This window comes from Engystomops pustulosus, chromosome 4 (assembly GCF_040894005.1).
Source record: "Engystomops pustulosus chromosome 4, aEngPut4.maternal, whole genome shotgun sequence".
Taxonomy (NCBI): Eukaryota; Metazoa; Chordata; class Amphibia; order Anura; family Leptodactylidae; genus Engystomops; species Engystomops pustulosus.
This window is the reverse complement of record NC_092414.1, coordinates 201,779,827-202,280,048: the sequence shown is the minus strand read 5'-3', so window position 1 is coordinate 202,280,048 and position 500,222 is coordinate 201,779,827. Positions and strand designations below refer to the sequence as shown.

Genomic DNA, 500,222 nt, shown 5'->3' with positions numbered 1-500,222 from the left:
ATGCGCACTTCCGTCATGCGCAGCGAACATCGTAGTACCCGCCAAAGCCGCCGGCCTACTGCGCACGCGCGGCGATGCGCCCTTTGTTGCTAAGCACTGAGGTATACGCAACTCCCTACGGAGTTTGCGTATCTCTCATCCGGCGCCTCTCAGTCTAGACACTGTACTCGCAATGAGTGTAAAACTTTGTTTGACACTCATTGCGGACTTGTCTTGCCGAGAGGTAAGATGTCTCATAAATGGGCAGTGTATAATGTATTTTCTGAAGCCTCTGCCGAGTTTATTTTACAATCGTGGGGGGGGGGGGGCAGAATTGTATATTGGCTGACATAATAATGTTTTGCTGTGGTGGGGGGGCGCAAATTAGCTGGGATTACAGGGGGGGGGGCATTGGTGCTCATATGGGCTGGCATAGTAATGTGATGTTATGTTTGGGGGCATATTAGCTGGGATTACAGGGAGTGTGGACTTTGGGGGCATATGGGCTGGCATACATAGTAATGTGATGGTAAGTTTGGGGGCTTATTAGCTGGGATTACAGGGAGTGTGGACTTTGGGGGCATATGGGCTGGCATACATAGTAATGTGATGGTAAGTTTGGGGGCTTATTAGCTGGGATTACAGGGAGTGTGGACTTTGGGGGCATATGGGCTGGCATACATAGTAATGTGATGGCATGTTTGGGGGCTTATTAGCAACGAATGTTGTGGGAACTTTGGGGGTTCATAGTGGCTGATATCGCAATTAGTGTGGTTGGAAATTTATCAGGATTGACATTGTTTGTGTGGTAGTGGTAAATGTTGCTGGTCTATAATGACCAACTTGTCTCTCATATGTGTTTTTAAATTTATTTTTCATAAAAGATTAATAAAGTATCAGAAACAAACATTCATATCAATAAAATGGAGAATGAACAAGACAGCAACCCTTTTGCAGATCAAGATTATGTAAGTCTCATAATTATGTTTTGTTTAATTGTATTATTTAACACTAATTTTTGGATTAATATTCTACATTGCTACATCCCATATAGATACCAATGGTGGTAGATAATCTTGTCGAAGAATCCTTGGTGATAAATCTTACCTGTATGCCTGATTCTAGCATTATGGTGGAATCCAATTACAACATTCTGTCTTGTATAGTTGAATCGGATGATGGAGAATCTTACAACATTCAAGTAAGTAACTTTATGCATGACAAAAATTCTGTTACTACACGTCTTCTCTAATTGTTGTAGATGGATACCCACAACCTAAATATATGTATTCCCCCAGGGTACAGTAATGTAACAATACAACCCCACAGCAAATACCTTCCCAAATTTGAGACTTTGAGCCCGTATTATAAAAAAAATGTAATTAATCGTATTTTTTTGATAAAGGCACTATTTGAAAACGAAGACAACAATGAGGAGGCCATCTCTTTAGCTGCTACTGGCAACATTCAGATACCAGGGTGTAGCCACTCTCAAATAAACACTGTGGATAATCCAACAAGCACTGAAGATGAAGAGGATGTAAGCACATTGGGGGAGATTTGTTCTGCTGGTCTTCTGTAGCAGTCTGTCACAAGTAGCAGTCTGTTAGACTAAAGAAATGCATTGTGTCTCTCTACTCAAGTGTGGTCATCCAATAGCTGTCATGCACTATACATTAGTTGATGACTAAACAACCATACCACATAAAGGATACAGTCCCCTTACAACAATTACCAATTTTCAAGGGACTGTAATAATGCCCTATTAATTAAAAATTACATAATATTAAACTGATTAAAAATTAAACTGAAAAATGTGATTGTTGTTAACATTAACCCCATTTTTTTAACAACTTTTTTCTTTTTTTAAGATTTCCGATTTGCTGGTCGAATTAAGATCCAAGTTTGGAGGGAACCAAACAAATGAGCCATGCTTTCCTTCAAATCCTCTGCGAGTCGATTTTTCCCAATATATTGATTTGGAAATAGAAGAAAACAATGAGAGAATCGGAAATGTTAATTGGTGTAATTGCAATAATTGTGTTCCCATGTCAACAAGCATTGAGTCAATTTGCTGCCTTGAAGTTGAGAATGCAATCCCTTACGTCACTAATCATACATGTATTATAGATCATGAATACTTTAGAATATTTTGTCAGAGAGCTGCCACAGTTAATATTATATTAAGAGTTATCGGACAAGTATCCCCCACTGGAGAAAGCGAAAAACAGGTGAGCTTTTCATCATATAACTTGGAGAATATACCGTGATTCATATATAAAAGAGCTGCTAATGAACTTTTTAGAACAGTAATTTTGCCCTCAAAGTGATTCATTGAAATCTGTAAATAAAGTTAGGTTACTATTGTTATAAATAATAGTCAAACAAGCCTATCTGAAAGTTTCTATCTCTAGTTTTGGCTTTTCCCATTGTGCTGGTTTTAATCATATGTGAGCTTGTAAAGCACAGACTGTAAGTGGAATGATTGAGATGCCTTGAGACATATGTGTAGTTACATAATTTATACATAACTAGTTTATGAAACCTGTGTGAGCCAGCCATCTTGTCTATTACTTCTTGCAAAATGTTCAGTATAATGTAATCTTCATAATTTTTTCATAATAGAAATGTACAGCAACGGTCATTATATTTTGGAGTTTAGTATTAAACTAATTTAATATATAAAAACATGTTGTTTAGTAAACTAAAATGTATAAAAAAATTAGATAAATATTATGAATATAATATTTTATAATGTCTTTCTTTCAGGTTACATCGAAAAACAGCCTACCGTGCATTTACTGCATGGGTACACGGGTACCTAGGAATGGGAAACAGACGACCCATTCCTTCATGTGTAGTACATTTGGTACGTTCAGCATTTCCAGACCCAAACAATGAATACATGGGTTACAAAGCAAGCAACGACGGGGTGGCCGAGTTCATGGCTTTTGAATGAAGCACTGCTATTGATATGTTTGTCTCAGCCAGTACTGTCCTCTGTGTTATAGTTTATCCAAAAAAAAAAGCTTGATAACTTACATCAAACCATCTGTTTACAAGATACAACACTAATGTATGGGAGTAGCTAATGATAATGTTGAAATTGAGTGTTGCTCAACAAAAAGATGATAATTAACCCAATTAGTGACTGTACTGGCTGAAACAAAAATTTTAGTAATAGACATAGATTTGTTACAATTATTTGTTTACTTGAAGGTTTTTCAAAAATCCAACGTCACTTTAATATTTAATAATTTATACTGTAAAATTATTCTACATGTTTATTTTTTCTTATTGCATTTATTTAAAAAGTTCATATTAAATTTATTGAATGAAACAAGCATACCACTGGATGAAACATTTATTTTTTAAAAAATTCAACACATTTTAATCAATCATCACAAATCCAATGAACCATTTTGGCTTTACATTACTTGTTCAGATAATTTTTTATAAAACACTTTGATAGGAAAAAAACTTTGATAGGAATGACTATAAACACAACAGTGAATAACAAAACCTGCAATCCCACAATAATAAGATAACACCATAACTTCCTCTTAGGTACAGCTGTGAATACAACAGTTTCTATTCAAAAAGATTAGTGTCAGTCAAATCTACCTCGAAATCAAAACTATTGACAAGTTTGTTTTTCCGAAAACGGGCGATTCGCATTTCTTTTATAAGCTCTTTATTTGGTCTCTCCAAATTAGCCAAATTTGATGGAAGTGAAGGAGCCCTGGATTGCCAGTTGTGTGAAATTTCCCCCTTGCACAACCTTAGAACATCAGTCATGATTGCTTCTAGATAGTCTACGGACAATTTCTCATACACATTACGAACTATCCATTTTTTTTTACCCTTTGGGATAATCAACTTTGTTCTTTCGGTGCCAATAAGTTCAGTGTTTTTCCGCTGGACTTTGACTGTTGCTTGCTCTCGTCCAGTATTAAAATTGTGTGTAAGTACTGCCAGCTTAGTTCTTGCTTCCATGGCGTCGACTCCAAAGTGGATTCTTTTAGTACGGTACTTCAATGCCATACTATAAAAGCATTCAAGGGCACCAGTGTGGCAATTGTGTACCAAGTTTGGCAAATCATCTAAAAGTTGTTGATTTGTCACAACTTTAGCAATATTTTTGTATGGCGGGGTATCAGGATTTAACCACAACACCTTTTTATCATCTGCATCAGGAGTTTCCAAGGGACCATGCGCACATGCAGTGTAGAGATTTCCTTCCCAAGAATGGACATTTGAAATATGGTATAACAAAGACAGCCATTTTTCTCTGAGAAGCTCAACATTGTCGTCACATGTTTGTAGACACCACCAAAAATGCAAGTTAATTTTTTCGATCCAAGGGAAAATTTGCTTGTTAAATTTTCCTTTACTGGCCTGGGTCAGCTTTTTTCAAATAGACTTTGCATAGTGCCAGACATCAAACTGATGTATAATTTTTGGGTAATTTTGCTTCATTAATTTGCGAATGCTGACATGACGGTCGGACGCAAAAAGTTTTATCCTATATCCCTGATCAATAATCCGTTCCATGCAAACACCAAATCCATACTTCTCCATAGCTACTGATGATGAACACTGGGTGCGTTGAACCACTTCAAAGTCCACTATGTTTTCTGTAACACAGTCCATCAATGTATAAATGCAGTATTTTGCACTGTGACCAGGGCTGTCACACTGGCCGTCTCCTGAAATACATACATTTTTTCCTTGAAGGTTGTTGAATAATTGACTTTGCTCCTTTTTCCATGAAATATCGATCGCTGGGAACAGGAAAAGTGATTGGTATCTGTAATAGGTAGTCTCCGATATGTTGACAACACCGAGTAAAGTCAGGAACTCTTTTATTTTCTGAAAATTCAACCCGCTGAACAGAATGGCTGAGGCTAATAACAGATTACCTGAAGCATATTGTCCAATTTTGGGTTGTGTTTCCATAATGTTGAAAGCATGCCCCTTCGAACACTTTGCCCTAATTAAACAGTAGCTCCCATCAAATTTTTTGGTCACATGTTCAACAAGGCTTGCACAATTGATATATTTTTGACATTTGACTTTATATAACAATTGGTCCAGACATGATTCAAAAATTAAAAGTTTCCGTTCTGTAACTTGTTCTGCTTCAATCAGATTAGATCCAAATTGTGATGTTGGCATTTGTTGGTTGTCTCCAATGATGGAATCCATTAGATTCAATTCTGACTCATTTAATGTCTGTTCCAGAGGGCAAAAATCTTTGTCCTTCATATCATCTTGAATTTTGCTTTGTGCAAAAAATGATGAGCGTGTATCATTTACAGACATTTCACAAGTATAGTCGCAATTTGCAAAGTCAATATCTGTATCCTTCTCTTGAATAGGAGAGAGTGGTTCTATGCCTTCCAAAAAAAAGGTATTCAAAGTTTGTGAATCTTCTATATCGCCACTACTTCGGTTTGCCTTTTTTTTTTGGGGTGAATCGGTAGTTTTTGGATCTGGAGTAGATAACAACAGAATTCTATCTAAACTACCTCTTTGAGAATGATGGATAAGAGGAGCAATGGCGGACATCTCTTCGGATAATGTGGGTGGCTCTGTATTATACATTATTGTTGAGTTCAATAAATCAAAATCTGTTTGGGTAGATATTTCTCTGTATTTCTCAAAAACTGCACTCTCCAAATTTGCTTCTGGTGTAGGTACCTGACAAGAAGTCTCCACAATTCTCTTTCTTTTGACAGCTTTTTTCAATGACTCCTCAATAAGACATTCCCCCTCTTCCACAGTTGTAAAAATTGTTGGTACAGCTTCCGGGCGGAGGGTTCTTTGAGAAGCATTAAAAATATATGCATCAAGAGCAAAGTGTTTAGAGCACAAACGAAATTTATTGGTCTTGTTTTCGTCTTTAATCCGTTGTGCTAGCTTATCAATATCAGAAAACTGTTGTCCAGTGCTGACAAGCCATCTTCTGATTCGTGATAAATCATGCAGAAAAGAATGTAAAATTACGCCTGGTTGCTGTCCCTTTGTACCAGTCTTACTATTGCATTGGTTTATAAGACAACTAGGCATGATGAATAGGCTAACAAAAAAAAAATAAGATATATAGTGGTTACTTTAAAATAAAACATATTTTATTACTTTTATTACAATTTATAAATGAACATGAAAACTGCTTGTCCCACTCCCCCAAAGAGCAAAGTTTCAACCCCCCACACACATACAATGGACGTGTATTAACTTATCACCATGTTCAACAAATTTACACACAATATGCAATGATGGCCAATATGCCCCCAAACATAACATCCCATGCCAGCCCATTAGCCCCCAAAGACCCCCCACCCTGTAATCCCAGCTAATAAGCCCCCAAATTTACCATCACATTACTATGTATGCCAGCCCATATGCCCCCAAAGTCCACACTCCCTGTAATCCCAGCTAATAAGCCCCCAAATTTACCATCACATTACTATGTATGCCAGCCCATATGCCCCCAAAGTCCACACTCCCTGTAATCCCAGCTAATAAGCCCCCAAACTTACCATCACATTACTATGTATGCCAGCCCATATGCCCCCAAAGTCCACACTCCCTGTAATCCCAGCTAATAAGCCCCCAAATTTACCATCACATTACTATGTATGCCAGCCCATATGCCCCCAAAGTCCACACTCCCTGTAATCCCAGCTAATAAGCCCCCAAACTTACCATCACATTACTATGTATGCCAGCCCATATGCCCCCAAAGTCCACACTCCCTGTAATCCCAGCTAATAAGCCCCCAAATTTACCATCACATTACTATGTATGCCAGCCCATATGCCCCCAAAGTCCACACTCCCTGTAATCCCAGCTAATATGCCCCCAAACATAACATCACATTACTATGCCAGCCCATATGAGCACCAATGCCCCCCCCCTGTAATCCCAGCTAATTTGCGCCCCCCCCCCCACCACAGCAAAACATTATTATGTCAGCCAATATACAATTCTGCCCCCCCCCCCCCCACGATTGTAAAATAAACTCGGCAGAGGCTTCAGAAAATACATTATACACTGCCCATTTATGAGACATCTTACCTCTCGGCAAGACAAGTCCGCAATGAGTGTCAAACAAAGTTTTACACTCATTGCGAGTACAGTGTCTAGACTGAGAGGCGCCGGATGAGAGATACGCAAACTCCGTAGGGAGTTGCGTATACCTCAGTGCTTAGCAACAAAGGGCGCATCGCCGCGCGTGCGCAGTAGGCCGGCGGCTTTGGCGGGTACTACGATGTTCGCTGCGCATGACGGAAGTGCGCATGCGCAAGAACTCGGCCGAGTAGCCGAGTGACTAGAGAGGCGTGCACAAAAGGACGTGGAGGAGGGAGGAATTTGGACTCGGGCGGATAAGATACGCCCCGCTGGACTACCTTGATTCCATCCATAGTTACCAGGTACCGGATAAAAAGTGTTTTTCTGCTTTTGTGAGGATCGATCTTGCTAGTTGAACTAGGGGTGAGTGTGGGACTTGAGGACTCTATTGGAAGCTGTCCTTAGCCCATTTTTTTTGAACAACGGTGAAAGGTTCCCTTTAAGGGGTTAAGGACTGCTGGTTTAGTGTGACAAATCACCCTGTAGTATATTTAAGAGATCGGGGTAAAAAAAATGTATACTTACCTTGTCCCTCATTCCCTTCAGCGCCTGAACGATGCCGCAAGTGAAGTCGACATTGTAAAACACGGCTACACTGTGCAAGCGCCGCAGGTATAGTGCATGGGCAATGAAGCCGAGGCATTATCCTCGCTTCACTTGCCACCTTCCAGAAGGTCCGAAATTGACCTTACAGGTCCTCTTTATGATGGGCTTTTTGGTGTGGAAAGAGTCGCAAATCACTGGATTACTTGTTTTTCTACTTCAATAATGCAAATGAAGTTTCCCTAAAAGTAGGATTTGGTGGGGGTGTGGAAGGGTGGCCCATTCGGCCCCACCTGATTTACAACTCTAAGGCTATATTCACACTAACGTGTTCCTGCCCCTCCCTTCCCCTATCCATAGAGAAACATGGGGCACTGTGCCGCACTGCACTGTACCCCTCCCGTACTGCGCCATGTGCCCATTACCGTCTATGGAGGACGTATATACACCGTATATATGTCCCCCATATATACAGTGTGAATATAGCCTTACACTGAGTTTCTGGTGAAGTCTCCTGGAGTCATGTAGTGATCCGTGTACCCATGTTATGAAGTACCCTGCCCCTCATCATGAATTAGGCCTAAGCTGTGCTGCGCTAAGGGCGTATAAAGATAAACACTCATCTTGATAAATGCAATGTCATTGGGGGACATGTATCACTCCTATTGCATTCTTTTTCAATTTTTGTACATATTTTTGCAGTTTGGGACTTTATAGGGGCAGAATCAAGCAGCGTACCAGTTATCTGCCTCAAGCATCTAATGTAGTGGCTGGATTATCTTCGTATCTTGTTCAATTTGTGAGACTTTAGGTCTTGGAATTGTCCTATTCTTGCACCTAATGGGGCTCATTTACTTACCTGGTCCTGTCGCGATCCAGCAGTGCGTTTTCCAAATAGAATTAATATAAATGGGAAAATATATGTAGAAAAACAAATGTCATACAAAGAGTGTCAATTACTATTAATACGCAAAGAACAAATAAACTAAAATTGTTCTATCCCTCAAAGTGCAAATCTTTGCTGTCACTTGATGCCTATTTCTCATTGTGTCAGTCCTCACTGCTGGGCGGGTATTGGATTTACATTCTCACGCAGCAGAAAAGACCCTGAACATATTAAAGATATGTGTTGTTCTGCAGTGCAATGTCTTAAAGGGGTTGGCCACTTTACCTCATTTGTTTTGTAATGTGTATGTAAGTGTGGGGAAGCAGAAGATGAGGTAATTTACCAATATACATCTATTAATAGTTCTGCTTCACTTTCCTGATATGTAAAGTGAAGCCTCCTGTCTGTTACCTCATCATTTTACCTCCTGTCTGTTACCTCATCATTTTACCTCCTGTCTTTTACCTCATCATTTACCTCATGTCTTTTACCTCATCATTTTACCTCATGTATTTTACCTCATCATTTTACCTCATGTCTTTTACCTCATCATTTACCTCATGTCTTTTACCTCATGTCTTTTACCTCATGTCTTTTACCTCATGTCTTTTACCTCATCAGCCAGAGATTCCTGTCCATAAAATGGCCGCCGATGGAGGGTCACGTGATTACATTATGATTACAAGATTGAGGTCCTGGCAGGGCAATTGCCAAATTTCAAATATATTTCTTCCTTCTCTCAATACACATGTACACAAGAGCCATATCAGGACCGTTAAAGGTCCTCCATAGGTCCTGAAAGCGCAGATTGAAAGCAGGTAGAAGGGATGCATCCTACATTTTCCAAGAAGCTGATTCTATGTAGGAAGTGATTCCAGAATTATAGGGGCTATAATATTCATACAGCCCAGGGAACATGGTAGTCTTAATCCGCCACTGGAAACTTATATATTTAAAGATATTAAAAGTAAAGCTACAAAGTTTGACATAAACTCCTGTAACTGATTGCCATGTCGGTGGCATTTAAACAGTTAACACCTGCGATTGATGACAACACTGATCGCGGCTCTTAGCGACGGGTGTCTGCTGCTTTATGCAGCAAACACCTGGTGATTATCAAGAGGGCTCCGCCCACGAGCCCTCTTCATACTCACCCTCTTCATACTCACCCTCCCACAACAAGACATTTAGGATCATCCAAATGCAGGAAGGGGCTAATATGAGATCATTGGGGGTCCCTCAGATCAGCTATTAAACAGAGAATGGGACAAGAATAAGATAGCTCCGTTCTATCTGTAGTGACTGAACCGAGTCATATGTATATGATCTGCAGTAGCCTGGTCTGACCACTACACAGAGAATGGCGCCGTCTGCTTCTTGTTCCATGTTATCAGCTCCTATGAGCAGCCAATTAATGTGGGCACCGGCTGTAGGACCCGCACCAACCTCATCTTGAGAACCTGGTCTACGTTATGCATATTTTGTGAAAATATTTAACCTGGAAAAACCCTTTTACTGTAAATATTTTATTCGCTTCTATTTTACATTGTGTTATTTCCTTTGGAAGAATATTTTGAAGATTTTTATCTATTTTAAGTGACACAATAATGAGGATGTAAAAAATAGTTTTGTGTAATAAAAATGAAACGTATCAACAAAAAAGGGGAAATGTTAGAAGTTAGTTTTGTAAAACTTTATTTAGAAATCCTGAGTAACAAAATTCTGGGTAATATTAAAAAAGTGAGAAGTCTAAATTTAGCTGGAACTTTATGCTGCTATTTTTAGGGTCTTCATTGACCTGAAACTAACTATGTTTAATGCTCTGTAATGTCTTATTATGGTGGTGTATTTCCTCCATGATCTGTATATCACAGGTGCTCCTGCGACTGATATTGGGGGTTGGGGGCTCACCAGTGCCCCTTGAGCCCCAGTAGCACAGCGCCCATGCCACTAACCTGTCCCCGTTCCTGTTCTGGCTCTTGCGGCTGTGTGCGCGCGTCCCTGACTCCCTGGGCACACGTGTGTGTCGGCTCGCGAAGATTTAAAGGGCCAGCGCACCACTGATTTGTGCTGGCCATTCCAGGAAATAGTTAAAAGCCAGCCTTTCCCAGCATTCCCTGCCGGATCTTCGTGCCTAATGCCGTTGAAAAAGCTTGTTCCCTGATGCCCTGCATTCGTTGTGTGATTTCCTTTTGTGACCCCGGTTCCGTATTTGACTCTGATCCTGTTCCACCTGCCATGACTTGTTGCTCCATCCCAGACTCGGATTCCTTGCCACCCGTCCTGACCTCCTGCCTGTCCCCGACTACGATCCTGCCTGACGTCTGTGTACTTTTCCTTGGCTGCCACCGCGGACAAAGTTGCACCTGTGGAACGATCTGGTGGTACCACGCCACAACAAATCCAGCCCGCTTTGCGGCAAGCTCTGGTGAAAACCGGGTACCATGTAGATTCCTGTCCCTGGTGTCGGCTTACGTCATCGTCCACGGTGGTCCAGTGGGTCCACTACCCCTGAAGCCGACACTGTATAGCGATGCAAAATATGATGCTGCTATATAAAGATTTATTATTATAGAGAGGTTGGGCTCAGTCCAATCACATACTACGATTCCTTCACTAATGATAATGACGATAGCCTCCAGGGAGGAATGGTACAGGTTGGCCAAACACTGCATCTAGATGTCATCTCCACCCAATGCCCCTAACATATGACAAGAAATTATATGGAAACATAGGGTGGTTGAAATGCTGTATGCCTAACATGTGTATGAAGTACAGTGAGTGCACTCTGTCATGTCCCATGGCGGCCCACCGAGCTCAGGGACCCACCGGTGGATTCACAGATTCCCTGGTGGGCCAGTCTGAGTCTGTCTTTCATTAAGTTTCATGTCATAAGACTTTTCTCTTGTATTTTCAGTTCTTCATAGAACATTTGGCGTCATGTGAAAAGAAAATCTGAGTCAGCTCATGGCATCTGCTGTCTCCGTGATAAGACTCATGTTACATTGTGTACTCCTAGGAGTGAGTGACCAGGCAGAAATGTACAGAGTCTATAACCCAGAGGTCAATGAATCCAAATCCTCCTTTTTTAATCACTTCCTCTTGAACACATATATTCATCCCAAAAGCCAAATTTGATGCCTTGACAACATTAGTGGACAGGAAATCTAAAATGAAAATCTACTACCAGGATGAAGGGCTGCAAACCGAGCACATATACATAGAAATAAGCCTGAGGAGTTAGGATTATGCAACCTCATACTCATTTGCATAATTTTTAAAGTCTTAAAATAAAATTAGGGCATAAGAAGCTAAAAGAAGAGCAGATCCTACCAGCATGTCAGTGTGCTTGGTTTACAATCCTGCATCCTAGGGGTAGATATTCTCTCCCGCATGTAAAGTAAACACATATGTATATGTAGAGGAAAATTTTTCATATACCCCCACACATGTAAATGTATGTGTGGACTTATATTCACATACGCAACACTGATATGCTGTCACACATGTAAGCACATACTTATATGTACAGAATGATCCTCCCCCTCCTGGCACGATACATCATGTGACGTAGGATTGTATTCTTGGCTTTTAGTTAATGTGTATCTTATCTCACCCTACGACATATGGTCTGGTACTGATAATACTCATGTTCTGTAGTTCAGGGTGTCTGAGCACAACACAATATGGGAAGCAGAGTGGCGCAGCGGAAGCGTGCTGGGCCCATAACCCAGAGGTCGATGGATCGAAACCATCCTCTGCTAATTTTTTAAAATAGATAAAATTGTATTAAAGTATAACAATATATATTTTTATATAGGCTTTTTTGGAACTAATTCTCCTGGAGCATAACATAATTTAAAATGTGGGCAGCCCTCAGCCACTGTGTGTTAACAGCCTTACACACATATATATATACAGTATATATTGTATACTCAGGTATATTGTATACTCAGGTATAAGCCAACCCAAATGTAAGCCAAGGTACCTAATCAAAAAACTGTGAAAATGTGTTCATTCCAGTATATAGCCTGGGGTAGGAAATGCAGCCACTACTTTTTAATGAAATGTCTAGCAGCAGAGCCCTCTTAATAATTAAATGTCCGGCAGCAGAACGTCCCCTAACATCCAGCATCAGAGCCCCCCTGTCCAGCAGCAGAGCCCTCATGTCCAGCAGCAGGGCCCCCATGTCCAACAGCAGAGTGTCCCTAAATGTCCACCAGCAGAGCCCCCTTGATAATTAAATGTCCAGCAGCAGAACGTCCCCTAACGTCCAGCAGTAGAGCCCTCATGTTCAGCGGCAATGCCCTCATGGCCAGCAGGAGAGCTCTTTTAATAATTAAATGTCCAGCAGCAGAGTGCCCCTTAATGTCCAGAGCCGGCTTTGTGGCAGGGGCACGTCTGAGTTCTCTGCCCACGCACACAGTCTGCTCTGGGGCTTAAGTCTCCTGACTTGCCCTAAGGCAGTGGTGGCGAACCTATGAACCTATGGCACGGGTGCCAGAGGTGGCACTCGGAGCCATTTTTGTGGGCACTCAGACCATCACCCCAGGACAGAGTTCACCAAATAGAACCAAATCCACCAAGTCCCAGGCAACTTAAGAGATGCTGCTTTTAGCACTATTTTAAAGCAAAACTTCATTGGCTGTTAGGCACTGCGGGAAAAGTGAGAAGGTGTTGACAGAACTGCAATATCTTTGGAGGTCATATTGCTGGACCAACCATTTTTCCTCTACAGAGAAACCATGGAGAGAAGCTACAATGAGAGTCTGAATTTGCTCTCCTTCTTTCAACTGTATTGGTTTCCTGAGGGGGGCGATACAATTGAAAGATGTGGAAGAACAGGTAGCAATAAGTTACTGCTTAAAATGCCATGTTGGCACTTCATGGGAAAATAAGTGGATTTTGGTTGTAGTTTGGGCACTCTGGGGGACATTTACATAAAGTCTCGGTCTCTGCATTGGCTTTGTTACCGACCTGCTCTCGGTAAGAAGACACACATGTAATATTGTAGAGCTGTGCAGATAAATTTCTGGCGCCGAGACCATTTTCTGTCCCTGGGACCAAAATCTGTCCCGAGCACCAGAAATGTGTCCAACAGTCAGAGAACAGGCAATAGCAGAATAGCACTGTTTTGTGTCCCTGTTAGACCAAATTTCTTTTGGTCTACTTTACGCCAGTTTACAGCGTCCAAAAATGGCTGTGACACATATTAATTGTGTCTGAGTTTCCACTCCACCAAAGCCACGCCCCTTTTCACAGAAGAGTCGGAGCAGGCGGAAAAAGTCATTTTTTTTGTCCCCGACAGCTAATAAATAGGTAGGAGAGCAGAAGATGCGGTGAAAGCACCACAAAACTGGCGGAAACACCATAGTAAATGTCCCCCTCTGTCTCCAAAAGGTTTGCCATTACTGCCCTAAGGTATCAGGCAATGGTCTGAGGTACCTCTTCCTCTTGGTAGTGGGTCTGGATGGCAGCTCTGTAGGGAGTTGAACACTGGGCCGACTTTTCTATCTACTGACTAGAATCCAAGACCATGTGCTCTCACCCACCAGGGGTATATATACTCCCTTGGTCAGGTGGTAGCACTTCTCCAATCAGCTTCCAGCTTGCTTTACAATATCACAAGAAATATAATTGGACAATAACATTTCGCATTGTTAACTCTTGCCTTACCAGGCAATGGCTACAGCTGCAATTACAAAGTTCTCCAGAACTTAGAGACCTCCTAGAGAGGTGATCAGTCTTCCTAACAGGTCCTGAGATGGAGAGGGCGCTCCTGAGTGAAGTTGCCCCCCCCCACCTTGTTCAAATCTAACTAAATAGGTGTCAAACGTTTGTGATACATTTGTGCAGCAGAAATTTTTGTGTGTGCCGCTATCATTTTTAAGATATTAATAAAAGTTTCCAGAGGTCATCTAAGGTCAACCTGCCCCCCACATTACCCAAACCAAACAAAACTGCCAATCAATTCTATGTTTGTGCTGGCTTGTGCTCCTCAAATGTTTGTTTGTGCTGCTTTTGTTTTGAAGATATTAACTAATTTCTAAAGTTCAAAACGTCAGACAGCCCCCCAGTTTTGTTTGATTTGGGTGGGGGGCAGGTTGACCTCTGGAAATTTTTATTAATATCTTAAAAACGATAGCGGCACAAACAAAAATTTCTGCTGCACAAACCAGCACAAACCAGATGGCGCTATTCGCAACAACCACTTACCTATGCGTTGGCAGGGGTGTTGCATCCTCCCTCCTCCAAGTCACTGCTTGCCACTCCTCCAAGTCACTGCTTGCCCCGCCTCTGCTTCCTCTTCCTCTGCTGCCACAAATGACAGCATTTTGATGAAAACAGTTTGGGAATATGCTATTAAATGTCTGTGGGGGCATGAGGGAGTCTAAAAGTGGTCTCTGGGGACAGGTTCCCCTTAAGCTGGCTATACACAGTTCAGTTCTAGGGCGGAGTGCCAGCTTTGTTGCATAGAAGCAGTGAAATAATCGCAAATTCTTGAGCACTGCAATAAATAGCAAATATTATGCAAATAAGCCACTCAACTATAGGCATGGAGGGTTTAGAGATTTTGTGCACAACTACAACAGGTCGGACCTGGCGTAGTTTTGCCTTGCGGCATGGACCTCTCACCAGATACATCAAGAGGCCTAGGTTGGGACACGGGGGAAAGGGGTTGTGACTTTGTCTTTGGAGCTTTAGCCCTTTCAGAAATCTGTTTGCAGAATGATAATCTGTCGGTTAGTGGTTTTATGTTCCTATGGCGAGAATTACCCAGTTGCCACTTGTTAGCGTATGGTATAATTTGGCCATTTTCTCTATGCCAGTTGTCTCTTTTGAGTAAACTTTGTTTAAGATCTTGTGCTCTGTCTTGCCAAGTTTTTGCACCAACCTTTAACAGGGTCTTTGACTTAACACCAGTAAGGTGAAAGATACCGGTAAGTTCTGACCCTCTAGGCTCCTCCACTTCACAGTCCTTTTATGTGGCCATAAGCCAACCTACTACTTTGTTCGTATTGTGTGCTGTGGTAATTTAAAGCACTTCCCCTGGCCCTCAGCTTGTCTGTCCTTAGGGAAGAAAAAACTATTTATCCACATATAGCCTGATGAAGAGCAGGAGGAGAGATGGCTGATAGAGAAGATGGATGAAGTGGATCAAAATCAGCAATAAAGAAAAATTGACCGGAAGCGAGTTTGCAAAAAACATCTCAAATTCTGGAAACAAACTTTACAAAACAAAGCCCAAACTTCACCAGAAAGGTGGCTGAAAGAAGGTGGTCCGGAGCTATGTTTAGTGAAGAGGATAATACGGTCTCTTATCATAATCCTAGGGCTACAAATGGAGCTTATTACCTTCTTTTTGTGATCACGTGGTCAGTTCTAAAGCATTCGCAACTAAGCAACCTGCTCAAGTTCATCCGATAACTTTTCAATGATAGGGATGGACAATGACCAGAAGAATATTGGGTACTTAAGTACTTACCCAATCCCTGTGCGATCCCCGATCCGGAATGTCCGACGAGGATGAAGTCTGCCGCGACTACGAGCGTGAGCACGATTTCCTTCTTGTGTCACTTCCCTGATCAGGTCCGCCGGAGTTCACCTTCTTCTTCCTGTTGCATGTAAGTTGTTAGGATCAGTGGATCCTCTGGACCACCGCGGGAGATGTAACTAGCCAACACCCGGAACCGGAGCCTAGCGGCACCTGGTATTCACCAGAGCCCGCCGCAAAGCGGGTTGGACTTGCTGCGGCAGGATAGCACTAGGTCGTTCCCAGGTGTGACTAGCCCACGGTGGCAGCCGAGGTCGAGGTACCTTAGCGGATGACAATCTCGTAGTCAGGTCCAGGCACAGGGTCAGGGCAGGCGGCAGAGATGCAACGTCAGGTCCAAGTCCGGGGTCAGCAACAGGAGGTCCAGGCAGGTGGGAACGGGAACACAGGCACACGGAACACAGCAACACGGAGGAACTCAGGTAACACAGGACTCAGGAGCGGGAACACACAGGAATACACAGGAATACACGGGAACGCAGGAATACACGGGAACGCAGGAATACTCGCTTGGAAGCTTTCTCTAAGGCTATGAGGCACAAAGATCCGGCAAGGAACACAGGAAGAGGCAGGATTCTTAAAGGTGAGGTGTTCAGCCAGTGCACCAATTAGCGGTGCGCTGGCTCTTTAAATTTTCGGCCGGAGCCGCGCGCGCGCCCTAGGAGGCGGGGACGCGCGCGCACAGCAGTCCGAGGAAGTGCAGGAGCCGGGAAAGGTAAGAGACACCGGGCAGCAGCGGGGGCACATGAAGGAGCACGGATGCGCCCGCGATCCGTGACAGGGATCGCGGGAGCACCCGTGACATAAGTGCTTGGCTTGTGACACAATTTTAAATCCCATGTTGTCTGAATCCGTTGGATCGTCCGACGCTCCCCTCCGAATTGTGCCGCTTGAAAGCCGATTTGCATGATCCCCGAAAACCCGACAGAAATGCGGCCGAGGGACCTTAGTAAATAAGCCACATTGTTGTTACATACCTCTGCGGGTTCTTTCTTTTACTCTGTTCTGTTGCTGTGTAATCTGAATTTGTCTGGATGGATTCTATGATGTCATAAAGCCAAGGTGGACCTCACACCTTTTTTCTGACCTCCTCCTTGCCATGTACTTCTGCTTCTTTGGTTGTGTTGCCTTTTTAAGGTTGTGCCTCTGGTTTACCGGCATCTACGATTTAGGAGTAATCCCTGATTAGCCTCTTCCATGTAACAAAGCCCAGCTTTATTCCAAACCTATCCATTGGCAAGCTCTATAGTCAGCAGTCAGAATACATCGAGGTCGTAACTTGAGGATTTTCCTGTTGCAAAGTTCAGATTGGAAAGATTGGAAATGGGATCATTTTAGCAATCCGCATACTGGTTTCGTCATTGCCAATCTACAGCATTAAAAGCCGACAGATTTAGGGAACCGCACTTATGAACCGCAACAACTTGAATAGCAAGATTTTTTCAACAAAAAACATGGTAGAATTTTCTGCATTGGCTGAATGTGCACTCACTAAAAAAAAAAACAATGTAAAATTCTTCAAGAACAAGCAGGAAGTGAAAATAGCTGTCGTGGCCTCTGACCTTAATTTCAGGATCTTTGCGTTGTGGTGGACAGTTACAACGGCAACAGCATGTCTCTACCTGATGTTATAAAGAGGAAGATTAATCTATGCAAAGACCTCGGAGAGTGGCAGATGAGCTCACAAGATACTTAGTTATCGGTATAACAAATTCCAGGGTTTGCCTTCTTACTGCTCTGGTAAATTTTGAAAAAATAGCTTTTGGTTCTAGATTAGGGAACCGGCACAAGACCCAATAGGGAGCAATGTTATCTAGGTGTGCTTAGGTTTTTAAATGTCTACTAAATAGCCACTTGAGATCTGGGCCCCAAGAGTTCTGATACCTCACGACTCATGTCATCTGCAGAGTGCACTGCTACAAGGAGAAAGATGCAGGGCCTGGGTGGTGGCCCCTGTGTGCAAGCTGGCGGGGGCCCTTCCCCACTATTTTTTTCAATAAAGTAAATCTTGCCAGTAACAAAAACATAGAGCCCTCCAATAATAAATATATACAGCCCCCCAGTAATACATATATACAGCCCCCCTGTAATACATATATACAGCCTCCTCCCAGTAATACATATATACTCTGCTATAGTAACCAGTATGTGTGGGAGATCTGGGTCAGCCTCCGGTTACCACCTGAATTTGATCCCCTCACATATATTGGGGCGATTCACATGGGGATGTGAATTGCCCACACTGTAATCCACCATTGGTTGGTGGGGGGCCCTTTTAGAAGGAGAATGGTGTAGGCCCCGGGATGCATGCCTTGGGAGCCCTCCGCATAATCCAGCCCTGGCCAAATGTATACTTTTCTTGATTGGGCTTTCTGCACTCTTTTTATCTATATTGTATATGTGTGTGTAAATGTGTGTATATGTGATGTGTATATGCTGTATTTGTGTAACTATGGTGCATGATGTGTTAAAATGTGTATATATGGTGTATATACTGTACATCAGAACTCGTTGAATTGCTCTGAGTGGGTTCAGGTTTCTGGCTTCTGTGCTTGAAAAACACACCCAGGGCTACCTTTGACTTTCAGGATATTTTCCTTAGGGAAAGCTGAGTGTGAGTTTAAATTTGTTTTGTGTGCAGCTGTGGCCTGTGCGATAGAAGCTGAACCAGTCAGTGCTGGGGGCGATGTCCATTACTCCCTTTATAGTCTTCCCAGTTCCATCAGAGGTTGCTAGTTATACAATCTTTTCTCCTTGTCCATATCTTGTGATATTGCTCTGCTTTCTACTCTGTGTATCCAAACTCAGCTACGTTTATTTGACCAAACTCTTGCTATACGATTCTGTTCCTCGCAGACATCTTGGATTTGAACCAGTTTTGTCTGATTATACGTTGTTTGTCCCTCTGTGTCTTGTTGCTTATGGTGTACCCACGCTTTCCTGACTCAGACTTGTGTTTGGTTATTGCATTGATGTTTTTCTGTGTCCTTGTGTGAACACTGGTTTGTTTCTGACTTCCTGTTACTTGTCCACTTCCCCATCCAGCAGCTTCCAGACAAAGTAAGTTTTCCCTTTCACCTAGCAGGATCTCCCAGGGTCTGTTAGCAGGTGCCTGGGTTTGACCCTCACCAGGGTAGTTTATGTGCTGTAGGGAGGGTCATAGCCCGCAGGGACATCGCAGGGTGAGTTCGCCACCGCTTACCTATTTTGACAGCTAGAGCTGGTTTGCTGGACACTTTTTTGACACTGTGGATCACATTTACTATGGTGCTTGTGCCAGTTTTCTGGTGGCCTTTGCACGCTCTTATCTGCTTGCACAGGTATTTAAAAAGTCTCTTCACCACATTTGTGTCACACGCGCCCATTTTGTGTCGTGGCTGCACTATTCTTCATGCGACACAAATTTCTGCACTAAAGGTGGCATTCCGGTGCTCAGTCATACCGGCCGCAAAGTCCGACAGAAGTGTATCGCAGGGCCCATGTTAAAGGTGCACCAAAAAAAAAAAGTGGTGCACTCTGTCAAAGCAGTGCAGGGGGGGACAGATTAATGCAGAATGTGCACCAGAAATCCTGAATCTGGCGCCCCCTGCACACTACCCAGGCAACTGCATATAGTACACACTGCACTGTTCTTAGTAAATGTGCCCCAGTATGTGTAATAATATGATATTGCATACTATGGGGCAGATTTATCAATCAGTCTGAAAGTCAGAATATTTCCAGTTGCCCATGGCAACCAATCACAGCTCAGCTTTAATTTTACCAGTGCTCATTAATATTTTAAAGGGGAACTGTGATTGGTTTCCATGGGCAACTAGAAATATTCTGACTTTCAGACTGCTTGATAAATCTGCCCCTATATGTGTGTGTATAAAATGTGTATATAATCCATGGCCCACATTTACTAAGGTCCATGCGCCAGTTTTCAGTTGGAATTTGCACATTCTTTTCAGTGCAAACTGCTTGCACATGTATTTGTGTCCAAGACACATTTGTGGCGCACTCGATACCCTGTGGCGCGGCTGCACTATTCTTCATGCAACATAAATTTCTGCACTGATGGGGGGCGTTTTGGTGCTCAGTCGGACTGTGCACCATATTTTTCATGCAGACAAAAAAAGTGGTGCACACTGTCAGAGCAGTGCAGAGGTCACCAGATTTATGAATAACTGCACATAGGGGGATATTTATCATACGCTGGCGCTCGTGTGCCAGCATTTGATCGCCCCGCCGCTGCAAATTCGCATCCCGATACATCAAGAGGCATCTGCCTCTTGATGTAGCTGGCTGCCAGCAGCCCGGCGTTTATCCTACGCCAGGCAGGGCCTGGCGTAGAAAAAAAACGCGCTGGCCCGCTCCCGTCCGGCCGCGCCCCCCACTGGCGTGAAGGTGGCGGATTGGGGAAAATAATCGCAAAAGCTAGCAATAAGCTAGCATTTGCGATTATTTCAGGGCCTCTGCGCCACTGGCGGTGCACAGAGGTCCTGATAAATATGCCCCATAGTGTAGTTTGCACTATTTTTAGTAATTCTGGGCCAATGTGTGTATTAAATGTGTATATACTGGGGCACATTTACTTACCCGGTCCATTCGCGTTCCAGCGGCGGCTTCTCGGACGAGCGTTCGGGTCTTCCGGCGATTCATGAAGGTCCTTCGCCCGATGTCCACCAGGTGTCGCTGCTGCGCCGAGGTCCGTTGAGTTGCGTCGGAGTTCACTGATCTCTTCCTGGTGCATGTGAGTATGGCGTGTGCGACCAATTTTTTGTTTTAAATGTGGCGGTTTTTCCGAATCCGTCGGGTTTTCGTTCGGCCACACCCCCCGATTTCCGTCGCGTGCATGCCAGCGCCGATGCGCCACAATCCGATCGCGTGCGCCAAAATCCCGGGGCAATTCAGGGGAAATCTGCGCAAATCGGAAATATTCGGATAACACGTCAGGAAAATGCGAATCGGGCCCTTAGTAAATGACCCCCAATGTGTGTATACATGTATAAATGTATGCAGAGTGTATAAGTTTGTGTGTATTTGTGTAAGAGTGTAGAAATGTATGTGTCTCAGGGTAGAGCTGTTATGTTTGTATATAAGTATATAACATGTATGATTGTACAAATATATATATTTTTAAGGGGGGGAGGGCCCCATTCACAAGTCTGCTATGGGGCCCTGCCGATCCTAGTGACAGCCCTGGTAGTACAGTATGTGCAATTGAGAAATCCCACTATTTCTGGCCATAATGTATCTTGTACTCTACATTTTCCAGGAGCTCTCAGGAGAGTCTCAATGATGTTCGGTACATACTAGTCACATTGCTCCCCCTCCCCTCTCAATAGAATTTTTTTTTTTTTTACGTGACAGGGGTCCAGTGCACCTGGAATGAAGGCAATTTTTAGAGTAAAAGGAGATTAGACTGAGGAGGGAGAATAATAACAGCAAACGTAAGTGATGAAATAAACACTTTCCTGATAAGTTTCTTGTAGTCATTTCTATAACTGATCTACAGAAAGTTGTAAAGTAACCAATCACTTAAACAGGAGCTCGATTAGATGACGGAGGCATGAACTACAATAAAGTGGTTATTCGGGAGGGACCAACCAGGAAATAACTTCTCCAGTGCCTGACAACACAGGAAAGGAGTTAACAGGGATAGCATACGGTATATGTGTTTTGGCCTGGAATAATATGGTGTGAAATGTTTGATACTTGCTACATGCTACCACCTTATACCTTATGTCATGGTTAGCCTGACCATCGGCATTAGTGCTAGTTCACACAGTGTTTTTTGTGTCATGGATTTTTGTGCTAGCGACCTACATACTGGGGGGAAGTGTGCTGGCTACCTACATACTGGGGGCAGTGTTCTAAATACACATATACTTAGGGGCAGTGTGTTGGATACATATATACTGCCGTGCAGTGTGCTGGACACCTATCTACTGAAGGCAGTGTGATGGATACATATATACTCGGGAGCAGTGTGCTGGATACATATATACTGGGGGGCAGTGTGCTGGATACATATATACTGGGGGGCAGTGTGCTGGATACATATATACTGGGGGGCAGTGTGCTGGATACATATATACTGGGGGGCAGTGTGCTGGATACATATATACTGGGGGGCAGTGTGCTGTATACATATATACTGGGGGGCAGTGTGCTGGATACATATATACTGGGGGCAGTATGCTGGATACATATATACTGGAGGCAGTGTGCTGGATACATATATACTGGGGGGCAGTGTGCTGGATGCATATATACTGGGGCAGTGTGCTGGATACATATATACTGGGGGCAGTGTGCTGGATACATATATACTGGAGGCAGGGTGCTGGATACATATATACTGGAGGCAGGGTGCTGGATACATATATACTGGGGGCAGTGTGCTGGATACATATATACTGGAGGCAGTGTGCTGGATACATATATACTGGAGGCAGGGTGCTGGATACATATATACTGGGGGGCAGTGTGCTGGATACATATATACTGTGGGCAGTGTGCTGGATACATATATACTGGGGGCAGTGTGCTGGATACATATATACTGGGGGCAGTGTGCTGGATACATATATACTGGGGGCAGTGTGCTGGATACATATATACTGGGGGCAGTGTACTGGATACATATATACTGGAGGAAGGGTGCTGGATACATATATACTGGGGGGCAGTGTGCTGGATACATATATACTGGGGGGCAGTGTGCTGGATACATATATACTGGGGGGCAGTGTGCTGGATACATATATACTGGAGGCAGTGTGCTGGATACATATATACTGGGGGGCAGTATTCTGGATACATATATACTGGGGGCAGTGTGCTGGATACATATATACTGGGGACAGTGTGCTGGATACATATATACTGGAGGCAGTGTGCTGGATACATATATACTGGAGGCAGGGTGCTGGATACATATATACTGGGGGGCAGTGTGCTGGATACATATATACTGTGGGCAGTGTGCTGGATACATATATACTGGGGGCAGTGTGCTGGATACATATATACTGGGGGCAGTGTGCTGGATACATATATACTGGGGGCAGTGTGCTGGATACATATATACTGGGGGCAGTGTACTGGATACATATATACTGGAGGAAGGGTGCTGGATACATATATACTGGGGGGCAGTGTGCTGGATACATATATACTGGGGGGCAGTGTGCTGGATACATATATACTGGGGGGCAGTGTGCTGGATACATATATACTGGAGGCAGTGTGCTGGATACATATATACTGGGGGGCAGTATGCTGGATACATATATACTGGGGGCAGTGTGCTGGATACATATATACTGGGGACAGTGTGCTGGATACATATATACTGGAGGCAGGGTGCTGGATACATATATACTGGGGGGCAGTGTACTGGATACATATATACTGGGGGCAGTGTGCTGGATACATATATACTGGGGGCAGTGTACTGGATACATATATACTGGAGGAAGGGTGCTGGATACATATATACTGGGGGGCAGTGTGCTGGATACATATATACTGGGGGGCAGTGTGCTGGATACATATATACTGGGGGGCAGTGTGCTGGATACATATATACTGGAGGCAGTGTGCTGGATACATATATACTGGGGGGCAGTATGCTGGATACATATATACTGGGGGCAGTGTGCTGGATACATATATACTGGGGACAGTGTGCTGGATACATATATACTGGAGGCAGGGTGCTGGATACATATATACTGGGGGGCAGTGTACTGGATACATATATACTGGGGGGCAGTGTGCTGGACAACTCTTTATACTCAGGGGAGGCTGCTGGGCATTTCACTAATAGGTGTAGCCAACCTTTGGCTTATTATCGAGTTATATCACCCAGTAGCCAGTGCTGCTCCCATGTCACAGTAGCCAGTGGTGTCCCCAGGTAGAAACAGAGTTGCCCCTATGCCCCTGTAGCCTGTGCTGCCCTCATGCCCCAGTAGCCAGTTCTTCCCCAAGTAGTCACAGTCTGCCTCTAAGTAGTCACAACACCACCCCCATACTCCACTCGCCAGTAATGCTCCCAAGTAGTTACAGAGCTGTCCCCATGTCCCTGTAGTCTTGGTTGTCCCCAGGCAGCAACAGAGCGGCCTCATGCTCTAGTAGCCAGTGCTTCCCCAAGAAGTCACAGTCTGCCCCTAAGTACTCGCAGGCTGCCCCCATGTCCCAGGAGCCAGTGCTGCCTTAAGTAGTCACAGTCTGCCCGCATACTCCTGTAGCCAGTGATGCCCCCCAAGAAGTCAGTCTGCCCCATGCCCCAGTAGCCAGAGCTCCCCCAGGTACTGACAGAGTTGCCCCCATGTCCCAGTATTCATTGCTACCCCCAGGTGGTAACAGAGCCATCCCCATACCGCAGTGACCAGTCTCCTTAGATGCCCACCACAGACTGAGGATGAGACAGATGATATAGCACCGGCTTGTCTCACCCCTGCCCCACTCTTAGATGACAACTTTTACCACTAGGATGGTAACGACTAACACTTGGTGAGTCAGCGGACTGAGGCATTTACTTTTTATTACAATATCTTTTCAGTAGAATTATGCTAAAATGTATCATTCCTTGTTGTGCAACAAAAAAAGTCAACTTCCTTTCTTGACTAAACCAAAATTCAGAGAAAATATGGGTAAACATTGTTTCCTTAACAACCTAAATCTTGCAGGCCGATTAGACTTGAAAGGTCCAAAAAAAATCTTGCCCTAAACTCCAGAATATAGATTTAGAGTGGTTAAAAAAAAACTAGTCCCTATACGATGCCAACTCCGAGGGTCACTGCAGAGCGGCCTAAGGCTGTGTTCACACCACGTTTTTTTTTGCATACATTGTAAGGACACACCAGGGGGATTCCGACGTGTCCTTACAACGTGTGGCACTGTATACAGTGGGATACGTCACCAGGGGACCCCCCTATTGAATGTGGGGGGAGGAGTGAACATTGGCAGCAGCCAGCGATTGGCTGCTGTTGATGTATGGGGTGTTTCCCCAGTGATGTCACTGTCCTAATATGGGCACTGAAGACATCGGGTCTTCCCTCCTACATCTTTCCATCCTTTTTCCATCCTTTTTTTGATGTAGGGGAGATATAGTGGCCTGACAGAGAAGACAACTATGCTCGACTATGGGGGTCATTTACTAAGGGCCCGATTCGCATTTTCCCGATGTGTTACCCGAATATTTCCGATTTGCGCCGATTTCCCCTGAATTGCCCCGGGATTTTGGTGCACGCGATTAGAATGTGGCGCATCGGCGCTGGTATGCACGCGACGGACATCGGGGGGCGTGGCCGAACAAAAACCCGACGGATTCGGAAAAACCGCCGCATTTAAAAAAAAAAAAGTGTCGCGGAGCTTGCACTTACCTTCACTCAGCCCGGCTCGGTGAACTCCAGTGCGTTCCAGGGAACTTCAGCGCAGCAGTGCCACCTGGTGGACGTCAGAGGAACTGCCTTAATAAATCCCGGCCGGACCCGAATCCAGCGCAGAGAACACGCCGCTGGATCGCGAATGGACCGGGTAAGTAAATCTGACCCTATATGTCAGGTGCTTTCCCAACATATACGTTTAGCGTATACAAAAAAATGTGATGTGAACCCTGACTAATGTGGGCTTCTTACACTATGCTGATCCTTGTAGCTACCAGGTATCAGGAGCCAATTCAAGAATAGCCAATTAAATGTCCGTCTCAGAGAAGCCCTTTAAAATAAAAGGTATTATATATAAATGTATGACAATGCAGGACCCTGAAATGGACTATGATCTAAATGATCAAACAGAAAATACTTCTTAAAGGGTAATGAATATCCCTCTTTAGAATTGACCTCCTCAGTCGGCCCTGTTTCCTTAAGAGCATATTGTAAAACTGTATGGCCTGTTTCTTCAACACCTACCGTATGAAAAAAGCCAACTTGAAAAGAGTATAATAAAATATAACCTTTATTAAACAAACAGTGTACAGACAAAAATATTTGTAGGCTGATCATTTCAGACGAAACGGGAACACAAAAATGTAGACCGATGGTACTGGGTGATAAATGGGTGTTACCAATTATACGTTATAGTTATACATGGAGGATTATATATCAAACCTCATTAAAGGATGTCCAAGACATTGGTGGTCATTTACTAAGGGCCCTATTCGCGTTTTTCCCAACGTGTTACCCAAATTTTACCCGTGTAAAACGTGTTACCCGATTTGTGCCGATTTTCCCTGTACTGCCCCGGGTTTTTGGTGCACGTGATCGGATTGTGGCGCATCGGCGCCGGCATGCACGCGACAGAAATCGGGGGACGTGGCCGAACGAATACCCGATGGATTCAGAGAAACCGCCGCAATTTTTTAAAAAAAGTGTCGCAGGACACGCACTTACCTTCACCAAGTATAGGCTCGTGAACTCCGGAGGGCCTCTGCAGACTTCAGCGCAGCAGCAACACCTGGTGGACAGCGGAGGAACTGCCTTAGTGAATCACCGGAAGACCCGAATCCACCGCAGAGAACGCGCCGCTGGATCGCGAATGGATAGTAAAATGGATCGCGAACGGGTAAGTAAATCTGCCCCATTGGGTAATTGTACCAATCATACAGAAAAGTGCTTTGTGCTAGTTCATCTATGACCCAGAGTTGGATGTAGCGTAAAGTGCTGGTGCTTATCCCACTACAACCAACCTCCAATATGCATAAGATATTAATTCATCGTAATGTTCAGAGCATGGATGTCTATAGCATACCCATTATCAGAAGTCGGCCTGGCGTCTACCACAGATTTCCCGTCACGCGCATTTCGGCGATAGACTTCTTCTGGGGGTAACGTCTGTCTTGTTTTATTGGGGTTTTATGTAACCAATGGCGAAATCGCTCACCTACCTGCCAGAATTAGTGACCATGCTATGTTCCTTTTTCTTCAACTCCTGGCCATGTGGTTGGGTTTAGAAGGAGACTTGCATCCCCATCATGGCCATGTTTGTCCGAGATAGGGATACAGCAGTCTTTGTTGTTTGCTGGGTGGCTGATGCACAAGGCTAAAAATGTGCTATGTTTCTGTTGTGATTTTATTGCGAAGTCACCAAAAAAAAAAATCACAGGTTTAATATAACTTTCTGGCCATCAATATTGCAACACAAACTCAACAAAATACAGAACCCCACCCGAGTAGAGAAACTTTAGTATAATGAGCTGATCCTACATAGAACATGGTTGCCTAGGGGCACCACCAAGAAAGGGCTTTACCAGCTTACCGACAGATCATCCGATCTAAACAGTGGATGGTTGACATCCAGAAGGGTTGCGGCAAAGTAGTAAATTGAAATGTATTTGGGGGAAAGAGCTGTAAATGTATGGAACATTTTGTTTATGGATGGAACACTATATAATTAATTGGGGGGGGGGGGGTGTCACTGGATATAATAAAAATAGGGGGTTTAGACAATCGATTAATTAGGGGCTCATAATTTATTTATAAGGAACATATAGGGGCACATTAACATACCCCGTCCCTGCACGAACCCCGATCCGGACTGTCCGACGATGAAGTCTGCTGTGATTCATGAAGATCGTGCGCCCGATATCCTGCATGTGTCGCTACCCTGATCAGGTCCGCCGGAGTGCACCTTCTTCTTCCCGGTGCATGTAAGTGCATGGCTTGCGACACAATTTTTAAGTTAAATCCTGTGGTTTGTCCGAATCCGCCAGATCGTCCAACGGTCTCCCCCCCCCCCGCACTGGAGATTGCATGATTGCACCAAAATCTGATCACGTGCGCCAAAAACACCTATTAAATACCTCTCCCAGTCTCCATACAATAGAGACAGTGTTCCCTCTAAATAATATTTGAGAGATTAGTGCTTCCACACAGTGACCCCCAATAATAATCTTGTAAGTGATTTTCAGTTATATTATAAACAGTGAAACCCCTCTATGCAGTGCCCCCAAACACAATTAATGTTATAGAATGTTATAGACAGTGCTCCTCAATTATTCATATTATAAACAGCCCCCCCCCCACCAGTAGTGTCCCCATTAGAAGTGGCTGAAAATAACACAATAAAATTCCTCCCCTTACACTGGTGCTCCCGTGGCGGCTTCTATCCTTATATCAACGTGGGCTATTCAGGGGTATTTGGCCTTGCACTACATATAGTTGTGTCTGTACGTTTCGGCACGTCGCTCCGCTATACAGGGTGTGCAATGTCTTCATTGAGCTGCCCTTGTAGCAGAGGGTATCATGCAGACACAGAAGCAGTTGTGCTGCTCTTTGAGTTGATCAATTGTACCCACATCTTAAAGATGCACATACAATTGATCTTTTAAGGGAACTTATAGGGTTAGAGTGGGGGAGAGCGGCTCCAGACCTGTCGGGCCACCAAGAAAATTACATGGCCAGTCCCCTCCTGTATATTTTACATTATGGAGTCACACAGTGTAGGGAGCACAGGAGTAAGTATTAGGAGCATAGTGTTTATTGGTTGTTATGGTTTTCTTAGGGGCACAGTCTGGAATTGTGCTGTTCTGAGCTGGGTGGCTAGATGCAGGGATAAGTTATGGAAGTCTTGATGAAGTCTTGTTCCTGAAGGAACTCACATGCCATATGTAAATTTCTTGATTCTGCCACTTCTGCCTGTGTCTGATCAGTACAGTAGTCACTGACTAAGCATTGCGTGTGTAAGGAAAATCTACTCATCTGAAGTGTATTTCACAGAATCAGGGAGACAAGTCTGAGTATGTGCCAGTAGCAATGTATGACAGTGTTGTCAATTGTCATTAATGTTGTCAGCAATTTTCGATTGAGGTGTGAGCGATTTTTTTTGGACCTACTTGGTAATAAGGGGATGGGGGTTATAGATAGCACAGGGCAACTACTGTCCAATTTTCTGCCCAGATAACGGATGACTATAGGAAGTGGTGCAAACAGACACCAACAGAAACCATTCAATCCAAAATCAATGGACATTGTAACCGATCCAAGTTAATGGGGTCTGAGGTCTCATTGCATTTCCATGGATCCATGCACATGGTTGGTGCTTGAAAAATTTCCGGAGATGCGACCAGATTAGTTTACAATGTTTAGACACATCTCTAGAAAAAACTTAATATAAACCTAAATCCAGCAGAAAATGCTTGGAGAATTCACCATCTTCTCCCCGGTGCATATAAGTGCTTGATTTTGCAACACACTTCGTTTTTTAAATTCTGCGTTTTTTCCGATCTCTGTCGCGCTAAAGCCGGCTTAATTGCGCCGAAATCCAATCGCATGCTCCAAAATCCCGGCGGAATTCGTCGCAAAACGGAAAAAGTTGGGAAACCCGAGGAAAGTGCGGCCGCGGAGCCCTTAGTAAATGAGCCCCATTGACATGATCAGCATAAGCTTCTTGACTTGGAACAATATTGCACCTCTGTCTACAGTCTTCTGTAATCTAATGGAGGGAATCTACACTTTGCCTGTATCTGATGAAGTGATAGCAATCTTCTACTTGGCCGGTGGCTGTGGTGAAGTGAAATTCAGCAATCTGTTCTCTTCCTGTCGATTTCTACCCGATTAACCCCTTGTGGAATGGGCCTACATCAGCATTTTTGAAACAACATGTATTACATTTTCTTAATGTCACCTTTCGAGACATTGACATGTGATGATACTGTCAGAACCTGCCCAGCGCATGCACCACTCGACTTGGCGCGAGTCCAGTTCACTGATTGGTCCATTGTCTAAATTTCTACTTAGCATCCTCCTGCTTTAGTCAGCTAGAAAAGGGCCATGCTTTAAAATTTTATAATTTTATATATTTTATAATTGTAACAAATATTTTTTTTTGTTTCTGTGACATTTGGGTTATCATATGAACCAGAATAAATCTTTATTGCAGACACCTGTGATAACTGTTACAGCGGATCGTTGTAGCCTGGGGCTAAAGTACAGTAAATTACAAACATCCAGAGGGCCGTTTGTATCTGGGGTCGCCTGTAAGTCGGGTGTTTTTAAGTAGGGGACCAACTTTAGTAATTTCAAGGGTGTGTGATCTATTATATAATAAATTAGGGGTTAAATGTATTAAAATTAAGGGGACTCTATGGGGCCCATTTACCAAGGGTCCGTCGGGCGCATTTTCGTCGGGGTTCATTTTGCTAATTGATAAAAATAAAGTAGTAACTATTCTGTTTTTGGAATTTTTCTATACCTACCTTAAACTTTACACAGTGCTATATCTATGCCCTTCACATGGGACAGTTTATTGACGTCTTCCCTGTAACTTTTTCCCACACTCTGTGGGGCATTTATTAATTTTGGCGCAGGGTCTGTGTTTTTGGTGCATGAATCATTTATACTGGGATGTTAATGAATTAGCGCACTACCAAAAAGGTTTACAACTGTGTCCACATTCATGATGGTGATATGGAACTCAGTAGACCAGCTTTTTGCAGCTCTTAGTGTTCCCCAAATATTGTGCCAAAAACTGTGTTGGGAAGCTAGAAGCGCAGTTAAAAAAGAAAAGACATGAGAATCGGAAAAGGACAAATATTGTGGCGCCGAGACATCATTTGGGTGATCTGTTTCTCTGTCAGTATATTAGTACGCAATATTCCGAAGGGGGTCTACAGCATCTGGTTACAGCAGCTCCACAGCACCTGGTTATGGCAGCTCTACACTGTTTGGTTACGGCAGCTCTAAAGCGTCTGGTTACGGCAGCTCTACGACGTCTGGTTACGGCAGCTCTAAAGCATCTGGTTATGGCAGGTCTACAGCATTTGGTCATGGCAGATCTACAGCATCTGGTTATGCCAGCTCTACAGCGTCTGGTTATGGCAGCTCTACAGCGTCTGGTTATGGCAGCTCTACAGCGTCAGGTTACGGCAGCTCTACAGCGTCTGGTTATGGCAGGTCTACAGCGTTTGGTCATGGCAGATCTACAGCGTCTGGTTATGGCAGCTCTACAGCGTCTGGTTATGGCAGGTCTACAGCGTCTGGTTATGGCAGCTCTATAGCGTCTGGTTATGGCAGCTCTACAGCCTCTGGTTATGGCAGCTCTACAGCGTCTGGTTACTGCAGCTCTATAGCGTCTGGGTTACGGCAGCTCTACAGCGTCTGGCTACTGCAGCTCTACAGCCTCTGGTTATGGCAGCTCTACAGCGTCTGGTTATGGCAGCTCTACAGCCTCTGGTTATGGCAGCACTATAGCGTCTGGCTACGGCAGCTCTACAGTGTCTGGCTACGGCAGCTCTACAGCGTCTGGCTATGGCAGCTCTACAGCCTCTGGTTATGGCAGCTCTACAGCGTCTGGCTATGGCAGCTCTACAGCCTCTGGTTATGGCAGCTCTACAGCCTCTGGTTATGGCAGCTCTACAGCCTCTGGTTATGGCAGCTCTACAGCGTCTGGTTACGGCAGCTCTACAGCGTCTGGTTACGGCAGTTTTACAGCGTCTGGTTACGGCAGCACTACAGTGTCTGGTTACGGCAGCTCTACAGCGTCTGGTTGTGGCAGCTCTACAGCATCTGGTTACGGCAGCTCTACAGCGTCTGGTTACGGCAGCTCTACAGCGTCTGGTTACGGCAGCACTACAGTGTCTGGTTACGGCAGCTCTACAGCGTCTGGTTGTGGCAGCTCTACAGCATCTGGTTACGGCAGCTCTACAGCGTCTGGTTACGGCAGTTTTACAGCGTCTGGTTACGGCAGCTCTATAGCGTCTGGTTGTGGCAGCTCTACAGCGTCTGGCTACGGCAGCTCTACAGCGTCTGGTTACGGCAGCTCTACAGGGTCTGGTTATGGCAGCTCTACATCGTCTGGTTACGGCAGCTCTACAGCGCATGGTTACGGCAGCTCTACAGCGTCTGGTTATGGCAGTTTTACAGCGTCTGGTTACGGCAGTTCTATAGCGTATGGTTGTGGCAGCTCTACAGCATCTGGCTACGGCAGCTTTACAGCGTCTGGTTACGACAGGTCTACAGCATCTGGTTATGGCAGCTCTACAGCGTCTGGTTATGGCAGCTCTACAGCTTCTGGTTGTGGCAGCTCTACAGCATCTGGTTATGGCAGCTCTACAGCGCATGGTTACGGCAGCTCTACAGCGTCTGGTTGTGGCAGCTCTACAGCATCTGGTTATGGCAGCTCTACAGCGCATGGTTACGGCAGCTCTACAGCGTCTGGTTATGGCAGCTCTACAGCGCATGGTTACGGCAGCTCTACAGCGTCTGGTTACGGCAGCTCTACAGCGTCTGGCTACGGCAGCTCTACAGCTTCTGGTTGTGGCAGCTCTACAGCATCTGGTTATGGCAGCTCTACAGCGCATGGTTACGGCAGCTCTACAGCGTCTGGTTATGGCAGCTCTACAGCGCATGGTTACGGCAGCTCTACAGCGTCTGGTTACGGCAGCTCTACAGCGTCTGGCTACGGCAGCTCTACAGCTTCTGGTTGTGGCAGCTCTACAGCATCTGGTTATGGCAGCTCTACAGCGCATGGTTACGGCAGCTCTACAGCGTCTGGTTACGGCAGCTCTACAGCGTCTGGCTATTGCAGCTCTACATCTGTTCACAGAACTCTGGCAGCTATTCTCTGGAAACATGAGCCGGATCTTATTAGCAGGAAACAGAAACTTTTTCGTGATAAAGTCAACCCTGAAAATGAAAAGGAGGAAGTTGTTGTGACTGCATTATAAGAGTGACACAAGGAAGAGATCCTGAGGAGGTGCAACATTATCATAGACTCTGTGACAGCTTTTATTTCCCTCTCCATACCCTGTAGGTATAGGAAGAGCCTGGAACCAGAACTGATATTTCCTACACTGAACCTTCCATCATTCCTAAACTTTCAAGAGAGGATTTACAAGACCTCCAGCAGAGACAATTCTGAGATGTAAGTATTTTAACAAACTAATGAAATCCGACTGATTTATCTTAGGGGTTCATGGTGACTATAGGGATGGAAATTACTCAAACATTCTTCTATAGGATCACCAACTAAAATAGTTATTATGTTCCCCCATGAGTAGGGCTTTATCTCACAGATCTCCGGTTACGAAACTAGGAAAGAGACTTTTACATACACATTTACTTATAATGCAACATTCTGCTTCTCGTACATTATAACAGGAGGTTAATGGCGCCTATAGGGTGGAGTTTGACTGATAGTAAGAAATACAAGTACTTAACGGACAAATATTGTGAGTTATCACATCAGGTGACCAGATAATCTTGAGTATTGGGTAGAAGATGCTTCTACTTTACTGTTCTACTGTATATTCTCTATTACTTTCTGTCTGTAAGTAAACATTGTATTAGCTGTGGAGATCTGTATGTTGTATGATCTGTATGATCTGTAACTTGTATGTTGTTAGTAGCAGCAGGACTATGAAAAATGAATTTATATTTGTCGCTTCTCTAATATCACTGGGTGCTGCAGAGCAGAGAGCAGTACCGAGGGCTAAGAGCACAGCATTGTGAGGACACAAATGGTAACTTCCTCAGTTGAAGAGAATTTTGTTAGTTGCAGGACTGTATTCAATAATTCACTACTGTACGGGGAACACTATGGAAGTCACAGCCACAACTTGTCATTTCCTTTAAGGAGGAACCAATTAATAGTTTAACTAGTAAGATCACAATCTTCACGAAAGATTTCATCACTGTTGATTTTTCTTAGGAAGGCAGTGGATATGGAAAGTATTCAGACCCCTTTAAATGTTTTACTTTTTGTTTAATTACAGCCAATTGGTAAGATCAGAAAAGTTATCGTTTTGCTCATTACTGTACACTCTGCCCCAATCTTGACAGAACAAAAATCAGAAATGAAGATATTTTTTAGCTCATTTATGAAACAAAAAAAACTGAAACATGGTGATAAGTATTCAGACCCTTTGCTCAGTATTGGGTAGAAGCACCGTTTGAGCTACTACATCTATGAGTCTTCTTGCAAATGATGCAACAAGTCCTCCGCCATTCCTTGCAGATAATCTCCGGTTCGTTCAGGTTGGATGGAGAATGTTGGTGGAGGCCATTTTCAAGTTTCTCCAGAGATGCTCAATTGGGTTTAGGTTTTTCTGAATCTACTGCTTTGTTAATTTAGCTGTGTGCTTAGGGTCAGTGGGGCACATTTACTTACCCGGTCCAGTCGTGATCCAGCGGCACTTTCTCCGACGAGGATTTGGGTTCTGCCTGGATTCACTAAGGTTCATGCGCTGATATCCGCTAGGTGTCGCTGCTGCGCCTAGGTCTGCTGGAGTTCACCAGAGTTCATCTTCTATTTCTTGGTGCAGGTAAGTGCGTGTCAAGCGACACTTTTTTTAAAATACTGCGTTTTTTCCGAATCTGTCGGGTTTTCCGACGGCCATGCCCCCGATTTCCGTCGCATGCAACCTGTCGAAATCTGATCGCGTGTGCCAAAACCCCTGGCGGAATTTGGCGCAAATCATCGGGATACCCGACGGAATTGCGCAATTCGGACCCTTAGTAAATGAGCCCCATTGTCTTGTTGGAGGGTGAACCTTTGGCCAAGTCTGAGGTCCAGAGCACATCTGGCAGAGGTTTTCATCCAGGATATCTTTATAGTTGGCCACATTTATCTTTCCTTTAATTGTAACCAGTTGTCCGATCTCTGCTGCTGCCACCACCATGTTTCATTGTTGAGATTGCATTTGGCAGATGATGTGCCTGTTTTTTCCATTCATACTTCTTAGAATTAACAACAAAAAGTTCAATCTTCTCATAGTCTTATTTCACATAGTCTGGGAGTCCTTCATGTGTTTTGCACACTGTACGTGGCTTTCATATGTCTTGCACAGAGGAGAGGCTTCCATCGGCACACTCTGCCATAAAGCCCCAACTGGTGGAGGGCTGCAGTGATAGTTGACTTTGTGGAACTTTCTCCTATTTCCCTACTGCATTTTTGGAGCTCAGCTACAGTGATCTTGGGGTTCTTTTTTACCTATCTCACCAAGGCTCTTCACACACAATTGCTTAGTTTGGCTGGATGCCCATGTCTAAGAAGAGTTAGAGTCATCCCAAACGTCTTCCATTTAAGGATTATGGATGCCAATGTGCACTCTTGAGTGCTTCAGAAATTCTTTTATAGCCATATTATAGCCATAATTCTGTCTCTGTGCTCCTTGGGCAGTTCTTTAGTCCTCATGAATCTCATGTGCTCTGACATACATGGTGAGCTGTGAGGTCTTATATAGAAAGGCGTGTGCCTTTTCTAATCAAGTTCAATCAGTTTAATTAAACACAGCTGGACTCCAAAGAAGGATTAGAACGATCTAAAGGAGGATCAGAAGGAGGTGGACAGCATGTGAGTTCAATAAGAGTGTTACAGCATAGGGTCTGAATACTATGTGATATTTCAGCTTTACTTGTTTAAAAAATTAGCAAAAATATCTGCATCTGGGTGCAGAATTTACGTTAATAAGCAAAAAAAAGAACTTTTTTGATATTACCAATTGGCGGCATTGAAATGGGGTGAAAAAAATTAATGGGGTCTGAATACTTTCTGGACCCACCACAGCAGGCTGTGGTAGTTGGTCCGTAGATGGGCTGCAACCCCTGAAAAGAACAATTCTATCAGAATAGTTTTAATACGATTATTATTCACATTAAACTTATTTTTGCAATTTTAATTTTTCAAAGCAAAATTATAAGGGGAGAACAAGAAAAAAGTGCACTGTTAAGGGAGCAGGTTAATGAAATTCACACTTACTAGACCAAATGCCTCCCTGAGAATCTTTTATCAACATCCAAGATGCGTAATTGATCGAAGCTAATTGATGCAAACATGGCGTCTTCAAGGACCACGTGACTTGATGCTTTGTCCTTATGTGTTATGTAATTGAGATGGCTTCAGGGCTTTGTGATAACTAGAGATGAGCGAACATACTCGTCCGAGCTTGATGCTCGTTCGAGCATTAGCGTACTCGAAACTGCTCGTTGCTCGGACGAATACTTCGCCCGCTCGAGAAAATGGCAGCTCCCGCCGTTTTGCTTTTTGGCGGCCAGAAACAGAGCCAATCACAAGCCAGGAGACTCTGCACTCCACCCAGCATGACGTGGTACCCTTACACGTCGATAGCAGTGGTTGGCTGGCCAGATCAGGTGACCCTGGGATAGACTAGCCGCTGCCCGCGCTGCTCGGATCATTCTGTGTCTGGATGCCGCTAGGGAGAGAGCTGCTGCTGGTCAGGGAAAGCGTTAGGGTGTTCTATTAGAATAGTGTTAGGCAGGAGTGATTCAACAAGAACCCAACAGCCCTTCTTAGGGCTACAATAACGTTATACTTTTTTTTTTTTGTTTGCTTGTGGCTGGGCTTGTTGGCACTAGTAGTGCAGCTAGTACCATATTGTGAGGAATTTGCAGGGGGACTTGCTACTTTTTATTTTACGTTTATTTTTTTAATAACTCAGCGTCATCTCATCTGGCATAGCAGTGTGCTTTCATACTTGGCTAGAAAATAGCCATAGGAGAATCCAAACGGCTTACTTACGCCTACAATAGCGTTATATATATTTTATTTCTGGTTGATCTGCTGGTGGCTGTCCTTGCTGCAGTGCATCTACTAGCCAATTGTCAGGAATTTGGAGTGAGACTTGCGACCGCTGTGTTTAGCGCTTAGTGACGCACATATCCATCGCAAAGACCGAAGTTGGAAAATTTATTAGGGGTTGGATTTCAATTAGGCACAGTCTGCCATTTCCTTTTTATTTTACGTTTATTTTTTTAATAACTCAGCGTCATCTCATCTGGCATAGCAGTGTGCTTTCATACTTGGCTAGAAAATAGCCATAGCAATAGGATAGCATTGTTTGGTTTTAAAAACTAAAAAACACAAAAAAAAACTAAAAAACAAAAAAACACAAAAAAAAGTAAAAAAAAAATTAAAGTTATAACTTTCATTTTCAAAATGTTTAACCCGAGGGCTAGGGGTAGAGGACGAGGGCGGGGACGTGGGCGTCCAACTACTGCAGGGGTCAGAGGCCGTGGTCCTGGGCGGGGTGAGACACCACCTGCTGATGAGGGAGCAGGGGAACGCCGCAGAGCTACACTCCCTAGGTTCATGTCTGAAGTTACTGGGACTCGTGGTAGAGCACTGTTGAGGCCAGAACAGTGCGAACAGGTGATGTTGTGGATTGCCGACAATGCTCCGAGCAATTTGTCCACCAGTCAGTCTTCCACGCAGTCCACCCATGTCACCGAAATCGGCACTCCTCCAGCTCCTGCACCTCAGCCTCCTCCCCACCAGTCTGCCCCCTCCCAGGAAAATTTGGCATTTGAACTGGCATACTCTGAGGAACTGTTTTCTGGACCCTTCCCACAGTCACAAACCACTTGTCCGGTTGCTGCTGAGCAATTTTCCGATGCCCAGGTTTTCCACCAGTCGCAGTCTGTGGGTGATGATGACCTTCTTGACGTAGTGGAAGAAGTGTGTAAAGAGGTGTCCGACGATGAGGAGACACGGTTGTCAGACAGTGGTGAAGTTGTTGTCAGGGCAGGAAGTCCGAGGGGGGAGCAGACTGAGGGATCGGAGGATGATGAGGTGACAGACCCAAGCTGGGTTGAGAGGCCGGGTGAACACAGTGCTTCTGAGACGGAGGAGAGTCCTCGACCAGAACAGGTTGGAAGAGGCAGTGGTGGGGCCAGACGGAGAGGCAGGGCCAGAGCAGGTGCATCAGCGCCAAATGTGTCACGTAGTGAAGCTCCCGTGGCGAGGGCTCCCGCGGCGAGGGCTAGATTTTCAGAAGTCTGGAGGTTCTTTAAGGAAACACCGGATGACCGACAGACTGTGGTGTGCAACCTTTGCCAAACCAGGATCAGCAGGGGTTCCACCACTACTAGCTTAACTACCACCAGTATGCGCAGGCATATGAATGCTAAACACCCCACTCAGTGGCACCAAGCCCGTTCACCTCCGGCCGTGCACACCACTGCTCCTTCCCCTGTTTCAGCTGATAGTCAGCCCCCTGCCCAGGACCCTGGCACAAAAACCCCATCGTCGCCTCCACGATCCTCCACAGCATCCACCAGCGTTCAGCTCTCCATACCCCAGACGCTGGAGCGGAAACGGAAATATAGTGCAACCCACCCGCACGCCCAAGCCCTTAATGTCCACATCTCCAGATTGCTTAGCCTGGAGATGCTGCCCTATAGGCTAGTAGAGACCGAGGCCTTTCGCAACCTCATGGCGGCGGCCGCCCCTCGGTATTCGGTCCCCAGCCGCCACTACTTTTCCCGATGTGCCGTCCCAGCCCTGCACCAGCACGTGTCAGACAACATCATCCGTGCCCTGACCAACGTCGTTTCTGACAAGGGCCACCTGACCACGGACACGTGGACGAGTGCTGCCGGGCAGGGCCACTATATATCGCTGACGGCACATTGGGTTAACTTGGTGGAGGCTGGGACCGAGTCTGACCCTGCGGCTGGTCATATACTGCCGACGCCGAGGATTGCGGGCCTACCTCGGTCCAGGTCTTTCAGGCCTACTATGCCTCCTCCTCCTCCCACCCCTCCTCCACCTCCTCCTCCGAACTACCATCCGTGGGCATGGCGCCATCAGTCGCTAGCTCTAGGCACAGCAGCAGTGCCGTCGCTAAGCGACAGCAGGCGGTGCTCAAACTGCTGAGCCTAGGCGATAAAAGACACACCGCCCAAGAGCTATTACAGGGCATCACGGCGCAGACTGATCTGTGGCTGGCACCGCTGAACTTGAAGCCAGGCATGGTTGTGTGTGACAACGGCCGTAACCTGGTGGCGGCTCTGCAACTCGGCAGACTGACACATGTGCCATGCCTGGCCCATGTGTTAAATCTGATAGTTCAGCGTTTCCTCAAGACATACCCCAATCTGTCTGATTTGCTCACGAAGGTGCGCCGCATCTGTGCGCATTTCAGGAAGTCCAGCACAGATGCTGCCACTCTCAGGGCAGCGCAGCGCCGCCTCCAACTGCCCGCTCACCGACTGTTGTGCGACGTGCCCACGAGGTGGAATTCAACATTAACCATGTTATCCAGAGTTTACCAGCAGCGCAGAGCGATTGTAGACTGCCAGATGTCAACTTCCACCAGAACTGGTAGTCAGGTCAGTCAGCTTCCTCAAGTCTACAATGAGGAGTGGACGTGGATGTCTGATATCTGTCAGGTGCTGAGTAACTTCGAGGAGTCAACACAGATGGTCAGTGGCGATGCCGCCATCATCAGCCTCACCATCCCGCTGCTTGGCCTGTTGAAAAACTCTCTGATCAGCATGAAGTCGGAAGCTTTGCGCTCGTCACAAGAGACGGGGGAAGAAGATTCCCTTGTTGATAGCCAAAGCACCCTTTGGTCTGTTTCTCAGCGCATATCGGAGGAGGTGGAGGTGGAGGAGGATGAGGAGGAAGAGGAGGAGAATGTTGGCGAGACACAAGAGGGGACCATTGTTGAGTCCTTCACTGTTCAGCGTGTATGGGCAGAAGAAGAGGAGTTGGAGGAGTTGGAGGAGGAGGAAATGGACAGTCAGGCCAGTGAGGGGAGTGAATTCTTACACGTTGGTACTCTGGCGCATATGGCAGATTTCATGCTAGGCTGCCTATCCCGTGACCCTCGCGTTCAAAGAATTTATTCCAGCACCGATTACTGGGTATTCACTCTCCTGGACCCACGGTACAAGCAAAATCTTTCCACTCTCATCCCTGGAAAGGAAAGGAGTGTGAGAATGCATGAATACCAGCAGGCCCTGGTGCACAAGCTGAAACACTATTTCCCTTCTGACAGCGCTAGCGGCAGAGTGCGTAGTTCTGCGGGACAAGTAGCGAGGGAGAGTAGGCGAGCAGGCAGCTTGTCCAGCACTGGCAAGGGTACGCTTTACAAGGCTTTTGCCAGCTTTATGTCACCCCAGCAAGACACTGTCACCTGTCCCCAGTCTCGGCAGAGTAGGGCTGATCTTTACAGAAAGATGGTGAGGGAGTACGTAGCTGACCATACCATCGTCCTAAATGATCACACAGCTCCCTACAACTACTGGGTTTCAAAGCTGGACATGTGGCACGAACTGGCGCTGTACGCCTTGGAGGTTCTTGCCTGCCCTGCCGCCAGCGTGTTGTCCGAGCGGGTTTTCAGTGCAGCTGGTGGCATCATCACCGATAAGCGTACACGCCTGTCGACTGACAGCGCTGACAGGCTGACGCTTATTAAGATGAATAAAGCCTGGATTTCTCATAATTTCCAATCTCCACCAGGTGAAGGAAGCTCAACCTGAATAATTTATGCACTCCTCCTCCTCCTCATTTTCCTCCTTCTCCTCCTCTTTGTACACTAAAGCAGAGGAAACTGGCTATTTTTTGACAGGGCCCACTGGCTCTAGCTATAGTACTTTATGCATTTAATTTTTCTGGAGGGCCACCTACCCGTTCCTCTGTTTTAAACAATTTTTGGGAGTGCCACATACAGGCACTCAATCTATTTCATTTTTCTGGAGGGCCACCTACCTGCTCCTCTGGTTTGAAAACTTTTTTGGACTGCCACATACAGGCACTCAATCTATTTCATTTTTCTGGAGGGCCACCTACCTGCTCCTCTGGTTTGAAAACTTTTTTGGACTGCCACATACAGGCACTCAATCTATTTCATTTTTCTGGAGGGCCACCTACCTGCTCCTCTGGTTTGAAAACTTTTTTGGACTGCCACATACAGGCACTCAATCTATTTCATTTTTCTGGAGGGCCACCTACCTGCTCCTCTGGTTTGAAAACTTTTTTGGACTGCCACATACAGGCACTCAATCTATTTCATTTTTCTGGAGGGCCACCTACCTGCTCCTCTGGTTTGAAAACTTTTTTGGACTGCCACATACAGGCACTCAATCTATTTCATTTTTCTGGATGGCCACCTACCTGCTCCTCTGGTTTGAAAACTTTTTTGGACTGCCACATACAGGCACTCAATCTATTTCATTTTTCTGGAGGGCCACCTACCTGCTCCTCTGGTTTGAAAACTTTTTTGGACTGCCACATACAGGCACTATCCAAATTAAATTGTCTCCATAGCAGCCTCCACACGTTGTCTCCATTGCTACCTCCAAAAGTCGTCCATATAGCTGCCTCCATACATCGTCCCCTTATCAAACGAGGTGTGTCAGGCAGAAATTTGGGTTGTTTTCATGGATTCCACATCAAAGTTGTTAACTTTGTCGCCACCCTGCTGTGTTATCCACAAAATATACTGGCAAACTTTTATCATTTACCAATATTATTTCAGCGCTTCTTGCGCTTCTGTTTACATTCCCCTCACCCGCCATATCCCAAACTTATAAGAACGCTACTACACTTGATCTTATACAAAAGGTTCTTAGAAGTGCTGTTTGGGGAGTAGCCTAGAGACACGGGCTTGGATTGGCGAAAGCTCGCCTGGCAGCGGAGCGCCAGCTCCATGCCAAGATCCAACTAACATAGTTTTAACTGCAGCACCTTTAATCTACTACTAGTTCACTGCCTCCATACATGGTCCCCTTATCAAACGAGCTGTGTCAGGCAGAATTTTGGGTTGTTTTCATGGCTTCCATGTTAACTTTGTCGCCACCCTGCTGTGTAATCCACAAAATATACTGGCAAACTTTTATCATGTACCGATATTATTTGAGCGCTTCTTGCTCTCCTCCTTTGGTTCCTCTCTGCCACCCATTGGTTTGAAGCCTGAGTCCATTTAGGGTATGTCGCCATGCCACTCTCTAGCCTGCTGCCGCTGCCTCTGCCTCTGCATGCCGTCCCCTATAGTGTCAGGGTCAATTATTGGATGTTTTAGATGCTATCTAGCTTCATTCGGTCACTCTGTCATGGCCATGCTGTTGCCCATAATTTTGGCATAATGGTGCGATTAAGCAGCCTCAGAGGCATCCATGCATGCTGCCCCTGCTGTTTCCTGTCCATTTCCGTGGTGTTTCCATCCTTTTCTGAGGTTCCCAGGTGTTTGGCCAAGCTTCCCTGTGCAGAGCCTTGGTCCCCTTGAAAAATGCTCGAGTCTCCCATTGACTTCAATGGGGCTCGTTATTCGAGACGAGCACTCGAGCATCGGGAAAAGTTTGTCTCGAATAACGAGTACCCGAGCATTTTAGTGCTCGCTCATCTCTAGTGATAACTTATATTTCAACGCTACCCATACTTCTGTCGCCTCAAGTGCAAAGAGTTTTGGCTTCAATAAAACTATTAAATAAATATTGCACAGTCTAATTACTATTTCATAATGGGGTTCGGGATGCTGAGGTGGGTAACATTATGATGGGGAACTTGTTGGACATTTTTGCTATAAGACATCGTGGGAGAAGCTGTGGCATATTTAGGAATTATGTCCTCTAGCATTACACCTATGCATAGGTTTAGACATCCCCCTCCCACATGAGCAGGAGGCGGAGAGGGAGGTCAGGGATGACCCTTTAAATAGAGCGTGCCAGGAGTTACACTGGTTCATGAGATGCAGAGCTGTCAAGAATTTCGTGGCTCTCCTCCATGCATATCTTGCCAATCCATTTAGTAAGTGGTCTGTTTTTTTCTTTATATTATCACTTTTTTTTATTTAATAACTGTTATGCTTTTTTATGTATGTGTCTTTTTATTCCATATTTTTTGCAACTTGAGTACATGCTGAGCTTTTGCATATTTAACTTTAAATTAATAAGTTTGCTTCTTATAATTCCCCATACATTTCAAATTTCCACTAAATAATGTGCTATTTTTCTGTTTGTAAAAAACAAATCTGGACTTACCGGTAGAGTACTAAGAGTAGGCATCCCATAAGTTGGTAATTTGGTTGGTAATTTGGGTTGTGATATTGATTTGGATGTTGAACTGTGAGTAAGAAGTTTGGCTCTTTACAGTCAGATCCACAGCCACGTGTGCAGTGGATGACAAAGTTCTATGGATTTTTTTTTTTTACATTGATCATAATGACATAGAAGAGTTGGAGACATCTCGGTTTACAGCACCACAGCAAGTTATCTCGTTAGAATTGTAGGTGGAGATGTAGAGTGAGTTTGCATTACCACAGTGTTGGTTCTTCCAATTTCTCCTGATTCGTCATGCAGTTACATATAAGCCAATATTGAAGGCCACCTTTAAAGGGAATCAACCACCTAAAAAACATTAAAAAACCTATTGATACTCACCTCCCCTCCACTTTACCTTGATCCCGTCACTATCCGTTGCTTATCTTGACATGCCAGTCTCACCCAGAAAAGAAAGTTATAATTAGCAGCATGGAGTAGGGGGACAAGATGTCTGGCGCTCCGGGCTGCTAATTATGCATGCTTTAAATTCCTTTAAGAAGTGCCTGCACCAGATTTGGTCACATTCAATCCTTTTTATGGCGCGACTGCACTATTCTTCATGCGACACAAATTTCTGCATTGAAGGGGACATTCCGGTGCACAGTCGGATCGTGCACCAGATTTAACATGAAAGTCTGACAGAAGTGTGTCACATGGCCCATGTTAAAGGTGCACCAAAAAAAAAAGTCAAACCAGTGTAGGGGACGCCAGATTCATGAAGAACGTGCGCTAGAAATCCTGAATCTGGCGCCCCCTGCACACTGTACAGATAAATGCACATAGTACAGACTGCACTGTTCTTAGTAAATGTGCCTCAGAGTGGAAAGACTTTGAACCCCCTTCAGAATTTATAGGTCGAGTAAATCTATCCATTGGATTGAACTAGTTGGTCTATCAAAAATGAATTCTACTATAAAATATGAATAATTTTGGGTCCGTGGTTTTATATGCATGGTCTGGTTTCACTTGCATTAATGGGAGAAACAGAATTTTCTGCAGTGCACTGGGTTAAAACCACTTAAACAGTATTTTTTGGTTTGGCTTGTGGCTCTATAGCACATGTATTTTACTGTAGTTTACTGCTTCTGCAGTTAAAGTATATGACATTGTATATTTCTATGCTAAACTTAAAGGATTCTTCCTGTTTATGTAATGAGCTGCTGGACAGGTCTCTTTGGGGACAGGAAAGATGGGGGTTACTTTGTTTTTGTAATTTCATATGAAAAAAACTTGATAAAAAAAGAACAGTAGGCAGAGGACACGAGGGAAGCTCCATTGTTCTATCTATTAGACAATGCTGAAGCAGACAGACCAGGCAAGTCAAAAAGTCAGCAAATTAATGTCTATGAAAAGCATCTAAGTGGACAGACCCCCACAAATCAGGGATATAACAATATAACAGACAAGGACTGGAGCACAGGATCTACAGCTATAAAACAAATCCCATTGGACAGAGATAACGTAGAAGGGCATTGAGCTCAGGGGGCTCAACAAAGCTGCGTTTGTGGTAGTCAACAACAAAAATGTTCTTATACTGTTATATTCCAATGGTCTTACTGTGGGATTCTTCACATGAGAATATTCCGAAATTAGGAAGTAAAAAATATACTATAGTTTTAAGAAAATGAACTGAATTAGATTCTTATGATCAAAAATGTGAAAATTGAAATTGTATTCCAATGCTCTCCTTGTAATTATTAGAATTATCGTACATACCTGAGTATAAGCCGACCCGAGTATAAGCCGATGTGACCTAATTTTCCCACCAAAAACTGGGAAAACCTATTGACTCGAGTGTAAGCCGAGGGTGGGAAATGCATTGGTCACAGCCTTCCGAGTACATAGCCAGCAGCCCCCCAGTATATAGCCAGCAAGTCCCTTGTAGTATATAGCCAGCAGCCCCCCAGTATGTAGCCAAACAGCCCCCAGTAGTATATAGCCTGGCAGCCCCTGTAGTATATAGCCAGCTAGCCGCCAGCAGTATATGCCAGCCAGCCCCCAGTAGTATATAGCCAGCCCAGTAGTATATAGCCAGCCATCCCAGTAGTATATAGCCAGTCAGCCCCATGTAGTACACAGCCAGCCAGCCCCCTAAGTATAAAGCCAGCCCCCATGAAGTATACAGCCGGCCCCCTTAAGTATACAGCCAGACAGCACCCTAAGTATACAGACAGCCAGCATAAAAAAAATAAACTTACATACTCACCTTCAGGGGTCCCAGATGCTCGTCATGGCTTCCCGATGCTCGTCGAGGGTCCTCTTCTGTCTTCTTTCTGCTGTAACAGCCGGCAGGGACGCGCAAATGCGATCTGCTAGCTGGCGCATACTATGATATCACCAGCTGCTACATCATAGTGTGCGCTGGCTGGCAGAAGTCGTGGCTCTGCCAGTTGTTCCAGCGAAGGAACCACGACGAGCATCTGAAAGCCGCGACGAGCATCGGGAACGCCGGAAGGTGAGTATGAAAGTTTTTTTTAATTGACTCGTTAATAAGCCGAAGTGAGACTTTTCAGCACATGTTTTGAGCTGAAAAACTCGGCTTATACACAAGCATATACGGTAGGTTTTGATGTATTTGTTATATTGTATAAGTTAATTTTTTGTACTCCTGTAGCCTATATTTAAGCACTTTATTTCCTGCTGACTACTTATACAATAACTCCTGGGTCTTATTTGTCAAGGTTTTCTCTATTAGGGAGGTGTCTTTTTTTTATAAAACTTGGTCTTGGCAGCAGAAAATTGTTTCCTCTCCATTCTCTACATGGCTCCTCTTTGAGACAATGGGAACCAAAAGTGCATAGCGAAAGTTTCACCCAGAGGAGGAAGTGACTTTTTACTGCACGTATGACTAAATCAATGTTACATACAGAATGTGATACTAAGTCTTAGGAGGAAGATTACTCTGAAAAATGAAATTGTTTCCTGCTGTGCTGAGACATTCAGGCATCCAATGTCTCCTGGATGCCACTCATTAGCTGCTATTCCATAACATGGCTGGATATGAAGAGTCATGTGATCTCTAACTGTCAATGACCAATCATCCTTCCAGGACCTTATGATAGCATTCATAAATACAAACTTAAGGTCCTGGAACTGCCATTGACAGTTAAGATCACATGACCTTCCATCTCTTATGTATTGGTCCTTGTATTAGTTGCTGCTTCACTTCCAGACCCTACCGTATGTCCAGTGAACATATTTATGCCAATTTGGGTGGGTTTATGAACTAAAAAAAAAACCAGCATTATAAAATTGAAGCCAGATTCTCGACACTTTCCTGCTCCGAATCAGAGAAATCTGTCCTATAAATGATGAATTTGTGAAGAATTTCACAATTTAAGTTTTCAACCTTCGCTTCAATAAAAAACCTGTAAAAAAAAAACCCATAGCGTCAAAGGGCTGATCATAACCATAAATTAATTCTTTCAGCGGTGTAGTTTCAAAATGGTGTCATTTATGGGGGGGGGGGGTGGTTTCCATCATTCTGGGGGTCCACAGTCTCTTTGGGCAGGTTAATCAATCATTCAAATATTGGTCCTTGAACGCCTTAGGTTGCTGCTTCACTTGCAGAGAAAGCACTATAAAAATTAAGCCCACTTATTTTTCCTGCATGAACATATGTATTTTAGGGATAAATAATAACTTAACTGTCCAAATGTGAAAATTCCACCTAGGTGGTAGGTGGATGTAAGGGACGTGAGGATAGCTCTTTTTAGAGCTAATCCTCACGTCCCCGCTAACTTTTAATAAACTTTATTCCCTTAATATGTAAATTCTGTTATGCGGCTACTGGGACGTGGAGTAGCCGGGCACGAGGCTACACGGCGTGGCTACTCCACGCCCCAGTAGCCACGTTACTCCTCCTACCCTGCTGTGTGCGGCGCACAGCTCCTAGTAGCTGCGTGCCCTCGTCCGACAAGCCGGAGTTCTGCGCATGCGCAGTAGCTCTGGCCTCGGAGCTGTGTCTGCTCAGCCGCGGGCCTGCGTTCTGCACAGAACGCCAGCATGTCGGACGAGGGCACGCAGCTACTAGGAGCTGTGCACCGCACACAACAGGGTAGGAGGAGAAACGTGGCTACTAGGGGTGGTGTAGCCGCGCCGTGTAGCCTCGTGCCCGGCTACTCCACGCCCCAGTAGCCGCATAACTAAATTTACATATTAAGGGAATAAAGTTTAGTAAAATTTAGCGGGGACGTGAGGATTAGCTCTAAAAAGAGCTATCCTCACGTCCCTTACATCCACCTACCACCCGATCTACCTTTATAGGTAGAATCGTGGTGGTAGGTTTCCGTTAAAGGGTTATCAAAGGCTGTTCTGAACAGATTAAGGGGTGCCGTTTTATAAATGGGATGATTTGTCTACAAAATATAACTCAATACGAAATAACCTCTAAAATAATTTAATCTTACATTTCCTTGAAAATTTGGAAAATGGCTGTTTAATTAGAAAGTCACCTAATGTCCAAATGAAATATTACTATATTTAAGAAATTATGCCAACATAAAGTAGATTTACGGTAACTGTTATTTTGTAAGCAATTTGGGTGGTTAGACTAACTGTACAATGGGAATAACATTTAGAAATCAAAAAAATCAATAGGGATTATGAACTAAAGGTCTGTGGCCGCACTTTCGTTGGATTTTCTAACGTTATCGGGATTTGCGCCGCTGTGACAGGTATTTAACTGGGGATTGTGTCGCACGCAATTGGATTTTGGCGCAGCTGCACCGGCTTTCATGCGACAGAAATTGGGGGGCGTGGCCGTCAGACGATCTGACTGATTCAGACTGAGCGCGGGATTTAACTTTCAAATTGTGTCGTAAACCCAAGCACTTACATGCACCGGGAAGAAGATGGTGAACTCCGGCGGACCTGAGCGGGGAAGCGACACATGCAGGATATCGGGCGCAAAATCTTAGTTAATCGCGGCAGATGTGCATTATCGTCGGACAGTGCACTTTCGCGAAATCGCGGGACCAGGTAAATAAATGTGCCCCAATATTTTTTCAAAGATTTTCACCAATTTTCCTACTTTTTAAATAAATGCAAAACATATCAACCAAAATCTACCACTAATGTGAAGTACAGCATGTCACAAAAAAAAAGCAATCTCAAAATCACCTGGGTAAGTTAAACCGTTCTAAATGTATAACCGCAAATAGTGACACATAACAGATTTTAAAAATTGTGCTTGGTCCTGAAGCTATAAAATGGCTTCGACATGAAGGGGTTAAAGGACATCTACCATCAGAATAACTGATGGTAGATGTTTGTATTCACCTCTCCGTTCTGTGCCAAGCTGGAGTAATCTTCTTTTAGAATATCAAAGCAGTGCGCGGTTTTGGAGAAAAAAGGCTTTAAAAATATGTAAATGAGCTTGAGGTGCTCTGCCCAGCACCTCCTGGCTCTTCTGATTAGTAATTATTCATGGCTCCCTGCCCGGCTGGCTCCACCCACACAGCAGTCAGAGACCAGTGTGACGTCACCGGCTCTTGCTATGCAGTTCTCACGCTTTTCCCGATCACTGCATTGTATCCATACGCTATGATCGTGCATTGTAGAGGGAGAGCCTTTGATGTCACACTGGCTCTCTAACCGTTAAGTGGGTGGTGCTAGGCAGGCTCGGAGTCGTGGACAATTACTCATTGGAGGAGCCAAGAGGCGCTCGGCAGAGCAACTCAGGACCATTGACATATTTTAAAAAGCCTTATCTCTCTGAAACCATGACCTGGTGACTAAAAGCAGTGACGGGGAGGTGAGTATAAACATCAGGGGTGTAACTTGAGGGGCTGCGATCACAACCGGGCCCTGGAGGCTTAGGGGCCCATAAGCTGTCGCTTTCCCATATGAGAAGACTAATACTATAAACCATACATTATAGTCTGGGCCTGGCACAGACTTTGCACTGGGGTCCATCAGCTTCCAGTTACGCCACTGGTAAACATCTACCATCAGCAAATCTTATGGTAGATGTCCTTTATGGTAATAAGTCTCAGGGTAATATATAAGGATCTCACAGCAGCAGGCATCCTTATGGCAGCAGGCTTGGTAGTTACAAAAATATTACAAGAGGCAAATAGTTTGGTGGTTGCATGTAGTCTGACAAAGTAGGCACCGACATGGCAGTTATAGGTTAATGCAGAAGCTTGGTTCTTGGCGGGTGTGTTCTTAGCATTTTGGAAAATGAAGATAATGGGGCAGATTTATCAAGCTGTCTGAAAGTAAGAATATTTCTAGTTGCCCATGGCAGCCAATCACAGCTCAGCTTTAAAATATTCATGAGCACTAGTAAAATGAAAGCTGAGCTGTGATTGGTTGCCATCGGAAACTGACTTTCAGACAGCTTGATAAATCTGCCCAAATGTGTTCAGCTGACACTTAAAGGAGCTGTCTAGTGTTGTTAAAAATGGCTGTTGTAAATTGTCTTTGGTGGGAGAACCCCTTTAAGGCCAGCTTAATTTCCCATGCATTGGTAGCAACTCCTTCCTGCAAAGTTTAGGAAAACTTTATTAGGTACACCTTTCCAACTGCTCGTTAACACTTAATTTCTAATCAGCCAATCACATGGCGGCAACTCAGTGCATTTAGGCATGTAGACATGGTCAAGACAATCTCCTGCAGTTCAAACCGAGCATCAGTATGGGGAAGAAAGGTGATTTGAGGCCTTTGAACGTGGCATGGTTGTTGGTGCCAGAAGGGCTGGTCTGAGTATTTCAGAAACTGCTGATCTACTGGGATTTTCACGCACAACCATCTCTAGGGTTTACAGAGAATGGTCCGAAAAAGAAAAAACATCCAGTGAGCTGCAGTTCTGTGGGCGGAAATGCCTTGTTGATGCCAGAGGTCAGAGGAGAATGGGCAGACTGGTTCGAGCTGATAGAAAGGCAACAGTGACTCAAATCGCCACCCGTTACAACCAAGGTAGGCAGAAGAGCATCTCTGAACGCACAGTACGTCGAACTTTGAGGCAGATGGGCTACAGCAGCAGAAGACCACACCGGGTGCCACTCCTTTCAGCTAAGAACAGGAAACTGAGGCTACAATTTGCACAAGCTCATCGAAATTGGACAGTAGAAGATTGGAAAAACGTTGCCTGGTCTGATGAGTCTCGATTTCTGCTGCGACATTCGGATGGTAGGGTCAGAATTTGGCGTCAGCAAAATGAAAGCATGGATCCATCCTGCCTTGTATCAACGGTTCAGGCTGGTGGTGGTGGTGTCATGGATCCATCCTGCCTTGTATCAACGGGTCAGGCTGGTGGTGGTGGTGTCATGGTGTGGGGAATATTTTCTTGGCACTCTTTGGGCCCCTTGGTACCAATTGAGCATCGTTGCAACGCCACAGCCTACCTGAGTATTGTTGCTGACCATGTCCATCCCTTTATGACCACAATGTACCCTGTAACATCTGATGGCTACTTTCAGCAGGATAATGCGCCATGTCATAAAGCTGGAATCATCTCAGACTGGTTTCTTGAACATGACAATGAGGTCACTGGACACAAATGGCCTCCACAGTCACCAGATCTCAATCCAATAGAGCATCTTTGGGATGTGGTGGAACGGGAGATTCGCATCATGGATGTGCAGCCGACAAATCTGCGGCAACTGTGTGATGCCATCATGTCAATATGGACCAAAATCTCTGAGGAGCTTCCAGCACCTTGTTGTATCTATGCCACGAAGAATTGAGGCAGTTCTGAAGGCAAAAGGGGGTCCAACCCGTTACTAGCATGGTGTACCTAATAAAGTGGCCGGTGAGTGTATATATATATATACTTCACCATCCACTGGGGAGATTGTTTGATAGTTATTAGAATTGACATAGAACAAGTCCAAAAGTGGCACACACAACTTTATTTCTATATTTCTAAGAGGAACACATGGAATGAATAATGACGCAAATGTAAAATTAACATATTAGCAACTGCGTGAGAAACCTGGTGGTTTAACTTCTGTCTCTATGGAAAGCCCCCGATATGTGAGCACATCTCCTTATACAGCAGAAGAGCACATAGATTCTGGGAAATGATGCTTAGTGAAATAGGAGATGTAAAATCGGTATGAACCAATGTACTGCCATACCTTATATGAGAAATAAGGAAGAATCAAAAAACATAGACAATTATAAATATATAATCAGTTAGATAGGTAGATGATAGAAAGATTTTTGATTCAGGCACAAATTTGGCACAAAAACACTGCAACCCAAAGGTAGTATATCACTTGTATATTACAACATAAGAGCTTAGTCAGTGTTCACATTTCATGCATATACTGAGGCTCATCTACTAAGGGTCCGCGGACCACATTTTCGTCAGGTTTCCCAATGATTTCTGATTTGCGCCGCATTTAACAGGGTTTTTGGCGCGTGCGATCGGATTTTGGCGCAATCGCACAGACTTTCATGCGGCGCAAATCGGGGGGCGCCGCCATCATACAACCCGATGAATTCGGACTACGCCCGGGATTTAAAATTCAAATTGTATCGCAGGACACGCACTTACGAGCACCGGGAAGAAGAAGGCGAACTTCGGCGGACTTCAGTGGGGAAGCGACAGATGCAGGTACGTGAATCGTGTCAGACTTTATCTTCGTCGGACTGTCCGGATCGGGGATCACGACAGGACTGAGTAAGTAAATTTGCCCCACTGTTTTATGCTCATAAGCTTCTGTTTACAAAAAACTTTGCAAATGCAGGAGCTCAAAGCAGAATAGAAAAGCAGAGAGAGGGGGAGAGAGGGTACATGGCAGTGTCTTCATGTAGCAGGATAGAAAATCAGGGAGAAGGGAGAGACAGTACAGAGAAGTGTACTTGTAAAGCAGAATAGAAATGCAGGGAGAGGGGAAAAGAAAGTACAGAGAAGTGTTCCCTTCTGGCAGAATAGAAATGCAGGGAGAGGGGAGTGACAGTACAGAGAAGTGTCCCCATGTAGCAGGATAGAAAAGCAGGCAGAGGGAGAGAGACAGTACAGAGAAGTGTCCCCATGTAGCAGGATAGAAAAGCAGGGACAGGGGAGAGACAGTACAGAGTTGTGTCCCTGTATAACAGGAAAGAAAAGCAGGGAGAGCGGATACACAGTACAAAGAAGTGTACTAGTGCCTGAGGAGGAATACTGGCTACAATTACATGGGGCCTGCAAAAGATCAGCACTGGGGGATCCCCTCCTGGAGAAGTCACTGCTGAGGAGGTCACTGGGTGCAGGGTGTCACACACCTGGGTGCTGCTGTGAGGGTCATTCTCATGCTGTGGTGCGGGACGGAAGCAGAGAGGAGCTTGTAGCAGAATCACATGTAAGCGCAAGAACTAGGGATTGTGCCTAAAATATAGTATAGTCACAAAATCATGTTGGGACGCACAAGTGATTAATCAGATGATTGAACTCAACTCATCACAGGTGGTTTTATTTTGTTATAATTCAGGCGCAACAATGCACCTCATTTAGGCGCAAAACAAAAACTAGTGGTACATTTGGTCCATGATAACATAACTGCTATAATCCCCAACACCCCATACTCTGTCTCCTTCATTTCCATTGTCTTTAAGTGTTTGGTAATGCTAATTTGTATTTGGTTCTGCCCAAAAAAGCATTTTTGTATTGAACTGAATGGATTTGAGATAGATATATAGATATGAGATAGATAGTAGACAGATATATATATATAGATGGTCGATAGATATGAGATAGAAGAATGATATATAATAGTGAATAGATCTAAATTCAAAAATTTAGGCAGAACTTCCAAGTAGGCATTCCACCTCACACATCAACGTTTCAAGTATATACTGTAACAATACAACAGTACAAGTGAATATGGGTACAGGATGAGGACATGTGTCAAGACTCGGGGTCAGTGAACCCCCTGGACCTCCACAGGAGATGGTACTAGACAACAACTGGGACCGGAGTCTAAGTGGCACCTGGTCTTCAGCAGAGCCCATGCAAAGCGGGATGGTCTTACTGCGGCAGGGTGCCACCAGGTCGTTCCACAGGTGCGGCTAGCCCGTGGTGGCAGCCAAGGTCGAGGTACAGATACAGCGGACACTCTTGTAGTAAGGTACAAGCACAAGCAGCGGATTTAACTTACAAATTGTGTCGCAGTACAATGCACTTACATGCACCAGGAAGAAGAAGGTGAACTCTGGCGGACTTGAGCGGGGAAGGGACACATAGTGGGGCAGATTTACTTACCCGGCCCATTTGCAATTCAGCGGCGCGTTCTCTGCGGTGGATTCGGGTCCGGCCGGGATTCATTAAGGCAGTTCCTCCGACGTCCTCCAGGTGGTGCTGCTGCGCTGAAAAGCATTGGAACGCACTGGAATTCACCGAGCCGGACCAAGTGAAGGCATTTTTTAAATGCGGCGGTTTTTCCGAATCCGGCGGGTTTTCGTTCGACCACGCCCCCCGATTTCCGTCGTGCGCATGCCGGCGCCGATGCGCCACAATCCGATCGCGTGCGCCAAAAACCTGGGGCAATTCAAGGGAAATCGCCGCAAATCGGAAATATTCGGCTAACACGTCGGGAAAACGCGAATCGGGCCCTTAGTAAATGACCCCCAATGTGTCCCTATGTTTCTAAAAAAAAAAAAGTCAACCACTAGCTGAAACCAATCTGTCTGGTAATCTGTAAGTTGTGTAGAAGAGATATTTACCACTGTACTCTACTACTCTGTCCCCTTGTGTTTGGAGCTGTGTTCCTCCCTCCTCTCCTGCTGACTTGGAGGGGCCTGGGAGATTTCCTAGAAAAGAAGGGGAGTCCTCGGCACCACCATTAGTAGACTGATAAGTCTTGCTAGATTTCTTTTTTATGTTTCATATATTCTGACCTCGTCCCCTTGGGTTCCTTATCTTGTCAGTTATTCATTTGCCCTTTTTTTCGTCCTCCATGTCTCTATACCACTTCCTTTTTTAATCTCCCCTTGTTCAGGTCTTAGTTTTGCCATTTTATTTCCACACTTTTAATATAGTTCTTAAAATCCTAAAATCCTGTTTAGTTAATATGGAAACGTTGAAAAGCACCGAGCTTTACTGTACATGTGACTGTAATAAATTATTTTGTAGACACTGGGGGATATTTATCACGGCTTCTACTCCAGAAAACAGGTACAGAAGCCCTGAAATAAACGCAAAAGTCGACAATCCGCCAGCACTTGCGATTAGTTTCCCCTTTACCTCATCTCCCCACCATGGGGCGTGGAGAGGTGCCTTTTTAATGCCAAAATGAAAATTCAATTCATTAAGTATAATACTCGTACACACATTGAGCCATAAAGACGTCATCATAACTATTCTAGAACTTCTTAGTTCCCCGGATGATTGATTCTTCGGAATTTGTATGTTTATGGGAATCATGAGTGAAGACCGAGGAGGAATAAATCCAAGGTTATCTCGGTTTAGCTGACATGCGGGTTGTGAGGGCAATTAATAAGCTCTGGGGGACTGTTTGAGCTGAAAGCCTACTTCCTTTCAAGATAGTTTCCTCGTTAGGTTTTTCCATTCCTTTGAAGACATTGGATTTGCTCAACAGGAACTTTTATATTGGAAGAATATCGAGGAGATAAACTTTTTGAAAAAGTGGCATCTTGGAACTTTTTAAGTTTTCTCAGCAACTCAAAGAGAAGATCCACTTCTGACAACGATTGTACATTAATTGTGGGCCCTAATTATAGGACACTAGTAGTAGGCTACGCAGGACAGGTCACACAGGTGGGGAAGTCTGATGTATATGCCATCTCATAGCTCTCATTAGACACTGGGGAACACTTACCTGGTCCTGTCGCGATCCAGCGGCACGTTCTGTGTGGAGGATTCAGGTCTTCCGGCGATTCACAAAGGCAGTTCCTTCGACGTCCACCAGGTGTCGCTGCTGCGCTGAAGTTCATCTGAGTTCACTGGTCTTCACCAAGACGGGTCGAGTGCAGGTAAGCGCGTGTCCAGCGACACTTTTTTTTTTTTAATGCAGCGGTTCTTCTGAATCCGTCGGGTTTTCGTTTGGCCACGCCTCCCGATTTCCGTCACGTGCACGCCAGCGCTGATGCGCCACAATCCGATCGTGTGCGCCAAAAACCCGGGGCAATTCAGGGAAAGTCGGCGCGAAACTGAAAAATTCGGTTAACCCGCCGTAAAAACGCAATTCGGGCGTAGTAAATGACCCCCATTTACCATCCAGGAGAACAATGGGTAGGTTAGGGCCTCGGCTTGGTACAACTCTATGGGTAACTCAGTGGCTGCTGAAGGTTCTACTTGACATTAGTTTTAAAAGTCTCCTGATAAAAGTCTTATATTTTAATATATTACAGATATCAAAGCTGGGGCCATCTATCTGTACATGATCAGAAGATATGAAGAAAAGAGTCATCTTGTGTTGTGTCACCTGCTATCTTCTATCAGCTTTTCCAGGAAATACAGGTTTGACTCTTTCGGATTGTAGATTTTTGACAACATTAAGGTGTCCTGAGAACAAGATGTGACAAATATATTACTAGTGTGCAGATTACACGTGTCCGCTGGAAGTCTGCCATTATCTCTTGTCGAAACAGGAAGTCTGGTCTTTTACAGTTAAAAATGTTCAAGAATATTTTAATATAAAAATTTCAAAATTTTGAAATCTACCACCAACCACATGCCAACCTTCTTATCGCGCAGATGTAACGTGTTTAGGTAAAAATGTAAAAAAAAATGTACAGATTTAACGGAAAAGAGACCTTTTTTTCAATTTCACTTGGCCTGTTTCTGTAACATTCCCAAAGAATGTGGGGTAACATAAAGGAATGGATTTCTCAATAGAACAGAACCCTCTCATTCTATAGGGTGGACTACAGGTTTTAGTTTTTATAATTACAGGCAGTCCCCGGGTTTGTTGTTAAGTTGAATTTGTATGTAAGTCGAAACTGTATATTTTATAATTGTAGATCCAAACAAAATATTTTTTTGCCCCGGTGACAATTGGAGTTTCAAAATTTTTTGCTGTAATGGGACCAAGGATTATCAATAAAGCTTCATTACAGACACCTTACAGCTGATCATTGCAGCCTGGGACTATAGTAACATCCAGAGAGCTTCACCAGCTTGTAGGGGTCGGTGCATACTGCTTGTGGTCAGTAATGGCAGTAGCTGGGTTATGTACAGGATAGGTTCTGTTGGTTTGTTCTTAAGTTGAATTAGTATGTAAGTTGGAACTATATATTTTATAATTGTAACTCCAGACAGAATTTTTTTGGTCTCTGTGACAAATGGATTTTTAAAAAGTTGGGTTGTCACAAGAACCAGGATTAACAATACAACTCAATTGCAGACACCTGAGATAACTGCTATATCTTTGTAGCCTAAGCTTAAAGTACAGTAAATTACCAACATCCAAAGGTCCGTTTGTAACTAGGGGTCGTCTGTATGTCGGGTGTCCTTAAGTAGGGGACCGCCTGTATGTGTAATTTGTCTAATTTTTCCCCGTGTTTTTTTCGGTACTACTGCATTATTAACTTACCTCCCTGCTGACTATAGGGGTGCCAGGTGTTGGGGTACCATGCTCTAACTAGGGGTCTGTGCTGAAGTCAATATTTATTTTGGACTGATTCTGGTCCCAATTACACTCAGCACTTTATTACTTACAGGGGAATATTGCTATTATCATGTTTACACTCGGACAATGGGGCAGATTTACTTACCTGGTCCAGTCGCGATCCAGTGGCGCGTTCTCCGACGAGGATTCTGGTCTGGCCGGGATTCACTAAGGTCGTGCGCCCGATGTCCACCAGGTGTCGCTGTTGCACCGAGGTCCACCGGAGTTCACCTTCTTCTTCCCGGTGCATGTTAGTGGTTGATCTTGCGACACAAATTCTTTTTTAAATTCTGCGTTTTTTCTGAATCCGTCGGGTTGTCCGACCGCCTCGCCCCCCCATTTCTGTCGCGTGCACCAAAATCCCGGGACAATTCAGCACAAATCGGAAATCGTTGGGGAAACCCGATGAAAGTGCGCAATTCGGACCCTTAGTAAATGAGCCCCAATGTGCATCTTTTTTGTCTGTTTGTTGCTCCTATATTGTCTGTCATTTTAAATCTATAAAGGGAATTCTATTTACACCTTAAAATGATTTGTTTCGACAATTGTGTTCTTATGTACATTACTTTTGTGTAAATTCTGTATGTGTTTCTGTTTGGGACTAATGTTTCCCAAGCAGCTGTACATTGTAGTTATAAAGGGGTTTAGCTATAAATAAAAATGATCCAGTATCAATAAAATGATTCTTACTGTTCCCTACTATTTTGGTACCACTGCTCCCAATCCCTACAGTGCTGCTCTTCATGGGGATTTCCTGATAGGACACACTACAGGAGATTGCTGAGCCAATCAGCAGGTGTTTCCTCTGGTGTCAGGAGACACCCCTGAAGAGTGAAGCAGCAGATAGCAGCAGCATTCATGTAGCGGAGGAGCGGAAAGAACCTTATTATTATGTTTTTTGCCCTCTGTAGTATAATTTTGAATAAATATAGGAAATTATTATATAGGACAAGTTAGTTGGATTCCATCCCAGGTTTGCATGGCAGACCAGATATTTCACATAATAGATCAGTGTGAGCGTAGTCATAAATACTTATTTTTAAGGCCCTGAAAAAATATTTTTCCTTTGTTTACACTAAGTATAAGAATAAGGCCTTAACTCCTTAAAGGGAACCTGTCACCAGGAGACCCATTTTTATCACCCCCCCCCCCAGTCGCCACAGAGCATAGTACATACACTGCCAAAGTGTTTTGTATTAAAAATTGGTTTTACGGAAAAAAAAGATATGTTATATTGTACCTTTCATTAGCATCTGCTGTGTGACTAGGCAGTTGCCTTTTGGGAGGAGCTGGAAAGGAGCAGTTTCCCCCCACCCTTGGGGAACAGCTCCTCCATGTGACCTTTTCAAATATATGAAAACACCCATCACTTGGCTTAGCGACGCCCCCTGCTCCTCTACAGCCAATCCTGAGTGTGGGGAGTTATTCATATATTTGAAAAGGTCACATGTTTCCCAAGGGTGGGGGGGGGGAACTGCTCCTTTCCAGACCCTCCCATTGGGCAACTGCCTAGTCACACAGCAGATGCTAATGAAAGGTACAATATAACAGATCTTTTTTTCTGTAAAACCAATTTTTAATACAAAAACACTTTGGCAGTGTATGTACTATGCTCTGTAGGGACTGGGGGAGGGCTAAAAATGGGTCTCCTGGTGACAGGTTCCCTTTAAGGACGCAGCCATTTTGTAGCTTAAGGCTTAGTCTAATTTTTTGGATTCTGACTTGCATCGCTTTGTATGGTCATAACTTTTGAACACTGTTACTTATCAAAGCGATTCTGAGTTTGTCTTTTCCCCACATGTTGTACTTCATTTTAGTGGTAAACTTTGGCTGATAAGTTTTGCGTTTATTTACAAAAAAAGAAAAAAGTCTGAATTTTTTGAAAAATTTTCCATTTTCAAATTCGAAATCACCGCGTTTTCAGGCAGATAGATTTACCACCTAAATAAGTTGCTGAATAACATTTCCCATTTACCTACTTTACATTTTCATAATTTTTGAAATGTTTGGATAATTTATTTTGACGTCACGCGGCCTACAAATTGAATAGCAATTTTCTGTATTTTTAGAATTGACTATTTTGGGGATAAATACAGTTTTGAATGAAATTTTACATATTTAGGATTAAAACCTCCTATATAACCAATCCATTTTCAAATCTGCACCCCTCAAACTATCAGAAACAGTTTTTAGGAAGATTGTTAACCCCTTGAGATCTTCATAGTAATTAAATCAAAATGGAGGTGAAATTTAGAATGGTCAGATTTTGTTGGTTATACGTTCTTTTAGCACTAAAATTTACACATTTCCAAAAAGTTTAAAAAGAAAACCCCTCTTAAAATTTGTTCTGCAATTTCTCCCGAGTGCAGAGACCCCCCACATGTGGCCGTTACTTGTTTTATTGGCGCACAGCGAGGCACAGAAGGGGAGGAGTGCCCTGCAGCTGCCAGGATTTTAGTTTCCTCATTGGCCCCTTTTGTAGGCTATAAAATTTTTGGGTTTTCGTTATTGGTGCCATGTGACGGCATTTTTTTAACGGGGTGAGATGCTTTTTCCATTGCTATCATTTTGGGGTTGGTATCACCTATTGTTGAAAATGTATGAATTTTTTTTAAAGTCAGGAGTAGAAAAGCATCAATTCTGTACTGGATATTTACTTTATTTTTTTTCGTGTTCACCGTATAGCCTAATAATCCTGTTATCTTTATTCTATGGGTCGATACGATTACGGGGATACCAGACATGAATATTTATTCTTACGTTTTAATAAATTTGCCAAATAATTTGCCATTTTTGCATCGCCGTCTTCCAAGTGACATAACAATTTTATTTTTTTGGCTACGGAGCTGGTTGATGGCTTGTTTTTTGTGGGACATGTCGTACTTTGCAACAGTATCATTCTGGAGTACATATTTTTTAAAATAACTTTTTATTGCATTCTTTGTGGGATTAAATAGGTAAAATCATAATTTTTGGCAGGTTTTTAACAGTTTTTTTTATGGTGTTCATTGTGCAGGTTCTATAATTATTTACTTTTATTCTACGGGTTGTTACGGACGCGGTGATACTATATGTGTGGGATTTGTGTTATGATTTAGACTTTTTTGTGCATTTTATGTCTCTATATGCAATGGGGCTTATGGGCATTTTTATTGATTTATTAATGTATTTTTTATTGAATAACATTTTTTTTACACTTTTTTTTAATTACTTCCACCATGGGACACGCATCTGATTGCTATTTCATGATAATATCCTGCAATACTGATGTATTGCACGGTATTAGCAGTGTCAGTATATGCACATGCATAGGCTGGCACTGTGCCTTTAAGATGATGTAATAGACACCATCTTACGGGCAGCCCTGGGGTCCTGACCTCAGGGCTGCCATAGGAACAATTGGCGGGGGGGGGCGATCGTGGGGGGGGGGGGGAAGACCCCCCCAAAGGCAGTTTAAATGCTCACTCCGATCATGGGTGTTACATAGGGGTGTCAGCTGTTAGTTATAGCCGGCACCCCGTGTATCCCATTTGGCTCAGATCCCGAGATGAACCGTCATCAGCTCTGCACCAGACATATCGGATGCTGAGTATTAAGTCACCGCGCTCAGCGTCCGGTCAATCAGACGCAGAACGCTAACAGGTTAAAGGAAACCTCCCATGAAGAATCTACTATCAGAAGTAGATGTAATGGTAGATTCCTCGCGGAAGGTTTCCTTTAATAGAACAGACATCCTTTGAATTTATATGTCACTTGTTGTGACAAGTTGGTATATAAAGAGAGCAGAAACATACAACGAGGTCAAGAAAATATGAAATCCGTTATTAATGCAATTACACCACGAGACAACACAATAAAAAAGCAATAAAAACATTTAAAAATGTTCACCAAAAAATCACTCCCCAGGGCAGTGCTCAGCACGTGATGATGCTGCCTGTCCTGCTACTCCAGCTCCCCCTTCTGGACAACCTCTAGTACAACCAGATAAATGATCCAATAAAGGAAGGTTGTAAAGTAGAAGTAAAGTAAAAAAAACCCCAAGGCGTTATTGAATTATGCTACAAGTAACCAAACGATCCAAACAAATATAAGGATGAAGTGCATATATTACCTGCACTGAAGGCCAGTAGAAGGGGAAATCGTTTGGATCGTTTGGTTACTTGAAGTATAATTCAATAACACTATAGGATTTTTATACTTTACTGCGATACTTTTGGCACTTTAATAGTCTGTGTTTACAACCTTCCTTTATTGGATCATTTATCTTGTTGTACTAGAGTTTGGCCAGAAGGGGGAGCTGGAGTAGCAGGACAGGCAGCATTATCACGTGCTGAGCACTGCCCTGGGGAGTGATTTATTGGTGAACATTTTTAAATGTTTTTATTGTTTTTTCTGTTGTTATTCTCGTGGTGTAATTGCATTAATAAAGGATTTCATATTTTCTTGACCTCGTTGTATGTTTCTGCTCTCTTTATATCCCAATATGGTATTTTTTGGCATGCGATGGTTCTTATATTACTACATTGGGTAATGCTGTTCTGTCTTTTCAGTTTATATGTCACACGTTGTCACATGTTTAGATGCTATGTGTTGTCTAGAGGGGGTCATTTACTAAGCGCCCGAATCACGTTTTACCGGCAGGTTACGCAATTTTTCCGTTTTGCGACGATTTTCCCTGTATTGCCCCGGGATTTTGGCGCACGCGATCGGATTGTGGCGCATCGGTGCCTGCATGCACGCAACGGAAATCGGGGGGGGGCGTGACCAAACAAAAACCCGACGGATTCTGAAAAACCGCCGCATTTTTTAAAAAAAAGGGTCGCGGGACACGCGCTTACCTTCACCAAGTATAGCATCGTGCACTCCGGCGGGCCTTGGGGAATTTCAGCGCAGCAGCGACACCTGGTGTACGTCGGAGGAACTGCCTTAGTGAATCGCCGGAAGACCCGAATCCACCGCAGAGAATGCGCCGCTGGATCGCGAATGGACCGGGTAAGTAAATCTGCCCCAATATGTTACTTGTGGCCCAGATTTATAAATTATTTGTTGCAAATTTATATGAAACTTTTTGAAGCAAATTTTTTAAATCACTTGTTGAGTGAGTGTTTATGCTAATTATATGTCACTTTTTTGTCATGAGTACATATTCCACTTGTTGTCAAGTGATCCCTCAGAAGACTATCTCCAACCTCATCAGAAGAATGCCGAGACGTTGTAGGGAGTTCATGCGGGCACATGGAGGTCACACACAATACTGAGCCACATCAGGAGCATGCTGAGGCGTTGTATGGAGGTCATACAGGCACGTGGAGGCCACACACATTACTGAGCCTCATCAGGAGCATGCTGAGGCATTGTTAGGAGGTCATACAGGCACGTGGAGGCCACGCACAGTACTGAGCCTCATCAGAAGCATGCCGAGAAGTTGTAGGGAGGTCAAATGGGCACATGGAGGTCACACACAATACTGAGCCTCATCAGGAGCATGCTGAGGCGTTGGAAGGAGGTCATACAGGCACGTGGAGGCCACACACAATACTGAGTCTCATCAGAAGCATGCCGAGGTGTTGTAGGGAGGTCATACGGGCACATGGAGGTCACACACAATACTGAGCCGCATCAGGAGCATGCCGAGGTGTTGTAGGGAGGTCATACAGGCACGTGGAGGCCACAGACAATACTGATCCTCATCAGGAGCATGCCGAGGTGTTGTAGGGAGGTCATACAGGCACGTGGAGGCCACACACAATACTGAGCCTCCTCAGGAGTATGCAGAGATGTTGTAGGGAGGTCATACAAGCACATGGAGGCCACACACAATACTGAGCCTCCTCAGGAGCATGCCGAGGTGTTGTAGGGAGGCCACACACAATACTGAGCCTCCTCAGGAGCATGCCGGGGCATTGTAGGGAGGTCATACAGGCATGTGGAGGCCAAACACAATACTGAGCCTCCTCAGGAGCATGCCGGGGCATTGTAGGGAGGTCATACAGGCATGTGGAGGCCACACACAATACTGATCCTCATCAGGAGCAGGCCGAGGTGTTGTAGGCAGGTCATACAGGTACACGGAGGCCACACACAATACTGAGCCGCATCAGGAGCATGCCCTGGCCTTATAGGGAGGTCATACAGGCACGTGGAGACCAAACACAATACTGATCCTCATCAGGAGCATGCCGAGGCATTGTAGGGAGGTCATACAGGCAGGTGGAGGCCACATACAATACTGAGCCTCATCAGGAGCATGCTGAGGCGTTGTAGGGAGTTCATACAGGCAGCTGGAGGCCACACACAATACTGAACCTCATCAGGAGCATGCCGAGGCATTGTAGGGAGTTCATACAGGCATGTGGAGGCCACACACAATACTGAGCCTCATCAGGAGCATGCTGAGGCGTTGTAGGGAGTTCATACAGGCAGCTGGAGGCCACACACAATACTGAACCTCATCAGGAGCATGCCGAGGCATTGTAGGGAGTTCATACAGGCATGTGGAGGCCACACACAATACTGAGCCTCATTTTGACTTGATCAAAATTGGATCAGCCTGTAGTGTATTTTCCACTTTAATTTTGTGAATGACTCCAAATCCAGGCCTCCATTTGTTAATAAACTTGATTTCCATTGATGTTTTTTTTGTGTGATTTTGTTGTCAGCACAACTTTGTACAAACAATGAGAATATTTCATTCATTCAGATCAAGGAAGTGTTATTTGAGTGTTCCCTTTATTTTTTTTGAGCAGTGTTTTTTATTTATATATGATCCCTCTGATCTGTAATGTGCTACAGAATATGATCAGTTTGTCCGTTGTTTATTTGTCACTTGTCACAAGTTTGTGTGAAGTTTGTCCCAAATTTGTTACTTTTCCCTTCCCAAATCTATATAACTTTTTGTCTCAAATAAATCTCACGTCTCAAGCATGTCACTTGTCCCTGTTAAGGTGTCGCTTGTTGTCCCCACTGTAGTCACTAAGGGTCATCCACTAAGGGCCCAATTCACGTTTTCCCGACGTGTTACCTGAATATTTCTGATTTGCGCCGATTTCCCCTGAATTGCCCCGGGATTTTGGCGCGCGCGATCGGATTGTGGCGCATCGGCGCTGGCATGCACGCGACGGAAATGGGGGGGCGTGGCCGAACGAAAACCCGGCGGATTTGGAAAGACCGCCGCATTTAAAAAAAAAAAGTGTTGCGGAGCTTGCACTTACCTTCACTCAGCCCGGCTCGGTGTATTCCAGTGCGTTCCGGGGAACTTCAGCGCAGCAGCGCCACCTGGTGGATGTCGGAGGAACTGCCTTAATAAATCCCGTCCGGACCCGAATCCACCGCAGAGAACGTGCTGCTGGATCGCGAATGGACCGGGTAAGTAAATCTGCCCCATTGAGTTTATTTGTTCTTTTGATTGTTCTATGTATAGGAAAGGTGAACTAAAGCTTATTAAAACATAACTTTTAATATATTCAATTAAAGGTCATAAAGTACTTCAGACCAGAGCCACACTCCATCTCATACAAAGAACATAGTGGTGTATCTTAGCGGCCGTCACTAAGATATACCACTGTCCACGGTGTGACCAACCTGACATTATTTATGCACCTTGTCTTATTTCCCCTGATGATAGATCTTCCTGGATGGTGGATCTGGAAACGTGATGGGAAGGCCTTCTATGGCAATCCTAGGGACCTTTAGATTCTATGGATCTCCTGGGACTGTTCTTGTTAGGACTATTCTGGGGAGCAGGGACAGAGCAGCGTTGGGGATACCTGGATGCGGTGCCTTCATCTTCTCCTGGTCCGAGACCCCCTTCTGTTGACAGTAGCCGCTCCATATTCCTGCCCAATTTCCGTGGCTCCAGACTCCTTGTCATGGGTGAGATCTTTCTGGTTTATGATCTTTTGATCTGAGATCATATATATAATAATATATAATATAATAATATAATATTATCCATTGTGTATTGATGTAAAATTGTCTGTTGTATTACTGCTCTCCATTCCTTCTGGTGCTATGAGATGGAGTGTGGCTCTGGTCTGAAGTACTTTATCACCTTTTATTGAATCTATTAAAAGTTATGTTTTAATAAGCTTTAGTTCACCCTTCCTATACATGTTTTTTGCTGTCGAATTTATACTCATCATAATTTGATGTAGTGATAGCACCAGTGGCGTAACTAGGAGAGGCAGGGCCCCATAGCAGACTTCTGAAGGGGCCCCCCTGCTGTCTTAAAAAATATACATATATTACATTCCTATATACATAAGCATACAGTTCATCACTCATACATACACATTTATACACTGTTACACACATATAGAGCATATACACCTCACATATACACACATAGTGCCATATACAGACATACAGCTTACGTACACACATAACGTACTGTATTTATACACACCATACACCATATACACATACAGCATATACACATCACAGATACACACAAATATACAGCATATATACACCACAATGTGCAGCGTAACATGTTGCACATTCTCCATTCTTTAGTGTCAGGTTGGATGACGGGGCCCCCTGACACTGTGGGCCCCATAGCGGCTGCTATGGCTGCTACCGCTTTAGTTACGCCCCTAGATAGCACTACAATAGCACCAATTCGCAGAATAGGATCTCAAGGATCAAAAGTAGGGATTAAGTTGAGATTATACGTCATAATGCTGCTGAAACAATAACTTACTGCACCTCTAGAAAACCACATAAAGTATGTACAGACATGAGATACATTTACTCAACAGAATTCATACATATTACATATTATACATATCGTTATATACAGGCAATCCCTGGGTTACGTACAGGATAGGTTCTTTAGGTTTGTTCTTAAATTGAATTTATATGTAAGTCAGAACAGTATCATTTTTGTGTCCCAGTGTTTTTTGCTGTAATGGGAACAAGGATTATCAATAAAACTTCATTTTTACAGCTGATCCCTGCAGTTTGGGATGTATATAAAGCATCCAGAGAGATTCACCAGAGGTCACAGTGGGCAGAGAGATCCATCTGTAACCACGGGTCATCTGTAAGTCGGTTGTCCTTAAGTCAGGAACTGCCTGTATTGAAGATTTCTCTACCATGATGCAGTTGTTTTTCTTTTACATTCGCGCTCCTCCGTTATTTGTTGTTAAAAACATAAAGAATATAAAAATAGTATGAGAAAAAAAAGGATAAAACCAAATGACATAAACTGTTTACACTACAGATTCGTGGTCAAACACACCTAGATGACATAATCTCTTATCCAGGATGTGGCTACATGAGATGGGAGCAGCCTGGTAACCTCTTCTGATGATCAAAGAGATAAGGACAAGAAGAGTAACATCTGGTCAGCTGCAGGCAGATAATCTACCCAGAACGGGGAGGATTTGTCTCATTCTTGGAAAAACGACAATTACAACAAAAATGAACAAAAACAAGAAAAAAAATGTGTTTTTATGTAAAACATTGGGGGTCATTTACTAAGGGCCCGAACCGCGTTCTTGCGACAGGTTAACCGATTTTCTCTGTATTGCCCCGGGATTTTGGCGCACACAATCGGATTGTGGCGCATCGGCGCCGGCATGCACGGGACGGAAATCGGGGGGCGTGGCCGTAAAAAATCCGACGGATTCGGAAAAACCGTTGCATGTAAAAAAAAAAAAGTGTCGCTCGAAACCCAGGATGGCTCGGTGAGCTCCAGTGCATTCAGATGCTCTTCAGCGCAGCAGCGACGCCTGGTGGACGTCGGAGGAACTACCTTAGTGAATCCCAGCCGGACCCGAATCCACCGCAGAGAACGCGCCGCTGGATCGCGAATGGACCGGGTAAGTAAATCTGCCCCATTTTGTGAGAATGGAGTAGCAAAAGAGCATAAATGGCCCCAAGTGAATCCATTGCCAAAAAGGTGAAAATTAGAGATGAGCGAGTATACTCGTCCGAGCTTGATGCTCGTTCGAGTATTAAGGTACTCGAAACGTCTCGTTGCTCGGACGAGTATTTCCCCTGCTCGAGATCGAGCATTTAATTAAAAAAACAGTGAAGAACAGTGAAGAATAGAATAAAAACAGTGAACACAGGATCATTTAAGTGAAAAAGACAGTGAAGAACGCAGTGAAGAATAGATTACAGATGTTCGGCACATCTGCTTACTTGTCGGGAGATACGCGCGGAACGGCAGCAGGGAGACATTGGGCAGAGCACGGGGGAGACATCGGGCAGAGCACGGGGGAGACATCGGGCAGAGCACGGGGGAGACTTCAGTGGAAGAAGAGGAGCGGATCCCGGGACAGCGTATCACCCCGACAAGTAAGCAGATGTGCCGAACATCTGTAATCTATTCTTCACTGTGTTTTTCACTGCGTTTTTCACTTAAATGATCCTGTTGTCACTGTGGTCACTGTTTTTATTCTATTCTTCACTGTTCTTCACATCTGCTAACTTGTCGGGAGATAATATACTCGCGGAACAGTGAAGAATAGATTGCAGATGTTTGCATACATCTGCTAACTTATGAGAAGACATTCTTTTTCAATTAAATAACACATTTTATTCCCGAACCATGGTCCCTTTGAAAAATGCTCGGGTCTCCCATTGACTTCAATGGGGCTCGTTATTCGAGACTAGCACTCGAGCATCGGAAAAAGTTCGTCTCGAATAACGAGTACCCGAGCATTTTAGTGCTCGCTCATCTCTAGTGAAAATCAAACATAAAGTAGGAGTTAACGAAAGGTCAGTAAAATTTTTGTTCTGAAAACACTTTATAAATGTCCCCAATGAGTGCTGATCCACCTCATGTAAATTTGCTTCCTTTGTTTTTTACGGATCACGTATATCCCCACGTTTTACAGTGAGATGGGCTAGTGACAAAAACAAAGCTTTTATATTATTTCCAATTACAATGGGGCACATTTACTTACCCTGGAGTTCACAAAAAGGGGGGCATTAATCATAGTTTGTTTAGACTGTTTCTAGCGTCTTTTTGTGCAATAATCTGGGGCAGTTTGTTAATTTGGTGCTTTTTTGCTACATTTTCTGGCACTTATTTTTGGCACTTAGTGGTTTTGAGTCCCTGCGCCTTATCTGACATAGTGAGCGGCTGCTATACAGATGTTTGCACGGGATCTATCACAATTTTGCGCCTAAAAAGACGCAAAAAAGGCACAAAAATGCACCTCCTCTGAGCAGCTGCTTTTCAAAAAAACTTCACTTTTCATTACTAAAAACATAGATTTTCGTTTGCCAAATGAAGAATTCCCTCTATGCAACATGGAAAATACTTCGGAGCAGTTTTAAAATGTAAAATTTCCCCAGTAACGACTTCATCATTGTCTATGGGATCATCTCTGAGTGATTATTGTCTTATTGTACAGATCTGAGAATATTATCAGTCTCCATTTCATGTAAATTATAATAAAAAAGGCAAAGTCTCATTTCAGCAAGAATTTTTTTAATTTTTTACATCTCTGTAACTTTTAGTCCCTGCAGTTACATCACAATGAGACTGTTTTGTGTAAAAATGAAGCCCTGAACGCTCTGTCACATTTTTTGAATCTCATTCCATTATTAGTCTCAAATAAGATCTACTATGTAGGGTAAACATTAGGGACAAATTTGGCGCAAAATTAGTGAATGGGACATGCGACAATTCCAAAGTGCATTTACTAAGGCAGAACTAGAGACATCATAAATCAAAAGCCAAAAACAAGAACAAACCAATAGAAATAGGCGAACCTGAGACCCCACTATGATTAATGTCCCCCTAAGTATATTGTCCGACTCCAATGCACTGTGCTGGAATTCACTAAGATCGTGCGCCCGATATTCTGCATGTGTCGCTTCCCCGCTCAGGTCCGCCGGAGTTCACCTTCTTCTTCCTGGTGCATGTAAGTGCTTGGGCTTGCGACACAATTTGAAAGTTAAATCCCGCGCTCAGTCTGAATCAGTCACATCATCTGACGGCCCCCCAATTTCTGTCACATGGAAGCAGCGCAGCTGCGCCAAAAAAGGGGTCATGTGTGACACAACCGCAGAGCACCCGCTACTTAAATACCCTAAAAAGCCTACGTAAATGTGCCCCAGTGGGTCAGATTTACTAATATTCTGCAAAATTAGGAGCTTGCGAAGCTAGACTAGTCTTATAAAGCTCCAGATATAATGATTGTCCTGTACTGGGGATAAAAAATGTGTGTTTTTCCCAAGCAATTTTATTTGCATCTCAATGCACTTTCAATGCAATTTTCACATCCATAAAACGCATGTAAAAATGACTCGTGACTGTGGTCGATCATTTCAATGGCAAGTGAATACGCAGTGCACTTTCATGTGTCTCAGAGTTATATTGAGTTAGGCCTCTATCACACTAGCGTTTTTTATGCGTGTGTTCTGTGCGCTATTTTGATGAGCAGCACCCGCATTGGACTAGGGTTGCTCTGTGCATTAAAATTTCAGTACCTTTTTGGTTTTAAAAGAGGCAAAACGGTTCAATAGTAGGATTTCTTACTGTTCAATCCCGAGTACGCGATCATGTCTCCACCAATCAGAGAGAAAGCAGTACATGCGTTTCTACTTAAACAATACAAGACACTGGGTGCAGGTTACCGATCGCATTTTTTGGATGTGTTTTCAAACGCCTTCCAGAAACACATGCGTTTTATACTTTATTACACATTTGGCTGGTATGCATTTTTTATTATTGCTGGAAGTTTGAGCAGCTGTTTTAACATTTGGAGAAAGCTGCTTACACTTCATGCAATTGGGGCGCATTTACTTACCCAGTCCGAAGTGTTCAAAGAAAGAGCATTGTCCAACTCCAATGACGCAATTCACTAAGATTGTGCGCCCGATATCCTGCATGTGTCGCTTCCCCGCTCAGGTCCTCAGAGTTCACCTTCTTCTTCCTGGTGCATGTGAGTGCATTGTCTTGCAACACAATTTGAAAGTTAAATCCCGCGTTCAGTTCGAATCAGTCGGATCGTCTGCCCAATTTGTGTCGCATGGAAGCCGCCGCAGCTGCACCAAAAAACGATCATGTGTAACACAATCCCCAGCAGACCCCTGTTAAATACCTGTCCAAGCCGTGTAAAACCCCAAAACGATGAACAGTCTGACAAAAGTGCGATCCGTGACCCTTAGTAAATGAGCCCCATTGAAACCAGCCAAATACATGGTAACATGTAAAACGCATGCATTTCCGGTATTCGTTTAAAAACCACATCCAAAAAACACCACGTATTAACTCACCATCAGAGAGGTCTGGAAGCGGGATAAAGGGGTTATACTGATCCTACTGTGAAAGGCGGCGGTCACACCTGCAGCCCGATTGCATATGTGTTTCCAGGGAAATGCATGCGACCTGTAACCAGACCCCCAGTATATTGTTTAAATGCAATATGCTCATATCCAAATGGGCTGAGTTCAAACCCCCAAATGAGCCTACAGAAAACAGATAATCAGCCCCCCCACTCCAAAAAAAAACCTTAACTAACTCCATTGGAGGAAAAATTAAAAAGCTATGACTTTAAGTAGATGGTGATGCAAAAACCAACGTTTTACCAAACATTTCCACATTTCCGATTCGGATAGCGCTTTTTTATTTGGAAGTACAACGCATTTTTAAAGGATCTCCACTCACACACGTATGTGCATGAAAAAAAATTCAAGTCTGACAAGACCCATTGAATAGTCCAATGCGAGTTCTGCATGTTGAAACCACACGCAGAACATGCACATGAAAAACGCTGGTATATAAGGCACTTACATTAATTTATATTTGTTATCCATACCTTGCTTTCTTTAAAATAAACTATTTAATTATGCTAATGGATCTGAGGGACTCTGTTGGGTGTTTCCAGAGCTCTTCATTGCTGAATATTCAGAGGCTGTTACAATGAGAAGAACATGTCTCACCCCTCCCCCTGCTCTCTCCCTCCTCCCACTTCCTGTGTAATCTAACAGCAGCAGGAAGTGCAGGTGGAGGGGAGACTTTCTCTGCTCATTGTAACAACCTATGGAGAAACACCTACCAGAGCCCCTCAGGCTCATTAGCATAATGATTTTAGAAGGAAGGAGGCCATGGATAGCAAATATAAGCAGATTACCACAGTCAATGTGGATCTATGAGTAAGTGGTCCCTGGTTTATTTTGATGGTAGATTTCCATTAAGCCATGCACACATTTATGGAAAACCAAATCTCAATCTTGTGAGACAACACAGCTTTATTAGTCTTAATTGTTGCTGCCTCAGAATTTCCTTATATCAAGTTTGATCTTCCGAACAATAGAGAGTTTCCCTGTTTGTTAAGTGGTCACATGGGGCAATGATTGTAAGTGCTTGTTCATTGTAGCGATATCTTAATATACTGTTACTCATCTTTATCTTCTGCTCAGGTTCCAGGTTGATGGACAGTCTGTATTGTGTCATGGAATACTCTGAAGGCATCATAAACTGCTCATGGTCCGAAAGTCCCAGGTCTCGACAATATGTGAACATGACTTTGATGGATATAAATAGAGGGTAGGTCACTTCTTTTACAAGATCTTCTGTAACTTCTTTTTGTTGACAATGAGACTTCACTATTTTCACCTCCATACACCTCCAAAGTGCGATTCGATGCTATTTGGATTTAGTTTGTGGTTACATACATAGTAATACCTACACTTGTAACTTTGGGACTCATATCCAAGCAATGGAAGTTAATCTGCTTTTCCAGAAACGGGACCAGGTTTGGACACTGGCCATGTGTCCGGTTGTTTCGGAACCCTTGACGCTGTCTCTGATGTATTTGTATTTAGCTGTGTCACTATAGGTAAATATTGAGTCCTCCCTATCTGTGCATCATCCATGAAAGAAGAGGGCATCTGAGGCACAATGCAAAAAAAAATGCAAAGCCTTTCCTCGCTCCCCGAAATGTCACTCCCGCTGTATGTGCGGCTCTGAAGCGGACACACATGATGATGTGCGGAGGAGATAAGCTGTGACATCATCTATTATCAGTAGTGATGTAATGATGGGTCAGTGTTATCTATATTGAGGTCGTTGTACAGGGAGGGGGAGGAGATAAGCTGTGACATCATCTATTGTCAGTAGTGATGTAATGATGGGTCAGTGTTATCTATATAGAGGTCATTGTACAGAGAGGGGGAGGAGATAATCTGTGACATCATCTATTGTCAGTAGTGATGTAATGATGGGTCAGTGTTATCTATATAGAGGTCACTGTACAGGGAGGGGAGGAGATAAGCTGTGACATCATCTATTGTCAGTAGTGATGTAATGATGGGTCAGTGTTATCTATATAGAGGTCATTGTACAGGGAGGGGGAGGAGATAAGCTGTGACATCATCTATTGTCAGTAGTGATGTAATGATGGGTCAGTGTTATCTATATAGAGGTCATTGTACAGGGAGGGGGAGGAGATAAGCTGTGACATCATCTATTGTCAGTAGTAATGTAGTGATGGGTCAGTGTTATCTATATAGAGATCATTGTACAGGGAGGAGGAGGAGATAAGATGTGACATCATCTATTGTCAGTAGTGATGTAATGATGGGTCAGTGTTATCTATATAGAGGTAATTGTACAGGGAGGAGGAGGAGATAAGCTGTGACATCATCTATTGTCAGTAGTAATGTAGTGATGGGTCAGTGTTATCATGTCCAGTTTTTTCTGCGTCAAGTCTTTTAACTTCTATATTTGCATTTGCAGCCCTTTTTGTGCAAAGGATCCAGCTAAATTGGAACCAAGTCATGAGACCTGGACATGTTCTAAAGTTTTTGCTGGACATTGGCTTTATGATAGTATCCACCTCGCATTTGTACCAAACAGAAGTCTAGAGAGTCACCTTAATGTGTCAAATGAAGGTAAGAGCCAAGAACACAGAGCTTTTATTCCCTGTCTGCCATGTTATTGGGTAAAAGTTAGATTTAAAGAGAATCTGTCATGAGGTTGTGACAGGTTCTTGTAGAAAAGCAAATATGTTTTCCCCAAAAACCTCTCCAGTGGAAAAAATCGACCTGGCTCACTGCCAAGGATGCAACCAAGTCATGGGAGCAGTTTACAGGCTCTAACCAAATCCTGGGGACTAGGCGGGGAAAACCCAATTTGGGGGGTACTTGAAATTATTTGGAGGGTGCACACCCAGAATAATTTTTTCTGGTGGTCACAAAAAAACCCAACACTACATACAGTATTTGTCAATGAGCCAGGTATTTTTTCTTCATAGATAATTTTATTGTACAGTAAAATAAGCCAGTAAAAATCTTTATTTTTGCAAGAGGGAATAATTTATAGTTTTGTGTATTTTGGCTATGAGGTAGGGCAGATAAGGAGCCAGGTTACTGTTATCATTGCTGAACATTCTCAAATTAGACATGTTGTAATTTTAAAGGAAGTCCATCAGCAGTTTTGACCCCTTCAAAGTGCTGACAAGGTTAGATAAGTGATGTGATACCTATGTTGGTCGTACAAGTCAAAAAAGCAAGAAAATGAAGGAGGATCATTCCAGCTCGAGCCTCAAAGCAACATGTCAACCAAGAGTGCTGACTTCAGGGCGTGTACACAAAAAGGATTTGGGCACTTAATCCACCCTTCCATTTAATGCAATGGTAGTCCGGCAGGTGGTTTTTTCACAAGAACTTTTGGAGGGCCATACATACAAAGCTAAATTCTGATGCAGAGGAGAGGGAATTACATTTTTCTAGTGCAGAGAACTTTGCCGTAAAAGAGGACACTGTGGGTGATGGCACCAAACCAGTGGCGTAACAAGACCCCAGTGGGCCCCGGTGCGAACTTAGAATCATAGCCCCCAGATACCTAAACACTCCCTGTCTGCCCTATCCTGCACATTACACTTCAAAATACACATATTACATATATACACTCCACAGACATATGCACACATACACTATATATGCATAACACACATAAACACATATTAACACAGCCCCATATACACTCTACACGCGCTATATTTACGCTACACATATAAATACACACACATAAATAAACACCGAAATACAGTTTTACATAAATGTATATATCAGACAGGGGGGCCCGGGCCAGGGCTATCACTAATGCCAAACCCCCCCCATCCGATGGGCCCGGTCTCAATAGCGACCGCTGCGACCACGGTCGGTACGCCACTGCACCAAACAGATTTTAACATCCTGGGCCATAATTACCAAAAGAACTGTTTCTCAAGGTTTTCTTGATTTTCTTATGGTTGCAGTTCTTGGTCAGTAAGGCCTATCATTTATGATGGTATTTATTTTGGGTCATTATGTAAGAAGTCATTATGGGTCATTATGTAAGAAGGTACCAGCAAATATATTTCAATGCTACATAAGCACAAAAGTCCAAAACAATAATGTTTTCATGTGTAAGCGTTCCTCAATGTTATTTTTGTGCTCCATGAGTCAAAGTGTGCAAGTGTTTATTTGGCGCCGCCATCATCGCAAGGCACCTCCTCCTCCATCCATCCACTGGGAGCCAGCCCTAGTCAGGAAGGGTTCATAACATCACGCTGACCCATAATACCTATCTCCCAGGGCTGAAGTTAGCAACCATTATCCCGACTGGCGTCGCAAACATTTCCCGACAAGTCCTTTCCTTCCCCCCTTTTCAAGGAGTTGAGTGTTGGCCCCTGGTTCCCCGTCAGTTTCCTAGGTTCTTAGGTGTAAGAAGGTGCAACCTACACACAAGTAAGCAAGCCTTCATCTCACCTTGGTCACACATGATACCTATTGTGATAAACTAGTACAGTGATGGCGAACCTATGGCAGAGGTGGCACTCAGAGACCTTTCTGTGGGCACCCGGGCCATCACCCAAGCACACTAGACAGGACTCAAAGAATCTTCCTGCAGTTCCAAGCAACTTAAAAAATTCTGCTTTCATTCATATATTTAAGTGATACTTACTTCGCTACTTGGGTATGTAGGAAGAGGGAGAATGAGTAGACAGGGCCGAATTATCTTTGGAAGACCTCCTGCTGGCCCCACAAATCTGTGTACAGAGGGACACTGGAAGGAAGCTAAAATGATGCAGATTTCCCATCTTGTGCTCATCAGGCCAATATGATTGAACGTTGTTGAGGAACAGGGAGCAATAAGTTACTGCTTTCATTTTTGGTTGGCACCTCGCAATAAATAAGGGGGGTTTTGGGTTGCAGTTTGGGCACTCTGCCGCTAAAAGGTTCGCCATCACTGCACTAGTAGATCACCATGGTTAAGTGTGATGTGGCCAGAATCATGTGACTGTGTCTTATTCTTCTTATTTCCATTTCCAGGAGATGTAGCTAAGCCAAAAAACTTGCGCTGTAAAGTTTCTCTTGATCAGATGATACATTGCTCATGGGAAGTGAGGCAGGAAGTAGCTGACTCCGTAGACTTCTCTCTGTATTACCAGGATCAATCTAGAAAGTAAGTTCCACAAAGTTCTACCATCCTATGTACAATTTTTAACCTCCTTAAAAATGTTTTAATTGTTTTTTATGGTTTTCTGTTTCGTCAGAGAGGAAGTTTGCAAGTCGACATGCTGGCAGGAGACCCCTACGCACCTTTCATGTGCTTGCAACTTTACATCCCGGCCTTACAACAGCCCAATTCACTTGCTTAATATCAGTGTTGGACCAGCGGATCCAAAGAACTCCAATGTTTTGTTTAAAATATGTAAAAACAGTAAGTTATGATATCAATTTGCTGAAATGTAACTAAATGGTGCGTATAGGTGGTCGGTAGTTGAGTTGACCTCAAGTATTGGTGTCAGAGCAGGCCCACCTGACACATAAAGAGATAGAAATATTGTTAGCACACGATGGAAGTGGGTCACTTTCAAAGAAAGAGAAGACATTGCCCAGAATGAAAAAAAAAACATGGATTACATTTTGAAATTAAAACACTATGAGCCCTGGGACTAGACACAAAGCTTTAACTACTTCCTTTCCATGGCAATCCATTGATATTTGTGTTGATACCTCTACTTTTCTATTGTCCATAGACTCCATAGGACCTACATGACATTGGGACTTCCAAAAAATTACAGAGAGTCCCTGAGACATAAATTCTCTCCAGTTTTTTTGGAAGGCCCAATGACAAGTAGTTCCTGTTCTAATTTCCAGTTAGTCGTTGAGATGAAAGACACCTTATTATGAGTAATGAGTAGAGATAATATTACTAATTCATTATTAAGATCTCTATAAATGTTACTTATTATTAGAGATGAGTGGACCATAACTTTAGGTCCGCTGCCCTCCGTTCCGTAGCTCCACCAAACCCAGACATGTTGGGGCTTATTTACTAAGGGTCCCCGGGGCCGCATTTTTGTTGGGTTTCCCGACTTTTTGGGGATTGCGACGGGGATTGTGTCACACGTGATAGGATTGTGTCGCCATCACGCCGGCTTTCACGCGACCCGAATCAGGGGCGGGTCATTCGGACGATCCAACGGATTTGGACTTAGAACGTGATTTAACATTTAAATTTGTGTCGCAAACCAAGCGCTTACAAGCACCAGGAAGAAGAAGGTGAACGCCGGCGAACCTGAGCGGGGAAGCAACACATGCAGGATATCCGGCACAGGATCTACGTCGATCGCGGCACAGTGCATCATCATCGGAGAGTCCGGATGGGGATTACGACTCGGACGGGTAAGTAAATGTGCCCCGTTGTTTGCAGCCTTACCCCCCTAGCAACTGGGCACAGCTGTGATTGGTCTGGTGGACACCTGGTAGACAGGCCAGGCCAATCACAGCCATTCCTAGTTTCTTAGGAATGTAAAGATGACTGATGCCATCAAACATGTCCGGAATAGGGGGAGCTGACGAACGAAGGATGCTGAACCGAAAGTTTTGATCCGCTCATCTCTAGAATGAGTAACATTTATAGAAATATTAATAACGAGTTAGTCTTTTTAACATGTAAAGAGGTGATACAAGTTTTTGTTGTTGTTCTAAAATGTCTCCATGAAGAGCTAAAACTTATCTATTGGTCCAATATGTAGCCACATGCTTTATTGCAACCTTCCATCCACTTTTCCTTAGTAAAACTTCTGCCCAGAAACCTCACCATCAATGAAAAAAGTAAAGGAGAAACTTTTTTAATAAGCTGGGATAAGGATCCAATTGAAAAGCCTGACTTTAAATATCACTATGAGCTTTGTTACTGGAGAGACAACGAAGTGAAGCCAACTGAGGTGGGTTCTATAGAAGTAAGTGACTGATATGTTTTGCGAGGCTAACACCACCCAACACTACCCAATTTATGTTTCCATCTATCCATACCGTGGCTCTCATTCACCTCTGGCAGGTATTAAAATAAATATAAATTTATATTCTGAATGAGATGAAATTGCTTGCTGGCAATCACTACAATTACATTTATTGTCAGGATTGGGACCCACAAGTGTCCCATGAAAAACAGAGAGGTGGTGCGCATCTTTGGCCACCACTTGTTGGAGGTGGTCAAAAGTGTTTCTATAGGTCTCAAAGTGACTGCTGTAGTATTCAACCAGAAGCCTGCTGCCTTTTACTCAGAGCAGAGGGGAGAGGCTGTGGATCAGATCACTGAAAAAAAGCTAAGAACACAGCAGTGTGAGGACACCCCCCCAGTGCACTTAAAGGATTTATATTAAATGATTGTAACGTCTTAATCACAGTCTAGTAACATACAAAAAAATATGTTTATCCATTTTCAGGTAACTCTTGACTGTCCAGGTCATAACAAAACAGGGACACCACATAATGGACCCCAAGAACTCCTCAAATTGGGAACGCACCTAGAACCCAGTAGTAGCTACTCTGTGAAGATCCGAGTACGGTTGGAAGAAGATGATCCTTCACACTGCTACAAGGGACCCTGGAGTGAATGGAGCGCTGTGCAGACATTACACACTAAATCAGGTAACTTCTGGTAAAAGGTGACACTTCCTATTTTCTGGGAAACAAGGAATGTAAAAGGGCGCATTTCCAAAATTTTGTAAGATTTTCCACCTTCCTTGCATGATACTCTTGCCAAAGTTGGCATGACATGGCGGGGAGCAAGACTGCTGGGTGTGTCGACACCATGGCTAGCCGCTTTTACTTTAGCCCAGGAGGAGGCTAGAGATGAAATTACTGTTGAATTTTTGCCGCACATACACACCTTCAGAGTCTCTCATTTTGCTAGCAGGGTTAGTATAAAGACTGGAGCACCAAAATCCTACATTTATTAAAGTGTCTGCACCAGTGTTAGGATCAGTGGATCCTCTGGACCACCGCGGGAGATGTAACTAGCCAACACCCGGAACCGGAGCCTAGCGGCACCTGGTATTCACCAGAGCCCGCCGCAAAGCGGGTTGGACTTGCTGCGGCAGGATACCACTAGGTCGTTCCCAGGTGTGACTAGCCCACGGTGGCAGCCGAGGTCGAGGTACCTTAGCGGATGACAATCTCGTAGACAGGTCCAGGCACAGGGTCAGGGCAGGCGGCAGAGGTGCAACGTCAGGTCCAAGTCCAGGGTCAGCAACAGGAGGTCCAGGCAGGTGGGAACGGGAACACAGCAACACGGAGGAACTCGGGTAACACAGGACACAGGAGCGGGAACACACAGGAATACACGGAAACGCAGGAATACACAGGAACGCAGGAATACACAGGAACGCAGGAATACTCGCTTGGAAGCTTTCTCTAAGGCTATGAGGCACAAAGATCCGGCAAGGGTAACAGGAAGAGGCAGGCTTATGAAGAATTGGCAATATGGCCAGCGCCAATTAATGGCGCGCTGGCCCTTTAAATTTGGAGAAGGTGCCGCGTGCGCGCCCTAGCAGTCGGGGACGCGCGCGCACAGCGGAGGGGAGCGAGCCAGGAGCCGGGACGGGTGAGATGCACTGGCGGCGCGCTGGCAGGGGCAGGGCGGCACGGGTGAGCCACCACCCGTGACAACCAGTTTTCTGTCCGACTTTGCTTTAGAAAGTACGTGCAAACTGCTTGCACAAGTAGTTATAAAGTTTTGTGTTGTAGATGCACTGTGCCGAGAAGACAGAAAAAATATGCACCAAAAGGGGCGTTTTGGTGGACCGTCGGACTGTGTGCCACAATTCTGCTGTATGTACAAAGTGCACCAAAAAAGTGCATTCTGCCAGAGCAGAACAATGGGGTTCATTTACTAAGGGTCCGTCGGACGCACTTTCACTGGGTTTCCCGACTATTTCCATTTTGTGCTGAATTGCCCCGGGAATTTGGCGGACGTAATCGGATTTTGGTGCATCGGCGCCAGCTTGCATGCGAAGGATTCAGACAAACCACAGAATTTGAAAACACGATTGTGTCGCAAGATCAAGCACTTACATGCACCAGGAAGAAGCAGGTGAACTCTGGCGGACCTCGGTGCAGAAGCAACACATGCAGGAACTCGGGCACGCGATCTTCATGCATTGCCCTGGACCCGAATCCTCGTCGGACAACGCACCGCTGGATCACGACAGGACCGGGTAAGTCAATCTGTCCCAATGTGTAACAGATTCATGAAGACCGTGTGACCAATTTCCTAAATCTGTCGCACCCTGCACACTACACAGGCAAACTGGTACTAGTTATGATAAATGCGGGTCAATGAGGCACATTTGCTAAGGGCTGTGCGACAGTTTTCTGTTGGATTTTGCACTTTCTTTTAGGTGCAAACTGTTTGCACAGGTATTTAAGAAGTATCCGTGCCACATATGTGTCGCACGTGTCATGGCTGCACTACGCATTACGTCATTTCTGCACTGAAGAGGCATTCTGGTGCTCAGCCACATTTAACATGCAAGGTGCTAAAGAAAAGTGTTGCACGCTGCATATTAAAGGTATACCAAAAAAGTGGTTCACTCTGTCGGAGCAGTGCAATGGGCGCCAGATTCATGACGGTATGCCAAAAAATCCTAAATCTGGTGCCCCCTGCACATAACACAGGCTAACTGCACATAGTGGGGGTCTTTTACTAAGGGCCCGAATCGCGTTTTCCCGACGTGTTACCCGAATATTTCCGATTTGCACCGATTTTTCCTGTATTGCCCCGGGATTTTGGCGCACGCTATCGGATTGTGGCGCATCTGCGCGAAGGAAATCGGGGCGTGGCCGAAGGAAAACCCGACAGATTCTGAAAAACCGCTGCATTTAAAAAAAAAAAAGTGTTGCTGGACTCGCGCTTACCTTCACCAGGAATAGGCCGGTGAACTTCAGTGCATTCTGGCGGGCCTCGGCGGACTTCAGTGCAGCAGCGACACCTAGTGGACATCGGAGGAACTACCTTTGTTGACCCGAATCCACCGCAGAGAACGCGCTGCTGGATCGCGAATGGACCGGTTAAGTAAATCTGCCCCAGTGAATTCTGAACTGTTCTTAGTAAATGTGCCCCAATGTCTCCATTTTCAGATTTTTCACTGAAAGTTTTGTCTAAAAGTACGACTAACCTGAAAATCAAATATTATCCTCATACATTACCACTAATGTCATATATGTCAACGGGAAAGGTTATTTGTATATGATAACCTGTATTCCACTCCAGTTGGTTGTGTAGGTGCTCTGCTGGATCAGGAAGCTCTCTGTGTAGTTTACCGACCAGATCATAGTTTGGTACTTTGCAAAATGCTAATTTTTGCTCGACTAAAAATCTTTTTTTTATTGTATGTACATCTGTAGTGTGGTTTTAGTGATTTTACTAAATTTTCCTTTTCCTTTTAGTCCCGAACACGCTGTTGCTGTGCATTCTGGTTCTATCCGCTGTGGTTGTTCTTGTCATTTTTTCATTCTGTGGGTTCAGAGCTTTAGTAAGGTAAGTGTATTTCAGGAAAGAAGTAGAGTCCAGCAAGGCTTCTGGGACACTTCGGGCTAAAGGCTTTATTTATGTTCAGGAAATCGACTACTTAATGCAATAGCATTCAAACTTACTAAAACTCATGTACACCCTACAACAGTGGTGGCGAACCTATGGCACTGGTGCCAGAGATGGCACTCGGAGGCATCTCTGTGGGCACACGGGCTGTCTCCCAGGCAAACAGAGTTTGCCAGACGTGGCAACTTCCTGCAGTCTCAGGCAGTCCAAGTAGCGCCCTGCTATTTTAAAGTGACCCATCCTGTGCTGCTTGGTCCTGTCCGAAGAGTAAAAAGGTGTGGACAGGGTCGGATTGGAGTTCAAAGATTCTGGTAGCAATAAGTTTGTTTCTGCCTAAATTGCCGTGTTGGCCCTTGGGGAAAAGCTAATGGTTTTCGGGTCTCATTTTGGGCACCCAATCTCTGAAAGGTTCGCCATCACTGCCCTACAATAAGCCATTCACATGAAAAATGCACATTTTGAATGACCCCTTAGTAACCACTTTAACAGGTGATTGCTGGGCCTTACGTTTGGCTGCTGTGATTTAATAATGGCTAAACCAAAATGGGCACGTGAAGACCAGTAACCATGTCGGGAAAACACGATTTCTTGTCTCGTGAACAGTCATAATTGGAGGAAGCTCTAGACTAGACTTTAAAAGGGTTTGTCCTGGTTCTTTTTCTTTCAAAGAGTGGCCCCGGTACTGTGAGAATAAGTAAGAACTTATGCCTATCACTCTCCAGCCATTGTCAGTCAGAGGCTGTAGATAGTGTGCTCTATGGTTTCTGTGGTCAAGACATCAACAGAGACCAATACCAGCAGCAACGGGAGGCGCCATGCTGGACCAGAGCACCAGAAGTTGTTCTTGTTTTTTCTTGGTTTTGCAGCTCTCGGGGTCCCAGAAAACTCTTTAAACCTTTAGATGCCACAATCAATGATGACTTAAGCATCTTTCATAGTAGAAGGCTCATCTTTCCACAATGAAATGTAGAATACATCAACTACTCTAATTAGAAAGGTTATCAAAAATCAGGTTATATACTTGAAAAATGTCCAAAAAAGTTGTACCACTATAAAATAACTGTTTACTAGAGATGAGCGAACATACTCGTCCGAGCTTGATGCTCGATCGAGCATTAGCGTACTCGTAACTGCTCGTTGCTCGGACGAATACTTCGCCCGCTCGAGAAAATGGCAGCTCCCGCCGTTTTGCTTTTTGGCGGCCAGAAACAGAGCCAATCACAAGCCAGGAGACTCTGCACTCCACCCAGCATGACGTGGTACCCTTACACGTAGATAGCAGTGGTTGGCTGCCCAGATCAGGTGACCCTGGAATAGACTAGCCCCTGCCTGCGCTGCTCGGATCATTCTCTGTCTGGATGCCGCTTGGGAGAGAGCTGCTGCTGGTCAGGGAAAGCGTTAGGCTGTTCTATTAGCTTACTGTTAGGCAGGAGTGATTCTACAAGAACCCAACAGCCCTTCTTAGGGCTACAATAACGTTATACTTTTTTTTTTTATTTGCTTGTGGCTGGGCTTGCTGGCACTAGTAGTGCAGCTAGTACCATATTGTGAGGAATTTGCAGGGGGACTTGCTACCGTTGTGTTTAGCTCTTAGTGACACACATATCCACCTCAAACACCAAAGTGGGACAATTTATTAGGGGTTTGATTTCAATTAGGCACAGTCTGCCAGTTTCTTTTTATTTTACGTTTATTTTTTTAATAACTCAGCGTCATCTCATCTGGCATAGTAGTGTGCTTTCATACTTGGCTAGAAAATAGCCATAGGAGAATCCAAACGGCTTACTTACGCCTACAGTAGCGTTATATATATTTGATTTCTGGTTGATCTGCTGGTGGCTGTACTTGCTGCAGTGCATCTACTAGCAAATTGTGAGCAATTTGGAGTGAGACTTGCGACCGCTGTGTTTTGCGCTTAGTGACGCACATATCCATCGCAAAGACCGAAGTGGGAAAATTTATTAGGGCCCGGGGTTGTATTTCAATTAGGCACAGTCTGCCATTTCCTTTTTTATTTTACGTTTATTTTTTTCATAACTCAGCGTCATCTCATCTGGCATAGCAGTGTGCTTTCATACTTGGCTAGAAAATAGCCATAGCAATATGATAGCATCGTTTGGTTTTAAAAACTAAAAAACACAAAAAAAAACAAAAAAAACAAAAAAAAGTTAAAAAAAAAATTCAAGTTATAACTCTCATTTTCAAAATGTTTAACCCGAGGGTTAGGGGTAGAGGACGAGGGCGGGGACGTGGGTGTCCAACTACTGCAGGGGTCAGAGGCCGTGGTCCTGGGCGGGGTGAGACACCACCTGCTTATGAGGGAGCAGGGGAACGCCGCAGAGCTACACTCCCTAGGTTCATGTCTGAAGTTACTGGGACTCGTGGTAGAGCACTGTTGAGGCCAGAACAGTGCGAACAGGTGATGTTGTGGATTGCCGACAATGCTTCGAGCAATTTGTCCACCAGTCAGTCTTCCACGCAGTCCACCCATGTCACCGAAATCGGCACTCCTCCAGCTCCTGCACCTCAGCCTCTTCCCCCCCAGTATGCCCCTCCCAGGAAAATTTGGCATTTGAACCGGCATACTCTGAGGAACTGTTTTCTGGACCCTTCCCACAGTCACAAACCACTTGTCCGGTTGCTGCTGAGCAATTTTCCGATGCCCAGGTTTTCCACCAGTCGCAGTCTGTGGGTGATGATGACCTTCTTGACGTAGTGGAAGAAGTGTGTAAAGAGGTGTCCGACGATGAGGAGACACGGTTGTCAGACAGTGGGGAAGTTGTTGTCAGGGCAGGAAGTCCGAGGGGGGAGCAGACTGAGGGATCGGAGGATGATGAGGTGACAGACCCAAGCTGGGTTGAGAGGCCGGGTGAACACAGTGCTTCTGAGACGGAGGAGAGTCCTCGACCAGAACAGGTTGGAAGAGGCAGTGGTGGGGCCAGACGGAGAGGCAGGGCCAGACCTGGTGCATCAGCGCCAAATGTGTCAACTAGTGAAGCTCCCGTGGCGAGGGCTCCTGCGGCGAGGGCTAGATTTTCAGAAGTCTGGAGGTTCTTTAAGGAAACACCGGATGACCGACGGACTGTGGTGTGCAACATTTGCCAAACCAGGATCAGCAGGGGTTCCACTACTAATAGCTTAACTACCACCAGTATGCGCAGGCATATGAATGCTAAACACCCCACTCAGTGGCAACAAGCCCGTTCACCTCCGGCCGTGCACACCACTGCTCCTTCCCCTGTGTCTACTTTTCCCGATGTGCCGTCCCAGCCCTGCACCAGCACGTGTCAGACAACATCATCCGTGCCCTATATATCGCTGACCGCACATTGGGTTAACTTGGTGGAGGCTGGGACCGAGTTTGACCCTGCGGCTGGTCATATACTGCCGACGCCAAGGATTGCGGGGCCTACCTCGGTCCAGGTGTTTCAGGCCTACTATGCCTCCTCCTCCTCCCACCCCTCCTCCACCTCCTCCTCCGAACTACCATCCGTGGGCATGGCGCCATCAGTCGGTAGCTCTAGGCACAGCAGCAGTGCCGTCGCTAAGCGACAGCAGGCGGTGCTCAAACTGCTGAGCCTAGGCGATAAAAGGCACACCGCCCAAGAACTATTACAGGGCATCACGGCGCAGACTGATCTGTGGCTGGCACCGCTGAACCTGAAGCCAGGCATGGTTGTGTGTGACAACGGCCGTAACCTGGTGGCGGCTCTGCAACTCGGCAGACTGGCCCATGTGTTAAATCTGATAGTTCAGCGTTTCCTCAAGACATACCCCAATCTGTCTGATTTGCTCACGAAGGTGCGCCGCATCTGTGCGCATTTCAGGAAGTCCAGCACAGATGCTGCCACTCTCAGGGCAGCGCAGCGCCGCCTCCAACTGCCCGCTCACCGACTGTTGTGCGACGTGCCCACGAGGTGGAATTCAACACTGACCATGTTATCCAGAGTTTACCAGCAGCGCCGAGCGATTGTAGACTGCCAGATGTCAACTTCCACCAGAACTGGTAGTCAGGTCAGTCAGCTTCCTCAAGTCTACAATGAGGAGTGGACGTGGATGTCTGATATCTGTCAGGTGCTGAGTAACTTTGAGGAGTCAACACAGATGGTCAGTGGCGATGCCGCCATCATCAGCCTCACCATCCCGCTGCTTGGCCTGTTGAAAAAATCTCTGATCATCATGAAGTCGGAAGCTTTGCGCTCGTCACAAGAGATGGGGGAAGAAGATTCCCTTGTTGATAGCCAAAGCACCCTTAGGTCTGTTTCTCAGCGCATATCGGAGGAGGTGGAGGTGGAGGAGGATGAGGAGGAAGAGGAGGAGAATGTTGGCGAGACACAAGAGGGGACCATTGTTGAGTCCTTCACTGTTCAGCGTGTATGGGCAGAAGAAGAGGAGTTGGAGGAGTTGGAGGAGGAGGAAATGGACAGTCAGGCCAGTGAGGGGAGTGAATTCTTACGCATTGGTACTCTGGCGCATATGGCAGATTTCATGCTAGGCTGCCTATCCCGTGACCCTCGCGTTCAAAGAATTTATTCCAGCACCGATTACTGGGTGTTCACTCTCCTGGACCCACGGTACAAGCAAAATCTTTCCACTCTCATCCCTGGAGAGGAAAGGAGTGTGAGAATGCATGAATACCAGCAGGCCCTGGTGCACAAGCTGAAACAGTATTTCCCTTCTGACAGCGCTAGCGGCAGAGTGCGTAGTTCTGCGGGACAAGTAGCGAGGGAGAGTAGGCGAGCAGGCAGCTTGTCCAGCACTGGCAAGGGTACGCTTTACAAGGCTTTTGCCAGCTTTATGTCACCCCAGCAAGACACTGTCACCTGTCCCCAGTCTCGGCAGAGTAGGGCTGATCTTTACAGAAAGATGGTGAGGGAGTACGTAGCTGACCATACCATCGTCCTAAATGATCACACAGCTCCCTACAACTACTGGGTTTCAAAGCTGGACATGTGGCACGAACTGGCGCTGTATGCCTTGGAGGTTCTTGCCTGCCCTGCCGCTAGCGTCTTGTCCGAGCGGGTTTTCAGTGCAGCTGGTGGCATCATCACCGATAAGCGTACACGCCTGTCGACTGACAGCGCTGACAGGCTGACGCTTATTAAGATGAATAAAGCCTGGATTTCTCATAATTTCCAATCTCCACCAGGTGAAGGAAGCTCAACCTGAATAATTTATCCACTCCTCCTCCTCCTCATGTTCCTCCTTCTCCTCCTCTTTGTACAGTAAAGCAGAGGAAACTGGCTATTTTTTGACAGGGCCCACTGGCTCTAGCTATAGTACTTTATGCATTTAATTTTTCTGGAGGGCCACCGACCCGGTCCTCTGTTTTAAACAATTTTTGGGAGTGCCACATACAGGCACTCAATCTATTCAATTTTTCTGGAGGGCCACCTACCTGCTCCTCTGGTTTGAAAACTTTTTTGGACTGCCACATACAGGCACTCAATCTATTCCATTTTTCTGGAGGGCCACCTACCTGCTCCTCTGGTTTGAAAACTTTTTTGGACTGCCACATACAGGCACTCAATCTATTCCATTTTACTGGAGGGCCACCTACATGCTCCTCTGGTTTGAAAACTTTTTTGGACTGCCACATACAGGCACTCAATCTATTCCATTTTTCTGGAGGGCCACCTACCTGCTCCTCTGGTTTGAAAACTTTTTTGGACTGCCACATACAGGCACTTGTTAGGATCAGTGGATCCTCTGGACCACCGCGGGAGATGTAACTAGCCAACACCCGGAACCGGAGCCTAGCGGCACCTGGTATTCACCAGAGCCCGCCGCAAAGCGGGTTGGACTTGCTGCGGCAGGATACCACTAGGTCGTTCCCAGGTGTGACTAGCCCACGGTGGCAGCCGAGGTCGAGGTACCTTAGCGGATGACAATCTCGTAGACAGGTCCAGGCACAGGGTCAGGGCAGGCGGCAGAGGTGCAACGTCAGGTCCAAGTCCGGGGTCAGCAACAGGAGGTCCAGGCAGGTGGGAACGGGAACACAGCAACACGGAGGAACTCGGGTAACACGGGACACAGGAGCGGGAACACACAGGAATACACGGGAACACAGGAATACACAGGAACGCAGGAATACACAGGAACGCAGGAATACACAGGAACGCAGGAATACATAGGAACGCAGGAATACACAGGAACGCAGGAATCGCTAGGAAGCTTTCTCTAAGGCTATGAGGCACAAAGATCCGGCAGGGGACACAGGAAGAGGCAGGATTCTTAAAGGTGAGGTTCAGCCAGTGCACCAATTAGCGGTGCGCTGGCCCTTTAAATTTTCGGCAGGAGCCGCGCGCGCGCCCTAGGAGGCGGGGACGCGCGCGCACGGCAGTCCGGGGAAGAGCTGGAGCCGGAAGAGGTGAGTCCAGCGACGGGCCTGCAGCGGGGGCAAACGGGGGTGCACGGATGCGCCCGCGATCCGAGACAGGGATCGCGGGAGCACCCGTGACAGTACCCCCCCCCTTCGGCCTCCCTCTCTTCTTGGGCCTGAGAAAACTTTGGAGCAGGCTCTTGTCCAAGATGTTATCCTCTGGCTCCCAAGATCTCTCCTCAGGACCAAATCCCTTCCAGTCTACCAGAAACAACCGCCTACTTCTCACTGTCTTAGTATCCAGGATCTCCTTCACCTCGAAGACATCAGTAGAGTCCGCTTGTGGGGCCGGAGGGAGAGGAACTTGTTGGGTGAAGCGGTTTAAGATGACTGGCTTGAGGAGGGAAACGTGGAAGGAGTTGGGTATGCGCATGCTAGGAGGTAGACGCAATTTGTAGGCTACCGGGTTGATACGACTGAGGATTTCAAATGGACCCAAGAACCGGGGTCCCAATTTGTAGCCAGGGATCTTCAGTCGGACGTACCTTGAGGATAACCAGACCCTGTCACCAGGAGCTAAGACAGGAAAAGGCCGACGTTTCTTGTCCGCTTGATGCTTGGTCTTGGCAGAGGTTTGGAGCAATGAGGTACGGACTTGTTCCCAGATGGCTTTTAGATCCTGTACCAAGTCCTCCACAGCAGGAACATCTGCAGACACAGGTAACGGAAGAGGAGGCCGTGGGTGCAGTCCGTAATTAATAAAGAAGGGAGCAGAACCAGCAGAAGTGGAGTCCAGGGAATTGTAGGAAAACTCCGCCCATGGTAAGAGAGAAGCCCAGTCATCCTGACGAGCGGACACAAAGTGGCGGAGATAGCATCCCAAAGTCTGATTCACCCTCTCTACTTGGCCGTTGGACTGAGGATGATAGGCAGAGGAAAAGTCCAATTTCACTTGCAGCTGATTGCACAGAGATCTCCAGAACTTGGACACGAACTGAACACCTCGATCAGAAACAATGTGCCGGGGAAGGCCATGAAGCCGGAAGATGTGCTGGAAGAAGAGACTGGCAAGACGTGGGGCAGAAGGCAAACCTGGTAGAGGGACAAAATGGGACATCTTAGAGAAGCGGTCTGTTACCACCCAGATAACGGTATTGCCAAATGATGGCGGCAGATCAGTAATGAAGTCCATAGCCACGTGAGACCACGGGCAGGTAGGCACGGGTAACGGCAACAGAAGACCAGCTGGTTTTTGTCGTGAGGGCTTATTGCGAGCACAAGAGGCACAAGACCGCACAAAATCCCGAACATCCTTGACCAAATCAGGCCACCAATAGAAACGGGAAATCAGGGCCACAGAGCGCTGCACCCCAGGGTGCCCAGCCACTCGAGAAGAATGTCCCCAGGTCAGGATCCTCTTTCGAAGTCCAGGTCGTACATAAGTCTTGCCGGGAGGTAACTGCCGAAGGTCCACCGGCGCTGCCAGCACAAGCCGCTCTGGAGGAATGATGTGTCTCGGAGCATAGTCCTCCCCCATAACATCGGAAGCACGTGACAGGGCGTCAGCCTTGATGTTTTTCTCGGCTGGGCGAAAATGGATCTGGAAGTCAAAACGGGAAAAGAATAGGGACCACCGGGCTTGACGTGGGTTCAACCGTTGAGCTGTCTGCAGGTACTGAAGGTTCTTGTGGTCCGTGAAAATACTGACTGGAAATCGAGCTCCCTCCAGTAGATGACGCCATTCCTCCAAGGCAAGCTTGATAGCCAGAAGCTCACGATCCCCTATAGAATAATTTCTCTCTGCGGAGGAAAATGTTTTGGAGAAGAAGCCACAGGAGAGAGTTCGGCCCCTCGGCCCCTTCTGGGTAAGAACCGCTCCAGCTCCTACGGAAGAGGCATCGACTTCCAGAAAGAATGGCTTCTCGGTATCAGGTCTGGTAAGAACAGATGCAGAGGAAAACGCCGTCTTTAATCTCGTGAAGGCCTCCTCAGCCGCAGGGGGCCAGAGACGAGAATTGACACCTTTCTTTGTTAGCGCCACCAGTGGAGCTACCAGGGAAGAAAAATGTGGAATGAATTGCCTATAATAATTGGCAAAGCCCAGGAATCTTTGGATAGCACGCAGTCCCACTGGGCGTGGCCACTGAAGAACTGCAGATAGTTTAGCAGGATCCATCTGCAGGCCTCTGTCGGAAATAATGTAGCCAAGGAATGGAAGGCTCCTTTGATGAAAGTGGCATTTTTCCAGTTTGGCATAGAGATGGTTAGTCCTGAGGCGACCGAGCACTTGCCGTACATGGGACTGATGGGACTCGAGATCAGCAGAAAACACGAGGATGTCATCCAGGTAAACCACAACACAGCTGTACAATAAGTCCCTGAAGATATCATTAACGAATTCCTGGAAAACGGCTGGTGCATTGCAAAGTCCAAAGGGCATAACTAAATATTCAAAATGCCCATCACGGGTGTTAAAGGCAGTCTTCCACTCGTCACCCTTCCTGATGCGAATAAGATTGTAGGCACCACGAAGATCCAACTTGGTAAAGACTCTCGCGCCCCGTAGACGATCAAACAACTCCGTGATCAGCGGCAAGGGGTAGCGATTCTTAACGGTGACTTTGTTAAGACCGCAATAGTCTATACAGGGGCGAAGAGAGCCATCTTTCTTGGTGACAAAAAAGAAACCTGCGCCAGCTGGAGAGGAGGATTTACGTATGAAACCTCTTTGCAGATTTTCCTTAATATATTCAGACATGGCGGCTGTTTCGGGTACCGAGAGCGGGTACACCCGACCCCGTGGAGGAGAAGAGCCGGGCAGCAAGTCGATGGGGCATTCATAGGGACGATGTGGAGGAAGAGTCTCTGCCTGTTTCTTGGAGAACACATCTGCGAAATCCAAGTATGGAGCGGGAAGCCCCTCCAGGGGCTTGGGAGACAAGGTGGAAGTCCAGACAGAGAGCGGACGAGGGACATCCATACAATGAGAAGAACAAGCCGGGCCCCAACGGAGAATCTCCCCAGAGGACCAGTCCAGCACAGGGGCATGTTGCTGCAACCAGGGGAGACCCAACAGGAGGGTGGAAGTGCTTTGGGGCAGTACAAAAAAAGAAAGTCTTTCTTTATGCAAGGCTCCAACTTGCAGAAGCAGGGGTTCCGTGCGAAACCGGATGGGCACGGAAAGGATCTGGCCACTGACTGAGGCAATGGACAATGGTTTCTCAAGACGAACCACTGGAAAGTGATGCCGGGAGACCAGGGCTGCGTCCATAAAGTTCGCTGTAGAGCCTGAATCCAGGAAAGCAGAAACTTGAATCTGGGTGCCGGTGTCTACGCTGAGGAGCACAGGAATAATCAGACGTGGAGAAGCTTTGCACACACCTAGGGACGCTTCTCCCAAGAGCCCTAGGTGCTGGCGTTTCCCGGACGTGGGGGACGAACAGGACAAGTCCCGATGAAGTGCCCTGGACTGGAACAATACAGACAAAGGTTCTCCTGTCGTCTTCTGGAACGCTCTTGCAGAGAGAGCCGGATTCTGTCCACCTGCATGGGTTCCTCAGCAGACGACACAGGCGGAGGCTGGAGCGGTCTTTGGAAGCCAGGTGCGAGGCGAGGAAAACGTCTTACCTGAGCTTGAGGATGCTCAGAGCGAAGTTCCTCGGCGCGTTCCTTAAACCGGACATCTATCCGAGTGGCCAGTGAGATGAGACCACCCAGAGTTGACGGTAGATCCCGAGCCGCCAGCGCATCTTTGACCTGCGGCGAGAGTCCTTTCTTAAAGGTGGCGATGAGAGCTGCATCGTTCCAGGCAAGTTCAGAGGCCAGGGTGCGGAACTGAACAGCATACTCTCCCACAGATGAGTTGCCTTGGCGCAGATTCAACAACGCAGTCTCGGCAGAAGAAGCCCGTGCTGGTTCCTCAAAAACGGCCCGGAACTCCGCCAGAAAAGCCGCAAGAGTAGTCGTGACCGGGTCGCCTCTGTCCCAAAGAGGAGTGGCCCAGGCCAGGGCCTTCCCAGAGAGAAGACTGACGAAAAATGCCACCTTGGAACGCTCCGTGACAAATTGCGAAGGCATAAGTTCTATTTGTAGGGAGCACTGAGTAATAAAACCCCTGCACTGTTTGGGGTCTCCGTCAAATTTGCTGGGCATAGACAGCCGTAGTCGTGGTTCAGCAACAGGAAGGCAGACCGGGGTTGCAGGAGCCACGGGAGCAGACACGGGAACCTGTTGCTGTTGCTGGGCGGCTAGTAGTTGTTGCAGCATAGTGGTAACTTGATCCAGCTGTTCGCGTTGAGCGGCAATCTCCCGGGATTGCTGGACCACTATGGCGGCAAAGTTTGGTCGAGTGGGAAGCGGAACCTCGGCGGGATCCATGGCCGGATCTTACTGTTAGGATCAGTGGATCCTCTGGACCACCGCGGGAGATGTAACTAGCCAACACCCGGAACCGGAGCCTAGCGGCACCTGGTATTCACCAGAGCCTGCCGCAAAGCGGGTTGGACTTGCTGCGGCAGGATACCACTAGGTCGTTCCCAGGTGTGACTAGCCCACGGTGGCAGCCGAGGTCGAGGTACCTTAGCGGATGACAATCTCGTAGACAGGTCCAGGCACAGGGTCAGGGCAGGCGGCAGAGGTGCAACGTCAGGTCCAAGTCCGGGGTCAGCAACAGGAGGTCCAGGCAGGTGGGAACGGGAACACAGCAACACGGAGGAACTCGGGTAACACGGGACACAGGAGCGGGAACACACAGGAATACACGGGAACACAGGAACGCAGGAATACACAGGAACGCAGGAATACACAGGAACGCAGGAATACACAGGAACGCAGGAATACACAGGAACGCAGGAATCGCTAGGAAGCTTTCTCTAAGGCTATGAGGCACAAAGATCCGGCAGGGGACACAGGAAGAGGCAGGATTCTTAAAGGTGAGGTTCAGCCAGTGCACCAATTAGCGGTGCGCTGGCCCTTTAAATTTTTGGCAGGAGCCGCGCGCGCGCCCTAGGAGGCGGGGACGCGCGCGCACGGCAGTCCGGGGAAGAGCTGGAGCCGGGAGAGGTGAGTCCAGCGACGGGCCTGCAGCGGGGGCAAACGGGGGTGCACGGATGCGCCCGCGATCCGAGACAGGGATCGCGGGAGCCCCCGTGACAGCACTCAATCTATTCCATTTTTCTGGAGGGCCACCTACCTGCTCCTCTGGTTTGAAAACTTTTTTGGACTGCCACATACAGGCACTCAATCTATTTCATTTTTCTGGAGGGCCACCTACCTGCTCCTCTGGTTCGAAAACTTTTTTGGACTGCCACATACAGGCACTCAATCTATTTCATTTTTCTGGAGGGCCACCTACCTGCTCCTCTGGTTTGAAAACTTTTTTGGACTGCCACATACAGGCACTATCCAAATTAAATTGTCTCCATAGCAGCCTCCACACGTTGTCTCCATTGCTACCTCCAAAAGTCGTCCATATAGCTGCCTCCATACATCGTCCCCTTATCAAACGAGGTGTGTCAGGCAGAAATTTGGGTTGTTTTCATGGATTCCACATCAAAGTTGTTAACTTTGTCGCCACCCTGCTGTGTTATCCACAAAATATACTGGCAAAGTTTTATCATTTACCAATATTATTTCAGCGCTTCTTGCGCATCTGTTTACATTCCCCTCACCCGCCATATCCTAAACTTATAAGAACGCTACTACACTTGATCTTATACAAAAGGTTCTTAGAAGTGCTGTTTGGGGAGTAGCCTAGAGACAGGGGCTTGGACTGGCGAAAGCTCGCCTGGCAGCGGAGCGCCAGCTCCATGCGCATCATGCGCTTCTTGCGCATCTGTTTACATTCCCCTCACCCGCCATATCCCAAACTTATAAGAACGCTACTACACTTAACTTGGTGCAGGCTGGGACCGAGTCTGACCCTGGGGCTGGTCATATACTGCCGACGCAGAGAATTGCGGGGCCTACCTCGGTCCAGGTCTCAAAGGCCTAGTATACCTCCTCCTCCTCCTCCGAATTACCATCCGTGGCCATGGCGCCATCAGTCGGTAGCTCTAGGCACAGCAGCAGTGCCGTCGCTAAGCGACAGCAGGCGGTGCTCAAACTGCTGAGCCTAGGCGATAAAAGGCACACCGCCCAAGAGCTATTACAGGGCATTCCACATCAAACTTGTTAACTTTGTCGCCACCCTGCTGTGTAATCCACAAAATATACTGGCAAACTTTTATCATTTACCGATATTATTTCAGCACTTCTTGCGCATCTGTTTACATTCCCCTCACCCGCCATATCCCAAACTTATAAGAACGCTACTACACTTGATCTTATACAAAAGGTTCTTAGAAGTGCTGTTTGGGGAGTAGCCTAGAGACAGGGGCTTGGATTGGCGAAAGCTCGCCTGGCAGCGGAGCGCCAGCTCCATGCCAAGATCCAACTAACATAGTTTTAACTGCAGCACCTTTAATCTACTACTAGTTCACTGCCTCCATACATGGTCCCCTTATCAAACGAGCTGTGTCAGGCAGAATTTTGGGTTGTTTTCATGGCTTCCATGTTAACTTTGTCGCCACCCTGCTGTGTAATCCACAAAATATACTGGCAAACTTTTATCATGTACCGATATTATTTGAGCGCTTCTTGCTCACCTCCTTTGGTTCCTCTCTGCCACCCATTGGTTTGAAGCCTGAGTCCATTTAGGGTATGTCGCCATGCCACTCTCTAGCCTGCCGCTGCTGCCGCTGCCTCTGCATGCCGTCCCCTATAGTGTCAGGGTCAATTATTGGATGTTTTACATGCTATCTAGCTTCATTCTGTCACTCTGTCATGGCCATGCTGTTGCCCATAATTTTGGCATAATGGTGCGATTAAGCAGCCTCAGAGGCATCCATGCATGCTGCCCCTGCTGTTTCCTGTCCATTTCCGTGGTGTTTCCATCCTTTTCTGAGGTTCCCAGGTGTTTGGCCAAGCTTCCCTGTGCAGAGCCTTGGTCCCCTTGAAAAATGCTCGAGTCTCCCATTGACTTCAATGGGGCTCGTTATTCGAGACGAGCACTCGAGCATCGGGAAAAGTTCGTCTCGAATAACGAGTACCCGAGCATTTTAGTGCTCGCTCATCTCTACTGTTTACCTATAAATGAAATATCTCAGTTCTCTATTGCTTTGCCTATTTATTATAGGTATAAGAAGCGGTGGGATGATGGGATCCCTAACCCCAGCAAAAGTTCCATTGTAAAAAGTTTACGAAAAGCAAAAGTAAGTCAAAACCATTCATATGTCATAACTTGCTATAAGATTGACATGTATCTAAAGAGAAGGGATTTTACATTTTAATTAATGATTGATGATAAAGTTATATTGCTAAACAAAGGGTGAGGGTCTGACCTAGAGCTACTGATCCTTAAAATAAGGTGGTGCCATTAATGAAGCTTTTTAAGTGTTTTACTGAAATGTCACCTACAAAAATTACTGACGGTTAAATGCATTTCAATTAATGTAATAATATTTTGGATACTAGAATAATAAATTGAAATCATATTTATACTTAATATTATCCACAGGATAAGGAAAAACGTGTTGATCGGTGGGGTCCATCTTCTGGGACCTCTACCAGTTACAAGAACAAGGTTCCTCAGAGCTTGGCCCCCACCTTTGTGTTCCTGTACAGCTCCACCTCCTGTTCCTTCTCAGAGGTCACAGCCTGGTCAGCCTGACATCAGTGGGGGAGGGACAGAGCTATACAGGAGCACAAACATGGAGACAGCCTGGAGCTCAAACAGGTCAAACAGGTCTCATGTTGTTTTTTGAAATGCATTCAAACCAAAGCCCAGCCCCTGTGACTACCCCAGGATTTTGTCAGGATGCAAGAGTAAGTTATAACAGACAATTATATTGTAAGGCAAATGCTTAGAAAAGGCAGAGAGGCATTTTTGCACTGTAGGTGTAATAAGCTTCTTCAACCTGTCTTTAGTGAAAATGAGGTCCCTGCTGACAGGTTCCCTTTAATTTCCATGGTCATTGGGGGTCCCAACAATAAGAGTAATTAAATCTAAGTCCATCCCCTTCAAATATGTTTATATAATTACCAGTAGCTCTGAGGGTAGATTTCATGATGATTTCAGCTCTACTTTGTTATAACTGTTGATAAAAGTTGGTATTCATTAATAAAATTGTCTATGTACAGGACAGGTTAGTGATTCGCTATCTAACTTTGCAGAATGGGCCAGGTTTCCCCCATGATGACCATCTTTACGTGGAGCCCTTTAACAAAATAACAATGTAAGTATGTAAACCGTGAAGCAGAATTGCTTGAAGATTCCTGTGATTGTCCTAGTGTATAAAGCACAAAGTCCCGTGCCCATGGAAAGCCAGGACAAAAATGGTCAACTTTTTGGACCACGCTTGATGCTAGACACTTTTCACAGTTGTATGCTATTGATAAAAAAATAACAGTATAAACTATAACTAATTTTATTATTAAAGGATGGAACAGAGACTTGTCTTAAATTAGGGTCATCTTTTTGGGTGCAAAGCTATCAATGTAAAACTGCCCTTTGTGGCCATGGTTTGTGATCTGTTCTCAACAACAAGGCATGGATTCCAATGGCAGATCTATATGAAGATCTATAAGAAGGCTTCAGTGAAAAAATAAAATGCTATACTCACCTCCCCGAATTCTTCTCCCTGCACCTCCGTCTCTGTCTCTATTCTCGTTTGCATCACTATGATGTGTTGGAATCCCGGCCGCGTGACCTCATAGTGTTGCACAGAGGCCAGAAAAGGAGAAGACGGAACAGTCTTTTTAAAATTTTGCGTTTTTTTTCCGAATCCGTCGGCTTTTCCGACGGCCACACCCCAGATTTCTGTCACGTGGAAGACGGCGCTGATGCGCCACAATCCATTCGCGTGCGCCAAAATCCTGGGGCAATTCGTCGCAAATCGGAAAAATTCGGGAAACCCGACGAAAATGCACGAATCGGACCCTTAGTAAATGAGCCCCATTGAGTTTGGGAATCATGCTCACCAAACTTAGTATAACATTATTGAGGACCATATACGGTACATAAATATGGTCCATTGATGTCCATTGAAAATGGGATACTGCTGACTTCACAATATCACTATACACCAAGAAATTAGGGTCCTACATACAAATACAAAATACCTGTCAAGTCCCTGCCAAAACACTGCACTATCCGTAGGTGGCGGTAATATGTATGTGAACTGTGCCTTAATGTTTGTTTATGTCTGCCACACCCCTCAGATTCTGTCCTGCAAGAGTTAATACTCTGGACCTGTAATTGCTTGCTCTTTTCACCTGAGGCAGAGCCTAGTTCCTATAAGGCCGCAGTCACACTTACCGCTAGGCGTCCGTCATAACGCGATGCTAGCGCACAGGGGGAGGTCCTCGGCCCGAACGCACATGCGTTTCTAGGGAAACGCATGTGATTGTTAAGACGATCGCATGCGTTTCTCTGGAAACGCATGTCCCTTTCGGCCCGAGGACCTCCCCCTGTGCGCTAGGAGGATGCCTCCTGTCTATGGTGATGGTAGAACCACCTCTCCTCTAGGTGTAGAGGATGTCCCCTGTCTATGGTGATGATAGAACCTCCTCTCCTCTAGGTGTAGAGGATGCCTCCTGTCTATGGTGATGGTAGAACCTCCTCTCCTCTAGGTGTAGAGGATGCCTCCTGTCTATGGTGATGGTAGAACGTCCTCTCCTCTAGGTGTAGAGGATGCCCCCTGTCTATGGTGATGGTAGAACAGCCTCTCCTGTAGGTGTAGAGGATGCCTCCTGTCTATGGTGATGGTAGAACAGCCTCTCCTCTAGGTGTAGAGGATGCCCCCTGTCTATGGTGATGGTAGAACCGCCTCTCCTCTAGGTGTAGAAGATGCCCCCTGTCTATGGTAGAACCGCCTCTCCTCTAGGTGTAGAGGATGCCACCTGTCTATGGTTATGGTAGAACCGCCTCTCCTCTAGGTGTAGAGGATGCCCCCTGTCTATGGTGATGGTAGAACAGCCTCTCCTCTAGGTGTAGAGGATGCCCCTGTCTATGGTGATGGTAGAACCTCCTCTCCTCTAGGTGTAGAGGATGCCTCCTGTCTATGGTGATGGTAGAACGTCCTCTCCTCTAGGTGTAGAGGATGCCCCCTGTCTATGGTGATGGTAGAACAGCCTCTCCTGTAGGTGTAGAGGATGCCTCCTGTCTATGGTGATGGTAGAACAGCCTCTCCTCTAGGTGTAGAGGATGCCCCCTGTCTATGGCGATGGTAGAACCGCCTCTCCTCTAGGTGTAGAAGATGCCCCCTGTCTATGGTAGAACCGCCTCTCCTCTAGGTGTAGAGGATACCACCTGTCTATGGTTGTGGTAGAACCGCCTCTCCTCTAGGTGTAGAGGATGCCCCCTGTCTATGGTGATGGTAGAACAGCCTCTCCTCTAGGTGTAGAGGATGCCCCTGTCTATGGTGATGGTAGAACCTCCTCTCCTCTAGGTGTAGAGGATGCCCCCTGTCTATGGTGATGGTAGAACAGCCTCTCCTCTAGGTGTAGAGGATGCCCCCTGTCTTTGGTGATGGTAGAATCGCTTCTCCTCTAGGCATAGAGGATACCCCCTGTCTATGGCGGTGGTAGAACCGCCTCTCCTCTAGGTGTAGAGGATGCCTCCTGTCTATGGTTATGGTAGATCCTCCTCTCCTCTAGGTGTAGAGGATGTCTCCTGTCTATGGTGATGGTAGAACCACCTCTCCTCTAGGTGTAGAGGATGCCCCCTGTCCATGGTAATGGTAGAACCGCCTCTCCTCTAGGTGTAGAGGATGCCCCCTGTCTATGGTGATGGTAGAACTTCCTCTCCTCTAGGTGTAGAGGATGCCCCCAGTCTATGTGATGGTAGAACCTCCTCTCCTCTAGGTGTAGAGGATGCCCTCTGTCTATGGAGATGGTAGAACTGCCTCTCCTCTAGGTGTAGAGGATGCCCTCTGTCTATGGCGATGATAGACCCTCCTCTCCTCTAGGTGTAGAGGATGCCCTCTGTCTATGGTGATGGTAGAACCTCCTCTCCTCTAGGTGTAGAGGATGCCCCCTGTCTATGGTGATGGTAGAACAGCCTCTCCTGTAGGTGTAGAGGATGCCTCCTGTCTATGTTGATGGTAGAATCGCTTCTCCTCTAGGCATAGAGGATACCCCCTGTCTATGGCGATGGTAGAACCGCCTCTCCTCTAGGTGTAGAGGATGCCTCCTGTCTATGGTTATGGTAGAACCTCCTCTCCTCTAGGTGTAGAGGATACCCCCTGTCTATGGTGATGGTAGAACCACCTCTCCTCTAGGTGTAGAGGATGCCCCCTGTCTATGGTGATGGTAGAACCATCTCTCCTCTAGGTGTAGAGGATGCCCCCTGTCTATGGTGATGGTAGAACTGCCTCTCCTCTAGGTGTAGAGGATGCCCCCAGTCTATGTGATGGTAGAACCTCCTCTCCTCTAGGTGTAGAGGATGCCCTCTGTCTATGGTGATGGTAGAACCTCCTCTCCTCTAGGTGTAGAGGATGCCCTCTGTCTATGGTGATGGTAGAACCTCCTCTCCTCTAGGTGTAGAGGATGCCCTCTGTCTATGGTGATGGTAGAACTGCCTCTCCTCTAGGTGTAGAGGATGCCTCCTGTATATGGTGATGGTAGAACCTCCTTTCCTCTAGGTGTAGAGGATGCCCCCTGTCTATGGCGATGATAGACCCTCCTCTCCTCTAGGTGTAGAGGATGCCCCCTATCTATGGTGATGGTGGAACCACCTCTCCTCTAGGTGTAGAGGATGCCCCCTGTCTATGGTGATGGTAGAACCTCCTCTCCTCTAGGTGTAGAGGATGTCCCCTGTCTACAGTGATGGTAGAACCTTCTTTCCTCTAGGTGTAGAGGATGTCCCCTGTCTATGATGATGGTAGAACCACCTCTCCTTTGGGTGTAGATCAATTTTAGTAGTGGTTCTCCCAAGGCATGGAGGATGCCACCTTTTCCTGGCTAATGGTATTAACATATCATTAGAAAGATCCCTGTACTCTCCATTTAAATACTTGTACTTTGTATTTAAATCCTCCCTTAGCCACCTTTTCAAAATTTTCAGGTGAGTTACTATCAAAGCTCTCCATAACCACTTTCATATTTTTCTTATCACCCTTAGGTGGACACCTTCGAAAAAAGATCCCATCTTCTTCAAACAAGAAGAAGAAGAGCAGATATCCCGGCCAGAGAGTGAAATGTTTCAGGATGATGATACCAAGTGCCTGTTTCTCTTTCCGATGACAGAAGATGAGTACCCTACAGCTTCTATAACTGAGGGGTACAAACCATTTGCAGAGCTAATCGAAGAACAGGGGAGCAAAGATTCTGAGGAGCCACAATTTACAGTCTGTGCCTTTGATGGGCCTTATCTGTTCTCCTGAGGTAACTTCCATCAAATTAGGACCTATTTACAATTTATGGACATTGAGGAAACACCAGCTACTGCGAACAGTCAATACAAGGCTTCAAAAATGAAAATACCTGAAGAGAAGGCCATGAATGGTGATGTTGACTGTAGCCTACAGAAGCTCTTCTCATTGTTCTCCTCATGCAATAATATGGTATATAGACTCCATATTGGATGTTCACCCATGTACATTGAAATTTTATAATTTCTTTTTATTTTTAAGCTTCTTCTCAGAAGCTAATTTCTTCTCAGATGGTCCTGACTATACTACTGAAGTCATAGCCAGCTCAAAAAATGAGGGTTGGCAAAATGTGAACTCTTCGCAGAGGACAATGCTGATCGCTCCCAATGTGGCCTATTAATATTTGTGTCGGTGTCCTGTAAATTGTCTACATCGGGCTGGATGGATGCCCCCTTTAACTTGAAAGGGCATGGCAGCAAACAGGTCATGTTCAAAATGAATATATCATGACAGGTGGGGAATGCAGAAGAGCCACTCACTGGAGTGTTGCCAACGCTTCAATCATCTCACCGATTGGCAGGGCTATATTTATGGCTCATGCTACCTTATCCATTAGGTCAGGACACACCTCCACTAAAAACCAGATTTTACTTAAAAATTCTTATAATTTGCATATCTCTATATTTACATTATAATAATGATATTTGGTCAGCGTTTACAAAACTTAACTTTGGACAAACTCCAGTAGAATAATAATTTGTGTTCTCAATCCTCTATATTAAGACCCCGCTCGCATACATTATGACACCCTTGAGCCCTTCAATAGACCATTAACCTCTCCATCCTAAAGACTACAACACCCAATGTTTTTAAACATAACAACCCACTGCACACACACAAAGACTTTTTGGGCCACCTCTCCCTTAGCTTATAATACCTTCAGTCTACGACCGTATTCTGACCAAGAATAATATCAAAATAATGAAATAATTGGAGAAAAAAAATCCAGATCCTGAGGATGCCCCTTCCGGAACTGGTCATCACAGGAAGAGGACCTTAAGAGCCTAATGGCAAATAGTTTCGATTGGGTTTCCAAGGTTGTCAGATTGGGTTTAATTTTTAAAAATGTTTTAAATTAATAGTATTTGCAGTTGTAACAAAAAAAAAGTCTGTTGGTTATGCCTGAGAACCTATATTCTTAACCATTCTTGCCATGTTACAGAACACGTATTTATATGGGTTTGCCCAATAAGGACGCTTTCCCTATACACAGGATAGGGGGTAAGTATTTGGACTTATCCTGGACATATTTTTGCATTGGTGGCCTAATTTTTTTTGGACTGTCTTTCTTGACAGTCACATCCATAGCTAGTTGGATAGAGTCGCCAATTTACTGGATTCGCTGTTCGCCTGCCAATCTGGCAATATGTCTGGGTCACCCTGGATGCACCCAAACCCATACCCAAACAGGAACTTCAAGCCGCTCATCTCTACTGGAGGTGCAACATCTGGGACACCCAACATTCACAAGAATGGGGGGTCTAAGATTCCCCTGAAGTTACCCACATGATTTTACTTCTATGGTACTTTGGGTACAGCTACGTCTCAAGTCCTGCTTGAGAATGCATGCCGAACCCCACTTGTATGGGATATTTCAGAGGACTTGAGGGCCACCATTCTCATGATGGGTGGATGTCCCAGTGGGCATGCCCCAACGATCTGTATCCTGGTGACTGGGGTATGTTTTAAAACCCATTTAAAATGTTTTGACAATGTAATTTATTTTTCATTTTTTTTATTTGTGATCTTCCAGACTTCTACATCCTTTACTCGCTATAATGGCATTGAATACTTGTTTCTTAAATTATTAGGTCATATAAATTGTATAGTAATGTGTTTCTGTATATTATTGTATCTTGTAAATATATTTTACACCAGCAGAATTATCTAGTTCTGCTTGGGTCTATTTCGGTTTTGTTTTTTTTGTTTGTGTGGGTAAAAACATTGGGGCGTATTTATCAGTTTCAAATCCTTAATTAGTTCACCAAAACTTTGGCAACCCCCGTCTGAGATCTCAGCCACCAAAGAGGAAGACATTGTGAACTCAAATGGACTCAACCTCCAACAAACCAATCAACTGTAATCCATAGAAACTGTGAGTACTGTCTCATGTCCCTTTGGATCCGGAGCATTACACCACTTCACTTAGCTGCACAAATGCTGTAGGTACAGCGCATGCGCAGTGAATCCAGGTTACTGTCCTCGCTTCACTTCCCTCATCACGAGATGAGGTGCCAGCACGTGATCTCCTGATGAGAGTCCGATGTGCCTCATCGGACTTGCATCCATGTATTAAAGTTTTTTTTTTTTTTGTTACATTTTTTCACATTTAAAAACTTCAGAAGGGGACCCTAAACCAAAGGTCGGGTTTATGGTCCCAAATCGACCTGACCTTTAAGGTTGTATGGAGATTGCAAGGTTTAAGGGGCATGCAACAGCGTTACAGCATGAAAGGCGTCTTACCAAATATCAAACACAGCTCTTCCAGTGTGCCTGTTATACTAGTAGTAAGGGAAAGGTATCTCTGGATTAGGTGCCGACCTGAACAATACCAAAAGCAATGGAATGGTATAACCAGAAATAGCATTAGTAGCACGTAAAGTAGTGGTGCCAGTGTCATTCGAAAGTCTGGTAATAGAGGGAATGTATTGTGTAATACTTGTGTCTTGTGTTGTGATGCTTTTTTTTGTCCTTGTTGTTTTATGGTGTTGTATGTAACTTGTTTTTATCAAATTTTTGGGACTATAATGTACAAAACTATTTCCATAGGGATTTTGTACAAGGCGTAGGGCAACTACATAGACCAGAGCTAGAACAGCTGAGTTGGACTGGCCCACCAGACTACCAGAGGACACCAGTGCGAGAGAGTGATTGGAATGGGAATTGGATCATTGGATTCAGCCAGGGGTTTAACTTGTAGGGGTGCAGAGGGTGCGGTCGCACCCGGGCCCAGAGGCTTAGGGGGCCATAAGGTCTCACTTTCCCATATGAGAAGACTTTTACTATAAACCATACATTATAGTCGGGGGCCTGGCACAGACTTTGCACTGGGGCCCATCATTCTAGTTACGCCACTGGGTTCAGCGCACTAAAACAAGTGGTCCCCTATTAAACTCTTTTGTGAAACATTTTCAGAGGGTCAGAAAATGAAGGTTATGCTAGTATTGGTTTCAACTTTTTAGTGGAACCAATCCCCCTTGGTTTTCATTCCTTGAGAGGAAGCCGTCACTTTGATTTATCTGCCTACAGTTCCCTATAGATCGGTGGTATAGGGTCCCCGGGCATTAAACACACCTTATATGTAAAGCAGCAATTGGAGGGAGAGGCGGCTATAGTTGAGATATATATATATATAGTTAACCTGCTGTGGATTGGCAGAAGTGGTTACCATGTGACCACTGCACTCAGAGAGAGAAGCAGTGATTGGTTGGCAGCTTTTATATATTAGGGGGTTGCCTCTTTTCGCATCCTTGTCCAGGTATATCAAGGATATGTCTCCCTCCGACATAGTGCACTCATGTTTTTAAATGTCTGTTCCAATTTTACTGTTATATTGAATAAAATTTACATATCAAATTTTGGAAGTCTGTTTTTTTCTTTTGTAAGTGTTTAATCTTGTGCTGCCAGTCAGAAATTAGTCTAAGATGGAGGAGTTTTATATAGCACTACGATGATTATAAGTGTGGTTAAACCATATCTCCTTGATGGTAGGGTCGTTCTAATTTTGTTTTTAAAGGACATTTACCACCAGGATGAAGTATTGTAAACCAAGTACACTTACATGCTGCTGTGTGCCTCCTTTTAGCTTCTTATGCCTTGGTTTTTACAAAATTCATGCAAATGAGCCTTAGGGGCTCCAGGTGCAATATGTGTTTATGGAAAATGGAGCCCCTTATACTCATTTGCATAGTTTTTTAAGGCTTTTTTTCTGAAAAACAAGGGCATAGGGAGCTAAAAGAAGAGCAGATCCTGCCAGAGGGGGCACACACAAGTATGTCAGTGTGCTTGGTCTACAATCCTTCATCCTGGTGGAAGATGTCCTTTGAGTGTTTTTGTTGTGTTATCCACAGATTTAGGAACCACCGGCCTTACAGTTCTCAAGGCCAGAGAATGTTCCGGGCTTTCCCAGGCGGACCAGGTGTTTGGTAATAAGTCCACTGCGTTGTAGTCTGAGGATCAGGGGAATGTGAACGAACTTCAGAGAAAACCGCAAAATGTGAAAGTGGTGGAATAAGATCTTTGTCACGGTTCGTGAGGAGCGCACCGTCTGAGAGTCTCTTTGGGAAGAGTCTGTGGACCCTCTGGACCACCACGGGGGATGGTATGGGACCTGCGGTGGCAGCCAAGGCAACAAATGCAGGAAACAGTCACAACCTGAGATGACAGCAGGAAGGCAGAGGAGCACTGGTAACGCTGGTACAGAGTGAGGACACCACTGGGCTGGAACCCTGGAAGGCACGGCAGAAGCACAGGAAGGCAGGAGGTCACCACTGGGATGGAACCCTGGACGGCACAGCAGGAGCACAGTCGTACGGGAATGGACCACAGGATATGAACCATAGGATATGAACCACAGGATATGAACCACAGGATACGGACCACAGGATACGGAGCACAGGATACAGAGCACAGGACACGGACCACAGGCTACGGACCACCGACATAGACCACAGGATACGGACCACTGGACATAGACCACTGGACACGGACCACCGGACATAGACCACTGGACACGGACCACAGGAAATGGACCACAGGGCACGGACCACAGGATATGACCACCAGACATGGACCAAAGGCTACGGACCAGTGGACACGGACCACAGGATATGGACCACTGGAAACGGACCACAGGACACGGACCACCGGACATGGACCACAGGCTACGGACCACCAGACACAGACCACAGGAGGTGTCTGGAAACACACAGGACATGGAGGCATCTGAAAACGCACAGGAGCACGGAGGCGTCTGGAAACGCACAGGAAACAGGACCTCGGGAAACACACAGGAACGGGACCTCGGGATACACACAGGAGGCTTTCACTTCACTTCAGAAGACTTGAGGATCCGACCGGGAGTGAAGGGAGCAGCCGGTTATATAGGAAACCCGGAAGTGACCAGCGCCAATGGGAAGGACGCTGGCCCTTTAAGTACAGGGAAGTGAGCATGCGCGCCCTAGCAGCGGGAGCACGCAGCTTGAAGGCAGGAGGCGTGCGGCGTGTGAGCACAGCAGGAGCCAGGAGAGGTAAGTGCAGGCAGGGGGACAGGGACAGGCAGCCAGCGGAGCACGAATGTATCCGCCATCCGTGAAGTGTATTTTCACTAGAAAAATACATTCAACAAAGCTTGATACCTAGAGGTCTGCGGGTACAGGTGCTTCTTTTGTTTCCTGTGGAGGATAAGACATTTAGATCTAAATGGGAAGAGGCACAGGGGGTCATTTATCTTATTTCCCCCTTCCCTGAGCTATTTTTTCTCCCTTTGTGAGTCTATTTTTTTGAACCATCTTCTCTTTTTGAGACTTATTAGGCGCAAATTTGAAAAAAAGCAAAACTCATACCATTGCTTTTAGGCAAAAATCAATGTGAAATAATAAACAAACATCTGCAAGCAGGAGAAATACAAAGACAAATTAGGTGCAAACCAGGATTATTGCTACACGGTGCACTGCTGGAAAACGCTGCAAAAAATTGTGCAAATACTCAAATGCTCCCAAAAAGTCACTAAAATACGACGAAAAGCATGCATCAGCCTAAGATAGATCTGCGGAGAAAAAAGTATAAAGTCCAGCTCACCTTCCAGCAATTCAGAGTGTCCAGGTTTGGCGCGGATCACCCCTCTGCAAGGGCAACATAAACAATAAAATGATTTCCAGATCCAGCCGTGTCAGGAGCAACTCTATTCTTTATTTAGGCAAATCATTAAAATCCATAGAAAAAATCATGCCGACGCGTTTCGAACTGACTAGCCGTTCTTAGTCATGGCTAATGTGTAGCCTTATTGACGTAATCAAAACGGATTTCCACAGAAAAGGGAGGAACGATGGGAATCGTTTTAAATATTGGTGCACATACATCTCATAGTTAATTTGGTTAATATTGCGTATAAAACTACAGTCAATGCAAAAATGTCTAAAAGTCCATATAGTAGACCAATATCTACTATATGGACTTTTTGACATTTTTGCATTGACTGTAGTTTTATACGCCCATATGTGAATTTTATCATTAATTATTTCATTATCACCTTATATTATATTGTCATCACTTTTCTATCCCTCTGTAATCCCCCCCTTAATAATATTGTACTTTCCAGTATATTACTTCTATGTGTTTTTTATTTCCAGATGTCTTTATAACGTAGTTACCACTTCTATCGTTATCATTACCATTGCTAATCCCAGATGTTTTGATAACTTTTTTCTACAGGTATCTTTATATCACGGCTTTCATTACTACTTTCATGCCATTACAACTTAGGTACCCCAGTTATCTAAACTTTTACTCTCATGCATATTTTCACTCTGATGTTCCACCCCTTCTCCCCCCCCACCCTCTTCCCTCTCCGCATACTCCGTCCCTTCTATTACCTCTCCTTTCCCACATCACTTGGCGCAACTCAATCCCTTCTGATCGCGTTCCAGGTCTCCTGCACATGCGCTGTCTCCGGCGTGTCCTTATCAACCCTCCGAGCCACCCGCGCTGCCACTACACTCTGGTATGCAGCGCGAGCAACACCACCTCCGGCTAGTAGTAAGTCCAGACCTGCCTTGACCCCCATCATGAAGATTTCTCCGGTAACCACATCCCTTTACCCCTCTGCTTACCTTCCCTGTCTCCTCCAAACAGGACATTGAGTCTTTCAGCTTCCGCCAGTGACGCTTATCCCCTATCAATCATAAGGCACGTTGCCCCGTGCTTTGGCTCTACCACCGCAGCAGGTACAATCACCTCTCCCTTGATATAGCTTCTCACTCCCCCCTTCCGTTTACCTCATACCTTTACCTTAGGTTTCTACCTCTCCCGCTTAGGTATCAACATTATATCATCTCCCTGCTATTTCAACAACATACACCTAGACCATATTTGCATCCAGGTAAGCCCCCAGACCTGTCCTCCTTTCTCACATCTACTATACATGTGTTAGTTATTTTAGTTTAATTTCCCATGACTCTTTTAATGTCTTTTACTGGAACTTCTGCACTATTATATGAATTATGTATATATACAAATTTTTATACTTTTTACCATACTAATGTGTGTTTAGATTTATTAACTTCCATTCATCTTTGTATAGTTATGTGTTGGTGTATACATGTAATCTTTTTATCATTGAGAAATGCATAAGTTTTATATGTAATACTATAATGTTAATACTCCACATATTTATGTTATTACCCTCCTCCCCACTTTTGTTCAATGTCTTTTTAGTGTATTATGTTAAAGGACCTGATGAAGAGGACAGTACGTCCTTGAAACGCGTCGTCCGCTACTGAAAAAATAATAAAATATTCTCTACTATATAGAGCCCATCTTTCTTATCTAGACAAAGGGGCAGCACGCACACACAAACCTGTGTTTTTTGTGAAAAAATTGTCTCTCTCTCTACATTTCATATACAAAAACTTTTTGTTTCCTTGTGCAAATCCTTCAGCAGAGGTGGTCGTATCCAAGGAAGCCATCTCGTTTCTAAGGGACCAAAGGACTACATTTATGGGAAATTATCTTCACACAGGAACATTTTTTTTAATATCATCTAATTGAAGAAATTTTTATATATGGCAGATTAATCAAACTGAATGTGAATGCCCAGACGAGAATAACCCTTTAAGTCACTGTGTTGTAAACTAGATTTAGTGGTACATAAATTCTTTTTTAAGGTTTAATCCCAGAGGCTGGCGTGACTCTAAATTAAACATCCAGTAAGCCTCGCGGTTGCGTAGTACTGCTCCTATGCTGCCTCCTCGTAAAGGCTTGTTAATTTTTTCGATGCCATAAATGAATAGACGCTCCGTTTTGGCATCATGTGCATGGAGGAAGTGTTTCGACACATCTGATAAATTGCTAAATCTGGATTTTTAATATTATTCAAATGTTCCGTAAACCTCGTTTTGAGTTTGCGGGATGTGTCCGACATACATCAGATTGTATTTAGCACAGTGCAAAACGTAGATGATGTTGGCTGCATTACAGTTAATATGACCTTTGATACGAAATTCTTTGACACCATCGCCATATTGAAAAAGGATGTTCTTTTTCGGACAAATTTACAGGTAATACAGTGCGTAGCACCACACTTGTAAAAACCGGAATGAGAGAGCGTTTTTTTAATTGCAGTTTGAAACACAGGAGAAAATAAATTGCCCAAAGTTAGACCCCAACGTGGTACAATCCTGCACCCATTGATCAAAATTTTCCCCAATGTGGGATCAGTTTTCAATAGGGGTATATGTTTCTGTACAATTTGAGAAATGTCCTTAAATTGAGGACTGTACTGTAAAAGCAAAGTGGGTTTATTATTTTTAGCGACACTTTTTTTTATTGTTATTATTTTTACTGATGAGTAGATTAATTAAAGAATTCCTGTCTTTCGTGGTAACAATGTTGTTAGCCCATTTAAGTGTCCAGTTAGGATAACCCCTATTACTCGGTCTCGTGCAAATATTGTCAATTTCATTGGAGCCTCACTACTGCAATTTCGTCTGGCCCTAACAAATCCACCCACTGGAATACTTTTAACCGTGTGTTGTGGATGTTGCGATTTAGCGTGTAGCATCGTATTGCCTTATGTGGGTTAGCGGTAAGTATGGGTATTAACAATTTCACCTTCTAAACTGGTAAATTTCAAATCCAAAAACACTATTACCAAAGGATGTGTGAAATATGTAAACCCCAAGTGGCAAGAGTTATTATTAAGATAGTCGACAAAGGGCCACATTTATCACTTTTGTGCGCCTAAGTGTAGTAGTTGCGCCTAAATTCTGGCGCACTGTTTTGCCAGAATTATCACAAGCTACAACCATCTGTGATAAGTATATTTTCTGCCTCTTATTAATCACTTTACTTTAACACAGTTTAGGCGCAATTTTGGCGCAGTTTAGGCGCATTGTTAGATTCAGGCACTTACATGTGATCCTGCTACAAGCTCCTCTCTGCTTCTCCCACAGCCCAGAATGAAGATAACACTCACAGCAGAGCCCCAGTGTGTGACACCCTGCACCCAGTGACCTCCTCAGCAGGGGCTTCTCCTGGAGGGGATCCCCCAGTGCTGATCTCCTGATGCACCCCTGTAATTCTGCGCAGTATCCTCCTCAGACACCAGTGGGGTCATCCTGCTACACGGGGGACACTTCTCTGTAGTATCTGCAAAATCCTACAAACTTCTCTCCTGTCCTGCTCTGAGCTGAGGCCTCTGCAGATTGTTTAGTAAATAGAAAGTCATGACCTGTAAATAGAATCTGCAGTGTCTGTATTATCTGTACTAGTGTCTGCAGTGTCTGGCTGAGCTCTGCTGCTGGGGATGAGCTGTTCTGCAAAGGGGCTCAGTGCTTTCTTCTCAGTTTACGCCACCTTCGGACTGGAGTGTTTTTGTGCCCGTTTTTGCACCTAAATGAAAAGTCGCGAGTGATGAATATCATTAGATGCAGCAAAACATCTGGATTGGTAGGATAAATGAGAGAAACATGGTTATTTGTTGCGCAGCTAGTTTGGCATTTAGTCGCAAAAATGGCACAAAAACGGTGCGCCTGTATGAAAAGGCGCAAAAACAACAGAAAAAATTAGTGATCCATCTGGCCCAATGAGTATATTGTCTGTCAGGATTCAGGAGTTGTATGTCATGAGCAATAAACAGACCTCAACAATATATTCTTTTAAATCAGAAGTATAATCACTATATTTGTAGAGGTGAAACTCCAGTGCAGTAATGGCAATATAGGGGGGTATTGAGTGATAAAGTGACATAACATCGCACGTGAGCCACTGGTAACATGGCTTCCACAGGAGATTTGACAGGGAAGGTAATACACCCCTTGAACTCTGTAGAAAGGCTGACACCCTACATACTAGGGGCTGTAAAAGAGAATCTAACCATCCACTAAGATTTTCTAACATGAAACCTATGCCCGATATTATGGGATGCATAGAAGGTGGTGACAACCCCTTGCATGTTTTGGGTAAGCAATGCATGATGGAGACAGTGGGGCAGATTTACTTACACGGCCTATTCGCGATCCAGCGGCGCGTTCTCTGCACTGGATTCGGGTCCGGCCAGAATTTATTAAGGCAGTTCCACCGCCGTCCATCAGGTGGCGCTGCTGTGCTGAAGAGCATTGGAACGCACTTGAACACAACGAGCCGGGCTGAGTAAAGGTAAGTGCAATTTTCGCGACACATTTTTTTTAAAAATGCAGCGGTTTTTCCGAATCCGTCGGGTTTTCGTTCGGCCACGCCCCCGCTTTTCGTCGCGTGCATGCTGGCACCGATGCGCCACAATCCGATCGCGTGCGCCAAAATCACGGGGCAATTCAGGGAAAATCGGCGCTAATCGGAAATATTCGGGTAACACGTCGGGAAAAAGTGAATCGGGCCCTTAGTAAATGACCCCCAGTGGGTTCAGAAAATATACCAATAACTATACAATGACAGCAAAGCCTCACACACGTTCGAGGTTGAACCATCATGAAGCCAGAGAGCCTTCTGAATTCAGAGAGAAGGCAACAAATAATACAGGAGAAACATGAGTTGCTTTTTTTCCTAAAACTCTGAAAAGAATTTTCCACCTTGGGAAGTTGGCGTTAATATTGGAACAAAAAAAAGACATGCCGTGACCCCGATTCAAACCGGGGTCGCTGCGGCCACAAAGCAGAGAACTAACCACTATACGATCACGGCAACGCTTCGAGCCAGGTAGGAGTCGAACCTACAATCTTCTGATCCGTAGTCAGACGCGTTATCCATTGCGCCACTGGCCCTGATGAGAGTGCTGCAGCCCAAAATGTGACTCATTTTAAAGAACTAGCAAACTTCCAACATTGCAATAAGTCCAATCCGTTTCTTGCCAATCCAATCATCAGAGATAACATATTTTCATGAGATCTGGAAACAGTGTGAGTTTTCTGACAATGTGATTTTGGGAGAGTTGAAATCACAATGTTGCCAAATGTGGTCCAAGAAATTCAGAGAAGCCAACAAATAACAGAGGAGAAACATGAGTTGCTTTTTTGCCTAAAACTCTGAAAAGAATTTTCCACCTTGGGAAGTTGGCGTTAATATTGGAACAAAAAAAGACATGCCGTGACCCGGATTCGAACCGGGGTTGCTGCGGCCACAACACAGAGTACTAACCACTATACGATCACGGCAACGCTTCGAGCCAGGTAGGAGTCGAACCTACAATCTTCTGACACGTAGTCAGACGCGTTATCCATTGCGCCACTGGCCCTGATGAGAGTGCTGCAGCCCAAAATGTGACTCATTTTAAAGAACTAGCAAACTTCCAACATTGCAATAAGTCCAATCCGTTTCTTGCCAATCCAATCATCAGAGATAACATATTTTCATGAGATCTGGAAACGGTGTGAGTTTTCTGACAATGTGATTTTGGGAGAGTTGAAATCACAATGTTGCCAAATGTGGTCCAAGAAATTCAGAGAAGCCAACAAATAACACAGGAGAAACATGAGTTGCTTTTTTGCCTAAAACTCTGAAAAGAATTTTCCACCTTGGGAAGTTGGCGTTAATATTGGAACAAAAAAGGCATGCCGTGACCCGGATGCGAACCGGGGTTGCTGCGGCCACAACGCAGAGTACTAACCACTATACGATCACGGCAACGCTTCGAGCCAGGTAGGAGTCGAACCTACAATCTTCTGATCCGTAGTCAGACGCATTATCCATTGCGCCACTGGCCCTGATGAGAGTGCTGCAGCCCAAAATGTGACTCATTTTAAAGAACTAGCAAACTTCCAACATTGCAATAAGTCCAATCCGTTTCTTGCCAATCCAATCATCAGAGATAACATATTTTCATGAGATCTGGAAACGGTGTGAGTTTTCTGACAATGTGATTTTGGGAGAGTTGAAATCACAATGTTGCCAAATGTGGTCCAAGAAATTCAGAGAAGCCAACAAATAACACAGGAGAAACATGAGTTGCTTTTTTTCCTAAAACTCTGAAAATAATTTTCCACCTTGGGAAGTTGGCGTTAATATTGGAACAAAAAAAGACATGCCGTGACCCAGATTCGAACCGGGGTTGCTGCGGCCACAACGCAGAGTACTAACCACTATACGATCACGCCAACGCTTTGAGCCAGGTAGGAGTCGAACCTACAATCTTCTGATCCGTAGTCAGACGCGTTATCCATTGCGCCACTGGCCCTGACGAGAGTGCTGCAGTTCAAAATGTGACTCATTTTAAAAAACTAGCAAACTTCCAACATTGCAATAAGTCCAATCCGTTTCTTGCCAATCCAATCATCAGAGATAACATATTTTCATGAGATCTGGAAACGGTGTGAGTTTTCTGACAATGTGATTTTGGGAGAGTTGAAATCACAATGTTGCCAAATGTGGTCGAAGAAATTCAGAGAAGCCAACAAATAACACAGGAGAAACATGAGTTGCTTTTTTGCCTAAAACTCTGAAAAGAATTTTCCACCTTGGGAAGTTGGCGTTAATATTGGAACAAAAAAAGACATGCCGTGTCCCGGATTCGAACCGGGGTTGCTGCGGCCACAACGCAGAGTACTAACCACTATACGATCACGGCAACGCTTCGAGCCAGGTAGGAGTCGAACCTACAATCTCCTGATCCGTAGTCAGACGCGTTATCCATTGCGCCACTGGCCCTGATGAGAGTGCTGCAGCCCAAAATGTGACTCATTTTAAAGAACTAGCAAACTTCCAACATTGCAATAAGTCCAATCCGTTTCTTGCCAATCCAATCATCAGAGATAACATATTTTCATGAGATCTGGAAACGGTGTGAGTTTTCTGACAATGTGATTTTGGGAGAGTTGAAATCACAATGTTGCCAAATGTGGTCCAAGAAATTCAGAGAAGCCAACAAATAACACAGGAGAAACATGAGTTGCTTTTTTGCCTAAAACTCTGAAAAGAATTTTCCACCTTGGAAAGTTGGCGTTAATATTGGAACAAAAAAAGACATGCCATGACCCGGATTCGAACCGTGGTTGCTGCGCCAACAACGCAGAGTACTAACCACTATACGATCACGGCAACGCTTCGAGCCAGGTAGGAGTCGAACCTACAATCTTCTGATCCGTAGTCAGACGCGTTATCCATTGCGCCACTGGCCCTGATGAGAGTACTGCAGCCCAAAATGTGACTCATTTTAAAGAACTAGCAAACTTCCAACATTGCAATAAGTCCAATCCGTTTCTTGCCAATCCAATCATCAGAGATAACATATTTTCATGAGATCTGAAAACGGTGTGAGTTTTCTGACAATGTGATTTTGGGAGAGTTGAAATCACAATGTTGCCAAATGTGGTCCAAGAAATTAAGAGAAGCCAACAAATAACACAGGAGAAAAATGAGTTGCTTTTTTTCCTAAAACTCTGAAAAGAATTTTCCACCTTGGGAAGTTGGCGTTAATATTGGAACAAAAAAAGACATGCCGTGACCCGGATTCGAACCAGGGTTGCTGCGGCCACAACGCAGAGTACTAACCACTATACGATCACGGCAACGCTTTGAGCCAGGTAGGAGTCGAACCTACAATCTTCTGATCCGTAGTCAGACGCGTTATCCATTGTGCCACTGGCCCTGATGAGAGTGCTGCAGTTCAAAATGTGACTCATTTTAAAAAACTAGCAAACTTCCAACATTGCAATAAGTCCAATCCGTTTCTTGCCAATCCAATCATCAGAGATAACATATTTTCATGAGATCTGGAAACGGTGTGAGTTTTCTGACAATGTGATTTTGGGAGAGTTGAAATCACAATGTTGCCAAATGTGGTCCAAGAAATTCAGAGAAGCCAACAAATAACACAGGAGAAACATGAGTTGCTTTTTTGCCTAAAACTCTGAAAAGAATTTTCCACCTTGGGAAGTTGGCGTTAATATTGGAACAAAAAAAGACATGCCGTGACCCGGATTCGAACCGTGGTTGCTGCGGCCACAACGCAGAGTACTAACCACTATACGATCACGGCAACGCTTTGAGCCAGGTAGGAGTCGAACCTACAATCTTCTGATCCGTAGTCAGACGCGTTATCCATTGCGCCACTGGCCCTGACGAGAGTGCTGCAGTTCAAAATGTGACTCATTTTAAAGAACTAGCAAACTTCCAACATTGCAATAAGTCCAATCCGTTTCTTGCCAATCCAATCATCAGAGATAACATATTTTCATGAGATCTGGAAACGGTGTGAGTTTTCTGACAATGTGATTTTGGGAGAGTTGAAATCACAATGTTGCCAAATGTGGTCGAAGAAATTCAGAGAAGCCAACAAATAACACAGGAGAAACATGAGTTGCTTTTTTGCCTAAAACTCTGAAAAGAATTTTCCACCTTGGGAAGTTGGCGTTAATATTGGAACAAAAAAAGACATGCCGTGACCTGGATTCGAACCGGGGTTGCTGCGGCCACAACGCAGAGTACTAACCACTATACGATCACGGCAACGCTTCGAGCCAGGTAGGAGTCGAACCTACAATCTCCTGATCCGTAGTCAGACGCGTTATCCATTGCGCCACTGGCCCTGATGAGAGTGCTGCAGCCCAAAATGTGACTCATTTTAAAGAACTAGCAAACTTCCAACATTGCAATAAGTCCAATCCGTTTCTTGCCAATCCAATCATCAGAGATAACATATTTTCATGAGATCTGGAAACGGTGTGAGTTTTCTGACAATGTGATTTTGGGAGAGTTGAAATCACAATGTTGCCAAATGTGGTCCAAGAAATTCAGAGAAGCCAACAAATAACACAGGAGAAACATGAGTTGCTTTTTTGCCTAAAACTCTGAAAAGAATTTTCCACCTTGGGAAGTTGGCGTTAATATTGGAACAAAAAAAGACATGCCATGACCCGGATTCGAACCGTGGTTGCTGCGGCCACAACGCAGAGTACTAACCACTATACGATCACGGCAACGCTTCGAGCCAGGTAGGAGTCGAACCTACAATCTTCTGATCCGTAGTCAGACGCGTTATCCATTGCGCCACTGGCCCTGATGAGAGTGCTGCAGCCCAAAATGTGACTCATTTTAAAGAACTAGCAAACTTCCAACATTGCAATAAGTCCAATCCGTTTCTTGCCAATCCAATCATCAGAGATAACATATTTTCATGAGATCTGGAAACGGTGTGAGCTTTCTGACAATGTGATTTTGGGAGAGTTGAAATCACAATGTTGCCAAATGTGGTCCAAGAAATTCAGAGAAGCCAACAAATAACACAGGAGAAAAATGAGTTGCTTTTTTTCCTAAAACTCTGAAAAGAATTTTCCACCTTGGGAAGTTGGCGTTAATATTGGAACAAAAAAAGACATGCCGTGAACCGGATTCGAACCGGGGTTGCTACGGCCACAAAGCAGAGTACTAACAACTAAACGATCACGGCAACGCTTCGAGCCAGGTAGGAGTCGAACCTACAATCTTCTGATCCGTAGTCAGACGCGTTATCCATTGCGCCACTGGCCCTGATGAGAGTGCTGCAGCCCAAAATGTGACTCATTTTAAAGAACTAGCAAACTTCCAACATTGCAATAAGTCCAATCCGTTTCTTGCCAATCCAATCATCAGAGATAACATATTTTCATGAGATCTGGAAACGGTGTGAGTTTTCTGACAATGTGATTTTGGGAGAGTTGAAATCACAATGTTGCCAAATGTGGTCCAAGAAATTCAGAGAAGCCAACAAATAACACAGGAGAAACATGAGTTGCTTTTTTGCCTAAAACTCTGAAAAGAATTTTCCACCTTGGGAAGTTGGCGTTAATATTGGAACAAAAAAAGACATGCCATGACCCGGATTCGAACCGTGGTTGCTGCGCCAACAACGCAGAGTACTAACCACTATACGATCACGGCAACGCTTCGAGCCAGGTAGGAGTCGAACCTACAATCTTCTGATCCGTAGTCAGACGCGTTATCCATTGCGCCACTGGCCCTGATGAGAGTACTGCAGCCCAAAATGTGACTCATTTTAAAGAACTAGCAAACTTCCAACATTGCAATAAGTCCAATCCGTTTCTTGCCAATCCAATCATCAGAGATAACATATTTTCATGAGATCTGAAAACGGTGTGAGTTTTCTGACAATGTGATTTTGGGAGAGTTGAAATCACAATGTTGCCAAATGTGGTCCAAGAAATTAAGAGAAGCCAACAAATAACACAGGAGAAAAATGAGTTGCTTTTTTTCCTAAAACTCTGAAAAGAATTTTCCACCTTGGGAAGTTGGCGTTAATATTGGAACAAAAAAAGACATGCCGTGACCCGGATTCGAACCAGGGTTGCTGCGGCCTCAACGCAGAGTACTAACCACTATACGATCACGGCAACGCTTTGAGCCAGGTAGGAGTCGAACCTACAATCTTCTGATCCGTAGTCAGACGCGTTATCCATTGTGCCACTGGCCCTGATGAGAGTGCTGCAGTTCAAAATGTGACTCATTTTAAAAAACTAGCAAACTTCCAACATTGCAATAAGTCCAATCCGTTTCTTGCCAATCCAATCATCAGAGATAACATATTTTCATGAGATCTGGAAACGGTGTGAGTTTTCTGACAATGTGATTTTGGGAGAGTTGAAATCACAATGTTGCCAAATGTGGTCCAAGAAATTCAGAGAAGCCAACAAATAACACAGGAGAAACATGAGTTGCTTTTTTGCCTAAAACTCTGAAAAGAATTTTCCACCTTGGGAAGTTGGCGTTAATATTGGAACAAAAAAAGACATGCCGTGACCCGGATTCGAACCGTGGTTGCTGCGGCCACAACGCAGAGTACTAACCACTATACGATCACGGCAACGCTTTGAGCCAGGTAGGAGTCGAACCTACAATATTCTGATCCGTAGTCAGACGCGTTATCCATTGCGCCACTGGCCCTGACGAGAGTGCTGCAGTTCAAAATGTGACTCATTTTAAAGAACTAGCAAACTTCCAACATTGCAATAAGTCCAATCCGTTTCTTGCCAATCCAATCATCAGAGATAACATATTTTCATGAGATCTGGAAACGGTGTGAGTTTTCTGACAATGTGATTTTGGGAGAGTTGAAATCACAATGTTGCCAAATGTGGTCGAAGAAATTCAGAGAAGCCAACAAATAACACAGGAGAAACATGAGTTGCTTTTTTGCCTAAAACTCTGAAAAGAATTTTCCACCTTGGGAAGTTGGCGTTAATATTGGAACAAAAAAAGACATGCCGTGACCCGGATTCGAACCGGGGTTGCTGCGGCCACAACGCAGAGTACTAACCACTATACGATCACGGCAACGCTTCGAGCCAGGTAGGAGTCGAACCTACAATCTCCTGATCCGTAGTCAGACGCGTTATCCATTGCGCCACTGGCCCTGATGAGAGTGCTGCAGCCCAAAATGTGACTCATTTTAAAGAACTAGCAAACTTCCAACATTGCAATAAGTCCAATCCGTTTCTTGCCAATCCAATCATCAGTGATAACATATTTTCATGAGATCTGGAAACGGTGTGAGTTTTCTGACAATGTGATTTTGGGAGAGTTGAAATCACAATGTTGCCAAATGTGGTCCAAGAAATTCAGAGAAGCCAACAAATAACACAGGAGAAACATGAGTTGCTTTTTTGCCTAAAACTCTGAAAAGAATTTTCCACCTTGGGAAGTTGGCGTTAATATTGGAACAAAAAAAGACATGCCATGACCCGGATTCGAACCGTGGTTGCTGCGGCCACAACGCAGAGTACTAACCACTATACGATCACGGCAACGCTTCGAGCCAGGTAGGAGTCGAACCTACAATCTTCTGATCCGTAGTCAGACGCGTTATCCATTGTGCCACTGGCCCTGATGAGAGTGCTGCAGTTCAAAATGTGACTCATTTTAAAAAACTAGCAAACTTCCAACATTGCAATAAGTCCAATCCGTTTCTTGCCAATCCAATCATCAGAGATAACATATTTTCATGAGATCTGGAAACGGTGTGAGTTTTCTGACAATGTGATTTTGGGAGAGTTGAAATCACAATGTTGCCAAATGTGGTCCAAGAAATTAAGAGAAGCCAACAAATAACACAGGAGAAAAATGAGTTGCTTTTTTTCCTAAAACTCTGAAAAGAATTTTCCACCTTGGGAAGTTGGCGTTAATATTGGAACAAAAAAAGACATGCCGTGAACCGGATTCGAACCGGGGTTGCTGCGGCCACGACGCAGAGTACTAACCACTATACGATCACGGCAAAGCTTCGAGCCAGGTAGGAGTCGAACCTACAATCTCCTGATCCGTAGTCAGACGCGTTATCCATTGCGCCACTGGCCCTGATGAGAGTGCTGCAGCCCAAAATGTGACTCATTTTAAAGAACTAGCAAACTTCCAACATTGCAATAAGTCCAATCCGTTTCTTGCCAATCCAATCATCAGAGATAACATATTTTCATGAGATCTGGAAACGGTGTGAGTTTTCTGACAATGTGATTTTGGGAGAGTTGAAATCACAATGTTGCCAAATGTGGTCCAAGAAATTCAGAGAAGCCAACAAATAACACAGGAGAAACATGAGTTGCTTTTTTTCCTAAAACTCTGAAAAGAATTTTCCACCTTGGGAAGTTGGCGTTAATATTGGAACAAAAGAAGACATGCCATGACCCGGATTCGAACCGGGGTTGCTGCGGCCACAACGCAGAGTACTAACCACTATACGAACACGGCAACGCTTCGAGCCAGGTAGGAGTCGAACCTACAATCTTCTGATCCGTAGTCAGACGCGTTATCCATTGCGCCACTGGCCCTGATGAGAGTGCTGCAGCCCAAAATGTGACTCATTTTAAAGAACTAGCAAACTTCCAACATTGCAATAAGTCCAATCTGTTTCTTGCCAATCCAATCATCAGAGATAACATATTTTCATGAGATCTGGAAACGGTGTGAGTTTTCTGACAATGTGATTTTGGGAGAGTTGAAATCACAATGTTGCCAAATGTGGTCCAAGAAATTCAGAGAAGCCAACAAATAACACAGGAGAAACATGAGTTGCTTTTTTTCCTAAAACTCTGAAAAGAATTTTCCACCTTGGGAAGTTGGCGTTAATATTGGAACAAAAAAAGGCATGCCGTGACCCGGATTCGAACCGGGGTTGCTGCGGCCACAACGCAGAGTACTAACCACTATACGATCACGGCAAAGCTTCGAGCCAGGTAGGAGTCGAACCTACAATCTCCTGATCCGTAGTCAGACGCGTTATCCATTGCGCCACTGGCCCTGATGAGAGTGCTGCAGCCCAAAATGTGACTCATTTTAAAGAACTAGCAAACTTCCAACATTGCAATAAGTCCAATCCGTTTCTTGCCAATCCAATCATCAGAGATAACATATTTTCATGAGATCTGGAAACGGTGTGAGTTTTCTGACAATGTGATTTTGGGAGAGTTGAAATCACAATGTTGCCAAATGTGGTCCAAGAAATTCAGAGAAGCCAACAAATAACACAGGAGAAACATGAGTTGCTTTTTTGCCTAAAACTCTGAAAAGAATTTTCCACCTTGGGAAGTTGGCGTTAATATTGGAACAAAAAAAGACATGCCATGACCCGGATTCGAACCGTGGTTGCTGCGCCAACAACGCAGAGTACTAACCACTATACGATCACGGCAACGCTTCGAGCCAGGTAGGAGTCGAACCTACAATCTTCTGATCCGTAGTCAGACGCGTTATCCATTGCGCCACTGGCCCTGATGAGAGTGCTGCAGCCCAAAATGTGACTCATTTTAAAGAACTAGCAAACTTCCAACATTGCAATAAGTCCAATCCGTTTCTTGCCAATCCAATCATCAGAGATAACATATTTTCATGAGATCTGGAAACGGTGTGAGCTTTCTGACAATGTGATTTTGGGAGAGTTGAAATCACAATGTTGCCAAATGTGGTCCAAGAAATTAAGAGAAGCCAACAAATAACACAGGAGAAAAATGAGTTGCTTTTTTTCCTAAAACTCTGAAAAGAATTTTCCACCTTGGGAAGTTGGCGTTAATATTGGAACAAAAAAAGACATGCCGTGAACCGGATTCGAACCGGGGTTGCTACGGCCACAAAGCAGAGTACTAACAACTAAACGATCACGGCAACGCTTCGAGCCAGGTAGGAGTCGAACCTACAATCTTCTGATCCGTAGTCAGACGCGTTATCCATTGCGCCACTGGCCCTGATGAGAGTGCTGCAGCCCAAAATGTGACTCATTTTAAAGAACTAGCAAACTTCCAACATTGCAATAAGTCCAATCCGTTTCTTGCCAATCCAATCATCAGAGATAACATATTTTCATGAGATCTGGAAACGGTGTGAGTTTTCTGACAATGTGATTTTGGGAGAGTTGAAATCACAATGTTGCCAAATGTGGTCCAAGAAATTCAGAGAAGCCAACAAATAACACAGGAGAAACATGAGTTGCTTTTTTGCCTAAAACTCTGAAAAGAATTTTCCACCTTGGGAAGTTGGCGTTAATATTGGAACAAAAAAAGACATGCCATGACCCGGATTCGAACCGTGGTTGCTGCGCCAACAACGCAGAGTACTAACCACTATACGATCACGGCAACGCTTCGAGCCAGGTAGGAGTCGAACCTACAATCTTCTGATCCGTAGTCAGACGCGTTATCCATTGCGCCACTGGCCCTGATGAGAGTACTGCAGCCCAAAATGTGACTCATTTTAAAGAACCAGCAAACTTCCAACATTGCAATAAGTCCAATCCGTTTCTTGCCAATCCAATCATCAGAGATAACATATTTTCATGAGATCTGAAAACGGTGTGAGTTTTCTGACAATGTGATTTTGGGAGAGTTGAAATCACAATGTTGCCAAATGTGGTCCAAGAAATTAAGAGAAGCCAACAAATAACACAGGAGAAAAATGAGTTGCTTTTTTTCCTAAAACTCTGAAAAGAATTTTCCACCTTGGGAAGTTGGCGTTAATATTGGAACAAAAAAAGACATGCCGTGACCCGGATTCGAACCAGGGTTGCTGCGGCCACAACGCAGAGTACTAACCACTATACGATCACGGCAACGCTTTGAGCCAGGTAGGAGTCGAACCTACAATCTTCTGATCCGTAGTCAGACGCGTTATCCATTGTGCCACTGGCCCTGATGAGAGTGCTGCAGTTCAAAATGTGACTCATTTTAAAAAACTAGCAAACTTCCAACATTGCAATAAGTCCAATCCGTTTCTTGCCAATCCAATCATCAGAGATAACATATTTTCATGAGATCTGGAAACGGTGTGAGTTTTCTGACAATGTGATTTTGGGAGAGTTGAAATCACAATGTTGCCAAATGTGGTCCAAGAAATTCAGAGAAGCCAACAAATAACACAGGAGAAACATGAGTTGCTTTTTTGCCTAAAACTCTGAAAAGAATTTTCCACCTTGGGAAGTTGGCGTTAATATTGGAACAAAAAAAGACATGCCGTGACCCGGATTCGAACCGTGGTTGCTGCGGCCACAACGCAGAGTACTAACCACTATACGATCACGGCAACGCTTTGAGCCAGGTAGGAGTCGAACCTACAATATTCTGATCCGTAGTCAGACGCGTTATCCATTGCGCCACTGGCCCTGACGAGAGTGCTGCAGTTCAAAATGTGACTCATTTTAAAGAACTAGCAAACTTCCAACATTGCAATAAGTCCAATCCGTTTCTTGCCAATCCAATCATCAGAGATAACATATTTTCATGAGATCTGGAAACGGTGTGAGTTTTCTGACAATGTGATTTTGGGAGAGTTGAAATCACAATGTTGCCAAATGTGGTCGAAGAAATTCAGAGAAGCCAACAAATAACACAGGAGAAACATGAGTTGCTTTTTTGCCTAAAACTCTGAAAAGAATTTTCCACCTTGGGAAGTTGGCGTTAATATTGGAACAAAAAAAGACATGCCGTGACCCGGATTCGAACCGGGGTTGCTGCGGCCACAACGCAGAGTACTAACCACTATACGATCACGGCAACGCTTCGAGCCAGGTAGGAGTCGAACCTACAATCTCCTGATCCGTAGTCAGACGCGTTATCCATTGCGCCACTGGCCCTGATGAGAGTGCTGCAGCCCAAAATGTGACTCATTTTAAAGAACTAGCAAACTTCCAACATTGCAATAAGTCCAATCCGTTTCTTGCCAATCCAATCATCAGTGATAACATATTTTCATGAGATCTGGAAACGGTGTGAGTTTTCTGACAATGTGATTTTGGGAGAGTTGAAATCACAATGTTGCCAAATGTGGTCCAAGAAATTCAGAGAAGCCAACAAATAACACAGGAGAAACATGAGTTGCTTTTTTGCCTAAAACTCTGAAAAGAATTTTCCACCTTGGGAAGTTGGCGTTAATATTGGAACAAAAAAAGACATGCCATGACCCGGATTCGAACCGTGGTTGCTGCGGCCACAACGCAGAGTACTAACCACTATACGATCACGGCAACGCTTCGAGCCAGGTAGGAGTCGAACCTACAATCTTCTGATCCGTAGTCAGACGCGTTATCCATTGCGCCACTGGCCCTGATGAGAGTGCTGCAGCCCAAAATGTGACTCATTTTAAAGAACTAGCAAACTTCCAACATTGCAATAAGTCCAATCCGTTTCTTGCCAATCCAATCATCAGAGATAACATATTTTCATGAGATCTGGAAACGGTGTGAGCTTTCTGACAATGTGATTTTGGGAGAGTTGAAATCACAATGTTGCCAAATGTGGTCCAAGAAATTAAGAGAAGCCAACAAATAACACAGGAGAAAAATGAGTTGCTTTTTTTCCTAAAACTCTGAAAAGAATTTTCCACCTTGGGAAGTTGGCGTTAATATTGGAACAAAAAAAGACATGCCGTGAACCGGATTCGAACCGGGGTTGCTGCGGCCACGACGCAGAGTACTAACCACTATACGATCACGGCAAAGCTTCGAGCCAGGTAGGAGTCGAACCTACAATCTCCTGATCCGTAGTCAGACGCGTTATCCATTGCGCCACTGGCCCTGATGAGAGTGCTGCAGCCCAAAATGTGACTCATTTTAAAGAACTAGCAAACTTCCAACATTGCAATAAGTCCAATCCGTTTCTTGCCAATCCAATCATCAGAGATAACATATTTTCATGAGATCTGGAAACGGTGTGAGTTTTCTGACAATGTGATTTTGGGAGAGTTGAAATCACAATGTTGCCAAATGTGGTCCAAGAAATTCAGAGAAGCCAACAAATAACACAGGAGAAACATGAGTTGCTTTTTTTCCTAAAACTCTGAAAAGAATTTTCCACCTTGGGAAGTTGGCGTTAATATTGGAACAAAAGAATACATGCCATGACCCGGATTCGAACCGGGGTTGCTGCGGCCACAACGCAGAGTACTAACCACTATACGAACACGGCAACGCTTCGAGCCAGGTAGGAGTCGAACCTACAATCTTCTGATCCGTAGTCAGACGCGTTATCCATTGCGCCACTGGCCCTGATGAGAGTGCTGCAGCCCAAAATGTGACTCATTTTAAAGAACTAGCAAACTTCCAACATTGCAATAAGTCCAATCCGTTTCTTGCCAATCCAATCATCAGAGATAACATATTTTCATGAGATCTGGAAACGGTGTGAGTTTTCTGACAATGTGATTTTGGGAGAGTTGAAATCACAATGTTGCCAAATGTGGTCCAAGAAATTCAGAGAAGCCAACAAATAACACAGGAGAAACATGAGTTGCTTTTTTTCCTAAAACTCTGAAAAGAATTTTCCACCTTGGGAAGTTGGCGTTAATATTGGAACAAAAAAAGGCATGCCGTGACCCGGATTCGAACCGGGGTTGCTGCGGCCACAACGCAGAGTACTAACCACTATACGATCACGGCAAAGCTTCGAGCCAGGTAGGAGTCGAACCTACAATCTCCTGATCCGTAGTCAGACGCGTTATCCATTGCGCCACTGGCCCTGATGAGAGTGCTGCAGCCCAAAATGTGACTCATTTTAAAGAACTAGCAAACTTCCAACATTGCAATAAGTCCAATCCGTTTCTTGCCAATCCAATCATCAGAGATAACATATTTTCATGAGATCTGGAAACGGTGTGAGTTTTCTGACAATGTGATTTTGGGAGAGTTGAAATCACAATGTTGCCAAATGTGGTCCAAGAAATTCAGAGAAGCCAACAAATAACACAGGAGAAACATGAGTTCCTTTTTTTCCTAAAACTCTGAAAAGAATTTTCCACCTTGGGAAGTTGGCGTTAATATTGGAACAAAAAAAGACATGCCGTGACCCGGATTCGAACCGGGGTTGCTGCGGCCACAACGCAGAGTACTAACCACTATACGATCACGGCAACGCTTCGAGCCAAGTAGGAGTTGATCCTACAATCTTCTGATCCGTAGTCAGAAGCGTTATCCATTGCGCCACTGGCCCTGATGAGAGTGCTGCAGCCCAAAATGTGACTCATTTTAAAGAACTAGCAAACTTCCAACATTGCAATAAGTCCAATCCGTTTCTTGCCAATCCAATCATCAGAGATAACATATTTTCATGAGATCTGGAAACGGTGTGAGTTTTCTGACAATGTGATTTTGGGAGAGTTGAAATCACAATGTTGCCAAATGTGGTCCAAGAAATTCAGAGAAGCCAACAAATAACACAGGAGAAACATGAGTTGCTTTTTTTCCTAAAACTCTGAAAAGAATTTTCCACCTTGGGAAGTTGGCGTTAATATTGGAACAAAAAAAGACATGCCGAGACTTGGATTCAAACCAGGGTTGCTGCGGCCACAACGCAGAGTACTAACCACTATACGATCACGGCAACGCTTCGAGCCAAGTAGGAGTTGATCCTACAATCTTCTGATCCGTAGTCAGAAGCGTTATCCATTGCGCCACTGGCCCTGATGAGAGTGCTGCAGCCCAAAATGTGACTCATTTTAAAGAACTAGCAAACTTCCAACATTGCAATAAGTCCAATCCGTTTCTTGCCAATCCAATCATCAGAGATAACATATTTTCATGAGATCTGGAAACGGTGTGAGTTTTCTGACAATGTGATTTTGGGAGAGTTGAAATCACAATGTTGCCAAATGTGGTCCAAGAAATTCAGAGAAGCCAACAAATAACACAGGAGAAACATGAGTTGCTTTTTTTCCTAAAACTCTGAAAAGAATTTTCCACCTTGGGAAGTTGGCGTTAATATTGGAACAAAAAAAGACATGCCGTGACCCGGATTCAAACCAGGGATGCTGCGCCACAACGCAGAGTACTGACCACTATACGACCACGGCAAAGCTTCGAGCCAGGTAGGAGTCGAACCTACAATCTTCTGATCCGTAGTCAGACGCGTTATCCATTGCGCCACTGGCCCTGATGAGAGTGCTGCAGCCCAAAATGTGACTCATTTTAAAGAACTAGCAAACTTCCAACATTGCAATAAGTCCAATCCGTTTCTTGCCAATCCAATCATCAGAGATAACATATTTTCATGAGATCTGGAAACGGTGTGAGTTTTCTGACAATGTGATTTTGGGAGAGTTGAAATCACAATGTTGCCAAATGTGGTTGAAGAAATTCAGAGAAGCCAACAAATAATACAGGAGAAAAATGAGTTGCTTTTTTTCCTAAAACTCTGAAAAGAATTTTCCACCTTGGGAAGTTGGCGTTAATAATGGAACAAAAAAAGACATGCCGTGACCCGGATTCGAACCGGGGTTGCTGCGGCCACAACGCAGAGTACTAACCACTATACGATCACGGCAACGCTTCGAGCCAAGTAGGAGTTAATCCTACAAACTTCTGATCCGTAGTCAGAAGCGTTATCCATTGCGCCACTGGCCCTGATGAGAGTGCTGCAGCCCAAAATGTGACTCATTTTAAAGAACTAGCAAACTTCCAACATTGCAATAAGTCCAATCCGTTTCTTGCCAATCCAATCATCAGAGATAACATATTTTCATGAGATCTGGAAACGGTGTGAGTTTTCTGACAATGTGATTTTGGGAGAGTTGAAATCACAATGTTGCCAAATGTGGTTGAAGAAATTCAGAGAAGCCAACAAATAATACAGGAGAAAAATGAGTTGCTTTTTTTCCTAAAACTCTGAAAAGAATTTTCCACCTTGGGAAGTTGGCGTTAATAATGGAACAAAAAAAGGCATGCCGTGACCCGGATTCGAACCGGGGTTGCTGCGGCCACGACGCAGAGTACTAACCACTATACGATCACGGCAAAGCTTCGAGCCAGGTAGGAGTCGAACCTACAATCTCCTGATCCGTAGTCAGACGCGTTATCCATTGCGCCACTGGCCCTGATGAGAGTGCTGCAGCCCAAAATGTGACTCATTTTAAAGAACTAGCAAACTTCCAACATTGCAATAAGTCCAATCCGTTTCTTGCCAATCCAATCATCAGAGATAACATATTTTCATGAGATCTGGAAACGGTGTGAGTTTTCTGACAATGTGATTTTGGGAGAGTTGAAATCACAATGTTGCCAAATGTGGTCGAAGAAGTTCAGAGAAGCCAACAAATAATACAGGAGAAAAATGAGTTGCTTTTTTTCCTAAAACTCTGAAAAGAATTTTCCACCTTGGGAAGTTGGCGTTAATATTGGAACAAAAAAAGGCATGCCGTGACACGGATTCGAACCGGGGTTGCTGCGGCCACAACGCAGAGTACTAACCACTATACGATCACGGCAAAGCTTCGAGCCAGGTAGGAGTCGAACCTACAATCTCCTGATCCGTAGTCAGACGCGTTATCCATTGCGCCACTGGCCCTGATGAGAGTGCTGCAGCCCAAAATGTGACTCATTTTAAAGAACTAGCAAACTTCCAACATTGCAATAAGTCCAATCCGTTTCTTGCCAATCCAATCATCAGAGATAACATATTTTCATGAGATCTGGAAACGGTGTGAGTTTTCTGACAATGTGATTTTGGGAGAGTTGAAATCACAATGTTGCCAAATGTGGTCCAAGAAATTCAGAGAAGCCAACAAATAACACAGGAGAAACATGAGTTGCTTTTTTTCCTAAAACTCTGAAAAGAATTTTCCACCTTGGGAAGTTGGCGTTAATACTGGAACAAAAAAAGACATGCCATGAACCGGATTCGAACCGGGGTTGCTGCGGCCACAACGCAGAGTACTAACCACTATACGATCACGGCAACGCTTCGAGCCAGGTAGGAGTCGAACCTACAATCTTCTGATCCGTAGTCAGACGCGTTATCCATTGCGCCACTGGCCCTGATGAGAGTGCTGCAGCCCAAAATGTGACTCATTTTAAAGAACTAGCAAACTTCCAACATTGCAATAAGTCCAATCCGTTTCTTGCCAATCCAATCATCAGAGATAACATATTTTCATGAGATCTGGAAACGGTGTGAGTTTTCTGACAATGTGATTTTGGGAGAGTTGAAATCACAATGTTGCCAAATGTGGTCGAAGAAATTCAGAGAAGCCAACAAATAATACAGGAGAAAAATGAGTTGCTTTTTTTCCTAAAACTCTGAAAAAAATTTTCCACCTTGGGAAGTTGGCGTTAATATTGGAACAAAAAAAGACATGCCGTGACCCGGATTCGAAACGGGGTTGCTGCGGCCACAACGCAGAGTACTAACCACTATACGATCACGGCAACGCTTCGAGCCAGGTAGGAGTCGAACCTACAATCTCCTGATCCGTAGTCAGACGCGTTATCCATTGTGCCACTGGCCCTGATGAGAGTGCTGCAGCCCAAAATGTGACTCATTTTAAAGAACTAGCAAACTTCCAACATTGCAATAAGTCCAATCCGTTTCTTGCCAATCCAATCATCAGAGATAACATATTTTCATGAGATCTGGAAACGGTGTGAGTTTTCTGACAATGTGATTTTGGGAGAGTTGAAATCACAATGTTGCCAAATGTGGTCGAAGAAATTCAGAGAAGCCAACAAATAACACAGGAGAAACATGAGTTGCTTTTTTTCCTAAAACTCTGAAAAGAATTTTCCACCTTGGGAAGTTGGCGTTAATATTGGAACAAAAAAAGACATGCCGTGACCCGGATTCGAACCGGGATTGCTGCGGCCACAACGCAGAGTACTAACCACTATACGATCACGGCAACGCTTCGAGCCAAGTAGGAGTTGATCCTACAATCTTCTGATCCGTAGTCAGAAGCGTTATCCATTGCACCACTGGCCCTGATGAGAGTGCTGCAGCCCAAAATGTGACTCATTTTAAAGAACTAGCAAACTTCCAACATTGCAATAAGTCCAATCCGTTTCTTGCCAATCCAATCATCAGAGATAACATATTTTCATGAGATCTGGAAACGGTGTGAGTTTTCTGACAATGTGATTTTGGGAGAGTTGAAATCACAATGTTGCCAAATGTGGTCCAAGAAATTCAGAGAAGCCAACAAATAACACAGGAGAAACATGAGTTGCTTTTTTTCCTAAAACTCTGAAAAGAATTTTCCACCTTGGGAAGTTGGCGTTAATATTGGAACAAAAAAAGGCATGCCGTGACCCGGATTCGAACCAGGGATGCTGCGGCCACAACGCAGAGTACTGACCACTATACGACCACGGCAAAGCTTCGAGCCAGGTAGGAGTCGAACCTACAATCTTCTGATCCGTAGTCAGACGCGTTATCCATTGCGCCACTGGCCCTGATGAGAGTGCTGCAGCCCAAAATGTGACTCATTTTAAAGAACTAGCAAACTTCCAACATTGCAATAAGTCCAATCCGTTTCTTGCCAATCCAATCATCAGAGATAACATATTTTCATGAGATCTGGAAACGGTGTGAGTTTTCTGACAATGTGATTTTGGGAGAGTTGAAATCACAATGTTGCCAAATGTGGTTGAAGAAATTCAGAGAAGCCAACAAATAATACAGGAGAAAAATGAGTTGCTTTTTTTCCTAAAACTCTGAAAAAATTTTCCACCTTGGGAAGTTGGCGTTAATATTGGAACAAAAAAAGACATGCCGTGACCCGGATTAGAACCGGGGTTGCTGCGGCCACAACGCAGAGTACTAACCACTATACGATCACGGCAACGCTTCGAGCCAGGTAGGAGTCGAACCTACAATCTTCTGATCTGTAGTCAGACGCGTTATCCATTGCGCCACTGGCCCTGACGAGAGCGCTGCAGTTCAAAATGTGACTCATTTTAAAAAACTAGCAAACTTCCAACATTGCAATAAGTCCAATCCGTTTCTTGCCAATCCAATCATCAGAGATAACATATTTTCATGAGATCTGGAAACGGTGTGAGTTTTCTGACAATGTGATTTTGGGAGAGTTGAAATCACAATGTTGCCAAATGTGGTCCAAGAAATTCAGAGAAGCCAACAAATAACACAGGAGAAACATGAGTTGCTTTTTTTCCTAAAACTCTGAAAAGAATTTTCCACCTTGGGAAGTTGGCGTTAATATTGGAACAAAAAAAGACATGCCGTGATCCGGATTCGAACCAGGGTTGCTGCGGCCACAACGCAGAGTACTAACTACTATACGATCACGGCAAAGCTTCGAGCCAGGTAGGAGTCGAACCTACAATCTTCTGATCCGTAGTCAGACGTGTTATCCATTGCGCCACTGGCCCTGATGAGAGTGCTGCAGCCCAAAATGTGACTCATTTTAAAGAACTAGCAAACTTCCAACATTGCAATAAGTCCAATCCGTTTCTTGCCAATCCAATCATCAGAGATAACATATTTTCATGAGATCTGGAAACGGTGTGAGTTTTCTGACAATGTGATTTTGGGAGAGTTGAAATCACAATGTTGCCAAATGTGGTCCAAGAAATTCAGAGAAGCCAACAAATAACACAGGAGAAACATGAGTTGCTTTTTTTCCTAAAACTCTGAAAAGAATTTTCCACCTTGGGAAGTTGGCGTTAATACTGGAACAAAAAAAGACATGCCATGAACCGGATTCGAACCGGGGTTGCTGCGGCCACAACGCAGAGTACTAACCACTATACGATCACGGCAACGCTTCGAGCCAGGTAGGAGTCGAACCTACAATCTCCTGATCCGTAGTCAGACGCGTTATCCATTGTGCCACTGGCCCTGATGAGAGTGCTGCAGCCCAAAATGTGACTCATTTTAAAGAACTAGCAAACTTCCAACATTGCAATAAGTCCAATCCGTTTCTTGCCAATCCAATCATCAGAGATAACATATTTTCATGAGATCTGGAAACGGTGTGAGTTTTCTGACAATGTGATTTTGGGAGAGTTGAAATCACAATGTTGCCAAATGTGGTCGAAGAAATTCAGAGAAGCCAACAAATAACACAGGAGAAACATGAGTTGCTTTTTTTCCTAAAACTCTGAAAAGAATTTTCCACCTTGGGAAGTTGGCGTTAATATTGGAACAAAAAAAGGCATGCCGTGACCCGGATTCGAACCGGGGTTGCTGCGGCCACAACGCAGAGTGCTAACCACTATACGATCACAGCAACGCTTCGAGCCAGGAAGGAGTTGAACCTACAATCTTCTGATCCGTAGTCAGACGCGTTATCCATTGCGCCACTGGCCCTGATGAGAGTGCTGCAGCCCAAAATGTGACTCATTTTAAAGAACTAGCAAACTTCCAACATTGCAATAAGTCCAATCCGTTTCTTGCCAATCCAATCATCAGAGATAACATATTTTCATGAGATCTGGAAACGGTGTGAGTTTTCTGACAATGTGATTTTGGGAGAGTTGAAATCACAATGTTGCCAAATGTGGTCCAAGAAATTCAGAGAAGCCAACAAATAACACAGGAGAAACATGAGTTGCTTTTTTTCCTAAAACTCTGAAAAGAATTTTCCACCTTGGGAAGTTGGCGTTAAAAATGGAACAAAAAAAGGCATGCTGTGACCCGGATTCGAACCGGGGTTGCTGCGGCCACAACGCAGAGTACTAACCACTATACGATCACGGCAACGCTTCGAGCCAGGTAGGAGTCGAACCTACAATCTCCTGATCCGTAGTCAGACGCGTTATCCATTGCTCCACTGGCCCTGATGAGAGTGCTGCAGCCCAAAATGTGACACATTTTAAAGAACTAGCAAACTTCCAACATTGCAATAAGTCCAATCCGTTTCTTGCCAATCCAATCATCAGAGATAACATATTTTCATGAGATCTGGAAACGGTGTGAGTTTTCTGACAATGTGATTTTGGGAGAGTTGAAATCACAATGTTGCCAAATGTGGTCCAAGAAATTCAGAGAAGCCAACAAATAACACAGGAGAAACATGAGTTGCTTTTTTTCCTAAAACTCTGAAAAGAATTTTCCACCTTGGGAAGTTAATATTGGAACAAAAAAAGACATGCCGTGACCCGGATTCGAACCGGGGCTGCTGCGGCCACAACGCAGAGTACTAACCACTATACGATCACGGCAACGCTTCGAGCCAGGTAGGAGTCGAACCTACAATCTCCTGATCCGTAGTCAGACGCGTTATCCATTGTGCCACTGGCCCTGATGAGAGTGCTGCAGCCCAAAATGTGACTCATTTTAAAGAACTAGCAAACTTCCAACATTGCAATAAGTCCAATCCGTTTCTTGCCAATCCAATCATCAGAGATAACATATTTTCATGAGATCTGGAAACGGTGTGAGTTTTCTGACAATGTGATTTTGGGAGAGTTGAAATCACAATGTTGCCAAAAGTGGTCCAAGAAATTCAGAGAAGCCAACAAATAATACAGGAGAAAAATGAGTTGCTTTTTTTCCTAAAACTCTGAAAAGAATTTTCCACCTTGGGAAGTTGGCGTTAATATTGGAACAAAAAAAGGCATGCTGTGACCCGGATTCGAACCGGGGTTGCTGCGGCCACAACGCAGAGTACTAACCACTATACGATCACGGCAAAGCTTCGAGCCAGGTAGGAGTCGAACCTACAATCTCCTGATCCGTAGTCAGACGCGTTATCCATTGCGCCACTGGCCCTGATGAGAGTGCTGCAGCCCAAAATGTGACACATTTTAAAGAACTAGCAAACTTCCAACATTGCAATAAGTCCAATCCGTTTCTTGCCAATCCAATCATCAGAGATAACATATTTTCATGAGATCTGGAAACGGTGTGAGTTTTCTGACAATGTGATTTTGGGAGAGTTGAAATCACAATGTTGCCAAATGTGGTCGAAGAAATTCAGAGAAGCCAACAAATAACACAGGAGAAACATGAGTTGCTTTTTTTCCTAAAACTCTGAAAAGAATTTTCCACCTTGGGAAGTTGGCGTTAATATTGGAACAAAAAAAGACATGCCGTGACCCGGATTCGAACCGGGGTTGCTGCGGCCACAACGCAGAGTGCTAACCACTATACGATCACAGCAACGCTTCGAGCCAGGAAGGAGTTGAACCTACAATCTTCTGATCCGTAGTCAGACGCGTTATCCATTGCGCCACTGGCCCTGATGAGAGTGCTGCAGCCCAAAATGTGACTCATTTTAAAGAACTAGCAAACTTCCAACATTGCAATAAGTCCAATCCGTTTCTTGCCAATCCAATCATCAGAGATAACATATTTTCATGAGATCTGGAAACGGTGTGAGTTTTCTGACAATGTGATTTTGGGAGAGTTGAAATCACAATGTTGCCAAATGTGGTCCAAGAAATTCAGAGAAGCCAACAAATAACACAGGAGAAACATGAGTTGCTTTTTTTCCTAAAACTCTGAAAAGAATTTTCCACCTTGGGAAGTTGGCGTTAAAAATGGAACAAAAAAAGGCATGCTGTGACCCGGATTCGAACCGGGGTTGCTGCGGCCACAACGCAGAGTACTAACCACTATACGATCACGGCAAAGCTTCGAGCCAGGTAGGAGTCGAACCTACAATCTCCTGATCCGTAGTCAGACGCGTTATCCATTGCGCCACTGGCCCTGATGAGAGTGCTGCAGCCCAAAATGTGACACATTTTAAAGAACTAGCAAACTTCCAACATTGCAATAAGTCCAATCCGTTTCTTGCCAATCCAATCATCAGAGATAACATATTTTCATGAGATCTGGAAACGGTGTGAGTTTTCTGACAATGTGATTTTGGGAGAGTTGAAATCACAATGTTGCCAAATGTGGTCCAAGAAATTCAGAGAAGCCAACAAATAACACAGGAGAAACATGAGTTGCTTTTTTTCCTAAAACTCTGAAAAGAATTTTCCACCTTGGGAAGTTTGCGTTAATATTGGAACAAAAAAAGACATGCCGTGACCCGGATTCGAACCGGGGCTGCTGCGGCCACAACGCAGAGTACTAACCACTATACGATCACGGCAACGCTTCGAGCCAGGTAGGAGTCGAACCTACAATCTCCTGATCCGTAGTCAGACGCGTTATCCATTGTGCCACTGGCCCTGATGAGAGTGCTGCAGCCCAAAATGTGACTCATTTTAAAGAACTAGCAAACTTCCAACATTGCAATAAGTCCAATCCGTTTCTTGCCAATCCAATCATCAGAGATAACATATTTTCATGAGATCTGGAAACGGTGTGAGTTTTCTGACAATGTGATTTTGGGAGAGTTGAAATCACAATGTTGCCAAAAGTGGTCCAAGAAATTCAGAGAAGCCAACAAATAATACAGGAGAAAAATGAGTTGCTTTTTTTCCTAAAACTCTGAAAAGAATTTTCCACCTTGGGAAGTTGGCGTTAATATTGGAACAAAAAAAGGCATGCTGTGACCCGGATTCGAACCGGGGTTGCTGCGGCCACAACGCAGAGTACTAACCACTATACGATCACGGCAAAGCTTCGAGCCAGGTAGGAGTCGAACCTACAATCTCCTGATCCGTAGTCAGACGCGTTATCCATTGCGCCACTGGCCCTGATGAGAGTGCTGCAGCCCAAAATGTGACACATTTTAAAGAACTAGCAAACTTCCAACATTGCAATAAGTCCAATCCGTTTCTTGCCAATCCAATCATCAGAGATAACATATTTTCATGAGATCTGGAAACGGTGTGAGTTTTCTGACAATGTGATTTTGGGAGAGTTGAAATCACAATGTTGCCAAATGTGGTCCAAGAAATTCAGAGAAGCCAACAAATAACACAGGAGAAACATGAGTTGCTTTTTTTCCTAAAACTCTGAAAAGAATTTTCCACCTTGGGAAGTTTGCGTTAATATTGGAACAAAAAAAGACATGCCGTGACCCGGATTCGAACCGGGGCTGCTGCGGCCACAACGCAGAGTACTAACCACTATACGATCACGGCAACGCTTCGAGCCAGGTAGGAGTCGAACCTACAATCTCCTGATCCGTAGTCAGACGCGTTATCCATTGCGCCACTGGCCCTGATGAGAGTGCTGCAGCCCAAAATGTGACACATTTTAAAGAACTAGCAAACTTCCAACATTGCAATAAGTCCAATCCGTTTCTTGCCAATCCAATCATCAGAGATAACATATTTTCATGAGATCTGGAAACGGTGTGAGTTTTCTGACAATGTGATTTTGGGAGAGTTGAAATCACAATGTTGCCAAAAGTGGTCCAAGAAATTCAGAGAAGCCAACAAATAATACAGGAGAAAAATGAGTTGCTTTTTTTCCTAAAACTCTGAAAAGAATTTTCCACCTTGGGAAGTTGGCGTTAATATTGGAACAAAAAAAGGCATGCTGTGACCCGGATTCGAACCGGGGTTGCTGCGGCCACAACGCAGAGTACTAACCACTATACGATCACGGCAAAGCTTCGAGCCAGGTAGGAGTCGAACCTACAATCTCCTGATCCGTAGTCAGACGCGTTATCCATTGCGCCACTGGCCCTGATGAGAGTGCTGCAGCCCAAAATGTGACACATTTTAAAGAACTAGCAAACTTCCAACATTGCAATAAGTCCAATCCGTTTCTTGCCAATCCAATCATCAGAGATAACATATTTTCATGAGATCTGGAAACGGTGTGAGTTTTCTGACAATGTGATTTTGGGAGAGTTGAAATCACAATGTTGCCAAATGTGGTCCAAGAAATTCAGAGAAGCCAACAAATAACACAGGAGAAACATGAGTTGCTTTTTTTCCTAAAACTCTGAAAAGAATTTTCCACCTTGGGAAGTTTGCGTTAATATTGGAACCAAAAAAGACATGCCGTGACCCGGATTCGAACCGGGGCTGCTGCGGCCACAACGCAGAGTACTAACCACTATACGATCACGGCAACGCTTCGAGCCAGGTAGGAGTCGAACCTACAATCTCCTGATCCGTAGTCAGACGCGTTATCCATTGTGCCACTGGCCCTGATGAGAGTGCTGCAGCCCAAAATGTGACTCATTTTAAAGAACTAGCAAACTTCCAACATTGCAATAAGTCCAATCCGTTTCTTGCCAATCCAATCATCAGAGATAACATATTTTCATGAGATCTGGAAACGGTGTGAGTTTTCTGACAATGTGATTTTGGGAGAGTTGAAATCACAATGTTGCCAAAAGTGGTCCAAGAAATTCAGAGAAGCCAACAAATAATACAGGAGAAAAATGAGTTGCTTTTTTTCCTAAAACTCTGAAAAGAATTTTCCACCTTGGGAAGTTGGCGTTAATATTGGAACAAAAAAAGACATGCCGTGACCCAGATTCGAACCAAGGTTGCTGCGGCCACAACGCAGAGTACTAACCACTATACGATCACGGCAACGCTTCGAGCCAGGTAGGAGTCGAACCTAAAATCTTCTGATCCGTAGTCAGACGCGTTATCCATTGCGCCACTGGCCCTGACGAGAGTGCTGCCGTTCAAAATGTGACTCATTTTAAAAAACTAGCAAACTTCCAACATTGCAATAAGTCCAATCCGTTTCTTGCCAATCCAATCATCAGAGATAACATATTTTCATGAGATCTGGAAACGGTGTGAGTTTTCTGACAATGTGATTTGGGGAGAGTTGAAATCACAATGTTGCCAAATGTGGTCCAAGAAATTCAGAGAAGCCAACAAATAACACAGGAGAAACATGAGTTGCTTTTTTTCCTAAAACTCTGAAAAGAATTTTCCACCTTGGGAAGTTGGCGTTAATATTGGAACAAAAAAAAAAATGCCGTGACCCGGATTCGAACCGGGGTTGCTGCGGCCACAACGCAGAGTACTAACCACTATACGATCACGGCAACGCTTCGAGCCAGGTAGGAGTCGAACCTACAATCTTCTGATCCGTAGTCAGACGCGTTATCCATTGCGCCACTGGCCCTGACGAGAGTGCTGCAGTTCAAAATGTGACTCATTTTAAAAAACTAGCAAACTTCCAACATTGCAATAAGTCCAATCCGTTTCTTGCCAATCCAATCATCAGAGATAACATATTTTCATGAGATCTGGAAACGGTGTGAGTTTTCTGACAATGTGATTTTGGGAGAGTTGAAATCACAATGTTGCCAAATGTGGTCCAAGAAATTCAGAGAAGCCAACAAATAACACAGGAGAAAAATGAGTTGCTTTTTTTCCTAAAACTCTGAAAAGAATTTTCCACCTTGGGAAGTTGGCGTTAATATTGGAACAAAAAAAGACATGCCGAGACTTGGATTCAAACCAGGGTTGCTGCGGCCACAACGCAGAGTACTAACCACTATACGATCACGGCAACGCTTCGAGCCAGGTAGGAGTCGAACCTACAATCTTCTGATCCGTAGTCAGACGCGTTATCCATTGCGCCACTGGCCCTGACGAGACTGCTGCAGTTCAAAATGTGACTCATTTTAAAAAACTAGCAAACTTCCAACATTGCAATAAGTCCAATCCGTTTCTTGCCAATCCAATCATCAGAGATAACATATTTTCATGAGATCTGGAAACGGTGTGAGTTTTCTGACAATGTGATTTTGGGAGAGTTGAAATCACAATGTTGCCAAATGTGGTCCAAGAAATTCAGAGAAGCCAACAAATAACACAGGAGAAACATGAGTTGCTTTTTTTCCTAAAACTCTGAAAAGAATTTTCCACCTTGGGAAGTTGGCGTTAATATTGGAACAAAAAAAGGCATGCCGTGAACCGGATTCGAACCGGGGTTGCTGCTGCCACAACGCAGAGTACTAACCACTATACGATCACGGCAACGCTTCGAACCAGGTAGGAGTCGAACCTACAATCTTCTGATCCGTAGTCAGACGCGTTAACCATTGCGCCACTGGCCCTGACGAGAGTGCTGCAGTTCAAAATGTGACTCATTTTAAAAAACTAGCAAACTTCCAACATTGCAATAAGTCCAATCCGTTTCTTGCCAATCCAATCATCAGAGATAACATATTTTCATGAGATCTGGAAACGGTGTGAGTTTTCTGACAATGTGATTTTGGGAGAGTTGAAATCACAATGTTGCCAAATGTGGTCCAAGAAATTCAGAGAAGCCAACAAATAACACAGGAGAAACATGAGTTGCTTTTTTTCCTAAAACTCTGAAAAGAATTTTCCACCTTGGGAAGTTGGCGTTAATATTTTAACAAAAAAAGACATGCCGTGACCCGGATTCGAACCGGGGTTGCTGCGGCCACAACGCAGAGTACTAACCACTAAACGACCACGGCAACGCTTCGAGCCAGGTAGGAGTCGAACCTACAATCTTCTGATCCGTAGTCAGACGCATTATCCATTGCGCCACTGGCCCTGATAAGAGTGCTGCAGCCCAAAATGTGACTCATTTTAAAGAACTAGCAAACTTCCAACATTGCAATAAGTCCAATCCGTTTCTTGCCAATCCAATCATCAGAGATAAGATAACATATTTTCATGAGATCTGGAAACGGTGTGAGTTTTCTGACAATGTGATTTTGGGAGAGTTGAAATCACAATGTTGCCAAATGTGGTCCAAGAAATTCAGAGAAGCCAACAAATAACACAGGAGAAACATGAGTTGCTTTTTTTCCTAAAACTCTGAAAAGAATTTTCCACCTTGGGAAGTTGGCGTTAATATTGGAACAAAAAAAGGCATGCCGTGACCCGGATTCGAACTGGGGTTGCTGCGGCCACAATGCAGAGTACTAACCACTATACGATCACGGCAACGCTTTGAGCCAGGTAGGAGTCGAACCTACAATCTTCTGATCCGTAGTCAGACGCGTTATCCATTGCGCCACTGGCCCTGATGAGAGTGCTGCAGTTCAAAATGTGACTCATTTTAAAAAACTAGCAAACTTCCAACATTGCAATAAGTCCAATCCGTTTCTTGCCAATCCAATCATCAGAGATAACATATTTTCATGAGATCTGGAAACGGTGTGAGTTTTCTGACAATGTGATTTTGGGAGAGTTGAAATCACAATGTTGCCAAATGTGGTCCAAGAAATTCAGAGAAGCCAACCAATAACACAGGAGAAACATGAGTTGCTTTTTTTCCTAAAACTCTGAAAAGAATTTTCCACCTTGGGAAGTTGGCGTTAATATTGGAACAAAAAAAGACATGCCGTGACTTGGATTTGAACCGGGGTTGCTGCGGCCACAACGCAGAGGACTAACCACTATACGATCACGGCAACGCTTTGAGCCAGGTAGGAGCCGAACCTACAATCTTCTGATCCGTAGTCAGATGCGTTATCCATTGCGCCACTGGCCCTGACGAGAGTGCTGCAGTTCAAAATGTGACTCATTTTAAAAAACTAGCAAACTTCCAACATTGCAATAAGTCCAATCCGTTTCTTGCCAATCCAATCATCAGAGATAACATATTTTCATGAGATCTGGAAACGGTGTGAGTTTTCTGACAATGTGATTTTGGGAGAGTTGAAATCACAATGTTGCCAAATGTGGTCCAAGAAATTCAGAGAAGCCAACAAATAACACAGGAGAAACATGAGTTGCTTTTTTTCCTAAAACTCTGAAAAGAATTTTCCACCTTGGGAAGTTGGCGTTAATATTGGAACAAAAAAAGGCATGCCGTGACCCGGATTCGAACCGGGGTTGCTGCGGCCACAACGCAGAGTGCTAACCACTATACGATCACAGCAACGCTTCGAGCCAGGAAGGAGTTGAACCTACAATCTTCTGATCCGTAGTCAGACGCGTTATCCATTGCGCCACTGGCCCTGATGAGAGTGCTGCAGCCCAAAATGTGACTCATTTTAAAGAACTAGCAAACTTCCAACATTGCAATAAGTCCAATCCGTTTCTTGCCAATCCAATCATCAGAGATAACATATTTTCATGAGATCTGGAAACGGTGTGAGTTTTCTGACAATGTGATTTTGGGAGAGTTGAAATCACAATGTTGCCAAATGTGGTCCAAGAAATTCAGAGAAGCCAACAAATAACACAGGAGAAACATGAGTTGCTTTTTTTCCTAAAACTCTGAAAATAATTTTCCACCTTGGGAAGTTGGCGTTAATATTGGAACAAAAAAAGACATGCCGTGACTTGGATTTGAACCGGGGTTGCTGCGGCCACAACGCAGAGGACTAACCACTATACGATCACGGCAACGCTTTGAGCCAGGTAGGAGCCGAACCTACAATCTTCTGATCCGTAGTCAGATGCGTTATCCATTGCGCCACTGGCCCTGACGAGAGTGCTGCAGTTCAAAATGTGACTCATTTTAAAAAACTAGCAAACTTCCAACATTGCAATAAGTCCAATCCGTTTCTTGCCAATCCAATCATCAGAGATAACATATTTTCATGAGATCTGGAAACGGTGTGAGTTTTCTGACAATGTGATTTTGGGAGAGTTGAAATCACAATGTTGCCAAATGTGGTCCAAGAAATTCAGAGAAGCCAACAAATAACACAGGAGAAACATGAGTTGCTTTTTTTCCTAAAACTCTGAAAAGAATTTTCCACCTTGGGAAGTTGGCGTTAATATTGGAACAAAAAAAGGCATGCCGTGACCCGGATTCGAACCGGGGTTGCTGCGGCCACAACGCAGAGTGCTAACCACTATACGATCACAGCAACGCTTCGAGCCAGGAAGGAGTTGAACCTACAATCTTCTGATCCGTAGTCAGACGCGTTATCCATTGCGCCACTGGCCCTGATGAGAGTGCTGCAGCCCAAAATGTGACTCATTTTAAAGAACTAGCAAACTTCCAACATTGCAATAAGTCCAATCCGTTTCTTGCCAATCCAATCATCAGAGATAACATATTTTCATGAGATCTGGAAACGGTGTGAGTTTTCTGACAATGTGATTTTGGGAGAGTTGAAATCACAATGTTGCCAAATGTGGTCCAAGAAATTCAGAGAAGCCAACAAATAACACAGGAGAAACATGAGTTGCTTTTTTTCCTAAAACTCTGAAAAGAATTTTCCACCTTGGGAAGTTGGCGTTAAAAATGGAACAAAAAAAGGCATGCTGTGACCCGGATTCGAACCGGGGTTGCTGCGGCCACAACGCAGAGTACTAACCACTATACGATCACGGCAAAGCTTCGAGCCAGGTAGGAGTCGAACCTACAATCTCCTGATCCGTAGTCAGACGCGTTATCCATTGCGCCACTGGCCCTGATGAGAGTGCTGCAGCCCAAAATGTGACACATTTTAAAGAACTAGCAAACTTCCAACATTGCAATAAGTCCAATCCGTTTCTTGCCAATCCAATCATCAGAGATAACATATTTTCATGAGATCTGGAAACGGTGTGAGTTTTCTGACAATGTGATTTTGGGAGAGTTGAAATCACAATGTTGCCAAATGTGGTCCAAGAAATTCAGAGAAGCCAACAAATAACACAGGAGAAACATGAGTTGCTTTTTTTCCTAAAACTCTGAAAATAATTTTCCACCTTGGGAAGTTGGCGTTAAAATTGGAACAAAAAAAGACATGCCGTGACCCGGATTCGAACCGGGGTTGCTGCGGCCACAACGCAGAGCACGAACCACTATACGATCACGGCAACGCTTCGAGCCAGGTAGGAGTCGAACCTACAATCTTCTGATCCGTAGTCAGACGCGTTATCCATTGCGCCACTGGCCCTGATGAGAGTGCTGCAGCCCAAAATGTGACTCATTTTAAAGAACTAGCAAACTTCCAACATTGCAATAAGTCCAATCCGTTTCTTGCCAATCCAATCATCAGAGATAACATATTTTCATGAGATCTGGAAACGGTGTGAGTTTTCTGACAATGTGATTTTGGGAGAGTTGAAATCACAATGTTGCCAAATGTGGTCCAAGAAATTCAGAGAAGCCAACAAATAACACAGGAGAAACATGAGTTGCTTTTTTTCCTAAAACTCTGAAAAGAATTTTCCACCTTGGGAAGTTGGTGTTAATATTGGAACAAAAAAAGACATGCCGTGACCCGGATTCGAACCGGAGTTGCTGCGGCCACAACGCTGAGTACTAACCACTATACGATCACGGCAACGCTTCGAGCCAGGTAGGAGTCGAACCTACAATCTTCTGATCCGTAGTCAGATGCGTTATCCATTGCGCCACTGGCCCTGACGAGAGCGCTGCAGTACAAAATGTGACTAATTTTAAAAAACTAGCAAACTTCCAACATTGCAATAAGTCCAATCCGTTTCTTGCCAATCCAATCATCAGAGATAACATATTTTCATGAGATCTGGAAACGGTGTGAGTTTTCTGACAATGTGATTTTGGGAGAGTTGAAATCACAATGTTGCCAAATGTGGTCCAAGAAATTCAGAGAAGCCAACAAATAACACAGGAGAAACATGAGTTGCTTTTTTTCCTAAAACTCTGAAAAGAATTTTCCACCTTGGGAAGTTGGCGTTAATATTGGAACAAAAAAAGACATGCCGTGACCCGGATTCGAACCGGGGTTGCTGCGGCCACAACGCAGAGTACTAACCACTATACGATCACGGCAACGCTTCGAGCCAGGTAGGAGTCGAACCTACAATCTTCTGATCCGTAGTCAGACGCGTTATCCATTGCGCCACTGGCCCTGATGAGAGTGCTGCAACCCAAAATGTGACTCATTTTAAAGAACTAGCAAACTTCCAACATTGCAATAAGTCCAATCCGTTTCTTGCCAATCCAATCATCAGAGATAACATATTTTCATGAGATCTGGAAACGGTGTGAGTTTTCTGACAATGTGATTTTGGGAGAGTTGAAATCACAATGTTGCCAAATGTGGTCCAAGAAATTCAGAGAAGCCAACAAATAACACAGGAGAAACATGAGTTGCTTTTTTTCCTAAATCTCTGAAAAGAATTTTCCACCTTGGGAAGTTGGCGTTATTATTGGAACAAAAAAAGACATGCCGTGACCCGGATTCGAACCGGGGTTGCTGCGGCCACAACGCAGAGTACTAACCACTATACGATCACGGCAACGCTTCGAGCCAGGTAGGAGTCGAACCTACAATCTTCTGATCCGTAGTCAGACGCGTTATCCATTGCGCCACTGGCCCTGATGAGAGTGCTGCAGCCCAAAATGTGACTCATTTTAAAGAACTAGCAAACTTCCAACATTGCAATAAGTCCAATCCGTTTCTTGCCAATCCAATCATCAGAGATAACATATTTTCATGAGATCTGGAAACGGTGTGAGTTTTCTGACAATGTGATTTTGGGAGAGTTGAAATCACAATGTTGCCAAATGTGGTCCAAGAAATTCAGAGAAGCCAACAAATAACACAGGAGAAACATGAGTTGCTTTTTTTCCTAAAACTCTGAAAAGAATTTTCCACCTTGGGAAGTTGGTGTTAATATTGGAACAAAAAAAGACATGCCGTGACCCGGATTCGAACCGGGGTTGCTGCTGCCACAACGCTGAGTACTAACCACTATACGATCACAGCAACGCTTCGAGCCAGGTAGGAGTCGAACCTACAATCTTCTGATCCGTAGTCAGATGCGTTATCCATTGCGCCACTGGCCCTGACGAGAGCGCTGCAGTACAAAATGTGACTAATTTTAAAAAACTAGCAAACTTCCAACATTGCAATAAGTCCAATCCGTTTCTTGCCAATCCAATCATCAGAGATAACATATTTTCATGAGATCTGGAAACGGTGTGAGTTTTCTGACAATGTGATTTTGGGAGAGTTGAAATCACAATGTTGCCAAATGTGGTCCAAGAAATTCAGAGAAGCCAACAAATAACACAGGAGAAACATGAGTTGCTTTTTTTCCTAAAACTCTGAAAATAATTTTCCACCTTGGGAAGTTGGAGTTAATATTGGAACAAAAAAAGACATGCCATTACCCGGATTCGAACCAGGGTTGCTGCGGCCACAAAGCAGAGTACTAACCACTATACGATCACGGCAACGCTTCGAGCCAGGTAGGAGTCGAACCTACAATCTTCTGATCCGTAGTCAGACGCGTTATCCATTGCGCCACTGGCCCTGATGAGAGTGCTGCAGCCCAAAATGTGACTCATTTTAAAGAACTAGCCAACTTCCAACATTGCAATAAGTGTGAGTTTTCTGACAATGTGATTTTGGGAGAGTTGAAATCACAATGTTGCCAAATGTGGTCCAAGAAATTCAGAGAAGCCAACAAATAACACAGGAGAAACATGAGTTGCTTTTTTTCCTAAAACTCTGAAAAGAATTTTCCACCTTGGGAAGTTGGCGTTAATATTGGAACAAAAAAAGACATGCCGTGACCCGGATTCGAACCGGGGTTGCTGCGGCCACAACGCAGAGTACTAACCACTATACGATCACGGCAACGCTTCGAGCCAGGTAGGAGTCGAACCTACAATCTTCTGATCCGTAGTCAGACGCGTTATCCATTGCGCCACTGGCCCTGATAAGAGTGCTGCAACCCAAAATGTGACTCATTTTAAAGAACTAGCAAACTTCCAACATTGCAATAAGTCCAATCCGTTTCTTGCCAATCCAATCATCAGAGATAACATATTTTCATGAGATCTGGAAACGGTGTGAGTTTTCTGACAATGTGATTTTGGGAGAGTTGAAATCACAATGTTGCCAAATGTGGTCCAAGAAATTCAGAGAAGCCAACAAATAACACAGGAGAAACATGAGTTGCTTTTTTTCCTAAATCTCTGAAAAGAATTTTCCACCTTGGGAAGTTGGCGTTATTATTGGAACAAAAAAAGACATGCCGTGACCCGGATTCGAACCGGGGTTGCTGCGGCCACAACGCAGAGTACTAACCACTATACGATCACGGCAACGCTTCGAGCCAGGTAGGAGTCGAACCTACAATCTTCTGATCCGTAGTCAGACGCGTTCTCCATTGCGCCACTGGCCCTGATGAGAGTGCTGCAGCCCAAAATGTGACTCATTTTAAAGAACTAGCAAACTTCCAACATTGCAATAAGTCCAATCCGTTTCTTGCCAATCCAATCATCAGAGATAACATATTTTCATGAGATCTGGAAACGGTGTGAGTTTTCTGACAATGTGATTTTGGGAGAGTTGAAATCACAATGTTGCCAAATGTGGTCCAAGAAATTCAGAGAAGCCAACAAATAACACAGGAGAAACATGAGTTGCTTTTTATCCTAAAACTCTGAAAAGAATTTTCCACCTTGGGAAGTTGGCGTTAATATTGGAACAAAAAAAGACATGCCGTGACCCGGATTCAAACCGGGGTTGCTGCAGCCACAACGCAGAGTACTAACCACTATACGATCACGGCAACGCTTCGAGCCAGGTAGGAGTCGAACCGACAATCTTCTGATCCATAGTCAGATGCGTTATCCATTGCGCCACTGGCCCTGACGAGAGTGCTGCAGTTCAAAATGTTACTCATTTTAAAAAACTAGCAAACTTCCAACATTGCAATAAGTCCAATCCGTTTCTTGCCAATCCAATCATCAGAGATAACATATTTTCATGAGATCTGGAAACGGTGTGAGTTTTCTGACAATGTGATTTTGGGAGAGTTGAAATCACAATGTTGCCAAATGTGGTCCAAGAAATTCAGAGAAGCCAACAAATAACACAGGAGAAACATGAGTTGCTTTTTTTCCTAAAACTCTGAAAATAATTTTCCACCTTGGGAAGTTGGCGTTAAAATTGGAACAAAAAAAGACATGCCGTGACCCGGATTCGAACCGGGGTTGCTGCGGCCACAACGCAGAGCACTAACCACTATACGATCACGGCAACGCTTCGAGCCAGGTAGGAGTCGAACCTACAATCTTCTGATCCGTAGTCAGACGCGTTATCCATTGCGCCACTGGCCCTGATGAGAGTGCTGCAGCCCAAAATGTGACTCATTTTAAAGAACTAGCAAACTTCCAACATTGCAATAAGTCCAATCCGTTTCTTGCCAATCCAATCATCAGAGATAACATATTTTCATGAGATCTGGAAACGGTGTGAGTTTTCTGACAATGTGATTTTGGGAGAGTTGAAATCACAATGTTGCCAAATGTGGTCCAAGAAATTCAGAGAAGCCAACAAATAACACAGGAGAAACATGAGTTGCTTTTTTTCCTAAAACTCTGAAAAGAATTTTCCACCTTGGGAAGTTGGTGTTAATATTGGAACAAAAAAAGACTTGCCGTGACCCGGATTCGAACCGGGGTTGCTGCGGCCACGACGCTGAGTACTAACCACTATACGATCACGGCAACGCTTCGAGCCAGGTAGGAGTCGAACCTACAATCTTCTGATCCGTAGTCAGATGCGTTATCCATTGCGCCACTGGCCCTGACGAGAGCGCTGCAGTACAAAATGTGACTAATTTTAAAAAACTAGCAAACTTCCAACATTGCAATAAGTCCAATCCGTTTCTTGCCAATCCAATCATCAGAGATAACATATTTTCATGAGATCTGGAAACGGTGTGAGTTTTCTGACAATGTGATTTTGGGAGAGTTGAAATCACAATGTTGCCAAATGTGGTCCAAGAAATTCAGAGAAGCCAACAAATAACACAGGAGAAACATGAGTTGCTTTTTTTCCTAAAACTCTGAAAAGAATTTTCCACCTTGGGAAGTTGGTGTTAATATTGGAACAAAAAAAGACATGCCGTGACCCGGATTCGAACCGGGGTTGCTGCGGCCACAACGCAGAGTACTAACCACTATACGATCACGGCAACGCTTCGAGCCAGGTAGGAGTCGAACCTACAATCTTCTGATCCGTAGTCAGATGCGTTATCCATTGTGCCACTGGCCCTGATGAGAGTGCTGCAGCCCAAAATGTGACTCATTTTAAAGAACTAGCAAACTTCCAACATTGCAATAAGTCCAATCCGTTTCTTGCCAATCCAATCATCAGAGATAACATATTTTCATGAGATCTGGAAACGGTGTGAGTTTTCTGACAATGTGATTTTGGGAGAGTTGAAATCACAATGTTGCCAAATGTGGTCCAAGAAATTCAGAGAAGCCAACAAATAACACAGGAGAAACATGAGTTGCTTTTTTTCCTAAAACTCTGAAAAGAATTTTCCACCTTGGGAAGTTGGCGTTAATATTGGAACAAAAAAAGACATGCCGTGACCCGGATTCGAACCAGGGTTGCTGCGGCCACAACGCAGAGTACTAACCACTATACGATCACGGCAACGCTTCGAGCCAGGTAGGAGTCGAACCTACAATCTTCTGATCCGTAGTCAGACGCGTTATCCATTGCGCCACTGGCCCTGATGAGAGAGCTGCAGCCCAAAATGTGACTCATTTTAAAGAACTAGCAAACTTCCAACATTGCAATAAGTCCAATCCGTTTCTTGCCAATCCAATCATCAGAGATAACATATTTTCATGAGATCTGGAAACGGTGTGAGTTTTCTGACAATGTGATTTTGGGAGAGTTGAAATCACAATGTTGCCAAATGTGGTCCAAGAAATTCAGAGAAGCCAACAAATAACACAGGAGAAACATGAGTTGCTTTTTTTCCTAAAACTCTGAAAAGAATTTTCCACCTTGGGAAGTTGACGTTAATATTGGAACAAAAAAAGACATGCTGTGACCCGGATTCGAACCGGGGTTGCTGCGGCCACAACGCAGAGTACTAACCACTATACGATCACGGCAACGCTTCGAGCCAGGTAGGAGTCGAACCTACAATCTTCTGATCCGTAGTCAGACGCGTTATCAATTGCGCCACTGGCCCTGATGAGAGTGCTGCAGCCCAAAATGTGACTCATTTTAAAGAACTAGCAAACTTCCAACATTGCAATAAGTCCAATCCGTTTCTTGCCAATCCAATCATCAGAGATAAGATAACATATTTTCATGAGATCTGGAAACGGTGTGAGTTTTCTGACAATGTGATTTTGGGAGAGTTGAAATCACAATGTTGCCAAATGTGGTCCAAGAAATTCAGAGAAGCCAACAAATAACACAGGAGAAACATGAGTTGCTTTTTTTCCTAAAACTCTGAAAAGAATTTTCCACCTTGGGAAGTTGGCGTTAATATTGGAACAAAAAAAGACATGCCGTGACCCGGATTCGAACCGGGGTTGCTGCGGCCACAACGCAGAGTACTAACCACTATACGATCACGGCAACGCTTCGAGCCAGGTAGGAGTCGAACCTACAATCTTCTGATCCGTAGTCAGACGCGTTATCCATTGCGCCACTGGCCCTGATGAGAATGCTGCAACCCAAAATGTGACTCATTTTAAAGAACTAGCAAACTTCCAACATTGCAATAAGTCCAATCCGTTTCTTGCCAATCCTATCATCAGAGATAACATATTTTCATGAGATCTGGAAACGGTGTGAGTTTTCTGACAATGTGATTTTGGGAGAGTTGAAATCACAATGTTGCCAAATGTGGTCCAAGAAATTCAGAGAAGCCAACAAATAACACAGGAGAAACATGAGTTGCTTTTTTTCCTAAATCTCTGAAAAGAATTTTCCACCTTGGGAAGTTGGCGTTATTATTGGAACAAAAAAAGACATGCCGTGACCCGGATTCGAACCGGGGTTGCTGCGGCCACAACGCAGAGTACTAACCACTATACGATCACGGCAACGCTTCGAGCCAGGTAGGAGTCGAACCTACAATCTTCTGATCCGTAGTCAGACGCGTTATCCATTGCGCCACTGGCCCTGATGAGAGTGCTGCAGCCCAAAATGTGACTCATTTTAAAGAACTAGCAAACTTCCAACATTGCAATAAGTCCAATCCGTTTCTTGCCAATCCAATCATCAGAGATAACATATTTTCATGAGATCTGGAAACGGTGTGAGTTTTCTGACAATGTGATTTTGGGAGAGTTGAAATCACAATGTTGCCAAAAGTGGTCCAAGAAATTCAGAGAAGCCAACAAATAACACAGGAGAAACATGAGTTGCTTTTTTTCCTAAAACTCTGAAAAGAATTTTCCACCTTGGGAAGTTGGTGTTAATATTGGAACAAAAAAAGACATGCCGTGACCCGGATTCGAACCGGGGTTGCTGCTGCCACAACGCTGAGTACTAACCACTATACGATCACGGCAACGCTTCGAGCCAGGTAGGAGTCGAACCTACAATCTTCTGATCCGTAGTCAGATGCGTTATCCATTGCGCCACTGGCCCTGACGAGAGCGCTGCAGTACAAAATGTGACTAATTTTAAAAAACTAGCAAACTTCCAACATTGCAATAAGTCCAATCCGTTTCTTGCCAATCCAATCATCAGAGATAACATATTTTCATGAGATCTGGAAACGGTGTGAGTTTTCTGACAATGTGATTTTGGGAGAGTTGAAATCACAATGTTGGCAAATGTGGTCCAAGAAATTCAGAGAAGCCAACAAATAACACAGGAGAAACATGAGTTGCTTTTTTTCCTAAAACTCTGAAAATAATTTTCCACCTTGGGAAGTTGGAGTTAATATTGGAACAAAAAAAGACATGCCATGACCCGGATTCGAACCAGGGTTGCTGCGGCCACAAAGCAGAGTACTAACCACTATACGATCACGGCAACGCTTCGAGCCAGGTAGGAGTCGAACCGACAATCTTCTGATCCATAGTCAGATGCGTTATCCATTGCGCCACTGGCCCTGACGAGAGTGCTGCAGTTCAAAATGTTACTCATTTTAAAAAACTAGCAAACTTCCAACATTGCAATAAGTCCAATCCGTTTCTTGCCAATCCAATCATCAGAGATAACATATTTTCATGAGATCTGGAAACGGTGTGAGTTTTCTGACAATGTGATTTTGGGAGAGTTGAAATCACAATGTTGCCAAATGTGGTCCAAGAAATTCAGAGAAGCCAACAAATAACACAGGAGAAACATGAGTTGCTTTTTTTCCTAAAACTCTGAAAAGAATTTTCCACCTTGGGAAGTTGGTGTTAATATTGGAACAAAAAAAGACATGCCGTGACCCGGATTCGAACCGGGGTTGCTGCGGCCACAACGCTGAGTACTAACCACTATACGATCACGGCAACGCTTCGAGCCAGGTAGGAGTCGAACCTACAATCTTCTGATCCGTAGTCAGATGCGTTATCCATTGCGCCACTGGCCCTGACGAGAGCGCTGCAGTACAAAATGTGACTAATTTTAAAAAACTAGCAAACTTCCAACATTGCAATAAGTCCAATCCGTTTCTTGCCAATCCAATCATCAGAGATAACATATTTTCATGAGATCTGGAAACGGTGTGAGTTTTCTGACAATGTGATTTTGGGAGAGTTGAAATCACAATGTTGCCAAATGTGGTCCAAGAAATTCAGAGAAGCCAACAAATAACACAGGAGAAACATGAGTTGCTTTTTTTCCTAAAACTCTGAAAAGAATTTTCCACCTTGGGAAGTTGGTGTTAATATTGGAACAAAAAAAGACATGCCGTGACCCGGATTCGAACCGGGGTTGCTGCGGCCACAACGCAGAGTACTAACCACTATACGATCACGGCAACGCTTCGAGCCAGGTAGGAGTCGAACCTACAATCTTCTGATCCGTAGTCAGATGCGTTATCCATTGTGCCACTGGCCCTGATGAGAGTGCTGCAGCCCAAAATGTGACTCATTTTAAAGAACTAGCAAACTTCCAACATTGCAATAAGTCCAATCCGTTTCTTGCCAATCCAATCATCAGAGATAACATATTTTCATGAGATCTGGAAACGGTGTGAGTTTTCTGACAATGTGATTTTGGGAGAGTTGAAATCACAATGTTGCCAAATGTGGTCCAAGAAATTCAGAGAAGCCAACAAATAACACAGGAGAAACATGAGTTGCTTTTTTTCCTAAAACTCTGAAAAGAATTTTCCACCTTGGGAAGTTGGCGTTAATATTGGAACAAAAAAAGACATGCCGTGACCCGGATTCGAACCGGGGTTGCTGCGGCCACAACGCAGAGTACTAACCACTATACGATCACGGCAACGCTTCGAGCCAGGTAGGAGTCGAACCTACAATCTTCTGATCCGTAGTCAGACGCGTTATCCATTGCGCCACTGGCCCTGACGAGAGCACTGCAGTTCAAAATGTGACTCATTTTAAAAAACTAGCAAACTTCCAACATTGCAATAAGTCCAATCCGTTTCTTGCCAATCCAATCATCAGAGATAACATATTTTCATGAGATCTGGAAACGGTGTGAGTTTTCTGACAATGTGATTTTGGGAGAGTTGAAATCACAATGTTGCCAAATGTGGTCCAAGAAATTCAGAGAAGCCAACAAATAACACAGGAGAAACATGAGTTGCTTTTTTTCCTAAAACTCTGAAAAGAATTTTCCACCTTGGGAAGTTGGCGTTAATATTGGAACAAAAAAAGACATGCCGTGACCCGGATTCGAACCAGGGTTGCTGCGGCCACAACGCAGAGTACTAACCACTATACGATCACGGCAACGCTTCGAGCCAGGTAGGAGTCGAACCTACAATCTTCTGATCCGTAGTCAGACGCGTTATCCATTGCGCCACTGGCCCTGATGAGAGAGCTGCAGCCCAAAATGTGACTCATTTTAAAGAACTAGCAAACTTCCAACATTGCAATAAGTCCAATCCGTTTCTTGCCAATCCAATCATCAGAGATAACATATTTTCATGAGATCTGAAAACGGTGTGAGTTTTCTGACAATGTGATTTTGGGAGAGTTGAAATCACAATGTTGCCAAATGTGGTCCAAGAAATTCAGAGAAGCCAACAAATAACACAGGAGAAACATGAGTTGCTTTTTTTCCTAAAACTCTGAAAAGAATTTTCCACCTTGGGAAGTTGGCGTTAATATTGGAACAAAAAAAGACATGCTGTGACCCGGATTCGAACCGGGGTTGCTGCGGCCACAACGCAGAGTACTAACCACTATACGATCACGGCAACGCTTCGAGCCAGGTAGGAGTCGAACCTACAATCTTCTGATCCGTAGTCAGACGCGTTATCAATTGCGCCACTGGCCCTGATGAGAGTGCTGCAGCCCAAAATGTGACTCATTTTAAAGAACTAGCAAACTTCCAACATTGCAATAAGTCCAATCCGTTTCTTGCCAATCCAATCATCAGAGATAAGATAACATATTTTCATGAGATCTGGAAACGGTGTGAGTTTTCTGACAATGTGATTTTGGGAGAGTTGAAATCACAATGTTGCCAAATGTGGTCCAAGAAATTCAGAGAAGCCAACAAATAACACAGGAGAAACATGAGTTGCTTTTTTTCCTAAAACTCTGAAAAGAATTTTCCACCTTGGGAAGTTGGCGTTAATATTGGAACAAAAAAAGACATGCCGTGACCCGGATTCGAACCGGGGTTGCTGCGGCCACAACGCAGAGTACTAACCACTATACGATCACGGCAACGCTTTGAGCCAGGTAGGAGTCGAACCTACAATCTTCTGATCCGTAGTCAGACGCGTTATCCATTGCGCCACTGGCCCTGACGAGAGCGCTGCAGTTTAAAATGTGACTCATTTTAAAAAACTAGCAAACTTCCAACATTGCAATAAGTCCAATCCGTTTCTTGCCAATCCAATCATCAGAGATAACATATTTTCATAAGATCTGGAAACGGTGTGAGTTTTCTGACAATGTGATTTTGGGAGAGTTGAAATCACAATGTTGCCAAATGTGGTCCAAGAAATTCAGAGAAGCCAACAAATAACACAGGAGAAACATGAGTTGCTTTTTTTCCTAAAACTTTGAAAATAATTTTCCACCTTGGGAAGTTGGAGTTAATATTGGAACAAAAAAAGACATGCCATGACCCGGATTCGAACCAGGGTTGCTGCGGCCACAAAGCAGAGTACTAACCACTATACGATCACGGCAACGCTTCGAGCCAGGTAGGAGTCGAACCTACAATCTTCTGATCCGTAGTCAGACGCGTTATCCATTGCGCCACTGGCCCTGATGAGAGTGCTGCAGCCCAAAATGTGACTCATTTTAAAGAACTAGCAAACTTCCAACATTGCAATAAGTCCAATCCGTTTCTTGCCAATCCAATCATCAGAGATAACATATTTTCATGAGATCTGGAAACGGTGTGAGTTTTCTGACAATGTGATTTTGGGAGAGTTGAAATCACAATGTTGCCAAATGTGGTCCAAGAAATTCAGAGAAGCCAACAAATAACACAGGAGAAACATGAGTTGCTTTTTTTCCTAAAACTCTGAAAAGAATTTTCCACCTTGGGAAGTTGGCGTTAAAATTGGAACAAAAAAAGACATGCCGTGTCCCGGATTCGAACCGGGGTTGCTGCGGCCACAACGCAGAGTACTAACCACTATACGATCACGGCAATGCTTCGAGCCAGGTAGGAGTCGAACCTACAATCTTCTGATCCGTAGTCAGATGCGTTATCCATTGCGCCACTGGCCCTGATGAGAGTGCTGCAGCCCAAAATGTGACTCATTTTAAAGAACTAGCAAACTTCCAACATTGCAATAAGTCCAATCCGTTTCTTGCCAATCCAATCATCAGAGATAAGATAACATATTTTCATGAGATCTGGAAACGGTGTGAGTTTTCTGACAATGTGATTTTGGGAGAGTTGAAATCACAATGTTGCCAAATGTGGTCCAAGAAATTCAGAGAAGCCAACAAATAACACAGGAGAAACATGAGTTGCTTTTTTTCCTAAAACTCTGAAAAGAATTTTCCACCTTGGGAAGTTGGCATTAATATTGGAACAAAAAAAGACATGCCGTGACCCGGATTCGAACCGGGGTTGCTGCGGCCACAACGCAGAGTACTAACCACTATACGATCACGGCAACGCTTCGAGCCAGGTAGGAGTCGAACCTACAATCTTCTGATCCGTAGTCAGACGCGTTATCCATTGCGCCACTGGCCCTGATGAGAGTGCGGCAGCCCAAAATGTGACTCATTTTAAAGAACTAGCCAACTTCCAACATTGCAATAAGTCCAATCCGTTTCTTGCCAATCCAATCATCAGAGATAACATATTTTCATGAGATCTGGAAACGGTGTGAGTTTTCTGACAATGTGATTTTGGGAGAGTTGAAATCACAATGTTGCCAAATGTGGTCCAAGAAATTCAGAGAAGCCAACAAATAACACAGGAGAAACATGAGTTGCTTTTTTTCCTAAAACTCTGAAAAGAATTTTCCACCTTGGGAAGTTGGCGTTAATATTGGAACAAAAAAAGACATGCCGTGACCCGGATTCGAACCGGGGTTGCTGCGGCCACAACGCAGAGTACTAACCACTATACGATCACGGCAACGCTTCGAGCCAGGTAGGAGTCGAACCTACAATCTTCTGATCCGTAGTCAGACGCGTTATCCATTGCGCCACTGGCCCTGACGAGAGCGCTGCAGTTCAAAATGTGACTCATTTTAAAAAACTAGCAAACTTCCAACATTGCAATAAGTCCAATCCGTTTCTTGCCAATCCAATCATCAGAGATAACATATTTTCATGAGATCTGGAAACGGTGTGAGTTTTCTGACAATGTGATTTTGGGAGAGTTGAAATCACAATGTTGCCAAATGTGGTCCAAGAAATTCAGAGAAGCCAACAAATAACACAGGAGAAACATGAGTTGCTTTTTTTCCTAAAACTCTGAAAAGAATTTTCCACCTTGGGAAGTTGGAGTTAATATTGGAACAAAAAAAGACATGCCATGACCCGGATTCGAACAAGGGTTGCTGCGGCCACAAAGCAGAGTACTAACCACTATACGATCACGGCAACGCTTCGAGCCAGGTAGGAGTCGAACCTACAATCTTCTGATCCGTAGTCAGACGCGTTATCCATTGCGCCACTGGCCCTGATGAGAATGCTGCAGCCCAAAATGTGACTCATTTTAAAGAACCAGCCAACTTCCAACATTGCAATAAGTGTGAGTTTTCTGACAATGTGATTTTGGGAGAGTTGAAATCACAATGTTGCCAAATGTGGTCCAAGAAATTCAGAGAAGCCAACAAATAACACAGGAGAAACATGAGTTGCTTTTTTTCCTAAATCTCTGAAAAGAATTTTCCACCTTGGGAAGTTGGCGTTATTATTGGAACAAAAAAAGACATGCTGTGACCCGGATTCGAACCGGGGTTGCTGCGGCCACAACGCAGAGTACTAACCACTATACGATCACGGCAACGCTTCGAGCCAGGTAGGAGTCGAACCTACAATCTTCTGATCCGTAGTCAGACGCGTTATCAATTGCGCCACTGGCCCTGATGAGAGTGCTGCAGCCCAAAATGTGACTCATTTTAAAGAACTAGCAAACTTCCAACATTGCAATAAGTCCAATCCGTTTCTTGCCAATCCAATCATCAGAGATAAGATAACATATTTTCATGAGATCTGGAAACGGTGTGAGTTTTCTGACAATGTGATTTTGGGAGAGTTGAAATCACAATGTTGCCAAATGTGGTCCAAGAAATTCAGAGAAGCCAACAAATAACACAGGAGAAACATGAGTTGCTTTTTTTCCTAAAACTCTGAAAAGAATTTTCCACCTTGGGAAGTTGACGTTAATATTGGAACAAAAAAAGACATGCTGTGACCCGGATTCGAACCGGGGTTGCTGCGGCCACAACGCAGAGTACTAACCACTATACGATCACGGCAACGCTTCGAGCCAGGTAGGAGTCGAACCTACAATCTTCTGATCCGTAGTCAGACGCGTTATCAATTGCGCCACTGGCCCTGATGAGAGTGCTGCAGCCCAAAATGTGACTCATTTTAAAGAACTAGCAAACTTCCAACATTGCAATAAGTCCAATCCGTTTCTTGCCAATCCAATCATCAGAGATAAGATAACATATTTTCATGAGATCTGGAAACGGTGTGAGTTTTCTGACAATGTGATTTTGGGAGAGTTGAAATCACAATGTTGCCAAATGTGGTCCAAGAAATTCAGAGAAGCCAACAAATAACACAGGAGAAACATGAGTTGCTTTTTTTCCTAAAACTCTGAAAAGAATTTTCCACCTTGGGAAGTTGGCGTTAATATTGGAACAAAAAAAGACATGCCGTGACCCGGATTCGAACCGGGGTTGCTGCGGCCACAACGCAGAGTACTAACCACTATACGATCACGGCAACGCTTCGAGCCAGGTAGGAGTCGAACCTACAATCTTCTGATCCGTAGTCAGACGCGTTATCCATTGCGCCACTGGCCCTGATGAGAGTGCTGCAACCCAAAATGTGACTCATTTTAAAGAACTAGCAAACTTCCAACATTGCAATAAGTCCAATCCGTTTCTTGCCAATCCTATCATCAGAGATAACATATTTTCATGAGATCTGGAAACGGTGTGAGTTTTCTGACAATGTGATTTTGGGAGAGTTGAAATCACAATGTTGCCAAATGTGGTCCAAGAAATTCAGAGAAGCCAACAAATAACACAGGAGAAACATGAGTTGCTTTTTTTCCTAAATCTCTGAAAAGAATTTTCCACCTTGGGAAGTTGGCGTTATTATTGGAACAAAAAAAGACATGCTGTGACCCGGATTCGAACCGGGGTTGCTGCGGCCACAACGCAGAGTACTAACCACTATACGATTACGGCAACGCTTCGAGCCAGGTAGGAGTCGAACCTACAATCTTCTGATCCGTAGTCAGACGCGTTATCAATTGCGCCACTGGCCCTGATGAGAGTGCTGCAGCCCAAAATGTGACTCATTTTAAAGAACTAGCAAACTTCCAACATTGCAATAAGTCCAATCCGTTTCTTGCCAATCCAATCATCAGAGATAAGATAACATATTTTCATGAGATCTGGAAACGGTGTGAGTTTTCTGACAATGTGATTTTGGGAGAGTTGAAATCACAATGTTGCCAAATGTGGTCCAAGAAATTCAGAGAAGCCAACAAATAACACAGGAGAAACATGAGTTGCTTTTTTTCCTAAAACTCTGAAAAGAATTTTCCACCTTGGGAAGTTGACGTTAATATTGGAACAAAAAAAGACATGCTGTGACCCGGATTCGAACCGGGGTTGCTGCGGCCACAACGCAGAGTACTAACCACTATACGATCACGGCAACGCTTCGAGCCAGGTAGGAGTCGAACCTACAATCTTCTGATCCGTAGTCAGACGCGTTATCAATTGCGCCACTGGCCCTGATGAGAGTGCTGCAGCCCAAAATGTGACTCATTTTAAAGAACTAGCAAACTTCCAACATTGCAATAAGTCCAATCCGTTTCTTGCCAATCCAATCATCAGAGATAAGATAACATATTTTCATGAGATCTGGAAACGGTGTGAGTTTTCTGACAATGTGATTTTGGGAGAGTTGAAATCACAATGTTGCCAAATGTGGTCCAAGAAATTCAGAGAAGCCAACAAATAACACAGGAGAAACATGAGTTGCTTTTTTTCCTAAAACTCTGAAAAGAATTTTCCACCTTGGGAAGTTGGCGTTAATATTGGAACAAAAAAAGACATGCCGTGACCCGGATTCGAACCGGGGTTGCTGCGGCCACAACGCAGAGTACTAACCACTATACGATCACGGCAACGCTTCGAGCCAGGTAGGAGTCGAACCTACAATCTTCTGATCCGTAGTCAGACGCGTTATCCATTGCGCCACTGGCCCTGATGAGAGTGCTGCAACCCAAAATGTGACTCATTTTAAAGAACTAGCAAACTTCCAACATTGCAATAAGTCCAATCCGTTTCTTGCCAATCCTATCATCAGAGATAACATATTTTCATGAGATCTGGAAACGGTGTGAGTTTTCTGACAATGTGATTTTGGGAGAGTTGAAATCACAATGTTGCCAAATGTGGTCCAAGAAATTCAGAGAAGCCAACAAATAACACAGGAGAAACATGAGTTGCTTTTTTTCCTAAATCTCTGAAAAGAATTTTCCACCTTGGGAAGTTGGCGTTATTATTGGAACAAAAAAAGACATGCCGTGACCCGGATTCGAACCGGGGTTGCTGCGGCCACAACGCAGAGTACTAACCACTATACGATCACGGCAACGCTTCGAGCCAGGTAGGAGTCGAACCTACAATCTTCTGATCCGTAGTCAGACGCGTTATCCATTGCGCCACTGGCCCTGATGAGAGTGCTGCAGCCCAAAATGTGACTCATTTTAAAGAACTAGCAAACTTCCAACATTGCAATAAGTCCAATCCGTTTCTTGCCAATCCAATCATCAGAGATAACATATTTTCATGAGATCTGGAAACGGTGTGAGTTTTCTGACAATGTGATTTTGGGAGAGTTGAAATCACAATGTTGCCAAAAGTGGTCCAAGAAATTCAGAGAAGCCAACAAATAACACAGGAGAAACATGAGTTGCTTTTTTTCCTAAAACTCTGAAAAGAATTTTCCACCTTGGGAAGTTGGTGTTAATATTGGAACAAAAAAAGACATGCCGTGACCCGGATTCGAACCGGGGTTGCTGCTGCCACAACGCTGAGTACTAACCACTATACGATCACGGCAACGCTTCGAGCCAGGTAGGAGTCGAACCTACAATCTTCTGATCCGTAGTCAGATGCGTTATCCATTGCGCCACTGGCCCTGACGAGAGCGCTGCAGTACAAAATGTGACTAATTTTAAAAAACTAGCAAACTTCCAACATTGCAATAAGTCCAATCCGTTTCTTGCCAATCCAATCATCAGAGATAACATATTTTCATGAGATCTGGAAACGGTGTGAGTTTTCTGACAATGTGATTTTGGGAGAGTTGAAATCACAATGTTGGCAAATGTGGTCCAAGAAATTCAGAGAAGCCAACAAATAACACAGGAGAAACATGAGTTGCTTTTTTTCCTAAAACTCTGAAAATAATTTTCCACCTTGGGAAGTTGGAGTTAATATTGGAACAAAAAAAGACATGCCATGACCCGGATTCGAACCAGGGTTGCTGCGGCCACAAAGCAGAGTACTAACCACTATACGATCACGGCAACGCTTCGAGCCAGGTAGGAGTCGAACCGACAATCTTCTGATCCATAGTCAGATGCGTTATCCATTGCGCCACTGGCCCTGATGAGAGTGCTGCAGTTCAAAATGTTACTCATTTTAAAAAACTAGCAAACTTCCAACATTGCAATAAGTCCAATCCGTTTCTTGCCAATCCAATCATCAGAGATAACATATTTTCATGAGATCTGGAAACGGTGTGAGTTTTCTGACAATGTGATTTTGGGAGAGTTGAAATCACAATGTTGCCAAATGTGGTCCAAGAAATTCAGAGAAGCCAACAAATAACACAGGAGAAACATGAGTTGCTTTTTTTCCTAAAACTCTGAAAAGAATTTTCCACCTTGGGAAGTTGGTGTTAATATTGGAACAAAAAAAGACATGCCGTGACCCGGATTCGAACCGGGGTTGCTGCGGCCACAACGCTGAGTACTAACCACTATACGATCACGGCAACGCTTCGAGCCAGGTAGGAGTCGAACCTACAATCTTCTGATCCGTAGTCAGATGCGTTATCCATTGCGCCACTGGCCCTGACGAGAGCGCTGCAGTACAAAATGTGACTAATTTTAAAAAACTAGCAAACTTCCAACATTGCAATAAGTCCAATCCGTTTCTTGCCAATCCAATCATCAGAGATAACATATTTTCATGAGATCTGGAAACGGTGTGAGTTTTCTGACAATGTGATTTTGGGAGAGTTGAAATCACAATGTTGCCAAATGTGGTCCAAGAAATTCAGAGAAGCCAACAAATAACACAGGAGAAACATGAGTTGCTTTTTTTCCTAAAACTCTGAAAAGAATTTTCCACCTTGGGAAGTTGGTGTTAATATTGGAACAAAAAAAGACATGCCGTGACCCGGATTCGAACCGGGGTTGCTGCGGCCACAACGCAGAGTACTAACCACTATACGATCACGGCAACGCTTCGAGCCAGGTAGGAGTCGAACCTACAATCTTCTGATCCGTAGTCAGATGCGTTATCCATTGTGCCACTGGCCCTGATGAGAGTGCTGCAGCCCAAAATGTGACTCATTTTAAAGAACTAGCAAACTTCCAACATTGCAATAAGTCCAATCCGTTTCTTGCCAATCCAATCATCAGAGATAACATATTTTCATGAGATCTGGAAACGGTGTGAGTTTTCTGACAATGTGATTTTGGGAGAGTTGAAATCACAATGTTGCCAAATGTGGTCCAAGAAATTCAGAGAAGCCAACAAATAACACAGGAGAAACATGAGTTGCTTTTTTTCCTAAAACTCTGAAAAGAATTTTCCACCTTGGGAAGTTGGCGTTAATATTGGAACAAAAAAAGACATGCCGTGACCCGGATTCGAACCGGGGTTGCTGCGGCCACAACGCAGAGTAATAACCACTATACGATCACGGCAACGCTTCGAGCCAGGTAGGAGTCGAACCTACAATCTTCTGATCCGTAGTCAGACGCGTTATCCATTGCGCCACTGGCCCTGACGAGAGCGCTGCAGTTCAAAATGTGACTCATTTTAAAAAACTAGCAAACTTCCAACATTGCAATAAGTCCAATCCGTTTCTTGCCAATCCAATCATCAGAGATAACATATTTTCATGAGATCTGGAAACGGTGTGAGTTTTCTGACAATGTGATTTTGGGAGAGTTGAAATCACAATGTTGCCAAATGTGGTCCAAGAAATTCAGAGAAGCCAACAAATAACACAGGAGAAACATGAGTTGCTTTTTTTCCTAAAACTCTGAAAAGAATTTTCCACCTTGGGAAGTTGGCGTTAATATTGGAACAAAAAAAGACATGCCGTGACCCGGATTCGAACCAGGGTTGCTGCGGCCACAACGCAGAGTACTAACCACTATACGATCACGGCAACGCTTCGAGCCAGGTAGGAGTCGAACCTACAATCTTCTGATCCGTAGTCAGACGCGTTATCCATTGCGCCACTGGCCCTGATGAGAGAGCTGCAGCCCAAAATGTGACTCATTTTAAAGAACTAGCAAACTTCCAACATTGCAATAAGTCCAATCCGTTTCTTGCCAATCCAATCATCAGAGATAACATATTTTCATGAGATCTGAAAACGGTGTGAGTTTTCTGACAATGTGATTTTGGGAGAGTTGAAATCACAATGTTGCCAAATGTGGTCCAAGAAATTCAGAGAAGCCAACAAATAACACAGGAGAAACATGAGTTGCTTTTTTTCCTAAAACTCTGAAAAGAATTTTCCACCTTGGGAAGTTGGCGTTAATATTGGAACAAAAAAAGACATGCTGTGACCCGGATTCGAACCGGGGTTGCTGCGGCCACAACGCAGAGTACTAACCACTATACGATCACGGCAACGCTTCGAGCCAGGTAGGAGTCGAACCTACAATCTTCTGATCCGTAGTCAGACGCGTTATCAATTGCGCCACTGGCCCTGATGAGAGTGCTGCAGCCCAAAATGTGACTCATTTTAAAGAACTAGCAAACTTCCAACATTGCAATAAGTCCAATCCGTTTCTTGCCAATCCAATCATCAGAGATAAGATAACATATTTTCATGAGATCTGGAAACGGTGTGAGTTTTCTGACAATGTGATTTTGGGAGAGTTGAAATCACAATGTTGCCAAATGTGGTCCAAGAAATTCAGAGAAGCCAACAAATAACACAGGAGAAACATGAGTTGCTTTTTTTCCTAAAACTCTGAAAAGAATTTTCCACCTTGGGAAGTTGGCGTTAATATTGGAACAAAAAAAGACATGCCGTGACCCGGATTCGAACCGGGGTTGCTGCGGCCACAACGCAGAGTACTAACCACTATACGATCACGGCAACGCTTTGAGCCAGGTAGGAGTCGAACCTACAATCTTCTGATCCGTAGTCAGACGCGTTATCCATTGCGCCACTGGCCCTGACGAGAGCGCTGCAGTTTAAAATGTGACTCATTTTAAAAAACTAGCAAACTTCCAACATTGCAATAAGTCCAATCCGTTTCTTGCCAATCCAATCATCAGAGATAACATATTTTCATAAGATCTGGAAACGGTGTGAGTTTTCTGACAATGTGATTTTGGGAGAGTTGAAATCACAATGTTGCCAAATGTGGTCCAAGAAATTCAGAGAAGCCAACAAATAACACAGGAGAAACATGAGTTGCTTTTTTTCCTAAAACTCTGAAAATAATTTTCCACCTTGGGAAGTTGGAGTTAATATTGGAACAAAAAAAGACATGCCATGACCCGGATTCGAACCAGGGTTGCTGCGGCCACAAAGCAGAGTACTAACCACTATACGATCACGGCAACGCTTCGAGCCAGGTAGGAGTCGAACCTACAATCTTCTGATCCGTAGTCAGACGCGTTATCCATTGCGCCACTGGCCCTGATGAGAGTGCTGCAGCCCAAAATGTGACTCATTTTAAAGAACTAGCAAACTTCCAACATTGCAATAAGTCCAATCCGTTTCTTGCCAATCCAATCATCAGAGATAACATATTTTCATGAGATCTGGAAACGGTGTGAGTTTTCTGACAATGTGATTTTGGGAGAGTTGAAATCACAATGTTGCCAAATGTGGTCCAAGAAATTCAGAGAAGCCAACAAATAACACAGGAGAAACATGAGTTGCTTTTTTTCCTAAAACTCTGAAAAGAATTTTCCACCTTGGGAAGTTGGCGTTAAAATTGGAACAAAAAAAGACATGCCGTGTCCCGGATTCGAACCGGGGTTGCTGCGGCCACAACGCAGAGTACTAACCACTATACGATCACGGCAATGCTTCGAGCCAGGTAGGAGTCGAACCTACAATCTTCTGATCCGTAGTCAGATGCGTTATCCATTGCGCCACTGGCCCTGATGAGAGTGCTGCAGCCCAAAATGTGACTCATTTTAAAGAACTAGCAAACTTCCAACATTGCAATAAGTCCAATCCGTTTCTTGCCAATCCAATCATCAAAGATAAGATAACATATTTTCATGAGATCTGGAAACGGTGTGAGTTTTCTGACAATGTGATTTTGGGAGAGTTGAAATCACAATGTTGCCAAATGTGGTCCAAGAAATTCAGAGAAGCCAACAAATAACACAGGAGAAACATGAGTTGCTTTTTTTCCTAAAACTCTGAAAAGAATTTTCCACCTTGGGAAGTTGGCATTAATATTGGAACAAAAAAAGACATGCCGTGACCCGGATTCGAACCGGGGTTGCTGCGGCCACAACGCAGAGTACTAACCACTATACGATCACGGCAACGCTTCGAGCCAGGTAGGAGTCGAACCTACAATCTTCTGATCCGTAGTCAGACGCGTTATCCATTGCGCCACTGGCCCTGATGAGAGTGCTGCAGCCCAAAATGTGACTCATTTTAAAGAACTAGCCAACTTCCAACATTGCAATAAGTCCAATCCGTTTCTTGCCAATCCAATCATCAGAGATAACATATTTTCATGAGATCTGGAAACGGTGTGAGTTTTCTGACAATGTGATTTTGGGAGAGTTGAAATCACAATGTTGCCAAATGTGGTCCAAGAAATTCAGAGAAGCCAACAAATAACACAGGAGAAACATGAGTTGCTTTTTTTCCTAAAACTCTGAAAAGAATTTTCCACCTTGGGAAGTTGGCGTTAATATTGGAACAAAAAAAGACATGCCGTGACCCGGATTCGAACCGGGGTTGCTGCGGCCACAACGCAGAGTACTAACCACTATACGATCACGGCAACGCTTCGAGCCAGGTAGGAGTCGAACCTACAATCTTCTGATCCGTAGTCAGACGCGTTATCCATTGCGCCACTGGCCCTGACGAGAGCGCTGCAGTTCAAAATGTGACTCATTTTAAAAAACTAGCAAACTTCCAACATTGCAATAAGTCCAATCCGTTTCTTGCCAATCCAATCATCAGAGATAACATATTTTCATGAGATCTGGAAACGGTGTGAGTTTTCTGACAATGTGATTTTGGGAGAGTTGAAATCACAATGTTGCCAAATGTGGTCCAAGAAATTCAGAGAAGCCAACAAATAACACAGGAGAAACATGAGTTGCTTTTTTTCCTAAAACTCTGAAAATAATTTTCCACCTTGGGAAGTTGGAGTTAATATTGGAACAAAAAAAGACATGCCATGACCCGGATTCGAACAAGGGTTGCTGCGGCCACAAAGCAGAGTACTAACCACTATACGATCACGGCAACGCTTCGAGCCAGGTAGGAGTCGAACCTACAATCTTCTGATCCGTAGTCAGACGCGTTATCCATTGCGCCACTGGCCCTGATGAGAATGCTGCAGCCCAAAATGTGACTCATTTTAAAGAACCAGCCAACTTCCAACATTGCAATAAGTGTGAGTTTTCTGACAATGTGATTTTGGGAGAGTTGAAATCACAATGTTGCCAAATGTGGTCCAAGAAATTCAGAGAAGCCAACAAATAACACAGGAGAAACATGAGTTGCTTTTTTTCCTAAATCTCTGAAAAGAATTTTCCACCTTGGGAAGTTGGCGTTATTATTGGAACAAAAAAAGACATGCTGTGACCCGGATTCGAACCGGGGTTGCTGCGGCCACAACGCAGAGTACTAACCACTATACGATCACGGCAACGCTTCGAGCCAGGTAGGAGTCGAACCTACAATCTTCTGATCCGTAGTCAGACGCGTTATCCATTGCGCCACTGGCCCTGACGAGAGCGCTGCAGTTCAAAATGTGACTCATTTTAAAAAACTAGCAAACTTCCAACATTGCAATAAGTCCAATCCGTTTCTTGCCAATCCAATCATCAGAGATAACATATTTTCATGAGATCTGGAAACGGTGTGAGTTTTCTGACAATGTGATTTTGGGAGAGTTGAAATCACAATGTTGCCAAATGTGGTCCAAGAAATTCAGAGAAGCCAACAAATAACACAGGAGAAACATGAGTTGCTTTTTTTCCTAAAACTCTGAAAATAATTTTCCACCTTGGGAAGTTGGAGTTAATATTGGAACAAAAAAAGACATGCCATGACCCGGATTCGAACCAGGGTTGCTGCGGCCACAAAGCAGAGTACTAACCACTATACGATCACGGCAACGCTTCGAGCCAGGTAGGAGTCAAACCTACAATCTTCTGATCCGTAGTCAGACGCGTTATCCATTGCGCCACTGGCCCTGATGAGAGTGCTGCAGCCCAAAATGTGACTCATTTTAAAGAACTAGCCAACTTCCAACATTGCAATAAGTGTGAGTTTTCTGACAATGTGATTTTGGGAGAGTTGAAATCACAATGTTGCCAAATGTGGTCCAAGAAATTCAGAGAAGCCAACAAATAACACAGGAGAAACATGAGTTGCTTTTTTTCCTAAAACTCTGAAAATAATTTTCCACCTTGGGAAGTTGGTGTTAATATTGGAACAAAAAAAGACATGCCGTGACCCGGATTCGAACCGGGGTTGCTGCGGCCACAACGCAGAGTACTAACCACTATACGATCACGGCAACGCTTCGAGCCAGGTAGGAATCGAACCTACAATCTTCTGATCCGTAGTCAGATGCGTTATCCATTGCGCCACTGGCCCTGACGAGAGCGCTGCAGCCCAAAATGTGACTCATTTTAAAGAACTAGCAAACTTCCAACATTGCAATAAGTCCAATCCGTTTCTTGCCAATCCAATCATCAGAGATAACATATTTTCATGAGATCTGGAAACGGTGTGAGTTTTCTGACAATGTGACTTTGGGAGAGTTGAAATCACAATGTTGCCAAATGTGGTCCAAGAAATTCAGAGAAGCCAACAAATAACACAGGAGAAACATGAGTTGCTTTTTTTCCTAAAACTCTGAAAATAATTTTCCACCTTGGGAAGTTGGCGTTAATATTCTAACAAAAAAAGGCATGCTGTGACCCGGATTCGAACCAGGGTTGCTGCGGCCACAATGCAGAGTACTAACCACTATACGATCACGGCAAAGCTTCGAGCCAGGTAGGAGTCGAACCTACAATCTCCAGATCCGTAGTCAGACGCGTTATCCATTGCGCAACTGGCCCTGATGAGAGTGCTGCAGCCCAAAATGTGACTCATTTTAAAGAACTAGCAAACTTCCAACATTGCAATAAGTCCAATCCGTTTCTTGCCAATCCAATCATCAGAGATAACATATTTTCATGAGATCTGGAAACGGTGTGAGTTTTCTGACAATGTGATTTTGGGAGAGTTGAAATCACAATGTTGCCAAATGTGGTCCAAGAAATTCAGAGAAGCCAACAAATAACACAGGAGAAACATGAGTTGCTTTTTTTCCTAAAACTCTGAAAAGAATTTTCCACCTTGGGAAGTTGGCGTTAATATTGGAACAAAAAAAGACATGCCGTGACCCGGATTCGAACCGGGGCTGCTGCGGCCACAACGCAGAGTACTAACCACTATACGATCACGGCAACGCTTCGAGCCAGGTAGGAGTCGAACCTACAATCTCCTGATCCGTAGTCAGACGCGTTATCCATTGTGCCACTGGCCCTGATGAGAGTGCTGCAGCCCAAAATGTGACTCATTTTAAAGAACTAGCAAACTTCCAACATTGCAATAAGTCCAATCCGTTTCTTGCCAATCCAATCATCAGAGATAACATATTTTCATGAGATCTGGAAACGGTGTGAGTTTTCTGACAATGTGATTTTGGGAGAGTTGAAATCACAATGTTGCCAAAAGTGGTCCAAGAAATTCAGAGAAGCCAACAAATAATACAGGAGAAAAATGAGTTGCTTTTTTTCCTAAAACTCTGAAAAGAATTTTCCACCTTGGGAAGTTGGCGTTAAAATTGGAACAAAAAAAGGCATGCTGTGACCCGGATTCGAACCGGGGTTGCTGCGGCCACAACGCAGAGTACTAACCACTATACGATCACGGCAAAGCTTCGAGCCAGGTAGGAGTCGAACCTACAATCTCCTGATCCGTAGTCAGACGCGTTATCCATTGCGCCACTGGCCCTGATGAGAGTGCTGCAGCCCAAAATGTGACACATTTTAAAGAACTAGCAAACTTCCAACATTGCAATAAGTCCAATCCGTTTCTTGCCAATCCAATCATCAGAGATAACATATTTTCATGAGATCTGGAAACGGTGTGAGTTTTCTGACAATGTGATTTTGGGAGAGTTGAAATCACAATGTTGCCAAATGTGGTCCAAGAAATTCAGAGAAGCCAACAAATAACACAGGAGAAACATGAGTTGCTTTTTTTCCTAAAACTCTGAAAAGAATTTTCCACCTTGGGAAGTTGGCGTTAATATTGGAACAAAAAAAGACATGCTATGAACCGGATTCGAACCGGGGTTGCTGCGGCCACAACGCAGAGTGCTAACCACTATACGATCACAGCAACGCTTCGAGCCAGGAAGGAGTTGAACCTACAATCTTCTGATCCGTAGTCAGACGCGTTATCCATTGCGCCACTGGCCCTGATGAGAGTGCTGCAGCCCAAAATGTGACTCATTTTAAAGAACTAGCAAACTTCCAACATTGCAATAAGTCCAATCCGTTTCTTGCCAATCCAATCATCAGAGATAACATATTTTCATGAGATCTGGAAACGGTGTGAGTTTTCTGACAATGTGATTTTGGGAGAGTTGAAATCACAATGTTGCCAAATGTGGTCCAAGAAATTCAGAGAAGCCAACAAATAACACAGGAGAAACATGAGTTGCTTTTTTTCCTAAAACTCTGAAAAGAATTTTCCACCTTGGGAAGTTGGCGTTAAAAATGGAACAAAAAAAGGCATGCTGTGACCCGGATTCGAACCGGGGTTGCTGCGGCCACAACGCAGAGTACTAACCACTATACGATCACGGCAAAGCTTCGAGCCAGGTAGGAGTCGAACCTACAATCTCCTGATCCGTAGTCAGACGCGTTATCCATTGCGCCACTGGCCCTGATGAGAGTGCTGCAGCCCAAAATGTGACACATTTTAAAGAACTAGCAAACTTCCAACATTGCAATAAGTCCAATCCGTTTCTTGCCAATCCAATCATCAGAGATAACATATTTTCATGAGATCTGGAAACGGTGTGAGTTTTCTGACAATGTGATTTTGGGAGAGTTGAAATCACAATGTTGCCAAATGTGGTCCAAGAAATTCAGAGAAGCCAACAAATAACACAGGAGAAACATGAGTTGCTTTTTTTCCTAAAACTCTGAAAAGAATTTTCCACCTTGGGAAGTTTGCGTTAATATTGGAACAAAAAAAGACATGCCGTGACCCGGATTCGAACCGGGGCTGCTGCGGCCACAACGCAGAGTACTAACCACTATACGATCACGGCAACGCTTCGAGCCAGGTAGGAGTCGAACCTACAATCTTCTGATCCGTAGTCAGACGCGTTATCCATTGCGCCACTGGCCCTGACGAGAGTGCTGCCGTTCAAAATGTGACTCATTTTAAAAAACTAGCAAACTTCCAACATTGCAATAAGTCCAATCCGTTTCTTGCCAATCCAATCATCAGAGATAACATATTTTCATGAGATCTGGAAACGGTGTGAGTTTTCTGACAATGTGATTTGGGGAGAGTTGAAATCACAATGTTGCCAAATGTGGTCCAAGAAATTCAGAGAAGCCAACAAATAACACAGGAGAAACATGAGTTGCTTTTTTTCCTAAAACTCTGAAAAGAATTTTCCACCTTGGGAAGTTGGCGTTAATATTGGAACAAAAAAAAAAATGCCGTGACCCGGATTCGAACCGGGGTTGCTGCGGCCACAACGCAGAGTACTAACCACTATACGATCACGGCAACGCTTCGAGCCAGGTAGGAGTCGAACCTACAATCTTCTGATCCATAGTCAGACGCGTTATCCATTGCGCCACTGGCCCTGACGAGAGTGCTGCAGTTCAAAATGTGACTCATTTTAAAAAACTAGCAAACTTCCAACATTGCAATAAGTCCAATCCGTTTCTTGCCAATCCAATCATCAGAGATAACATATTTTCATGAGATCTGGAAACGGTGTGAGTTTTCTGACAATGTGATTTTGGGAGAGTTGAAATCACAATGTTGCCAAATGTGGTCCAAGAAATTCAGAGAAGCCAACAAATAACACAGGAGAAACATGAGTTGCTTTTTTTCCTAAAACTCTGAAAAGAATTTTCCACCTTGGGAAGTTGGCGTTAATATTGGAACAAAAAAAGACATGCCGAGACTTGGATCCAAACCAGGGTTGCTGCGGCCACAACGCAGAGTACTAACCACTATACGATCACGGCAACGCTTCGAGCCAGGTAGGAGTCGAACCTACAATCTTCTGATCCGTAGTCAGACGCGTTATCCATTGCGCCACTGGCCCTGACGAGACTGCTGCAGTTCAAAATGTGACTCATTTTAAAAAACTAGCAAACTTCCAACATTGCAATAAGTCCAATCCGTTTCTTGCCAATCCAATCATCAGAGATAACATATTTTCATGAGATCTGGAAACGGTGTGAGTTTTCTGACAATGTGATTTTGGGAGAGTTGAAATCACAATGTTGCCAAATGTGGTCCAAGAAATTCAGAGAAGCCAACAAATAATACAGGAGAAACATGAGTTGCTTTTTTTCCTAAAACTCTGAAAAGAATTTTCCACCTTGGGAAGTTGGTGTTAATATTGGAACAAAAAAAGGCATGCCGTGAACCGGATTCGAACCGGGGTTGCTGCTGCCACAACGCAGAGTACTAACCACTATACGATCACGGCAACGCTTCGAACCAGGTAGGAGTCGAACCTACAATCTTCTGATCCGTAGTCAGACGCGTTAACCATTGCGCCACTGGCCCTGACGAGAGTGCTGCAGTTCAAAATGTGACTCATTTTAAAAAACTAGCAAACTTCCAACATTGCAATAAGTCCAATCCGTTTCTTGCCAATCCAATCATCAGAGATAACATATTTTCATGAGATCTGGAAACGGTGTGAGTTTTCTGACAATGTGATTTTGGGAGAGTTGAAATCACAATGTTGCCAAATGTGGTCCAAGAAATTCAGAGAAGCCAACAAATAACACAGGAGAAACATGAGTTGCTTTTTTTCCTAAAACTCTGAAAAGAATTTTCCACCTTGGGAAGTTGGCGTTAATATTTTAACAAAAAAAGACATGCCGTGACCCGGATTCGAACCGGGGTTGCTGCGGCCACAACGCAGAGTACTAACCACTAAACGACCACGGCAACGCTTCGAGCCAGGTAGGAGTCGAACCTACAATCTTCTGATCCGTAGTCAGACGCATTATCCATTGCGCCACTGGCCCTGATAAGAGCGCTGCAGCCCAAAATGTGACTCATTTTAAAGAACTAGCAAACTTCCAACATTGCAATAAGTCCAATCCGTTTCTTGCCAATCCAATCATCAGAGATAAGATAACATATTTTCATGAGATCTGGAAACGGTGTGAGTTTTCTGACAATGTGATTTTGGGAGAGTTGAAATCACAATGTTGCCAAATGTGGTCCAAGAAATTCAGAGAAGCCAACAAATAACACAGGAGAAACATGAGTTGCTTTTTTTCCTAAAACTCTGAAAAGAATTTTCCACCTTGGGAAGTTGGCGTTAAAAATGGAACAAAAAAAGGCATGCTGTGACCCGGATTCGAACCGGGGTTGCTGCGGCCACAACGCAGAGTACTAACCACTATACGATCACGGCAAAGCTTCGAGCCAGGTAGGAGTCGAACCTACAATCTCCTGATCCGTAGTCAGACGCGTTATCCATTGCGCCACTGGCCCTGATGAGAGTGCTGCAGCCCAAAATGTGACACATTTTAAAGAACTAGCAAACTTCCAACATTGCAATAAGTCCAATCCGTTTCTTGCCAATCCAATCATCAGAGATAACATATTTTCATGAGATCTGGAAACGGTGTGAGTTTTCTGACAATGTGATTTTGGGAGAGTTGAAATCACAATGTTGCCAAATGTGGTCCAAGAAATTCAGAGAAGCCAACAAATAACACAGGAGAAACATGAGTTGCTTTTTTTCCTAAAACTCTGAAAAGAATTTTCCACCTTGGGAAGTTGGCGTTAATATTGGAACAAAAAAAGGCATGCCGTGACCCGGATTCGAACCGGGGTTGCTGCGGCCACAACGCAGAGTACTAACCACTATACGATCACGGCAACGCTTCGAGCCAGGTAGGAGTCGAACCTACAATCTTCTGATCCGTAGTCAGATGCGTTATCCATTGCGCCACTGGCACTGATGAGAGTGCTGCAGCCCAAAATGTGACTCATTTTAAAGAACTAGCAAACTTCCAACATTGCAATAAGTCCAATCCGTTTCTTGCCAATCCAATCATCAGAGATAACATATTTTCATGAGATCTGGAAACGGTGTGAGTTTTCTGACAATGTGATTTTGGGAGAGTTGAAATCACAATGTTGCCAAATGTGGTCCAAGAAATTCAGAGAAGCCAACAAATAACACAGGAGAAACATGAGTTGCTTTTTCTCCTAAAACTCTGAAAAGAATTTTCCACCTTGGGAAGTTGGCGTTAATATTGGAACAAAAAAAGACATGCCGTGAACCGGATTCGAACCGGGGTTGCTGCGGCCACAACGCAGAGTACTAACCACTATACGATCACGGCAACGCTTCGAGCCAGGTAGGAGTCGAACCTACAATCTTCTGATCCATAGTCAGACGCGTTATCCATTGCGCCACTGGCCCTGATGAGAGTGCTGCAGTTCAAAATGTGACTCATTTTAAAAAGCTAGCAAACTTCCAACATTGCAATAAGTCCAATCCGTTTCTTGCCAATCCAATCATCAGAGATAACATATTTTCATGAGATCTGGAAACGGTGTGAGTTTTCTGACAATGTGATTTTGGGAGAGTTGAAATCACAATGTTGCCAAATGTGGTCCAAGAAATTCAGAGAAGCCAACAAATAATACAGGAGAAACATGAGTTGCTTTTTTTCCTAAAACTCTGAAAAGAATTTTCCACCTTGGGAAGTTGGCGTTAATATTGGAACAAAAAAAGACATGCCGTGACTTGGATTCGAACCGGGGTTGCTGCGGCCACATCGCAGAGTACTAACCACTATACGATCACGACAACGCTTCGAGCCAGGTAGGAGTCGAACCTACAATCTTCTGATTCGTAGTCAGACGCGTTATCCATTGCGCCACTGGCCCTGACGAGAGTGCTGCAGTTCAAAATGTGACTCATTTTAAAAAACTAGCAAACTTCCAACATTGCATTAAGTCCAGTCCGTTTCTTGCCAATCCAATCATCAGAGATAACATATTTTCATGAGATCTGGAAACGGTGTGAGTTTTCTGACAATGTGATATTGGGAGAGTTGAAATCACAATGTTGCCAAATGTGGTCCAAGAAATTCAGAGAAGCCAACAAATAACACAGGAGAAACATGAGTTGCTTTTTTTCCTAAAACTCTGAAAAGAATTTTCCACCTTGGGAAGTTGGCGTTAATATTGGAACAAAAAAAGACATGCCGTGCCCGGATTTGAACCGGGGTTGCTGCGGCCACAACGCAGAGTACTAACCACTATACGATCACGGCAACGCTTCGAGCCAGGTAGGAGTCGAACCTACAATCTTCTGATCCGTAGTCAGACGCGTTATCCATTGCGCCACTGGCCCTGACGAGAGTGCTGCAGTTCAAAATGTGACTCATTTTAAAAAACTAGCAAACTTCTAACATTGCAATAAGTCCAATCCGTTTCTTGCCAATCCAATCATCAGAGATAACATATTTTCATGAGATCTGGAAACGGTGTGAGTTTTCTGACAATGTGATATTGGGAGAGTTGAAATCACAATGTTGCCAAATGTGGTCCAAGAAATTCAGAGAAGCCAACAAATAACACAGGAGAAACATGAGTTGCTTTTTTTCCTAAAACTCTGAAAAGAATTTTCCACCTTGGGAAGTTGGCGTTAATATTGGAACAAAAAAAGGCATGCCGTGACCCGGATTCGAACCGGGGTTGCTGCTGCCACAACGCAGAGTACTAACCACTATACGATCACGGCAACGCTTCGAGCCAGGTAGGAGTCGAACCTACAATCTTCTGATCCGTAGTCAGATGCGTTATACATTGTGCCACTGGCCCTGACGAGAGCGCTGCAGTTCAAAATGTGACTCATTTTAAAAAACTAGCAAACTTCCAACATTGCAATAAGTCCAATCCATTTCTTGCCAATCCAATCATCAGAGATAACATATTTTCATGAGATCTGGAAACGGTGTGAGTTTTCTGACAATGTGATATTGGGAGAGTTGAAATCACAATGTTGCCAAATGTGGTCCAAGAAATTCAGAGAAGCCAACAAATAACACAGGAGAAACATGAGTTGCTTTTTTTCCTAAAACTCTGAAAAGAATTTTCCACCTTGGGAAGTTGGCGTTAATATTGGAACAAAAAAAGGCATGCCGTGACCCGGATTCGAACCGGGGTTGCTGCTGCCACAACGCAGAGTACTAACCACTATACGATCACGGCAACGCTTCGAGCCAGGTAGGAGTCGAACCTACAATCTTCTGATCCGTAGTCAGATGCGTTATCCATTGCGCCACTGGCCCTGATGAGAGTGCTGCAGCCCAAAATGTGACTCATTTTAAAGAACTAGCCAACTTCCAACACTGCAATAAGTGTGAGTTTTCTGACAATGTGATTTTGGGAGAGTTGAAATCACAATGTTGCCAAATGTGGTCCAAGAAATTCAGAGAAGCCAACAAATAACACAGGAGAAACATGAGTTGCTTTTTTTCCTAAAACTCTGAAAAGAATTTTCCACCTTGGGAAGTTGGCGTTAATATTGGAACAAAAAAAGACATGCCGTGACCCGGATTCGAACCGGGGTTGCTGCGGCCACAACGCAGAGTACTAACCACTATACGATCACGGCAACGCTTCGAGCCAGGTAGGAGTCGAACCTACAATCTTCTGATCCGTAGTCAGACGCGTTATCCATTGCGCCACTGGCCCTGATGAGAGTGCTGCAACCCAAAATGTGACTCATTTTAAAGAACTAGCAAACTTCCAACATTGCAATAAGTCCAATCCGTTTCTTGCCAATCCAATCATCAGAGATAACATATTTTCATGAGATCTGGAAACGGTGTGAGTTTTCTGACAATGTGATTTTGGGAGAGTTGAAATCACAATGTTGCCAAATGTGGTCCAAGAAATTCAGAGAAGCCAACAAATAACACAGGAGAAACATGAGTTGCTTTTTTTCCTAAATCTCTGAAAAGAATTTTCCACCTTGGGAAGTTGGCGTTATTATTGGAACAAAAAAAGACATGCCGTGACCCGGATTCGAACCGGGGTTGCTGCGGCCACAATGCAGAGTACTAACCACTATACGATCACGGCAACGCTTCGAGCCAGGTAGGAGTCGAACCTACAATCTTCTGATCCGTAGTCAGACGCGTTATCCATTGCGCCACTGGCCCTGATGAGAGTGCTGCAGCCCAAAATGTGACTCATTTTAAAGAACTAGCAAACTTCCAACATTGCAATAAGTCCAATCCGTTTCTTGCCAATCCAATCATCAGAGATAACATATTTTCATGAGATCTGGAAACGGTGTGAGTTTTCTGACAATGTGATTTTGGGAGAGTTGAAATCACAATGTTGCCAAATGTGGTCCAAGAAATTCAGAGAAGCCAACAAATAACACAGGAGAAACATGAGTTGCTTTTTATCCTAAAACTCTGAAAAGAATTTTCCACCTTGGGAAGTTGGCGTTAATATTGGAACAAAAAAAGACATGCCGTGACCCGGATTCGAACCGGGGTTGCTGCAGCCACAACGCAGAGTACTAACCACTATACGATCACGGCAACGCTTCGAGCCAGGTAGGAGTCGAACCGACAATCTTCTGATCCATAGTCAGATGCGTTATCCATTGCGCCACTGGCGCTGACGAGAGTGCTGCAGTTCAAAATGTTACTCATTTTAAAAAACTAGCAAACTTCCAACATTGCAATAAGTCCAATCCGTTTCTTGCCAATCCAATCATCAGAGATAACATATTTTCATGAGATCTGGAAACGGTGTGAGTTTTCTGACAATGTGATTTTGGGAGAGTTGAAATCACAATGTTGCCAAATGTGGTCCAAGAACTTCAGAGAAGCCAACAAATAACACAGGAGAAACATGAGTTGCTTTTTTTCCTAAAACTCTGAAAAGAATTTTCCACCTTGGGAAGTTGGCGTTAAAATTGGAACAAAAAAAGACATGCCGTGACCCGGATTCGAACCGGGGTTGCTGCGGCCACAACGCAGAGCACGAACCACTATACGATCACGGCAACGCTTCGAGCCAGGTAGGAGTCGAACCTACAATCTTCTGATCCGTAGTCAGACGCGTTATCCATTGCGCCACTGGCCCTGATGAGAGTGCTGCAGCCCAAAATGTGACTCATTTTAAAGAACTAGCAAACTTCCAACATTGCAATAAGTCCAATCCGTTTCTTGCCAATCCAATCATCAGAGATAACATATTTTCATGAGATCTGGAAACGGTGTGAGTTTTCTGACAATGTGATTTTGGGAGAGTTGAAATCACAATGTTGCCAAATGTGGTCCAAGAAATTCAGAGAAGCCAACAAATAACACAGGAGAAACATGAGTTGCTTTTTTTCCTAAAACTCTGAAAAGAATTTTCCACCTTGGGAAGTTGGTGTTAATATTGGAACAAAAAAAGACATGCCGTGACCCGGATTCGAACCGGAGTTGCTGCGGCCACAACGCTGAGTACTAACCACTATACGATCACGGCAACGCTTCGAGCCAGGTAGGAGTCGAACCTACAATCTTCTGATCCGTAGTCAGATGCGTTATCCATTGCGCCACTGGCCCTGACGAGAGCGCTGCAGTACAAAATGTGACTAATTTTAAAAAACTAGCAAACTTCCAACATTGCAATAAGTCCAATCCGTTTCTTGCCAATCCAATCATCAGAGATAACATATTTTCATGAGATCTGGAAACGGTGTGAGTTTTCTGACAATGTGATTTTGGGAGAGTTGAAATCACAATGTTGCCAAATGTGGTCCAAGAAATTCAGAGAAGCCAACAAATAACACAGGAGAAACATGAGTTGCTTTTTTTCCTAAAACTCTGAAAAGAATTTTCCACCTTGGGAAGTTGGCGTTAATATTGGAACAAAAAAAGACATGCCGTGACCCGGATTCGAACAGGGGTTGCTGCGGCCACAACGCAGAGTACTAACCACTATACGATCACGGCAACGCTTCGAGCCAGGTAGGAGTCGAACCTACAATCTTCTGATCCGTAGTCAGACGCGTTATCCATTGCGCCACTGGCCCTGATGAGAGTGCTGCAGCCCAAAATGTGACTCATTTTAAAGAACTAGCAAACTTCCAACATTGCAATAAGTCCAATCCGTTTCTTGCCAATCCAATCATCAGAGATAACATATTTTCATGAGATCTGGAAACGGTGTGAGTTTTCTGACAATGTGATTTTGGGAGAGTTGAAATCACAATGTTGCCAAATGTGGTCCAAGAAATTCAGAGAAGCCAACAAATAACACAGGAGAAACATGAGTTGCTTTTTTTCCTAAAACTCTGAAAAGAATTTTCCACCTTGGGAAGTTGGTGTTAATATTGGAACAAAAAAAGACATGCCGTGACCCGGATTCGAACCGGGGTTGCTGCTGCCACAACGCTGAGTACTAACCACTATACGATCACAGCAACGCTTCGAGCCAGGTAGGAGTCGAACCTACAAGCTTCTGATCCGTAGTCAGATGCGTTATCCATTGCGCCACTGGCCCTGACGAGAGCGCTGCAGTACAAAATGTGACTAATTTTAAAAAACTAGCAAACTTCCAACATTGCAATAAGTCCAATCCGTTTCTTGCCAATCCAATCATCAGAGATAACATATTTTCATGAGATCTGGAAACGGTGTGAGTTTTCTGACAATGTGATTTTGGGAGAGTTGTAATCACAATGTTGCCAAATGTGGTCCAAGAAATTCAGAGAAGCCAACAAATAACACAGGAGAAACATGAGTTGCTTTTTTTCCTAAAACTCTGAAAATAATTTTCCACCTTGGGAAGTTGGAGTTAATATTGGAACAAAAAAAGACATGCCATGACCCGGATTCGAACCAGGGTTGCTGCGGCCACAAAGCAGAGTACTAACCACTATACGATCACGGCAACGCTTCGAGCCAGGTAGGAGTCGAACCTACAATCTTCTGATCCGTAGTCAGACGCGTTATCCATTGCGCCACTGGCCCTGATGAGAGTGCTGCAGCCCAAAATGTGACTCATTTTAAAGAACTAGCCAACTTCCAACATTGCAATAAGTGTGAGTTTTCTGACAATGTGATTTTGGGAGAGTTGAAATCACAATGTTGCCAAATGTGGTCCAAGAAATTCAGAGAAGCCAACAAATAACACAGGAGAAACATGAGTTGCTTTTTTTCCTAAAACTCTGAAAAGAATTTTCCACCTTGGGAAGTTGGCGTTAATATTGGAACAAAAAAAGACATGCCGTGACCCGGATTCGAACCGGGGTTGCTGCGGCCACAACGCAGAGTACTAACCACTATACGATCACGGCAACGCTTCGAGCCAGGTAGGAGTCGAACCTACAATCTTCTGATCCGTAGTCAGACGCGTTATCCATTGCGCCACTGGCCCTGATGAGAGTGCTGCAACCCAAAATGTGACTCATTTTAAAGAACTAGCAAACTTCCAACATTGCAATAAGTCCAATCCGTTTCTTGCCAATCCAATCATCAGAGATAACATATTTTCATGAGATCTGGAAACGGTGTGAGTTTTCTGACAATGTGATTTTGGGAGAGTTGAAATCACAATGTTGCCAAATGTGGTCCAAGAAATTCAGAGAAGCCAACAAATAACACAGGAGAAACATGAGTTGCTTTTTTTCCTAAATCTCTGAAAAGAATTTTCCACCTTGGGAAGTTGGCGTTATTATTGGAACAAAAAAAGACATGCCGTGACCCGGATTCGAACCGGGGTTGCTGCGGCCACAACGCAGAGTACTAACCACTATACGATCACGGCAACGCTTCGAGCCAGGTAGGAGTCGAACCTACAATCTTCTGATCCGTAGTCAGACGCGTTATCCATTGCGCCACTGGCCCTGATGAGAGTGCTGCAGCCCAAAATGTGACTCATTTTAAAGAACTAGCAAACTTCCAACATTGCAATAAGTCCAATCCGTTTCTTGCCAATCCAATCATCAGAGATAACATATTTTCATGAGATCTGGAAACGGTGTGAGTTTTCTGACAATGTGATTTTGGGAGAGTTGAAATCACAATGTTGCCAAATGTGGTCCAAGAAATTCAGAGAAGCCAACAAATAACACAGGAGAAACATGAGTTGCTTTTTATCCTAAAACTCTGAAAAGAATTTTCCACCTTGGGAAGTTGGCGTTAATATTGGAACAAAAAAAGACATGCCGTGACCCGGATTCGAACCGGGGTTGCTGCAGCCACAACGCAGAGTACTAACCACTATACGATCACGGCAACGCTTCGAGCCAGGTAGGAGTCGAACCGACAATCTTCTGATCCATAGTCAGATGCGTTTTCCATTGCGCCACTGGCCCTGACGAGAGTGCTGCAGTTCAAAATGTTACTCATTTTAAAAAACTAGCAAACTTCCAACATTGCAATAAGTCCAATCCGTTTCTTGCCAATCCAATCATCAGAGATAACATATTTTCATGAGATCTGGAAACGGTGTGAGTTTTCTGACAATGTGATTTTGGGAGAGTTGAAATCACAATGTTGCCAAATGTGGTCCAAGAAATTCAGAGAAGCCAACAAATAACACAGGAGAAACATGAGTTGCTTTTTTTCCTAAAACTCTGAAAATAATTTTCCACCTTGGGAAGTTGGCGTTAAAATTGGAACAAAAAAAGACATGCCGTGACCCGGATTCGAACCGGGGTTGCTGCGGCCACAACGCAGAGCACTAACCACTATACGATCACGGCAACGCTTCGAGCCAGGTAGGAGTCGAACCTACAATCTTCTGATCCGTAGTCAGACGCGTTATCCATTGCGCCACTGGCCCTGATGAGAGTGCTGCAGCCCAAAATGTGACTCATTTTAAAGAACTAGCAAACTTCCAACATTGCAATAAGTCCAATCCGTTTCTTGCCAATCCAATCATCAGAGATAACATATTTTCATGAGATCTGGAAACGGTGTGAGTTTTCTGACAATGTGATTTTGGGAGAGTTGAAATCACAATGTTGCCAAATGTGGTCCAAGAAATTCAGAGAAGCCAACAAATAACACAGGAGAAACATGAGTTGCTTTTTTTCCTAAAACTCTGAAAAGAATTTTCCACCTTGGGAAGTTGGTGTTAATATTGGAACAAAAAAAGACATGCCGTGACCCGGATTCGAACCGGGGTTGCTGCGGCCACAACGCTGAGTACTAACCACTATACGATCACGGCAACGCTTCGAGCCAGGTAGGAGTCGAACCTACAATCTTCTGATCCGTAGTCAGATGCGTTATCCATTGCGCCACTGGCCCTGACGAGAGCGCTGCAGTACAAAATGTGACTAATTTTAAAAAACTAGCAAACTTCCAACATTGCAATAAGTCCAATCCGTTTCTTGCCAATCCAATCATCAGAGATAACATATTTTCATGAGATCTGGAAACGGTGTGAGTTTTCTGACAATGTGATTTTGGGAGAGTTGAAATCACAATGTTGCCAAATGTGGTCCAAGAAATTCAGAGAAGCCAACAAATAACACAGGAGAAACATGAGTTGCTTTTTTTCCTAAAACTCTGAAAAGAATTTTCCACCTTGGGAAGTTGGTGTTAATATTGGAACAAAAAAAGACATGCCGTGACCCGGATTCGAACCGGGGTTGCTGCGGCCACAACGCAGAGTACTAACCACTATACGATCACGGCAACGCTTCGAGCCAGGTAGGAGTCGAACCTACAATCTTCTGATCCGTAGTCAGATGCGTTATCCATTGTGCCACTGGCCCTGATGAGAGTGCTGCAGCCCAAAATGTGACTCATTTTAAAGAACTAGCAAACTTCCAACATTGCAATAAGTCCAATCCGTTTCTTGCCAATCCAATCATCAGAGATAACATATTTTCATGAGATCTGGAAACGGTGTGAGTTTTCTGACAATGTGATTTTGGGAGAGTTGAAATCACAATGTTGCCAAATGTGGTCCAAGAAATTCAGAGAAGCCAACAAATAACACAGGAGAAACATGAGTTGCTTTTTTTCCTAAAACTCTGAAAAGAATTTTCCACCTTGGGAAGTTGGCGTTAATATTGGAACAAAAAAAGACATGCTGTGACCCGGATTCGAACCGGGGTTGCTGCGGCCACAACGCAGAGTACTAACCACTATACGATCACGGCAACGCTTCGAGCCAGGTAGGAGTCGAACCTACAATCTTCTGATCCGTAGTCAGACGCGTTATCAATTGCGCCACTGGCCCTGATGAGAGTGCTGCAGCCCAAAATGTGACTCATTTTAAAGAACTAGCAAACTTCCAACATTGCAATAAGTCCAATCCGTTTCTTGCCAATCCAATCATCAGAGATAAGATAACATATTTTCATGAGATCTGGAAACGGTGTGAGTTTTCTGACAATGTGATTTTGGGAGAGTTGAAATCACAATGTTGCCAAATGTGGTCCAAGAAATTCAGAGAAGCCAACAAATAACACAGGAGAAACATGAGTTGCTTTTTTTCCTAAAACTCTGAAAAGAATTTTCCACCTTGGGAAGTTGGCGTTAATATTGGAACAAAAAAAGACATGCCGTGACCCGGATTCGAACCGGGGTTGCTGCGGCCACAACGCAGAGTACTAACCACTATACGATCACGGCAACGCTTCGAGCCAGGTAGGAGTCGAACCTACAATCTTCTGATCCGTAGTCAGATGCGTTATCCATTGCGCCACTGGCCCTGACGAGAGCGCTGCAGTACAAAATGTGACTAATTTTAAAAAACTAGCAAACTTCCAACATTGCAATAAGTCCAATCCGTTTCTTGCCAATCCAATCATCAGAGATAACATATTTTCATGAGATCTGGAAACGGTGTGAGTTTTCTGACAATGTGATTTTGGGAGAGTTGAAATCACAATGTTGCCAAATGTGGTCCAAGAAATTCAGAGAAGCCAACAAATAACACAGGAGAAACATGAGTTGCTTTTTTTCCTAAAACTCTGAAAAGAATTTTCCACCTTGGGAAGTTGGTGTTAATATTGGAACAAAAAAAGACATGCCGTGACCCGGATTCGAACCGGGGTTGCTGCGGCCACAACGCAGAGTACTAACCACTATACGATCACGGCAACGCTTCGAGCCAGGTAGGAGTCGAACCTACAATCTTCTGATCCGTAGTCAGACGCGTTATCCATTGCGCCACTGGCCCTGACGAGAGCACTGCAGTTCAAAATGTGACTCATTTTAAAAAACTAGCAAACTTCCAACATTGCAATAAGTCCAATCCGTTTCTTGCCAATCCAATCATCAGAGATAACATATTTTCATGAGATCTGGAAACGGTGTGAGTTTTCTGACAATGTGATTTTGGGAGAGTTGAAATCACAATGTTGCCAAATGTGGTCCAAGAAATTCAGAGAAGCCAACAAATAACACAGGAGAAACATGAGTTGCTTTTTTTCCTAAAACTCTGAAAAGAATTTTCCACCTTGGGAAGTTGGCGTTAATATTGGAACAAAAAAAGACATGCCGTGACCCGGATTCGAACCAGGGTTGCTGCGGCCACAACGCAGAGTACTAACCACTATACGATCACGGCAACGCTTCGAGCCAGGTAGGAGTCGAACCTACAATCTTCTGATCCGTAGTCAGACGCGTTATCCATTGCGCCACTGGCCCTGATGAGAGAGCTGCAGCCCAAAATGTGACTCATTTTAAAGAACTAGCAAACTTCCAACATTGCAATAAGTCCAATCCGTTTCTTGCCAATCCAATCATCAGAGATAACATATTTTCATGAGATCTGGAAACGGTGTGAGTTTTCTGACAATGTGATTTTGGGAGAGTTGAAATCACAATGTTGCCAAATGTGGTCCAAGAAATTCAGAGAAGCCAACAAATAACACAGGAGAAACATGAGTTGCTTTTTTTCCTAAAACTCTGAAAATAATTTTCCACCTTGGGAAGTTGGAGTTAATATTGGAACAAAAAAAGACATGCCATGACCCGGATTCGAACAAGGGTTGCTGCGGCCACAAAGCAGAGTACTAACCACTATACGATCACGGCAACGCTTCGAGCCAGGTAGGAGTCGAACCTACAATCTTCTGATCCGTAGTCAGGCGCGTTATCCATTGCGCCACTGGCCCTGATGAGAATGCTGCAGCCCAAAATGTGACTCATTTTAAAGAACCAGCCAACTTCCAACATTGCAATAAGTGTGAGTTTTCTGACAATGTGATTTTGGGAGAGTTGAAATCACAATGTTGCCAAATGTGGTCCAAGAAATTCAGAGAAGCCAACAAATAACACAGGAGAAACATGAGTTGCTTTCTTTCCTAAATCTCTGAAAAGAATTTTCCACCTTGGGAAGTTGGCGTTATTATTGGAACAAAAAAAGACATGCTGTGACCCGGATTCGAACCGGGGTTGCTGCGGCCACAACGCAGAGTACTAACCACTATACGATCACGGCAACGCTTCGAGCCAGGTAGGAGTCGAACCTACAATCTCCCGATCCGTAGTCAGACGCGTTATCCATTGCGCCACTGGCCCTGATGAGAGTGCTGCAGCCCAAAATGTGACTCATTTTAAAGAACTAGCAAACTTCCAACATTGCAATAAGTCCAATCCGTTTCTTGCCAATCCAATCATCAGAGATAACATATTTTCATGAGATCTGGAAACGGTGTGAGTTTTCTGACAATGTGATTTTGGGAGAGTTGAAATCACAATGTTGCCAAATGTGGTCCAAGAAATTCAGAGAAGCCAACAAATAACACAGGAGAAACATGAGTTGCTTTTTTTCCTAAAACTCTGAAAAGAATTTTCCACCTTGGGAAGTTGGCGTTAATATTGGAACAAAAAAAAAAATGCTGTGACCCGGATTCGAACCGGGGTTGCTGCGGCCACAACGCAGAGTACTAACCACTATACGATCACGGCAACGCTTCGAGCCAGGTAGGAGTCGAACCTACAATCTTCTGATCCGTAGTCAGACGCGTTATCAATTGCGCCACTGGCACTGATGAGAGTGCTGCAGCCCAAAATGTGACTCATTTTAAAGAACTAGCAAACTTCCAACATTGCAATAAGTCCAATCCGTTTCTTGCCAATCCAATCATCAGAGATAAGATAACATATTTTCATGAGATCTGGAAACGGTGTGAGTTTTCTGACAATGTGATTTTGGGAGAGTTGAAATCACAATGTTGCCAAATGTGGTCCAAGAAATTCAGAGAAGCCAACAAATAACACAGGAGAAACATGAAATGCTTTTTTTCCTAAAACTCTGAAAAGAATTTTCCACCTTGGGAAGTTGGCGTTAATATTGGAACAAAAAAAGACATGCCGTGACCCGGATTCGAACCGGGGTTGCTGCGGCCACAACGCAGAGTACTAACCACTATACGATCACAGCAACGCTTCGAGCCAGGTAGGAGTCGAACCTACAATCTTCTGATCCGTAGTCAGACGCGTTATCCATTGCGCCACTGGCCCTGACGAGAGCGCTGCAGTTTAAAATGTGACTCATTTTAAAAAACTAGCAAACTTCCAACATTGCAATAAGTCCAATCCGTTTCTTGCCAATCCAATCATCAGAGATAACATATTTTCATGAGATCTGGAAACGGTGTGAGTTTTCTGACAATGTGATTTGGGAGAGTTGAAATCACAATGTTGCCAAATGTGGTCCAAGAAATTCAGAGAAGCCAACAAATAACACAGGAGAAACATGAGTTGCTATTTTTTCCTAAAACTCTGAAAAGAATTTTCCACCTTGGGAAGTTGGCGTTAATATTGGAACAAAAAAAGACATGCCGTGACCCGGATTCGAACCGGGGTTGCTGCGGCCACAACGCAGAGTACTAACCACTATACGATCACGGCAACGCTTCGAGCCAGGTAGGAGTCGAACCTACAATCTTCTGATCCGTAGTCAGACGCGTTATCCATTGCGCCACTGGCCCTGACGAGAGCGGTGCAGTTCAAAATGTGACTCATTTTAAAAAACTAGCAAACTTCCAACATTGCAATAAGTCCAATCCGTTTCTTGCCAATCCAATCATCAGAGATAACATATTTTCATGAGATCTGGAAACGGTGTGAGTTTTCTGACAATGTGATTTTGGGAGAGTTGAAATCACAATGTTGCCAAATGTGGTCCAAGAAATTCAGAGAAGCCAACAAATAACACAGGAGAAACATGAGTTGCTTTTTTTCCTAAAACTCTGAAAAGAATTTTCCACCTTGGGAAGTTGGCGTTAATATTGGAACAAAAAAAGACATGCCGTGACCCGGATTCGAACCGGGGTTGCTGCGGCCACAACGCAGAGTACTAACCACTATACGATCACGGCAACGCTTCGAGCCAGGTAGGAGTCGAACCTACAATCTTCTGATCCGTAGTCAGACGCGTTATCCATTGCGCCACTGGCCCTGACGAGAGCGGTGCAGTTCAAAATGTGACTCATTTTAAAAAACTAGCAAACTTCCAACATTGCAATAAGTCCAATCCGTTTCTTGCCAATCCAATCATCAGAGATAACATATTTTCATGAGATCTGGAAACGGTGTGAGTTTTCTGACAATGTGATTTTGGGAGAGTTGAAATCACAATGTTGCCAAATGTGGTCCAAGAAATTCAGAGAAGCCAACAAATAACACAGGAGAAACATGAGTTGCTTTTTTTCCTAAAACTCTGAAAAGAATTTTCCACCTTGGGAAGTTGGCGTTAATATTGGAACAAAAAAAGACATGCCGTGACCTGGATTCGAACCGGGGTTGCTGCGGCCACAACGCAGAGTACTAACCACTATACGATCACGGCAACGCTTCGAGCCAGGTAGGAGTCGAACCTACAATCTTCTGATCCGTAGTCAGACGCGTTATCCATTGCGCCACTGGCCCTGATGAGAGTGCTGCAGCCCAAAATGTGACTCATTTTAAAGAACTAGCAAACTTCCAACATTGCAATAAGTCCAATCCGTTTCTTGCCAATCCAATCATCAGAGATAAGATAACATATTTTCATGAGATCTGGAAACGGTGTGAGTTTTCTGACAATGTGATTTTGGGAGAGTTGAAATCACAATGTTGCCAAATGTGGTCGAAGAAATTCAGAGAAGCCAACAAATAATACAGGAGAAAAATGAGTTGCTTTTTTTCCTAAAACTCTGAAAATAATTTTCCACCTTGGGAAGTTGGCGTTAATATTGGAACAAAAAAAGAAATGCCGTGACCCGGATTCGAACCGGGGTTGCTGCGGCCACAACGCAGAGTACTAACCACTATACGATCACGGCAATGCTTCGAGCCAGGTAGGAGTCGAACCTACAATCTTCTGATCCGTAGTCAGACGCGTTATCCATTGCGCCACTGGCCCTGACGAGAGCGGTGCAGTTCAAAATGTGACTAATTTTAAAAAACTAGCAAACTTCCAACATTGCAATAAGTCCAATCCGTTTCTTGTCAATCCAATCATCAGAGATAACATATTTTCATGAGATCTGGAAACGGTGTGAGTTTTCTGACAATGTGATTTTGGGAGAGTTGAAATCACAATGTTGCCAAATGTGGTCCAAGAAATTCAGAGAAGCCAACAAATAACACAGGAGAAACATGAGTTGCTTTTTTTCCTAAAACTCTGAAAAGAATTTTCCACCTTGGGAAGTTGGCATTAATATTGGAACAAAAAAAGACATGCCGTGACCCGGATTCGAACCGGGGTTGCTGCGGCCACAACGCAGAGTACTAACCACTATACGATCACGGCAACGCTTCGAGCCAGGTAGGAGTCGAACCTACAATCTTCTGATCCGTAGTCAGATGCGTTATCCATTGCGCCACTGGCCCTGACGAGAGCGCTGCAGTACAAAATGTGACTAATTTTAAAAAACTAGCAAACTTCCAACATTGCAATAAGTCCAATCCGTTTCTTGCCAATCCAATCATCAGAGATAACATATTTTCATGAGATCTGGAAACGGTGTGAGTTTTCTGACAATGTGATTTTGGGAGAGTTGAAATCACAATGTTGCCAAATGTGGTCCAAGAAATTCAGAGAAGCCAACAAATAACACAGGAGAAACATGAGTTGCTTTTTTTCCTAAAACTCTGAAAAGAATTTTCCACCTTGGGAAGTTGGCGTTAATATTCTAACAAAAAAAGGCATGCTGTGACCCGGATTCGAACCAGGGTTGCTGCGGCCACAACGCAGAGTACTAACCACTATACGATCACGGCAAAGCTTCGAGCCAGGTAGGAGTCGAACCTACAATCTCCAGATCCGTAGTCAGACGCGTTATCCATTGCGCAACTGGCCCTGATGAGAGTGCTGCAGCCCAAAATGTGACTCATTTTAAAGAACTAGCAAACTTCCAACATTGCAATAAGTCCAATCCGTTTCTTGCCAATCCAATCATCAGAGATAACATATTTTCATGAGATCTGGAAACGGTGTGAGTTTTCTGACAATGTGATTTTGGGAGAGTTGAAATCACAATGTTGCCAAATGTGGTCCAAGAAATTCAGAGAAGCCAACAAATAACACAGGAGAAACATGAGTTGCTTTTTTTCCTAAAACTCTGAAAAGAATTTTCCACCTTGGGAAGTTGGCGTTAATATTGGAACAAAAAAAGACATGCCGTGACCCGGATTCGAACCGGGGTTGCTGCGGCCACAACGCAGAGTACTAACCACTATACGATCACGGCAACGCTTCGAGCCAGGTAGGAGTCGAACCTACAATCTTCTGATTCGTAGTCAGATGCGTTATCCATTGCGCCACTGGCCCTGACGAGAGCGCTGCAGTTCAAAATGTGACTCATTTTAAAAAACTAGCAAACTTCCAACATTGCAATAAGTCCAATCCGTTTCTTGCCAATCCAATCATCAGAGATAACATATTTTCATGAGATCTGGAAACGGTGTGAGTTTTCTGACAATGTGATTTTGGGAGAGTTGAAATCACAATGTTGCCAAATGTGGTCCAAGAAATTCAGAGAAGCCAACAAATAACACAGGAGAAACATGAGTTGCTTTTTTTCCTAAAACTCTGAAAAGAATTTTCCACCTTGGGAAGTTGGCGTTAATATTGGAACAAAAAAAGACATGCCGTGACCCGGATTCGAACCGGGGTTGCTGCGGCCACAACGCAGAGTACTAACCACTATACGATCACGGCAACGCTTCGAGCCAGGTAGGAGTCGAACCTACAATCTTCTGATCCGTAGTCAGACGCGTTATCCATTGCGCCACTGGCCATGACGAGAGCGCTGCAGTTCAAAATGTGACTCATTTTAAAAAACTAGCAAACTTCCAACATTGCAATAAGTCCAATCCGTTTCTTGCCAATCCAATCATCAGAGATAACATATTTTCATGAGATCTGGAAACGGTGTGAGTTTTCTGACAATGTGATTTTGGGAGAGTTGAAATCACAATGTTGCCAAATGTGGTCCAAGAAATTCAGAGAAGCCAACAAATAACACAGGAGAAACATGAGTTGCTTTTTTTCCTAAAACTCTGAAAAGAATTTTCCACCTTGGGAAGTTGGCGTTAATATTGGAACAAAAAAAGACATGCCGTGACCCGGATTCGAACCGGGGTTGCTGCGGCCACAACGCAGAGTACTAACCACTATACGATCACGGCAACGCTTCGAGCCAGGTAGGAGTCGAACCTACAATCTTCTGATCCGTAGTCAGACGCGTTATCCATTGCGCCACTGGCCCTGATGAGAGTGCTGCAGCCCAAAATGTGACTCATTTTAAAGAACTAGCAAACTTCCAACATTGCAATAAGTCCAATCCGTTTCTTGCCAATCCAATCATCAGAGATAAGATAACATATTTTCATGAGATCTGGAAACGGTGTGAGTTTTCTGACAATGTGATTTTGGGAGAGTTGAAATCACAATGTTGCCAAATGTGGTCGAAGAAATTCAGAGAAGCCAACAAATAATACAGGAGAAAAATGAGTTGCTTTTTTTCCTAAAACTCTGAAAATAATTTTCCACCTTGGGAAGTTGGCGTTAATATTGGAACAAAAAAAGACATGCCGTGACCCGGATTCGAACCGGGGTTGTTGCGGCCACAACGCAGAGTACTAACCACTATACGATCACGGCAACGCTTCGAGCCAGGTAGGAGTCGAACCTACAATCTTCTGATCCGTAGTCAGACGCGTTATCCATTGCGCCACTGGCCCTGACGAGAGCGCTGCAGTTCAAAATGTGACTCATTTTAAAAAACTAGCAAACTTCCAACATTGCAATAAGTCCAATCCGTTTCTTGCCAATCCAATCATCAGAGATAACATATTTTCATGAGATCTGGAAACGGTGTGAGTTTTCTGACAATGTGATTTTGGGAGAGTTGAAATCACAATGTTGCCAAATGTGGTCCAAGAAATTCAGAGAAGCCAACAAATAACACAGGAGAAACATGAGTTGCTTTTTTTCCTAAAACTCTGAAAAGAATTTTCCACCTTGGGAAGTTGGTGTTAATATTGGAACAAAAAAAGACATGCCGTGACCCGGATTCGAACCGGGGTTGCTGCGGCCACAACGCAGAGTACTAACCACTATACGATCACGGCAACGCTTCGAGCCAGGTAGGAGTCGAACCTACAATCTTCTGATCCGTAGTCAGATGCGTTATCCATTGCGCCCTGGCCCTGACGAGAGCGCTGCAGTACAAAATGTGACTAATTTTAAAAAACTAGCAAACTTCCAACATTGCAATAAGTCCAATCCGTTTCTTGCCAATCCAATCATCAGAGATAACATATTTTCATGAGATCTGGAAACGGTGTGAGTTTTCTGACAATGTGATTTTGGGAGAGTTGAAATCACAATGTTGCCAAATGTGGTCCAAGAAATTCAGAGAAGCCAACAAATAACACAGGAGAAACATGAGTTGCTTTTTTTCCTAAAACTCTGAAAAGAATTTTCCACCTTGGGAAGTTGGCGTTAATATTCTAACAAAAAAAGGCATGCTGTGACCCGGATTCGAACCAGGGTTGCTGCGGCCACAACGCAGAGTACTAACCACTATACGATCACGGCAAAGCTTTGAGCCAGGTAGGAGTCGAACCTACAATCTCCCGATCCGTAGTCAGACGCGTTATCCATTGCGCCACTGGCCCTGATGAGAGTGCTGCAGCCCAAAATGTGACTCATTTTAAAGAACTAGCAAACTTCCAACATTGCAATAAGTCCAATCCGTTTCTTGCCAATCCAATCATCAGAGATAACATATTTTCATGAGATCTGGAAACGGTGTGAGTTTTCTGACAATGTGATTTTGGGAGAGTTGAAATCACAATGTTGCCAAATGTGGTCCAAGAAATTCAGAGAAGCCAACAAATAACACAGGAGAAACATGAGTTGCTTTTTTTCCTAAAACTCTGAAAAGAATTTTCCACCTTGGGAAGTTGGTGTTAATATTGGAACAAAAAAAGACATGCCGTGACCCGGATTCGAACCGGGGTTTCTGCGGCCACAACGCAGAGTACTAACCACTATACGATCACGGCAACGCTTCGAGCCAGGTAGGAGTCGAACCTACAATCTCCTGATCCGTAGTCAGATGCGTTATCCATTGCGCCACTGGCTCTGACGAGAGCGCTGCAGTACAAAATGTGACTAATTTTAAAAAACTAGCAAACTTCCAACATTGCAATAAGTCCAATCCGTTTCTTGCCAATCCAATCATCAGAGATAACATATTTTCATGAGATCTGGAAACGGTGTGAGTTTTCTGACAATGTGATTTTGGGAGAGTTGAAATCACAATGTTGCCAAATGTGGTCCAAGAAATTCAGAGAAGCCAACAAATAATACAGGAGAAAAATGAGTTGCTTTTTTTCCTAAAACTCTGAAAAGAATTTTCCACCTTGGGAAGTTGGCGTTAATATTCTAACAAAAAAAGGCATGCTGTGACCCGGATTCGAACCAGGGTTGCTGCGGCCACAACGCAGAGTACTAACCAGTATACGATCACGGCAAAGCTTCGAGCCAGGTAGGAGTCGAACCTACAATCTCCCGATCCGTAGTCAGACGCGTTATCCATTGCGCCACTGGCCCTGATGAGAGTGCTGCAGCCCAAAATGTGACTCATTTTAAAGAACTAGCAAACTTCCAACATTGCAATAAGTCCAATCCGTTTCTTGCCAATCCAATCATCAGAGATAACATATTTTCATGAGATCTGGAAACGGTGTGAGTTTTCTGACAATGTGATTTTGGGAGAGTTGAAATCACAATGTTGCCAAATGTGGTCCAAGAAATTCAGAGAAGCCAACAAATAACACAGGAGAAATATGAGTTGCTTTTTTTCCTAAAACTCTGAAAAGAATTTTCCACCTTTGGAAGTTGGTGTTAATATTGGAACAAAAAAAGACATGCCGTGACCCGGATTCGAACCGGGGTTGCTGCGGCCACAACGCAGAGTACTAACCACTATACGATCACGGCAACGCTTCGAGCCAGGTAGGAGTCGAACCTACAATCTTCTGATCCGTAGTCAGATGCGTTATCCATTGCGCCACTGGCCCTGACGAGAGCGCTGCAGTACAAAATGTGACTAATTTTAAAAAACTAGCAAACTTCCAACATTGCAATAAGTCCAATCCGTTTCTTGCCAATCCAATCATCAGAGATAACATATTTTCATGAGATCTGGAAACGGTGTGAGTTTTCTGACAATGTGATTTTGGGAGAGTTGAAATCACAATGTTGCCAAATGTGGTCCAAGAAATTCAGAGAAGCCAACAAATAACACAGGAGAAACATGAGTTGCTTTTTTTCCTAAAACTCTGAAAAGAATTTTCCACCTTGGGAAGTTGGCGTTAATATTCTAACAAAAAAAGGCATGCTGTGACCCGGATTCGAACCAGGGTTGCTGCGGCCACAACGCAGAGTACTAACCAGCATACGATCACGGCAAAGCTTCGAGCCAGGTAGGAGTCGAACCTACAATCTCCCGATCCGTAGTCAGACGCGTTATCCATTGCGCCACTGGCCCTGATGAGAGTGCTGCAGCCCAAAATGTGACTCATTTTAAAGAACTAGCAAACTTCCAACATTGCAATAAGTCCAATCCGTTTCTTGCCAATCCAATCATCAGAGATAACATATTTTCATGAGATCTGGAAACGGTGTGAGTTTTCTGACAATGTGATTTTGGGAGAGTTGAAATCACAATGTTGCCAAATGTGGTCCAAGAAATTCAGAGAAGCCAACAAATAACACAGGAGAAACATGAGTTGCTTTTTTTCCTAAAACTCTGAAAAGAATTTTCCACCTTGGGAAGTTGGCGTTAATATTGGAACAAAAAAAGACATGCCATGACCCGGATTCGAACCGGGGTTGCTGCGGCCAAAACGCAGAGTACTAACCACTATACGATCACGGCAACGCTTCGAGCCAGGTAGGAGTCGAACCTACAATCTTCTGATCCGTAGTCAGATGCGTTATCCATTGCGCCACTGGCCCTGACGAGAGCGCTGCAGTTCAAAATGTGACTCATTTTAAAAAACTAGCAAACTTCCAAAATTGCAATAAGTCCAATCCGTTTCTTGCCAATCCAATCATCAGAGATAACATATTTTCATGAGATCTGGAAACGGTGTGAGTTTTCTGACAATGTGATTTTGGGAGAGTTGAAATCACAATGTTGCCAAATGTGGTCCAAGAAATTCAGAGAAGCCAACAAATAACACAGGAGAAACATGAGTTGCTTTTTTTCCTAAAACTCTGAAAAGAATTTTCCACCTTGGGAAGTTGGCGTTAATATTGGAACAAAAAAAGACATGCCGTGACCCGGATTCGAACCGGGGTTGCTGCGGCCACAACGCAGAGTACTAACCACTATACGATCACGGCAACGCTTCGAGCCAGGTAGGAGTCGAACCTACAATCTTCTGATCCGTAGTCAGACGCGTTATCCATTGCGCCACTGGCCCTGATGAGAGTGCTGCAGCCCAAAATGTGACTCATTTTAAAGAACTAGCAAACTTCCAACATTGCAATAAGTCCAATCCGTTTCTTGCCAATCCAATCATCAGAGATAAGATAACATATTTTCATGAGATCTGGAAACGGTGTGAGTTTTCTGACAATGTGATTTTGGGAGAGTTGAAATCACAATGTTGCCAAATGTGGTCGAAGAAATTCAGAGAAGCCAACAAATAATACAGGAGAAAAATGAGTTGCTTTTTTTCCTAAAACTCTGAAAATAATTTTCCACCTTGGGAAGTTGGCGTTAATATTGGAACAAAAAAAGACATGCCGTGACCCGGATTCGAACCGGGGTTGCTGCGGCCACAACGCAGAGTACTAACCACTATACGATCACGGCAACGCTTCGAGCCAGGTAGGAGTCGAACCTACAATCTTCTGATCCGTAGTCAGACACGTTATCCATTGCGCCACTGGCCCTGACGAGAGCGCTGCAGTTCAAAATGTGACTCATTTTAAAAAACTAGCAAACTTCCAACATTGCAATAAGTCCAATCCGTTTCTTGCCAATCCAATCATCAGAGATAACATATTTTCATGAGATCTGGAAACGGTGTGAGTTTTCTGACAATGTGATTTTGGGAGAGTTGAAATCACAATGTTGCCAAATGTGGTCCAAGAAATTCAGAGAAGCCAACAAATAACACAGGAGAAACATGAGTTGCTTTTTTTCCTAAAACTCTGAAAAGAATTTTCCACCTTGGGAAGTTGGCGTTAATATTGGAACAAAAAAAGACATGCCGTGACCCGGATTCGAACCGGGGTTGCTGCGGCCACAACGCAGAGTACTAACCACTATACGATCACGGCAACGCTTCGAGCCAGGTAGGAGTCGAACCTACAATCTTCTGATCCGTAGTCAGATGCGTTATCCATTGCGCCACTGGCCCTGACGAGAGCGCTGCAGTTCAAAATGTGACTCATTTTAAAAAACTAGCAAACTTCCAACATTGCAATAAGTCCAATCCGTTTCTTGCCAATCCAATCATCAGAGATAACATATTTTCATGAGATCTGGAAACGGTGTGAGTTTTCTGACAATGTGATTTTGGGAGAGTTGAAATCACAATGTTGCCAAATGTGGTCCAAGAAATTCAGAGAAGCCAACAAATAACACAGGAGAAACATGAGTTGCTTTTTTTCCTAAAACTCTGAAAAGAATTTTTCACCTTGGGAAGTTGGCGTTAATATTGGAACAAAAAAAGACATGCCATGACCCGGATTCGAACCGGGGTTGCTGCGGCCAAAACGCAGAGTACTAACCACTATACGATCACGGCAACGCTTCGAGCCAGGTAGGAGTCGAACCTACAATCTTCTGATCCGTAGTCAGATGCGTTATCCATTGCGCCACTGGCCCTGACGAGAGCGCTGCAGTTCAAAATGTGACTCATTTTAAAAAACTAGCAAACTTCCAACATTGCAATAAGTCCAATCCGTTTCTTGCCAATCCAATCATCAGAGATAACATATTTTCATGAGATCTGGAAACGGTGTGAGTTTTCTGACAATGTGATTTTGGGAGAGTTGAAATCACAATGTTGCCAAATGTGGTCCAAGAAATTCAGAGAAGCCAACAAATAACACAGGAGAAACATGAGTTGCTTTTTTTCCTAAAACTCTGAAAAGAATTTTCCACCTTGGGAAGTTGGCGTTAATATTGGAACAAAAAAAGACATGCCGTGACCCGGATTCGAACCGGGGTTGCTGCGGCCACAACGCAGAGTACTAACCACTATACGATCACGGCAACGCTTCGAGCCAGGTAGGAGTCGAACCTACAATCTTCTGATCCGTAGTCAGACGCGTTATCCATTGCGCCACTGGCCCTGATGAGAGTGCTGCAGCCCAAAATGTGACTCATTTTAAAGAACTAGCAAACTTCCAACATTGCAATAAGTCCAATCCGTTTCTTGCCAATCCAATCATCAGAGATAAGATAACATATTTTCATGAGATCTGGAAACGGTGTGAGTTTTCTGACAATGTGATTTTGGGAGAGTTGAAATCACAATGTTGCCAAATGTGGTCGAAGAAATTCAGAGAAGCCAACAAATAATACAGGAGAAAAATGAGTTGCTTTTTTTCCTAAAACTCTGAAAATAATTTTCCACCTTGGGAAGTTGGCGTTAATATTGGAACAAAAAAAGACATGCCGTGACCCGGATTCGAACCGGGGTTGCTGCGGCCACAACGCAGAGTACTAACCACTATACGATCACGGCAAACGCTTCGTGCCAGGTAGGAGTCGAACCTACAATCTTCTGATCGGTAGTCAGACGCGTTATCCATTGCGCCACTGGCCCTGACGAGAGCGCTGCAGTACAAAATGTGACTAATTTTAAAAAACTAGCAAACTTCCAACATTGCAATAAGTCCAATCCGTTTCTTGCCAATCCAATCATCAGAGATAACATATTTTCATGAGATCTGGAAACGGTGTGAGTTTTCTGACAATGTGATTTTGGGAGAGTTGAAATCACAATGTTGCCAAATGTGGTCCAAGAAATTCAGAGAAGCCAACAAATAACACAGGAGAAACATGAGTTGCTTTTTTTCCTAAAACTCTGAAAAGAATTTTCCACCTTGGGAAGTTGGCGTTAATATTGGAACAAAAAAAGACATGCCGTGACCCGGATTCGAACCAGGGTTGCTGCGGCCACAACGCAGAGCACTAACCACTATACGATCACGGCAACGCTTCGAGCCAGGTAGGAGTCGAACCTACAATCTTCTGATCCGTAGTCAGACGCGTTATCCATTGCGCCACTGGCCCTGACGAGAGCGCTGCAGTACAAAATGTGACTAATTTTAAAAAACTAGCAAACTTCCAACATTGCAATAAGTCCAATCCGTTTCTTGCCAATCCAATCATCAGAGATAACATATTTTCATGAGATCTGGAAACGGTGTGAGTTTTCTGACAATGTGATTTTGGGAGAGTTGAAATCACAATGTTGCCAAATGTGGTCCAAGATATTCAGAGAAGCCAACAAATAACACAGGAGAAACATGAGTTGCTTTTTTTCCTAAAACTCTGAAAAGAATTTTCCACCTTGGGAAGTTGGCGTTAATATTGGAACAAAAAAAGACATGCTGTGACCCGGATTCGAACCGGGGTTGCTGCGGCCACAACGCAGAGTACTAACCACTATACGATCACGGCAACGCTTCGAGCCAGGTAGGAGTCGAACCTACAATCTTCTGATCCGTAGTCAGACGCGTTATCCATTGCGCCACTGGCCCTGACGAGAGCGCTGCAGTTTAAAATGTGACTCATTTTAAAAAACTAGCAAACTTCCAACATTGCAATAAGTCCAATCCGTTTCTTGCCAATCCAATCATCAGAGATAACATATTTTCATGAGATCTGGAAACGGTGTGAGTTTTCTGACAATGTGATTTTGGGAGAGTTGAAATCACAATGTTGCCAAATGTGGTCCAAGAAATTCAGAGAAGCCAACAAATAACACAGGAGAAACATGAGTTGCTTTTTTTCCTAAAACTCTGAAAATAATTTTCCACCTTGGGAAGTTGGCGTTAATATTGGAACAAAAAAAGACATGCCGTGAGCCGGATTCGAACCGGGGTTGCTGCGGCCACAACGCAGAGTACTAACCACTATACGATCACGGCAACGCTTCGAGCCAGGTAGGAGTCGAACCTACAATCTTCTGATCCGTAGTCAGACGTGTTATCCATTGCGCCACTGGCCCTGATGAGAGTGCTGCAGCCCAAAATGTGACTCATTTTAAAGAACTAGCAAACTTCCAACATTGCAATAAGTCCAATCCGTTTCTTGCCAATCCAATCATCAGAGATAACATATTTTCATGAGATCTGGAAACGGTGTGAGTTTTCTGACAATGTGATTTTGGGAGAGTTGAAATCACAATGTTGCCAAATGTGGTCCAAGAAATTCAGAGAAGCCAACAACTAATACAGGAGAAACATGAGTTGCTTTTTTTCCTAAAACTCTGAAAAGAATTTTCCACCTTGGGAAGTTGGCGTTAATATTGGAACAAAAAAAGACATGCCGTGACCAAGATTCGAACCAGGGTTGCTGCGGCCACAACGCAGAGTACTAACCACTATAGGATCACGGCAACGCTTCGAGCCAGGTAGGAGTTGATCCTACAATCTTCTGATCCGTAGTCAGAAGCGTTATCCATTGCGCCACTGGCCCTGATGAGAGTGCTGCAGCCCAAAATGTGACTCATTTTAAAGAACTAGCAAACTTCCAACATTGCAATAAGTCCAATCCGTTTCTTGCCAATCCAATCATCAGAGATAACATATTTTCATGAGATCTGGAAACGGTGTGAGTTTTCTGACAATGTGATTTTGGGAGAGTTGAAATCACAATGTTGCCAAATGTGGTCCAAGAAATTCAGAGAAGCCAACAAATAACACAGGAGAAACATGAGTTGCTTTTTTTCCTAAAACTCTGAAAAGAATTTTCCACCTTGGGAAGTTGGCGTTAATATTGGAACAAAAAAAGACATGCCGTGACCCGGCTTCGAACCGGGGTTGCTGCGGCCACAACGCAGAGTACTAACCACTATACGATCACGGCAACGCTTCGAGCCAGGTAGGAGTCGAACCTACAATCTTCTGATCCGTAGTCAGACGCGTTATCCATTGCGCCACTGGCCCTGATGAGAGTGCTGCAGCCCAAAATGTGACTCATTTTAAAGAACTAGCAAACTTCCAACATTGCAATAAGTCCAATCCGTTTCTTGCCAATCCAATCATCAGAGATAACATATTTTCATGAGATCTGGAAACGGTGTGAGTTTTCTGACAATGTGATTTTGGGAGAGTTGAAATCACAATGTTGCCAAATGTGGTCCAAGAAATTCAGAGAAGCCAACAAATAACACAGGAGAAACATGAGTTGCTTTTTTTCCTAAAACTCTGAAAAGAATTTTCCACCTTGGGAAGTTGGCGTTAAAATTGGAACAAAAAAAGACATGCCGTGACCCGGATTCGAACCGGGGTTGCTGCGGCCACAACGCAGAGTACTAACCACTATACAATCACGGCAATGCTTCGAGCCAGGTAGGAGTCGAACCTACAATCTTCTGATCCGTAGTCAGATGCGTTATCCATTGCGCCACTGGCCCTGATGAGAGTGCTGCAGCCCAAAATGTGACTCATTTTAAAGAACTAGCAAACTTCCAACATTGCAATAAGTCCAATCCGTTTCTTGCCAATCCAATCATCAGAGATAACATATTTTCATGAGATCTGGAAACGGTGTGAGTTTTCTGACAATGTGATTTTGGGAGAGTTGAAATCACAATGTTGCCAAATGTGGTCCAAGAAATTCAGAGAAGCCAACAAATAACACAGGAGAAACATGAGTTGCTTTTTTTCCTAAAACTCTGAAAAGAATTTTCCACCTTGGGAAGTTGGCGTTAATATTGGAACAAAAAAAGACATGCCGTGACCCGGATTCGAACCGGGGTTGCTCCGGCCACAACGCAGAGTACTAACCACTATACGATCACGGCAAAGCTTCGAGCCAGGTAGGAGTCGAACCTACAATCTTCTAATCCGTAGTCAGACGCGTTATCCATTGCGCCACTGGCCCTGATGAGAGTGCTGCAGCCCAAAATGTGACTCATTTTAAAGAACTAGCAAACTTCCAACATTGCAATAAGTCCAATCCGTTTCTTGCCAATCCAATCATCAGAGATAACATATTTTCATGAGATCTGGAAACGGTGTGAGTTTTCTGACAATGTGATTTTGGGAGAGTTGAAATCACAATGTTGCCAAATGTGGTCCAAGAAATTCAGAGAAGCCAACAAATAACACAGGAGAAACATGAGTTGCTTTTTTTCCTAAAACTCTGAAAAGAATTTTCCACCTTGGGAAGTTGGCGTTAATATTGGAACAAAAAAAGACATGCCGTGACCCGGATTCGAACCGGGGTTGCTGCGGCCACAACGCAGAGCACGAACCACTATACGATCACGGCAACGCTTCGAGCCAGGTAGGAGTCGAACCTACAATCTTCTGATCCGTAGTCAGACGCGTTATCCATTGCGCCACTGGCCCTGATGAGAGTGCTGCAGCCCAAAATGTGACTCATTTTAAAGAACTAGCAAACTTCCAACATTGCAATAAGTCCAATCCGTTTCTTGCCAATCCAATCATCAGAGATAACATATTTTCATGAGATCTGGAAACGGTGTGAGTTTTCTGACAATGTGATTTTGGGAGAGTTGAAATCACAATGTTGCCAAATGTGGTCCAAGAAATTCAGAGAAGCCAACAAATAACACAGGAGAAACATGAGTTGCTTTTTTTCCTAAAACTCTGAAAAGAATTTTCCACCTTGGGAAGTTGGCGTTAATATTGGAACAAAAAAAGACATGCCGTGACCCGGATTCGAACCGGGGTTGCTGCAGCCACAATGCAGAGTACTAACCACTATACGATCACGGCAACGCTTCGAGTCAGGTAGGAGTCGAACCGACAAACTTCTGATCCATAGTCAGATGCGTTATCCATTGCGCCACTGGCCCTGACGAGAGTGCTGCAGTTCAAAATGTTACTCATTTTAAAAAACTAGCAAACTTCCAACATTGCAATAAGTCCAATCCGTTTCTTGCCAATCCAATCATCAGAGATAACATATTTTCATGAGATCTGGAAACGGTGTGAGTTTTCTGACAATGTGATTTTGGGAGAGTTGAAATCACAATGTTGCCAAATGTGGTCCAAGAAATTCAGAGAAGCCAACAAATAACACAGGAGAAACATGAGTTGCTTTTTTTCCTAAAACTCTGAAAAGAATTTTCCACCTTGGGAAGTTGGCGTTAAAATTGGAACAAAAAAAGACATGCCGTGACCCGGATTCGAACCGGGGTTGCTGCGGCCACAACGCAGAGTACTAACCACTATACGATCACGGCAATGCTTCGAGCCAGGTAGGAGTCGAACCTACAATCTTCTGATCCGTAGTCAGATGCGTTATCCATTGTGCCACTGGCCCTGATGAGAGTGCTGCAGCCCAAAATGTGACTCATTTTAAAGAACTAGCAAACTTCCAACATTGCAATAAGTCCAATCCGTTTCTTGCCAATCCAATCATCAGAGATAACATATTTTCATGAGATCTGGAAACGGTGTGAGTTTTCTGACAATGTGATTTTGGGAGAGTTGAAATCACAATGTTGCCAAATGTGGTCCAAGAAATTCAGAGAAGCCAACAAATAACACAGGAGAAACATGAGTTGCTTTTTTTCCTAAAACTCTGAAAAGAATTTTCCACCTTGGGAAGTTGGCGTTAATATTGGAACAAAAAAAGACATGCCGTGACCCGGATTCGAACCGGGGTTGCTGCAGCCACAATGCAGAGTACTAACCACTATACGATCACGGCAACGCTTCGAGTCAGGTAGGAGTCGAACCGACAAACTTCTGATCCATAGTCAGATGCGTTATCCATTGCGCCACTGGCCCTGACGAGAGTGCTGCAGTTCAAAATGTTACTCATTTTAAAAAACTAGCAAACTTCCAACATTGCAATAAGTCCAATCCGTTTCTTGCCAATCCAATCATCAGAGATAACATATTTTCATGAGATCTGGAAACGGTGTGAGTTTTCTGACAATGTGATTTTGGGAGAGTTGAAATCACAATGTTGCCAAATGTGGTCCAAGAAATTCAGAGAAGCCAACAAATAACACAGGAGAAACATGAGTTGCTTTTTTTCCTAAAACTCTGAAAAGAATTTTCCACCTTGGGAAGTTGGCGTTAAAATTGGAACAAAAAAAGACATGCCGTGACCCGGATTCGAACCGGGGTTGCTGCGGCCACAACGCAGAGTACTAACCACTATACGATCACGGCAATGCTTCGAGCCAGGTAGGAGTCGAACCTACAATCTTCTGATCCGTAGTCAGATGCGTTATCCATTGTGCCACTGGCCCTGATGAGAGTGCTGCAGCCCAAAATGTGACTCATTTTAAAGAACTAGCAAACTTCCAACATTGCAATAAGTCCAATCCGTTTCTTGCCAATCCAATCATCAGAGATAACATATTTTCATGAGATCTGGAAACGGTGTGAGTTTTCTGACAATGTGATTTTGGGAGAGTTGAAATCACAATGTTGCCAAATGTGGTCCAAGAAATTCAGAGAAGCCAACAAATAACACAGGAGAAACATGAGTTGCTTTTTTTCCTAAAACTCTGAAAAGAATTTTCCACCTTGGGAAGTTGGTGTTAATATTGGAACAAAAAAAGACATGCCGTGACCCGGATTCGAACCGGGGTTGCTGCTGCCACAACGCAGAGTACTAACCACTATACGATCACGGCAACGCTTCGAGCCAGGTAGGAGTCGAACCTACAATCTTCTGATCCGTAGTCAGATGCGTTATCCATTGCGCCACTGGCCCTGACGAGAGCGCTGCAGTACAAAATGTGACTAATTTTAAAAAACTAGCAAACTTCCAACATTGCAATAAGTCCAATCCGTTTCTTGCCAATCCAATCATCAGAGATAACATATTTTCATGAGATCTGGAAACGGTGTGAGTTTTCTGACAATGTGATTTTGGGAGAGTTGAAATCACAATGTTGCCAAATGTGGTCCAAGAAATTCAGAGAAGCCAACAACTAATACAGGAGAAACATGAGTTGCTTTTTTTCCTAAAACTCTGAAAAGAATTTTCCACCTTGGGAAGTTGGCGTTAATATTGGAACAAAAAAAGACATGCCGTGACCAAGATTCGAACCAGGGTTGCTGCGGCCACAACGCAGAGTACTAACCGCTATAGGATCACGGCAACGCTTCGAGCCAGGTAGGAGTTGATCCTACAATCTTCTGATCCGTAGTCAGAAGCGTTATCCATTGCGCCACTGGCCCTGATGAGAGTGCTGCAGCCCAAAATGTGACTCATTTTAAAGAACTAGCAAACTTCCAACATTGCAATAAGTCCAATCCGTTTCTTGCCAATCCAATCATCAGAGATAACATATTTTCATGAGATCTGGAAACGGTGTGAGTTTTCTGACAATGTGATTTTGGAAAATTTAAATCACAATGTTGCCAAATGTGGTCCAAGAAATTCAGAGAAGCCAACAAATAACACAGGAGAAACATGAGTTGCTTTTTTTCCTAAAACTCTGAAAAGAATTTTCCACCTTGGGAAGTTGGCGTTAATATTGGAACAAAAAAAGACATGCCGTGACCCGGATTCGAACCGGGGTTGCTGCAGCCACAACGCAGAGTACTAACCACTATACGATCACGGCAACGCTTCGAGCCAGGTAGGAGTCGAACCGACAATCTTCTGATCCATAGTCAGATGCGTTATCCATTGCGCCACTGGCCCTGACGAGATTGCTGCAGTTCAAAATGTGACTCATTTTAAAAAACTAGCAAACTTCCAACATTGCAATAAGTCCAATCCGTTTCTTGCCAATCCAATCATCAGAGATAACATATTTTCATGAGATCTGGAAACGGTGTGAGTTTTCTGACAATGTGATTTTGGGAGAGTTGAAATCACAATGTTGCCAAATGTGGTCGAAGAAATTCAGAGAAGCCAACAAATAACACAGGAGAAACATGAGTTGCTTTTTTTCCTAAAACTCTGAAAAGAATTTTCCACCTTGGGAAGTTGGCGTTAAAATTGGAACAAAAAAAGACATGCCGTGACCCGGATTCGAACCGGGGTTGCTGCGGCCACAACGCAGAGTGCTAACCACTATACGATCACGGCAACGCTTCGAGCCAGGTAGGAGTCGAACCTACAATCTTCTGATCCGTAGTCAGATGCGTTATCCATTGCGCCACTGGCCCTGATGAGAGTGCTGCAGCCCAAAATGTGACTCATTTTAAAGAACTAGCAAACTTCCAACATTGCAATAAGTCCAATCCGTTTCTTGCCAATCCAATCATCAGAGATAACATATTTTCATGAGATCTGGAAACGGTGTGAGTTTTCTGACAATGTGATTTTGGGAGAGTTGAAATCACAATGTTGCCAAATGTGGTCCAAGAAATTCAGAGAAGCCAACAAATAACACAGGAGAAACATGAGTTGCTTTTTTTCCTAAATCTCTGAAAAGAATTTTCCACCTTGGGAAGTTGGCGTTATTATTGGAACAAAAAAAGACATGCCGTGACCCGGATTCGAACCGGGGTTGCTGCGGCCACAACGCAGAGTACTAACCACTATACGATCACGGCAATGCTTCGAGCCAGGTAGGAGTCGAACCTACAATCTTCTGATCCGTAGTCAGACGCGTTATCCATTGCGCCACTGGCCCTGACGAGAGCGCTGCAGTACAAAATGTGACTAATTTTAAAAAACTAGCAAACTTCCAACATTGCAATAAGTCCAATCCGTTTCTTGCCAATCCAATCATCAGAGATAACATATTTTCATGAGATCTGGAAACGGTGTGAGTTTTCTGACAATGTGATTTTGGGAGAGTTGAAATCACAATGTTGCCAAATGTGGTCCAAGAAATTCAGAGAAGCCAACAAATAACACAGGAGAAACATGAGTTGCTTTTTTTCCTAAAACTCTGAAAAGAATTTTCCACCTTGGGAAGTTGGCGTTAATATTCTAACAAAAAAAGGCATGCTGTGACCCGGATTCGAACCAGGGTTGCTGCGGCCACAACGCAGAGTACTAACCACTATACGATCACGGCAAAGCTTCGAGCCAGGTAGGAGTCGAACCTACAATCTCCTGATCCGTAGTCAGACGCGTTATCCATTGCGGCACTGGCCCTGATGAGAGTGCTGCAGCCCAAAATGTGACTCATTTTAAAGAACTAGCAAACTTCCAACATTGCAATAAGTCCAATCCGTTTCTTGCCAATCCAATCATCAGAGATAACATATTTTCATGAGATCTGGAAACGGTGTGAGTTTTCTGACAATGTGATTTTGGGAGAGTTGAAATCACAATGTTGCCAAATGTGGTCCAAGAAATTCAGAGAAGCCAACAAATAACACAGGAGAAACATGAGTTGCTTTTTTTCCTAAAACTCTGAAAAGAATTTTCCACCTTGGGAAGTTGGCGTTATTATTGGAACAAAAAAAGACATGCCGTGACCCGGATTCGAACCGGGGTTGCTGCGGCCACAACGCAGAGTACTAACCACTATACGATCACGGCAATGCTTCGAGCCAGGTAGGAGTCGAACCTACAATCTTCTGATCCGTAGTCAGACGCGTTATCCATTGCGCCACTGGCCCTGACGAGAGCGCTGCAGTACAAAATGTGACTAATTTTAAAAAACTAGCAAACTTCCAACATTGCAATAAGTCCAATCCGTTTCTTGCCAATCCAATCATCAGAGATAACATATTTTCATGAGATCTGGAAACGGTGTGAGTTTTCTGACAATGTGATTTTGGGAGAGTTGAAATCACAATGTTGCCAAATGTGGTCCAAGAAATTCAGAGAAGCCAACAAATAACACAGGAGAAACATGAGTTGCTTTTTTTCCTAAAACTCTGAAAAGAATTTTCCACCTTGGGAAGTTGGCGTTAATATTCTAACAAAAAAAGGCATGCTGTGACCCGGATTCGAACCAGGGTTGCTGCGGCCACAACGCAGAGTACTAACCACTATACGATCACGGCAAAGCTTCGAGCCAGGTAGGAGTCGAACCTACAATCTCCTGATCCGTAGTCAGACGCGTTATCCATTGCGGCACTGGCCCTGATGAGAGTGCTGCAGCCCAAAATGTGACTCATTTTAAAGAACTAGCAAACTTCCAACATTGCAATAAGTCCAATCCGTTTCTTGCCAATCCAATCATCAGAGATAACATATTTTCATGAGATCTGGAAACGGTGTGAGTTTTCTGACAATGTGATTTTGGGAGAGTTGAAATCACAATGTTGCCAAATGTGGTCCAAGAAATTCAGAGAAGCCAACAAATAACACAGGAGAAACATGAGTTGCTTTTTTTCCTAAAACTCTGAAAAGAATTTTCCACCTTGGGAAGTTGGCGTTAATATTGGAACAAAAAAAGACATGCTGTGACCCGGATTCGAACCGGGGTTGCTGCGGCCACAACGCAGAGTACTAACCACTATACGATCACGGCAACGCTTCGAGCCAGGTAGGAGTCGAACCTACAATCTTCTGATCCGTAGTCAGACGCGTTATCAATTGCGCCACTGGCCCTGATGAGAGTGCTGCAGCCCAAAATGTGACTCATTTTAAAGAACTAGCAAACTTCCAACATTGCAATAAGTCCAATCCGTTTCTTGCCAATCCAATCATCAGAGATAAGATAACATATTTTCATGAGATCTGGAAACGGTGTGAGTTTTCTGACAATGTGATTTTGGGAGAGTTGAAATCACAATGTTGCCAAATGTGGTCGAAGAAATTCAGAGAAGCCAACAAATAACACAGGAGAAAAATGAGTTGCTTTTTTTCCTAAAACTCTGAAAAGAATTTTCCACCTTGGGAAGTTGGCGTTAATATTGGAACAAAAAAAGAGATGCCGTGACCCGGATTCGAACCGGGGTTGCTGCGGCCACAACGCAGAGTACTAACCACTATACGATCACGGCAACGCTTCGAGCCAGGTAGGAGTCGAACCTACAATCTTCTGATCCGTAGTCAGACGCGTTATCCATTGCGCCACTGGCCCTGACGAGAGCGCTGCAGTTCAAAATGTGACTCATTTTAAAAAACTAGCAAACTTCCAACATTGCAATAAGTCCAATCCGTTTCTTGCCAATCCAATCATCAGAGATAACATATATTCATGAGATCTGGAAACGGTGTGAGTTTTCTGACAATGTGATTTTGGGAGAGTTGAAATCACAATGTTGCCAAATGTGGTCCAAGAAATTCAGAGAAGCCAACAAATAACACAGGAGAAACATGAGTTGCTTTTTTTCCTAAAACTCTGAAAAGAATTTTCCACCTTGGGAAGTTGGAGTTAATATTGGAACAAAAAAAGGCATGCCGTGACCCGGATCCGAACCAGGGTTGCTGCGGCCACAACGCAGAGTACTAACCACTATACGATCACGGCAACGCTTCGAGCCAGGTAGGAGTCGAACCTACAATCTCCTGATCCGTAGTCAGACGCGTTATCCATTGCGCCACTGGCCCTGATGAGAGTGCTGCAGCCCAAAATGTGACTCATTTTAAAGAACTAGCAAACTTCCAACATTGCAATAAGTCCAATCCGTTTCTTGCCAATCCAATCATCAGAGATAACATATTTTCATGAGATCTGGAAACGGTGTGAGTTTTCTGACAATGTGATTTTGGGAGAGTTGAAATCACAATGTTGCCAAATGTGGTCCAAGAAATTCAGAGAAGCCAACAACTAATACAGGAGAAACATGAGTTGCTTTTTTTCCTAAAACTCTGAAAAGAATTTTCCACCTTGGGAAGTTGGCGTTAATATTGGAACAAAAAAAGACATGCCGTGACCAAGATTCGAACCAGGGTTGCTGCGGCCACAACGCAGAGTACTAACCACTATAGGATCACGGCAACGCTTCGAGCCAGGTAGGAGTTGATCCTACGATCTTCTGATCCGTAGTCAGAAGCGTTATCCATTGCGCCACTGGCCCTGATGAGAGTGCTGCAGCCCAAAATGTGACTCATTTTAAAGAACTAGCAAACTTCCAACATTGCAATAAGTCCAATCCGTTTCTTGCCAATCCAATCATCAGAGATAACATATTTTCATGAGATCTGGAAACGGTGTGAGTTTTCTGACAATGTGATTTTGGGAGAGTTGAAATCACAATGTTGCCAAATGTGGTCCAAGAAATTCAGAGAAGCCAACAAATAACACAGGAGAAACATGAGTTGCTTTTTTTCCTAAAACTCTGAAAAGAATTTTCCACCTTGGGAAGTTGGCGTTAATATTGGAACAAAAAAAGACATGCCGTGACCCGGATTCGAACCGGGGTTGCTGCGGCCACAACGCAGAGTACTAACCACTATACGATCAGGGCAACGCTTCGAGCCAGGTAGGAGTCGAACCTACAATCTTCTGATCCGTAGTCAGACGCGTTATCCATTGCGCCACTGGCCCTGATGAGAGTGCTGCAGCCCAAAATGTGACTCATTTTAAAGAACTAGCAAACTTCCAACATTGCAATAAGTCCAATCCGTTTCTTGCCAATCCAATCATCAGAGATAACATATTTTCATGAGATCTGGAAACGGTGTGAGTTTTCTGACAATGTGATTTTGGGAGAGTTGAAATCACAATGTTGCCAAATGTGGTCGAAGAAATTCAGAGAAGCCAACAAATAATACAGGAGAAAAATGAGTTGCTTTTTTTCCTAAAACTCTGAAAATAATTTTCCACCTTGGGAAGTTGGCGTTAATATTGGAACAAAAAAAGACATGCTGTGACCCGGATTCGAACCGGGGTTGCTGCGGCCACAACGCAGAGTACTAACCACTATACGATCACGGCAACGCTTCGAGCCAGGTAGGAGTCGAACCTACAATCTTCTGATCCGTAGTCAGACGCGTTATCCATTGCGCCACTGGCCCTGACGAGAGCGCTGCAGTTCAAAATGTGACTCATTTTAAAAAAACTAGCAAACTTCCAACATTGCAATAAGTCCAATCCGTTTCTTGCCAATCCAATCATCAGAGATAACATATTTTCATGAGATCTGGAAACGGTGTGAGTTTTCTGACAATGTGATTTTGGGAGAGTTGAAATCACAATGTTGCCAAATGTGGTCCAAGAAATTCAGAGAAGCCAACAAATAACACAGGAGAAACATGAGTTGCTTTTTTTCCTAAAACTCTGAAAATAATTTTCCACCTTGGGAAGTTGGCGTTAATATTGGAACAAAAAAAGACATGCCGTGACCCGGATTCGAACCGGGGTTGCTGCGGCCACAACGCAGAGTACTAACCACTATACGATCACGGCAACGCTTCGAGCCAGGTAGGAGTCGAACCTACAATCTTCTGATCCGTAGTCAGACGCGTTATCCATTGCGCCACTGGCCCTGATGAGAGTGCTGCAGCCCAAAATGTGACTCATTTTAAAGAACTAGCAAACTTCCAACATTGCAATAAGTCCAATCCGTTTCTTGCCAATCCAATCATCAGAGATAACATATTTTCATGAGATCTGGAAACGGTGTGAGTTTTCTGACAATGTGATTTTGGGAGAGTTGAAATCACAATGTTGCCAAATGTGGTCCAAGAAATTCAGAGAAGCCAACAAATAACACAGGAGAAACATGAGTTGCTTTTTTTCCTAAAACTCTGAAAATAATTTTCCACCTTGGGAAGTTGGCGTTAATATTGGAACAAAAAAAGACATGCCGTGACCCGGATTCGAACCGGGGTTGCTGCGGCCACAACGCAGAGTACTAACCACTATACGATCACGGCAACGCTTCGAGCCAGGTAGGAGTCGAACCTAAAATCTTCTGATCCGTAGTCAGACGCGTTATCCATTGCGCCACTGGCCCTGATGAGAGTGCTGCAGCCCAAAATGTGACTCATTTTAAAGAACTAGCAAACTTCCAACATTGCAATAAGTCCAATCCGTTTCTTGCCAATCCAATCATCAGAGATAAGATAACATATTTTCATGAGATCTGGAAACGGTGTGAGTTTTCTGACAATGTGATTTGGGAGAGTTGAAATCACAATGTTGCCAAATGTGGTCCAAGAAATTCAGAGAAGCCAACAAATAACACAGGAGAAACCTGAGTTGCTTTTTTTCCTAAAACTCTGAAAAGAATTTTCCACCTTGGGAAGTTGGCGTTAATATTGGAACAAAAAAAGACATGCCGTGACCCGGATTCGAACCGGGGTTGCTGCAGCCACAACGCAGAGTACTAACCACTATACGATCACGGCAACGCTTCGAGCCAGGTAGGAGTCGAACCGACAATCTTCTGATCCATAGTCAGATGCGTTATCCATTGCGCCACTGGCCCTGACGAGAGCGCTGCAGTTCAAAATGTGACTCATTTTAAAAAACTAGCAAACTTCCAACATTGCAATAAGTCCAATCTGTTTCTTGCCAATCCAATCATCAGAGATAACATATTTTCATGAGATCTGGAAACGGTGTGAGTTTTCTGACAATGTGATTTTGGGAGAGTTGAAATCACAATGTTGCCAAATGTGGTCCAAGAAATTCAGAGAAGCCAACAAATAACACAGGAGAAACATGAGTTGCTTTTTTTCCTAAAACTCTGAAAAGAATTTTCCACCTTGGGAAGTTGGCGTTAATATTGGAACAAAAAAAGGCATGCCGTGACCCGGATCCGAACCAGGGTTGCTGCGGCCACAACGCAGAGTACTAACCACTATACGATCACGGCAACGCTTCGAGCCAGGTAGGAGTCGAACCTACAATCTCCTGATCCGTAGTCAGACGCGTTATCCATTGCGCCACTGGCCCTGATGAGAGTGCTGCAGCCCAAAATGTGACTCATTTTAAAGAACTAGCAAACTTCCAACATTGCAATAAGTCCAATCCGTTTCTTGCCAATCCAATCATCAGAGATAACATATTTTCATGAGATCTGGAAACGGTGTGAGTTTTCTGACAATGTGATTTTGGGAGAGTTGAAATCACAATGTTGCCAAATGTGGTCCAAGAAATTCAGAGAAGCCAACAACTAATACAGGAGAAACATGAGTTGCTTTTTTTCCTAAAACTCTGAAAAGAATTTTCCACCTTGGGAAGTTGGCGTTAATATTGGAACAAAAAAAGACATGCCGTGACCAAGATTCGAACCAGGGTTGCTGCGGCCACAACGCAGAGTACTAACCACTATAGGATCACGGCAACGCTTCGAGCCAGGTAGGAGTTGATCCTACGATCTTCTGATCCGTAGTCAGAAGCGTTATCCATTGCGCCACTGGCCCTGATGAGAGTGCTGCAGCCCAAAATGTGACTCATTTTAAAGAACTAGCAAACTTCCAACATTGCAATAAGTCCAATCCGTTTCTTGCCAATCCAATCATCAGAGATAACATATTTTCATGAGATCTGGAAACGGTGTGAGTTTTCTGACAATGTGATTTTGGGAGAGTTGAAATCACAATGTTGCCAAATGTGGTCCAAGAAATTCAGAGAAGCCAACAAATAACACAGGAGAAACATGAGTTGCTTTTTTTCCTAAAACTCTGAAAAGAATTTTCCACCTTGGGAAGTTGGCGTTAATATTGGAACAAAAAAAGACATGCCGTGACCCGGATTCGAACCGGGGTTGCTGCAGCCACAATGCAGAGTACTAACCACTATACGATCACGGCAACGCTTCGAGTCAGGTAGGAGTCGAACCGACAAACTTCTGATCCATAGTCAGATGCGTTATCCATTGCGCCACTGGCCCTGACGAGAGTGCTGCAGTTCAAAATGTTACTCATTTTAAAAAACTAGCAAACTTCCAACATTGCAATAAGTCCAATCCGTTTCTTGCCAATCCAATCATCAGAGATAACATATTTTCATGAGATCTGGAAACGGTGTGAGTTTTCTGACAATGTGATTTTGGGAGAGTTGAAATCACAATGTTGCCAAATGTGGTCCAAGAAATTCAGAGAAGCCAACAAATAACACAGGAGAAACATGAGTTGCTTTTTTTCCTAAAACTCTGAAAATAATTTTCCACCTTGGGAAGTTGGCGTTAAAATTGGAACAAAAAAAGACATGCCGTGACCCGGATTCGAACCGGGGTTGCTGCGGCCACAACGCAGAGTACTAACCACTATACGATCACGGCAATGCTTCGAGCCAGGTAGGAGTCGAACCTACAATCTTCTGATCCGTAGTCAGATGCGTTATCCATTGTGCCACTGGCCCTGATGAGAGTGCTGCAGCCCAAAATGTGACTCATTTTAAAGAACTAGCAAACTTCCAACATTGCAATAAGTCCAATCCGTTTCTTGCCAATCCAATCATCAGAGATAACATATTTTCATGAGATCTGGAAACGGTGTGAGTTTTCTGACAATGTGATTTTGGGAGAGTTGAAATCACAATGTTGCCAAATGTGGTCCAAGAAATTCAGAGAAGCCAACAAATAACACAGGAGAAACATGAGTTGCTTTTTTTCCTAAAACTCTGAAAAGAATTTTCCACCTTGGGAAGTTGGTGTTAATATTGGAACAAAAAAAGACATGCCGTGACCCGGATTCGAACCGGGGTTGCTGCGGCCACAACGCAGAGTACTAACCACTATACGATCACGGCAACGCTTCGAGCCAGGTAGGAGTCGAACCTACAATCTTCTGATCCGTAGTCAGATGCGTTATCCATTGCGCCACTGGCCCTGACGAGAGCGCTGCAGTACAAAATGTGACTAATTTTAAAAAACTAGCAAACTTCCAACATTGCAATAAGTCCAATCCGTTTCTTGCCAATCCAATCATCAGAGATAACATATTTTCATGAGATCTGGAAACGGTGTGAGTTTTCTGACAATGTGATTTTGGGAGAGTTGAAATCACAATGTTGCCAAATGTGGTCCAAGAAATTCAGAGAAGCCAACAACTAATACAGGAGAAACATGAGTTGCTTTTTTTCCTAAAACTCTGAAAAGAATTTTCCACCTTGGGAAGTTGGCGTTAATATTGGAACAAAAAAAGACATGCCGTGACCAAGATTCGAACCAGGGTTGCTGCGGCCACAACGCAGAGTACTAACCGCTATAGGATCACGGCAACGCTTCGAGCCAGGTAGGAGTTGATCCTACAATCTTCTGATCCGTAGTCAGAAGCGTTATCCATTGCGCCACTGGCCCTGATGAGAGTGCTGCAGCCCAAAATGTGACTCATTTTAAAGAACTAGCAAACTTCCAACATTGCAATAAGTCCAATCCGTTTCTTGCCAATCCAATCATCAGAGATAACATATTTTCATGAGATCTGGAAACGGTGTGAGTTTTCTGACAATGTGATTTTGGAAAATTTAAATCACAATGTTGCCAAATGTGGTCCAAGAAATTCAGAGAAGCCAACAAATAACACAGGAGAAACATGAGTTGCTTTTTTTCCTAAAACTCTGAAAAGAATTTTCCACCTTGGGAAGTTGGCGTTAATATTGGAACAAAAAAAGACATGCCGTGACCCGGATTCGAACCGGGGTTGCTGCAGCCACAACGCAGAGTACTAACCACTATACGATCACGGCAACGCTTCGAGCCAGGTAGGAGTCGAACCGACAATCTTCTGATCCATAGTCAGATGCGTTATCCATTGCGCCACTGGCCCTGACGAGATTGCTGCAGTTCAAAATGTGACTCATTTTAAAAAACTAGCAAACTTCCAACATTGCAATAAGTCCAATCCGTTTCTTGCCAATCCAATCATCAGAGATAACATATTTTCATGAGATCTGGAAACGGTGTGAGTTTTCTGACAATGTGATTTTGGGAGAGTTGAAATCACAATGTTGCCAAATGTGGTCGAAGAAATTCAGAGAAGCCAACAAATAACACAGGAGAAACATGAGTTGCTTTTTTTCCTAAAACTCTGAAAAGAATTTTCCACCTTGGGAAGTTGGCGTTAAAATTGGAACAAAAAAAGACATGCCGTGACCCGGATTCGAACCGGGGTTGCTGCGGCCACAACGCAGAGTGCTAACCACTATACGATCACGGCAACGCTTCGAGCCAGGTAGGAGTCGAACCTACAATCTTCTGATCCGTAGTCAGATGCGTTATCCATTGCGCCACTGGCCCTGATGAGAGTGCTGCAGCCCAAAATGTGACTCATTTTAAAGAACTAGCAAACTTCCAACATTGCAATAAGTCCAATCCGTTTCTTGCCAATCCAATCATCAGAGATAACATATTTTCATGAGATCTGGAAACGGTGTGAGTTTTCTGACAATGTGATTTTGGGAGAGTTGAAATCACAATGTTGCCAAATGTGGTCCAAGAAATTCAGAGAAGCCAACAAATAACACAGGAGAAACATGAGTTGCTTTTTTTCCTAAAACTCTGAAAAGAATTTTCCACCTTGGGAAGTTGGCGTTAATATTGGAACAAAAAAAGACATGCCGTGACCCGGATTCGAACCGGGGTTGCTGCAGCCACAATGCAGAGTACTAACCACTATACGATCACGGCAACGCTTCGAGTCAGGTAGGAGTCGAACCGACAAACTTCTGATCCATAGTCAGATGCGTTATCCATTGCGCCACTGGCCCTGACGAGAGTGCTGCAGTTCAAAATGTTACTCATTTTAAAAAACTAGCAAACTTCCAACATTGCAATAAGTCCAATCCGTTTCTTGCCAATCCAATCATCAGAGATAACATATTTTCATGAGATCTGGAAACGGTGTGAGTTTTCTGACAATGTGATTTTGGGAGAGTTGAAATCACAATGTTGCCAAATGTGGTCCAAGAAATTCAGAGAAGCCAACAAATAACACAGGAGAAACATGAGTTGCTTTTTTTCCTAAAACTCTGAAAATAATTTTCCACCTTGGGAAGTTGGCGTTAAAATTGGAACAAAAAAAGACATGCCGTGACCCGGATTCGAACCGGGGTTGCTGCGGCCACAACGCAGAGTACTAACCACTATACGATCACGGCAATGCTTCGAGCCAGGTAGGAGTCGAACCTACAATCTTCTGATCCGTAGTCAGATGCGTTATCCATTGTGCCACTGGCCCTGATGAGAGTGCTGCAGCCCAAAATGTGACTCATTTTAAAGAACTAGCAAACTTCCAACATTGCAATAAGTCCAATCCGTTTCTTGCCAATCCAATCATCAGAGATAACATATTTTCATGAGATCTGGAAACGGTGTGAGTTTTCTGACAATGTGATTTTGGGAGAGTTGAAATCACAATGTTGCCAAATGTGGTCCAAGAAATTCAGAGAAGCCAACAAATAACACAGGAGAAACATGAGTTGCTTTTTTTCCTAAAACTCTGAAAAGAATTTTCCACCTTGGGAAGTTGGTGTTAATATTGGAACAAAAAAAGACATGCCGTGACCCGGATTCGAACCGGGGTTGCTGCGGCCACAACGCAGAGTACTAACCACTATACGATCACGGCAACGCTTCGAGCCAGGTAGGAGTCGAACCTACAATCTTCTGATCCGTAGTCAGATGCGTTATCCATTGCGCCACTGGCCCTGACGAGAGCGCTGCAGTACAAAATGTGACTAATTTTAAAAAACTAGCAAACTTCCAACATTGCAATAAGTCCAATCCGTTTCTTGCCAATCCAATCATCAGAGATAACATATTTTCATGAGATCTGGAAACGGTGTGAGTTTTCTGACAATGTGATTTTGGGAGAGTTGAAATCACAATGTTGCCAAATGTGGTCCAAGAAATTCAGAGAAGCCAACAACTAATACAGGAGAAACATGAGTTGCTTTTTTTCCTAAAACTCTGAAAAGAATTTTCCACCTTGGGAAGTTGGCGTTAATATTGGAACAAAAAAAGACATGCCGTGACCAAGATTCGAACCAGGGTTGCTGCGGCCACAACGCAGAGTACTAACCGCTATAGGATCACGGCAACGCTTCGAGCCAGGTAGGAGTTGATCCTACAATCTTCTGATCCGTAGTCAGAAGCGTTATCCATTGCGCCACTGGCCCTGATGAGAGTGCTGCAGCCCAAAATGTGACTCATTTTAAAGAACTAGCAAACTTCCAACATTGCAATAAGTCCAATCCGTTTCTTGCCAATCCAATCATCAGAGATAACATATTTTCATGAGATCTGGAAACGGTGTGAGTTTTCTGACAATGTGATTTTGGAAAATTTAAATCACAATGTTGCCAAATGTGGTCCAAGAAATTCAGAGAAGCCAACAAATAACACAGGAGAAACATGAGTTGCTTTTTTTCCTAAAACTCTGAAAAGAATTTTCCACCTTGGGAAGTTGGCGTTAATATTGGAACAAAAAAAGACATGCCGTGACCCGGATTCGAACCGGGGTTGCTGCAGCCACAACGCAGAGTACTAACCACTATACGATCACGGCAACGCTTCGAGCCAGGTAGGAGTCGAACCGACAATCTTCTGATCCATAGTCAGATGCGTTATCCATTGCGCCACTGGCCCTGACGAGATTGCTGCAGTTCAAAATGTGACTCATTTTAAAAAACTAGCAAACTTCCAACATTGCAATAAGTCCAATCCGTTTCTTGCCAATCCAATCATCAGAGATAACATATTTTCATGAGATCTGGAAACGGTGTGAGTTTTCTGACAATGTGATTTTGGGAGAGTTGAAATCACAATGTTGCCAAATGTGGTCGAAGAAATTCAGAGAAGCCAACAAATAACACAGGAGAAACATGAGTTGCTTTTTTTCCTAAAACTCTGAAAAGAATTTTCCACCTTGGGAAGTTGGCGTTAAAATTGGAACAAAAAAAGACATGCCGTGACCCGGATTCGAACCGGGGTTGCTGCGGCCACAACGCAGAGTGCTAACCACTATACGATCACGGCAACGCTTCGAGCCAGGTAGGAGTCGAACCTACAATCTTCTGATCCGTAGTCAGATGCGTTATCCATTGCGCCACTGGCCCTGATGAGAGTGCTGCAGCCCAAAATGTGACTCATTTTAAAGAACTAGCAAACTTCCAACATTGCAATAAGTCCAATCCGTTTCTTGCCAATCCAATCATCAGAGATAACATATTTTCATGAGATCTGGAAACGGTGTGAGTTTTCTGACAATGTGATTTTGGGAGAGTTGAAATCACAATGTTGCCAAATGTGGTCCAAGAAATTCAGAGAAGCCAACAAATAACACAGGAGAAACATGAGTTGCTTTTTTTCCTAAAACTCTGAAAAGAATTTTCCACCTTGGGAAGTTGGAGTTAATATTGGAACAAAAAAAGGCATGCCGTGACCCGGATCCGAACCAGGGTTGCTGCGGCCACAACGCAGAGTACTAACCACTATACGATCACGGCAACGCTTCGAGCCAGGTAGGAGTCGAACCTACAATCTCCTGATCCGTAGTCAGACGCGTTATCCATTGCGCCACTGGCCCTGATGAGAGTGCTGCAGCCCAAAATGTGACTCATTTTAAAGAACTAGCAAACTTCCAACATTGCAATAAGTCCAATCCGTTTCTTGCCAATCCAATCATCAGAGATAACATATTTTCATGAGATCTGGAAACGGTGTGAGTTTTCTGACAATGTGATTTTGGGAGAGTTGAAATCACAATGTTGCCAAATGTGGTCCAAGAAATTCAGAGAAGCCAACAACTAATACAGGAGAAACATGAGTTGCTTTTTTTCCTAAAACTCTGAAAAGAATTTTCCACCTTGGGAAGTTGGCGTTAATATTGGAACAAAAAAAGACATGCCGTGACCAAGATTCGAACCAGGGTTGCTGCGGCCACAACGCAGAGTACTAACCACTATAGGATCACGGCAACGCTTCGAGCCAGGTAGGAGTTGATCCTACGATCTTCTGATCCGTAGTCAGAAGCGTTATCCATTGCGCCACTGGCCCTGATGAGAGTGCTGCAGCCCAAAATGTGACTCATTTTAAAGAACTAGCAAACTTCCAACATTGCAATAAGTCCAATCCGTTTCTTGCCAATCCAATCATCAGAGATAACATATTTTCATGAGATCTGGAAACGGTGTGAGTTTTCTGACAATGTGATTTTGGGAGAGTTGAAATCACAATGTTGCCAAATGTGGTCCAAGAAATTCAGAGAAGCCAACAAATAACACAGGAGAAACATGAGTTGCTTTTTTTCCTAAAACTCTGAAAAGAATTTTCCACCTTGGGAAGTTGGCGTTAATATTGGAACAAAAAAAGACATGCCGTGACCCGGATTCGAACCGGGGTTGCTGCGGCCACAACGCAGAGTACTAACCACTATACGATCAGGGCAACGCTTCGAGCCAGGTAGGAGTCGAACCTACAATCTTCTGATCCGTAGTCAGACGCGTTATCCATTGCGCCACTGGCCCTGATGAGAGTGCTGCAGCCCAAAATGTGACTCATTTTAAAGAACTAGCAAACTTCCAACATTGCAATAAGTCCAATCCGTTTCTTGCCAATCCAATCATCAGAGATAACATATTTTCATGAGATCTGGAAACGGTGTGAGTTTTCTGACAATGTGATTTTGGGAGAGTTGAAATCACAATGTTGCCAAATGTGGTCGAAGAAATTCAGAGAAGCCAACAAATAATACAGGAGAAAAATGAGTTGCTTTTTTTCCTAAAACTCTGAAAATAATTTTCCACCTTGGGAAGTTGGCGTTAATATTGGAACAAAAAAAGACATGCTGTGACCCGGATTCGAACCGGGGTTGCTGCGGCCACAACGCAGAGTACTAACCACTATACGATCACGGCAACGCTTCGAGCCAGGTAGGAGTCGAACCTACAATCTTCTGATCCGTAGTCAGACGCGTTATCCATTGCGCCACTGGCCCTGACGAGAGCGCTGCAGTTCAAAATGTGACTCATTTTAAAAAAACTAGCAAACTTCCAACATTGCAATAAGTCCAATCCGTTTCTTGCCAATCCAATCATCAGAGATAACATATTTTCATGAGATCTGGAAACGGTGTGAGTTTTCTGACAATGTGATTTTGGGAGAGTTGAAATCACAATGTTGCCAAATGTGGTCCAAGAAATTCAGAGAAGCCAACAAATAACACAGGAGAAACATGAGTTGCTTTTTTTCCTAAAACTCTGAAAATAATTTTCCACCTTGGGAAGTTGGCGTTAATATTGGAACAAAAAAAGACATGCCGTGACCCGGATTCGAACCGGGGTTGCTGCGGCCACAACGCAGAGTACTAACCACTATACGATCACGGCAACGCTTCGAGCCAGGTAGGAGTCGAACCTACAATCTTCTGATCCGTAGTCAGACGCGTTATCCATTGCGCCACTGGCCCTGATGAGAGTGCTGCAGCCCAAAATGTGACTCATTTTAAAGAACTAGCAAACTTCCAACATTGCAATAAGTCCAATCCGTTTCTTGCCAATCCAATCATCAGAGATAACATATTTTCATGAGATCTGGAAACGGTGTGAGTTTTCTGACAATGTGATTTTGGGAGAGTTGAAATCACAATGTTGCCAAATGTGGTCCAAGAAATTCAGAGAAGCCAACAAATAACACAGGAGAAACATGAGTTGCTTTTTTTCCTAAAACTCTGAAAATAATTTTCCACCTTGGGAAGTTGGCGTTAATATTGGAACAAAAAAAGACATGCCGTGACCCGGATTCGAACCGGGGTTGCTGCGGCCACAACGCAGAGTACTAACCACTATACGATCACGGCAACGCTTCGAGCCAGGTAGGAGTCGAACCTAAAATCTTCTGATCCGTAGTCAGACGCGTTATCCATTGCGCCACTGGCCCTGATGAGAGTGCTGCAGCCCAAAATGTGACTCATTTTAAAGAACTAGCAAACTTCCAACATTGCAATAAGTCCAATCCGTTTCTTGCCAATCCAATCATCAGAGATAAGATAACATATTTTCATGAGATCTGGAAACGGTGTGAGTTTTCTGACAATGTGATTTGGGAGAGTTGAAATCACAATGTTGCCAAATGTGGTCCAAGAAATTCAGAGAAGCCAACAAATAACACAGGAGAAACCTGAGTTGCTTTTTTTCCTAAAACTCTGAAAAGAATTTTCCACCTTGGGAAGTTGGCGTTAATATTGGAACAAAAAAAGACATGCCGTGACCCGGATTCGAACCGGGGTTGCTGCAGCCACAACGCAGAGTACTAACCACTATACGATCACGGCAACGCTTCGAGCCAGGTAGGAGTCGAACCGACAATCTTCTGATCCATAGTCAGATGCGTTATCCATTGCGCCACTGGCCCTGACGAGAGCGCTGCAGTTCAAAATGTGACTCATTTTAAAAAACTAGCAAACTTCCAACATTGCAATAAGTCCAATCTGTTTCTTGCCAATCCAATCATCAGAGATAACATATTTTCATGAGATCTGGAAACGGTGTGAGTTTTCTGACAATGTGATTTTGGGAGAGTTGAAATCACAATGTTGCCAAATGTGGTCCAAGAAATTCAGAGAAGCCAACAAATAACACAGGAGAAACATGAGTTGCTTTTTTTCCTAAAACTCTGAAAAGAATTTTCCACCTTGGGAAGTTGGCGTTAATATTGGAACAAAAAAAGGCATGCCGTGACCCGGATCCGAACCAGGGTTGCTGCGGCCACAACGCAGAGTACTAACCACTATACGATCACGGCAACGCTTCGAGCCAGGTAGGAGTCGAACCTACAATCTCCTGATCCGTAGTCAGACGCGTTATCCATTGCGCCACTGGCCCTGATGAGAGTGCTGCAGCCCAAAATGTGACTCATTTTAAAGAACTAGCAAACTTCCAACATTGCAATAAGTCCAATCCGTTTCTTGCCAATCCAATCATCAGAGATAACATATTTTCATGAGATCTGGAAACGGTGTGAGTTTTCTGACAATGTGATTTTGGGAGAGTTGAAATCACAATGTTGCCAAATGTGGTCCAAGAAATTCAGAGAAGCCAACAACTAATACAGGAGAAACATGAGTTGCTTTTTTTCCTAAAACTCTGAAAAGAATTTTCCACCTTGGGAAGTTGGCGTTAATATTGGAACAAAAAAAGACATGCCGTGACCAAGATTCGAACCAGGGTTGCTGCGGCCACAACGCAGAGTACTAACCACTATAGGATCACGGCAACGCTTCGAGCCAGGTAGGAGTTGATCCTACGATCTTCTGATCCGTAGTCAGAAGCGTTATCCATTGCGCCACTGGCCCTGATGAGAGTGCTGCAGCCCAAAATGTGACTCATTTTAAAGAACTAGCAAACTTCCAACATTGCAATAAGTCCAATCCGTTTCTTGCCAATCCAATCATCAGAGATAACATATTTTCATGAGATCTGGAAACGGTGTGAGTTTTCTGACAATGTGATTTTGGGAGAGTTGAAATCACAATGTTGCCAAATGTGGTCCAAGAAATTCAGAGAAGCCAACAAATAACACAGGAGAAACATGAGTTGCTTTTTTTCCTAAAACTCTGAAAAGAATTTTCCACCTTGGGAAGTTGGCGTTAATATTGGAACAAAAAAAGACATGCCGTGACCCGGATTCGAACCGGGGTTGCTGCAGCCACAATGCAGAGTACTAACCACTATACGATCACGGCAACGCTTCGAGTCAGGTAGGAGTCGAACCGACAAACTTCTGATCCATAGTCAGATGCGTTATCCATTGCGCCACTGGCCCTGACGAGAGTGCTGCAGTTCAAAATGTTACTCATTTTAAAAAACTAGCAAACTTCCAACATTGCAATAAGTCCAATCCGTTTCTTGCCAATCCAATCATCAGAGATAACATATTTTCATGAGATCTGGAAACGGTGTGAGTTTTCTGACAATGTGATTTTGGGAGAGTTGAAATCACAATGTTGCCAAATGTGGTCCAAGAAATTCAGAGAAGCCAACAAATAACACAGGAGAAACATGAGTTGCTTTTTTTCCTAAAACTCTGAAAATAATTTTCCACCTTGGGAAGTTGGCGTTAAAATTGGAACAAAAAAAGACATGCCGTGACCCGGATTCGAACCGGGGTTGCTGCGGCCACAACGCAGAGTACTAACCACTATACGATCACGGCAATGCTTCGAGCCAGGTAGGAGTCGAACCTACAATCTTCTGATCCGTAGTCAGATGCGTTATCCATTGTGCCACTGGCCCTGATGAGAGTGCTGCAGCCCAAAATGTGACTCATTTTAAAGAACTAGCAAACTTCCAACATTGCAATAAGTCCAATCCGTTTCTTGCCAATCCAATCATCAGAGATAACATATTTTCATGAGATCTGGAAACGGTGTGAGTTTTCTGACAATGTGATTTTGGGAGAGTTGAAATCACAATGTTGCCAAATGTGGTCCAAGAAATTCAGAGAAGCCAACAACTAATACAGGAGAAACATGAGTTGCTTTTTTTCCTAAAACTCTGAAAAGAATTTTCCACCTTGGGAAGTTGGCGTTAATATTGGAACAAAAAAAGACATGCCGTGACCAAGATTCGAACCAGGGTTGCTGCGGCCACAACGCAGAGTACTAACCACTATAGGATCACGGCAACGCTTCGAGCCAGGTAGGAGTTGATCCTACGATCTTCTGATCCGTAGTCAGAAGCGTTATCCATTGCGCCACTGGCCCTGATGAGAGTGCTGCAGCCCAAAATGTGACTCATTTTAAAGAACTAGCAAACTTCCAACATTGCAATAAGTCCAATCCGTTTCTTGCCAATCCAATCATCAGAGATAACATATTTTCATGAGATCTGGAAACGGTGTGAGTTTTCTGACAATGTGATTTTGGGAGAGTTGAAATCACAATGTTGCCAAATGTGGTCCAAGAAATTCAGAGAAGCCAACAAATAACACAGGAGAAACATGAGTTGCTTTTTTTCCTAAAACTCTGAAAAGAATTTTCCACCTTGGGAAGTTGGCGTTAATATTGGAACAAAAAAAGACATGCCGTGACCCGGATTCGAACCGGGGTTGCTGCGGCCACAACGCAGAGTACTAACCACTATACGATCAGGGCAACGCTTCGAGCCAGGTAGGAGTCGAACCTACAATCTTCTGATCCGTAGTCAGACGCGTTATCCATTGCGCCACTGGCCCTGATGAGAGTGCTGCAGCCCAAAATGTGACTCATTTTAAAGAACTAGCAAACTTCCAACATTGCAATAAGTCCAATCCGTTTCTTGCCAATCCAATCATCAGAGATAACATATTTTCATGAGATCTGGAAACGGTGTGAGTTTTCTGACAATGTGATTTTGGGAGAGTTGAAATCACAATGTTGCCAAATGTGGTCGAAGAAATTCAGAGAAGCCAACAAATAATACAGGAGAAAAATGAGTTGCTTTTTTTCCTAAAACTCTGAAAATAATTTTCCACCTTGGGAAGTTGGCGTTAATATTGGAACAAAAAAAGACATGCTGTGACCCGGATTCGAACCGGGGTTGCTGCGGCCACAACGCAGAGTACTAACCACTATACGATCACGGCAACGCTTCGAGCCAGGTAGGAGTCGAACCTACAATCTTCTGATCCGTAGTCAGACGCGTTATCCATTGCGCCACTGGCCCTGACGAGAGCGCTGCAGTTCAAAATGTGACTCATTTTAAAAAAACTAGCAAACTTCCAACATTGCAATAAGTCCAATCCGTTTCTTGCCAATCCAATCATCAGAGATAACATATTTTCATGAGATCTGGAAACGGTGTGAGTTTTCTGACAATGTGATTTTGGGAGAGTTGAAATCACAATGTTGCCAAATGTGGTCCAAGAAATTCAGAGAAGCCAACAAATAACACAGGAGAAACATGAGTTGCTTTTTTTCCTAAAACTCTGAAAATAATTTTCCACCTTGGGAAGTTGGCGTTAATATTGGAACAAAAAAAGACATGCCGTGACCCGGATTCGAACCGGGGTTGCTGCGGCCACAACGCAGAGTACTAACCACTATACGATCACGGCAACGCTTCGAGCCAGGTAGGAGTCGAACCTACAATCTTCTGATCCGTAGTCAGACGCGTTATCCATTGCGCCACTGGCCCTGATGAGAGTGCTGCAGCCCAAAATGTGACTCATTTTAAAGAACTAGCAAACTTCCAACATTGCAATAAGTCCAATCCGTTTCTTGCCAATCCAATCATCAGAGATAACATATTTTCATGAGATCTGGAAACGGTGTGAGTTTTCTGACAATGTGATTTTGGGAGAGTTGAAATCACAATGTTGCCAAATGTGGTCCAAGAAATTCAGAGAAGCCAACAACTAATACAGGAGAAACATGAGTTGCTTTTTTTCCTAAAACTCTGAAAAGAATTTTCCACCTTGGGAAGTTGGCGTTAATATTGGAACAAAAAAAGACATGCCGTGACCAAGATTCGAACCAGGGTTGCTGCGGCCACAACGCAGAGTACTAACCACTATAGGATCACGGCAACGCTTCGAGCCAGGTAGGAGTTGATCCTACGATCTTCTGATCCGTAGTCAGAAGCGTTATCCATTGCGCCACTGGCCCTGATGAGAGTGCTGCAGCCCAAAATGTGACTCATTTTAAAGAACTAGCAAACTTCCAACATTGCAATAAGTCCAATCCGTTTCTTGCCAATCCAATCATCAGAGATAACATATTTTCATGAGATCTGGAAACGGTGTGAGTTTTCTGACAATGTGATTTTGGGAGAGTTGAAATCACAATGTTGCCAAATGTGGTCCAAGAAATTCAGAGAAGCCAACAAATAACACAGGAGAAACATGAGTTGCTTTTTTTCCTAAAACTCTGAAAAGAATTTTCCACCTTGGGAAGTTGGCGTTAATATTGGAACAAAAAAAGACATGCCGTGACCCGGATTCGAACCGGGGTTGCTGCGGCCACAACGCAGAGTACTAACCACTATACGATCAGGGCAACGCTTCGAGCCAGGTAGGAGTCGAACCTACAATCTTCTGATCCGTAGTCAGACGCGTTATCCATTGCGCCACTGGCCCTGATGAGAGTGCTGCAGCCCAAAATGTGACTCATTTTAAAGAACTAGCAAACTTCCAACATTGCAATAAGTCCAATCCGTTTCTTGCCAATCCAATCATCAGAGATAACATATTTTCATGAGATCTGGAAACGGTGTGAGTTTTCTGACAATGTGATTTTGGGAGAGTTGAAATCACAATGTTGCCAAATGTGGTCGAAGAAATTCAGAGAAGCCAACAAATAATACAGGAGAAAAATGAGTTGCTTTTTTTCCTAAAACTCTGAAAATAATTTTCCACCTTGGGAAGTTGGCGTTAATATTGGAACAAAAAAAGACATGCTGTGACCCGGATTCGAACCGGGGTTGCTGCGGCCACAACGCAGAGTACTAACCACTATACGATCACGGCAACGCTTCGAGCCAGGTAGGAGTCGAACCTACAATCTTCTGATCCGTAGTCAGACGCGTTATCCATTGCGCCACTGGCCCTGACGAGAGCGCTGCAGTTCAAAATGTGACTCATTTTAAAAAAACTAGCAAACTTCCAACATTGCAATAAGTCCAATCCGTTTCTTGCCAATCCAATCATCAGAGATAACATATTTTCATGAGATCTGGAAACGGTGTGAGTTTTCTGACAATGTGATTTTGGGAGAGTTGAAATCACAATGTTGCCAAATGTGGTCCAAGAAATTCAGAGAAGCCAACAAATAACACAGGAGAAACATGAGTTGCTTTTTTTCCTAAAACTCTGAAAATAATTTTCCACCTTGGGAAGTTGGCGTTAATATTGGAACAAAAAAAGACATGCCGTGACCCGGATTCGAACCGGGGTTGCTGCGGCCACAACGCAGAGTACTAACCACTATACGATCACGGCAACGCTTCGAGCCAGGTAGGAGTCGAACCTACAATCTTCTGATCCGTAGTCAGACGCGTTATCCATTGCGCCACTGGCCCTGATGAGAGTGCTGCAGCCCAAAATGTGACTCATTTTAAAGAACTAGCAAACTTCCAACATTGCAATAAGTCCAATCCGTTTCTTGCCAATCCAATCATCAGAGATAACATATTTTCATGAGATCTGGAAACGGTGTGAGTTTTCTGACAATGTGATTTTGGGAGAGTTGAAATCACAATGTTGCCAAATGTGGTCCAAGAAATTCAGAGAAGCCAACAACTAATACAGGAGAAACATGAGTTGCTTTTTTTCCTAAAACTCTGAAAAGAATTTTCCACCTTGGGAAGTTGGCGTTAATATTGGAACAAAAAAAGACATGCCGTGACCAAGATTCGAACCAGGGTTGCTGCGGCCACAACGCAGAGTACTAACCACTATAGGATCACGGCAACGCTTCGAGCCAGGTAGGAGTTGATCCTACGATCTTCTGATCCGTAGTCAGAAGCGTTATCCATTGCGCCACTGGCCCTGATGAGAGTGCTGCAGCCCAAAATGTGACTCATTTTAAAGAACTAGCAAACTTCCAACATTGCAATAAGTCCAATCCGTTTCTTGCCAATCCAATCATCAGAGATAACATATTTTCATGAGATCTGGAAACGGTGTGAGTTTTCTGACAATGTGATTTTGGGAGAGTTGAAATCACAATGTTGCCAAATGTGGTCCAAGAAATTCAGAGAAGCCAACAAATAACACAGGAGAAACATGAGTTGCTTTTTTTCCTAAAACTCTGAAAAGAATTTTCCACCTTGGGAAGTTGGCGTTAATATTGGAACAAAAAAAGACATGCCGTGACCCGGATTCGAACCGGGGTTGCTGCGGCCACAACGCAGAGTACTAACCACTATACGATCAGGGCAACGCTTCGAGCCAGGTAGGAGTCGAACCTACAATCTTCTGATCCGTAGTCAGACGCGTTATCCATTGCGCCACTGGCCCTGATGAGAGTGCTGCAGCCCAAAATGTGACTCATTTTAAAGAACTAGCAAACTTCCAACATTGCAATAAGTCCAATCCGTTTCTTGCCAATCCAATCATCAGAGATAACATATTTTCATGAGATCTGGAAACGGTGTGAGTTTTCTGACAATGTGATTTTGGGAGAGTTGAAATCACAATGTTGCCAAATGTGGTCGAAGAAATTCAGAGAAGCCAACAAATAATACAGGAGAAAAATGAGTTGCTTTTTTTCCTAAAACTCTGAAAATAATTTTCCACCTTGGGAAGTTGGCGTTAATATTGGAACAAAAAAAGACATGCTGTGACCCGGATTCGAACCGGGGTTGCTGCGGCCACAACGCAGAGTACTAACCACTATACGATCACGGCAACGCTTCGAGCCAGGTAGGAGTCGAACCTACAATCTTCTGATCCGTAGTCAGACGCGTTATCCATTGCGCCACTGGCCCTGACGAGAGCGCTGCAGTTCAAAATGTGACTCATTTTAAAAAAACTAGCAAACTTCCAACATTGCAATAAGTCCAATCCGTTTCTTGCCAATCCAATCATCAGAGATAACATATTTTCATGAGATCTGGAAACGGTGTGAGTTTTCTGACAATGTGATTTTGGGAGAGTTGAAATCACAATGTTGCCAAATGTGGTCCAAGAAATTCAGAGAAGCCAACAAATAACACAGGAGAAACATGAGTTGCTTTTTTTCCTAAAACTCTGAAAATAATTTTCCACCTTGGGAAGTTGGCGTTAATATTGGAACAAAAAAAGACATGCCGTGACCCGGATTCGAACCGGGGTTGCTGCGGCCACAACGCAGAGTACTAACCACTATACGATCACGGCAACGCTTCGAGCCAGGTAGGAGTCGAACCTACAATCTTCTGATCCGTAGTCAGACGCGTTATCCATTGCGCCACTGGCCCTGATGAGAGTGCTGCAGCCCAAAATGTGACTCATTTTAAAGAACTAGCAAACTTCCAACATTGCAATAAGTCCAATCCGTTTCTTGCCAATCCAATCATCAGAGATAACATATTTTCATGAGATCTGGAAACGGTGTGAGTTTTCTGACAATGTGATTTTGGGAGAGTTGAAATCACAATGTTGCCAAATGTGGTCCAAGAAATTCAGAGAAGCCAACAAATAACACAGGAGAAACATGAGTTGCTTTTTTTCCTAAAACTCTGAAAATAATTTTCCACCTTGGGAAGTTGGCGTTAATATTGGAACAAAAAAAGACATGCCGTGACCCGGATTCGAACCGGGGTTGCTGCGGCCACAACGCAGAGTACTAACCACTATACGACCACGGCAACGCTTCGAGCCAGGTAGGAGTCGAACCTAAAATCTTCTGATCCGTAGTCAGACGCGTTATCCATTGCGCCACTGGCCCTGATGAGAGTGCTGCAGCCCAAAATGTGACTCATTTTAAAGAACTAGCAAACTTCCAACATTGCAATAAGTCCAATCCGTTTCTTGCCAATCCAATCATCAGAGATAAGATAACATATTTTCATGAGATCTGGAAACGGTGTGAGTTTTCTGACAATGTGATTTGGGAGAGTTGAAATCACAATGTTGCCAAATGTGGTCCAAGAAATTCAGAGAAGCCAACAAATAACACAGGAGAAACCTGAGTTGCTTTTTTTCCTAAAACTCTGAAAAGAATTTTCCACCTTGGGAAGTTGGCGTTAATATTGGAACAAAAAAAGACATGCCGTGACCCGGATTCGAACCGGGGTTGCTGCAGCCACAACGCAGAGTACTAACCACTATACGATCACGGCAACGCTTCGAGCCAGGTAGGAGTCGAACCGACAATCTTCTGATCCATAGTCAGATGCGTTATCCATTGCGCCACTGGCCCTGACGAGAGCGCTGCAGTTCAAAATGTGACTCATTTTAAAAAACTAGCAAACTTCCAACATTGCAATAAGTCCAATCTGTTTCTTGCCAATCCAATCATCAGAGATAACATATTTTCATGAGATCTGGAAACGGTGTGAGTTTTCTGACAATGTGATTTTGGGAGAGTTGAAATCACAATGTTGCCAAATGTGGTCCAAGAAATTCAGAGAAGCCAACAAATAACACAGGAGAAACATGAGTTGCTTTTTTTCCTAAAACTCTGAAAAGAATTTTCCACCTTGGGAAGTTGGCGTTAATATTGGAACAAAAAAAGGCATGCCGTGACCCGGATCCGAACCAGGGTTGCTGCGGCCACAACGCAGAGTACTAACCACTATACGATCACGGCAACGCTTCGAGCCAGGTAGGAGTCGAACCTACAATCTCCTGATCCGTAGTCAGACGCGTTATCCATTGCGCCACTGGCCCTGATGAGAGTGCTGCAGCCCAAAATGTGACTCATTTTAAAGAACTAGCAAACTTCCAACATTGCAATAAGTCCAATCCGTTTCTTGCCAATCCAATCATCAGAGATAACATATTTTCATGAGATCTGGAAACGGTGTGAGTTTTCTGACAATGTGATTTTGGGAGAGTTGAAATCACAATGTTGCCAAATGTGGTCCAAGAAATTCAGAGAAGCCAACAACTAATACAGGAGAAACATGAGTTGCTTTTTTTCCTAAAACTCTGAAAAGAATTTTCCACCTTGGGAAGTTGGCGTTAATATTGGAACAAAAAAAGACATGCCGTGACCAAGATTCGAACCAGGGTTGCTGCGGCCACAACGCAGAGTACTAACCACTATAGGATCACGGCAACGCTTCGAGCCAGGTAGGAGTTGATCCTACGATCTTCTGATCCGTAGTCAGAAGCGTTATCCATTGCGCCACTGGCCCTGATGAGAGTGCTGCAGCCCAAAATGTGACTCATTTTAAAGAACTAGCAAACTTCCAACATTGCAATAAGTCCAATCCGTTTCTTGCCAATCCAATCATCAGAGATAACATATTTTCATGAGATCTGGAAACGGTGTGAGTTTTCTGACAATGTGATTTTGGGAGAGTTGAAATCACAATGTTGCCAAATGTGGTCCAAGAAATTCAGAGAAGCCAACAAATAACACAGGAGAAACATGAGTTGCTTTTTTTCCTAAAACTCTGAAAAGAATTTTCCACCTTGGGAAGTTGGCGTTAATATTGGAACAAAAAAAGACATGCCGTGACCCGGATTCGAACCGGGGTTGCTGCAGCCACAATGCAGAGTACTAACCACTATACGATCACGGCAACGCTTCGAGTCAGGTAGGAGTCGAACCGACAAACTTCTGATCCATAGTCAGATGCGTTATCCATTGCGCCACTGGCCCTGACGAGAGTGCTGCAGTTCAAAATGTTACTCATTTTAAAAAACTAGCAAACTTCCAACATTGCAATAAGTCCAATCCGTTTCTTGCCAATCCAATCATCAGAGATAACATATTTTCATGAGATCTGGAAACGGTGTGAGTTTTCTGACAATGTGATTTTGGGAGAGTTGAAATCACAATGTTGCCAAATGTGGTCCAAGAAATTCAGAGAAGCCAACAAATAACACAGGAGAAACATGAGTTGCTTTTTTTCCTAAAACTCTGAAAATAATTTTCCACCTTGGGAAGTTGGCGTTAAAATTGGAACAAAAAAAGACATGCCGTGACCCGGATTCGAACCGGGGTTGCTGCGGCCACAACGCAGAGTACTAACCACTATACGATCACGGCAATGCTTCGAGCCAGGTAGGAGTCGAACCTACAATCTTCTGATCCGTAGTCAGATGCGTTATCCATTGTGCCACTGGCCCTGATGAGAGTGCTGCAGCCCAAAATGTGACTCATTTTAAAGAACTAGCAAACTTCCAACATTGCAATAAGTCCAATCCGTTTCTTGCCAATCCAATCATCAGAGATAACATATTTTCATGAGATCTGGAAACGGTGTGAGTTTTCTGACAATGTGATTTTGGGAGAGTTGAAATCACAATGTTGCCAAATGTGGTCCAAGAAATTCAGAGAAGCCAACAAATAACACAGGAGAAACATGAGTTGCTTTTTTTCCTAAAACTCTGAAAAGAATTTTCCACCTTGGGAAGTTGGTGTTAATATTGGAACAAAAAAAGACATGCCGTGACCCGGATTCGAACCGGGGTTGCTGCGGCCACAACGCAGAGTACTAACCACTATACGATCACGGCAACGCTTCGAGCCAGGTAGGAGTCGAACCTACAATCTTCTGATCCGTAGTCAGATGCGTTATCCATTGCGCCACTGGCCCTGACGAGAGCGCTGCAGTACAAAATGTGACTAATTTTAAAAAACTAGCAAACTTCCAACATTGCAATAAGTCCAATCCGTTTCTTGCCAATCCAATCATCAGAGATAACATATTTTCATGAGATCTGGAAACGGTGTGAGTTTTCTGACAATGTGATTTTGGGAGAGTTGAAATCACAATGTTGCCAAATGTGGTCCAAGAAATTCAGAGAAGCCAACAACTAATACAGGAGAAACATGAGTTGCTTTTTTTCCTAAAACTCTGAAAAGAATTTTCCACCTTGGGAAGTTGGCGTTAATATTGGAACAAAAAAAGACATGCCGTGACCAAGATTCGAACCAGGGTTGCTGCGGCCACAACGCAGAGTACTAACCGCTATAGGATCACGGCAACGCTTCGAGCCAGGTAGGAGTTGATCCTACAATCTTCTGATCCGTAGTCAGAAGCGTTATCCATTGCGCCACTGGCCCTGATGAGAGTGCTGCAGCCCAAAATGTGACTCATTTTAAAGAACTAGCAAACTTCCAACATTGCAATAAGTCCAATCCGTTTCTTGCCAATCCAATCATCAGAGATAACATATTTTCATGAGATCTGGAAACGGTGTGAGTTTTCTGACAATGTGATTTTGGAAAATTTAAATCACAATGTTGCCAAATGTGGTCCAAGAAATTCAGAGAAGCCAACAAATAACACAGGAGAAACATGAGTTGCTTTTTTTCCTAAAACTCTGAAAAGAATTTTCCACCTTGGGAAGTTGGCGTTAATATTGGAACAAAAAAAGACATGCCGTGACCCGGATTCGAACCGGGGTTGCTGCAGCCACAACGCAGAGTACTAACCACTATACGATCACGGCAACGCTTCGAGCCAGGTAGGAGTCGAACCGACAATCTTCTGATCCATAGTCAGATGCGTTATCCATTGCGCCACTGGCCCTGACGAGATTGCTGCAGTTCAAAATGTGACTCATTTTAAAAAACTAGCAAACTTCCAACATTGCAATAAGTCCAATCCGTTTCTTGCCAATCCAATCATCAGAGATAACATATTTTCATGAGATCTGGAAACGGTGTGAGTTTTCTGACAATGTGATTTTGGGAGAGTTGAAATCACAATGTTGCCAAATGTGGTCGAAGAAATTCAGAGAAGCCAACAAATAACACAGGAGAAACATGAGTTGCTTTTTTTCCTAAAACTCTGAAAAGAATTTTCCACCTTGGGAAGTTGGCGTTAAAATTGGAACAAAAAAAGACATGCCGTGACCCGGATTCGAACCGGGGTTGCTGCGGCCACAACGCAGAGTGCTAACCACTATACGATCACGGCAACGCTTCGAGCCAGGTAGGAGTCGAACCTACAATCTTCTGATCCGTAGTCAGATGCGTTATCCATTGCGCCACTGGCCCTGATGAGAGTGCTGCAGCCCAAAATGTGACTCATTTTAAAGAACTAGCAAACTTCCAACATTGCAATAAGTCCAATCCGTTTCTTGCCAATCCAATCATCAGAGATAACATATTTTCATGAGATCTGGAAACGGTGTGAGTTTTCTGACAATGTGATTTTGGGAGAGTTGAAATCACAATGTTGCCAAATGTGGTCCAAGAAATTCAGAGAAGCCAACAAATAACACAGGAGAAACATGAGTTGCTTTTTTTCCTAAATCTCTGAAAAGAATTTTCCACCTTGGGAAGTTGGCGTTATTATTGGAACAAAAAAAGACATGCCGTGACCCGGATTCGAACCGGGGTTGCTGCGGCCACAACGCAGAGTACTAACCACTATACGATCACGGCAATGCTTCGAGCCAGGTAGGAGTCGAACCTACAATCTTCTGATCCGTAGTCAGACGCGTTATCCATTGCGCCACTGGCCCTGACGAGAGCGCTGCAGTACAAAATGTGACTAATTTTAAAAAACTAGCAAACTTCCAACATTGCAATAAGTCCAATCCGTTTCTTGCCAATCCAATCATCAGAGATAACATATTTTCATGAGATCTGGAAACGGTGTGAGTTTTCTGACAATGTGATTTTGGGAGAGTTGAAATCACAATGTTGCCAAATGTGGTCCAAGAAATTCAGAGAAGCCAACAAATAACACAGGAGAAACATGAGTTGCTTTTTTTCCTAAAACTCTGAAAAGAATTTTCCACCTTGGGAAGTTGGCGTTAATATTCTAACAAAAAAAGGCATGCTGTGACCCGGATTCGAACCAGGGTTGCTGCGGCCACAACGCAGAGTACTAACCACTATACGATCACGGCAAAGCTTCGAGCCAGGTAGGAGTCGAACCTACAATCTCCTGATCCGTAGTCAGACGCGTTATCCATTGCGGCACTGGCCCTGATGAGAGTGCTGCAGCCCAAAATGTGACTCATTTTAAAGAACTAGCAAACTTCCAACATTGCAATAAGTCCAATCCGTTTCTTGCCAATCCAATCATCAGAGATAACATATTTTCATGAGATCTGGAAACGGTGTGAGTTTTCTGACAATGTGATTTTGGGAGAGTTGAAATCACAATGTTGCCAAATGTGGTCCAAGAAATTCAGAGAAGCCAACAAATAACACAGGAGAAACATGAGTTGCTTTTTTTCCTAAAACTCTGAAAAGAATTTTCCACCTTGGGAAGTTGGCGTTAATATTGGAACAAAAAAAGACATGCTGTGACCCGGATTCGAACCGGGGTTGCTGCGGCCACAACGCAGAGTACTAACCACTATACGATCACGGCAACGCTTCGAGCCAGGTAGGAGTCGAACCTACAATCTTCTGATCCGTAGTCAGACGCGTTATCAATTGCGCCACTGGCCCTGATGAGAGTGCTGCAGCCCAAAATGTGACTCATTTTAAAGAACTAGCAAACTTCCAACATTGCAATAAGTCCAATCCGTTTCTTGCCAATCCAATCATCAGAGATAAGATAACATATTTTCATGAGATCTGGAAACGGTGTGAGTTTTCTGACAATGTGATTTTGGGAGAGTTGAAATCACAATGTTGCCAAATGTGGTCGAAGAAATTCAGAGAAGCCAACAAATAACACAGGAGAAAAATGAGTTGCTTTTTTTCCTAAAACTCTGAAAAGAATTTTCCACCTTGGGAAGTTGGCGTTAATATTGGAACAAAAAAAGAGATGCCGTGACCCGGATTCGAACCGGGGTTGCTGCGGCCACAACGCAGAGTACTAACCACTATACGATCACGGCAACGCTTCGAGCCAGGTAGGAGTCGAACCTACAATCTTCTGATCCGTAGTCAGACGCGTTATCCATTGCGCCACTGGCCCTGACGAGAGCGCTGCAGTTCAAAATGTGACTCATTTTAAAAAACTAGCAAACTTCCAACATTGCAATAAGTCCAATCCGTTTCTTGCCAATCCAATCATCAGAGATAACATATATTCATGAGATCTGGAAACGGTGTGAGTTTTCTGACAATGTGATTTTGGGAGAGTTGAAATCACAATGTTGCCAAATGTGGTCCAAGAAATTCAGAGAAGCCAACAAATAACACAGGAGAAACATGAGTTGCTTTTTTTCCTAAAACTCTGAAAAGAATTTTCCACCTTGGGAAGTTGGAGTTAATATTGGAACAAAAAAAGGCATGCCGTGACCCGGATCCGAACCAGGGTTGCTGCGGCCACAACGCAGAGTACTAACCACTATACGATCACGGCAACGCTTCGAGCCAGGTAGGAGTCGAACCTACAATCTCCTGATCCGTAGTCAGACGCGTTATCCATTGCGCCACTGGCCCTGATGAGAGTGCTGCAGCCCAAAATGTGACTCATTTTAAAGAACTAGCAAACTTCCAACATTGCAATAAGTCCAATCCGTTTCTTGCCAATCCAATCATCAGAGATAACATATTTTCATGAGATCTGGAAACGGTGTGAGTTTTCTGACAATGTGATTTTGGGAGAGTTGAAATCACAATGTTGCCAAATGTGGTCCAAGAAATTCAGAGAAGCCAACAACTAATACAGGAGAAACATGAGTTGCTTTTTTTCCTAAAACTCTGAAAAGAATTTTCCACCTTGGGAAGTTGGCGTTAATATTGGAACAAAAAAAGACATGCCGTGACCAAGATTCGAACCAGGGTTGCTGCGGCCACAACGCAGAGTACTAACCACTATAGGATCACGGCAACGCTTCGAGCCAGGTAGGAGTTGATCCTACGATCTTCTGATCCGTAGTCAGAAGCGTTATCCATTGCGCCACTGGCCCTGATGAGAGTGCTGCAGCCCAAAATGTGACTCATTTTAAAGAACTAGCAAACTTCCAACATTGCAATAAGTCCAATCCGTTTCTTGCCAATCCAATCATCAGAGATAACATATTTTCATGAGATCTGGAAACGGTGTGAGTTTTCTGACAATGTGATTTTGGGAGAGTTGAAATCACAATGTTGCCAAATGTGGTCCAAGAAATTCAGAGAAGCCAACAAATAACACAGGAGAAACATGAGTTGCTTTTTTTCCTAAAACTCTGAAAAGAATTTTCCACCTTGGGAAGTTGGCGTTAATATTGGAACAAAAAAAGACATGCCGTGACCCGGATTCGAACCGGGGTTGCTGCGGCCACAACGCAGAGTACTAACCACTATACGATCAGGGCAACGCTTCGAGCCAGGTAGGAGTCGAACCTACAATCTTCTGATCCGTAGTCAGACGCGTTATCCATTGCGCCACTGGCCCTGATGAGAGTGCTGCAGCCCAAAATGTGACTCATTTTAAAGAACTAGCAAACTTCCAACATTGCAATAAGTCCAATCCGTTTCTTGCCAATCCAATCATCAGAGATAACATATTTTCATGAGATCTGGAAACGGTGTGAGTTTTCTGACAATGTGATTTTGGGAGAGTTTAAATCACAATGTTGCCAAATGTGGTCCAAGAAATTCAGAGAAGCCAACAAATAACACAGGAGAAACCTGAGTTGCTTTTTTTCCTAAAACTCTGAAAAGAATTTTCCACCTTGGGAAGTTGGCGTTAATATTGGAACAAAAAAAGACATGCCGTGACCCGGATTCGAACCGGGGTTGCTGCAGCCACAACGCAGAGTACTAACCACTATACGATCACGGCAACGCTTCGAGCCAGGTAGGAGTCGAACCGACAATCTTCTGATCCATAGTCAGATGCGTTATCCATTGCGCCACTGGCCCTGACGAGAGCGCTGCAGTTCAAAATGTGACTCATTTTAAAAAACTAGCAAACTTCCAACATTGCAATAAGTCCAATCCGTTTCTTGCCAATCCAATCATCAGAGATAACATATTTTCATGAGATCTGGAAACGGTGTGAGTTTTCTGACAATGTGATTTTGGGAGAGTTGAAATCACAATGTTGCCAAATGTGGTCCAAGAAATTCAGAGAAGCCAACAAATAACACAGGAGAAACATGAGTTGCTTTTTTTCCTAAAACTCTGAAAAGAATTTTCCACCTTGGGAAGTTGGCGTTAAAATTGGAACAAAAAAAGACATGCCGTGACCCGGATTCGAACCGGGGTTGCTGCGGCCACAACGCAGAGTACTAACCACTATACGATCACGGCAACGCTTCGAGCCAGGTAGGAGTCGAACCTACAATCTTCTGATCCGTAGTCAGACGCGTTATCCATTGCGCCACTGGCCCTGACGAGAGTGCTGCCGCCCACAATGTGACTAATTTTAAAGAACTAGCAAACTTCCAACATTGCAATAAGTCCAATCCGTTTCTTGCCAATCCAATCATCAGAGATAACATATTTTCATGAGATCTGGAAACGGTGTGAGTTTTCTGACAATGTGATTTTGGGAGAGTTGAAATCACAATGTTGCCAAATGTGGTCCAAGAAATTCAGAGAAGCCAACAAATAACACAGGAGAAACATGAGTTGCTTTTTTTCCTAAAACTCTGAAAATAATTTTCCACCTTGGGAAGTTGGCGTTAATATTGGAACAAAAAAATACATGCCGTGACCCGGATTCGAACCGGGGTTGCTGCGGCCACAACGCAGAGTACTAACCACTATACGATCACGGCAACGCTTCGAGCCAGGTAGGAGTCGAACCTACAATCTTCTGATCCGTAGTCAGACGCGTTATCCATTGCGCCACTGGCCCTGACGAGAGTGCTGCCGCCCAAAATGTGACTAATTTTAAAGAACTAGCAAACTTCCAACATTGCAATAAGTCCAATCCGTTTCTTGCCAATCCAATCATCAGAGATAACATATTTTCATGAGATCTGGAAACGGTGTGAGTTTTCTGACAATGTGATTTTGGGAGAGTTGAAATCACAATGTTGCCAAATGTGGTCCAAGAAATTCAGAGAAGCCAACAAATAACACAGGAGAAACATGAGTTGCTTCTTTTCCTAAAACTCTGAAAAGAATTTTCCACCTTGGGAAGTTGGCGTTAATATTGGAACAAAAAAAGACATGCCGTGACCCGGATTCGAACCGGGGTTGCTGCGGCCACAACGCAGAGTACTAACCACTATACGATCACGGCAACGCTTCGAGCCAGGTAGGAGTCGAACCTACAATCTTCTGATCCGTAGTCAGACGCGTTATCCATTGCGCCACTGGCCCTGACGAGAGCGCTGCAGTTCAAAATGTGACTCATTTTAAAAAACTAGCAAACTTCCAACATTGCAATAAGTCCAATCCGTTTCTTGCCAATCCAATCATCAGAGATAACATATTTTCATGAGATCTGGAAACGGTGTGAGTTTTCTGACAATGTGATTTTGGGAGAGTTGAAATCACAATGTTGCCAAATGTGGTCCAAGAAATTCAGAGAAGCCAACAAATAATACAGGAGAAAAATGAGTTGCTTTTTTTCCTAAAACTCTGAAAATAATTTTCCACCTTGGGAAGTTGGCGTTAATATTGGAACAAAAAAAGACATGCTGTGACCCGGATTCGAACCGGGGTTGCTGCGGCCACAACGCAGAGTACTAACCACTATACGATCACGGCAACGCTTCGAGCCAGGTAGGAGTCGAACCTACAATCTTCTGATCCGTAATCAGACGCATTATCCATTGCGCCACTGGCCCTGACGAGAGCGCTGTAGTTCAAAATGTGACTCATTTTAAAAAACTAGCAAACTTCCAACATTGCAATAAGTCCAATCCGTTTCTTGCCAATCCAATCATCAGAGATAACATATTTTCATGAGATCTGGAAACGGTGTGAGTTTTCTGACAATGTGATTTTGGGAGAGTTGAAATCACAATGTTGCCAAATGTGGTCCAAGAAATTCAGAGAAGCCAACAAATAACACAGGAGAAACATGAGTTGCTTTTTTTCCTAAAACTCTGAAAAGAATTTTCCACCTTGGGAAGTTGGCGTTAATATTGGAACAAAAAAAGACATGCCGTGACCCGGATTCGAACCAGGGTTGCTGCGGCCACAACGCAGAGTACTAACCACTATACGATCACGGCAACGCTTCGAGCCAGGTAGGAGTCGAACCTACAATCTTCTGATCCGTAGTCAGACGCGTTATCCATTGCGCCACTGGCCCTGATGAGAGAGCTGCAGCCCAAAATGTGACTCATTTTAAAGAACTAGCAAACTTCCAACATTGCAATAAGTCCAATCCGTTTCTTGCCAATCCAATCATCAGAGATAACATATTTTCATGAGATCTGGAAACGGTGTGAGTTTTCTGACAATGTGATTTTGGGAGAGTTGAAATCACAATGTTGCCAAATGTGGTCCAAGAAATTCAGAGAAGCCAACAAATAACACAGGAGAAACATGAGTTGCTTTTTTTCCTAAAACTCTGAAAAGAATTTTCCACCTTGGAAAGTTGGCTTTAATATTGGAACAAAAAAAGACATGCCGCAACCCGGATTCGAACCGGGGTTGCTGCGGCCACAACGCAGAGTACTAACCACTATACGATTACGGCAACGCTTCGAGCCAGGTAGGAGTCGAACCTACAATCTTCTGATCCGTAGGCAGACGCGTTATCCATTGCGCCACTGGCCCTGATGAGAGTGCTGCAGCCCAAAATGTGACTCATTTTAAAGAACTAGCAAACTTCCAACATTGCAATAAGTCCAATCCGTTTCTTGCCAATACAATCATCAGAGATAACATATTTTCATGAGATCTGGAAACGGTGTGAGTTTTCTGACAATGTGATTTTGGGAGAGTTGAAATCACAATGTTGCCAAATGTGGTCGAAGAAATTCAGAGAAGCCAACAAATAACACAGGAGAAACATGAGTTGCTTTTTTTCCTAAAACTCTGAAAAGAATTTTCCACCTTGGGAAGTTGGCGTTAATATTGGAACAAAAAAAGACATGCCGTGACCCGGATTCGAACCGGGGTTGCTGCGGCCACAACACAGAGTACTAACCACTATACGATCACGGCAACGCTTCGAGCCAGGTAGGAGTTGATCCTACAATCTTCTGATCCGTAGTCAGACGCGTTATCCATTGCGCCACTGGCCCTGATGAGAGTGCTGCCGCCCAAAATGTGACTAATTTTAAAGAACTAGCCATCTTCCAACATTGCAATAAGTCCAATCCGTTTCTTGCCAATCCAATCATCAGAGATAAAATATTTTCATGAGATCTGGAAACGGTGTGAGTTTTCTGACAATGTGATTTTGGGAGAGTTGAAATCACAATGTTGCCAAATGTGGTCGAAGAAATTCAGAGAAGCCAACAAATAATACAGGAGAAAAATGAGTTGCTTTTTTTCCTAAAACTCTGAAAATAATTTTCCACCTTGGGAAGTTGGCGTTAATATTGGAACAAAAAAAGACATGCCGTGACCTGGATTCGAACCGGGGTTGCTGCGGCCACAACGCAGAGTACTAACCACTATACGATCACGGCAACGCTTCAAGCCAGGTAGGAGTCGAACCTACAATCTTCTGATCCGTAGTCAGACGCGTTATCCATTGCGCCACTGGCCCTGATGAGAGTGCTGCAGCCCAAAATGTGATTCATTTTAAAGAACTAGCAAACTTCCAACATTGCAATAAGTCCAATCCGTTTCTTGCCAATCCAATCATCAGAGATAACATATTTTCATGAGATCTGGAAACGGTGTGAGTTTTCTGACAATGTGATTTTGGGAGAGTTGAAATCACAATGTTGCCAAATGTGGTCCAAGAAATTCAGAGAAGCCAACAAATAACACAGGAGAAACATGAGTTGCTTTTTTTCCTAAAACTCTGAAAAGAATTTTCCACCTTGGGAAGTTGGCGTTAATATTGGAACAAAAAAAGACATGCCGTGACTTGGATTCGAACCGGGGTTGCTGCAGCCACAACGCAGAGTACTAACCACTATACGATCACGGCAACGCTTCGAGCCAGGTAGGAGTCGAACCGACAATCTTCTGATCCGTAGTCAGACGCGTTATCCATTGCGCCACTGGCCCTGACGAGAGTGCTGCAGTTCAAAATGTGACTCATTTTAAAAAACTAGCAAACTTCCAACATTGCAATAAGTCCAATCCGTTTCTTGCCAATCCAATCATCAGAGATAACATATTTTCATGAGATCTGGAAACGGTGTGAGTTTTCTGACAATGTGATTTTGGGAGAGTTGAAATCACAATGTTGCCAAATGTGGTCCAAGAAATTCAGAGAAGCCAACAAATAACACAGGAGAAACATGAGTTGCTTTTTTTCCTAAAACTCTGAAAAGAATTTTCCACCTTGGGAAGTTGGCGTTAATATTGGAACAAAAAAAGGCATGCCGTGACCCAGATTCGAACCGGGGTTGCTGCGGCCACAACACAGAGTACTAACCACTATACGATCACGGCAACGCTTCGAGCCAGGTAGGAGTTGATCCTACAATCTTCTGATCTGTAGTCAGAAGCGTTATCCATTGCGCCACTGGCCCTGATGAGAGTGCTGCAGCCCAAAATGTGACTCATTTTAAAGAACTAGCAAACTTCCAACATTGCAATAAGTCCAATCCGTTTCTTGCCAATCCAATCATCAGAGATAACATATTTTCATGAGATCTGGAAACGGTGTGAGTTTTCTGACAATGTGATTTTGGGAGAGTTGAAATCACAATGTTGCCAAATGTGGTCCAAGAAATTCAGAGAAGCCAACAAATAACACAGGAGAAACATGAGTTGCTTTTTTTCCTAAAACTCTGAAAAGAATTTTCCACCTTGGGAAGTTGGCGTTAATATTGGAACAAAAAAAGACATGCCGTGACCCGGATTCGAACCGGGGTTGCTGCGGCCACAACGCAGAGTACTAACCACTATACAATCACGGCAACGCTTCGAGCCAGGTAGGAGTCGAACCTACAATCTTCTGATCCGTAGTCAGACGCGTTATCCATTGCGCCACTAGCCCTGACGAGAGTGCTGCCGCCCAAAATGTGACTAATTTTAAAGAACTAGCAAACTTCCAACATTGCAATAAGTCCAATCGGTTTCTTGCCAATCCAATCATCAGAGATAACATATTTTCATGAGATCTGGAAACGGTGTGAGTTTTCTGACAATGTGATTTTGGGAGAGTTGAAATCACAATGTTGCCAAATGTGGTCCAAGAAATTCAGAGAAGCCAACAAATAACACAGGAGAAACATGAGTTGCTTTTTTTCCTAAAACTCTGAAAAGAATTTTCCACCTTGGGAAGTTGGCGTTAATATTGGAACAAAAAAAGACATGCCGTGACCCGGATTCGGACCGGGGTTGCTGCGGCCACAACGCAGAGTACTAACCACTATACGATCACGGCAACGCTTCGAGCCAGGTAGGAGTCGAACCTATAATCTTCTGATCCGTAGTCAGACGCGTAATCCATTGCGCCACTGGCCCTGATGAGAGTGCTGCCGCCCAAAATGTGACTAATTTTAAAGAACTAGCAAACTTCCAACATTGCAATAAGTCCAATCCGTTTCTTGCCAATCCAATCATCAGAGATAACATATTTTCATGAGATCTGGAAACGGTGTGAGTTTTCTGACAATGTGATTTTGGGAGAGTTGAAATCACAATGTTGCCAAATGTGGTCGAAGAAATTCAGAGAAGCCAACAAATAATACAGGAGAAAAATGAGTTGCTTTTTTTCCTAAAACTCTGAAAATAATTTTCCACCTTGGGAAGTTGGCGTTAATATTGGAACAAAAAAAGACATGCTGTGACCCGGATTCGAACCGGGGTTGCTGCGGCCACAACGCAGAGTACTAACCACTATACGATCACGGCAACGCTTCGAGCCAGGTAGGAGTCGAACCTACAATCTTCTGATCCGTAGTCAGACGCGTTATCCATTGCGCCACTGGCCCTGACGAGAGCGCTGCAGTTCAAAATGTGACTCATTTTAAAAAAACTAGCAAACTTCCAACATTGCAATAAGTCCAATCCGTTTCTTGCCAATCCAATCATCAGAGATAACATATTTTCATGAGATCTGGAAACGGTGTGAGTTTTCTGACAATGTGATTTTGGGAGAGTTGAAATCACAATGTTGCCAAATGTGGTCCAAGAAATTCAGAGAAGCCAACAAATAACACAGGAGAAACATGAGTTGCTTTTTTTCCTAAAACTCTGAAAATAATTTTCCACCTTGGGAAGTTGGCGTTAATATTGGAACAAAAAAAGACATGCCGTGACCCGGATTCGAACCGGGGTTGCTGCGGCCACAACGCAGAGTACTAACCACTATACGATCACGGCAACGCTTCGAGCCAGGTAGGAGTCGAACCTACAATCTTCTGATCCGTAGTCAGACGCGTTATCCATTGCGCCACTGGCCCTGATGAGAGTGCTGCAGCCCAAAATGTGACTCATTTTAAAGAACTAGCAAACTTCCAACATTGCAATAAGTCCAATCCGTTTCTTGCCAATCCAATCATCAGAGATAACATATTTTCATGAGATCTGGAAACGGTGTGAGTTTTCTGACAATGTGATTTTGGGAGAGTTGAAATCACAATGTTGCCAAATGTGGTCCAAGAAATTCAGAGAAGCCAACAAATAACACAGGAGAAACATGAGTTGCTTTTTTTCCTAAAACTCTGAAAATAATTTTCCACCTTGGGAAGTTGGCGTTAATATTGGAACAAAAAAAGACATGCCGTGACCCGGATTCGAACCGGGGTTGCTGCGGCCACAACGCAGAGTACTAACCACTATACGATCACGGCAACGCTTCGAGCCAGGTAGGAGTCGAACCTAAAATCTTCTGATCCGTAGTCAGACGCGTTATCCATTGCGCCACTGGCCCTGATGAGAGTGCTGCAGCCCAAAATGTGACTCATTTTAAAGAACTAGCAAACTTCCAACATTGCAATAAGTCCAATCCGTTTCTTGCCAATCCAATCATCAGAGATAAGATAACATATTTTCATGAGATCTGGAAACGGTGTGAGTTTTCTGACAATGTGATTTGGGAGAGTTGAAATCACAATGTTGCCAAATGTGGTCCAAGAAATTCAGAGAAGCCAACAAATAATACAGGAGAAAAATGAGTTGCTTTTTTTCCTAAAACTCTGAAAATAATTTTCCACCTTGGGAAGTTGGCGTTAATATTGGAACAAAAAAGGACATGCCGTGACCCGGATTCGAACCGGGGTTGCTGCGGCCACAACGCAGAGTACTAACCACTATACGATCACGGCAACGCTTCGAGCCAGGTAGGAGTCGAACCTACAATCTTCTGATCCGTAGTCAGACGCGTTATCCATTGCGCCACTGGCCCTGTCGAGAGCGCTGCAGTTCAAAATGTGACTCATTTTAAAAAACTAGCAAACTTCCAACATTGCAATAAGTCCAATCCGTTTCTTGCCAATCCAATCATCAGAGATAACATATTTTCATGAGATCTGGAAACGGTGTGAGTTTTCTGACAATGTGATTTTGGGAGAGTTGAAATCACAATGTTGCCAAATGTGGTCCAAGAAATTCAGAGAAGCCAACAAATAACACAGGAGAAACATGAGTTGCTTTTTTTCCTAAAACTCTGAAAAGAATTTTTCACCTTGGGAAGTTGGCGTTAATATTGGAACAAAAAAAGGCATGCCGTGACCCGGATCCGAACCAGGGTTGCTGCGGCCACAACGCAGAGTACTAACCACTATACGACCACGGCAAAGCTTCGAGCCAGGTAGGAGTCGAACCTACAATCTCCTGATCCGTAGTCAGACGCGTGATCCATTGCGCCACTGGCCCTGATGAGAGTGCTGCAGCCCAAAATGTGACTCATTTTAAAGAACTAGCAAACTTCCAACATTGCAATAAGTCCAATCCGTTTCTTGCCAATCCAATCATCAGAGATAACATATTTTCATGAGATCTGGAAACGGTGTGAGTTTTCTGACAATGTGATTTTGGGAGAGTTGAAATCACAATATTGCCAAATGTGGTTCAAGAAATTCAGAGAAGCCAACAAATAACACAGGAGAAACATGAGTTGCTTTTTTTCCTAAAACTCTGAAAAGAATTTTCCACCTTGGGAAGTTGGCGTTAATATTGGAACAAAAAAAGACATGCCGTGACCCGGATTCGAACCGGGGTTGCTGCGGCCACAACGCAGAGTACTAACCACTATACGAACACGGCAACGCTTCGAGCCAGGTAGGAGTCGAACCTACAATCTTCTGATCCGTAGTCAGACACGTTATCCATTGCGCCACTGGCCCTGATGAGAGTGCTGCAGCCCAAAATGTGACTCATTTTAAAGAACTAGCAAACTTCCAACATTGCAATAAGTCCAATCCGTTTCTTGCCAATCCAATCATCAGAGATAACATATTTTCATGAGATCTGGAAACGGTGTGAGTTTTCTGACAATGTGATTTTGGGAGAGTTGAAATCACAATGTTGCCAAATGTGGTCCAAGAAATTCAGAGAAGCCAACAAATAACACAGGAGAAACATGAGTTGCTTTTTTTCCTAAAACTCTGAAAAGAATTTTCCACCTTGGGAAGTTGGCGTTAATATTGGAACAAAAAAAGACATGCCGTGACCCGGATTCGAACCGGGGTTGCTGCGGCCACAACGCAGAGTACTAACCACTATACGATCACGGCAACGCTTCGAGCCAGGTAGGAGTTGATCCTACAATCTTCTGATCCGTAGTCAGAAGCGTTATCCATTGCGCCACTGGCCCTGATGAGAGTGCTGCAGCCCAAAATGTGACTCATTTTAAAGAACTAGCAAACTTCCAACATTGCAATAAGTCCAATCCGTTTCTTGCCAATCCAATCATCAGAGATAACATATTTTCATGAGATCTGGAAACGGTGTGAGTTTTCTGACAATGTGATTTTGGGAGAGTTGAAATCACAATGTTGCCAAATGTGGTCCAAGAAATTCAGAGAAGCCAACAAATAACACAGGAGAAACATGAGTTGCTTTTTTTCCTAAATCTCTGAAAAGAATTTTCCACCTTGGGAAGTTGGCGTTATTATTGGAACAAAAAAAGACATGCCGTGACCCGGATTCGAACCGGGGTTGCTGCGGCCACAACGCAGAGTACTAACCACTATACGATCACGGCAACGCTTCGAGCCAGGTAGGAGTTGAACCTACAATCTTCTGATCCGTAGTCAGACGCGTTATCCATTGCGCCACTGGCCCTGATGAGAGTGCTGCAGCCCAAAATGTGACTCATTTTAAAGAACTAGCAAACTTCCAACATTGCAATAAGTCCAATCCGTTTCTTGCCAATCCAATCATCAGAGATAACATATTTTCATGAGATCTGGAAACGGTGTGAGTTTTCTGACAATGTGATTTTGGGAGAGTTGAAATCACAATGTTGCCAAATGTGGTCCAAGAAATTCAGAGAAGCCAACAAATAACACAGGAGAAACATGAGTTGCTTTTTTTCCTAAAACTCTGAAAAGAATTTTCCACCTTGGGAAGTTGGCGTTAATATTGGAACAAAAAAAGACATGCCGTGACCCGGATTCGAACCGGGGTTGCTGCAGCCACAACGCAGAGTACTAACCACTATACGATCACGGCAACGCTTCGAGCCAGGTAGGAGTCGAACCGACAATCTTCTGATCCATAGTCAGATGCGTTATCCATTGCGCCACTGGCCCTGACGAGAGTGCTGCAGTTCAAAATGTTACTCATTTTAAAAAACTAGCAAACTTCCAACATTGCAATAAGTCCAATCCGTTTCTTGCCAATCCAATCATCAGAGATAACATATTTTCATGAGATCTGGAAACGGTGTGAGTTTTCTGACAATGTGATTTTGGGAGAGTTGAAATCACAATGTTGCCAAATGTGGTCCAAGAAATTCAGAGAAGCCAACAAATAACACAGGAGAAACATGAGTTGCTTTTTTTCCTAAAACTCTGAAAATAATTTTCCACCTTGGTAAGTTGGCGTTAAAATTGGAACAAAAAAAGACATGCCGTGACCCGGATTCGAACCGGGGTTGCTGCGGCCACAACGCAGAGTACTAACCACTATACGATCACGGCAATGCTTCGAGCCAGGTAGGAGTCGAACCTACAATCTTCTGATCCGTAGTCAGATGCGTTATCCATTGTGCCACTGGCCCTGATGAGAGTGCTGCAGCCCAAAATGTGACTCATTTTAAAGAACTAGCAAACTTCCAACATTGCAATAAGTCCAATCCGTTTCTTGCCAATCCAATCATCAGAGATAACATATTTTCATGAGATCTGGAAACGGTGTGAGTTTTCTGACAATGTGATTTTGGGAGAGTTGAAATCACAATGTTGCCAAATGTGGTCCAAGAAATTCAGAGAAGCCAACAAATAACACAGGAGAAACATGAGTTGCTTATTTTCCTAAAACTCTGAAAAGAATTTTCCACCTTGGGAAGTTGGTGTTAATATTGGAACAAAAAAAGACATGCCGTGACCCGGATTCGAACCGGGGTTGCTGCGGCCACAACGCAGAGTACTAACCACTATACGATCACGGCAACGCTTCGAGCCAGGTAGGAGTCGAACCTACAATCTTCTGATCCGTAGTCAGATGCGTTATCCATTGCGCCACTGGCCCTGACGAGAGCGCTGCAGTACAAAATGTGACTAATTTTAAAAAACTAGCAAACTTCCAACATTGCAATAAGTCCAATCCGTTTCTTGCCAATCCAATCATCAGAGATAACATATTTTCATGAGATCTGGAAACGGTGTGAGTTTTCTGACAATGTGATTTTGGGAGAGTTGAAATCACAATGTTGCCAAATGTGGTCCAAGAAATTCAGAGAAGCCAACAAATAACACAGGAGAAACATGAGTTGCTTTTTTTCCTAAAACTCTGAAAAGAATTTTCCACCTTGGGAAGTTGGCGTTAATATTCTAACAAAAAAAGGCATGCTGTGACCCGGATTCGAACCAGGGTTGCTGCGGCCACAACGCAGAGTACTAACCACTATACGATCACGGCAAAGCTTCGAGCCAGGTAGGAGTCGAACCTACAATCTCCCGATCCGTAGTCAGACGCGTTATCCATTGCGCCACTGGCCCTGATGAGAGTGTTGCAGCCCAAAATGTGACTCATTTTAAAGAACTAGCAAACTTCCAACATTGCAATAAGTCCAATCCGTTTCTTGCCAATCCAATCATCAGAGATAACATATTTTCATGAGATCTGGAAACGGTGTGAGTTTTCTGACAATGTGATTTTGGGAGAGTTGAAATCACAATGTTGCCAAATGTGGTCCAAGAAATTCAGAGAAGCCAACAAATAACACAGGAGAAACATGAGTTGCTTTTTTTTCCTAAAACTCTGAAAATAATTTTCCACCTTGGGAAGTTGGCGTTAATATTGGAACAAAAAAAGACATGCTGTGACCCGGATTCGAACCGGGGTTGCTGCGGCCACAACGCAGAGTACTAACCACTATACGATCACGGCAACGCTTCGAGCCAGGTAGGAGTCGAAGCTACAATCTTCTGATCCGTAGTCAGACGCGTTATCAATTGCGCCACTGGCCCTGATGAGAGTGCTGCAGCCCAAAATGTGACTCATTTTAAAGAACTAGCAAACTTCCAACATTGCAATAAGTCCAATCCGTTTCTTGCCAATCCAATCATCAGAGATAAGATAACATATTTTCATGAGATCTGGAAACGGTGTGAGTTTTCTGACAATGTGATTTTGGGAGAGTTGAAATCACAATGTTGCCAAATGTGGTCCAAGAAATTCAGAGAAGCCAACAAATAACACAGGAGAAACATGAGTTGCTTTTTTTCCTAAAACTCTGAAAAGAATTTTCCACCTTGGGAAGTTGGCGTTAATATTGGAACAAAAAAAGACATGCCGTGACCCGGATTCGAACCGGGGTTGCTGCGGCCACAACGCAGAGTACTAACCACTATACGATCACGGCAACGCTTCGAGCCAGGTAGGAGTCGAACCTACAATCTTCTGATCCGTAGTCAGACGCGTTATCCATTGCGCCACTGGCCCTGACGAGAGCGCTGCAGTTCAAAATGTGACTCATTTTAAAAAACTAGCAAACTTCCAACATTGCAATAAGTCCAATCCGTTTCTTGCCAATCCAATCATCAGAGATAACATATTTTCATGAGATCTGGAAACGGTGTGAGTTTTCTGACAATGTGATTTTGGGAGAGTTGAAATCACAATGTTGCCAAATGTGGTCCAAGAAATTCAGAGAAGCCAACAAATAACACAGGAGAAACATGAGTTGCTTTTTTTCCTAAAACTCTGAAAAGAATTTTCCACCTTGGGAAGTTGGCGTTAATATTGGAACAAAAAAAGACATGCCGTGACCCGGATTCGAACCGGGGTTGCTGCGGCCACAACGCAGAGTACTAACCACTATACGATCACGGCAACGCTTCGAGCCAGGTAGGAGTCGAACCTACAATCTTCTGATCCGTAGTCAGACGCGTTATCCATTGCGCCACTGGCCCTGATGAGAGTGCTGCAGCCCAAAATGTGATTCATTTTAAAGAACCAGCAAACTTCCAACATTGCAATAAGTCCAATCCGTTTCTTGCCAATCCAATCATCAGAGATAAGATAACATATTTTCATGAGATCTGGAAACGGTGTGAGTTTTCTGACAATGTGATTTTGGGAGAGTTGAAATCACAATGTTGCCAAATGTGGTCGAAGAAATTCAGAGAAGCCAACAAATAATACAGGAGAAAAATGAGTTGCTTTTTTTCCTAAAACTCTGAAAATAATTTTCCACCTTGGGAAGTTGGCGTTAATATTGGAACAAAAAAAGACATGCCGTGACCCGGATTCGAACCGGGGTTGCTGCGGCCACAACGCAGAGTACTAACCACTATACGATCACGGCAACGCTTCGAGCCAGGTAGGAGTCGAACCTACAATCTTCTGATCCGTAGTCAGACGCGTTATCCATTGCGCCACTGGCCCTGACGAGAGCGCTGCAGTTCAAAATGTGACTCATTTTAAAAAACTAGCAAACTTCCAACATTGCAATAAGTCCAATCCGTTTCTTGCCAATCCAATCATCAGAGATAACATATTTTCATGAGATCTGGAAACGGTGTGAGTTTTCTGACAATGTGATTTTGGGAGAGTTGAAATCACAATGTTGCCAAATGTGGTCCAAGAAATTCAGAGAAGCCAACAAATAACACAGGAGAAACATGAGTTGCTTTTTTTCCTAAAACTCTGAAAAGAATTTTCCACCTTGGGAAGTTGGCGTTAATATTGGAACAAAAAAAGACATGCCGTGACCCGGATTCGAACCAGGGTTGCTGCGGCCACAACGCAGAGTAATAACCACTATACGATCACGGCAACGCTTCGAGCCAGGTAGGAGTCGAACCTACAATCTTCTGATCCGTAGTCAGACGAGTTATCCATTGCGCCACTGGCCCTGATGAGAGAGCTGCAGCCCAAAATGTGACTCATTTTAAAGAACTAGCAAACTTCCAACATTGCAATAAGTCCAATCCGTTTCTTGCCAATCCAATCATCAGAGATAACATATTTTCATGAGATCTGGAAACGGTGTGAGTTTTCTGACAATGTGATTTTGGGAGAGTTGAAATCACAATGTTGCCAAATGTGGTCCAAGAAATTCAGAGAAGCCAACAAATAACACAGGAGAAACATGAGTTGCTTTTTTTCCTAAAACTCTGAAAAGAATTTTCCACCTTGGGAAGTTGGCGTTAATATTGGAACAAAAAAAGACATGCCGTGACTTGGATTCGAACCGGGGTTGCTGCAGCCACAACGCAGAGTACTAACCACTATACGATCACGGCAACGCTTCGAGCCAGGTAGGAGTCGAACCGACAATCTTCTGATCCGTAGTCAGACGCGTTATCCATTGCGCCACTGGCCCTGACGAGAGTGCTGCAGTTCAAAATGTGACTCATTTTAAAAAACTAGCAAACTTCCAACATTGCAATAAGTCCAATCCGTTTCTTGCCAATCCAATCATCAGAGATAACATATTTTCATGAGATCTGGAAACGGTGTGAGTTTTCTGACAATGTGATTTTGGGAGAGTTGAAATCACAATGTTGCCAAATGTGGTCCAAGAAATTCAGAGAAGCCAACAAATAACACAGGAGAAACATGAGTTGCTTTTTTTCCTAAAACTCTGAAAAGAATTTTCCACCTTGGGAAGTTGGCGTTAATATTCTAACAAAAAAAGGCATGCTGTGACCCGGATTCGAACCAGGGTTGCTGCGGCCACAACGCAGAGTACTAACCACTATACGATCACGGCAATGCTTCGAGCCAGGTAGGAGTCGAACCTACAATCTTCTGATCCGTAGTCAGATGCGTTATCCATTGTGCCACTGGCCCTGATGAGAGTGATGCAGCCCAAAATGTGACTCATTTTAAAGAACTAGCAAACTTCCAACATTGCAATAAGTCCAATCCGTTTCTTGCCAATCCAATCATCAGAGATAACATATTTTCATGAGATCTGGAAACGGTGTGAGTTTTCTGACAATGTGATTTTGGGAGAGTTGAAATCACAATGTTGCCAAATGTGGTCCAAGAAATTCAGAGAAGCCAACAAATAACACAGGAGAAACATGAGTTGCTTTTTTTCCTAAAACTCTGAAAAGAATTTTCCACCTTGGGAAGTTGGTGTTAATATTGGAACAAAAAAAGACATGCCGTGACCCGGATTCGAACCGGGGTTGCTGCGGCCACAACGCAGAGTACTAACCACTATACGATCACGGCAACGCTTCGAGCCAGGTAGGAGTCGAACCTACATTCTTCTGATCCGTAGTCAGATGCGTTATCCATTGCGCCACTGGCCCTGACGAGAGCGCTGCAGTACAAAATGTGACTAATTTTAAAAAACTAGCAAACTTCCAACATTGCAATAAGTCCAATCCGTTTCTTGCCAATCCAATCATCAGAGATAACATATTTTCATGAGATCTGGAAACGGTGTGAGTTTTCTGACAATGTGATTTTGGGAGAGTTGAAATCACAATGTTGCCAAATGTGGTCCAAGAAATTCAGAGAAGCCAACAAATAACACAGGAGAAACATGAGTTGCTTTTTTTCCTAAAACTCTGAAAAGAATTTTCCACCTTGGGAAGTTGGCGTTAAAATTGGAACAAAAAAAGACATGCCGTGACCCGGATTCGAACCGGGGTTGCTGCGGCCACAACGCAGAGTACTAACCACTATACGATCACGGCAATGCTTCGAGCCAGGTAGGAGTCGAACCTACAATCTTCTGATCCGTAGTCAGATGCGTTATCCATTGCGCCACTGGCCCTGATGAGAGTGCTGCAGCCCAAAATGTGACTCATTTTAAAGAACTAGCAAACTTCCAACATTGCAATAAGTCCAATCCGTTTCTTGCCAATCCAATCATCAGAGATAAGATAACATATTTTCATGAGATCTGGAAACGGTGTGAGTTTTCTGACAATGTGATTTTGGGAGAGTTGAAATCACAATGTTGCCAAATGTGGTCCAAGAAATTCAGAGAAGCCAACAAATAACACAGGAGAAACATGAGTTGCTTTTTTTCCTAAATCTCTGAAAAGAATTTTCCACCTTGGGAAGTTGGCGTTATTATTGGAACAAAAAAAGACATGCCGTGACCCGGATTCGAACCGGGGTTGCTGCGGCCACAACGCAGAGTACTAACCACTATACGATCACGGCAACGCTTCGAGCCAGGTAGGAGTCGAACCTACAATCTTCTGATCCGTAGTCAGACGCGTTATCCATTGCGCCACTGGCCCTGATGAGAGTGCTGCAGCCCAAAATGTGACTCATTTTAAAGAACTAGCAAACTTCCAACATTGCAATAAGTCCAATCCGTTTCTTGCCAATCCAATCATCAGAGATAACATATTTTCATGAGATCTGGAAACGGTGTGAGTTTTCTGACAATGTGATTTTGGGAGAGTTGAAATCACAATGTTGCCAAATGTGGTCCAAGAAATTCAGAGAAGCCAACAAATAACACAGGAGAAACATGAGTTGCTTTTTTTCCTAAAACTCTGAAAAGAATTTTCCACCTTGGGAAGTTGGCGTTAATATTGGAACAAAAAAAGACATGCCGTGACCCGGATTCGAACCGGGGTTGCTGCAGCCACAACGCAGAGTACTAACCACTATACGATCACGGCAACGCTTCGAGCCAGGTAGGAGTCGAACCGACAATCTTCTGATCCATAGTCAGATGCGTTATCCATTGCGCCACTGGCCCTGACGAGAGTGCTGCAGTTCAAAATGTTACTCATTTTAAAAAACTAGCAAACTTCCAACATTGCAATAAGTCCAATCCGTTTCTTGCCAATCCAATCATCAGAGATAACATATTTTCATGAGATCTGGAAACGGTGTGAGTTTTCTGACAATGTGATTTTGGGAGAGTTGAAATCACAATGTTGCCAAATGTGGTCCAAGAAATTCAGAGAAGCCAACAAATAACACAGGAGAAACATGAGTTGCTTTTTTTCCTAAAACTCTGAAAATAATTTTCCACCTTGGTAAGTTGGCGTTAAAATTGGAACAAAAAAAGACATGCCGTGACCCGGATTCGAACCGGGGTTGCTGCGGCCACAACGCAGAGTACTAACCACTATACGATCACGGCAATGCTTCGAGCCAGGTAGGAGTCGAACCTACAATCTTCTGATCCGTAGTCAGATGCGTTATCCATTGTGCCACTGGCCCTGATGAGAGTGCTGCAGCCCAAAATGTGACTCATTTTAAAGAACTAGCAAACTTCCAACATTGCAATAAGTCCAATCCGTTTCTTGCCAATCCAATCATCAGAGATAACATATTTTCATGAGATCTGGAAACGGTGTGAGTTTTCTGACAATGTGATTTTGGGAGAGTTGAAATCACAATGTTGCCAAATGTGGTCCAAGAAATTCAGAGAAGCCAACAAATAACACAGGAGAAACATGAGTTGCTTTTTTTCCTAAAACTCTGAAAAGAATTTTCCACCTTGGGAAGTTGGTGTTAATATTGGAACAAAAAAAGACATGCCGTGACCCGGATTCGAACCGGGGTTGCTGCGGCCACAACGCAGAGTACTAACCACTATACGATCACGGCAACGCTTCGAGCCAGGTAGGAGTCGAACCTACAATCTTCTGATCCGTAGTCAGATGCGTTATCCATTGCACCACTGGCCCTGACGAGAGCGCTGCAGTACAAAATGTGACTAATTTTAAAAAACTAGCAAACTTCCAACATTGCAATAAGTCCAATCCGTTTCTTGCCAATCCAATCATCAGAGATAACATATTTTCATGAGATCTGGAAACGGTGTGAGTTTTCTGACAATGTGATTTTGGGAGAGTTGAAATCACAATGTTGCCAAATGTGGTCCAAGAAATTCAGAGAAGCCAACAAATAACACAGGAGAAACATGAGTTGCTTTTTTTCCTAAAACTCTGAAAAGAATTTTCCACCTTGGGAAGTTGGCGTTAATATTCTAACAAAAAAAGGCATGCTGTGACCCGGATTCGAACCAGGGTTGCTGCGGCCACAACGCAGAGTACTAACCACTATACGATCACGGCAAAGCTTCGAGCCAGGTAGGAGTCGAACCTACAATCTCCCGATCCGTAGTCAGACGCGTTATCCATTGCGCCACTGGCCCTGATGAGAGTGTTGCAGCCCAAAATGTGACTCATTTTAAAGAACTAGCAAACTTCCAACATTGCAATAAGTCCAATCCGTTTCTTGCCAATCCAATCATCAGAGATAACATATTTTCATGAGATCTGGAAACGGTGTGAGTTTTCTGACAATGTGATTTTGGGAGAGTTGAAATCACAATGTTGCCAAATGTGGTCCAAGAAATTCAGAGAAGCCAACAAATAACACAGGAGAAACATGAGTTGCTTTTTTTTCCTAAAACTCTGAAAATAATTTTCCACCTTGGGAAGTTGGCGTTAATATTGGAACAAAAAAAGACATGCTGTGACCCGGATTCGAACCGGGGTTGCTGCGGCCACAACGCAGAGTACTAACCACTATACGATCACGGCAACGCTTCGAGCCAGGTAGGAGTCGAAGCTACAATCTTCTGATCCGTAGTCAGACGCGTTATCAATTGCGCCACTGGCCCTGATGAGAGTGCTGCAGCCCAAAATGTGACTCATTTTAAAGAACTAGCAAACTTCCAACATTGCAATAAGTCCAATCCGTTTCTTGCCAATCCAATCATCAGAGATAAGATAACATATTTTCATGAGATCTGGAAACGGTGTGAGTTTTCTGACAATGTGATTTTGGGAGAGTTGAAATCACAATGTTGCCAAATGTGGTCCAAGAAATTCAGAGAAGCCAACAAATAACACAGGAGAAACATGAGTTGCTTTTTTTCCTAAAACTCTGAAAAGAATTTTCCACCTTGGGAAGTTGGCGTTAATATTGGAACAAAAAAAGACATGCCGTGACCCGGATTCGAACCGGGGTTGCTGCGGCCACAACGCAGAGTACTAACCACTATACGATCACGGCAACGCTTCGAGCCAGGTAGGAGTCGAACCTACAATCTTCTGATCCGTAGTCAGACGCGTTATCCATTGCGCCACTGGCCCTGACGAGAGCGCTGCAGTTCAAAATGTGACTCATTTTAAAAAACTAGCAAACTTCCAACATTGCAATAAGTCCAATCCGTTTCTTGCCAATCCAATCATCAGAGATAACATATTTTCATGAGATCTGGAAACGGTGTGAGTTTTCTGACAATGTGATTTTGGGAGAGTTGAAATCACAATGTTGCCAAATGTGGTCCAAGAAATTCAGAGAAGCCAACAAATAACACAGGAGAAACATGAGTTGCTTTTTTTCCTAAAACTCTGAAAAGAATTTTCCACCTTGGGAAGTTGGCGTTAATATTGGAACAAAAAAAGACATGCCGTGACCCGGATTCGAACCGGGGTTGCTGCGGCCACAACGCAGAGTACTAACCACTATACGATCACGGCAACGCTTCGAGCCAGGTAGGAGTCGAACCTACAATCTTCTGATCCGTAGTCAGACGCGTTATCCATTGCGCCACTGGCCCTGATGAGAGTGCTGCAGCCCAAAATGTGATTCATTTTAAAGAACTAGCAAACTTCCAACATTGCAATAAGTCCAATCCGTTTCTTGCCAATCCAATCATCAGAGATAAGATAACATATTTTCATGAGATCTGGAAACGGTGTGAGTTTTCTGACAATGTGATTTTGGGAGAGTTGAAATCACAATGTTGCCAAATGTGGTCGAAGAAATTCAGAGAAGCCAACAAATAATACAGGAGAAAAATGAGTTGCTTTTTTTCCTAAAACTCTGAAAATAATTTTCCACCTTGGGAAGTTGGCGTTAATATTGGAACAAAAAAAGACATGCCGTGACCCGGATTCGAACCGGGGTTGCTGCGGCCACAACGCAGAGTACTAACCACTATACGATCACGGCAACGCTTCGAGCCAGGTAGGAGTCGAACCTACAATCTTCTGATCCGTAGTCAGACGCGTTATCCATTGCGCCACTGGCCCTGACGAGAGCGCTGCAGTTCAAAATGTGACTCATTTTAAAAAACTAGCAAACTTCCAACATTGCAATAAGTCCAATCCGTTTCTTGCCAATCCAATCATCAGAGATAACATATTTTCATGAGATCTGGAAACGGTGTGAGTTTTCTGACAATGTGATTTTGGGAGAGTTGAAATCACAATGTTGCCAAATGTGGTCCAAGAAATTCAGAGAAGCCAACAAATAACACAGGAGAAACATGAGTTGCTTTTTTTCCTAAAACTCTGAAAAGAATTTTCCACCTTGGGAAGTTGGCGTTAATATTGGAACAAAAAAAGACATGCCGTGACCCGGATTCGAACCAGGGTTGCTGCGGCCACAACGCAGAGTAATAACCACTATACGATCACGGCAACGCTTCGAGCCAGGTAGGAGTCGAACCTACAATCTTCTGATCCGTAGTCAGACGAGTTATCCATTGCGCCACTGGCCCTGATGAGAGAGCTGCAGCCCAAAATGTGACTCATTTTAAAGAACTAGCAAACTTCCAACATTGCAATAAGTCCAATCCGTTTCTTGCCAATCCAATCATCAGAGATAACATATTTTCATGAGATCTGGAAACGGTGTGAGTTTTCTGACAATGTGATTTTGGGAGAGTTGAAATCACAATGTTGCCAAATGTGGTCCAAGAAATTCAGAGAAGCCAACAAATAACACAGGAGAAACATGAGTTGCTTTTTTTCCTAAAACTCTGAAAAGAATTTTCCACCTTGGGAAGTTGGCGTTAATATTGGAACAAAAAAAGACATGCCGTGACTTGGATTCGAACCGGGGTTGCTGCAGCCACAACGCAGAGTACTAACCACTATACGATCACGGCAACGCTTCGAGCCAGGTAGGAGTCGAACCGACAATCTTCTGATCCGTAGTCAGACGCGTTATCCATTGCGCCACTGGCCCTGACGAGAGTGCTGCAGTTCAAAATGTGACTCATTTTAAAAAACTAGCAAACTTCCAACATTGCAATAAGTCCAATCCGTTTCTTGCCAATCCAATCATCAGAGATAACATATTTTCATGAGATCTGGAAACGGTGTGAGTTTTCTGACAATGTGATTTTGGGAGAGTTGAAATCACAATGTTGCCAAATGTGGTCCAAGAAATTCAGAGAAGCCAACAAATAACACAGGAGAAACATGAGTTGCTTTTTTTCCTAAAACTCTGAAAAGAATTTTCCACCTTGGGAAGTTGGCGTTAATATTCTAACAAAAAAAGGCATGCTGTGACCCGGATTCGAACCAGGGTTGCTGCGGCCACAACGCAGAGTACTAACCACTATACGATCACGGCAATGCTTCGAGCCAGGTAGGAGTCGAACCTACAATCTTCTGATCCGTAGTCAGATGCGTTATCCATTGTGCCACTGGCCCTGATGAGAGTGATGCAGCCCAAAATGTGACTCATTTTAAAGAACTAGCAAACTTCCAACATTGCAATAAGTCCAATCCGTTTCTTGCCAATCCAATCATCAGAGATAACATATTTTCATGAGATCTGGAAACGGTGTGAGTTTTCTGACAATGTGATTTTGGGAGAGTTGAAATCACAATGTTGCCAAATGTGGTCCAAGAAATTCAGAGAAGCCAACAAATAACACAGGAGAAACATGAGTTGCTTTTTTTCCTAAAACTCTGAAAAGAATTTTCCACCTTGGGAAGTTGGTGTTAATATTGGAACAAAAAAAGACATGCCGTGACCCGGATTCGAACCGGGGTTGCTGCGGCCACAACGCAGAGTACTAACCACTATACGATCACGGCAACGCTTCGAGCCAGGTAGGAGTCGAACCTACATTCTTCTGATCCGTAGTCAGATGCGTTATCCATTGCGCCACTGGCCCTGACGAGAGCGCTGCAGTACAAAATGTGACTAATTTTAAAAAACTAGCAAACTTCCAACATTGCAATAAGTCCAATCCGTTTCTTGCCAATCCAATCATCAGAGATAACATATTTTCATGAGATCTGGAAACGGTGTGAGTTTTCTGACAATGTGATTTTGGGAGAGTTGAAATCACAATGTTGCCAAATGTGGTCCAAGAAATTCAGAGAAGCCAACAAATAACACAGGAGAAACATGAGTTGCTTTTTTTCCTAAAACTCTGAAAAGAATTTTCCACCTTGGGAAGTTGGCGTTAAAATTGGAACAAGAAAAGACATGCCGTGACCCGGATTCGAACCGGGGTTGCTGCGGCCACAACGCAGAGTACTAACCACTATACGATCACGGCAATGCTTCGAGCCAGGTAGGAGTCGAACCTACAATCTTCTGATCCGTAGTCAGATGCGTTATCCATTGCGCCACTGGCCCTGATGAGAGTGCTGCAGCCCAAAATGTGACTCATTTTAAAGAACTAGCAAACTTCCAACATTGCAATAAGTCCAATCCGTTTCTTGCCAATCCAATCATCAGAGATAAGATAACATATTTTCATGAGATCTGGAAACGGTGTGAGTTTTCTGACAATGTGATTTTGGGAGAGTTGAAATCACAATGTTGCCAAATGTGGTCCAAGAAATTCAGAGAAGCCAACAAATAACACAGGAGAAACATGAGTTGCTTTTTTTCCTAAATCTCTGAAAAGAATTTTCCACCTTGGGAAGTTGGCGTTATTATTGGAACAAAAAAAGACATGCCGTGACCCGGATTCGAACCGGGGTTGCTGCGGCCACAACGCAGAGTACTAACCACTATACGATCACGGCAACGCTTCGAGCCAGGTAGGAGTCGAACCTACAATCTTCTGATCCGTAGTCAGACGCGTTATCCATTGCGCCACTGGCCCTGATGAGAGTGCTGCAGCCCAAAATGTGACTCATTTTAAAGAACTAGCAAACTTCCAACATTGCAATAAGTCCAATCCGTTTCTTGCCAATCCAATCATCAGAGATAACATATTTTCATGAGATCTGGAAACGGTGTGAGTTTTCTGACAATGTGATTTTGGGAGAGTTGAAATCACAATGTTGCCAAATGTGGTCCAAGAAATTCAGAGAAGCCAACAAATAACACAGGAGAAACATGAGTTGCTTTTTTTCCTAAAACTCTGAAAAGAATTTTCCACCTTGGGAAGTTGGCGTTAATATTGGAACAAAAAAAGACATGCCGTGACCCGGATTCGAACCGGGGTTGCTGCAGCCACAACGCAGAGTACTAACCACTATACGATCACGGCAACGCTTCGAGCCAGGTAGGAGTCGAACCGACAATCTTCTGATCCATAGTCAGATGCGTTATCCATTGCGCCACTGGCCCTGACGAGAGTGCTGCAGTTCAAAATGTTACTCATTTTAAAAAACTAGCAAACTTCCAACATTGCAATAAGTCCAATCCGTTTCTTGCCAATCCAATCATCAGAGATAACATATTTTCATGAGATCTGGAAACGGTGTGAGTTTTCTGACAATGTGATTTTGGGAGAGTTGAAATCACAATGTTGCCAAATGTGGTCCAAGAAATTCAGAGAAGCCAACAAATAACACAGGAGAAACATGAGTTGCTTTTTTTCCTAAAACTCTGAAAATAATTTTCCACCTTGGTAAGTTGGCGTTAAAATTGGAACAAAAAAAGACATGCCGTGACCCGGATTCGAACCGGGGTTGCTGCGGCCACAACGCAGAGTACTAACCACTATACGATCACGGCAATGCTTCGAGCCAGGTAGGAGTCGAACCTACAATCTTCTGATCCGTAGTCAGATGCGTTATCCATTGTGCCACTGGCCCTGATGAGAGTGCTGCAGCCCAAAATGTGACTCATTTTAAAGAACTAGCAAACTTCCAACATTGCAATAAGTCCAATCCGTTTCTTGCCAATCCAATCATCAGAGATAACATATTTTCATGAGATCTGGAAACGGTGTGAGTTTTCTGACAATGTGATTTTGGGAGAGTTGAAATCACAATGTTGCCAAATGTGGTCCAAGAAATTCAGAGAAGCCAACAAATAACACAGGAGAAACATGAGTTGCTTTTTTTCCTAAAACTCTGAAAAGAATTTTCCACCTTGGGAAGTTGGTGTTAATATTGGAACAAAAAAAGACATGCCGTGACCCGGATTCGAACCGGGGTTGCTGCGGCCACAACGCAGAGTACTAACCACTATACGATCACGGCAACGCTTCGAGCCAGGTAGGAGTCGAACCTACAATCTTCTGATCCGTAGTCAGATGCGTTATCCATTGCGCCACTGGCCCTGACGAGAGCGCTGCAGTACAAAATGTGACTAATTTTAAAAAACTAGCAAACTTCCAACATTGCAATAAGTCCAATCCGTTTCTTGCCAATCCAATCATCAGAGATAACATATTTTCATGAGATCTGGAAACGGTGTGAGTTTTCTGACAATGTGATTTTGGGAGAGTTGAAATCACAATGTTGCCAAATGTGGTCCAAGAAATTCAGAGAAGCCAACAAATAACACAGGAGAAACATGAGTTGCTTTTTTTCCTAAAACTCTGAAAAGAATTTTCCACCTTGGGAAGTTGGCGTTAATATTCTAACAAAAAAAGGCATGCTGTGACCCGGATTCGAACCAGGGTTGCTGCGGCCACAACGCAGAGTACTAACCACTATACGATCACGGCAAAGCTTCGAGCCAGGTAGGAGTCGAACCTACAATCTCCCGATCCGTAGTCAGACGCGTTATCCATTGCGCCACTGGCCCTGATGAGAGTGCTGCAGCCCAAAATGTGACTCATTTTAAAGAACTAGCAAACTTCCAACATTGCAATAAGTCCAATCCGTTTCTTGCCAATCCAATCATCAGAGATAACATATTTTCATGAGATCTGGAAACGGTGTGAGTTTTCTGACAATGTGATTTTGGGAGAGTTGAAATCACAATGTTGCCAAATGTGGTCCAAGAAATTCAGAGAAGCCAACAAATAACACAGGAGAAACATGAGTTGCTTTTTTTCCTAAAACTCTGAAAAGAATTTTCCACCTTGGGAAGTTGGCGTTAATATTGGAACAAAAAAAGACATGCTGTGACCCGGATTCGAACCGGGGTTGCTGCGGCCACAACGCAGAGTACTAACCACTATACGATCACGGCAACGCTTCGAGCCAGGTAGGAGTCGAAGCTACAATCTTCTGATCCGTAGTCAGACGCGTTATCCATTGCGCCACTGGCCCTGATGAGAGTGCTGCAGCCCAAAATGTGATTCATTTTAAAGAACTAGCAAACTTCCAACATTGCAATAAGTCCAATCCGTTTCTTGCCAATCCAATCATCAGAGATAAGATAACATATTTTCATGAGATCTGGAAACGGTGTGAGTTTTCTGACAATGTGATTTTGGGAGAGTTGAAATCACAATGTTGCCAAATGTGGTCGAAGAAATTCAGAGAAGCCAACAAATAATACAGGAGAAAAATGAGTTGCTTTTTTTCCTAAAACTCTGAAAAGAATTTTCCACCTTGGGAAGTTGGCGTTAATATTGGAACAAAAAAAGACATGCCGTGACCCGGATTCGAACCGGGGTTGCTGCGGCCACAACGCAGAGTACTAACCACTATACGATCACGGCAACGCTTCGAGCCAGGTAGGAGTCGAACCTACAATCTTCTGATCCGTAGTCAGACGCGTTATCCATTGCGCCACTGGCCCTGACGAGAGCGCTGCAGTTCAAAATGTGACTCATTTTAAAAAACTAGCAAACTTCCAACATTGCAATAAGTCCAATCCGTTTCTTGCCAATCCAATCATCAGAGATAACATATTTTCATGAGATCTGGAAACGGTGTGAGTTTTCTGACAATGTGATTTTGGGAGAGTTGAAATCACAATGTTGCCAAATGTGGTCCAAGAAATTCAGAGAAGCCAACAAATAACACAGGAGAAACATGAGTTGCTTTTTTTCCTAAAACTCTGAAAAGAATTTTCCACCTTGGGAAGTTGGCGTTAATATTGGAACAAAAAAAGACATGCCGTGACCCGGATTCGAACCAGGGTTGCTGCGGCCACAACGCAGAGTAATAACCACTATACGATCACGGCAACGCTTCGAGCCAGGTAGGAGTCGAACCTACAATCTTCTGATCCGTAGTCAGACGCGTTATCCATTGCGCCACTGGCCCTGATGAGAGAGGTGCAGCCCAAAATGTGACTCATTTTAAAGAACTAGCAAACTTCCAACATTGCAATAAGTCCAATCCGTTTCTTGCCAATCCAATCATCAGAGATAACATATTTTCATGAGATCTGGAAACGGTGTGAGTTTTCTGACAATGTGATTTTGGGAAAGTTGAAATCACAATGTTGCCAAATGTGGTCCAAGAAATTCAGAGAAGCCAACAAATAACACAGGAGAAACATGAGTTGCTTTTTTTCCTAAAACTCTGAAAAGAATTTTCCACCTTGGGAAGTTGGCGTTAAAATTGGAACAAAAAAAGACATGCCGTGAACCGGATTCGAACCGGGGTTGCTGCGGCCACAACGCAGAGTACTAACCACTATACGATCACGGCAATGCTTCGAGCCAGGTAGGAGTCGAACCTACAATCTTCTGATCCGTAGTCAGATGCGTTATCCATTGCGCCACTGGCCCTGATGAGAGTGCTGCAGCCCAAAATGTGACTCATTTTAAAGAACTAGCAAACTTCCAACATTGCAATAAGTCCAATCCGTTTCTTGCCAATCCAATCATCAGAGATAAGATAACATATTTTCATGAGATCTGGAAACGGTGTGAGTTTTCTGACAATGTGATTTTGGGAGAGTTGAAATCACAATGTTGCCAAATGTGGTCCAAGAAATTCAGAGAAGCCAACAAATAACACAGGAGAAACATGAGTTGCTTTTTTTCCTAAAACTCTGAAAAGAATTTTCCACCTTGGGAAGTTGGCGTTAATATTGGAACAAAAAAAGACATGCCGTGACCCGGATTCGAACCGGGGTTGCTGCGGCCACAACGCAGAGTACTAACCACTATACGATCACGGCAACACTTCGAGCCAGGTAGGAGTCGAACCTACAATCTTCTGATCCGTAGTCAGACGCGTTATCCATTGCGCCACTGGCCCTGATGAGAGTGCTGCAGCCCAAAATGTGACTCATTTTAAAGAACTAGCCAACTTCCAACATTGCAATAAGTCCAATCCGTTTCTTGCCAATCCAATCATCAGAGATAACATATTTTCATGAGATCTGGAAACGGTGTGAGTTTTCTGACAATGTGATTTTGGGAGAGTTGAAATCACAATGTTGCCAAATGTGGTCCAAGAAATTCAGAGAAGCCAACAAATAACACAGGAGAAACATGAGTTGCTTTTTTTCCTAAAACTCTGAAAAGAATTTTCCACCTTGGGAAGTTGGCGTTAATATTGGAACAAAAAAAGACATGCCGTGACCCGGATTCGAACCGGGGTTGCTGCGGCCACAACGCAGAGTACTAACCACTATACGATCACGGCAACGCTTCGAGCCAGGTAGGAGTTGATCCTACAATCTTCTGATCCGTAGTCAGAAGCGTTATCCATTGCACCACTGGCCCTGATGAGAGTGCTGCAGCCCAAAATGTGACTCATTTTAAAGAACTAGTAAACTTCCAACATTGCAATAAGTCCAATCCGTTTCTTGCCAATCCAATCATCAGAGATAACATATTTTCATGAGATCTGGAAACGGTGTGAGTTTTCTGACAATGTGATTTTGGGAGAGTTGAAATCACAATGTTGCCAAATGTGGTCCAAGAAATTCAGAGAAGCCAACAAATAACACAGGAGAAACATGAGTTGCTTTTTTTCCTAAAACTCTGAAAAGAATTTTCCACCTTGGGAAGTTGGCGTTAATATTGGAACAAAAAAAGACATGCCGTGACCCGGATTCGAACCGGGGTTGCTGCAGCCACAACGCAGAGTACTAACCACTATACGATCACGGCAACGCTTCGAGCCAGGTAGGAGTCGAACCGACAATCTTCTGATCCATAGTCAGATGCGTTATCCATTGCGCCACTGGCCCTGACGAGAGTGCTGCAGTTCAAAATGTTACTCATTTTAAAAAACTAGCAAACTTCCAACATTGCAATAAGTCCAATCCGTTTCTTGCCAATCCAATCATCAGAGATAACATATTTTCATGAGATCTGGAAACGGTGTGAGTTTTCTGACAATGTGATTTTGGGAGAGTTGAAATCACAATGTTGCCAAATGTGGTCCAAGAAATTCAGAGAAGCCAACAAATAACACAGGAGAAACATGAGTTGCTTTTTTTCCTAAAACTCTGAAAAGAATTTTCCACCTTGGGAAGTTGGTGTTAATATTGGAACAAAAAAAGACATGCCGTGACCCGGATTTGAACCGGGGTTGCTGCGGCCACAACGCAGAGTACTAACCACTATACGATCACGGCAACGCTTCGAGCCAGGTAGGAGTCGAACCTACAATCTTCTGATCCGTAGTCAGATGCGTTATCCATTGCGCCACTGGCCCTGACGAGAGCGCTGCAGTACAAAATGTGACTAATTTTAAAAAACTAGCAAACTTCCAACATTGCAATAAGTCCAATCCGTTTCTTGCCAATCCAATCATCAGAGATAACATATTTTCATGAGATCTGGAAACGGTGTGAGTTTTCTGACAATGTGATTTTGGGAGAGTTGAAATCACAATGTTGCCAAATGTGGTCCAAGAAATTCAGAGAAGCCAAAAAATAACACAGGAGAAACATGAGTTGCTTTTTTTCCTAAAACTCTGAAAAGAATTTTCCACCTTGGGAAGTTGGCGTTAATATTCTAACAAAAAAAGGCATGCTGTGACCCGGATTCGAACCAGGGTTGCTGCGGCCACAACGCAGAGTACTAACCACTATACGATCACGGCAAAGCTTCGAGCCAGGTAGGAGTCGAACCTACAATCTCCCGATCCGTAGTCAGACGCGTTATCCATTGCGCCACTGGCCCTGATGAGAGTGCTGCAGCCCAAAATGTGACTCATTTTAAAGAACTAGCAAACTTCCAACATTGCAATAAGTCCAATCCGTTTCTTGCCAATCCAATCATCAGAGATAACATATTTTCATGAGATCTGGAAACGGTGTGAGTTTTCTGACAATGTGATTTTGGGAGAGTTGAAATCACAATGTTGCCAAATGTGGTCCAAGAAATTCAGAGAAGCCAACAAATAACACAGGAGAAACATGAGTTGCTTTTTTTCCTAAAACTCTGAAAAGAATTTTCCACCTTGGGAAGTTGGCGTTAATATTGGAACAAAAAAAGACATGCTGTGACCCGGATTCGAACCGGGGTTGCTGCGGCCACAACGCAGAGTACTAACCACTATACGATCACGGCAACGCTTCGAGCCAGGTAGGAGTCGAACCTACAATCTTCTGATCCGTAGTCAGACGCGTTATCAATTGCGCCACTGGCCCTGATGAGAGTACTGCAGCCCAAAATGTGACTCATTTTAAAGAACTAGCAAACTTCCAACATTGCAATAAGTCCAATCCGTTTCTTGCCAATCCAATCATCAGAGATAAGATAACATATTTTCATGAGATCTGGAAACGGTGTGAGTTTTCTGACAATGTGATTTTGGGAGAGTTGAAATCACAATGTTGCCAAATGTGGTCCAAGAAATTCAGAGAAGCCAACAAATAACACAGGAGAAACATGAGTTGCTTTTTTTCCTAAAACTCTAAAAAGAATTTTCCACCTTGGGAAGTTGGCGTTAATATTGGAACAAAAAAAGACATGCCGTGACCCGGATTCGAACCGGGGTTGCTGCGGCCACAACGCAGAGTACTAACCACTATACGATCACGGCAACGCTTCGAGCCAGGTAGGAGTCGAACCTACAATCTTCTGATCCGTAGTCAGACGCGTTATCCATTGCGCCACTGGCCCTGATGAGAGTGCTGCAGCCCAAAATGTGACTCATTTTAAAGAACTAGCAAACTTCCAACATTGCAATAAGTCCAATCCGTTTCTTGCCAATCCAATCATCAGAGATAAGATAACATATTTTCATGAGATCTGGAAACGGTGTGAGTTTTCTGACAATGTGATTTTGGGAGAGTTGAAATCACAATGTTGCCAAATGTGGTCGAAGAAATTCAGAGAAGCCAACAAATAATACAGGAGAAACATGAGTTGCTTTTTTTCCTAAAACTCTGAAAATAATTTTCCACCTTGGGAAGTTGGCGTTAATATTGGAACAAAAAAAGACATGCCGTGACTCGGATTCGAACCGGGGTTGCTGCGGCCACAACGCAGAGTACTAACCACTATACGATCACGGCAACGCTTCGAGCCAGGTAGGAGTCGAACCTACAATCTTCTGATCCGTAGTCAGACGCGTTATCCATTGCGCCACTGGCCCTGACGAGAGCGCTGCAGTTCAAAATGTGACTCATTTTAAAAAACTAGCAAACTTCCAACATTGCAATAAGTCCAATCCGTTTCTTGCCAATCCAATCATCAGAGATAACATATTTTCATGAGATCTGGAAACGGTGTGAGTTTTCTGACAATGTGATTTTGGGAGAGTTGAAATCACAATGTTGCCAAATGTGGTCCAAGAAATTCAGAGAAGCCAACAAATAACACAGGAGAAACATGAGTTGCTTTTTTTCCTAAAACTCTGAAAAGAATTTTCCACCTTGGGAAGTTGGCGTTAATATTGGAACAAAAAAAGACATGCCGTGACCCGGATTCGAACCAGGGTTGCTGCGACCACAACGCAGAGTACTAACCACTATACGATCACGGCAACGCTTCGAGCCAGGTAGGAGTCGAACCTACAATCTTCTGATCCGTAGTCAGACGCGTTATCCATTGCGCCACTGGCCCTGATGAGAGAGCTGCAGCCCAAAATGTGACTCATTTTAAAGAACTAGCAAACTTCCAACATTGCAATAAGTCCAATCCGTTTCTTGCCAATCCAATCATCAGAGATAACATATTTTCATGAGATCTGGAAACGGTGTGAGTTTTCTGACAATGTGATTTTGGGAGAGTTGAAATCACAATGTTGCCAAATGTGGTCCAAGAAATTCAGAGAAGCCAACAAATAACACAGGAGAAACATGAGTTGCTTTTTTTCCTAAAACTCTGAAAAGAATTTTCCACCTTGGGAAGTTGGCGTTAATATTGGAACAAAAAAAGACATGCCGTGACCCGGATTCGAACCGGGGTTGCTGCGGCCACAACACAGAGTACTAACCACTATACGATCACGGCAACGCTTCGAGCCAGGTAGGAGTTGATCCTACAATCTTCTGATCCGTAGTCAGAAGCGTTATCCATTGCGCCACTGGCCCTGATGAGAGTGCTGCAGCCCAAAATGTGACTCATTTTAAAGAACTAGCAAACTTCCAACATTGCAATAAGTCCAATCCGTTTCTTGCCAATCCAATCATCAGAGATAACATATTTTCATGAGATCTGGAAACGGTGTGAGTTTTCTGACAATGTGATTTTGGGAGAGTTGAAATCACAATGTTGCCAAATGTGGTTCAAGAAATTCAGAGAAGCCAACAAATAACACAGGAGAAACATGAGTTGCTTTTTTTCCTAAAAATCTGAAAAGAATTTTCCACCTTGGGAAGTTGGCGTTAATATTGGAACAAAAAAAGACATGCCGTGACCCGGATTCGAACCGGGGTTGCTGCGGCCACAACGCAGAGTACTAACCACTATACGATCACGGCAACGCTTCGAGCCAGGTAGGAGTCGAACCTACAATCTTCTGATCCGTAGTCAGACGCGTTATCCATTGCGCCACTGGCCCTGATGAGAGTGCTGCCGCCCAAAATGTGACTAATTTTAAAGAACTAGCCATCTTCCAACATTGCAATAAGTCCAATCCGTTTCTTGCCAATCCAATCATCAGAGATAACATATTTTCATGAGATCTGGAAACGGTGTGAGTTTTCTGACAATGTGATTTTGGGAGAGTTGAAATCACAATGTTGCCAAATGTGGTCGAAGAAATTCAGAGAAGCCAACAAATAATACAGGAGAAAAATGAGTTGCTTTTTTTCCTAAAACTCTGAAAATAATTTTCCACCTTGGGAAGTTGGCGTTAATATTGGAACAAAAAAAGACATGCCGTTACCCGGATTCGAACCGGGGTTGCTGCGGCCACAACGCAGAGTACTAACCACTATATGATCACGGCAACGCTTCAAGCCAGGTAGGAGTCGAACCTACAATCTTCTGATCCGTAGTCAGACGCGTTATCCATTGCGCCACTGGCCCTGACGAGAGCGCTGCAGTTCAAAATGTGACTCATTTTAAAAAACTAGCAAACTTCCAACATTGCAATAAGTCCAATCCGTTTCTTGCCAATCCAATCATCAGAGATAACATATTTTCATGAGATCTGGAAACGGTGTGAGTTTTCTGACAATGTGATTTTGGGAGAGTTGAAATCACAATGTTGCCAAATGTGGTCCAAGAAATTCAGAGAAGCCAACAAATAACACAGGAGAAACATGAGTTGCTTTTTTTCCTAAAACTCTGAAAAGAATTTTCCACCTTGGGAAGTTGGCGTTAATATTGGAACAAAAAAAGACATGCCGTGACCCGGATTCGAACCGGGGTTGCTGCGGCCACAACGCAGAGTACTAACCACTATACGATCACGGCAACGCTTCGAGCCAGGTAGGAGTCGAACCTACAATCTTCTGATCCGTAGTCAGACGCGTTATCCATTGCGCCACTGGCCCTGATGAGAGTCCTGCAGCCCAAAATGTGACTCATTTTAAAGAACTAGCAAACTTCCAACATTGCAATAAGTCCAATCCGTTTCTTGCCAATCCAATCATCAGAGATAACATATTTTCATGAGATCTGGAAACGGTGTGAGTTTTCTGACAATGTGATTTTGGGAGAGTTGAAATCACAATGTTGCCAAATGTGGTCCAAGAAATTCAGAGAAGCCAACAAATAACACAGGAGAAAAATGAGTTGCTTTTTTTCCTAAAACTCTGAAAAGAATTTTCCACCTTGGGAAGTTGGCGTTAATATTGGAACAAAAAAAGACATGCCGTGACCCAGATTCGAAGCGGGGTTGCTGCGGCCACAACGCAGAGTACTAACCACTATACGATCACGGCAAAGCTTCGAGCCAGGTAGGAGTCGAACCTACAATCTCCTGATCCGTAGTCAGACGTGTTATCCATTGCGCCACTGGCCCTGATGAGAGTGCTGCAGCCCAAAATGTGACTCATTTTAAAGAACTAGCAAACTTCCAACATTGCAATAAGTCCAATCCGTTTCTTGCCAATCCAATCATCAGAGATAACATATTTTCATGAGATCTGGAAACGGTGTGAGTTTTCTGACAATGTGATTTTGGGAGAGTTGAAATCACAATGTTGCCAAATGTGGTTCAAGAAATTCAGAGAAGCCAACAAATAACACAGGAGAAACATGAGTTGCTTTTTTTCCTAAAACTCTGAAAAGAATTTTCCACCTTGGGAAGTTGGCGTTAATATTGGAACAAAAAAAGACATGCCGTGACCCGGATTCGAACCGGGGTTGCTGCGGCCACAACGCAGAGTACTAACCACTATACGATCACGGCAACGCTTCGAGCCAGGTAGGAGTCGAACCTACAATCTTCTGATCCGTAGTCAGACGCGTTACCCATTGCGCCACTGGCCCTGATGAGAGTGCTGCAGCCCAAAATGTGACTCATTTTAAAGAACTAGCAAACTTCCAACATTGCAATAAGTCCAATCCGTTTCATGCCAATCCAATCATCAGAGATAACATATTTTCATGAGATCTGGAAACGGTGTGAGTTTTCTGACAATGTGATTTTGGGAGAGTTGAAATCACAATGTTGCCAAATGTGGTCGAAGAAATTCAGAGAAGCCAACAAATAATACAGGAGAAAAATGAGTTGCTTTTTTTCCTAAAACTCTGAAAATAATTTTCCACCTTGGGAAGTTGGCGTTAATATTGGAACAAAAAAAGACATGCCGTGACCCGGATTCGAACCGGGGTTGCTGCGGCCACAAAGCAGAGTACTTACCACTATACGATCACGGCAACGCTTCGAGCCAGGTAGGAGTCGAACCTACAATCTTCTGATCCGTAGTCAGACGCGTTATCCATTGCGCCACTGGCCCTGATGAGAGTGCTGCAGCCCAAAATGTGACTCATTTTAAAGAACTAGCAAACTTCCAACATTGCAATAAGTCCAATCCGTTTCTTGCCAATCCAATCATCAGAGATAACATATTTTCATGAGATCTGGAAACGGTGTGAGTTTTCTGACAATGTGATTTTGGGAGAGTTGAAATCACAATGTTGCCAAATGTGGTCCAAGAAATTCAGAGAAGCCAACAAATAACACAGGAGAAACATGAGTTGCTTTTTTTCCTAAAACTCTGAAAAGAATTTTCCACCTTGGGAAGTTGGCGTTAATATTGGAACAAAAAAAGACATGCCGTGACCCGGATTCGAACCGGGGTTGCTGCGGCCACAACGAAAAGTACTAACCACTATACGATCACGGCAACGCTTCGAGCCAGGTAGGAGTCGAACCTACAATCTTCTGATCCGTAGTCAGACGCGTTATCCATTGCGCCACTGGCCCTGATGAGAGTGCTGCAGCCCAAAATGTGACTCATTTTAAAGAACTAGCAAACTTCCAACATTGCAATAAGTCCAATCCGTTTCTTGCCAATCCAATCATCAGAGATAAGATAACATATTTTCATGAGATCTGGAAACGGTGTGAGTTTTCTGACAATGTGATTTTGGGAGAGTTGAAATCACAATGTTGCCAAATGTGGTCCAAGAAATTCAGAGAAGCCAACAAATAACACAGGAGAAACATGAGTTGCTTTATTTCCTAAAACTCTGAAAAGAATTTTCCACCTTGGGAAGTTGGCGTTAATATTGGAACAAAAAAAGGCATGCCGTGACCCGGATTCTAACCGGGGTTGAAGCGGCCAAAACGCAGAGTACTAACCACTATACGATCACGGCAAAGCTTCGAGCCAGGTAGGAGTCGAACCTACAATCTCCTGATCCGTAGTCAGACGCGTTATCCATTGCGCCACTGGCCCTTATGAGAGTGCTGCAGCCCAAAATGTGACTCATTTTAAAGAACTAGCAAACTTCCAACATTGCAATAAGTCCAATCCATTTCTTGCCAATCCAATCATCAGAGATAACATATTTTCATGAGATCTGGAAACGGTGTGAGTTTTCTGACAATGTGATTTTGGGAGAGTTGAAATCACAATGTTGCCAAATGTGGTCCAAGAAATTCAGAGAAGCCAACAAATAACACAGGAGAAACATGAGTTGCTTTTTTTCCTAAAACTCTGAAAAGAATTTTCCACCTTGGGAAGTTGGCGTTAATATTGGAACAAAAAAAGACATGCCGTGACCCGGATTCGAACCGGGGTTGCTGCGGCCACAACGAAAAGTACTAACCACTATACGATCACGGCAACGCTTCGAGCCAGGTAGGAGTCGACCCTACAATCTTCTGATCTGTAGTCAGACGCGTTATCCATTGCGCCACTGGCCCTGATGAGAGTGCTGCAGCCCAAAATGTGACTCATTTTAAAGAACTAGCAAACTTCCAACATTGCAATAAGTCCAATCCGTTTCTTGCCAATCCAATCATCAGAGATAACATATTTTCATGAGATCTGGAAACGGTGTGAGTTTTCTGACAATGTGATTTTGGGAGAGTTGAAATCACAATGTTGCCAAATGTGGTCCAAGAAATTCAGAGAAGCCAACAAATAACACAGGAGAAACATGAGTTGCTTTTTTTCCTAAAACTCTGAAAAGAATTTTCCACCTTGGGAAGTTGGCGTTAATATTGGAACAAAAAAAGACATGCCGTGACCCGGGGTTGCTGCAGCCACAACGAAGAGTACTAACCACTATACGATCACGGCAACGCTTCGAGCCAGGTTGGAGTCAAACCTACAATCTTCTGATCCGTAGTCAGACGCGTTATCCATTGCGCCACTGGCCCTGATGAGAGTGCTGCAGCCCAAAATGTGACTCATTTTAAAGAACTAGCAAACTTCCAACATTGCAATAAGTCCAATCCGTTTCTTGCCAATCCAATCATCAGAGATAACATATTTTCATGAGATCTGGAAACGGTGTGAGTTTTCTGACAATGTGATTTTGGGAGAGTTGAAATCACAATGTTGCCAAATGTGGTCCAAGAAATTCAGAGAAGCCAACAAATAATACAGGAGAAACATGAGTTGCTTTTTTTCCTAAAAGGAATGCAGAGGATAGTTCAGCTCGAAACCACGTGTGGAACGCTGTATGCTGGAGAGCACGGGTCCTCGCCCCAGACGAGTGGAATCACAATAGCCGAGAAATTGATCCAGCTCAAATCCAATTGTGGCAGCGTAAAATAGTTTCTTTTATTTAGTCCATTGTTAAAAGAGACATGGGAGACAATACAAAATCCAACGCGTTTCAGACGCTCACGGCGTCCTTAGTCATGGATAAAAAGACATTTCAACACACTAGTATTTAAATGAACGAAATCATGTCATGTGACAGGAACCCTCCTCCGTAGGGAGGGGAGGTTTAATTGGAAAGGCTAGCAGCTGGTGTGTGTAAAGCACCGTCATGGGGCTGTGTAGCCAATCATGTCCCCCAGGGGAGTGGTCAGACAGTTAGCTACATGGCATACAATGTCGCCATGGCAACCATCAAACACTCCGCTGTAGGTGGAATGCAGCGAGGGATCAATGTCGCATGAGGAATAAAGGTAAGTTTGATTACAATAATGGGATCAAAACAATCTAAGGACGAATTATTAGTACCAAATATACCGGAATGCGACATTGGAAATGTAAACATAGACATGAAGGTATTTTATGATAAAACATATAAAGAATATGTAATAAAATCAATCATTCACTGGCTGGATTAAACAGGTGAAATAGGAGAGAGACAGAATGCAATCTCAATGTATGCACAAGGATAGACAAGAATTAATAATGAAGCATAATTTCATTTCTAATGTTCATACCAAAAGGTGACATGGAGTTCAGTTGCATGATCCAAAAAGCCTCACGGTCTAATAGTAATCTCCTAATGTCACCTCCTCTTTTGGGGATTGTAATTTTTTCTATCGCAAAGGCTGTAAAATTGCAGGTACGTTTCTGGTGAACATCTCTGAAATGGGTCGAGGCTCCACTAATATTACGCGAGTCTGATCCTGAAATATCATTCAGGTGCTCCACAATTCTAGTTTTGAATTTGCGTGTGGTACAACCAACATAGAGAATGTTACATTCGATGCATTGTATTATGTAAACAACATTGTAACTGTTGCATGTTAAATGATGTCTAATGAGGTAAGTATTTTTCTGTGAGGTGTCATGAAATGACTTGGTGGGTTTGATGTATGTGCAACATTTGCAACGTCTTGAACTGCAACGAAAAAAGCCTTGGTTCTGTAACCAGGATCTCTGAGGAAGTTGTTCATTAATCAATGAGGGGGAAAGAATGTTGCCTAATGTACAACCTCTACGTGCAACGAATCTGCAACCATCTTTGAGGATGTGTTCAATTTTGTTATCATCAAGTAAGAGAGGAAGATGTTTTGAGACAATGCGTTTTATGTTCTGAAATTGTAAGCTGTGCTGGAGAGAAAGTACCGGTGTATCTATGTGCCTGGCATTGGTGTTGCTGTGTCGTTCGCGGTTCAGTAAGGTATTGCGGTTTTTATTGTTGGCAATGCGTTTTGCCCTATCAAGTGTCCACCGGGGATAACCTCTGTGGGTTAGTCTGTTGGAGATTTGTGTGGTTTCCAGCTGAAAGTCAGTATCAGAACTACAGTTTCTCCTACTTCTAACCATTTCTCCAACAGGTATGGCTTTTGTTGTGTGTTTTGGGTGATGACTGGTGTAATGCAGAATGGTGTTACCCGCAGTGGGCTTCCTAAATGTGGATGTGCTGATTGGGGCATTAACCTCACCTCGCAATCTCAAATCCAGAAACGTGACTTCACTCGAATGAGAATAATGAGTGAATCGTAAATTGAAATTATTGGAGTTCACATAAGCTAAAAATGAGGGTATGGCAGATACATCGCCCCCCCAAATTAAGAGGAGATCATCGATGTACCTGCCATACCACTCAATAGACGCCAAAAAGGGATTCTCCTCAGTGTATAGAAACTGCAACTCCCACCATGACATGACTAAGTTGGCCAAGGAGGGCGAATATTTCGCCCCCATGGGGACTCCTTGTATTTGTAAGTAGAATTTGTTGGAAAACATGAAGTAGTTGTGAGTCACGAGATGGTGCGTTACCTGCATGATGTATTCTTTCAAATCAGGGGAGTAGTTGCTGTATGTGTTGAGGTGAAACTCCAACGCTCTGATGGCTACTGTGTAAGGAATAGAGGTGTAGAGAGAAACAACATCGCAGCCTACCCAATGATGGTGATCACGCCAAATGAACTCATTAAGATTTCTAATAACGTCAGAGGAGTCCTGGAGGTAACCTGGGACTCTCTTGACTAAAGGTTGTAAAAGAGTGTCTAGCCATTCTCCCATTTTTTCATTAATGGAACCTATGCCAGAGATGATAGGTCTCATGGGAGGTGGTGAGACATTCTTATGGGTCTTTGGTAACCCGTGTATAATGGGAATCACCGGTTCACAAACATGTAGGTGGTCCCTTTGTTTGTGTGTAATAACATTAAGAGAAACACCTTCATTAATAATATTACAAAGTTTTTCATTGAAGATTTTTGTGGGATTACAACTTAATTCTCTGTAAACATCTTGATCGGCAAGTAAAGATAAGATTTGGGAACAGTAAAGAGATTTATCCATGAGGACAACCGTCCCCCCCTTGTCCGACATCTTGACAATTAAGTCAGTATTGTTTTTGAGTTCGGTCAAGGCAAGGGACTGTTGTGGTGATAGATTACCCCTAACAGAGCGAGCCTGATTCTGTTTGAGGCTCCATAAATCACGCATAATTCGTTCCTGAAACATTTTCATGGAAGGTGTGCGTGACTGTAGTGGGTAAAAGAACCTATTGCTGAGTTTGAGATCACCAGAGACGTTGATATAATGATCATTGGAAGAAGTGGTATCGAGTGATATCAGATTCAGCAAAGTAAGTTGTTCCTGGAAACCAAAATCACTGAACAGATTATAGTTAGGATTAACATTAATACCAGACAGATTGCTTTCAACATTGACATTAGTGTTAATAGTCTCAGCATTAGATGTGTGGGATGAAATGTCATCGTCCGTAAGAAAATGTCTCTTGACAGTAAGATCTCGGACGAATTTGTTGATGTCACAAACTGTAGAAAAAAAATTGAAATTATTGGTTGGAACAAAATTCAGACCTAGTGAAAGTACCTCTGTTTGTTCTTTAGTTAGTTGATGTGATGATAAATTCAAAACATCCACAGATGAATTTCCTGTTATTTCTGGCTCCGAAGTTTCATCAGCGCTGTGTCGGGAGTGTTTATGCTTGCGCCCAGCTCTCCGTTTTTTGCTGGAGTGGAGGCATCCTGAGTTGATTTCTTGCGTTGGTTTCCTTTGGGTTTTCTATAGTAAGAAGATTTGTGTTGAGATGTTTCACCTGAGGTATGATCTGATGCGCCATCTGAGGAGTCAAGTTCTGAGGAGGTGAAATTAACATGGCTTGCTGTCTTGGCATAGTTGCCTCGTCTTTTGAGGATGGATTTGGGCGTTTTGATGGGACGTTCCCAACGCCCCCACTCATATACTTGATTTTGTGCATAATCAAAGGAATCCCTTTGAAATTTATTTTTCTTAGTTACCATGATTTCATCCTCCATTTTAGAGACCGCGTTTTTAATTTTGTCTATTTGTTCATTGAAATTAGAAATGAGAGCATCATTTTTAAGGGTATTTTGTAATGTAGTAATTTCCTCTTTAATTTGATTAAGCTTGTCTTCCTCATATTTCATGATAAGATGCATGAGTGCAAGAGAGCATTCTATTCCTTATCCATTGCGCCACTGGCCCTGATGAGAGTGCTGCAGCCCAAAATGTGACTCATTTTAAAGAACTAGCAAACTTCCAACATTGCAATAAGTCCAATCCGTTTCTTGCCAATCCAATCATCAGAGATAACATATTTTCATGAGATCTGGAAACGGTGTGAGTTTTCTGACAATGTGATTTTGGGAGAGTTGAAATCACAATGTTGCCAAATGTGGTTCAAGAAATTCAGAGAAGCCAACAAATAACACAGGAGAAACATGAGTTGCTTTTTTTCCTAAAACTCTGAAAATAATTTTCCACCTTGGGAAGTTGGCGTTAATATTGGAACAAAAAAAGACATGCCGTGACCCGGATTCGAACCGGGGTTGCTGCGGCCACAACGCAGAGTACTAACCACTATACGATCACGGCAACGCTCCGAGCCAGGTAGGAGTCGAACCTACAATCTTCTGATCCGTACTCAGACGCGTTATCCATTGCGCCACTGGCCCTGATGAGAGTGCTGCCGCCCAAAATGTGACTCATTTTAAAGAACTAGCAAACTTCCAACATTGCAATAAGTCCAATCCGTTTCTTGCCAATCCAATCATCAGAGATAACATATTTTCATGAGATCTGGAAACGGTGTGAGTTTTCTGACAATGTGATTTTGGGAGAGTTGAAATCACAATGTTGCCAAATGTGGTCGAAGAAATTCAGAGAAGCCAACAAATAATACAGGAGAAAAATGAGTTGCTTTTTTTTCTAAAACTCTGAAAATAATTTTCCACCTTGGGAAGTTGGCGTTAATATTGGAACAAAAAAAGACATGCCGTGACCCGGATTCGAACCGGGGTTGCTGCGGCCACAACGCAGAGTACTAACCACTATACGATCACGGCAACGCTTCGAGCCAGGTAGGAGTCGAACCTACAATCTTCTGATCCGTAGTCAGACGCGTTATCCATTGCGCCACTGGCCCTGACGAGAGTGCTGCCGCCCAAAATGTGACTAATTTTAAAGAACTAGCAAACTTCCAACATTGCAATAAGTCCAATCCGTTTCTTGCCAATCCAATCATCAGAGATAACATATTTTCATGAGATCTGGAAACGGTGTGAGTTTTCTGACAATGTGATTTTGGGAGAGTTGAAATCACAATGTTGCCAAATGTGGTCCAAGAAATTCAGAGAAGCCAACAAATAACACAGGAGAAACATGAGTTGCTTTTTTTCCTAAAACTCTGAAAAGAATTTTCCACCTTGGGAAGTTGGCGTTAATATTGGAACAAAAAAAGACATGCCGTGACCCGGATTCGAACCGGGGTTGCTGCGGCCACAACGCAGAGTACTAACCACTATACGATCACGGCAACGCTTCGAGCCAGGTAGGAGTCGAACCTACAATCTTCTGATCCGTAGTCAGATGCGTAATCCATTGCGCCACTGGCCCTGATGAGAGCGCTGCAGTTCAAAATGTGACTCATTTTAAAAAAACTAGCAAACTTCCAACATTGCAATAAGTCCAATCCGTTTCTTGCCAATCCAATCATCAGAGATAACATATTTTCATGAGATCTGGAAACGGTGTGAGTTTTCTGACAATGTGATTTTGGGAGAGTTGAAATCACAATGTTGCCAAATGTGGTCCAAGAAATTCAGAGAAGCCAACAAATAACACAGGAGAAACATGAGTTGCTTTTTTTCCTAAAACTCTGAAAAGAATTTTCCACCTTGGGAAGTTGGCGTTAATATTGGAACAAAAAAAGACATGCCGTGACCCGGATTCGAACCGGGGTTGCTGCGGCCACAACGCAGAGTACTAACCACTATACGATCACGGCAACGCTTCGAGCCAGGTAGGAGTCGAACCTACAATCTTCTGATCCGTAGTCAGACGCGTTATCCATTGCGCCACTGGCCCTGATGAGAGTGCTGCAACCCAAAATGTGACTCATTTTAAAGAACTAGCAAACTTCCAACATTGCAATAAGTCCAATCCGTTTCTTGCCAATCCAATCATCAGAGATAAGATAACATATTTTCATGAGATCTGGAAACGGTGTGAGTTTTCTGACAATGTGATTTTGGGAGAGTTGAAATCACAATGTTGCCAAATGTGGTCCAAGAAATTCAGAGAAGCCAACAAATAACACAGGAGAAACATGAGTTGCTTTTTTTCCTAAAACTCTGAAAAGAATTTTCCACCTTGGAAAGTTGGCGTTAATATTGGAACAAAAAAAGACATGCCGTGACTTGGATTCGAACCGGGGTTGCTGCAGCCACAACGCAGAGTACTAACCACTATACGATCACGGCAACGCTTCGAGCCAGGTAGGAGTCGAACCGACAATCTTCTGATCCGTAGTCAGACGCGTTATCCATTGCGCCACTGGCCCTGACGAGAGTGCTGCAGTTCAAAATGTGACTCATTTTAAAAAACTAGCAAACTTCCAACATTGCAATAAGTCCAATCCGTTTCTTGCCAATCCAATCATCAGAGATAACATATTTTCATGAGATCTGGAAACGGTGTGAGTTTTCTGACAATGTGATTTTGGGAGAGTTGAAATCACAATGTTGCCAAATGTGGTCCAAGAAATTCAGAGAAGCCAACAAATAACACAGGAGAAACATGAGTTGCTTTTTTTCCTAAAACTCTGAAAAGAATTTTCCACCTTGGGAAGTTGGCGTTAATATTGGAACAAAAAAAGGCATGCCGTGACCCAGATTCGAACCGGGGTTGCTGCGGCCACAACACAGAGTACTAACCACTATACGATCACGGCAACGCTTCGAGCCAGGTAGGAGTTGATCCTACAATCTTCTGATCTGTAGTCAGAAGCGTTATCCATTGCGCCACTGGCCCTGATGAGAGTGCTGCAGCCCAAAATGTGACTCATTTTAAAGAACTAGCAAACTTCCAACATTGCAATAAGTCCAATCCGTTTCTTGCCAATCCAATCATCAGAGATAACATATTTTCATGAGATCTGGAAACGGTGTGAGTTTTCTGACAATGTGATTTTGGGAGAGTTGAAATCACAATGTTGCCAAATGTGGTTCAAGAAATTCAGAGAAGCCAACAAATAACACAGGAGAAACATGAGTTGCTTTTTTTCCTAAAACTCTGAAAATAATTTTCCACCTTGGGAAGTTGGCGTTAATATTGGAACAAAAAAAGACATGCCGTGACCCGGGGTTGCTGCGGCCACAACGCAGAGTACTAACCACTATACGATCACGGCAACGCTCCGAGCCAGGTAGGAGTCGAACCTACAATCTTCTGATCCGTACTCAGACGCGTTATCCATTGCGCCACTGGCCCTGATGAGAGTGCTGCCGCCCAAAATGTGACTAATTTTAAAGAACTAGCAAACTTCCAACATTGCAATAAGTCCAATCCGTTTCTTGCCAATCCAATCATCAGAGATAACATATTTTCATGAGATCTGGAAACGGTGTGAGTTTTCTGACAATGTGATTTTGGGAGAGTTGAAATCACAATGTTGCCAAATGTGGTCGAAGAAATTCAGAGAAGCCAACAAATAATACAGGAGAAAAATGAGTTGCTTTTTTTTCTAAAACTCTGAAAATAATTTTCCACCTTGGGAAGTTGGCGTTAATATTGGAACAAAAAAAGACATGCCGTGACCCGGATTCGAACCGGGGTTGCTGCGGCCACAACGCAGAGTACTAACCACTATACGATCACGGCAACGCTTCGAGCCAGGTAGGAGTCGAACCTACTATCTTCTGATCCGTAGTCAGACGCGTTATCCATTGCGCCACTGGCCCTGACGAGAGTGCTGCCGCCCAAAATGTGACTAATTTTAAAGAACTAGCAAACTTCCAACATTGCAATAAGTCCAATCCGTTTCTTGCCAATCCAATCATCAGAGATAACATATTTTCATGAGATCTGGAAACGGTGTGAGTTTTCTGACAATGTGATTTTGGGAGAGTTGAAATCACAATGTTGCCAAATGTGGTCCAAGAAATTCAGAGAAGCCAACAAATAACACAGGAGAAACATGAGTTGCTTTTTTTCCTAAAACTCTGAAAAGAATTTTCCACCTTGGGAAGTTGGCGTTAATATTGGAACAAAAAAAGACATGCCGTGACCCGGATTCGAACCGGGGTTGCTGCGGCCACAACGCAGAGTACTAACCACTATACGATCACGGCAACGCTTCGAGCCAGGTAGGAGTCGAACCTACAATCTTCTGATCCGTAGTCAGATGCGTAATCCATTGCGCCACTGGCCCTGATGAGAGTGCTGCCGCCCAAAATGTGACTAATTTTAAAGAACTAGCAAACTTCCAACATTGCAATAAGTCCAATCCGTTTCTTGCCAATCCAATCATCAGAGATAACATATTTTCATGAGATCTGGAAACGGTGTGAGTTTTCTGACAATGTGATTTTGGGAGAGTTGAAATCACAATGTTGCCAAATGTGGTCGAAGAAATTCAGAGAAGCCAACAAATAATACAGGAGAAAAATGAGTTGCTTTTTTTCCTAAAACTCTGAAAATAATTTTCTACCTTGGGAAGTTGGCGTTAATATTGGAACAAAAAAAGACATGCTGTGACCCGGATTCGAACCGGGGTTGCTGCGGCCACAACGCAGAGTACTAACCACTATACGATCACGGCAACGCTTCGAGCCAGGTAGGAGTCGAACCTACAATCTTCTGATCCGTAGTCAGACGCGTTATCCATTGCGCCACTGGCCCTGACGAGAGCGCTGCAGTTCAAAATGTGACTCATTTTAAAAAAACTAGCAAACTTCCAACATTGCAATAAGTCCAATCCGTTTCTTGCCAATCCAATCATCAGAGATAACATATTTTCATGAGATCTGGAAACGGTGTGAGTTTTCTGACAATGTGATTTTGGGAGAGTTGAAATCACAATGTTGCCAAATGTGGTCCAAGAAATTCAGAGAAGCCAACAAATAACACAGGAGAAACATGAGTTGCTTTTTTTCCTAAAACTCTGAAAAGAATTTTCCACCTTGGGAAGTTGGCGTTAATATTGGAACAAAAAAAGACATGCCGTGACCCAGATTCGAACCGGGGTTGCTGCGGCCACAACGCAGAGTACTAACCACTATACGATCACGGCAACGCTTCGAGCCAGGTAGGAGTCGAACCTACAATCTTCTGATCCGTAGTCAGACGCGTTATCCATTGCGCCACTGGCCCTGATGAGAGTCCTGCAGCCCAAAATGTGACTCATTTTAAAGAACTAGCAAACTTCCAACATTGCAATAAGTCCAATCCGTTTCTTGCCAATCCAATCATCAGAGATAAGATAACATATTTTCATGAGATCTGGAAACGGTGTGAGTTTTCTGACAATGTGATTTGGGAGAGTTGAAATCACAATGTTGCCAAATGTGGTCCAAGAAATTCAGAGAAGCCAACAAATAACACAGGAGAAACATGAGTTGCTTTATTTCCTAAAACTCTGAAAAGAATTTTCCACCTTGGGAAGTTTGCGTTAATATTGGAACAAAAAAAGGCATGCCGTGACCCGGATTCGAACCGGGGTTGCTGCGGCCACAACGCAGAGTACTAACCACTATACGATCACGGCAAAGCTTCGAGCCAGGTAGGAGTCGAACCTACAATCTCCTGATCCGTAGTCAGACGCGTTATCCATTGCGCCACTGGCCCTGATGAGAGTGCTGCAGCCCAAAATGTGACTCATTTTAAAGAACTAGCAAACTTCCAACACTGCAATGAGTCCAATCCATTTCTTGCCAATCCAATCATCAGAGATAACATATTTTCATGAGATCTGGAAACGGTGTGAGTTTTCTGACAATGTGATTTTGGGAGAGTTGAAATCACAATGTTGCCAAATGTGGTCCAAGAAATTCAGAGAAGCCAACAAATAACACAGGAGAAACATAAGTTGCTTTTTTTCCTAAAACTCTGAAAAAAATTTTTCTACCTTGGGAAGTTGGCGTTAATATTGGAACAAAAAAAGGCATGCCGTGACCCGGATTTGAACCGGGGTTGCAGCGGCCACAACGCAGAGTACTAACCACTATACGATCACGGCAACGCTTCGAGCCAGGTAGGAGTCGAACCTACAATCTTCTGATCCGTAGTCAGACGCGTTATCCATTGCGCCACTGGCCCTGATGAGAGTGCTGCCGCCCAAAATGTGACTAATTTTAAAGAACTAGCAAACTTCCAACATTGCAATAAGTCCAATCCGTTTCTTGCCCATCCAATCATCAGAGATAAGATAACATATTTTCATGAGATCTGGAAACGGTGTGAGTTTTCTGACAATGTGATTTGGGAGAGTTGAAATCACAATGTTGCCAAATGTGGTCCAAGAAATTCAGAGAAGCCAACAAATAACACAGGAGAAACATGAGTTGCTTTATTTCCTAAAACTCTGAAAAGAATTTTCCACCTTGGGAAGTTGGCGTTAATATTGGAACAAAAAAAGGCATGCCGTGACCCGGATTCGAACCGGGGTTGCTGCGGCCACAACGCAGAGTACTAACCACTATACGATCACGGCAAAGCTTCGAGCCAGGTAGGAGTCGAACCTACAATCTCCTGATCCGTAGTCAGACGCGTTATCCATTGCGCCACTGGCCCTGATGAGAGTGCTGCAGCCCAAAATGTGACTCATTTTAAAGAACTAGCAAACTTCCAACACTGCAATAAGTCCAATCCATTTCTTGCCAATCCAATCATCAGAGATAACATATTTTCATGAGATCTGGAAACGGTGTGAGTTTTCTGACAATGTGATTTTGGGAGAGTTGAAATCACAATGTTGCCAAATGTGGTCCAAGAAATTCAGAGAAGCCAACAAATAACACAGGAGAAACATAAGTTGCTTTTTTTCCTAAAACTCTGAAAAGAATTTTCCACCTTGGGAAGTTGGCGTTAATATTGGAACAAAAAAAGACATGCCGTGACTTGGATTCGAACCGGGGTTGCTGCGGCCACAATGCAGAGTACTAACCACTATACGATCACGGCAACGCTTCGAGCCAGGTAGGAGTCGAACCTACAATCTTCTGATCCGTAGTCAGACGCGTTATCCATTGCGCCACTGGCCCTGATGAGAGTGCTGCAGCCCAAAATGTGACTCATTTTAAAGAACTAGCAAACTTCCAACATTGCAATAAGTCCAATCCGTTTCTTGCCAATCCAATCATCAGAGATAAGATAACATATTTTCATGAGATCTGGAAACGGTGTGAGTTTTCTGACAATGTGATTTTGGGAGAGTTGAAATTACAATGTTGCCAAATGTGGTCCAAGAAATTCAGAGAAGCCAACAAATAACACAGGAGAAACATGAGTTGCTTTTTTTCCTAAAACTCTGAAAAGAATTTTCCACCTTGGGAAGTTGGCGTTAATATTGGAACAAAAAAAGGCATGCCGTGACCCGGATCCAAACCAGGGTTGCTGCGGCCACAACGCAGAGTACTAACCACTATACGACCACGGCAAAGCTTCGAGCCAGGTAGGAGTCGAACCTACAATCTCCTGATCCGTAGTCAGACGCGTTATCCATTGCGCCACTGGCCCTGATGAGAGTGCTGCAGCCCAAAATGTGACTCATTTTAAAGAACTAGCAAACTTCCAACATTGCAATAAGTCCAATCCGTTTCTTGCCAATCCAATCATCAGAGATAAGATAACATATTTTCATGAGATCTGGAAACGGTGTGAGTTTTCTGACAATGTGATTTTGGGAGAGTTGAAATCACAATGTTGCCAAATGTGGTCCAAGAAATTCAGAGAAGCCAACAAATAACACAGGAGAAACATGAGTTGCTTTTTTTCCTAAAACTCTGAAAAGAATTTTCCACCTTGGGAAGTTGGCGTTAAAATTGGAACAAAAAAAGACATGCCGTGACCCGGATTCGAACCGGGGTTGCTGCGGCCACAACGCAGAGTACTAACCACTATACGATCACGGCAATGCTTCGAGCCAGGTAGGAGTCGAACCTACAATCTTCTGATCCGTAGTCAGATGCGTTATCCATTGCGCCACTGGCCCTGATGAAAGTGCTGCAGCCCAAAATGTGACTCATTTTAAAGAACTAGCCAACTTCCAACATTGCAATAAGTCCAATCCGTTTCTTGCCAATCCAATCATCAGAGATAACATATTTTCATGAGATCTGGAAACGGTGTGAGTTTTCTGACAATGTGATTTTGGGAGAGTTGAAATCACAATGTTGCCAAATGTGGTCCAAGAAATTCAGAGAAGCCAACAAATAACACAGGAGAAACATGAGTTGCTTTTTTTCCTAAAACTCTGAAAAGAATTTTCCACCTTGGGAAGTTGGCGTTAATATTGGAACAAAAAAAGACATGCCGTGACCCGGATTCAAACCGGGGTTGCTGCGGCCACAACGCAGAGTACTAACCACTATACGATCACGGCAACGCTTCGAGCCAGGTAGGAGTCGAACCTACAATCTTCTGATCCGTAGTCAGACGCGTTATCCATTGCGCCACTGGCCCTGATGAGAGTCCTGCAGCCCAAAATGTGACTCATTTTAAAGAACTAGCAAACTTCCAACATTGCAATAAGTCCAATCCGTTTCTTGCCAATCCAATCATCAGAGATAACATATTTTCATGAGATCTGGAAACGGTGTGAGTTTTCTGACAATGTGATTTTGGGAGAGTTGAAATCACAATGTTGCCAAATGTGGTCCAAGAAATTCAGAGAAGCCAACAAATAACACAGGAGAAAAATGAGTTGCTTTTTTTCCTAAAACTCTGAAAAGAATTTTCCACCTTGGGAAGTTGGCGTTAATATTGGAACAAAAAAAGACATGCCGTGACCCAGATTCGAACCGGGGTTGCTGCGGCCACAACGCAGAGTACTAACCACTATACGATCACGGCAAAGCTTCGAGCCAGGTAGGAGTCGAACCTACAATCTCCTGATCCGTAGTCAGACGCGTTATCCATTGCGCCACTGGCCCTGATGAGAGTGCTGCAGCCCAAAATGTGACTCATTTTAAAGAACTAGCAAACTTCCAACACTGCAATAAGTCCAATCCATTTCTTGCCAATCCAATCATCAGAGATAACATATTTTCATGAGATCTGGAAACGGTGTGAGTTTTCTGACAATGTGATTTTGGGAGAGTTGAAATCACAATGTTGCCAAATGTGGTCCAAGAAATTCAGAGAAGCCAACAAATAACACAGGAGAAACATAAGTTGCTTTTTTTCCTAAAACTCTGAAAAGAATTTTCCACCTTGGGAAGTTGGCGTTAATATTGGAACAAAAAAAGACATGCCGTGACTTGGATTCGAACCGGGGTTGCTGCAGCCACAACGCAGAGTACTAACCACTATACGATCACGGCAACGCTTCGAGCCAGGTAGGAGTCGAACCTACAATCTTCTGATCCGTAGTCAGACGCGTTATCCATTGCGCCACTGGCCCTGATGAGAGTGCTGCAGCCCAAAATGTGACTCATTTTAAAGAACTAGCAAACTTCCAACATTGCAATAAGTCCAATCCGTTTCTTGCCAATCCAATCATCAGAGATAAGATAACATATTTTCATGAGATCTGGAAACGGTGTGAGTTTTCTGACAATGTGATTTTGGGAGAGTTGAAATCACAATGTTGCCAAATGTGGTCCAAGAAATTCAGAGAAGCCAACAAATAACACAGGAGAAACATGAGTTGCTTTTTTTCCTAAAACTCTGAAAAGAATTTTCCACCTTGGGAAGTTGGCGTTAATATTGGAACAAAAAAAGGCATGCCGTGACCCGGATCCAAACCAGGGTTGCTGCGGCCACAACGCAGAGTACTAACCACTATACGACCACGGCAAAGCTTCGAGCCAGGTAGGAGTCGAACCTACAATCTCCTGATCCGTAGTCAGACGCGTTATCCATTGCGCCACTGGCCCTGATGAGAGTGCTGCAGCCCAAAATGTGACTCATTTTAAAGAACTAGCAAACTTCCAACATTGCAATAAGTCCAATCCGTTTCTTGCCAATCCAATCATCAGAGATAAGATAACATATTTTCATGAGATCTGGAAACGGTGTGAGTTTTCTGACAATGTGATTTTGGGAGAGTTGAAATCACAATGTTGCCAAATGTGGTCCAAGAAATTCAGAGAAGCCAACAAATAACACAGGAGAAACATGAGTTGCTTTTTTTCCTAAAACTCTGAAAAGAATTTTCCACCTTGGGAAGTTGGCGTTAAAATTGGAACAAAAAAAGACATGCCGTGACCCGGATTCAAACCGGGGTTGCTGCGGCCACAACGCAGAGTACTAACCACTATACGATCACGGCAACGCTTCGAGCCAGGTAGGAGTCGAACCTACAATCTTCTGATCCGTAGTCAGATGCGTTATCCATTGCGCCACTGGCCCTGATGAGAGTGCTGCAGCCCAAAATGTGACTCATTTTAAAGAACTAGCCAACTTCCAACATTGCAATAAGTCCAATCCGTTTCTTGCCAATCCAATCATCAGAGATAACATATTTTCATGAGATCTGGAAACGGTGTGAGTTTTCTGACAATGTGATTTTGGGAGAGTTGAAATCACAATGTTGCCAAATGTGGTCCAAGAAATTCAGAGAAGCCAACAAATAACACAGGAGAAACATGAGTTGCTTTTTTTCCTAAAACTCTGAAAAGAATTTTCCACCTTGGGAAGTTGGCGTTAATATTGGAACAAAAAAAGACATGCCGTGACCCGGATTCAAACCGGGGTTGCTGCGGCCACAACGCAGAGTACTAACCACTATACGATCACGGCAACGCTTCGAGCCAGGTAGGAGTCGAACCTACAATCTTCTGATCCGTAGTCAGACGCGTTATCCATTGCGCCACTGGCCCTGATGAGAGTCCTGCAGCCCAAAATGTGACTCATTTTAAAGAACTAGCAAACTTCCAACATTGCAATAAGTCCAATCCGTTTCTTGCCAATCCAATCATCAGAGATAACATATTTTCATGAGATCTGGAAACGGTGTGAGTTTTCTGACAATGTGATTTTGGGAGAGTTGAAATCACAATGTTGCCAAATGTGGTCCAAGAAATTCAGAGAAGCCAACAAATAACACAGGAGAAAAATGAGTTGCTTTTTTTCCTAAAACTCTGAAAAGAATTTTCCACCTTGGGAAGTTGGCGTTAATATTGGAACAAAAAAAGACATGCTGTGACCCAGATTCGAACCGGGGTTGCTGCGGCCACAACGCAGAGTACTAACCACTATACGATCACGGCAAAGCTTCGAGCCAGGTAGGAGTCGAACCTACAATCTCCTGATCCGTAGTCAGACGTGTTATCCATTGCGCCACTGGCGCTGATGAGAGTGCTGCAGCCCAAAATGTGACTCATTTTAAAGAACTAGCAAACTTCCAACATTGCAATAAGTCCAATCCGTTTCTTGCCAATCCAATCATCAGAGATAACATATTTTCATGAGATCTGGAAACGGTGTGAGTTTTCTGACAATGTGATTTTGGGAGAGTTGAAATCACAATGTTGCCAAATGTGGTCCAAGAAATTCAGAGAAGCCAACAAATAACACAGGAGAAACATGAGTTGCTTTTTTTCCTAAAACTCTGAAAAGAATTTTCCACCTTGGGAAGTTGGCGTTAATATTGGAACAAAAAAAGACATGCCGTGACCCGGATTCAAACCGGGGTTGCTGCGGCCACAACGCAGAGTACTAACCACTATACGATCACGGCAACGCTTCGAGCCAGGTAGGAGTCGAACCTACAATCTTCTGATCCGTAGTCAGACGCGTTATCCATTGCGCCACTGGCCCTGATGAGAGTCCTGCAGCCCAAAATGTGACTCATTTTAAAGAACTAGCAAACTTCCAACATTGCAATAAGTCCAATCCGTTTCTTGCCAATCCAATCATCAGAGATAACATATTTTCATGAGATCTGGAAACGGTGTGAGTTTTCTGACAATGTGATTTTGGGAGAGTTGAAATCACAATGTTGCCAAATGTGGTCCAAGAAATTCAGAGAAGCCAACAAATAACACAGGAGAAAAATGAGTTGCTTTTTTTCCTAAAACTCTGAAAAGAATTTTCCACCTTGGGAAGTTGGCGTTAATATTGGAACAAAAAAAGACATGCCGTGACCCAGATTCGAACCGGGGTTGCTGCGGCCACAAAGCAGAGTACTAACCACTATACGATCACGGCAAAGCTTCGAGCCAGGTAGGAGTCGAACCTACAATCTCCTGATCCGTAGTCAGACGTGTTATCCATTGCGCCACTGGCGCTGATGAGAGTGCTGCAGCCCAAAATGTGACTCATTTTAAAGAACTAGCAAACTTCCAACATTGCAATAAGTCCAATCCGTTTCTTGCCAATCCAATCATCAGAGATAACATATTTTCATGAGATCTGGAAACGGTGTGAGTTTTCTGACAATGTGATTTTGGGAGAGTTGAAATCACAATGTTGCCAAATGTGGTTCAAGAAATTCAGAGAAGCCAACAAATAACACAGGAGAAACATGAGTTGCTTTTTTTCCTAAAACTCTGAAAATAATTTTCCACCTTGGGAAGTTGGCGTTAATATTGGAACAAAAAAAGACATGCCGTGACCCGGATTCGAACCGGGGTAGCTGCGGCCACAACGCAGAGTACTAACCACTATACGATCACGGCAACGCTTCGAGCCAGGTAGGAGTCGAACCTACAATCTTCTGATCCGTAGTCAGACGCGTTACCCATTGCGCCACTGGCCCTGATGAGAGTGCTGCAGCCCAAAATGTGACTCATTTTAAAGAACTAGCAAACTTCCAACATTGCAATAAGTCCAATCCGTTTCATGCCAATCCAATCATCAGAGATAACATATTTTCATGAGATCTGGAAACGGTGTGAGTTTTCTGACAATGTGATTTTGGGAGAGTTGAAATCACAATGTTGCCAAATGTGGTCCAAGAAATTCAGAGAAGCCAACAAATAATACAGGAGAAAAATGAGTTGCTTTTTTTCCTAAAACTCTGAAAATAATTTTCCACCTTGGGAAGTTGGCGTTAATATTGGAACAAAAAAAGACATGCCGTGACCCGGATTCGAACCGGGGTTGCTGCGGCCACAAAGCAGAGTACTTACCACTATACGATCACGGCAACGCTTCGAGCCAGGTAGGAGTCGAACCTACAATCTTCTGATCCGTAGTCAGACGTGTTATCCATTGCGCCACTGGCCCTGATGAGAGTGCTGCAGCCCAAAATGTGACTCATTTTAAAGAACTAGCAAACTTCCAACATTGCAATAAGTCCAATCCGTTTCTTGCCAATCCAATCATCAGAGATAAGATAACATATTTTCATGAGATCTGGAAACGGTGTGAGTTTTCTGACAATGTGATTTTGGGAGAGTTGAAATCACAATGTTGCCAAATGTGGTCCAAGAAATTCAGAGAAGCCAACAAATAGCACAGGAGAAACATGAGTTGCTTTATTTCCTAAAACTCTGAAAAGAATTTTCCACCTTGGGAAGTTGGCGTTAATATTGGAACAAAAAAAGGCATGCCGTGACCCGGATTCGAACCGGGGTTGAAGCGGCCAAAACGCAGAGTACTAACCACTATACGATCACGGCAAAGCTTCGAGCCAGGTAGGAGTCGAACCTACAATCTCCTGATCCGTAGTCAGACGCGTTATCCATTGCGCCACTGGCCCTGATGAGAGTGCTGCAGCCCAAAATGTGACTCATTTTAAAGAACTAGCAAACTTCCAACATTGCAATAAGTCCAATCCATTTCTTGCCAATCCAATCATCAGAGATAACATATTTTCATGAGATCTGGAAACGGTGTGAGTTTTCTGACAATGTGATTTTGGGAGAGTTGAAATCACAATGTTGCCAAATGTGGTCCAAGAAATTCAGAGAAGCCAACAAATAACACAGGAGAAACATGAGTTGCTTTTTTTCCTAAAACTCTGAAAAGAATTTTCCACCTTGGGAAGTTGGCGTTAATATTGGAACAAAAAAAGACATGCCGTGACCCGGATTCGAACCGGGGTTGCTGCGGCCACAACGCAGAGTACTAACCACTATACGATCACGGCAACGCTTCGAGCCAGGTAGGAGTCGAACCTACAATCTTCTGATCCGTAGTCAGACGCGTTATCCATTGCGCCACTGGCCCTGATGAGAGTGCTGCAGCCCAAAATGTGACTCATTTTAAAGAACTAGCAAACTTCCAACATTGCAATAAGTCCAATCCGTTTCTTGCCAATCCAATCATCAGAGATAAGATAACATATTTTCATGAGATCTGGAAACGGTGTGAGTTTTCTGACAATGTGATTTTGGGAGAGTTGAAATCACAATGTTGCCAAATGTGGTCCAAGAAATTCAGAGAAGCCAACAAATAACACAGGAGAAACATGAGTTGCTTTATTTCCTAAAACTCTGAAAAGAATTTTCCACCTTGGGAAGTTGGCGTTAATATTGGAACAAAAAAAGGCATGCCGTGACCCGGATTCTAACCGGGGTTGAAGCGGCCAAAACGCAGAGTACTAACCACTATACGATCACGGCAAAGCTTCGAGCCAGGTAGGAGTCGAACCTACAATCTCCTGATCCGTAGTCAGACGCGTTATCCATTGCGCCACTGGCCCTGATGAGAGTGCTGCAGCCCAAAATGTGACTCATTTTAAAGAACTAGCAAACTTCCAACATTGCAATAAGTCCAATCCATTTCTTGCCAATCCAATCATCAGAGATAACATATTTTCATGAGATCTGGAAACGGTGTGAGTTTTCTGACAATGTGATTTTGGGAGAGTTGAAATCACAATGTTGCCAAATGTGGTCCAAGAAATTCAGAGAAGCCAACAAATAACACAGGAGAAACATGAGTTGCTTTTTTTCCTAAAACTCTGAAAAGAATTTTCCACCTTGGGAAGTTGGCGTTAATATTGGAACAAAAAAAGACATGCCGTGACCCGGATTCGAACCGGGGTTGCTGCGGCCACAACGAAGAGTACTAACCACTATACGATCACGGCAACGCTTCGAGCCAGGTTGGAGTCAAACCTACAATCTTCTGATCCGTAGTCAGACGCGTTATCCATTGCGCCACTGGCCCTGATGAGAGTGCTGCAGCCCAAAATGTGACTCATTTTAAAGAACTAGCAAACTTCCAACATTGCAATAAGTCCAATCCGTTTCTTGCCAATCCAATCATCAGAGATAACATATTTTCATGAGATCTGGAAACGGTGTGAGTTTTCTGACAATGTGATTTTGGGAGAGTTGAAATCACAATGTTGCCAAATGTGGTCCAAGAAATTCAGAGAAGCCAACAAATAATACAGGAGAAACATGAGTTGCTTTTTTTCCTAAAAGGAATGCAGAGGATAGTTCAGCTCGAAACCACGTGTGGAACGCTGTATGCTGGAGAGCACGGGTCCTCGCCCCAGACGAGTGGAATCACAATAGCCGAGAAATTGATCCAGCTCAAATCCAATTGTGGCAGCGTAAAATAGTTTCTTTTATTTAGTCCATTGTTAAAAGAGACATGGGAGACAATACAAAATCCAACGCGTTTCAGACGCTCACGGCGTCCTTAGTCATGGATAAAAAGACATTTCAACACACTAGTATTTAAATGAACGAAATCATGTCATGTGACAGGAACCCTCCTCCGTAGGGAGGGGAGGTTTAATTGGAAAGGCTAGCAGCTGGTGTGTGTAAAGCACCGTCATGGGGCTGTGTAGCCAATCATGTCCCCCAGGGGAGTGGTCAGACAGTTAGCTACATGGCATACAATGTCGCCATGGCAACCATCAAACACTCCGCTGTAGGTGGAATGCAGCGAGGGATCAATGTCGCATGAGGAATAAAGGTAAGTTTGATTACAATAATGGGATCAAAACAATCTAAGGACGAATTATTAGTACCAAATATACCGGAATGCGACATTGGAAATGTAAACATAGACATGAAGGTATTTTATGATAAAACATATAAAGAATATGTAATAAAATCAATCATTCACTGGCTGGATTAAACAGGTGAAATAGGAGAGAGACAGAATGCAATCTCAATGTATGCACAAGGATAGACAAGAATTAATAATGAAGCATAATTTCATTTCTAATGTTCATACCAAAAGGTGACATGGAGTTCAGTTGCATGATCCAAAAAGCCTCACGGTCTAATAGTAATCTCCTAATGTCACCTCCTCTTTTGGGGATTGTAATTTTTTCTATCGCAAAGGCTGTAAAATTGCAGGTACGTTTCTGGTGAACATCTCTGAAATGGGTCGAGGCTCCACTAATATTACGCGAGTCTGATCCTGAAATATCATTCAGGTGCTCCACAATTCTAGTTTTGAATTTGCGTGTGGTACAACCAACATAGAGAATGTTACATTCGATGCATTGTATTATGTAAACAACATTGTAACTGTTGCATGTTAAATGATGTCTAATGAGGTAAGTATTTTTCTGTGAGGTGTCATGAAATGACTTGGTGGGTTTGATGTATGTGCAACATTTGCAACGTCTTGAACTGCAACGAAAAAAGCCTTGGTTCTGTAACCAGGATCTCTGAGGAAGTTGTTCATTAATCAATGAGGGGGAAAGAATGTTGCCTAATGTACAACCTCTACGTGCAACGAATCTGCAACCATCTTTGAGGATGTGTTCAATTTTGTTATCATCAAGTAAGAGAGGAAGATGTTTTGAGACAATGCGTTTTATGTTCTGAAATTGTAAGCTGTGCTGGAGAGAAAGTACCGGTGTATCTATGTGCCTGGCATTGGTGTTGCTGTGTCGTTCGCGGTTCAGTAAGGTATTGCGGTTTTTATTGTTGGCAATGCGTTTTGCCCTATCAAGTGTCCACCGGGGATAACCTCTGTGGGTTAGTCTGTTGGAGATTTGTGTGGTTTCCAGCTGAAAGTCAGTATCAGAACTACAGTTTCTCCTACTTCTAACCATTTCTCCAACAGGTATGGCTTTTGTTGTGTGTTTTGGGTGATGACTGGTGTAATGCAGAATGGTGTTACCCGCAGTGGGCTTCCTAAATGTGGATGTGCTGATTGGGGCATTAACCTCACCTCGCAATCTCAAATCCAGAAACGTGACTTCACTCGAATGAGAATAATGAGTGAATCGTAAATTGAAATTATTGGAGTTCACATAAGCTAAAAATGAGGGTATGGCAGATACATCGCCCCCCCAAATTAAGAGGAGATCATCGATGTACCTGCCATACCACTCAATAGACGCCAAAAAGGGATTCTCCTCAGTGTATAGAAACTGCAACTCCCACCATGACATGACTAAGTTGGCCAAGGAGGGCGAATATTTCGCCCCCATGGGGACTCCTTGTATTTGTAAGTAGAATTTGTTGGAAAACATGAAGTAGTTGTGAGTCACGAGATGGTGCGTTACCTGCATGATGTATTCTTTCAAATCAGGGGAGTAGTTGCTGTATGTGTTGAGGTGAAACTCCAACGCTCTGATGGCTACTGTGTAAGGAATAGAGGTGTAGAGAGAAACAACATCGCAGCCTACCCAATGATGGTGATCACGCCAAATGAACTCATTAAGATTTCTAATAACGTCAGAGGAGTCCTGGAGGTAACCTGGGACTCTCTTGACTAAAGGTTGTAAAAGAGTGTCTAGCCATTCTCCCATTTTTTCATTAATGGAACCTATGCCAGAGATGATAGGTCTCATGGGAGGTGGTGAGACATTCTTATGGGTCTTTGGTAACCCGTGTATAATGGGAATCACCGGTTCACAAACATGTAGGTGGTCCCTTTGTTTGTGTGTAATAACATTAAGAGAAACACCTTCATTAATAATATTACAAAGTTTTTCATTGAAGATTTTTGTGGGATTACAACTTAATTCTCTGTAAACATCTTGATCGGCAAGTAAAGATAAGATTTGGGAACAGTAAAGAGATTTATCCATGAGGACAACCGTCCCCCCCTTGTCCGACATCTTGACAATTAAGTCAGTATTGTTTTTGAGTTCGGTCAAGGCAAGGGACTGTTGTGGTGATAGATTACCCCTAACAGAGCGAGCCTGATTCTGTTTGAGGCTCCATAAATCACGCATAATTCGTTCCTAAAACATTTTCATGGAAGGTGTGCGTGACTGTAGTGGGTAAAAGAACCTATTGCTGAGTTTGAGATCACCAGAGACGTTGATATAATGATCATTGGAAGAAGTGGTATCGAGTGATATCAGATTCAGCAAAGTAAGTTGTTCCTGGAAACCAAAATCACTGAACAGATTATAGTTAGGATTAACATTAATACCAGACAGATTGCTTTCAACATTGACATTAGTGTTAATAGTCTCAGCATTAGATGTGTGGGATGAAATGTCATCGTCCGTAAGAAAATGTCTCTTGACAGTAAGATCTCGGACGAATTTGTTGATGTCACAAACTGTAGAAAAAAAATTGAAATTATTGGTTGGAACAAAATTCAGACCTAGTGAAAGTACCTCTGTTTGTTCTTTAGTTAGTTGATGTGATGATAAATTCAAAACATCCACAGATGAATTTCCTGTTATTTCTGGCTCCGAAGTTTCATCAGCGCTGTGTCGGGAGTGTTTATGCTTGCGCCCAGCTCTCCGTTTTTTGCTGGAGTGGAGGCATCCTGAGTTGATTTCTTGCGTTGGTTTCCTTTGGGTTTTCTATAGTAAGAAGATTTGTGTTGAGATGTTTCACCTGAGGTATGATCTGATGCGCCATCTGAGGAGTCAAGTTCTGAGGAGGTGAAATTAACATGGCTTGCTGTCTTGGCATAGTTGCCTCGTCTTTTGAGGATGGATTTGGGCGTTTTGATGGGACGTTCCCAACGCCCCCACTCATATACTTGATTTTGTGCATAATCAAAGGAATCCCTTTGAAATTTATTTTTCTTAGTTACCATGATTTCATCCTCCATTTTAGAGACCGCGTTTTTAATTTTGTCTATTTGTTCATTGAAATTAGAAATGAGAGCATCATTTTTAAGGGTATTTTGTAATGTAGTAATTTCCTCTTTAATTTGATTAAGCTTGTCTTCCTCATATTTCATGATAAGATGCATGAGTGCAAGAGAGCATTCTATTCCTTATCCATTGCGCCACTGGCCCTGATGAGAGTGCTGCAGCCCAAAATGTGACTCATTTTAAAGAACTAGCAAACTTCCAACATTGCAATAAGTCCAATCCGTTTCTTGCCAATCCAATCATCAGAGATAACATATTTTCATGAGATCTGGAAACGGTGTGAGTTTTCTGACAATGTGATTTTGGGAGAGTTGAAATCACAATGTTGCCAAATGTGGTTCAAGAAATTCAGAGAAGCCAACAAATAACACAGGAGAAACATGAGTTGCTTTTTTTCCTAAAACTCTGAAAATAATTTTCCACCTTGGGAAGTTGGCGTTAATATTGGAACAAAAAAAGACATGCCGTGACCCGGATTCGAACCGGGGTTGCTGCGGCCACAACGCAGAGTACTAACCACTATACGATCACGGCAACGCTCCGAGCCAGGTAGGAGTCGAACCTACAATCTTCTGATCCGTACTCAGACGCGTTATCCATTGCGCCACTGGCCCTGATGAGAGTGCTGCCGCCCAAAATGTGACTCATTTTAAAGAACTAGCAAACTTCCAACATTGCAATAAGTCCAATCCGTTTCTTGCCAATCCAATCATCAGAGATAACATATTTTCATGAGATCTGGAAACGGTGTGAGTTTTCTGACAATGTGATTTTGGGAGAGTTGAAATCACAATGTTGCCAAATGTGGTCGAAGAAATTCAGAGAAGCCAACAAATAATACAGGAGAAAAATGAGTTGCTTTTTTTTCTAAAACTCTGAAAATAATTTTCCACCTTGGGAAGTTGGCGTTAATATTGGAACAAAAAAAGACATGCCGTGACCCGGATTCGAACCGGGGTTGCTGCGGCCACAACGCAGAGTACTAACCACTATACGATCACGGCAACGCTTCGAGCCAGGTAGGAGTCGAACCTACAATCTTCTGATCCGTAGTCAGACGCGTTATCCATTGCGCCACTGGCCCTGACGAGAGTGCTGCCGCCCAAAATGTGACTAATTTTAAAGAACTAGCAAACTTCCAACATTGCAATAAGTCCAATCCGTTTCTTGCCAATCCAATCATCAGAGATAACATATTTTCATGAGATCTGGAAACGGTGTGAGTTTTCTGACAATGTGATTTTGGGAGAGTTGAAATCACAATGTTGCCAAATGTGGTCCAAGAAATTCAGAGAAGCCAACAAATAACACAGGAGAAACATGAGTTGCTTTTTTTCCTAAAACTCTGAAAAGAATTTTCCACCTTGGGAAGTTGGCGTTAATATTGGAACAAAAAAAGACATGCCGTGACCCGGATTCGAACCGGGGTTGCTGCGGCCACAACGCAGAGTACTAACCACTATACGATCACGGCAACGCTTCGAGCCAGGTAGGAGTCGAACCTACAATCTTCTGATCCGTAGTCAGATGCGTAATCCATTGCGCCACTGGCCCTGATGAGAGTGCTGCCGCCCAAAATGTGACTAATTTTAAAGAACTAGCAAACTTCCAACATTGCAATAAGTCCAATCCGTTTCTTGCCAATCCAATCATCAGAGATAACATATTTTCATGAGATCTGGAAACGGTGTGAGTTTTCTGACAATGTGATTTTGGGAGAGTTGAAATCACAATGTTGCCAAATGTGGTCGAAGAAATTCAGAGAAGCCAACAAATAATACAGGAGAAAAATTAGTTGCTTTTTTTCCTAAAACTCTGAAAATAATTTTCTACCTTGGGAAGTTGGCGTTAATATTGGAACAAAAAAAGACATGCTGTGACCCGGATTCGAACCGGGGTTGCTGCGGCCACAACGCAGAGTACTAACCACTATACGATCACGGCAACGCTTCGAGCCAGGTAGGAGTCGAACCTACAATCTTCTGATCCGTAGTCAGACGCGTTATCCATTGCGCCACTGGCCCTGACGAGAGCGCTGCAGTTCAAAATGTGACTCATTTTAAAAAAACTAGCAAACTTCCAACATTGCAATAAGTCCAATCCGTTTCTTGCCAATCCAATCATCAGAGATAACATATTTTCATGAGATCTGGAAACGGTGTGAGTTTTCTGACAATGTGATTTTGGGAGAGTTGAAATCACAATGTTGCCAAATGTGGTCCAAGAAATTCAGAGAAGCCAACAAATAACACAGGAGAAACATGAGTTGCTTTTTTTCCTAAAACTCTGAAAAGAATTTTCCACCTTGGGAAGTTGGCGTTAATATTGGAACAAAAAAAGACATGCCGTGACCCGGATTCGAACCGGGGTTGCTGCGGCCACAACGCAGAGTACTAACCACTATACGATCACGGCAACGCTTCGAGCCAGGTAGGAGTCGAACCTACAATCTTCTGATCCGTAGTCAGACGCGTTATCCATTGCGCCACTGGCCCTGATGAGAGTGCTGCAACCCAAAATGTGACTCATTTTAAAGAACTAGCAAACTTCCAACATTGCAATAAGTCCAATCCGTTTCTTGCCAATCCAATCATCAGAGATAAGATAACATATTTTCATGAGATCTGGAAACGGTGTGAGTTTTCTGACAATGTGATTTTGGGAGAGTTGAAATCACAATGTTGCCAAATGTGGTCCAAGAAATTCAGAGAAGCCAACAAATAACACAGGAGAAACATGAGTTGCTTTTTTTCCTAAAACTCTGAAAAGAATTTTCCACCTTGGAAAGTTGGCGTTAATATTGGAACAAAAAAAGACATGCCGTGACTTGGATTCGAACCGGGGTTGCTGCAGCCACAACGCAGAGTACTAACCACTATACGATCACGGCAACGCTTCGAGCCAGGTAGGAGTCGAACCGACAATCTTCTGATCCGTAGTCAGACGCGTTATCCATTGCGCCACTGGCCCTGACGAGAGTGCTGCAGTTCAAAATGTGACTCATTTTAAAAAACTAGCAAACTTCCAACATTGCAATAAGTCCAATCCGTTTCTTGCCAATCCAATCATCAGAGATAACATATTTTCATGAGATCTGGAAACGGTGTGAGTTTTCTGACAATGTGATTTTGGGAGAGTTGAAATCACAATGTTGCCAAATGTGGTCCAAGAAATTCAGAGAAGCCAACAAATAACACAGGAGAAACATGAGTTGCTTTTTTTCCTAAAACTCTGAAAAGAATTTTCCACCTTGGGAAGTTGGCGTTAATATTGGAACAAAAAAAGGCATGCCGTGACCCAGATTCGAACCGGGGTTGCTGCGGCCACAACACAGAGTACTAACCACTATACGATCACGGCAACGCTTCGAGCCAGGTAGGAGTTGATCCTACAATCTTCTGATCTGTAGTCAGAAGCGTTATCCATTGCGCCACTGGCCCTGATGAGAGTGCTGCAGCCCAAAATGTGACTCATTTTAAAGAACTAGCAAACTTCCAACATTGCAATAAGTCCAATCCGTTTCTTGCCAATCCAATCATCAGAGATAACATATTTTCATGAGATCTGGAAACGGTGTGAGTTTTCTGACAATGTGATTTTGGGAGAGTTGAAATCACAATGTTGCCAAATGTGGTTCAAGAAATTCAGAGAAGCCAACAAATAACACAGGAGAAACATGAGTTGCTTTTTTTCCTAAAACTCTGAAAATAATTTTCCACCTTGGGAAGTTGGCGTTAATATTGGAACAAAAAAAGACATGCCGTGACCCGGGGTTGCTGCGGCCACAACGCAGAGTACTAACCACTATACGATCACGGCAACGCTCCGAGCCAGGTAGGAGTCGAACCTACAATCTTCTGATCCGTACTCAGACGCGTTATCCATTGCGCCACTGGCCCTGATGAGAGTGCTGCCGCCCAAAATGTGACTAATTTTAAAGAACTAGCAAACTTCCAACATTGCAATAAGTCCAATCCGTTTCTTGCCAATCCAATCATCAGAGATAACATATTTTCATGAGATCTGGAAACGGTGTGAGTTTTCTGACAATGTGATTTTGGGAGAGTTGAAATCACAATGTTGCCAAATGTGGTCGAAGAAATTCAGAGAAGCCAACAAATAATACAGGAGAAAAATGAGTTGCTTTTTTTTCTAAAACTCTGAAAATAATTTTCCACCTTGGGAAGTTGGCGTTAATATTGGAACAAAAAAAGACATGCCGTGACCCGGATTCGAACCGGGGTTGCTGCGGCCACAACGCAGAGTACTAACCACTATACGATCACGGCAACGCTTCGAGCCAGGTAGGAGTCGAACCTACAATCTTCTGATCCGTAGTCAGACGCGTTATCCATTGCGCCACTGGCCCTGACGAGAGTGCTGCCGCCCAAAATGTGACTAATTTTAAAGAACTAGCAAACTTCCAACATTGCAATAAGTCCAATCCGTTTCTTGCCAATCCAATCATCAGAGATAACATATTTTCATGAGATCTGGAAACGGTGTGAGTTTTCTGACAATGTGATTTTGGGAGAGTTGAAATCACAATGTTGCCAAATGTGGTCCAAGAAATTCAGAGAAGCCAACAAATAACACAGGAGAAACATGAGTTGCTTTTTTTCCTAAAACTCTGAAAAGAATTTTCCACCTTGGGAAGTTGGCGTTAATATTGGAACAAAAAAAGACATGCCGTGACCCGGATTCGAACCGGGGTTGCTGCGGCCACAACGCAGAGTACTAACCACTATACGATCACGGCAACGCTTCGAGCCAGGTAGGAGTCGAACCTACAATCTTCTGATCCGTAGTCAGATGCGTAATCCATTGCGCCACTGGCCCTGATGAGAGTGCTGCCGCCCAAAATGTGACTAATTTTAAAGAACTAGCAAACTTCCAACATTGCAATAAGTCCAATCCGTTTCTTGCCAATCCAATCATCAGAGATAACATATTTTCATGAGATCTGGAAACGGTGTGAGTTTTCTGACAATGTGATTTTGGGAGAGTTGAAATCACAATGTTGCCAAATGTGGTCGAAGAATTCAGAGAAGCCAACAAATAATACAGGAGAAAAATGAGTTGCTTTTTTTCCTAAAACTCTGAAAATAATTTTCTACCTTGGGAAGTTGGCGTTAATATTGGAACAAAAAAAGACATGCTGTGACCCGGATTCGAACCGGGGTTGCTGCGGCCACAACGCAGAGTACTAACCACTATACGATCACGGCAACGCTTCGAGCCAGGTAGGAGTCGAACCTACAATCTTCTGATCCGTAGTCAGACGCGTTATCCATTGCGCCACTGGCCCTGACGAGAGCGCTGCAGTTCAAAATGTGACTCATTTTAAAAAAACTAGCAAACTTCCAACATTGCAATAAGTCCAATCCGTTTCTTGCCAATCCAATCATCAGAGATAACATATTTTCATGAGATCTGGAAACGGTGTGAGTTTTCTGACAATGTGATTTTGGGAGAGTTGAAATCACAATGTTGCCAAATGTGGTCCAAGAAATTCAGAGAAGCCAACAAATAACACAGGAGAAACATGAGTTGCTTTTTTTCCTAAAACTCTGAAAAGAATTTTCCACCTTGGGAAGTTGGCGTTAATATTGGAACAAAAAAAGACATGCCGTGACCCGGATTCGAACCGGGGTTGCTGCGGCCACAACGCAGAGTACTAACCACTATACGATCACGGCAACGCTTCGAGCCAGGTAGGAGTCGAACCTACAATCTTCTGATCCGTAGTCAGACGCGTTATCCATTGCGCCACTGGCCCTGATGAGAGTGCTGCAACCCAAAATGTGACTCATTTTAAAGAACTAGCAAACTTCCAACATTGCAATAAGTCCAATCCGTTTCTTGCCAATCCAATCATCAGAGATAAGATAACATATTTTCATGAGATCTGGAAACGGTGTGAGTTTTCTGACAATGTGATTTGGGAGAGTTGAAATCACAATGTTGCCAAATGTGGTCCAAGAAATTCAGAGAAGCCAACAAATAACACAGGAGAAACATGAGTTGCTTTATTTCCTAAAACTCTGAAAAGAATTTTCCACCTTGGGAAGTTGGCGTTAATATTGGAACAAAAAAAGGCATGCCGTGACCCGGATTCGAACCGGGGTTGCTGCGGCCACAACGCAGAGTACTAACCACTATACGATCACGGCAAAGCTTCGAGCCAGGTAGGAGTCGAACCTACAATCTCCTGATCCGTAGTCAGACGCGTTATCCATTGCGCCACTGGCCCTGATGAGAGTGCTGCAGCCCAAAATGTGACTCATTTTAAAGAACTAGCAAACTTCCAACACTGCAATGAGTCCAATCCATTTCTTGCCAATCCAATCATCAGAGATAACATATTTTCATGAGATCTGGAAACGGTGTGAGTTTTCTGACAATGTGATTTTGGGAGAGTTGAAATCACAATGTTGCCAAATGTGGTCCAAGAAATTCAGAGAAGCCAACAAATAACACAGGAGAAACATAAGTTGCTTTTTTTCCTAAAACTCTGAAAAGAATTTTCCACCTTGGGAAGTTGGCGTTAATATTGGAACAAAAAAAGGCATGCCGTGACCCGGATTTGAACCGGGGTTGCTGCGGCCACAACGCAGAGTACTAACCACTATACGATCACGGCAACGCTTCGAGCCAGGTAGGAGTCGAACCTACAATCTTCTGATCCGTAGTCAGACGCGTTATCCATTGCGCCACTGGCCCTGATGAGAGTGCTGCCGCCCAAAATGTGACTAATTTTAAAGAACTAGCAAACTTCCAACATTGCAATAAGTCCAATCCGTTTCTTGCCAATCCAATCATCAGAGATAACATATTTTCATGAGATCTGGAAACGGTGTGAGTTTTCTGACAATGTGATTTTGGGAGAGTTGAAATCACAATGTTGCCAAATGTGGTCCAAGAAATTCAGAGAAGCCAACAAATAACACAGGAGAAACATGAGTTGCTTTTTTTCCTAAAACTCTGAAAAGAATTTTCCACCTTGGGAAGTTGGCGTTAATATTGGAACAAAAAAAGACATGCCGTGACCCGGATTCAAACCGGGGTTGCTGCGGCCACAACGCAGAGTACTAACCACTATACGATCACGGCAACGCTTCGAGCCAGGTAGGAGTCGAACCTACAATCTTCTGATCCGTAGTCAGACGCGTTATCCATTGCGCCACTGGCCCTGATGAGAGTCCTGCAGCCCAAAATGTGACTCATTTTAAAGAACTAGCAAACTTCCAACATTGCAATAAGTCCAATCCGTTTCTTGCCAATCCAATCATCAGAGATAACATATTTTCATGAGATCTGGAAACGGTGTGAGTTTTCTGACAATGTGATTTTGGGAGAGTTGAAATCACAATGTTGCCAAATGTGGTCCAAGAAATTCAGAGAAGCCAACAAATAACACAGGAGAAAAATGAGTTGCTTTTTTTCCTAAAACTCTGAAAAGAATTTTCCACCTTGGGAAGTTGGCGTTAATATTGGAACAAAAAAAGACATGCCGTGACCCGGATTCGAACCGGGGTTGCTGCGGCCACAACGCAGAGTACTAACCACTATACGATCACGGCAACGCTTCGAGCCAGGTAGGAGTCGAACCTACAATCTTCTGATCCGTAGTCAGACGCGTTACCCATTGCGCCACTGGCCCTGATGAGAGTGCTGCAGCCCAAAATGTGACTCATTTTAAAGAACTAGCAAACTTCCAACATTGCAATAAGTCCAATCCGTTTCATGCCAATCCAATCATCAGAGATAACATATTTTCATGAGATCTGGAAACGGTGTGAGTTTTCTGACAATGTGATTTTGGGAGAGTTGAAATCACAATGTTGCCAAATGTGGTCCAAGAAATTCAGAGAAGCCAACAAATAATACAGGAGAAAAATGAGTTGCTTTTTTTCCTAAAACTCTGAAAATAATTTTCCACCTTGGGAAGTTGGCGTTAATATTGGAACAAAAAAAGACATGCCGTGACCCGGATTCGAACCGGGGTTGCTGCGGCCACAAAGCAGAGTACTTACCACTATACGATCACGGCAACGCTTCGAGCCAGGTAGGAGTCGAACCTACAATCTTCTGATCCGTAGTCAGACGTGTTATCCATTGCGCCACTGGCCCTGATGAGAGTGCTGCAGCCCAAAATGTGACTCATTTTAAAGAACTAGCAAACTTCCAACATTGCAATAAGTCCAATCCGTTTCTTGCCAATCCAATCATCAGAGATAAGATAACATATTTTCATGAGATCTGGAAACGGTGTGAGTTTTCTGACAATGTGATTTTGGGAGAGTTGAAATCACAATGTTGCCAAATGTGGTCCAAGAAATTCAGAGAAGCCAACAAATAGCACAGGAGAAACATGAGTTGCTTTATTTCCTAAAACTCTGAAAAGAATTTTCCACCTTGGGAAGTTGGCGTTAATATTGGAACAAAAAAAGGCATGCCGTGACCCGGATTCGAACCGGGGTTGAAGCGGCCAAAACGCAGAGTACTAACCACTATACGATCACGGCAAAGCTTCGAGCCAGGTAGGAGTCGAACCTACAATCTCCTGATCCGTAGTCAGACGCGTTATCCATTGCGCCACTGGCCCTGATGAGAGTGCTGCAGCCCAAAATGTGACTCATTTTAAAGAACTAGCAAACTTCCAACATTGCAATAAGTCCAATCCATTTCTTGCCAATCCAATCATCAGAGATAACATATTTTCATGAGATCTGGAAACGGTGTGAGTTTTCTGACAATGTGATTTTGGGAGAGTTGAAATCACAATGTTGCCAAATGTGGTCCAAGAAATTCAGAGAAGCCAACAAATAACACAGGAGAAACATGAGTTGCTTTTTTTCCTAAAACTCTGAAAAGAATTTTCCACCTTGGGAAGTTGGCGTTAATATTGGAACAAAAAAAGACATGCCGTGACCCGGATTCGAACCGGGGTTGCTGCGGCCACAACGCAGAGTACTAACCACTATACGATCACGGCAACGCTTCGAGCCAGGTAGGAGTCGAACCTACAATCTTCTGATCCGTAGTCAGACGCGTTATCCATTGCGCCACTGGCCCTGATGAGAGTGCTGCAGCCCAAAATGTGACTCATTTTAAAGAACTAGCAAACTTCCAACATTGCAATAAGTCCAATCCGTTTCTTGCCAATCCAATCATCAGAGATAAGATAACATATTTTCATGAGATCTGGAAACGGTGTGAGTTTTCTGACAATGTGATTTTGGGAGAGTTGAAATCACAATGTTGCCAAATGTGGTCCAAGAAATTCAGAGAAGCCAACAAATAACACAGGAGAAACATGAGTTGCTTTTTTTCCTAAAACTCTGAAAAGAATTTTCCACCTTGGGAAGTTGGCGTTAATATTGGAACAAAAAAAGACATGCCGTGACCCGGATTCAAACCGGGGTTGCTGCGGCCACAACGCAGAGTACTAACCACTATACGATCACGGCAACGCTTCGAGCCAGGTAGGAGTCGAACCTACAATCTTCTGATCCGTAGTCAGACGCGTTATCCATTGCGCCACTGGCCCTGATGAGAGTCCTGCAGCCCAAAATGTGACTCATTTTAAAGAACTAGCAAACTTCCAACATTGCAATAAGTCCAATCCGTTTCTTGCCAATCCAATCATCAGAGATAACATATTTTCATGAGATCTGGAAACGGTGTGAGTTTTCTGACAATGTGATTTTGGGAGAGTTGAAATCACAATGTTGCCAAATGTGGTCCAAGAAATTCAGAGAAGCCAACAAATAACACAGGAGAAAAATGAGTTGCTTTTTTTCCTAAAACTCTGAAAAGAATTTTCCACCTTGGGAAGTTGGCGTTAATATTGGAACAAAAAAAGACATGCCGTGACCCGGATTCGAACCGGGGTTGCTGCGGCCACAACGCAGAGTACTAACCACTATACGATCACGGCAACGCTTCGAGCCAGGTAGGAGTCGAACCTACAATCTTCTGATCCGTAGTCAGACGCGTTACCCATTGCGCCACTGGCCCTGATGAGAGTGCTGCAGCCCAAAATGTGACTCATTTTAAAGAACTAGCAAACTTCCAACATTGCAATAAGTCCAATCCGTTTCATGCCAATCCAATCATCAGAGATAACATATTTTCATGAGATCTGGAAACGGTGTGAGTTTTCTGACAATGTGATTTTGGGAGAGTTGAAATCACAATGTTGCCAAATGTGGTCCAAGAAATTCAGAGAAGCCAACAAATAATACAGGAGAAAAATGAGTTGCTTTTTTTCCTAAAACTCTGAAAATAATTTTCCACCTTGGGAAGTTGGCGTTAATATTGGAACAAAAAAAGACATGCCGTGACCCGGATTCGAACCGGGGTTGCTGCGGCCACAAAGCAGAGTACTTACCACTATACGATCACGGCAACGCTTCGAGCCAGGTAGGAGTCGAACCTACAATCTTCTGATCCGTAGTCAGACGTGTTATCCATTGCGCCACTGGCCCTGATGAGAGTGCTGCAGCCCAAAATGTGACTCATTTTAAAGAACTAGCAAACTTCCAACATTGCAATAAGTCCAATCCGTTTCTTGCCAATCCAATCATCAGAGATAAGATAACATATTTTCATGAGATCTGGAAACGGTGTGAGTTTTCTGACAATGTGATTTTGGGAGAGTTGAAATCACAATGTTGCCAAATGTGGTCCAAGAAATTCAGAGAAGCCAACAAATAGCACAGGAGAAACATGAGTTGCTTTATTTCCTAAAACTCTGAAAAGAATTTTCCACCTTGGGAAGTTGGCGTTAATATTGGAACAAAAAAAGGCATGCCGTGACCCGGATTCGAACCGGGGTTGAAGCGGCCAAAACGCAGAGTACTAACCACTATACGATCACGGCAAAGCTTCGAGCCAGGTAGGAGTCGAACCTACAATCTCCTGATCCGTAGTCAGACGCGTTATCCATTGCGCCACTGGCCCTGATGAGAGTGCTGCAGCCCAAAATGTGACTCATTTTAAAGAACTAGCAAACTTCCAACATTGCAATAAGTCCAATCCATTTCTTGCCAATCCAATCATCAGAGATAACATATTTTCATGAGATCTGGAAACGGTGTGAGTTTTCTGACAATGTGATTTTGGGAGAGTTGAAATCACAATGTTGCCAAATGTGGTCCAAGAAATTCAGAGAAGCCAACAAATAACACAGGAGAAACATGAGTTGCTTTTTTTCCTAAAACTCTGAAAAGAATTTTCCACCTTGGGAAGTTGGCGTTAATATTGGAACAAAAAAAGACATGCCGTGACCCGGATTCGAACCGGGGTTGCTGCGGCCACAACGCAGAGTACTAACCACTATACGATCACGGCAACGCTTCGAGCCAGGTAGGAGTCGAACCTACAATCTTCTGATCCGTAGTCAGACGCGTTATCCATTGCGCCACTGGCCCTGATGAGAGTGCTGCAGCCCAAAATGTGACTCATTTTAAAGAACTAGCAAACTTCCAACATTGCAATAAGTCCAATCCGTTTCTTGCCAATCCAATCATCAGAGATAAGATAACATATTTTCATGAGATCTGGAAACGGTGTGAGTTTTCTGACAATGTGATTTTGGGAGAGTTGAAATCACAATGTTGCCAAATGTGGTCCAAGAAATTCAGAGAAGCCAACAAATAACACAGGAGAAACATGAGTTGCTTTATTTCCTAAAACTCTGAAAAGAATTTTCCACCTTGGGAAGTTGGCGTTAATATTGGAACAAAAAAAGGCATGCCGTGACCCGGATTCTAACCGGGGTTGAAGCGGCCAAAACGCAGAGTACTAACCACTATACGATCACGGCAAAGCTTCGAGCCAGGTAGGAGTCGAACCTACAATCTCCTGATCCGTAGTCAGACGCGTTATCCATTGCGCCACTGGCCCTGATGAGAGTGCTGCAGCCCAAAATGTGACTCATTTTAAAGAACTAGCAAACTTCCAACATTGCAATAAGTCCAATCCATTTCTTGCCAATCCAATCATCAGAGATAACATATTTTCATGAGATCTGGAAACGGTGTGAGTTTTCTGACAATGTGATTTTGGGAGAGTTGAAATCACAATGTTGCCAAATGTGGTCCAAGAAATTCAGAGAAGCCAACAAATAACACAGGAGAAACATGAGTTGCTTTTTTTCCTAAAACTCTGAAAAGAATTTTCCACCTTGGGAAGTTGGCGTTAATATTGGAACAAAAAAAGACATGCCGTGACCCGGATTCGAACCGGGGTTGCTGCGGCCACAACGAAGAGTACTAACCACTATACGATCACGGCAACGCTTCGAGCCAGGTTGGAGTCAAACCTACAATCTTCTGATCCGTAGTCAGACGCGTTATCCATTGCGCCACTGGCCCTGATGAGAGTGCTGCAGCCCAAAATGTGACTCATTTTAAAGAACTAGCAAACTTCCAACATTGCAATAAGTCCAATCCGTTTCTTGCCAATCCAATCATCAGAGATAACATATTTTCATGAGATCTGGAAACGGTGTGAGTTTTCTGACAATGTGATTTTGGGAGAGTTGAAATCACAATGTTGCCAAATGTGGTCCAAGAAATTCAGAGAAGCCAACAAATAATACAGGAGAAACATGAGTTGCTTTTTTTCCTAAAAGGAATGCAGAGGATAGTTCAGCTCGAAACCACGTGTGGAACGCTGTATGCTGGAGAGCACGGGTCCTCGCCCCAGACGAGTGGAATCACAATAGCCGAGAAATTGATCCAGCTCAAATCCAATTGTGGCAGCGTAAAATAGTTTCTTTTATTTAGTCCATTGTTAAAAGAGACATGGGAGACAATACAAAATCCAACGCGTTTCAGACGCTCACGGCGTCCTTAGTCATGGATAAAAAGACATTTCAACACACTAGTATTTAAATGAACGAAATCATGTCATGTGACAGGAACCCTCCTCCGTAGGGAGGGGAGGTTTAATTGGAAAGGCTAGCAGCTGGTGTGTGTAAAGCACCGTCATGGGGCTGTGTAGCCAATCATGTCCCCCAGGGGAGTGGTCAGACAGTTAGCTACATGGCATACAATGTCGCCATGGCAACCATCAAACACTCCGCTGTAGGTGGAATGCAGCGAGGGATCAATGTCGCATGAGGAATAAAGGTAAGTTTGATTACAATAATGGGATCAAAACAATCTAAGGACGAATTATTAGTACCAAATATACCGGAATGCGACATTGGAAATGTAAACATAGACATGAAGGTATTTTATGATAAAACATATAAAGAATATGTAATAAAATCAATCATTCACTGGCTGGATTAAACAGGTGAAATAGGAGAGAGACAGAATGCAATCTCAATGTATGCACAAGGATAGACAAGAATTAATAATGAAGCATAATTTCATTTCTAATGTTCATACCAAAAGGTGACATGGAGTTCAGTTGCATGATCCAAAAAGCCTCACGGTCTAATAGTAATCTCCTAATGTCACCTCCTCTTTTGGGGATTGTAATTTTTTCTATCGCAAAGGCTGTAAAATTGCAGGTACGTTTCTGGTGAACATCTCTGAAATGGGTCGAGGCTCCACTAATATTACGCGAGTCTGATCCTGAAATATCATTCAGGTGCTCCACAATTCTAGTTTTGAATTTGCGTGTGGTACAACCAACATAGAGAATGTTACATTCGATGCATTGTATTATGTAAACAACATTGTAACTGTTGCATGTTAAATGATGTCTAATGAGGTAAGTATTTTTCTGTGAGGTGTCATGAAATGACTTGGTGGGTTTGATGTATGTGCAACATTTGCAACGTCTTGAACTGCAACGAAAAAAGCCTTGGTTCTGTAACCAGGATCTCTGAGGAAGTTGTTCATTAATCAATGAGGGGGAAAGAATGTTGCCTAATGTACAACCTCTACGTGCAACGAATCTGCAACCATCTTTGAGGATGTGTTCAATTTTGTTATCATCAAGTAAGAGAGGAAGATGTTTTGAGACAATGCGTTTTATGTTCTGAAATTGTAAGCTGTGCTGGAGAGAAAGTACCGGTGTATCTATGTGCCTGGCATTGGTGTTGCTGTGTCGTTCGCGGTTCAGTAAGGTATTGCGGTTTTTATTGTTGGCAATGCGTTTTGCCCTATCAAGTGTCCACCGGGGATAACCTCTGTGGGTTAGTCTGTTGGAGATTTGTGTGGTTTCCAGCTGAAAGTCAGTATCAGAACTACAGTTTCTCCTACTTCTAACCATTTCTCCAACAGGTATGGCTTTTGTTGTGTGTTTTGGGTGATGACTGGTGTAATGCAGAATGGTGTTACCCGCAGTGGGCTTCCTAAATGTGGATGTGCTGATTGGGGCATTAACCTCACCTCGCAATCTCAAATCCAGAAACGTGACTTCACTCGAATGAGAATAATGAGTGAATCGTAAATTGAAATTATTGGAGTTCACATAAGCTAAAAATGAGGGTATGGCAGATACATCGCCCCCCCCAAATTAAGAGGAGATCATCGATGTACCTGCCATACCACTCAATAGACGCCAAAAAGGGATTCTCCTCAGTGTATAGAAACTGCAACTCCCACCATGACATGACTAAGTTGGCCAAGGAGGGCGAATATTTCGCCCCCATGGGGACTCCTTGTATTTGTAAGTAGAATTTGTTGGAAAACATGAAGTAGTTGTGAGTCACGAGATGGTGCGTTACCTGCATGATGTATTCTTTCAAATCAGGGGAGTAGTTGCTGTATGTGTTGAGGTGAAACTCCAACGCTCTGATGGCTACTGTGTAAGGAATAGAGGTGTAGAGAGAAACAACATCGCAGCCTACCCAATGATGGTGATCACGCCAAATGAACTCATTAAGATTTCTAATAACGTCAGAGGAGTCCTGGAGGTAACCTGGGACTCTCTTGACTAAAGGTTGTAAAAGAGTGTCTAGCCATTCTCCCATTTTTTCATTAATGGAACCTATGCCAGAGATGATAGGTCTCATGGGAGGTGGTGAGACATTCTTATGGGTCTTTGGTAACCCGTGTATAATGGGAATCACCGGTTCACAAACATGTAGGTGGTCCCTTTGTTTGTGTGTAATAACATTAAGAGAAACACCTTCATTAATAATATTCAAAAGTTTTTCATTGAAGATTTTTGTGGGATTACAACTTAATTCTCTGTAAACATCTTGATCGGCAAGTAAAGATAAGATTTGGGAACAGTAAAGAGATTTATCCATGAGGACAACCGTCCCCCCCTTGTCCGACATCTTGACAATTAAGTCAGTATTGTTTTTGAGTTCGGTCAAGGCAAGGGACTGTTGTGGTGATAGATTACCCCTAACAGAGCGAGCCTGATTCTGTTTGAGGCTCCATAAATCACGCATAATTCGTTCCTGAAACATTTTCATGGAAGGTGTGCGTGACTGTAGTGGGTAAAAGAACCTATTGCTGAGTTTGAGATCACCAGAGACGTTGATATAATGATCATTGGAAGAAGTGGTATCGAGTGATATCAGATTCAGCAAAGTAAGTTGTTCCTGGAAACCAAAATCACTGAACAGATTATAGTTAGGATTAACATTAATACCAGACAGATTGCTTTCAACATTGACATTAGTGTTAATAGTCTCAGCATTAGATGTGTGGGATGAAATGTCATCGTCCGTAAGAAAATGTCTCTTGACAGTAAGATCTCGGACGAATTTGTTGATGTCACAAACTGTAGAAAAAACATTGAAATTATTGGTTGGAACAAAATTCAGACCTAGTGAAAGTACCTCTGTTTGTTCTTTAGTTAGTTGATGTGATGATAAATTCAAAACATCCACAGATGAATTTCCTGTTATTTCTGGCTCCGAAGTTTCATCAGCGCTGTGTCGGGAGTGTTTATGCTTGCGCCCAGCTCTCCGTTTTTTGCTGGAGTGGAGGCATCCTGAGTTGATTTCTTGCGTTGGTTTCTTTTGGGTTTTCTATAGTAAGAAGATTTGTGTTGAGATGTTTCACCTGAGGTATGATCTGATGCGCCATCTGAGGAGTCAAGTTCTGAGGAGGTGAAATTAACATGGCTTGCTGTCTTGGCATAGTTGCCTCGTCTTTTGAGGATGGATTTGGGCGTTTTGATGGGACGTTCCCAACGCCCCCACTCATATACTTGATTTTGTGCATAATCAAAGGAATCCCTTTGAAATTTATTTTTCTTAGTTACCATGATTTCATCCTCCATTTTAGAGACCGCGTTTTTAATTTTGTCTATTTGTTCATTGAAATTAGAAATGAGAGCATCATTTTTAAGGGTATTTTGTAATGTAGTAATTTCCTCTTTAATTTGATTAAGCTTGTCTTCCTCATATTTCATGATAAGATGCATGAGTGCAAGAGAGCATTCTATTCCTTATCCATTGCGCCACTGGCCCTGATGAGAGCGCTGCAGCCCAAAATGTGACTCATTTTAAAGAACTAGCAAACTTCCAACATTGCAATAAGTCCAATCCGTTTCTTGCCAATCCAATCATCAGAGATAACATATTTTCATGAGATCTGGAAACGGTGTGAGTTTTCTGACAATGTGATTTTGGGAGAGTTGAAATCACAATGTTGCCAAATGTGGTCCAAGAAATTCAGAGAAGCCAACAAATAACACAGGAGAAACATGAGTTGCTTTTTTTCCTAAAACTCTGAAAAGAATTTTCCACCTTGGGAAGTTGGTGTTAATATTGGAACAAAAAAAGACATGCCGTGACTTGGATTCGAACCGGGGTTGCTGCAGCCACAACGCAGAGTACTAACCACTATACGATCACGGCAACGCTTCGAGCCAGGTAGGAGTCGAACCGACAATCTTCTGATCCGTAGTCAGACGCGTTATCCATTGCGCCACTGGCCCTGACGAGAGTGCTGCAGTTCAAAATGTGACTCATTTTAAAAAACTAGCAAACTTCCAACATTGCAATAAGTCCAATCCGTTTCTTGCCAATCCAATCATCAGAGATAACATATTTTCATGAGATCTGGAAACGGTGTGAGTTTTCTGACAATGTGATTTTGGGAGAGTTGAAATCACAATGTTGCCAAATGTGGTCCAAGAAATTCAGAGAAGCCAACAAATAACACAGGAGAAACATGAGTTGCTTTTTTTCCTAAAACTCTGAAAAGAATTTTCCACCTTGGGAAGTTGGCGTTAATATTGGAACAAAAAAAGGCATGCCGTGACCCAGATTCGAACCGGGGTTGCTGCGGCCACAACACAGAGTACTAACCACTATACGATCACGGCAACGCTTCGAGCCAGGTAGGAGTTGATCCTACAATCTTCTGATCTGTAGTCAGAAGCGTTATCCATTGCGCCACTGGCCCTGATGAGAGTGCTGCAGCCCAAAATGTGACTCATTTTAAAGAACTAGCAAACTTCCAACATTGCAATAAGTCCAATCCGTTTCTTGCCAATCCAATCATCAGAGATAACATATTTTCATGAGATCTGGAAACGGTGTGAGTTTTCTGACAATGTGATTTTGGGAGAGTTGAAATCACAATGTTGCCAAATGTGGTTCAAGAAATTCAGAGAAGCCAACAAATAACACAGGAGAAACATGAGTTGCTTTTTTTCCTAAAACTCTGAAAATAATTTTCCACCTTGGGAAGTTGGCGTTAATATTGGAACAAAAAAAGACATGCCGTGACCCGGATTCGAACCGGGGTTGCTGCGGCCACAACGCAGAGTACTAACCACTATACGATCACGGCAATGCTCCGAGCCAGGTAGGAGTCGAACCTACAATCTTCTGATCCGTACTCAGACGCGTTATCCATTGCGCCACTGGCCCTGATGAGAGTGCTGCCGCCCAAAATGTGACTAATTTTAAAGAACTAGCAAACTTCCAACATTGCAATAAGTCCAATCCGTTTCTTGCCAATCCAATCATCAGAGATAACATATTTTCATGAGATCTGGAAACGGTGTGAGTTTTCTGACAATGTGATTTTGGGAGAGTTGAAATCACAATGTTGCCAAATGTGGTCGAAGAAATTCAGAGAAGCCAACAAATAATACAGGAGAAAAATGAGTTGCTTTTTTTTCTAAAACTCTGAAAATAATTTTCCACCTTGGGAAGTTGGCGTTAATATTGGAACAAAAAAAGACATGCCGTGACCCGGATTCGAACCGGGGTTGCTGCGGCCACAACGCAGAGTACTAACCACTATACGATCACGGCAACGCTTCGAGCCAGGTAGGAGTCGAACCTACAATCTTCTGATCCGTAGTCAGACGCGTTATCCATTGCGCCACTGGCCCTGACGAGAGTGCTGCCGCCCAAAATGTGACTAATTTTAAAGAACTAGCAAACTTCCAACATTGCAATAAGTCCAATCCGTTTCTTGCCAATCCAATCATCAGAGATAACATATTTTCATGAGATCTGGAAACGGTGTGAGTTTTCTGACAATGTGATTTTGGGAGAGTTGAAATCACAATGTTGCCAAATGTGGTCCAAGAAATTCAGAGAAGCCAACAAATAACACAGGAGAAACATGAGTTGCTTTTTTTCCTAAAACTCTGAAAAGAATTTTCCACCTTGGGAAGTTGGCGTTAATATTGGAACAAAAAAAGACATGCCGTGACCCGGATTCGAACCGGGGTTGCTGCGGCCACAACGCAGAGTACTAACCACTATACGATCACGGCAACGCTTCGAGCCAGGTAGGAGTCGAACCTACAATCTTCTGATCCGTAGTCAGATGCGTAATCCATTGCGCCACTGGCCCTGATGAGAGTGCTGCCGCCCAAAATGTGACTAATTTTAAAGAACTAGCAAACTTCCAACATTGCAATAAGTCCAATCCGTTTCTTGCCAATCCAATCATCAGAGATAACATATTTTCATGAGATCTGGAAACGGTGTGAGTTTTCTGACAATGTGATTTTGGGAGAGTTGAAATCACAATGTTGCCAAATGTGGTCAAAGAAATTCAGAGAAGCCAACAAATAATACAGGAGAAAAATGAGTTGCTTTTTTTCCTAAAACTCTGAAAATAATTTTCTACCTTGGGAAGTTGGCGTTAATATTGGAACAAAAAAAGACATGCTGTGACCAGGATTCGAACCGGGGTTGCTGCGGCCACAACGCAGAGTACTAACCACTATACGATCACGGCAACGCTTCGAGCCAGGTAGGAGTCGAACCTACAATCTTCTGATCCGTAGTCAGACGCGTTATCCATTGCGCCACTGGCCCTGACGAGAGCGCTGCAGTTCAAAATGTGACTCATTTTAAAAAAACTAGCAAACTTCCAACATTGCAATAAGTCCAATCCGTTTCTTGCCAATCCAATCATCAGAGATAACATATTTTCATGAGATCTGGAAACGGTGTGAGTTTTCTGACAATGTGATTTTGGGAGAGTTGAAATCACAATGTTGCCAAATGTGGTCCAAGAAATTCAGAGAAGCCAACAAATAACACAGGAGAAACATGAGTTGCTTTTTTTCCTAAAACTCTGAAAAGAATTTTCCACCTTGGGAAGTTGGCGTTAATATTGGAACAAAAAAAGACATGCCGTGACCCGGATTCGAACCGGGGTTGCTGCGGCCACAACGCAGAGTACTAACCACTATACGATCACGGCAACGCTTCGAGCCAGGTAGGAGTCGAACCTACAATCTTCTGATCCGTAGTCAGACGCGTTATCCATTGCGCCACTGGCCCTGATGAGAGTGCTGCAACCCAAAATGTGACTCATTTTAAAGAACTAGCAAACTTCCAACATTGCAATAAGTCCAATCCGTTTCTTGCCAATCCAATCATCAGAGATAAGATAACATATTTTCATGAGATCTGGAAACGGTGTGAGTTTTCTGACAATGTGATTTGGGAGAGTTGAAATCACAATGTTGCCAAATGTGGTCCAAGAAATTCAGAGAAGCCAACAAATAACACAGGAGAAACATGAGTTGCTTTATTTCCTAAAACTCTGAAAAGAATTTTCCACCTTGGGAAGTTGGCGTTAATATTGGAACAAAAAAAGGCATGCCGTGACCCGGATTCGAACCGGGGTTGCTGCGGCCACAACGCAGAGTACTAACCACTATACGATCACGGCAAAGCTTCGAGCCAGGTAGGAGTCTAACCTACAATCTCCTGATCCGTAGTCAGACGCGTTATCCATTGCGCCACTGGCCCTGATGAGAGTGCTGCAGCCCAAAATGTGACTCATTTTAAAGAACTAGCAAACTTCCAACACTGCAATGAGTCCAATCCATTTCTTGCCAATCCAATCATCAGAGATAACATATTTTCATGAGATCTGGAAACGGTGTGAGTTTTCTGACAATGTGATTTTGGGAGAGTTGAAATCACAATGTTGCCAAATGTGGTCCAAGAAATTCAGAGAAGCCAACAAATAACACAGGAGAAACATAAGTTGCTTTTTTTCCTAAAACTCTGAAAAGAATTTTCCACCTTGGGAAGTTGGCGTTAATATTGGAACAAAAAAAGGCATGCCGTGACCCGAACCAGGGTTGCTGCGGCCACAACGCAGAGTACTAACCACTATACGACCACGGCAAAGCTTCAAGCCAGGTAGGAGTCGAACCTACAATCTCCTGATCCGTAGTCAGACGCGTTATCCATTGCGCCACTGGCCCTGATGAGAGTGCTGCAGCCCAAAATGTGACTCATTTTAAAGAACTAGCAAACTTCCAACATTGCAATAAGTCCAATCCGTTTCTTGCCAATCCAATCATCAGAGATAACATATTTTCATGAGATCTGGAAACGGTGTGAGTTTTCTGACAATGTGATTTTGGGAGAGTTGAAATCACAATGTTGCCAAATGTGGTTCAAGAAATTCAGAGAAGCCAACAAATAACACAGGAGAAACATGAGTTGCTTTTTTTCCTAAAACTCTGAAAATAATTTTCCACCTTGGGAAGTTGGCGTTAATATTGGAACAAAAAAAAAACATGTCGTGACCCGGATTCGAACCGGGGTTGCTGCGGCCACAACGCAGAGTACTAACCACTATACGAACACGGCAACGCTTCGAGCCAGGTAGGAGTCGAACCTACAATCTTCTGATCCGTAGTCAGACGCGTTATCCATTGCGCCACTGGCCCTGATGAGAGTGCTGCCGCCCAAAATGTGACTCATTTTAAAGAACTAGCAAACTTCCAACATTGCAATAAGTCCAATCCGTTTCTTGCCAATCCAATCATCAGAGATAACATATTTTCATGAGATCTGGAAACGGTGTGAGTTTTCTGACAATGTGATTTTGGGAGAGTTGAAATCACAATGTTGCCAAATGTGGTCCAAGAAATTCAGAGAAGCCAACAAATAACACAGGAGAAACATGAGTTGCTTTTTTTCCTAAAACTCTGAAAAGAATTTTCCACCTTGGGAAGTTGGCGTTAATATTGGAACAAAAAAAGACATGCCGTGACCCGGATTCGAACCGGGGTTGCTGCGGCCACAACACAGAGTACTAACCACTATACGATCATGGCAACGCTTCGAGCCAGGTAGGAGTTGATCCTACAATCTTCTGATCCGTAGTCAGAAGCGTTATCCATTGCGCCACTGGCCCTGATGAGAGTGCTGCAGCCCAAAATGTGACTCATTTTAAAGAACTAGCAAACTTCCAACATTGCAATAAGTCCAATCCGTTTCTTGCCAATCCAATCATCAGAGATAACATATTTTCATGAGATCTGGAAACGGTGTGAGTTTTCTGACAATGTGATTTTGGGAGAGTTGAAATCACAATGTTGCCAAATGTGGTCCAAGAAATTCAGAGAAGCCAACAAATAACACAGGAGAAACATGAGTTGCTTTTTTTCCTAAAACTCTGAAAAGAATTTTCCACCTTGGGAAGTTGGCGTTAATATTGGAACAAAAAAAGACATGCCGTGACCCGGATTCGAACCGGGGTTGCTGCGGCCACAACACAGAGTACTAACCACTATACGATCATGGCAACGCTTCGAGCCAGGTAGGAGTTGATCCTACAATCTTCTGATCCGTAGTCAGACGCGTTATCCATTGCGCCACTGGCCCTGATGAGAGTGCTGCCGCCCAAAATGTGACTCATTTTAAAGAACTAGCAAACTTCCAACATTGCAATAAGTCCAATCCGTTTCTTGCCAATCCAATCATCAGAGATAACATATTTTCATGAGATCTGGAAACGGTGTGAGTTTTCTGACAATGTGATTTTGGGAGAGTTGAAATCACAATGTTGCCAAATGTGGTCCAAGAAATTCAGAGAAGCCAACAAATAACACAGGAGAAACATGAGTTGCTTTTTTTCCTAAAACTCTGAAAAGAATTTTCCACCTTGGGAAGTTGGCGTTAATATTGGAACAAAAAAAGACATGCCGTGACCCGGATTCGAACCGGGGTTGCTGCGGCCACAACGCAGAGTACTAACCACTATACGAACACGGCAACGCTTCGAGCCAGGTAGGAGTCGAACCTACAATCTTCTGATCCGTAGTCAGAAGCGTTATCCATTGCGCCACTGGCCCTGATGAGAGTGCTGCAGCCCAAAATGTGACTCATTTTAAAGAACTAGCAAACTTCCAACATTGCAATAAGTCCAATCCGTTTCTTGCCAATCCAATCATCAGAGATAACATATTTTCATGAGATCTGGAAACGGTGTGAGTTTTCTGACAATGTGATTTTGGGAGAGTTGAAATCACAATGTTGCCAAATGTGGTCCAAGAAATTCAGAGAAGCCAACAAATAACACAGGAGAAACATGAGTTGCTTTTTTTCCTAAAACTCTGAAAAGAATTTTCCACCTTGGGAAGTTGGCGTTAATATTGGAACAAAAAAAGACATGCCGTGACCCGGATTCGAACCGGGGTTGCTGCGGCCACAACACAGAGTACTAACCACTATACGATCATGGCAACGCTTCGAGCCAGGTAGGAGTTGATCCTACAATCTTCTGATCCGTAGTCAGAAGCGTTATCCATTGCGCCACTGGCCCTGATGAGAGTGCTGCAGCCCAAAATGTGACTCATTTTAAAGAACTAGCAAACTTCCAACATTGCAATAAGTCCAATCCGTTTCTTGCCAATCCAATCATCAGAGATAACATATTTTCATGAGATCTGGAAACGGTGTGAGTTTTCTGACAATGTGATTTTGGGAGAGTTGAAATCACAATGTTGCCAAATGTGGTCCAAGAAATTCAGAGAAGCCAACAAATAACACAGGAGAAACATGAGTTGCTTTTTTTCCTAAAACTCTGAAAAGAATTTTCCACCTTGGGAAGTTGGCGTTAATATTGGAACAAAAAAAGACATGCCGTGACCCGGATTCGAACCGGGGTTGCTGCGGCCACAACGCAGAGTACTAACCACTATACGAACACGGCAACGCTTCGAGCCAGGTAGGAGTCGAACCTACAATCTTCTGATCCGTAGTCAGACACGTTATCCATTGCGCCACTGGCCCTGATGAGAGTGCTGCAGCCCAAAATGTGACTCATTTTAAAGAACTAGCAAACTTCCAACATTGCAATAAGTCCAATCCGTTTCTTGCCAATCCAATCATCAGAAATAAGATAACATATTTTCATGAGATCTGGAAACGGTGTGAGTTTTCTGACAATGTGATTTTGGGAGAGTTGAAATCACAATGTTGCCAAATGTGGTTCAAGAAATTCAGAGAAGCCAACAAATAACACAGGAGAAACATGAGTTGCTTTTTTTCCTAAAACTCTGAAAATAATTTTCCACCTTGGGAAGTTGGCGTTAATATTGGAACAAAAAAAGACATGCCGTGACCCGGATTTGAACCGGGGTTGCTGCGGCCACAACGCAGAGTACTAACCACTATACGATCAGGGCAACGCTTCGAGCCATGTAGGAGTCGAACCTACAATCTTCTGATCCGTAGTCAGACGCGTTATCCATTGCGCCACTGGCCCTGATGAGAGTGCTGCCGCCCAAAATGTGACTAATTTTAAAGAACTAGCAAACTTCCAACATTGCAATAAGTCCAATCCGTTTCTTGCCCATCCAATCATCAGAGATAAGATAACATATTTTCATGAGATCTGGAAACGGTGTGAGTTTTCTGACAATGTGATTTGGGAGAGTTGAAATCACAATGTTGCCAAATGTGGTCCAAGAAATTCAGAGAAGCCAACAAATAACACAGGAGAAACATGAGTTGCTTTATTTCCTAAAACTCTGAAAAGAATTTTCCACCTTGGGAAGTTGGCGTTAATATTGGAACAAAAAAAGGCATGCCGTGACCCGGATTCGAACCGGGGTTGCTGCGGCCACAACGCAGAGTACTAACCACTATACGATCACGGCAAAGCTTCGAGCCAGGTAGGAGTCGAACCTACAATCTCCTGATCCGTAGTCAGACGCGTTATCCATTGCGCCACTGGCCCTGATGAGAGTGCTGCAGCCCAAAATGTGACTCATTTTAAAGAACTAGCAAACTTCCAACACTGCAATAAGTCCAATCCATTTCTTGCCAATCCAATCATCAGAGATAACATATTTTCATGAGATCTGGAAACGGTGTGAGTTTTCTGACAATGTGATTTTGGGAGAGTTGAAATCACAATGTTGCCAAATGTGGTCCAAGAAATTCAGAGAAGCCAACAAATAACACAGGAGAAACATAAGTTGCTTTTTTTCCTAAAACTCTGAAAAGAATTTTCCACCTTGGGAAGTTGGCGTTAATATTGGAACAAAAAAAGACATGCCGTGACTTGGATTCGAACCGGGGTTGCTGCAGCCACAACGCAGAGTACTAACCACTATACGATCACGGCAACGCTTCGAGCCAGGTAGGAGTCGAACCTACAATCTTCTGATCCGTAGTCAGACGCGTTATCCATTGCGCCACTGGCCCTGATGAGAGTGCTGCAGCCCAAAATGTGACTCATTTTAAAGAACTAGCAAACTTCCAACATTGCAATAAGTCCAATCCGTTTCTTGCCAATCCAATCATCAGAGATAAGATAACATATTTTCATGAGATCTGGAAACGGTGTGAGTTTTCTGACAATGTGATTTTGGGAGAGTTGAAATCACAATGTTGCCAAATGTGGTCCAAGAAATTCAGAGAAGCCAACAAATAACACAGGAGAAACATGAGTTGCTTTTTTTCCTAAAACTCTGAAAAGAATTTTCCACCTTGGGAAGTTGGCGTTAATATTGGAACAAAAAAAGGCATGCCGTGACCCGGATCCAAACCAGGGTTGCTGCGGCCACAACGCAGAGTACTAACCACTATACGACCACGGCAAAGCTTCGAGCCAGGTAGGAGTCGAACCTACAATCTCCTGATCCGTAGTCAGACGCGTTATCCATTGCGCCACTGGCCCTGATGAGAGTGCTGCAGCCCAAAATGTGACTCATTTTAAAGAACTAGCAAACTTCCAACATTGCAATAAGTCCAATCCGTTTCTTGCCAATCCAATCATCAGAGATAACATATTTTCATGAGATCTGGAAACGGTGTGAGTTTTCTGACAATGTGATTTTGGGAGAGTTGAAATCACAATGTTGCCAAATGTGGTCCAAGAAATTCAGAGAAGCCAACAAATAACACAGGAGAAACATGAGTTGCTTTTTTTCCTAAAACTCTGAAAAGAATTTTCCACCTTGGGAAGTTGGCGTTAATATTGGAACAAAAAAAGGCATGCCGTGACCCGGATCCGAACCAGGGTTGCTGCGGCCACAACGCAGAGTACTAACCACTATACGACCACGGCAAAGCTTCGAGCCAGGTAGGAGTCGAACCTACAATCTCCTGATCCGTAGTCAGACGCGTTATCCATTGCGCCAATGGCCCTGATGAGAGTGCTGCAGCCCAAAATGTGACTCATTTTAAAGAACTAGCAAACTTCCAACATTGCAATAAGTCCAATCCGTTTCTTGCCAATCCAATCATCAGAGATAACATATTTTCATGAGATCTGGAAACGGTGTGAGTTTTCTGACAATGTGATTTTGGGAGAGTTGAAATCACAATGTTGCCAAATGTGGTTCAAGAAATTCAGAGAAGCCAACAAATAACACAGGAGAAACATGAGTTGCTTTTTTTCCTAAAACTCTGAAAATAATTTTCCACCTTGGGAAGTTGGCGTTAATATTGGAACAAAAAAAAAACATGTCGTGACCCGGATTCGAACCGGGGATGCTGCGGCCACAACGCAGAGTATTAACCACTATACGAACACGCCAACGCTTCGAGCCAGGTAGGAGTCGAACCTACAATCTTCTGATCCGTAGTCAGACGCGTTATCCATTGCGCCACTGGCCCTGATGAGAGTGCTGCCGCCCAAAATGTGACTCATTTTAAAGAACTAGCAAACTTCCAACATTGCAATAAGTCCAATCCGTTTCTTGCCAATCCAATCATCAGAGATAACATATTTTCATGAGATCTGGAAACGGTGTGAGTTTTCTGACAATGTGATTTTGGGAGAGTTGAAATCACAATGTTGCCAAATGTGGTCCAAGAAATTCAGAGAAGCCAACAAATAACACAGGAGAAACATGAGTTGCTTTTTTTCCTAAAACTCTGAAAAGAATTTTCCACCTTGGGAAGTTGGCGTTAATATTGGAACAAAAAAAGGCATGCCGTGACCCGGATCCGAACCAGGGTTGCTGCGGCCACAACGCAGAGTACTAACCACTATACGACCACGGCAAAGCTTCGAGCCAGGTAGGAGTCGAACCTACAATCTCCTGATCCGTAGTCAGACGCGTTATCCATTGCGCCAATGGCCCTGATGAGAGTGCTGCAGCCCAAAATGTGACTCATTTTAAAGAACTAGCAAACTTCCAACATTGCAATAAGTCCAATCCGTTTCTTGCCAATCCAATCATCAGAGATAACATATTTTCATGAGATCTGGAAACGGTGTGAGTTTTCTGACAATGTGATTTTGGGAGAGTTGAAATCACAATGTTGCCAAATGTGGTTCAAGAAATTCAGAGAAGCCAACAAATAACACAGGAGAAACATGAGTTGCTTTTTTTCCTAAAACTCTGAAAATAATTTTCCACCTTGGGAAGTTGGCGTTAATATTGGAACAAAAAAAAAACATGTCGTGACCCGGATTCGAACCGGGGTTGCTGCGGCCACAACGCAGAGTACTAACCACTATACGAACACGCCAACGCTTCGAGCCAGGTAGGAGTCGAACCTACAATCTTCTGATCCGTAGTCAGACGCGTTATCCATTGCGCCACTGGCCCTGATGAGAGTGCTGCCGCCCAAAATGTGACTCATTTTAAAGAACTAGCAAACTTCCAACATTGCAATAAGTCCAATCCGTTTCTTGCCAATCCAATCATCAGAGATAACATATTTTCATGAGATCTGGAAACGGTGTGAGTTTTCTGACAATGTGATTTTGGGAGAGTTGAAATCACAATGTTGCCAAATGTGGTCCAAGAAATTCAGAGAAGCCAACAAATAACACAGGAGAAACATGAGTTGCTTTTTTTCCTAAAACTCTGAAAAGAATTTTCCACCTTGGGAAGTTGGCGTTAATATTGGAACAAAAAAAGACATGCCGTGACCCGGATTCGAAACGGGGTTGCTGCGGCCACAACACAGAGTACTAACCACTATACGATCACGGCAACGCTTCGAGCCAGGTAGGAGTTGATCCTACAATCTTCTGATCCGTAGTCAGACACGTTATCCATTGGGCCACTGGCCCTGATGAGAGTGCTGCAGCCCAAAATGTGACTCATTTTAAAGAACTAGCAAACTTCCAACATTGCAATAAGTCCAATCCGTTTCTTGCCAATCCAATCATCAGAGATAAGATAACATATTTTCATGAGATCTGGAAACGGTGTGAGTTTTCTGACAATGTGATTTTGGGAGAGTTGAAATCACAATGTTGCCAAATGTGGTTCAAGAAATTCAGAGAAGCCAACAAATAATACAGGAGAAACATGAGTTGCTTTTTTTCCTAAAACTCTGAAAATAATTTTCCACCTTGGGAAGTTGGCGTTAATATTGGAACAAAAAAAGACATGCCGTGACCCGGATTTGAACCGGGGTTGCTGCGGCCACAACGCAGAGTACTAACCACTATACGATCACGGCAACGCTTCGAGCCAGGTAGGAGTCGAACCTACAATCTTCTGATCCGTAGTCAGACGCGTTATCCATTGCGCCACTGGCCCTGATGAGAGTGCTGCCGCCCAAAATGTGACTAATTTTAAAGAACTAGCAAACTTCCAACATTGCAATAAGTCCAATCCGTTTCTTGCCAATCCAATCATCAGAGATAAGATAACATATTTTCATGAGATCTGGAAACGGTGTGAGTTTTCTGACAATGTGATTTGGGAGAGTTGAAATCACAATGTTGCCAAATGTGGTCCAAGAAATTCAGAGAAGCCAACAAATAACACAGGAGAAACATGAGTTGCTTTATTTCCTAAAACTCTGAAAAGAATTTTCCACCTTTAGAAGTTGGCGTTAATATTGGAACAAAAAAAGGCATGCCGTGACCCGGATTCGAACCGGGGTTGCTGCGGCCACAACGCAGAGTACTAACCACTATACGATCACGGCAAAGCTTCGAGCCAGGTAGGAGTCGAACCTACAATCTCCTGATCCGTAGTCAGACGCGTTATCCATTGCGCCACTGGCCCTGATGAGAGTGCTGCAGCCCAAAATGTGACTCATTTTAAAGAACTAGCAAACTTCCAACACTGCAATAAGTCCAATCCATTTCTTGCCAATTCAATCATCAGAGATAACATATTTTCATGAGATCTGGAAACGGTGTGAGTTTTCTGACAATGTGATTTTGGGAGAGTTGAAATCACAATGTTGCCAAATGTGGTCCAAGAAATTCAGAGAAGCCAACAAATAACACAGGAGAAACATGAGTTGCTTTTTTTCCTAAAACTCTGAAAAGAATTTTCCACCTTGGGAAGTTGGCGTTAATATTGGAACAAAAAAAGACATGCCGTGACCCGGATTCGAAACGGGGTTGCTGCGGCCACAACACAGAGTACTAACCACTATACGATCACGGCAACGCTTCGAGCCAGGTAGGAGTTGATCCTACAATCTTCTGATCCGTAGTCAGAAGCGTTATCCATTGCGCCACTGGCCCTGATGAGAGTGCTGCAGCCCAAAATGTGACTCATTTTAAAGAACTAGCGAACTTCCAACATTGCAATAAGTCCAATCCGTTTCTTGCCAATCCAATCATCAGAGATAACATATTTTCATGAGATCTGGAAACGGTGTGAGTTTTCTGACAATGTGATTTTGGGAGAGTTGAAATCACAATGTTGCCAAATGTGGTTCAAGAAATTCAGAGAAGCCAACAAATAACACAGGAGAAACATGAGTTGCTTTTTTTCCTAAAACTCTGAAAATAATTTTCCACCTTGGGAAGTTGGCGTTAATATTGGAACAAAAAAAGACATGCCGTGACCCGGATTCGAACCGGGGTTGCTGTGGCCACAACGCAGAGTACTAACCACTATACGAACACGGCAACGCTTCGAGCCAGGTAGGAGTCGAACCTACAATCTTCTGATCCGTAGTCAGACACGTTATCCATTGCGCCACTGGCCCTGATGAGAGTGCTGCAGCCCAAAATGTGACTCATTTTAAAGAACTAGCAAACTTCCAACATTGCAATAAGTCCAATCCGTTTCTTGCCAATCCAATCATCAGAGATAAGATAACATATTTTCATGAGATCTGGAAACGGTGTGAGTTTTCTGACAATGTGATTTTGGGAGAGTTGAAATCACAATGTTGCCAAATGTGGTTCAAGAAATTCAGAGAAGCCAACAAATAACACAGGAGAAACATGAGTTGCTTTTTTTCCTAAAACTCTGAAAATAATTTTCCACCTTGGGAAGTTGGCGTTAATATTGGAACAAAAAAAGACATGCCGTGACCCGGATTTGAACCGGGGTTGCTGCGGCCACAACGCAGAGTACTAACCACTATACGATCACGGCAACGCTTCGAGCCAGGTAGGAGTCGAACCTACAATCTTCTGATCCGTAGTCAGACGCGTTATCCATTGCGCCACTGGCCCTGATGAGAGTGCTGCCGCCCAAAATGTGACTAATTTTAAAGAACTAGCAAACTTCCAACATTGCAATAAGTCCAATCCGTTTCTTGCCAATCCAATCATCAGAGATAAGATAACATATTTTCATGAGATCTGGAAACGGTGTGAGTTTTCTGACAATGTGATTTGGGAGAGTTGAAATCACAATGTTGCCAAATGTGGTCCAAGAAATTCAGAGAAGCCAACAAATAACACAGGAGAAACATGAGTTGCTTTATTTCCTAAAACTCTGAAAAGAATTTTCCACCTTGGGAAGTTGGCGTTAATATTGGAACAAAAAAAGGCATGCCGTGACCCGGATTCGAACCGGGGTTGCTGCGGCCACAACGCAGAGTACTAACCACTATACATACGATCACGGCAAAGCTTCGAGCCAGGTAGGAGTCGAACCTACAATCTCCTGATCCGTAGTCAGACGCGTTATCCATTGCGCCACTGGCCCTGATGAGAGTGCTGCAGCCCAAAATGTGACTCATTTTAAAGAACTAGCAAACTTCCAACATTGCAATAAGTCCAATCCGTTTCTTGCCAATCCAATCATCAGAGATAACATATTTTCATGAGATCTGGAAACGTTGTGAGTTTTCTGACAATGTGATTTTGGGAGAGTTGAAATCACAATGTTGCCAAATGTGGTCCAAGAAATTCAGAGAAGCCAACAAATAACACAGGAGAAACATGAGTTGCTTTTTTTCCTAAAACTCTGAAAAGAATTTTCCACCTTGGGAAGTTGGCGTTAATATTGGAACAAAAAAAGGCATGCCGTGACCCGGATCCAAACCAGGGTTGCTGCGGCCACAACGCAGAGTACTAACCACTATACGACCACGGCAAAGCTTCGAGCCAGGTAGGAGTCGAACCTACAAACTCCTGATCCGTAGTCAGACGCGTTATCCATTGCGCCACTGGCCCTGATGAGAGTGCTGCAGCCCAAAATGTGACTAATTTTAAAGAACTAGCAAACTTCCAACATTGCAATAAGTCCAATCCGTTTCTTGCCAATCCAATCATCAGAGATAACATATTTTCAAGAGATCTGGAAACGGTGTGAGTTTTCTGACAATGTGATTTTGGGAGAGTAGAAATCACAATGTTGCCAAATGTGGTCCAAGAAATTCAGAGAAGCCAACAAATAACACAGGAGAAACATGAGTTGCTTTATTTCCTAAAACTCTGAAAAGAATTTTCCACCTTGGGAAGTTGGCGTTAATATTGGAACAAAAAAAGACATGCCGTGACCCGGATTCGAACCGGGGTTGCTGCGGCCACAACGCAGAGTACTAACCACTATACGATCACGGCAACGCTTCGAGCCAGGTAGGAGTCGAACCTACAATCTTCTGATCCATAGTCAGACGCGTTATCCATTGCGCCACTGGCCCTGACGAGAGCGCTGCAGTTCAAAATGTGACTCATTTTAAAAAACTAGCAAACTTCCAACATTGCAATAAGTCCAATCCGTTTCTTGCCAATCCAATCATCAGAGATAACATATTTTCATGAGATCTGGAAACGGTGTGAGTTTTCTGACAATGTGATTTTGGGAGAGTTGAAATCACAATGTTGCCAAATGTGGTCCAAGAAATTCAGAGAAGCCAACAAATAACACAGGAGAAACATGAGTTGCTTTTTTTCCTAAAACTCTGAAAATAATTTTCCACCTTGGGAAGTTGGCGTTAATATTGGAACAAAAAAAGGCATGCCGTGACCCGGATTCGAACCGGGGTTGCTGCGGCCACAACACAGAGTACTAACCACTATACGATCACGGCAACGCTTCGAGCCAGGTAGGAGTTGATCCTACAATCTTCTGATCTGTAGTCAGAAGCGTTATCCATTGCGCCACTGGCCCTGATGAGAGTGCTGCAGCCCAAAATGTGACTCATTTTAAAAAACTAGCAAACTTCCAACATTGCAATAAGTCCAATCCGTTTCTTGCCAATTCAATCATCAGAGATAACATATTTTCATGAGATCTGGAAACGGTGTGAGTTTTCTGACAATGTGATTTTGGGAGAGTTGAAATCACAATGTTGCTAAATGTGGTTCAAGAAATTCAGAGAAGCCAACAAATAACACAGGAGAAACATGAGTTGCTTTTTTTCCTAAAACTCTGAAAATAATTTTCCACCTTGGGAAGTTGGCGTTAATATTGGAACAAAAAAAGACATGCCGTGACCCGGATTCGAACCGGGGTTGCTGCAGCCACAACGCAGAGTACTAACCACTATACGATCACGGCAACGCTTCGAGCCAGGTAGGAGTCGAACCTACAATCTTCTGATCCGTAGTCAGACGCGTTATCCATTGCGCCACTGGCCCTGATGAGAGTGCTGCCGCCCAAAATGTGACTAATTTTAAAGAACTAGCAAACTTCCAACATTGCAATAAGTCCAATCCGTTTCTTGCCAATCCAATCATCAGAGATAACATATTTTCATGAGATCTGGAAACGGTGTGAGTTTTCTGACAATGTGATTTTGGGAGAGTTGAAATCACAATGTTGCCAAATGTGGTCGAAGAAATTCAGAGAAGCCAACAAATAATACAGGAGAAAAATGAGTTGCTTTTTTTCCTAAAACTCTGAAAATAATTTTCCACCTTGGGAAGTTGGCGTTAATATTGGAACAAAAAAAGACATGCCGTGACCCGGATTCGAACCGGGGTTGCTGCGGCCACAACGCAGAGTACTAACCACTATACGATCACGGCAACGCTTCGAGCCAGGTAGGAGTCGAACCTACAATCTTCTGATCCATAGTCAGACGCGTTATCCATTGCGCCACTGGCCCTGACGAGAGCGCTGCAGTTCAAAATGTGACTCATTTTAAAAAACTAGCAAACTTCCAACATTGCAATAAGTCCAATCCGTTTCTTGCCAATCCAATCATCAGAGATAACATATTTTCATGAGATCTGGAAACGGTGTGAGTTTTCTGACAATGTGATTTTGGGAGAGTTGAAATCACAATGTTGCCAAATGTGGTCCAAGAAATTCAGAGAAGCCAACAAATAACACAGGAGAAACATGAGTTGCTTTTTTTCCTAAAACTCTGAAAATAATTTTCCACCTTGGGAAGTTGGCGTTAATATTGGAACAAAAAAAGACATGCCGTGACCCGGATTCGAACCGGGGTTGCTGCGGCAACAACACAGAGTACTAACCACTATACGATCACGGCAACGCTTCGAGCCAGGTAGGAGTTGATCCTACAATCTTCTGATCCGTAGTCAGAAGCGTTATCCATTGCGCCACTGGCCCTGATGAGAGTGCTGCAGCCCAAAATGTGACTCATTTTAAAGAACTAGCAAACTTCCAACATTGCAATAAGTCCAATCCGTTTCTTGCCAATCCAATCATCAGAGATAACATATTTTCATGAGATCTGGAAACGGTGTGAGTTTTCTGACAATGTGATTTTGGGAGAGTTGAAATCACAATGTTGCCAAATGTGGTTCAAGAAATTCAGAGAAGCCAACAAATAACACAGGAGAAACATGAGTTGCTTTTTTTCCTAAAACTCTGAAAAGAATTTTCCACCTTGGGAAGTTGGCGTTAATATTGGAACAAATAAAGACATGCCGTGACCTGGATTCGAACCGGGGTTGCTGCGGCCACAACGCAGAGTACTAACCACTATACGATCACGGCAACGCTTCGAGCCAGGTAGGAGTCGAACCTACAATCTTCTGATCCCTTGTCAGACGTGTTATCCATTGCGTCACTGGCCCTGATGAGAGTGCTGCCGCCCAAAATGTGACTAATTTTAAAGAACTAGCAAACTTCCAACATTGCAATAAGTCCAATCCGTTTCTTGCCAATCCAATCATCAGAGATAACATATTTTCATGAGATCTGGAAACGGTGTGAGTTTTCTGACAATGTGATTTTGGGAGAGTTGAAATCACAATGTTGCCAAATGTGGTCGAAGAAATTCAGAGAAGCCAACAAATAATACAGGAGAAAAATGAGTTGCTTTTTTTCCTAAAACTCTGAAAATAATTTTCCACCTTGGGAAGTTGGCGTTAATATTGGAACAAAAAAAGACTTGCCGTGACCCGGATTCGAACCGGGGTTGCTGCGGCCACAACGCAGAGTACTAACCACTATACGATCACGGCAACGCTTCGAGCCAGGTAGGAGTCGAACCTACAATCTTCTGATCCGTAGTCAGACGCGTTATCCATTGCGCCACTGGCCCTGACGAGAGCGCTGCAGTTCAAAATGTGACTCATTTTAAAAAACTAGCAAACTTCCAACATTGCAATAAGTCCAATCCGTTTCTTGCCAATCCAATCATCAGAGATAACATATTTTCATGAGATCTGGAAACGGTGTGAGTTTTCTGACAATGTGATTTTGGGAGAGTTGAAATCACAATGTTGCCAAATGTGGTCCAAGAAATTCAGAGAAGCCAACAAATAACACAGGAGAAACATGAGTTGCTTTTTTTCCTAAAACTCTGAAAAGAATTTTCCACCTTGGGAAGTTGGCGTTAATATTGGAACAAAAAAAGACATGCCGTGACCCGGATTTGAACCGGGGTTGCTGCGGCCACAACCACTATACGATCACGGCAACGCTTCGAGCCAGGTAGGAGTCGAACCTACAATCTTCTGATCCGTAGTCAGACGCGTTATCCATTGCGCCACTGGCCCTGATGAGAGTGCTGCAGCCCAAAATGTGACTCATTTTAAAGAACTAGCAAACTTCCAACATTGCAATAAGTCCAATCCGTTTCTTGCCAATCCAATCATCAGAGATAACATATTTTCATGAGATCTGGAAACGGTGTGAGTTTTCTGACAATGTGATTTTGGGAGAGTTGAAATCACAATGTTGCCAAATGTGGTCCAAGAAATTCAGAGAAGCCAACAAATAACACAGGAGAAACATGAGTTGCTTTTTTTCCTAAAACTCTGAAAAGAATTTTCCACCTTGGGAAGTTGGCGTTAATATTGGAACAAAAAAAGACATGCCGTGACCCGGATTCGAACCGGGGTTGCTGCGGCCACAACACAGAGTACTAACCACTATACGATCACGGCAACGCTTCGAGCCAGGTAGGAGTTGATCCTACAATCTTCTGATCCGTAGTCAGAAGCGTTATCCATTGCGCCACTGGCCCTGATGAGAGTGCTGCAGCCCAAAATGTGACTCATTTTAAAGAACTAGCAAACTTCCAACATTGCAATAAGTCCAATCCGTTTCTTGCCAATCCAATCATCAGAGATAACATATTTTCATGAGATCTGGAAACGGTGTGAGTTTTCTGACAATGTGATTTTGGGAGAGTTGAAATCACAATGTTGCCAAATGTGGTCCAAGAAATTCAGAGAAGCCAACAAATAACACAGGAGAAACATGAGTTGCTTTTTTTCCTAAAACTCTGAAAAGAATTTTCCACCTTGGGAAGTTGGCGTTAATATTGGAACAAAAAAAGACATGCCGTGACCCGGATTCGAACCGGGGTTGCTGCGGCCACAACGCAGAGTACTAACCACTATACGATCACGGCAACGCTTCGAGCCAGAGTAGGAGTGGAACCTACAATCTTCTGATCCGTAGTCAGACGCGTTATCCATTGCGCCACTGGCCATGATGAGAGTGCTGCAGCCCAAAATGTGACTAATTTTAAAGAACTAGCAAACTTCCAACATTGCAATAAGTCCAATCCGTTTCTTGCCAATCCAATCATCAGAGATAACATATTTTCATGAGATCTGGAAACGGTGTGAGTTTTCTGACAATGTGATTTTGGGAGAGTTGAAATCACAATGTTGCCAAATGTGGTCCAAGAAATTCAGAGAAGCCAACAAATAACACAGGAGAAACATGAGTTGCTTTTTTTCCTAAAACTCTGAAAAGAATTTTCCACCTTGGGAAGTTGGCGTTAATATTGGAACAAAAAAAAGACATGCCGTGACCCGGATTCGAACCGGGGTTGCTGCGGCCACAACGCAGAGTACTAACCACTATACGATCACGGCAACGATTCGAGCCAGGTAGGAGTCGAACCTACAATCTTCTGATCCGTAGTCAGACGCGTTATCCATTGCGCCACTGGCCCTGATGAGAGTGCTGCAGCCCAAAATGTGACTCATTTTAAAGAACTAGCAAACTTCCAACATTGCAATAAGTCCAATCCGTTTCTTGCCAATCCAATCATCAGAGATAACATATTTTCATGAGATCTGGAAACGTAGTGAGTTTTCTGACAATGTGATTTTGGGAGAGTTGAAATCACAATGTTGCCAAATGTGGTCCAAGAAATTCAGAGAAGCCAACAAATAACACAGGAGAAACATGAGTTGCTTTTTTCCTAAAACTCTGAAAAGAATTTTCCACCTTGGGAAGTTGGCGTTAATATTGGAACAAAAAAAGACATGCCGTGATCCGGATTCGAACCGGGGTTGCTGCGGCCACAACGCAGAGTACTAACCACTATACGATCACGGCAACGCTTCGAGCCAGGTAGGAGTCGAACCTACAATCTTCTGATACGTAGTCAGACGCGTTATCCATTGCGCCACTGGCCCTGATGAGAGTGCTGCAGCCCAAAATGTGACTCATTTGAAAGAACTAGCAAACTTCCAACATTGCAATAAGTCCAATCCGTTTCTTGCCAATCCAATCATCAGAGATAAGATAACATATTTTCATGAGATCTGGAAACGGTGTGAGTTTTCTGACAATGTGATTTTGGGAGAGTTGAAATCACAATGTTGCCAAATGTGGTCGAAGAAATTCAGAGAAGCCAACAAATAATACAGGAGAAAAATGAGTTGCTTTTTTTCCTAAAACTCTGAAAATAATTTTCCACCTTGGGAAGTTGGTGTTAATATTGGAACAAAAAAGGACATGCCGTGATCCGGATTCGAACCGGGGTTGCTGCGGCCACAACGCAGAGTACTAACCACTATACGATCACGGCAACGCTTCGAGCCAGGTAGGAGTCGAACCTACAATCTTCTGATCCGTAGTCAGACGCGTTATCCATTGCGCCACTGGCCCTGACGAGAGAGCTGCAGTTCAAAATGTGACTCATTTTAAAAAACTAGCAAACTTCCAACATTGCAATAAGTCCAATCCGTTTCTTGCCAATCCAATCATCAGAGATAACATATTTTCATGAGATCTGGAAACGGTGTGAGTTTTCTGACAATGTGATTTTGGGAGAGTTGAAATCACAATGTTGCCAAATGTGGTCCAAGAAATTCAGAGAAGCCAACAAATAACACAGGAGAAACATGAGTTGCTTTTTTTCCTAAAACTCTGAAAAGAATTTTCCACCTTGGGAAGTTGGCGTTAATATTGGAACAAAAAAAGGCATGCCGTGAACCGGATCCGAACCAGGGTTGCTGCGTCCACAACGCAGAGTACTAACCACTATACGACCACGGCAAAGCTTCGAGCCAGGTAGGAGTCGAACCTACAATCTCCTGATCCGTAGTCAGACGCGTTATCCATTGCGCCACTGGCCCTGATGAGAGTGCTGCAGCCCAAAATGTGACTCATTTTAAAGAACTAGCAAACTTCCAACATTGCAATAAGTCCAATCCGTTTCTTGCCAATCCAATCATCAGAGATAACATATTTTCATGAGATCTGGAAACGGTGTGAGTTTTCTGACAATGTGATTTTGGGAGAGTTGAAATCACAATGTTGCCAAATGTGGTCCAAGAAATTCAGAGAAGCCAACAAATAACACAGGAGAAACATGAGTTGCTTTTTTTCCTAAAACTCTGAAAAGAATTTTCCACCTTGGGAAGTTGGCGTTAATATTGGAACAAAAAAAGACATGCCGTGACCCGGATTCGAACCGGGGTTGCTGCGGCCACAACACAGAGTACTAACCACTATACGATCACGGCAACGCTTCGAGCCAGGTAGGAGTTGATCCTACAAGCTTCTGATCCGTAGTCAGAAGCGTTATCCATTGCGCCACTGGCCCTGATGAGAGTGCTGCAGCCCAAAATGTGACTAATTTTAAAGAACTAGCAAACTTCCAACATTGCAATAAGTCCAATCCGTTTCTTGCCAATCCAATCATCAGAGATAACATATTTTCAAGAGATCTGGAAACGGTGTGAGTTTTCTGACAATGTGATTTTGGGAGAGTAGAAATCACAATGTTGCCAAATGTGGTCCAAGAAATTCAGAGAAGCCAACAAATAACACAGGAGAAACATGAGTTGCTTTTTTTCCTAAAACTCTGAAAATAATTTTCCACCTTGGGAAGTTGGCGTTAATATTGGAACAAAAAAAGACATGCCGTGACCCGGATTCGAACCGGGGTTGCTGCGGCCACAACGCAGAGTACTAACCACTATACAATCACGGCAACGCTTCGAGCCAGGTAGGAGTCGAACCTACAATCTCCTGATCCGTAGTCAGACGTGTTATCCATTGCGCCACTGGCCCTGATGAGAGTGCTGCAGCCCAAAATGTGACTCATTTTAAAGAACTAGCAAACTTCCAACATTGCAATAAGTCCAATCCGTTTCTTGCCAATCCAATCATCAGAGATAACATATTTTCATGAGATCTGGAAACGGTGTGAGTTTTCTGACAATGTGATTTTGGGAGAGTTGAAATCACAATGTTGCCAAATGTGGTTCAAGAAATTCAGAGAAGCCAACAAATAACACAGGAGAAACATGAGTTGCTTTTTTTCCTAAAACTCTGAAAAGAATTTTCCACCTTGGGAAGTTGGCGTTAATATTGGAACAAAAAAAGACATGCCGTGACCCGGATTCGAACCGGGGTTGCTGCGGCCACAACGCAGAGTACTAACCACTATACGATCACGGCAACGCTTCGAGCCAGGTAGGAGTCGAACCTACAATCTTCTGATCCATAGTCAGACGCGTTATCCATTGCGCCACTGGCCCTGACGAGAGCGCTGCAGTTCAAAATGTGACTCATTTTAAAAAACTAGCAAACTTCCAACATTGCAATAAGTCCAATCCGTTTCTTGCCAATCCAATCATCAGAGATAACATATTTTCATGAGATCTGGAAACGGTGTGAGTTTTCTGACAATGTGATTTTGGGAGAGTTGAAATCACAATGTTGCCAAATGTGGTCCAAGAAATTCAGAGAAGCCAACAAATAACACAGGAGAAACATGAGTTGCTTTTTTTCCTAAAACTCTGAAAATAATTTTCCACCTTGGGAAGTTGGCGTTAATATTGGAACAAAAAAAGACATGCCGTGACCCGGATTCGAACCGGGGTTGCTGCGGCAACAACACAGAGTACTAACCACTATACGATCACGGCAACGCTTCGAGCCAGGTAGGAGTTGATCCTACAATCTTCTGATCCGTAGTCAGAAGCGTTATCCATTGCGCCACTGGCCCTGATGAGAGTGCTGCAGCCCAAAATGTGACTCATTTTAAAGAACTAGCAAACTTCCAACATTGCAATAAGTCCAATCCGTTTCTTGCCAATCCAATCATCAGAGATAACATATTTTCATGAGATCTGGAAACGGTGTGAGTTTTCTGACAATGTGATTTTGGGAGAGTTGAAATCACAATGTTGCCAAATGTGGTTCAAGAAATTCAGAGAAGCCAACAAATAACACAGGAGAAACATGAGTTGCTTTTTTTCCTAAAACTCTGAAAAGAATTTTCCACCTTGGGAAGTTGGCGTTAATATTGGAACAAAAAAAGACATGCCGTGACCCGGATTCGAACCGGGGTTGCTGCGGCCACAACGCAGAGTACTAACCACTATACGATCACGGCAACGCTTCGAGCCAGGTAGGAGTCGAACCTACAATCTTCTGATCCGTAGTCAGACGTGTTATCCATTGCGTCACTGGCCCTGATGAGAGTGCTGCCGCCCAAAATGTGACTAATTTTAAAGAACTAGCAAACTTCCAACATTGCAATAAGTCCAATCCGTTTCTTGCCAATCCAATCATCAGAGATAACATATTTTCATGAGATCTGGAAACGGTGTGAGTTTTCTGACAATGTGATTTTGGGAGAGTTGAAATCACAATGTTGCCAAATGTGGTCGAAGAAATTCAGAGAAGCCAACAAATAATACAGGAGAAAAATGAGTTGCTTTTTTTCCTAAAACTCTGAAAAGAATTTTCCACCTTGGGAAGTTGGCGTTAATATTGGAACAAAAAAAGACTTGCCGTGACCCGGATTCGAACCGGGGTTGCTGCGGCCACAACGCAGAGTACTAACCACTATACGATCACGGCAACGCTTCGAGCCAGGTAGGAGTCGAACCTACAATCTTCTGATCCGTAGTCAGACGCGTTATCCATTGCGCCACTGGCCCTGACGAGAGCGCTGCAGTTCAAAATGTGACTCATTTTAAAAAACTAGCAAACTTCCAACATTGCAATAAGTCCAATCCGTTTCTTGCCAATCCAATCATCAGAGATAACATATTTTCATGAGATCTGGAAACGGTGTGAGTTTTCTGACAATGTGATTTTGGGAGAGTTGAAATCACAATGTTGCCAAATGTGGTCCAAGAAATTCAGAGAAGCCAACAAATAACACAGGAGAAACATGAGTTGCTTTTTTTCCTAAAACTCTGAAAAGAATTTTCCACCTTGGGAAGTTGGCGTTAATATTGGAACAAAAAAAGACATGCCGTGACCCGGATTTGAACCGGGGTTGCTGCGGCCACAACCACTATACGATCACGGCAACGCTTCGAGCCAGGTAGGAGTCGAACCTACAATCTTCTGATCCGTAGTCAGACGCGTTATCCATTGCGCCACTGGCCCTGATGAGAGTGCTGCAGCCCAAAATGGGACTCATTTTAAAGAACTAGCAAACTTCCAACATTGCAATAAGTCCAATCCGTTTCTTGCCAATCCAATCATCAGAGATAACATATTTTCATGAGATCTGGAAACGGTGTGAGTTTTCTGACAATGTGATTTTGGGAGAGTTGAAATCACAATGTTGCCAAATGTGGTCCAAGAAATTCAGAGAAGCCAACAAATAACACAGGAGAAACATGAGTTGCTTTTTTTCCTAAAACTCTGAAAAGAATTTTCCACCTTGGGAAGTTGGCGTTAATATTGGAACAAAAAAAAGACATTCCGTGACCCGGATTCGAACCGGGGTTGCTGCGGCCACAACGCAGAGTACTAACCACTATACGATCACGGCAACGCTTCGAGCCAGGTAGGAGTCGAACCTACAATCTTCTGATCCGTAGACAGACGCGTTATCCATTGCGCCACTGGCCCTGAGGAGAGTGCTGCAGCCCAAAATGTGACTCATTTTAAAGAACTAGCAAACTTCCAACATTGCAATAAGTCCAATCCGTTTCTTGCCAATCCAATCATCAGAGATAACATATTTTCATGAGATCTGGAAACGTAGTGAGTTTTCTGACAATGTGATTTTGGGAGAGTTGAAATCACAATGTTGCCAAATGTGGTCCAAGAAATTCAGAGAAGCCAACAAATAACACAGGAGAAACATGAGTTGCTTTTTTTCCTAAAACTCTGAAAAGAATTTTCCACCTTGGGAAGTTGGCGTTAATATTGGAACAAAAAAAGACGTGCCGTGACCCGGATTCGAACCGGGGTTGCTGCGGTCACAACGCAGAGTACTAACCACTATACGATCACGGCAACGCTTCGAGCCAGGTAGGAGTCGAACCTACAATCTTCTGATCCGTAGTCAGACGCGTTATCCATTGCGCCACTGGCCCTGATGAGAGTGCTGCAGCCCAAAATGTGACTCATTTGAAAGAACTAGCAAACTTCCAACATTGCAATAAGTCCAATCCGTTTCTTGCCAATCCAATCATCAGAGATAAGATAACATATTTTCATGAGATCTGGAAACGGTGTGAGTTTTCTGACAATGTGATTTTGGGAGAGTTGAAATCACAATGTTGCCAAATGTGGTCGAAGAAATTCAGAGAAGCCAACAAATAATACAGGAGAAAAATGAGTTGCTTTTTTTCCTAAAACTCTGAAAATAATTTTCCACCTTGGGAAGTTGGCGTTAATATTGGAACAAAAAAGGACATGCCGTGACCCGGATTCGAACCGGGGTTGCTGCGGCCACAACGCAGAGTACTAACCACTACACGATCACGGCAACGCTTCGAGCCAGGAGTCGAACCTACAATCTTCTGATCCGTAGTCAGACGCGTTATCCATTGCGCCACTGGCCTGACGAGAGCGCTGCAGTTCAAAATGTGACTCATTTTAAAAAACTAGCAAACTTCCAACATTGCAATAAGTCCAATCCGTTTCTTGCCAATCCAATCATCAGAGATAACATATTTTCATGAGATCTGGAAACGGTGTGAGTTTTCTGACAATGTGATTTTGGGAGAGTTGAAATCACAATGTTGCCAAATGTGGTCCAAGAAATTCAGAGAAGCCAACAAATAACACAGGAGAAACATGAGTTGCTTTTTTTCCTAAAACTCTGAAAAGAATTTTCCACCTTGGGAAGTTGGCGTTAATATTGGAACAAAAAAAGACATGCCGTGACCCGGATTCGAACCGGGGTTGCTGCGGCCACAACACAGAGTACTAACCACTATACGATCACGGCAACGCTTCGAGCCAGGTAGGAGTTGATCCTACAATCTTCTGATCCGTAGTCAGAAGCGTTATCCATTGCGCCACTGGCCCTGATGAGAGTGCTGCAGCCCAAAATGTGACTCATTTGAAAGAACTAGCAAACTTCCAACATTGCAATAAGTCCAATCCGTTTCTTGCCAATCCAATCATCAGAGATAAGATAACATATTTTCATGAGATCTGGAAACGGTGTGAGTTTTCTGACAATGTGATTTTGGGAGAGTTGAAATCACAATGTTGCCAAATGTGGTCCAAGAAATTCAGAGAAGCCAACAAATAACACAGGAGAAACATGAGTTGCTTTTTTTCCTAAAACTCTGAAAAGAATTTTCCACCTTGGGAAGTTGGCGTTAATATTGGAACAAAAAAAGACATGCCGTGACCCGGATTCGAACCGGGGTTGCTGCGGCCACAACGCAGAGTACTAACCACTATACGATCACGGCAACGCTTCGAGCCAGGTAGGAGTCGAACCTACAATCTTCTGATCCGTAGTCAGACGCGTTATCCATTGCGCCACTGGCCCTGATGAGAGTGCTACCGCCCAAAATGTGACTAATTTTAAAGAACTAGCAAACTTCCAACATTGCAATAAGTCCAATCCGTTTCTTGCCAATCCAATCATCAGAGATAACATATTTTCATGAGATCTGGAAACGGTGTGAGTTTTCTGACAATGTGATTTTGGGAGAGTTGAAATCACAATGTTGCCAAATGTGGTCCAAGAAATTCAGAGAAGCCAACAAATAACACAGGAGAAACATGAGTTGCTTTTTTTCCTAAAACTCTGAAAAGAATTTTCCACCTTGGGAAGTTGGCGTTAATATTGGAACAAAAAAAAGACATGCCGTGACCCGGATTCTAACCGGGGTTGCTGCGGCCACAACGCAGAGTACTAACCACTATACGATCACGGCAACGCTTCGAGCCAGGTAGGAGTCGAACCTACAATCTTCTGATCCGTAGTCAGACGCGTTATCCATTGCGCCACTGGCCCTGATGAGAGTGCTGCAGCCCAAAATGTGACTCATTTTAAAGAACTAGCAAACTTCCAACATTGCAATAAGTCCAATCCGTTTCTTGCCAATCCAATCATCAGAGATAACATATTTTCATGAGATCTGGAAACGTAGTGAGTTTTCTGACAATGTGATTTTGGGAGAGTTGAAATCACAATGTTGCCAAATGTGGTCCAAGAAATTCAGAGAAGCCAACAAATAACACAGGAGAAACATGAGTTGCTTTTTTTCCTAAAACTCTGAAAAGAATTTTCCACCTTGGGAAGTTGGCGTTAATATTGGAACAAAAAAAGACATGCCGTGACCCGGATTCGAACCGGGGTTGCTGCGGCCACAACGCAGAGTACTAACCACTATACGATCACGGCAACGCTTCGAGCCAGGTAGGAGTCGAACCTACAATCTTCTGATCCGTAGTCAGACGCGTTATCCATTGCGCCACTGGCCCTGATGAGAGTGCTGCAGCCCAAAATGTGACTCATTTGAAAGAACTAGCAAACTTCCAACATTGCAATAAGTCCAATCCGTTTCTTGCCAATCCAATCATCAGAGATAAGATAACATATTTTCATGAGATCTGGAAACGGTGTGAGTTTTCTGACAATGTGATTTTGGGAGAGTTGAAATCACAATGTTGCCAAATGTGGTCGAAGAAATTCAGAGAAGCCAACAAATAATACAGGAGAAAAATGAGTTGCTTTTTTTCCTAAAACTCTGAAAATAATTTTCCACCTTGGGAAGTTGGCGTTAATATTGGAACAAAAAAGGACATGCCGTGACCCGGATTCGAACCGGGGTTGCTGCGGCCACAACGCAGAGTACTAACCACTATACGATCACGGCAACGCTTCGAGCCAGGTAGGAGTCGAACCTACAATCTTCTGATCCGTAGTCAGACGCGTTATCCATTGCGCCACTGGCCCTGACGAGAGCGCTGCAGTTCAAAATGTGACTCATTTTAAAAAACTAGCAAACTTCCAACATTGCAATAAGTCCAATCCGTTTCTTGCCAATCCAATCATCAGAGATAACATATTTTCATGAGATCTGGAAACGGTGTGAGTTTTCTGACAATGTGATTTTGGGAGAGTTGAAATCACAATGTTGCCAAATATGGTCCAAGAAATTCAGAGAAGCCAACAAATAACACAGGAGAAACATGAGTTGCTTTTTTTCCTAAAACTCTGAAAAGAATTTTCCACCTTGGGAAGTTGGCATTAATATTGGAACAAAAAAAGACATGCCGTGACCCGGATTCGAACCGGGGTTGCTGCGGCCACAACACAGAGTACTAACCACTATACGATCACGGCAACGCTTCGAGCCAGGTAGGAGTTGATCCTACAATCTTCTGATCCGTAGTCAGAAGCGTTATCCATTGCGCCACTGGCCCTGATGAGAGTGCTGCAGCCCAAAATGTGACTCATTTTAAAGAACTAGCAAACTTCCAACATTGCAATAAGTCCAATCCGTTTCTTGCCAATCCAATCATCAGAGATAACATATTTTCATGAGATCTGGAAACGGTGTGAGTTTTCTGACAATGTGATTTTGGGAGAGTTGAAATCACAATGTTGCCAAATGTGGTTCAAGAAATTCAGAGAAGCCAACAAATAACACAGGAGAAACATGAGTTGCTTTTTTTCCTAAAACTCTGAAAATAATTTTCCACCTTGGGAAGTTGGCGTTAATATTGGAACAAAAAAAGACATGCCGTGACCCGGATTCGAACCGGGGTTGCTGCGGCCACAACACAGAGTACTAACCACTATACGATCACGGCAACGCTTCGAGCCAGGTAGGAGTCGAACCTACAATCTTCTGATCCGTAGTCAGACGCGTTATCCATTGCGCCACTGGCCCTGATGAGAGTGCTGCCGCCCAAAATGTGACTCATTTTAAAGAACTAACAAACTTCCAACATTGCAATAAGTCCAATCCGTTTCTTGCCAATCCAATCATCAGAGATAACATATTTTCATGAGATCTGGAAACGGTGTGAGTTTTCTGACAATGTGATTTTGGGAGAGTTGAAATCACAATGTTGCCAAATGTGGTCCAAGAAATTCAGAGAAGCCAACAAATAACACAGGAGAAACATGAGTTGCTTTTTTTCCTAAAACTCTGAAAAGAATTTTCCACCTTGGGAAGTTGGCGTTAATATTGGAACAAAAAAAGACATGCCGTGACCCGGATTCGAACCGGGGTTGCTGCGGCCACAACACAGAGTACTAACCACTATACGATCACGGCAACGCTTCGAGCCAGGTAGGAGTTGATCCTACAATCTTCTGATCCGTAGTCAGAAGCGTTATCCATTGCGCCACTGGCCCTGATGAGAGTGCTGCAGCCCAAAATGTGACTCATTTTAAAGAACTAGCAAACTTCCAACATTGCAATAAGTCCAATCCGTTTCTTGCCAATCCAATCATCAGAGATAACATATTTTCATGAGATCTGGAAACGGTGTGAGTTTTCTGACAATGTGATTTTGGGAGAGTTGAAATCACAATGTTGCCAAATGTGGTTCAAGAAATTCAGAGAAGCCAACAAATAACACAGGAGAAACATGAGTTGCTTTTTTTCCTAAAACTCTGAAAAGAATTTTCCACCTTGGGAAGTTGGCGTTAATATTGGAACAAAAAAAGACATGCCGTGACCCGGATTCGAACCGGGGTTGCTGCGGCCACAACGCAGAGTACTAACCACTATACGATCACGGCAACGCTTCGAGCCAGGTAGCAGTCGAACCTACAATCTTCTGATCCGTAGTCAGACGCGTTATCCATTGCGCCACTGGCCCTGATGAGAGTGCTGCCGCCCAAAATGTGACTAATTTTAAAGAACTAGCAAACTTCCAACATTGCAATAAGTCCAATCCGTTTCTTGCCAATCCAATCATCAGAGATAACATATTTTCATGAGATCTGGAAACGGTGTGAGTTTTCTGACAATGTGATTTTGGGAGAGTTGAAATCACAATGTTGCCAAATGTGGTCCAAGAAATTCAGAGAAGCCAACAAATAACACAGGAGAAACATGAGTTGCTTTTTTTCCTAAAACTCTGAAAAGAATTTTCCACCTTGGGAAGTTGGCGTTAATATTGGAACAAAAAAAGACATGCCGTGACCCGGATTCGAACCAAGGTTGCTGCGGCCACAACGCAGAGTACTAACCACTATACGATCACGGCAACGCTTCGAGCCAGGTAGGAGTCGAACCTACAATCTTCTGATCCGTAGTCAGACGCGTTATCCATTGCGCCACTGGCCCTGATGAGAGTGCTGCAGCCCAAAATGTGACTCATTTTAAAGAACTAGCAAACTTCCAACATTGCAATAAGTCCAATCCGTTTCTTGCCAATCCAATCATCAGAGATAACATATTTTCATGAGATCTGGAAACGGTGTGAGTTTTCTGACAATGTGATTTTGGGAGAGTTGAAATCACAATGTTGCCAAATGTGGTCCAAGAAATTCAGAGAAGCCAACAAATAACACAGGAGAAACATGAGTTGCTTTTTTTCCTAAAACTCTGAAAAGAATTTTCCACCTTGGGAAGTTGGCGTTAATATTGGAACAAAAAAAGACATGCCGTGACCAGGATTCGAACCGGGGTCGCTGCGGCCACAACACAGAGTACTAACCACTATACGATCACGGCAACGCTTCGAGCCAGGTAGGAGTCGAACCTACAATCTTCTGATCCGTAGTCAGACGCGTTATCCATTGCGCCACTGGCCCTGATGAGAGTGCTGCAGCCCAAAATGTGACTCATTTGAAAGAACTAGCAAACTTCCAACATTGCAATAAGTCCAATCCGTTTCTTGCCAATCCAATCATCAGAGATAAGATAACATATTTTCATGAGATCTGGAAACGGTGTGAGTTTTCTGACAATGTGATTTTGGGAGAGTTGAAATCACAATGTTGCCAAATGTGGTCCAAGAAATTCAGAGAAGCCAACAAATAACACAGGAGAAACATGAGTTGCTTTTTTTCCTAAAACTCTGAAAAGAATTTTCCACCTTGGGAAGTTGGCGTTAATATTGGAACAAAAAAAGACATGCCGTGACCCGGATTCGAACCGAGGTTGCTGCAGCCACAACGCAGAGTACTAACCACTATACGATCACGGCAACGCTTCGAGCCAGGTAGGAGTCGAACCTACAATCTTCTGATCCGTAGTCAGACGCGTTATCCATTGCGCCACTGGCCCTGATGAGAGTGCTGCAGCCCAAAATGTGACTCATTTTAAAGAACTAGCAAACTTCCAACATTGCAATAAGTCCAATCCGTTTCTTGCCAATCCAATCATCAGAGATAACATATTTTCATGAGATCTGGAAACGGTGTGAGTTTTCTGACAATGTGATTTTGGGAGAGTTGAAATCACAATGTTGCCAAATGTGGTCCAAGAAATTCAGAGAAGCCAACAAATAACACAGGAGAAACATGAGTTGCTTTTTTTCCTAAAACTCTGAAAAGAATTTTCCACCTTGGGAAGTTGGCGTTAATATTGGAACAAAAAAAAGACATGCCGTGACCCGGATTCGAACCGGGGTTGCTGCGGCCACAACGCAGAGTACTAACCACTATACGATCACGGCAACGCTTCGAGCCAGGTAGGAGTCGAACCTACAATCTTCTGATCCGTAGTCAGACGCGTTATCCATTGCGCCACTGGCCCTGATGAGAGTGCTGCAGCCCAAAATGTGACTCATTTTAAAGAACTAGCAAACTTCCAACATTGCAATAAGTCCAATCCGTTTCTTGCCAATCCAATCATCAGAGATAACATATTTTCATGAGATCTGGAAACGTAGTGAGTTTTCTGACAATGTGATTTTGGGAGAGTTGAAATCACAATGTTGCCAAATGTGGTCCAAGAAATTCAGAGAAGCCAACAAATAACACAGGAGAAACATGAGTTGCTTTTTTTCCTAAAACTCTGAAAAGAATTTTCCACCTTGGGAAGTTGGCGTTAATATTGGAACAAAAAAAGACATGCCGTGACCCGGATTCGAACCGGGGTTGCTGCGGCCACAACGCAGAGTACTAACCACTATACGATCACGGCAACGCTTCGAGCCAGGTAGGAGTCGAACCTACAATCTTCTGATCCGTAGTCAGACGCGTTATCCATTGCGCCACTGGCCCTGATGAGAGTGCTGCAGCCCAAAATGTGACTCATTTGAAAGAACTAGCAAACTTCCAACATTGCAATAAGTCCAATCCGTTTCTTGCCAATCCAATCATCAGAGATAAGATAACATATTTTCATGAGATCTGGAAACGGTGTGAGTTTTCTGACAATGTGATTTTGGGAGAGTTGAAATCACAATGTTGCCAAATGTGGTCGAAGAAATTCAGAGAAGCCAACAAATAATACAGGAGAAAAATGAGTTGCTTTTTTTCCTAAAACTCTGAAAATAATTTTCCACCTTGGGAAGTTGGCGTTAATATTGGAACAAAAAAGGACATGCCGTGACCCGGATTCGAACCGGGGTTGCTGCGGCCACAACGCAGAGTACTAACCACTATACGATCACGGCAACGCTTCGAGCCAGGTAGGAGTCGAACCTACAATCTTCTGATCCGTAGTCAGACGCGTTATCCATTGCGCCACTGGCCCTGACGAGAGCGCTGCAGTTCAAAATGTGACTCATTTTAAAAAACTAGCAAACTTCCAACATTGCAATAAGTCCAATCCGTTTCTTGCCAATCCAATCATCAGAGATAACATATTTTCATGAGATCTGGAAACGGTGTGAGTTTTCTGACAATGTGATTTTGGGAGAGTTGAAATCACAATGTTGCCAAATATGGTCCAAGAAATTCAGAGAAGCCAACAAATAACACAGGAGAAACATGAGTTGCTTTTTTTCCTAAAACTCTGAAAAGAATTTTCCACCTTGGGAAGTTGGCGTTAATATTGGAACAAAAAAAGACATGCCGTGACCCGGATTCGAACCGGGGTTGCTGCGGCCACAACACAGAGTACTAACCACTATACGATCACGGCAACGCTTCGAGCCAAGTAGGAGTTGATCCTACAATCTTCTGATCCGTAGTCAGAAGCGTTATCCATTGCGCCACTGGCCCTGATGAGAGTGCTGCAGCCCAAAATGTGACTCATTTTAAAGAACTAGCAAACTTCCAACATTGCAATAAGTCCAATCCGTTTCTTGCCAATCCAATCATCAGAGATAACATATTTTCATGAGATCTGGAAACGGTGTGAGTTTTCTGACAATGTGATTTTGGGAGAGTTGAAATCACAATGTTGCCAAATGTGGTTCAAGAAATTCAGAGAAGCCAACAAATAACACAGGAGAAACATGAGTTGCTTTTTTTCCTAAAACTCTGAAAAGAATTTTCCACCTTGGGAAGTTGGCGTTAATATTGGAACAAAAAAAGACATGCCGTGACCCGGATTCGAACCGGGGTTGCTGCGGCCACAACGCAGAGTACTAACCACTATACGATCACGGCAACGCTTCGAGCCAGGTAGGAGTCGAACCTACAATCTTCTGATCCGTAGTCAGACGCGTTATCCATTGCGCCACTGGCCCTGATGAGAGTGCTGCCGCCCAAAATGTGACTAATTTTAAAGAACTAGCAAACTTCCAACATTGCAATAAGTCCAATCCGTTTCTTGCCAATCCAATCTTCAGAGATAACATATTTTCATGAGATCTGGAAACGGTGTGAGTTTTCTGACAATGTGATTTTGGGAGAGTTGAAATCACAATGTTGCCAAATGTGGTCCAAGAAATTCAGAGAAGCCAACAAATAACACAGGAGAAACATGAGTTGCTTTTTTTCCTAAAACTCTGAAAAGAATTTTCCACCTTGGGAAGTTGGCGTTAATATTGGAACAAAAAAAGACATGCCGTGACCCGGATTCGAACCAAGGTTGCTGCGGCCACAACGCAGAGTACTAACCACTATACGATCACGGCAACGCTTCGAGCCAGGTAGGAGTCGAACCTACAATCTTCTGATCCGTAGTCAGACGCGTTATCCATTGCGCCACTGGCCCTGATGAGAGTGCTGCAGCCCAAAATGTGACTCATTTTAAAGAACTAGCAAACTTCCAACATTGCAATAAGTCCAATCCGTTTCTTGCCAATCCAATCATCAGAGATAACATATTTTCATGAGATCTGGAAACGGTGTGAGTTTTCTGACAATGTGATTTTGGGAGAGTTGAAATCACAATGTTGCCAAATGTGGTCCAAGAAATTCAGAGAAGCCAACAAATAACACAGGAGAAACATGAGTTGCTTTTTTTCCTAAAACTCTGAAAAGAATTTTCCACCTTGGGAAGTTGGCGTTAATATTGGAACAAAAAAAGACATGCCGTGACCAGGATTCGAACCGGGGTCGCTGCGGCCACAACACAGAGTACTAACCACTATACGATCACGGCAACGCTTCGAGCCAGGTAGGAGTCGAACCTACAATCTTCTGATCCGTAGTCAGACGCGTTATCCATTGCGCCACTGGCCCTGATGAGAGTGCTGCAGCCCAAAATGTGACTCATTTGAAAGAACTAGCAAACTTCCAACATTGCAATAAGTCCAATCCGTTTCTTGCCAATCCAATCATCAGAGATAAGATAACATATTTTCATGAGATCTGGAAACGGTGTGAGTTTTCTGACAATGTGATTTTGGGAGAGTTGAAATCACAATGTTGCCAAATGTGGTCCAAGAAATTCAGAGAAGCCAACAAATAACACAGGAGAAACATGAGTTGCTTTTTTTCCTAAAACTCTGAAAAGAATTTTCCACCTTGGGAAGTTGGCGTTAATATTGGAACAAAAAAAGACATGCCGTGACCCGGATTCGAACCGAGGTTGCTGCAGCCACAACGCAGAGTACTAACCACTATACGATCACGGCAACGCTTCGAGCCAGGTAGGAGTCGAACCTACAATCTTCTGATCCGTAGTCAGACGCGTTATCCATTGCGCCACTGGCCCTGATGAGAGTGCTGCAGCCCAAAATGTGACTCATTTTAAAGAACTAGCAAACTTCCAACATTGCAATAAGTCCAATCCGTTTCTTGCCAATCCAATCATCAGAGATAACATATTTTCATGAGATCTGGAAACGGTGTGAGTTTTCTGACAATGTGATTTTGGGAGAGTTGAAATCACAATGTTGCCAAATGTGGTCCAAGAAATTCAGAGAAGCCAACAAATAACACAGGAGAAACATGAGTTGCTTTTTTTCCTAAAACTCTGAAAAGAATTTTCCACCTTGGGAAGTTGGCGTTAATATTGGAACAAAAAAAAGACATGCCGTGACCCGGATTCGAACCGGGGTTGCTGCGGCCACAACGCAGAGTACTAACCACTATACGATCACGGCAACGCTTCGAGCCAGGTAGGAGTCGAACCTACAATCTTCTGATCCGTAGTCAGACGCGTTATCCATTGCGCCACTGGCCCTGATGAGAGTGCTGCAGCCCAAAATGTGACTCATTTTAAAGAACTAGCAAACTTCCAACATTGCAATAAGTCCAATCCGTTTCTTGCCAATCCAATCATCAGAGATAACATATTTTCATGAGATCTGGAAACGTAGTGAGTTTTCTGACAATGTGATTTTGGGAGAGTTGAAATCACAATGTTGCCAAATGTGGTCCAAGAAATTCAGAGAAGCCAACAAATAACACAGGAGAAACATGAGTTGCTTTTTTTCCTAAAACTCTGAAAAGAATTTTCCACCTTGGGAAGTTGGCGTTAATATTGGAACAAAAAAAGACATGCCGTGACCCGGATTCGAACCGGGGTTGCTGCGGCCACAACGCAGAGTACTAACCACTATACGATCACGGCAACGCTTCGAGCCAGGTAGGAGTCGAACCTACAATCTTCTGATCCGTAGTCAGACGCGTTATCCATTGCGCCACTGGCCCTGATGAGAGTGCTGCAGCCCAAAATGTGACTCATTTGAAAGAACTAGCAAACTTCCAACATTGCAATAAGTCCAATCCGTTTCTTGCCAATCCAATCATCAGAGATAAGATAACATATTTTCATGAGATCTGGAAACGGTGTGAGTTTTCTGACAATGTGATTTTGGGAGAGTTGAAATCACAATGTTGCCAAATGTGGTCGAAGAAATTCAGAGAAGCCAACAAATAATACAGGAGAAAAATGAGTTGCTTTTTTTCCTAAAACTCTGAAAATAATTTTCCACCTTGGGAAGTTGGCGTTAATATTGGAACAAAAAAGGACATGCCGTGACCCGGATTCGAACCGGGGTTGCTGCGGCCACAACGCAGAGTACTAACCACTATACGATCACGGCAACGCTTCGAGCCAGGTAGGAGTCGAACCTACAATCTTCTGATCCGTAGTCAGACGCGTTATCCATTGCGCCACTGGCCCTGACGAGAGCGCTGCAGTTCAAAATGTGACTCATTTTAAAAAACTAGCAAACTTCCAACATTGCAATAAGTCCAATCCGTTTCTTGCCAATCCAATCATCAGAGATAACATATTTTCATGAGATCTGGAAACGGTGTGAGTTTTCTGACAATGTGATTTTGGGAGAGTTGAAATCACAATGTTGCCAAATATGGTCCAAGAAATTCAGAGAAGCCAACAAATAACACAGGAGAAACATGAGTTGCTTTTTTTCCTAAAACTCTGAAAAGAATTTTCCACCTTGGGAAGTTGGCGTTAATATTGGAACAAAAAAAGACATGCCGTGACCCGGATTCGAACCGGGGTTGCTGCGGCCACAACACAGAGTACTAACCACTATACGATCACGGCAACGCTTCGAGCCAGGTAGGAGTTGATCCTACAATCTTCTGATCCGTAGTCAGAAGCGTTATCCATTGCGCCACTGGCCCTGATGAGAGTGCTGCAGCCCAAAATGTGACTCATTTTAAAGAACTAGCAAACTTCCAACATTGCAATAAGTCCAATCCGTTTCTTGCCAATCCAATCATCAGAGATAACATATTTTCATGAGATCTGGAAACGGTGTGAGTTTTCTGACAATGTGATTTTGGGAGAGTTGAAATCACAATGTTGCCAAATGTGGTTCAAGAAATTCAGAGAAGCCAACAAATAACACAGGAGAAACATGAGTTGCTTTTTTTCCTAAAACTCTGAAAAGAATTTTCCACCTTGGGAAGTTGGCGTTAATATTGGAACAAAAAAAGACATGCCGTGACCCGGATTCGAACCGGGGTTGCTGCGGCCACAACGCAGAGTACTAACCACTATACGATCACGGCAACGCTTCGAGCCAGGTAGGAGTCGAACCTACAATCTTCTGATCCGTAGTCAGACGCGTTATCCATTGCGCCACTGGCCCTGATGAGAGTGCTGCCGCCCAAAATGTGACTAATTTTAAAGAACTAGCAAACTTCCAACATTGCAATAAGTCCAATCCGTTTCTTGCCAATCCAATCTTCAGAGATAACATATTTTCATGAGATCTGGAAACGGTGTGAGTTTTCTGACAATGTGATTTTGGGAGAGTTGAAATCACAATGTTGCCAAATGTGGTCCAAGAAATTCAGAGAAGCCAACAAATAACACAGGAGAAACATGAGTTGCTTTTTTTCCTAAAACTCTGAAAAGAATTTTCCACCTTGGGAAATTGGCGTTAATATTGGAACAAAAAAAGACATGCCGTGACCAGGATTCGAACCGGGGTCGCTGCGGCCACAACACAGAGTACTAACCAGTATACGATCACGGCAACGCTTCGAGCCAGGTAGGAGTCGAACCTACAATCTTCTGATCCGTAGTCAGACGCGTTATCCATTGCGCCACTGGCCCTGATGAGAGTGCTGCCGCCCAAAATGTGACTAATTTTAAAGAACTAGCAAACTTCCAACATTGCAATAAGTCCAATCCGTTTCTTGCCAATCCAATCATCAGAGATAACATATTTTCATGAGATCTGGAAACGGTGTGAGTTTTCTGACAATGTGATTTTGGGAGAGTTGAAATCACAATGTTGCCAAATGTGGTCCAAGAAATTCAGAGAAGCCAACAAATAACACAGGAGAAACATGAGTTGCTTTTTTTCCTAAAACTCTGAAAAGAATTTTCCACCTTGGGAAGTTGGCGTTAATATTGGAACAAAAAAAGACATGCCGTGACCCGGATTCGAACCGGGGTTGCTGTGGCCACAACGCAGAGTACTAACCACTATACGATCACGGCAACGCTTCGAGCCAGGTAGGAGTCGAACCTACAATCTTCTGATCCGTAGTCAGACGCGTTATCCATTGCGCCACTGGCCCTGATGAGAGTGCTGCAGCCCAAAATGTGACTCATTTTAAAGAACTAGCAAACTTCCAACATTGCAATAAGTCCAATCCGTTTCTTGCCAATCCAATCATCAGAGATAACATATTTTCATGAGATCTGGAAACGTAGTGAGTTTTCTGACAATGTGATTTTGGGAGAGTTGAAATCACAATGTTGCCAAATGTGGTCCAAGAAATTCAGAGAAGCCAACAAATAACACAGGAGAAACATGAGTTGCTTTTTTTCCTAAAACTCTGAAAAGAATTTTCCACCTTGGGAAGTTGGCGTTAATATTGGAACAAAAAAAGACATGCCGTGACCCGGATTCGAACCGGGGTTGCTGCGGCCACAACACAGAGTACTAACCACTATACGATCACGGCAACGCTTCGAGCCAGGTAGGAGTTGATCCTACAATCTTCTGATCCGTAGTCAGAAGCGTTATCCATTGCGCCACTGGCCCTGATGAGAGTGCTGCAGCCCAAAATGTGACTCATTTTAAAGAACTAGCAAACTTCCAACATTGCAATAAGTCCAATCCGTTTCTTGCCAATCCAATCATCAGAGATAACATATTTTCATGAGATCTGGAAACGGTGTGAGTTTTCTGACAATGTGATTTTGGGAGAGTTGAAATCACAATGTTGCCAAATGTGGTCCAAGAAATTCAGAGAAGCCAACAAATAACACAGGAGAAACATGAGTTGCTTTTTTTCCTAAAACTCTGAAAAGAATTTTCCACCTTGGGAAGTTGGCGTTAATATTGGAACAAAAAAAGACATGCCGTGACCCGGATTCGAACCGGGGTTGCTGCGGCCACAACGCAGAGTACTAACCACTATACGATCACGGCAACGCTTCGAGCCAGGTAGGAGTCGAACCTACAATCTTCTGATCCGTAGTCAGACGCGTTATCCATTGCGCCACTGGCCCAGATGAGAGTGCTGCAGCCCAAAATGTGACTCATTTGAAAGAACTAGCAAACTTCCAACATTGCAATAAGTCCAATCCGTTTCTTGCCAATCCAATCATCAGAGATAAGATAACATATTTTCATGAGATCTGGAAACGGTGTGAGTTTTCTGACAATGTGATTTTGGGAGAGTTGAAATCACAATGTTGCCAAATGTGGTCGAAGAAATTCAGAGAAGCCAACAAATAATACAGGAGAAAAATGAGTTGCTTTTTTTCCTAAAACTCTGAAAATAATTTTCCACCTTGGGAAGTTGGCGTTAATATTGGAACAAAAAAGGACATGCCGTGACCCGGATTCGAACCGGGGTTGCTGCGGCCACAACGCAGAGTACTAACCACTATACGATCACGGCAACACTTCGAGCCAGGTAGGAGTCGAACCTACAATCTTCTGATCCGTAGTCAGACGCGTTATCCATTGCGCCACTGGCCCTGACGAGAGCGCTGCAGTTCAAAATGTGACTCATTTTAAAAAACTAGCAAACTTCCAACATTGCAATAAGTCCAATCCGTTTCTTGCCAATCCAATCATCAGAGATAACATATTTTCATGAGATCTGGAAACGGTGTGAGTTTTCTGACAATGTGATTTTGGGAGAGTTGAAATCACAATGTTGCCAAATGTGGTCCAAGAAATTCAGAGAAGCCAACAAATAACACAGGAGAAACATGAGTTGCTTTTTTTCCTAAAACTCTGAAAAGAATTTTCCACCTTGGGAAGTTGGCGTTAATATTGGAACAAAAAAAGACATGCCGTGACCCGGATTCGAACCGGGGTTGCTGCGGCCACAACGCAGAGTACTAACCACTATACGATCACGGCAACGCTTCGAGCCAGGTAGGAGTCGAACCTACAATCTTCTGATCCGTAGTCAGACGCGTTATCCATTGCGCCACTGGCCCTGATGAGAGTGCTGCAGCCCAAAATGTGACTAATTTTAAAGAACTAGCAAACTTCCAACATTGCAATAAGTCCAATCCGTTTCTTGCCAATCCAATCATCAGAGATAACATATTTTCATGAGATCTGGAAACGGTGTGAGTTTTCTGACAATGTGATTTTGGGAGAGTTGAAATCACAATGTTGCCAAATGTGGTCCAAGAAATTCAGAGAAGCCAACAAATAACACAGGAGAAACATGAGTTGCTTTTTTTCCTAAAACTCTGAAAAGAATTTTCCACCTTGGGAAGTTGGCGTTAATATTGGAACAAAAAAAGACATGCCGTGAACCGGATTCGAACCGGGGTTGCTGCGGCCACAACGCAGAGTACTAACCACTATACGATCACGGCAACGCTTCGAGCCAGGTAGGAGTCGAACCTACAATCTCCTGATCCGTAGTCAGACGTGTTATCCATTGCGCCACTGGCCCTGATGAGAGTGCTGCAGCCCAAAATGTGACTCATTTGAAAGAACTAGCAAACTTCCAACATTGCAATAAGTCCAATCCGTTTCTTGCCAATCCAATCATCAGAGATAACATATTTTCATGAGATCTGGAAACGGTGTGAGTTTTCTGACAATGTGATTTTGGGAGAGTTGAAATCACAATGTTGCCAAATGTGGTCCAAGAAATTCAGAGAAGCCAACAAATAACACAGGAGAAACATGAGTTGCTTTTTTTCCTAAAACTCTGAAAAGAATTTTCCACCTTGGGAAGTTGGCGTTAATATTGGAACAAAAAAAGACATGCCGTGACCCGGATTCGAACCGGGGTTGCTGTGGCCACAACGCAGAGTACTAACCACTATACGATCACGGCAACGCTTCGAGCCAGGTAGGAGTCGAACCTACAATCTTCTGATCCGTAGTCAGACGCGTTATCCATTGCGCCACTGGCCCTGATGAGAGTGCTGCAGCCCAAAATGTGACTCATTTTAAAGAACTAGCAAACTTCCAACATTGCAATAAGTCCAATCCGTTTCTTGCCAATCCAATCATCAGAGATAACATATTTTCATGAGATCTGGAAACGTAGTGAGTTTTCTGACAATGTGATTTTGGGAGAGTTGAAATCACAATGTTGCCAAATGTGGTCCAAGAAATTCAGAGAAGCCAACAAATAACACAGGAGAAACATGAGTTGCTTTTTTTCCTAAAACTCTGAAAAGAATTTTCCACCTTGGGAAGTTGGCGTTAATATTGGAACAAAAAAAGACATGCCGTGACCCGGATTCGAACCGGGGTTGCTGCGGCCACAACACAGAGTACTAACCACTATACGATCACGGCAACGCTTCGAGCCAGGTAGGAGTTGATCCTACAATCTTCTGATCCGTAGTCAGAAGCGTTATCCATTGCGCCACTGGCCCTGATGAGAGTGCTGCAGCCCAAAATGTGACTCATTTTAAAGAACTAGCAAACTTCCAACATTGCAATAAGTCCAATCCGTTTCTTGCCAATCCAATCATCAGAGATAACATATTTTCATGAGATCTGGAAACGGTGTGAGTTTTCTGACAATGTGATTTTGGGAGAGTTGAAATCACAATGTTGCCAAATGTGGTCCAAGAAATTCAGAGAAGCCAACAAATAACACAGGAGAAACATGAGTTGCTTTTTTTCCTAAAACTCTGAAAAGAATTTTCCACCTTGGGAAGTTGGCGTTAATATTGGAACAAAAAAAGACATGCCGTGACCCGGATTCGAACCGGGGTTGCTGCGGCCACAACGCAGAGTACTAACCACTATACGATCACGGCAACGCTTCGAGCCAGGTAGGAGTCGAACCTACAATCTTCTGATCCGTAGTCAGACGCGTTATCCATTGCGCCACTGGCCCAGATGAGAGTGCTGCAGCCCAAAATGTGACTCATTTGAAAGAACTAGCAAACTTCCAACATTGCAATAAGTCCAATCCGTTTCTTGCCAATCCAATCATCAGAGATAAGATAACATATTTTCATGAGATCTGGAAACGGTGTGAGTTTTCTGACAATGTGATTTTGGGAGAGTTGAAATCACAATGTTGCCAAATGTGGTCGAAGAAATTCAGAGAAGCCAACAAATAATACAGGAGAAAAATGAGTTGCTTTTTTTCCTAAAACTCTGAAAATAATTTTCCACCTTGGGAAGTTGGCGTTAATATTGGAACAAAAAAGGACATGCCGTGACCCGGATTCGAACCGGGGTTGCTGCGGCCACAACGCAGAGTACTAACCACTATACGATCACGGCAACACTTCGAGCCAGGTAGGAGTCGAACCTACAATCTTCTGATCCGTAGTCAGACGCGTTATCCATTGCGCCACTGGCCCTGACGAGAGCGCTGCAGTTCAAAATGTGACTCATTTTAAAAAACTAGCAAACTTCCAACATTGCAATAAGTCCAATCCGTTTCTTGCCAATCCAATCATCAGAGATAACATATTTTCATGAGATCTGGAAACGGTGTGAGTTTTCTGACAATGTGATTTTGGGAGAGTTGAAATCACAATGTTGCCAAATGTGGTCCAAGAAATTCAGAGAAGCCAACAAATAACACAGGAGAAACATGAGTTGCTTTTTTTCCTAAAACTCTGAAAAGAATTTTCCACCTTGGGAAGTTGGCGTTAATATTGGAACAAAAAAAGACATGCCGTGACCCGGATTCGAACCGGGGTTGCTGCGGCCACAACGCAGAGTACTAACCACTATACGATCACGGCAACGCTTCGAGCCAGGTAGGAGTCGAACCTACAATCTTCTGATCCGTAGTCAGACGCGTTATCCATTGCGCCACTGGCCCTGATGAGAGTGCTGCAGCCCAAAATGTGACTAATTTTAAAGAACTAGCAAACTTCCAACATTGCAATAAGTCCAATCCGTTTCTTGCCAATCCAATCATCAGAGATAACATATTTTCATGAGATCTGGAAACGGTGTGAGTTTTCTGACAATGTGATTTTGGGAGAGTTGAAATCACAATGTTGCCAAATGTGGTCCAAGAAATTCAGAGAAGCCAACAAATAACACAGGAGAAACATGAGTTGCTTTTTTTCCTAAAACTCTGAAAAGAATTTTCCACCTTGGGAAGTTGGCGTTAATATTGGAACAAAAAAAGACATGCCGTGAACCGGATTCGAACCGGGGTTGCTGCGGCCACAACGCAGAGTACTAACCACTATACGATCACGGCAACGCTTCGAGCCAGGTAGGAGTCGAACCTACAATCTCCTGATCCGTAGTCAGACGTGTTATCCATTGCGCCACTGGCCCTGATGAGAGTGCTGCAGCCCAAAATGTGACTCATTTGAAAGAACTAGCAAACTTCCAACATTGCAATAAGTCCAATCCGTTTCTTGCCAATCCAATCATCAGAGATAACATATTTTCATGAGATCTGGAAACGGTGTGAGTTTTCTGACAATGTGATTTTGGGAGAGTTGAAATCACAATGTTGCCAAATGTGGTCCAAGAAATTCAGAGAAGCCAACAAATAACACAGGAGAAACATGAGTTGCTTTTTTTCCTAAAACTCTGAAAAGAATTTTCCACCTTGGGAAGTTGGCGTTAATATTGGAACAAAAAAAGACATGCCGTGACCAGGATTCGAACAGGGGTCGCTGCGGCCACAACACAGAGTACTAACCACTATACGATCACGGCAACGCTTCGAGCCAGGTAGGAGTCGAACCTACAATCTTCTGATCCGTAGTCAGACGCGTTATCCATTGCGCCACTGGCCCTGATGAGAGTGCTGCCGCCCAAAATGTGACTAATTTTAAAGAACTAGCAAACTTCCAACATTGCAATAAGTCCAATCCGTTTCTTGCCAATCCAATCATCAGAGATAACATATTTTCATGAGATCTGGAAACGGTGTGAGTTTTCTGACAATGTGATTTTGGGAGAGTTGAAATCACAATGTTGCCAAATGTGGTCCAAGAAATTCAGAGAAGCCAACAAATAACACAGGAGAAACATGAGTTGCTTTTTTTCCTAAAACTCTGAAAAGAATTTTCCACCTTGGGAAGTTGGCGTTAATATTGGAACAAAAAAAGACATGCCGTGACCCGGATTCGAACCGGGGTTGCTGTGGCCACAACGCAGAGTACTAACCACTATACGATCACGGCAACGCTTCGAGCCAGGTAGGAGTCGAACCTACAATCTTCTGATCCGTAGTCAGACGCGTTATCCATTGCGCCACTGGCCCTGATGAGAGTGCTGCAGCCCAAAATGTGACTCATTTTAAAGAACTAGCAAACTTCCAACATTGCAATAAGTCCAATCCGTTTCTTGCCAATCCAATCATCAGAGATAACATATTTTCATGAGATCTGGAAACGTAGTGAGTTTTCTGACAATGTGATTTTGGGAGAGTTGAAATCACAATGTTGCCAAATGTGGTCCAAGAAATTCAGAGAAGCCAACAAATAACACAGGAGAAACATGAGTTGCTTTTTTTCCTAAAACTCTGAAAAGAATTTTCCACCTTGGGAAGTTGGCGTTAATATTGGAACAAAAAAAGACATGCCGTGACCCGGATTCGAACCGGGGTTGCTGCGGCCACAACACAGAGTACTAACCACTATACGATCAAGGCAACGCTTCGAGCCAGGTAGGAGTTGATCCTACAATCTTCTGATCCGTAGTCAGAAGCGTTATCCATTGCGCCACTGGCCCTGATGAGAGTGCTGCAGCCCAAAATGTGACTCATTTTAAAGAACTAGCAAACTTCCAACATTGCAATAAGTCCAATCCATTTCTTGCCAATCCAATCATCAGAGATAACATATTTTCATGAGATCTGGAAACGGTGTGAGTTTTCTGACAATGTGATTTTGGGAGAGTTGAAATCACAATGTTGCCAAATGTGGTCCAAGAAATTCAGAGAAGCCAACAAATAACACAGGAGAAACATGAGTTGCTTTTTTTCCTAAAACTCTGAAAAGAATTTTCCACCTTGGGAAGTTGGCGTTAATATTGGAACAAAAAAAGTCATGCCGTGACTTGGATTCGAACCGGGGTTGCTGCGGCCACAACGCAGAGTACTAACCACTATACGATCACGGCAACGCTTCGAGCCAGGTAGGAGTCGAACCTACAATCTTCTGATCCGTAGTCAGACGCGTTATCCATTGCGCCACTGGCCCTGATGAGAGTGCTGCAGCCCAAAATGTGACTCATTTGAAAGAACTAGCAAACTTCCAACATTGCAATAAGTCCAATCCGTTTCTTGCCAATCCAATCATCAGAGATAAGATAACATATTTTCATGAGATCTGGAAACGGTGTGAGTTTTCTGACAATGTGATTTTGGGAGAGTTGAAATCACAATGTTGCCAAATGTGGTCCAAGAAATTCAGAGAAGCCAACAAATAATACAGGAGAAAAATGAGTTGCTTTTTTTCCTAAAACTCTGAAAATAATTTTCCACCTTGGGAAGTTGGCGTTAATATTGGAACAAAAAAGGACATGCCGTGACCCGGATTCGAACCGGGGTTGCTGCGGCCACAACGCAGAGTACTAACCACTATACGATCACGGCAACACTTCGAGCCAGGTAGGAGTTGAACCTACAATCTTCTGATCCGTAGTCAGACGCGTTATCCATTGCGCCACTGGCCCTGATGAGAGTGCTGCAGCCCAAAATGTGACTAATTTTAAAGAACTAGCAAACTTCCAACATTGCAATAAGTCCAATCCGTTTCTTGCCAATCCAATCATCAGAGATAACATATTTTCATGAGATCTGGAAACGGTGTGAGTTTTCTGACAATGTGATTTTGGGAGAGTTGAAATCACAATGTTGCCAAATGTGGTCCAAGAAATTCAGAGAAGCCAACAAATAACACAGGAGAAACATGAGTTGCTTTTTTTCCTAAAACTCTGAAAAGAATTTTCCACCTTGGGAAGTTGGCGTTAATATTGGAACAAAAAAAGACATGCCGTGACCCGGATTCGAACCGGGGTTGCTGCGGCCACAACGCAGAGTACTAACCACTATACGATCACGGCAACGCTTCGAGCCAGGTAGGAGTCGAACCTACAATCTTCTGATCCGTAGTCAGACGCGTTATCCATTGCGCCACTGGCCCTGATGAGAGTGCTGCAGCCCAAAATGTGACTAATTTTAAAGAACTAGCAAACTTCCAACATTGCAATAAGTCCAATCCGTTTCTTGCCAATCCAATCATCAGAGATAACATATTTTCATGAGATCTGGAAACGGTGTGAGTTTTCTGACAATGTGATTTTGGGAGAGTTGAAATCACAATGTTGCCAAATGTGGTCCAAGAAATTCAGAGAAGCCAACAAATAACACAGGAGAAACATGAGTTGCTTTTTTTCCTAAAACTCTGAAAAGAATTTTCCACCTTGGGAAGTTGGCGTTAATATTGGAACAAAAAAAGACATGCCGTGACCAGGATTCGAACCGGGGTCGCTGCGGCCACAACACAGAGTACTAACCACTATACGATCACGGCAACGCTTCGAGCCAGGTAGGAGTCGAACCTACAATCTTCTGATCCGTAGTCAGACGCGTTATCCATTGCGCCACTGGCCCTGATGAGAGTGCTGCAGCCCAAAATGTGACTCATTTTAAAGAACTAGCAAACTTCCAACATTGCAATAAGTCCAATCCGTTTCTTGCCAATCCAATCATCAGAGATAACATATTTTCATGAGATCTGGAAACGTAGTGAGTTTTCTGACAATGTGATTTTGGGAGAGTTGAAATCACAATGTTGCCAAATGTGGTCCAAGAAATTCAGAGAAGCCAACAAATAACACAGGAGAAACATGAGTTGCTTTTTTTCCTAAAACTCTGAAAAGAATTTTCCACCTTGGGAAGTTGGCGTTAATATTGGAACAAAAAAAGACATGCCGTGAACCGGATTCGAACCGAGGTTGCTGCGGCCACAACGCAGAGTTCTAACCACTATACGATCACGGCAACGCTTCGAGCCAGGTAGGAGTCGAACCTACAATCTTCTGATCCGTAGTCAGACGCGTTATCCATTGCGCCACTGGCCCTGATGAGAGTGCTGCAGCCCAAAATGTGACTCATTTGAAAGAACTAGCAAACTTCCAACATTGCAATAAGTCCAATCCGTTTCTTGCCAATCCAATCATCAGAGATAACATATTTTCATGAGATCTGGAAACGGTGTGAGTTTTCTGACAATGTGATTTTGGGAGAGTTGAAATCACAATGTTGCCAAATGTGGTCCAAGAAATTCAGAGAAGCCAACAAATAACACAGGAGAAACATGAGTTGCTTTTTTTCCTAAAACTCTGAAAAGAATTTTCCACCTTGGGAAGTTGGCGTTAATATTGGAACAAAAAAAGACATGCCGTGAACCGGATTCGAACCGGGGTTGCTGCGGCCACAACGCAGAGTACTAACCACTATACGATCACGGCAACGCTTCGAGCCAGGTAGGAGTCGAACCTACAATCTTCTGATCCGTAGTCAGACGCGTTATCCATTGCGCCACTGGCCCTGATGAGAGTGCTGCAGCCCAAAATGTGACTCATTTTAAAAAACTAGCAAACTTCCAACATTGCAATAAGTCCAATCCGTTTCTTGCCAATCCAATCATCAGAGATAACATATTTTCATGAGATCTGGAAACGGTGTGAGTTTTCTGACAATGTGATTTTGGGAGAGTTGAAATCACAATGTTGCCAAATGTGGTCCAAGAAATTCAGAGAAGCCAACAAATAACACAGGAGAAACATGAGTTGCTTTTTTTCCTAAAACTCTGAAAATAATTTTCCACCTTGGGAAGTTGGCGTTAATATTGGAACAAAAAAAGACATGCCGTGACCCGTATTCGAACCGGGGTTGCTGCGGCCACAACACAGAGTACTAACCACTATACGATCACGGCAACGCTTCGAGCCAGGTAGGAGTTGATCCTACAATCTTCTGATCCGTAGTCAGAAGCGTTATCCATTGCGCCACTGGCCCTGATGAGAGTGCTGCAGCCCAAAATGTGACTCATTTTAAAGAACTAGCAAACTTCCAACATTGCAATAAGTCCAATCCGTTTCTTGCCAATCCAATCATCAGAGATAACATATTTTCATGAGATCTGGAAACGGTGTGAGTTTTCTGACAATGTGATTTTGGGAGAGTTGAAATCACAATGTTGCCAAATGTGGTTCAAGAAATTCAGAGAAGCCAACAAATAACACAGGAGAAACATGAGTTGCTTTTTTTCCTAAAACTCTGAAAAGAATTTTCCACCTTGGGAAGTTGGCGTTAATATTGGAACAAAAAAAGACATGCCGTGACCCGGATTCGAACCGGGGTTGCTGCGGCCACAACGCAGAGTACTAACCACTATACGATCACGGCAACGCTTCGAGCCAGGTAGGAGTCGAACCTACAATCTTCTGATCCGTAGTCAGACGCGTTATCCATTGCGCCACTGGCCCTGATGAGAGTGCTGCAGCCCAAAATGTGACTCATTTTAAAGAACTAGCAAACTTCCAACATTGCAATAAGTCCAATCCGTTTCTTGCCAATCCAATCATCAGAGATAACATATTTTCATGAGATCTGGAAACGGTGTGAGTTTTCTGACAATGTGATTTTGGGAGAGTTGAAATCACAATGTTGCCAAATGTGGTCCAAGAAATTCAGAGAAGCCAACAAATAACACAGGAGAAACATGAGTTGCTTTTTTTCCTAAAACTCTGAAAAGAATTTTCCACCTTGGGAAGTTGGCGTTAATATTGGAACAAAAAAAAGACATGCCGTGACCCGGATTCGAACCGGGGTTGCTGCGGCCACAACGCAGAGTACTAACCACTATACGATCACGGCAACGCTTCGAGCCAGGTAGGAGTCGAACCTACAATCTTCTGATCCGTAGTCAGACGCGTTATCCATTGCGCCACTGGCCCTGATGAGAGTGCTGCAGCCCAAAATGTGACTCATTTTAAAGAACTAGCAAACTTCCAACATTGCAATAAGTCCAATCCGTTTCTTGCCAATCCAATCATCAGAGATAACATATTTTCATGAGATCTGGAAACGTAGTGAGTTTTCTGACAATGTGATTTTGGGAGAGTTGAAATCACAATGTTGCCAAATGTGGTCCAAGAAATTCAGAGAAGCCAACAAATAACACAGGAGAAACATGAGTTGCTTTTTTTCCTAAAACTCTGAAAAGAATTTTCCACCTTGGGAAGTTGGCGTTAATATTGGAACAAAAAAAAGACATGCCGTGACCCGGATTCGAACCGGGGTTGCTGCGGCCACAACGCAGAGTACTAACCACTATACGATCACGGCAACGCTTCGAGCCAGGTAGGAGTCGAACCTACAATCTCCTGATCCATAGTCAGACGTGTTATCCATTGCGCCACTGGCCCTGATGAGAGTGCTGCAGCCCAAAATGTGACTCATTTTAAAGAACTAGCAAACTTCCAACATTGCAATAAGTCCAATCCGTTTCTTGCCAATCCAATCATCAGAGATAACATATTTTCATGAGATCTGGAAACGGTGTGAGTTTTCTGACAATGTGATTTTGGGAGAGTTGAAATCACAATGTTGCCAAATGTGGTCCAAGAAATTCAGAGAAGCCAACAAATAACACAGGAGAAACATGAGTTGCTTTTTTTCCTAAAACTCTGAAAAGAATTTTCCACCTTGGGAAGTTGGCGTTAATATTGGAACAAAAAAAGACATGCCGTGACCAGGATTCGAACCGGGGTTGCTGCGGCCACAACACAGAGTACTAACCACTATACGATCACGGCAACGCTTCGAGCCAGGTAGGAGTCGAACCTACAATCTTCTGATCCGTAGTCAGACGCGTTATCCATTGCGCCACTGGCCCTGATGAGAGTGCTGCCGCCCAAAATGTGACTAATTTTAAAGAACTAGCAAACTTCCAACATTGCAATAAGTCCAATCCGTTTCTTGCCAATCCAATCATCAGAGATAACATATTTTCATGAGATCTGGAAACGGTGTGAGTTTTCTGACAATGTGATTTTGGGAGAGTTGAAATCACAATGTTGCCAAATGTGGTCCAAGAAATTCAGAGAAGCCAACAAATAACACAGGAGAAACATGAGTTGCTTTTTTTCCTAAAACTCTGAAAATAATTTTCCACCTTGGGAAGTTGGCGTTAATATTGGAACAAAAAAAGACATGCCGTGACCCGGATTCGAACCGGGGTTGCTGCGGCCACAACGCAGAGTACTAACCACTATACGATCACGGCAACGCTTCGAGCCAGGTAGGAGTCGAACCTACAATCTTCTGATCCGTAGTCAGACGCGTTATCCATTGCGCCACTGGCCCTGATGAGAGTGCTGCAGCCCAAAATGTGACTCATTTTAAAGAACTAGCAAACTTCCAACATTGCAATAAGTCCAATCCGTTTCTTGCCAATCCAATCATCAGAGATAACATATTTTCATGAGATCTGGAAACGGTGTGAGTTTTCTGACAATGTGATTTTGGGAGAGTTGAAATCACAATGTTGCCAAATGTGGTCCAAGAAATTCAGAGAAGCCAACAAATAACACAGGAGAAACATGAGTTGCTTTTTTTCCTAAAACTCTGAAAAGAATTTTCCACCTTGGGAAGTTGGCGTTAATATTGGAACAAAAAAAAGACATGCCGTGACCCGGATTCGAACCGGGGTTGCTGCGGCCACAACGCAGAGTACTAACCACTATACGATCATGGCAACGCTTCGAGCCAGGTAGGAGTCGAACCTACAATCTCCTGATCCATAGTCAGACGTGTTATCCATTGCGCCACTGGCCCTGATGAGAGTGCTGCAGCCCAAAATGTGACTCATTTTAAAGAACTAGCAAACTTCTAACATTGCAATAAGTCCAATCCGTTTCTTGCCAATCCAATCATCAGAGATAACATATTTTCATGAGATCTGGAAACGGTGTGAGTTTTCTGACAATGTGATTTTGGGAGAGTTGAAATCACAATGTTGCCAAATGTGGTCCAAGAAATTCAGAGAAGCCAACAAATAACACAGGAGAAACATGAGTTGCTTTTTTTCCTAAAACTCTGAAAAGAATTTTCCACCTTGGGAAGTTGGCGTTAATATTGGAACAAAAAAAGACATGCCGTGACCAGGATTCGAACCGGGGTTGCTGCGGCCACAACACAGAGTACTAACCACTATACGATCACGGCAACGCTTCGAGCCAGGTAGGAGTCGAACCTACAATCTTCTGATCCGTAGTCAGACGCGTTATCCATTGCGCCACTGGCCCTGATGAGAGTGCTGCCGCCCAAAATGTGACTAATTTTAAAGAACTAGCAAACTTCCAACATTGCAATAAGTCCAATCCGTTTCTTGCCAATCCAATCATCAGAGATAACATATTTTCATGAGATCTGGAAACGGTGTGAGTTTTCTGACAATGTGATTTTGGGAGAGTTGAAATCACAATGTTGCCAAATGTGGTCCAAGAAATTCAGAGAAGCCAACAAATAACACAGGAGAAACATGAGTTGCTTTTTTTCCTAAAACTCTGAAAATAATTTTCCACCTTGGGAAGTTGGCGTTAATATTGGAACAAAAAAAGACATGCCGTGACCCGGATTCGAACCGGGGTTGCTGCGGCCACAACGCAGAGTACTAACCACTATACGATCACGGCAACGCTTCGAGCCAGGTAGGAGTCGAACCTACAATCTTCTGATCCGTAGTCAGACGCGTTATCCATTGCGCCACTGGCCCTGATGAGAGTGCTGCAGCCCAAAATGTGACTCATTTTAAAGAACTAGCAAACTTCCAACATTGCAATAAGTCCAATCCGTTTCTTGCCAATCCAATCATCAGAGATAACATATTTTCATGAGATCTGGAAACGGTGTGAGTTTTCTGACAATGTGATTTTGGGAGAGTTGAAATCACAATGTTGCCAAATGTGGTCCAAGAAATTCAGAGAAGCCAACAAATAACACAGGAGAAACATGAGTTGCTTTTTTTCCTAAAACTCTGAAAAGAATTTTCCACCTTGGGAAGTTGGCGTTAATATTGGAACAAAAAAAGACATGCCGTGACCCGGATTCGAACCGGGGTTGCTGCGGCCACAACACAGAGTACTAACCACTATACGATCACGGCAACGCTTCGAGCCAGGTAGGAGTTGATCCTACAATCTTCTGATCCGTAGTCAGAAGCGTTATCCATTGCGCCACTGGCCCTGATGAGAGTGCTGCAGCCCAAAATGTGACTCATTTTAAAGAACTAGCAAACTTCCAACATTGCAATAAGTCCAATCCGTTTCTTGCCAATCCAATCATCAGAGATAACATATTTTCATGAGATCTGGAAACGGTGTGAGTTTTCTGACAATGTGATTTTGGGAGAGTTGAAATTACAATGTTGCCAAATGTGGTCCAAGAAATTCAGAGAAGCCAACAAATAACACAGGAGAAACATGAGTTGCTTTTTTTCCTAAAACTCTGAAAAGAATTTTCCACCTTGGGAAGTTGGCGTTAATATTGGAACAAAAAAAGACATGCCGTGACCCGGATTCGAACCAGGGTTGCTGCGGCCACAACGCAGAGTACTAACCACTATACGATCACGGCAACGCTTCGAGCCAGGTAGGAGTCAAACCTACAATCTTCTGATCCGTAGTCAGACGCGTTATCCATTGCGCCACTGGCCCTGATGAGAGTGCTGCAGACCAAAATGTGACTAATTTTAAAGAACTAGCAAACTTCCAACATTGCAATAAGTCCAATCCGTTTCTTGCCAATCCAATCATCAGAGATAACATATTTTCATGAGATCTGGAAACGGTGTGAGTTTTCTGACAATGTGATTTTGGGAGAGTTGAAATCACAATGTTGCCAAATGTGGTCCAAGAAATTCAGAGAAGCCAACAAATAACACAGGAGAAACATGAGTTGCTTTTTTTCCTAAAACTCTGAAAAGAATTTTCCACCTTGGGAAGTTGGCGTTAATATTGGAACAAAAAAAGACATGCCGTGACCCGGATTCGAACCGGGGTTGCTGCGGCCGCAACGCAGAGTACTAACCACTATACGATCACGGCAACGCTTCGAGCCAGGTAGGAGTCGAACCTACAATCTTCTGATCCGTAGTCAGACGCGTTATCCATTGCGCCACTGGCCCTGATGAGAGTGCTGCAGCCCAAAATGTGACTCATTTGAAAGAACTAGCAAACTTCCAACATTGCAATAAGTCCAATCCGTTTCTTGCCAATCCAATCATCAGAGATAAGATAACATATTTTCATGAGATCTGGAAACGCTGTGAGTTTTCTGACAATGTGATTTTGGGAGAGTTGAAATCACAATGTTGCCAAATGTGGTCCAAGAAATTCAGAGAAGCCAACAAATAACACAGGAGAAACATGAGTTGCTTTTTTTCCTAAAACTCTGAAAAGAATTTTCCACCTTGGGAAGTTGGCGTTAATATTGGAACAAAAAAAGACATGCCGTGACCCGGATTCGAACCGAGGTTGCTGCGGCCACAACGCAGAGTACTAACCACTATACGATCACGGCAACGCTTCGAGCCAGGTAGGAGTCGAACCTACAATCTTCTGATCCGTAGTCAGACGCGTTATCCATTGCGCCACTGGCCCTGATGAGAGTGCTGCAGCCCAAAATGTGACTCATTTGAAAGAACTAGCAAACTTCCAACATTGCAATAAGTCCAATCCGTTTCTTGCCAATCCAATCATCAGAGATAAGATAACATATTTTCATGAGATCTGGAAACGGTGTGAGTTTTCTGACAATGTGATTTTGGGAGAGTTGAAATCACAATGTTGCCAAATGTGGTCGAAGAAATTCAGAGAAGCCAACAAATAATACAGGAGAAAAATGAGTTGCTTTTTTTCCTAAAACTCTGAAAATAATTTTCCACCTTGGGAAGTTGGCGTTAATATTGGAACAAAAAAGGACATGCCGTGACCCGGATTCGAACCGGGGTTGCTGCGGCCACAACGCAGAGTACTAACCACTATACGATCACGGCAACGCTTCGAGCCATGTAGGAGTCGAACCTACAATCTTCTGATCCGTAGTCAGACGCGTTATCCATTGCGCCACTGGCCCTGAAGAGAGCGCTGCAGTTCAAAATGTGACTCATTTTAAAAAACTAGCAAACTTCCAACATTGCAATAAGTCCAATCCGTTTCTTGCCAATCCAATCATCAGAGATAACATATTTTCATGAGATCTGGAAACGGTGTGAGTTTTCTGACAATGTGATTTTGGGAGAGTTGAAATCACAATGTTGCCAAATGTGGTCCAAGAAATTCAGAGAAGCCAACAAATAACACAGGAGAAACATGAGTTGCTTTTTTTCCTAAAACTCTGAAAAGAATTTTCCACCTTGGGAAGTTGGCGTTAATATTGGAACAAAAAAAGACATGCCGTGACCCGGATTCGAACCGGGGTTGCTGCGGCCACAACACAGAGTACTAACCACTATACGATCACGGCAACGCTTCGAGCCAGGTAGGAGTTGATCCTACAATCTTCTGATCCGTAGTCAGAAGCGTTATCCATTGCGCCACTGGCCCTGATGAGAGTGCTGCAGCCCAAAATGTGACTCATTTTAAAGAACTAGCAAACTTCCAACATTGCAATAAGTCCAATCCGTTTCTTGCCAATCCAATCATCAGAGATAACATATTTTCATGAGATCTGGAAACGGTGTGAGTTTTCTGACAATGTGATTTTGGGAGAGTTGAAATCACAATGTTGCCAAATGTGGTTCAAGAAATTCAGAGAAGCCAACAAATAACACAGGAGAAACATGAGTTGCTTTTTTTCCTAAAACTCTGAAAAGAATTTTCCACCTTGGGAAGTTGGCGTTAATATTGGAACAAAAAAAGACATGCCGTGACCCGGATTCGAACCGGGGTTGCTGCGGCCACAACGCAGAGTACTAACCACTATACGATCACGGCAACGCTTCGAGCCAGGTAGGAGTCGAACCTACAATCTTCTGATCCGTAGTCAGACGCGTTATCCATTGCGCCACTGGCCCTGATGAGAGTGCTGCCGCCCAAAATGTGACTAATTTTAAAGAACTAGCAAACTTCCAACATTGCAATAAGTCCAATCCGTTTCTTGCCAATCCAATCATCAGAGATAACATATTTTCATGAGATCTGGAAACGGTGTGAGTTTTCTGACAATGTGATTTTGGGAGAGTTGAAATCACAATGTTGCCAAATGTGGTCCAAGAAATTCAGAGAAGCCAACAAATAACACAGGAGAAACATGAGTTGCTTTTTTTCCTAAAACTCTGAAAAGAATTTTCCACCTTGGGAAGTTGGCGTTAATATTGGAACAAAAAAAGACATGCCGTGACCCGGATTCGAACCGAGGTTGCTGCGGCCACAACGCAGAGTACTAACCACTATACGATCACGGCAACGCTTCGAGCCAGGTAGGAGTTGATCCTACAATCTTCTGATCCGTAGTCAGAAGCGTTATCCATTGCGCCACTGGCCCTGATGAGAGTGCTGCAGCCCAAAATGTGACTCATTTTAAAGAACTAGCAAACTTCCAACATTGCAATAAGTCCAATCCGTTTCTTGCCAATCCAATCATCAGAGATAACATATTTTCATGAGATCTGGAAACGGTGTGAGTTTTCTGACAATGTGATTTTGGGAGAGTTGAAATCACAATGTTGCCAAATGTGGTCCAAGAAATTCAGAGAAGCCAACAAATAACACAGGAGAAACATGAGTTGCTTTTTTTCCTAAAACTCTGAAAAGAATTTTCCACCTTGGGAAGTTGGCGTTAATATTGGAACAAAAAAAGACATGCCGTGACCCGGATTCGAACCGAGGTTGCTGCGGCCACAACGCAGAGTACTAACCACTATACGATCACGGCAACGCTTCGAGCCAGGTAGGAGTCGAACCTACAATCTTCTGATCCGTAGTCAGACGCGTTATCCATTGCGCCACTGGCCCTGATGAGAGTGCTGCAGCCCAAAATGTGACTCATTTTAAAGAACTAGCAAACTTCCAACATTGCAATAAGTCCAATCCGTTTCTTGCCAATCCAATCATCAGAGATAACATATTTTCATGAGATCTGGAAACGGTGTGAGTTTTCTGACAATGTGATTTTGGGAGAGTTGAAATCACAATGTTGCCAAATGTGGTCCAAGAAATTCAGAGAAGCCAACAAATAACACAGGAGAAACATGAGTTGCTTTTTTTCCTAAAACTCTGAAAAGAATTTTCCACCTTGGGAAATTGGCGTTAATATTGGAACAAAAAAAGACATGCCGTGACCAGGATTCGAACCGGGGTCGCTGCGGCCACAACACAGAGTACTAACCAGTATACGATCACGGCAACGCTTCGAGCCAGGTAGGAGTCGAACCTACAATCTTCTGATCCGTAGTCAGACGCGTTATCCATTGCGCCACTTGCCCTGATGAGAGTGCTGCCGCCCAAAATGTGACTAATTTTAAAGAACTAGCAAACTTCCAACATTGCAATAAGTCCAATCCGTTTCTTGCCAATCCAATCATCAGAGATAACATATTTTCATGAGATCTGGAAACGGTGTGAGTTTTCTGACAATGTGATTTTGGGAGAGTTGAAATCACAATGTTGCCAAATGTGGTCCAAGAAATTCAGAGAAGCCAACAAATAACACAGGAGAAACATGAGTTGCTTTTTTTCCTAAAACTCTGAAAAGAATTTTCCACCTTGGGAAGTTGGCGTTAATATTGGAACAAAAAAAGACATGCCGTGACCCGGATTCGAACCGGGGTTGCTGTGGCCACAACGCAGAGTACTAACCACTATACGATCACGGCAACGCTTCGAGCCAGGTAGGAGTCGAACCTACAATCTTCTGATCCGTAGTCAGACGCGTTATCCATTGCGCCACTGGCCCTGATGAGAGTGCTGCAGCCCAAAATGTGACTCATTTTAAAGAACTAGCAAACTTCCAACATTGCAATAAGTCCAATCCGTTTCTTGCCAATCCAATCATCAGAGATAACATATTTTCATGAGATCTGGAAACGGTGTGAGTTTTCTGACAATGTGATTTTGGGAGAGTTGAAATCACAATGTTGCCAAATGTGGTCCAAGAAATTCAGAGAAGCCAACAAATAACACAGGAGAAACATGAGTTGCTTTTTTTCCTAAAACTCTGAAAAGAATTTTCCACCTTGGGAAGTTGGCGTTAATATTGGAACAAAAAAAGACATGCCGTGACCCGGATTCGAACCGGGGTTGCTGCGGCCACAACGCAGAGTACTAACCACTATACGATCACGGCAACGCTTCGAGCCAGGTAGGAGTCGAACCTACAATCTTCTGATCCGTAGTCAGACGCGTTATCCATTGCGCCACTGGCCCTGATGAGAGTGCTGCAGCCCAAAATGTGACTCATTTGAAAGAACTAGCAAACTTCCAACATTGCAATAAGTCCAATCCGTTTCTTGCCAATCCAATCATCAGAGATAAGATAACATATTTTCATGAGATCTGGAAACGGTGTGAGTTTTCTGACAATGTGATTTTGGGAGAGTTGAAATCACAATGTTGCCAAATGTGGTCGAAGAAATTCAGAGAAGCCAACAAATAATACAGGAGAAAAATGAGTTGCTTTTTTTCCTAAAACTCTGAAAATAATTTTCCACCTTGGGAAGTTGGCGTTAATATTGGAACAAAAAAGGACATGCCGTGACCCGGATTCGAACCGGGGTTGCTGCGGCCACAACGCAGAGTACTAACCACTATACGATCACGGCAACACTTCGAGCCAGGTAGGAGTCGAACCTACAATCTTCTGATCCGTAGTCAGACGCGTTATCCATTGCGCCACTGGCCCTGACGAGAGCGCTGCAGTTCAAAATGTGACTCATTTTAAAAAACTAGCAAACTTCCAACATTGCAATAAGTCCAATCCGTTTCTTGCCAATCCAATCATCAGAGATAACATATTTTCATGAGATCTGGAAACGGTGTGAGTTTTCTGACAATGTGATTTTGGGAGAGTTGAAATCACAATGTTGCCAAATGTGGTCCAAGAAATTCAGAGAAGCCAACAAATAACACAGGAGAAACATGAGTTGCTTTTTTTCCTAAAACTCTGAAAAGAATTTTCCACCTTGGGAAGTTGGCGTTAATATTGGAACAAAAAAAGACATGCCGTGACCCGGATTCGAACCGGGGTTGCTGCGGCCACAACGCAGAGTACTAACCACTATACGATCACGGCAACGCTTTGAGCCAGGTAGGAGTCGAACCTACAATCTTCTGATCCGTAGTCAGACGCGTTATCCATTGCGCCACTGGCCCTGATGAGAGTGCTGCCGCCCAAAATGTGACTAATTTTAAAGAACTAGCAAACTTCCAACATTGCAATAAGTCCAATCCGTTTCTTGCCAATCCAATCTTCAGAGATAACATATTTTCATGAGATCTGGAAACGGTGTGAGTTTTCTGACAATGTGATTTTGGGAGAGTTGAAATCACAATGTTGCCAAATGTGGTCCAAGAAATTCAGAGAAGCCAACAAATAACACAGGAGAAACATGAGTTGCTTTTTTTCCTAAAACTCTGAAAAGAATTTTCCACCTTGGGAAGTTGGCGTTAATATTGGAACAAAAAAAGATATGCCGTGACCCGGATTCGAACCGAGGTTGCTGCGGCCACAACGCAGAGTACTAACCACTATACGATCACGGCAACGCTTCGAGCCAGGTAGGAGTCGAACCTACAATCTTCTGATCCGTAGTCAGACGCGTTATCCATTGCGCCACTGGCCCTGATGAGAGTGCTGCAGCCCAAAATGTGACTCATTTTAAAGAACTAGCAAACTTCCAACATTGCAATAAGTCCAATCCGTTTCTTGCCAATCCAATCATCAGAGATAACATATTTTCATGAGATCTGGAAACGGTGTGAGTTTTCTGACAATGTGATTTTGGGAGAGTTGAAATCACAATGTTGCCAAATGTGGTCCAAGAAATTCAGAGAAGCCAACAAATAACACAGGAGAAACATGAGTTGCTTTTTTTCCTAAAACTCTGAAAAGAATTTTCCACCTTGGGAAGTTGGCGTTAATATTGGAACAAAAAAAGACATGCCGTGACCCGGATTCGAACCGGGGTTGCTGCGGCCACAACACAGAGTACTAACCACTATACGATCACGGCAACGCTTCGAGCCAGGTAGGAGTTGATCCTACAATCTTCTGATCCGTAGTCAGAAGCGTTATCCATTGCGCCACTGGCCCTGATGAGAGTGCTGCAGCCCAAAATGTGACTCATTTTAAAGAACTAGCAAACTTCCAACATTGCAATAAGTCCAATCCGTTTCTTGCCAATCCAATCATCAGAGATAACATATTTTCATGAGATCTGGAAACGGTGTGAGTTTTCTGACAATGTGATTTTGGGAGAGTTGAAATCACAATGTTGCCAAATGTGGTTCAAGAAATTCAGAGAAGCCAACAAATAACACAGGAGAAACATGAGTTGCTTTTTTTCCTAAAACTCTGAAAATAATTTTCCACCTTGGGAAGTTGGCGTTAATATTGGAACAAAAAAAGACATGCCGTGACCCGGATTCGAACCGGGGTTGCTGCGGCCACAACGCAGAGTACTAACCACTATACGATCACAGCAACGCTTCGAGCCAGGTAGGAGTCGAACCTACAATCTTCTGATCCGTAGTCAGACGCGTTATCCATTGCGCCACTGGCCCTGATGAGAGTGCTGCCGCCCAAAATGTGACTAATTTTAAAGAACTAGCAAACTTCCAACATTGCAATAAGTCCAATCCGTTTCTTGCCAATCCAATCATCAGAGATAACATATTTTCATGAGATCTGGAAACGGTGTGAGTTTTCTGACAATGTGATTTTGGGAGAGTTGAAATCACAATGTTGCCAAATGTGGTCCAAGAAATTCAGAGAAGCCAACAAATAACACAGGAGAAACATGAGTTGCTTTTTTTCCTAAAACTCTGAAAAGAATTTTCCACCTTGGGAAGTTGGCGTTAATATTGGAACAAAAAAAGACATGCCGTGACCCGGATTCGAACCAAGGTTGCTGCGGCCACAACGCAGAGTACTAACCACTATACGATCACGGCAACGCTTCGAGCCAGGTAGGAGTCGAACCTACAATCTTCTGATCCGTAGTCAGACGCATTATCCATTGCGCCACTGGCCCTGATGAGAGTGCTGCAGCCCAAAATGTGACTCATTTTAAAGAACTAGCAAACTTCCAACATTGCAATAAGTCCAATCCGTTTCTTGCCAATCCAATCATCAGAGATAACATATTTTCATGAGATCTGGAAACGGTGTGAGTTTTCTGACAATGTGATTTTGGGAGAGTTGAAATCACAATGTTGCCAAATGTGGTCCAAGAAATTCAGAGAAGCCAACAAATAACACAGGAGAAACATGAGTTGCTTTTTTTCCTAAAACTCTGAAAAGAATTTTCCACCTTGGGAAGTTTGCGTTAATATTGGAACAAAAAAAAGACATGCCGTGACCCGGATTCGAACCGGGGTTGCTGCGGCCACAACGCAGAGTACTAACCACTATACGATCACGGCAACGCTTCGAGCCAGGTAGGAGTCGAACCTACAATCTCCTGATCCGTAGTCAGACGTGTTATCCATTGCGCCACTGGCCCTGATGAGAGTGCTGCAGCCCAAAATGTGACTCATTTTAAAGAACTAGCAAACTTCCAACATTGCAATAAGTCCAATCCGTTTCTTGCCAATCCAATCATCAGAGATAACATATTTTCATGAGATCTGGAAACGGTGTGAGTTTTCTGACAATGTGATTTTGGGAGAGTTGAAATCACAATGTTGCCAAATGTGGTCCAAGAAATTCAGAGAAGCCAACAAATAACACAGGAGAAACATGAGTTGCTTTTTTTCCTAAAACTCTGAAAAGAATTTTCCACCTTGGGAAATTGGCGTTAATATTGGAACAAAAAAAGACATGCCGTGACCAGGATTCGAACCGGGGTCGCTGCGGCCACAACACAGAGTACTAACCAGTATACGATCACGGCAACGCTTCGAGCCAGGTAGGAGTCGAACCTACAATCTTCTGATCCGTAGTCAGACGCGTTATCCATTGCGCCACTTGCCCTGATGAGAGTGCTGCCGCCCAAAATGTGACTAATTTTAAAGAACTAGCAAACTTCCAACATTGCAATAAGTCCAATCCGTTTCTTGCCAATCCAATCATCAGAGATAACATATTTTCATGAGATCTGGAAACGGTGTGAGTTTTCTGACAATGTGATTTTGGGAGAGTTGAAATCACAATGTTGCCAAATGTGGTCCAAGAAATTCAGAGAAGCCAACAAATAACACAGGAGAAACATGAGTTGCTTTTTTTCCTAAAACTCTGAAAAGAATTTTCCACCTTGGGAAGTTGGCGTTAATATTGGAACAAAAAAAGACATGCCGTGACCCGGATTCGAACCGGGGTTGCTGCGGCCACAACACAGAGTACTAACCACTATACGATCACGGCAACGCTTCGAGCCAGGTAGGAGTTGATCCTACAATCTTCTGATCCGTAGTCAGAAGCGTTATCCATTGCGCCACTGGCCCTGATGAGAGTGCTGCAGCCCAAAATGTGACTCATTTTAAAGAACTAGCAAACTTCCAACATTGCAATAAGTCCAATCCGTTTCTTGCCAATCCAATCATCAGAGATAACATATTTTCATGAGATCTGGAAACGGTGTGAGTTTTCTGACAATGTGATTTTGGGAGAGTTGAAATCACAATGTTGCCAAATGTGGTTCAAGAAATTCAGAGAAGCCAACAAATAACACAGGAGAAACATGAGTTGCTTTTTTTCCTAAAACTCTGAAAAGAATTTTCCACCTTGGGAAGTTGGCGTTAATATTGGAACAAAAAAAGACATGCCGTGACCCGGATTCGAACCAAGGTTGCTGCGGCCACAACGCAGAGTACTAACCACTATACGATCACGGCAACGCTTCGAGCCAGGTAGGAGTCGAACCTACAATCTTCTGATCCGTAGTCAGACGCATTATCCATTGCGCCACTGGCCCTGATGAGAGTGCTGCAGCCCAAAATGTGACTCATTTTAAAGAACTAGCAAACTTCCAACATTGCAATAAGTCCAATCCGTTTCTTGCCAATCCAATCATCAGAGATAACATATTTTCATGAGATCTGGAAACGGTGTGAGTTTTCTGACAATGTGATTTTGGGAGAGTTGAAATCACAATGTTGCCAAATGTGGTCGAAGAAATTCAGAGAAGCCAACAAATAATACAGGAGAAAAATGAGTTGCTTTTTTTCCTAAAACTCTGAAAATAATTTTCCACCTTGGGAAGTTGGCGTTAATATTGGAACAAAAAAGGACATGCCGTGACCCGGATTCGAACCGGGGTTGCTGCGGCCACAACGCAGAGTACTAACCACTATACGATCACGGCAACACTTCGAGCCAGGTAGGAGTCGAACCTACAATCTTCTGATCCGTAGTCAGACGCGTTATCCATTGCGCCACTGGCCCTGACGAGAGCGCTGCAGTTCAAAATGTGACTCATTTTAAAAAACTAGCAAACTTCCAACATTGCAATAAGTCCAATCCGTTTCTTGCCAATCCAATCATCAGAGATAACATATTTTCATGAGATCTGGAAACGGTGTGAGTTTTCTGACAATGTGATTTTGGGAGAGTTGAAATCACAATGTTGCCAAATGTGGTCCAAGAAATTCAGAGAAGCCAACAAATAACACAGGAGAAACATGAGTTGCTTTTTTTCCTAAAACTCTGAAAAGAATTTTCCACCTTGGGAAGTTGGCGTTAATATTGGAACAAAAAAAGACATGCCGTGACCCGGATTCGAACCGGGGTTGCTGCGGCCACAACGCAGAGTACTAACCACTATACGATCACGGCAACGCTTTGAGCCAGGTAGGAGTCGAACCTACAATCTTCTGATCCGTAGTCAGACGCGTTATCCATTGCGCCACTGGCCCTGATGAGAGTGCTGCAGCCCAAAATGTGACTAATTTTAAAGAACTAGCAAACTTCCAACATTGCAATAAGTCCAATCCGTTTCTTGCCAATCCAATCATCAGAGATAACATATTTTCATGAGATCTGGAAACGGTGTGAGTTTTCTGACAATGTGATTTTGGGAGAGTTGAAATCACAATGTTGCCAAATGTGGTCCAAGAAATTCAGAGAAGCCAACAAATAACACAGGAGAAACATGAGTTGCTTTTTTTCCTAAAACTCTGAAAAGAATTTTCCACCTTGGGAAGTTGGCGTTAATATTGGAACAAAAAAAGACATGCCGTGAACCGGATTCGAACCGGGGTTGCTGCGGCCACAACGCAGAGTACTAACCACTATACGATCACGGCAACGCTTCGAGCCAGGTAGGAGTCGAACCTACAATCTCCTGATCCGTAGTCAGACGTGTTATCCCTTGCGCCACTGGCCCTGATGAGAGTGCTGCAGCCCAAAATGTGACTCATTTGAAAGAACTAGCAAACTTCCAACATTGCAATAAGTCCAATCCGTTTCTTGCCAATCCAATCATCAGAGATAACATATTTTCATGAGATCTGGAAACGGTGTGAGTTTTCTGACAATGTGATTTTGGGAGAGTTGAAATCACAATGTTGCCAAATGTGGTCCAAGAAATTCAGAGAAGCCAACAAATAACACAGGAGAAACATGAGTTGCTTTTTTTCCTAAAACTCTGAAAAGAATTTTCCACCTTGGGAAGTTGGCGTTAATATTGGAACAAAAAAAGACATGCCGTGACCAGGATTCGAACCGGGGTCGCTGCGGCCACAACACAGAGTACTAACCACTATACGATCACGGCAACGCTTCGAGCCAGGTAGGAGTCGAACCTACAATCTTCTGATCCGTAGTCAGACGCGTTATCCATTGCGCCACTGGCCCTGATGAGAGTGCTGCCGCCCAAAATGTGACTAATTTTAAAGAACTAGCAAACTTCCAACATTGCAATAAGTCCAATCCGTTTCTTGCCAATCCAATCATCAGAGATAACATATTTTCATGAGATCTGGAAACGGTGTGAGTTTTCTGACAATGTGATTTTGGGAGAGTTGAAATCACAATGTTGCCAAATGTGGTCCAAGAAATTCAGAGAAGCCAACAAATAACACAGGAGAAACATGAGTTGCTTTTTTTCCTAAAACTCTGAAAAGAATTTTCCACCTTGGGAAGTTGGCGTTAATATTGGAACAAAAAAAGACATGCCGTGACCCGGATTCGAACCGGGGTTGCTGTGGCCACAACGCAGAGTACTAACCACTATACGATCACGGCAACGCTTCGAGCCAGGTAGGAGTCGAACCTACAATCTTCTGATCCGTAGTCAGACGCGTTATCCATTGCGCCACTGGCCCTGATGAGAGTGCTGCAGCCCAAAATGTGACTCATTTTAAAGAACTAGCAAACTTCCAACATTGCAATAAGTCCAATCCGTTTCTTGCCAATCCAATCATCAGAGATAACATATTTTCATGAGATCTGGAAACGTAGTGAGTTTTCTGACAATGTGATTTTGGGAGAGTTGAAATCACAATGTTGCCAAATGTGGTCCAAGAAATTCAGAGAAGCCAACAAATAACACAGGAGAAACATGAGTTGCTTTTTTTCCTAAAACTCTGAAAAGAATTTTCCACCTTGGGAAGTTGGCGTTAATATTGGAACAAAAAAAGACATGCCGTGACCCGGATTCGAACCGGGGTTGCTGCTGCCACAACACAGAGTACTAACCACTATACGATGACGGCAACGCTTCGAGCCAGGTAGGAGTTGATCCTACAATCTTCTGATCCGTAGTCAGAAGCGTTATCCATTGCGCCACTGGCCCTGATGAGAGTGCTGCAGCCCAAAATGTGACTCATTTTAAAGAACTAGCAAACTTCCAACATTGCAATAAGTCCAATCCATTTCTTGCCAATCCAATCATCAGAGATAACATATTTTCATGAGATCTGGAAACGGTGTGAGTTTTCTGACAATGTGATTTTGGGAGAGTTGAAATCACAATGTTGCCAAATGTGGTCCAAGAAATTCAGAGAAGCCAACAAATAACACAGGAGAAACATGAGTTGCTTTTTTTCCTAAAACTCTGAAAAGAATTTTCCACCTTGGGAAGTTGGCGTTAATATTGGAACAAAAAAAGACATGCCGTGACTTGGATTCGAACCGGGGTTGCTGCGGCCACAACGCAGAGTACTAACCACTATACGATCACGGCAACGCTTCGAGCCAGGTAGGAGTCGAACCTACAATCTTCTGATCCGTAGTCAGACGCGTTATCCATTGCGCCACTGGCCCTGATGAGAGTGCTGCAGCCCAAAATGTGACTCATTTGAAAGAACTAGCAAACTTCCAACATTGCAATAAGTCCAATCCGTTTCTTGCCAATCCAATCATCAGAGATAAGATAACATATTTTCATGAGATCTGGAAACGGTGTGAGTTTTCTGACAATGTGATTTTGGGAGAGTTGAAATCACAATGTTGCCAAATGTGGTCGAAGAAATTCAGAGAAGCCAACAAATAATACAGGAGAAAAATGAGTTGCTTTTTTTCCTAAAACTCTGAAAATAATTTTCCACCTTGGGAAGTTGGCGTTAATATTGGAACAAAAAAGGACATGCCGTGACCCGGATTCGAACCAGGGTTGCTGCGGCCACAACGCAGAGTACTAACCACTATACGATCACCGCAACACTTCGAGCCAGGTAGGAGTCGAACCTACAATCTTCTGATCCGTAGTCAGACGCGTTATCCATTGCGCCACTGGCCCTGATGAGAGTGCTGCAGCCCAAAATGTGACTAATTTTAAAGAACTAGCAAACTTCCAACATTGCAATAAGTCCAATCCGTTTCTTGCCAATCCAATCATCAGAGATAACATATTTTCATGAGATCTGGAAACGGTGTGAGTTTTCTGACAATGTGATTTTGGGAGAGTTGAAATCACAATGTTGCCAAATGTGGTCCAAGAAATTCAGAGAAGCCAACAAATAACACAGGAGAAACATGAGTTGCTTTTTTTCCTAAAACTCTGAAAAGAATTTTCCACCTTGGGAAGTTGGCGTTAATATTGGAACAAAAAAAGACATGCCGTGACCCGGATTCGAACCGGGGTTGCTGCGGCCACAACGCAGAGTACTAACCACTATACGATCACGGCAACGCTTCGAGCCAGGTAGGAGTCGAACCTACAATCTTCTGATCCGTAGTCAGACGCGTTACCCATTGCGCCACTGGCCCTGATGAGAGTGCTGCAGCCCAAAATGTGACTAATTTTAAAGAACTAGCAAACTTCCAACATTGCAATAAGTCCAATCCGTTTCTTGCCAATCCAATCATCAGAGATAACATATTTTCATGAGATCTGGAAACGGTGTGAGTTTTCTGACAATGTGATTTTGGGAGAGTTGAAATCACAATGTTGCCAAATGTGGTCCAAGAAATTCAGAGAAGCCAACAAATAACACAGGAGAAACATGAGTTGCTTTTTTTCCTAAAACTCTGAAAAGAATTTTCCACCTTGGGAAGTTGGCGTTAATATTGGAACAAAAAAAAGACATGCCGTGACCCGGATTCGAACCGGGGTTGCTGCGGCCACAACGCAGAGTACTAACCACTATACGATCACGGCAACGCTTCGAGCCAGGTAGGAGTCGAACCTACAATCTTCTGATCCGTAGTCAGACGCGTTATCCATTGCGCCACTGGCCCTGATGAGAGTGCTGCAGCCCAAAATGTGACTCATTTTAAAGAACTAGCAAACTTCCAACATTGCAATAAGTCCAATCCGTTTCTTGCCAATCCAATCATCAGAGATAACATATTTTCATGAGATCTGGAAACGTAGTGAGTTTTCTGACAATGTGATTTTGGGAGAGTTGAAATCACAATGTTGCCAAATGTGGTCCAAGAAATTCAGAGAAGCCAACAAATAACACAGGAGAAACATGAGTTGCTTTTTTTCCTAAAACTCTGAAAAGAATTTTCCACCTTGGGAAGTTGGCGTTAATATTGGAACAAAAAAAGACATGCCGTGAACCGGATTCGAACCGGGGTTGCTGCGGCCACAACGCAGAGTACTAACCACTATACGATCACGGCAACGCTTCGAGCCAGGTAGGAGTCGAACCTACAATCTTCTGATCCGTAGTCAGACGCGTTATCCATTGCGCCACTGGCCCTGATGAGAGTGCTGCAGCCCAAAATGTGACTCATTTGAAAGAACTAGCAAACTTCCAACATTGCAATAAGTCCAATCCGTTTCTTGCCAATCCAATCATCAGAGATAAGATAACATATTTTCATGAGATCTGGAAACGGTGTGAGTTTTCTGACAATGTGATTTTGGGAGAGTTGAAATCACAATGTTGCCAAATGTGGTCGAAGAAATTCAGAGAAGCCAACAAATAATACAGGAGAAAAATGAGTTGCTTTTTTTCCTAAAACTCTGAAAATAATTTTCCACCTTGGGAAGTTGGCGTTAATATTGGAACAAAAAAGGACATGCCGTGACCCGGATTCGAACCGGGGTTGCTGCGGCCACAACGCAGAGTACTAACCACTATACGATCACGGCAACGCTTCGAGCCAGGTAGGAGTCGAACCTACAATCTTCTGATCCGTAGTCAGACGCGTTATCCATTGCGCCACTGGCCCTGACGAGAGCGCTGCAGTTCAAAATGTGACTCATTTTAAAAAACTAGCAAACTTCCAACATTGCAATAAGTCCAATCCGTTTCTTGCCAATCCAATCATCAGAGATAACATATTTTCATGAGATCTGGAAACGGTGTGAGTTTTCTGACAATGTGATTTTGGGAGAGTTGAAATCACAATGTTGCCAAATGTGGTCCAAGAAATTCAGAGAAGCCAACAAATAACACAGGAGAAACATGAGTTGCTTTTTTTCCTAAAACTCTGAAAATAATTTTCCACCTTGGGAAGTTGGCGTTAATATTGGAACAAAAAAAGACATGTCGTGACCCGGATTCGAACCAGGGTTGCTGCGGCCACAACACAGAGTACTAACCACTATACGATCACGGCAACGCTTCGAGCCAGGTAGGAGTTGATCCTACAATCTTCTGATCCGTAGTCAGAAGCGTTATCCATTGCGCCACTGGCCCTGATGAGAGTGCTGCAGCCCAAAATGTGACTCATTTTAAAGAACTAGCAAACTTCCAACATTGCAATAAGTCCAATCCGTTTCTTGCCAATCCAATCATCAGAGATAACATATTTTCATGAGATCTGGAAACGGTGTGAGTTTTCTGACAATGTGATTTTGGGAGAGTTGAAATCACAATGTTGCCAAATGTGGTTCAAGAAATTCAGAGAAGCCAACAAATAACACAGGAGAAACATGAGTTGCTTTTTTTCCTAAAACTCTGAAAAGAATTTTCCACCTTGGGAAGTTGGCGTTAATATTGGAACAAAAAAAGACATGCCGTGACCCGGATTCGAACCGGGGTTGCTGCGGCCACAACGCAGAGTACTAACCACTATACGATCACGGCAACGCTTCGAGCCAGGTAGGAGTCGAACCTACAATCTTCTGATCCGTAGTCAGACGCGTTATCCATTGCGCCACTGGCCCTGATGAGAGTGCTGCAGCCCAAAATGTGACTAATTTTAAAGAACTAGCAAACTTCCAACATTGCAATAAGTCCAATCCGTTTCTTGCCAATCCAATCATCAGAGATAACATATTTTCATGAGATCTGGAAACGGTGTGAGTTTTCTGACAATGTGATTTTGGGAGAGTTGAAATCACAATGTTGCCAAATGTGGTCCAAGAAATTCAGAGAAGCCAACAAATAACACAGGAGAAACATGAGTTGCTTTTTTTCCTAAAACTCTGAAAAGAATTTTCCACCTTGGGAAGTTGGCGTTAATATTGGAACAAAAAAAAGACATGCCGTGACCCGGATTCGAACCGGGGTTGCTGCGGCCACAACGCAGAGTACTAACCACTATACGATCACGGCAACGCTTCGAGCCAGGTAGGAGTCGAACCTACAATCTTCTGATCCGTAGTCAGACGCGTTATCCATTGCGCCACTGGCCCTGATGAGAGTGCTGCAGCCCAAAATGTGACTCATTTTAAAGAACTAGCAAACTTCCAACATTGCAATAAGTCCAATCCGTTTCTTGCCAATCCAATCATCAGAGATAACATATTTTCATGAGATCTGGAAACGTAGTGAGTTTTCTGACAATGTGATTTTGGGAGAGTTGAAATCACAATGTTGCCAAATGTGGTCCAAGAAATTCAGAGAAGCCAACAAATAACACAGGAGAAACATGAGTTGCTTTTTTTCCTAAAACTCTGAAAAGAATTTTCCACCTTGGGAAGTTGGCGTTAATATTGGAACAAAAAAAGACATGCCGTGAACCGGATTCGAACCGGGGTTGCTGCGGCCACAACGCAGAGTACTAACCACTATACGATCACGGCAACGCTTCGAGCCAGGTAGGAGTCGAACCTACAATCTCCTGATCCGTAGTCAGACGTGTTATCCATTGCGCCACTGGCCCTGATGAGAGTGCTGCAGCCCAAAATGTGACTCATTTGAAAGAACTAGCAAACTTCCAACATTGCAATAAGTCCAATCCGTTTCTTGCCAATCCAATCATCAGAGATAACATATTTTCATGAGATCTGGAAACGGTGTGAGTTTTCTGACAATGTGATTTTGGGAGAGTTGAAATCACAATGTTGCCAAATGTGGTCCAAGAAATTCAGAGAAGCCAACAAATAACACAGGAGAAACATGAGTTGCTTTTTTTCCTAAAACTCTGAAAAGAATTTTCCACCTTGGGAAGTTGGCGTTAATATTGGAACAAAAAAAGACATGCCGTGACCAGGATTCGAACCGGGGTCGCTGCAGCCACAACACAGAGTACTAACCACTATACGATCACGGCAACGCTTCGAGCCAGGTAGGAGTCGAACCTACAATCTTCTGATCCGTAGTCAGACGCGTTATCCATTGCGCCACTGGCCCTGATGAGAGTGCTGCCGCCCAAAATGTGACTAATTTTAAAGAACTAGCAAACTTCCAACATTGCAATAAGTCCAATCCGTTTCTTGCCAATCCAATCATCAGAGATAACATATTTTCATGAGATCTGGAAACGGTGTGAGTTTTCTGACAATGTGATTTTGGGAGAGTTGAAATCACAATGTTGCCAAATGTGGTCCAAGAAATTCAGAGAAGCCAACAAATAACACAGGAGAAACATGAGTTGCTTTTTTTCCTAAAACTCTGAAAAGAATTTTCCACCTTGGGAAGTTGGCGTTAATATTGGAACAAAAAAAGACATGCCGTGACCCGGATTCGAACCGGGGTTGCTGTGGCCACAACGCAGAGTACTAACCACTATACGATCACGGCAACGCTTCGAGCCAGGTAGGAGTCGAACCTACAATCTTCTGATCCGTAGTCAGACGCGTTATCCATTGCGCCACTGGCCCTGATGAGAGTGCTGCAGCCCAAAATGTGACTCATTTGAAAGAACTAGCAAACTTCCAACATTGCAATAAGTCCAATCCGTTTCTTGCCAATCCAATCATCAGAGATAAGATAACATATTTTCATGAGATCTGGAAACGGTGTGAGTTTTCTGACAATGTGATTTTGGGAGAGTTGAAATCACAATGTTGCCAAATGTGGTCGAAGAAATTCAGAGAAGCCAACAAATAATACAGGAGAAAAATGAGTTGCTTTTTTTCCTAAAACTCTGAAAATAATTTTCCACCTTGGGAAGTTGGCGTTAATATTGGAACAAAAAAGGACATGCCGTGACCCGGATTCGAACCGGGGTTGCTGCGGCCACAACGCAGAGTACTAACCACTATACGATCACGGCAACACTTCGAGCCAGGTAGGAGTCGAACCTACAATCTTCTGATCCGTAGTCAGACGCGTTATCCATTGCGCCACTGGCCCTGATGAGAGTGCTGCAGCCCAAAATGTGACTCATTTGAAAGAACTAGCAAACTTCCAACATTGCAATAAGTCCAATCCGTTTCTTGCCAATCCAATCATCAGAGATAAGATAACATATTTTCATGAGATCTGGAAACGGTGTGAGTTTTCTGACAATGTGATTTTGGGAGAGTTGAAATCACAATGTTGCCAAATGTGGTCGAAGAAATTCAGAGAAGCCAACAAATAATACAGGAGAAAAATGAGTTGCTTTTTTTCCTAAAACTCTGAAAATAATTTTCCACCTTGGGAAGTTGGCGTTAATATTGGAACAAAAAAGGACATGCCGTGACCCGGATTCGAACCGGGGTTGCTGCGGCCACAACGCAGAGTACTAACCACTATACGATCACGGCAACACTTCGAGCCAGGTAGGAGTCGAACCTACAATCTTCTGATCCGTAGTCAGACGCGTTATCCATTGCGCCACTGGCCATGATGAGAGTGCTGCAGCCCAAAATGTGACTAATTTTAAAGAACTAGCAAACTTCCAACATTGCAATAAGTCCAATCCGTTTCTTGCCAATCCAATCATCAGAGATAACATATTTTCATGAGATCTGGAAACGGTGTGAGTTTTCTGACAATGTGATTTTGGGAGAGTTGAAATCACAATGTTGCCAAATGTGGTCCAAGAAATTCAGAGAAGCCAACAAATAACACAGGAGAAACATGAGTTGCTTTTTTTCCTAAAACTCTGAAAAGAATTTTCCACCTTGGGAAGTTGGCGTTAATATTGGAACAAAAAAAGACATGCCGTGACCCGGATTCGAACCGGGGTTGCTGCGGCCACAACGCAGAGTACTAACCACTATACGATCACGGCAACGCTTCGAGCCAGGTAGGAGTCGAACCTACAATCTCCTGATCTGTAGTCAGACGCGTTATCCATTGCGCCACTGGCCCTGATGAGAGTGCTGCAGCCCAAAATGTGACTAATTTTAAAGAACTAGCAAACTTCCAACATTGCAATAAGTCCAATCCGTTTCTTGCCAATCCAATCATCAGAGATAACATATTTTCATGAGATCTGGAAACGGTGTGAGTTTTCTGACAATGTGATTTTGGGAGAGTTGAAATCACAATGTTGCCAAATGTGGTCCAAGAAATTCAGAGAAGCCAACAAATAACACAGGAGAAACATGAGTTGCTTTTTTTCCTAAAACTCTGAAAAGAATTTTCCACCTTGGGAAGTTGGCGTTAATATTGGAACAAAAAAAAGACATGCCGTGACCCGGATTCGAACCGGGGTTGCTGCGGCCACAACGCAGAGTACTAACCACTATACGATCACGGCAACGCTTCGAGCCAGGTAGGAGTCGAACCTACAATCTTCTGATCCGTAGTCAGACGCGTTATCCATTGCGCCACTGGCCCTGATGAGAGTGCTGCAGCCCAAAATGTGACTCATTTTAAAGAACTAGCAAACTTCCAACATTGCAATAAGTCCAATCCGTTTCTTGCCAATCCAATCATCAGAGATAACATATTTTCATGAGATCTGGAAACGTAGTGAGTTTTCTGACAATGTGATTTTGGGAGAGTTGAAATCACAATGTTGCCAAATGTGGTCCAAGAAATTCAGAGAAGCCAACAAATAACACAGGAGAAACATGAGTTCCTTTTTTTCCTAAAACTCTGAAAAGAATTTTCCACCTTGGGAAGTTGGCGTTAATATTGGAACAAAAAAAGACATGCCGTGAACCGGATTCGAACCGGGGTTGCTGCGGCCACAACGCAGAGTACTAACCACTACACGATCACGGCAACGCTTCGAGCCAGGTAGGAGTCGAACCTACAATCTTCTGATCCGTAGTCAGACGCGTTATCCATTGCGCCACTGGCCCTGATGAGAGTGCTGCAGCCCAAAATGTGACTCATTTGAAAGAACTAGCAAACTTCCAACATTGCAATAAGTCCAATCCGTTTCTTGCCAATCCAATCATCAGAGATAAGATAACATATTTTCATGAGATCTGGAAACGGTGTGAGTTTTCTGACAATGTGATTTTGGGAGAGTTGAAATCACAATGTTGCCAAATGTGGTCGAAGAAATTCAGAGAAGCCAACAAATAATACAGGAGAAAAATGAGTTGCTTTTTTTCCTAAAACTCTGAAAATAATTTTCCACCTTGGGAAGTTGGCGTTAATATTGGAACAAAAAAGGACATGCCGTGACCCGGATTCGAACCGGGGTTGCTGCGGCCACAACGCAGAGTACTAACCACTATACGATCACGGCAACGCTTCGAGCCAGGTAGGAGTCGAACCTACAATCTTCTGATCCGTAGTCAGACGCGTTATCCATTGCGCCACTGGCCCTGACGAGAGCGCTGCAGTTCAAAATGTGACTCATTTTAAAAAACTAGCAAACTTCCAACATTGCAATAAGTCCAATCCGTTTCTTGCCAATCCAATCATCAGAGATAACATATTTTCATGAGATCTGGAAACGGTGTGAGTTTTCTGACAATGTGATTTTGGGAGAGTTGAAATCACAATGTTGCCAAATGTGGTCCAAGAAATTCAGAGAAGCCAACAAATAACACAGGAGAAACATGAGTTGCTTTTTTTCCTAAAACTCTGAAAATAATTTTCCACCTTGGGAAGTTGGCGTTAATATTGGAACAAAAAAAGACATGCCGTGACCCGGATTCGAACCGGGGTTGCTGCGGCCACAACACAGAGTACTAACCACTATACGATCACGGCAACGCTTCGAGCCAGGTAGGAGTTGATCCTACAATCTTCTGATCCGTAGTCAGAAGCGTTATCCATTGCGCCACTGGCCCTGATGAGAGTGCTGCAGCCCAAAATGTGACTCATTTTAAAGAACTAGCAAACTTCCAACATTGCAATAAGTCCAATCCGTTTCTTGCCAATCCAATCATCAGAGATAACATATTTTCATGAGATCTGGAAACGGTGTGAGTTTTCTGACAATGTGATTTTGGGAGAGTTGAAATCACAATGTTGCCAAATGTGGTTCAAGAAATTCAGAGAAGCCAACAAATAACACAGGAGAAACATGAGTTGCTTTTTTTCCTAAAACTCTGAAAATAATTTTCCACCTTGGGAAGTTGGCGTTAATATTGGAACAAAAAAAGACATGCCGTGACCCGGATTCGAACCGGGGTTGTTGCGGCCACAACGCAGAGTACTAACCACTATACGATCACGGCAACGCTTCGAGCCAGGTAGGAGTCGAACCTACAATCTTCTGATCCGTAGTCAGACGCGTTATCCATTGCGCCACTGGCCCTGATGAGAGTGCTGCCGCCCAAAATGTGACTCATTTTAAAGAACTAGCAAACTTCCAACATTGCAATAAGTCCAATCCGTTTCTTGCCAATCCAATCATCAGAGATAACATATTTTCATGAGATCTGGAAACGGTGTGAGTTTTCTGACAATGTGATTTTGGGAGAGTTGAAATCACAATGTTGCCAAATGTGGTCCAAGAAATTCAGAGAAGCCAACAAATAACACAGGAGAAACATGAGTTGCTTTTTTTCCTAAAACTCTGAAAAGAATTTTCCACCTTGGGAAGTTGGCGTTAATATTGGAACAAAAAAAGACATGCCGTGACCAGGATTCGAACCGGGGTTGCTGCGGCCACAACACAGAGTACTAACCACTATACGATCACGGCAACGCTTCGAGCCAGGTAGGAGTCGAACCTACAATCTTCTGATCCGTAGTCAGACGCGTTATCCATTGCGCCACTGGCCCTGATGAGAGTGCTGCCGCCCAAAATGTGACTAATTTTAAAGAACTAGCAAACTTCCAACATTGCAATAAGTCCAATCCGTTTCTTGCCAATCCAATCATCAGAGATAACATATTTTCATGAGATCTGGAAACGGTGTGAGTTTTCTGACAATGTGATTTTGGGAGAGTTGAAATCACAATGTTGCCAAATGTGGTCCAAGAAATTCAGAGAAGCCAACAAATAACACAGGAGAAACATGAGTTGCTTTTTTTCCTAAAACTCTGAAAATAATTTTCCACCTTGGGAAGTTGGCGTTAATATTGGAACAAAAAAAGACATGCCGTGACCCGGATTCGAACCGGGGTTGCTGCGGCCACAACGCAGAGTACTAACCACTATACGATCACGGCAACGCTTCGAGCCAGGTAGGAGTCGAACCTACAATCTTCTGATCCGTAGTCAGACGCGTTATCCATTGCGCCACTGGCCCTGATGAGAGTGCTGCAGCCCAAAATGTGACTCATTTTAAAGAACTAGCAAACTTCCAACATTGCAATAAGTCCAATCCGTTTCTTGCCAATCCAATCATCAGAGATAACATATTTTCATGAGATCTGGAAACGGTGTGAGTTTTCTGACAATGTGATTTTGGGAGAGTTGAAATTACAATGTTGCCAAATGTGGTCCAAGAAATTCAGAGAAGCCAACAAATAACACAGGAGAAACATGAGTTGCTTTTTTTCCTAAAACTCTGAAAAGAATTTTCCACCTTGGGAAGTTGGCGTTAATATTGGAACAAAAAAAGACATGCCGTGACCCGGATTCGAACCAGGGTTGCTGCGGCCACAACGCAGAGTACTAACCACTATACGATCACGGCAACGCTTCGAGCCAGGTAGGAGTCAAACCTACAATCTTCTGATCCGTAGTCAGACGCGTTATCCATTGCGCCACTGGCCCTGATGAGAGTGCTGCAGCCCAAAATGTGACTAATTTTAAAGAACTAGCAAACTTCCAACATTGCAATAAGTCCAATCCGTTTCTTGCCAATCCAATCATCAGAGATAACATATTTTCATGAGATCTGGAAACGGTGTGAGTTTTCTGACAATGTGATTTTGGGAGAGTTGAAATCACAATGTTGCCAAATGTGGTCCAAGAAATTCAGAGAAGCCAACAAATAACACAGGAGAAACATGAGTTGCTTTTTTTCCTAAAACTCTGAAAAGAATTTTCCACCTTGGGAAGTTGGCGTTAATATTGGAACAAAAAAAAGACATGCCGTGACCCGGATTCGAACCGGGGTTGCTGCGGCCACAACGCAGAGTACTAACCACTATACGATCACGGCAACGCTTCGAGCCAGGTAGGAGTCGAACCTACAATCTCCTGATCCATAGTCAGACGTGTTATCCATTGCGCCACTGGCCCTGATGAGAGTGCTGCAGCCCAAAATGTGACTCATTTTAAAGAACTAGCAAACTTCTAACATTGCAATAAGTCCAATCCGTTTCTTGCCAATCCAATCATCAGAGATAACATATTTTCATGAGATCTGGAAACGGTGTGAGTTTTCTGACAATGTGATTTTGGGAGAGTTGAAATCACAATGTTGCCAAATGTGGTCCAAGAAATTCAGAGAAGCCAACAAATAACACAGGAGAAACATGAGTTGCTTTTTTTCCTAAAACTCTGAAAAGAATTTTCCACCTTGGGAAGTTGGCGTTAATATTGGAACAAAAAAAGACATGCCGTGACCAGGATTCGAACCGGGGTTGCTGCGGCCACAACACAGAGTACTAACCACTATACGATCACGGCAACGCTTCGAGCCAGGTAGGAGTCGAACCTACAATCTTCTGATCCGTAGTCAGACGCGTTATCCATTGCGCCACTGGCCCTGATGAGAGTGCTGCCGCCCAAAATGTGACTAATTTTAAAGAACTAGCAAACTTCCAACATTGCAATAAGTCCAATCCGTTTCTTGCCAATCCAATCATCAGAGATAACATATTTTCATGAGATCTGGAAACGGTGTGAGTTTTCTGACAATGTGATTTTGGGAGAGTTGAAATCACAATGTTGCCAAATGTGGTCCAAGAAATTCAGAGAAGCCAACAAATAACACAGGAGAAACATGAGTTGCTTTTTTTCCTAAAACTCTGAAAATAATTTTCCACCTTGGGAAGTTGGCGTTAATATTGGAACAAAAAAAGACATGCCGTGACCCGGATTCGAACCGGGGTTGCTGCGGCCACAACGCAGAGTACTAACCACTATACGATCACGGCAACGCTTCGAGCCAGGTAGGAGTCGAACCTACAATCTTCTGATCCGTAGTCAGACGCGTTATCCATTGCGCCACTGGCCCTGATGAGAGTGCTGCAGCCCAAAATGTGACTCATTTTAAAGAACTAGCAAACTTCCAACATTGCAATAAGTCCAATCCGTTTCTTGCCAATCCAATCATCAGAGATAACATATTTTCATGAGATCTGGAAACGGTGTGAGTTTTCTGACAATGTGATTTTGGGAGAGTTGAAATCACAATGTTGCCAAATGTGGTCCAAGAAATTCAGAGAAGCCAACAAATAACACAGGAGAAACATGAGTTGCTTTTTTTCCTAAAACTCTGAAAATAATTTTCCACCTTGGGAAGTTGGCGTTAATATTGGAACAAAAAAAGACATGCCGTGACCCGGATTCGAACCGGGGTTGCTGCGGCCACAACGCAGAGTACTAACCACTATACGATCACGGCAACGCTTCGAGCCAGGTAGGAGTCGAACCTACAATCTTCTGATCCGTAGTCAGACGCGTTATCCATTGCGCCACTGGCCCTGATGAGAGTGCTGCAGCCCAAAATGTGACTCATTTTAAAGAACTAGCAAACTTCCAACATTGCAATAAGTCCAATCCGTTTCTTGCCAATCCAATCATCAGAGATAACATATTTTCATGAGATCTGGAAACGGTGTGAGTTTTCTGACAATGTGATTTTGGGAGAGTTGAAATCACAATGTTGCCAAATGTGGTCCAAGAAATTCAGAGAAGCCAACAAATAACACAGGAGAAACATGAGTTGCTTTTTTTCCTAAAACTCTGAAAAGAATTTTCCACCTTGGGAAGTTGGCGTTAATATTGGAACAAAAAAAGACATGCCGTGACCCGGATTCGAACCGGGGTTGCTGCGGCCACAACACAGAGTACTAACCACTATACGATCACGGCAACGCTTCGAGCCAGGTAGGAGTTGATCCTACAATCTTCTGATCCGTAGTCAGAAGCGTTATCCATTGCGCCACTGGCCCTGATGAGAGTGCTGCAGCCCAAAATGTGACTCATTTTAAAGAACTAGCAAACTTCCAACATTGCAATAAGTCCAATCCGTTTCTTGCCAATCCAATCATCAGAGATAACATATTTTCATGAGATCTGGAAACGGTGTGAGTTTTCTGACAATGTGATTTTGGGAGAGTTGAAATCACAATGTTGCCAAATGTGGTCCAAGAAATTCAGAGAAGCCAACAAATAACACAGGAGAAACATGAGTTGCTTTTTTTCCTAAAACTCTGAAAAGAATTTTCCACCTTGGGAAGTTGGCGTTAATATTGGAACAAAAAAAGACATGCCGTGACCCGGATTCGAACCAGGGTTGCTGCGGCCACAACGCAGAGTACTAACCACTATACGATCACGGCAACGCTTCGAGCCAGGTAGGAGTCAAACCTACAATCTTCTGATCCGTAGTCAGACGCGTTATCCATTGCGCCACTGGCCCTGATGAGAGTGCTGCAGACCAAAATGTGACTCATTTTAAAGAACTAGCAAACTTCCAACATTGCAATAAGTCCAATCCGTTTCTTGCCAATCCAATCATCAGAGATAACATATTTTCATGAGATCTGGAAACGGTGTGAGTTTTCTGACAATGTGATTTTGGGAGAGTTGAAATCACAATGTTGCCAAATGTGGTCCAAGAAATTCAGAGAAGCCAACAAATAACACAGGAGAAACATGAGTTGCTTTTTTTCCTAAAACTCTGAAAAGAATTTTCCACCTTGGGAAGTTGGCGTTAATATTGGAACAAAAAAAGACATGCCGTGACCCGGATTCGAACCGGGGTTGCTGCGGCCGCAACGCAGAGTACTAACCACTATACGATCACGGCAACGCTTCGAGCCAGGTAGGAGTCGAACCTACAATCTTCTGATCCGTAGTCAGACGCGTTATCCATTGCGCCACTGGCCCTGATGAGAGTGCTGCAGCCCAAAATGTGACTCATTTGAAAGAACTAGCAAACTTCCAACATTGCAATAAGTCCAATCCGTTTCTTGCCAATCCAATCATCAGAGATAAGATAACATATTTTCATGAGATCTGGAAACGCTGTGAGTTTTCTGACAATGTGATTTTGGGAGAGTTGAAATCACAATGTTGCCAAATGTGGTCCAAGAAATTCAGAGAAGCCAACAAATAACACAGGAGAAACATGAGTTGCTTTTTTTCCTAAAACTCTGAAAAGAATTTTCCACCTTGGGAAGTTGGCGTTAATATTGGAACAAAAAAAGACATGCCGTGACCCGGATTCGAACCGAGGTTGCTGCGGCCACAACGCAGAGTACTAACCACTATACGATCACGGCAACGCTTCGAGCCAGGTAGGAGTCGAACCTACAATCTTCTGATCCGTAGTCAGACGCGTTATCCATTGCGCCACTGGCCCTGATGAGAGTGCTGCAGCCCAAAATGTGACTCATTTGAAAGAACTAGCAAACTTCCAACATTGCAATAAGTCCAATCCGTTTCTTGCCAATCCAATCATCAGAGATAAGATAACATATTTTCATGAGATCTGGAAACGGTGTGAGTTTTCTGACAATGTGATTTTGGGAGAGTTGAAATCACAATGTTGCCAAATGTGGTCGAAGAAATTCAGAGAAGCCAACAAATAATACAGGAGAAAAATGAGTTGCTTTTTTTCCTAAAACTCTGAAAATAATTTTCCACCTTGGGAAGTTGGCGTTAATATTGGAACAAAAAAGGACATGCCGTGACCCGGATTCGAACCGGGGTTGCTGCGGCCACAACGCAGAGTACTAACCACTATACGATCACGGCAACGCTTCGAGCCAGGTAGGAGTCGAACCTACAATCTTCTGATCCGTAGTCAGACGCGTTATCCATTGCGCCACTGGCCCTGAAGAGAGCGCTGCAGTTCAAAATGTGACTCATTTTAAAAAACTAGCAAACTTCCAACATTGCAATAAGTCCAATCCGTTTCTTGCCAATCCAATCATCAGAGATAACATATTTTCATGAGATCTGGAAACGGTGTGAGTTTTCTGACAATGTGATTTTGGGAGAGTTGAAATCACAATGTTGCCAAATGTGGTCCAAGAAATTCAGAGAAGCCAACAAATAACACAGGAGAAACATGAGTTGCTTTTTTTCCTAAAACTCTGAAAAGAATTTTCCACCTTGGGAAGTTGGCGTTAATATTGGAACAAAAAAAGACATGCCGTGACCCGGATTCGAACCGGGGTTGCTGCGGCCACAACACAGAGTACTAACCACTATACGATCACGGCAACGCTTCGAGCCAGGTAGGAGTTGATCCTACAATCTTCTGATCCGTAGTCAGAAGCGTTATCCATTGCGCCACTGGCCCTGATGAGAGTGCTGCAGCCCAAAATGTGACTCATTTTAAAGAACTAGCAAACTTCCAACATTGCAATAAGTCCAATCCGTTTCTTGCCAATCCAATCATCAGAGATAACATATTTTCATGAGATCTGGAAACGGTGTGAGTTTTCTGACAATGTGATTTTGGGAGAGTTGAAATCACAATGTTGCCAAATGTGGTTCAAGAAATTCAGAGAAGCCAACAAATAACACAGGAGAAACATGAGTTGCTTTTTTTCCTAAAACTCTGAAAAGAATTTTCCACCTTGGGAAGTTGGCGTTAATATTGGAACAAAAAAAGACATGCCGTGACCCGGATTCGAACCGGGGTTGCTGCGGCCACAACGCAGAGTACTAACCACTATACGATCACGGCAACGCTTCGAGCCAGGTAGGAGTCGAACCTACAATCTTCTGATCCGTAGTCAGACGCGTTATCCATTGCGCCACTGGCCCTGATGAGAGTGCTGCCGCCCAAAATGTGACTAATTTTAAAGAACTAGCAAACTTCCAACATTGCAATAAGTCCAATCCGTTTCTTGCCAATCCAATCATCAGAGATAACATATTTTCATGAGATCTGGAAACGGTGTGAGTTTTCTGACAATGTGATTTTGGGAGAGTTGAAATCACAATGTTGCCAAATGTGGTCCAAGAAATTCAGAGAAGCCAACAAATAACACAGGAGAAACATGAGTTGCTTTTTTTCCTAAAACTCTGAAAAGAATTTTCCACCTTGGGAAGTTGGCGTTAATATTGGAACAAAAAAAGACATGCCGTGACCCGGATTCGAACCGAGGTTGCTGCGGCCACAACGCAGAGTACTAACCACTATACGATCACGGCAACGCTTCGAGCCAGGTAGGAGTTGATCCTACAATCTTCTGATCCGTAGTCAGAAGCGTTATCCATTGCGCCACTGGCCCTGATGAGAGTGCTGCAGCCCAAAATGTGACTCATTTTAAAGAACTAGCAAACTTCCAACATTGCAATAAGTCCAATCCGTTTCTTGCCAATCCAATCATCAGAGATAACATATTTTCATGAGATCTGGAAACGGTGTGAGTTTTCTGACAATGTGATTTTGGGAGAGTTGAAATCACAATGTTGCCAAATGTGGTCCAAGAAATTCAGAGAAGCCAACAAATAACACAGGAGAAACATGAGTTGCTTTTTTTCCTAAAACTCTGAAAAGAATTTTCCACCTTGGGAAGTTGGCGTTAATATTGGAACAAAAAAAGACATGCCGTGACCCGGATTCGAACCGAGGTTGCTGCGGCCACAACGCAGAGTACTAACCACTATACGATCACGGCAACGCTTCGAGCCAGGTAGGAGTCGAACCTACAATCTTCTGATCCGTAGTCAGACGCGTTATCCATTGCGCCACTGGCCCTGATGAGAGTGCTGCAGCCCAAAATGTGACTCATTTTAAAGAACTAGCAAACTTCCAACATTGCAATAAGTCCAATCCGTTTCTTGCCAATCCAATCATCAGAGATAACATATTTTCATGAGATCTGGAAACGGTGTGAGTTTTCTGACAATGTGATTTTGGGAGAGTTGAAATCACAATGTTGCCAAATGTGGTCCAAGAAATTCAGAGAAGCCAACAAATAACACAGGAGAAACATGAGTTGCTTTTTTTCCTAAAACTCTGAAAAGAATTTTCCACCTTGGGAAATTGGCGTTAATATTGGAACAAAAAAAGACATGCCGTGACCAGGATTCGAACCGGGGTCGCTGCGGCCACAACACAGAGTACTAACCAGTATACGATCACGGCAACGCTTCGAGCCAGGTAGGAGTCGAACCTACAATCTTCTGATCCGTAGTCAGACGCGTTATCCATTGCGCCACTTGCCCTGATGAGAGTGCTGCCGCCCAAAATGTGACTAATTTTAAAGAACTAGCAAACTTCCAACATTGCAATAAGTCCAATCCGTTTCTTGCCAATCCAATCATCAGAGATAACATATTTTCATGAGATCTGGAAACGGTGTGAGTTTTCTGACAATGTGATTTTGGGAGAGTTGAAATCACAATGTTGCCAAATGTGGTCCAAGAAATTCAGAGAAGCCAACAAATAACACAGGAGAAACATGAGTTGCTTTTTTTCCTAAAACTCTGAAAAGAATTTTCCACCTTGGGAAGTTGGCGTTAATATTGGAACAAAAAAAGACATGCCGTGACCCGGATTCGAACCGGGGTTGCTGTGGCCACAACGCAGAGTACTAACCACTATACGATCACGGCAACGCTTCGAGCCAGGTAGGAGTCGAACCTACAATCTTCTGATCCGTAGTCAGACGCGTTATCCATTGCGCCACTGGCCCTGATGAGAGTGCTGCAGCCCAAAATGTGACTCATTTTAAAGAACTAGCAAACTTCCAACATTGCAATAAGTCCAATCCGTTTCTTGCCAATCCAATCATCAGAGATAACATATTTTCATGAGATCTGGAAACGGTGTGAGTTTTCTGACAATGTGATTTTGGGAGAGTTGAAATCACAATGTTGCCAAATGTGGTCCAAGAAATTCAGAGAAGCCAACAAATAACACAGGAGAAACATGAGTTGCTTTTTTTCCTAAAACTCTGAAAAGAATTTTCCACCTTGGGAAGTTGGCGTTAATATTGGAACAAAAAAAGACATGCCGTGACCCGGATTCGAACCGGGGTTGCTGCGGCCACAACGCAGAGTACTAACCACTATACGATCACGGCAACGCTTCGAGCCAGGTAGGAGTCGAACCTACAATCTTCTGATCCGTAGTCAGACGCGTTATCCATTGCGCCACTGGCCCTGATGAGAGTGCTGCAGCCCAAAATGTGACTCATTTGAAAGAACTAGCAAACTTCCAACATTGCAATAAGTCCAATCCGTTTCTTGCCAATCCAATCATCAGAGATAAGATAACATATTTTCATGAGATCTGGAAACGGTGTGAGTTTTCTGACAATGTGATTTTGGGAGAGTTGAAATCACAATGTTGCCAAATGTGGTCGAAGAAATTCAGAGAAGCCAACAAATAATACAGGAGAAAAATGAGTTGCTTTTTTTCCTAAAACTCTGAAAATAATTTTCCACCTTGGGAAGTTGGCGTTAATATTGGAACAAAAAAGGACATGCCGTGACCCGGATTCGAACCGGGGTTGCTGCGGCCACAACGCAGAGTACTAACCACTATACGATCACGGCAACACTTCGAGCCAGGTAGGAGTCGAACCTACAATCTTCTGATCCGTAGTCAGACGCGTTATCCATTGCGCCACTGGCCCTGACGAGAGCGCTGCAGTTCAAAATGTGACTCATTTTAAAAAACTAGCAAACTTCCAACATTGCAATAAGTCCAATCCGTTTCTTGCCAATCCAATCATCAGAGATAACATATTTTCATGAGATCTGGAAACGGTGTGAGTTTTCTGACAATGTGATTTTGGGAGAGTTGAAATCACAATGTTGCCAAATGTGGTCCAAGAAATTCAGAGAAGCCAACAAATAACACAGGAGAAACATGAGTTGCTTTTTTTCCTAAAACTCTGAAAAGAATTTTCCACCTTGGGAAGTTGGCGTTAATATTGGAACAAAAAAAGACATGCCGTGACCCGGATTCGAACCGGGGTTGCTGCGGCCACAACGCAGAGTACTAACCACTATACGATCACGGCAACGCTTTGAGCCAGGTAGGAGTCGAACCTACAATCTTCTGATCCGTAGTCAGACGCGTTATCCATTGCGCCACTGGCCCTGATGAGAGTGCTGCCGCCCAAAATGTGACTAATTTTAAAGAACTAGCAAACTTCCAACATTGCAATAAGTCCAATCCGTTTCTTGCCAATCCAATCTTCAGAGATAACATATTTTCATGAGATCTGGAAACGGTGTGAGTTTTCTGACAATGTGATTTTGGGAGAGTTGAAATCACAATGTTGCCAAATGTGGTCCAAGAAATTCAGAGAAGCCAACAAATAACACAGGAGAAACATGAGTTGCTTTTTTTCCTAAAACTCTGAAAAGAATTTTCCACCTTGGGAAGTTGGCGTTAATATTGGAACAAAAAAAGATATGCCGTGACCCGGATTCGAACCGAGGTTGCTGCGGCCACAACGCAGAGTACTAACCACTATACGATCACGGCAACGCTTCGAGCCAGGTAGGAGTCGAACCTACAATCTTCTGATCCGTAGTCAGACGCGTTATCCATTGCGCCACTGGCCCTGATGAGAGTGCTGCAGCCCAAAATGTGACTCATTTTAAAGAACTAGCAAACTTCCAACATTGCAATAAGTCCAATCCGTTTCTTGCCAATCCAATCATCAGAGATAACATATTTTCATGAGATCTGGAAACGGTGTGAGTTTTCTGACAATGTGATTTTGGGAGAGTTGAAATCACAATGTTGCCAAATGTGGTCCAAGAAATTCAGAGAAGCCAACAAATAACACAGGAGAAACATGAGTTGCTTTTTTTCCTAAAACTCTGAAAAGAATTTTCCACCTTGGGAAGTTGGCGTTAATATTGGAACAAAAAAAGACATGCCGTAACCCGGATTCGAACCGGGGTTGCTGCGGCCACAACACAGAGTACTAACCACTATACGATCACGGCAACGCTTCGAGCCAGGTAGGAGTTGATCCTACAATCTTCTGATCCGTAGTCAGAAGCGTTATCCATTGCGCCACTGGCCCTGATGAGAGTGCTGCAGCCCAAAATGTGACTCATTTTAAAGAACTAGCAAACTTCCAACATTGCAATAAGTCCAATCCGTTTCTTGCCAATCCAATCATCAGAGATAACATATTTTCATGAGATCTGGAAACGGTGTGAGTTTTCTGACAATGTGATTTTGGGAGAGTTGAAATCACAATGTTGCCAAATGTGGTTCAAGAAATTCAGAGAAGCCAACAAATAACACAGGAGAAACATGAGTTGCTTTTTTTCCTAAAACTCTGAAAATAATTTTCCACCTTGGGAAGTTGGCGTTAATATTGGAACAAAAAAAGACATGCCGTGACCCGGATTCGAACCGGGGTTGCTGCGGCCACAACGCAGAGTACTAACCACTATACGATCACAGCAACGCTTCAAGCCAGGTAGGAGTCGAACCTACAATCTTCTGATCCGTAGTCAGACGCGTTATCCATTGCGCCACTGGCCCTGATGAGAGTGCTGCCGCCCAAAATGTGACTAATTTTAAAGAACTAGCAAACTTCCAACATTGCAATAAGTCCAATCCGTTTCTTGCCAATCCAATCATCAGAGATAACATATTTTCATGAGATCTGGAAACGGTGTGAGTTTTCTGACAATGTGATTTTGGGAGAGTTGAAATCACAATGTTGCCAAATGTGGTCCAAGAAATTCAGAGAAGCCAACAAATAACACAGGAGAAACATGAGTTGCTTTTTTTCCTAAAACTCTGAAAAGAATTTTCCACCTTGGGAAGTTGGCGTTAATATTGGAACAAAAAAAGACATGCCGTGACCCGGATTCGAACCAAGGTTGCTGCGGCCACAACGCAGAGTACTAACCACTATACGATCACGGCAACGCTTCGAGCCAGGTAGGAGTCGAACCTACAATCTTCTGATCCGTAGTCAGACGCATTATCCATTGCGCCACTGGCCCTGATGAGAGTGCTGCAGCCCAAAATGTGACTCATTTTAAAGAACTAGCAAACTTCCAACATTGCAATAAGTCCAATCCGTTTCTTGCCAATCCAATCATCAGAGATAACATATTTTCATGAGATCTGGAAACGGTGTGAGTTTTCTGACAATGTGATTTTGGGAGAGTTGAAATCACAATGTTGCCAAATGTGGTCCAAGAAATTCAGAGAAGCCAACAAATAACACAGGAGAAACATGAGTTGCTTTTTTTCCTAAAACTCTGAAAAGAATTTTCCACCTTGGGAAGTTTGCGTTAATATTGGAACAAAAAAAAGACATGCCGTGACCCGGATTCGAACCGGGGTTGCTGCGGCCACAACGCAGAGTACTAACCACTATACGATCACGGCAACGCTTCGAGCCAGGTAGGAGTCGAACCTACAATCTCCTGATCCGTAGTCAGACGTGTTATCCATTGCGCCACTGGCCCTGATGAGAGTGCTGCAGCCCAAAATGTGACTCATTTTAAAGAACTAGCAAACTTCCAACATTGCAATAAGTCCAATCCGTTTCTTGCCAATCCAATCATCAGAGATAACATATTTTCATGAGATCTGGAAACGGTGTGAGTTTTCTGACAATGTGATTTTGGGAGAGTTGAAATCACAATGTTGCCAAATGTGGTCCAAGAAATTCAGAGAAGCCAACAAATAACACAGGAGAAACATGAGTTGCTTTTTTTCCTAAAACTCTGAAAAGAATTTTCCACCTTGGGAAATTGGCGTTAATATTGGAACAAAAAAAGACATGCCGTGACCAGGATTCGAACCGGGGTCGCTGCGGCCACAACACAGAGTACTAACCAGTATACGATCACGGCAACGCTTCGAGCCAGGTAGGAGTCGAACCTACAATCTTCTGATCCGTAGTCAGACGCGTTATCCATTGCGCCACTTGCCCTGATGAGAGTGCTGCCGCCCAAAATGTGACTAATTTTAAAGAACTAGCAAACTTCCAACATTGCAATAAGTCCAATCCGTTTCTTGCCAATCCAATCATCAGAGATAACATATTTTCATGAGATCTGGAAACGGTGTGAGTTTTCTGACAATGTGATTTTGGGAGAGTTGAAATCACAATGTTGCCAAATGTGGTCCAAGAAATTCAGAGAAGCCAACAAATAACACAGGAGAAACATGAGTTGCTTTTTTTCCTAAAACTCTGAAAAGAATTTTCCACCTTGGGAAGTTGGCGTTAATATTGGAACAAAAAAAGACATGCCGTGACCCGGATTCGAACCGGGGTTGCTGCGGCCACAACACAGAGTACTAACCACTATACGATCACGGCAACGCTTCGAGCCAGGTAGGAGTTGATCCTACAATCTTCTGATCCGTAGTCAGAAGCGTTATCCATTGCGCCACTGGCCCTGATGAGAGTGCTGCAGCCCAAAATGTGACTCATTTTAAAGAACTAGCAAACTTCCAACATTGCAATAAGTCCAATCCGTTTCTTGCCAATCCAATCATCAGAGATAACATATTTTCATGAGATCTGGAAACGGTGTGAGTTTTCTGACAATGTGATTTTGGGAGAGTTGAAATCACAATGTTGCCAAATGTGGTTCAAGAAATTCAGAGAAGCCAACAAATAACACAGGAGAAACATGAGTTGCTTTTTTTCCTAAAACTCTGAAAAGAATTTTCCACCTTGGGAAGTTGGCGTTAATATTGGAACAAAAAAAGACATGCCGTGACCCGGATTCGAACCAAGGTTGCTGCGGCCACAACGCAGAGTACTAACCACTATACGATCACGGCAACGCTTCGAGCCAGGTAGGAGTCGAACCTACAATCTTCTGATCCGTAGTCAGACGCATTATCCATTGCGCCACTGGCCCTGATGAGAGTGCTGCAGCCCAAAATGTGACTCATTTTAAAGAACTAGCAAACTTCCAACATTGCAATAAGTCCAATCCGTTTCTTGCCAATCCAATCATCAGAGATAACATATTTTCATGAGATCTGGAAACGGTGTGAGTTTTCTGACAATGTGATTTTGGGAGAGTTGAAATCACAATGTTGCCAAATGTGGTCGAAGAAATTCAGAGAAGCCAACAAATAATACAGGAGAAAAATGAGTTGCTTTTTTTCCTAAAACTCTGAAAATAATTTTCCACCTTGGGAAGTTGGCGTTAATATTGGAACAAAAAAGGACATGCCGTGACCCGGATTCGAACCGGGGTTGCTGCGGCCACAACGCAGAGTACTAACCACTATACGATCACGGCAACACTTCGAGCCAGGTAGGAGTCGAACCTACAATCTTCTGATCCGTAGTCAGACGCGTTATCCATTGCGCCACTGGCCCTGACGAGAGCGCTGCAGTTCAAAATGTGACTCATTTTAAAAAACTAGCAAACTTCCAACATTGCAATAAGTCCAATCCGTTTCTTGCCAATCCAATCATCAGAGATAACATATTTTCATGAGATCTGGAAACGGTGTGAGTTTTCTGACAATGTGATTTTGGGAGAGTTGAAATCACAATGTTGCCAAATGTGGTCCAAGAAATTCAGAGAAGCCAACAAATAACACAGGAGAAACATGAGTTGCTTTTTTTCCTAAAACTCTGAAAAGAATTTTCCACCTTGGGAAGTTGGCGTTAATATTGGAACAAAAAAAGACATGCCGTGACCCGGATTCGAACCGGGGTTGCTGCGGCCACAACGCAGAGTACTAACCACTATACGATCACGGCAACGCTTTGAGCCAGGTAGGAGTCGAACCTACAATCTTCTGATCCGTAGTCAGACGCGTTATCCATTGCGCCACTGGCCCTGATGAGAGTGCTGCAGCCCAAAATGTGACTAATTTTAAAGAACTAGCAAACTTCCAACATTGCAATAAGTCCAATCCGTTTCTTGCCAATCCAATCATCAGAGATAACATATTTTCATGAGATCTGGAAACGGTGTGAGTTTTCTGACAATGTGATTTTGGGAGAGTTGAAATCACAATGTTGCCAAATGTGGTCCAAGAAATTCAGAGAAGCCAACAAATAACACAGGAGAAACATGAGTTGCTTTTTTTCCTAAAACTCTGAAAAGAATTTTCCACCTTGGGAAGTTGGCGTTAATATTGGAACAAAAAAAGACATGCCGTGAACCGGATTCGAACCGGGGTTGCTGCGGCCACAACGCAGAGTACTAACCACTATACGATCACGGCAACGCTTCGAGCCAGGTAGGAGTCGAACCTACAATCTCCTGATCCGTAGTCAGACGTGTTATCCCTTGCGCCACTGGCCCTGATGAGAGTGCTGCAGCCCAAAATGTGACTCATTTGAAAGAACTAGCAAACTTCCAACATTGCAATAAGTCCAATCCGTTTCTTGCCAATCCAATCATCAGAGATAACATATTTTCATGAGATCTGGAAACGGTGTGAGTTTTCTGACAATGTGATTTTGGGAGAGTTGAAATCACAATGTTGCCAAATGTGGTCCAAGAAATTCAGAGAAGCCAACAAATAACACAGGAGAAACATGAGTTGCTTTTTTTCCTAAAACTCTGAAAAGAATTTTCCACCTTGGGAAGTTGGCGTTAATATTGGAACAAAAAAAGACATGCCGTGACCAGGATTCGAACCGGGGTCGCTGCGGCCACAACACAGAGTACTAACCACTATACGATCACGGCAACGCTTCGAGCCAGGTAGGAGTCGAACCTACAATCTTCTGATCCGTAGTCAGACGCGTTATCCATTGCGCCACTGGCCCTGATGAGAGTGCTGCCGCCCAAAATGTGACTAATTTTAAAGAACTAGCAAACTTCCAACATTGCAATAAGTCCAATCCGTTTCTTGCCAATCCAATCATCAGAGATAACATATTTTCATGAGATCTGGAAACGGTGTGAGTTTTCTGACAATGTGATTTTGGGAGAGTTGAAATCACAATGTTGCCAAATGTGGTCCAAGAAATTCAGAGAAGCCAACAAATAACACAGGAGAAACATGAGTTGCTTTTTTTCCTAAAACTCTGAAAAGAATTTTCCACCTTGGGAAGTTGGCGTTAATATTGGAACAAAAAAAGACATGCCGTGACCCGGATTCGAACCGGGGTTGCTGTGGCCACAACGCAGAGTACTAACCACTATACGATCACGGCAACGCTTCGAGCCAGGTAGGAGTCGAACCTACAATCTTCTGATCCGTAGTCAGACGCGTTATCCATTGCGCCACTGGCCCTGATGAGAGTGCTGCAGCCCAAAATGTGACTCATTTTAAAGAACTAGCAAACTTCCAACATTGCAATAAGTCCAATCCGTTTCTTGCCAATCCAATCATCAGAGATAACATATTTTCATGAGATCTGGAAACGTAGTGAGTTTTCTGACAATGTGATTTTGGGAGAGTTGAAATCACAATGTTGCCAAATGTGGTCCAAGAAATTCAGAGAAGCCAACAAATAACACAGGAGAAACATGAGTTGCTTTTTTTCCTAAAACTCTGAAAAGAATTTTCCACCTTGGGAAGTTGGCGTTAATATTGGAACAAAAAAAGACATGCCGTGACCCGGATTCGAACCGGGGTTGCTGCTGCCACAACACAGAGTACTAACCACTATACGATCACGGCAACGCTTCGAGCCAGGTAGGAGTTGATCCTACAATCTTCTGATCCGTAGTCAGAAGCGTTATCCATTGCGCCACTGGCCCTGATGAGAGTGCTGCAGCCCAAAATGTGACTCATTTTAAAGAACTAGCAAACTTCCAACATTGCAATAAGTCCAATCCATTTCTTGCCAATCCAATCATCAGAGATAACATATTTTCATGAGATCTGGAAACGGTGTGAGTTTTCTGACAATGTGATTTTGGGAGAGTTGAAATCACAATGTTGCCAAATGTGGTCCAAGAAATTCAGAGAAGCCAACAAATAACACAGGAGAAACATGAGTTGCTTTTTTTCCTAAAACTCTGAAAAGAATTTTCCACCTTGGGAAGTTGGCGTTAATATTGGAACAAAAAAAGACATGCCGTGACTTGGATTCGAACCGGGGTTGCTGCGGCCACAACGCAGAGTACTAACCACTATACGATCACGGCAACGCTTCGAGCCAGGTAGGAGTCGAACCTACAATCTTCTGATCCGTAGTCAGACGCGTTATCCATTGCGCCACTGGCCCTGATGAGAGTGCTGCAGCCCAAAATGTGACTCATTTGAAAGAACTAGCAAACTTCCAACATTGCAATAAGTCCAATCCGTTTCTTGCCAATCCAATCATCAGAGATAAGATAACATATTTTCATGAGATCTGGAAACGGTGTGAGTTTTCTGACAATGTGATTTTGGGAGAGTTGAAATCACAATGTTGCCAAATGTGGTCGAAGAAATTCAGAGAAGCCAACAAATAATACAGGAGAAAAATGAGTTGCTTTTTTTCCTAAAACTCTGAAAATAATTTTCCACCTTGGGAAGTTGGCGTTAATATTGGAACAAAAAAGGACATGCCGTGACCCGGATTCGAACCGGGGTTGCTGCGGCCACAACGCAGAGTACTAACCACTATACGATCACCGCAACACTTCGAGCCAGGTAGGAGTCGAACCTACAATCTTCTGATCCGTAGTCAGACGCGTTATCCATTGCGCCACTGGCCCTGATGAGAGTGCTGCAGCCCAAAATGTGACTAATTTTAAAGAACTAGCAAACTTCCAACATTGCAATAAGTCCAATCCGTTTCTTGCCAATCCAATCATCAGAGATAACATATTTTCATGAGATCTGGAAACGGTGTGAGTTTTCTGACAATGTGATTTTGGGAGAGTTGAAATCACAATGTTGCCAAATGTGGTCCAAGAAATTCAGAGAAGCCAACAAATAACACAGGAGAAACATGAGTTGCTTTTTTTCCTAAAACTCTGAAAAGAATTTTCCACCTTGGGAAGTTGGCGTTAATATTGGAACAAAAAAAGACATGCCGTGACCCGGATTCGAACCGGGGTTGCTGCGGCCACAACGCAGAGTACTAACCACTATACGATCACGGCAACGCTTCGAGCCAGGTAGGAGTCGAACCTACAATCTTCTGATCCGTAGTCAGACGCGTTACCCATTGCGCCACTGGCCCTGATGAGAGTGCTGCAGCCCAAAATGTGACTAATTTTAAAGAACTAGCAAACTTCCAACATTGCAATAAGTCCAATCCGTTTCTTGCCAATCCAATCATCAGAGATAACATATTTTCATGAGATCTGGAAACGGTGTGAGTTTTCTGACAATGTGATTTTGGGAGAGTTGAAATCACAATGTTGCCAAATGTGGTCCAAGAAATTCAGAGAAGCCAACAAATAACACAGGAGAAACATGAGTTGCTTTTTTTCCTAAAACTCTGAAAAGAATTTTCCACCTTGGGAAGTTGGCGTTAATATTGGAACAAAAAAAAGACATGCCGTGACCCGGATTCGAACCGGGGTTGCTGCGGCCACAACGCAGAGTACTAACCACTATACGATCACGGCAACGCTTCGAGCCAGGTAGGAGTCGAACCTACAATCTTCTGATCCGTAGTCAGACGCGTTATCCATTGCGCCACTGGCCCTGATGAGAGTGCTGCAGCCCAAAATGTGACTCATTTTAAAGAACTAGCAAACTTCCAACATTGCAATAAGTCCAATCCGTTTCTTGCCAATCCAATCATCAGAGATAACATATTTTCATGAGATCTGGAAACGTAGTGAGTTTTCTGACAATGTGATTTTGGGAGAGTTGAAATCACAATGTTGCCAAATGTGGTCCAAGAAATTCAGAGAAGCCAACAAATAACACAGGAGAAACATGAGTTGCTTTTTTTCCTAAAACTCTGAAAAGAATTTTCCACCTTGGGAAGTTGGCGTTAATATTGGAACAAAAAAAGACATGCCGTGAACCGGATTCGAACCGGGGTTGCTGCGGCCACAACGCAGAGTACTAACCACTATACGATCACGGCAACGCTTCGAGCCAGGTAGGAGTCGAACCTACAATCTTCTGATCCGTAGTCAGACGCGTTATCCATTGCGCCACTGGCCCTGATGAGAGTGCTGCAGCCCAAAATGTGACTCATTTGAAAGAACTAGCAAACTTCCAACATTGCAATAAGTCCAATCCGTTTCTTGCCAATCCAATCATCAGAGATAAGATAACATATTTTCATGAGATCTGGAAACGGTGTGAGTTTTCTGACAATGTGATTTTGGGAGAGTTGAAATCACAATGTTGCCAAATGTGGTCGAAGAAATTCAGAGAAGCCAACAAATAATACAGGAGAAAAATGAGTTGCTTTTTTTCCTAAAACTCTGAAAATAATTTTCCACCTTGGGAAGTTGGCGTTAATATTGGAACAAAAAAGGACATGCCGTGACCCGGATTCGAACCGGGGTTGCTGCGGCCACAACGCAGAGTACTAACCACTATACGATCACGGCAACGCTTCGAGCCAGGTAGGAGTCGAACCTACAATCTTCTGATCCGTAGTCAGACGCGTTATCCATTGCGCCACTGGCCCTGACGAGAGCGCTGCAGTTCAAAATGTGACTCATTTTAAAAAACTAGCAAACTTCCAACATTGCAATAAGTCCAATCCGTTTCTTGCCAATCCAATCATCAGAGATAACATATTTTCATGAGATCTGGAAACGGTGTGAGTTTTCTGACAATGTGATTTTGGGAGAGTTGAAATCACAATGTTGCCAAATGTGGTCCAAGAAATTCAGAGAAGCCAACAAATAACACAGGAGAAACATGAGTTGCTTTTTTTCCTAAAACTCTGAAAATAATTTTCCACCTTGGGAAGTTGGCGTTAATATTGGAACAAAAAAAGACATGTCGTGACCCGGATTCGAACCAGGGTTGCTGCGGCCACAACACAGAGTACTAACCACTATACGATCACGGCAACGCTTCGAGCCAGGTAGGAGTTGATCCTACAATCTTCTGATCCGTAGTCAGAAGCGTTATCCATTGCGCCACTGGCCCTGATGAGAGTGCTGCAGCCCAAAATGTGACTCATTTTAAAGAACTAGCAAACTTCCAACATTGCAATAAGTCCAATCCGTTTCTTGCCAATCCAATCATCAGAGATAACATATTTTCATGAGATCTGGAAACGGTGTGAGTTTTCTGACAATGTGATTTTGGGAGAGTTGAAATCACAATGTTGCCAAATGTGGTTCAAGAAATTCAGAGAAGCCAACAAATAACACAGGAGAAACATGAGTTGCTTTTTTTCCTAAAACTCTGAAAAGAATTTTCCACCTTGGGAAGTTGGCGTTAATATTGGAACAAAAAAAGACATGCCGTGACCCGGATTCGAACCGGGGTTGCTGCGGCCACAACGCAGAGTACTAACCACTATACGATCACGGCAACGCTTCGAGCCAGGTAGGAGTCGAACCTACAATCTTCTGATCCGTAGTCAGACGCGTTATCCATTGCGCCACTGGCCCTGATGAGAGTGCTGCAGCCCAAAATGTGACTAATTTTAAAGAACTAGCAAACTTCCAACATTGCAATAAGTCCAATCCGTTTCTTGCCAATCCAATCATCAGAGATAACATATTTTCATGAGATCTGGAAACGGTGTGAGTTTTCTGACAATGTGATTTTGGGAGAGTTGAAATCACAATGTTGCCAAATGTGGTCCAAGAAATTCAGAGAAGCCAACAAATAACACAGGAGAAACATGAGTTGCTTTTTTTCCTAAAACTCTGAAAAGAATTTTCCACCTTGGGAAGTTGGCGTTAATATTGGAACAAAAAAAGACATGCCGTGAACCGGATTCGAACCGGGGTTGCTGCGGCCACAACGCAGAGTACTAACCACTATACGATCACGGCAACGCTTCGAGCCAGGTAGGAGTCGAACCTACAATCTCCTGATCCGTAGTCAGACGTGTTATCCATTGCGCCACTGGCCCTGATGAGAGTGCTGCAGCCCAAAATGTGACTCATTTGAAAGAACTAGCAAACTTCCAACATTGCAATAAGTCCAATCCGTTTCTTGCCAATCCAATCATCAGAGATAACATATTTTCATGAGATCTGGAAACGGTGTGAGTTTTCTGACAATGTGATTTTGGGAGAGTTGAAATCACAATGTTGCCAAATGTGGTCCAAGAAATTCAGAGAAGCCAACAAATAACACAGGAGAAACATGAGTTGCTTTTTTTCCTAAAACTCTGAAAAGAATTTTCCACCTTGGGAAGTTGGCGTTAATATTGGAACAAAAAAAGACATGCCGTGACCAGGATTCGAACCGGGGTCGCTGCAGCCACAACACAGAGTACTAACCACTATACGATCACGGCAACGCTTCGAGCCAGGTAGGAGTCGAACCTACAATCTTCTGATCCGTAGTCAGACGCGTTATCCATTGCGCCACTGGCCCTGATGAGAGTGCTGCCGCCCAAAATGTGACTAATTTTAAAGAACTAGCAAACTTCCAACATTGCAATAAGTCCAATCCGTTTCTTGCCAATCCAATCATCAGAGATAACATATTTTCATGAGATCTGGAAACGGTGTGAGTTTTCTGACAATGTGATTTTGGGAGAGTTGAAATCACAATGTTGCCAAATGTGGTCCAAGAAATTCAGAGAAGCCAACAAATAACACAGGAGAAACATGAGTTGCTTTTTTTCCTAAAACTCTGAAAAGAATTTTCCACCTTGGGAAGTTGGCGTTAATATTGGAACAAAAAAAGACATGCCGTGACCCGGATTCGAACCGGGGTTGCTGTGGCCACAACGCAGAGTACTAACCACTATACGATCACGGCAACGCTTCGAGCCAGGTAGGAGTCGAACCTACAATCTTCTGATCCGTAGTCAGACGCGTTATCCATTGCGCCACTGGCCCTGATGAGAGTGCTGCAGCCCAAAATGTGACTCATTTGAAAGAACTAGCAAACTTCCAACATTGCAATAAGTCCAATCCGTTTCTTGCCAATCCAATCATCAGAGATAAGATAACATATTTTCATGAGATCTGGAAACGGTGTGAGTTTTCTGACAATGTGATTTTGGGAGAGTTGAAATCACAATGTTGCCAAATGTGGTCGAAGAAATTCAGAGAAGCCAACAAATAATACAGGAGAAAAATGAGTTGCTTTTTTTCCTAAAACTCTGAAAATAATTTTCCACCTTGGGAAGTTGGCGTTAATATTGGAACAAAAAAGGACATGCCGTGACCCGGATTCGAACCGGGGTTGCTGCGGCCACAACGCAGAGTACTAACCACTATACGATCACGGCAACACTTCGAGCCAGGTAGGAGTCGAACCTACAATCTTCTGATCCGTAGTCAGACGCGTTATCCATTGCGCCACTGGCCCTGATGAGAGTGCTGCAGCCCAAAATGTGACTCATTTGAAAGAACTAGCAAACTTCCAACATTGCAATAAGTCCAATCCGTTTCTTGCCAATCCAATCATCAGAGATAAGATAACATATTTTCATGAGATCTGGAAACGGTGTGAGTTTTCTGACAATGTGATTTTGGGAGAGTTGAAATCACAATGTTGCCAAATGTGGTCGAAGAAATTCAGAGAAGCCAACAAATAATACAGGAGAAAAATGAGTTGCTTTTTTTCCTAAAACTCTGAAAATAATTTTCCACCTTGGGAAGTTGGCGTTAATATTGGAACAAAAAAGGACATGCCGTGATCCGGATTCGAACCGGGGTTGCTGCGGCCACAACGCAGAGTACTAACCACTATACGATCACGGCAACACTTCGAGCCAGGTAGGAGTCGAACCTACAATCTTCTGATCTGTAGTCAGACGCGTTATCCATTGCGCCACTGGCCATGATGAGAGTGCTGCAGCCCAAAATGTGACTAATTTTAAAGAACTAGCAAACTTCCAACATTGCAATAAGTCCAATCCGTTTCTTGCCAATCCAATCATCAGAGATAACATATTTTCATGAGATCTGGAAACGGTGTGAGTTTTCTGACAATGTGATTTTGGGAGAGTTGAAATCACAATGTTGCCAAATGTGGTCCAAGAAATTCAGAGAAGCCAACAAATAACACAGGAGAAACATGAGTTGCTTTTTTTCCTAAAACTCTGAAAAGAATTTTCCACCTTGGGAAGTTGGCGTTAATATTGGAACAAAAAAAGACATGCCGTGACCCGGATTCGAACCGGGGTTGCTGCGGCCACAACGCAGAGTACTAACCACTATACGATCACGGCAACGCTTCGAGCCAGGTAGGAGTCGAACCTACAATCTCCTGATCTGTAGTCAGACGCGTTATCCATTGCGCCACTGGCCCTGATGAGAGTGCTGCAGCCCAAAATGTGACTAATTTTAAAGAACTAGCAAACTTCCAACATTGCAATAAGTCCAATCCGTTTCTTGCCAATCCAATCATCAGAGATAACATATTTTCATGAGATCTGGAAACGGTGTGAGTTTTCTGACAATGTGATTTTGGGAGAGTTGAAATCACAATGTTGCCAAATGTGGTCCAAGAAATTCAGAGAAGCCAACAAATAACACAGGAGAAACATGAGTTGCTTTTTTTCCTAAAACTCTGAAAAGAATTTTCCACCTTGGGAAGTTGGCGTTAATATTGGAACAAAAAAAAGACATGCCGTGACCCGGATTCGAACCGGGGTTGCTGCGGCCACAACGCAGAGTACTAACCACTATACGATCACGGCAACGCTTCGAGCCAGGTAGGAGTCGAACCTACAATCTTCTGATCCGTAGTCAGACGCGTTATCCATTGCGCCACTGGCCCTGATGAGAGTGCTGCAGCCCAAAATGTGACTCATTTTAAAGAACTAGCAAACTTCCAACATTGCAATAAGTCCAATCCGTTTCTTGCCAATCCAATCATCAGAGATAACATATTTTCATGAGATCTGGAAACGTAGTGAGTTTTCTGACAATGTGATTTTGGGAGAGTTGAAATCACAATGTTGCCAAATGTGGTCCAAGAAATTCAGAGAAGCCAACAAATAACACAGGAGAAACATGAGTTCCTTTTTTTCCTAAAACTCTGAAAAGAATTTTCCACCTTGGGAAGTTGGCGTTAATATTGGAACAAAAAAAGACATGCCGTGAACCGGATTCGAACCGGGGTTGCTGCGGCCACAACGCAGAGTACTAACCACTACACGATCACGGCAACGCTTCGAGCCAGGTAGGAGTCGAACCTACAATCTTCTGATCCGTAGTCAGACGCGTTATCCATTGCGCCACTGGCCCTGATGAGAGTGCTGCAGCCCAAAATGTGACTCATTTGAAAGAACTAGCAAACTTCCAACATTGCAATAAGTCCAATCCGTTTCTTGCCAATCCAATCATCAGAGATAAGATAACATATTTTCATGAGATCTGGAAACGGTGTGAGTTTTCTGACAATGTGATTTTGGGAGAGTTGAAATCACAATGTTGCCAAATGTGGTCGAAGAAATTCAGAGAAGCCAACAAATAATACAGGAGAAAAATGAGTTGCTTTTTTTCCTAAAACTCTGAAAATAATTTTCCACCTTGGGAAGTTGGCGTTAATATTGGAACAAAAAAGGACATGCCGTGACCCGGATTCGAACCGGGGTTGCTGCGGCCACAACGCAGAGTACTAACCACTATACGATCACGGCAACGCTTCGAGCCAGGTAGGAGTCGAACCTACAATCTTCTGATCCGTAGTCAGACGCGTTATCCATTGCGCCACTGGCCCTGACGAGAGCGCTGCAGTTCAAAATGTGACTCATTTTAAAAAACTAGCAAACTTCCAACATTGCAATAAGTCCAATCCGTTTCTTGCCAATCCAATCATCAGAGATAACATATTTTCATGAGATCTGGAAACGGTGTGAGTTTTCTGACAATGTGATTTTGGGAGAGTTGAAATCACAATGTTGCCAAATGTGGTCCAAGAAATTCAGAGAAGCCAACAAATAACACAGGAGAAACATGAGTTGCTTTTTTTCCTAAAACTCTGAAAATAATTTTCCACCTTGGGAAGTTGGCGTTAATATTGGAACAAAAAAAGACATGCCGTGACCCGGATTCGAACCGGGGTTGCTGCGGCCACAACACAGAGTACTAACCACTATACGATCACGGCAACGCTTCGAGCCAGGTAGGAGTTGATCCTACAATCTTCTGATCCGTAGTCAGAAGCGTTATCCATTGCGCCACTGGCCCTGATGAGAGTGCTGCAGCCCAAAATGTGACTCATTTTAAAGAACTAGCAAACTTCCAACATTGCAATAAGTCCAATCCGTTTCTTGCCAATCCAATCATCAGAGATAACATATTTTCATGAGATCTGGAAACGGTGTGAGTTTTCTGACAATGTGATTTTGGGAGAGTTGAAATCACAATGTTGCCAAATGTGGTTCAAGAAATTCAGAGAAGCCAACAAATAACACAGGAGAAACATGAGTTGCTTTTTTTCCTAAAACTCTGAAAATAATTTTCCACCTTGGGAAGTTGGCGTTAATATTGGAACAAAAAAAGACATGCCGTGACCCGGATTCGAACCGGGGTTGTTGCGGCCACAACGCAGAGTACTAACCACTATACGATCACGGCAACGCTTCGAGCCAGGTAGGAGTCGAACCTACAATCTTCTGATCCGTAGTCAGACGCGTTATCCATTGCGCCACTGGCCCTGATGAGAGTGCTGCCGCCCAAAATGTGACTCATTTTAAAGAACTAGCAAACTTCCAACATTGCAATAAGTCCAATCCGTTTCTTGCCAATCCAATCATCAGAGATAACATATTTTCATGAGATCTGGAAACGGTGTGAGTTTTCTGACAATGTGATTTTGGGAGAGTTGAAATCACAATGTTGCCAAATGTGGTCCAAGAAATTCAGAGAAGCCAACAAATAACACAGGAGAAACATGAGTTGCTTTTTTTCCTAAAACTCTGAAAAGAATTTTCCACCTTGGGAAGTTGGCGTTAATATTGGAACAAAAAAAAGACATGCCGTGACCCGGATTCGAACCGGGGTTGCTGCGGCCACAACGCAGAGTACTAACCACTATACGATCACGGCAACGCTTCGAGCCAGGTAGGAGTCGAACCTACAATCTCCTGATCCGTAGTCAGACGTGTTATCCATTGCGCCACTGGCCCTGATGAGAGTGCTGCAGCCCAAAATGTGACTCATTTTAAAGAACTAGCAAACTTCCAACATTGCAATAAGTCCAATCCGTTTCTTGCCAATCCAATCATCAGAGATAACATATTTTCATGAGATCTGGAAACGGTGTGAGTTTTCTGACAATGTGATTTTGGGAGAGTTGAAATCACAATGTTGCCAAATGTGGTCCAAGAAATTCAGAGAAGCCAACAAATAACACAGGAGAAACATGAGTTGCTTTTTTTCCTAAAACTCTGAAAAGAATTTTCCACCTTGGGAAGTTGGCGTTAATATTGGAACAAAAAAAGACATGCCGTGACCAGGATTCGAACCGGGGTCGCTGCGGCCACAACACAGAGTACTAACCACTATACGATCACGGCAACGCTTCGAGCCAGGTAGGAGTCGAACCTACAATCTTCTGATCCGTAGTCAGACGCGTTATCCATTGCGCCACTGGCCCTGATGAGAGTGCTGCAGCCCAAAATGTGACTCATTTGAAAGAACTAGCAAACTTCCAACATTGCAATAAGTCCAATCCGTTTCTTGCCAATCCAATCATCAGAGATAAGATAACATATTTTCATGAGATCTGGAAACGGTGTGAGTTTTCTGACAATGTGATTTTGGGAGAGTTGAAATCACAATGTTGCCAAATGTGGTCGAAGAAATTCAGAGAAGCCAACAAATAATACAGGAGAAAAATGAGTTGCTTTTTTTCCTAAAACTCTGAAAATAATTTTCCACCTTGGGAAGTTGGCGTTAATATTGGAACAAAAAAGGACATGCCGTGACCCGGATTCGAACCGGGGTTGCTGCGGCCACAACGCAGAGTACTAACCACTATACGATCACGGCAACGCTTCGAGCCAGGTAGGAGTCGAACCTACAATCTTCTGATCCGTAGTCAGACGCGTTATCCATTGCGCCACTGGCCCTGACGAGAGCGCTGCAGTTCAAAATGTGACTCATTTTAAAAAACTAGCAAACTTCCAACATTGCAATAAGTCCAATCCGTTTCTTGCCAATCCAATCATCAGAGATAACATATTTTCATGAGATCTGGAAACGGTGTGAGTTTTCTGACAATGTGATTTTGGGAGAGTTGAAATCACAATGTTGCCAAATGTGGTCCAAGAAATTCAGAGAAGCCAACAAATAACACAGGAGAAACATGAGTTGCTTTTTTTCCTAAAACTCTGAAAATAATTTTCCACCTTGGGAAGTTGGCGTTAATATTGGAACAAAAAAAGACATGCCGTGACCCGGATTCGAACCGGGGTTGCTGCGGCCACAACACAGAGTACTAACCACTATACGATCACGGCAACGCTTCGAGCCAGGTAGGAGTTGATCCTACAATCTTCTGATCCGTAGTCAGAAGCGTTATCCATTGCGCCACTGGCCCTGATGAGAGTGCTGCAGCCCAAAATGTGACTCATTTTAAAGAACTAGCAAACTTCCAACATTGCAATAAGTCCAATCCGTTTCTTGCCAATCCAATCATCAGAGATAACATATTTTCATGAGATCTGGAAACGGTGTGAGTTTTCTGACAATGTGATTTTGGGAGAGTTGAAATCACAATGTTGCCAAATGTGGTTCAAGAAATTCAGAGAAGCCAACAAATAACACAGGAGAAACATGAGTTGCTTTTTTTCCTAAAACTCTGAAAAGAATTTTCCACCTTGGGAAGTTGGCGTTAATATTGGAACAAAAAAAGACATGCCGTGACCCGGATTCGAACCGGGGTTGCTGCGGCCACAACGCAGAGTACTAACCACTATACGATCACGGCAACGCTTCGAGCCAGGTAGGAGTCGAACCTACAATCTTCTGATCCGTAGTCAGACGCGTTATCCATTGCGCCACTGGCCCTGATGAGAGTGCTGCAGCCCAAAATGTGACTCATTTTAAAGAACTAGCAAACTTCCAACATTGCAATAAGTCCAATCCGTTTCTTGCCAATCCAATCATCAGAGATAACATATTTTCATGAGATCTGGAAACGTAGTGAGTTTTCTGACAATGTGATTTTGGGAGAGTTGAAATCACAATGTTGCCAAATGTGGTCCAAGAAATTCAGAGAAGCCAACAAATAACACAGGAGAAACATGAGTTGCTTTTTTTCCTAAAACTCTGAAAAGAATTTTCCACCTTGGGAAGTTGGCGTTAATATTGGAACAAAAAAAGACATGCCGTGAACCGGATTCGAACCGGGGTTGCTGCGGCCACAACGCAGAGTACTAACCACTATACGATCACGGCAACGCTTCGAGCCAGGTAGGAGTCGAACCTACAATCTCCTGATCCGTAGTCAGACGTGTTATCCATTGCGCCACTGGCCCTGATGAGAGTGCTGCAGCCCAAAATGTGACTCATTTTAAAGAACTAGCAAACTTCCAACATTGCAATAAGTCCAATCCGTTTCTTGCCAATCCAATCATCAGAGATAACATATTTTCATGAGATCTGGAAACGGTGTGAGTTTTCTGACAATGTGATTTTGGGAGAGTTGAAATCACAATGTTGCCAAATGTGGTCCAAGAAATTCAGAGAAGCCAACAAATAACACAGGAGAAACATGAGTTGCTTTTTTTCCTAAAACTCTGAAAAGAATTTTCCACCTTGGGAAGTTGGCGTTAATATTGGAACAAAAAAAGACATGCCGTGACCAGGATTCGTACCGGGGTCGCTGCAGCCACAACACAGAGTACTAACCACTATACGATCACGGCAACGCTTCGAGCCAGGTAGGAGTCGAACCTACAATCTTCTGATCCGTAGTCAGACGCGTTATCCATTGCGCCACTGGCCCTGATGAGAGTGCTGCCGCCCAAAATGTGACTAATTTTAAAGAACTAGCAAACTTCCAACATTGCAATAAGTCCAATCCGTTTCTTGCCAATCCAATCATCAGAGATAACATATTTTCATGAGATCTGGAAACGGTGTGAGTTTTCTGACAATGTGATTTTGGGAGAGTTGAAATCACAATGTTGCCAAATGTGGTCCAAGAAATTCAGAGAAGCCAACAAATAACACAGGAGAAACATGAGTTGCTTTTTTTCCTAAAACTCTGAAAAGAATTTTCCACCTTGGGAAGTTGGCGTTAATATTGGAACAAAAAAAGACATGCCGTGACCCGGATTCGAACCGGGGTTGCTGTGGCCACAACGCAGAGTACTAACCACTATACGATCACGGCAACGCTTCGAGCCAGGTAGGAGTCGAACCTACAATCTTCTGATCCGTAGTCAGACGCGTTATCCATTGCGCCACTGGCCCTGATGAGAGTGCTGCAGCCCAAAATGTGACTCATTTTAAAGAACTAGCAAACTTCCAACATTGCAATAAGTCCAATCCGTTTCTTGCCAATCCAATCATCAGAGATAACATATTTTCATGAGATCTGGAAACGTAGTGAGTTTTCTGACAATGTGATTTTGGGAGAGTTGAAATCACAATGTTGCCAAATGTGGTCCAAGAAATTCAGAGAAGCCAACAAATAACACAGGAGAAACATGAGTTGCTTTTTTTCCTAAAACTCTGAAAAGAATTTTCCACCTTGGGAAGTTGGCGTTAATATTGGAACAAAAAAAGACATGCCGTGACCCGGATTCGAACCGGGGTTGCTGCGGCCACAACACAGAGTACTAACCACTATACGATCACGGCAACGCTTCGAGCCAGGTAGGAGTTGATCCTACAATCTTCTGATCCGTAGTCAGAAGCGTTATCCATTGCGCCACTGGCCCTGATGAGAGTGCTGCAGCCCAAAATGTGACTCATTTTAAAGAACTAGCAAACTTCCAACATTGCAATAAGTCCAATCCATTTCTTGCCAATCCAATCATCAGAGATAACATATTTTCATGAGATCTGGAAACGGTGTGAGTTTTCTGACAATGTGATTTTGGGAGAGTTGAAATCACAATGTTGCCAAATGTGGTCCAAGAAATTCAGAGAAGCCAACAAATAACACAGGAGAAACATGAGTTGCTTTTTTTCCTAAAACTCTGAAAAGAATTTTCCACCTTGGGAAGTTGGCGTTAATATTGGAACAAAAAAAGACATGCCGTGACCCGGATTCGAACCGGGGTTGCTGCGGCCACAACGCAGAGTACTAACCACTATACGATCACGGCAACGCTTCGAGCCAGGTAGGAGTCGAACCTACAATCTTCTGATCCGTAGTCAGACGCGTTATCCATTGCGCCACTGGCCCTGATGAGAGTGCTGCAGCCCAAAATGTGACTCATTTGAAAGAACTAGCAAACTTCCAACATTGCAATAAGTCCAATCCGTTTCTTGCCAATCCAATCATCAGAGATAACATATTTTCATGAGATCTGGAAACGTAGTGAGTTTTCTGACAATGTGATTTTGGGAGAGTTGAAATCACAATGTTGCCAAATGTGGTCCAAGAAATTCAGAGAAGCCAACAAATAACACAGGAGAAACATGAGTTGCTTTTTTTCCTAAAACTCTGAAAAGAATTTTCCACCTTGGGAAGTTGGCGTTAATATTGGAACAAAAAAAGACATGCCGTGACCCGGATTCGAACCGGGGTTGCTGCGGCCACAACACAGAGTACTAACCACTATACGATCACGGCAACGCTTCGAGCCAGGTAGGAGTTGATCCTACAATCTTCTGATCCGTAGTCAGAAGCGTTATCCATTGCGCCACTGGCCCTGATGAGAGTGCTGCAGCCCAAAATGTGACTCATTTTAAAGAACTAGCAAACTTCCAACATTGCAATAAGTCCAATCCATTTCTTGCCAATCCAATCATCAGAGATAACATATTTTCATGAGATCTGGAAACGGTGTGAGTTTTCTGACAATGTGATTTTGGGAGAGTTGAAATCACAATGTTGCCAAATGTGGTCCAAGAAATTCAGAGAAGCCAACAAATAACACAGGAGAAACATGAGTTGCTTTTTTTCCTAAAACTCTGAAAAGAATTTTCCACCTTGGGAAGTTGGCGTTAATATTGGAACAAAAAAAGACATGCCGTGACCCGGATTCGAACCGGGGTTGCTGCGGCCACAACGCAGAGTACTAACCACTATACGATCACGGCAACGCTTCGAGCCAGGTAGGAGTCGAACCTACAATCTTCTGATCCGTAGTCAGACGCGTTATCCATTGCGCCACTGGCCCTGATGAGAGTGCTGCAGCCCAAAATGTGACTCATTTGAAAGAACTAGCAAACTTCCAACATTGCAATAAGTCCAATCCGTTTCTTGCCAATCCAATCATCAGAGATAAGATAACATATTTTCATGAGATCTGGAAACGGTGTGAGTTTTCTGACAATGTGATTTTGGGAGAGTTGAAATCACAATGTTGCCAAATGTGGTCCAAGAAATTCAGAGAAGCCAACAAATAACACAGGAGAAACATGAGTTGCTTTTTTTCCTAAAACTCTGAAAAGAATTTTCCACCTTGGGAAGTTGGCGTTAATATTGGAACAAAAAAAAGACATGCCGTGACCCGGATTCGAACCGGGGTTGCTGCGGCCACAACGCAGAGTACTAACCACTATACGATCACGGCAACGCTTCGAGCCAGGTAGGAGTCGAACCTACAATCTTCTGATCCGTAGTCAGACGCGTTATCCATTGCGCCACTGGCCCTGATGAGAGTGCTGCAGCCCAAAATGTGACTCATTTTAAAGAACTAGCAAACTTCCAACATTGCAATAAGTCCAATCCGTTTCTTGCCAATCCAATCATCAGAGATAACATATTTTCATGAGATCTGGAAACGTAGTGAGTTTTCTGACAATGTGATTTTGGGAGAGTTGAAATCACAATGTTGCCAAATGTGGTCCAAGAAATTCAGAGAAGCCAACAAATAACACAGGAGAAACATGAGTTGCTTTTTTTCCTAAAACTCTGAAAAGAATTTTCCACCTTGGGAAGTTGGCGTTAATATTGGAACAAAAAAAGACATGCCGTGAACCGGATTCGAACCGGGGTTGCTGCGGCCACAACGCAGAGTACTAACCACTATACGATCACGGCAACGCTTCGAGCCAGGTAGGAGTCGAACCTACAATCTTCTGATCCGTAGTCAGACGCGTTATCCATTGCGCCACTGTCCCTGATGAGAGTGCTGCAGCCCAAAATGTGACTCATTTGAAAGAACTAGCAAACTTCCAACATTGCAATAAGTCCAATCCGTTTCTTGCCAATCCAATCATCAGAGATAAGATAACATATTTTCATGAGATCTGGAAACGGTGTGAGTTTTCTGACAATGTGATTTTGGGAGAGTTGAAATCACAATGTTGCCAAATGTGGTCGAAGAAATTCAGAGAAGCCAACAAATAATACAGGAGAAAAATGAGTTGCTTTTTTTCCTAAAACTCTGAAAATAATTTTCCACCTTGGGAAGTAGGCGTTAATATTGGAACAAAAAAGGACATGCCGTGACCCGGATTCGAACCGGGGTTGCTGCGGCCACAACGCAGAGTACTAACCACTATACGATCACGGCAACGCTTCGAGCCAGGTAGGAGTCGAACCTACAATCTTCTGATCCGTAGTCAGAAGCGTTATCCATTGCGCCACTGGCCCTGATGAGAGTGCTGCAGCCCAAAATGTGACTCATTTTAAAGAACTAGCAAACTTCCAACATTGCAATAAGTCCAATCCGTTTCTTGCCAATCCAATCATCAGAGATAACATATTTTCATGAGATCTGGAAACGGTGTGAGTTTTCTGACAATGTGATTTTGGGAGAGTTGAAATCACAATGTTGCCAAATGTGGTCCAAGAAATTCAGAGAAGCCAACAAATAACACAGGAGAAACATGAGTTGCTTTTTTTCCTAAAACTCTGAAAAGAATTTTCCACCTTGGGAAGTTGGCGTTAATATTGGAACAAAAAAAAGACATGCCGTGACCCGGATTCGAACCGGGGTTGCTGCGGCCACAACGCAGAGTACTAACCACTATACGATCACGGCAACGCTTCGAGCCAGGTAGGAGTCGAACCTACAATCTCCTGATCCGTAGTCAGACGTGTTATCCATTGCGCCACTGGCCCTGATGAGAGTGCTGCAGCCCAAAATGTGACTCATTTTAAAGAACTAGCAAACTTCCAACATTGCAATAAGTCCAATCCGTTTCTTGCCAATCCAATCATCAGAGATAACATATTTTCATGAGATCTGGAAACGGTGTGAGTTTTCTGACAATGTGATTTTGGGAGAGTTGAAATCACAATGTTGCCAAATGTGGTCCAAGAAATTCAGAGAAGCCAACAAATAACACAGGAGAAACATGAGTTGCTTTTTTTCCTAAAACTCTGAAAAGAATTTTCCACCTTGGGAAGTTGGCGTTAATATTGGAACAAAAAAAGACATGCCGTGACCAGGATTCGAACCGGGGTCGCTGCGGCCACAACACAGAGTACTAACCACTATACGATCACGGCAACGCTTCGAGCCAGGTAGGAGTCGAACCTACAATCTTCTGATCCGTAGTCAGACGCGTTATCCATTGCGCCACTGGCCCTGATGAGAGTGCTGCCGCCCAAAATGTGACTAATTTTAAAGAACTAGCAAACTTCCAACATTGCAATAAGTCCAATCCGTTTCTTGCCAATCCAATCATCAGAGATAACATATTTTCATGAGATCTGGAAACGGTGTGAGTTTTCTGACAATGTGATTTTGGGAGAGTTGAAATCACAATGTTGCCAAATGTGGTCCAAGAAATTCAGAGAAGCCAACAAATAACACAGGAGAAACATGAGTTGCTTTTTTTCCTAAAACTCTGAAAATAATTTTCCACCTTGGGAAGTTGGCGTTAATATTGGAACAAAAAAAGACATGCCGTGACCCGGATTCGAACCGGGGTTGCTGCGGCCACAACGCAGAGTACTAACCACTATACGATCACGGCAACGCTTCGAGCCAGGTAGGAGTCGAACCTACAATCTTCTGATCCGTAGTCAGACGCGTTATCCATTGCGCCACTGGCCCTGATGAGAGTGCTGCAGCCCAAAATGTGATTCATTTTAAAGAACTAGCAAACTTCCAACATTGCAATAAGTCCAATCCGTTTCTTGCCAATCCAATCATCAGAGATAAGATAACATATTTTCATGAGATCTGGAAACGGTGTGAGTTTTCTGACAATGTGATTTTGGGAGAGTTGAAATCACAATGTTGCCAAATGTGGTCGAAGAAATTCAGAGAAGCCAACAAATAATACAGGAGAAAAATGAGTTGCTTTTTTTCCTAAAACTCTGAAAATAATTTTCCACCTTGGGAAGTTGGCGTTAATATTGGAACAAAAAAAGACATGCCGTGACCCGGATTCGAACCGGGGTTGCTGCGGCCACAACGCAGAGTACTAACCACTATACGATCACGGCAACGCTTCGAGCCAGGAAGGACCAACAATGGACGTGACCTAGATTCGAACCGGGGTTGCCTTAGCCACAACGCTAATCACTATACAATCCCAGTAACGTTATGACCAACTTGTGAGTGAAATCTATAGTCTTCTTATCTGTAGTCCAAAAGTGGACCGGCAGTGACCAAAGCTTGCTGCCGACACAAACCAGAGTACTAACCACTATGCAAGTCCAAGCCAAGTCGTGCATACAATTTTCTGGTGTGTAATCAGATACGTTATCTATTGCACCACCTGTCCAGATGAAAGATCTGCAGATATACTAGTGCCTAATTTATTTAAAAACTGTAAAACCTGCAACATTGCAGAAATTAAAATAATGAGGTCCTTTTTTAGGACAAAGAGGGAAACATTTCAAACAACCAAATCACAAACCACTCCTTACAATCCCTTCCAATACAATGCACCTCAATCACACCAGACACACAAACCCCTGTCCACAGTTTTTCAGTTCAATGCGCCACCTATGAGCAACAGACGTTTGTCATTCGGCCAACATTTTTAGAACATTCACAAATTTACACCCCAACATTGTTTCCATCTTAGTCCCATCAGATACAGCTTGGCTAGCAAGCCAGAAAGGAGTTTGCTCTAGCTGGAGACTGTCTTGGACTGTGTGAACTTTCTGTTACTATAGGCGATGATACTAATGTATGTTTAGTTAGCACCCAGATGAGCAGGTGTTTATTTTATGTGTTGTTTCTGTGCTGCAAACTACTGTTGGAGTGAATAAAAATCAACAATTGGACTGCGAACAATGTAGTCTGTCATTGCGATCCAGCAACACCAGATCCTGACAATTTGTGGAAGATGCAGGCATTCAACAGGAACTAGGATCAGCAACACGGCAACTGCTTGCTGAAAGATTGTGAATGTCGTGGGTGAAGGCTGCTGACGCCATACAAGACCAGACCCTCACTATGGAGGAGCAACTGAAGCATCTGGTGCAGTCCAATATGCAGCAACAAGAGACTGGTGTCACTAGTCCACAGAGACCTGTGGAGCTCAGAGATGTAAAGCGGACTGTGCAACAAGCTCTGCAAAAAATTACCTCATATTATGATGTGGAGGCCTACCTCAATGTGTTTGGAAGGGTGATGGAACAAGAAAAATTGGCAGATTGGCAGAGTCGACAGATGTCATTGCACCTTATCTGAAAGGAGATGTGCATATCCCGTAATTATTTATAAAGATCAAAAATTTTACCTGCTTACAATCTGCACAGTGTTTGAATCCTCGTCAAGCTAGATGCTCACTGTTCTTTACCAGGTTTGATTTTGAACTCCATTTTTGTCCCACTGAGAAAAACATTAAAGCAGATGCCCTTTCCAGAACTTTTGAGACTACTGACAAGCTAGCGAGTTCTCAGCATATCATCGATCCTTCTAAAATTATCTCAGTAGTCACACGTGCCTCACCGTGTGCCCCTGCACACCCATGTTTGCTCCGGATTCCAGTCCCGCGGACGTGTGCAAGCGTCCCCGTCTCCTATGGCACGCACGCGCTGGCTTCAGAAGATTTAAAGGGCCAGCGTGCCATTAATTGGCGCTGTCCTTACCCAGAATCCTATTTAATCCAGCCTCTCCCCGAAGACCCTGACGGATCTTCATGCTCTATGCCATTGAGAAAGCTTGTGTCCCTTGCCTTGTGCTTGTTGATCAATTTCCCGTTGTGACCCCGATTCCGTGTTTGACTTTGATCCTGTTCCGTCTGACCTGACCTGTTGCACGGCATATGATCCCGTGCTGCCCATCCTGACCTCCTCCCTGTTACAGACTTCTGCCTGACATCTGTGTACCTCGCTTCTGCCTCTTCATGTATCGGGCTGCCAGCTGCGCAGCGTTTATCCTACGCCAGGCAGGCGACTTTTCACGTATGAAAAGTCGCCGGCAGCAGCGATTGCGCAGGCGCGGGGACAGTAACGCCCCGCGCCGGCCCACTCCTGTCCGGCCGCCGTGCACCCCGCTCGGCCGGCCGCGCCCCCCTTTCACGCCCCACTGGCGTGAAGGTGGCGAATTGGGGAAAATAATCGCAAAAGCTAGCAATAAGCTAGCATTTGCGATTATTTCAGGGCCTCTGCGCCACTGGCGGTGCGCAGAGGTCCTGATAAATATCCCCCTTTGTCTCTACTTGATGATTACTGGGTGAAGCTTCTTCCCTGGGCAGAATTCTTGTATAATAATCATACAAGTGAATCTACTGCTGCATCTACATTCTTCACTGTACAGTATTTAGCCCACATCCTTGTGTGCCTCTTCCTGTTCCCCTAATTCCGAGGTTCCTGCAGCTAACAAAGCTGATGGTTTGTTCTTGCAGATCTGCCACCAAACTAAATCTGGTGATAGCTTGCATGAATAAAAATGCAGACAGAAAGTGAATGATTATTTTCCAAAAATCTAAAGGTGCCTTCCTACAAGTTTTCTCCTAGATTTCTTGGACCATTTGAGGTTCTACATCAAATTAACCCTATGACTTACAAGCTCTGTCTGCCTCCAACCAGGACATAGGATATAACGCTCATGCCATGTTCTTTCCTCAAACTGCTGGTTCTTAATAGCTACTGTAAAATTACATTTCTGTGCCTTCTCCTAGTGGTGTCAATGATGTTTACGAGGTCAAGGAAACTCTAGACTACAACAGAATAGAAAGAATCAACCTTTTATCTTGTAGACCAGAAGGTATCCAGCCCTAAAGAAAGGTCTTGGAAACCTGAGGTGAACGTTGATGCTCCAGCCCTTATCAAGAATTTCTCTATTGTTCTGGTCCCAAGAGGGGCCATATGGGAGTGGGGAGGGTTATGTAACGCTGGTGCCCCTTGGTATATGACCCTTGAGTAGTCTGAATTCAGGGAGGAGATTCTACAGATGCACCTAAGATGTAACTCAATCTTGTTAAGATGGATGTAAGGTCCAGCATTAAGTAGGACCTATTAAAAGCAATCAGTGCCCCTGCCAGCTTCTATTATGAACCCTTATTTACAAAATGCTTCTTCTGTCACTGGAGGCCAGAGCTTAGGGTCAGTGTTTTTCTTTGTTAAAACCCCTATAGGCAACATGATGGAGGAGAAATGTGGTATGAGCTGTCAGTAGTAGTTAGCAAAGCCTAGGAATCTCTGTATAGCTCATAGTCCTACTGGGCGAGGAGCAGTGGAGAACTGCAGACAACTTGATGGGATCTGTAGACCCTTATTAGAAATTATATACTTGAGTTCCACTTCTGGTGGAAATGGCACTTCTTGAGTTTTGCATATAGGTGATTGGCCCATAGGTGCCTGAGAACTTGTCGTAAATGGGCACAATAGGATTCCAGGTCAGTAGAGAACACCAGGATATCGTCCAAGCAGACCACGACACAAGTATATAACAAGTCTCTTAAAATGTCGTTGACAAATTCTTGAAAGACAGCAGGCACATTGCAAAGTCCAAAGATTCTCAAAGTGTCCATCTCAAGTGCTGAAGGCACTCTTCCATTGATCCCGTTGACGGATGCGGATGAGATTATATGCCCCCTGAAGGTCCAACTTAGTGACGACCTTAGCTCCACGGAGTCGATCAGAGTTCCGTGATCAAGGGAAGTGGGTAGCGGTTCTTCACAGTAACTTTATTAAGCCCACGATAGTCTACGCAGGAGTGAAGAGAACCATCTTTCTTGGCCACAAAAAGAATCCAGCACCGGCAGGTGACGAAGACTTGCGGATGAATCCTTTCTGCAGGTCTATATCTTCTTGATATAGGCTGACATAGCCGTGGTTACTGTACGGACAATGGGTATACCCGACCTTGTGGCGGGGACCTGCCCGGCAGCAGCTCTACAGGACAGTCATAAGGACGGCGTGGTGGCAGGATCTCTGCTTGTTTCTCCGAGAAGATATATAAGCAGCGGGAACAGCCTCCAGAGGCTTGGAGGAAACGGAAGCAGTCATGGTGAGAGCATGACTGGGTCTTTGCTCTCCCATAGGGGAGTAGCCCATGCCAGGGCCTTTCCGGAGAGGAGGCTGATGATGAAAGCCACTTTAGACCATTCTGTGACTAACTGCGTAGGCAAGAGTTCAATATGCAACGAGTGATAAAGCCCCTGCACAACTTAGGATCCCCATCATATTTATATGGCATGGAGAGTCTCAGTTTGGGTTCTGAGGAAGGCAGACAAACCGGAGTAGCAGAAGGAACCGCAGGAACTTGACGCTGGTGCTGAGTAGCCATTACTTGCTGCAACATGGAGGCGACTTGTCAGAGTTGCTGACCTTGCACGGCAATCTGCTGGGACTGCTGGGCCACAATGGTGGCAAGATCAGCCAGGCGATATAGAGCCATGCCCGATCTTACTGTCAGGAACCAGGGGTAGTGGACCCACTGGACCACCGTGGACGATGACATAAGCCGACACCTGGGACCAGAGTCTAAGTGGTACCCGGTTTTCACCAGAGCCCGCCGCAAAGCAGGTTGGACTTCTTGCGGCGTGATACCACCAGGTCATTCCACAGGCGCGGCTTTGTCCACGGGGGTGGCCAAGGCGTAGTACAGAATCGTAAGGCAAACTCGTGGTCGGGGACAGGCAGGAGGTGGAGACAGGCAGCTCAGGATCAGGGTCTGGGACGTAGCGGTAGGTCAGGACCGGCAACGTGGGTTTGGAGTCAGGAACAGAATAGAGGTTAAAACAGGAAATCAGAATAATCGCAAAGAGCTTGGAATACAGTTTTCTCTTAGGCACATAGGAGCACAAAGATCTGGCAGGGGACACAGGAAGGGGCTGGGAATTTATCAGGAAAGAGGGCCAGACAGCGCCAATTATCTGTGCACTGGCCCTTTTAATCTTTGCGAGCCGGATCGCGGGAGCCGGGGAGACCACCACTGGAGCCAGGAGAGGTGAGTTCTCATACAGGCAGGCTCCGGGGTCACAGGAGGGCACACGGGTGTGCCTGTGACCCGGGATATGGGCCTATGAACCTCCTTTGCAGGTTCTCTTTAATGTAGTTCGACATTGCTGCGGTTTTGGGCACAGAGGATGGGTACACCCGACGCTGAGGAGGGGACCTACCTGGCAAAAGGTGTGGTGGCTTGTCTCGGCTTGCTTCTTCGAAAAGATGTCTGCAAAGTCTTGATAGAAAGCTGGGAGGCACTCCAGAGGCTTGAAGACCATAGAAGAGTCCATGACAGGTACTGGATGAGGTACCACCATGCAGTGAGGCTGGCAATTAGATCCCCAACGTAGAATCTCCCCAGTCTTCCAGTTAAGCACAGGTGCGTGGAGTTGCAACCATGAAAGACCCAACAGGAGGGAAGACGTCGACCCAACAGGAGGGAAGACGTTGACCCAGCTAGAAAGACAGTCTCTCTTTATGTAGTGTTCCGACTTGCAGGAACAGAGGCTCAGTGTGGTACTGGACCGGATTTGGCCACAGTTCGAGATGACCAAAGGCTTTTCGAGGCGGACCACAGGAAAGTGATGCTGGGAGAGCAGAGCAGCATCCACAATGTTTCCTGCAGAACCGGAGGCCAAGAAGGCAGAAACCTGAAACTAGCTACCTGTGCCAGAGGTTCTCCTGACATCGCCTGGAACGTTCCTAGGAAGAAAGCTGAGCTCTGTTTACCTGCATCGGTTGCTCCGGCAGGTGACCGAAGTGGTCTTTGGAAGGCAGGAGCTAAGTGAGGCAAACGTCGAGCCCAGACTTCGAGACGTTGCTCCTCAGAGCGATCCATAAATCGGATATCAATCCGGGTGGCCATAGAGATGAGATCACTCAAAGTAGATGGCAGGTCACGTGCAGACAGAGCATCTTTAACTTGTCATGAAAATCCCTTTTTAAAGGTCGCAGTCAAGGCTGCATCGTTCTAGGACAGCTCAGAGGCCAGAGTACGGAACCGAACCACATAGTCACCAACAGATGAGTCCCCTTGACGCATGTTCAGCAGTGCAGTTTCAAATGAAGCCGCCCATGCAGGTTTCTCAAAGACAGACCGGAACTCAGCAAAGAAGGAGGAGATGCCAGCTGTAACCGGGTCTTTTCTGTCCCGGAGAGGAGGTTGATGATGAATGCCACCTTAGACCGTTCCGTGAAGGAATTGAGTTGGCATAAGCTCAATGTGTAGAGAGCACTGGGAGATAAAGCCCCTGCACAACTTGGGGTCCCCGATCATACTTTGAAGGCATGGAAAGTCTCAGCCTAGGTTCAGCGGCAGGCAGGCAAACTGGAGTAGCAGGAGAAGTCGCAGGAATCTGGCACTGTTGCTGAGTAGCCATCTGCTGCTGCCCCATGGTGGTGACTTCTCCGAGCTGTTCACCTTGTGTGGCAATCTGCTGGGACTGCTGGACCACAAAAGGTGGTAAGATCAGCCAGTTTAGGTGGTGGAACCTTGGTGGGGTCCATGGCCGTCTGTCAGGCTCCAGGGGTAGTTGACCCATTAGACCACCACGGACGATGACGTAAGCCGACACCTGGGAACGGAATCTAAATGGCACCCACTTTTTAACAGACTGCCGCAACGCGGGTTGGACTTATTGCAGCGTGGTACCAAAAGGTCATTCCACAGGTCAGATTTTGTCCGTGGTGGCAGCCAAGTCGCGGTACACAGAGCAGGATCGTAGACGGGGACAGGCAGGAGGTCAGGACGGGTAGCACGGAATCGGAGTCGGATACGAAGCAACAGGTCAGGGTAGCCGGAACAGGATCAAAGTCAGATACGGAACAGGGGACACAAAATCCCACTAAGAACGCAAGGCATCAGGGAACAAGCTTTTACAATGGCACTAGGCATGGAGATCCTGCAGGGTGTGTGTGCTGGGAGAGGCTGGAATATAAAAGATTTTGTGAAGTGTCCAGCGCCAATTAACGGTGCGCTGGCCCTTTAAATCTTCTGAAGCCAGCAAGCGTGCCCTAGGAGACGGGGACACGCACACAACTGCCGGACCAGAGGCAGGAACGAGGATGGGTGAGTATGGACTGCGGGGAGCTGGGGCACAGGCACAGGTGAGCCCGCGATCAGAGATATGGGTCGCTGCAGCACCTGTAACATGGCCTCTCATCTCCGCCTCATACAATGGCCGCTCTCATCTCTTGGGTTTCAAATACTCACAAAACAAGGAAAAGCCACAGCATCCAATTGAGTTTAAAGAAGGCGGTACGCCTTTATTCACATGGGCATGAAAAAAAAGCAGCAACATTTTGATTCACCATTAATCTTTGTCAAGCATTCATGGTGAATCGAAATGTTGTGGCTTTTTTCAACTTAGCCTTTTTTAAACTTCATCGGAGGCTGTTGCTGTGGCATTATATTAGCTATCTTGAAGGACGTTTGAGACCACATAAATCCATGCTGTTCCAGTGGAACTATAGCCCATTATTACAGCAATTAATAACAGACTTCACCAAGTGGTCCAAGCCTTCTTTGTCCTGGCTAGGCAGGCTGCATACCATTAAAATGGTATCACTCCCTCATTTCCTATATCTTTTTAGGTCCTTACCTATACACAATCCCATGAACACGTTTAAATTTATCCACTTCCACATTTCCAAATTCTTATGGAAAAACAAATGCCTTCGCGTAGCGTTGGCCACCATGTTAGAACACAATAGTGTTTCTGGATTATCACTCCCCAACTTCGCATTATACTATAAGACGGCACAGATAGCTCAATTTGCTATGATCTCTACTTCTAAGAATGCGCCTTGATAAGAGCCGGTTTTAGAAAAAGTGGGGCCCCGGGCAAAACGAAAAGTGGGGCCCCAATATAAAGCTATTATATGAACATGCACATTCTGTAAGAGGCTCCTTTAGCCCTGTAAAATAATAACACTTTTTATTTTACAAACAGTAATATGGCAAGTATCTGTAATATGGGACTAGAATTGTATAGCAGATAGACAGATGATGGTTAGATTGATGATAGAAAATAAATATGAAAGATGACATATTTATAGATGCTTAAATATAAAGTAGATAGGTATGAGAGATACAAAGACACAGTAGAAAAAAAATTAAAAAACGAGCACACCATGAGTCAAAGTAAAAATACCTTTGTGGATTTATTCCATGTGAAAGAGCAACGTTTTGGCTCCCAACAGTGAGCTCAAGCTGAATGTCAATGATTTTGTACAGATATAAACACAAAATGGAGGAGGTCACGTGATCGACACTGACCAATATAAACAAAGTTCAAAGTGCAAACAGATACAATAAATATAAGCTATTACCCAAAAGATATATTAAGTCCATATACACCAATACATAATTATATATAAAGTGCATGTGCATATACAAATTCATAATATTTAAAGTACATTGTGATAATCTAATGATGCATGTGAACGGTGGCAAGATTAGTGTATAAAAATACATATATTTCAAAAAATTACATAGCTGGCTGTCAGGATTCGGGATCAGTGGATCCTCTGGACCACCACGGGAGGTGGTACTAGCCGACACCTGGGACTTCACCAGAGCCCGCTGCAAAGAGGGATGGTCTTGCTGTGGCGGGGTACCACCGGGTCGTTCCACAGGTGCGACTAGCCCGCGGTGACAACCGAAGTCAAGGTACCTTAGCAGAAGACAGTCTCGTGGTCAGGTTCAGGCACAGGGTCAGGGCAGGCGGCAGAGATGCAAGGTCAAGTCCAATCCGGGATCAGCAACGGGAGGTCCAGGCAGATGGGAACGGGAACACAAGGACGGACTGGAACATACAGGGACACAGAAACACGAGAGGAGCACGGGAACAGGAACATAGAAACACGGGAGTAGGAATAACTCAGGGGAGCTTTCTCTATGGCGTAGGCACAAATGTATATGCGGCCACAAATTTGCGGCCCCTTAGACGCCCCTACAGACGGCAATGGTGGCAGCACAGCATGCTCTAACTTTCTCTCTGTGTGCGGCCGTGCGCCGCTGTTTTCTATGGAGGGGCCACCTTCTCTCCAGCTCCCGGGCATATCGCTGCGTGAATATACCCTTTTAGTAATTTTACTGCCAAATATATCCTCACTATTTTTTTTGTAACCAAGAGCCCCAGTTATAGGGGAAATGACCCCTTGTGGGGGCAGATGTTCAATCAGAGCTGGATTGGGTCTGATCACACCGAGCCTATCTGAGTAACCCCTACAGGCCCGGCTTTCCACCTCTCTGCATCGCACTGCTTCAAGCGCGGTGCTGTGAGGATTGGAGAAGGAAGTATTAATATACCGCTTCTCCCAAGTGTCTACGGCTGCCTCTGAACGGTCCTGCTTCCGTGATTAGTACAGGAGCTGAAGAAAACTGTAGCAAAGTAAAAAGACATTACTGCAGACTCTGGACCAGTGCCCACTGATTACGACTTTTATCAGTGGGCAGTCCAGGAGTTAAGAGGAGCCAGTTAAGCCATCACTTTAGGCTGTTTACCATCAAATTTGGCAGTTCTCTTCTGCCGACCCATCTCCCTAATCATAGTCCGTGTGTATGTAAGCTATTTTTATTTACATTCATACTTCTTGCTTTTCATTTATACATTATTTATGAAGTGTCTGATAGGCAACATGTCTCTATCTCTATATACAGCAAACACCAGATATATCCCATGCTCCAGGCTTCTCTGCACTTTGTATTCAAGATGATGGCTGCTTCAAGCAGCAGAATATTTATTAAATTATTTTATTCAGTTCCCTTAAAGAAGGGATGGGCCATTATATCAGCTCTTGTAACACCCCCTCATCCTCAGACTGCAAGATCTTAGGTCACCCCCTCATCCTCATAGACTGTAAGCTCTTTTCATCAGAGCCCTACTTCCTATTGTTCCATATGACTGTTTGAAACATATTTTTTTATTTTTATATGTCCCCTATGATTTGTAGAGCACTAAGAATTATGCATATGCCATACAGTTAAAGATTATTATAGTACATTAAATAACCTGTGGTTTTTATGTATATTTCTCTTGTAACATAAGGCAAATGATGTATAACCATATCATTCAGATATGATTTGATGCCAGGTGTACACACTACATAGTTTAGACACGCGATGTAGATACTATATACAATATTTTAAATAAATATATAGGTTGTCTGGTATACAGCACCCAATATATCCCATGCTCCAGGATTCTCTGCACTTTGTATATAAGATGATGGCTGTTTCAAGCAGCAGAATATTTATTAAATTATTTTATCCAGTTCCCTTGAAGAATGGCTGGACCATTATATCAGCTCTTGTATCATCCCCTCATCCTCATAGACTGTCAGCTCTTGTGTCACCCCCTCATAGACTGGAAGCTCTTGTGTCACCCTCTTCATCCTCATAGACTGGAAGCTCTTGTGTCACCCCCTCATCCTCATAGACTGGAAGCTCTTGTGTCACCCCCTCATAGACTGTAAGCTCTTGTGTCACCCTCTTCATCCTCATAGACTGGAAGCTCTTGTGTCACCCTCTTCATCCTCATAGACTGGAAGCTCTTGTGTCACCCCCTCATAGACTGGAAGCTCTTGTGTCACCCTCTTCATCCTCATAGACTGGAAGCTCTTGTGTCACCCCGTCATCCTCATAGACTGGAAGCTCTTGTGTCACCCTCTTCATCCTCATAGACTGGAAGCTCTTGTGTCACCCCGTCATCCTCATAGACTGTAAGCTCTTGTGTCACCCTCTTCATCCTTATAGACTGGAAGCTCTTGTGTCACCCCCTCATCCTCATAGACTGGAAGCTCTTGTGTCACTCCCTCATCATCATAGACTGCAAGCTCTTGTGTCACCCCGTCATCCTCATTGAATGTCAGCTCTTGTGTCACCCCCTCATCCTCATAGACTGTAAGCTCTGCTGTCACCCCCTCATCCTCATAGACTGTAAGCTTGTGTCCCCCTCATCCTCATAGACTGTAAGATCGTGTGTCCCCCCCTCATCCTCAGACTAAGGTCTTGTGTCACCCCCTCATCCTCATAGACTGTAAGCTCTTGTGTCACCCTCTTCATCCTCATAGACTGGAAGCTCTTGTGTCACCCTCTTCATCCTTATAGACTGTAAGCTCTTGTGTCACCCCCTCATCCTCATAGACTGGAAGCTCTTGTGTCACTCCCTCATCCTCATAGACTGCAAGCTCTTGTGTCACCCCATCATCCTCATTGAATGTCAGCTCTTGTGTCACCCCCTCATCCTCATAGACTGTAAGCTCTTGTGTTACACCTCATCCTCATAGACTGTAAGCTCGTGTCCCCCTCATTCTCATAGACTGTAAGATCGTGTGTCCCCCCCCCCCCCTCATCCTCAGACTAAGGTCTTGTGTCACCTCCTCATCCTCATAGACTGTAAGCTCTGGTGTCCCCCCCTCATCCTCATAGACTGTAAGCTCTGGTGTCCCCCCCTCATCCTCATAGACTGTAAGCTCTGGTGTCCCCCCTCATCCTCATCTACTGTAAGCTTGTGTGTCACCCCCTCATCCTCATAGACTGTAAGCTCTTGTGTCACCTCCTCATCCTCATAGACTATAAGCTCTTGTGAGGAGGGCCCTAGTTCCTATTGTTCCATATGACTGTTTGTAACATTATTTTATTTTTAGATGTCCCCTATGATTTGTATAGCACTAGGAAATATGAATATGCTATACAGTTAAAGATTATTATTATAGTACAAGCAGTCCCCTACTTAAGGACACCAGACTTACAGACAACCCATAGTTACAGACGGACCCCAATGCCCCCTGTGACCTCTGGAGAAGTTCTCTGGATGTTACTAGTCCCAGGCTTAGATGATGCACGTGGAATGGAGAATCTCGTTTGTCACGGCGCTGCTTTGCCAGAAGTCACTCGTAAACTCACAGTGAGTACTTTAAAAACGTATTTTATTAGAACACTACGCGTTTCGGTCCCGATCTGGGACCTTCCTCAGGTGTAAAATACATCTATTTTTGGATGTGTTTGCATCCAGATATATATACAATAAATGATGGCTGATGTCAGAGTGACGTTTAGCGGAAATGACATCACGAGCCAACACGCACAATTTCTAAGATAAGCATAAATGTATAAATATATAAAAAGACATAGAAATGCACATTAAAATACATGAAGTCTATAAAATTATGTTAATTGATGAAATGTTTTTATTTGTTTTTATTTTTGGAGTAGTGGTCATGTGGTATTGGAGTGACATGCGTTCGTGTGCTCGGCGATTTGTTTGCGGTAACTAGGCAACTGCCGGAGGTTGTTGGTCTTACGTAATTCCATGTCTACCTAGCTGTATCGGGCTCTTGTAGGCTCTTGATAACAGTGGGGGATTATCACATTGCTCTATTATGAGGTATGTATGAAAAGTCTTCTCGCTATTAAACGAATTCTATTACTTCGTTTAAACCATCAGGCTGAAGGCTCTTAAGTTTATAAATCCAGAAGGATTCACGTTTATTTAGTTGTTCCTGTCTATTTGTTATGCTTTCTGGAATCTGTTCGATGCCCATGATTTTGATGTCATGGAAACATTTTTTGTGTGATATGGTCAAATGTCTTGAGAGACTTTGTTGGAGAAACCCTGTTTTTGTTTTGAAACGATGTCCATTTACTCTCATGCGGAGAGACTGCGAGGTGCGCCCAACGTATTGCATGCCACAAGTGCAATTGATCAAGTACACCACAAATGTAGAATCACACGTTATGTGGTGTTTGCAGTTAAATATTTCCCCTGTGCTGGTGGATTTAAAGACACATTTTTTGTGTTCTTTTATATTGCAACAGAGGCATTTCTTTTTGAAGCATTTAAATGAGCCCGGTGTTTTGCCTGAGTTATTTGCTGCACTTTCTTTTCTGATTGTTTGAATTTTACTCGGTGCTAGAATATTTTTTATTGATCTTGCTTTGCGAAATGTAACTTTAGGTATCGAGGGTAATTCTTTTTTTAATACTGGGTCTTGTAAAAGTATATGCCAGTGTTTCTGTAGAATACCTCTGATGGCTGTGTGTCCTTTATCAAAGGTGGTGATAAAGTTATAAATGAATGTGTTTGGTTCTTCGTTTGGTTTTTGTTTAGTTTTGGATCTATTCTTTTTCTCCAAATTTTGCTGATATGCTTTTCTGATTAATTTTTTGGGGAAGTGTTTTTCAGTGAATTTTTTCTTTATGATTTCTGCTTGTGATTTGTAGTCCTTGTCGAGAGTGCAGTTCTTCCGCACTCTAGAGAACTGACTAAAAGGTACGTTATTGAGCCATTTTTTGTAATGGGCACTATTGTAGTCTAGATACCCATTACTGGCGACTTTCTTAAAATGGTTTTTTGTCACAATTTTTTCCGACTGATAGGTTATCTCTAGGTCTAAAAAGACCATTTTACTTTGATCTATATTGGCCATAAAATTTATGCCCCAGTTGTTGTTGTTCAGGCTATCAACAAAAGTTTGTGCTTCTTCTGTAGTGCCTTTTACAATTATAAAAATATCGTCGATGAACCGGCGATAGTAGACGATATGTGTTTCCCAGGCTGCAATGATCAGCTGTAAGGTGCCTGTAATGAAGCTTTGCTGACAATTCTTGGTCCCATTACAACAAAAATTTTTAAACTCCAATTGTCACTGGGCCAAAAAAAAAAATTTGTCTAGAACTTCAATTATAAATATAGTTTTGACTTGCATACAAATTCAACTTAAGAACAAACCTCCAGACCCCATCTTGTATGTAGCCCGGGGACTGCCTGTACATTAAATACCCTATGGTTTTTATGTATATTTCTCTTGTAACATAAGGCAAATGATGTATAACCATATCATTCAGATATGATTTGCTGCCAGGTGTACACACTACATAGTTTAGACAATGCGTGGATACTATATACAATATTAAATAAATATATAGGTTGTCAGAATACTAACAGCTTTTTTTCATTTTCCGATTCTTTTAGTTTGGTTTTCAGCTTAGGCTGTGCACAGTCAGAGGGTATAATTTATTAGAGTAAGTATTTGTGGAGTGCCACCTAAATCATAAAGTCTTGGTACAATCTGAATGAATGGGCCAAGTACCAAGGCGAGGTATTGGCCTAGCTTAAATACTGCACCTGCTACTTGAACCAGGTTGGGCCCTTCTTATGGTCTCCACAATGACCAACAGCTTTTCCTGTGAATATCATATAAGTTCTTTCTGCAAGCAAATTTGTTTACAGTATTTTTTGGACTATAAGGCGCACCGGATTATAAGGCGCACCATCAATAAATGCCTGCTAAAACATCTAGGTTCATATATAAGGCGAACCGGACTATAAGGCGCACCTGATAATAAGGATGAATGACCAGCAGGTGGCAGACCTCTGCACAGTTCAAGGCAGCTGTTGTCTGTAAGTAAGGTTCATATATAAAGATGCACTGGACTATAAGGCACACCTTTGATTTCTGAGAAAATCTAAGGATTTTTTGTGCGCCTTATAGTCCGAAAAATATGGTACATTGCATTACAATGTAGACTTTGAGACTAAGTTCACACGTGAAGTTTACATTAGGTGTTGAAACACAAGGGGGCACATTTACTTAGGCTTTGCGCCACACATTTTTCAGACTGTGCTTTATCTTCAATGGAAAAATGGCTTGCACAGGTATTTAAGTAGCAGGTGTGTTGCGATTTTGTCGCACGCAACCCTTTTTTTGGCACAGCTGCGCTGCTTCCATGTGACACAATTTAGGGGGCGTGTCATTGGACGATCTGACTGAGATTGTGTTGCAAGCCCAAGCACTTACATGCACCAGGAAGAAGATGGTGAACTTTGTCGGACCTGAGTGGGGAAGCGACACATTCATTAATTCGGGTGCACGATCTTAGTGAATTGCGGCACAGTGCATTGGAGTCTGAACATTTTCTGTGAACACCGGAGACGGGGTAAGTAAATGTGCCCCAATGCAACAACTGACGAAAGGACATTTGCCTAATTACATATCCGTTCACATTTGGGTTTACAAAATGCAACGTTAGGGTTTTGTCTCCACATCCGCAAAGAAAAATGGTTTGATATTGGTGAGAAAACATAACACAGGGATTCCTAGCCTCAACAGTGGAAAAAAGACTAACCCATAGACCTCTATTTCCTTCTGTGAAACAACGGACAGGTTTCAAAATGTTTTCCACTGACAACGGATCCATGGGGAAAAAAAAGCCAACATAAAAACACTCATAGAAAACATTGGCTTGGTGAGGAATCCATGGAAAAGCAAGACTTGAAACACGTCAGTGTGAAAGAGCCCTTGCCACAGAGATTTTATAAAGCATTACATAACGCAACGTCATGTTAATGCATATATTACCATTGTGTTTTGGAATTGCAAATATTAACTGAAACGCAATTAGGCAAATATGTTCTCGGCTATTACATTGTGTTTCAAAGCGCAATGCATAGATACCTATCATCCCAGATTTGCTGGGACAGTCCCGCATTTTCAGCACTAACCCGCCGCTCCTGGCATGTCCCGGCTCCTGGTCCTAACCTGGACACCGTAGAGAACCACAATATGAGGGAGGATGGAGAATAAGAGGCCACAATATGATGGGGTGGAAGACAAAAAGCCACACTATGATGGGCATGGAGGACAGGGGGCCACAATATGAGGGGGATGGAGGATGGGGGGAAAAATCACATAAATGGAGGACGAAGGCCACAATATGAGGGTGATTGAGGCCAGGGGTATCGAGGGGCCCAACACTGGTACATAGAAGTGATGGGTAGTTCACAAACGAGCCGGCACAAAGAGATCACTAAACTCCACCCCTAAACAGCTCACCGAGCCCCCTTTCACCCAATAATATTGGGTTAAAAGTGTGGTGGTGCGGGACGCCTGACTGGCCTGCGGCTCCCTATTATATATTTAATAGGGAGCCGTTCAGAAGCCAGCTCTTCTTAGTGAGCGGAGCCTAATGAGCCAGCTGACTAAGAAGAGCGGGGATTCCCTACACTAATACATAGGACCCCCATTCTCATGATCTGTAAGGGTCGCATCGTTGAGTCCACCACTGAAGAGAAAGTTAGGCCCTATCCAATTTCGTGGGAAAACCCCTTTAAGGACAATATTATACTTGGTTTTGTCCCCAAAATTTGTCTGGATGCTCTACAATCCTCCATGTAAACGCTACATGTGAACACAGACTGAGAATTCAGTGTCAGAATTGGCCATGCAGACATCCTGGAAAGCAAATACTTGTTTCATTTATTTCTTATACCATCCCTGTACCTGTGGACCCTTTACTACTCAGTTCTATACCAATTCTTCAGACACACAGATTTATAGAAAGGAAGAAAGTCTCTTCTAAATACTAAATAAAATACACAGCCAGCACTGGTGTATATAATACGTCAGTCTTCATACTTCTCTACGAATCTATCCCAGGACGATGAGAGGCGATTATTACCTCAGCTTATACCAGTTAGCGCGAAGTCCAGTCACTTTCTTAAAACCCGCGCATTATTACCGGACCAATCACATCCCCTGTTTGTCTCTACACAAGCGCTAAGACTGATTTTATCTGCAACGCCATTGGTCAGTTATCGGAGCAGCTGCTGTTGGCTTGTCGTGGGCGGCACCTTACCATTTCTTACGTCCGGTGAAACGGAAAGTTGTGCGGTAAGTGCGCCGTGTGAATTCGGCTCTGCAGGATTTAGGACGAGGGATACGCATTTATGTACATACTGAATATCGTATGCGCTCGTGGAGTTTATTGGAACCCCCCTCCTTTCTTCTTCGTATGGTACAGTCCAGCGCGCTTCTATCTCTACCTTACTATGCTGCTCACCATGAGCATGCTGGGAGTTGAAGTTTTGTCGCCGATGGAGGTGGCCTGCGTAAAGAATGAGTTTTACAAGAGCAGAACTACAATTCCCAGCATTCCACGGGGGATGTAGTTTTATATTAATGTGACGGCATATCTTGAAAAACACGGGAATAATCCTTATTGTACGACCCCTAGCGTGTTCAGGCATCCTGCTGGGAGTTGTAGCTGCAATTTAGACAAGATTGGAATAGACGTAACATGGAGTATGCCATGGGTTACATGTATGGACCCTAGAGGAGACCAAGCCCATTACTGCATATATTACTAAGCGGACCCTTAGGCTGGTGCCACACGTACCGATTTGTCTGCATTTGCAAACGCAGACAAAGCTGCACCCACCGGGGCGGGCCCGGCGCATCAGCGTTTCTGTGGAAACGCCTGCGATCGGGAACAAGCCGCCGGTGTTTTGCATTAAATTAACGCTAAACACCCGCGGCTCATTCTCGATCGCAGGCGTTTCCATAGAAACGCGATGTGATTGGGCCGCGGCCCGCCCCGGTGGGTGCAGCTTTGTTTGGGTTTTCAATCGCAGACATAGCGGTAGGTGTGGCACCAGCTTTAGGGCGCGTTCACACGTTGCGTTTTGGTTGCATTTCGAAACGCATTACAACAGCTGAGGAGAGGTGATTTGCCTAATTACATTACTGTGAACATTTGAGTTTACAAAACGCAGCTTAACGTCGCGTTTACACTGCAAATGTTGATAGTAATGTAATTAGGCAAATCACCTCATCTCCGCTGTTGTAATGCGTTTCAAAGCGCAATGAAAACGTATGTTGTTGCAGCAAAGACTTACCGGCTATGGAGAGGGCTCAGCCCGTGAGCCCTCTCCATGCACCCGGCATGTGACGTAGTATTATGTCGGTCAGAACGAGCCTCGTACGTTTGTGTGATGCATTGCGCCGCATGCGCCACGTGTGACCGCACCTTCAGATCTTAGCTATGCCTGGAGGTGGAGCTTATATAAATTACATGATTATGAAGAAAATCTAATTACTGCTGGTTTAACTATGCAAAGCTGCAGAAAGTATTAGGGAGGCGTCCTTAAGATCTGTGTTATCATCCCTGTGTATTTTTTATGTTGTTAGTAGCAGCAGGGCTGTCTCCAGCTTTGTACAGTACTGTCAAAATTTCACCCCCCCCCCCCCCAACCGCTTCTGCACCAGCCTGTGTGCATGAAGCCTTACTCATAGATCCAGGCAACAGGTCAGTAGTAATCTTTTTATTTGTTTTCCATGGCCTCCTTCCTTATAAAATCGTCTTTTAAAATTATGCTTAAGTCCTCGAAGGGCTATGGGTGTGTCACAGAAGCCTTCCATGCACTGCCTTTAAAAACTTTTGTTACACTGCAGCAGCACGTCTAGGATCTCCCCTCCCCCCCTGCATTTCCTGTAATCTCAGCAGCAGTGAGCACATAGTGGGAGGGAGGAAGTGCTACTGCACAGTGCAACAGTCTGTGAATCTGCAGCACGGAGTGTTTCTGAAAACAAGCCCTTGGCATTTGTGGCTCATTAGCATAATTTTAAAGGTTGATGTTAGCAGGAAGGAGACCATGGATAATAAATATAAGAAGAACACCACAGCCAGACCCATAGTCAGTGCTGGCTGACAGATAAAGCAATTTACTGCATATTGTAATATGTAATATTACCACTGTACAAGGCACTGGTTCGGCCACACCTGGAATATGCTGTCCAGTTCTGGGCTCCGGTCCATAAAAAGGATGCCCTGGAGCTGGAGAGGGTTCAACGTAGAGCCACAAAACTGATAAGGGGTATGGGGGGTCTCAGTTATGAGGAAAGATTAAAACAACTAGATTTATTTAGTCTGGAAAAGAGACGACTACGAGGGGACATGATTAATTTATATAAATATATGAATGGTCCATACAAAAAATATGGTGGTAAGTTGTTCCAGAATAGATCAAATCAAAAGACGAGGGGGCACTGTCTCCGTCTGGAGAAAACAAGGTTTAATCACCGGGGACGACAGGGCTTCCTTACTATGAGAACTGTCAATCTGTGGAATAGCCGAGCTCAGGCGCTGGTCATAGCTGGGACAGCGGAGAGCTTCAAGAAGGGTCTAGATGCCTTGTTACACCTAAATAACATTGATGGTTATGTTATATAGAATTGTTTCCCCTAAATCCCTTCCTCATCCAATCCCTTCCCTTCCTTGGTCGAACTTGATGGACAAGTGTCTTTTTTCAACCATTATAAACTATGATACTATGATATATACTGCATTAGTGATCAGACCCCCTAGGGTTCAAGTCCAACTTCAGATCATTCTGCTAGAAGACTTGCACCTTGCCCAGGACCATACACTGAAGTATGAAACAGTTATAGGTATCCTAATACAGGCAGTCCCCGGGTTACGTACAAGATAGGGTCCATAGGTTTGTTGTTAAGTTGAATTTGCCCCAGTGACAATTGGGGTTTGAAATTTTTTGCTGTAATGGGACCAAGGATTATCAATAAAGCTTCATTACAGACACCTTACAGCTGATCATTGCAGTCTGGGACTATAGTAACATCCAGAGAGGTCACCAGAGGTCAGAGGGGTCTGTCTGTAACTATGGGTCGTCTGTAAGTCGGTTGTCCTTAAGTAGGGGACCGTCTGTACTACGAAACAAAGATATTTTTTGTGTACAATATTTTTAAAAAAATCTATTAAAACCTATATAAATTTTAGGATTTTTTTGTCATTAAGCCAACCCAAAGTATCAAGGGGAGGTGTCAACTGAACTGCACAGTGAAAGACACAAGAAAATGGCGCACTAAATTATGACGAAGTGCAATGTGTTATGAGTAAAACAAGCCTAATACAAAAATAAATGTAGTTCTGCATTTCTGAAGGTGAGGAGCAAGAAATAGGAATGTAAAAAGGGCAGCGGCTGCAATGGGTTAAAGGGGTTGGCCACTTTTCAATAAATCTCTTCTATTAGACTTGTCTCTGGACAGAGGGTCTGCACAACGTAAAAAAGTAAGTAGGATGAACTATTATCGGAAAATGTGTAAAGTTTTCCAGGATGGGATAAGGATAACCACGCCTCTTTTAGCTACCTTGTAAGGCAGCTCCCCTGACATCAAGCATGACCTTCAGGAAGCCTTATGACATGATGCGGGATTAAAACCAATCCAGTATATGTATTCCAGAAGGAACAGACTCCCAGCTGTAGACAGCACTGTTTCCACCTGATTGTGTCTCCTCAGCACAGTGTAGGGAGCTGGTTTGGTTGGGTGAGAGGCTTGTGACTACGGTTGGAAGGTAAGAGTTCTCCTTACGGAGAGATTGCCAATTAAGCCTAAGGCTACATTCACACGGACGTATGAAAACGTCCGTATCCGTACCGTAATGTACCGTTTTTTTACGGATTACATACAGGCGTGTGGAGTGTAGAGAGCTTTTGTCCACGCCATTTAGACTTCTTTATAGAGGAGGGTATCCTGACCTGAGCTTGGCCCTACGATGATCCCCTCAAAGATAGTATCTAAGAACGTGGCTGGTTAAACCCATGCCTTTTGGTATTTTATGCATTTTTCCCTAAAAGATTGGTCTAGACCCAGTGACTGTGAATCACCGATGTAATGTATTGTAGGTGACGAGAGGATGGAGGCCACCAGCAATGTTACCCCCCCTAGATCCAGCCCAAGGAAGCTGCTCTCCACTCCTCCACGTACCGCCGCAGCACCTAGCCCAGACAAGAGACAGAAAAACAGTCCCAACAACTTGTCGTTTAAAGAGACTTCCCCCAGCCCCCGACAGAGAAGAAGATCTTTAAGAAGATCTGTTGGCAAGAAACATCGTAGGACATTGCCTCCAATCTACCACAATCCCACAGGTGAGAATTGTTGTCCCAACCATGTTATTCTATATACTCAATATTGGAGCATCCTTAAAGGGAACCTGTCACCAGTTTTATATATATAAAAAAAAAAGCTCAGCTAAAATCAAGTAAACATGACTCTTCTTATCCCATTTTCACATGAGATGAGTCAAGTTTAGTGGTTGCAGCGGTGGTGTCACACTAAAGAGAAGGGTCTCTTCTTTCAGATCCCATCCGGCTTATGACTTTGTGAGCTACAGAACTGTAGATACAGGCAGATAAAGACAAAGTTGAAAATGTAAGCTGCAGGTCCAGTTCCCACCTATTTTTTGGATTTCCAGTTCTGTAGCTCACAGAACAATCAGCTTGATGGATTAAACAGTCTGGTCTGTATAGTGTATGATGTAAGGTCACAATAACTGCTTCAATTTGCTATGTAAACACAGAAGATACTGCTATAAGTTACATATTTGTATTACTGACAATGTCATACTTGTCCTTGGCTTAAAATACTCCTCAAAAATAGTAAGAGGGGTATTATTATCCTTCTGGAAAAAATATTAGTGCGACGTCTGCTCAAAGCTGAGACCTTAACCTTGTAACAATTAACCAATTATGACGCACATGTATTCCATGATGCCGTTAAATGGAACCTGTCACCAGGGACCTCATTTTCACTAAAGACAGGTTGCAGTAGCCCATCACACCTGCAGTGTAAATATGTCTTTTTGCTTTATCTTAGCATTTGTAGAAAATATAATTGTGTGTTATAACTTACCTTACACCTTGACAGAACCTTCTGTGTAGTCCCAGGGTTTGGGTTTTGGTTTGGATGCATTTAAAAAAAACATGTGACTTGTCTGCGCTGCAGACTCCTCAGCTCTCAGCCCCCACCTTTGTGCTCCTGTACAGCTTCTCCTTCCTCCACTGCTGTCAGCTCACCAGGCTGTGAGCTGTGAAGGAGCTGTACAGGAACTCAGGTGGGGGATGATAAGTGAGCAGCACAGACAAGTCACATGTTGGGGCTCATTTACTAAGGGCTTTGCGGCCGCACTTTCGTCGGGTTTCCCGAATTTTTCGGTTTTGCAGCGAATTCCGCTGGGATTTTGGACAGAAATCGGGGGGGGGAGGGGGGGGTGGTTGGGGGTAGGTGGCCATAGGAAAACTCAACGGATTCAGAAAAACTGGGAAATTTAAAAAAACAAAGTGTGTCGCAAAATCAAGCACTTACACCTCGGCGCAGCAGTGATACCTGCAGGAAGTCGGACGCACAAGCTTTTTTGAAACGCATCCAAACCAGAGCCCAACCCCTGGGACTACACAGAGGTTTCTATCAGGCTGCAGGGTAAGTTATAACACACAATTATATTGTAATGCAAATGCTTAGAGAAAGCGGAAAGGCATATTTTTGCAATACAGCTGTACTTGGCTGTCTGTAGTGAAAATGAGGTCCCTGGTAACAGGTTCCCTTTAAGGATGGATGAAGGAGCGCTCACAGGCTGAGCCCCGTTACGTCATTGGGGAGAGTCGATCCGTTCCTCAACCTGGAACCTCTACAGGACTATAACATCGCGCCGAAGGCCGAATGTTATATACCCCTAGCATATTCTCCAATATAGTAGTAGACACAGTCTATTTTTTAATATGTTTATCTGAACTAGGCCTAACATTCAGAAGTTTTTAATATCTTTTTTTTTTTTTCCTATAAGAACTCAGTGAAGCCATCAGTTCTGAGTTACCAGAAAGTGAGCGCTTGTCCGCACTTCTGCATTCATGCTTTGAGGTACGTGCTGTCTACAAAAACCAACATGTCTGTAGGGGGGGGGTCGTGTCTGACTTCACTTCAAAGCGACTTTACTGAGGCAAACTAAAGAATAAAGAAACATTATAGGCGACCCCCGCTGTTTGGGCCATGGTTGCTGTAGCTATATGAGGGCAGGTCATCACCCCATCCCTTCAGAGGTCTCAGCAGTGACCTGTATAGAAATGGCACATTACTGTCTGACCTCAGCAGGAAAAACTAACCTGCGTCTCTCTAATCCATGGAAAAACAAAGCAGCTTGTGTCTTTTCATGGAGAGCACATGGCAGAATAATTGTGTTGTGTGCAGGAGGCCTGAATCAGGAGATTAACTTTTACTCTTGAAGCTTTGCCCAATGCCCAATAATGGTGGAGAACATACTGCATAGACCTGCGCAATATGAAAATTTGGAGGGTGTGCCCAGAACTATAAACAATATAGCGGCTTTCTACTAGAAGCCTCTTCACCTCTGTCCATGTGATGCGTCTAGTTACTAGTAGATCAATATTAAGTTATTAAGGATGTCTAATTGTTTTCCATACAGTGCAGGTGTCTGCTGTATTATACAGCCACAATTATTTTAATCTGCTGTTGTTAGAATATGGTTAAAGGAAATCTACCATTAGAATCCATCATAAAAAATTAGGGGCATTTACCGATAGATCGGGGCAGCGTGATTGTGCTACTCTTCTAATATTTGTTATCCATGGCCTCTTTCCTTGTAACATTATGCCAATGAGCCAAAAGGGCTCTGGGGGGCGTTAACAGAGCACTTCGGTGCTGTAGCTTCACGGCTGTTACACTGTGCGTGAGCACTTCACCAATGAGTAAGCAGTGTATCAGCCTGTGTAGCTTCAGCAGGGAGGGCCTCTGGTAAAGCCCCACAGCCCTTGTGTGCTCATTAGCATAATTTTTTAAGTTGACTTTATAAGGAGGGAGGCCATGGATAACACATACAGCCGGTCCCCTACTTAAGAACACCTGACTTACAGACGACCCCTAGTTACAAACGGACCTCTGGATTTTGGTAATTTACTGTACTTTAGTCCTAGGCTACAATAATCAGCTATAACAGTTATCACAGGTGTCTGTAATGAAGCTTTAGTGTTAATCCTGGTTCTTATGACAACCCAACATTTTTAAAATACAATCGTGACAGAGACCAAAAAAATTTGGTTGGGTTTACAGTTATAAAATATACAGTTCCGACTTACATACAAATTCAACTTAAGAACAAACCTACAGACCCTATCTTGTATGTAACCCGGGGACTGCCTGTATAAGAAGATTACCGCAGTCACGGTGCCTGGATCGATGAGTAATGTCTCTGGTTTATCATGATGAATTTTGATGGTAGATTTAATTTGCTCATGTGAGCATAGTGTGAGGTTTAACCCCTTAACGCTGAAGCCACTTTTCACCTTCCTGACACGGACCATTTTTTCAAATCTGCCCTGTGTCACTATAAATGGTTATAACTTCGGAACGCTTTAACATATCCAGTTGATTTTGAGATTGTTTTCTTGTGACGCTTTGTACTTCATGTTAGTTGAAAAATTTTGGTGGTATGTTTTGCATTTATTTATGAGAAAATCAGATATTTGGTGAAAATTTGGAAAAATTAGCGATTTTCGAGATGCACTTTACAAATACCTTATATACTCGAGTATAAGCCTAGTTTTTCAGCACAAAAAATGTGCTGAAAAACCCAAACTCGGCTTATACTTGAGTCAAAAAAATAAATACATCAAAACTCGCCTTTCTGGCGGCACCCATAGATCTTCTGTGCGATCCATCCGGTATTGTTATGCTGCACGACGGGGAAGGGGGGGGGGGCTATATACACTGGGGCAGGGGCTGGCAGGCTATATACACTGCGGCATGGGCTGGCTGGCTACATACTGGAGAGGCTGTGACCAATGCATTTCCCACCCTCGGCTTATACTCGAGTCAATAGGTTTTCCCAGTTTTTTGTGGTAAAATTATGGGCCTCGGCTTATACTCGGGTCGGCTTATACTCGAGTATATACGGTACTTCATTTTAGTGGGTCTGTAGCTAATTGATGAGGTTTTATTAACTCTTGAATGTATGGGTGAAAAGAAAATTGTCAATTTTGGTTTCCTCTCTTTTTGTATATTTTGGGGGTCGTACACCGTACATTAAAATTACTATATTTTCTTTATTCTACAGATCACTACGATTACGGTGATACCTCATTTATATAGTTTTTCATTTATTTTTACAATTTTACTGGATAAAAACTAATATAGAGGAAATCTCATTTGTTTTTGCATCACCATCTTTTCGGAGACGTAACTATAATAGTTTTTGTTGACAGTGCTAGTTTAGGGCTTATTTTTTACGTGTTGAGTTGTTCTTTTCAGTGGTACCATTTTGGCGCACATAACTTTTTTTGATCACTTTTTAGAACATTTTTGTGCAGAGATTTTATGAAAAATTTACATTTTTGGCGTGTTTTTCGGGTTTTGTTTTTACAGCGTTCACCGAGCGGGTCCAATAATGTTTCTGAGTTATTGTATGGATTGTTACGGACGCGACGATACCAAATATGTGGGGGGTTTTGGCGATTTTGTGCGGGGGGGGGGGGGGTCCGTTCTCTGATCGCGGGTGTTAGAGGCAGGTGTCGGCTAGACCGGGGCCGGGGCCAGAAGCATGATGTAATAGTACTGCATTTTGCAGGAACTCACCTCCCGCGATGCAGTACTATTACGTCAAATGTCGGGAAGGGGTTAAAGGGAACCTGTCATAAAGATTTGGGCCCACAAGCCGCTTCCAACCAGCTGTGCGTTTATATACAGCAATGTGCACGTAGAACTTGCTGTATACAAAGATCGGGGGGAGTGGGAGAGTCTCGCAGTATTTTTTGTCCTGGCTTGACTAATGTCTCATAGGTAGAGATGAGAGGACCTGCGCTGTAATCGTCGCCATGCTCCATTTCAGCAGCTTTGTCTAACTCAGACATGTTGCTTGATGGGCTGCAGGGCAACCAATCAGGGAGCTTTATGCCCCTAGCAACGAGGCATGGCTGTGGTTGGCCATGCATGTCCACCGGGTGTCCATCTGGACAGTTACGTCCATGTCTTGCGACTTACCTACCTGATTGGTTGCTCTGCAGCCGATCAAGCAACATGTCCAGGTTGGGCTCAGCTGCCGATGGCGAACCTAAAATTCGGATCCACTCATCTCTACTATTAGGACAAATACATAATATCATGAGCTTGCTTCAGTAGCTGCCACCCAGACCTGTAATGATGTTCCTGGATTATGACGCATCAATTATGAAATCTCCCAGAATTTAGAAGGACATTAAAGTGATCCTGTCACTGTCCGGCAGAATATGTTGGAGGCAGTTTTATTTTCTGGTAGTTGCAAAATATCCAGGATTTTTTGAGGGGTATGACGTCTTCTGCACCACCACATGTCATGAACCATCAGTTTTTCTGCACTTTATCACAGTGTTTTATAGAAATAAGTTATATATTCTTTTTTTTTTGCTTCATTTATCCCCATGTAAAGTTCTCCCTACGCAACCTGGAAAACTCCCTTTCCCGTGTAGACGGCTTCAGCTCAGAATCCTTCCAGCTTAGTGGTACGTATTGTGTCTGCTGGGTGATTTTATTGTTGTTTACCCACTTTTTTTTATCAACCATGTGTAATCTGTGTATACAGTTGGAGATTTGGAGTGGAAAAACAATGTGATGTAGGAAACACCAGGGGAATGGAGGTTACAAGTGATCCTACAATAGATATTTTTGACAATTGAAAAGCCAAAAAGCAGATGGAAAGCAATGGACCTTCCTTGAACGGAGCAATCTGCATCTAGGTCATGTGATTAATTGATGTGTGGTCACTGGCTGCGGCTGATCGTTTGGCCGCCGGATGTAGAGTCACTGAGGGAGATTTATTAGAAGTGTCTGAGAACAAAACTGTTGTAGTTGCCCATGGATAACTAATCGGAGCTCAGCTTTCATTTTCCCACAGCTGTTTATAAAACTAAAGCTGAGCTCTGATTGGTTGCCAGCGGCATCTAGAACAGTTTTACCTCAGAAAATTCTGATAAACCTCCCCCAAATGTTTTACTCAGATTTATATTCTACCCTGAAGATTAATGATCAATTTTACAACAGCTGCATCAGAATGTGAAGCAAAAAATGACAGATAACAGGATTTGTTTAAAAGCTATCAGCTATACTTATACTATAAAACCTACCAACAGCCCCGACGCACATTTCGGCTGTATACAGCCTTTGTCTGGGGATCATGTGACCTCTAATTGCCGATTGTTCATGGAACGATAGAGATCACATGACCCTCCATTGGCGGCCATTTTATGGTCAGTAATGTCAGGCTGATGAGGTAAGAGACGTGAGGTAAGAGACGTGAGGTAAGAGACGTGAGGTAAGAGACGTGAGGTAAGAGACGTGAGGTAAGAGTCGTGAGGTAAGAGTCGTGAGGTAAGAGTCGTGAGGTAAGAGTCGTGAGGTAAGAGTCGTGAGGTAAGAGTCGTGAGGTAAGAGTCGTGAGGTAAGAGTCGTGAGGTAAGAGTCGTGAGGTAAGAGTCGTGAGGTAAGAGTCGTGAGGTAAGAGTCGTGAGGTAAGAGTCGTGAGGTAAGAGTCGTGAGGTAAGAGTCGTGAGGTAAGAGTCGTGAGGTAAGAGTCGTGAGGTAAGAGTCGTGAGGTAAGAGTCGTGAGGTAAGAGTCGTGAGGTAAGAGTCGTGAGGTAAGAGTCGTGAGGTAAGAGTCGTGAGGTAAGAGTCGTGAGGTAAGAGTCGTGAGGTAAGAGTCGTGAGGTAAGAGTCGTGAGGTAAGAGTCGTGAGGTAAGAGTCGTGAGGTAAGAGTCGTGAGGTAAGAGTCGTGAGGTAAGAGTCGTGAGGTAAGAGTCGTGAGGTAAGAGTCGTGAGGTAAGAGTCGTGAGGTAAGAGTCGTGAGGTAAGAGTCGTGAGGTAAGAGTCGTGAGGTAAGAGTCGTGAGGTAAGAGTCGTGAGGTAAGAGTCGTGAGGTAAGAGTCGTGAGGTAAGAGTCGTGAGGTAAGAGTCGTGAGGTAAGAGTCGTGAGGTAAGAGTCGTGAGGTAAGAGTCGTGAGGTAAGAGTCGTGAGGTAAGAGTCGTGAGGTAAGAGTCGTGAGGTAAGAGTCGTGAGGTAAGAGTCGTGAGGTAAGAGTCGTGAGGTAAGAGTCGTGAGGTAAGAGTCGTGAGGTAAGAGTCGTGAGGTAAGAGTCGTGAGGTAAGAGTCGTGAGGTAAGAGTCGTGAGGTAAGAGTCGTGAGGTAAGAGTCGTGAGGTAAGAGTCGTGAGGTAAGAGTCGTGAGGTAAGAGTCGTGAGGTAAGAGTCGTGAGGTAAGAGTCGTGAGGTAAGAGTCGTGAGGTAAGAGTCGTGAGGTAAGAGTCGTGAGGTAAGAGTCGTGAGGTAAGAGTCGTGAGGTAAGAGTCGTGAGGTAAGAGTCGTGAGGTAAGAGTCGTGAGGTAAGAGTCGTGAGGTAAGAGTCGTGAGGTAAGAGTCGTGAGGTAAGAGTCGTGAGGTAAGAGTCGTGAGGTAAGAGTCGTGAGGTAAGAGTCGTGAGGTAAGAGTCGTGAGGTAAGAGTCGTGAGGTAAGAGTCGTGAGGTAAGAGTCGTGAGGTAAGAGTCGTGAGGTAAGAGTCGTGAGGTAAGAGTCGTGAGGTAAGAGTCGTGAGGTAAGAGTCGTGAGGTAAGAGTCGTGAGGTAAGAGTCGTGAGGTAAGAGTCGTGAGGTAAGAGTCGTGAGGTAAGAGTCGTGAGGTAAGAGTCGTGAGGTAAGAGTCGTGAGGTAAGAGTCGTGAGGTAAGAGTCGTGAGGTAAGAGTCGTGAGGTAAGAGTCGTGAGGTAAGAGTCGTGAGGTAAGAGTCGTGAGGTAAGAGTCGTGAGGTAAGAGTCGTGAGGTAAGAGTCGTGAGGTAAGAGTCGTGAGGTAAGAGTCGTGAGGTAAGAGTCGTGAGGTAAGAGTCGTGAGGTAAGAGTCGTGAGGTAAGAGTCGTGAGGTAAGAGTCGTGAGGTAAGAGTCGTGAGGTAAGAGTCGTGAGGTAAGAGTCGTGAGGTAAGAGTCGTGAGGTAAGAGTCGTGAGGTAAGAGTCGTGAGGTAAGAGTCGTGAGGTAAGAGTCGTGAGGTAAGAGTCGTGAGGTAAGAGTCGTGAGGTAAGAGTCGTGAGGTAAGAGTCGTGAGGTAAGAGTCGTGAGGTAAGAGTCGTGAGGTAAGAGTCGTGAGGTAAGAGTCGTGAGGTAAGAGTCGTGAGGTAAGAGTCGTGAGGTAAGAGTCGTGAGGTAAGAGTCGTGAGGTAAGAGTCGTGAGGTAAGAGTCGTGAGGTAAGAGTCGTGAGGTAAGAGTCGTGAGGTAAGAGTCGTGAGGTAAGAGTCGTGAGGTAAGAGTCGTGAGGTAAGAGTCGTGAGGTAAGAGTCGTGAGGTAAGAGTCGTGAGGTAAGAGTCGTGAGGTAAGAGTCGTGAGGTAAGAGTCGTGAGGTAAGAGTCGTGAGGTAAGAGTCGTGAGGTAAGAGTCGTGAGGTAAGAGTCGTGAGGTAAGAGTCGTGAGGTAAGAGTCGTGAGGTAAGAGTCGTGAGGTAAGAGTCGTGAGGTAAGAGTCGTGAGGTAAGAGTCGTGAGGTAAGAGTCGTGAGGTAAGAGTCGTGAGGTAAGAGTCGTGAGGTAAGAGTCGTGAGGTAAGAGTCGTGAGGTAAGAGTCGTGAGGTAAGAGACGTGAGGTAAGAGACGTGAGGCTTCACTTTACATATCAGGAAAGCAGAGCAGAACTTTTACTAGATGTATATTGGTAAATTACCTCATATCCCCCCCCCCCCCCACACACACACATACACACATTACAAATATCATGAGGTAAAGTGGCCAACCCCTTTAAAGGAAATCGGAGAAATCAATGCTGGGATTTACTTTTAAACTTCTTATTTTACATCTTTCTTAAAAAAGATGAGCAAAAACAGTTTCACTGTCTTTGTAGACAAAACCTGGTCACCAGGGTGATGAGAAAATCCCTAGACAATGCTCCGGCAGTCTGGTTATGACATTTATTGGCTCCCACTGCTGAAGGGATCAGGAATGGGTGGGGATAAGTTGACTGAAGCCTCTTGAAGGAAATATTCCATCAAAATCCATCATGATAAACCAGGGACACTTACTCATAGATCCAGGCACTGTGACTGTGGTAATCTCCTTATATTTGTTATCCATGGCCTCCTTTCTTCTAAAATCATACTTAAAATTATACTCATGATCCACAAGGGTTCTGGAAGGTGTTATCAGAGCTCCTCCTTGCTGTAGCTTCACAGGCTGTTATACTGTGCAAGAAGACTGGTCAGGGAGAACGGTGTTGTGGAGACAGTTTAGCAGCCTGTGACGCTACAGCATGGAGGGGCACTGGTATTGCCCCCCAGAGCCTTTCTGACTCATTAGCATAATTTTGAAAATAGCTTTTAGAAGGCAGGAGGCCATGGATAACAAATATAAGAATATCACCACAGTCTTTGTTCTAGAAGCCATTAGTAAAGTGTCCCTGGTTTATCATGACGATATCCTTTAAGCTACTGAGAAAGACATAGAGGTCCAGCGACCACTCCGAACTAGACCCTCCTGTCTGGGAAAGACTTTGCGATAAAATGAGAGATGCAGACCGTTAACACAGGCCACATTTGGAGTAGTATATACAGCACCCATGCCAGACTGTATTTTAACCTGTTTATCTTTGGGTGTTTAAAGTCAAAAATCTTGGCTATAAAATGGCACCATAACTGCTGCTGTGGGTGCTGTAGAGCTCACAATATAAGGACTACCTTATATACCCTCCAACATTTTATCTTTGCATAATTAGTGGTTTAGGAATTAACTGTGTGGCCACAATGATCCCGTTCCATGTGCTAAACGTATCCAGGTTTTATTTTATTTATTTTTTAATAAAAATTGCAGCTAGCCAAGTTACTCATGCTGCACTGCAGTGCAAAAATTGTGCAGATGTTATAATATTTGACCGATATTCTGACAATAACAACCGGTGACATTTGAATCTTTCAGCCATGACTGTGAAAGAAAAGTTTCAACGTTTCGTAGAACGATTGTCCCGTGATGGAACATTTCAAAGATGTACGGAGACGGTGTCCAGGTGAATACTGTGGATTTGATCTATTACTACATAAAGACAGTGGGGATTGATTTAGGACTATGTAATAACGGGAAGGGCTTCTTAATTCTGTTGTGTCATGTTCTGTGGATCGTGGGTCTCGGCTGTTCTACCCTTCTATCTACAATCATACGTTTATTCTCTATCCTGTCATGTACAACAGCACTGATAGAGATCACATTAATAATCAGGCATTGTACCCACAAGAGAGATAAAGTATTACCTGTGTCGGTTGCTGAATTCGCAAGAATGCTCAATGCGGATTGGAACGTGGGTGATCCATGACTGTCACCTCGTTCTGGTGACAAGTTTGTCTACTTATTATCAGCTTGTACCTTGTATTCTGTCTGACCACTTCTTGCCCTAACCCCAGACAGTCTCTGACTATTCTCTTAGACCCCTGGTGCTCCTAGCCACCAGTGATGTTGCTACTCTGACAGGTGGTGCCCTTATGAACATGGACAGGATTACAGCGAACATGTGACCAGGAATGTCATTTTTAGCTAGTCATAGGTTCTAATCATCTATGCTGATTTTTCATTAGTCATTTCAATACTGTGTAAAACTTAATTTCACATTACCTGGCTCCCTGACAGCAGTGTGTCCTGAAAATGGGGGGGGGGGCAGCTGCAGCCTTTGTGTGCCTGTGTCTGTCTCCTCCTCCATACTCATCCAACTTCCTCCCCACTTCCTGGCCTGTGCATTGAGCAGGCAGGGGAGGGATGGGGATGGTGAGGAGGAGAGGAAGAATGCAAGTCAGGAGATTGAGACACCGGCTGAAGCTGCCCTCCTTCTGGGACTTCACATACACTTCTGTTCAGGTAATGTGAAATAAATTTTTATAAAGTAGAGTCAGTTTACAGAATGCTGATAAAAGGCATTTTTACATGCTATTGCATGTCTCCAGCTAAAAATGACATTGCTGCTGACAGGTTTGCTTTGATAACGCCCTTTTGTCAAACCAGTCTGGTGGCACTGTAGGTCCACAACCCACTTCTTGTTATACAGAAATTAACTATCTAGAAATCTCATAATTGTATAAACTTTGCTACTTTGTTGTGACTTTTGTATACAGATTATTTTCTCTTGTTGTCCTAAGCTTCTCCAGCCTATGAGACTGGGTTCACAGTTCTGAACTATATTAGTTCTGCTTGCTCCCACGTTGGACCCTGACCTTATCCTCTTTCATGACTCTCATCCCTTTGTTTTCTCTGTGGGGCTTAAATTCGATGAGACGCGTCTCTGCACAGTGTGCGAGGAATGATCTGTGTCAGTGACCGTATGATCCGGTCCTCTGTTAATGGGAGGTCGTATCCAGCAGAAATCAATACACGTCTCCTGTCTTGGACGTGAAAAGACAAAACGTTTCATGTTCTTTTGCCACCTGAGAGACGTAGACACAGAAGGATGATGTGCGTCATGTGAAGCGGGAGGTAGAGGTCAATATATTTTCTGCAAGGCGGAGTGATGATAATGTTCTATCAGAATTTGTCTATTATAAAATTGTATTTGCTTAGTTATTGGGTCTTTTTTATTCCCCTCTCAGTAGTTTCATGGAAGATGAAGAATTTGAGGCTGCTCAGGCCGAAATCAAGGAAGATATCTCAAAGTAAGGTTTTTTTTCCAGAATATTTGTTTAATTATTTCCAATCATAATTCCTGAACTTTGACTTTATTATCAATATATCTGACACCTGATCCATTTCTTTTCCCTAATGCCTTCCCAAAGTTCGACCAGCAACAACCTTTCTCCCCAGTTAGTGTTCACAGTAGCCTACCATTCTTTTCTACAAGGATATAAGCCGGTTTTCTGAAATCTGTGACAGCTTTTTGACGTTAAAGTATAAGCAAACCCGATTATAATCCGAGGCATCTCATTTTACCACAAAAAAAACTCGGAAAACTTATTTTAATAAGCCTGTCATGGGAAATGCCTTTGTCCCTCACTACTGAAATACCCAGCAGCCTCCCCTCGATAATGAAATGTCTGGCAGCCTCCCCTTGATAATGAAATGCCCAGCAGCCTCCCCTTGATAATGAAATGCCCGGCAGCCTCCCCTTGATAATGAAACGCCCAGTTGCTTCCCCTCAATAATGAAACGCCCAGTTGCTTCCCCTCGATAATGAAACGCCCGGCAGCCTCCCCTCGATAATGAAACGCCCGGCAGCCTCCCCTCGATAATGAAATGCCCGGCAGCCTCCCCTCGATAATGAAATGCCCAACTGCCTCCCCTCGATAATGAAATGCCCAACTGCCTCCCCTCGATTATGAAATGCCCAGCAGCCTCCCCTCGATAATGAAATGCCCGGCAGCCTCCCCTCGATAATGAAATGCCCGGCAGCCTCCCCTCGATAATGAAATGCCCAGCTGCCTCCCCTCGATAATGAAATGCCCAGCTGCCTCCCCTCGATAACAAAATGGCCAGCTGCCTCCCCTCGATAACAAAATGGCCAGCTGCCTCCCCTCGATAATGAAATGTCTGGCAGCCTCCCCTTGATAATGAAATGCCCAGCAGCCTCCCCTTGATAATGAAATGCCCGGCAGCCTCCCCTTGATAATGAAACGCCCAGTTGCTTCCCCTCGATAATGAAACGCCCAGTTGCTTCCCCTCGATAATGAAACGCCCGGCAGCCTCCCCTCGATAATGAAATGCCCGGCAGCCTCCCCTCGATAATGAAATGCCCAACTGCCTCCCCTCGATAATGAAATGCCCAACTGCCTCCCCTCGATAATGAAATGCCCGGCAGCCTCCCCTCGATAATGAAATGCCCGGCAGCCTCCCCTCGATAATGAAATGCCCGGCAGCCTCCCCTCGATAATGAAATGCCCGGCAGCCTCCCCTCGATAATGAAATGCCCGGCAGCCTCCCCTCGATAATGAAATGCCCAGCTGCCTCCCCTCGATAATGAAATGCCCAGCTGCCTCCCCTCGATAACAAAATGGCCAGCTGCCTCCCCTTCGATAACAAAATGGCCAGCTGCCTCCCCTCGATAACAAAATGGCCAGCTGCCTCCCCTCGATAACGAAATGCCCAGCAGCCCTCTCTCGATAATGAAATGCCCAGCAGCCCTCCCTCGATAATGAAATTACCTGTATCCTATTTCACGAATGAAATCACCTATATTCTCTGCTCACGAGTGAAATTACCTGTATCCTCTGCTCATGAATGAAATTCCCTGTATCTTCCGCTGTCGAAGTGATGACATCTGGTGCAGTGTGCACATAATGGCTGAGCCAATCACTGGAGTCGCATCTGGATAGTATAGTAATACTATGCGTTTCTCAGGCCGTCTTCACACATTGCCTTTTAAAACGCAACTAGGAGTTACTCCCGATCACAGATGTGCTTACATAAAGACACATGCTATTGGGAACGAGCACTACTTGCGATAGGGTCAACTCTTCCCTGTTGCGTTTGATTTGCATTCCAAAACCACAATTCAAACAGCACATGTGAACGTGGCCTCAGGCCATTAGAGGTTTCAGCCATCAATTGCAAACTGTAGGGGATGTTATCACGTCGCTAGGACCAAGGGAAACCCTTTCGGATGGTTTCAAATTGTATACAAAAGCTTCTCCTGCCTCTTTCAACCACTTTCTTCAGTAATCAAATCCAGTCCCCCCCCCACTGATTAGTCTTAAGAGGCTTCGACTAACTCACCCCCACCCCTTCCCAATGCCTTCTGTAGGCAAAGAGTCACTTAATGTCAAAACCAGACTGCCGGAGCATTGTCTAGGGATTTTCTCATCACCCTGGTGACCAGGTTTTGTCTATATTGACAGTGAAACTATGTTTTCTCATCTTTTCTAAGAAAGATGTAAATTTATCTCCGAGCTATGATTCCTCTAATCCCTCGTAAGACGCACAATATTTCATAACTTGGTGCCGTCGTCTCTGACATTTATTGCCGAGAAGTTGTACAGAACAAGCCTTCCAAACAAGTGCGGATAATTGTTCTCGGTTTTATGTTTTGGCTTCTCTTCTCCACGACGGATCTAAGAGGAAGACTTCAAAAGCTTTGCGACGTAATTAACAGGAAGCGAGAAGAGTCGTCCGAATGTAACAACATTAAGAAACCTGCGACTGCACTAGTGGCGGTGGCAGTAAGTGTTTCACAGGAGATGGAGACAGGATAGTCTATTAATTGGCCGTCTTCACTAGACCTTTCAACACGGCTGAGCGACCCCATGCGCTGTAGCTGTCATCCTCCTCATCTCTAGGTGCTTGGCACGCCAATGGCTGCAGTGACTAATGCAGCCTCTCCCGACTTATAAAGCGGCTGGCGGGCTATAACTGTAGGATAACTTCTTTTTGAAGTTGCGTCTTTTGATCAATGTTCTAATTCCGGAATTGACGTTTATGAGAGATTCGTAGTGAAAGCCTTTTGTATTCTCAGGTTCACTACTGAGTCCAGTCGCTGGGAAGAGATCCTGGAAGAGTACAAAGAGAAAGCTGTGGTCTTAACCAAGTAAGTTATGTCGAAACATATGTAGGGTTCAGGTTTTATACATCTGTGCTGAACGTTAATTAGGTGTTTTCCTATTATCTGTCTTAAAGGGAAAATGTTAGGGCTTTTGGGACACAAAACCCACCCACATGGCTTTGCAGGTCGGCTGAGCAACGGAACGGGACTTTGTGTGTCAATGTTCCGGCCGGTCATTCCATGAAGTGTATGAAGAGAGTTTGAATGATCAGTCTCACTCGTGTGCACAGTCTTACTGGGTATAAGACTGAGCAGAGATAAAACATTGTTGCCAAATTTCCACGGCCAAAACCACAGTTACAATAAGCACACGAGTGTCTGAACTGGGCCAGACGGAAATGGAAGGTGGTGGACCGGTCTAATGAATCTGCGGGAAGATCTACAAAGATCTAAAGGTGCTGACTGTGTATCCAAATTTCCTACATTCATTGCCAATGACCACCTTGGTGGAATAAGTAATCTCCTCTGAGGACTTCTTGGTTCCAGTGGCAGCTCTCCACTCTATTTACGGTCAGAGTAGAAGTGGTGACATCGGGTGCAGTGTGCACTTAATAGCTGAGCTAACACTGCGGTCGCTTCTGAATGAGTAGCATCTACTTCTGAGGCCGCATTTACATGAGGCGTTTAAATTTAAAACTCAATCGGTAGGCGTTGCTCCCAATCACAGATGCGTTTACACCTAAACCGCGCAAATGGGAACGAGCAGCGCATTCGATCGGCAGCAACTCTTCCATATATATTGCGTTGGAATTGCTTTAAAAAAAAACACAATTTGGAACATCATATGTGAACACGGCCTCAGGCCAGCAGGGAATCAACCATTAATTGCAAACTGTAGGTGACGTTATCACTAGAGATGAGTCTTTCCATTCGGGTTCATCCCACACAACGCAGGCATATTACAAGGTTTGTCAGTGAACAGCCAATATGGCAAATTGATGTCACCTGAGTGAAGTTGGCCCCCCCACCTTGTTCAAATCAAACAAAATTGGTGTCAAACGTTTGTGCTACGTTTGTGCTGGTTTGTGCAGCAGAAATTTTTGTTTGTGCCGCTATCGTTTTTGAGATTTTAATGAATGTTTCCAGAGGTCATCAGAGGTGAACCAGCCCGCCCACATTGCCCAAAAGAAACAAAACTGGGACCGAACAATTCTGCTACGTTTGTGCTGGTTTGTGCTGCTCAAATTTTTGTTTGTGCTGCTTTTGTTTTGAATATATGAACAAAAAATGAAAGTTCAAAAGTTCAAGCAGCCCCCCCACATTGACCGAATCAAACAAAACTGGTGTCAAACGTTAGTGCTACGTTTGTGCTGGTTTGTGCAGCAAAAATTTTCGTTTGTGCCGCTATAATTTTTAAGGTATGTTCAGGTGTTCGAGGTGTTTAGGATGAACTGGTAAAAAACAAAACTAGTGACACTTCCCTGGTTTGATCACCAGGGGGAGCTAGCAAACACATTGTACTTTGGAAGAAATGAACTCTAATGACCTCTGCAAAAAAGTAAGAATATATTAAAAATGATAGCGGCACAAACGAAAATTTTTGCAGCACAAACGTAGCACTAACGTTTGACACCAGTTTTGTTTGATTCGGTCAATGTGGGGGGGCTGCTTGAACTTTTGAACTTTCATTTTTTGTTCATATATTCAAAACAAAAGCAGCACAAACAAAAATTTGAGCAGCACAAACCAGCACAAACGTAGCAGAATTGTTCGGTCCCAGTTTTGTTTCATTTGGGCAATGTGGGGGGGCTGGTTGACCTCTGATGACCTCTGGAAACTTTCATTAAAATCTTAAAAACGATAACGGCACAAACGAAAATTTCTCCTTCACAAACCAGCACAAACGTAGCACAAACGTTTTACACCAATTTTGCTTGATTTGAACAAGGTGGGGGGGCCAACTTTACTCAGGTATTGATGTCCATGACATGTCGCCCTGGTTATGATTGGCCAGGGGGGCATGAACCCTAAAACGGAATGGAGGCATTAGTTCTGCTCATCTCTTGTTTTCACTTCAAGGAAGATCCTCCTAGATGGTAAGTGAATTTTATAAATTTATTTTCTCAAATGTTATACTAAAGTTGTCTCCTCTTTGGAGGCTCCACCTTTTAATTTACAAGACATAAAGGATCTGCTGCTCATGTCTTGGTGCCAGATACTGCAGAGTATTTACAGGGATCTTGTGGATTTCAGGCCTAGAAGGTCAAAAGCCGTGGCTGAAGGTCTACATAATAATTGGCAGGTAGTAGGGTGGGCGCATTGATGATGATGATGATGATGGCTTATGAGTCCAGCTGTTTACTCCATCAGGTGCCCCTGTTTCAATCAAGGCGAACAGAATTGACATAATGAAAACCAAGGGACTGTGGTTAGATGCCACATCAGCACGGCCCAAGTCAGTAGTGAAGGGGCAGATGTATAACTTGTCACCTCATAGTAATATTACCAATGACATCGGGTATTCAAGGTATCTACCCCTGCTATAGCATCTTGGTGGTAGTTCTGCAGGTCCGTATGATCCCAAATCAACCTGCATATTAGTTTTGGTTGTCTCACATCTGCATATCGTGCACCGGTGCCTCCACTCGCATTATGGCAAGCTGGGATAATATTCCATCTTCCTTGAGCATGGCTGTACCTGCGTGTACTATGCTGGCTACACTTGCCGTGCAGGCACCGTGAGCTTCGGACAAAGGTAGGTATAAGTTTTTTTTTTTTTCTTTTTTTATGCTGTGGTCTAGGGTTTAAGTCCCAGGGTCAACATTTGCAAAGAGTTTGTATGTTCTCTCTGTGTTTGCGTGGGTTTTCTCCAGGTCCTCCAGTTTCCTCCTACAATCCAAAACATACTGGTAGGTTGATTAGATGGTGAGCCCCATTGGGACAGTGACTGATTTGGCAAACTCTGTGCAGCGCTGCGTAATCTGTGTGCGCTATATAAATAAAGAATTATTATTATACTTACCTTGCAGCCATGTACAGCGCGATTTGGGTCACTATAGCACTGTTCCATAAGGACCGGTGGGTGGTTTAGTGTCCCAAACATCCCTGACAGGTTCCCTATAACACGAAAAAATTCTGGTGATGGGTTTTCATTAAAAACAATATTTATTTTAATAATGTTATAATATAATAATATTTTAATGATCATTTTTATAAATTTCTTGCTGTACATATATGCGGCAATTTTCCTATTAATCTGGACTTTCATGGAAAGCTTTAATATAAGAAATAATTACCTTTCTTGTTACATAAAGGAAGCTCGAAGAAAGCAAAGTGAGCAGCAACCCCCTACCCGACGTCCCTGATGTGGCGTCTTCCCAAGATCAAGTCCTCCGAAGCAAACCAGACTACAGCGCTATTGTACAGCAGCAGGGGGCAGTATTTGACTGCATGGAAATTGTGGTAAGTCTTGCATTGTTATAAAAAAAATAAATGTCTCTTTCCATTTTCAAGATGTTATTTTTGTTGCCACCCCAACACCTGGGCACAAGTTATTACATTCTCCTGCTTTGTGCAGGTATTCTTATTTGTATCTGGTCTATCTATAAGAAAGAGATTACGATGAAGTGGATCACGACTGACTTCTCAGTTCTCTTCAGTTATCTGGCAGAACATTTAGTACGGTTGTCTAATTGGTCTTCCTAGCGAGCAATAGAAGAAGAAATCGAGCAATTTTTTTTTTTTTGTAATTTTGGAAAAGCTTCAATAGATGACATATTTTTCGAAATTAAAACTGGAATAGGTTAAAAAAAAAAATGATGAGCAAATTGTAAGTGTCTGTGATAGAGATACTCAAGGCTCAGTCTTCTCCTACTGTTCTTCAAGAGAGGAGATGTAATACGGGATGTTTAACCCCTTAAGGACGCAGGGTTTTTTCTCTCATTTCTCGCTCTCCACCTTCAAAAATCCATAACTTACCTTGTATACTCGAGTATAAGCCTAGTTTTTCAGCACTTAAAAAATGTGCTGAAAACCCAAACTTGGCTTATACTCGAGTAAAAAAAATAGGTTTTACCAGGTTTTTGTGGTAACATTAGGGACCTCGGCTTATACTTGGGTCGGCTTATACTCGAGTATAAACGGTACTCATTTTTCTGTGTACAGAGCTGTGTGAGGGCTTATTTTGTGCGTAACAAATTTTACTTCTCCGTCACATTATTAATTATTCCAAATGTGGAACCAAATGTGGAAAATTTGAAGAAAACAAATGTTCGCGTCACGTTATGTGGGCTTTTATTGTGTTTTAACACATTTTCAAAAGTTCAACAATTGTGTACGAAAAAGAAAAAAAAAAATTGACGTCTTCTGACGCTAATAACCTTTTCATACTTTGGTGTACGGAGCTGGGGGAGGTGTCATTTTTTGCTAAATGAGCCCACGTTTCCATTGCTACCGTCACTTTTTATTTCATCTTTTGTAGGATGTAAAATGGTGTAAAAGGCGTGTTTTGGACATTTGGGCGCCATTTTCTGTTATGTGGTTCACCGCCGGCAATAACTGTTTTTATATTTTGATAGATCAGGCATTTTGGGACGCAGCAATACCTATTGTGTCTGTGATTTTTACTGTTTATTACATTTTATATCAGCTCTAGAGAAAGGGGGGTAATTTGAACTTTTTTTAAAATTATTTTTTAAAAATGTTTGAATCTTTTATTTCTTTTTTTAATGTTTTTTAGACCCTCTAGGGTACATTAACCCTAGATGGTCTGATCGTTCTTACCATATACTGCAATACAACTGTATGCAGTATATGGCATTTCTGCACAGTATACATTACAATGAGCCATTGGCTCATTGTAACGAAACTGCAGAAACCAGACAGCCTTGGGTCTGACCAAGACCCGAGGCTGTCATGACAACCGATTGCTACCCCCCAATGTGAACATACCACGCAAAAAAACCTGACTGGGTTCTGGCGTTATAGAGCCTAAATTCCAATACTGTTTGAGTGTAAAACATTAATTTTATTGATATGCATTAAAAACATTTAAAACATTGGGGGAGCAACAATCAGAGATGGCCATCCAAGATGGCGGATCCCACGAACTGCCATCTTTTAAATGTGCCACTGGTAGCATCGGAGGTGTTATTAGCCGTGGTTATTAGCATTGGGGGTTTGCTGCAATATGCAACAAATTCAACCTGTGTATGAAGAGGGATCAGCCTGTGATCACTCTTCATACACCCCCCTGCACCAAGGGGTTAAGTAGTAATGATATCGAAAAGATTTGCAAAATTGATTTAAAAAATTTGCAGTACCGTCCACCTTTTTATTGTAAAATTTTACATAACCCAAATTTGAAAGCGCTGACAAAATCACAAAAAATAATCATCAAAGAAAATGACATTTATTCACAGATGGAGGCCTGGATTTGGAGTCACCCACAAAACAAACTACAGGCTGATACAACAATGTCCATAATACAAGACAAAATGAGGTTCAGTATTGTGTGTGGCCTCCACGTGCCTGTATGATCTCCCTACAACACCTCGGCATACTCCTGATGATGCTCAGTATTGTTTGTGGCCTCCATGTGCCTGTATGACCTCCCTACAACACTTCTGCATGCTCCTGATGAGGCTCAGTATTGTGTGTGGCCTCCACGTGCCTGTATGACCTCCCTACAACACCTCGGCATGCTCCTGATGAGGATCAATATTGTGTGTGGCCACCACGTGCCTGTATGACCTCCCTACAACACCTCGGCATGCTCCTGATGAGGATCAGTATTGTGTGTGGACTCCACATGCCTGTATGATCTCCCTACAACACCTCGGCATACTCCTGATGAGGCTCAGTATTGTTTGTGGCCTCCATGTGCCTGTATGACCTCCCTACAACACTTCTGCATGCTCCTGATGAGGCTCAGTATTGTGTGTGGCCTCCACGTGCATGTATGACCTCCCTACAACACCTCGGCATGCTCCTGATGAGGATCAGTATTGTGTGTGTGGCCACCACGTGCCTGTATGACCTCCCTACAACACCTCGGCATGCTTCTGATGAGGCTCAGTATTGTGTGTGGCCTCCACGTGCCTGTATGACCTCCCTACAACACCTCGGCATGCTCCTGATGAGGATCAGTATTGTGTGTGGCCTCCACCTGCCTGTATGACCTTCCTACAACACCTCGGCATGCTCCTGATGAGGATCAGTATTGTGTGTGGCCTCCACCTGCCTGTATGACCTCCCTACAACACCTCGGCATACTCCTGATGAGGATCAGTATTGTGTGTGGCCTCCACCTGCCTGTATGACCTTCCTACAACACCTCGGCATGCTCCTGATGAGGATCAGTATTGTGTGTGGCCTCCACATGCCTGTATGACCTCCCTACAACATCTCTGCATACTCCTGATGAGGCTCAGTATTGTGTGTGGCCTCCACGTGCCTGTATGACCTCCCTACAACACCTTGGCATGCTCCTGATGAGGATCAGTATTGTGTGTGGCCTCCACCTGCCTGTATGACCTCCCTACAACATCTCTGCATACTCCTGATGAGGCTCAGTATTGTGTGTGGCCTCCACGTGCCTGTATGACCTCCCTACAACACCTCGGCATGCTCCTGATGAGGATCAGTATTGTGTGTGGCCTCCACATGCCTGTATGTTCTCCCTACAACACCTCGGCATACTCCTGATGAGGCTCAGTATTGTTTGTGGCCTCCTCGTGCCTGTATGACCTCTCTACAATGCCTCGGCATGCTCCTGATGAGGCTCAGTATTGTGTGTGTGTGTGTGTGTGTGTCCTCCACATGCCTGTATGACCTCCCTACAACACATCGGCATACTCCTGATGAGGATCAGTATTGTGTGTGGCCACCACGTGCCTGTATGACCTCCCTACAACACCTCGGCATACTCCTGATGAGGATCAGTATTGTGTGTGGCCACCACATGCCTGTATGACCTCCCTACAACACATCGGCATACTCCTGATGAGGATCAGTATTGTGTGTGGCCACCACGTGCCTGTATGACCTCCCTACAACACCTCGGCATACTCCTGATGAGGATCAGTATTGTGTGTGGCCACCACATGCCTGTACGACCTCCCTACAACACCTCGGCATGCTTCTGATGAGGATCAGTATTGTGTGTGGCCTCCACATGCCTGTATGATCTCCCTACAACACCTCGGCATACTCCTGATGAGGTTCAGTATTGTTTGTGGCCTCCACGTGCCTGTATGACCTCCCTACAATGCCTCGGCATGCTCCTGATGAGGCTCAGTATTGTGTGTGTGTGTGTGTGTGTGTGTGTCCTCCACGTGCCTGTATGACCTCCCTACAACGCCTCGACATGCTACTGATGAGGTTGTGGATGGCCTCCTGAGGAATCTCCTCCCAGACCTGGACTAAAGCATCCTCCAACTCCCGGTCTGTGGTGTATGTGGCTCACGTGACGCTGGTGGATGAAACAAAACATGATGTTCCTGATGTGCTCATTCGGATTCAGGTCTGGGGAACAAGCGGGTCAGTCAATAGCTTCAATGCCTTCATTTTGCAGGAACTACTGCATCAGGAGGAACCCAGGGCCAGCATTAGGTCTCACAAGGCATCTGAGGATCTTATCTCGGTACCTAATGTTGAGCACATGGAGTGTTGTGTGGCCCTCCAAAGAAATGCCACCCCACACCATTACTGACCCACTGCCAAAACTGTTGTGCTGAAGGATGTTGCAGGTAACAGATCGCTCTCCACAGTGTCTGCATGTGCTCAGTGTGAACCAGCTTTTATCTGTGAAGAACACAGGGCACCAGTGGAGAATTCGCCAATCCTTGTGTTCTCTGGCAAATGCCAAGCGTCCTGCATGGTGTTGGGCTGTGATCACAACCCCCATCTGTGGACGTCAGACCCTCATTCCATCCTCATGGAGTCGTTTCAAACCGTTTGTGGAAACATATGCACATTTGTGGCTGCTGGAGGTCACTTTGCAGGGCTCTGGCAGTGCTCCTCCTGTTCCTCCTTACACAAAGGCGGAGGTAGCGGTTCTGCTGCTGGGTTGTTGCCCTCCTACTGCCCCCTCCCTGTCTCCTGGTGTATTGGCCGGTCTCCTGGTAGCATCTACAGCCTCTGGACACTACGCTGATAGATACAGCTAACCTCCTGGCCGCAGCTCGAATTGATGGGCCATCCTGTATGAGGGGCACTACCTGAGCCACTTGTGTGGGGTGACGAGGCGTTGTAGGGAGGTTCTGCAGGCACCTGGAGGCCACACACATTACTGAGCCTCATCGGGAGCAGCCGAGGCATTGTAGGCAGGTCATACAGGCAAGTGGAGGCCACAAACAATACTGAGCCTCATCAGGAGCATGCCGAGGTGTTGTAGGGAGGTCATACAGACAGGTGGAGGCCACACACAGTACTGAGCCTCGTCAGGAGTATGCTGAGGCGTTGTAGGCAGGTCATACAGGCAGGTGGAGGCCACAAACAATACTGAGCCTCATCAGGAGCATGCCGAGGTGTTGTAGGCAGGTCATACAGGCACGTGGAGGCCATACACAATACTGTGCCTCATTTTGTCTTGTTTTATGGACTTTACATCAAAGTCTGATCAGCCTGTAGTTTGTGGGTGACTCCAAATCCAGGCCCCCATTGGTTAATAAATTTGATTTCTATGGATGATTTTTTTTTTTTTTTGTAATTTTGTGCGTTCTGATCAAGGCATTTGAGTGTACCCTTTATTTTTTTTGAGCAGTGTACTTTCCAGATTATCTAAGAAATCTACTATTTTTATCAACATGTTTTCCTTCAGACGTGCAGCAGGTGCGTCAGACTCAGAAATGGAGAAATAATTTAATATTTTGTGAGGAACAGCTTAAAATTATAGCAGCATGTGTTGTACAAGTTAAAGTCACTCCTGCGCTTGCTGCCAAAAAACATGGAACATTTTTATGCGAGATTTGTTAACTCCTTCCTGTTTCACAGCTTGCCTCTATAAAACTCTGCCTCCGCAGGTACATTAAAAACTCAAGCTGTTTTCCATGTCACATTCTTGTACTGTCAGAAACTTTACCTCATGTATCCAGTCAGTGTCTTGGACAGCTTGGACCCAAATCCATTTTTAAGGCAGAGATTTACTCATGTTGAAAAGAGAGGGAAGGATGTATAAAAGTGTAATATTGGGTTATATTGGGGGGGGGGGGGGTTACGCTGGATTGGAGGCAGGGACCGAGATGTTTCTTTACCCCATGCATGTATCCGACCACATGAAGGCACTGTGGAAAATAATTGAAACAATGGGGCACATTTACTAAGGGCCCGAATCACGTTTTTCCGTCTGGTTTTCCGAATTTTACCGTTGTGCGACGAATTGGCCCAGGTTTTTGGCGCATGCGATCGGATTGTGTCGCATCGGCGCCGGGTTTCACACGACGGAAATCAGGGGCGTGGCAGTCAGAAAACCTGACAGATTCGAAAAAATTGCGCTATTTAAAAAAGAAAGTGGTGTTGCTTTACACACACTTACATGCACCAGGAGGAGGAGGGTGAACTCTGGCGGACCTCGGTGCAGCAAGGACACCTAGTGGATATCGGGCGCACGGCCTTAGTGAATACCGGCAGACCCGAATCCTCGTCAGAGAATGTGCCGCTGGATCGCGACAGGAGTGGGTAAGGAAATGAGCCCCAATATTTCCCATCTGTACATAGAGGTTTATATGTTCGTAGTTGAATATTCGCAGAGAGTCCCTAAGTACAAGGGGGCAGGGCAGTGATTGGAAGAGACACAGAGCTGTCAGACTAATGGTTCACTGCCAGCCTGAGAGAGAGAAGTCACAAATACCAGACATGAGGCAGAAAAGCTAATTTGCATATCAAGAAAACATCTGTAATTAAGGTACAGTGCCCCGCTGGAAGCTAGTTTTAGGTGATATGGGGTGGTGTCCCCAAAATATTATCCTCGTGTCTCCTTTAATCATATTATAGGAGAGATTTAATATGACTCATTGTGTTTCTAAGTGCCAGGGTTCAGGAGATATAGGTGTTTGAAGTTGGTCACTGTCATGATGTTTTATATATTCTAAACATCCTTTTTGTGCAGGGCATGTGCAAATAGGACATATAAAGCTGTATGGGGTTAAGGGAAAATTTTTACATATTTTTTTTTCTTTCTTCCTCAATTTGTCACTGTCTCTAAGCTTTCTTTCCATACTCTATTCAGATAGCAGATATATAAGGAGAAGGTGTTAAAGTTTCTAGTGACATAACTCCTTATACACTGTTACAGGATAAACTTCGGTGACATCAGAACTGTCTTCAGATACGCTGTAGGTTAAGAGAGGAGAAGTAATATAGGGCACTGAATCATTTTTTTCTTTGAATGAAGTATATTACAAAATTTACTATTATCATCTGCAACATTCATGTTAAAAAATAAAAGCTTTAATTACATAATTGTGTGTGGTTCGTGAGCATTTATAGACTTCTCTTCTGCCTTTCAGATGGACAACATTCAGCAGTCAATCGGTTTCTTAAACTCCTTCTTGGATGACCGCACGTCCCATCTTCAGCAGTTGTCCACCCAACTAAGTAAGTGCGACATCACTCGGATGTTTTACATTGTCTTTTACTTGTTTTCGCATATGATTTGTTGGTAAAGTGACAAGAATATAAACTTTCCTGCTTTCCTTGGCAGAATCACAATCCTTTAAACCGATGGAAGACTCTCCAGTCCGAACATTTTTGAAAGTTTATAAAAAGTAGAGTGAGAAATGGCGATAGTCTTGTAACGTTAAAGTGGAATTACGTCACTTGTAGCATTATGTACATATTTTGTAATAAAGTTGAACAGTTTATGTAGTGTGTTTTTTGTTGGTGGTTTGCCTTTTTTGCTTAAAGATAATCTACCATCACAATCCATCATGGTAAACCAGATGCACTTACTCATAGATCCATGCACTGTGACTGTGGTAATCTTCTTATCTCTGTTATCCATGGCCTCCTTCCTTCTAAAATCAAAGTTTAAAATTATGCTAACAAGTCAGGGAGGCTACCCTAGTCCATCTGTGACCTGGCTTTAAAAACTGTTACACTGTTTCTCCCTCCCACTGCTTCCTCAGCACGTGGGCAGTGAGCACTTTCTGCAGAGGGAGCAGAGGGTGAGGGATGACAGTGTAACATCCTGTATAGCCAGATCACAGAAGGGTTAATCTCCTCTGGCATAATTTTAAAAGATGATTTTAGAAGGAATGAGGCCATGGATAACAAATTTAAGAAGATTACTACAGTCCCGGTGCCTGGATCTATGAGTCATGTCTCTGGTTTATCAGGATGGATTTTGTTGGCAGATTTCATTCATAAAGTAGTAGTTGTTCGTAAATAGACAAAACCTTGCTAGACAAAACCTTGCTAGACGACTAGCGTTAGTCGTCCATTGTAGTCACACCTGCGATCCCAAGTTTTCCTCACCAATCTCCAATTAATGATTTTTGTAATGTGTGTGGGGGGCAGGATATTATGTAATTTACCGATATACATCTATTAATAGTTCTGCTCTGTTTTCCTGATATGTAAAGTGAAGCCTCCTGTCTTTTACCTCATGTCTTTTACCTCATCATTTTACCTCATGACTTTTACCTCATCATTTTACCTCATGTCTTTTACCTCATCATTTTACCTCATGTCTTTTACCTCATGTCTTTTACCTCATCATTTTACCTCATGTCTTTTACCTCATCATTTTACCTCATGTCTTTTACCTCATCATTTTACCTCATGTCTTTTACCTCATCATTTTACCTCATGTCTTTTACCTCATCATTTTACATCATGTCTTTTACCTCATCATTTTACCTCCTGTCTTTTACCTCATCATTTTACATCATGTCTTTTACCTCATCATTTTACCTCATGTCTTTTACCTCATCATTTTACCTCATGTCTTTTACCTCATCATTTTACATCATGTCTTTTACCTCATCATTTTACATCATGTCTTTTACCTCATCATTTTACCTCATGTCTGTTACCTCATCATTTTACCTCATGTCTTTTACCTCATGTCTGTTACCTCATGTCTTTTACCTCATGTCTGTTACCTCATGTCTGTTACCTCATGTCTGTTACCTCATGTCTGTTACCTCATGTCTGTTACCTCATGTCTGTTACCTCATGTCTGTTACCTCATGTCTGTTACCTCATCATTTTACCTCCTGTCTTTAATCTCATGAGCCAGACATTCCTGTCCAAAAAATGGTGGCAGATGGAGGGTCCCCCCCCCACACACTTACACACATTACAAAAACATGAGGTAAAGTGGCCAACCCACTGATGTCTCACTTCTGTGCACGTTGTTGTCGCTTAGCATCGCTTAAGTCCACAGGATTGCCTAGTAACAGACACCACCACCCGCAGAGGACACTGATAAAGTTGTCTTCTTATATTGGTCATTTATGGAGTCTACGTGATTGTGCCTTAATGACTGACAATTCCCACCAGCTGCCCGTCACTTATGGGAATCAGTCGTTCTCAGGTTTCTGTATTTTACATTACCTTTATTGTAGTGGGCCCTACACCTATAAGCCATTTATACTTACTGCTTACCATGGAGAGGCCTCTTTTAAAATTCTTTTATGCTTTAGTAGTTCAACTTTGTGTAAGGATTGCTGTCTTATCTCTATCAGCTTGTCCGTATTAGTAAATACTTGCAGTCTACATGCAGGAAACTTTATGGCTCTTGATTTTACAGAAATTGGAGTTGTGCCACCCCTCCACCCCCATTATTCCAAGAGAATCTGATAGAATTGTCATATTCGGTGTGCACTCTAATTACACCATCAAATCGTCTGAATTAAAATGCACCTAAAGCATTGAAAATTACAAGAGCTAATCCAAATAAAAAAACAGATACTCATATCCCAACCCCCCCCCCCAAAAAAAAAAAGCTCTAGTAAGCCAAAATGTACAGGATATTCTGATTCATATAGGATAGGTGCCTGATATTATGTTATTTATATTTATTTATTTACGCATAGGGGGGGAATTAATTACGACTGGGCGCATAATACGCCAGTTAGGATACTTCCCCCACTGGTGTGTAATGTACTTAGAGACTCCGTGCCCAGATTTTCCCTTTCCAGGTATATAATTGTGCTAAAACCTGTGATGGGCTGTGATTAATACCCCAGGTGAGGGCATCCCTGCTCCAACCCTTACACAATCCCCCTCCCAGTGGGAGTTGAAGGGGGAAAGAAGTTGCCCCAGGATTTTTCTTCATGGTTTACACTCACCGGCCACTTTATCAGGTACACCTGTCCAACTGCTCGTTAACACTTAATTTCTAATCAGCCAATCACATGGCGGCAACTCAGTGCATTTAGGCATGTAGACATGGTCAAGACAATCTCCTGCAGTTCAAACCGAGCATCAGTATGGGGAAGAAAGGTGATTTGAGTGCCTTTGAACGTGGCATGGTTGTTGGTGCCAGAAGTGCTGGTCTGAGTATTTCAGAATCTACTGGGATTTTCACGCACAACCATCTCTAGGGTTTACAGAGAATGGTCCGAAAAAGAAAAAACATTCAGTGAGCGGCAGTTCTGTGGGTGGAAATGCCTTGTTGATGCCAGAGGTCAGAGGAGTATGGGCAGACAGGTTCGAGCTGATAGAAAGGCAACAGTGACTCAAATCGCGACCCATTACAACCAAGGTAGGCAGAAGAGCATCTCTGAATGCACAGTACATCGAACTTTGAGGCAGATGGGCTACAGCAGCAGAAGACCACACCGGGTCCCACTCCTTTCAGCTAATAACAGGAAACTGAGGCTACAATTTGCACAAGCTCATCGAAATTGGACAGTAGAAGATTGGAAAAACGTTGCCTGGTCCGATGAGTCTGGATTTCTGCTGCGACATTCGGATGGTAGGGTCCGAATTTGGCGTCAACAACATGAAAGCATGGATCCATCCTGCCCTGTATCAACGGTTCAGGCTGGTGGTGGTAGTGTCATGGTGTGGGGAATATTTTCTTGGCACTCTTTGGGCCCCTTGGTACCAATTGAGCATCGTTGCAACGCCACAGCCTACCTGAGTATTGTTGCTGACCATGTCCATCCCTTTATGACCACAATGTACCCTGTAACATCTGATGGCTACTTTCAGCAGGATAATGCGCCATGTCATAAAGCTGGAATCATCTCAGACTGGTTTCTTGAACATGACAATGAGTTCACTGTACTCAAATGGCCTCCACAGTCACCAGATCTCAATCCATTAGAGCATCTTTGGGATGTGGTGGAACGGGAGATTCGCATCATGGATGTGCAGCCGACAAATCTCCGGCAACTGTGTGATGCCATCATGTTAATATGGACCAAAATCTCTGATGAATGCTTACAGGACCTTGTTGAATCTATGCCACGAAGAATTGAGGCAGTTCTGAAGGCAAAAGGGGGTCCAATCCGTTACTAGCATGGTGTACCTAATAAAGTGGCCGGTGAGTGTATATGCCAGAAAACAAACCAAACACAGCAATTTAAGCAGTAACTTATTGCAGCTTTCAATCGTATCAGTGTCCAAAGGACACCAATACAGAAGAAAGAAAGAAAAATTCGGATTATCGTTCTAGCTTCCCTCCAGGCTCTCCCGAACAGGTAGAATCGTTGCAAGTCTTTGCGTATGAGCTCCAACGAGCTCTGATCACACCTCTTGACCCCTGCAGGCAGCAAGGGATGAGATGCTATAAAATAGCACTAAAAATCTCATATACTGGGTGGACTGGGACTGTAGAAGGAGGTCCTGTGTGGCGAACTCTGTGCAGGGGTGATGGCCTGGGTGCCCACAGAGAGGGCTCTAAGTGCAACCTCTGGCACCCATGCCATAGGTTGGCCATCACTGCTCTAGAATATACCCCTTTGGTGTACTTTCTCATTTATTTTTAGGAGTTTTTGGAAGCATGAGTAACCACCCCATTTTAACATATGGTTCTGACCTTAGAATGACACAATTTCTATATCAAAGAAGGAAAATAGATTTACAGCACAGTAATAAAAGATGGTATAGAATTTATTTTTCATGTAAATCCATCCATGGTTGCTGAGATATCAGTCGCAGTATCTGACCATTATAATCCTCTTTGCTGTCAGAGAGGAGGTGCTGGGAGAAGACATGTGTTATGCTAATCTACAAGTAGAAAATTATTATAACACACACCCCTACCTCTGTACCAGCTCCTCCTCTCTGACAGTGGAGAGGATTATAATGGTCACATACTGAGACTGATACCTCAGCATCCATGGGAGCTAGAAAGAGTACACCTCAATCTGTGATGCAACCCCTGTAGGGTTATAATCTGTGTGTGCTATATAAATAAAGGAATTATTATTATTATCTATAAAACATGTGTACCCTATCTAATTCAAATATAAGTGTCAGATTACGGGGGCTCCTTAACGATTTGGGGTGGAATGCGGGATGGTTCTATGGGGAAGATGTGCTGGTGATTTAGCACAGGTCCACTCCCAGTGATTGGACATGTATTGGACCTGTATATGGTACCATTGACTTTAATCTTGGGCTCCAAAATTCCGATCCAGTATTTAATACATCTTTCCTTTAGATTCAATGCTGTCTGCTTTGGTATTAAGACATTCTGATCGATTTATCTATGGAATTGTGCATAAAATAAATCAGACTTGGAGCTACGGATTCTATTAGTGTTTCACCGCTGCAGATCCTCCTCGCCCTTTCACTGCTATAGAATTGTGGAGGAGGTGCAGGGTTTAATGTCTGACCATGAAGGAGAGGCGCATTGACTCCTGGTTCAAAAGTTTAAAGCCCATTGCACGTTGGAGTTCGAGTTCTCCGCAAATGAGCTACAGTCATACAATCTGGTACTAGTTTTGGCTATATATATAGACCTGTTTTGGACCGTACCTTGGTAGAGATTGTGGTAGCGGGGTTTTGTTATGCAGTTCAAGACAGTGACACCAAGGTACGGTCCAAAACAGGTCTAGCCTGCGTTTATTGCAGCAGGAACAAAATAAAACAGCCTTCACATTCAGGTGTCAAAACAAACAATATCCTACCCGTCTGGGTGCTAACTATACAGAGTTTCTCTAACTCACCACTAACACAAAAGACTTTGCTGCTCCAGGCACAGAGGTCAGGGCTGTGTGCTCTCCAGCCTCCACTCAGAGAGACAACGCTCTCAGCTCTGCTCAGCAGCTTTATGCGGCCTGATTAGGCTGCTCCCACCACCTGTGTCCAAGGTGCTGGACAACACAACCTCAGCACTAAAGCCTTGCATAGTATGAAAACCTAGGGGAAACATACCGCCCATCCACAGTTAACCCCTTCAGTGTCTCACAATATATATATTAGCTACTGTGTGGATGGGGGATTTGTGTTTTTGGAAGGACGACCCCTATAAGTAGGGCTGATAGATAACTCTAAACAACATGAACTTTACTTGTGTACAACCAGGGGTGGGAATCAAATTTTTAACTCGATCTCTTCTTTCAGAGGGAGAAGTCTATTATAGAGCAGCAGGAGAAAAAATACTGTATATACTTGTGCTGAAAATCCTCAACTCGGCTTATACACGAGTCAATACAGCAAAAAAATACTTAAAGGGAACCTACCACCACGATTCTACCTATAAAGGTGGATGAGTGGGACGTAAGGATAGCCCTTTTTGGGCTAATCCTTACGTCCCGGCTATCCTTTTGTAAACTTTAATCTCTTTATATGCTAATTTTTTTATGCGGCTACTGGGGCGTGGAGTAGCCGGACATGAGGCTACTAGTTGCGGCTACTCCACGCCCGAGTAGCCTTGTTCCTCCACCTACCAGGTGGAGTACCGGGCAGAACGCAGGGTATTCGCACGAGGGCGAAGATTACCTGGTAGGCGGAGGAACGAAGCTACTAGGGCATGTAGCCGCATAAAAAAATTAGCATATAAAGAGATTAAAGTTTACAAAAGGATAGCCGGGACGTAAGGATTAGTCCAAAAAGGGCTATCCTTACGTCCCATTCATCCACCTACCACCCGTTCTACCTTTATAGGTAGAATCGTGGTGGTAGGTCCCCTTTAAACAAATGTCAGCGCGGGTCCTCTTCTGGCTTCTGTAACATCCTGCTGGGCGGCACCATGTTTTTCTTCTGGCCGGCTGCGTCATACTATGTGCCTGTTGGCCGGGAAGAACATGGCTGCGCCCTGCAGGATGTTACCAAAGACAGAAAACGGGCGCGGAAGCCAGAAGAGGAGCCAGGCTGACATTGGGGGAGCAGAGCTGCGCATCCATGAATAAAGAATGGGACCAGAATGTCCTCCAAGAGCGACTTCTCCCAACCGTCCAAGAGCAGTTTGGTGATAACAATGCCTTTTCCAGCATGATGGAGCACCTGCCATAAAGCATAGGTGATAACTAAATGGCTCAGGGAACAAAACATAGAGATTTTGGGTCCATGGCCTGGAAACTCCCCAGATCTTATCCCATTGAGAACTTGTGTTCAATCATCAAGAGACGGGTGGACAAACAAAAACCAACAAATTGTGAGAAAATGAAAGCATTGATTGTGCAGGAATGGACGGCGATCAGTCAGGATTTGGTGCAGAAGGTGATTGAGAGCTGCCAGGGAGAATTGCAGAGGTCCTGAAGAAGAAGGGGCAACACTGCAAATATTCACTTGCTGCAGTAACTCCTTCTCACTGACAATAAAAGCTTTTGTTCCTCATAATATGATTGCACTTGTATCTCTGTATGTGATAAACACATCTGACAAACCAGAGGGCGACAGATCATGTGACAATAGAAGATTTGTGTCATTCTCAAAACTTATGGCCTTGGCTGTAGTGGCAGTCGCCAGTGTGTTTTTTCTATCAGTCCGTCTCACACACACAGGGATGTGGGAGGGTGGAAAAGTATGAGTCATAATCTCCTGCTGCAGGTCCCTCCTATTTATCAGTGTTACCACATGTAAACAAACATCCTACAGACTGCACAGAGAGTCTGCACACAGCAGTAAAGGAAGCATCAGGGATAATGGGGCAGATTTACTTACCCGGCCCATTCGCGATCCAGCGGCGCGTTCTCTGCGGTGGATTCGGGTCTTCCGGCCATTCACTAAGGCAGTTCCTCCGACGTCCACCAGATGTGAATGCTGCGCTGAAGAGCATCGGAACGCACTGGAGTACACCGAGCCGGGCTGAGTGAAGGTAAGCGCGTGCCGAGCAACACTCGTTCGGCCACGCCCCTCGCCCCCCCCCCCCCCCCCCGTTGCGTGCATGCCGTCGCCGATGCGCCACAATCCGATCGCGTGCACCAAAAACCCGGGGCAATACAGGGAAAATCGGCGCAAATCGGAAATATTCGGGTAACACGTCGGGAAAACGCGAATCGGGCCCTTAGTAAATGACCCCCATTGAATCAATTGGTGAGCATTCAGGGATTATTATCAAGGCAGTGGAGAATTTATGTAAAAGCGTGGCCAACCCCTTCAACATTTTGCAATTTACCACTTTCCGTGGACTATAAGCTTTAAATTTTTTGCTTAAATGGTTAATAAATGCATTACAACAGCAGAAAAAAACTATCATGCAATAGAAGGAACCAAATAGAGGTGAAAATCCCCTGATAACCAGCATTGTGTTCGGAGACTTTTCTTCATTTGCCACTGTTTAGGTGTCTTTCTTCTCTACCCCATGAGGCTGAGATCTTTTTCATTCACAAATGACCCTATTTTCCCTCTTCTTTGAGGTTATTAACCCCTTAAGGACGGAGGGTTTTCCGGCTCATTTCTCGCTCTCCAACTTCAAAAATCCATAACTTTTTCATTTTTACGTGTACAGACCTGTGTGAGGGCTTATTTTGTGCGTAACAAATTTTACTTTCCCGTAATGTTATTTATTTTAGCATGCCGTGTACTGCGAAGCTGAAAAAAAATTCCAAATGTGGAAAAATTGAAAAAAAACCGCACGTGCGTCACGTTCTTGTGGGCTCAGTTTTTACGACTTTCACTCTTCGCTCCAAATAACATGCCTACTTTATTCTTTGGTTCGGTGCGATCGCGGTGATACCAAATTTATATAGGTTTTATTGTGTTTTAATACATTTTCAAAAATTAAACGAATGTGTACAAAAAAGCAAAAAAATTTTTTGTCATCTTCTGACGCTAATAACTTTTTCATACTTTGGCGCACGGAAATGTGTGAGGGGTCATTTTTTGCGAAATGAGGCGACGTTTTCATTGCTACCATTTTGAGGTCTGTGCGACATTTTGATCATTTTTTATTTCATTTTTTATGTTATGTAAAAAGGTGTAAAAGTCGCATTTCGGACATTTGGGCGCCATTTCCCGCCTCGGAGGTCACCGCCGGCCGTAACCGTTTTTATATTTTGATAGATCGGGCATTTTGGGACGCGGCGATACCTAATATGTCTGTGATTTTTACTGTTTGTTATGTTTTATATCCGTTCTAGGGAAAGGGGGGTGATTTGAACTTTTAATATTTTATTAATTTTTTTTATTTTTTAAACTTTTTTTTTTCTTTTTTTTTTCACTATCTTTTAGACCATCTAGGGTACATTAACCCTAGATGGTCAGATCGCTCCTACCATATACTGCAATACTACAGTATTGCAATATATGGCGTTTTTGCAGGTCTTACATTACAATGAGCCACTGGCTCATTGTAACGAACCTGCATAAACCATGTAGCCTCGTGTCAAGAGAAGACCCGAGGCTACCATGGTAACCGATCGCCGCCCCCCGATGACGTTCGGGGGCGTGGCGATCGAAAAAAAGATGGCGGCGCCCGCGCGCCGCCGTCTTTTAAACGCCGCCCGCGACTTTGCGGGCGGCGTTTAGAGGGTTAATAGCCGCGATCGGTGCAAGCACCGACCGCGGTTATTAGCGGTGGGGGTTTTGTGCAAAATGCAAAAACCCCCACCTCTGTATGAAGAGGACTCAGCCCGTGAGCCCTCTTCATACTTCCCTTATACCTCTGCGCCGTAGAGCTACGGCGCAGAGCGTTAAGGGGTTAAGACACATTTCCAAGAACTCTTCTGGCTCTTTACAATCTGATACACAGAAAAGCCTTTATTTCACTAACCAACAATAGACTATGGGTCTTGGGAGACACTATTGAACCCACTTGATCTGTAGAAAGGGAAGTTCATTAGATCTCTGTAGTATGGAGCTACGTGGTCACACTGAGTGCGGGAGAGTTCCCTGCGCCTGTCTTCATCTTACCTTCACTGGAGAGAAGAGGTTCTTCATCTGTCATCTTTATAAGGCTGGGTTCACATCAGGTTTCGTGCCGTACGTTGTACGGACATCTCAGGTGGATTCTCATTGTGTCCTTACAATGTATGGCACAGACGTATCCAACACTATGCCTGTATAGTGGGGTACTTCGCCTGGGGACCTGCCCCTACCCTCTGAAGGTAGGCGGGGGGGGGGGGGGGGTTAGTGAACAGCAGCAGCCAGTGATTGGCTGCTGCCCATGTATGGGATGTTTCCCCAGTGAAGCGTGTATATCGGAAGCTTTACCCACGTATACGTTGAGCTTATACAAATAACTTGTTACAAATAACCGGCCCAAATGTGGTGCTGCTCCTGAGCATGCCCTCTATATAGATAACACTGATCCATCATTACATCACTACTGACAATAGATGATGTCACAGCTTATCTCCCCCCCCTGCACAATGACCTCTATATAGATAACACTGACCCATCATTACATCACTACTGACAATAGATGATGTCACAGCTTATCTCCTCCCCCTCCCTGTAAAATGACCTCTATATAGATAACACTGACCGATCATTACATCACTACTGACAATAGATGATGTCACAGCTTATCTCCTCCCCCTCCCTGTACAATGTCCTCTATATAGATAACACTGACCCATCATTACATCACTACTGACAATAGATGATGTCACAGCTTATCTCCTCCCCCTCCCTGTACAATGACCTCTATATAGATAACACTGACCCATCATTACATCACTACTGACAATAGATGTTGTCACAGCTTATCTCCTCCCCCTCCCTGTACAATGACCTTTATATAGATAACACTGACCCATCACTACATCACTACTGACAATAGATGATGTCACAGCGTATCCCCTCCCCCTCCAAGTACAATGTCCTCTTGTTAGGATTGGGTACACAAAAGACAGGGGAGTGTGTGCCCTGAGCTTGCCCCAGCCTCTGTCCCTTCCTATAGCCCCCCCACGCTAAACCGTGGGGCGACTACTTGAACACTCGGAATACACTGGATAAGTGTGGGAAGGGAATTACAAACAGAGTGACAAACATAAAACACAAAAGAATCGTAAACTAGCCGGAGTCACAACGGGAGGGTACGTCAATAGCAAAATCAGTAGGCAAAGAGTCAATGTCACAAAAAACTAGCCGAGGTAGCAACAATACAGATACAGAGCAATACAACCTAGTGCAGCAAGCAAGTGGAGAAGAGATTTCAAACACTGGCTCAGGTTACAAGTGAAGCTGCAATTTATGCAGCCAGAACTCCACCTCCAGAACCTGATAGGAGCTGGACAGCATCTGGGAATTAACCCCTAACGGTGCAACAACAGGCACCAAGCAGAGGTAAAAAGTCCCAGCCACTCCTAGACAGCGCGAGATCTTAGCAGCCGCTGCTCAGGACGAGAGGTGGAGTTTGCACGGACACGCGCCGGGGTTCGGAGAACGCTGCTGGCACCACCAGAAGTCCCAGCATTCTCCCTAGCGAACCTGACAGTACCCCCCCCCTGACGGGGGGCCTTCGGACCCCTAGATCTTAAAGATGGCTTCTGAGGGTAGGTCTGATGAAACAACCTGAGTAACCGTGGAGCATGAACATCTCTAGCCGGAACCCAAGACCTATCCTCAGGACCAAAACCTTTCCAATGGACCAGGTACTGCAGGGAGTTACCTACCCATCTGGAATTCACAATTTTTTCTACCTCAAATTCCAGATTCCCCTCCACAATAGATGGAGAAGGAGGGTCAGAAAGAGGCAAAACAGGCTCAACATAGCGCTTCAGAAGACTCTTATGGAAGGTGTTATGGACCCGCCACCCTGCTGGAAGTGTAATCTTGAAGGAAACCGGGTTAACAATATGCGTAACAACAAACGGACCCACAAACCTGGGCGCAAACTTCAAAGAGGGGACCTTCAATTTAAGGTTTTTCGTGGATAACCACACTTTATCCCCCACCCCAAACGTATCGGAGTTGGTGCGTCTTCTTTCAGTTTGTTGGACCATAGAACTTTGTGCTCTCTGAATATTCCCCTGAACTTGTGACCAGAGTGAGCGCAACTTGGATGTAAAAGCTTCTGCTCAAGGAATATTAGAGACAGGCACAGATGAAAAAGAGAAACGAGGATGAAAACCATAATTGCAGAAAAACGGAGATACCTGTGTGGACGAACTACAGTGATTATTAATAGCAAATTCTGCCAACGGAAGGAATTTCACCCACTGGTCCTGACTGTCCGAGACAAAGAGTCGCAGATATTGAATCATCTCCTGATTCATTCTCTCGGACTGACCATTAGACTCAGGGTGAAACGCCGACGAGAACGACAGATTAACTTCCAGTCTAGAACAAAATGCTCGCCAAAATTTGGAAACAAATTGTACGCCCCTATCTGACACAATATCATCTGGTATACCATGGAGGCGTACAATATTCTGTATAAACAATTCAGCTAATTCTTCAGCTGAAGGTAACTTTTTTAATGGAACAAAGTGTCCCATTTTAGAGAAGCGGTCCACTACTACCCAAACCACTGTACAGCCTTGAGACGCTGGCAGATCAGTGACAAAGTCCATAGACACTTTAGACCATGGCCTGGTGGGAACTGGAAGCGGAAGAAGAGGCCCCTCAGGACGTCTCCTGGGAGTCTTTCCTCGCGCACAGACCTGACAGGCTTGGACAAATGCATGCACATCCTTAGTCATGTGAGGCCACCAGTAACTTCTCTTCAAGAGATCCAAGGTACTCCGCATTCCCGGATGACCTGCCAACACCGAGCAATGCGTCTCCTCCAACACTCTCAAACGACAAGCAAGAGGAACAAATAATTTGCCTTCCGGAAGGTCTTTAGGTGCAGATCTTTGTCCTGCTAAAATTTGAGAGGAGAGGTGGGAGGAGACAGCTGCCAGCACAACCCCTGGAGACAAAATATTACTGTCAGTAGCCTCTGGAAGCTCAGGAGTCCCGAAGCTACAGGACAAGGCATCAGCCTTCACATTTTTTGACCCAGGTCGGTAGGTGACCACAAAATTGAAGCGAGAGAAAAACAAGGCCCACCTAGCCTGACGTGAGTTCAAGCGTTTAGCAGTATCCAAATATACTAAGTTCTTATGATCCGTGAGCACAGTGATCGGATGAAGAGCTCCCTCCAAAAAGTGTCGCCAGACTTCAAATGCCCACTTAATGGCAAGGAGCTCTCGATTACCAATATCATAATTCCTCTCACAAGAGGAAAACTTTCTAGAGAAATATGCACAGGGCCTAAGTCTGGTGAGAGTGGAGGACCCCTGAGACAACACTGCACCAACTCCTACCTCGGAGGCATCCACCTCCACAACAAACGGTAGAGAGAGATCAGGTTGAACCAAGACTGGGGCTGACGAGAATGCCGCTTTTAAAGTTTCAAACGCAGAGCAAGCGGCAGGGGACCAATTGTTCGGATCAGCACCCTTACGGGTTAGATCCGTGAGGGGTTTGGCGATCACGGAAAAGTTCTTTATAAAGTTCCGATAATAGTTAGCGAAACTTAAAAAACGTTGTAGAGCCTTAAGATTGGTAGGCCGAACCCAGTCCGTGAGCGCCTGAACCTTACTCGGATCCATCTGTACATCAGAGGGAGTCACTACATAACCTAAGAAGGAAACCTTCTGGACGCAGAAAACACACTTTTCCAGTTTAGCGAAGAGGTGGTTTTTGCGCAACCTGGTAAGTACTTGGCGGAGCTGTTGCTGGTGAGAAACCATATCAGGAGAGAAAATCAAGATATCGTCTAGATACACCACCATAAACACACCGATGTAATCATGAAAAATGGAGTTCATAAACCCTTGAAAAACCGCTGGGGCATTACTCAACCCAAAGGGCATAACCAGATATTCAAAGTGTCCCAAAGGTGTATTAAATGCGGTTTTCCACTCATCCCCTTCCCGGATCCGAATCAGGTTATAAGCCCCTCTGAGATCTAATTTAGAGAAAACTTGGGCCCCAGAAACCTGATTTAAGAGATCCGGGATCAAGGGGAGAGGACCTGAGTTTTTTACCGTTATCTTGTTTAATTCTCGATAATCAATACACGGCCGTAAACCACCATCTTTTTTCTCAACAAAAAAGAACCCGGCCCCAGTGGGCGACTCAGAGGGACGGATATGTCCGATTGCCAAACTCTCATCAATATAACTCTTCAGTGCCTCCCGTTCAGGTACTGACAGGTTATATATACGACCCTTAGGCAATCTAGCATCAGGAAGAAGGTCAATTTTACAATCAAACTCCCTGTGAGGAGGAAGGACTTGGGACAAGGGTTTTGAAAACACATCTGAGTAATCAGAGAGAAAACCTGGAAGACTCTGATCTTCCGCCACTACTGTACATAATGAAACTCTGGACAGGTGATCCTTACAGTGAGGACCCCAATGAACCAGCTCCAGAGTTTCCCAATTAATTACCGGATTATGGATCCGGAGCCAGGGTAGACCAAGAATTACATTTTCAGACAAGTTTTCCATAACTAGGAAAGAACACCATTCTTCATGCATAGCTCCTACCATAAGCTTTATCTGCGGGGTTCGGAATTTAATCAACCCTGCCTGTAGAGGGGTCAAATCCGCACCCGACATCTGGATAGGAGTGGACAATGGAATCAATGACATGCGAAACTGAGAGACAAAATTATAATCAATTAAATTAGACGCAGCACCTGAATCCAAAAAGGCGCGACCAGTGCAGGAAACAGACTGAAACTTAACCGTACAAGGTAAATACATTCTAGACACAATTGGGAGTACCTGAGCTCCTAAGCAGTCCCCCCTACTGCTTAGGAGCGGAAGTTTTCCTGCTGCTGCCTCTTGGAACAGGTGTTGACCTGATGATCAGGACTTCCACAGTAGAAACAAAGATGATGTCTCATTCGATGTTGCTTCCGCTGTGCAGGAGAGATGCTATCCAGCTCCATGGGTTCCAATTCTGGACTACCCGGAGACAGATTGGCCGCTGGCTGACAGTCAGAGAACACCCGAGGTGATCGCCTGGATCTTAGGCGACGATCAACCCGGATGACCAGAGTCATAGCATCATCTAATGTCTGAGGCTCGGCATAAGCTAAGACTAAGTCCTGTACTCGGTCTGACAGTCCGGACATAAATTGGTCTTTTAGGGCGCAGTCATTCCATTGCGAGTCAGTCACATACTGTCTGAACTGGGCACAATAATCTTCTGCTGTCCGTTTTCCCTGACACAGAGATCTAAGGTGGGAAACTGCAAATGCTCGGCGGTCAGGTTCGTCATAAATCTGGCCTAAAGCAGAAAAAAAAGCGTCAAGAGAAGAACGGGATGGAGAGTCAGGTGGGAGTGAAAAAGCCCAATTTTGCGGATCCCCACGCAACAGGGAAATGACCACGCCCACCCTCTGAATCTCTGTGCCCGATGAACGAGGGCGTAAAGAAAAGTAAAGTTTACAGCCCTCCCGAAATGAAAAAATTTTTTTACGGTCACCAAAAAACACGTCAGGAAGAGGAACCTTAGGTTCAGGCGTGGGTGGCAGTGGGTCCTGCAGTGATGTCTGCCGTGGAACCTGCATAGATTCCTGAATTTGGAGACGGGAAGCTAGATCCTGAACAAGCTGAGTTAGGGTCTGGACCTGAGCGACCACAGCTGACAAAGGCTCCATGGGAGGAGAGAATGTAGCAGGTCGGATACAGGATGCAGACCTGTGAGTGGCCAGTGTTTCTGTTAGGATTGGGTACACAAAAGACAGGGGAGTGTGTGCCCTGAGCTTGCCCCAGCCTCTGTCCCTTCCTATAGCCCCCCCACGCTAAACCGTGGGGCGACTACTTGAAGACTCGGAATACACTGGATAAGTGTGGGAAGGGAATTACAAACAGAGTGACAAACATAAAACACAAAAGAATCATAAACTAGCCGGAGTCACAACGGGAGGGTACGTCAATAGCAAAATCAGTAGGCAAAGAGTCAATGTCACAAAAAACTAGCCGAGGTCACAACAATACAGATACAGAGCAATACAACCTAGTGCAGCAAGCAAGTGGAGAAGAGATTTCAAACACTGGCTCAGGTTAGAAGTGAAGCTGCAATTTATGCAGCCAGAACTCCACCTCCAGAACCTGATAGGAGCTGGACAGCATCTGGGAATTAACCCCTAACGGTGCAACAACAGGCACCAAGCAGAGGTAAAAAGTCCCAGCCACTCCTAGACAGCACGAGATCTTAGCAGCCGCTGCTCAGGACGAGAGGTGGAGTTTGCACGGACACGCGCCGGGGTTCGGAGAACGCTGCTGGCACCACCAGAAGTCCAAGCATTCTCCCTAGCGAACCTGACACCTCTATATAGATAACACTGACCCATCATTACATCACTACTGACAATAGATGATGTCACAGCTTATCTCCTCCCCCTCCCTGTACATTGACCTCTATACAGATAACATTGACCCGTCATTACATCACTACTGACAATAGATGATGTCACAGCTTATCACCTCCCCCTCCCTGTACAATGACCTCTATATAGATAACACTGACCCATCATTACATCACTACTGACAATAGATAATGTCACAGCTTATCTCCTCCCCCTCCCTGTACAACGACCTCTATATAGATAACATTGACCCGTCATTACATCACTACTGACAATAGATGATGTCACAGCTTATCTCCTCCCCCTCCCTGTACAATGACCTTTATATAGATAACACTGACCCATCATTACATCACTACTGACAATAGATGATGTCACAGCTTATCTCCTCCCCCTCCCTGTACAATGACCTCTATATAGATAACATGACCCGTCATTACATCACTACTGACAATAGATGATGTCACAGCTTATCTCCTCCCCCTCCCTGTACAATGACCTCTATATAGATAACACTGACCCATCATTACATCACTACTGACAATAGATAATGTCACAGCTTATCTCCTCCCCCTCCCTGTACAATGACCTCTATATAGATAACACTGACCCATCATTACATCACTACTGACAATAGATAATGTCACAGCTTATCTCCTCCCCCTACCTGTACAATGACCTCTATATAGATAACATTGACCCGTCATTACATCACTACTGACAATAGATGATGTCAGAGATTATCTCCTCCCCCTCCCTGTGCAATGACCTCTTTATAGATAACACTGACCCAGCATTACATCACTACTGACATTAGATGATGTCACAGCTCATCTCCTCCCCCTCCCTGTACAATGACCTTTATATAGATAACACTGACCCATCATTACATCAATACTGACAATAGATGATGTTACAGCTTATCTCCTCCCCCTCCATGTACAATGTCCTCTATATAGATAACACTGACCCATCATTACATCACTACTGACAATAGATGATGTCACAGCTTATTTCTTCCCCTCCCTGTACAATGACCTCTATATAGATAACACTGACCCATCATTACATCACTACTGACAATAGATGATGTCACAGCTTATCTCCTCCCCCTCCCTGTACAATGACCTCTATATAGATAACATTGACCCGTCATTACATCACTACTGACAATAGATTATGTCACAGCTTATCTCCTCCCCCTCCCTGTACAATGACCTCTATATAGATAACATTGACCCGTCATTACATCACTACTGACAATAGATGATGTCACAGCTTATCTCCTCCCCCTCCTCCCTGTACAATGACCTTTATATAGATAACACTGACCCATCATTACATCACTACTGACAATAGATAATGTCACAGCTTATCTCCTCCCCCTCCCTGTACAATGACCTCTATATAGATAACATTGACCCGTCATTACATCACTACTGACAATAGATGATGTCACAGCTTATCCCCTCCCCCTCCCTGTGCAATGACCTCTATATAGATAACACTGACCCAGCATTACATCACTATTGACAATAGATGATGTCACAGCTTATCTCCTCCCCTCCCTGTACAATGACCTCTATATAGATAACACTGACCCATCATTACATCACTACTGACAATAGATGATGTCACAGCTTATCTCCTCCTCCTCCTGTACAATGACCTGTATATAGATAACACTGACCCATCATTACATCACTACTGACAATAGATGATGTCACAGCTTATCTCCTCCTCCTCCTGTACAATGACCTGTATATAGATAACACTGACCCATCATTACATCACTACTGACAATAGATGATGTCACAGCTTATCTCCTCCTCCTCCTGTACAATGACCTGTATATAGATAACACTGACCCATCATTACATCACTACTGACAATAGATGATGTCACAGCTTATCTCCTCCCCCTCCCTGTACAATGACCTCTATATAGATAACACTGACCCATCATTACATCACTACTGACAATAGATGATGTCACAGCTTATCTCCTCCCCTCCCTGTACAATGACCTCTATATAGATAACACTGACCCATCATTACATCACTACTGACAATAGATGATGTCACAGCTTATCTCCTCCCCCTCCCTGTACAATGACCTCTATATAGATAACACTGACCCATCATTACATCACTACTGACAATAGATGATGTCACAGCTTATCCCCTCCTCCTCTCTGTGCACTGACCTCTATATAGATAACACTGACCCATCATTACATCACTACTGACAATAGATGATGTCACAGCTTATCTCCTCCTCCTCCCTGTACAATGACCTCTATATAGATAACATTGACCCATCATTACATCACTACTGAAAATAGATGATGTCACAGCTTATCTCCTCCCCCTCCATGTACAATGGCCTCTATATAGATAACACTGATCCAGCATTACATCACTACTAACAATAGATGATGTCACCTCTTATCTCCTTCCCTCCCTGTATGAAGAAGAGAAGGCTTTCAATTGACCAAAATTAGTAGGCTTCCATCTATTATGGCTTCTAAATTCTGTTAACGTTTTAGAGGAAAAATTGCAGACCTGATAAACATGGGCATAAATTACCAGAAAAAAGATCAGCAATCAGAAGATAAAAACCAACAAAAAATAAATTGCAATAGTTTGTGATGTGGTTTTAATAAGTCAAAAATAATCTGACTTATTTTATTTAATGAGAAATTTCCTTTATGCTGCAATTTTCGTTGTAAGCTGAAGTGACGCTGTTTCTTGACAAAAGTTAAATTCTTAATAATATTTTGGTTTTATATCTCTGCTGCATAATAAATATGTGTAAGTAATGAAAGAGTTAATAAACAACACTACGATGGTACCAGACAAGAGAACCCTTGTTTTTCACCGATGCCGCTTCCCCTGAGGTACCATGAGAAATATGGAGGAGAGAAGTCAACCGAAGATGTCTCGTTTCTGCTGCCAAGGTTGTTAAAACGACAAATCTTTAAGTCCTCCGGAATACAAAACATGGATGCTCATGAAAGTATAATTCAGGAACGGCTCGGGTCCATGCTATTTTTATTTATGAATATTATTGAACTGTGCGCGTCCCTCGATAGAACTCCAGTCATAGAGTGCCAATACGTGAACTGTATTATCGTCTCTGCCTTCAATAGGAATCCTATTAGTTAGAAGCAGCCGCTTCTGGCGCCAGTCCTTCTTTATGGCGCGTGTATTACACAGAACTGCAGTGGAGCCTGATTTCATTACGTTTATCATTCAGAAATACCTGCAAAGTGCCTGAATGCGTAAATGAGGTCACCCCCGCCCCCCATCGTACACAAAACATAAAAAATCATGAAAATTTCTCTAAAATATTCCATATGGTGTAGATAAACACAGAATAATATCCGTAATCAATGTTTATTGTGAGGGTGGATGTCGCCTTGTGTCTCCTAGTTATAATAATAACGCTGTAAACTTTATGGGCCGTTTTCATTGATATTTTCATATTGTCGCTGCCGCTGAAGAAGCAGCCGTGTGGTATGGAGTCTTAAAGGGAATCTGTAATATCTGTGTCGGCGTCTTCCTATCTCCGTGAAATGCGTCTGAGGAGGCGCTGATTTTGTCTTTGTGTCTCTTTTGGGTTTAGGCTTGTTGGCTGTTTGGATTGATAAACACCACACCAATCAATCTCCTTTAGCTTTGCTCTGTTTTCTCAATAGTTAACCTGCTGTCATAGACAAGTTCTCTGTATACCCTCTATATTGGATTCTGACCCAATCACTGTTTGTAGCTGGAACTCTGATACCACAAAAGACTTTTGTCTACACTTGTAAGGGTGTCTGTTATAGAGGGACGCCAAGATTTTTCCTGTTATTTTGATCTACTCGTATCCTGACTTTTAGGCTTGTGTTTTGACTATTCCCTTCTCTTGTGATTTTGTACTGCTTTTAGATTCTTCGTTCCAACCTTAATTTGCTTACTCCTCTTTGTTTTTATTGTCTTGTTCTGTTTTTGTCATTTGCACTTTGGTGCAGGATGGAAACATCTCATAGGTGTACGTCACTGCTAGGGTTTGCTAGGACGGGAAAACTGGGAGTGGGTTTTGCATTAGGCCCCATTGTCTTTGCCTTCTGTTCTTTTCTGTTCCCAGAGGGTGCATTACAGAATCTGAAGTTTTGAGTATATTAGGTATTAGCACTGGAGAGATGTGTGTTCTGTTAGGAGCAGAAGGACTGTGAAAAAATTGATTGTAACTTCTCTAAGTCCACAGTGTGTACCTACACGGCTAGGCTTTTATCTCTTTGCCATAACTAGCCCCAACTGTCACAGGTGTCCCTGCAATTTTGGCAAGGCCGTGCACACATTCCCGCTCGCTAGGGCGCTCGCGCCGCCACCCGAAGATTTAAAGGGCCAGCGCATCTCTGATTGCCACTGATACTTTTCGGGTCTAAGGGCTGATTGTCTGAGTGGTGAGACTCATTTTCTTTACGGTGATCGCTGGGATGGTTCAGAACTGATGTATAGTGACACTTCCCTATGGTGTGTCACTGAATCACCACGCCTCATTCTCTCAGGCACTGAGTCAGACCTTTGGGTGGAAAGTGAAAGTTAAAGGCTTCATTGTGACATATAGAGTCTCTGCCCCCCTTCTGTAGAAGCTGGGGAGGAAGTTTGCGGACTGAGAATAGTACAGATTGACATCCTCTGTTCTGGGGATATTGGGCACTGGTTACGTGTCCGGATTGTTTTTATTGTTTTTATTGTTTTATTGTTTATTGTTTTATACGGGGGGGGAGGGAATTAAGGTGGTCTAGGGTTAGAGACCGGAAAGAAGATAGCATGGCTCACTAGGAGACCGGCTGATTAAGGTACCGAGGGAAGCACGGTTTTTGAACTATTAATGGTTCTAACGGATGTGTAGTCAGAGGTTTTGGTAGGTTAGGGACGTTTGTTATTTTCTTGATACACAACGGTGAGCCGGGGCCCCTGCGTTGAGAGTGAGTAGCTACACCAACGTGTACCTTGTTAGAACATGATGTTAGGTGTGTTTAAGAACGTGCATACCCTCCCCGAGGGGGCAGAGACTGCAGTCGGGCTTGTTGAAAAAAGGGAAGGAAAAAAGTATGTTAATAATTGTGTGAGGTTGTACAAGTATGTTGATATGCCCTCAAAGGGAAGGCTGCAGCCTTCAGTGTGGAAGTAAATTCTAACCACAAGTAGAGGTGTGTTAGAAGATAAGGGCATACTGGAAGCTGCTCAGGCTCACTACAGAGTGGCCAGAGCATTGCAAGTTGAATGATGGTCAGAAGTGCGAGGAGATGGTGGTTCAGCAAAAGCGGAAGTGCTATATGGATATGTGAAGCCTTTAGATAGAGATGTGAAATGCGGAACCAAAATGGCGACAGTGCCATGTGCCCAGCCACAGCCCTATAATGGCGGCCAACCCGGTTTGGAAGGGTGGACCTGTAGAGTGTGTGGTTTACAAAACCTGGAATGGGCGGAGTCATGATAAGAATTAGAAGAATTAGAATTAAAAGGACGGTGAGAGGAAAAAAAAAAAAAAAAAACTTGATCAGATTTTTAAATAGACATTTAGAGCCTCTGACTTTGACAGACGGACACCAGGACAGAGTGACAGGAATTCTTCAGAGTGCCCGTTGAGAAAGAGACAGGTGATAAGGGACATTTCAGAGATTTTGATGTGTAGAGAATTTGAGAAAAAGAGATTTTATTTTTTGATGGCTAAATTTCTCCATAGCTGCTTGTAATTTGTGTTTGAGAACTGGTCTTGAAGCGATCTGTGCTGTGCTTGGGAGAAGAACAGACAGTGATTTTGCAAGTGCAAGTTTACAAGGAAGGGGGGGGGGGCGATAGAGGGAACTGTGACTGAAAGACAGAGGGAAACTGAGACTAGTGTTTCACAGACCACAATAAGTATGACTGACAAAAGTTTAGATTCCGGACGAGCCCAGTTCAAGGGGGCGTGCTTCCACTTGCTGGGAGGAGACATTACTGAAGTGACTAAAGTGAGTGGCCATATTCTAATAGGGGGGCGGTAACTAACAAGGACGTCAGCAAGTACATGCCCCCAGACAGCTTCTCTTATTGTCAAACCCTCCCCTGCTAGCCCAGTGATGATTTTAACCCATTCGCAGTCAAGAAAAAGACCCAGAAAGAACAACATACATGTAGGATGGTCCATGATCTCCAAGCTGCTAATGAGTGTCCCACACTGGCAGCAGTCCCCGAGAGTGACAAATTATTCACTGTTATTGATTTGGCAAATGTTCTTCTCTCTGTGCCCCTGCATGAAAATTGCCAGTATTTATTTGCCTTTACCAGTTCAGTATTCCAGTATACCTGATGTAGACTCCTACAAGGGGGGGTAAAACTCACCCAGCCAATACCCCACGGCCCTACAGGAAGTAGACTGACAGACTAGCCCCTTACTGGATGTTCTCCTTATCAGTATGCGGAGGACCTACTGTTTTTGTTTGCCAGGATGCATTTATTGACCTTATGTGTTTTTTGTTCCAGAAGGGTTGCAAAGTTTCCAGAGATAAACTCCAGTACCGTCAGGAGAAGGTGGTTTTCCTAGGCTACTGCTTCTCAGCCACAGGCAGACACCTGACAGAGGAAAGAAAGCTGGCAGTCCAGAATGTGCCCCTGCCCTGAGGCCCTAAGCCTCTTCACATGTTTCTAGGACTGACCAGCTCCTGCAGGCCTGGGATAAGGTCTGCTGCCTCCAGCCTGATGTTGCCCCTTGATAAACTGAATTGCCTCTTCCCCATTTGCCCTTAGTCAGGAGGCAATTGATGCATTCCATATCCCTAAGCTGGTAAATCCTGTCTGCCCCGGCCCTAGGCACATTCCACTGAACCAGACATTTTATTTTGCTTTGAGTATCCAGTCCATGCCATAGACGTTTTAGCCCAGGAATATGGTGGCCTCCCCAGTGGCCCACTATTAGGCCCGGTTAGACTCCGTTGTGAGGGGAGCCCCTCATGTGTTAGTAGCTGCAGCCAGCAATCTGCTCACCAAGGCCAGTGAGCTGATCCTAGACCCTAGATTACTCAGTTACAGTGCAAACCCCACTTACCTTGCACAGTGTCCTCACCCAAGTACAGCCCAAACATCTGAGCAAAGGCCAGACAGCTCAGACTCCAGTGTGCACTCCTGATGCCCCAGGACACACTGATAAGGTGCACAGCTCTGAATCCTTCATTCTATCGCCAGTCTTCCAGGATTCAGAGAGGGGGGGGGAGAAGGGTGATTAACCCAGATGTTGAGTTTTTTTCTCATAGATGGCTCCAGGTCTGCAGGAGAAGACAGATGGTTCTATGCTGGATATACAGTGGTCAGTGGCGCACATGAGGTAGTACAAGCAGAACCACTCCCTCCACACAGGTCAGCGCAGGAGGTGAAGTGATGGCACTCAGGGAAGCGCTACAGCTGGTGGAAGGTAAAAGGACAAACATCTATACTCAAGGTATAGTCCTGGGGTCTAAACACGACTATGAACCCTTATGGAAGGCTAGAGATTTCCTCACCTCTGCAGGGACCCCCTTTAAGCATGGCACGTTGGTTAAAGAGCTCATGGATGCTCTCTTACTTCCATAAGAGGTGGGGATAGTAAAAGTAAAAGCACACACAATTTGGTGACTCCACAAGCCAAGGGCAAGTATGTGGCTGACGGGATGGCGAAGGCAGCTGCACAGATGGAGCCCAGAGACTGTCCTGAAGTCTTAGCGGTGAGTTCTGAGCTAAAAGTTTGATCCACAGGTGTTCCAGTCCCTGGTGGCTCGAGAGTCATCAGAAGTGAAGGAAGTGTGGAGGAAAGCTGGAGCCCAGATGACGATGGGACCTGGATGCTGGGAGAGAGGGTGTGCCTGCCCGGAGCCCTGCACCCGACAGTAAGTCAAGTAGCCCACGGAAGCACACACACATATCCAAAATGGCCATGCTAGTGCTCATAAACCGCAAGTGGTTTGCCCCGGCATTACTACCCCTGTCACTAGACTAGTGAAAGCCTTTATAGTCTGTGCCCGCCACAACCCGGGTAAGGTGGAAAAGACCCCACAGAAGGTGACACCCAAGCTGCTGTATCCCTTCCAGAGACTGCAGATGGATTTTATCCAGCTACCAAAAAGTGGTACGTAGGAATACGTGCCTGTGTGCATTGATCTCTTTCCAGGGTGTCCAGAAGCTTCTGTCATGACCAAGGCTATTGCCAGAGCTGCAGCCAAGAAGTTGGTGAGTGAGATTTTTCTGCAGGTTTGGACTTCCAGAGACCATAGAGTCCAGTCGCAGAACCCACTTCACTGGACAGGTAAAAACCTGAAACATTGTCCCTCCTGGGTGTAGAACAGGCGAGTGCTTTCCTGCTGCCCACCATTCAGTTAAGACCACCTCCAACAGAAATATGGGATTGCCCCCTTTGAAGTACTTTTTGGCTGCGCACCTAGACTAGGCCCCTACTTTCCCACAGACCCTATAGCTGATGGCAGGAAACCAGGTGGAATACGCCACACAGCTGAGCCAGGCCTTGGAAAAGGTCCGCAAAAGTGTTTCTGATTCCTTTTTCAGATCCAGACAGAGACCTCAGGATGCATAACCTGGAGCCTGGAGACTACGTGGTGGTAAAGAGACACCAGAGAGAGAGTCTGGAGCTTTGTAACGACGGTCCTTTCCAAGTCCTGCTGACCAATGCCACGTCTGTGAAGCAGGAGGGAAGTCAGCATGCTGCCACGTTTTTTATTGCAAACTTACTTATTTTTCTTGCTAGCTGGTCTCTTCTGACTGACTGTATGCTCAGGGACACCCCAACCATGACTATCACTGTAACCAGGATGCCCCCAGGGTAGGAGACTTTACCTACGGTTGGTGCAACAAGACAATGACCTTCTTTAACATTGACAGCACAGGTAACCCTGTATTAGCAGTGTCTGATGTGTATTGGATTTGTGGGGATAGGAGAGTCAGGTCAGGCCTAGAGGCTGGGAAGGTTAGTGTACGGTGATAAGATTTGTGCATTCTTTCCTCGTGATCCCCAGGGATAAGGTTGATCAGACACATAAGAAAAGGTAGAGAATCCCAAAGGATTCTAAAGGTCTAAGAGAAGCACCTAGATGACAACGTTTATATAGATACACCAAGGGAGCCACACATCGGGGAAAGAACTAAGCTTATGCCTGCATCCAGAGAATCTACTATGCCCCAGGAATCACACCTGCCATTGCCGCATATAACCAGGCCTGTACCGTATGCGCCACTTGCAATCCCGCCCCTACAGCAAAGGTACCCCAACAATACCTTGCCAAACCAGAATACCCATTTCAAAGGATCCAAGTGGACCACATCCAGCTACCCAAGGAGGGAAAACACGAATATGTACTTGTAGTAGTAGACATGTTCTCCGGATGGCCAGAGGCGTACCCAGTAGCTAACATGACATCAAAAACTACAGCAAAGAAATTGATCACTGAGACAGTTTGCAGATTTGGAGTACCACAAGTTATAGAGTCAGACCAAGGCCCTGCTTTTTCCTCTCAGATATTCAGAGAGCTATGGAACATGTTGGGAGTAGACTTGGGCCTACACACACCATACCACCCACAGAGCTCAGGAAAGGTAGGGAGGATGAATGGTACCCTAAAGAACAAGTTACTTAAAATGACCCAGGATAGTCCCCTCCCCTGGCCAGAATTGCTCCCCATTGCTCTGTATCATGTCCGACACACTGCCCAGGCTAAACATGGTCTCACCCCCTATGAGATTTTGTTTGGCAAACCACCAGTTTTTCCCGTGATAAGTAAGCAGGAATTGTCTGAAAGTCATGATAAGACTGTACAATATGTAATTGAATTGTCCAAGGAATTAACTAATCTGCATGCTGCAGTTGTTGCTTCTCTTCCAGAGTTATCAGGTGACGTAGTTCACAACTTCCAACCAGGTGATCAAGTATATGTGAAGAAGCATATTAGGAAAGATTGCTTCCAACCCAGATTCGAGGGACCTTACACAGTGGTCCTGGTAACGCCTACAGCGGTGAAACTTGAAGGGAAACCCACCTGGATACACGCATCACACTGCAAAGGGAAGACAAAATGAAGCTCTATATCCTTTCCTGCTTGAGTTGTTTAATAATCACAGATAACTGCCAAATCACCACCTTTTGGGTACATACCACGGCCCCGTATGAAGAGTATCTCTTTGATTTTTGTGATGTTGTAGATTGTCGAGGGACAGAGGACATTAGATGGGATCCATCATACCAGTACAAGGGCGAAGCACAGTTCTACATCTGTGTAACCCGTCCCGGGAATGAGAACTGCAATTCATGGTCAGATGTAGGGTGGAGCAGGGAAACTATACCTGTGTATCCTCTGACATCACTAATGCCAAAACTCCCCTGGGGGTGTTTGAAAAAGGTTTTTGCCAAGAGATTGTCACCATAGACCCAGATTTGTTGTCCGACCATACTTCTTTCCTTTATGATGTCTTTTGGCTTTGTGGGAATGGTAAGCTGAGGAATTGCCTCCCCCAGTCATGGAGGGGTCAATGCGCCCTAGTTAAATTAGTCCTGCCTTTCTTGATGTTACCCTGGGATCCGACTCATAAAAATGAACAGGTAAAGATAAAAAGGTCACTAAGTAACACTGATTACGGACAAGACCCTGATGTTTACATAGATAGTATTGGTGTCCTGAGGGGGGTCCCAGACCGATACAAGGCTCAGGATCAGATTGCAGCCGGATTTGCTTCCATAATTCCCCAAGTGCAAATCAATAAAAATGTGGATTGGATAAATTACGTTTACTATAATGAACAGAGGTTTGTAAATTATAGTAGGGATGCTTTCACTAGTATTGTGGAAGAACTGGGCCCCAATACTAGAATGACTTTGCAAAATAGAATGACCCTAGATATGATACTCGCAGAAAAAGGTGGAGTGTATGGAATGATAGGAGAAGACTGTTGCACTTACATCCCTCAGAATTCAGGTGCTGGTGGTAAGACACTGATAGCAATAAAGAAAATTACAGCATTGGCAACTGAGATGAAGGAAAATGCAGGGGTAGATACCTCCTGGGCAGCATGGTTTACTAGCTGGGCAGGAGGGTGGAAGGCCCTTTTCCAACAGATAGGATTGGTACTACTCGGGATGTTCATCCTGGCTCTATTTCTCTTGTGTTGTTGTATGCCATTGTATAAGAAGTTGGCCAAGAAAATTGCGAATAACAAGGCTAAAGGAGTTTTTCCGAATATCGATAAACAGTCTGTTTGTTATATGTCCATGAGGAATAGAAATCTGCCCGATTTGCCTGAGATCTCAGTTCTGTCAGAACAGCCTGATGTTCCAGTTCTGGAACACCCAAATTCTTCCCCGATAGATGACCTACCTGCCATTGTGATCTCAGAATACTTAGCCCCCTCCCCAATAGTGGAAGCTTTAGTGTAAGGGAAAGAAGGAGGACTCCATGTGTCAGCAAGGTTAGTGCTGGGAAAGTGATCCAGGTGTCACAAGGGCACGTTGGGTCAATGACTCAGTGAAGCAATCCACTCCCCTCTCCCACCACATGGACAGCCTATAGGAAAAACGAATCGCAGTGAAGTGTAGGGAAAAGCTCAGTATTTAGGGGGGAATTGTGAGGGCCAAAGTAATGATTATATGCTTCTAATGATTATATGCCTTATGATTGTATATATGTGCCCTTTGCTCTATATTTTGTACTTTGTCTGTTGAGAAATACAGAGCTTTTCCCTTACATCAGTTTTAACTAGACATGCAACTGTCAGCGGAACTCAAGTCTTGTGATGGAAAGCAGAAGATGGAAGAGCAGATGTTTGTTAAGAATAACATCAGCATCCAGACTAGTGGTCAATTTACTGTAGACAACGGTGACTGGAAATTCCCCTGGCATAGCAACCAAGGCCTAGTTTTGGAAGACCAATCAGCAAGAGCCGGGGGCCAGACATATATGCTTAGCTATAACCAATTATAGTGATTTTAATGTATGTAACCACACCTTTTTCTATGGGTATAAGAGGCTATGTAATCAGGAAATAAACACAGTTCATTTCTCTTTTCTGTTTGGCAAGTTAAGAGCATGAACCTAAGATAAAACAGAACTTCAGTCTTCTGTCTTTTCTTATCCAAACGTGCACGCATGCTCAACTAATTTGGAGTGTCTGAGAGAAGAGTGTAAGGCGGGATTGGCCCGACCCTGACACTTCCGGGTTTCCCATAAAGACCAGCCTCTCCCATCAACCCCTGCCGGATCTTTGAGCTATTGCAATAAGAGAAAGCTTCCTTGTGTTGTTCCTTGCTCCTCGGACCCTGGACCTCACCTCTGCATCTTTGCAGCCTGCCCTGACTGCCTGCTTGTGCCTGACTCCGAGACTCCCTGCTGAATCTGTACCTCGACCATGGCTGCCACCACAGGATAGTAGCACCTGAGGAATGCCCTGGTAGCACCCTGCCAAAGCAAGTCAATCCCGTTTTGCAGCAGGCTCTGGTGAAGACCAGGTGCCACTTAGATTCCAGTCCCAGGTGTCAGCTAGTACCATCTCCCGAGGTGGTCCAGGACTCCACTGACCCCGAACCCAGACACCAACCCTCTGTTCTGAATGAATTCTTTAACCCCTTGCCCCACCATGACGTTTCTATAAGTCATGGTGCGGCACCAAGTGTATGAAGAGGGCTTACAGGCTTAGCCATTTTCATACACATGGGTTGTTTGCTGCATAATGCAGCAAACACCCACTGCTAACACCAGTGATCAGTGCTAGCACCAATACCGGGTGTTAACCCCATGCCAGCATTGTATAACAGAAAGCGGCATGTGGGTGCACCATCTTGTTTATGATCGTCGCCCTCCCCCCCATGATGTCATCAGGGAGTGACGATCAGTTGCCTTGACAGCCTGGAGTCTTTACAAGACCTCAGGACTTGTAATTTCTGAAGATCTGTTACAATGTGCTAGTGGTACATTGTAACAGATCATGTGCAAAATCCCCATATACTGCTATACCTTAGTATAGAGTTATATGGTAGGATAAATTAAACAACCTAATAATATGGGTTTGCTTTACTTTGCAATTTTGTAATGCTCTGAGCATCAACATAGGGGTGAAGTAAATTATGGGAGAGCTAGGCCTAGCCAAGATACTGTATAAAATGTATTTGTGTATATTGATACTGATTTGTGTACTCAATTGATGGTAACCCGGACTTAGCATACCCCTCTCCTCTCCATGGAAAGCCAAACAGCCAACAATGTACTCCTGCAAATTATATGACATGTGCCATGTTCGGCACATCGGCTGCCTGTCAGGTCACAGTGTGGTGAGGCACACAACAGGGTTTCATAATGGGGGCCGTGATCTGGCCACAAAATTTTATGCCCGGTCACAGCCCTCTTAACGGCCGTGAGCATGAGGCCTTAGGATGGAATTTGATGAAGATGTGTAGTATGTACCTACATGTATTCCACATATATTAATAACCAGGGCTGGTCTGAGGTTGGTGCCCCCCCTCCTTCTTCTCATCATAATATTTGCGAAATATGCAGATATGTTTTCCAGGATGGGATATCTTACTTCTCAACACCCATCATAATATTTTTCATTTCAGTTGAGAAAATTAACTTACTGATTTTTCTAACCTTTATACTTGTGTGCAAACTCTGCAGTATGATGACATCGAAACCACCTAACAAATCCAGTGGCTCTACTACTATTCAAAAGCTTTCCCAGGATATGTCTGATAAATGAATGATAGATGTGGGTGAAATCCATGAGATATGTACCTATCCTTCAAATAAAGTCTTCATGCTGCTACAGCTCTCCGTTCCCGATGAGCCATACACAAGTTGTCCACAGTTTTTCCGGTTTTCCGGGAACAGGATAGAACTGAGCTACACTGTTTTGTAGCTCCCATAGAATTGAATAGGAATTACAGAAACACATTGGGGCAGATTTACTTACCCGGTCCGTTCGCGATCCAGCGGCGTGTTCTCTGCGCTGGATTCGGGTCCGGACGGGATTCATCAAGGTAGTTCAAGTGAGTGAAGGTAAGCGCGTCCCAAGCGACACATTTCTTTTTTTAAATGCGGCGGTTTTTCCGAATCCGTCGGGTTTTCGCTCAGCCACGCCCCCCGATTTCCGTCGCGTGCATGCCGGCGCCGATGCGCCACAATCCGATCGCGTGCGCCAAAATCCCGGGGCAATACAGGGGAAATCGTCGCAAATCGGAAATATTCGGGTAACACGTCGGGAAAACGCGAATCGGGCCCTTAGTAAATGACCCCCATTGAGGTAACTCCTCTTTACTGCTTTGATACTTATGAAACTCTGTAGCTCAGTTCTACTTTCTGTTCCTGGAAAACCCGACCACCGCTGTGTGTATTTCATTGTCGGTGGTGAGGATCCATAGGAATTGACTTCAGAGGCTTTATTTTAAAGATAGAGTTCCCAGAGGGGTTACCCGCATCTCTCAGACATCAATGGGACATGCTTTGGATATGCCATTAATCTGTTTTCTGGTGAAACCTCTCTAAGAACAAATGTTGGTGGGGAACTGCATTGTTGGTGGACTATTGCTAGGGTTGCTTTGTCGAAAATGTGTTTTTCCCTGGAAACTAACAAATTTCACGCCTGATCTATATGGCTATAAAAGTGATGCGGGAAGCGCAATCATAAACCGGAGCTTCCTCTTTCTATTCGAGGGTGAGTTTTGCATAGTCGACTTGCTGGTTAAAGAACCTGAGTATAGCAATAAAACAAATGTAGAACAATGTTCCCAGCTGTGTGTGTACCGACGCGCTGTCTGTATTATTAATGCAGCGCGTAGCCTTGGCGAACCGCACACCTTAAAAATACTCATTGCTTTCTTATGCTTTTCCTTTCCCTAGAGCAACAAAGCTAATCCTCAAGAAATGTGGGACGTCGTGAACTCCATAGCACCCGGTTAATTGCGGTGCTCTTAATATTTCCACCTCTTTTATGTGAAGGGTGACATAAGGTGGGTAGATTATTGGCCATGCATAAATCACAAACCAACCATATTGCCTTTGTCCTCTGGCTATGATAGAGATGAAGAGTTTTCAATTTAGGGAGGGGGGGGGGTTTGTAAACATGGAGGTTGTGCCGAGCAGGAATGAGAAATCCATCCCAATAACAATTCTCATTACTCAATCTGAAGGAACATATCAACACAGAAAAAAGATGTTCAATTATTACTCATAGAAAATCTTCATGTTGAGGCGTTTCCCCGAATGATTGTATTTTTCATGTGTCTACCTCGCGCTGACCCTTTACCCGCGGCGCACATACCATTACTTTGTGGGATGGTGTCGGTATCTGACCTTGTAAGTGTAATTCTGGCAGACGTTAAAAGACACATCCGATGACTACGAGCCTTTACAAAGATCATTAAATGCTTATGTCTTTCTACCTACGACTGCCAAGTTTTAAAAATATCCGTTTTTTTTATGGAGGATTTCTCGAACAGAAGGAAAGAGGAGGGGTGAGATGGGAGAGACCTAAAATAGTATTGTATAAATCTCTCATTTGCCTCCTGAAATATGCCCTTTGTGGGAGGCGAACACCAGCAAATCTGGCCCTCTTCTGCTTCTTGATGAATGCGCTCTAAATTTCTTTTGTAGCAAATTTGGGAGTAATATCTTTCCTTGTTGAGCAGTATTGAATACGCCACCACCTTAAAATTATAGAGATGAAAATGCCAGATAAGTCATGAGGACTATAGATAGATAAGATTCCAAAGATTCCAAAAATGTCCTAAAAAATGGAGTTCTTATCAATTTCTTTCAATATTGGATGATACTTAAAGAGGAACAATTTAGAGGTCAATTTAGGGCCGTAAAGCAATTATGGGTCCATATGGACATGTGGATTAGGGTCACAAATTGACCTGTATATCATCTGTTTGATCTCAGTCCGTTTGACCTTCATGAGCTCCGGATACAGGTAAGTATATATTTTTTTAATGTGTGTGTATGTGTAGGAGGTGATTTGAGACACTAAACCCATAAGCCCATAAGGACCTGTTGGTGGTTTAGTGTCCCAATCTGCCAGATGTAGACACGGCTCTACTTAAAGGAATGACTACAGTTATACATGATAAAGAGCAACTTGCTCAGTGTTTACTCATCATATTTTAGTGTGGGCCTATTGGACATTGATGGCTCTTCCCGAGGATAGTTAATTCCTGAACAACCCCTTTAACCCCTTACTGACATGTGACATATATGTGAGCCCTCTCCATACAAAGTGAGTGTTTGCTGCACATTGCAGCAAACACCCAATGTTAACACCCGCGATCGGTGCCAGCACCAATCGCAGGTGTTAACCCTGCGCTCCCTCGCAGCTTTGGCTCGTGGGCCTCCTTATCTTGGTTTTGTTTGCCGTTCCCCATGACGTCGATGGGGAGCAACCATCTGTTGTTATGACAGGCTATAGTTCTATAGTTATTTTTTGCGAAAACTCCTTGCTGTGAATTTGGAAGCAGTAAGGTGTCCTTATCTTTTTCTATCCAAAGTTAAATACAAACACTATGACTGTGTTCCTCTATAATAAACGGAGAGTCATTTCCAACCCATAAACTATCCTGTAAGAAGTTCGGCCATGAAAATTACAGCCCAAGATAAAACAACAGTTTGCAAAGAACAAGGTCCTGGAACAGAACCAGCTGGATGAAGCCCCAAATTATCTCTTCCAAGCCGTTTCCGAAACACTGCTGATTTCTCTATAGCAGATTGGAGCCTGGCAACAATACATATTACTTCTGCTTTCCAGTCACTGCAGATCCGGCCTCCTGCATGTACCAGTGTGCACACGGGGTGATGCCAATTCAGATTGTTAGAATTAGAACCCTATAGAGTCACATTCCTACTCCCCCTCCCCAACCGCACAAAAATGTGTATTTCATTGCTAAATTGGGAGATTTATATCTCACAGTGTTTGATAGAAAGCTGAGAAAATCGATGGATAATTGTATGTCCCCTCTCATTTATTAATATCTATTTATTACTTATTTTTTGGTGTGCTGCCTATTTTTCTTTCTATATATATATATAAGAAGTCTGACAATCCCTTCAGGTGGGCATCATCTACTTCTACCACTGCTTGAATTTTCTTATTGTACAGATAAATAGATAGATGATCTAAAATATCCCAAGAAAAAAAAAGCAGCACTCCGACAGCAAATCCGTTCAAAAAGAAAAAGTGGTGTTTATTCCATTCGTTATACTTCGGCTAATGAACCTTTTTCAAGCATCTTGCAAAAGGCTCATTAGCCGAAAAGTAGCATTTGGAATAAACACCACTATTTCGTTTTGAACGGATTTGCTGTCGGAGTGCTGCTTATTTTTTCTTTGTATAAATAGATAGATACGTAGATAGATGTAAGATTACAGCTACGCATGAGATAGAAGATGGACAGACAGAAAGTGATATTGATAGATAGGTATCTGATAGATAGACAGAGAAATAAATAGAAATGAGATAAAGGATAGACAGACAGATAGATATGAGATAGATTGATAGACATTTCTACGTCTGGAAGATCCTCCTCTATAGATCATTTAGCCATCGACACCGATGAAGCCACCTGGGGTGAGCTACCCATATAAGCTGTAGTTGATACAACGTTTTAATGCCATCCAAAACATAATGGGGGTCATTTACTAAGGGCCAGATTCGTGTTTTCCCGACGTGTTACCCGAATATTTCCGATTTGCGCCGATTTTCCCTGTATTGCCCCGGGAATTTTGGCGCACGCGATCGGATTGTGGCGCATCGGCGCCGGCATGCGCGCGACGGAAATCGGGGGGCGTGGCCGAACGAAAACCCGACGTATTTGGAAAAACCGCCGCATTTAAAAACAGAAAATGTGTCGCGGAGCTTGCACTTACCTTCACTCAGCCCGAGCCGGTGAACTCCAGCGCGTTCCGATGCTCTTCAGCGCAGCAGTGCCACCTGGTGGACGGCGGAGGAACTGCCTTAGTGAATCCCGGCCGGACCCGAATCCACCGCAGAGAACGGGCCGCTGGATCGCGAATGGACCAGGTAAGTAAATCTGCCCCATTGTGATCTATTAAGCCAAATTTGGCTCATAAAAAGGTCTAAACCACTTTACATCAAATGTAGTTTTTCCCTGCCTTCCATAACTAAAATCTGTGTCAGCCTCCCGCTGGTGTAGGTAGGTTCATGGGCGGCAGTGCTGGGGGACTACCTTTAATAAATAACTATACAGAAAAGTAACAATAAATAGTGTCAAGCAGTCCCAGGTTCTTACAGAACTTTGTGGGTTATGGTCCCCCATAACTTCATTAGAAGTTCAGGGCCAGACCTTGCTCAACTTCTGCCCAGCAGCATTTAAATGGCTGCATCAGGGGGTACTGGGTGTTGCCATTTTGGGGAGTGTAGTCATCCCCATTTGACATCATAAACGATGATCCTCCCCAAAATGGCAACTTTGCCAGCAGCACCTGGACCTGCACAGGATTTTAAAATTTGACACTGGCCGGAAATGGTTGGACCCGGATTTTAACTAGTCAACCAATAATAATAGAATAATGGGATATCCATAAACATTTGGGAATGTAAAATATTTGACACACTGGACGGAGCAGAATCTCATCCCATAAATTAGTTAGACCTTTAAAATGTTTCCAAAGACGAAAAGCTAAGCCTCCTCTCATTGGACTGGGGGGTCTCGGATGGTGGTCCCAGAGGCACTGACGTAAATGGATCAGTTATATCCATGAAATGAGGATCAGCCTGCTGCACAATATTGAGGAATAAACAGGGTAAAATGAGTTACGCGGCAGCGATGCCATCTGTGAATGCGCCTTTAAACGAAATACAATAGATAAAGGAAGCGCGGTAGACGCTAATGCAATGTGATGACAACAGACACCAATCCCAATCGTTCCTATTTTTTTAACCCCTTAATGCACAGCTGGGGCTTAATGCAATATCCATTTTCTGGCTTTTGCCTCTCTGTATTCCAGCAGCTATAGCGTGGATATTTTTATAACCTACTTGACTCTTCTTTTATGCAGAAGTAATTTGATATTTTAGTGCGCTGTAGGAACATCTATATTACCTCGCTCAATTTTTAAAAAAATTTAATGATCTATTCCGTCTGGTATTGTACCAATTGCACCGGAATTTCCTGTAACTGAACGGCTCCATTAGAATTTTTTGGTGTTATCTACCTGCTCTGTAGCCCAACTCACATTCACTTTATTTAGCCTGGATCAACATGGATCCTACATTAATGGACAGATTCAAATAATATAGGTACCAGATCATCATCAATACTTTAGTATGAACTTCTCCAACACCTCCGCACTGGCATCTTCTCAGCTACTTAGCAATGGAAACATCTACAGCGGCTTCTCAATACCCAGAAGTGGATACAACAGATCCCCAGCACCACATAAAGTACATCAACTCCTTAGCATTGGCACCACCTACATCTACTCTTTAGCAAGGGGAACCACTTAATGCAACTCCCCACACTCTCACCCACAATAGATTTTTTTAGAAATGCCATCACCTATTTAATCTCTCAGCACTGGCATCACCTAAGACAGTTTATCCACACTGGCTTCATCAGCATCAGCTCCTCAGCATTGGCACCACATACATCAGCTCCTCAGCATTGGCACCCCATACATCAGCTCCTCAGCATCGGCACCCCATACATCAGCTCCTCAGCATCGGCGCCACATACATCAGCTCCTCAGCATCGGCACCACATACATCAGCTCCTCAGCATCGGCACCACATACATCAGCTCCTCAGCATCGGCGCCACATACATCAGCTCCTCAGCATCGGCACCACATACATCAGCTCCTCAGCATCGGCACCACATACATCAGCTCCTCAGCATCGGCACCACATACATCAGCTCCTCAGCATCAGCACCACATACATCAGCTCCTCAGCATCGGCGCCACATACATCAGCTCCTAAGCATCTGCACCACATACATCAGCTCCTCAGCATCTGCACCACATACATCAGCTCCTCAGCATTGGCGCCACATACATCAGCTCCTCAGCATCGGCACCACATACATCAGCTCCTCAGCATTAGCATCACCAAACTCTGCTCTATAGGCTTTGCTCTACCTATTTCAGCACCCCAGCACTGGCATCACTTACATAAATTCCTCCACTAAAACACACCGTACATCAATACCAGTACCATCTTCTACATCAGCTCCTCAGCATCGGCACCACATACATCAGCTCCTCAGCATCGGCACCACATACATCAGCTCCTCAGCATCGGCACCACATACATCAGCTCCTCAGCATCAGCGCCACATACATCAGCTCCTCAGCATCGGCACCACATACATCAGCTCCTCAGCATCAGCGCCACATACATCAGCTCCTCAGCATCGGCACCACATACATCAGCTCCTCAGCATCGGCACCACATACATCAGCTCCTCAGCATCGGCACCCCATACATCAGCTCCTCAGCATCGGCGCCACCTACATCAGCTCCTCAAAATCAGCGCCACATAAATCAGCTCCTCAGCATCGGCACCACATACATCAGCTCCTCAGCATCGGCACCACATACATCAGCTCCTCAGCATCAGCGCCACATACATCAGCTCCTCAGCATCAGCACCGCATACATCAGCTCCTCAGCATCAGCACCGCATACATTAGCTCCTCAGCATTGGCACCCCATACATCAGCTCCTCAGCATCGGCACCACATACATCAGCTCCTCAGCATCGGCACCACATACATCAGCTCCTCAGCATCGGCACCACATACATCAGCTCCTCAGCATCGGTACCACATACATCAGCTCCTCAGCATCGGCACCACATACATCAGCTCCTCATCATCGGCGCCAGATACATCAGCTCCTCAGCATCGGCACCACATACATCAGCTCCTCAGCATCGGCACCACATACATCAGCTCCTCAGCATCGGCACCACATACATCAGCTCCTGAGCATCGGCACCACATACATCAGCTCCTTAGCATCGGCACCACATACATCAGCTCCTCAGCATCGGCACCACATACATCAGCTCCTCAGCATTGGCACCACATACATCAGCTCCTCAGCATCGGCATCACCAACCTCTGCTCTATAGGCTTTGCTTTACCTATTTCAGAACCACAGCACTGGCATCATCTACATAATTTCTCAGCACTTACATCAATTCCTCCGCTAAAACACACCGTACATCAATACCAGCACCATCTTCTTCAGCTCCTCAGTACTGACACCCACTACACCCGCTTTTGCACATTTGAATCACCTACATCAGCTTCTCATTATTGAAGCAGGCTACATCAGAAACTCAGTATTAGCACCACCTAAGTACATGATCTCCTTTGCAATGGCACCATCTGGCTACATCTGCATTTAAGAACTGGCACAACCTATTAAAGCTCCCCATCACACGCATCACCTGCATCCACTTCTCAGCATGGGCACTGCCTACATCTGCTCCTCAGCATGGGCACTGCCTACATCAGGGGCACCAGCTTCTCAGCGTTGGCTCTTCTCAATTCGGCATTAGCATCTCTACTTAAGCTCCTCAGCACCAGAGCCCCCTACTTCAGTTCCTCCGCACTGGCATCTCCTACATCAACTACTCATTTTTGTATATACAGAGCTAAATAAATTCTCAGTGCAGGTAGTCCCCGGGTTACGTACAAGATAGGTTCTGTAGGTTTGTTCTTAAGTTGAATTTGTATGTAAGTCAGAACTGTATATTTTATCATCGTAACTCCAGACAAATTTTTTTTTTTGGTCTCTGTGACAATTGGATTATAAAAATGTTGGATTGTCATAAGAGCCAGGATTAACAATAAAACTTCATTACAGACTCCTTAGATAACTGTTATATCTGTTTATTGTAGTCTAAG

The 500,222-nt window shown here is 43.8% G+C and overlaps 2 protein-coding genes and 668 non-coding genes across 677 annotated transcripts; 2 read left to right on the top strand and 668 right to left on the bottom strand.

Annotated features, from left to right (window-relative positions):
• The first annotated feature begins 32,659 nt into the window (after positions 1-32,659).
• LOC140128067 (cytokine receptor common subunit beta-like) lies at positions 32,660-102,636 on the top strand. Of its 2 annotated transcripts, none has more exons than XM_072149439.1 (12): positions 32,660-32,954; positions 55,175-55,283; positions 70,819-70,945; positions 72,137-72,291; positions 74,716-74,848; positions 74,940-75,106; positions 76,468-76,619; positions 77,121-77,325; positions 80,125-80,215; positions 93,772-93,847; positions 94,809-94,870; positions 98,758-102,636. In XM_072149439.1, the coding sequence occupies exons 2-12, from the start codon at positions 55,217-55,219 to the stop codon at positions 99,017-99,019; spliced, it is 1,497 nt and encodes a 498-aa protein (XP_072005540.1). In that variant the 5' UTR covers positions 32,660-32,954; positions 55,175-55,216; the 3' UTR covers positions 99,020-102,636. The 2 variants fall into 2 exon arrangements, with proteins under 2 accessions (XP_072005540.1, XP_072005539.1); XM_072149438.1 differs by having other exon boundaries at positions 94,776-94,870.
• A 7,334-nt stretch (positions 102,637-109,970) lies between these two features.
• TRNAR-ACG (transfer RNA arginine (anticodon ACG)) lies at positions 109,971-110,043 on the bottom strand. The gene has a single exon. It is a non-coding gene; the product is annotated as a tRNA-Arg (tRNA).
• A 318-nt stretch (positions 110,044-110,361) lies between these two features.
• On the bottom strand, positions 110,362-110,433 carry TRNAH-GUG (transfer RNA histidin (anticodon GUG)). Its single transcript has one exon. It is a non-coding gene; the product is annotated as a tRNA-His (tRNA).
• Positions 110,434-111,379: 946 nt separating this feature from the next.
• On the bottom strand, positions 111,380-111,452 carry TRNAR-ACG (transfer RNA arginine (anticodon ACG)). The gene has a single exon. It is a non-coding gene; the product is annotated as a tRNA-Arg (tRNA).
• An 867-nt stretch (positions 111,453-112,319) lies between these two features.
• TRNAR-ACG (transfer RNA arginine (anticodon ACG)) lies at positions 112,320-112,392 on the bottom strand. Its single transcript has one exon. It is a non-coding gene; the product is annotated as a tRNA-Arg (tRNA).
• Positions 112,393-112,710: 318 nt separating this feature from the next.
• Positions 112,711-112,782, bottom strand: TRNAH-GUG (transfer RNA histidin (anticodon GUG)). Its single transcript has one exon. It is a non-coding gene; the product is annotated as a tRNA-His (tRNA).
• Positions 112,783-113,259: 477 nt separating this feature from the next.
• On the bottom strand, positions 113,260-113,332 carry TRNAR-ACG (transfer RNA arginine (anticodon ACG)). Its single transcript has one exon. It is a non-coding gene; the product is annotated as a tRNA-Arg (tRNA).
• Positions 113,333-114,199: 867 nt separating this feature from the next.
• Positions 114,200-114,272, bottom strand: TRNAR-ACG (transfer RNA arginine (anticodon ACG)). Its single transcript has one exon. It is a non-coding gene; the product is annotated as a tRNA-Arg (tRNA).
• Positions 114,273-114,669: 397 nt separating this feature from the next.
• TRNAR-ACG (transfer RNA arginine (anticodon ACG)) lies at positions 114,670-114,742 on the bottom strand. The gene has a single exon. It is a non-coding gene; the product is annotated as a tRNA-Arg (tRNA).
• Positions 114,743-115,139: 397 nt separating this feature from the next.
• Positions 115,140-115,212, bottom strand: TRNAR-ACG (transfer RNA arginine (anticodon ACG)). The gene has a single exon. It is a non-coding gene; the product is annotated as a tRNA-Arg (tRNA).
• A 318-nt stretch (positions 115,213-115,530) lies between these two features.
• On the bottom strand, positions 115,531-115,602 carry TRNAL-GAG (transfer RNA leucine (anticodon GAG)). The gene has a single exon. It is a non-coding gene; the product is annotated as a tRNA-Leu (tRNA).
• Positions 115,603-116,470: 868 nt separating this feature from the next.
• Positions 116,471-116,542, bottom strand: TRNAH-GUG (transfer RNA histidin (anticodon GUG)). Its single transcript has one exon. It is a non-coding gene; the product is annotated as a tRNA-His (tRNA).
• A 1,417-nt stretch (positions 116,543-117,959) lies between these two features.
• Positions 117,960-118,032, bottom strand: TRNAR-ACG (transfer RNA arginine (anticodon ACG)). Its single transcript has one exon. It is a non-coding gene; the product is annotated as a tRNA-Arg (tRNA).
• A 318-nt stretch (positions 118,033-118,350) lies between these two features.
• Positions 118,351-118,422, bottom strand: TRNAH-GUG (transfer RNA histidin (anticodon GUG)). The gene has a single exon. It is a non-coding gene; the product is annotated as a tRNA-His (tRNA).
• Positions 118,423-118,899: 477 nt separating this feature from the next.
• Positions 118,900-118,972, bottom strand: TRNAR-ACG (transfer RNA arginine (anticodon ACG)). Its single transcript has one exon. It is a non-coding gene; the product is annotated as a tRNA-Arg (tRNA).
• Positions 118,973-119,369: 397 nt separating this feature from the next.
• Positions 119,370-119,442, bottom strand: TRNAR-ACG (transfer RNA arginine (anticodon ACG)). The gene has a single exon. It is a non-coding gene; the product is annotated as a tRNA-Arg (tRNA).
• A 397-nt stretch (positions 119,443-119,839) lies between these two features.
• On the bottom strand, positions 119,840-119,912 carry TRNAR-ACG (transfer RNA arginine (anticodon ACG)). The gene has a single exon. It is a non-coding gene; the product is annotated as a tRNA-Arg (tRNA).
• A 318-nt stretch (positions 119,913-120,230) lies between these two features.
• On the bottom strand, positions 120,231-120,302 carry TRNAH-GUG (transfer RNA histidin (anticodon GUG)). Its single transcript has one exon. It is a non-coding gene; the product is annotated as a tRNA-His (tRNA).
• Positions 120,303-121,170: 868 nt separating this feature from the next.
• TRNAH-GUG (transfer RNA histidin (anticodon GUG)) lies at positions 121,171-121,242 on the bottom strand. Its single transcript has one exon. It is a non-coding gene; the product is annotated as a tRNA-His (tRNA).
• A 477-nt stretch (positions 121,243-121,719) lies between these two features.
• Positions 121,720-121,792, bottom strand: TRNAR-ACG (transfer RNA arginine (anticodon ACG)). The gene has a single exon. It is a non-coding gene; the product is annotated as a tRNA-Arg (tRNA).
• An 867-nt stretch (positions 121,793-122,659) lies between these two features.
• TRNAR-ACG (transfer RNA arginine (anticodon ACG)) lies at positions 122,660-122,732 on the bottom strand. Its single transcript has one exon. It is a non-coding gene; the product is annotated as a tRNA-Arg (tRNA).
• A 318-nt stretch (positions 122,733-123,050) lies between these two features.
• TRNAH-GUG (transfer RNA histidin (anticodon GUG)) lies at positions 123,051-123,122 on the bottom strand. Its single transcript has one exon. It is a non-coding gene; the product is annotated as a tRNA-His (tRNA).
• A 398-nt stretch (positions 123,123-123,520) lies between these two features.
• On the bottom strand, positions 123,521-123,592 carry TRNAH-GUG (transfer RNA histidin (anticodon GUG)). The gene has a single exon. It is a non-coding gene; the product is annotated as a tRNA-His (tRNA).
• A 946-nt stretch (positions 123,593-124,538) lies between these two features.
• On the bottom strand, positions 124,539-124,611 carry TRNAR-ACG (transfer RNA arginine (anticodon ACG)). Its single transcript has one exon. It is a non-coding gene; the product is annotated as a tRNA-Arg (tRNA).
• A 318-nt stretch (positions 124,612-124,929) lies between these two features.
• Positions 124,930-125,001, bottom strand: TRNAH-GUG (transfer RNA histidin (anticodon GUG)). The gene has a single exon. It is a non-coding gene; the product is annotated as a tRNA-His (tRNA).
• Positions 125,002-126,418: 1,417 nt separating this feature from the next.
• TRNAR-ACG (transfer RNA arginine (anticodon ACG)) lies at positions 126,419-126,491 on the bottom strand. The gene has a single exon. It is a non-coding gene; the product is annotated as a tRNA-Arg (tRNA).
• Positions 126,492-127,279: 788 nt separating this feature from the next.
• Positions 127,280-127,351, bottom strand: TRNAH-GUG (transfer RNA histidin (anticodon GUG)). The gene has a single exon. It is a non-coding gene; the product is annotated as a tRNA-His (tRNA).
• Positions 127,352-127,749: 398 nt separating this feature from the next.
• Positions 127,750-127,821, bottom strand: TRNAH-GUG (transfer RNA histidin (anticodon GUG)). Its single transcript has one exon. It is a non-coding gene; the product is annotated as a tRNA-His (tRNA).
• A 7-nt stretch (positions 127,822-127,828) lies between these two features.
• TRNAR-ACG (transfer RNA arginine (anticodon ACG)) lies at positions 127,829-127,901 on the bottom strand. The gene has a single exon. It is a non-coding gene; the product is annotated as a tRNA-Arg (tRNA).
• Positions 127,902-128,297: 396 nt separating this feature from the next.
• TRNAC-ACA (transfer RNA cysteine (anticodon ACA)) lies at positions 128,298-128,370 on the bottom strand. Its single transcript has one exon. It is a non-coding gene; the product is annotated as a tRNA-Cys (tRNA).
• Positions 128,371-130,562: 2,192 nt separating this feature from the next.
• Positions 130,563-130,634, bottom strand: TRNAH-GUG (transfer RNA histidin (anticodon GUG)). The gene has a single exon. It is a non-coding gene; the product is annotated as a tRNA-His (tRNA).
• A 1,808-nt stretch (positions 130,635-132,442) lies between these two features.
• TRNAH-GUG (transfer RNA histidin (anticodon GUG)) lies at positions 132,443-132,514 on the bottom strand. Its single transcript has one exon. It is a non-coding gene; the product is annotated as a tRNA-His (tRNA).
• An 868-nt stretch (positions 132,515-133,382) lies between these two features.
• Positions 133,383-133,454, bottom strand: TRNAH-GUG (transfer RNA histidin (anticodon GUG)). The gene has a single exon. It is a non-coding gene; the product is annotated as a tRNA-His (tRNA).
• Positions 133,455-134,322: 868 nt separating this feature from the next.
• TRNAH-GUG (transfer RNA histidin (anticodon GUG)) lies at positions 134,323-134,394 on the bottom strand. Its single transcript has one exon. It is a non-coding gene; the product is annotated as a tRNA-His (tRNA).
• An 868-nt stretch (positions 134,395-135,262) lies between these two features.
• Positions 135,263-135,334, bottom strand: TRNAH-GUG (transfer RNA histidin (anticodon GUG)). The gene has a single exon. It is a non-coding gene; the product is annotated as a tRNA-His (tRNA).
• Positions 135,335-135,341: 7 nt separating this feature from the next.
• TRNAR-ACG (transfer RNA arginine (anticodon ACG)) lies at positions 135,342-135,414 on the bottom strand. Its single transcript has one exon. It is a non-coding gene; the product is annotated as a tRNA-Arg (tRNA).
• A 397-nt stretch (positions 135,415-135,811) lies between these two features.
• TRNAR-ACG (transfer RNA arginine (anticodon ACG)) lies at positions 135,812-135,884 on the bottom strand. Its single transcript has one exon. It is a non-coding gene; the product is annotated as a tRNA-Arg (tRNA).
• A 397-nt stretch (positions 135,885-136,281) lies between these two features.
• TRNAR-ACG (transfer RNA arginine (anticodon ACG)) lies at positions 136,282-136,354 on the bottom strand. Its single transcript has one exon. It is a non-coding gene; the product is annotated as a tRNA-Arg (tRNA).
• An 872-nt stretch (positions 136,355-137,226) lies between these two features.
• TRNAR-ACG (transfer RNA arginine (anticodon ACG)) lies at positions 137,227-137,299 on the bottom strand. The gene has a single exon. It is a non-coding gene; the product is annotated as a tRNA-Arg (tRNA).
• Positions 137,300-140,046: 2,747 nt separating this feature from the next.
• Positions 140,047-140,119, bottom strand: TRNAR-ACG (transfer RNA arginine (anticodon ACG)). The gene has a single exon. It is a non-coding gene; the product is annotated as a tRNA-Arg (tRNA).
• Positions 140,120-140,516: 397 nt separating this feature from the next.
• Positions 140,517-140,589, bottom strand: TRNAR-ACG (transfer RNA arginine (anticodon ACG)). Its single transcript has one exon. It is a non-coding gene; the product is annotated as a tRNA-Arg (tRNA).
• Positions 140,590-140,907: 318 nt separating this feature from the next.
• On the bottom strand, positions 140,908-140,979 carry TRNAH-GUG (transfer RNA histidin (anticodon GUG)). The gene has a single exon. It is a non-coding gene; the product is annotated as a tRNA-His (tRNA).
• Positions 140,980-140,986: 7 nt separating this feature from the next.
• TRNAR-ACG (transfer RNA arginine (anticodon ACG)) lies at positions 140,987-141,059 on the bottom strand. The gene has a single exon. It is a non-coding gene; the product is annotated as a tRNA-Arg (tRNA).
• A 318-nt stretch (positions 141,060-141,377) lies between these two features.
• Positions 141,378-141,449, bottom strand: TRNAH-GUG (transfer RNA histidin (anticodon GUG)). The gene has a single exon. It is a non-coding gene; the product is annotated as a tRNA-His (tRNA).
• Positions 141,450-141,456: 7 nt separating this feature from the next.
• Positions 141,457-141,529, bottom strand: TRNAR-ACG (transfer RNA arginine (anticodon ACG)). Its single transcript has one exon. It is a non-coding gene; the product is annotated as a tRNA-Arg (tRNA).
• A 397-nt stretch (positions 141,530-141,926) lies between these two features.
• On the bottom strand, positions 141,927-141,999 carry TRNAR-ACG (transfer RNA arginine (anticodon ACG)). Its single transcript has one exon. It is a non-coding gene; the product is annotated as a tRNA-Arg (tRNA).
• A 397-nt stretch (positions 142,000-142,396) lies between these two features.
• On the bottom strand, positions 142,397-142,469 carry TRNAR-ACG (transfer RNA arginine (anticodon ACG)). Its single transcript has one exon. It is a non-coding gene; the product is annotated as a tRNA-Arg (tRNA).
• Positions 142,470-142,723: 254 nt separating this feature from the next.
• Positions 142,724-142,795, bottom strand: TRNAH-GUG (transfer RNA histidin (anticodon GUG)). Its single transcript has one exon. It is a non-coding gene; the product is annotated as a tRNA-His (tRNA).
• A 7-nt stretch (positions 142,796-142,802) lies between these two features.
• TRNAR-ACG (transfer RNA arginine (anticodon ACG)) lies at positions 142,803-142,875 on the bottom strand. The gene has a single exon. It is a non-coding gene; the product is annotated as a tRNA-Arg (tRNA).
• A 318-nt stretch (positions 142,876-143,193) lies between these two features.
• TRNAH-GUG (transfer RNA histidin (anticodon GUG)) lies at positions 143,194-143,265 on the bottom strand. Its single transcript has one exon. It is a non-coding gene; the product is annotated as a tRNA-His (tRNA).
• A 7-nt stretch (positions 143,266-143,272) lies between these two features.
• On the bottom strand, positions 143,273-143,345 carry TRNAR-ACG (transfer RNA arginine (anticodon ACG)). Its single transcript has one exon. It is a non-coding gene; the product is annotated as a tRNA-Arg (tRNA).
• A 397-nt stretch (positions 143,346-143,742) lies between these two features.
• On the bottom strand, positions 143,743-143,815 carry TRNAH-AUG (transfer RNA histidin (anticodon AUG)). The gene has a single exon. It is a non-coding gene; the product is annotated as a tRNA-His (tRNA).
• Positions 143,816-144,133: 318 nt separating this feature from the next.
• On the bottom strand, positions 144,134-144,205 carry TRNAH-GUG (transfer RNA histidin (anticodon GUG)). Its single transcript has one exon. It is a non-coding gene; the product is annotated as a tRNA-His (tRNA).
• A 7-nt stretch (positions 144,206-144,212) lies between these two features.
• TRNAR-ACG (transfer RNA arginine (anticodon ACG)) lies at positions 144,213-144,285 on the bottom strand. Its single transcript has one exon. It is a non-coding gene; the product is annotated as a tRNA-Arg (tRNA).
• A 397-nt stretch (positions 144,286-144,682) lies between these two features.
• TRNAR-ACG (transfer RNA arginine (anticodon ACG)) lies at positions 144,683-144,755 on the bottom strand. Its single transcript has one exon. It is a non-coding gene; the product is annotated as a tRNA-Arg (tRNA).
• A 318-nt stretch (positions 144,756-145,073) lies between these two features.
• Positions 145,074-145,145, bottom strand: TRNAH-GUG (transfer RNA histidin (anticodon GUG)). The gene has a single exon. It is a non-coding gene; the product is annotated as a tRNA-His (tRNA).
• Positions 145,146-145,543: 398 nt separating this feature from the next.
• TRNAH-GUG (transfer RNA histidin (anticodon GUG)) lies at positions 145,544-145,615 on the bottom strand. The gene has a single exon. It is a non-coding gene; the product is annotated as a tRNA-His (tRNA).
• Positions 145,616-145,622: 7 nt separating this feature from the next.
• Positions 145,623-145,695, bottom strand: TRNAR-ACG (transfer RNA arginine (anticodon ACG)). The gene has a single exon. It is a non-coding gene; the product is annotated as a tRNA-Arg (tRNA).
• A 793-nt stretch (positions 145,696-146,488) lies between these two features.
• On the bottom strand, positions 146,489-146,560 carry TRNAH-GUG (transfer RNA histidin (anticodon GUG)). Its single transcript has one exon. It is a non-coding gene; the product is annotated as a tRNA-His (tRNA).
• A 7-nt stretch (positions 146,561-146,567) lies between these two features.
• On the bottom strand, positions 146,568-146,640 carry TRNAR-ACG (transfer RNA arginine (anticodon ACG)). The gene has a single exon. It is a non-coding gene; the product is annotated as a tRNA-Arg (tRNA).
• A 318-nt stretch (positions 146,641-146,958) lies between these two features.
• On the bottom strand, positions 146,959-147,030 carry TRNAH-GUG (transfer RNA histidin (anticodon GUG)). The gene has a single exon. It is a non-coding gene; the product is annotated as a tRNA-His (tRNA).
• Positions 147,031-147,037: 7 nt separating this feature from the next.
• On the bottom strand, positions 147,038-147,110 carry TRNAR-ACG (transfer RNA arginine (anticodon ACG)). Its single transcript has one exon. It is a non-coding gene; the product is annotated as a tRNA-Arg (tRNA).
• A 397-nt stretch (positions 147,111-147,507) lies between these two features.
• On the bottom strand, positions 147,508-147,580 carry TRNAR-ACG (transfer RNA arginine (anticodon ACG)). Its single transcript has one exon. It is a non-coding gene; the product is annotated as a tRNA-Arg (tRNA).
• Positions 147,581-147,977: 397 nt separating this feature from the next.
• Positions 147,978-148,050, bottom strand: TRNAH-AUG (transfer RNA histidin (anticodon AUG)). Its single transcript has one exon. It is a non-coding gene; the product is annotated as a tRNA-His (tRNA).
• A 397-nt stretch (positions 148,051-148,447) lies between these two features.
• On the bottom strand, positions 148,448-148,520 carry TRNAR-ACG (transfer RNA arginine (anticodon ACG)). The gene has a single exon. It is a non-coding gene; the product is annotated as a tRNA-Arg (tRNA).
• Positions 148,521-148,838: 318 nt separating this feature from the next.
• TRNAH-GUG (transfer RNA histidin (anticodon GUG)) lies at positions 148,839-148,910 on the bottom strand. The gene has a single exon. It is a non-coding gene; the product is annotated as a tRNA-His (tRNA).
• Positions 148,911-149,308: 398 nt separating this feature from the next.
• On the bottom strand, positions 149,309-149,380 carry TRNAH-GUG (transfer RNA histidin (anticodon GUG)). The gene has a single exon. It is a non-coding gene; the product is annotated as a tRNA-His (tRNA).
• A 7-nt stretch (positions 149,381-149,387) lies between these two features.
• Positions 149,388-149,460, bottom strand: TRNAR-ACG (transfer RNA arginine (anticodon ACG)). The gene has a single exon. It is a non-coding gene; the product is annotated as a tRNA-Arg (tRNA).
• A 318-nt stretch (positions 149,461-149,778) lies between these two features.
• TRNAH-GUG (transfer RNA histidin (anticodon GUG)) lies at positions 149,779-149,850 on the bottom strand. The gene has a single exon. It is a non-coding gene; the product is annotated as a tRNA-His (tRNA).
• A 7-nt stretch (positions 149,851-149,857) lies between these two features.
• TRNAR-ACG (transfer RNA arginine (anticodon ACG)) lies at positions 149,858-149,930 on the bottom strand. Its single transcript has one exon. It is a non-coding gene; the product is annotated as a tRNA-Arg (tRNA).
• A 793-nt stretch (positions 149,931-150,723) lies between these two features.
• TRNAH-GUG (transfer RNA histidin (anticodon GUG)) lies at positions 150,724-150,795 on the bottom strand. Its single transcript has one exon. It is a non-coding gene; the product is annotated as a tRNA-His (tRNA).
• Positions 150,796-150,802: 7 nt separating this feature from the next.
• Positions 150,803-150,875, bottom strand: TRNAR-ACG (transfer RNA arginine (anticodon ACG)). Its single transcript has one exon. It is a non-coding gene; the product is annotated as a tRNA-Arg (tRNA).
• Positions 150,876-151,272: 397 nt separating this feature from the next.
• On the bottom strand, positions 151,273-151,345 carry TRNAR-ACG (transfer RNA arginine (anticodon ACG)). The gene has a single exon. It is a non-coding gene; the product is annotated as a tRNA-Arg (tRNA).
• A 397-nt stretch (positions 151,346-151,742) lies between these two features.
• On the bottom strand, positions 151,743-151,815 carry TRNAR-ACG (transfer RNA arginine (anticodon ACG)). The gene has a single exon. It is a non-coding gene; the product is annotated as a tRNA-Arg (tRNA).
• A 323-nt stretch (positions 151,816-152,138) lies between these two features.
• On the bottom strand, positions 152,139-152,210 carry TRNAH-GUG (transfer RNA histidin (anticodon GUG)). The gene has a single exon. It is a non-coding gene; the product is annotated as a tRNA-His (tRNA).
• A 7-nt stretch (positions 152,211-152,217) lies between these two features.
• On the bottom strand, positions 152,218-152,290 carry TRNAR-ACG (transfer RNA arginine (anticodon ACG)). Its single transcript has one exon. It is a non-coding gene; the product is annotated as a tRNA-Arg (tRNA).
• A 318-nt stretch (positions 152,291-152,608) lies between these two features.
• On the bottom strand, positions 152,609-152,680 carry TRNAH-GUG (transfer RNA histidin (anticodon GUG)). The gene has a single exon. It is a non-coding gene; the product is annotated as a tRNA-His (tRNA).
• Positions 152,681-152,687: 7 nt separating this feature from the next.
• Positions 152,688-152,760, bottom strand: TRNAR-ACG (transfer RNA arginine (anticodon ACG)). Its single transcript has one exon. It is a non-coding gene; the product is annotated as a tRNA-Arg (tRNA).
• Positions 152,761-153,157: 397 nt separating this feature from the next.
• Positions 153,158-153,230, bottom strand: TRNAR-ACG (transfer RNA arginine (anticodon ACG)). The gene has a single exon. It is a non-coding gene; the product is annotated as a tRNA-Arg (tRNA).
• Positions 153,231-154,434: 1,204 nt separating this feature from the next.
• TRNAH-GUG (transfer RNA histidin (anticodon GUG)) lies at positions 154,435-154,506 on the bottom strand. The gene has a single exon. It is a non-coding gene; the product is annotated as a tRNA-His (tRNA).
• Positions 154,507-154,513: 7 nt separating this feature from the next.
• TRNAR-ACG (transfer RNA arginine (anticodon ACG)) lies at positions 154,514-154,586 on the bottom strand. Its single transcript has one exon. It is a non-coding gene; the product is annotated as a tRNA-Arg (tRNA).
• A 1,268-nt stretch (positions 154,587-155,854) lies between these two features.
• TRNAH-GUG (transfer RNA histidin (anticodon GUG)) lies at positions 155,855-155,926 on the bottom strand. Its single transcript has one exon. It is a non-coding gene; the product is annotated as a tRNA-His (tRNA).
• A 7-nt stretch (positions 155,927-155,933) lies between these two features.
• On the bottom strand, positions 155,934-156,006 carry TRNAR-ACG (transfer RNA arginine (anticodon ACG)). Its single transcript has one exon. It is a non-coding gene; the product is annotated as a tRNA-Arg (tRNA).
• Positions 156,007-156,324: 318 nt separating this feature from the next.
• TRNAH-GUG (transfer RNA histidin (anticodon GUG)) lies at positions 156,325-156,396 on the bottom strand. The gene has a single exon. It is a non-coding gene; the product is annotated as a tRNA-His (tRNA).
• Positions 156,397-156,403: 7 nt separating this feature from the next.
• On the bottom strand, positions 156,404-156,476 carry TRNAR-ACG (transfer RNA arginine (anticodon ACG)). Its single transcript has one exon. It is a non-coding gene; the product is annotated as a tRNA-Arg (tRNA).
• A 397-nt stretch (positions 156,477-156,873) lies between these two features.
• Positions 156,874-156,946, bottom strand: TRNAR-ACG (transfer RNA arginine (anticodon ACG)). The gene has a single exon. It is a non-coding gene; the product is annotated as a tRNA-Arg (tRNA).
• A 397-nt stretch (positions 156,947-157,343) lies between these two features.
• TRNAH-AUG (transfer RNA histidin (anticodon AUG)) lies at positions 157,344-157,416 on the bottom strand. The gene has a single exon. It is a non-coding gene; the product is annotated as a tRNA-His (tRNA).
• Positions 157,417-157,813: 397 nt separating this feature from the next.
• Positions 157,814-157,886, bottom strand: TRNAR-ACG (transfer RNA arginine (anticodon ACG)). The gene has a single exon. It is a non-coding gene; the product is annotated as a tRNA-Arg (tRNA).
• Positions 157,887-158,204: 318 nt separating this feature from the next.
• TRNAH-GUG (transfer RNA histidin (anticodon GUG)) lies at positions 158,205-158,276 on the bottom strand. Its single transcript has one exon. It is a non-coding gene; the product is annotated as a tRNA-His (tRNA).
• A 398-nt stretch (positions 158,277-158,674) lies between these two features.
• On the bottom strand, positions 158,675-158,746 carry TRNAH-GUG (transfer RNA histidin (anticodon GUG)). The gene has a single exon. It is a non-coding gene; the product is annotated as a tRNA-His (tRNA).
• Positions 158,747-158,753: 7 nt separating this feature from the next.
• TRNAR-ACG (transfer RNA arginine (anticodon ACG)) lies at positions 158,754-158,826 on the bottom strand. Its single transcript has one exon. It is a non-coding gene; the product is annotated as a tRNA-Arg (tRNA).
• Positions 158,827-159,144: 318 nt separating this feature from the next.
• Positions 159,145-159,216, bottom strand: TRNAH-GUG (transfer RNA histidin (anticodon GUG)). Its single transcript has one exon. It is a non-coding gene; the product is annotated as a tRNA-His (tRNA).
• Positions 159,217-159,223: 7 nt separating this feature from the next.
• TRNAR-ACG (transfer RNA arginine (anticodon ACG)) lies at positions 159,224-159,296 on the bottom strand. The gene has a single exon. It is a non-coding gene; the product is annotated as a tRNA-Arg (tRNA).
• Positions 159,297-160,089: 793 nt separating this feature from the next.
• TRNAH-GUG (transfer RNA histidin (anticodon GUG)) lies at positions 160,090-160,161 on the bottom strand. The gene has a single exon. It is a non-coding gene; the product is annotated as a tRNA-His (tRNA).
• A 7-nt stretch (positions 160,162-160,168) lies between these two features.
• TRNAR-ACG (transfer RNA arginine (anticodon ACG)) lies at positions 160,169-160,241 on the bottom strand. The gene has a single exon. It is a non-coding gene; the product is annotated as a tRNA-Arg (tRNA).
• A 397-nt stretch (positions 160,242-160,638) lies between these two features.
• TRNAR-ACG (transfer RNA arginine (anticodon ACG)) lies at positions 160,639-160,711 on the bottom strand. Its single transcript has one exon. It is a non-coding gene; the product is annotated as a tRNA-Arg (tRNA).
• Positions 160,712-161,108: 397 nt separating this feature from the next.
• TRNAR-ACG (transfer RNA arginine (anticodon ACG)) lies at positions 161,109-161,181 on the bottom strand. Its single transcript has one exon. It is a non-coding gene; the product is annotated as a tRNA-Arg (tRNA).
• A 323-nt stretch (positions 161,182-161,504) lies between these two features.
• On the bottom strand, positions 161,505-161,576 carry TRNAH-GUG (transfer RNA histidin (anticodon GUG)). Its single transcript has one exon. It is a non-coding gene; the product is annotated as a tRNA-His (tRNA).
• A 7-nt stretch (positions 161,577-161,583) lies between these two features.
• Positions 161,584-161,656, bottom strand: TRNAR-ACG (transfer RNA arginine (anticodon ACG)). Its single transcript has one exon. It is a non-coding gene; the product is annotated as a tRNA-Arg (tRNA).
• Positions 161,657-161,974: 318 nt separating this feature from the next.
• TRNAH-GUG (transfer RNA histidin (anticodon GUG)) lies at positions 161,975-162,046 on the bottom strand. The gene has a single exon. It is a non-coding gene; the product is annotated as a tRNA-His (tRNA).
• A 7-nt stretch (positions 162,047-162,053) lies between these two features.
• On the bottom strand, positions 162,054-162,126 carry TRNAR-ACG (transfer RNA arginine (anticodon ACG)). The gene has a single exon. It is a non-coding gene; the product is annotated as a tRNA-Arg (tRNA).
• Positions 162,127-162,523: 397 nt separating this feature from the next.
• On the bottom strand, positions 162,524-162,596 carry TRNAR-ACG (transfer RNA arginine (anticodon ACG)). The gene has a single exon. It is a non-coding gene; the product is annotated as a tRNA-Arg (tRNA).
• Positions 162,597-162,929: 333 nt separating this feature from the next.
• TRNAR-ACG (transfer RNA arginine (anticodon ACG)) lies at positions 162,930-163,002 on the bottom strand. Its single transcript has one exon. It is a non-coding gene; the product is annotated as a tRNA-Arg (tRNA).
• Positions 163,003-163,726: 724 nt separating this feature from the next.
• Positions 163,727-163,798, bottom strand: TRNAH-GUG (transfer RNA histidin (anticodon GUG)). Its single transcript has one exon. It is a non-coding gene; the product is annotated as a tRNA-His (tRNA).
• Positions 163,799-163,805: 7 nt separating this feature from the next.
• On the bottom strand, positions 163,806-163,878 carry TRNAR-ACG (transfer RNA arginine (anticodon ACG)). The gene has a single exon. It is a non-coding gene; the product is annotated as a tRNA-Arg (tRNA).
• Positions 163,879-164,666: 788 nt separating this feature from the next.
• On the bottom strand, positions 164,667-164,738 carry TRNAH-GUG (transfer RNA histidin (anticodon GUG)). The gene has a single exon. It is a non-coding gene; the product is annotated as a tRNA-His (tRNA).
• A 1,808-nt stretch (positions 164,739-166,546) lies between these two features.
• On the bottom strand, positions 166,547-166,618 carry TRNAH-GUG (transfer RNA histidin (anticodon GUG)). The gene has a single exon. It is a non-coding gene; the product is annotated as a tRNA-His (tRNA).
• A 7-nt stretch (positions 166,619-166,625) lies between these two features.
• On the bottom strand, positions 166,626-166,698 carry TRNAR-ACG (transfer RNA arginine (anticodon ACG)). Its single transcript has one exon. It is a non-coding gene; the product is annotated as a tRNA-Arg (tRNA).
• A 318-nt stretch (positions 166,699-167,016) lies between these two features.
• Positions 167,017-167,088, bottom strand: TRNAH-GUG (transfer RNA histidin (anticodon GUG)). Its single transcript has one exon. It is a non-coding gene; the product is annotated as a tRNA-His (tRNA).
• Positions 167,089-167,095: 7 nt separating this feature from the next.
• Positions 167,096-167,168, bottom strand: TRNAH-AUG (transfer RNA histidin (anticodon AUG)). Its single transcript has one exon. It is a non-coding gene; the product is annotated as a tRNA-His (tRNA).
• Positions 167,169-167,565: 397 nt separating this feature from the next.
• Positions 167,566-167,638, bottom strand: TRNAR-ACG (transfer RNA arginine (anticodon ACG)). The gene has a single exon. It is a non-coding gene; the product is annotated as a tRNA-Arg (tRNA).
• A 397-nt stretch (positions 167,639-168,035) lies between these two features.
• Positions 168,036-168,108, bottom strand: TRNAR-ACG (transfer RNA arginine (anticodon ACG)). The gene has a single exon. It is a non-coding gene; the product is annotated as a tRNA-Arg (tRNA).
• A 1,263-nt stretch (positions 168,109-169,371) lies between these two features.
• Positions 169,372-169,443, bottom strand: TRNAH-GUG (transfer RNA histidin (anticodon GUG)). The gene has a single exon. It is a non-coding gene; the product is annotated as a tRNA-His (tRNA).
• A 477-nt stretch (positions 169,444-169,920) lies between these two features.
• Positions 169,921-169,993, bottom strand: TRNAH-AUG (transfer RNA histidin (anticodon AUG)). Its single transcript has one exon. It is a non-coding gene; the product is annotated as a tRNA-His (tRNA).
• A 397-nt stretch (positions 169,994-170,390) lies between these two features.
• On the bottom strand, positions 170,391-170,463 carry TRNAR-ACG (transfer RNA arginine (anticodon ACG)). The gene has a single exon. It is a non-coding gene; the product is annotated as a tRNA-Arg (tRNA).
• Positions 170,464-170,859: 396 nt separating this feature from the next.
• TRNAR-ACG (transfer RNA arginine (anticodon ACG)) lies at positions 170,860-170,932 on the bottom strand. Its single transcript has one exon. It is a non-coding gene; the product is annotated as a tRNA-Arg (tRNA).
• An 867-nt stretch (positions 170,933-171,799) lies between these two features.
• On the bottom strand, positions 171,800-171,872 carry TRNAR-ACG (transfer RNA arginine (anticodon ACG)). The gene has a single exon. It is a non-coding gene; the product is annotated as a tRNA-Arg (tRNA).
• A 254-nt stretch (positions 171,873-172,126) lies between these two features.
• Positions 172,127-172,198, bottom strand: TRNAH-GUG (transfer RNA histidin (anticodon GUG)). Its single transcript has one exon. It is a non-coding gene; the product is annotated as a tRNA-His (tRNA).
• Positions 172,199-172,205: 7 nt separating this feature from the next.
• Positions 172,206-172,278, bottom strand: TRNAR-ACG (transfer RNA arginine (anticodon ACG)). The gene has a single exon. It is a non-coding gene; the product is annotated as a tRNA-Arg (tRNA).
• A 397-nt stretch (positions 172,279-172,675) lies between these two features.
• Positions 172,676-172,748, bottom strand: TRNAR-ACG (transfer RNA arginine (anticodon ACG)). Its single transcript has one exon. It is a non-coding gene; the product is annotated as a tRNA-Arg (tRNA).
• Positions 172,749-173,615: 867 nt separating this feature from the next.
• Positions 173,616-173,688, bottom strand: TRNAR-ACG (transfer RNA arginine (anticodon ACG)). The gene has a single exon. It is a non-coding gene; the product is annotated as a tRNA-Arg (tRNA).
• Positions 173,689-174,085: 397 nt separating this feature from the next.
• TRNAR-ACG (transfer RNA arginine (anticodon ACG)) lies at positions 174,086-174,158 on the bottom strand. Its single transcript has one exon. It is a non-coding gene; the product is annotated as a tRNA-Arg (tRNA).
• Positions 174,159-174,555: 397 nt separating this feature from the next.
• Positions 174,556-174,628, bottom strand: TRNAR-ACG (transfer RNA arginine (anticodon ACG)). The gene has a single exon. It is a non-coding gene; the product is annotated as a tRNA-Arg (tRNA).
• Positions 174,629-175,495: 867 nt separating this feature from the next.
• Positions 175,496-175,568, bottom strand: TRNAR-ACG (transfer RNA arginine (anticodon ACG)). The gene has a single exon. It is a non-coding gene; the product is annotated as a tRNA-Arg (tRNA).
• Positions 175,569-175,822: 254 nt separating this feature from the next.
• TRNAH-GUG (transfer RNA histidin (anticodon GUG)) lies at positions 175,823-175,894 on the bottom strand. The gene has a single exon. It is a non-coding gene; the product is annotated as a tRNA-His (tRNA).
• A 7-nt stretch (positions 175,895-175,901) lies between these two features.
• Positions 175,902-175,974, bottom strand: TRNAR-ACG (transfer RNA arginine (anticodon ACG)). The gene has a single exon. It is a non-coding gene; the product is annotated as a tRNA-Arg (tRNA).
• A 318-nt stretch (positions 175,975-176,292) lies between these two features.
• Positions 176,293-176,364, bottom strand: TRNAH-GUG (transfer RNA histidin (anticodon GUG)). The gene has a single exon. It is a non-coding gene; the product is annotated as a tRNA-His (tRNA).
• A 7-nt stretch (positions 176,365-176,371) lies between these two features.
• On the bottom strand, positions 176,372-176,444 carry TRNAR-ACG (transfer RNA arginine (anticodon ACG)). The gene has a single exon. It is a non-coding gene; the product is annotated as a tRNA-Arg (tRNA).
• Positions 176,445-176,841: 397 nt separating this feature from the next.
• TRNAH-AUG (transfer RNA histidin (anticodon AUG)) lies at positions 176,842-176,914 on the bottom strand. Its single transcript has one exon. It is a non-coding gene; the product is annotated as a tRNA-His (tRNA).
• A 318-nt stretch (positions 176,915-177,232) lies between these two features.
• Positions 177,233-177,304, bottom strand: TRNAH-GUG (transfer RNA histidin (anticodon GUG)). Its single transcript has one exon. It is a non-coding gene; the product is annotated as a tRNA-His (tRNA).
• A 7-nt stretch (positions 177,305-177,311) lies between these two features.
• Positions 177,312-177,384, bottom strand: TRNAR-ACG (transfer RNA arginine (anticodon ACG)). The gene has a single exon. It is a non-coding gene; the product is annotated as a tRNA-Arg (tRNA).
• A 397-nt stretch (positions 177,385-177,781) lies between these two features.
• On the bottom strand, positions 177,782-177,854 carry TRNAR-ACG (transfer RNA arginine (anticodon ACG)). Its single transcript has one exon. It is a non-coding gene; the product is annotated as a tRNA-Arg (tRNA).
• A 318-nt stretch (positions 177,855-178,172) lies between these two features.
• TRNAH-GUG (transfer RNA histidin (anticodon GUG)) lies at positions 178,173-178,244 on the bottom strand. The gene has a single exon. It is a non-coding gene; the product is annotated as a tRNA-His (tRNA).
• An 873-nt stretch (positions 178,245-179,117) lies between these two features.
• TRNAH-GUG (transfer RNA histidin (anticodon GUG)) lies at positions 179,118-179,189 on the bottom strand. Its single transcript has one exon. It is a non-coding gene; the product is annotated as a tRNA-His (tRNA).
• Positions 179,190-179,196: 7 nt separating this feature from the next.
• TRNAR-ACG (transfer RNA arginine (anticodon ACG)) lies at positions 179,197-179,269 on the bottom strand. The gene has a single exon. It is a non-coding gene; the product is annotated as a tRNA-Arg (tRNA).
• A 318-nt stretch (positions 179,270-179,587) lies between these two features.
• Positions 179,588-179,659, bottom strand: TRNAH-GUG (transfer RNA histidin (anticodon GUG)). Its single transcript has one exon. It is a non-coding gene; the product is annotated as a tRNA-His (tRNA).
• Positions 179,660-179,666: 7 nt separating this feature from the next.
• On the bottom strand, positions 179,667-179,739 carry TRNAR-ACG (transfer RNA arginine (anticodon ACG)). The gene has a single exon. It is a non-coding gene; the product is annotated as a tRNA-Arg (tRNA).
• Positions 179,740-180,057: 318 nt separating this feature from the next.
• TRNAH-GUG (transfer RNA histidin (anticodon GUG)) lies at positions 180,058-180,129 on the bottom strand. The gene has a single exon. It is a non-coding gene; the product is annotated as a tRNA-His (tRNA).
• Positions 180,130-180,136: 7 nt separating this feature from the next.
• Positions 180,137-180,209, bottom strand: TRNAR-ACG (transfer RNA arginine (anticodon ACG)). The gene has a single exon. It is a non-coding gene; the product is annotated as a tRNA-Arg (tRNA).
• Positions 180,210-181,878: 1,669 nt separating this feature from the next.
• On the bottom strand, positions 181,879-181,950 carry TRNAH-GUG (transfer RNA histidin (anticodon GUG)). The gene has a single exon. It is a non-coding gene; the product is annotated as a tRNA-His (tRNA).
• Positions 181,951-181,957: 7 nt separating this feature from the next.
• On the bottom strand, positions 181,958-182,030 carry TRNAR-ACG (transfer RNA arginine (anticodon ACG)). The gene has a single exon. It is a non-coding gene; the product is annotated as a tRNA-Arg (tRNA).
• A 318-nt stretch (positions 182,031-182,348) lies between these two features.
• Positions 182,349-182,420, bottom strand: TRNAH-GUG (transfer RNA histidin (anticodon GUG)). The gene has a single exon. It is a non-coding gene; the product is annotated as a tRNA-His (tRNA).
• Positions 182,421-182,427: 7 nt separating this feature from the next.
• Positions 182,428-182,500, bottom strand: TRNAR-ACG (transfer RNA arginine (anticodon ACG)). Its single transcript has one exon. It is a non-coding gene; the product is annotated as a tRNA-Arg (tRNA).
• Positions 182,501-182,818: 318 nt separating this feature from the next.
• On the bottom strand, positions 182,819-182,890 carry TRNAH-GUG (transfer RNA histidin (anticodon GUG)). Its single transcript has one exon. It is a non-coding gene; the product is annotated as a tRNA-His (tRNA).
• A 7-nt stretch (positions 182,891-182,897) lies between these two features.
• On the bottom strand, positions 182,898-182,970 carry TRNAR-ACG (transfer RNA arginine (anticodon ACG)). Its single transcript has one exon. It is a non-coding gene; the product is annotated as a tRNA-Arg (tRNA).
• A 397-nt stretch (positions 182,971-183,367) lies between these two features.
• Positions 183,368-183,440, bottom strand: TRNAR-ACG (transfer RNA arginine (anticodon ACG)). Its single transcript has one exon. It is a non-coding gene; the product is annotated as a tRNA-Arg (tRNA).
• A 323-nt stretch (positions 183,441-183,763) lies between these two features.
• Positions 183,764-183,835, bottom strand: TRNAH-GUG (transfer RNA histidin (anticodon GUG)). Its single transcript has one exon. It is a non-coding gene; the product is annotated as a tRNA-His (tRNA).
• Positions 183,836-183,842: 7 nt separating this feature from the next.
• Positions 183,843-183,915, bottom strand: TRNAR-ACG (transfer RNA arginine (anticodon ACG)). Its single transcript has one exon. It is a non-coding gene; the product is annotated as a tRNA-Arg (tRNA).
• A 318-nt stretch (positions 183,916-184,233) lies between these two features.
• TRNAH-GUG (transfer RNA histidin (anticodon GUG)) lies at positions 184,234-184,305 on the bottom strand. Its single transcript has one exon. It is a non-coding gene; the product is annotated as a tRNA-His (tRNA).
• Positions 184,306-184,312: 7 nt separating this feature from the next.
• On the bottom strand, positions 184,313-184,385 carry TRNAR-ACG (transfer RNA arginine (anticodon ACG)). The gene has a single exon. It is a non-coding gene; the product is annotated as a tRNA-Arg (tRNA).
• A 788-nt stretch (positions 184,386-185,173) lies between these two features.
• TRNAH-GUG (transfer RNA histidin (anticodon GUG)) lies at positions 185,174-185,245 on the bottom strand. The gene has a single exon. It is a non-coding gene; the product is annotated as a tRNA-His (tRNA).
• Positions 185,246-185,252: 7 nt separating this feature from the next.
• On the bottom strand, positions 185,253-185,325 carry TRNAR-ACG (transfer RNA arginine (anticodon ACG)). Its single transcript has one exon. It is a non-coding gene; the product is annotated as a tRNA-Arg (tRNA).
• A 318-nt stretch (positions 185,326-185,643) lies between these two features.
• On the bottom strand, positions 185,644-185,715 carry TRNAH-GUG (transfer RNA histidin (anticodon GUG)). The gene has a single exon. It is a non-coding gene; the product is annotated as a tRNA-His (tRNA).
• Positions 185,716-186,113: 398 nt separating this feature from the next.
• TRNAH-GUG (transfer RNA histidin (anticodon GUG)) lies at positions 186,114-186,185 on the bottom strand. Its single transcript has one exon. It is a non-coding gene; the product is annotated as a tRNA-His (tRNA).
• Positions 186,186-186,192: 7 nt separating this feature from the next.
• TRNAR-ACG (transfer RNA arginine (anticodon ACG)) lies at positions 186,193-186,265 on the bottom strand. The gene has a single exon. It is a non-coding gene; the product is annotated as a tRNA-Arg (tRNA).
• Positions 186,266-186,667: 402 nt separating this feature from the next.
• Positions 186,668-186,740, bottom strand: TRNAR-ACG (transfer RNA arginine (anticodon ACG)). Its single transcript has one exon. It is a non-coding gene; the product is annotated as a tRNA-Arg (tRNA).
• A 318-nt stretch (positions 186,741-187,058) lies between these two features.
• TRNAH-GUG (transfer RNA histidin (anticodon GUG)) lies at positions 187,059-187,130 on the bottom strand. Its single transcript has one exon. It is a non-coding gene; the product is annotated as a tRNA-His (tRNA).
• An 867-nt stretch (positions 187,131-187,997) lies between these two features.
• TRNAH-GUG (transfer RNA histidin (anticodon GUG)) lies at positions 187,998-188,069 on the bottom strand. The gene has a single exon. It is a non-coding gene; the product is annotated as a tRNA-His (tRNA).
• An 868-nt stretch (positions 188,070-188,937) lies between these two features.
• On the bottom strand, positions 188,938-189,009 carry TRNAH-GUG (transfer RNA histidin (anticodon GUG)). Its single transcript has one exon. It is a non-coding gene; the product is annotated as a tRNA-His (tRNA).
• A 7-nt stretch (positions 189,010-189,016) lies between these two features.
• Positions 189,017-189,089, bottom strand: TRNAR-ACG (transfer RNA arginine (anticodon ACG)). Its single transcript has one exon. It is a non-coding gene; the product is annotated as a tRNA-Arg (tRNA).
• Positions 189,090-189,877: 788 nt separating this feature from the next.
• Positions 189,878-189,949, bottom strand: TRNAQ-UUG (transfer RNA glutamine (anticodon UUG)). The gene has a single exon. It is a non-coding gene; the product is annotated as a tRNA-Gln (tRNA).
• A 7-nt stretch (positions 189,950-189,956) lies between these two features.
• On the bottom strand, positions 189,957-190,029 carry TRNAR-ACG (transfer RNA arginine (anticodon ACG)). Its single transcript has one exon. It is a non-coding gene; the product is annotated as a tRNA-Arg (tRNA).
• Positions 190,030-190,347: 318 nt separating this feature from the next.
• TRNAH-GUG (transfer RNA histidin (anticodon GUG)) lies at positions 190,348-190,419 on the bottom strand. The gene has a single exon. It is a non-coding gene; the product is annotated as a tRNA-His (tRNA).
• Positions 190,420-190,426: 7 nt separating this feature from the next.
• On the bottom strand, positions 190,427-190,499 carry TRNAR-ACG (transfer RNA arginine (anticodon ACG)). Its single transcript has one exon. It is a non-coding gene; the product is annotated as a tRNA-Arg (tRNA).
• A 323-nt stretch (positions 190,500-190,822) lies between these two features.
• On the bottom strand, positions 190,823-190,894 carry TRNAH-GUG (transfer RNA histidin (anticodon GUG)). Its single transcript has one exon. It is a non-coding gene; the product is annotated as a tRNA-His (tRNA).
• A 398-nt stretch (positions 190,895-191,292) lies between these two features.
• Positions 191,293-191,364, bottom strand: TRNAH-GUG (transfer RNA histidin (anticodon GUG)). The gene has a single exon. It is a non-coding gene; the product is annotated as a tRNA-His (tRNA).
• Positions 191,365-191,371: 7 nt separating this feature from the next.
• TRNAR-ACG (transfer RNA arginine (anticodon ACG)) lies at positions 191,372-191,444 on the bottom strand. The gene has a single exon. It is a non-coding gene; the product is annotated as a tRNA-Arg (tRNA).
• A 318-nt stretch (positions 191,445-191,762) lies between these two features.
• TRNAQ-UUG (transfer RNA glutamine (anticodon UUG)) lies at positions 191,763-191,834 on the bottom strand. The gene has a single exon. It is a non-coding gene; the product is annotated as a tRNA-Gln (tRNA).
• A 7-nt stretch (positions 191,835-191,841) lies between these two features.
• On the bottom strand, positions 191,842-191,914 carry TRNAR-ACG (transfer RNA arginine (anticodon ACG)). Its single transcript has one exon. It is a non-coding gene; the product is annotated as a tRNA-Arg (tRNA).
• A 318-nt stretch (positions 191,915-192,232) lies between these two features.
• Positions 192,233-192,304, bottom strand: TRNAH-GUG (transfer RNA histidin (anticodon GUG)). The gene has a single exon. It is a non-coding gene; the product is annotated as a tRNA-His (tRNA).
• A 7-nt stretch (positions 192,305-192,311) lies between these two features.
• On the bottom strand, positions 192,312-192,384 carry TRNAR-ACG (transfer RNA arginine (anticodon ACG)). Its single transcript has one exon. It is a non-coding gene; the product is annotated as a tRNA-Arg (tRNA).
• Positions 192,385-192,707: 323 nt separating this feature from the next.
• Positions 192,708-192,779, bottom strand: TRNAH-GUG (transfer RNA histidin (anticodon GUG)). Its single transcript has one exon. It is a non-coding gene; the product is annotated as a tRNA-His (tRNA).
• Positions 192,780-192,787: 8 nt separating this feature from the next.
• TRNAG-ACC (transfer RNA glycine (anticodon ACC)) lies at positions 192,788-192,860 on the bottom strand. The gene has a single exon. It is a non-coding gene; the product is annotated as a tRNA-Gly (tRNA).
• Positions 192,861-193,178: 318 nt separating this feature from the next.
• On the bottom strand, positions 193,179-193,250 carry TRNAH-GUG (transfer RNA histidin (anticodon GUG)). Its single transcript has one exon. It is a non-coding gene; the product is annotated as a tRNA-His (tRNA).
• Positions 193,251-193,257: 7 nt separating this feature from the next.
• On the bottom strand, positions 193,258-193,330 carry TRNAR-ACG (transfer RNA arginine (anticodon ACG)). Its single transcript has one exon. It is a non-coding gene; the product is annotated as a tRNA-Arg (tRNA).
• Positions 193,331-193,727: 397 nt separating this feature from the next.
• On the bottom strand, positions 193,728-193,800 carry TRNAR-ACG (transfer RNA arginine (anticodon ACG)). Its single transcript has one exon. It is a non-coding gene; the product is annotated as a tRNA-Arg (tRNA).
• A 1,337-nt stretch (positions 193,801-195,137) lies between these two features.
• Positions 195,138-195,210, bottom strand: TRNAR-ACG (transfer RNA arginine (anticodon ACG)). The gene has a single exon. It is a non-coding gene; the product is annotated as a tRNA-Arg (tRNA).
• Positions 195,211-195,528: 318 nt separating this feature from the next.
• TRNAH-GUG (transfer RNA histidin (anticodon GUG)) lies at positions 195,529-195,600 on the bottom strand. Its single transcript has one exon. It is a non-coding gene; the product is annotated as a tRNA-His (tRNA).
• A 7-nt stretch (positions 195,601-195,607) lies between these two features.
• On the bottom strand, positions 195,608-195,680 carry TRNAR-ACG (transfer RNA arginine (anticodon ACG)). Its single transcript has one exon. It is a non-coding gene; the product is annotated as a tRNA-Arg (tRNA).
• Positions 195,681-196,547: 867 nt separating this feature from the next.
• Positions 196,548-196,620, bottom strand: TRNAR-ACG (transfer RNA arginine (anticodon ACG)). The gene has a single exon. It is a non-coding gene; the product is annotated as a tRNA-Arg (tRNA).
• Positions 196,621-196,938: 318 nt separating this feature from the next.
• Positions 196,939-197,010, bottom strand: TRNAH-GUG (transfer RNA histidin (anticodon GUG)). Its single transcript has one exon. It is a non-coding gene; the product is annotated as a tRNA-His (tRNA).
• Positions 197,011-197,408: 398 nt separating this feature from the next.
• On the bottom strand, positions 197,409-197,480 carry TRNAH-GUG (transfer RNA histidin (anticodon GUG)). The gene has a single exon. It is a non-coding gene; the product is annotated as a tRNA-His (tRNA).
• A 398-nt stretch (positions 197,481-197,878) lies between these two features.
• TRNAH-GUG (transfer RNA histidin (anticodon GUG)) lies at positions 197,879-197,950 on the bottom strand. Its single transcript has one exon. It is a non-coding gene; the product is annotated as a tRNA-His (tRNA).
• A 398-nt stretch (positions 197,951-198,348) lies between these two features.
• On the bottom strand, positions 198,349-198,420 carry TRNAH-GUG (transfer RNA histidin (anticodon GUG)). Its single transcript has one exon. It is a non-coding gene; the product is annotated as a tRNA-His (tRNA).
• Positions 198,421-198,897: 477 nt separating this feature from the next.
• TRNAR-ACG (transfer RNA arginine (anticodon ACG)) lies at positions 198,898-198,970 on the bottom strand. Its single transcript has one exon. It is a non-coding gene; the product is annotated as a tRNA-Arg (tRNA).
• An 866-nt stretch (positions 198,971-199,836) lies between these two features.
• On the bottom strand, positions 199,837-199,909 carry TRNAH-AUG (transfer RNA histidin (anticodon AUG)). Its single transcript has one exon. It is a non-coding gene; the product is annotated as a tRNA-His (tRNA).
• Positions 199,910-200,227: 318 nt separating this feature from the next.
• TRNAH-GUG (transfer RNA histidin (anticodon GUG)) lies at positions 200,228-200,299 on the bottom strand. Its single transcript has one exon. It is a non-coding gene; the product is annotated as a tRNA-His (tRNA).
• A 7-nt stretch (positions 200,300-200,306) lies between these two features.
• TRNAR-ACG (transfer RNA arginine (anticodon ACG)) lies at positions 200,307-200,379 on the bottom strand. Its single transcript has one exon. It is a non-coding gene; the product is annotated as a tRNA-Arg (tRNA).
• Positions 200,380-200,697: 318 nt separating this feature from the next.
• Positions 200,698-200,769, bottom strand: TRNAH-GUG (transfer RNA histidin (anticodon GUG)). The gene has a single exon. It is a non-coding gene; the product is annotated as a tRNA-His (tRNA).
• A 7-nt stretch (positions 200,770-200,776) lies between these two features.
• On the bottom strand, positions 200,777-200,849 carry TRNAR-ACG (transfer RNA arginine (anticodon ACG)). Its single transcript has one exon. It is a non-coding gene; the product is annotated as a tRNA-Arg (tRNA).
• Positions 200,850-201,637: 788 nt separating this feature from the next.
• Positions 201,638-201,709, bottom strand: TRNAH-GUG (transfer RNA histidin (anticodon GUG)). Its single transcript has one exon. It is a non-coding gene; the product is annotated as a tRNA-His (tRNA).
• A 7-nt stretch (positions 201,710-201,716) lies between these two features.
• Positions 201,717-201,789, bottom strand: TRNAR-ACG (transfer RNA arginine (anticodon ACG)). The gene has a single exon. It is a non-coding gene; the product is annotated as a tRNA-Arg (tRNA).
• A 1,263-nt stretch (positions 201,790-203,052) lies between these two features.
• Positions 203,053-203,124, bottom strand: TRNAH-GUG (transfer RNA histidin (anticodon GUG)). The gene has a single exon. It is a non-coding gene; the product is annotated as a tRNA-His (tRNA).
• Positions 203,125-203,131: 7 nt separating this feature from the next.
• On the bottom strand, positions 203,132-203,204 carry TRNAR-ACG (transfer RNA arginine (anticodon ACG)). Its single transcript has one exon. It is a non-coding gene; the product is annotated as a tRNA-Arg (tRNA).
• A 1,337-nt stretch (positions 203,205-204,541) lies between these two features.
• TRNAR-ACG (transfer RNA arginine (anticodon ACG)) lies at positions 204,542-204,614 on the bottom strand. Its single transcript has one exon. It is a non-coding gene; the product is annotated as a tRNA-Arg (tRNA).
• A 397-nt stretch (positions 204,615-205,011) lies between these two features.
• On the bottom strand, positions 205,012-205,084 carry TRNAR-ACG (transfer RNA arginine (anticodon ACG)). The gene has a single exon. It is a non-coding gene; the product is annotated as a tRNA-Arg (tRNA).
• Positions 205,085-205,403: 319 nt separating this feature from the next.
• TRNAH-GUG (transfer RNA histidin (anticodon GUG)) lies at positions 205,404-205,475 on the bottom strand. Its single transcript has one exon. It is a non-coding gene; the product is annotated as a tRNA-His (tRNA).
• Positions 205,476-205,482: 7 nt separating this feature from the next.
• On the bottom strand, positions 205,483-205,555 carry TRNAR-ACG (transfer RNA arginine (anticodon ACG)). Its single transcript has one exon. It is a non-coding gene; the product is annotated as a tRNA-Arg (tRNA).
• A 318-nt stretch (positions 205,556-205,873) lies between these two features.
• On the bottom strand, positions 205,874-205,945 carry TRNAH-GUG (transfer RNA histidin (anticodon GUG)). The gene has a single exon. It is a non-coding gene; the product is annotated as a tRNA-His (tRNA).
• Positions 205,946-206,426: 481 nt separating this feature from the next.
• On the bottom strand, positions 206,427-206,499 carry TRNAH-AUG (transfer RNA histidin (anticodon AUG)). Its single transcript has one exon. It is a non-coding gene; the product is annotated as a tRNA-His (tRNA).
• A 1,258-nt stretch (positions 206,500-207,757) lies between these two features.
• Positions 207,758-207,829, bottom strand: TRNAH-GUG (transfer RNA histidin (anticodon GUG)). The gene has a single exon. It is a non-coding gene; the product is annotated as a tRNA-His (tRNA).
• Positions 207,830-208,227: 398 nt separating this feature from the next.
• On the bottom strand, positions 208,228-208,299 carry TRNAH-GUG (transfer RNA histidin (anticodon GUG)). Its single transcript has one exon. It is a non-coding gene; the product is annotated as a tRNA-His (tRNA).
• Positions 208,300-208,697: 398 nt separating this feature from the next.
• TRNAH-GUG (transfer RNA histidin (anticodon GUG)) lies at positions 208,698-208,769 on the bottom strand. Its single transcript has one exon. It is a non-coding gene; the product is annotated as a tRNA-His (tRNA).
• Positions 208,770-208,776: 7 nt separating this feature from the next.
• Positions 208,777-208,849, bottom strand: TRNAR-ACG (transfer RNA arginine (anticodon ACG)). Its single transcript has one exon. It is a non-coding gene; the product is annotated as a tRNA-Arg (tRNA).
• Positions 208,850-209,715: 866 nt separating this feature from the next.
• Positions 209,716-209,788, bottom strand: TRNAH-AUG (transfer RNA histidin (anticodon AUG)). Its single transcript has one exon. It is a non-coding gene; the product is annotated as a tRNA-His (tRNA).
• A 318-nt stretch (positions 209,789-210,106) lies between these two features.
• On the bottom strand, positions 210,107-210,178 carry TRNAH-GUG (transfer RNA histidin (anticodon GUG)). The gene has a single exon. It is a non-coding gene; the product is annotated as a tRNA-His (tRNA).
• Positions 210,179-210,185: 7 nt separating this feature from the next.
• TRNAR-ACG (transfer RNA arginine (anticodon ACG)) lies at positions 210,186-210,258 on the bottom strand. The gene has a single exon. It is a non-coding gene; the product is annotated as a tRNA-Arg (tRNA).
• A 318-nt stretch (positions 210,259-210,576) lies between these two features.
• Positions 210,577-210,648, bottom strand: TRNAH-GUG (transfer RNA histidin (anticodon GUG)). The gene has a single exon. It is a non-coding gene; the product is annotated as a tRNA-His (tRNA).
• Positions 210,649-211,046: 398 nt separating this feature from the next.
• Positions 211,047-211,118, bottom strand: TRNAH-GUG (transfer RNA histidin (anticodon GUG)). Its single transcript has one exon. It is a non-coding gene; the product is annotated as a tRNA-His (tRNA).
• A 398-nt stretch (positions 211,119-211,516) lies between these two features.
• TRNAH-GUG (transfer RNA histidin (anticodon GUG)) lies at positions 211,517-211,588 on the bottom strand. The gene has a single exon. It is a non-coding gene; the product is annotated as a tRNA-His (tRNA).
• Positions 211,589-211,595: 7 nt separating this feature from the next.
• TRNAR-ACG (transfer RNA arginine (anticodon ACG)) lies at positions 211,596-211,668 on the bottom strand. Its single transcript has one exon. It is a non-coding gene; the product is annotated as a tRNA-Arg (tRNA).
• Positions 211,669-212,534: 866 nt separating this feature from the next.
• TRNAH-AUG (transfer RNA histidin (anticodon AUG)) lies at positions 212,535-212,607 on the bottom strand. Its single transcript has one exon. It is a non-coding gene; the product is annotated as a tRNA-His (tRNA).
• A 318-nt stretch (positions 212,608-212,925) lies between these two features.
• TRNAH-GUG (transfer RNA histidin (anticodon GUG)) lies at positions 212,926-212,997 on the bottom strand. The gene has a single exon. It is a non-coding gene; the product is annotated as a tRNA-His (tRNA).
• Positions 212,998-213,004: 7 nt separating this feature from the next.
• TRNAR-ACG (transfer RNA arginine (anticodon ACG)) lies at positions 213,005-213,077 on the bottom strand. Its single transcript has one exon. It is a non-coding gene; the product is annotated as a tRNA-Arg (tRNA).
• Positions 213,078-214,414: 1,337 nt separating this feature from the next.
• TRNAR-ACG (transfer RNA arginine (anticodon ACG)) lies at positions 214,415-214,487 on the bottom strand. Its single transcript has one exon. It is a non-coding gene; the product is annotated as a tRNA-Arg (tRNA).
• Positions 214,488-214,884: 397 nt separating this feature from the next.
• Positions 214,885-214,957, bottom strand: TRNAR-ACG (transfer RNA arginine (anticodon ACG)). The gene has a single exon. It is a non-coding gene; the product is annotated as a tRNA-Arg (tRNA).
• Positions 214,958-215,276: 319 nt separating this feature from the next.
• TRNAH-GUG (transfer RNA histidin (anticodon GUG)) lies at positions 215,277-215,348 on the bottom strand. The gene has a single exon. It is a non-coding gene; the product is annotated as a tRNA-His (tRNA).
• Positions 215,349-215,355: 7 nt separating this feature from the next.
• On the bottom strand, positions 215,356-215,428 carry TRNAR-ACG (transfer RNA arginine (anticodon ACG)). Its single transcript has one exon. It is a non-coding gene; the product is annotated as a tRNA-Arg (tRNA).
• Positions 215,429-215,746: 318 nt separating this feature from the next.
• Positions 215,747-215,818, bottom strand: TRNAH-GUG (transfer RNA histidin (anticodon GUG)). Its single transcript has one exon. It is a non-coding gene; the product is annotated as a tRNA-His (tRNA).
• A 481-nt stretch (positions 215,819-216,299) lies between these two features.
• Positions 216,300-216,372, bottom strand: TRNAH-AUG (transfer RNA histidin (anticodon AUG)). Its single transcript has one exon. It is a non-coding gene; the product is annotated as a tRNA-His (tRNA).
• A 1,258-nt stretch (positions 216,373-217,630) lies between these two features.
• Positions 217,631-217,702, bottom strand: TRNAH-GUG (transfer RNA histidin (anticodon GUG)). The gene has a single exon. It is a non-coding gene; the product is annotated as a tRNA-His (tRNA).
• Positions 217,703-218,100: 398 nt separating this feature from the next.
• TRNAH-GUG (transfer RNA histidin (anticodon GUG)) lies at positions 218,101-218,172 on the bottom strand. The gene has a single exon. It is a non-coding gene; the product is annotated as a tRNA-His (tRNA).
• A 947-nt stretch (positions 218,173-219,119) lies between these two features.
• Positions 219,120-219,192, bottom strand: TRNAR-ACG (transfer RNA arginine (anticodon ACG)). The gene has a single exon. It is a non-coding gene; the product is annotated as a tRNA-Arg (tRNA).
• Positions 219,193-219,589: 397 nt separating this feature from the next.
• TRNAR-ACG (transfer RNA arginine (anticodon ACG)) lies at positions 219,590-219,662 on the bottom strand. The gene has a single exon. It is a non-coding gene; the product is annotated as a tRNA-Arg (tRNA).
• A 319-nt stretch (positions 219,663-219,981) lies between these two features.
• TRNAH-GUG (transfer RNA histidin (anticodon GUG)) lies at positions 219,982-220,053 on the bottom strand. The gene has a single exon. It is a non-coding gene; the product is annotated as a tRNA-His (tRNA).
• Positions 220,054-220,060: 7 nt separating this feature from the next.
• TRNAR-ACG (transfer RNA arginine (anticodon ACG)) lies at positions 220,061-220,133 on the bottom strand. Its single transcript has one exon. It is a non-coding gene; the product is annotated as a tRNA-Arg (tRNA).
• Positions 220,134-221,000: 867 nt separating this feature from the next.
• Positions 221,001-221,073, bottom strand: TRNAR-ACG (transfer RNA arginine (anticodon ACG)). The gene has a single exon. It is a non-coding gene; the product is annotated as a tRNA-Arg (tRNA).
• A 397-nt stretch (positions 221,074-221,470) lies between these two features.
• TRNAR-ACG (transfer RNA arginine (anticodon ACG)) lies at positions 221,471-221,543 on the bottom strand. Its single transcript has one exon. It is a non-coding gene; the product is annotated as a tRNA-Arg (tRNA).
• Positions 221,544-221,862: 319 nt separating this feature from the next.
• TRNAH-GUG (transfer RNA histidin (anticodon GUG)) lies at positions 221,863-221,934 on the bottom strand. The gene has a single exon. It is a non-coding gene; the product is annotated as a tRNA-His (tRNA).
• Positions 221,935-221,941: 7 nt separating this feature from the next.
• TRNAR-ACG (transfer RNA arginine (anticodon ACG)) lies at positions 221,942-222,014 on the bottom strand. The gene has a single exon. It is a non-coding gene; the product is annotated as a tRNA-Arg (tRNA).
• Positions 222,015-222,881: 867 nt separating this feature from the next.
• On the bottom strand, positions 222,882-222,954 carry TRNAR-ACG (transfer RNA arginine (anticodon ACG)). The gene has a single exon. It is a non-coding gene; the product is annotated as a tRNA-Arg (tRNA).
• Positions 222,955-223,351: 397 nt separating this feature from the next.
• Positions 223,352-223,424, bottom strand: TRNAR-ACG (transfer RNA arginine (anticodon ACG)). Its single transcript has one exon. It is a non-coding gene; the product is annotated as a tRNA-Arg (tRNA).
• A 319-nt stretch (positions 223,425-223,743) lies between these two features.
• On the bottom strand, positions 223,744-223,815 carry TRNAH-GUG (transfer RNA histidin (anticodon GUG)). The gene has a single exon. It is a non-coding gene; the product is annotated as a tRNA-His (tRNA).
• A 7-nt stretch (positions 223,816-223,822) lies between these two features.
• Positions 223,823-223,895, bottom strand: TRNAR-ACG (transfer RNA arginine (anticodon ACG)). The gene has a single exon. It is a non-coding gene; the product is annotated as a tRNA-Arg (tRNA).
• Positions 223,896-224,213: 318 nt separating this feature from the next.
• Positions 224,214-224,285, bottom strand: TRNAH-GUG (transfer RNA histidin (anticodon GUG)). Its single transcript has one exon. It is a non-coding gene; the product is annotated as a tRNA-His (tRNA).
• A 481-nt stretch (positions 224,286-224,766) lies between these two features.
• TRNAH-AUG (transfer RNA histidin (anticodon AUG)) lies at positions 224,767-224,839 on the bottom strand. Its single transcript has one exon. It is a non-coding gene; the product is annotated as a tRNA-His (tRNA).
• A 1,258-nt stretch (positions 224,840-226,097) lies between these two features.
• Positions 226,098-226,169, bottom strand: TRNAH-GUG (transfer RNA histidin (anticodon GUG)). The gene has a single exon. It is a non-coding gene; the product is annotated as a tRNA-His (tRNA).
• A 398-nt stretch (positions 226,170-226,567) lies between these two features.
• Positions 226,568-226,639, bottom strand: TRNAH-GUG (transfer RNA histidin (anticodon GUG)). The gene has a single exon. It is a non-coding gene; the product is annotated as a tRNA-His (tRNA).
• Positions 226,640-227,037: 398 nt separating this feature from the next.
• Positions 227,038-227,109, bottom strand: TRNAH-GUG (transfer RNA histidin (anticodon GUG)). The gene has a single exon. It is a non-coding gene; the product is annotated as a tRNA-His (tRNA).
• Positions 227,110-227,116: 7 nt separating this feature from the next.
• TRNAR-ACG (transfer RNA arginine (anticodon ACG)) lies at positions 227,117-227,189 on the bottom strand. The gene has a single exon. It is a non-coding gene; the product is annotated as a tRNA-Arg (tRNA).
• An 866-nt stretch (positions 227,190-228,055) lies between these two features.
• On the bottom strand, positions 228,056-228,128 carry TRNAH-AUG (transfer RNA histidin (anticodon AUG)). The gene has a single exon. It is a non-coding gene; the product is annotated as a tRNA-His (tRNA).
• A 318-nt stretch (positions 228,129-228,446) lies between these two features.
• Positions 228,447-228,518, bottom strand: TRNAH-GUG (transfer RNA histidin (anticodon GUG)). Its single transcript has one exon. It is a non-coding gene; the product is annotated as a tRNA-His (tRNA).
• Positions 228,519-228,525: 7 nt separating this feature from the next.
• On the bottom strand, positions 228,526-228,598 carry TRNAR-ACG (transfer RNA arginine (anticodon ACG)). The gene has a single exon. It is a non-coding gene; the product is annotated as a tRNA-Arg (tRNA).
• A 318-nt stretch (positions 228,599-228,916) lies between these two features.
• On the bottom strand, positions 228,917-228,988 carry TRNAH-GUG (transfer RNA histidin (anticodon GUG)). Its single transcript has one exon. It is a non-coding gene; the product is annotated as a tRNA-His (tRNA).
• Positions 228,989-228,995: 7 nt separating this feature from the next.
• TRNAR-ACG (transfer RNA arginine (anticodon ACG)) lies at positions 228,996-229,068 on the bottom strand. The gene has a single exon. It is a non-coding gene; the product is annotated as a tRNA-Arg (tRNA).
• Positions 229,069-230,331: 1,263 nt separating this feature from the next.
• On the bottom strand, positions 230,332-230,403 carry TRNAH-GUG (transfer RNA histidin (anticodon GUG)). Its single transcript has one exon. It is a non-coding gene; the product is annotated as a tRNA-His (tRNA).
• Positions 230,404-230,410: 7 nt separating this feature from the next.
• Positions 230,411-230,483, bottom strand: TRNAR-ACG (transfer RNA arginine (anticodon ACG)). The gene has a single exon. It is a non-coding gene; the product is annotated as a tRNA-Arg (tRNA).
• A 1,337-nt stretch (positions 230,484-231,820) lies between these two features.
• On the bottom strand, positions 231,821-231,893 carry TRNAR-ACG (transfer RNA arginine (anticodon ACG)). The gene has a single exon. It is a non-coding gene; the product is annotated as a tRNA-Arg (tRNA).
• Positions 231,894-232,290: 397 nt separating this feature from the next.
• TRNAH-AUG (transfer RNA histidin (anticodon AUG)) lies at positions 232,291-232,363 on the bottom strand. The gene has a single exon. It is a non-coding gene; the product is annotated as a tRNA-His (tRNA).
• A 318-nt stretch (positions 232,364-232,681) lies between these two features.
• On the bottom strand, positions 232,682-232,753 carry TRNAH-GUG (transfer RNA histidin (anticodon GUG)). Its single transcript has one exon. It is a non-coding gene; the product is annotated as a tRNA-His (tRNA).
• Positions 232,754-232,760: 7 nt separating this feature from the next.
• Positions 232,761-232,833, bottom strand: TRNAR-ACG (transfer RNA arginine (anticodon ACG)). The gene has a single exon. It is a non-coding gene; the product is annotated as a tRNA-Arg (tRNA).
• A 318-nt stretch (positions 232,834-233,151) lies between these two features.
• On the bottom strand, positions 233,152-233,223 carry TRNAH-GUG (transfer RNA histidin (anticodon GUG)). Its single transcript has one exon. It is a non-coding gene; the product is annotated as a tRNA-His (tRNA).
• Positions 233,224-233,230: 7 nt separating this feature from the next.
• TRNAR-ACG (transfer RNA arginine (anticodon ACG)) lies at positions 233,231-233,303 on the bottom strand. The gene has a single exon. It is a non-coding gene; the product is annotated as a tRNA-Arg (tRNA).
• Positions 233,304-233,621: 318 nt separating this feature from the next.
• TRNAH-GUG (transfer RNA histidin (anticodon GUG)) lies at positions 233,622-233,693 on the bottom strand. Its single transcript has one exon. It is a non-coding gene; the product is annotated as a tRNA-His (tRNA).
• A 7-nt stretch (positions 233,694-233,700) lies between these two features.
• TRNAR-ACG (transfer RNA arginine (anticodon ACG)) lies at positions 233,701-233,773 on the bottom strand. Its single transcript has one exon. It is a non-coding gene; the product is annotated as a tRNA-Arg (tRNA).
• Positions 233,774-234,561: 788 nt separating this feature from the next.
• TRNAH-GUG (transfer RNA histidin (anticodon GUG)) lies at positions 234,562-234,633 on the bottom strand. The gene has a single exon. It is a non-coding gene; the product is annotated as a tRNA-His (tRNA).
• A 7-nt stretch (positions 234,634-234,640) lies between these two features.
• Positions 234,641-234,713, bottom strand: TRNAR-ACG (transfer RNA arginine (anticodon ACG)). Its single transcript has one exon. It is a non-coding gene; the product is annotated as a tRNA-Arg (tRNA).
• A 318-nt stretch (positions 234,714-235,031) lies between these two features.
• On the bottom strand, positions 235,032-235,103 carry TRNAH-GUG (transfer RNA histidin (anticodon GUG)). The gene has a single exon. It is a non-coding gene; the product is annotated as a tRNA-His (tRNA).
• Positions 235,104-235,501: 398 nt separating this feature from the next.
• TRNAH-GUG (transfer RNA histidin (anticodon GUG)) lies at positions 235,502-235,573 on the bottom strand. The gene has a single exon. It is a non-coding gene; the product is annotated as a tRNA-His (tRNA).
• A 1,417-nt stretch (positions 235,574-236,990) lies between these two features.
• On the bottom strand, positions 236,991-237,063 carry TRNAC-ACA (transfer RNA cysteine (anticodon ACA)). Its single transcript has one exon. It is a non-coding gene; the product is annotated as a tRNA-Cys (tRNA).
• A 318-nt stretch (positions 237,064-237,381) lies between these two features.
• On the bottom strand, positions 237,382-237,453 carry TRNAH-GUG (transfer RNA histidin (anticodon GUG)). The gene has a single exon. It is a non-coding gene; the product is annotated as a tRNA-His (tRNA).
• A 947-nt stretch (positions 237,454-238,400) lies between these two features.
• TRNAR-ACG (transfer RNA arginine (anticodon ACG)) lies at positions 238,401-238,473 on the bottom strand. The gene has a single exon. It is a non-coding gene; the product is annotated as a tRNA-Arg (tRNA).
• A 319-nt stretch (positions 238,474-238,792) lies between these two features.
• TRNAH-GUG (transfer RNA histidin (anticodon GUG)) lies at positions 238,793-238,864 on the bottom strand. The gene has a single exon. It is a non-coding gene; the product is annotated as a tRNA-His (tRNA).
• Positions 238,865-238,871: 7 nt separating this feature from the next.
• On the bottom strand, positions 238,872-238,944 carry TRNAR-ACG (transfer RNA arginine (anticodon ACG)). Its single transcript has one exon. It is a non-coding gene; the product is annotated as a tRNA-Arg (tRNA).
• A 318-nt stretch (positions 238,945-239,262) lies between these two features.
• On the bottom strand, positions 239,263-239,334 carry TRNAH-GUG (transfer RNA histidin (anticodon GUG)). Its single transcript has one exon. It is a non-coding gene; the product is annotated as a tRNA-His (tRNA).
• A 402-nt stretch (positions 239,335-239,736) lies between these two features.
• TRNAH-GUG (transfer RNA histidin (anticodon GUG)) lies at positions 239,737-239,808 on the bottom strand. The gene has a single exon. It is a non-coding gene; the product is annotated as a tRNA-His (tRNA).
• A 7-nt stretch (positions 239,809-239,815) lies between these two features.
• On the bottom strand, positions 239,816-239,888 carry TRNAR-ACG (transfer RNA arginine (anticodon ACG)). Its single transcript has one exon. It is a non-coding gene; the product is annotated as a tRNA-Arg (tRNA).
• A 1,258-nt stretch (positions 239,889-241,146) lies between these two features.
• TRNAH-GUG (transfer RNA histidin (anticodon GUG)) lies at positions 241,147-241,218 on the bottom strand. The gene has a single exon. It is a non-coding gene; the product is annotated as a tRNA-His (tRNA).
• Positions 241,219-241,616: 398 nt separating this feature from the next.
• Positions 241,617-241,688, bottom strand: TRNAH-GUG (transfer RNA histidin (anticodon GUG)). The gene has a single exon. It is a non-coding gene; the product is annotated as a tRNA-His (tRNA).
• A 7-nt stretch (positions 241,689-241,695) lies between these two features.
• On the bottom strand, positions 241,696-241,768 carry TRNAR-ACG (transfer RNA arginine (anticodon ACG)). Its single transcript has one exon. It is a non-coding gene; the product is annotated as a tRNA-Arg (tRNA).
• A 397-nt stretch (positions 241,769-242,165) lies between these two features.
• Positions 242,166-242,238, bottom strand: TRNAH-AUG (transfer RNA histidin (anticodon AUG)). The gene has a single exon. It is a non-coding gene; the product is annotated as a tRNA-His (tRNA).
• Positions 242,239-242,556: 318 nt separating this feature from the next.
• Positions 242,557-242,628, bottom strand: TRNAH-GUG (transfer RNA histidin (anticodon GUG)). Its single transcript has one exon. It is a non-coding gene; the product is annotated as a tRNA-His (tRNA).
• Positions 242,629-243,026: 398 nt separating this feature from the next.
• On the bottom strand, positions 243,027-243,098 carry TRNAH-GUG (transfer RNA histidin (anticodon GUG)). The gene has a single exon. It is a non-coding gene; the product is annotated as a tRNA-His (tRNA).
• A 7-nt stretch (positions 243,099-243,105) lies between these two features.
• Positions 243,106-243,178, bottom strand: TRNAR-ACG (transfer RNA arginine (anticodon ACG)). Its single transcript has one exon. It is a non-coding gene; the product is annotated as a tRNA-Arg (tRNA).
• Positions 243,179-244,442: 1,264 nt separating this feature from the next.
• On the bottom strand, positions 244,443-244,514 carry TRNAH-GUG (transfer RNA histidin (anticodon GUG)). The gene has a single exon. It is a non-coding gene; the product is annotated as a tRNA-His (tRNA).
• A 7-nt stretch (positions 244,515-244,521) lies between these two features.
• TRNAR-ACG (transfer RNA arginine (anticodon ACG)) lies at positions 244,522-244,594 on the bottom strand. Its single transcript has one exon. It is a non-coding gene; the product is annotated as a tRNA-Arg (tRNA).
• A 318-nt stretch (positions 244,595-244,912) lies between these two features.
• On the bottom strand, positions 244,913-244,984 carry TRNAH-GUG (transfer RNA histidin (anticodon GUG)). Its single transcript has one exon. It is a non-coding gene; the product is annotated as a tRNA-His (tRNA).
• Positions 244,985-244,991: 7 nt separating this feature from the next.
• Positions 244,992-245,064, bottom strand: TRNAR-ACG (transfer RNA arginine (anticodon ACG)). The gene has a single exon. It is a non-coding gene; the product is annotated as a tRNA-Arg (tRNA).
• A 323-nt stretch (positions 245,065-245,387) lies between these two features.
• On the bottom strand, positions 245,388-245,459 carry TRNAH-GUG (transfer RNA histidin (anticodon GUG)). The gene has a single exon. It is a non-coding gene; the product is annotated as a tRNA-His (tRNA).
• A 7-nt stretch (positions 245,460-245,466) lies between these two features.
• TRNAR-ACG (transfer RNA arginine (anticodon ACG)) lies at positions 245,467-245,539 on the bottom strand. Its single transcript has one exon. It is a non-coding gene; the product is annotated as a tRNA-Arg (tRNA).
• A 318-nt stretch (positions 245,540-245,857) lies between these two features.
• On the bottom strand, positions 245,858-245,929 carry TRNAH-GUG (transfer RNA histidin (anticodon GUG)). Its single transcript has one exon. It is a non-coding gene; the product is annotated as a tRNA-His (tRNA).
• A 1,338-nt stretch (positions 245,930-247,267) lies between these two features.
• Positions 247,268-247,339, bottom strand: TRNAH-GUG (transfer RNA histidin (anticodon GUG)). The gene has a single exon. It is a non-coding gene; the product is annotated as a tRNA-His (tRNA).
• A 7-nt stretch (positions 247,340-247,346) lies between these two features.
• On the bottom strand, positions 247,347-247,419 carry TRNAR-ACG (transfer RNA arginine (anticodon ACG)). The gene has a single exon. It is a non-coding gene; the product is annotated as a tRNA-Arg (tRNA).
• Positions 247,420-247,737: 318 nt separating this feature from the next.
• On the bottom strand, positions 247,738-247,809 carry TRNAH-GUG (transfer RNA histidin (anticodon GUG)). Its single transcript has one exon. It is a non-coding gene; the product is annotated as a tRNA-His (tRNA).
• A 7-nt stretch (positions 247,810-247,816) lies between these two features.
• Positions 247,817-247,889, bottom strand: TRNAR-ACG (transfer RNA arginine (anticodon ACG)). Its single transcript has one exon. It is a non-coding gene; the product is annotated as a tRNA-Arg (tRNA).
• Positions 247,890-248,212: 323 nt separating this feature from the next.
• Positions 248,213-248,284, bottom strand: TRNAH-GUG (transfer RNA histidin (anticodon GUG)). The gene has a single exon. It is a non-coding gene; the product is annotated as a tRNA-His (tRNA).
• A 7-nt stretch (positions 248,285-248,291) lies between these two features.
• On the bottom strand, positions 248,292-248,364 carry TRNAR-ACG (transfer RNA arginine (anticodon ACG)). Its single transcript has one exon. It is a non-coding gene; the product is annotated as a tRNA-Arg (tRNA).
• A 397-nt stretch (positions 248,365-248,761) lies between these two features.
• Positions 248,762-248,834, bottom strand: TRNAH-AUG (transfer RNA histidin (anticodon AUG)). Its single transcript has one exon. It is a non-coding gene; the product is annotated as a tRNA-His (tRNA).
• Positions 248,835-249,152: 318 nt separating this feature from the next.
• On the bottom strand, positions 249,153-249,224 carry TRNAH-GUG (transfer RNA histidin (anticodon GUG)). Its single transcript has one exon. It is a non-coding gene; the product is annotated as a tRNA-His (tRNA).
• A 398-nt stretch (positions 249,225-249,622) lies between these two features.
• Positions 249,623-249,694, bottom strand: TRNAH-GUG (transfer RNA histidin (anticodon GUG)). The gene has a single exon. It is a non-coding gene; the product is annotated as a tRNA-His (tRNA).
• A 1,344-nt stretch (positions 249,695-251,038) lies between these two features.
• Positions 251,039-251,110, bottom strand: TRNAH-GUG (transfer RNA histidin (anticodon GUG)). Its single transcript has one exon. It is a non-coding gene; the product is annotated as a tRNA-His (tRNA).
• A 7-nt stretch (positions 251,111-251,117) lies between these two features.
• TRNAR-ACG (transfer RNA arginine (anticodon ACG)) lies at positions 251,118-251,190 on the bottom strand. Its single transcript has one exon. It is a non-coding gene; the product is annotated as a tRNA-Arg (tRNA).
• A 318-nt stretch (positions 251,191-251,508) lies between these two features.
• On the bottom strand, positions 251,509-251,580 carry TRNAH-GUG (transfer RNA histidin (anticodon GUG)). The gene has a single exon. It is a non-coding gene; the product is annotated as a tRNA-His (tRNA).
• A 7-nt stretch (positions 251,581-251,587) lies between these two features.
• On the bottom strand, positions 251,588-251,660 carry TRNAR-ACG (transfer RNA arginine (anticodon ACG)). Its single transcript has one exon. It is a non-coding gene; the product is annotated as a tRNA-Arg (tRNA).
• Positions 251,661-251,983: 323 nt separating this feature from the next.
• On the bottom strand, positions 251,984-252,055 carry TRNAH-GUG (transfer RNA histidin (anticodon GUG)). The gene has a single exon. It is a non-coding gene; the product is annotated as a tRNA-His (tRNA).
• Positions 252,056-252,062: 7 nt separating this feature from the next.
• Positions 252,063-252,135, bottom strand: TRNAR-ACG (transfer RNA arginine (anticodon ACG)). The gene has a single exon. It is a non-coding gene; the product is annotated as a tRNA-Arg (tRNA).
• A 318-nt stretch (positions 252,136-252,453) lies between these two features.
• TRNAH-GUG (transfer RNA histidin (anticodon GUG)) lies at positions 252,454-252,525 on the bottom strand. The gene has a single exon. It is a non-coding gene; the product is annotated as a tRNA-His (tRNA).
• Positions 252,526-253,863: 1,338 nt separating this feature from the next.
• On the bottom strand, positions 253,864-253,935 carry TRNAH-GUG (transfer RNA histidin (anticodon GUG)). The gene has a single exon. It is a non-coding gene; the product is annotated as a tRNA-His (tRNA).
• A 7-nt stretch (positions 253,936-253,942) lies between these two features.
• TRNAR-ACG (transfer RNA arginine (anticodon ACG)) lies at positions 253,943-254,015 on the bottom strand. Its single transcript has one exon. It is a non-coding gene; the product is annotated as a tRNA-Arg (tRNA).
• Positions 254,016-254,333: 318 nt separating this feature from the next.
• On the bottom strand, positions 254,334-254,405 carry TRNAH-GUG (transfer RNA histidin (anticodon GUG)). Its single transcript has one exon. It is a non-coding gene; the product is annotated as a tRNA-His (tRNA).
• Positions 254,406-254,412: 7 nt separating this feature from the next.
• TRNAR-ACG (transfer RNA arginine (anticodon ACG)) lies at positions 254,413-254,485 on the bottom strand. The gene has a single exon. It is a non-coding gene; the product is annotated as a tRNA-Arg (tRNA).
• A 323-nt stretch (positions 254,486-254,808) lies between these two features.
• TRNAH-GUG (transfer RNA histidin (anticodon GUG)) lies at positions 254,809-254,880 on the bottom strand. Its single transcript has one exon. It is a non-coding gene; the product is annotated as a tRNA-His (tRNA).
• A 7-nt stretch (positions 254,881-254,887) lies between these two features.
• On the bottom strand, positions 254,888-254,960 carry TRNAR-ACG (transfer RNA arginine (anticodon ACG)). The gene has a single exon. It is a non-coding gene; the product is annotated as a tRNA-Arg (tRNA).
• Positions 254,961-255,357: 397 nt separating this feature from the next.
• Positions 255,358-255,430, bottom strand: TRNAH-AUG (transfer RNA histidin (anticodon AUG)). Its single transcript has one exon. It is a non-coding gene; the product is annotated as a tRNA-His (tRNA).
• Positions 255,431-255,748: 318 nt separating this feature from the next.
• Positions 255,749-255,820, bottom strand: TRNAH-GUG (transfer RNA histidin (anticodon GUG)). Its single transcript has one exon. It is a non-coding gene; the product is annotated as a tRNA-His (tRNA).
• Positions 255,821-256,218: 398 nt separating this feature from the next.
• On the bottom strand, positions 256,219-256,290 carry TRNAH-GUG (transfer RNA histidin (anticodon GUG)). The gene has a single exon. It is a non-coding gene; the product is annotated as a tRNA-His (tRNA).
• Positions 256,291-256,297: 7 nt separating this feature from the next.
• On the bottom strand, positions 256,298-256,370 carry TRNAR-ACG (transfer RNA arginine (anticodon ACG)). Its single transcript has one exon. It is a non-coding gene; the product is annotated as a tRNA-Arg (tRNA).
• Positions 256,371-257,633: 1,263 nt separating this feature from the next.
• Positions 257,634-257,705, bottom strand: TRNAH-GUG (transfer RNA histidin (anticodon GUG)). Its single transcript has one exon. It is a non-coding gene; the product is annotated as a tRNA-His (tRNA).
• Positions 257,706-257,712: 7 nt separating this feature from the next.
• Positions 257,713-257,785, bottom strand: TRNAR-ACG (transfer RNA arginine (anticodon ACG)). Its single transcript has one exon. It is a non-coding gene; the product is annotated as a tRNA-Arg (tRNA).
• Positions 257,786-258,103: 318 nt separating this feature from the next.
• Positions 258,104-258,175, bottom strand: TRNAH-GUG (transfer RNA histidin (anticodon GUG)). Its single transcript has one exon. It is a non-coding gene; the product is annotated as a tRNA-His (tRNA).
• Positions 258,176-258,182: 7 nt separating this feature from the next.
• On the bottom strand, positions 258,183-258,255 carry TRNAR-ACG (transfer RNA arginine (anticodon ACG)). The gene has a single exon. It is a non-coding gene; the product is annotated as a tRNA-Arg (tRNA).
• Positions 258,256-258,652: 397 nt separating this feature from the next.
• TRNAR-ACG (transfer RNA arginine (anticodon ACG)) lies at positions 258,653-258,725 on the bottom strand. The gene has a single exon. It is a non-coding gene; the product is annotated as a tRNA-Arg (tRNA).
• A 323-nt stretch (positions 258,726-259,048) lies between these two features.
• Positions 259,049-259,120, bottom strand: TRNAH-GUG (transfer RNA histidin (anticodon GUG)). The gene has a single exon. It is a non-coding gene; the product is annotated as a tRNA-His (tRNA).
• A 7-nt stretch (positions 259,121-259,127) lies between these two features.
• On the bottom strand, positions 259,128-259,200 carry TRNAR-ACG (transfer RNA arginine (anticodon ACG)). The gene has a single exon. It is a non-coding gene; the product is annotated as a tRNA-Arg (tRNA).
• Positions 259,201-259,518: 318 nt separating this feature from the next.
• TRNAH-GUG (transfer RNA histidin (anticodon GUG)) lies at positions 259,519-259,590 on the bottom strand. Its single transcript has one exon. It is a non-coding gene; the product is annotated as a tRNA-His (tRNA).
• Positions 259,591-260,067: 477 nt separating this feature from the next.
• TRNAH-AUG (transfer RNA histidin (anticodon AUG)) lies at positions 260,068-260,140 on the bottom strand. The gene has a single exon. It is a non-coding gene; the product is annotated as a tRNA-His (tRNA).
• Positions 260,141-260,458: 318 nt separating this feature from the next.
• Positions 260,459-260,530, bottom strand: TRNAH-GUG (transfer RNA histidin (anticodon GUG)). Its single transcript has one exon. It is a non-coding gene; the product is annotated as a tRNA-His (tRNA).
• Positions 260,531-260,537: 7 nt separating this feature from the next.
• TRNAR-ACG (transfer RNA arginine (anticodon ACG)) lies at positions 260,538-260,610 on the bottom strand. Its single transcript has one exon. It is a non-coding gene; the product is annotated as a tRNA-Arg (tRNA).
• A 1,263-nt stretch (positions 260,611-261,873) lies between these two features.
• On the bottom strand, positions 261,874-261,945 carry TRNAH-GUG (transfer RNA histidin (anticodon GUG)). Its single transcript has one exon. It is a non-coding gene; the product is annotated as a tRNA-His (tRNA).
• A 7-nt stretch (positions 261,946-261,952) lies between these two features.
• TRNAR-ACG (transfer RNA arginine (anticodon ACG)) lies at positions 261,953-262,025 on the bottom strand. The gene has a single exon. It is a non-coding gene; the product is annotated as a tRNA-Arg (tRNA).
• A 402-nt stretch (positions 262,026-262,427) lies between these two features.
• On the bottom strand, positions 262,428-262,500 carry TRNAR-ACG (transfer RNA arginine (anticodon ACG)). The gene has a single exon. It is a non-coding gene; the product is annotated as a tRNA-Arg (tRNA).
• A 318-nt stretch (positions 262,501-262,818) lies between these two features.
• Positions 262,819-262,890, bottom strand: TRNAH-GUG (transfer RNA histidin (anticodon GUG)). Its single transcript has one exon. It is a non-coding gene; the product is annotated as a tRNA-His (tRNA).
• A 7-nt stretch (positions 262,891-262,897) lies between these two features.
• TRNAR-ACG (transfer RNA arginine (anticodon ACG)) lies at positions 262,898-262,970 on the bottom strand. Its single transcript has one exon. It is a non-coding gene; the product is annotated as a tRNA-Arg (tRNA).
• Positions 262,971-263,288: 318 nt separating this feature from the next.
• Positions 263,289-263,360, bottom strand: TRNAH-GUG (transfer RNA histidin (anticodon GUG)). Its single transcript has one exon. It is a non-coding gene; the product is annotated as a tRNA-His (tRNA).
• Positions 263,361-263,758: 398 nt separating this feature from the next.
• On the bottom strand, positions 263,759-263,830 carry TRNAH-GUG (transfer RNA histidin (anticodon GUG)). The gene has a single exon. It is a non-coding gene; the product is annotated as a tRNA-His (tRNA).
• A 7-nt stretch (positions 263,831-263,837) lies between these two features.
• Positions 263,838-263,910, bottom strand: TRNAR-ACG (transfer RNA arginine (anticodon ACG)). The gene has a single exon. It is a non-coding gene; the product is annotated as a tRNA-Arg (tRNA).
• Positions 263,911-264,698: 788 nt separating this feature from the next.
• TRNAH-GUG (transfer RNA histidin (anticodon GUG)) lies at positions 264,699-264,770 on the bottom strand. The gene has a single exon. It is a non-coding gene; the product is annotated as a tRNA-His (tRNA).
• Positions 264,771-264,777: 7 nt separating this feature from the next.
• TRNAR-ACG (transfer RNA arginine (anticodon ACG)) lies at positions 264,778-264,850 on the bottom strand. Its single transcript has one exon. It is a non-coding gene; the product is annotated as a tRNA-Arg (tRNA).
• Positions 264,851-265,638: 788 nt separating this feature from the next.
• TRNAH-GUG (transfer RNA histidin (anticodon GUG)) lies at positions 265,639-265,710 on the bottom strand. The gene has a single exon. It is a non-coding gene; the product is annotated as a tRNA-His (tRNA).
• Positions 265,711-265,717: 7 nt separating this feature from the next.
• TRNAR-ACG (transfer RNA arginine (anticodon ACG)) lies at positions 265,718-265,790 on the bottom strand. Its single transcript has one exon. It is a non-coding gene; the product is annotated as a tRNA-Arg (tRNA).
• A 397-nt stretch (positions 265,791-266,187) lies between these two features.
• Positions 266,188-266,260, bottom strand: TRNAR-ACG (transfer RNA arginine (anticodon ACG)). Its single transcript has one exon. It is a non-coding gene; the product is annotated as a tRNA-Arg (tRNA).
• Positions 266,261-266,657: 397 nt separating this feature from the next.
• TRNAR-ACG (transfer RNA arginine (anticodon ACG)) lies at positions 266,658-266,730 on the bottom strand. Its single transcript has one exon. It is a non-coding gene; the product is annotated as a tRNA-Arg (tRNA).
• An 872-nt stretch (positions 266,731-267,602) lies between these two features.
• TRNAC-ACA (transfer RNA cysteine (anticodon ACA)) lies at positions 267,603-267,675 on the bottom strand. Its single transcript has one exon. It is a non-coding gene; the product is annotated as a tRNA-Cys (tRNA).
• Positions 267,676-272,467: 4,792 nt separating this feature from the next.
• Positions 272,468-272,539, bottom strand: TRNAH-GUG (transfer RNA histidin (anticodon GUG)). The gene has a single exon. It is a non-coding gene; the product is annotated as a tRNA-His (tRNA).
• A 398-nt stretch (positions 272,540-272,937) lies between these two features.
• TRNAH-GUG (transfer RNA histidin (anticodon GUG)) lies at positions 272,938-273,009 on the bottom strand. Its single transcript has one exon. It is a non-coding gene; the product is annotated as a tRNA-His (tRNA).
• Positions 273,010-273,016: 7 nt separating this feature from the next.
• Positions 273,017-273,089, bottom strand: TRNAR-ACG (transfer RNA arginine (anticodon ACG)). The gene has a single exon. It is a non-coding gene; the product is annotated as a tRNA-Arg (tRNA).
• A 318-nt stretch (positions 273,090-273,407) lies between these two features.
• On the bottom strand, positions 273,408-273,479 carry TRNAH-GUG (transfer RNA histidin (anticodon GUG)). The gene has a single exon. It is a non-coding gene; the product is annotated as a tRNA-His (tRNA).
• Positions 273,480-273,878: 399 nt separating this feature from the next.
• TRNAH-GUG (transfer RNA histidin (anticodon GUG)) lies at positions 273,879-273,950 on the bottom strand. Its single transcript has one exon. It is a non-coding gene; the product is annotated as a tRNA-His (tRNA).
• Positions 273,951-273,957: 7 nt separating this feature from the next.
• On the bottom strand, positions 273,958-274,030 carry TRNAR-ACG (transfer RNA arginine (anticodon ACG)). Its single transcript has one exon. It is a non-coding gene; the product is annotated as a tRNA-Arg (tRNA).
• An 872-nt stretch (positions 274,031-274,902) lies between these two features.
• Positions 274,903-274,975, bottom strand: TRNAC-ACA (transfer RNA cysteine (anticodon ACA)). The gene has a single exon. It is a non-coding gene; the product is annotated as a tRNA-Cys (tRNA).
• Positions 274,976-275,752: 777 nt separating this feature from the next.
• On the bottom strand, positions 275,753-275,824 carry TRNAH-GUG (transfer RNA histidin (anticodon GUG)). Its single transcript has one exon. It is a non-coding gene; the product is annotated as a tRNA-His (tRNA).
• A 398-nt stretch (positions 275,825-276,222) lies between these two features.
• On the bottom strand, positions 276,223-276,294 carry TRNAH-GUG (transfer RNA histidin (anticodon GUG)). The gene has a single exon. It is a non-coding gene; the product is annotated as a tRNA-His (tRNA).
• Positions 276,295-276,771: 477 nt separating this feature from the next.
• Positions 276,772-276,844, bottom strand: TRNAR-ACG (transfer RNA arginine (anticodon ACG)). Its single transcript has one exon. It is a non-coding gene; the product is annotated as a tRNA-Arg (tRNA).
• Positions 276,845-277,242: 398 nt separating this feature from the next.
• TRNAR-ACG (transfer RNA arginine (anticodon ACG)) lies at positions 277,243-277,315 on the bottom strand. The gene has a single exon. It is a non-coding gene; the product is annotated as a tRNA-Arg (tRNA).
• A 322-nt stretch (positions 277,316-277,637) lies between these two features.
• On the bottom strand, positions 277,638-277,709 carry TRNAH-GUG (transfer RNA histidin (anticodon GUG)). Its single transcript has one exon. It is a non-coding gene; the product is annotated as a tRNA-His (tRNA).
• A 478-nt stretch (positions 277,710-278,187) lies between these two features.
• Positions 278,188-278,260, bottom strand: TRNAR-ACG (transfer RNA arginine (anticodon ACG)). Its single transcript has one exon. It is a non-coding gene; the product is annotated as a tRNA-Arg (tRNA).
• Positions 278,261-278,582: 322 nt separating this feature from the next.
• On the bottom strand, positions 278,583-278,654 carry TRNAH-GUG (transfer RNA histidin (anticodon GUG)). The gene has a single exon. It is a non-coding gene; the product is annotated as a tRNA-His (tRNA).
• A 477-nt stretch (positions 278,655-279,131) lies between these two features.
• TRNAR-ACG (transfer RNA arginine (anticodon ACG)) lies at positions 279,132-279,204 on the bottom strand. The gene has a single exon. It is a non-coding gene; the product is annotated as a tRNA-Arg (tRNA).
• Positions 279,205-280,002: 798 nt separating this feature from the next.
• On the bottom strand, positions 280,003-280,074 carry TRNAH-GUG (transfer RNA histidin (anticodon GUG)). Its single transcript has one exon. It is a non-coding gene; the product is annotated as a tRNA-His (tRNA).
• A 7-nt stretch (positions 280,075-280,081) lies between these two features.
• On the bottom strand, positions 280,082-280,154 carry TRNAR-ACG (transfer RNA arginine (anticodon ACG)). The gene has a single exon. It is a non-coding gene; the product is annotated as a tRNA-Arg (tRNA).
• A 397-nt stretch (positions 280,155-280,551) lies between these two features.
• On the bottom strand, positions 280,552-280,624 carry TRNAR-ACG (transfer RNA arginine (anticodon ACG)). Its single transcript has one exon. It is a non-coding gene; the product is annotated as a tRNA-Arg (tRNA).
• Positions 280,625-281,491: 867 nt separating this feature from the next.
• Positions 281,492-281,564, bottom strand: TRNAR-ACG (transfer RNA arginine (anticodon ACG)). The gene has a single exon. It is a non-coding gene; the product is annotated as a tRNA-Arg (tRNA).
• Positions 281,565-282,441: 877 nt separating this feature from the next.
• On the bottom strand, positions 282,442-282,514 carry TRNAR-ACG (transfer RNA arginine (anticodon ACG)). The gene has a single exon. It is a non-coding gene; the product is annotated as a tRNA-Arg (tRNA).
• Positions 282,515-282,911: 397 nt separating this feature from the next.
• TRNAR-ACG (transfer RNA arginine (anticodon ACG)) lies at positions 282,912-282,984 on the bottom strand. The gene has a single exon. It is a non-coding gene; the product is annotated as a tRNA-Arg (tRNA).
• Positions 282,985-283,851: 867 nt separating this feature from the next.
• TRNAR-ACG (transfer RNA arginine (anticodon ACG)) lies at positions 283,852-283,924 on the bottom strand. The gene has a single exon. It is a non-coding gene; the product is annotated as a tRNA-Arg (tRNA).
• Positions 283,925-284,712: 788 nt separating this feature from the next.
• On the bottom strand, positions 284,713-284,784 carry TRNAH-GUG (transfer RNA histidin (anticodon GUG)). Its single transcript has one exon. It is a non-coding gene; the product is annotated as a tRNA-His (tRNA).
• Positions 284,785-284,791: 7 nt separating this feature from the next.
• On the bottom strand, positions 284,792-284,864 carry TRNAR-ACG (transfer RNA arginine (anticodon ACG)). Its single transcript has one exon. It is a non-coding gene; the product is annotated as a tRNA-Arg (tRNA).
• Positions 284,865-286,127: 1,263 nt separating this feature from the next.
• On the bottom strand, positions 286,128-286,199 carry TRNAH-GUG (transfer RNA histidin (anticodon GUG)). The gene has a single exon. It is a non-coding gene; the product is annotated as a tRNA-His (tRNA).
• A 7-nt stretch (positions 286,200-286,206) lies between these two features.
• Positions 286,207-286,279, bottom strand: TRNAR-ACG (transfer RNA arginine (anticodon ACG)). The gene has a single exon. It is a non-coding gene; the product is annotated as a tRNA-Arg (tRNA).
• Positions 286,280-291,557: 5,278 nt separating this feature from the next.
• Positions 291,558-291,629, bottom strand: TRNAH-GUG (transfer RNA histidin (anticodon GUG)). The gene has a single exon. It is a non-coding gene; the product is annotated as a tRNA-His (tRNA).
• A 398-nt stretch (positions 291,630-292,027) lies between these two features.
• TRNAH-GUG (transfer RNA histidin (anticodon GUG)) lies at positions 292,028-292,099 on the bottom strand. Its single transcript has one exon. It is a non-coding gene; the product is annotated as a tRNA-His (tRNA).
• Positions 292,100-292,106: 7 nt separating this feature from the next.
• On the bottom strand, positions 292,107-292,179 carry TRNAR-ACG (transfer RNA arginine (anticodon ACG)). The gene has a single exon. It is a non-coding gene; the product is annotated as a tRNA-Arg (tRNA).
• A 318-nt stretch (positions 292,180-292,497) lies between these two features.
• TRNAH-GUG (transfer RNA histidin (anticodon GUG)) lies at positions 292,498-292,569 on the bottom strand. The gene has a single exon. It is a non-coding gene; the product is annotated as a tRNA-His (tRNA).
• Positions 292,570-293,046: 477 nt separating this feature from the next.
• Positions 293,047-293,119, bottom strand: TRNAR-ACG (transfer RNA arginine (anticodon ACG)). Its single transcript has one exon. It is a non-coding gene; the product is annotated as a tRNA-Arg (tRNA).
• A 319-nt stretch (positions 293,120-293,438) lies between these two features.
• Positions 293,439-293,510, bottom strand: TRNAH-GUG (transfer RNA histidin (anticodon GUG)). Its single transcript has one exon. It is a non-coding gene; the product is annotated as a tRNA-His (tRNA).
• Positions 293,511-293,517: 7 nt separating this feature from the next.
• TRNAR-ACG (transfer RNA arginine (anticodon ACG)) lies at positions 293,518-293,590 on the bottom strand. Its single transcript has one exon. It is a non-coding gene; the product is annotated as a tRNA-Arg (tRNA).
• Positions 293,591-294,462: 872 nt separating this feature from the next.
• Positions 294,463-294,535, bottom strand: TRNAC-ACA (transfer RNA cysteine (anticodon ACA)). The gene has a single exon. It is a non-coding gene; the product is annotated as a tRNA-Cys (tRNA).
• Positions 294,536-295,312: 777 nt separating this feature from the next.
• Positions 295,313-295,384, bottom strand: TRNAH-GUG (transfer RNA histidin (anticodon GUG)). Its single transcript has one exon. It is a non-coding gene; the product is annotated as a tRNA-His (tRNA).
• A 7-nt stretch (positions 295,385-295,391) lies between these two features.
• Positions 295,392-295,464, bottom strand: TRNAR-ACG (transfer RNA arginine (anticodon ACG)). The gene has a single exon. It is a non-coding gene; the product is annotated as a tRNA-Arg (tRNA).
• A 318-nt stretch (positions 295,465-295,782) lies between these two features.
• Positions 295,783-295,854, bottom strand: TRNAH-GUG (transfer RNA histidin (anticodon GUG)). Its single transcript has one exon. It is a non-coding gene; the product is annotated as a tRNA-His (tRNA).
• A 476-nt stretch (positions 295,855-296,330) lies between these two features.
• On the bottom strand, positions 296,331-296,403 carry TRNAR-ACG (transfer RNA arginine (anticodon ACG)). Its single transcript has one exon. It is a non-coding gene; the product is annotated as a tRNA-Arg (tRNA).
• Positions 296,404-296,722: 319 nt separating this feature from the next.
• On the bottom strand, positions 296,723-296,794 carry TRNAH-GUG (transfer RNA histidin (anticodon GUG)). The gene has a single exon. It is a non-coding gene; the product is annotated as a tRNA-His (tRNA).
• A 7-nt stretch (positions 296,795-296,801) lies between these two features.
• On the bottom strand, positions 296,802-296,874 carry TRNAR-ACG (transfer RNA arginine (anticodon ACG)). The gene has a single exon. It is a non-coding gene; the product is annotated as a tRNA-Arg (tRNA).
• Positions 296,875-297,196: 322 nt separating this feature from the next.
• TRNAH-GUG (transfer RNA histidin (anticodon GUG)) lies at positions 297,197-297,268 on the bottom strand. The gene has a single exon. It is a non-coding gene; the product is annotated as a tRNA-His (tRNA).
• Positions 297,269-297,666: 398 nt separating this feature from the next.
• Positions 297,667-297,738, bottom strand: TRNAH-GUG (transfer RNA histidin (anticodon GUG)). Its single transcript has one exon. It is a non-coding gene; the product is annotated as a tRNA-His (tRNA).
• Positions 297,739-297,745: 7 nt separating this feature from the next.
• Positions 297,746-297,818, bottom strand: TRNAR-ACG (transfer RNA arginine (anticodon ACG)). Its single transcript has one exon. It is a non-coding gene; the product is annotated as a tRNA-Arg (tRNA).
• A 397-nt stretch (positions 297,819-298,215) lies between these two features.
• Positions 298,216-298,288, bottom strand: TRNAR-ACG (transfer RNA arginine (anticodon ACG)). The gene has a single exon. It is a non-coding gene; the product is annotated as a tRNA-Arg (tRNA).
• A 318-nt stretch (positions 298,289-298,606) lies between these two features.
• TRNAH-GUG (transfer RNA histidin (anticodon GUG)) lies at positions 298,607-298,678 on the bottom strand. The gene has a single exon. It is a non-coding gene; the product is annotated as a tRNA-His (tRNA).
• A 7-nt stretch (positions 298,679-298,685) lies between these two features.
• Positions 298,686-298,758, bottom strand: TRNAR-ACG (transfer RNA arginine (anticodon ACG)). Its single transcript has one exon. It is a non-coding gene; the product is annotated as a tRNA-Arg (tRNA).
• A 1,263-nt stretch (positions 298,759-300,021) lies between these two features.
• On the bottom strand, positions 300,022-300,093 carry TRNAH-GUG (transfer RNA histidin (anticodon GUG)). Its single transcript has one exon. It is a non-coding gene; the product is annotated as a tRNA-His (tRNA).
• A 7-nt stretch (positions 300,094-300,100) lies between these two features.
• On the bottom strand, positions 300,101-300,173 carry TRNAR-ACG (transfer RNA arginine (anticodon ACG)). Its single transcript has one exon. It is a non-coding gene; the product is annotated as a tRNA-Arg (tRNA).
• Positions 300,174-300,575: 402 nt separating this feature from the next.
• Positions 300,576-300,648, bottom strand: TRNAR-ACG (transfer RNA arginine (anticodon ACG)). Its single transcript has one exon. It is a non-coding gene; the product is annotated as a tRNA-Arg (tRNA).
• A 318-nt stretch (positions 300,649-300,966) lies between these two features.
• TRNAH-GUG (transfer RNA histidin (anticodon GUG)) lies at positions 300,967-301,038 on the bottom strand. Its single transcript has one exon. It is a non-coding gene; the product is annotated as a tRNA-His (tRNA).
• A 7-nt stretch (positions 301,039-301,045) lies between these two features.
• Positions 301,046-301,118, bottom strand: TRNAR-ACG (transfer RNA arginine (anticodon ACG)). Its single transcript has one exon. It is a non-coding gene; the product is annotated as a tRNA-Arg (tRNA).
• A 1,263-nt stretch (positions 301,119-302,381) lies between these two features.
• TRNAH-GUG (transfer RNA histidin (anticodon GUG)) lies at positions 302,382-302,453 on the bottom strand. The gene has a single exon. It is a non-coding gene; the product is annotated as a tRNA-His (tRNA).
• Positions 302,454-302,460: 7 nt separating this feature from the next.
• On the bottom strand, positions 302,461-302,533 carry TRNAR-ACG (transfer RNA arginine (anticodon ACG)). The gene has a single exon. It is a non-coding gene; the product is annotated as a tRNA-Arg (tRNA).
• A 5,828-nt stretch (positions 302,534-308,361) lies between these two features.
• TRNAC-ACA (transfer RNA cysteine (anticodon ACA)) lies at positions 308,362-308,434 on the bottom strand. Its single transcript has one exon. It is a non-coding gene; the product is annotated as a tRNA-Cys (tRNA).
• Positions 308,435-308,752: 318 nt separating this feature from the next.
• On the bottom strand, positions 308,753-308,824 carry TRNAH-GUG (transfer RNA histidin (anticodon GUG)). Its single transcript has one exon. It is a non-coding gene; the product is annotated as a tRNA-His (tRNA).
• Positions 308,825-309,222: 398 nt separating this feature from the next.
• On the bottom strand, positions 309,223-309,294 carry TRNAH-GUG (transfer RNA histidin (anticodon GUG)). Its single transcript has one exon. It is a non-coding gene; the product is annotated as a tRNA-His (tRNA).
• A 7-nt stretch (positions 309,295-309,301) lies between these two features.
• On the bottom strand, positions 309,302-309,374 carry TRNAR-ACG (transfer RNA arginine (anticodon ACG)). The gene has a single exon. It is a non-coding gene; the product is annotated as a tRNA-Arg (tRNA).
• Positions 309,375-309,692: 318 nt separating this feature from the next.
• TRNAH-GUG (transfer RNA histidin (anticodon GUG)) lies at positions 309,693-309,764 on the bottom strand. The gene has a single exon. It is a non-coding gene; the product is annotated as a tRNA-His (tRNA).
• Positions 309,765-310,241: 477 nt separating this feature from the next.
• On the bottom strand, positions 310,242-310,314 carry TRNAR-ACG (transfer RNA arginine (anticodon ACG)). The gene has a single exon. It is a non-coding gene; the product is annotated as a tRNA-Arg (tRNA).
• A 319-nt stretch (positions 310,315-310,633) lies between these two features.
• On the bottom strand, positions 310,634-310,705 carry TRNAH-GUG (transfer RNA histidin (anticodon GUG)). The gene has a single exon. It is a non-coding gene; the product is annotated as a tRNA-His (tRNA).
• A 7-nt stretch (positions 310,706-310,712) lies between these two features.
• On the bottom strand, positions 310,713-310,785 carry TRNAR-ACG (transfer RNA arginine (anticodon ACG)). Its single transcript has one exon. It is a non-coding gene; the product is annotated as a tRNA-Arg (tRNA).
• A 322-nt stretch (positions 310,786-311,107) lies between these two features.
• On the bottom strand, positions 311,108-311,179 carry TRNAH-GUG (transfer RNA histidin (anticodon GUG)). The gene has a single exon. It is a non-coding gene; the product is annotated as a tRNA-His (tRNA).
• A 942-nt stretch (positions 311,180-312,121) lies between these two features.
• On the bottom strand, positions 312,122-312,194 carry TRNAR-ACG (transfer RNA arginine (anticodon ACG)). The gene has a single exon. It is a non-coding gene; the product is annotated as a tRNA-Arg (tRNA).
• A 1,337-nt stretch (positions 312,195-313,531) lies between these two features.
• Positions 313,532-313,604, bottom strand: TRNAR-ACG (transfer RNA arginine (anticodon ACG)). Its single transcript has one exon. It is a non-coding gene; the product is annotated as a tRNA-Arg (tRNA).
• A 1,737-nt stretch (positions 313,605-315,341) lies between these two features.
• TRNAH-GUG (transfer RNA histidin (anticodon GUG)) lies at positions 315,342-315,413 on the bottom strand. The gene has a single exon. It is a non-coding gene; the product is annotated as a tRNA-His (tRNA).
• Positions 315,414-315,890: 477 nt separating this feature from the next.
• On the bottom strand, positions 315,891-315,963 carry TRNAR-ACG (transfer RNA arginine (anticodon ACG)). Its single transcript has one exon. It is a non-coding gene; the product is annotated as a tRNA-Arg (tRNA).
• Positions 315,964-317,306: 1,343 nt separating this feature from the next.
• On the bottom strand, positions 317,307-317,379 carry TRNAR-ACG (transfer RNA arginine (anticodon ACG)). The gene has a single exon. It is a non-coding gene; the product is annotated as a tRNA-Arg (tRNA).
• Positions 317,380-318,247: 868 nt separating this feature from the next.
• On the bottom strand, positions 318,248-318,320 carry TRNAR-ACG (transfer RNA arginine (anticodon ACG)). The gene has a single exon. It is a non-coding gene; the product is annotated as a tRNA-Arg (tRNA).
• Positions 318,321-319,113: 793 nt separating this feature from the next.
• On the bottom strand, positions 319,114-319,185 carry TRNAH-GUG (transfer RNA histidin (anticodon GUG)). Its single transcript has one exon. It is a non-coding gene; the product is annotated as a tRNA-His (tRNA).
• Positions 319,186-319,192: 7 nt separating this feature from the next.
• TRNAR-ACG (transfer RNA arginine (anticodon ACG)) lies at positions 319,193-319,265 on the bottom strand. Its single transcript has one exon. It is a non-coding gene; the product is annotated as a tRNA-Arg (tRNA).
• A 322-nt stretch (positions 319,266-319,587) lies between these two features.
• TRNAH-GUG (transfer RNA histidin (anticodon GUG)) lies at positions 319,588-319,659 on the bottom strand. Its single transcript has one exon. It is a non-coding gene; the product is annotated as a tRNA-His (tRNA).
• Positions 319,660-321,002: 1,343 nt separating this feature from the next.
• On the bottom strand, positions 321,003-321,074 carry TRNAH-GUG (transfer RNA histidin (anticodon GUG)). The gene has a single exon. It is a non-coding gene; the product is annotated as a tRNA-His (tRNA).
• A 7-nt stretch (positions 321,075-321,081) lies between these two features.
• TRNAR-ACG (transfer RNA arginine (anticodon ACG)) lies at positions 321,082-321,154 on the bottom strand. The gene has a single exon. It is a non-coding gene; the product is annotated as a tRNA-Arg (tRNA).
• Positions 321,155-322,420: 1,266 nt separating this feature from the next.
• On the bottom strand, positions 322,421-322,492 carry TRNAH-GUG (transfer RNA histidin (anticodon GUG)). The gene has a single exon. It is a non-coding gene; the product is annotated as a tRNA-His (tRNA).
• A 7-nt stretch (positions 322,493-322,499) lies between these two features.
• On the bottom strand, positions 322,500-322,572 carry TRNAH-AUG (transfer RNA histidin (anticodon AUG)). Its single transcript has one exon. It is a non-coding gene; the product is annotated as a tRNA-His (tRNA).
• A 318-nt stretch (positions 322,573-322,890) lies between these two features.
• On the bottom strand, positions 322,891-322,962 carry TRNAH-GUG (transfer RNA histidin (anticodon GUG)). Its single transcript has one exon. It is a non-coding gene; the product is annotated as a tRNA-His (tRNA).
• Positions 322,963-322,969: 7 nt separating this feature from the next.
• TRNAC-ACA (transfer RNA cysteine (anticodon ACA)) lies at positions 322,970-323,042 on the bottom strand. Its single transcript has one exon. It is a non-coding gene; the product is annotated as a tRNA-Cys (tRNA).
• Positions 323,043-323,439: 397 nt separating this feature from the next.
• Positions 323,440-323,512, bottom strand: TRNAR-ACG (transfer RNA arginine (anticodon ACG)). The gene has a single exon. It is a non-coding gene; the product is annotated as a tRNA-Arg (tRNA).
• Positions 323,513-323,830: 318 nt separating this feature from the next.
• TRNAH-GUG (transfer RNA histidin (anticodon GUG)) lies at positions 323,831-323,902 on the bottom strand. The gene has a single exon. It is a non-coding gene; the product is annotated as a tRNA-His (tRNA).
• A 7-nt stretch (positions 323,903-323,909) lies between these two features.
• On the bottom strand, positions 323,910-323,982 carry TRNAH-AUG (transfer RNA histidin (anticodon AUG)). The gene has a single exon. It is a non-coding gene; the product is annotated as a tRNA-His (tRNA).
• A 1,258-nt stretch (positions 323,983-325,240) lies between these two features.
• TRNAH-GUG (transfer RNA histidin (anticodon GUG)) lies at positions 325,241-325,312 on the bottom strand. Its single transcript has one exon. It is a non-coding gene; the product is annotated as a tRNA-His (tRNA).
• A 7-nt stretch (positions 325,313-325,319) lies between these two features.
• On the bottom strand, positions 325,320-325,392 carry TRNAR-ACG (transfer RNA arginine (anticodon ACG)). Its single transcript has one exon. It is a non-coding gene; the product is annotated as a tRNA-Arg (tRNA).
• A 384-nt stretch (positions 325,393-325,776) lies between these two features.
• On the bottom strand, positions 325,777-325,849 carry TRNAR-ACG (transfer RNA arginine (anticodon ACG)). Its single transcript has one exon. It is a non-coding gene; the product is annotated as a tRNA-Arg (tRNA).
• A 318-nt stretch (positions 325,850-326,167) lies between these two features.
• Positions 326,168-326,239, bottom strand: TRNAH-GUG (transfer RNA histidin (anticodon GUG)). The gene has a single exon. It is a non-coding gene; the product is annotated as a tRNA-His (tRNA).
• Positions 326,240-326,637: 398 nt separating this feature from the next.
• Positions 326,638-326,709, bottom strand: TRNAH-GUG (transfer RNA histidin (anticodon GUG)). Its single transcript has one exon. It is a non-coding gene; the product is annotated as a tRNA-His (tRNA).
• A 400-nt stretch (positions 326,710-327,109) lies between these two features.
• TRNAH-GUG (transfer RNA histidin (anticodon GUG)) lies at positions 327,110-327,181 on the bottom strand. Its single transcript has one exon. It is a non-coding gene; the product is annotated as a tRNA-His (tRNA).
• Positions 327,182-327,188: 7 nt separating this feature from the next.
• TRNAR-ACG (transfer RNA arginine (anticodon ACG)) lies at positions 327,189-327,261 on the bottom strand. Its single transcript has one exon. It is a non-coding gene; the product is annotated as a tRNA-Arg (tRNA).
• Positions 327,262-328,132: 871 nt separating this feature from the next.
• TRNAR-ACG (transfer RNA arginine (anticodon ACG)) lies at positions 328,133-328,205 on the bottom strand. Its single transcript has one exon. It is a non-coding gene; the product is annotated as a tRNA-Arg (tRNA).
• Positions 328,206-328,993: 788 nt separating this feature from the next.
• Positions 328,994-329,065, bottom strand: TRNAH-GUG (transfer RNA histidin (anticodon GUG)). The gene has a single exon. It is a non-coding gene; the product is annotated as a tRNA-His (tRNA).
• Positions 329,066-329,463: 398 nt separating this feature from the next.
• Positions 329,464-329,535, bottom strand: TRNAH-GUG (transfer RNA histidin (anticodon GUG)). The gene has a single exon. It is a non-coding gene; the product is annotated as a tRNA-His (tRNA).
• Positions 329,536-329,933: 398 nt separating this feature from the next.
• On the bottom strand, positions 329,934-330,005 carry TRNAH-GUG (transfer RNA histidin (anticodon GUG)). Its single transcript has one exon. It is a non-coding gene; the product is annotated as a tRNA-His (tRNA).
• Positions 330,006-330,012: 7 nt separating this feature from the next.
• On the bottom strand, positions 330,013-330,085 carry TRNAH-AUG (transfer RNA histidin (anticodon AUG)). The gene has a single exon. It is a non-coding gene; the product is annotated as a tRNA-His (tRNA).
• Positions 330,086-330,873: 788 nt separating this feature from the next.
• On the bottom strand, positions 330,874-330,945 carry TRNAH-GUG (transfer RNA histidin (anticodon GUG)). The gene has a single exon. It is a non-coding gene; the product is annotated as a tRNA-His (tRNA).
• Positions 330,946-331,343: 398 nt separating this feature from the next.
• TRNAH-GUG (transfer RNA histidin (anticodon GUG)) lies at positions 331,344-331,415 on the bottom strand. Its single transcript has one exon. It is a non-coding gene; the product is annotated as a tRNA-His (tRNA).
• A 7-nt stretch (positions 331,416-331,422) lies between these two features.
• On the bottom strand, positions 331,423-331,495 carry TRNAR-ACG (transfer RNA arginine (anticodon ACG)). Its single transcript has one exon. It is a non-coding gene; the product is annotated as a tRNA-Arg (tRNA).
• A 384-nt stretch (positions 331,496-331,879) lies between these two features.
• Positions 331,880-331,952, bottom strand: TRNAR-ACG (transfer RNA arginine (anticodon ACG)). The gene has a single exon. It is a non-coding gene; the product is annotated as a tRNA-Arg (tRNA).
• A 789-nt stretch (positions 331,953-332,741) lies between these two features.
• TRNAH-GUG (transfer RNA histidin (anticodon GUG)) lies at positions 332,742-332,813 on the bottom strand. Its single transcript has one exon. It is a non-coding gene; the product is annotated as a tRNA-His (tRNA).
• A 7-nt stretch (positions 332,814-332,820) lies between these two features.
• TRNAR-ACG (transfer RNA arginine (anticodon ACG)) lies at positions 332,821-332,893 on the bottom strand. Its single transcript has one exon. It is a non-coding gene; the product is annotated as a tRNA-Arg (tRNA).
• Positions 332,894-333,216: 323 nt separating this feature from the next.
• Positions 333,217-333,288, bottom strand: TRNAH-GUG (transfer RNA histidin (anticodon GUG)). Its single transcript has one exon. It is a non-coding gene; the product is annotated as a tRNA-His (tRNA).
• Positions 333,289-333,681: 393 nt separating this feature from the next.
• On the bottom strand, positions 333,682-333,753 carry TRNAH-GUG (transfer RNA histidin (anticodon GUG)). Its single transcript has one exon. It is a non-coding gene; the product is annotated as a tRNA-His (tRNA).
• Positions 333,754-334,156: 403 nt separating this feature from the next.
• Positions 334,157-334,228, bottom strand: TRNAH-GUG (transfer RNA histidin (anticodon GUG)). The gene has a single exon. It is a non-coding gene; the product is annotated as a tRNA-His (tRNA).
• A 7-nt stretch (positions 334,229-334,235) lies between these two features.
• Positions 334,236-334,308, bottom strand: TRNAR-ACG (transfer RNA arginine (anticodon ACG)). Its single transcript has one exon. It is a non-coding gene; the product is annotated as a tRNA-Arg (tRNA).
• Positions 334,309-334,706: 398 nt separating this feature from the next.
• Positions 334,707-334,779, bottom strand: TRNAR-ACG (transfer RNA arginine (anticodon ACG)). Its single transcript has one exon. It is a non-coding gene; the product is annotated as a tRNA-Arg (tRNA).
• A 318-nt stretch (positions 334,780-335,097) lies between these two features.
• TRNAH-GUG (transfer RNA histidin (anticodon GUG)) lies at positions 335,098-335,169 on the bottom strand. The gene has a single exon. It is a non-coding gene; the product is annotated as a tRNA-His (tRNA).
• Positions 335,170-335,176: 7 nt separating this feature from the next.
• TRNAR-ACG (transfer RNA arginine (anticodon ACG)) lies at positions 335,177-335,249 on the bottom strand. The gene has a single exon. It is a non-coding gene; the product is annotated as a tRNA-Arg (tRNA).
• A 323-nt stretch (positions 335,250-335,572) lies between these two features.
• Positions 335,573-335,644, bottom strand: TRNAH-GUG (transfer RNA histidin (anticodon GUG)). Its single transcript has one exon. It is a non-coding gene; the product is annotated as a tRNA-His (tRNA).
• Positions 335,645-335,651: 7 nt separating this feature from the next.
• Positions 335,652-335,724, bottom strand: TRNAR-ACG (transfer RNA arginine (anticodon ACG)). Its single transcript has one exon. It is a non-coding gene; the product is annotated as a tRNA-Arg (tRNA).
• Positions 335,725-336,042: 318 nt separating this feature from the next.
• TRNAH-GUG (transfer RNA histidin (anticodon GUG)) lies at positions 336,043-336,114 on the bottom strand. Its single transcript has one exon. It is a non-coding gene; the product is annotated as a tRNA-His (tRNA).
• A 398-nt stretch (positions 336,115-336,512) lies between these two features.
• TRNAH-GUG (transfer RNA histidin (anticodon GUG)) lies at positions 336,513-336,584 on the bottom strand. Its single transcript has one exon. It is a non-coding gene; the product is annotated as a tRNA-His (tRNA).
• A 7-nt stretch (positions 336,585-336,591) lies between these two features.
• Positions 336,592-336,664, bottom strand: TRNAR-ACG (transfer RNA arginine (anticodon ACG)). The gene has a single exon. It is a non-coding gene; the product is annotated as a tRNA-Arg (tRNA).
• A 318-nt stretch (positions 336,665-336,982) lies between these two features.
• TRNAH-GUG (transfer RNA histidin (anticodon GUG)) lies at positions 336,983-337,054 on the bottom strand. The gene has a single exon. It is a non-coding gene; the product is annotated as a tRNA-His (tRNA).
• A 398-nt stretch (positions 337,055-337,452) lies between these two features.
• Positions 337,453-337,524, bottom strand: TRNAH-GUG (transfer RNA histidin (anticodon GUG)). Its single transcript has one exon. It is a non-coding gene; the product is annotated as a tRNA-His (tRNA).
• Positions 337,525-337,922: 398 nt separating this feature from the next.
• TRNAH-GUG (transfer RNA histidin (anticodon GUG)) lies at positions 337,923-337,994 on the bottom strand. The gene has a single exon. It is a non-coding gene; the product is annotated as a tRNA-His (tRNA).
• Positions 337,995-338,001: 7 nt separating this feature from the next.
• On the bottom strand, positions 338,002-338,074 carry TRNAR-ACG (transfer RNA arginine (anticodon ACG)). Its single transcript has one exon. It is a non-coding gene; the product is annotated as a tRNA-Arg (tRNA).
• A 397-nt stretch (positions 338,075-338,471) lies between these two features.
• Positions 338,472-338,544, bottom strand: TRNAR-ACG (transfer RNA arginine (anticodon ACG)). The gene has a single exon. It is a non-coding gene; the product is annotated as a tRNA-Arg (tRNA).
• A 402-nt stretch (positions 338,545-338,946) lies between these two features.
• Positions 338,947-339,019, bottom strand: TRNAR-ACG (transfer RNA arginine (anticodon ACG)). Its single transcript has one exon. It is a non-coding gene; the product is annotated as a tRNA-Arg (tRNA).
• Positions 339,020-339,338: 319 nt separating this feature from the next.
• On the bottom strand, positions 339,339-339,410 carry TRNAH-GUG (transfer RNA histidin (anticodon GUG)). Its single transcript has one exon. It is a non-coding gene; the product is annotated as a tRNA-His (tRNA).
• Positions 339,411-339,417: 7 nt separating this feature from the next.
• Positions 339,418-339,490, bottom strand: TRNAR-ACG (transfer RNA arginine (anticodon ACG)). The gene has a single exon. It is a non-coding gene; the product is annotated as a tRNA-Arg (tRNA).
• A 318-nt stretch (positions 339,491-339,808) lies between these two features.
• TRNAH-GUG (transfer RNA histidin (anticodon GUG)) lies at positions 339,809-339,880 on the bottom strand. The gene has a single exon. It is a non-coding gene; the product is annotated as a tRNA-His (tRNA).
• Positions 339,881-339,887: 7 nt separating this feature from the next.
• TRNAR-ACG (transfer RNA arginine (anticodon ACG)) lies at positions 339,888-339,960 on the bottom strand. The gene has a single exon. It is a non-coding gene; the product is annotated as a tRNA-Arg (tRNA).
• A 323-nt stretch (positions 339,961-340,283) lies between these two features.
• Positions 340,284-340,355, bottom strand: TRNAH-GUG (transfer RNA histidin (anticodon GUG)). The gene has a single exon. It is a non-coding gene; the product is annotated as a tRNA-His (tRNA).
• A 7-nt stretch (positions 340,356-340,362) lies between these two features.
• Positions 340,363-340,435, bottom strand: TRNAR-ACG (transfer RNA arginine (anticodon ACG)). The gene has a single exon. It is a non-coding gene; the product is annotated as a tRNA-Arg (tRNA).
• A 318-nt stretch (positions 340,436-340,753) lies between these two features.
• Positions 340,754-340,825, bottom strand: TRNAH-GUG (transfer RNA histidin (anticodon GUG)). The gene has a single exon. It is a non-coding gene; the product is annotated as a tRNA-His (tRNA).
• A 398-nt stretch (positions 340,826-341,223) lies between these two features.
• On the bottom strand, positions 341,224-341,295 carry TRNAH-GUG (transfer RNA histidin (anticodon GUG)). Its single transcript has one exon. It is a non-coding gene; the product is annotated as a tRNA-His (tRNA).
• A 7-nt stretch (positions 341,296-341,302) lies between these two features.
• TRNAR-ACG (transfer RNA arginine (anticodon ACG)) lies at positions 341,303-341,375 on the bottom strand. Its single transcript has one exon. It is a non-coding gene; the product is annotated as a tRNA-Arg (tRNA).
• A 318-nt stretch (positions 341,376-341,693) lies between these two features.
• TRNAH-GUG (transfer RNA histidin (anticodon GUG)) lies at positions 341,694-341,765 on the bottom strand. The gene has a single exon. It is a non-coding gene; the product is annotated as a tRNA-His (tRNA).
• Positions 341,766-341,772: 7 nt separating this feature from the next.
• On the bottom strand, positions 341,773-341,845 carry TRNAR-ACG (transfer RNA arginine (anticodon ACG)). Its single transcript has one exon. It is a non-coding gene; the product is annotated as a tRNA-Arg (tRNA).
• A 397-nt stretch (positions 341,846-342,242) lies between these two features.
• On the bottom strand, positions 342,243-342,315 carry TRNAR-ACG (transfer RNA arginine (anticodon ACG)). Its single transcript has one exon. It is a non-coding gene; the product is annotated as a tRNA-Arg (tRNA).
• A 402-nt stretch (positions 342,316-342,717) lies between these two features.
• Positions 342,718-342,790, bottom strand: TRNAR-ACG (transfer RNA arginine (anticodon ACG)). Its single transcript has one exon. It is a non-coding gene; the product is annotated as a tRNA-Arg (tRNA).
• A 319-nt stretch (positions 342,791-343,109) lies between these two features.
• Positions 343,110-343,181, bottom strand: TRNAH-GUG (transfer RNA histidin (anticodon GUG)). Its single transcript has one exon. It is a non-coding gene; the product is annotated as a tRNA-His (tRNA).
• A 7-nt stretch (positions 343,182-343,188) lies between these two features.
• TRNAR-ACG (transfer RNA arginine (anticodon ACG)) lies at positions 343,189-343,261 on the bottom strand. The gene has a single exon. It is a non-coding gene; the product is annotated as a tRNA-Arg (tRNA).
• A 318-nt stretch (positions 343,262-343,579) lies between these two features.
• On the bottom strand, positions 343,580-343,651 carry TRNAH-GUG (transfer RNA histidin (anticodon GUG)). The gene has a single exon. It is a non-coding gene; the product is annotated as a tRNA-His (tRNA).
• A 7-nt stretch (positions 343,652-343,658) lies between these two features.
• Positions 343,659-343,731, bottom strand: TRNAR-ACG (transfer RNA arginine (anticodon ACG)). The gene has a single exon. It is a non-coding gene; the product is annotated as a tRNA-Arg (tRNA).
• Positions 343,732-344,054: 323 nt separating this feature from the next.
• On the bottom strand, positions 344,055-344,126 carry TRNAH-GUG (transfer RNA histidin (anticodon GUG)). The gene has a single exon. It is a non-coding gene; the product is annotated as a tRNA-His (tRNA).
• Positions 344,127-344,133: 7 nt separating this feature from the next.
• On the bottom strand, positions 344,134-344,206 carry TRNAR-ACG (transfer RNA arginine (anticodon ACG)). Its single transcript has one exon. It is a non-coding gene; the product is annotated as a tRNA-Arg (tRNA).
• Positions 344,207-344,524: 318 nt separating this feature from the next.
• Positions 344,525-344,596, bottom strand: TRNAH-GUG (transfer RNA histidin (anticodon GUG)). The gene has a single exon. It is a non-coding gene; the product is annotated as a tRNA-His (tRNA).
• A 398-nt stretch (positions 344,597-344,994) lies between these two features.
• Positions 344,995-345,066, bottom strand: TRNAH-GUG (transfer RNA histidin (anticodon GUG)). Its single transcript has one exon. It is a non-coding gene; the product is annotated as a tRNA-His (tRNA).
• A 7-nt stretch (positions 345,067-345,073) lies between these two features.
• Positions 345,074-345,146, bottom strand: TRNAR-ACG (transfer RNA arginine (anticodon ACG)). The gene has a single exon. It is a non-coding gene; the product is annotated as a tRNA-Arg (tRNA).
• Positions 345,147-345,543: 397 nt separating this feature from the next.
• TRNAR-ACG (transfer RNA arginine (anticodon ACG)) lies at positions 345,544-345,616 on the bottom strand. Its single transcript has one exon. It is a non-coding gene; the product is annotated as a tRNA-Arg (tRNA).
• A 397-nt stretch (positions 345,617-346,013) lies between these two features.
• Positions 346,014-346,086, bottom strand: TRNAR-ACG (transfer RNA arginine (anticodon ACG)). Its single transcript has one exon. It is a non-coding gene; the product is annotated as a tRNA-Arg (tRNA).
• A 318-nt stretch (positions 346,087-346,404) lies between these two features.
• Positions 346,405-346,476, bottom strand: TRNAH-GUG (transfer RNA histidin (anticodon GUG)). The gene has a single exon. It is a non-coding gene; the product is annotated as a tRNA-His (tRNA).
• A 398-nt stretch (positions 346,477-346,874) lies between these two features.
• TRNAH-GUG (transfer RNA histidin (anticodon GUG)) lies at positions 346,875-346,946 on the bottom strand. The gene has a single exon. It is a non-coding gene; the product is annotated as a tRNA-His (tRNA).
• A 7-nt stretch (positions 346,947-346,953) lies between these two features.
• Positions 346,954-347,026, bottom strand: TRNAR-ACG (transfer RNA arginine (anticodon ACG)). Its single transcript has one exon. It is a non-coding gene; the product is annotated as a tRNA-Arg (tRNA).
• Positions 347,027-347,349: 323 nt separating this feature from the next.
• On the bottom strand, positions 347,350-347,421 carry TRNAH-GUG (transfer RNA histidin (anticodon GUG)). Its single transcript has one exon. It is a non-coding gene; the product is annotated as a tRNA-His (tRNA).
• A 7-nt stretch (positions 347,422-347,428) lies between these two features.
• Positions 347,429-347,501, bottom strand: TRNAR-ACG (transfer RNA arginine (anticodon ACG)). Its single transcript has one exon. It is a non-coding gene; the product is annotated as a tRNA-Arg (tRNA).
• Positions 347,502-347,819: 318 nt separating this feature from the next.
• On the bottom strand, positions 347,820-347,891 carry TRNAH-GUG (transfer RNA histidin (anticodon GUG)). Its single transcript has one exon. It is a non-coding gene; the product is annotated as a tRNA-His (tRNA).
• A 7-nt stretch (positions 347,892-347,898) lies between these two features.
• Positions 347,899-347,971, bottom strand: TRNAR-ACG (transfer RNA arginine (anticodon ACG)). The gene has a single exon. It is a non-coding gene; the product is annotated as a tRNA-Arg (tRNA).
• Positions 347,972-348,838: 867 nt separating this feature from the next.
• TRNAR-ACG (transfer RNA arginine (anticodon ACG)) lies at positions 348,839-348,911 on the bottom strand. Its single transcript has one exon. It is a non-coding gene; the product is annotated as a tRNA-Arg (tRNA).
• A 318-nt stretch (positions 348,912-349,229) lies between these two features.
• TRNAH-GUG (transfer RNA histidin (anticodon GUG)) lies at positions 349,230-349,301 on the bottom strand. The gene has a single exon. It is a non-coding gene; the product is annotated as a tRNA-His (tRNA).
• Positions 349,302-349,699: 398 nt separating this feature from the next.
• TRNAH-GUG (transfer RNA histidin (anticodon GUG)) lies at positions 349,700-349,771 on the bottom strand. Its single transcript has one exon. It is a non-coding gene; the product is annotated as a tRNA-His (tRNA).
• A 7-nt stretch (positions 349,772-349,778) lies between these two features.
• TRNAR-ACG (transfer RNA arginine (anticodon ACG)) lies at positions 349,779-349,851 on the bottom strand. The gene has a single exon. It is a non-coding gene; the product is annotated as a tRNA-Arg (tRNA).
• A 323-nt stretch (positions 349,852-350,174) lies between these two features.
• Positions 350,175-350,246, bottom strand: TRNAH-GUG (transfer RNA histidin (anticodon GUG)). Its single transcript has one exon. It is a non-coding gene; the product is annotated as a tRNA-His (tRNA).
• Positions 350,247-350,253: 7 nt separating this feature from the next.
• TRNAR-ACG (transfer RNA arginine (anticodon ACG)) lies at positions 350,254-350,326 on the bottom strand. Its single transcript has one exon. It is a non-coding gene; the product is annotated as a tRNA-Arg (tRNA).
• Positions 350,327-350,644: 318 nt separating this feature from the next.
• Positions 350,645-350,716, bottom strand: TRNAH-GUG (transfer RNA histidin (anticodon GUG)). The gene has a single exon. It is a non-coding gene; the product is annotated as a tRNA-His (tRNA).
• A 7-nt stretch (positions 350,717-350,723) lies between these two features.
• Positions 350,724-350,796, bottom strand: TRNAR-ACG (transfer RNA arginine (anticodon ACG)). The gene has a single exon. It is a non-coding gene; the product is annotated as a tRNA-Arg (tRNA).
• An 867-nt stretch (positions 350,797-351,663) lies between these two features.
• On the bottom strand, positions 351,664-351,736 carry TRNAR-ACG (transfer RNA arginine (anticodon ACG)). The gene has a single exon. It is a non-coding gene; the product is annotated as a tRNA-Arg (tRNA).
• A 397-nt stretch (positions 351,737-352,133) lies between these two features.
• TRNAR-ACG (transfer RNA arginine (anticodon ACG)) lies at positions 352,134-352,206 on the bottom strand. The gene has a single exon. It is a non-coding gene; the product is annotated as a tRNA-Arg (tRNA).
• Positions 352,207-353,073: 867 nt separating this feature from the next.
• Positions 353,074-353,146, bottom strand: TRNAR-ACG (transfer RNA arginine (anticodon ACG)). Its single transcript has one exon. It is a non-coding gene; the product is annotated as a tRNA-Arg (tRNA).
• A 323-nt stretch (positions 353,147-353,469) lies between these two features.
• TRNAH-GUG (transfer RNA histidin (anticodon GUG)) lies at positions 353,470-353,541 on the bottom strand. Its single transcript has one exon. It is a non-coding gene; the product is annotated as a tRNA-His (tRNA).
• A 7-nt stretch (positions 353,542-353,548) lies between these two features.
• On the bottom strand, positions 353,549-353,621 carry TRNAR-ACG (transfer RNA arginine (anticodon ACG)). Its single transcript has one exon. It is a non-coding gene; the product is annotated as a tRNA-Arg (tRNA).
• A 318-nt stretch (positions 353,622-353,939) lies between these two features.
• On the bottom strand, positions 353,940-354,011 carry TRNAH-GUG (transfer RNA histidin (anticodon GUG)). The gene has a single exon. It is a non-coding gene; the product is annotated as a tRNA-His (tRNA).
• Positions 354,012-354,018: 7 nt separating this feature from the next.
• On the bottom strand, positions 354,019-354,091 carry TRNAR-ACG (transfer RNA arginine (anticodon ACG)). The gene has a single exon. It is a non-coding gene; the product is annotated as a tRNA-Arg (tRNA).
• A 397-nt stretch (positions 354,092-354,488) lies between these two features.
• Positions 354,489-354,561, bottom strand: TRNAR-ACG (transfer RNA arginine (anticodon ACG)). Its single transcript has one exon. It is a non-coding gene; the product is annotated as a tRNA-Arg (tRNA).
• A 397-nt stretch (positions 354,562-354,958) lies between these two features.
• Positions 354,959-355,031, bottom strand: TRNAR-ACG (transfer RNA arginine (anticodon ACG)). The gene has a single exon. It is a non-coding gene; the product is annotated as a tRNA-Arg (tRNA).
• Positions 355,032-355,428: 397 nt separating this feature from the next.
• TRNAR-ACG (transfer RNA arginine (anticodon ACG)) lies at positions 355,429-355,501 on the bottom strand. The gene has a single exon. It is a non-coding gene; the product is annotated as a tRNA-Arg (tRNA).
• A 788-nt stretch (positions 355,502-356,289) lies between these two features.
• On the bottom strand, positions 356,290-356,361 carry TRNAH-GUG (transfer RNA histidin (anticodon GUG)). Its single transcript has one exon. It is a non-coding gene; the product is annotated as a tRNA-His (tRNA).
• Positions 356,362-356,368: 7 nt separating this feature from the next.
• Positions 356,369-356,441, bottom strand: TRNAR-ACG (transfer RNA arginine (anticodon ACG)). Its single transcript has one exon. It is a non-coding gene; the product is annotated as a tRNA-Arg (tRNA).
• Positions 356,442-356,760: 319 nt separating this feature from the next.
• On the bottom strand, positions 356,761-356,832 carry TRNAH-GUG (transfer RNA histidin (anticodon GUG)). Its single transcript has one exon. It is a non-coding gene; the product is annotated as a tRNA-His (tRNA).
• A 7-nt stretch (positions 356,833-356,839) lies between these two features.
• TRNAR-ACG (transfer RNA arginine (anticodon ACG)) lies at positions 356,840-356,912 on the bottom strand. The gene has a single exon. It is a non-coding gene; the product is annotated as a tRNA-Arg (tRNA).
• A 319-nt stretch (positions 356,913-357,231) lies between these two features.
• Positions 357,232-357,303, bottom strand: TRNAH-GUG (transfer RNA histidin (anticodon GUG)). Its single transcript has one exon. It is a non-coding gene; the product is annotated as a tRNA-His (tRNA).
• Positions 357,304-357,310: 7 nt separating this feature from the next.
• TRNAH-AUG (transfer RNA histidin (anticodon AUG)) lies at positions 357,311-357,383 on the bottom strand. The gene has a single exon. It is a non-coding gene; the product is annotated as a tRNA-His (tRNA).
• Positions 357,384-357,780: 397 nt separating this feature from the next.
• On the bottom strand, positions 357,781-357,853 carry TRNAR-ACG (transfer RNA arginine (anticodon ACG)). The gene has a single exon. It is a non-coding gene; the product is annotated as a tRNA-Arg (tRNA).
• Positions 357,854-358,171: 318 nt separating this feature from the next.
• TRNAH-GUG (transfer RNA histidin (anticodon GUG)) lies at positions 358,172-358,243 on the bottom strand. Its single transcript has one exon. It is a non-coding gene; the product is annotated as a tRNA-His (tRNA).
• A 7-nt stretch (positions 358,244-358,250) lies between these two features.
• TRNAR-ACG (transfer RNA arginine (anticodon ACG)) lies at positions 358,251-358,323 on the bottom strand. Its single transcript has one exon. It is a non-coding gene; the product is annotated as a tRNA-Arg (tRNA).
• A 319-nt stretch (positions 358,324-358,642) lies between these two features.
• Positions 358,643-358,714, bottom strand: TRNAH-GUG (transfer RNA histidin (anticodon GUG)). Its single transcript has one exon. It is a non-coding gene; the product is annotated as a tRNA-His (tRNA).
• Positions 358,715-358,721: 7 nt separating this feature from the next.
• On the bottom strand, positions 358,722-358,794 carry TRNAH-AUG (transfer RNA histidin (anticodon AUG)). Its single transcript has one exon. It is a non-coding gene; the product is annotated as a tRNA-His (tRNA).
• Positions 358,795-359,191: 397 nt separating this feature from the next.
• Positions 359,192-359,264, bottom strand: TRNAR-ACG (transfer RNA arginine (anticodon ACG)). Its single transcript has one exon. It is a non-coding gene; the product is annotated as a tRNA-Arg (tRNA).
• Positions 359,265-359,582: 318 nt separating this feature from the next.
• TRNAH-GUG (transfer RNA histidin (anticodon GUG)) lies at positions 359,583-359,654 on the bottom strand. The gene has a single exon. It is a non-coding gene; the product is annotated as a tRNA-His (tRNA).
• Positions 359,655-359,661: 7 nt separating this feature from the next.
• TRNAR-ACG (transfer RNA arginine (anticodon ACG)) lies at positions 359,662-359,734 on the bottom strand. The gene has a single exon. It is a non-coding gene; the product is annotated as a tRNA-Arg (tRNA).
• A 318-nt stretch (positions 359,735-360,052) lies between these two features.
• Positions 360,053-360,124, bottom strand: TRNAH-GUG (transfer RNA histidin (anticodon GUG)). The gene has a single exon. It is a non-coding gene; the product is annotated as a tRNA-His (tRNA).
• Positions 360,125-360,522: 398 nt separating this feature from the next.
• On the bottom strand, positions 360,523-360,594 carry TRNAH-GUG (transfer RNA histidin (anticodon GUG)). Its single transcript has one exon. It is a non-coding gene; the product is annotated as a tRNA-His (tRNA).
• A 398-nt stretch (positions 360,595-360,992) lies between these two features.
• Positions 360,993-361,064, bottom strand: TRNAR-GCG (transfer RNA arginine (anticodon GCG)). The gene has a single exon. It is a non-coding gene; the product is annotated as a tRNA-Arg (tRNA).
• Positions 361,065-361,071: 7 nt separating this feature from the next.
• On the bottom strand, positions 361,072-361,144 carry TRNAR-ACG (transfer RNA arginine (anticodon ACG)). Its single transcript has one exon. It is a non-coding gene; the product is annotated as a tRNA-Arg (tRNA).
• A 323-nt stretch (positions 361,145-361,467) lies between these two features.
• Positions 361,468-361,539, bottom strand: TRNAH-GUG (transfer RNA histidin (anticodon GUG)). Its single transcript has one exon. It is a non-coding gene; the product is annotated as a tRNA-His (tRNA).
• A 7-nt stretch (positions 361,540-361,546) lies between these two features.
• On the bottom strand, positions 361,547-361,619 carry TRNAR-ACG (transfer RNA arginine (anticodon ACG)). The gene has a single exon. It is a non-coding gene; the product is annotated as a tRNA-Arg (tRNA).
• Positions 361,620-361,942: 323 nt separating this feature from the next.
• TRNAH-GUG (transfer RNA histidin (anticodon GUG)) lies at positions 361,943-362,014 on the bottom strand. Its single transcript has one exon. It is a non-coding gene; the product is annotated as a tRNA-His (tRNA).
• A 398-nt stretch (positions 362,015-362,412) lies between these two features.
• Positions 362,413-362,484, bottom strand: TRNAH-GUG (transfer RNA histidin (anticodon GUG)). The gene has a single exon. It is a non-coding gene; the product is annotated as a tRNA-His (tRNA).
• Positions 362,485-362,882: 398 nt separating this feature from the next.
• On the bottom strand, positions 362,883-362,954 carry TRNAH-GUG (transfer RNA histidin (anticodon GUG)). Its single transcript has one exon. It is a non-coding gene; the product is annotated as a tRNA-His (tRNA).
• Positions 362,955-362,961: 7 nt separating this feature from the next.
• Positions 362,962-363,034, bottom strand: TRNAR-ACG (transfer RNA arginine (anticodon ACG)). The gene has a single exon. It is a non-coding gene; the product is annotated as a tRNA-Arg (tRNA).
• Positions 363,035-363,352: 318 nt separating this feature from the next.
• TRNAH-GUG (transfer RNA histidin (anticodon GUG)) lies at positions 363,353-363,424 on the bottom strand. Its single transcript has one exon. It is a non-coding gene; the product is annotated as a tRNA-His (tRNA).
• A 398-nt stretch (positions 363,425-363,822) lies between these two features.
• TRNAH-GUG (transfer RNA histidin (anticodon GUG)) lies at positions 363,823-363,894 on the bottom strand. The gene has a single exon. It is a non-coding gene; the product is annotated as a tRNA-His (tRNA).
• Positions 363,895-363,901: 7 nt separating this feature from the next.
• TRNAR-ACG (transfer RNA arginine (anticodon ACG)) lies at positions 363,902-363,974 on the bottom strand. The gene has a single exon. It is a non-coding gene; the product is annotated as a tRNA-Arg (tRNA).
• An 867-nt stretch (positions 363,975-364,841) lies between these two features.
• On the bottom strand, positions 364,842-364,914 carry TRNAR-ACG (transfer RNA arginine (anticodon ACG)). The gene has a single exon. It is a non-coding gene; the product is annotated as a tRNA-Arg (tRNA).
• A 318-nt stretch (positions 364,915-365,232) lies between these two features.
• On the bottom strand, positions 365,233-365,304 carry TRNAH-GUG (transfer RNA histidin (anticodon GUG)). The gene has a single exon. It is a non-coding gene; the product is annotated as a tRNA-His (tRNA).
• A 7-nt stretch (positions 365,305-365,311) lies between these two features.
• TRNAR-ACG (transfer RNA arginine (anticodon ACG)) lies at positions 365,312-365,384 on the bottom strand. Its single transcript has one exon. It is a non-coding gene; the product is annotated as a tRNA-Arg (tRNA).
• A 323-nt stretch (positions 365,385-365,707) lies between these two features.
• Positions 365,708-365,779, bottom strand: TRNAH-GUG (transfer RNA histidin (anticodon GUG)). Its single transcript has one exon. It is a non-coding gene; the product is annotated as a tRNA-His (tRNA).
• Positions 365,780-365,786: 7 nt separating this feature from the next.
• TRNAR-ACG (transfer RNA arginine (anticodon ACG)) lies at positions 365,787-365,859 on the bottom strand. Its single transcript has one exon. It is a non-coding gene; the product is annotated as a tRNA-Arg (tRNA).
• A 318-nt stretch (positions 365,860-366,177) lies between these two features.
• TRNAH-GUG (transfer RNA histidin (anticodon GUG)) lies at positions 366,178-366,249 on the bottom strand. Its single transcript has one exon. It is a non-coding gene; the product is annotated as a tRNA-His (tRNA).
• A 7-nt stretch (positions 366,250-366,256) lies between these two features.
• TRNAR-ACG (transfer RNA arginine (anticodon ACG)) lies at positions 366,257-366,329 on the bottom strand. Its single transcript has one exon. It is a non-coding gene; the product is annotated as a tRNA-Arg (tRNA).
• Positions 366,330-366,647: 318 nt separating this feature from the next.
• Positions 366,648-366,719, bottom strand: TRNAH-GUG (transfer RNA histidin (anticodon GUG)). Its single transcript has one exon. It is a non-coding gene; the product is annotated as a tRNA-His (tRNA).
• A 7-nt stretch (positions 366,720-366,726) lies between these two features.
• TRNAR-ACG (transfer RNA arginine (anticodon ACG)) lies at positions 366,727-366,799 on the bottom strand. The gene has a single exon. It is a non-coding gene; the product is annotated as a tRNA-Arg (tRNA).
• A 318-nt stretch (positions 366,800-367,117) lies between these two features.
• On the bottom strand, positions 367,118-367,189 carry TRNAH-GUG (transfer RNA histidin (anticodon GUG)). The gene has a single exon. It is a non-coding gene; the product is annotated as a tRNA-His (tRNA).
• Positions 367,190-367,587: 398 nt separating this feature from the next.
• On the bottom strand, positions 367,588-367,659 carry TRNAH-GUG (transfer RNA histidin (anticodon GUG)). The gene has a single exon. It is a non-coding gene; the product is annotated as a tRNA-His (tRNA).
• Positions 367,660-367,666: 7 nt separating this feature from the next.
• On the bottom strand, positions 367,667-367,739 carry TRNAR-ACG (transfer RNA arginine (anticodon ACG)). The gene has a single exon. It is a non-coding gene; the product is annotated as a tRNA-Arg (tRNA).
• A 318-nt stretch (positions 367,740-368,057) lies between these two features.
• TRNAH-GUG (transfer RNA histidin (anticodon GUG)) lies at positions 368,058-368,129 on the bottom strand. Its single transcript has one exon. It is a non-coding gene; the product is annotated as a tRNA-His (tRNA).
• A 399-nt stretch (positions 368,130-368,528) lies between these two features.
• On the bottom strand, positions 368,529-368,600 carry TRNAH-GUG (transfer RNA histidin (anticodon GUG)). The gene has a single exon. It is a non-coding gene; the product is annotated as a tRNA-His (tRNA).
• Positions 368,601-369,468: 868 nt separating this feature from the next.
• TRNAH-GUG (transfer RNA histidin (anticodon GUG)) lies at positions 369,469-369,540 on the bottom strand. Its single transcript has one exon. It is a non-coding gene; the product is annotated as a tRNA-His (tRNA).
• Positions 369,541-369,938: 398 nt separating this feature from the next.
• Positions 369,939-370,010, bottom strand: TRNAH-GUG (transfer RNA histidin (anticodon GUG)). The gene has a single exon. It is a non-coding gene; the product is annotated as a tRNA-His (tRNA).
• A 398-nt stretch (positions 370,011-370,408) lies between these two features.
• On the bottom strand, positions 370,409-370,480 carry TRNAH-GUG (transfer RNA histidin (anticodon GUG)). Its single transcript has one exon. It is a non-coding gene; the product is annotated as a tRNA-His (tRNA).
• A 7-nt stretch (positions 370,481-370,487) lies between these two features.
• Positions 370,488-370,560, bottom strand: TRNAR-ACG (transfer RNA arginine (anticodon ACG)). The gene has a single exon. It is a non-coding gene; the product is annotated as a tRNA-Arg (tRNA).
• A 318-nt stretch (positions 370,561-370,878) lies between these two features.
• TRNAH-GUG (transfer RNA histidin (anticodon GUG)) lies at positions 370,879-370,950 on the bottom strand. Its single transcript has one exon. It is a non-coding gene; the product is annotated as a tRNA-His (tRNA).
• Positions 370,951-370,957: 7 nt separating this feature from the next.
• Positions 370,958-371,030, bottom strand: TRNAR-ACG (transfer RNA arginine (anticodon ACG)). The gene has a single exon. It is a non-coding gene; the product is annotated as a tRNA-Arg (tRNA).
• An 867-nt stretch (positions 371,031-371,897) lies between these two features.
• Positions 371,898-371,970, bottom strand: TRNAR-ACG (transfer RNA arginine (anticodon ACG)). Its single transcript has one exon. It is a non-coding gene; the product is annotated as a tRNA-Arg (tRNA).
• A 397-nt stretch (positions 371,971-372,367) lies between these two features.
• Positions 372,368-372,440, bottom strand: TRNAR-ACG (transfer RNA arginine (anticodon ACG)). Its single transcript has one exon. It is a non-coding gene; the product is annotated as a tRNA-Arg (tRNA).
• Positions 372,441-373,307: 867 nt separating this feature from the next.
• On the bottom strand, positions 373,308-373,380 carry TRNAR-ACG (transfer RNA arginine (anticodon ACG)). The gene has a single exon. It is a non-coding gene; the product is annotated as a tRNA-Arg (tRNA).
• Positions 373,381-373,782: 402 nt separating this feature from the next.
• On the bottom strand, positions 373,783-373,855 carry TRNAR-ACG (transfer RNA arginine (anticodon ACG)). The gene has a single exon. It is a non-coding gene; the product is annotated as a tRNA-Arg (tRNA).
• Positions 373,856-374,173: 318 nt separating this feature from the next.
• Positions 374,174-374,245, bottom strand: TRNAH-GUG (transfer RNA histidin (anticodon GUG)). Its single transcript has one exon. It is a non-coding gene; the product is annotated as a tRNA-His (tRNA).
• A 7-nt stretch (positions 374,246-374,252) lies between these two features.
• Positions 374,253-374,325, bottom strand: TRNAR-ACG (transfer RNA arginine (anticodon ACG)). Its single transcript has one exon. It is a non-coding gene; the product is annotated as a tRNA-Arg (tRNA).
• A 319-nt stretch (positions 374,326-374,644) lies between these two features.
• TRNAH-GUG (transfer RNA histidin (anticodon GUG)) lies at positions 374,645-374,716 on the bottom strand. The gene has a single exon. It is a non-coding gene; the product is annotated as a tRNA-His (tRNA).
• Positions 374,717-374,723: 7 nt separating this feature from the next.
• TRNAR-ACG (transfer RNA arginine (anticodon ACG)) lies at positions 374,724-374,796 on the bottom strand. Its single transcript has one exon. It is a non-coding gene; the product is annotated as a tRNA-Arg (tRNA).
• Positions 374,797-375,193: 397 nt separating this feature from the next.
• TRNAR-ACG (transfer RNA arginine (anticodon ACG)) lies at positions 375,194-375,266 on the bottom strand. The gene has a single exon. It is a non-coding gene; the product is annotated as a tRNA-Arg (tRNA).
• Positions 375,267-375,589: 323 nt separating this feature from the next.
• On the bottom strand, positions 375,590-375,661 carry TRNAH-GUG (transfer RNA histidin (anticodon GUG)). Its single transcript has one exon. It is a non-coding gene; the product is annotated as a tRNA-His (tRNA).
• Positions 375,662-375,668: 7 nt separating this feature from the next.
• On the bottom strand, positions 375,669-375,741 carry TRNAR-ACG (transfer RNA arginine (anticodon ACG)). Its single transcript has one exon. It is a non-coding gene; the product is annotated as a tRNA-Arg (tRNA).
• Positions 375,742-376,529: 788 nt separating this feature from the next.
• TRNAH-GUG (transfer RNA histidin (anticodon GUG)) lies at positions 376,530-376,601 on the bottom strand. The gene has a single exon. It is a non-coding gene; the product is annotated as a tRNA-His (tRNA).
• A 7-nt stretch (positions 376,602-376,608) lies between these two features.
• On the bottom strand, positions 376,609-376,681 carry TRNAR-ACG (transfer RNA arginine (anticodon ACG)). Its single transcript has one exon. It is a non-coding gene; the product is annotated as a tRNA-Arg (tRNA).
• A 319-nt stretch (positions 376,682-377,000) lies between these two features.
• On the bottom strand, positions 377,001-377,072 carry TRNAH-GUG (transfer RNA histidin (anticodon GUG)). The gene has a single exon. It is a non-coding gene; the product is annotated as a tRNA-His (tRNA).
• A 7-nt stretch (positions 377,073-377,079) lies between these two features.
• TRNAR-ACG (transfer RNA arginine (anticodon ACG)) lies at positions 377,080-377,152 on the bottom strand. The gene has a single exon. It is a non-coding gene; the product is annotated as a tRNA-Arg (tRNA).
• An 867-nt stretch (positions 377,153-378,019) lies between these two features.
• Positions 378,020-378,092, bottom strand: TRNAR-ACG (transfer RNA arginine (anticodon ACG)). Its single transcript has one exon. It is a non-coding gene; the product is annotated as a tRNA-Arg (tRNA).
• A 397-nt stretch (positions 378,093-378,489) lies between these two features.
• Positions 378,490-378,562, bottom strand: TRNAR-ACG (transfer RNA arginine (anticodon ACG)). Its single transcript has one exon. It is a non-coding gene; the product is annotated as a tRNA-Arg (tRNA).
• Positions 378,563-378,885: 323 nt separating this feature from the next.
• On the bottom strand, positions 378,886-378,957 carry TRNAH-GUG (transfer RNA histidin (anticodon GUG)). The gene has a single exon. It is a non-coding gene; the product is annotated as a tRNA-His (tRNA).
• Positions 378,958-378,964: 7 nt separating this feature from the next.
• Positions 378,965-379,037, bottom strand: TRNAR-ACG (transfer RNA arginine (anticodon ACG)). The gene has a single exon. It is a non-coding gene; the product is annotated as a tRNA-Arg (tRNA).
• A 323-nt stretch (positions 379,038-379,360) lies between these two features.
• TRNAH-GUG (transfer RNA histidin (anticodon GUG)) lies at positions 379,361-379,432 on the bottom strand. The gene has a single exon. It is a non-coding gene; the product is annotated as a tRNA-His (tRNA).
• A 398-nt stretch (positions 379,433-379,830) lies between these two features.
• TRNAH-GUG (transfer RNA histidin (anticodon GUG)) lies at positions 379,831-379,902 on the bottom strand. The gene has a single exon. It is a non-coding gene; the product is annotated as a tRNA-His (tRNA).
• A 7-nt stretch (positions 379,903-379,909) lies between these two features.
• Positions 379,910-379,982, bottom strand: TRNAC-ACA (transfer RNA cysteine (anticodon ACA)). Its single transcript has one exon. It is a non-coding gene; the product is annotated as a tRNA-Cys (tRNA).
• Positions 379,983-380,301: 319 nt separating this feature from the next.
• TRNAH-GUG (transfer RNA histidin (anticodon GUG)) lies at positions 380,302-380,373 on the bottom strand. Its single transcript has one exon. It is a non-coding gene; the product is annotated as a tRNA-His (tRNA).
• A 7-nt stretch (positions 380,374-380,380) lies between these two features.
• Positions 380,381-380,453, bottom strand: TRNAR-ACG (transfer RNA arginine (anticodon ACG)). Its single transcript has one exon. It is a non-coding gene; the product is annotated as a tRNA-Arg (tRNA).
• A 397-nt stretch (positions 380,454-380,850) lies between these two features.
• TRNAR-ACG (transfer RNA arginine (anticodon ACG)) lies at positions 380,851-380,923 on the bottom strand. The gene has a single exon. It is a non-coding gene; the product is annotated as a tRNA-Arg (tRNA).
• A 323-nt stretch (positions 380,924-381,246) lies between these two features.
• TRNAH-GUG (transfer RNA histidin (anticodon GUG)) lies at positions 381,247-381,318 on the bottom strand. Its single transcript has one exon. It is a non-coding gene; the product is annotated as a tRNA-His (tRNA).
• Positions 381,319-381,325: 7 nt separating this feature from the next.
• TRNAR-ACG (transfer RNA arginine (anticodon ACG)) lies at positions 381,326-381,398 on the bottom strand. The gene has a single exon. It is a non-coding gene; the product is annotated as a tRNA-Arg (tRNA).
• A 318-nt stretch (positions 381,399-381,716) lies between these two features.
• TRNAH-GUG (transfer RNA histidin (anticodon GUG)) lies at positions 381,717-381,788 on the bottom strand. Its single transcript has one exon. It is a non-coding gene; the product is annotated as a tRNA-His (tRNA).
• Positions 381,789-382,265: 477 nt separating this feature from the next.
• On the bottom strand, positions 382,266-382,338 carry TRNAR-ACG (transfer RNA arginine (anticodon ACG)). The gene has a single exon. It is a non-coding gene; the product is annotated as a tRNA-Arg (tRNA).
• Positions 382,339-382,735: 397 nt separating this feature from the next.
• Positions 382,736-382,808, bottom strand: TRNAR-ACG (transfer RNA arginine (anticodon ACG)). The gene has a single exon. It is a non-coding gene; the product is annotated as a tRNA-Arg (tRNA).
• A 318-nt stretch (positions 382,809-383,126) lies between these two features.
• TRNAH-GUG (transfer RNA histidin (anticodon GUG)) lies at positions 383,127-383,198 on the bottom strand. Its single transcript has one exon. It is a non-coding gene; the product is annotated as a tRNA-His (tRNA).
• Positions 383,199-383,205: 7 nt separating this feature from the next.
• On the bottom strand, positions 383,206-383,278 carry TRNAR-ACG (transfer RNA arginine (anticodon ACG)). The gene has a single exon. It is a non-coding gene; the product is annotated as a tRNA-Arg (tRNA).
• A 318-nt stretch (positions 383,279-383,596) lies between these two features.
• Positions 383,597-383,668, bottom strand: TRNAH-GUG (transfer RNA histidin (anticodon GUG)). The gene has a single exon. It is a non-coding gene; the product is annotated as a tRNA-His (tRNA).
• A 399-nt stretch (positions 383,669-384,067) lies between these two features.
• TRNAH-GUG (transfer RNA histidin (anticodon GUG)) lies at positions 384,068-384,139 on the bottom strand. The gene has a single exon. It is a non-coding gene; the product is annotated as a tRNA-His (tRNA).
• Positions 384,140-384,146: 7 nt separating this feature from the next.
• TRNAH-AUG (transfer RNA histidin (anticodon AUG)) lies at positions 384,147-384,219 on the bottom strand. The gene has a single exon. It is a non-coding gene; the product is annotated as a tRNA-His (tRNA).
• A 397-nt stretch (positions 384,220-384,616) lies between these two features.
• TRNAR-ACG (transfer RNA arginine (anticodon ACG)) lies at positions 384,617-384,689 on the bottom strand. Its single transcript has one exon. It is a non-coding gene; the product is annotated as a tRNA-Arg (tRNA).
• Positions 384,690-385,007: 318 nt separating this feature from the next.
• On the bottom strand, positions 385,008-385,079 carry TRNAH-GUG (transfer RNA histidin (anticodon GUG)). The gene has a single exon. It is a non-coding gene; the product is annotated as a tRNA-His (tRNA).
• Positions 385,080-385,086: 7 nt separating this feature from the next.
• On the bottom strand, positions 385,087-385,159 carry TRNAR-ACG (transfer RNA arginine (anticodon ACG)). The gene has a single exon. It is a non-coding gene; the product is annotated as a tRNA-Arg (tRNA).
• Positions 385,160-385,477: 318 nt separating this feature from the next.
• TRNAH-GUG (transfer RNA histidin (anticodon GUG)) lies at positions 385,478-385,549 on the bottom strand. The gene has a single exon. It is a non-coding gene; the product is annotated as a tRNA-His (tRNA).
• Positions 385,550-385,556: 7 nt separating this feature from the next.
• On the bottom strand, positions 385,557-385,629 carry TRNAR-ACG (transfer RNA arginine (anticodon ACG)). The gene has a single exon. It is a non-coding gene; the product is annotated as a tRNA-Arg (tRNA).
• Positions 385,630-385,947: 318 nt separating this feature from the next.
• TRNAH-GUG (transfer RNA histidin (anticodon GUG)) lies at positions 385,948-386,019 on the bottom strand. Its single transcript has one exon. It is a non-coding gene; the product is annotated as a tRNA-His (tRNA).
• Positions 386,020-386,417: 398 nt separating this feature from the next.
• Positions 386,418-386,489, bottom strand: TRNAH-GUG (transfer RNA histidin (anticodon GUG)). The gene has a single exon. It is a non-coding gene; the product is annotated as a tRNA-His (tRNA).
• Positions 386,490-386,887: 398 nt separating this feature from the next.
• Positions 386,888-386,959, bottom strand: TRNAR-GCG (transfer RNA arginine (anticodon GCG)). The gene has a single exon. It is a non-coding gene; the product is annotated as a tRNA-Arg (tRNA).
• A 7-nt stretch (positions 386,960-386,966) lies between these two features.
• Positions 386,967-387,039, bottom strand: TRNAR-ACG (transfer RNA arginine (anticodon ACG)). The gene has a single exon. It is a non-coding gene; the product is annotated as a tRNA-Arg (tRNA).
• A 323-nt stretch (positions 387,040-387,362) lies between these two features.
• TRNAH-GUG (transfer RNA histidin (anticodon GUG)) lies at positions 387,363-387,434 on the bottom strand. The gene has a single exon. It is a non-coding gene; the product is annotated as a tRNA-His (tRNA).
• A 7-nt stretch (positions 387,435-387,441) lies between these two features.
• Positions 387,442-387,514, bottom strand: TRNAR-ACG (transfer RNA arginine (anticodon ACG)). The gene has a single exon. It is a non-coding gene; the product is annotated as a tRNA-Arg (tRNA).
• Positions 387,515-387,837: 323 nt separating this feature from the next.
• TRNAH-GUG (transfer RNA histidin (anticodon GUG)) lies at positions 387,838-387,909 on the bottom strand. The gene has a single exon. It is a non-coding gene; the product is annotated as a tRNA-His (tRNA).
• Positions 387,910-387,916: 7 nt separating this feature from the next.
• TRNAR-ACG (transfer RNA arginine (anticodon ACG)) lies at positions 387,917-387,989 on the bottom strand. The gene has a single exon. It is a non-coding gene; the product is annotated as a tRNA-Arg (tRNA).
• Positions 387,990-388,307: 318 nt separating this feature from the next.
• TRNAH-GUG (transfer RNA histidin (anticodon GUG)) lies at positions 388,308-388,379 on the bottom strand. The gene has a single exon. It is a non-coding gene; the product is annotated as a tRNA-His (tRNA).
• A 398-nt stretch (positions 388,380-388,777) lies between these two features.
• Positions 388,778-388,849, bottom strand: TRNAH-GUG (transfer RNA histidin (anticodon GUG)). Its single transcript has one exon. It is a non-coding gene; the product is annotated as a tRNA-His (tRNA).
• A 7-nt stretch (positions 388,850-388,856) lies between these two features.
• Positions 388,857-388,929, bottom strand: TRNAR-ACG (transfer RNA arginine (anticodon ACG)). The gene has a single exon. It is a non-coding gene; the product is annotated as a tRNA-Arg (tRNA).
• Positions 388,930-389,247: 318 nt separating this feature from the next.
• On the bottom strand, positions 389,248-389,319 carry TRNAH-GUG (transfer RNA histidin (anticodon GUG)). The gene has a single exon. It is a non-coding gene; the product is annotated as a tRNA-His (tRNA).
• A 398-nt stretch (positions 389,320-389,717) lies between these two features.
• Positions 389,718-389,789, bottom strand: TRNAH-GUG (transfer RNA histidin (anticodon GUG)). Its single transcript has one exon. It is a non-coding gene; the product is annotated as a tRNA-His (tRNA).
• A 7-nt stretch (positions 389,790-389,796) lies between these two features.
• TRNAR-ACG (transfer RNA arginine (anticodon ACG)) lies at positions 389,797-389,869 on the bottom strand. The gene has a single exon. It is a non-coding gene; the product is annotated as a tRNA-Arg (tRNA).
• Positions 389,870-390,736: 867 nt separating this feature from the next.
• Positions 390,737-390,809, bottom strand: TRNAR-ACG (transfer RNA arginine (anticodon ACG)). The gene has a single exon. It is a non-coding gene; the product is annotated as a tRNA-Arg (tRNA).
• Positions 390,810-391,127: 318 nt separating this feature from the next.
• Positions 391,128-391,199, bottom strand: TRNAH-GUG (transfer RNA histidin (anticodon GUG)). Its single transcript has one exon. It is a non-coding gene; the product is annotated as a tRNA-His (tRNA).
• A 7-nt stretch (positions 391,200-391,206) lies between these two features.
• On the bottom strand, positions 391,207-391,279 carry TRNAR-ACG (transfer RNA arginine (anticodon ACG)). The gene has a single exon. It is a non-coding gene; the product is annotated as a tRNA-Arg (tRNA).
• Positions 391,280-391,602: 323 nt separating this feature from the next.
• TRNAH-GUG (transfer RNA histidin (anticodon GUG)) lies at positions 391,603-391,674 on the bottom strand. The gene has a single exon. It is a non-coding gene; the product is annotated as a tRNA-His (tRNA).
• Positions 391,675-391,681: 7 nt separating this feature from the next.
• On the bottom strand, positions 391,682-391,754 carry TRNAR-ACG (transfer RNA arginine (anticodon ACG)). The gene has a single exon. It is a non-coding gene; the product is annotated as a tRNA-Arg (tRNA).
• Positions 391,755-392,072: 318 nt separating this feature from the next.
• On the bottom strand, positions 392,073-392,144 carry TRNAH-GUG (transfer RNA histidin (anticodon GUG)). The gene has a single exon. It is a non-coding gene; the product is annotated as a tRNA-His (tRNA).
• A 7-nt stretch (positions 392,145-392,151) lies between these two features.
• TRNAR-ACG (transfer RNA arginine (anticodon ACG)) lies at positions 392,152-392,224 on the bottom strand. The gene has a single exon. It is a non-coding gene; the product is annotated as a tRNA-Arg (tRNA).
• A 318-nt stretch (positions 392,225-392,542) lies between these two features.
• On the bottom strand, positions 392,543-392,614 carry TRNAH-GUG (transfer RNA histidin (anticodon GUG)). Its single transcript has one exon. It is a non-coding gene; the product is annotated as a tRNA-His (tRNA).
• Positions 392,615-392,621: 7 nt separating this feature from the next.
• Positions 392,622-392,694, bottom strand: TRNAR-ACG (transfer RNA arginine (anticodon ACG)). Its single transcript has one exon. It is a non-coding gene; the product is annotated as a tRNA-Arg (tRNA).
• A 318-nt stretch (positions 392,695-393,012) lies between these two features.
• TRNAH-GUG (transfer RNA histidin (anticodon GUG)) lies at positions 393,013-393,084 on the bottom strand. Its single transcript has one exon. It is a non-coding gene; the product is annotated as a tRNA-His (tRNA).
• Positions 393,085-393,482: 398 nt separating this feature from the next.
• Positions 393,483-393,554, bottom strand: TRNAH-GUG (transfer RNA histidin (anticodon GUG)). The gene has a single exon. It is a non-coding gene; the product is annotated as a tRNA-His (tRNA).
• A 398-nt stretch (positions 393,555-393,952) lies between these two features.
• TRNAH-GUG (transfer RNA histidin (anticodon GUG)) lies at positions 393,953-394,024 on the bottom strand. Its single transcript has one exon. It is a non-coding gene; the product is annotated as a tRNA-His (tRNA).
• A 399-nt stretch (positions 394,025-394,423) lies between these two features.
• Positions 394,424-394,495, bottom strand: TRNAH-GUG (transfer RNA histidin (anticodon GUG)). The gene has a single exon. It is a non-coding gene; the product is annotated as a tRNA-His (tRNA).
• An 868-nt stretch (positions 394,496-395,363) lies between these two features.
• Positions 395,364-395,435, bottom strand: TRNAH-GUG (transfer RNA histidin (anticodon GUG)). The gene has a single exon. It is a non-coding gene; the product is annotated as a tRNA-His (tRNA).
• Positions 395,436-395,833: 398 nt separating this feature from the next.
• Positions 395,834-395,905, bottom strand: TRNAH-GUG (transfer RNA histidin (anticodon GUG)). The gene has a single exon. It is a non-coding gene; the product is annotated as a tRNA-His (tRNA).
• A 398-nt stretch (positions 395,906-396,303) lies between these two features.
• Positions 396,304-396,375, bottom strand: TRNAH-GUG (transfer RNA histidin (anticodon GUG)). Its single transcript has one exon. It is a non-coding gene; the product is annotated as a tRNA-His (tRNA).
• Positions 396,376-396,382: 7 nt separating this feature from the next.
• On the bottom strand, positions 396,383-396,455 carry TRNAR-ACG (transfer RNA arginine (anticodon ACG)). The gene has a single exon. It is a non-coding gene; the product is annotated as a tRNA-Arg (tRNA).
• Positions 396,456-396,773: 318 nt separating this feature from the next.
• TRNAH-GUG (transfer RNA histidin (anticodon GUG)) lies at positions 396,774-396,845 on the bottom strand. The gene has a single exon. It is a non-coding gene; the product is annotated as a tRNA-His (tRNA).
• A 7-nt stretch (positions 396,846-396,852) lies between these two features.
• On the bottom strand, positions 396,853-396,925 carry TRNAR-ACG (transfer RNA arginine (anticodon ACG)). Its single transcript has one exon. It is a non-coding gene; the product is annotated as a tRNA-Arg (tRNA).
• An 867-nt stretch (positions 396,926-397,792) lies between these two features.
• On the bottom strand, positions 397,793-397,865 carry TRNAR-ACG (transfer RNA arginine (anticodon ACG)). The gene has a single exon. It is a non-coding gene; the product is annotated as a tRNA-Arg (tRNA).
• Positions 397,866-398,262: 397 nt separating this feature from the next.
• Positions 398,263-398,335, bottom strand: TRNAR-ACG (transfer RNA arginine (anticodon ACG)). Its single transcript has one exon. It is a non-coding gene; the product is annotated as a tRNA-Arg (tRNA).
• Positions 398,336-399,202: 867 nt separating this feature from the next.
• Positions 399,203-399,275, bottom strand: TRNAR-ACG (transfer RNA arginine (anticodon ACG)). Its single transcript has one exon. It is a non-coding gene; the product is annotated as a tRNA-Arg (tRNA).
• Positions 399,276-399,677: 402 nt separating this feature from the next.
• On the bottom strand, positions 399,678-399,750 carry TRNAR-ACG (transfer RNA arginine (anticodon ACG)). The gene has a single exon. It is a non-coding gene; the product is annotated as a tRNA-Arg (tRNA).
• A 318-nt stretch (positions 399,751-400,068) lies between these two features.
• TRNAH-GUG (transfer RNA histidin (anticodon GUG)) lies at positions 400,069-400,140 on the bottom strand. Its single transcript has one exon. It is a non-coding gene; the product is annotated as a tRNA-His (tRNA).
• Positions 400,141-400,147: 7 nt separating this feature from the next.
• TRNAR-ACG (transfer RNA arginine (anticodon ACG)) lies at positions 400,148-400,220 on the bottom strand. The gene has a single exon. It is a non-coding gene; the product is annotated as a tRNA-Arg (tRNA).
• A 319-nt stretch (positions 400,221-400,539) lies between these two features.
• On the bottom strand, positions 400,540-400,611 carry TRNAH-GUG (transfer RNA histidin (anticodon GUG)). The gene has a single exon. It is a non-coding gene; the product is annotated as a tRNA-His (tRNA).
• A 7-nt stretch (positions 400,612-400,618) lies between these two features.
• Positions 400,619-400,691, bottom strand: TRNAR-ACG (transfer RNA arginine (anticodon ACG)). Its single transcript has one exon. It is a non-coding gene; the product is annotated as a tRNA-Arg (tRNA).
• A 397-nt stretch (positions 400,692-401,088) lies between these two features.
• Positions 401,089-401,161, bottom strand: TRNAR-ACG (transfer RNA arginine (anticodon ACG)). The gene has a single exon. It is a non-coding gene; the product is annotated as a tRNA-Arg (tRNA).
• A 323-nt stretch (positions 401,162-401,484) lies between these two features.
• Positions 401,485-401,556, bottom strand: TRNAH-GUG (transfer RNA histidin (anticodon GUG)). The gene has a single exon. It is a non-coding gene; the product is annotated as a tRNA-His (tRNA).
• Positions 401,557-401,563: 7 nt separating this feature from the next.
• TRNAR-ACG (transfer RNA arginine (anticodon ACG)) lies at positions 401,564-401,636 on the bottom strand. The gene has a single exon. It is a non-coding gene; the product is annotated as a tRNA-Arg (tRNA).
• A 788-nt stretch (positions 401,637-402,424) lies between these two features.
• TRNAH-GUG (transfer RNA histidin (anticodon GUG)) lies at positions 402,425-402,496 on the bottom strand. Its single transcript has one exon. It is a non-coding gene; the product is annotated as a tRNA-His (tRNA).
• Positions 402,497-402,503: 7 nt separating this feature from the next.
• TRNAR-ACG (transfer RNA arginine (anticodon ACG)) lies at positions 402,504-402,576 on the bottom strand. The gene has a single exon. It is a non-coding gene; the product is annotated as a tRNA-Arg (tRNA).
• An 867-nt stretch (positions 402,577-403,443) lies between these two features.
• Positions 403,444-403,516, bottom strand: TRNAR-ACG (transfer RNA arginine (anticodon ACG)). Its single transcript has one exon. It is a non-coding gene; the product is annotated as a tRNA-Arg (tRNA).
• A 397-nt stretch (positions 403,517-403,913) lies between these two features.
• TRNAR-ACG (transfer RNA arginine (anticodon ACG)) lies at positions 403,914-403,986 on the bottom strand. Its single transcript has one exon. It is a non-coding gene; the product is annotated as a tRNA-Arg (tRNA).
• Positions 403,987-404,309: 323 nt separating this feature from the next.
• On the bottom strand, positions 404,310-404,381 carry TRNAH-GUG (transfer RNA histidin (anticodon GUG)). Its single transcript has one exon. It is a non-coding gene; the product is annotated as a tRNA-His (tRNA).
• Positions 404,382-404,388: 7 nt separating this feature from the next.
• TRNAR-ACG (transfer RNA arginine (anticodon ACG)) lies at positions 404,389-404,461 on the bottom strand. The gene has a single exon. It is a non-coding gene; the product is annotated as a tRNA-Arg (tRNA).
• A 402-nt stretch (positions 404,462-404,863) lies between these two features.
• Positions 404,864-404,936, bottom strand: TRNAC-ACA (transfer RNA cysteine (anticodon ACA)). The gene has a single exon. It is a non-coding gene; the product is annotated as a tRNA-Cys (tRNA).
• A 318-nt stretch (positions 404,937-405,254) lies between these two features.
• TRNAH-GUG (transfer RNA histidin (anticodon GUG)) lies at positions 405,255-405,326 on the bottom strand. Its single transcript has one exon. It is a non-coding gene; the product is annotated as a tRNA-His (tRNA).
• A 7-nt stretch (positions 405,327-405,333) lies between these two features.
• TRNAC-ACA (transfer RNA cysteine (anticodon ACA)) lies at positions 405,334-405,406 on the bottom strand. The gene has a single exon. It is a non-coding gene; the product is annotated as a tRNA-Cys (tRNA).
• A 319-nt stretch (positions 405,407-405,725) lies between these two features.
• On the bottom strand, positions 405,726-405,797 carry TRNAH-GUG (transfer RNA histidin (anticodon GUG)). Its single transcript has one exon. It is a non-coding gene; the product is annotated as a tRNA-His (tRNA).
• Positions 405,798-405,804: 7 nt separating this feature from the next.
• Positions 405,805-405,877, bottom strand: TRNAR-ACG (transfer RNA arginine (anticodon ACG)). The gene has a single exon. It is a non-coding gene; the product is annotated as a tRNA-Arg (tRNA).
• A 397-nt stretch (positions 405,878-406,274) lies between these two features.
• TRNAR-ACG (transfer RNA arginine (anticodon ACG)) lies at positions 406,275-406,347 on the bottom strand. The gene has a single exon. It is a non-coding gene; the product is annotated as a tRNA-Arg (tRNA).
• A 323-nt stretch (positions 406,348-406,670) lies between these two features.
• Positions 406,671-406,742, bottom strand: TRNAH-GUG (transfer RNA histidin (anticodon GUG)). Its single transcript has one exon. It is a non-coding gene; the product is annotated as a tRNA-His (tRNA).
• A 7-nt stretch (positions 406,743-406,749) lies between these two features.
• TRNAR-ACG (transfer RNA arginine (anticodon ACG)) lies at positions 406,750-406,822 on the bottom strand. The gene has a single exon. It is a non-coding gene; the product is annotated as a tRNA-Arg (tRNA).
• Positions 406,823-407,140: 318 nt separating this feature from the next.
• On the bottom strand, positions 407,141-407,212 carry TRNAH-GUG (transfer RNA histidin (anticodon GUG)). The gene has a single exon. It is a non-coding gene; the product is annotated as a tRNA-His (tRNA).
• A 477-nt stretch (positions 407,213-407,689) lies between these two features.
• Positions 407,690-407,762, bottom strand: TRNAR-ACG (transfer RNA arginine (anticodon ACG)). Its single transcript has one exon. It is a non-coding gene; the product is annotated as a tRNA-Arg (tRNA).
• Positions 407,763-408,081: 319 nt separating this feature from the next.
• TRNAH-GUG (transfer RNA histidin (anticodon GUG)) lies at positions 408,082-408,153 on the bottom strand. Its single transcript has one exon. It is a non-coding gene; the product is annotated as a tRNA-His (tRNA).
• Positions 408,154-408,630: 477 nt separating this feature from the next.
• On the bottom strand, positions 408,631-408,703 carry TRNAR-ACG (transfer RNA arginine (anticodon ACG)). Its single transcript has one exon. It is a non-coding gene; the product is annotated as a tRNA-Arg (tRNA).
• Positions 408,704-409,026: 323 nt separating this feature from the next.
• On the bottom strand, positions 409,027-409,098 carry TRNAH-GUG (transfer RNA histidin (anticodon GUG)). The gene has a single exon. It is a non-coding gene; the product is annotated as a tRNA-His (tRNA).
• Positions 409,099-409,105: 7 nt separating this feature from the next.
• Positions 409,106-409,178, bottom strand: TRNAR-ACG (transfer RNA arginine (anticodon ACG)). Its single transcript has one exon. It is a non-coding gene; the product is annotated as a tRNA-Arg (tRNA).
• A 318-nt stretch (positions 409,179-409,496) lies between these two features.
• TRNAH-GUG (transfer RNA histidin (anticodon GUG)) lies at positions 409,497-409,568 on the bottom strand. The gene has a single exon. It is a non-coding gene; the product is annotated as a tRNA-His (tRNA).
• A 398-nt stretch (positions 409,569-409,966) lies between these two features.
• On the bottom strand, positions 409,967-410,038 carry TRNAH-GUG (transfer RNA histidin (anticodon GUG)). The gene has a single exon. It is a non-coding gene; the product is annotated as a tRNA-His (tRNA).
• A 7-nt stretch (positions 410,039-410,045) lies between these two features.
• TRNAR-ACG (transfer RNA arginine (anticodon ACG)) lies at positions 410,046-410,118 on the bottom strand. The gene has a single exon. It is a non-coding gene; the product is annotated as a tRNA-Arg (tRNA).
• Positions 410,119-410,985: 867 nt separating this feature from the next.
• Positions 410,986-411,058, bottom strand: TRNAR-ACG (transfer RNA arginine (anticodon ACG)). The gene has a single exon. It is a non-coding gene; the product is annotated as a tRNA-Arg (tRNA).
• A 397-nt stretch (positions 411,059-411,455) lies between these two features.
• TRNAR-ACG (transfer RNA arginine (anticodon ACG)) lies at positions 411,456-411,528 on the bottom strand. The gene has a single exon. It is a non-coding gene; the product is annotated as a tRNA-Arg (tRNA).
• Positions 411,529-411,846: 318 nt separating this feature from the next.
• TRNAH-GUG (transfer RNA histidin (anticodon GUG)) lies at positions 411,847-411,918 on the bottom strand. The gene has a single exon. It is a non-coding gene; the product is annotated as a tRNA-His (tRNA).
• A 398-nt stretch (positions 411,919-412,316) lies between these two features.
• On the bottom strand, positions 412,317-412,388 carry TRNAH-GUG (transfer RNA histidin (anticodon GUG)). The gene has a single exon. It is a non-coding gene; the product is annotated as a tRNA-His (tRNA).
• Positions 412,389-412,395: 7 nt separating this feature from the next.
• TRNAR-ACG (transfer RNA arginine (anticodon ACG)) lies at positions 412,396-412,468 on the bottom strand. The gene has a single exon. It is a non-coding gene; the product is annotated as a tRNA-Arg (tRNA).
• Positions 412,469-412,786: 318 nt separating this feature from the next.
• Positions 412,787-412,858, bottom strand: TRNAH-GUG (transfer RNA histidin (anticodon GUG)). The gene has a single exon. It is a non-coding gene; the product is annotated as a tRNA-His (tRNA).
• A 398-nt stretch (positions 412,859-413,256) lies between these two features.
• On the bottom strand, positions 413,257-413,328 carry TRNAH-GUG (transfer RNA histidin (anticodon GUG)). The gene has a single exon. It is a non-coding gene; the product is annotated as a tRNA-His (tRNA).
• A 7-nt stretch (positions 413,329-413,335) lies between these two features.
• On the bottom strand, positions 413,336-413,408 carry TRNAR-ACG (transfer RNA arginine (anticodon ACG)). The gene has a single exon. It is a non-coding gene; the product is annotated as a tRNA-Arg (tRNA).
• A 324-nt stretch (positions 413,409-413,732) lies between these two features.
• TRNAH-GUG (transfer RNA histidin (anticodon GUG)) lies at positions 413,733-413,804 on the bottom strand. The gene has a single exon. It is a non-coding gene; the product is annotated as a tRNA-His (tRNA).
• A 7-nt stretch (positions 413,805-413,811) lies between these two features.
• On the bottom strand, positions 413,812-413,884 carry TRNAR-ACG (transfer RNA arginine (anticodon ACG)). Its single transcript has one exon. It is a non-coding gene; the product is annotated as a tRNA-Arg (tRNA).
• A 793-nt stretch (positions 413,885-414,677) lies between these two features.
• On the bottom strand, positions 414,678-414,749 carry TRNAH-GUG (transfer RNA histidin (anticodon GUG)). Its single transcript has one exon. It is a non-coding gene; the product is annotated as a tRNA-His (tRNA).
• Positions 414,750-414,756: 7 nt separating this feature from the next.
• TRNAR-ACG (transfer RNA arginine (anticodon ACG)) lies at positions 414,757-414,829 on the bottom strand. The gene has a single exon. It is a non-coding gene; the product is annotated as a tRNA-Arg (tRNA).
• A 319-nt stretch (positions 414,830-415,148) lies between these two features.
• TRNAH-GUG (transfer RNA histidin (anticodon GUG)) lies at positions 415,149-415,220 on the bottom strand. The gene has a single exon. It is a non-coding gene; the product is annotated as a tRNA-His (tRNA).
• A 477-nt stretch (positions 415,221-415,697) lies between these two features.
• TRNAR-ACG (transfer RNA arginine (anticodon ACG)) lies at positions 415,698-415,770 on the bottom strand. Its single transcript has one exon. It is a non-coding gene; the product is annotated as a tRNA-Arg (tRNA).
• Positions 415,771-416,088: 318 nt separating this feature from the next.
• Positions 416,089-416,160, bottom strand: TRNAH-GUG (transfer RNA histidin (anticodon GUG)). The gene has a single exon. It is a non-coding gene; the product is annotated as a tRNA-His (tRNA).
• Positions 416,161-416,167: 7 nt separating this feature from the next.
• Positions 416,168-416,240, bottom strand: TRNAR-ACG (transfer RNA arginine (anticodon ACG)). The gene has a single exon. It is a non-coding gene; the product is annotated as a tRNA-Arg (tRNA).
• Positions 416,241-416,563: 323 nt separating this feature from the next.
• TRNAH-GUG (transfer RNA histidin (anticodon GUG)) lies at positions 416,564-416,635 on the bottom strand. Its single transcript has one exon. It is a non-coding gene; the product is annotated as a tRNA-His (tRNA).
• A 14,722-nt stretch (positions 416,636-431,357) lies between these two features.
• Positions 431,358-462,495, top strand: DSN1 (DSN1 component of MIS12 kinetochore complex). Of its 7 annotated transcripts, none has more exons than XM_072149436.1 (10): positions 431,358-431,480; positions 437,023-437,265; positions 438,960-439,033; positions 442,590-442,662; positions 447,103-447,190; positions 448,755-448,817; positions 451,607-451,678; positions 454,948-455,095; positions 462,142-462,229; positions 462,336-462,495. In XM_072149436.1, the coding sequence occupies exons 2-10, from the start codon at positions 437,034-437,036 to the stop codon at positions 462,401-462,403; spliced, it is 906 nt and encodes a 301-aa protein (XP_072005537.1). In that variant the 5' UTR covers positions 431,358-431,480; positions 437,023-437,033; the 3' UTR covers positions 462,404-462,495. The 7 variants fall into 7 exon arrangements, with proteins under 7 accessions (XP_072005537.1, XP_072005534.1, XP_072005535.1 ...); XM_072149433.1 differs by lacking the exon at positions 431,358-431,480 and adding an exon at positions 433,069-433,213; XM_072149434.1 differs by lacking the exon at positions 431,358-431,480 and adding an exon at positions 433,213-433,337.
• Positions 462,496-500,222: the final 37,727 nt, after the last annotated feature.

Excerpts from the sequence above, each read along its gene's own strand:
- LOC140128067 (XM_072149438.1), top strand. The coding sequence starts at position 55,217 with ATGAAGAAAAGAGTCATCTTGTGTTGTGTCACCTGCTATCTTCTATCA. Across the intron at positions 55,284-70,818 it reads AGCTTTTCCAGGAAATACAG|GTTCCAGGTTGATGGACAGT; the intron begins GTTTGACTCTTT and ends TCTTCTGCTCAG. Across the intron at positions 93,848-94,775 it reads AAAGTTTACGAAAAGCAAAA|GACAGGTTAGTGATTCGCTA; the intron begins GTAAGTCAAAAC and ends GTCTATGTACAG.
- DSN1 (XM_072149431.1), top strand. Across the intron at positions 442,663-447,102 it reads AGAATCCTTCCAGCTTAGTG|CCATGACTGTGAAAGAAAAG; the intron begins GTACGTATTGTG and ends TGAATCTTTCAG. Across the intron at positions 451,679-454,947 it reads AAAGCTGTGGTCTTAACCAA|GAAGCTCGAAGAAAGCAAAG; the intron begins GTAAGTTATGTC and ends TGTTACATAAAG.